The sequence below is a fragment of the Temnothorax longispinosus genome, chromosome 3, assembly GCF_030848805.1.
Source record: "Temnothorax longispinosus isolate EJ_2023e chromosome 3, Tlon_JGU_v1, whole genome shotgun sequence".
Lineage (NCBI taxonomy): Eukaryota > Metazoa > Arthropoda > Insecta > Hymenoptera > Formicidae > Temnothorax > Temnothorax longispinosus.
In genome coordinates, this window is record NC_092360.1 from 4785792 (window position 1) to 5360763 (window position 574972).

Genomic DNA, 574972 nt, shown 5'->3' on the forward strand with positions numbered 1-574972 from the left:
ATACACGACGTGAGACAGGAAGAAGTAGCGTGTCCGTCGCGCGTATAGTCACGCGTAACGCACACGCCTGTGTGAACCTTCGACAAGACGTTATGACGCGTCAGCGCGTAACCATCAGGGGTGGAAAACAACCCCCGCATTCTGCTTGCATTTCGTTTCCTTAAGACGTCACCTATTCTCGCGCAAAAATATTTTTTTAGAAAGAGACTATAACAATAAGTAAAAGCATTACAGGAATGTTATTTGTAGAAACAAAGTTTGAAAATGACGTTGGAGATTCTCTTTTAAATGTAAAATCAATAAATAGCATCTATTAATCATAACAGCATATTTTCAATAGGAGATTCTGACAATTGTAATGCAATTGTTTATTTCGCAGAAAAATATCAAACGTAATATAGAATTTATGAAGATTTGATTGAATATTAATTTATGTATAATGTATTATATACTTTTAATTTTTTTCATATAAGAGTTATGTGTGTATATCTACAGAATAGATTCCGAAATTAACATCAAACTACTCGTGAAAAATTAGTTCTCCTCTCACTCTCCCTTAGAATGAAGATACTACAATGTAATTCCAATAGCAGATTAAGGCCAGTTAATAATAATTCGCATTAACATCGCAAATCGTATTCAGTCAGGTCGGCCCAACGTTAATTTGTCAGTCCGTTTGTTTTGTAAATTGCGTACGCGATGCCATAAATAACGATGTTAAACGCGAGGTTATTTACGAGCGGTTTGCCAATATTCCTCTTCGTGAGGGACAGCCGAGCCGGTTCTTGCGTGTCAAGGCAATTCTTTCCGCGGCCGTGGTAAAAGTACCTCGTGTACCCACCCGCGTACGTTCTTTTGTGCGCACCCCCCTCGAAGACAATCTCGGCGTCTCCGGCGGGGATGGCGTGTCGCAGTGGACATCACTTGGGGGTTAAGAGGGGCTGTAGCGTGTCCGGTATCTCGTCGTGGGATCGCAAGAGACATTTCGTCCCCTCTCGCTCTTCCCCCTCGCCGAGAAGTCGGCTCAGCTCCCACAAATGACCATCGCCGCGACCAGCAGGTCGCTACGAAGGTTCAACACGAAGTCAACCCCTCCCGCCTATCCCCATCACCCCCTCTATTCGCCCCGGTCACTCGCCTCTGTATCTTCCAGCCACGTAATGCCACGTTCATGCAGATGGAACGATAAACGGATTCATTATGGTCGGAGAGAAGAGAGACAACTCCCGCGAATATTAACTTCAAGCTGTTTAAGATGATATACTGCAAATTATTAATAAAGTTGCCCATGATATGTAGGAATATTAAATTAAAGATCAAATATGTGACAAGGAGCTATGAAAGTCAACGCGAGGTTTTCGTGCTTTTACTTCCTGACTCTGTTTCTTCACAATTTCATATTTTCATTACACGTTCGTGGCATCCACGTTCGTAGAATCCATGAATATCGAATTACTTATAGACGATACGAGTTACAACGTACAATACATCTTAAACATTTGTGAGTTATCAGACCATGGCACTTATAAACGATGCGAGTTAAAATGCACAATTATTATATTTCGTTTTAAATCGTTTTTAAATTAAAGAGACTATAAGACTATACGTACGAGCTGGACTGATTAATACCATCTAGCTTTTCTGAAGATTTTGCTAATTCTACTCATCAGAAGAAATTACGTTTAGCTAATGAGAGTGGCACTTTGAGTGAGTTTTGAGACCTCATTACTAACGCGCAATTCTCCTGAGTTATCATTTCCAAAACAGGTCATTGCGAAAGTCAACAAACTACAGAAACCCGAAGACATCGAGTTTTTAAGGGGTAACGGAAGCGAGAAAAGTGAGAAAACCGAGATGTAAGGAGAAGACTTTAACAAAGGACGCTCGTGGCGCGAGATGTTATGTCTGAGAGGTCCCCGAGGTTCTCCGGTTCGATTACGTTCCGATACCTAAACAGCATTGACAAACACACTCTGCATGCACCATTTTGTCAGCCGACTAACCAATACCGAGCCGCTTGTAATGCAAAGCAAATTCAATATCGCGCGCGCCTATATCCCGCGTGACAAAATTTGAACATTGATTCAGCACATTTGACACGCCTTCTGTTTATTATTTTTTTTTTTTTTTACGTATTTTTGTACTATTGCTAAATATCGTTAAATACCGCCTGTGGCAAATTGATGCATAATTAAATCTGCACCTTAAAATAAAGAATCCTTATTTTAAGAATTCTAAATAATGTATAGACTAAATCATAAAAAAAATTATTGTCACTTCGACAGTAATTTCTATATCATTGATGTCGCAATTATGTAGCGTATAATATTATTGTTCTATATAGTAGAACATTTTGCATAAAATGTGCCTATTACAAAATTATAAGAACATATTCATTATTTCGTAAAATAGAAATAATCTCATTTCGTAAAATACAAAATGTTACATGAAGTAAACCGACGATAAGTGGCATCTGTTAGACGTGACGTGTATTAATCAATGACCTCTACTACGTTATAATCTCAATTTCATAATAAACAAAATTTATTAACTTTGTCGACTTCAATATCAAGGTTTTTTATGTGCATAATATTTAATAAATATATAAACAAAAAATCACAATTATTATAAAGTTAAAAAATTCGGTCGATATGTTATCTACTTTTCTGGAAATTTATTAAAACAATATTATATTGAATAGAAAATTGAGACAAAATTAAAATGTCATTTGAAAAAATAAATATTCTTGCAATTAATTAAAATTTTAATTTCTTTAAAAGAGATGCCCTTAACTTAAAAAAGTGTATTCTTTTAAAGATATGTTATTGCGAATTATATTACCAGCGCGCTATAGCATGCTGAGATTTGTTTTTAACAATTGGAATCACGTTGATTCTATATATAAAAAAAAATATATGTACGTATATTTCTTTTATAATTTTCTATATAGTTTCGTTTGCCATAAAATGTGGAACAAAATAAAATGTAGAAATGATTGCAGTAGAGTATACTTACCGCGCATAATAATTCGTGATAAATAAAATTGTTTTATTTGATGAGCAAAACAAAGAATTTGCAAACTAGCCTGTATCGAGTAGCAATAAACTTATATCTACGTACAGACAATTTAAATCTTGACGAATATAATCAACTGTTCACCGTTCACATACCAGAGGCTGAAACAGTTTCCTCGAATTCGAAGTCAATTGAATTCCCCGAAGTCGCGCTTGGTCGATCGGGAAACTCACTGTAGTAACGGGCGCAGCGAACTAATCTATCGACATGGCGGCTAGGCGGCTGATGGTGGCGCGTCGCCTGAACTTGCCGCTTATCGCCATCTCGCGAGGAACCGGGGGAACTAGGAATCTAGTCAACAGCCGCTCGCGTCCGGCGCGGCGGCGGCAGCGGCGGCGGTCAATTGCATGCAGTGATGCCAACGCGATGCAGGGCCAATTGCAGAACGTACGCGGTGTCGCGTCGTAAACAACGATTCGTATTGGCGAACGTTTCCTTCCTCGAATTCGACGTGGACTCGACCGACGGTAGTGCATGACCCGTTCCTCGTGACCCCTCTGACCGCCGGAAGTGAGCTCCGAGCGCGTCGCGGCCGCGCGGGGACACCTGCGCTACGTAATTTCCGCGGAAGTCCTGTCAAGTAGTGCGTGTCAGTGCGCGAGTTGGCAAGCATTGGTCGTCCGGCTGTAGTAGGGCTGCCATTTTACGTGTGTTGTACGGTGATAAGGAGCGTGAGAGAGAAAGAGGAAGAGATAGAGAGAAAGAGAGAGGGGGAAAAACGCGAGGGAGGAAGAGAGAGAAAGAGAGAACGCGAACGAACGAGAGCGGGCATCGCGAGCGCGAGAGCGGAGAGGAGGGAAGATTCGAGGAGGAATCCGGATTTTCCCGCTGCCGAGAGACAGATTGTCCTCGTATACGCGGTCGCGAACGAAAGAAAGGGCAAGGTTCCCTTTCCGCGTGATCGTCGAGTCGTCGTCGAGTCCCCGACGTGACGTCGCCGTCATCGTCGTCGTCGTCGTCGTTTCCTCGTTATCGTCATCATCATCGTCGTCTTCGTCGTCGTCGAGTCTACGCCCGGTCGCAGGTGAGGAGCGCAAGGTGGAGGCCCACGACGCGGGGGGGAGCATTCGAAACTGGACCGACGATCAAGGTTAGTACATAGCGAGAGATATCGCGCGGCACTCGCGCCCGGACTCCGGAGTTCGGACTCCGGACGCGTCGTCTCTCCTCTCGGCAATCTCGACGGAGCAACGACGCGCGGTGACGGACGCGGTGCCAGAAGAAGCGCGGAATTCGAGTCGCGCGCGCGAGATCACGTCGGGAGTCGGGATTCCTCTTCCGGACATCGCGGGATTAATCCGCGGCTGCTTTAACGGTACACACGGCGTACGCGTATGTATCCGGTTGCTGTCAACTGTCATCTCGTTTGATCTCGATCGCCCCGAAATCTTGCCGGGCGTCGTCTCGCGAGACTTGCCGGTTTATTATTTATTATAGCGTTTTCTACTGGGAAAACGAGTGTGACGCTGGTGCGCCTTGTGTGTAATTTTATTGCTTCAATGAGAAAATCAGTTCACATATTTTCGGTGTTTATAATATTCTATTGACAAAAATTTGTCAAGTTAAATACAGTAGAACATTAAACTGAAAATATGTGTGCATCGGCGTGTACCAGTGTACACGAGTGTTGCACTAGTTTTCCCAGTAGAAAACTCTATTAGAAGTAGGAGAGACGCACGCCGCGCTTAGCTAACGTAATCTGTGTCTCGTTCGTTTTCGTCCTATCAAGATTGATTTTTTCGATCAAAAAGAGGAGAGATATCACGCTCCAAGAAGATTACTATCACAACTTAAAAAATTTGGATTTTGAGTTAAGCCTGTAAAAAGTACGCCTAAAATGTTACCTATGGGCATTAATAGTCTCACATGTTTACATGCAAAATTCGCTGCACGAGGCAGAAATGTCGTTATTTTAAACCGGTTATGTGTGTTGCGGTTTCCTGGATGAATAGCGTTATAAGTGAATTGACAAGTAGAGATCGCAGCAGATCTCGTCAAGAAACAGTATAAGCTTCATTATAACAAACAAAATATCAAAAATAGTAATTATAATTGCGTTAATCTCAATTTAAATTCAATTAAATCTCAATTAAAAAAAATTTAATCCAACTTTTTTTGCTCTCTCCTGAAAATTAATTTTTGAGTTGTAACAGTATTCTTCTCGGAGTGCGATATATCTCATGATATATTAGTGTGCATTTGATTTATATTTTATAATGTACACGCTGATCCGCGTACACGAAGCGACACGAAGAAAGTTAAATTAAAGCTTCGTCGTGGAAACAGATATTAGAGATCTTAAATATAAATACTAATTTTTTTGATTTTACAAACAATACTGCGCATTTCTCTTTTCAAATTCGTGTCCGCATTGATTTTGTGGTATTTTTACTTCAATTATTATATATTCGAAATATATTATGCGACTGAAACATAAAAATATATTTGATTCATATAGAGTCTGCATTTTTTTACTGCTACAAAATAAAGCGTGTAAGTGGAGTAATTATAGGTCACCAGCTACATCGAATTTACGTATATATCACTTGAATACGTCAGAGCTTAATATTGCATTATGCATAATATTTCGCCTCAGTCGCGGTCGGGACCAATTGTGCCGCGAGATTTCTTTTATGCATGCGTTTCCTTGCGCGTTCTAACGCAATTGGCGTTATACGGTCACAAATTGCAATATGCATTTTTATACGCGGTCTCTCACGATACAGCTTGCGATTGCGAATCCCGGAATATTGCCACGGCGTCGATTGCCCCGCGATAAGAAGGAAGGAAGAAAGAAAGACGCGCGTCCGCGCCGGTAAAAATCCACACACGACCCGTAACGTATCGTTAGTATCGCGAAGGATATTTGCTATTTGCCGTACGATTATACACAAAACGACCCACTTGTTCGTTTTCGCGACGCACGACAAGAAAAGGCATGCATAAAAGAGGCCTCGTTGCTGGCAACCTTGATCGATTCGCGAAGGCACGATGTCGAGAAGACACGGTCAGAAATCAGAAATCGCGGAGACGGGTTACTACAAGTTTAAAGCCACGACCATACGAACGTCACGCGTCTGTAATCACGAATCGCACATGTAAATCCTATTATATACCCGCGGGCTGGAAGTGTCTCTCAATTAAGCGCGTTGCTTTCATCTTCACGGCGACGTCCGTGCACCGACGATTATGCTCTTATCGCGTGGCTTTCGTCATCCTTGTTCTTCCCTCTCAGTCCCTCTGCGCACTGAGAATACGAAACGTTGATAGAGGACTATCTCGAACGACTCGAACGAAATTTCTGACTAGCGATATATTATTCTATAATATGCTATTAAAATATTAGAAAGTTACAGTAATTTTACCAGTAAACTATAGTAATTTAAAGCTATGATATGTTATCGCTGTATGTGTTATTTCATGCTAAAGTTTTTTTTTACAAAATTGCTGGGTATTAAACGGCGAATAATTACATTTGATTAATACTACATTTGTTTGAGCAAGCGTTAATTTCGTTCCCTTTTTCGAGCATTAATTTTTTACGAGCATTAAAATTCTTTCGCAATGTACTTCCGCTTCCGGAGTGAATCCCAGAAGAAATAGTGGCGTACAGGACCTCTGAGATACCACGTATTTTTCTAATTGTTTGTAGCTAACTTGAATCAATGGCTTTTGTCTAACGAAAATTGATCGGCACCGAAATAGACCGTTCTCTCTGTGCGCCTATTGATCTCGCGAATTCCCTGCAGCCGCACGTACGAACGCTCGGGATGTTTTTTCTCGATCGGCTAAGCGCCCGCGCATTTCTCTCGTCGATTTATTAAACGAACGCCGAGCGTTTACGTGTTTTGCCAACCGGCGTCAAGGAAGTCTTTACGACTGCTCACGGACGAGAAATTTCTTCGTTGGGTTAACAAGGATGTTATGACGTACGGCCACGAGACTCAGGGCCGCGTGGCTACAAGTAGTCAACATTTTCGCGTGACATTTAATCGTATTATAAATAGCCAGTCGAAAGTTTTTTTCGTCGAAAACAAATATGTCTTTTAATTCAGACACAAGAAATCAATTGACATAAACGATCGCAAATTACAGCGTTACTTTTTTCACATTTTTTTTTATTTTTATTTTCTCAACGAAAATCCTTGACGGAATAATTTAGTTTTTTCAGGTGAAATTTGTTTTACCAAAAATTATTCGTTGAATATATAAAGTTTGGTATATCCGAAATATAAAAATATATATATATATATATATATATATATATATTAAAATTCGAAATTTAATCAAACTCTGCAATTTCGAGAATAAGAAATCTTTAGAAATAAACTGTCATCAATTTCTCTTTATTCCTTTACTTTCTTATGTTCAGTCCAAGCTATCGTGAGAATCGCGACGCGCTTCTCCTTCTGATGGCGAGTTTGAGCAATTAACTCGCGGGTAACGCTACATGCCGCGTAATTGTAACAAAAACATTTCTGCGAGACTCGCACAGCTTGCGGATATCGCAAATCGCGCGACCGAGCGTGCATCTATGCATTCTTGAAGCGATACTTACACTGATAATCTCTTTCTCACTATATAGGGAAATCTTATCTATCTTTCTTCGCTACAACGTAATTATCCGCGCGAGCATTAAATCTCGCACATCGATGCTCTATCTCAGAATGCTAATTGTTTTATTAACTCTCCGCGCCGATCTGTGCCGGTTTGTTTTTAATTTCCTCGCGGGAAAGTTTCGCATTAATTATTTATTCGACGGTCGCGGGCCTTGTTTTGAGTAATCGCATTTCTTAACTGGGACGCACACTTTCTGGATTGCGTTCGAAAACTTCCCTCGGGTGCACACCAGCGTCATTCTGTCCTTGTTCAATTTTTAGTAAGTAACAAAGATAGAACGACGCGATGTGCATTCAAGTAAAGTTTTCGAACGCAGCCTTGACTGATGGAAATTTAAATCTTCGCACGTTGCGAAGATACAAATTTGATACCCAACTTTACATGGAGAGATACATTATAGCGCTATTTACATAAACGTTAACTATGCATGATTATCAAAAATGCAATCCGTGCATTTAAATAAAAATAATGTTGGTCATAGCAAGTGGAGAAATTTGCGCTGTGTGTAATCGCTGTCAGATTTTTCGTTGAATATTTTATTACACAAAATCATAATGTTCAATAAAAAAACCGGCTATTTCTCGATTGATTTGACCGATGACTTTTCGAATTTTTCGAAAAAAGAGGGAAAGAATGTCGAAACATTACACGTTTAGATATCTCGCTGTATATAGACAGAGTTGAAGTTAACAAATCTGATACTCAACTTTACATGGAGAGATACATTAGATTGAACGTCTTTGTCTCTATTAGAGCTCAAATTACACTGAAATTAACATCAATTAATGAGATTGGTCTGTATACATTTAAAGACTCCACTTTTGCTAACATCGGATTCCATGTTCGCGCAGGTGTGGTTACTTAATTGTGCGAGAGCTTTGTGATAGGTACCGCGAAACGAAAGTTACGAGTTAAGGGACTCGGCCAGGTTGAACCAGGCTCGAGGGATCTCCAGCTAGAAAAGTAACTTGTAATCTTTGTTTCGCAGCCCCTCAGCGTGTCACTTCGTCCTTGGCAAATCTTGAACGCTGTTGTTTCCGTTCGCCTGAGGCAACGATTATCCACAGTCTCTTATTGGCTCATCCTAGGTTTAACTTCAACTCTGTCTACAGCGAGATTTTTAAACGTGTAATGTTTCGACATTCACAGTAAAAAATAATATGTAATTTTAACATTTTTTACATGTCCCAGAAAGTCCACTCTTAAAATGACTCATTCATCATGTGTTACTTGTTGACAAATTAGAAATGTTAATTAATTGACACTATACTTTACATTTATATTTGTTCTTTTGACTTTATTTTTTCAAGTTATATTAACACATGATATTAATTATTTTACAAACTTTACTTGAATTATGTGTAATAGAAACATTTAATTTTAGTAAATTTAATTATTTTGTGTGTCAAGGTTTACGATTATTTGAAAATTTACTTTAACTTTTTTTTATGTGTTAAAATAACTTTAAGACGTGTTGATTTTTTAAAGTAATTGTGTTAAAAGAACTCAAAGTAATATTTAATTTCTAAATGACATATATAAAGTGTTAAGTTATCATGTTGACATAAATGTAACACATGAAAATGTTAAGAAAATAATAACATAGCTGTTGTATGTTAATTTTACATTGAAATAATAATCAAATCTTGGTAATACAAGAAAATTTTAACTTATGGACCGCTATGTACACACGATTTTTTACTGTTTTTCCCTCTTTTTTCGAAAAATTCGAAAAGTCACCAGTCGAAATCGATCGAGAAATAGCTGTTCTTTTGATTGAACATTATGATTTTGGGTAATAAAATATTTAACGAAAAATCTGACAGCGATTATACACATCAGCGTAAATTTCTCCATTTGCTGTGACCAACATCATTTTTATTTTAATGCACGGATTGCATTTTTTCGTAAATGTCAAGTGAGGTAGCGAGAGTGATACACCATGTACATACACGCTGAAATATGTACGAAAGTCATTGCGCAAACGCGACCTCTTCTTGTTGTGCCATTTGCGCTCAATTACTTTTTCCGATTCAGCAGCATCGTCCGACGGTCCACAAACCGCAAACTCAGGTAGCATACTACGTAGTAGCCAATTTTGCATAATTAAACAAACAAGATTACTTTCCGCGGCTAGCTTAATTTACAAATGCTCGTGTCACCAAACACACGTTACTTCAAAATAGAAAAGGAAATGTTTTATATAAAAGCGTTGTCAAAGAAGAGTTTAGCAAATCAGGTTTTTATCGTCTTATATATATGTTTATTTACTACGGCTTTGATACTTTTTGTACAACAAAATTAAACTAAAATTTCTGTGCAATGCATTTTCTCTTATATTGCTTTTAATTAGGGTATTCCGTATATAAAAATTAGTTATGCTTTTAAGCGACGTCCGAAGCCTTTTTATAAAACAAACTTGGTAACGTAATTAGTTCAGACCACAATTTACAAAGCCAGTTAATTAAAGGGTCTGGAAGTTGTTTGCAAAGTAATTATAAATAAATAGTGTATCGCAAGCAAACCAAATCAACTTTATCTTTTTTTTCATGTAGGAAAATAAAAAGTCAAGTCAAAAACATATCGTTTGGAAAAATATAATACACTTTAATTATTTTTATGCTACCTTTTCTCGTTTACACGGAGAAAATTTTATAGTAAATATTACTATGGTGTCGCACTAGCTGCGGACCATCGAGGAATTTTAAGTTAAATTACTATGTTTATGGTAAAAATTACGTTATTTTATCGTTTTTAAAACAATAATTATAGTATTTTAACTTGAAATTCCTCGATGGTCCGCAGCTAGTGCGACACCATAGTAATATTTACTATAAAATTTTCTCCGTGTACTTAATTATATAAAAACGCTTAGATCGGCCAGAGAATAGGCGACGTAACACTGTTTTGAGGTAATGTGGTTTGGATCCTTTCCAAAGAGCTAAACAGCTTCTCGCTCCGCGTTATAACTCACGATTTAAAACTCATAAGACCGCGCTCGCGGCTCTTTTTACGAGTCTCCGCGGCCCTGGCGCCTCCTCTATTCCCATGGAAAGTTTGTACGCGAAGACCCATGCATCCCCTTAAATATCCTTCGGGAATAATATTACGTCATAAATAAGATACAGGCCTTCTTTAACTCTTATTACTTATTTTTAATGCCGAATGACTACACGCCCTGACGTATATACGTGCGTATAGAGATGGTTTAACGATAAGATCACCTAAAACTATAACGCGACGATGAAACGATTTTTCTCGATATTTTCATAAAAATTATCTTATGTGAAAGATAGTGCTTTTAAGAAAAATCAACGTGAACAAGTTCAAAGATTTAGTTAAGGAACTTACTTCTCGATGTTTTTTAAAAATGTTTTTTAATGTCTTAAAGATTTAAGCCCGAAGTCTTTACGATACATCGCACGCTAAGTAAATCAAGTTGAAGTTGAGCTTGTTACAGTAACATTGAATGCCCGCTTTTTAATAGGTCTTTGTAAATTTATTATTCTAGTTTCAAAAATTCTTGAATGATGTGACACTTGTCGACATGGGGCAAACAAACACAATTTCAAAGCTTCAAAATCGAAACATTTCCTCACGCGGAATGGTAATAGCACTGTTCTTGTTGAGTCATTAAAATACATTTAAAGACCCTTGGCTCGCTCCCGCAGGACAATCTGGTCCTGAAACCTCGCGAATAATGTTCGTTTCGTACGATACAGCGGCATCATTCGATATACGTTAGACGACACATAAAAGTCACGTCATGGTCGTTGGCGTTCTCCTTTGCCGAGTTGACAGTTATTACGTTGTTCCGCCGTTGTCCCTTACTTGGAAGGTCTGTCGTGGTCCGGCGTTATTCCAGCCAGATATCCAATATGCCCACGACCACGCATTATCGCCCGTCTTGGCTGCGACACTGGCGTATCTGTGCGAATACTTGCCCGTCTTCTTGTGCGTGCGTGCACGCGTGTAGGCACGCAGTAGACATGGCGGGTCAACGGCTCCACACTTCTGTCAGAGAGGCGATAAGAATCGAGTAATGCGCGCTTGGGACGAAACTTCGTCATGTGCCGACGACGTATCGTCCATGACATTCGCAACCTCGCGCACCGAACCGTATCTGAGAAACTGAGTATATATCTAAGAACTTTATCCCGGAGTCTCCTGGGTCTCTCAGCCACTTAAAGTTCATTGAGTGCGCTCTATTATATTACAAATATTGATAACATTCTTGATAGCTGTCTGCTTTAAATATATTCTTTAATACAACACCGACTTTTTTCTGTAGTCTATGATTTAATCTTATAGAAATATTTTGATATGTATTGTGCAGGTTGTTGGGAAACATCGTACTCAATATTATGCCCAAAATATAAAACTTATACAAGTTATTAATTTAGACCTTAATTTTATAAAGAGACGTCTTCTATTTTTTATTAAGAAGATATATATTCTGTAATATATTTTTTGCGGTAAAAAAGAATTAAATAATGTTTTTGAGGCGGAGAGAAAACGAGAGTGCCTCCTGTTAAAGCTTAATTTAAAAATGAGAAGGATTTTGCACTTGATAATACAGCGATAATATAGTCATTATATTACGCCGATGTCCTTACGCGAGAGGTGAACATTTCAGTTTCACGACAATATACGCGTCTTGCAATTTATCACGTTTACCGTGATCTATATTTATCGCGAGTCTCGAGTTCATATTTTCCGAGCGGATATACAGTTTGCTCGTTTTCCACTTTTTTCCTTTTTTTTATATGGGCCGTAATGATGCTGTGGAGCACTGCGCCAAGATTTCTCACGTATCATTGGAGCGCTGCATCCTATGGAACGACAATAAAATGATAAACCTTTGCTCTCTCATGCGTTGCTCCAGCTACGATGCCAGCGTAATGCACTTCACTATGCCCGCGCGCCGTTCATATTGAAAAGCGGAGACAATAAATCGCCGTGTGCCACTTGGCAGATACTGAAAATAGGCAAATCTCTTTTTGCTTTGCTTCAAAACGCGAATGTTCCTTTTAAATGACCAAAAACTTCAGTTTTTTGTCGTACACTGAAAACAAATACTTAGATCCAAGAAAATATTTTTTCACATATAGTATACCAATGGCTTATTTACTTAATATAATCACATATTTATTTAGAATTAGATATTTTTACTTAATTTAAGTAAATGTCTTGTGGCATTTTGTGACCACAAAATATTTTTACTTAATTTAAGTAAAGATATCTAATTCTAAATAAATATGTGATTATATTAAGTAAATAAGCTATTGGTACAGGGAAAAAATATTTTCTTGGATCTAAGTATTTTTTTTTCAGTGTAGTAACAACGTACGTGGAACCATATGCGTATCACGATTGACAATCGAATTTGAACCTCGTGTTCTGAAACATTTAAAAATTTTCCTAAACGTGCAATAAGACAGATTAATAAATAAGTGCTAGAATAAATTTGTTAAAGAAATTTACTTTACATTTTATGGGAATAAATGTGTTTAATGTGGTCGAATTTATTATAACCTGACGTTACTTCGAGTGTTTATATCCGCGCGACAGGGAAAAAAATATCGATCCACTTTGGAACGAAATCGTCGTAAATCGTGTGAACATTTCGCATAAATAATGATTTCGACTCGAAGCGTTTATCATGGAAAAGCGGTTGATACATCTCGCCGAGAGTTTTTCCGCTGCGCGCGGTGAATTCGCCACCACCCCTTTTCTACTTTCGAGCAAGGGCGGTTGAGTAGAAACGACGGCAGGAAACGAGTAGCACTTTGTACAAAGGCCGCGGCTACTGAAAATGGCTGCTCCTTTTTCTCTACAAATGCACTTCTCACCGAGTGGTAGCGACGTGCGCGTTGTACGCGGTAGCCACTGTAAACTGACGCGGGCCGGCGCTTTAGCGCCTTTTGCACTAGAGTTTCGATCAGTGGCGTTAAATGTGTTCTCGATAGCGCCGTAATTTCGCTCGAGTTCCACTTCTAATGCCCTCCTATCGATTTCGATTGATCGACAACACGGGATGAGTTTGAAAAAAAACCTGCTCCATCTCAGCGAACACAAGTGCCATTGAATTGCCGTTGTTGAATCAGCGATATTGTAGACTTTTTTTTAACGGCACACAGACAGAAAGATACGATCCCGTTTGCATATGCGTCCTTCCTTTCACTGATGGGTAATGTTTTCACATTTAACTGGTATCCCAGAAGCGCTTTCCGTAAATAATAAAAAGCGAATTGAGTGGAGCGGTAATTGTTTTAATAATGAAATGTTATTCTTTCATCCATTTACTGTCTGCTTTTGCCGATATAATTTATCTGGTAAATTTAAAAACTTCCTGTTTAAAAAGAAAACATTATTCAGGATATAAACAGAAAAGAAAAATCGTTCAAAATTGTCTCACTTTTATATCTAATAACTCTATTAATAATTAAATTATTGCATTGTACTATCTAGTGGTAAAAGGTGCTATTTAATTTCCCGATTTTACTGAATTAACGTACAAATTTGTTATGAATATTCATATATATACATATATAATTTGTTTTGACTTCAAGTATTTTCTCGCATTCAAAGCATTTACACGCAATGAGAGTCCGTGTAAACGTGAAAGTGTTAAGATATTTACGTTGATCACGAGCGCTTTAACCCAATTGCCTTGACCAACATACATATAAGTCTGCCATTACGCAAGTACGGCAACTCGGTCGCCAGCGACCGGCGGAGGTATCGGCAGAAGCTATAAGTCACGTCCGCGTGTCACAATAGAGAAACGATAGCGGCGATTCTCCAATGTCGTTATCTGCCTCACGGTTTCGCTAATTTGTTTCGCTCGGCACAATGTAATGCCGCATTCATACATGAAACTTGTCGGGTTTTGTGCACGAATTACACAGGTTTTTTTTATCTTGGCATTTATCGTACGGAGAACAGGTTTTTGTCCGGTGGTGCAGTAATATTTCGACCAAGAATTACATAGCCTCATTCAATCTATATAATTGAAATGAAACGGTGATTCGACGTACCTTCGATCTTCGCGCGCGGACCATTAAATGTCAGTCAAACCCAATCGTTTTTCGCACAAAACTACTGTATGAGCAATTTCTCCAACACGTGCAAAACGTTGGATTGCGAATAGAACGGGCACGGTCAGGAGAAATACTATTCATTTGACATTCAGTTATTAGCCACTGCCAATACGATAATTACTCCGTAGAACGGAGTTCTTTGCCGTATGATATTGCGAGAGAGAGAAAGAAAGGACACAGAAGCTGGCAAACGACGGCCAACAGAAGCGAACGGGACGACCGCGACGGCGACACAACAGGCGCTTGAGAAACGCCGGTTGCCATTAGAATACCGGTGATGCGCGTGTGTAGAATGCGCGCCGCGATGCAAGTGCATAGAATTCTTCGATATACAGGATGTCCCAGCACTTTATGCCATTCCTTTTATTTATGGATTCTCTGATCAATTTTCGAAATTCTTGCTTAATGAAAATTCCGAGTCATTTCAGCCTGCAAGGAATTAAAAGTGGAGAATTGCGTGAGACGAGTGTGTGTGAGAGAAATCAACATATTTATGAAGTATTACAAATTTTTGTTCTTTAATTAATTTTGGGCAAATTTTATTTCAGCACTATTTTGATATCGAAATGTTTAATCTATAATTATGAAAACATTGTAGCGTAGCAATTTTCTGTAAGACGAGTGATTTTTAAAAATAACTATATATATGTATGGATAATGCAGTGCATAATAGTTCTGGGACGTCTTGTATTTAAGTGCATTCGTTGCACACAACGCACGGTGGAAATTCCCACGACGCGCACACTCTTCCCGTCGCGATTTCATGGAAATAAAATATGTGAAATTGTCTGGAGCGGATCGTGGGGCAAGGGGGATGGCACGGGAAAGGCGTCGCATTCTAATGGCTCACAGGTGTATAGTCGTAAATCAGCTAAATTAACCAATAAGTATGACGTTTACGATATCGTTGGTACATTCATAAAACTCATTGAAACGTAGTCACCGTATTGGCTGAAAGGTCAACGACGAATCTAGCGATATATCTCTTAATTGAATTCCGAAACAATCGTTGAAAAACTCGCCGTCCATTTCTCTGCTGTCCGATATACAAGTGCGCTACTTGAAATCGTCGGAGCTGAAGTTTGTCATTGATTGCAGACTATTGGATTATTCCGAAAAATATTTAGCTTTTTAATTTGAATATGCGTACTATTTGAATGTTGCGCTTAAATATAAATTGATTTAAAAGTTCAGTATTTCTGTAAGTTAAAACTGCATATAAACGTACATTCAACACTCAATTATATTTTCTCCAAATTTGATAGAAAAAAGTACATCAAATTCTATAAGATGATATTTTTTGAATAATCAATTAGAGAAAAGGCCATTTCTTAAGTATTGTTTAAAGCCACGAAGTGACTATTTACTTGAGTGCAATATTACACGTTTAAACCTGTACCATATTTACATTTGACACGGAAGACAGAAACATCGAGACAGAAACAGAAATTGGAGGAAAAGGACTCGTTAATATCAACGTCTCCGGGGTGCAATATTTCCGATAGCGATCACGAATCATGGGTGTATACGATGCGCATTACATTTTTTATGTATCGGTTATTATGAGTCGGTGGTTTATTTAAATCGATCCTTACACACAACACATATGCACACATAAACACAAATGAACAAAACATTTGGCGATTTTTTAACATTATATATGTCACATTTTCTACTATACTTTAATGGTCTGAAAAATTGATAATGCTTAGCAATCTTTTTTTAAGAATAGGGAAAAATGATCAGTGTAGTGTATTTGGAAGAACAAGATGTTTTAATTTTGTTGAAAATTTTTTACTTTTTAAAGGATAAAATGATTAATTATCGAATTTTTAACTCGGCATTTCAAATAAATATGTTTCGATTCGCATACACTTCAAAGATTAAAAAAACACAGAAAGAACACTTTCTAATGTCCCTCTTAGAAAGAGACGAAGAGTGAGTTAATCTAAGATTAAAAGTTAACCGACACTTGTGAAACTGGGCCTAAGGCAACTGAGTCTTTGATCGCGCGTAGCTTCAATGTTCAAATTTTCATGAACACAAATAAGTATACACAATAATGAGTATGCATACATATATGTATGAATACGTTTATATCTCTACAATGTTTTTGTTTATCAAGAAAACTGACAAAAGTAATTCTTTCTGCCGTATTCGACTCGTCGCCAGGCAGGTCCATTCTTAATTGCTCTATTTGATGTCTTATATATATCTTCAATTTTGTAGATTTTTTAATGAAACGTGAAAGATATTTTTTGAGACATTATATCAGAAAACGTAAAAAGAAATAAAACGATTTTTCTTTTGAAGTAGAAAGCTTAAATCGATTATAGACTATGTAGCACCATGACCGTGCTTCCTATTGTTCAAAATAGAACAAAGTATTTTCACAGCATGGATTATTTTAGCTGCAATATTTTACATTTATACTACATATAAAAAGAATCATTTACGTGCGTATATAAAAAGAGAATATCCGCTTTTGAAATCGAAATCACATTTTCTCTTAACACGATTTTATTTATTCATTAATTTTCTCCCGTTTAATAATTCAAATAATATTCTCTATTCCAAATGTCAATATCATTTACAGAAATGTTATTTTTGTTCTTTTTAATCAAATTGTATCCCATAACTTTTAAGTCTTATAAATCACCATATAAAACATATTAATCTCTTTGATGACACGTTAGCTACTGAATAAATTCGTGTTTTCACTATGAATCAATCATATCGAACCTTTCTGATACGTCCGGTACGTGATGTGTAATCTTATCCATTTGCATATTCGATGACTGCATGAAAGCAAAGCGTGCGAAGAGTAATCTTATTTTTAAAAAATCCGGTAATGAATTTATTATAATAAAACAAGCAACTGCTTCTGACCTTATACGCGTCAATAGTATTCTGGATAATTTGACCGAGATTATTATTAAAATCATCATGAAATATCAAGCTGTTCCTTTATTAGCGCAAAACAGAAATTTAGACACAAATTTAGAGACAAATCGCGATATGTGACGCGCTCTATTAATTGTCCGGTTCACTAATTGCTTCCCATCATCGACCGCAGCTTGCTCGGATACAATATAGTATGGTGACATATTGATTGTCCAAATGAACCAATTAGAAGACTTGTCGTTAAATATTTTCGTGATGTATCGATCGCTTCTTTGGAACGAGAAGAATACCAATTCGAGCTAATTTAAATTTAATCAATAAGTAACCACATTTACCTTAACCAACCTACATTATTGTGCCAATGCACGCTAAGAAGAGTCAAATATACTTTATGGTGTATTTGCTGTATTCTATTTTTATACTTGTTTGTTTTTCACCTCTGAGTAACTTTATATTCAGTAAAATATTCATTGAATTGTATTATTTATTCTTTTTATATCACTTGGCACTCTCATTTTTTATTCGTATCAATTTTTGATTAAATGTATATACGAAATTAGGGTTTAAATATTTACTGGAAATATATTAAAACTGTAATATTATATTATTTTTGTTATAATCAAGATAAAAAATCTTCGTCAGAAATTTTGATCTTTTGTGACATTACGCTGTATACTTTAGATATTGTTACATTTTAGATATTATATTAAAGTAAAGTCGCAATACAACAGACAAGTTCATTTAATAATGAAAAATTAAAACTTCAATAATAACGTATGAAACTTGTACAACTATAGTTATTATCCGGTGTAGTTTTGATAACATGAGTTCCGGCTATTTGGTCAGAGTTTACGTTCACTTAAACGTGTGCGAAGGTAAAGTATAACTAGAACCAACTCTATACACTATTACAAAGCAATCCGCGGCTCATATGTTCATATGTATATCTACATACTCATCATTTACGACTATATTTCGTTGCACAAGTCTCGATGATGCTTCACGGTTTGTTTACCCTGATCAAATGTGAATTCCGCAATCGGAAAAGCCCCTGAACTACCTTTAAAATCTTTCTTCCTCTTTAATTAGGGTAACTGGGGGGAATATGCCACTTGTTATGTTTAATTAACAAAGCTACGGCTAGGAGCGTTGTTGTAAATACTGTGAAATTGTTAAAAATATTTTATCTGACGTTTTGCCCAAGTTTTATTTACTTCCTGTCAGTATTATAGTTTTTATGGGGTAAGTACAGTATATGACAAGTATGACAACGTGCTTTTTAGAATTTTCTTAGTGTTTTATATAAGATATTCTTCAAGCATTACACTATTTTTAACTCGATCAGCTTGTCGTTCTATTAATATTGGTTAGGCTGAAAGTATTCAGTACGTCGCCGATTCGTTTTACTAGCAATCGTATAATACAGGCTTATTTTAATATAAAACTGCATCTTTGGGGGAATATGCCACTGGTTAGATAGGGGTAAAATGCCAGTATCGTTTACAGCTTCTTAACCTACTATAGCAAGAGATACTGAGAGACATTTAAACTAAACATTTGATTTTACACGCAATACATATATTATTATACATCCTTCTGACATTACATCACTTATGTTGCACAATTTTATTTAAGACACATTTATATAAAATATTTACACAATCTTGCGCTTATTTCTAACCTTGAGAGACAGCCGACGATTGATCGGTCGATCCATCAATTAATTCTCATTATGTTATTCAGCGTCGAATATGCACAATTAGTACACCGTTGTAAACGTTCATTATATAGCTTTCCGGTAGCCCGGCAACGCCGAGCGAGCCCCGGACCGGAGTGGTACAGACTTAAACCGGTTTTAAAAATATCTGCGTGCTTGATACGGAAAGGTCGATCGCGAGTAAGCCAACGTACTTTATATTCCGGATAGCTTGGAGGATTCGCTCTGCGTTCGTCTTTTAAAAATTTTTGGTGCGATACGTGCCTCTTGAAATCGGCGATCGCCGAGAATCGAATTTAAACTATGGTGCCAAAATGTCTGAGTTATATGTATATATATCTTACGCGATTTGTATTCAGTACGATACGAATATCGTAGTCTGTCTTTTTTTACGATTTTCAATGGCTGGTGTTTTGTTCTTTTACTATTTTTTACTAACAAAGAAAATTGTTCTGCTAAAACAATATTTTTACATTATTGTATTTTAATTTTTTAGTAATAAGCGTCTCTTATCGCGTGCTATATCATACTTTTTATATACTTTCTCGATTTAAATCGAAATTGACTTTCCCAATATTCTGCGAAGATATATATTGCAAATAAATGTTAAGTTGCATATGAAATATCAATGGTAATAAATTAATTAACTTTCCGACACTGCAAGGGGATATAAATTGTAAATAAATGTTAAGTTATGTATAAAATGTTAATTAATTGTAAAATTAATTGACTTTTCAATACTGCGAGAATACGACTCGCAAATTGAATGTTAAGTTACGTATGAAAATCGTCTTGCAATGTTTACTTGTGTTTAGAATTAATTTTATTAAACTTCAATTGAAAAAGTTATAAGACGTAAAGATATAATATTAACATCTCTTATAAATCATGAATGGTCTTTTCTCTGAACTTTCGATGACAGGCGCACGTTTATATTAATTGGAAAATACAAAAGTCGTAGGTGGTGCCCAATCGATATTCGCACGTTATCGACCGACTACGGATGATCTTATGATCGTAAAGTAATCGCGTACGACCTCGTAATAGTTGGTACTAGTCATCCTGGTGAATGCAACATTAATTTTCATTGCTTCGAGACCTTGGTTGCCAAGTATCTTTTGTCGACGTCCCATTAGCAACAATGTCATTCGGTATTACGATTCATCTTACGACTGAAAACGCATGCGGATAATTATATCGTCTTTATCCGAAATTTCTTACATGGAAAATTAGATTATCTAGTAAAGTAAACGATATGAAATAGCAAAGAATTTGCGTAATGTTTAAGAAGCACATACATCGAGATAATTAATTACATTGTGTGTTATATATATGCACATTTAATTTTTCCTTATTATTTTATAAAAAGAGAAAGTTTTTTATATTGAGTATCTTGGCAATTTAAACTACTATTAATCCTTTAATGCGCGGTTTTTTGCAACAAAATAGCAGAAAAAAATTATTTTTCTTATCCATTGAAATTAATAATTTAATATAATTAATAGATATATAATTACGCACAATAATTTTACTTTTAACGACAAAAAAGCACAAATATTAGGTCAAAGATAATATTTTAAAAATTATAACTTTATAATAATGCACACTCATTAAATATTGTACATCTTTTTAGTTACATTGTTGATAACAGAGTAAACAAAACTAAACATTCCTGATAAGCCGTTCGGTCGGCACCAATACTCATCAGATACGTATCCCTAAGTTAACACGGGTGCGTGTATCATGGTGATATAAAATAAAGTGCTGCCCGAGTTAACTCGAGCTTGCTCAATTCTGCTAAACCGCTTGCCCGAGTTAATTCGGGCTTGCGTATTAAAGGGGTTAAATTCCTTAAAATTTTGTTATCATATATAACTGAATAAAATTAAGTATTCAAAGCAACTTTTATCATTTTTATCTTTAAGATGAATTTGTTATTTCTCTTTCCAACTTTTTACAACTAGGATATTTAAATGACAATGGACAGTCAACGAAAATCTATATTATGAATTCTATTCTCGTTAAGGTGATCCTAAAGCCGTGATTCTAGCCGGTTTTTTTCAGTTTTTTTCTTAGCACTAATCTTTTAATTGGCTTTATAGAAATGCAAAATTCTTGTCTAGAATTAAAGTACGCATCAAAATCTAGGTCATGGTGGTCGAATTTATATGTGGTGGTCGTCACGTATAACAAAAAATATTAATTTTTTTTCGTTTTTGATATAAATTCGACCACCATGACCTAGATTTTGATGCGTACTTTAATTCTAGACAGGAATATTTGTTAAAAACTGGATATTATTTTCGTTAACGAAGTGCGATCTCTTCACGCAGATGTGCTGCGACTTAGGTCGTTGTTTTTCACACTGTGTCATGAAGAGATCTTCCTTATTTCTTTAACGGTGCGACGGGTGTCGCAAAAACGTCCTTCGCAGGATATATGTTGCAAAAATGCAAAACTTTCAAGGCAATATCGTATATACGTATTACGTCACATGGGAGCACGTCGCACTACAGACGTCTTAAGGCATTTTAAAGCACGTTCAAGATTTATCTCGCAACGCGTTTCTCCCCGTTGACATATTGACGTATCCAATATAAATAAAGATTGTTGCGTCCGATACAAATAATCATTGAATAAATGCCACGTCTTTACGCACCTGCAATGCGCGTCACGGGACTCGACATTTATTCGGCGCAGGTTTCACCTAACATGAGCGGTCTGGAAAAACTATTGTTGTTGATGCAGTCAGGACAGCACGTGTATGTTATATATGATCTGACAGTTCACTATAGGTAGGAACATATACGCATATATGTTCATATACATACATATACATATACAGATATACAGATACATATATGTATATTTGTAGCGTATAAATGTCACACGCCTAATCACGGTTTCGCCGTTTTAATGCTTGGACAACCGTTAAAAAGTTTATGACTTTGAAAAATGTCGTGAATTTAATATCGCACAGCAATAAGACCGAACGTATTTATTATATAATTACCGTGCCACGTTAAATCAACCATATTCTCGTGTTACAAGCTGAGGCGTTATCATGTGCACTTGGTTTTTTTTAATACCTCGCGCCGTTTGGGCTTCCGGCATTCTGTTCCGGCGAGTTTGTAAATTTGACATTTGCTTACGGAGCTGGAGAATTATCAGCATTTTCCTCGGCATTTCCGGATGCACAAAGTCGCGATCGAATTAATTGCATTTTTTCCGCGTGTCTTTGACTTGTTACGCGTACAAATTCGGAATTGGTTGATAAGACTAACTTCATTTATAATATGTTATATAATAAATATATACAAATATAATTATGTTATTATGTACATAAAATTAGAAAAATTTGAATTCCGAAATACATTTTTCACAGTTTTTAAATACGATATTGAATCACAAGATAGAAATCGCGAAATTGAATTTTCTATTAATTTAGTTTGCTCAAAATACCGTTTAAAATTAGGTCAAAAGCAAAAGATATCACACGTTCGTATAATATCTGATCTTTTGTCGTATACTTTTTTTACTTTTAGAGATATCCTGGATTAGCAAAGATTCTGCGTGAATCTGCGCGCTAAATTTATCAGCGTGTTTAATTTAATTTGTCCCTTATAGAAAGTCAGTGAACCACACGATTTCGTGGTGATTAAACCGCATGCAATGCGTCAATTTGTTTCATTTAATCCCATACATACATACAAACCATGTATAAACTTAGGATTGCTGGGATTTCGACATAGCGATTTAGTAGCAAAACAAACGAAATAACTTTTTAATTTGGTATTTTAATAATATAACAAATTAATTGTTGATTAGAAGCAAAATCACTTTCTTTAACAATCTTTAGAGATAACAATTATTTCTTTATGTTTTTTTACGGACATGTTACAAAAGATGTAAACGTTAAAAATTTTAACGTTATTATTTCTTTAAATATTCAATTTAAATTTAACAACTTGGAAACATACGTTCACACACACTATATGTATAAACTTCTTAAAATTTTTTTTATGTAAGATTATATATTTACATTAAGATTCAATATTTATCATTTTTATTTGTTTACATATGTTGAGTGATTCATTTAAAATCTATAATAAAAACAGTGTCCATATGTTATACTTTTTTATTCACTCGAAAGTTAATATTATTATTTATTGATATATACTCGTCTTCCTGTATGTATGTTTTGCGATATCTTTGCGTAATATATTATTTAAATGCAGCAACCAATACTCGCTGCCTCACGGCGCACCGGAATTCAGCTACGAGATCGCATCAGTAAGTGGTTCTTTTATTCCCGAAATCAAAAAAACTCTGGTCTTCCGATCATGCCGGTGCAGGTGCGGCGGGGCTGTATATACACGTACATACATACATATATATATATATATATATATATATATATATATAGTATCGATTTTATATCGATAAACAACTGTGCTCGACCAAGCGAGCCCGCGGGGAAGTTTCTATGAGGATAACGAAAACACCTCTGGTCGCTGCTGGATTGTGCTTCTGACTTTATCACGATATATTTTTTTCGATCTATTTTGCTTTGTTTCCTTTGGTACGTTCTTCAATTTAATTTCGCTATAGGGAAATTCCCTTTTGTCTATTTGAGTTCTTAACACATGCAGCCAACTCGAGAGCGACGTAAACGCTGGATCGCAGTTTTCCAAAATAAAACTGTTTTAATGCGATTTCTATTCTTTGCCAATACGATTAAGAAGTACAATATGCTTGTAGAGTATAACAAATTCTGTCGATATATGCGCGATCACGCTATCTATGTCTGATAGATAAACCGCGATCTCACCACAATAAACATCTTCTTATCAGTAATATTCTTATAAATAACTTAACCAGAAATATCTGCGCAATTTTGCGCGTCACTCTTTTATGCTTGCGTTAAAAACGAACAAACATTGCGAAAAAGTTTATTTCTATTTTAAGATCGATAAACAAAACCTCTTAATTCTTTGTAATTCAGTAAATTATTACTAAGTTCCAGCCAATCTGAGCAATTGTTCAATGTAGTTTCAATGCGATATTTTTATTATTTATTATATTTTTGAATATAATATTTATTATATTTTTGTACATTGTTATATTCCTTTTATTATTTACCATTTATGTGAATTCTGTGATTTTACACAATTGATCGCTTATTCTACACACATTTTATTATATTCTCTTTTTTATAACTTTTATTATACAATATTCGGAATTTCAAACAATTTTTTAAAATAATAAACATCGTATTTATTTTGTGGAAATATATTAGCGAGAAGAATCATTCCCCATCAAACTTAACTATGCATTAATGCATCCGCATTCGTGCTGTCCCGCGCTGTCTCCGAAGTGCCTCTCTATTTTCGTTTCGGCGCTATCATAACCGCCACATTTCCAATCGAGCGTGACTACGGTCTCGACCCGCACCTGCATAGGAGAACGTTACCCGCGAATATGTATCGATAAACAACGGTAGTCGGAGGGCGGGAGGGCGGGCGGGCGGGGAAGTTTCCACGTTGCCGATATACTGTATATAGAGGCGCCGCGGGTGGCGTGGCGGGGCGCGGCGCGGTGCGGTGCGGTATCTCGCCGCCGCGCCGCCCGTCCCCGCGTCCGCGAGCAGTCAATCGGGCTCCGAGCGTAGCCACGGCCATCGCCGAATTCAGTTCACGGTGTCGCGTCTTGCTCCGTACATCACGTCGTAGCCTCCTTCGCTCGGCGGCCAAGGTGGACCTGTTGTCACGTGCTCGGTCTGTGACAGCCGAGCGCAGCGGTGCAATCGTAGACGAGGAGAGGAAACTCCACGGAGAAGAAAAGAGAGGGAGGGAGAGAGGGAGAGAACGAGCGGGGTGAGGACGGCCACCGACCACCGACCGGCAGGTCGGCGTTTTATCAGCGAAAGCCACGGCGCCGATGCTGCTTCCCGTGCGTGTATTTTTTCCGGTCGGGCGCGAGTGTGTGCGACGTGCGTGACGTTTCTTTGACCGGCCGGGTGTGAACGGTTACGTTCGGATACAAAGGGTCGTTTGTGACAAGCGGTGGAACTTTTTAGAATAGAGAGTACTCGCACGAGAGTGCACGGAGCCTTCGGAGTTTCGTGAAGAATTGTCGTGGCTTCGCACGCGATAGAGCGAAGCGTCGTTTTAACCTCTTCGCGACAGTTGACGGAAATTTGCGAGGTTATATATCTATTTTGCTGAGGACTATTTTTGCATCTCGACTCTGGGTGAGTGTCTTTTGTGCTTGGCTTAATGTATACGCGCATTATATGCTAATGCTATTATTTGAAATTAATTAAATTGAAATTGGATTAAACTAAAATAATAAGGAATGTGACGATAATAGGTAAAATAAAATTCCGAAAACATTCCTACAAATGTATTATTAACCTGAAACGATGTTTATAATTTAATAGGACTGAATTTAATCTTGATGGGATTTAATATATAATAAGTATTTATTTTGAAGGGAAATTGCACTTTTACAGATTCTCGTATAAATAATACAAATAAAGTCTTCGAGTTTTAGATACGACAGGTACGTCGCGGCATCCGTTAACTTTACATTAATTAACATTAATTTTATATGCTATAGTCTGCTTTAAAATTTCTCTATAAGTAATAGATTGAATAAAAATGAACGGTTGACAGAGCCACTATTATAACGCTCGGTTTTTCTCCCCGGCTGTATATTTTTGTCGACTTTCCGCGGGGATGTCTGTCGATGAAAAAGCCCGCTTTCCCTTTGAACCGTTTTGTCCAGTGCATTGCGCGTTCTCTCGAAAATTGATATAATTTTGAAACGTACGATCTCTTTTTATCGTCGCGCCGCTCGAAATTTGGTACCGACCCTTGTTTGCCGATAACGCGGAACAACGCGACCGCAAAACAAACTATTATTACACACGATTGCCGTTATATCTCTAAAAGAAAGCTAAATTTTCTCTTTTTTGTGGAAAATCTGATAGACATTATTATTGCATATCGTGACTCATTAGTCATTGTCAATCAAAATAATATCTAAACTGTGCAGATATGTGTAGATATAAGAAAGCCACGTTTCAGAGGTATTTCAATTATTATCTATATTATAATGTATTAAAAATTACATAATATTTAAAATATATTTGAATCCACATCGCGGACGCATTTACTCGAGGAAGTATTTAGTGTGCACGCATTTATTTATAGTAACTAAATTTTTTGTGATATTTGAGAAAAGTGTCTTCTCACAGTGTTTAGTATTCAACTATTTTATTGCGTGAGAAATTGGGAAAAATCGACGAATAGGAGATTGCCTTTTTGTAAACGGACGCAACAGATCGATATTAATGTCCTCGATTGATTTTTTTATCGTTAGGTCATCGGCGTTTTTCATTACTATTCTCTAGAGAGGATATCCATGAAAATATCCATGAAATCGCCAAAATGGCAATCTTCCGGCTTCCCACGGTCGATATAGGCAACACCAATCGTGTCGTCATCACCATCGAGTTTATTTATCTCCGCGTGATCGTAACAGCGTACTTACGCGTGGGTTCCAAGCCCTTGTGGAGTACTAATGAGAATTTATCGGCAAATTTATGAAACGGCGGGTGGTAAACTCTAATGAATCGCTTGGTTGTTAACAGCGACACTACCGCGCAACGCATTTACTAATACGCGAATTCGTATTTTTTTTTCATGACGCGATTTTCAACCAAAAGATATTCTTAAGTTATTTCCTTTAACTTTTAGATGATGCTAAAATGATTTCTTGGATTAATACAATGAAGTCTCAGACTTTTGAAGGAAAGAAACCTTTACACTGGAAAAATATTTATTTTTGTTAAAAGTTACAAAAACTGCAAGAGAATATTTTTAAAAGGTCTATGTTCAAAAAAATATTTTTGAATATTTATCTTACTCTCAACAAAAAACTTCAACGGGTACGGTATCAATGGTATCATCAACATGATATCTGTCTTTTTTTCAAACTTTTTTATTTTTTTCCAGCATAAAACTTAAAATAATATGTCACAAACTAATCGTATAAAGAATTATAAATTCTTTAAATTGAAATTATTTCTTTGTTATAAACGATTTCTTGTCGCAAGAATCGAGTTGCGAATTATATTTTGTTTATACGGCCTTCGATTTGTGATGTAGCGAAGGTTTCTTTCCTTAATAGTAAAGTGTGTATCTGACGCTCATGACTAATTACTCCGTACTCTCGGCTGAAGACCTGTGGGCTTTGCTGTGTGTAATTAATCAGAAGCTTTCTTGCTATAAGCTTCGTCGTCCTGCATATGTGTAATACGGGCAATCGAAATTTTGCTTGATATATCAAATAGTGCAACGTGATGTAGAAAACATTTGCATTACAGCCAAGAAATTTAAAAGCTATTATAATTTATGTAAATTAATAATGAGAGAGATAAATGCATTTAACGCGTCAACTGAACAATATATTATTTATAATTATAGTAAAACAATAATTTATCATAAATAATTTTATAATATATCACGGTATAAAATTTATTATTTAATTTAGTTAAATAATAATTGCGCAATGAAGCGTATATATACAAAACAACATACAAATAATTTTTTTAATCATATATTGTATATATACATATACATATATATAATAAATTTGTCAAATGATATAATGTCATTCCAATCTTTATTTATTAAAAATATTTTATCTTATTATAGACTGTATATAAATAACTGTGTGAATGACTTAGTACTTTCTTTTCCAATGACTCGATTTGCTTTATCATCCTAAGTTCAATACATACTTATTAAAAAGTGCCTTATGCTCTGATATTATGTTATAATGTTGGTTATTATGTATCATAAACATCCGACATTATGATACAAGCAGTTACTGGGTACATTGTCTGCTACATTGAAAACATTGAAACTTGTAGCATCATAATGTCACGGATATAATAGGCAAATGATAAATGTCTTTCGAATGTCTTTTGAATCTTAGTGCACCGCGTACATTGAATATTCACCATGACTTACGTCGTGATACTCAATACCACAAGTTCTCACGATGACATATTATTGAACCGTAAGTTATGTGTCTTATACAGATCGTTTTGAAATATTGAGAACAACGATGTATGCACGGAAACGATTTGCGACATTACAAATTCAATTGAACGACGAACGGCGAGCCATTCCGAAAATTAATCAGCAGTGCAACAAGATTACGTATATTCATGTAGTAATAATAAGATTCAGCGCATAAGTCGTGTTCGCGGTGAAGAGCCGCTCGTCCCTGGATTTTAAAAGAAAGCTTATTGTCCATTTGTCTTGCCGTTTCGCAGTTTTTGATATATCTCTAATCTTACCCAGCGTTACTTCTGCCCTGAATTCGCAATGGTTTCTTCTTAGCCACTTTATTTGTTTCTGTTACACGCAACGGGTCATGATATATGATCAAACTTTTTCAATGGTGGTCAACAAATCTGCTCGAAAGTTTGGCGAGGCATATTTCATAACGGAAATATTTTCCTCTCTCTGCTGTCAAAAGCTGTCAAAAATCTGAGTAACATTGAGTATCCTTGGACTTTGATTTGCCTCGGGAGTGCAATGAACGCTGAGTAACGGTCATTTTAGGGTGTATTTTTTTTTATTGAAGCGGCTTGAAGATGATCTGGAATTGAATCCAATTATCATAAATTCAGGTTTGATTAAGAACATGTTTGACGTGAATATATCGATCGAGCGATTTACGAATAGCCTTTGGCCATATATTTTTATGCTTAAATTTGATATTTTACTTTGGTACTTCACGAATACATTTTGAATAAAGTAAGCTCAGGAAAATCGGATTTAATCGCTCTCGGAGTGGTTCAAACCGCTTTAAAAACGTTATAAAAAAAGTACACCCAATTAAATTCCTCTTGCTTTTTATTTCTCCTTTTTTTCGCTGCTCTTACGGTAACGTGTTTCGACGCTTTAAGTTACACCAAGTATAACGAATAATATAATAAATATTATGACAAAATATTTGGTTAATGTTAACCAAATTTTTTAACATTAACCAAATTTGTTAACATATTAACCAAATTATTTCGTCATAATCACTAAACCCTTTAGTTGAAGCTATTTCACCAAGCCTTGGTTATTATAACTAAAACCTTTTTTCAGTTTATACGTAAATATAGAATAAGAATTACTACCACTAGAGATTATAGCCGATTTATCACCAAACATGACACTTTCTGTAACGTTTATCGTATTTGGAATATCAAATTACAAAAGCTTTTTATTAATCCATTGCCGGGGTCAGGGTGTCACTGGTCTACATTTCGATATATCGAGAGGTAACGTTACGTATCCATAGTCTTTTGTTTCCTCGTTATCCACATAATCATTAGGCAGAGGCATCTGTTGAAATTCGAATAAGGGAGTGCATCACACACATGGGAGAGGGATATTATCTACCAGGTAATAATGGCTTTGTTTCTCATGTCAGTTGATGTCATATCATCGATTACGGCCGGTCGTTCGGAAGGTCTCGTTTCGAGGACGTTTCGAGGAAGTTACGCAGTAAGAGCCTTCGGATCGATCTCCCTCGTCGCGCGTTTACACACTTATCGCAGGGTAGAAAATGAGCTGTTAGTGTCCTGTTAAAGCTATTAACGGTGTTCCGTGCCGTAGATCGTGCCGTATACATATTGCGCGATAGCTTTATCGTCGAAGGTAACATTAACCCTTCCTGTCTCTAATCTCATGCACACTACACTCATTACTGTGTTCGTAGCGACTAATCTCGTCTTTCGACGGGTAAGTTTTTTGAATATATCTATTTTTTCGACGAGATAATTGTTAAAATTGTCGTGTTAATACTTGACTCTTTTTCAAAATCATTGTTTCAAATTACTTGAGCTTAAAAATGTAATATTAGTCATAAGCGAACATACAAGTAATTCATCTCGGCAGCCGTTAAGAATTATTGAACTGATGTTTTTTATTCAAAATTAATTCTAGCGCCAAATAACGTATTGTTTCTATCCATGATATCCTGCATTTTCGGCGCAATGGCTCACATATATATACCTCATATAAACCTCGAACCTCGAACACGTGACAAAAGCTATTTAACATCGCGTAATAATAATAAAAACAGTCGGCAAAGGGCGCGATGGCATGCAACAAAATAGCGGTTATATATCAAGTGCAAACGTTTACGCGCAAAGAAATCAGATACGAGCGGGCGGAACCGCGAGGCCAAGTGTTAACAAAAAGAACGGAAGCGGATCCTAACGACCGCGGTGTGCGCTGCCATTAATCACAAGTAACAAACGTTTTAACTCTCTTTCGTCCGTGCACTAAATCCTCGAGGAAGAAGCAAGCGCACGCTTGCTGCAGTATTTCGCCTCCCGCGCTGTACGGCTCTTGTATCTGATGCTTTAAGATACGTTCCCATTGTAAAACCAATGCTCTAGGCGAGGCGAGGCACATACGTAGACACCCACACGCGGCCCGCGTGGTTCGGTCACAATACTGAATAATTTATGACACGGCGTATTAGATGAGAGTATATCTTTAATGAAAATTTATGTAAAAGTTAAATTTTTGTGTTAGTCTATTGTAATGTTAACCGGGCTGTAAGCAAAACGCGAGCTGGCCCATGACCCTTTTTATACGATGACTCGAGCTTAAACTCTACTGTCGTGTTTGTCAAAGCGGAAAGACCGCGATGGCGATTCGACGATTAGCCCAGTCTATTAAACCGACGAGGTTACAGATACAATGTCGACACAAACGCAAATCTTTTTTTAACAAGGGATCCATGCATTTTGCATCACCGGGTTTTGTAAATTGTCTCTCGAGCTCGATAACACGTGTCATAAAAGTGTTACATAAACCAGCCGGAAACGTCCTCTTTTAGCATTCGTCCGTTATAGTAGAAACTCCGCGGTCTGTTTTATAAAATGGTAGTATTCTAAAGAATAATGCACCCTGAGGAAAGAATCCACTTGGATGATATTACGCGTTGATGTATAATAGAGCAAGTATGTCACTACATAAACACGACGTGTGTTAAATTTTCTATGTTAACGTCCAAACGAAATGGTCCGCTAGAGGGATAGCAGTTTTGGCAACAGAGATATATTACCGTTCATTAATTTCGGGACATCCGATAATAACGTTGCACTAATTCGCATTTGCAGTCAAACACCGACAGTTATAGGTTAGGTTGCACCAATGTGAGTGAGAGCTAAAGGTAGTTAATTAAATTTTCCTTCTGCACCTGCATTATGGATAGGACTATGAACTAGGAAGCAATAGTCTATTACTACCCTGTAATTAGTTAACCAAACTGTTGGTGCAATTCAACCACAACTTTTTTTTATGCGTTTATATTTCTCTACGCACTGTCGTGATTATTATAGCCATTAAATATACGACTGTATATAAACGAAAATTAGAATTTCTAGAAAAATATCAGTTTTTATTTTTATTAATGAGGAGTTTGTCATTCGAGAAATTAATTTGTCTTAATTTAAGCAGCTAGTTTAAGCTTCAATCTTTATAACTTGCTTTTAGTAGTACAGAATGTAAACTATCGTAACATTTATATATGATATAGATATATTAATTTTTGCGTCCTCGATTTGTTGAAAAAAATTTTTAATGGAATCTATAACTAATAATAATACACGTTTTTAAAAATAGATATAGTGTAATAAGCAATGTTAGGCAATATCCATATTATGAACGTTAGAACGTCGGTGGTATAATGGCGACTAAATTATCTGATAAACTCGCAAGTGATCATTACACTGGTATACGAAGTAGCAAGACTAATTTTACAGTTAGTCTCTTCACTTCGTTCGACAAGGTATCATTTGAAATTAATATCGTATATTGGTCTGTCATTCCGAGAACAGCCATGCGTCTAATGAGAAATTAAATTACTCGAGACTCTTCATATGCTCGGGGATTAATTCCCGCGAGTAAAATTGATCGCAGCAATTTCGGGGAGAGGTATTGTCGAGGGAGTGTGAAAAGCCATTTATCGGGACGGAAAAAATTCTTCTTTGTTCTTCATTAATAATTAAATTATTGCATTCCCCTTTTCAGAGAAAATTTTGCCCGACGAATGTGGGTGATATAAAAAAAAGACGAGATACTTTCGTACTTTATGTCTTTAACTAATATATGAAATGTATCTGTACATATAATAAATTAAGAAAAATGAGTTTCTGTACGACGTCCATTTAACATTAAACATCTTTGATTTTACCATTGGTTGTTGGCCGAATAATATATTGTGAAACTTGTGAGAGCATTCATCGTTGTCCACAGTTACGTTGAATTTCGACGAAGTTATTAGCACGTTTTATCGCTAGGCAAAGCTGCATCGCGATCGTCTTTATAAGCGGAAATAACTCTCCTCGAGTATAGTCGAGTTACACGTTGCATCTCGGCTATAATAACGAGTCACGGGAGGAGAGATAGAGGGAAACGGCGCGAAACGGAGAGGCGCGCATTCGCAGCCACATCTGAACAATTCGTAAATTACCCGGCAGTTACGGCATATAGAGATACCTGTAGAGGTACCTGCTGGTATAATCGTGTGTACACGTCGCATGCACTGACGCAAGCAGTGCATACAATGCTGGAAGTACGTAGTTAAGAGAAAGAGAGGGAAAGTATAAATAGTATCTATAATAAGAATTTATATGTCATATTTCACGAATTTTTTTTTTTAATTGATTTTTACTCAAAGAATAAAAAGTTTAGATAAGTATAGAAAATCTACTTTAGACAAACTAAAAAAAAATTATCATTTAATTGTACTTTTAAATCTCAATCCTGAAATTGTGGTTTAATCTTTTGAAAATAAATTTGACGATCGTTTTTTTATTATTGATTTACATATTTTCTGCATGACACCTTGTATATGGCTACATGCATGTTAGGTGCACCGACATGGCCTAGCGCGGGAATCGCATAGATTACTGCATCTCGAGCCACGAACCATTAGCCTGACCCCTTTCACATTCAATAACGAATATGTGAGTCTGAACGCGCTGTATTGTACGAAGACGGCCAATCTAAAAACTGTTAGCTTTAATGCTGTGCAACATTTCTAGTTTTCCGATATGTCGGCTTAATGGCCCTCGTCGAAAGTCCGTGGTTCGTTAGTAACCGACTCGTAATATTAATAACCAGAATTATTTCACTCGCAAAGTGATAAACTAAATTGTTAATTTGTCGAATTATCTGAATATTTGTCGAACTAATTAGCGCGAAATTAAATCTCTTGACATTGTCAAATTTTTATTATTTCTGTTATTTCCAAAAAAATTTTTCTTCTTGAAGCACATCTGTGGATTATTCTGATTTTATATGTGCAAAACAGGTTTTTACCTTAATTTTTGATTCATTTAATTACGTCTGTATTTCACAATTTTAACAACCGCTAATGATAGGTTTGGTTGAATTAGGTATTCTAAAAGCTGTATATACTTTTGATCAGGATTCTTAAACATATGTCAGTGACAATTATGTATATAATAAGTTTAAATATACTGGCTGATTACATAATAAAACGCAGTAAAAATTATATGTAACGGTGAAATTGAGCATAAATCATAACTATTTAATCTAATTCTTTTACAATTAATAATAACGCAATTACTTCACCTAGTTAAAACGTAGGATAAGAATTTGATTCTTTTTTCCTCAAATATTTTTTTAATTATTACGTATATAACGATGTTTAAATCCACAAAAAAGAAATACTCTTATATTATTTATACGGTCTCTCTGTCACATATTCTTATAGTCACATAGTCTTTCGAAATAGCGATAACAACTGAGAAAATTTGTAAAAGAGGTCAACCGAACATCACCGATTTTCTGTCACGCGAAAATAGCAGTGTGCCAGTCAAACACTCGGCTCGAATGAGAACCTCTGGCTTTCGCAGAGCACGTTTCCATAAACTCGTATGTACCGCGGACAGTGCATACACGGAGTCAGCTGTTTAACCACGGAGAATCGTGCACCCGAGGGTCGAGGCAATTCGCTCGTAATAACGGAAGTGACGCCGGGTCGACGTCGGTTAATCGGATGTCGTCGGGAGAGTTCGCTATTGCTGCAATGAAAATGCCGACGATACGTTACAGGGAAACGCCTGACGGCGACGAAAATTCGTCGCTGTAAATAATCTCGGGATATTTGATAAGGACAGAACCATTGATGTGTGTGTGTGAGATGAAGAAAAGTTTTTATAAATATTTTTGCTTTTATATTTTATGTTTTCGTGGTTTTATCTTGTTATCGAAATCACACGATATAAACTTTAATCTTTTTTTACATTAGAATCTACGTAAAAAATTTCGACATCTCATTTATTTATTTTAATGAGAATCTTTATAAGAATAAGAATGTTTCTGAGATCAGACATCTTTTATATCGAAAATAGCTTACATAAATTTATACGATTCATAATATTACAAAAAAAAAGTATTACCATATATTATACTACGTAAGGACAAATTGACGCTATTTAAATGCAGAGGAACTTTTAATTTTTCTCATTTTATAAAATAAGTTCAAAACAACCGGAAAGTAATAAGCGGTGGTTTATATTTTGAGCATACTGTGAGATATAGAGATTACTAGTACTCTAAAGTTTACGAAAGTCCTGATGCTAAATTATATTTAGGATTAAGCGAGATCACAGATAAATGGATTACAATAAAAAAAATTGAATTTTTTTTTATAAACGAAACCGACAGTGTTAACGCCGTGCCGGTTATTCATTATCGTGAGTGATGGAAAATTTACTATGTATGATAGTTAATTGGCCTCATTATCAATTGCGGTGGTATCGGATTGTACATTTGATATATGCTTTTAATAAAAGTTTTGTCGATCGCCCTACTTTCGTGAGAAATATATAGAAATGTCGATTATTTAAAACAATAATAGTCATCTTTTATAATCGTCGATATACTGCAGATACGATAAGAGATGATAAATTTACATATAGTCACGCGATAAAATAGGATATATCTTGGTGATATTTGACTACATCTCTAGATGGATTAATGACTGTGCGTCCAATTACTGCGCGTTGTTGATAGCGTAATCTGTGATTTCTAAAATTTAATAATATGTAGGCTATAGATAAAATTGAAGATTTATATATTTAATAATTATATTTTTAATAGCGGTTGATTATGATTTATTCCGCAAAGCTATTTCTATTCTATGTTATATTTCTTATTCTACAAAAGGAAAACAGAGATATCTTATGTGCGCATGCATAACCGCACAATTATCAAAATGAAGGCGAATCTATCTCGCCTCTCACTAACACGGTCGCGTAATCCGACTTTCCATTCGTACCGAAACCGTTAGAGGGGGAAAACCGTGTTGCTACGCCCAACAATGCCGACGATTTGTCGCATTTAATTGGCTGCTCGTTCGGGTAATTAATTGCTGCGAGGCTCCGGGGCGGTGCACTGCAATTAGCCACGACGGTATCTGAAGTATCGTGGCCCTCACACGGAGAAAGATACTTTTTTTCTCTCTCAACGAGGCGACATCTCGTTTGTGGGAACGCTTCGTAGGCGGCCCTGTCGCCTCAACAAGGCAGGGCCTCGGGCTGCCCTTCAGGTGTGCCGCAGCGATTAATCTCACCTGCGAGCCGCGGGTGACCTCTCGGAAATTGAATTGGCTTATCAGCAACGCGATGAATCAACCGCATTATTCGGCTGCAGCGTCACGTCGCTGTTATGCAAACGCTGCTTGCTATGTGCTGCGCTGTCTAAATTCGTCGCGAGAACTTTTCTTACTTACGAGCGAGCAAGATCGTTCCATAACGTTTAATATCATTACACTCTCTCTCGGTCCGGAATAAATGAAAAGCGATAAAGAAAGAAAAGCAAACAGAATAATGATGATAAATAGATTGGAATTTTTTCGCGACGAGGCATTTCCGTTTTAGTATTTCGTCGTCAGGTTGAATTCCGTATCAGCGGCTTCGTCGATCTTGCTCTTGGATCCGGTCAGATTCTTCTCGAATATTTTTCTTTGCGACGACCGGAACACCGGTATTGGAGTGCTCAAAAGTGCCGACCAGCGCTTTCATTGTTCTTCCGATTACGGAAAGGGGCAACGGCCCTTTTACTCCTCAAAGAAATGTTTCGTGTTGGTGTACGCTACTTCGAGGGTAACGCGGCCTTCGGTAGTTCGTGTTGCTGTATAGTGTACACGCGCATCTATTCGCTTTCCAATTTACAGTTTATCGACAACGGCCAGATTACGTCGAAAGAAGGAAACTCAGGACGTGGCAACTTCGCGTGCGCAATGCGGTAATTTCTACGGATAAACGGGAAAGTAAAAACTCCATACAACGTGAACAATTGAAACGCAATCATCCGAAAGACCAGTTAGATGAAAAGATGGAACATTCCATTTTGAGTCCAACGTGTATAATAGATGCAATTTATGAAGCGTAAAACATATCTATAATAGTTTTATCTGTTAGAAATGTGTATAACGATATTTTTATATTTTCTTTTTTACTGACGGAATCATTAATACGATTGTACTTACGACATATATAGTCTCATCTAATTCTTGTCATCGACATTTATCCCGTAATTTTTCGCATGCGCACGTAGAGACTCGCTCGTGAAGAGAGAACCTGCTTTTCGAATAATTTGGTTATCGACGGTGAAAAGCGTTTTGTTAGAGCGCGGGCCGACATTAAGGACAGGGGAAAAGGGATCGATTAAGGAGTTTCGCGGCACGTCCAGCCTGAAAGCTTTGTACTTTCCGCGATAAATCCTACCCGATGGTAGATATTGCGTTAGATTTCTCATGCCCGGAAGGGACGGCGGATTCATTTTTAAAACGGCGTCTCTTAGGACGCAATCTGAGATAGAAGAGATAGACGGAAATTGTCAAGTACGACCGATCACAATGATCCACCGTTCTCCATTACACATCTCTCTTTATTATGCATTGTCTCGCGATTTTGCTGATTTTATTCTTCACCATGCCACAAAGAAACTTGTTTAGGAAAGTTTTTGATGTCTGGGTTGCGGCAATGGCGGCTCGAAATAGTTACGCATAATGAGAAAAGTTTAGTACCGTCTTTGAGCTCGGCGAATTTCGTAGATTATTGATGACGTTGAAAAGTTGAAGGGTATAAGCAAGAAAGGAAATACACGTGATAAAGTTATTCCGTTTCGCAAAGTATACACACATATATGATCAAACTAAGCTATATTTAAATGTTGCACTATTGATTTATCACATAAAAGTGAAAATTCTATTGAAAAATAAGGTTTGTTTAAATATCCGCAAATCATCACTATTCCGGCATATACATTCATTAGGTACATGATGATTCGTACATGTCGATTGTAAGCGTTTTAATCTGCCGAAGCATTACGCATCGCCGGAATAGAATTGTTTATGCCTACTGTTAAATTGTGTTGTCATAGAACTGCATTGCGATTTGAATTACCTTCACGCTACACCGAGCATTGCGCCAGTGTACAACTTGCAATTTACTACTTTAGGTTTCTATATCAGATGACCTCTCGTGCTCGTGACGAGACGGAAGCGCTGTATCACGTAATTCTATTTTTTTTGTTATTAAAACCTGTGATATAGTTATAAATACATCGGATAAATGCTATCTTTTTTTTATATCTAAGATACAAGATACTAGTTAGAAATCAAATGCATGGTAAAAGCTTCGGTATATAAGTAATATAAATAATTAGCATCAGAAATATACAAACATATAACTTGATATGAACGTGTTGTTTAGGTATTGTTACTTAAACAAGAGATTTTTGTAAGCCAGTTACTGACATTTTGATATTCCTTTACGGCACAGATCTTCAATCTTCGTGTGTAAAATTCAACATTTTGCATTTGCATATGTTATAACACTTTTAGATAGCTTTCGGTTTGCTATATAATTTCAAGAGACAGAAAATAGAATACTTTTATATTATACCATATACATATAATATAAGAATCGAACATTTCTTTTTTCTTATTGGCATTATAATAGTATTTATCTTTAAGCAGTGATTGCTATTATTTTTGTGATGTTTTGGTACATATTAGTTTTTTACTTTGTTGCTTTCGAGTGCTTTTTATCATGTGGCAATGTCTGCACGTTAATACAATGCGTCTTTTACATATCAGATTTACGCTACCGTCACATTAATATTACAGCACGTTCTTTGCATAAATACAATGTGCTTTTTACATTAATTACATGCTTTTTTTAGATGTGATAAATAATATGCGCGTGTACGTAATTACATCTGTACATGATATTGAAATTATAAACGGAACACATATATGCTCGATTGTTCGTTGCACATTGCATCGCAGCATCGCACTTATTTCGCGCTTCAAAACGTCCTTCGGTTTATCCTAAACCTTGACATGACCATATTCAATTTGATTGGAAATTCGTTACAATATTATAGCTATCTATAATATATAGCACAGTCTATGTGTATAACAATAATAGACGAGTTAGTTCAATCAAATCTTGAATAGGCGCTTCGGGATTCAACTATAGAAGTGATAACACAGGCAACTTTGCAGCATTGAAAACATCCAATTCGACGACAACAATTTACGACGCTCGATAAGTAAATCGATTGTGCAATTGCAAAGTAAGTACTATTATGCACCATCGAAACAATTTTGTCGATTGTATCCGACGACAGTGCGCGGAGTGTAAATGCTTGCGTTAGCTTTTCGAGAGACGTGACGGGCGAGCTCGAGTAAACATGGCCTCGTTGAGATTAAGTAATCCGGTGTATCCGATGCAAGTTGCAAGGTGTATCCGATTGAAAATCCCGAGGGGCGAAAATACGCGATTCATCGATCGGTGAAGGAAATAAAAACATCGCGAGATACTCGATAGGAATACCAATATAGAATTTCTTCGAACGAACTTCTCTCGTTGGCCGAAAGTGATGCGCGTCGTGAGTCGCAGGCGCGTTGGTTCTTTTAAAGAGATTTCAAGTTCGAAAGCTCTTCTGGCACGAAACATCGTGTAAATAGGAGCTGTCCAGTGTGCGTAGTGTGTTTGTGTGTGTGTCACAGCTTCTCGGGCCCGGATCCAACATTTTCAAGGTTTTTCGCTCAGACCTAGATTTGATATTGTAAAATAGTTTGACTCTCCCTAAAAGAATATCCCGTGATACGTAAACATTTGTGATACATTTGTTCGATAATCGGGTCTCCAAATGTGTTTATTTATTTCATTGTGAAAAGTAATATGAAAAATGGGGCACTAATCAAAGTTCTGGTTTATAACACGTTAACAATTTTAAATTTTAATTTTGTGTCCGTCATCTAATCAATTATCAAATAACATGGTTGTATAAAATTGTCATGTAGATTTTTTAGCATCTATAATGATTTACTTCCTTGCATGATATCACATTTCTAAAAAAAGAAATTTTGAGTACTCGTTAATTTACGTAAACTAACGAGTACGTAAATTAACACTATAATCTGTCTGTATCTCCTCATTTTGCTGCATCCTGCTAGTGCAGGATGTTTCATAGACATTTGCAATGTAAATTTTCCATCAAATTTTGCCACTTCTATTCACGCAAATTATTTCTTTTCTCTCGTTTACTAGGTTTAGAATGCACTTTTTCTCGCTTTTTGATGAAATTTTTAATATAGGATTACAAAAAACACATTATTCAAAGGTCATTATTAATGCGATTTTGTGGCGCATTTATCATTATCTCGGGGTAACTTTACTTAATTATGAAGTGGCATTCTGTTTATTACGGAACACTTGTGAAACAATGAGAAATATTTGATGCGAAATGCGAATCTTGTATTTTTTGGTGTATTTTTGCTCTTAAAGGAAGAGTCATGATGAAGTATATAGATGCTGCAATGTAATATATTTTCGCGTTGTAGCGTTCAGGATATTCTTGAAATATCCTGGGAAATTATAGTAATGTGTTTATAAACTGAATAAAAAAATTCTGTATATAGAGTAACCAATCCACCCAAGATACTCTGATAAAAATATTGATGTTTGAGATTATGTTATGAAATTTTTTTTCTTTTCCTAATTTTTATTAAGTGTTATTTTCTATAAAAAATGAAAAAGAAACGTGAAGGCAGAGACAAATGAAGTTTTTCTAATTTCTATAATTAGAATTAAAATTTGTTTAGTAATGTAATAATTTGCTTATAAGTTATTTTGTTAGCAGCACGTGTTTTTTGTGCAAATTAGTTTAGAGGGTTATAGCAAATATTGTATATATTGCAAACGAAAGGTGATTATTTTATCAAAATTTGCAGTTGCTAATATTTAACAATCGGATAATTGCAATTTTATTTATTTTATGAGGCAGTACTAATATTACAATACATTCTGCATTCGAACATGTGACTCTTCCGTACGAATTACAAATAAAAACGCTCTGTCCCATTTTATTCGACAATGCACATGTTATATACGGAATATTTGAAAATTGCTTTTTTTTATGTTACAAGCATTCTATATATAAAAAAAGATACGTCAGTATCATATCCAAACATGAAATTTCGTTACACAAAATCTATTATACATATCGCTGTACATTATTTACGCATATCATACTACTGTTTCCAAACTCGGAATATGCACTGCATTGAAACTGATGAATAAAAATTATCATTTATTCTACTCAACATATTTTGTGCTATTTTAATATCAACAATTCGTTAAACTACATTAAAAACGTGATGTATTGTTTGAACGTAATCGAAAAATTTTGCGCGGTTTCGAAGCTGTTGCTCGATTTGTAGATAGCAGTTATCAGTATACGTTTAATTCTCTTACCAAATATTTATTGTTTACCGATATAATAGCATTACGTGCTTCGACGTTCCGCTTACATCACGTAAACAAATATGACTCGCAATCCCTGCGCGCAATCTCACATTTGCAAAACAAAATCATCTCATTAAATGTACATTTGTATGTCCCAGGAATATTACCTACGACTGTGCGAATAGTTAAAGAGTGAAAGAGCATCCCGACATTGATAATCCCGTATAAGGAACTGCAGCTCTCGCTTAAACTTTTGCAAGATAATTCTAATCTGTCGCGAATGGATTAATAGCATGGAATTACTTTTTTGGAATGTTAGCGAGTAATAAAGTTAAATCGCGAAAATGCGGATGCGCTGAATTTTTCCTGGATTTCCAACGGATTTCCACGTGCAGAGATTTTAATCGAAAGTTAGCTTATAGTTTCACAAAGCGCTCACGCTTCACGTTTCTCTCGACTTTAAAGGAACTTAGAGAAGAGCAAAAGTTTCTGGGTTTATGGCTTTTCCATCAGAAACTTACACAAGGAAATACGCATATGTTCAGTATTTTAGGTAGATTTAAGATACTTTCGTAATTTCTGAGTCTTGTTAAATCCGGGTTTCTCTCCCGAATAATGTCGCAATTCTCACAATTATAGTGCTTGAAAAATACGTTTGTTCAAGCCAACTATTTCTGTTATTTTGCATTTTACTACCGAAACTTTGTAGAATGGTGCCAGTTAATTGTTTAAAAACACGAATTTTAAAATTTAGAAGAGAATTAATTTTGTTTTATTAGATCGGAGTTCTCGAGAAAGAAAAAAAAAAAAACAAAAAAAAAACAGAAAGCGGAGTTCCCTGGATCGTTCCATTTCTCGACAGATCTATGATCGCGCGTTTATTTTACGGTATTGAGCAGTCATCGATATCCTCGTAATCTTCACGAGACAAACCATACGTTTATTCTTCATTGCTATCTTTTCGGTTATCACATTCGGAAAGCGGTCACCGTTTCTGGAATTTATGTCGACGTCGTTGTGTGCGGGGCGTATCTGACTTTGCGCTTTCGCGTGCGTAAAAAGGAAGTATAAAACGGAACGTACCGGCCGGGTATGAAAATTTTATTCGCGCTGTCTCTATTGCACGACCTCCGGTACTATTTTGTTCCTCTATCTGCGAAAGCGCGCCCTACCTGTGCCGCGCCATTTTTCACGAGGAAAACTCCATTACGGCGTAATAGCGCGCGATGAATCACCTCCCGCTCTCTTAAAAGCGCCAACGTCGCCAACTCGGCGTCCGAGCTGTAAGAGACACCGGAAGTAAGAGGATAACACTGGGAATGCGAGGAAAAACGAAACTCCCGCTCCTTCTGTCATATCTCTGTTCTCATATTTTGGCGAATTAACGACAAAGCGACGTGACCTGGTTCGAATGCTAATTTTTGCGACGCAAAATTAGATTGGAAAAGATTCCAAAGTTATTTTTGTTACTTGTGATTTTAATCGAATTAAAGAGAATAGAAATGTCAACGAAAATTAACACGAACATCTAACTTATTGATGCTCGAAGTGTCTTCAATTTTTCTTGATATTTTGCAAGAAATATTATAGTCACAATAAAAGCAAGTCACAATAAATTGCAAGAAATATTATAGTCACAGTAAAAGAAGTGTATGATTACTATAAAATAAGAAAAAAATAAGAAAATTTTTAAAAGTGTAGCTACAAGATTATTTTGATTGAGGAATATAGATTTTCAACGAAAATACACTTTTTCAAAAAGATGTCTGATCTTAGAAAAGACCGTGATTATTGTGTACGCTCCGATTCGCACGAAGGCGTTTAACATATTGAGCGTGAAACGTTAGCACTGAAATAAAAGCTGTAGATTATAATTCTCTTGCAATTAAAATGTGGCATTTTGCACGCGGTTAGTCTTTCCGCACTTTCTGCAGATCACGTATAATATCTATAATATATTTCACGTTTTTGCATTGATATGATTCTTATAAATATCGTTATAGGTTCCTACTACTGACACCCTCATTATCGTTTTACGTTACACTACGCTTTTCGATCGTGCGCCACATTCTGCATTGCATAAGTTACGTTACACGATACAGCGCACGTGGCCTGATCGTTAATTCGCTCGCGCATACAACGCTATTCGTCAATTCAACATAATTTTCTAATGACGTTCGCATCTGCGAAGCAATTCCGCGGATATAGCAGTGCGAAGTTCGGAGGCCACAATCAAATTGCTCGCGAGGACACATATTTGAGGAGCTTGCGCAAATATGTATATCGATGAAACATTTCGAGAGGATGTAAACCACTGCAGCTACAAGTTAGTAACTAATCCCTGATCCTTGGCTTGGCCCAAAAAGTTGTAGTTAATCCATTGCCGGTGAAGTTGCTTCGCTCGAGTATTCGAGTTTAATTTAGTCTTCTTAATATTTTTAATAAGGAGTATAATTGTTTTTTATTAAATTATCCCTTTATATATACTATACACTTAATTATAAACGATCTTATATAGAATTTTCTAATTCTTGAAACATTTGAGAAGAATCCGTAAACAGATTTAATATTACTCTGTAATAAATTTCTTATTTTGATATCATAGAAATTATCACATATGTTATTTTAATTGATAAATTTTTAATTATAACAATTCTTTTGTTTTATTTAATTTATTTGACGCCGTTATAGATGTAACAATATAACTGAGCTTCCGTACAATTTTTTTGCCGGGAATTTCTCACGAGATAAAAGTGAAATGTCAACTGAGCAACATAGAAAAGTATACTATAATTCTCATAATTTCTTTCGCTTTTCCCTTGAAAATCTCGTTGATCTCGTTAGTTATATGCATGCGAGAAACTTCGTGAGAGCCCTTCTCTGAACTTTTTTACTGCTCTCACGTAAAGCATTCTTTCCCTTCGTCACCGTATCGCCCGGAATTGCGCAAGAGAGACTGTCACTGCTCTTACAAGCTTAATGAGAGTGTCTTCTTTGTGGAACAATCGTAAAAAGATATGAGCTGAAAGATACAGAAAAATAAATATTTAACGGACACTACGTAATAAAAGTGGGACTGTATTATCCTCTTACGAAAATGGTTTCGGAGCAATATGACCAAATATTGACCAAAATTTGCTGATACTGGTCAAAATTTAGCGGTATATGTGATTTACCTTCATTAACATTAAAACTAATATTTATAATTGAATAATTTATATAATCTCAACGGTATTTATTTGCGTGTAATTATTTCCTCACACTACACATTCGTGATTATATACTTTTTGATCATGCTTGGTCCGATTCATCCGAATTCTCATTAACGGCTAAAGAGTATAATCATAGACGTAGAAATTTTTATACGTGCTTCAAATAATGCGACTGTCAAATCGTTCAGATATGAACGTTACATTTGACTACTCAAAATCGATGTATGTACACACTTTTCTTTTAAAATAAATACGAGAGCATAGTAATTATGACGTGTAATCGGTATGTTCGTCTCGGTATCATTTTTTTTTATCAAGCATGTCTGAGATCCTCGATGGCAGAACTGAATCGAAGTCTGGTTCGCGATATTCTAAGATCGATGCCTTCATAGTCCTTTTCAATCAAGCTGTAGAATCCAGTTCGCTGGACCATCGCGCAATGTCTGCCGCGGAGAGAGAAAAGCGCCCTGAGCGGTCTATTTGGATTGGAGTATTTGCGCAGAGTGCAGCGAAAGGGCTGCCGTGAGTTTTTCTTTCACTTCTTCGCGCTTTTCTCGACATGGCATACTGCAGAAATCGGGAGTACAGAAATAGATATAAACGTTGTGCGAAAAAGAAGACAATCGCACTTCCAGTAGCGGGATTCTGTAACTCCTTAACGACAGTTTCGGTATTGTTGCGCAGGAATTATACATATATGGTAAGAAAGCTGCGCAACGATACTGTCGTTAATGAGTTACAGAGAATCCCGCCTCAGGATTCAAAATATTATTAGCGTTGTCGTCCACGAGGATATTATTTTTTTTGTCACCAAAATTCGATAAATTCCAGCTTGATCAATCTGGGAATTTTTAGATAGCAGCTTCTTCGGATTCTTCTAAGCTGAAAATTGAATTCTTCTCGTCGACTCGCTCGCGATGGCAATTGTTTCGTTTTCTTGTATCATGTTTCTCCTAAGCTCAACGTTCTTCTTTTGGTCTGGTCTCTTCTGTTCCTCTCTTTCCTGTTTTTCTTATTTCGACTCATCTCCGAGGCACATCGACACGGAAGGCAACTTGCCAAGAATGCCTAGCCTTAAAAAATTTTTAGGAATCTTTCCTGATTTTAGATTACACTGCTTTGTCCAATTCCCGTAAGAAACTCTGCGATTCCTCGAACAGTTTCAGTTACGTGCGGATGTACTGATTGGCTGCATCTAAAAATTCTTCTGTAAAATCTTAAGTTTTAATAATTTCTAGAATCATATTATTAACTATCGATGTTAAAAACATATGTTGATATTTTAACGCTCAAATATAGCGGTTTGATTTTCATTAATTGCTTTTCGTATGATATTACAATTCTCATACCACGCAAATAGGTTTAGCATTGGATGGTCAGTTTAATGTCGAACGAGATACGCGAATACAGATTAAACGTATAGTCTCACAAAAATGTCAATTTTTATCTGTTGTTTTCTACGTTTATGTTAAGTGCTTATGAGCAGCAATTAGAAGAATATTGCAAAAAAGATTAATAATCAAACTGCTTTTCTAATAGAAGCACTATTATACCTTCATCTCATATACCCCATCATTTGCAACTGATTGATGGAAGTTTCTAAACATGCACGAGCTAAAGCGACGGCTCTCTAAGCGATCAGTAATACGTCAATTATGCAAATGATTGCGCAGTCGGGTCTACGCGCAACGATCTGCGAAATCATTAAATGACGCGTGGATTTCCTTTAGCGTGCCCCAGGCTACTACAGAACCGGCCGCGACACGAACGTATGACTTTTTAAAGTTTGCAAACGAGTCGGGACAGTTCCTTCCCCATTCACCATCTAAGTACCTCGGCTATCTCGTAACTACAATCAAAGTGACCGGCCGGCGCGCGCCTCGATTACGTCAAAGTGAAACCGGCGATTTGCTCGTTGTATAATGTATAATGTATCGACGGATTCAACCGTGGATGACTCGCGCGCGAAGCAGCAGGAAGTTACACATTTGCACGCACGCACATACGCGCAACATAGCGCACGTGCGCTCGTACGTGGCTTTCGTTATCCTTGGACATTGTTGAAGCACGCGTCAATGCGACGCGCTGGCATAACCGGCGAACCGGCCGTGAACATTGAACCTTGAATACGAATTTATAGAGTCTGTCAAAAGCGAGCTTGTCAAAATCCTGGCGCTGGAGGCAGCGCGTGGTCGGGTCGTCGATCACATTCTCGCCCGACCTATCCCGAAGGTCGTACTAATCGCGTTATCCAATTGATCCTCGGAATGTCAATGCTCTGGTAATACTGCTCAACCGAGTCTATTTTTCCAACGACAAGGCTCTCCGACGTAGGATCTATCGTATTAAATCAACAGAAAGGTGAAGGATATACATAAAACAGACACTCCTGCATCCAAACGTCTGTTATTTTATAGATTACTGTCGTGTCGATTTTAGAATTGAAATAAGAAAATACGGCATTTCTATGTTATAAGCACTAACATGAAATATATAAACTTTGATATTTTTCAAGCCGCAATTTAAAATATATAATAAATTATTCAAAATATATAAATGTTCTGTTTTATTCGATTTATTTCAATTGCACGTAGAAATAAACGGACTGACTCAGTCCGTTAAACATCTTTCGTAGTTTACGCTTTATATGCATGGTTGCGTTTAAAGTGTGCGTATACTCGTGCTGGTCTTTTGTTTTATTACTCTAAGCCAGAAACATGGTTAACGCGAGAGCATCCGAAACTACGTTATGATTCTCCGCATGACACGAGTATTCTAAAGCGCTAGGCGAGAATATTTCCTTAATTAGTTTAGCTACATTTCCATATTTGTGCGACGAGCTTGCAAGTCAGGCACATTTTCGTCGACGAGATATCTGCTTGACTTAGAACTTTGTAAACTTGCAGCAATCGCGGTAAAACCTTTCGTGTGGTTCTGTAAAAATGCAAAATGCAATTAAGGATGTTTTGTTATATATAATATTAATACGTGAATTTGATTACGTCAGCGGAACACAATCTAAAATTTACGTTTTAAAGATCGTACAGCATTGTACAATCAAGGTGTAGAATTATATGTCAAGTATGAATGATTTATTGATATAATCGCTTTGTTTAAAAAAGTATAATAACACTAATCTTATACGACAATGACCGTGATTGATCCGGTTTTCCACATCTTACAAATGGTACTTATCATAACACTCAGTTGTTTACTCGTGTCTTGTCGGCACGCGAGGAATTTACGCTTGGTTTAATATTGACACGAAAAATTAATTGTAATGTCTTCTTGCGCGACATAAATTATATGTAATTATGCTTATAGTACTTTATGTAATATCAGGCTACTGGAAAATGCGGCTTGTGACTCATCAGTTAAGCAAGAATTCAAGGCAGCCTTATTATTGTCTATTTCAACAATGATATTAAGAATTAGAATATTCAATTTTCTAATAAAATTGTTAGAATGCTAATACAGCGATATTATGCTATTGAATTTTAATCAGTTTTTCTTGCATAGTTATGTTCATAAAAGCATAATAAGCTATATCAATATGAGACGATTTGATTTGATATATCGAAATTGAAATATTTATTATTAATTACACATCACTATACGTACACAGAATAATAATTTTTTAATCGGAACTGAAAATAATCTACAGCTAAAACACAATAAATCCTTTTCGTATCAGCCGTATAAAGTCGATGTCAATAATCCAATACCACGATAATGATTGTTAATTAATTATAACTAGGTATATAAACTCACAGAAACAGAGATTTTACAATTCTTACTATCAATTGATATTAAGTGTAATTATTGATACACTGAGAAAAAAAAATTTATTAGGTGGCTCTTTAACAACTTATTTACTTACTTTCTACAGATATTTATTTAGAATTATATATTTTTATTTAAATTAAATAAAAATATCTAATTCTAAATAAATATGTGTATTATGTCAAGTAAATAAGCTGTTAGAAACCACCTAATAAATATTTTTTTGGATTACAATATTTTTTTTTCAGTGTATGATAATATAGTCTGTACCATAGTTACGCATCATACTTGTAACAAAAACGCGCAATAATCATTTATGCTATAGATAGGTTGTTTCGCAACTCTACTGTGCATAAACCTCATGAGCATCATGACTTAACGTTTGATCCTAAAAATAATCTAATTTTTATCTCACGTTTGTAGTATTCTCAATTGGTGTTAAATATATGTATACGCGGTAAAAACGAGAAATAACTTTCAAATCAATCAAAATCAGTTTGTTAGTATTTTATATTTATACCCTTGTCACGTGCTAGTCCGATCAATGTATCTTTAGGGCTTCCGTGTATTTTGTCAGACCTTGTTTAGCCGGAAGTTCGTTTTCTCTCTTCTCTTCTCGCGCCACATGTAGAACACTTTTCGTCGACTATTTTTTCATACATATAATCGCGCCCGGACTGTTCTCGCCAAATTGGTCGCTTTCGACGCGGCGATACGCCGCGCCGTGATTTCGTGTTTATTTATGTGCAGCGACAAGCCCGTCGTCACTTTGTAACCGTACACATGGCTACTCACGAACCCGCCGAATCGATATCGCGTAGCCTAGTTTTGCGGTGGAGGCTTTAGAAACCCGCGCGGTTCTACGGTTTCCAAGCCAACTGTCTCCATGGTACGAGCGAACTTTCATTGCAATTGGTAACCATCGTGATTCATGGTATCTATTTGCTGCTGGATACAGCACTGCGAGATATAACGAAGCACGCGTTTCAACTGAAAGGAGATCTCCAGCTTATTACATCTTCTCAATAAAAAGATGTATTAAACGGATGACGTTTTATTACGATATTTTATTGTATAATAACGCGCGTATTGGCAACGTAATATTTCAAGGTATTTGCGTGTAAATCCGAGTAATTAATTTACGAACGAATTTGTGGTATCGCTGATAGCGCGAATGACAATTTAATTTTATTAATATAAACTATAATTAATTAATAATTAATTTCTTTGACTGTGTGATATACTTAGTTATGTAATAATTAAGTTTATGCTTAATTTATACGATTGTATTATAAAGTTTAATTAAAAAGAGAAACTTGGGAACGATAAATGTCAGTAGGTATATAAATAAGATTGAGGGAAAAATTACATTCACCCGTAGACACATTTACACGCATGTGTGCTTTGGTAAAAGTATTTTACAAAAAAAAAAGCGCTGAGCGGTGATCAGTCTACCACTGAGCAGACGATTTTGTCGAATCAGCGGAATCCTTCGTGCAGGAAGAACGCTACCACGTTAGCCAAATAAACTACGTCGTGCCAACAGCATCCTGCGAGCTTCAAAAGTTTGTGGCAGAAGTGTTCGCGCCAGACGGCGCGACGCTTTCTTACAAACTGAGTTCGGCACATATATCCTGGTCAAATCGGCATCGAACGCACATGTCTTGAGAGGTATTCAGTAGAAACGGTCGTGTATAACCATCCGTCCGTTCGATTTTGTAAAATAAGTAGAAATCTGCCACTAAAAAGTGAAGAGTTTACTGAAAAAGGCATATCAATATGGGATAAATTAGTTTAATTTATTATTTATAATTATATTTTCCACTTTTTAATCTTATTTGCACACAATTCTTGCAGATTATATTGCTGCATTGTTTAAAATACTTCTTTTTGCATTTTAGATTTTATTTTAGTTATTTTTATTTTGTTTTTATATATAGACATGACGTTCTATACATAAAGACAAAATAAAAAAATACTGATACATATGTACACGATGTATGTACGTATGTATATACAGTGTGTATTTATATTTACATTTTTATTACGTTTTTAATTTTGTCTTGTTTTAATATTAATTAATATTGATTTTTTAAATATTAATTTTATACTGTTTTATTAAAGTGACTTTTTTAATTAATTAAATGGCGTTCTCTACTATCGTGTACGATCCGATTTATTCTACTCGTAAAACGAATAGCGGTGGTTTCGCGGCGAGGCGGTTGGCGTTATCCATTAATTATGTATGCCCGTATTTGGCTTTAGCAATTAAATACTCCGGCAGGTTTATAATCCTCCGGAATTATTTTTACAAACATGTGTGGGCTATTTTTTGTAATATAAGGACTACCGATGAAATTTATATACGGTATCGTTATATGAATAATGTGTGATTAATATATTCACGCTGTAAAGTTTCATATTAAATGTAACTGACACCCAGTTTTATTGCTGCGAAAATTGTATTTAATATTATTATGAGCTAAAAGATCAAATAACCACTAAACACGAAATGTGAATACGGATCTTGTTGGTTATCAAAAGAGCAATATTTTACTACGATATTTGAAGGAATAAATCAATATCCTATATTTGCCCGCCGTGTTTTAATATAAAATTATTCATCTACAAATAGAAAATATATCTAATGCTCTCGATATGTTTGAAGAGAGCTAGCTAAAAAAAAAACGGATATTTAGTCGATAATATTTTGACGTCGCGCTAATGTCTTAGTAATTTTTCATTTCGTAAAACCGAGCAACAAAATACAATAGTTAATTACGTTTAACGCTAAATGCGCTGTGAGTGAATGCAACAAGCGAAGAATGGTGGGTAATTGTTCGTCATATCATCCACGTGATATGAATGTCATAATTGAAATTCATGCTGTTAACGCACTTTGGCAGACCACGTGTAAACTGTAATAGAATAACTTCGCATCGTCGTATTCGTCTGAATCGCATCGTGCGAATTTGTCTGAATGGACGAAACGAATCCTCTATAACTCTATATTGAGTAGTTTTTAATGTTATCTTTCTCACGTGCAAATATCAGCATGATTAAAAACAGCAACTCCAAACACAGTTCGCGAAATTAAAAAAACGAACTGATTGCCAATACGACCGTACGATATTCAAATATTTATATCAAATGTTTTTCTCTTTCTTTCAACGTATAAATAAATTTTCATCTATCTTAAATTAAGAATGTATATACTCATGAGATAAAGTCATGATACATTTAGAATTGTTTTCAAATACGTATATTACTGGCTGTCATATTTATGTAATTCACTTTGGCTCGCGAGCTTACATAATGCTCACGGATTTTACGGAGCGTCTCAATGAATTTCAAGTATTAAGGCCCTCGCACAATGAAAAATATAAGGAACAAGGAACAGATATTAGCGATTAGAAATAAGAAATCAGGAATAAAGCTGGTGTAGCATTAATACACGGCTTCCGATAGGTTAAAAATCTATTGCCTGTGTTATTCCCTGTTTCTGATGTTGCTTGTATTTTTCATCGTGCATTAAATTTTATTCTTGATTCTTTAGTCCTAATCGCTACCTTGTTCCTTATATTTGTCATTGTGCGGAGGCCTTTACGGTTTTCTCGAGGAAACTATTGTGCGATCGTCGCGGCGAAGATAACGTAAATGTCTTGGCAACCACTTAAAGTCACCCGTCTCTTTTGGCGCAGTCGCGTCGGATGGCCTCATACGTGAAACGCGCACATATCCTCTCGGCTGCTCCTCAAGGTCGGGTTGTATGTAATAAGGCAGGTGAACGTAGATCTGTGCAATCGCTCTGTCATATGTCGCATCTACGATTGCGATGCAGCATGACGAACGTTTAGCGACAAAACATACGTGTCACTACAATACACGTGCATGTTCGGGTCTTCGCAAATAATCCAGCATGGCAGTAAACAATGTGCGGCTTTAATGCCTTGTCTTATCATTTGGCTTAAATAATCACGGATATATTTCACTATCATCTGTCAACTTCAGTTCACTTTTAATTTTATATTCTTTTCTGTAGTTCTTTTCTCTGTGAGATCTAGAAAGAGACAATAGGTGGGTTAAATTATTAAATAAATATTATTAGGGAAACACCAACCGTAAAGATATTAACAATTAAAAACAATTAAAAAGCTATATAATGAGATTTATAAATTTGAAAGAACATTCTTTTATTATTTGTAGGCATGTCGTACATTCATCAATAAAACAGAGAATTTGTTGCCCATATTTGTAACACCGGAACGCGTATTATTATTCATCAATCTTGTATAAAACAAAACCACATTTGTGGAATATTTTCGCATCGTCAGCCACAGATTTTGTTTTTCACAAATGACAATCATACACCGAATTATTTTGTTCCACGAGAACATACGGTGTTACCTTCCATATGTGGTTTAGCATTAATTAAACGGATTCGTTTAATTTACAAAACGGACATTGCCATAAAATTCGATCGCTGACGGTATAGTCACATTCACATCGTGTTCATGAATACTCAACGAATCTTACGCATATGTGAAAAAGAACCACAATAACACATATACAGTGCGGTTTTTCATTTGAAATTACGATTTGTTTGGAATATTATTCACAATTTCATATAATTTTATCAGAAAAGTTTATTATTTTTTACTACAATTAGCAATACGTATATTGAAACGTTACGACGTTTCGACCCTTAGGATTGGGTCTTTCTCAACTAATCTGATAAACTAATCTTTGTCACGAACTTAAACATCTGTATTTACCTCGGTATTTACAAAGATTTTACCCGAAATGGTCATAAAATTAATCGATGTATAAGTCTGCAGTGACGGCAGAGAATGCGCTTTCCAAGGAGAGTGTGACCACCGTGATGAAATGCTGTCGTTAATGCCCACAAGAATTTCGGAGCAAGACATTATCGCGGAGCGCGCGACGACTAACGCGTGTTCACATGTCGGAGTTGAGAGGCGTACTCAACTCCATGTACGCCTCTCAACTCCGACATGTGAACACGCGTTAGTCGTCGCTCCGATAATGTCTTGCTCCGAAATTCTTGTGGGCATTAACGACAGCATTTTATCACGGTGGTCACACTCTCTTTGTAAAATGCATTCTCTGCCGTCACTGACTTATACATCGATTAATTTTATGACCATTTCGGGTAAAATCTTTGTAAATACAGATGTTTAAGTTCGTGACAAAGATTAGTTTACCAGATTGCTTGAGAAGGATTCAATTCTAAGGGTCGAAACGTCCGTCGTAACGTTTCAATATATATACGTATTGCCAATTGTAGTCGAGAATAATAAACTTTTCTGGTTTAATCATTATTATTGGCGGAACAAACAATTTTATTTCTATTCATAATTTTATATTTGCAATTAGTTTTTTTCTACGATATCGAAAACAAAAATAGCTCTGTGAGAGTGAAAGACTGATCTTTTTTTTCAAAATTGGTACTATTATATTAATTAAAAGTTTGTGGAAAACTAGAGAAGGATTTATTAAGACTCAAGTCCGTTTAAAATACTATCTCGGGACTTCAGTTAGGAGGTTTAAACTAGCATTTTTCAACGATACGATAAATATTAATGAACTTTTAATATACAAACGCACCAAACGCAATTCTTTTGACAAACAGCGTGCAAATCTGAATTATTTTTACGAGCACACGCTTTTCTATTGTGACGGTCGTTTCGCTTTCTGAAAGGTTTTCGCTTTAGCATTAGAATGACGTTACAGAGCTTTCAAAAATACTCAATAATTCACAATATCGATATCTCTCTTGATGTATCTGAAGTGAATATGAATATCTGGAGTAAGAGTATCGAACGAATATGTCGATGTGCCTTTTTCGATATCTGCATGTCAATAGTTCGTTCACGAGGGTGGGAATTTGCGCAGACGAAAGGGAGAGAGAGAGAGAGAGAGAGAGAGACCTCTTTTACCACCATGGCATCGCTGTCCCCGCGATAATTACGCAATTCCTGCCGGAAGTTTCGAGTTTATGTTACGAGGTCGTCACGATTCGAATCGGAATAAAAGTTTCTTGCATTGTTCCGACGAGCCATCCGACTGGGATCTCCATCCCCCGCGTTTTATCGTGTTCGCATCTGTCTTGTCTCGTATCCGCTGAGTTTCCAGCCTCGCGTGGAAAATGAATTAACAAGATTCTTTCAGTTATCTGATCAAGAAAAGTAGTAAGCCAAGGGGGAAATATATTAATATTTCCCCTGTTAAGAAGTTTCAACGGAAAGTTTGTTAAAAGATGTTACTTTGATGAACAGCAAGCGTGTAATTGAATATAGCGAGAGAATCATAGTAATGAGACTCGTATTCATAATAATGTTCTTTTTACTTGGCATATACATATTGGCGTTTAAATATTTAGTATACAGAAAAGAAAACAAAATAATTTTAATGTTAGGTAAATTAAGATTTTCTTCTGATATGTTGCAATTTTGTGATGTGCGTGCATTAGATTATTGTTATATCCTCATGAAACTAAATAGAACCGAAAGGGTTGAAATTCTATATTTATAAATTGAACATTTTTATTTCATTTATTAATTTTATAGAATAAACTCGGGTAAGATGGCCATGGAGGAAAGATGGCCAACCCATGTTCATTATTCGATACTAGATGATGAGTTAGATTGATAGAACATGGGTTGGCCGCATCTTTTCTCTATGGCCATCCTTATCCGAATTTACTCTATTTATAATGTAATAATTGATATTTTAGCATAAACTGCTGCGACTCAAGTGTCTCGAGTTACATCTTGTTTTATCATTTACGCTGTATCGTCTACTCACAGTTTTTTACCTCTCGGGATCGATACATCTAATAATGAGTCACGAGACAGGAGAAGAGCGAAAAATGTCATTCGCTTTGCCCGGACGTCCTTACGTTCTTTATTTTATTCTTTAGTTTAATACCATGCCCGCGCAAGTACAACGACGTAACGTTCCATTTGCATGCGAAGCACTTTTCGACGATGAGAGAGGAAGAAGCGAGGCAAAAATAAAGTTACGGAATGCAAAGAAGGTTCCCGTCTACCGGCTTGAATTCCGTAATCGTGGACACTGCCCGGGGTGACGACGTATTTCACGTCGAGCATGATATTTTCATATCGAATACTTTCGCGCAATTAAGACAGTTACATAACGCGTGGTGTTACCGTGCGCGCGCGCTCACTCATTTAGCACGCTCGGATTTCTGTACGTAAATATGACGACGTAGGAATATACACATGCAGTCATACGAATGATATTCGTCGCCGCGATGCTCACTCTATCTTCATGTATTAGGAACGAAATTTAAACGAAGTTTATTCTTATCATTTTTTTTTAACGTAACTTATAGTAATATTTTCATAACGTAGACCCTAAAAAATACACAAAATTTGAAGTAATAACATAAACTTTAAATTCTTTAAATTAATTAATTTAAATATATATTTTTCAATTAATTAAAATAATCTATATAATACATATTCAATATATCTTTTGAATGTTCAAATAAAATTCAAATATAACTCATGTTGATGCAAGTAACGCAACAATGTCGTCATATTTCGCATTTTCCTTAAGAGAAGGTAAAAGAAAACGTAGAAGTTATGGCTGTTTAAATGTGCCAACTCAAACTTTTCTAATCTTCTGCGATGTCTTCGCCAAAACTGCAAAGAAGGCAGAATTTGATGCTTCTGAAGTATATTCATCCATGAAGCAAGAGACGCGTCGCTCATAAACAACGGTGTCCTATAAATATTCACGACGCGCTCGTAGACATCTCACACCTCTAACAAAAGTTCGTGCTTGCAACCTGCTATACTCCTTTTCGCGATATAATAAAGCTATCTCTCTCGAACAATATGCAAATCGTTATGGACCTCGATTAAGTTAGTTTTGTCGATATCCGTGATGGAGAAGTTTAAATATGCCATTAGAGATTAGCTGAACTTGCTACCGTGCTTGTCATAAACGACAAATTATTTGCTAGAATAATATGTCTGTGGTATAGATAATGTAATCTAATGATTAAAATATCGACATATTAATATATGACAGAAATTGTTTTCTCTTTTGGTAATATAGTTTTCTTTTATTACTGACAAAGAAATTATTTATTAGACGGAATTATTTACGATTCGAGTTCGATTAATTTGCTCCAAATTGTCTAAATAATTAACTACTCTATATCCATTAAATTAATTTTTAGACCGATTGAAAATTAATAAGTAAATTTAAATGATATACTAAATTGTTCATACAAAATTACATAGTAATGTGAATTTTTATTCCTAGTCGTTTTGTGATTTAGAAACCTGATAAAAGGGGAAGAAAATAGATTTTATTATTATATGAGAATCAAAAAATTCTGATACCTAATATATAAACACTTTTATATGTCACAGCAATAACATTTTACTTTTGCGATTTGTCGATGTTGTTAACGCGATACATAAAATTTGAATTTATGGTAATTTCGCGTTTAATTTCTGCATTGTAAGCTCGCTATTATGCTAGCCCGCCATTAACGATGGCACGTGACTCAAACTCCTCACCACTTTACACCACCCGCGTGGGCCGCAAAATTCGGTAATGTGCAACGCAAAACGGTAATTTTTGTGCATTATGCCGATCGTAATAGCGCGTTTTATGATTCCCGAGCGATATAGTATTAGTGTATAACTTTCGGTGCACATATGTACGTGTGTTTTAGCTTCTGTTCGATATAGATCTTCCTCGTATATATAACTCTCGACTTCGATATACCGGAGTAAATACTGGAATTAGACGAATAAAATGTGAAAAGAATATATCGATCTTATTTTACATTGCATAAAAAATGTACATTTATGCACGTGCACATTTTTTAATGATATCCTCTTCTAAAAAGGAGATGTGAAGTTTATTGTTGTCGCTTTTCCGCGATGCCAGTTGGTTCTCTTGCTGCGCTTACTTCATTTGCAGCTGTCATTGTATATTTTGACAGTTGTGTGTATCAAGGAGTTAATAGTGTAATAGTAATAGCATAATGTTAAAGCTAAATAGCGCGCGCGAAGCGCGCGTCTGTAGTGTCTAGTAGATTTTAAAAAGACAGCGCATTGCGACATCTTTCTGTCTTATTAAAGTTTATTTTTTTAATATAAAATGTGATTATTATAAATTCAAACTTATTTCACAAATAGGTAATATGTAGGTAGGACATTGTTTCTTGTTGACCTTAGAGTTTATTAAAAAATATATTGCGAAAACAAAATTGCTAATTGAGTATATTATTATGAAAATCAATTTCTTTGATTCGCAGAATGTTATAGAAATCGATTATTTCAGAAAGTGCTTTTAAACAATTATGCGGGAGTATTCATGTATGCATAACATTTCTAAAACCATTCGGCCGTGTTTTGTCGCAGACTTCGTGCGATTTCTATCGCTAGCGATCGCTATCGATAAGACTTCGTATATAGTCAATCCAGACATCTGCATTTTTGCCCGACGGAGTCATTTTTCTAAGTCATTTCTATTGTCCTGCATGCATCTTGTATAAGCGTTATTTACATTTTGTGCGTATACACTTGTGTATATACAAGTGTGTACAACTATATACACTTGCGTGTACAATTTCGTGTATAATTTCGTAATTTGACGAATTATTAGGTTGGGCGATGTCAATCGGCACGATTATGTCGCCGCAATTACAGAGTTCAGCCGTGATCGTAACGTTTAACATGCCGATCGAGTCATTAATTAAGCATGTAATCCTAAACGCATGCGCGTACGTTGACAGTCTTCTACGTGCGTATCTGTTTGCGTACGCGTAACGTGTGTGAGTTGCTCGAATCGAAGAAGAGAGGACGAGAGAGCCTGATGTAATTGGTTGGGTGCAAGTGTATACTAGAAGCGCAAAAGGAGGGGAAGGAGGAAGGGCGCACAGTCCCTGTAACGTTACGCAACTCCCGCGTACGCACTGTGCAACACATGCGTGTACATAAAAGGATAATAAATAATCCTATCGCGGTAACGTCCAAGGCAAACTATTTACGTACACGGGGCGTGCAACGATTATTATCGCGACGTTTCTTCTCACGCTTGCCACGCGCTGTCGCGACATCGAGCGTGGAAAAATACGTCGGAGTTTGAGCTTTAATCGGGAATAAAAGTCATTTCGCGAACTGCAATAGCGAGAAAACTTTAGCTCTTAACGGCGTTTTAACTGACTTCGTAATGTGTTACATGGAGCATGGAGCGGACTTCCGGATGGCGTAGCGGCGGAGAATGTTGCATCTTTGGTGCACTTCGTACAATTTATCTCGCTGTTAGCCAATTGCATTTCCGATTCAACTAGAATTTTTATATTCGCCTGTAATCTATATCTTTCATTATACACGCACTTGTTTTAAACAATGGGGTGAGTTTGAGTAAATTCGCAGAATTTTAAAGAAATATTATTTAAATTATGGTAATAATTATTTTTCCATTAACATATGGATTATACAAACACACACGATATTCAATAATGTTTACCATTCGACATCAATGCCTTTTATTTTTATATATTTTTATTATTTACAAGTTACGCACAATAGAAGGGAAAAAAGATATTCAAGTGTCCAAAGTACATATGAAGCACATTATGATTCAAGCTGTAACGTTCACCTTATATTCAGTATAATGCCATTCTTATGTAAATCTTCTATAACTTTTAAATTTTCATGAACGATTACAATGATCGGTACTTCAACAACACTCCAATATCGCCGGACAACAAAATTTAATTCACTTAATCTTTGCTGCATATCGCGTTTAAAAGCAGCTCTATTATCATCATCCCGATTGAAATATTGGACAAATCCTCTGGGGGCTTTGTCAGGATTATTGGGAAGTTCGAACGGACGATATATAGTGTCTATACAGTCGCTGACGCTTATTCGGCCTTTAAAAACCATAGATAAATTTAAGCTGCGCGATCTGTTTGGGAATCCAGCGTCGTCTACGCGGACGATCACAACAAAAGGATAATAAATTAAGGGGAACCATTGCGAAAACTACATGGAATGCACGTCTGATCGAACAGTAAATATATATACGATGATGAATGCGATAGCCGGTATCGGTACAGTCAAACGTATCGACATCTAGCGCACACAGATCTCGCTTTACCGGTTTTTAATTCAACGACGACACAAATATTTACTCGCACCGCCACGAGAGAAAATTGATTTTGAAATGTTACGCACCGAGAAAAGAGCGCGATATGGCTCGCAATGGAAAAAAGAATAAATTTACATTTTTAGAAAAAAAATATTCCACTGCGTTTGTTGTCCGCATCAAATGAGATTACATTGCATTACAATTACCTACCTCAAGAAAAAGAGGGAGTCTTGTTAATCGGAACTGTTATCTGTTATAAAAGATACGTGCAATATGGATTTGTTATTTTAGTTATCAACACGTTGACGATCACCGTGTAAAGATAAAACAGAAAAATAGTGAGTTTTACGTTTTAATTTTGAAACGAAAATATTGTTTGTGTAAACGCGCTTAGGTAATATAATTTTTAAAAGTATGAATGCGTGTTTTTTTTTATGTATATGATAAAATCTTTAAAAGAACGAACCGAGATAAATATTATCATATTATTCGCTATTATTCATTAACGTTTTAAATGAAAAGAAAAATGCGTATACGAGAAGATTCTTTCAATTTTATTGTAATATGCTGTAGTTAGGTATGTTTGCAGAGCAATCTTTACTTACTTTATTATCGCGAAATAGAAAGATATATAGCGCTAATGAGTCTTCAAGGAACACGTAAGATAAAGCTAATATTTGAACGATAATAATTTTTATTACGGTAATAACCTTTCGCGTCGAGTAATTCAAAAAAGAACGATTAGAACGGCCTCGAATAACTCCGTCGATCCCGAGAAAAGAGGGAGATTGGCAAGTTACGGCTGCCTATGGTGACAGCATCAATCGTGAGACTGACATTTTATACAGAAACAACAACGTGAAATACACGCTCGTGCCTACATACATGCATTATCGTACAGTATCATTAATAAAGTATTAGGCTTTTCATTGAGTCATCGCGCAACCTTGCTTTCATAATTACGCAATCGCACAATGATTGCAACGTCCTCGCGTCGAGATATGTGCGGAGAAAAGGGTGTACCCGGTGTAATCATACAGTATGAAACGCGAATGCAACCCGTGATGAATAGTTAACACTTCCTCTGTCATATCTGCGAAAAGTTAGCACTTCATTTTCAATATAATTGAGTTCTGGCTGCCCTCCGATGGAGTTCTTAATCAGCCTCAAGAAGAGTTCTAGCGATTAATGGTAAAATAGAGTGGAATTATCGATTAAGCATAAAAAAATGTTAAAAATTAACAATCATTCTGAACACGCGAAGCGATAAAAACAAAAGTAAGAATTCTGGTAAAATTTTTTGGTTCTCAAGTTCCTTAAATATGTACGAAATATATACTTTATCACGATAAAGACTTTTCTGTGCTAGCTGTAATTGTTCATCTTGCATGAATACATAAATTATTTATTTTGTAACATTATTATGTAGTTTTATAAATAGCATAAAAAACGCATTATATAAACGTAAATTCTTGTACCTCTGCAGATGCGAGAGTGCGTACCTATAGTGTGTACAGATTTATCTCGAAAATATACATAGCACGATCGTAACACGATCATAAAACAAAGAATAGCGCCAGGGCCGAGTTACATTTAACAAAAAAAAATTATTATTATACTCGAGAACGGTAAATTTAGAAACCAGGGCAGCTATTATATTTGGAAGCGGAATAATTCCGATCGGAATAATTCCGTTTTTCGTCAGTTTTCCTATTATGAACATTCGAAAAGATTTCAAATTGATTGAAATAACTTTGACACCTCGCGAGTAAGCGGATGAGAATATCATGGGCAAATAGGGCAAATAAGGAAGGAGGTATTAGAAAAAAATGAGAAAAAGAGAAATACGGAAAAGAATATAGAGTAGGAGAGATAGGATGGGGTAGGACATCCGCTGAGACACGAAGGATTAGTTCGCGATATATTTGGAGGCGAAAATAGGAATAATGAGAGATAGATGTAGACCCAAGTCAGATTATTATTCGCAAATAGTCCAAGACGTGGGATGCTCTATTTTCAGGGAAATGCATACGTTAGCTCAGGACAGGAAAGGATGGAGATATGCGTCCAACCAGTCTTTGGATTGAGGACTTGATGACGATCATCGTGTGAATTATATTTAGAAAATAGTCCTATTATGGACTCGTTGTGGAATTAGGAATTCTTCTCGCAGCGACATCAATCTGTTCTATTTGCCGTGAATAGACGTGGGACGTTACGATATAAAATTGCTGTTATTCGTTACCTAAAGCTTGGGATATATATAGATACATGCGACGTGTTTAGCACTTTCAACAACCATTGGACGACGAATCGATCGATTCGGAAGACTTACGATCATGCATCTTTTATTCTTAGAAGTATTAGAAGCTCTTGCAGTCCGAAAGAAGCCTTCTTTGGCCTAGATAAGATTAAATACGCGAGTGTGTGCGCAATATATGCTTATTATATCTCTTTTATATTTATAATGGATCATTTAATCGATATGGTATAGAATTTATAATTATATATATAATTATATACGTATTTAAACTAAATCTGTTTCCGATACCGCAATAACATATATATTATTTGAATATAAAATGTGGGGATATTATTTTTATGACGATTTAATGATGAAGGAACGATTCAATAAGAATCAGAACGCATTTATTAAATTTGAAAAACGGACTTTTAACAATAAATACGAACATTAAATTCGGTATGTTACTTATAAAAAGAATTCTTTGAAAGGAATAACATTAAATAAGGTATGTTACTTATAAGAAGAATCCTTTGAAAGGAGGAATAACATAAAACGTTACTGTTATTGAGGAAAAAAGATCAGTCCGGAAATTTTTTCATCGCGTCTTGTCGTACACGTTCCGAAAACTCACAGTCGAGAGTCACGAGGCTTTCGCAAGGAAGTTACGGTCTCGTGCGGTTTGTAAAGGAAGGATCGCTCCTCTTCTTCACTTGTTCCCAGACTCGACCAACTCGCCGCCGAACTCTTATTTCTTCCCCTTACTCACCGACGTCCGCGTGCACTTGCCGCGTGAACTCTCGAGACAAAGTTGTCTTGACAAGCACGAACGATTTGTGTGCATTGTTCTTCGTCAGCGGCAACACGTTTCTCGAACGAGATACTTTTCTCCTCGGCGTATCGTCGCGTCGTCCCCGGCCGCGGTAAGAACTCATTGGTCCGAAAGTTTTATCTTCCGCTCGCTAACGCTTTTATCCTCCCGAGAAAGTACGCGCTCGCTGTCTCCATGTCCGAGCTGCTCACTGAGCTAAGAGATAAAGAATAAGACAAAAGAGACAAAAATGATGACTTTTGTGTTAACACTTCGTTATTATGCTAATTTGAGTTTTATAAAAGTTCCATTTGTCTTTCCCCGTGATCCTCGTGATTTTTTTACAGTTAGATTTAAAGTACTGTTCTCGGCTTGTATATATCATTGCCACATATCTAATGCCAAACACGTTCGACTTCTATGCCACATTGTTTTTAAATGAAATAAATATTCATACATTTAAGCTAAAAATATCGACATTTTTTTCCTTGGATTAAAATGTCAAATGCATGCTGTAATAGTACCAAATATAAATCAAATTATACAAATTATGATTTTCATACCATGTAAAGTTTTTTCTTCATACGTATAGGTATATCAACCGTTAGATTGCTGTCAAAGTCTACTTGTTTGTTTTTCTACGATAGTCATGGTCAGGGGTCATTCTTCTTACGTCCGCTTCGATTCCAAGGCACGCGGCGTTAATGATGCTAAATGGCCAGGCCTTGAATCGTGAAACGACACCCAGTAGGTACATACGCGTATTAGTAATGCGTAGGTCGAGGTAGTTGACCCGATGCTCCGAAGTAGAAGAGAGTGGTGAGAGAGGGAACGCGAGAAAAAAATGGATGGCCTCCAATGTCGTCCGGGAAGGCTGTTACGTCCTCGTGCTATCGGCGGATATCCGTTTTTCGTAATTTACCCGCGGTGATCGATCGTTCGTTGTTGATAAAATGCAGCCGTTATGCAACGATCACACTATGACAATATAGCTTCAATCGCTCATCACTTCGACTCAATTTTACGCGATTATTTTTTTTTCCTTTATAGGTCATTATATTACAACTTGTGTCGTGTTGAAAATCATATAAATTTGTCTAGCAACTTTTAACAAAGTTTAAATTCTTTTTTAATAAGTGTCGCATGACTATTTAAAATTAAATATTCTATAAAATTGTGAGAAATTTGATACCAACAGAAGAAGTATCAGTATATATAGGTAAGCATTCCTGGTCGAGAAGAAATTACGCTTATTTCATGTTTCTATTTTTAAAACATTTTCTACGAATATCTACGAGTATGGAGAAGAAATTATAGATATGTAAAAGGAAAATTCACACGCTATTGAAACGAGAAAGAAACGAAGGATGACCCTTATTACATGGTACAATAAGACTCCGCTATTGTCACTCTCTTTAGAAGTATATAATTTTGCTTTCGGAGGGTCATTTGACATGCTCTGTGCTTCGCATCGCGCTCGACATGCAGCGGTCGCACAGATGCGCTTTCGTAATTTAAAAACTTTCCTAGCTCGCGGCATACCGCAGTCGGATTACCTGGCGGGATGTAACGGGCGGGGAATCTCTGATGGCTCTAACAATTCGAGGGGCAGCCAGCCTCTCAAGGGACGACGACGCAAGTTCCTTCCACTTTCGGCAACTTGCGTTTTTATCGTTCTTCCTTTATACTCGTCATCCTTCGCCTGTTTGCGAGCAAATTGTGTTTCCAACGACCGATTACCCTCCAGTTCCAACTTTCTCTTTTGATGCGTGATCCTTTATCAAAATCCTCGAACAGGAATTATACGACATTGTGTTGCTGCGCCGTGCCACCTCCATCCATTTTCTCCCCGAGTTACTTTATAAGACATATTACTACGGAAATCCTATAAAACCTTTAGATGTTACACAATAAATATGCATATTATAGGCGCCTTACTTTGGTTTCTTCTGAAACTCACGTGTTTTATGTTGTTGAGATTGTAGAATACTAACTTGGTTGGAAAGAGCATATCGCTTAATTTCGTCTCGGCTCTTTTATTATCCGAAAAAAATGAGGTATAATTATGAGAGACATTACGTGCGTTAAACGTTCCTAAAATTCTTTTGGCTCCTCTCATCGAATAAAGTGCGGTGAAAAAGTTAAGCGTTGAAAAAAAAGAAAGTAAATCAATGGTATTCGGAAAATAGCTGTCGCGCGGCCACCCAGAGTACCTCTGGTTTCCATACGTAGAAACGGCCGGGCGATCCGATAACCGCAGTGGAAAATGTCGCCGCACGTCCGTGCGATTCTTTTTGCCGCGACAGTCAGCGTCCACGTTTGCCTGTGTAAAATGTCACTCGTTTTCCGTTGACACGTTCGTCATTCGGCGTGTCGATTCGCGTTCCCTCCCTCCTCGCGGAAGAGGACTCGTTTAATCCCTCGCATAAAAGTGAACGCTAATGCGGTCACGTGTTGCGTGTCGGCCGATTGCGCCTATAGTAATTAGGGATTGGTCGGAGATCTAGCACAAAATGCAAATTCCGCGGAGACGGAAGTGCGAGTTGAACCGCGATTTTAGGTCAATGGAACTTATCAATATCGCGCAGTGTGACAAATCGAACGCCGCGAGATTAATCGTAAAGTTAAGTGCAAACTAATCCACGTACGAACCTCCTTCGAACTGTTCGACATTCAATCACGTGAAATACGGGACGTGAAACGGTATCGTTACTTTTTAATTTGCATTTAATGATTTTTTAACTAAAAGTTTTGCTACAAAAAAGTGACACATATGAGTCTCTCGAAAGCCAAATTGATCAACTTTACTTTTCGCAAATTTGTTTATCTTGATATCAGAGTACATAATTAATTTGTAACTTTATCAACAATATTCTCAACTTTTTATCTTACGAAGTTAATCAGTTTGATTTCTGAGAAGCTCATATTTTGTAAACATATTAAGATATAATTACATGAAACAAAAATATATATTTAGAAATATATTTAGAAACTATATTTAGAAACTATATATTTATATATTAAGTGTTTTGGAAAAAGATAATTTTTCATACTTCTATATTTGAGTAAAATTACATTAGTCCACTTTGAAAGAAATTTCGTTGTACCGGAAATATTCTTTATATTAAAAGCGTCTCAATTTTATTGTAATGAAGTTATATCTCTGTAATAAACATTTGTCGCGTATGGTATCAGTTTTCTGATTGTAAACCGAGAGGAATTAATTTCCATTCGGTTCACGCTTGACGACTGGATAATACGAAGTTAATTTCCGTTATTACGGAGACAGAGTCGCGCATCCTGTTATAATGTTCGAGTAATATGCAGTATTGACGCTTGCGTTGACATCAATGATGATGATCTCAGTTTAAAGCTAAATTATTAAGTATTTTTTTTTGCTAATTAAATTATGTGCATCAAATGTATTTAAACATATACTAAAGATACATATCATTTTGTGTAATAATCAGAAATATTTTTCAATTTCTTACTTCTCATATCTACTTTTTATAATTTCGCATTTTGTTTATATAACGAGTGAAATTCTTAATACCTACTTATTTCTAGCGTTATTATTTGTATCTGCTTTTCACTTTTTGCTTATTTATCACTGCAATAACGCACGTTATCAATAGAATTCAGTATAATTTAGGCTATGTATGTGTGTATATATTAAATACGAACGCAGGCAACGTTGATGCATAATATGATGATTATTAACTAATCCTATTGGGTTATTCATTAAAAATCGTGATACGAATTACGGCTAACCCGTAGTGGGAAGATGATTAAAGATAATGAACAACCAGAATAATTGGGTACATCGCTGTTGCGAAATGAAAATGAACGCGAGTCGAGTAGAGTATAAATGTTGACGGAATATTTAGCGGTTTGATCCTTCCAGCCCACTAAAAGCATTCATTAATTACTCAAATAAACGTGATATATATATCTTTTATCTCAGCACTTTACAATTTCGAAATGTATGTATGTACGTATATATTGTATATACTTACATACATATATATATACACACACACATAAATTTTCATTAAAACTTCGTTATTCTTTTATTAACATATTTTTTCAAAAATAATAATATGCTTTTAATCAAGATATTTTAGACAACATTACATATACGCTACAAGTTACATGACGCAACGACATGCTTTTAGCATGTCCATGACAGTTCGATAACCTCTCTTTAGATTTAATTTAATCGTGTCATCATTCATCATCCGTGTCGTTGCCGAATGCGAATGATCATAGCGCGTAAAGCACACTTCAAATTGACAGCGTTTGTTCTCGAAATTACGATGCTACTTGGATATTATAATTCATTTTGTCAAATCGTGGTTGGGTTTGAAATCGACGTTGCTCAGGCGCATTGGATAATAACTATGCGTATAATCACACCGACATTATACTACATTAGCTTTCGATTGCAGTGTTCCAATCTCGTACATTATATCGAAACTTTACCGTGGCATCGATTACGATGGAAAAATAGTAGTATCGTCATCAATGCCAAAGCTGATAAATGAAGTCTGATCGCGTGCTGTTCCGCATATCATCGTTTAATCCTGTCTACTAATTACCTGTAAAACGAAACATCAGCAGGATACTAATTGCTTTGTAATTATTGCCAGTTTTGATCATTCAATATAGCCATTTAATGCTGATAATAATTTACTAATTTTTCGTGAAAAGATTTGTTATATTATGGTATTATTTCTGAGAAACAAATATATGTACATATAATTAAATTAATTAGGATATTGTGATTTCAAACAATTTGACTAATCAACCGAATATTAAACAGTAGGTATAGGTTATTGGCCGAGTTAAATATTAGTCAAATTGTGGACATATAAATTTATACATTTTTAATTAGCATAGTTTTTTCGATCACAGATTTATTAAATGCGCGCAAGTTGCGATAGACACCACTTTTTTCAAAAGAGACAAAAAAACATTTAACTGAATAATTAACATTTAGAAGTGACTAATAAATGTATATTCTGTATATTTTAACAGATAAATGTCAGGGATTTCTATGCTCCGCTTTCTGCATGAAATTAATAATCAAGGAGGATTATAAAAAAATATTTATATACTGTTTCAAGAAAATATTTGCATTTTTCAAGGCTGCAGTAGACGGTTGTTTCTCAGCTGATAATTAATCATTTAGTTTTTATTATTTATTAATCTTACAATTTATTTATTCTATAAGATTTTCTTTATGTGCAACATATAATCAATTTGATATCTCACACTCGTCGATGAAAACTTTTGAAAATCTTTTCTAAGGATAATATGACGATGCAAGGACGTGCCCGCGCTGCGTTTTGAAGACTTTTGCGCAGGTCGATGTTCACTTTGACAAACAGGCTTGGCCTTCGATCGTGCTATTTCGCTGCCTGTGATTACGCGATTCATTCGGCAGCGTTAAACCCGTAACCGTTTTCAAAGACCGTCAGAACTGGCACGTTGCCTTGCGCCTTGGAATATATAGGCAATTCATATACGACGTTTCGCATCCGATTCGCGTCGTTCTCCGCCTAATCTCGATCTTCGCTCGCATCTCGCATCTCGCGCTCGGCGCTCAAACAGGGGACCCCCCGCTCTTCCTCTCTCGCCGAAATACTCCCCACGCGCGTGTAAACAAAGACGATCCAGTTTTCGCCGGTTGCACGCCAAGTCCATTTAGGCGAACTCGTTTATGCGCGAGCGACGAAATGGGAAGGTAATTTAAATCGATTAGCGTGTGGGTTTTTTCTCGGCGGTGGTTTGACAATAGAAGTTCTGATATTTTGTTTTTTATTAAGAGGAATATACTGCCAGAAGCGAAACGTCCTGAAAGGTTTCATCGATAAACGGAACGCGTTTCGTGTATCGCGTTTCTTTTTGCGAATGGCATCTGCTCGACCGAACAAGACGAGCCGCGATACGGAACGTATCGAGCGTTCAATAGCGATCAAACGGAAAACTGCAGCTTGTGTATAATGTGTGCATGGCATACACAATGCGTACATGCTGCGCAAATGACATAACGAAATTGTATAATCGTGAATAAATAAAAGCACATGCAACGTCATCATTATACATTTTTCAGTGGAATATTCGACCATTCTAATAGAAATTATTTTACTGAAAACCGCGTACGTCTTTTCAGATTTACGACAACGAGCTGCTGTTTGGATAGACGAAACACAAGTCCGTTTGCGATATTTTATTTAACTTAAATCGATCATTTTAAGAAAAACTGCAGATGATCTTATTGCACATCTGTAGTCGATCGAAAAAGGAACAGGCAGAATTGAAAAGTCGGGCGGCGCAAACTTTTATACCTCCAATACACGCACTGAGATCTTTAATTGCAAAAGGATAATTAAAACTAGCGACAGGCAGAACTCGAGTAACGGCTGGTCAGCCAAAAAAAATGTTATATTTGAATTAAATTATTATACAATAACAGGCATCTTTTACAAAGACTTTTTTTTTACTGATTTTTATAACAGAGAACTAATGTTACAGGCATTATTAATCACCGTTATTGACAACTTATGACAAAGTTTGCCATTCGGAATCGATATCGAACGGCAGGCTCGCGGGCTAAACGGCTGTTGGAAATTTGATAACGAAAATGCCCTTGCGTCGTAGCGCGAGTAGAGTCCCTTTTTATCGACGTCTGTTACTTAACAGCTCACTAATCCTTTTTGCATAAACAACTTTGATCCGGCTTCGCCTCGAAATTATACAGCACATCATTAATTACCATGACTAATTATCACCGTTTTCTTTCTGTTGCAGGTAAGAGTGACCAAAGAGATAAGTAAAGCGAGCTGCAACGTGACCTTAACAAGTAGGTAACATAGATCTTCTAATTATCAGCTAACAATAGCGCCCAATTTTTTTTTCTTTTGGCAAAAAATATTTTATATATACAGGCCACTTAGAATATATTTGCGTATAGGCAGATTCATTATAACTCATATATAAACTTTTCGAAATATAAATCGTAAAATGCGCTTCTTTACTGAAATGTTTGAATACAATTTTTTAAAACATTTTCTTAACAACAAATAGACATTTTACAAGTATCTATTACTTTTAATTCTTTTTAATAAGTATGTTGATCGTTATTTTGCGATTGAAATAAAATAGGATGTATAACATCGACACGCGATTATATTTTCGAATTATACTGTATGTTCGTCTATTGGATCCAATTTTTTTTTAAACAATATATAATTTATTGTTTAATTTGTCGCATTACCGACAGAGTTGTAGGGCGATTTCGCTTTCGCTGTTTGTGCCTTCGATGGCGCCACCAAATCCTACGGGCGAATCGTTCGTCAGTTATCGATCTTCTTACAGCGTACAGGCTTTTTCATCTTCTTCCAACGTTCTGCACGCGCGCGCCCATGTCACGAGATAATAAGGTTGATACAAATCTCTCAGTCGCATGCGAAGGACTAATTAAATCGGTACTCGAAAGCCGCGGCACCGTAATTCGCGGGAAAGAAACTATTCCATGCATGTGCAGAAAATTTTGCACACGCATCGTTACTTTGATAAGAATTTCTTGCAATTCATTTTGAATGACTTTTAGCGCATTTTTATCATTCTTGTATAATTTGTTAGGCTCCTTGCCATTAAATATTTATCTACGATGTAAATAGAACTTCTTAAAAAATGTTAAACGTCACAGAGAGGCATATTTTGTAAATTTAAAATATAAATTATAAATCATAAGATATTATAACTTTAAAAACAGTAGATTCGGAGTGCATGTATCATTATGTCAAAGGAATAGGGTAAACTCGGGTAAGATGGCCATACAGGAAAGATGGCCAACCTATGTTCTTTCAATCTAGCTCGCCATGGAACATCGAATGAACATGGGTTGGCCATCTTTCCTGTATGGCCATCTTACCCGAGTTTACCCTAAGTTGCTCTCTTTTATACTGCAATTTACATGAATGACAATATTATACATATTATACTATCGAGTGAATGGAACTAGAAACCGAATCGAATTGCAGCTAAAAAGTCACGCTCTAGAGAAAGTATAGTGATTGGATAAGACTAAGTACTTCCTGGACACCAAGAGAGCGCGTATAGCAAATTGGCACAAGCGATAGTGAGACGAAATGCACGAGAATGTAATTTAAAATCCGATTTGTCCTCCAAACTTGTTCATTCTTCAAATTATTTTCATTAACTTTATCCATCCTGCATCAAAGAACGCGAGATTTCGATAAATTTTAATCCTCGATAAAAGGCTTTGTGCGTTCAAATTTCATACCGAACTGCGCGAGTTTTGCTTCCGGCCCTCGCGTCGTTATACATCGAGAGAATTAAACGTATGAAATTATTAATATCCTTCAGCGCGGGGGTGCGAGAGGGTTGATAGCCCCTGCATCCAATCCGGAAAGCGAATTGGCCCCCCCTCGGCGGAACGCGGCGTCCCCTTTCCTCACGCAGCACCCCGTCTCCGCGTCGGGTTCACCCGACCGGCGAGAGACGGCATGTGACGCTCAGCTGTACGTTAAATCCCAAAATTATTGCGGTTCGATGTACTCTTGGAGCGTGCGCGTGCTCAAGATGATTGTGCCTGCATGCACGGTCGTCGTCGCATAAAGCGCGAAGCGACGACCCGGGGGGGCGATAGGCTTGACCCACGTGACGCTAACAAACAGAAGGAGATGAGTCGAGATCTTGAAACACGGGCGGACAATTGTCAATCGCAGGGGTCTGCGGAATTATCAATTCGTATAGCGAAGCGAAGGGTCGAACTAGCGTGAGAAATGCATATGCGAGACTTTAATTTGCGACGACTCAGCGTCGAGACCAAATGCTGCGCGATAGAGACAGAGTGATAAAAATTGAGCTCACCCAACATTAGCATAACATCAGTTGTAAGATTATTATATAATAAGTTTTCAATTTTTATAAATTCTAAAACTTGCAACTGAATAATATGAGCATGGGCTATGTACACTCTCAGTATTTATCTTTTTGATTAACGTTAAACTTTGATAAATAGGAATATTTAATGCCTTAGAAAGTAACTGACAATTAGTTTTAATATTTATGAAACTTTTCCGTTACTTATCTATTATATACCCGCGTCTAAGGCGTTGAACGGTTCTAGTTCTACAACTTTTTCTTTCTGTACTGCGAAGTTAACTCTATCGGGGCACTCTCACCCTCACTCCACGAGTCATGACATCAATATTGCGCGATGAATTTCTGGTTTACGGGCCACGCATGCCGCGGGTCGTCATGGTATTTGCCGTTAAAAATAGCCTTCGCGTGCCATATGGGTCGGTAAAAGTGCATCGGTTCACATGGTACCCGCGTGTCCTCCTTTCGTACGCTTTGCAGTAGGCGTTTCTTTAAAGAAAAAAGAAAGAGAGAGAGAGAAAAGGAAAAGAAGGACTACAAGTGCCCTCCTGAAATCATATACCCGGCGCTGACTTCTCGAAAACGGTTAAAAGCGCTGTACGTGACGCTAAACGAGGATCGTAGTTGGTCTTACGTCAGATTATCTCAATATTATGGCGGTTTATTGATTCAAGGGAATTACTCAAGCAACACACGCGCGTTGGTGTAAAATATCGTAACCCTTTCCAATCGCGACGGCGCGGGCGCGACGCATGATTGACTCGCGAATACGTTTCTCGCGGCCGCGAAGGTGAGCATATTCGCGCGAAAAATCGCCGCCGCTCGCGCGTTTACAAGAGGAGGCCTTAAAAACGCCAAGTCTCTCGAAACGTTCTCCGCGCGCACAGGTTCGACACAGTTGCGCCAGAGCAACTCATTACGCAACGCGCCGCACCGCGCTTTCACGTTGTCATTCATTACGCGCCGCGCCAGCTCTCCGCGGATGCATATACGCGTGACTGCATATGAGGAGAACGTATTCGCACATATACACCAGAACAGTCGATATTAATAACACACTCGCGCCGATGTGGAAGCCGTGGACATGAGGTAGCGAAAACCCATTGACCGTGACCCTCTCCGTTTCTAGTTTAAATCTAAACGCGAAGCGCTACGGGCGACGGGTTCGCCGAATGCGTCGTTTTTCTTTAACGACGTGACTTTTGCGAGACATCGAAACCGTTCTTGCGTGAAAACTACTTGAGATTATATCTTGACGTCTTTCCCGATATCTTCATGTATTGCCCAGCGATCCTGGCATTGTATCGACAAAAATCTACGGCCGTTAGACACGATCGTCAGGCAGTCTCGAATGCGATCGCGATCGTGCGCTTACCGCAAATTCCAGCCGTGCATAAATTAACGAAACGGAAGCCGTGCGACGTTTGAGAATTCCGCGGGCATTATAATGCATACACGCGGCGTAAATAATCCAACGAAATCGCATTGTCACGCGGGCCGTATCCGCCTGGCGGCAAGGAATGTCGCTCGACCGCAGTCGTAGTGTCTGATAAATGATCACACCCGCGGAATATTAAGACTCTCCAGCCACGTACAGCGATACGAGCGACGCGAACAAATGTTCTCGGCCGCGTAACTACAAGAAAGAAAACGAGCGTGGTTTCACACAGACAAATCGGCCGCTCGTGTGACCGAACGTGTAACGTGTAACGTGTAACGTTCTATATTCGTCATAATTTCTGCGCTTCATGCGTTTCCTTAAACATGGAAATTAATTCGTCACGCAAGTTTCTTAAAGCCGTAATTTAAACTCTGCCTCGTCGAGATATCGCCTCTTTGCCACCTTTCTCTTGTCAAAACTTTTACCGTAAGATAATATATAAAGCTTAGTGAGAGAAAATGTCATCTGAACTTTCTGATTAATTATTCCTATCGGGAACTTTTTGAGATTCGACTGTACGAAAGGCGAGAGAAGAAATGAAAATAGATGGAGCGAAAAGAACTCGTCCTATTCATCTTTGTACATAATTGAATGATCTGAAGCGTCTTATCGATGCTATACGCGTTGCGAACAGCGTAACATCAAACGTGCGTCTGCGAATTTTCCGGATGAAGAATCGCCCCTTCGCGATAATTGCCTTGCGAATCACTTCTCAAGCGCATCGCGGAGAAACGATGTGACTGTCAAAGAAAACACGTTAATTCCGATGCAGCAATTTAAATAGCAGGATTGCTTCGACACTTTGCCGATCAGAATGATATATTTCTCTGGTCACGAGCAAGCATGTCTCCAATATTTAATACGCTTCTGATACGATCAGGTTTTCATTAATGAATATTATCTTGCAAAATATCTTGTCATAAAGCGATACTTCTACAAATTTACTTGAAACTCCTTATGACTCCGTCATTTTCAACTATGAGCACGTATAATCATTTGTATCGTATGTTATATCTTGATCGCGTTAATAATCCCTATCATAAAATTTAATTAGCGATGATCTATTATAACAATATTAGTATTCCTCTAATTATCTATATCATTAATGTGATATTGTATCACCAATAATTACGATATTCTCTTGGTAACCATGGGAGAGAGGGAAAAGAAATGGGGAATTAAGAGGATATTCTCGTCCATTTTTTCAAGCAGTTTACAGTCAAGACACAGCCAGTGCACAGTTCCCGTATGAAGAACAGCCTTCAAGTCCCAGAGGTGGCGCGCCCAAGAGCTTTCCGGTTGAAAGATCACCCGTCCGTGATAATTTTCCGGGACCGGTCCGTTCTGAGAGACGAAGAGAGAGAAAGGGAGAGAGGTGTCCGCACCACGGTATGCGGTAGAAGAGAAGAGAAGCGACGAGAGAAGCGAGGAGAGAAGACCGGTCGGGGGCAGCCGCGCCGCGCCGAGCCGAGGCACGTCCGAGCGAACAGGAATCGCCAGAGCGGCGATCGCTCGAAGCGTCTCCTTGGCTTCGGTCAGTGCCTGGCTACGGCCAACTTTTCTTCACCTTGCGGGCGAACGACCGTTACGTTTTTTCGTTCCAAGGTTGAACGTATCCTTTCGTCGGAGGCTTCTTTCCCTTCTCGAATCTCGACGCGCCACGTCTAGGGACGTGCAATTCCCGGGAAGTAGCATTCCCCGCGGGAAATATTATCATGAGAGTTTTTTTTGGGGGATTTTTCACGAATATTTAAGAAAAGTTAGGGAAAGATTCGACACAACACAACTTATAATTCTAGTAGTATTTATAATTCTATAATATATAGTATCTCGATATATCGGTATTGGCAGATTTGGAAGAAATTACAATCTTGCTCGTGCTAACGATAAGTTTTATTTTCTTAATAAACGACTTACTTAAAACAAGCTTAAAAGACGTTGTTTTATTTTTAAAAGAACATAAATATAAATGCCTTTTATAAACCAAACTTTATTTTTTATAAATTTTTAAATTTTAGTTTTTATAATATTACCTTATAACTTCATCAATATATCTTTTTTCATGAAGTTGATCAGTTTAAGAGAGTCAATAGTGATAACTATTACATAAAGAAACTATTTTAGCATACATTCTTTGGTTACTTACAAAATTGAAAACAAATCATGTTTTGCTGTTTTTTTTTTCTTCTTTTTTTATCATTTTTACGTAGATTACTGTTCTTCGAAAGAATATTTATCAGGGAAAATAATGGCATTACAAATTTTAGGCAAATTAGAAATTGAATCTATGAGATATTTCGCAAAAAAGTTTCTCCTTGCTAACTATATTTTTTATGGGAATTTCTCAATAGTACTCGTGCGTTGTATCAGATTATTTCACGTGATGACAAAATTGTAAATAGATTCGTTTTTCCTCGCTATCGATTTATCTTTTGAAATTGCCATCCACGTATTCAACGGGTGGGTGATCGGCCGGTCGATACTACCTTCGCCGATCTGAATTTATCAGGGATACAAGCTAGGCCGAGGTGTCACGGTTGAAAGAAACACAGATGACCGTGGAATAAGAGATGTTTGGGGCCGTGGAAACATACAGTTTAGTAGGTTGACATATAATGGGTTTGCGTAAGATTTCACGACTGACTGATTGCGAGTCGTATTCGATTATTTTGTTGTTTACGTTCCCGTGTTAAAATCCTGTTAAATATGTTGCCACGAATAAGGCTGTTTCACGATAGGATTACGTTGAAAAACTATGAGTGAGCCAATCACACCAATGTGAGAACCTTTTTACATAACAATCAATTAAGATATAGTACATGGTTGTAGTGCTAGTATATATATAAATGCATAATGTATAATTCATCTCCACTATAACTCATACAAATAGCGGATTATTTTGGAGTAACGCCAACTTTCGTTTTTACTTCGAATTACTACTAGCTAAATAAGACTTATCTCGTGAACCATTTATCAAACTCGTGAGACTCCGCGGCGACATCGCGGGGAGAGGGGATGCATTCACGTTCCTCAATTTTTGCAAATCTTGAATTCAGATTCCATTAAAGTGATGCTTACTGGAAAAAGCAATATAAAATTCTGCTGGCTTATATTCCCGGAGTTCTGTTCGCCCCTTGGTGAATTGTTTAGAGACTATAGACGTTAGGATATTGAAACATCTTTTTCCGCCTTTAGCGTGTACAACTCAAAGTTCAAACTGATAAGTCGTGGACAATCCGCAATATAGGGGTGCTTTTACGTTACGCCAAAAGCTCGGTAACAACCGACGATATGGAAATGTCCGGAGACAACTTTCTCCGAGCACTGACGATGATCTGCATGTTTCATGAGCGCATGTTTTACGAGTGCATTTCACAAGCGGCTTTGCGAGTGACCGACAGCTATCTGCGACCTATCTACCTTATTGTAACGGCCATGATTGTCAGGTCCAGTCGAAACCGTCGACGTCACGCGAACCCTTAAGAACCCATGTACACGCGATTATACTTTTCCGAAAATTGCCGAAAATTACTCGGTCCGATCAGGATGATGCATATGCTGGCGTGAATATCGTCACAAGTTGAATTTGATCTCCTTAAAAGAAACATTAGACGGAAAATGTCAGAACTATAAGACTAAAAAAGTTGTGCATACAGTGTTCGATGAAAAATTACAGCTTTAAGTTCAAATATCGACTCCATCGCGTATGAATTTTGCAAATTATAAGATGTATTTTTTCTTGTATTTTTTGGTTAAATTATAGCATATTGTTTCCGAGGTAAGCCGTTTTTGATTAGCTATATGGGTTGGGTTGCAACAAAGGCGATCGAATTTTTAGGTTTGCTTTTTTCTTTCACGTTTACCGCTCCGTTTTTTAACGAATCGCCGCTCAGGTCCAATCAGCTAATTGAAAAACGATGAATCGCTATAGCAAGAACGCAGGGAGCATCATTAGCAAATGCGTTTTGTGATTGAATTTTTCATGTATCGTAGTATGAAACTTAACCGGCTGCCACTTCGTTTACATTCGTACACAGCTTATCGATAGTATATTCCGCCGCTCCAATTAGCTGATTAAAATGCCAGTTAATACACGGCCGATGTATTTGTGATTCCTAATTAATTCGCGGCTCTTTATTAATATCTTTTATAATGCCGTAATGTTGTTAAACAAAACGTCCACTAATGACGATATGTTTCGTAAATGTATTTCACGAACTACGCTGTAATTCTTGTAAATTATTCGGTGTATTTATCAATTAATATCTGGAATTGTTGTATCTCTGCGGAGAATGACGGCATATCATAAATCGTTAACAAATAGCGTCATACAGTACTATGACGAGTAAAATCAAACTCGCCATTTGTTTCGAAAACGCACAGTGTTTTCACATTACGATGCGTGCGCGTGACGTATCAAAACAATACATGATGTCGCGAGTTTACGTTGATAGACCGAGCATGCATTAGCACGGTAAACAAACGTATAACAAAAAAACAAAACGTTTATTACTTTGATATGAGCTAAAGTTCGCGGATTGTTCACCCGATTGGACGTATGGCGCGTATTTCGCTCGCGGGTTTCGCCCGCATTTTCATTCATCAACCGGCTGCCTAACGATGAATCATCTTGTCTGCCGATATAGAGACAGGTACAAATTTATTCAACCGTCTGCGTATACGAGCGACACGGTGCGAGTCTGTCCGTTCCGAACGTGCATATTCCGCGTACATTATTAATTGTAAACGCCCCCTGTGTAATATCGTGCGCGAAAAGACTGACGCGGAAAAGTTTATTTCATTTTGCGACCCTTTATCACAAAGTTTAGATCGAAAAACAAAATACTAATCTTCCCTATTAGTGAAATTAATTGTACACATATTTTATAATCTTGTATACGTTATATTATACATATAAAATGTCAGTGTACGTCACTTGGGATTTTATGTTATGTTTTAGCATGTTATTGTGAGAAAATTTTGTGTTAAAAGTTTACCTCATAGTAAAAATAGATATTAGATATAAAATAGAATTCGGTAACGCGTGCGAAATATATAAAATAAATTTTAATTCTGAATAGTAATGTTTTCGATAATTAAAAATGTATTTATATAAAACAAAATTTATCTATTATTTAATAATAGATAGGATATATCACCATATGTTCTATATTCAATAGCGATATATTTCCTTCATCTTTGTGAACGAAACTTCTCTTTTTGAAACTCTCTAGTAAAAATATCGTTATCAATCATAAAGACTGATAAAAAATAGGCTTTAGGCTCTCCCGATTGAACTGAGTCGCACGGAACTGCTGAATGCGCGAAATGAAAGTATCCCAGCTGATGTAGGGTGATGTTGGCTCGAGGATGACCAACAGCAATACAGAGAGGGTGGAAGAGAGGAAGAAAGCAAGAGGGTGCTTTCGATGGGGGTGGCGTGGCCGAGGGTTCCCCTGCTTTTTCATAACCGAGACAAGAGAAGGGTTGCGCCAGACAATGGATCTCCATCTAAATTGTAAATTCTACATTGTAAAATTTTAAACGGCCGTTATTGCCCGTCGATATTTGGCTATTGGTTCTCATCGCACAAAAGCTTTATTTGCGTCTAATATTCGTTCTAAATCTTTATTTATGATTTGTTGAGTTTGCAAGATATAAATACCCCCAATTTAATAAGTATTCTTAATTACTTAGTTATACATGAAAATAGTATCTCATTTATCGATTAATCTTCTGCATTCGCGATACGACATTTGTAATCTCACTTTAGACGCGAGATCTTTGTTAGAATATTTTCAATTTTTTTATTTCTATTTTTTTTTTTCTATTTCTCGAAATATTTATGGTGAGAAACATATGAGAGATTTTTAATTCTGTTGTTTCTATTCTTGATTTATGTTTAACGACAACGTAGTTAATTGTGCCAAAAATAGTACATTCTTCGAGGATAGAAATTCGCCGTTTTCGAGTATGCTCTCAGCAAAGTAGATATCGACAATCGCGCTACTAAGGTCCACGCGCGGACAGGATGCAGTGACGTGAAAATCAGATGAAGACAACTTGAAATGGAAAGAAAAAGCAGAATGAACAGCATGAAGAGCGCCCGAGAGCGATCTAAACCGGTGTCACAGCAAAGCTGCAGGAACGACAGATCTATCGAAGCGAGCAGCGAGAGCGCGGCTGCAGAACGGCAGAGACGGAGAGAAGGGAAGTCGAGTCGGGGGCGGAAGAAGATCAGTGAGTCCGCTCGCCGGATTTGCATTTTGATAAGAAATCTCGCGGAAAGTTTTCTCCGATCTCCGTCGTTCCCTATCTTATTCTATACCATCCCCCAGTCTCCGAAAGATAGGAGACGTCTTCTCGCTCTTCTGCTGCCTTCTCTCCCCCCTTTCTTCCTTCTCCTCCTCGTCTTCCACATTCTGGTCTTATTCTTACCTCATTACGCTGGATTAGCTTATCCACAGGCGCCGCCGCGCCGCTGGACCCAGCTATCACAACGGGAAGTTGTATTCCCGTAGAAGATGTCAATTAAAGCGACGCGCAGCGGGGGAAAACGCGGAACGAGAAACTTAGAAGGAATCGCGTTTCGCAGACGGAATCGGACTCCAATCTGAATTTTTTTCTCTTGAGAAAATCGCGAACCTAACCTCCCAGTTCATAAAGTATTTCCTACGTTCCGTATACGTATATAATAGGCAGTAATAGCTGGACCAGAAAGAACTTTAAGGCCGGTTTTCACACGCAATGATTAGTGGCGCCAACTGACTGGCATTCATTGGCGCCAGAACCGACTAGCAAACTCACAAGTATTTACACAGTGATTGGCGTATACTATGGAAAATATTTAACATTTATTAAACACACAGTAAATGACAGCAAGCATATAACCTCCAAATTTGAGGTTATATGCTTTGGCCAATAATCGCCAGTAAACGCCACATTACTAGCGCCAGTTTGTATCAAGTGTTTACACTTGCATTTTTACTGGCGTTAGTCGACTGGCGCGGCCTGGCGCCACCAATCATTGCGTGTGAAAACCGGCCTTTAATGAGCTACAGTTACAAGTATAAAAAATATTGCGAATATCATTATAAACATATTTCTTTCTTTTCTTTGTAGAGAATTGTAATAATGTTTCAATGTTCTACAATATTTTACTTATTCCTCGAGCAATAAGAAGTCACATCTGCGAGAGAGACATAATAAACAAAAGAATCTTCATTTCGAGCTCTGTACTGGTATAAGTTAAACTAATAAGAATTGTTTTGAGTTTAAAGATATACGTGTGAAAAATTATCTTCCAAGTGTTACCCTAAGTCCCGTATACACTTGTTTATTGGAAACATGAAGAAATCTCATTCAATTTATGATGTAGCGGAACGTCTATGTCAGTAGTTGTTATTATTATCCTAATTATTAAATAAATCTGCGTTATGCATCACGAATTTTTCGACGTAAGAAATTTAGGACATCGTAGAAATCGTAATCACCGTGTTCTTATATGTAGAAACTTCCACAAGCCCGGAAATCCACATGCCGGGGGTCCATACTCTTTCTTCATCATCATTGGATTAGCCGGCGTGCCATTGGACGCAGTTTCCGTTATGAAAAGTTACGATCTCCGGAAAGATGTCAATTAAAACTTGAGGGAGGGAAAAACTCTGGCGAGAGCGTTCAGTATAATGCGGAAGGAATAAGAGACAGCTTTTTAGCGAACATCTTCAGTGATGAACAGTAGTGATGAACAAAGAAAAGGAGAAGGAATATTAATTTTTTCTTTTATTTTCATATCTTGCGCCTTCTCAACTCCCATGTCTAGCGTATCGAATAAACTTATTGATCCTGTCGGGTCTGCAAGTTCTTAGCAGAAAAAACTTCGGTATAATTTAGATTAATATTTTTCGATATATATTATAGATCAGATGTACTTAATAATTTTTATTGTCGTGAATAAGTATCGGAATTACTTTCATGATTGTATCTAATTAATATTTTTTTAATCTGAACTCGAAAAAAAAAGAATATCATGTCCCTATCTGGGTTTCAATCTCTGACGCAGAACTTATTTCAACGTTATTCTTAATTATTTGTCGGCGAATCGACAATTGTCGATTTCAACAGATTGCCGAACACCTTGCGTCACGGATGTCTCGCGGCAACGAGGATCGACAGTCAGTCACCTCTGGCATTACAGAAGACGTAACATTATCGCGCGTCGTCGGCTTTCGTTACTATCGACATTATCTATTATCGGCAGCGACATTGACGTATACCGTCCATCGTCTCGCCAAATATGGCGGCGACAATCTAATAGCGACCGAAACAAGAAACAGACATGACACAACAGGTGTAATGGACGCACAGACGACATCGCCTGAATTTTTATTGACTTTCAGCATTTATTTTATTTCTAATTTTATCATATATGGTATTCAAACAATTAACTCTTTCTCTCTGTCTCTTTCTCCATCTCCCTTTGCTCCCTCCCCTTCTCTCTCAAAATCCAATTTCCATTAATCGGCACGTTTTTGCATTCTGTTATTTATGGAAATAAGATGTCAGAAATACGGAAAAAGCTAAATACGCTATATACACACACCTATCTATATATATATATATATATTTTTTTTTTTTTAATAAACGAAATATAATATATTTCGTATATTTCAAAATAATGAAAAAGCAAAAATGGAAACTTTAGGTGAAATAAAATAAAATATATCTTTAACGCAGATCGATTTTCATTAAGCAATTAAATTATCTGCAAGATAACAAGATTTTAAAGCAACATATTGATCGAATCGTTTCGGTTTCGTATTTCTCTATATATCGTTGCAACATTATTATATATTCAAATTGCGAACATCACGGCGTAGGAAGTTAACGTTGAAACTAATATAAACCTGCAGAATTTTGCATAAAGTTATCAGGGAGAGGACAGTGGACGGATGGTGTACGCGATACAATATAACTCCTGGCGAACGTGCCATCCGCAAATCCTGTTGTTAATCCGTCGACAAATTCGACAGGGCGTCCCCCAATCGCGAAAAACCCACAAACCGAAGGGTTGAACTTACGAATGCCGTTCGACCCTCGTCCCGACTGCCGCGCTCTCCTGGAGCATTTTTTTCCCCCGAACTGTTTTGCGCGCACGCGTTTCCTTCCACACACACCCAGACACACACACACACACACACACACGCGCACACACACACACACACACACACACACGCGCACGCACACGCACACACACGTAAAGCTTCCGTACGATCGATGGCTGAAAAACGCAACCACGCTACTGCTACCATTGCTGCTGCAAACCACCCCTCTCGCCGTGATACGCATCCTCACTGCAGGACACCCCGTCTCGCTCACGGCGATCCGCCATTTGTATTAATGAACGCGATCGCTCGGTTTTGCCATGCATCCCCGGACGCATTGATAGGTCTCGTATCGGTTACCCACGGGCGAGAAAAAATAACGAGAGGGAAGCGATGCGCGCACATCCAGCGTTCTCGCGGAATTTCGATTGTTTATCCAGCCGAAATGGAAAGGTGTCTCGCAATTGTTACCGTACGAGAGAGTCCATGCGAGTGGTGACTTTCATTAAATGAAAGTAATCGTCGCGGTCGCCGGCGATGCTCGAGGAAACAACTTCGCGGACATGAACTTCAGATTTGCGGTGAGAGAAAGAGATGATGGCCTCTGTCGCGTTGCGCGAGCGCATTAAAAAGTAATCGCGGTATTTGGAGCGCAATAACAGCGTGAGTCGCAAAAAGGACATGCATCAGAGTCTTAAAAGTAAATAGCTTTAACGAAATCCGTGAAACCCGGATGCGATTTACATTTACGGAACGCACATAACAATTTAATAATTCATAATATTTGAAATATAATCCATGCACGTTTCAAACACATTACATGTTTGGAAACGGTTAATTTTCTCTCGAAGTCAAATCAAACGAGATGTATACATATATCTAGCGAATCTAGCGTTGAAATACGATTTAGAAACTGAAAGCTATGTATATATAGAGCAAAAATATACAATCTACTCCATCCCAAATATTGTTGCATATAACGGCAATCTATCTGCGGTAACAATCTATCTAAATTGCGTGAATTTTCATTGCGGTTGAAGATCATCAATGGCAATCTCGATGTCGCGATTCCATCAGACATAGCGCAGCAGCAATATTGCTATTGCGTATGTTTCGAATAAAATAGCTTCTATCCTAAAACGTACCCGCGCAATGCTGTTAGTTCGAAATTTCGCGAAGAATCGCGATACAGCTCATCCATTGTAATATATATATATTATATATATATATATATATGCTCCCTGGATGTCCGACACTTTGAAAAATGGCGATGCTTTCGGCTTCCCTATTCGGAAGGCAAGGCAAGAAAAAAAAACAGGAGAATATGGAAACAATGCTCCGATGCGGGGAGTGGATCAATGAGAGAGAAAGAGAGCACCCCGCGAGAGGGATGGAGAGGGCGGAGCTGTTTTACATGGAGCCATTCACCCTTGGTAGTACTTTGTGTACACCCTCGTCTACTCTTCATCCCTGTGGCTTATTTTCGACGAAGAAATCCCCTTGCTTCGATAACGCACTGTCATGCTCGCTAACTGTGCAAAATTCTTGGCACTCTTGAAAGTATCGCCGAGAAACCCATACGCTCTTTGACTTATAAAATCTTTTAATCTTATTTATACAGTCGGTATTGTGCAATCGCAAAGTAAAATAAGCAAAAAGAGTAATATTTTAGCATTAATTAGTGATTTCGATATTGATTTGTAATATATATGATTTTTAATTATATATTGATGTGATTGTGTTAAAAGATTAATAATTAAGATAATATGATGCCTGCTAGACGGTAATTGTACATTCAAATTTTTCTATTTTATTAAGAAACCGGTAATATTGCTACAATTTACATTTTTTATAAATCAATTTTGTGTGATACATTTATTTTCTTGTCACGTTCAGACATTTCATCAGTCGTAAGCTTGGATCATTCAACGCGACCAAAAAAATGACCTAGAAACGTTATAGAAACAGGCGCGGACGGTGATAAATCGTCATTCTATATTTCTAATATTTTAAAAATAGTTGGAAGAGATATTTGTAGAAAACTGCATATTCTTTTTCTTTTACAATTAAATCTTTTATTATAGACAATGACTATGTGTCATAAAATATACCTACTCAATTTAATGAATTAAATTTTTATATAATTTTTATGTATAACTTTTTTCTTGACAATTTATTTTTTGAAACACATATACTTGAATGTGTTCCTATAGCAATCGATTAAAAAGTTATAGGAAAATTAAATCAAATTTTCAAGTAGATTAAGCGAGAAATTAAATATAAATAAAAAAATATTCAAATATTTTATTTTAAAATAATCTAGTCGTGAAAAAATTAAACCGATATTTGACAGTAATGTGTAAGTTCGGGATATAAGAAGTATTCAACAAGGATGAAAGTTGAAGCCATCTATCGAAGTATTGCGAGACAACGTGCCATCCCTCTTCCATCGATAAAATTAAGTTAATCTTCGCCGACTTGGTACTTTCCCCTTACCGTCTGATTTATCGCGTAATATATTCGGGCGATTAATCGTCCTGTTTTAATCTTGTCACGATGCTTAGACTCAGACCAAAGCGAGCGTAAATAATTGAGCATGTCTCATCCTCAGGAAAATTTCAATTCCTGATAGCTCCTTTTCGTTATTTTTAAACATGACGTTCTAAATTTTTTGCTACTTTACGTTGGAAGCCGCTTAAATATTTTGCCTACCTCGCAAGAAGCGTCTTAAGCGTTAAATTTTTATCGAACGGAATTCCGTCAAGAGAAACTAATTAATACAGTAAAATAATAAATTTTCATCCTGTTAGAAGAAATATTATAGGAACAAAAATATGTAACATGCATGATACAGTTTATCTTGTCCTTTTATTATGTGTAAGAAATTTCCATTTATTGCCCGATGTATTTATCAATTCTGTCTCAATAAGGCAATCGACAAATCGATGAGTCATTATTTACTTGTTTATTATCTTCCGCTTGACATCAGTTTCAATGGTTAATACTTTATGAAACAAGCAAACGAAGATTTAGCACGTTGATATATGCATTTTCCATTATATCAGCAATCAATGAACAATGGTATAGATTTAACCTCTGGCCAAATAAAGAAGAGGATAGAACTTCTGCAAAAGGAATCGTTCTTTTCTTTTCTTTTTTTTTTCATGTATACTTTGCCTCTTAATGGAGAAGTAGCGTTCGATTTTCCGCACGGAAGGAGCGGCTCTTAAATATTCAATTTGTCATCTTTGTTGGTCCACCTTTATTTTCGTCTTTCTTCTTTCCTCTTTATATCGAAAAACGCTTCCACCTTTAAAATGAAACGAGTCCTTTGATTCTTTCTTTTATCTTCTGACGCGAAACTTTACAATTTCGTTCTTTTTACAGTCAAATTACAGATTTAAAGAAGAACAGTATGTGGATTATGACTTTTAGTAGTCTTTTTTCTAAGTTTTCCGATATTAGGTATTACAGTGTCGGATTATATGTAGTAATATTTGTCAACAAAATCGCGAGTGAATAAATATCGATTTATTTCATTCGACTTGGCAAAAGACAAAAAATTTGAACTATATTTTTTAAAATATAATATTAAAGATATATATAGAGAATAATGTTTTATAATATTAATTATTAATATTAAATAATTATGTTAATTATTTTAATTATATTATCTGTAAAAGAAGCTGCAAACCAAACAAAATTTACGATGTACTCGATATGCGATTTTTTGCATCTCTTTATTAATCTTTCATCGAGTGAAACTGATTTAAAATTAACAGAAATTTAAAATTTAACTTCAATTTGCCTGTGAAAAGTTAATTTTTTCCGTGCATTCTATATGTGTGTGAATAATTTATTTAGAAAAATTAATTCCTTTGATATAATATTCTGCATCTTTCAACTAATAATTTTCTGCGAGAGTAAAATATTATGTGATAGCAGTTATATTAATCTTGACTAATTTTACGTTTAAAAAAGATTAAATAATTTTATTTATTTGTATTTATTTATTTATTTATTAAAACACACATTGATAAATTTTTGTAAAAATTTTGTAAAAAGTTGAGAAAAATAAGTAACATCTAAAGTTGAAAGTTTTACACCTACTGTTCTACGTTTTTCACATTGATATTTTTATTAATACAAAACTCTTAAAAATAATTTACATTGTTGTACAATAAAACATTACGCTGCTTTTTCTGCAATATGTTTTGATGCATTACAGCAAATTACTGCAATTTACACGCGTCGCGCGTTCATTCATCTTTTCATCTACCAATTACCTTCGAAACTACCGGTTCGATTATCTAATCCATACCCGTCACTCACATCGTACAACTAATATCTACATGTCAAAGGTGCACTTACGCTGTACTTACAGCAGCTGCATGGATCAATTTCTCTACCGGAAGTCTTAGGAAACTTAGGTATCGACTCAACTCTAAATTTCGAATTTATCTTTACAAATGTGAGACATCGAATTATTTTTTTATTACGTAAGAAATTCGTTGCAAAATCATTACGATATTAAAGCATAACGAATTTAATAAAGTTAATGTCTGGAATATATATATCCTGGAAGTTAACCCCCAATTCTTGATTTAGTAATATTTTATTTAATTGTTATTATTTCATCTGGGATCCATTTTACCAATTTTACTAATTTAATCTAATATTATAAGAAATTTAGTTTATTCTCTCTTATAAGCACATTAAATCTTTTATTTTGATTTTATTATAATTATTTTTTATATTAAAAGACAAACCCTCGTTACCTTTATTAGAACAGTTTTATTTTTAGTCCTTTAACATACGTTTTCTCAAAATTATCAATTGTCAAGCGGCACAAATAGTATCTATATAATAAAATATTACAATAAAAAGGGCTAGCTTTCTTAGCTATAATTATGAATGACAAATTTCAAATAATTGCGCGTGCAAGTAAAATATTCGAAAAATCGATCGTAAATTATTATAACAGTTTTATATGCAAACTATATAACATGTATGACGATGGAAAAGCGTATTGCATGGTTTCAGGAGTACTTAATACACGCTTAAGCATTTAATACATCGCATTACGTGTTTGTAACGCACGACATAACCGGATTATGTCCTCGGTATCGAGCGCGTCGGCCCTTCTCATATTTCCTAGGTCTAAACGCAAGTGGTAGCAGGCTGCCTCCCTATTTTCTAGTTTTCTACGATGAAAAGGGATCCGATACAAAACGAATGACCTGCCACGCTAAACAAGTTCCGCCCATGTACCGGCATAATTTCCATTTGAGACAAAGCAGACCGCTGATATAGAAAAGTTAGTTTTCCGGTTTTTGTTAAAAAAATATTGAAACGCAAAGATCCTAAAATTAAGTTATCAAGAAATTTGCTGTCCATGAAAAAAATGAAATGAATGCGATATATGCTGGAATATGACATTGCTGTTGAACGCATCCAAGTTTCGCACTCCGTCCGCAAGCGTGATGTCCTGAACGATTTTCGGAACCCTAGCACTAAGCGTGTCGCAATAATTGCACCATGCAGGTAGCGCTAAACGCAAAAGGCCCGTGACAATTAAAGCGGTGTGTTTTAATGGGTTAAGGGTTTAAGCACGGGAAACGGAGCGCGGTCGGTCGGTCGGTCGAACGGACGACAACGAAGGCCGTCGGCAACGGCGACGCTGTGTGGTCCACGTCGTAATCGTCGGGGATCTTGCGTGCGCAATTGCGCGCTCCCGTCGAAAGGGAGCGAGGGCGAACGAACGGCATGCGAGCGAGTGAGACGGGGTAGGAAAGGGTGGAGGAGAGCGTTGCGCGACGGATCGATAGGGATGCTTTTCAGCGGCGCGCATGCGATCGCGTGAGCCAATGGTCGCGCGAGGGTTCTTTCGACGACACGAGTCGCCCTTGACGAGTGGAGAAGGGCGCGGGAGGAGGGCTCGACGCCCGCAGGGCCGTCGGCGGTGCCCCTCGACGAAAAATTTCGCGCTCGCCACTCGGGCTTAATTTTTTTCGGAAGTTTTAACGAGCGCTCCCATCATACGCCGGGTCTCTGCGCGCTATTGATATTCGCGAATTGTTCCGAATCGTCCACGGATATTCGCGCACAATAATCACGTTGTGATACGCGTGTACGCGTATAGAAATTCCGCAACGGTTGCAACGGTTTAAATATAAAAAATAAATATATAGCTGGCTCAACCTAAATAAGAGATATATACAGATATGGATTGTCGCATTTAGTTTGACGACACTGCGACCAGAGTTTGACCGACCCGACAGCATGTCATATAAATACATTTTCTATAATTATAGATACATAAACACGGGCGAGCTTCAATGGTAATTATTATAGTTTGCACAAGCGTCATATCGATGCTCGTCCAGAACTTCCACCATGTTAACCGAGATTGATAATAACCAGCCTGGCGAAACCAAACCGCGAACACCAATAACGGGACACGTGCGATGACGCAGACGAAGGACGATTTAATTTGATCTATGCCAGGTGTATCGACAAAACGTTTCGATATTGTAAAATGTATTTACGGAAACGGCTGAGTTTAAACGTAATAATCAATCGTCGTCGAGGCACCCGTATATATACTTTCCGTGTGTCGCGCTTCTGTATTCCACAGATACAAGTCGCGCGCGTGTTTATCAACGAATTTTGCTTTACGTGTTGCTCGCGACGTCAGGCAAGGACAACGATTGTTTCGTAAGGACATCACGTTTCGACAGTATAGCGTTCGGCATGCAGATTTTTGCGTCTCTCGTCCCCTGCTATTCGCGCTCCCACTGCGAATCGCGAGGTTATTTTTTACACGCGAAAAACAAAAACGGTGATTTTTATTTATTTTTTGATACAATTATTTTGTTTTCATCAACGATACGTTTGCTACGATAATGAAAACGTTTGCTCGCGTATCGCAAACTTCATAAGTATATTATAATATGAAAAAAAAAGAGTTAACGATATATATGTAACGTTATAAAAGAGATCGGCACATCTCTCGTTCTCAATAAAATTATGACAATAATATCAAATACAATACGTTGTCTTATATGTACAAACAGATCATAATATGACACGTAACACCGTGTTTCGTAAGAAACACAAATTTGCACGAACAAATGCGACGAGGCATAATAATTATATTCCGCAACGATGTTACTACATCGTTGAATACAGTCCACGGTTTATTCGCAAGCTCTCACAGAAGCTCTCCTTCAAAAGAGTTGGATTCATCTGCTTTACATTGATGCGGACCGCTGGCTGCAGTTTAGCGTAATTACGGTAGCGAACTTCGCGAAACACATTCGAGAGAAAGTATTTCTAGAATTTCCGCGAGCGTGTTAAGAATCGGTTAACGTCGCGGAAAACCGGAAAACGCGAGAAACGACGTTGAGATACACTCTGAGGTATAAGGTTCATTGACGTGCGCGAGCTACATAATGGAAGCCTTGAATTTTGCGCGGGCTGGTAAATGTCAAAGGGGTTGGGCCTGTGCGTTATAGAGCATTTATCGTATTCCCGGCGTTACCATAGAATCGGCCGCGCGTTTCTAACGGGGACCATTTACAAACCGTATGCATGCTTCTATCACACATGCCGTGTACTCGCGTTATCTACCTCATCGAAATTTAGCTTAAACCGTAATTACATACGCGCCACGGCGCGTTCTATTTGTACGATAATTAACATTAATTTCGTTATACAGGCCTGTCTGAAACAGAAATAATGGAAGTTAATGAAGGCGTATTAAAGTTATCTTGCATTTATCGTCATTTCTTTTTCTATTATTATTTCTGACTTTTACTATACATGTATATGATTTGCGGTGAAAAACCTGACTGATTTTATCAGCGCCGTACTTCGTACAATGTACGAACTGCAACGGTGAAATAAATTAGCCGAATGTAATTGGAAATATTTTTCGTATATGCAAGGGTCGGGACGGCATTGTGTGCGAGTTATTGATAAAATTTTTTAGGAAGTCTTATGAATACTATTATTTTATGAACTTCCTTCGTTATAACGATGGCTACAGTAATTTGAATGTTTGTTCATAGTTCTAGATACGGTTTTGTAGAGAAGGTCGATACAAAAACGAGAAAATATTGTACATAAGCTTCTTTTTACGGATAATTTAATTTAAATTTAATTTTATTTAAATATTTTGTGTTTACTTATCCATGATTAACTTTTTCTACATCTGTCTCGCGTACATCTTACGTCGATGTAATCAGTGCAAAACAAATCAGTGTCAGTTTGGCTAACATGATTCTCCAAAAGAGAAAGCTACGGAGTTAACATCGTTCTTGTTGACAAATTACTCGCAATAACTCTATTCCACTGCGCTAACGGCAGCTGAAAAATTGATTCACTCCGACATCGAGACGTCGATTGATGCCGCCGTATCAAGGATTCGATGCGCGGATCGTGCATGTGCACTTGCAAGTGCCTAACCCGAAGAAGTGCCATGTCAAATTAACCCGCGATGAATTATCAGTCGGCGAATATCGCCGCGCATATAATTATTGCCTCATCACCGGACGGACGCCGCGCATTACCGGTTGCAAACGGTAGAAATTTATTTACGTTATATTGGAACACACGGGGAACGTCGGCCGTCAGTAATAAACGGCTGCCACGACCGCGTGCATTTTCTCGTGGCAATAACAATAATTGAAAATCGTCCCCGCATGCCGTGGCTCGCGCGCTTGGCATTGGAAAGGGCGCCCGCGATCGTGTGCCGATCACGATTCCGACTGGGGATCGCTATCGACTGTCGCGATCTTCTTACCAATTAGTTCCTTGCCATAACCGATAATTACGCGCTGCCTGCGACCCTTAGCGATCAGATCCACGTTGCCGCACTAGGGAGATATTCTCAATTTTTTGCAACGATATGATCGATCAATTTTTCGATCGCCGACGAAGGTTAGCGCAGCGCGTCCCGCCGCTGTAACTCGCGAATCGTGACGTACCGAGTCTTCGTTTGCCGAGATCAGTAACGTGTAGAACACGGAACTCTCAATGTGACGTAACGATGCATATATATCGCTTTTATATCTCTTATGTATTAAATATACTCTAGCAATACGAGAGAATTTTTTGTGAAGTATACTTAAAAATATGATAATTTATTGTAATATTTCCTGGACGAAAACAAACGCCTTTCATCTTCACTAAGTATTCATGACAAGATTAATTGATTGATTTACTGATGAAGAGGATCAGTTTTATATTTCTTGAAAATTAATTTCTTTGTCCGTATACAATCGAAGGATGAATGCGGATCTTTAACCATCGCTACCTATCTTCGGCGAGAGCAATCAGAAGAATTTCTTTGTGCAACATGGACTTAAATGTTATTTCGTTTCGGATTGATAATAATTACGATTATCTTCTCTCGCGGTGCATGACAGATTATAAGGCCAATCTTTTTTCAGGTCGTTATATTTTTATTTAAGCTCGGAGAAATATGTTCGTAAATAATCGAAATTCTCAAATAATAGAAATTACTACTCTTGATTTTTCGCAGAATTACAGACGCGCGTGACCTTAACAGTCACTCTCTCGGTGTATCTGTGATTGATCTACGTTTCTCGTGAGAGAAAAAAATTAAAGAAGCAGACGTCCTTAAGATTCATTCAGCGCTCTACCCTTTCTCCGCGAGAAGGGGAACGGTCGGTCGAAAAATTAATATAGCTGCATACGTCGCTGTATTCCGATCATGGCGCATTTAATCCTGTTGGGAATGTTTAACAGCAGATACAATACATTACATGTATATCACAATTGCATGCATCGACATTTAAGTTGATATGGACATTTATTACCCGATGAACAAACAAGTAAATATTGCTTAACGAGAATTACAACTCAACGTTCCGTGAGCGATGTAATTCTGTCTTGATTAATACGTTAATCAATTAAGCGGTTAATTAAACCTGGTATACTGTATATATCTCTAATATTATCGAAAGCTGATTAATGGCGTACGTGATATTGTGATACTTGCATGAACTTGATACTCGCATTTCAGTTTAATCAGGATTATTGTGTAGTGTATATTCCATTGAGATTATTACGTCAGGCACGGATAAGATATTTTATATGAAATTTCAAAAATTTCCGCGAGAAAATGTAAAAATCCAAATGTCGTTCAGAAAAAATTTTCTCCAATACTAATATCTACGTAGTTATCGAGTATAGTTCTTTTCTGGCATGCAAATCTTACGAAAACAGTATGTGTACTTATTTCTCGGCGATATTATACGAAACAGGAACAAAAATAACTCGTTAAGCCACGAGGCGTCCTTGATGCGCCTCCGATGCACCTGCGGGAGTTGCACGGCTAGAGGGTCGATGCGAACAGGTGCAAACGACCTTCGCGATCGTTTAACCTCCCCGACCCTTCCCTTGCGGAATTTTCAAGTGTTTTGACCGCGGCGCCCGGTGCAGGTGCAGTGTCATTCCGGGCGGAAAGATATCGGGCTAACGGCACCGCGGACACGCATAACCGTATAATCGAGATTTCATGGCTGATTCGTGCTCATTAGCGGCGCTACCGATGCTGATTAAACGGCAATTGCGGCCGACCGATCGAAAATCGTCGCGAAATTCATATTATGCATATACTATTCCCGTACCTGGAAAGCAATATTGATCTTCCGTATACGATTTATAATTAACTTGAATTTTGCAATCTCTTATAAATGGCGTCCAATAAGTTCGGGGAATATTTCTCGCCGCCTTTGATTTTACGTATTTTCTTTCAAAAGTTACTCAAAGTAAAAGATCTGTACTTTTCAACGTGGATTTATAACGAACTAAAATTATCTGAACGGTGCGATCTTTTTTTTCGAACGGAGAATGACCTCATTTACCTTTTTTTTTTCTCCAACATCGCTTTAATGTCTTGTAATAGCCTCGGAAAATTGCCATATCTACGTCCCAGATCAATTGCATTCCCGTGAAAAGCGTTGACGCGAAAAAACGTGTATGGAGGCAACAAAAAAATGTGCGGTATTAAGTGTCGGTGGAATCATAATAGCGATGACACGATTGCAACCGATAAAAACAAGCAAGGAGATAAAGAAAGAGGGGAATCCGCGAAAGAAGGCCGCCTCTCACCTGCGTGCGCGTTTGATGAAAAACGTCAGATGTACCGAGCTTTCCGCTGGAAGTCTCGCAAGAGTGACTAGAGCGAAATTTTTAATCTTCGTTGGTGAAAGATATTGATAATTTCTGAACTGGCATTCAGACACTGTTAAATTGACACCTGCTACTATCTGTACGCGGTTTTATTGTCTCTCGACTTGGCAGATCGTCTCTTTTAATGTCTTGGCAGAGACCAGAGTCATTTAATTATCCCGTCGCTTATATAGGTGGTAGAGCGTTTAAACTTGGAGATCAAATTGAATGCCTTTTGAATGATACATTGAACGATACCTTTTACCGATGTTTACTAATGTCAGCCACGATTCACGTTTTCCTATAAATCGCGAGCATTGTTCCGCGCCGCGGATCTGACTCGATATCTATACTCGATTGTGTAATCGCAGTAAATAGTAAATGGCGTGGGATATATCTTATTGATATCACCTGCATGGCTGTGCGAATGTAATCCGATGCGAATGTAATGCTTCTATCTAAACTTGACTGGATGACGATATTTTCTATCTTTTTGGTGTTCATAGAAAAATATTAGAAAATTGTTCATGTCGCCAAATTCGGAGAAAGCTATAACAATATCGGCATTCGTAGGCGATTATATTTCGTTTATCATTTATTTAAAAAAATAATTACTGTTAATAATTACCATATTAGGTATAAATATTTATTATTCTTCAAGACCGCGACAAGTTCATCACGCGTATAGCTTTAATATTTTCAAGACTGGTTGGAAAAGGCCGCCGCCGACATTTTCGCGTGCCGACACCCCTCTCACGACGAGCTTTCTTTGAGACAGCCCTGAGGCACGTAAATTGCGCGCGCAGCCCAGTTTGAAATTCGTGGCGCGCCGCGGAGATCCTTGGGGGCTGCGTTCCTCTCTCGCCTTTCGTTCCACGTCCGTTCGTTCGTTGGGTTCGTTCGCTCTCGCACCGTTCGGCTCCGGTCGTGGAAGTCGATGCTAAGGTCGGAGTGCTGTCGCGCGAGAAGGGAGTGCCGGGCGCCTGTCTCGCCGCCCTCCCGGTCCTCCCAGTGATCCCGAATTTCCTCGCGAGCACACGCGCTTGCCGCTCGAGGATGACGCTCCCGAGTCCAGTCTCGCCCATCTGGTACGCCCGACATTATTCGCGAACGAACACGTTGGATCCTTGATCGAATCCACGATTTGAAAAAAAAAGAGGAAACAATAAATCGAGAGCCTCGTCCACGGAAAATTCGCACCGCATCGTTGTCGCGGATGTTTATGTGTCGCGACGAAGCTAGTGCGTCGTCTCTCAGTGGCAATACACGAAGCTTCTATCGATTGCCAAGTGGATTTAAACCGCTGCGTGTGTAATTGCTAATAGGAGCCTCCTTCATTACTCTTTCGTCTAATTGTACGGTATATTTCGTTGTGAGCGAAAAGAATCTTTTTCTGTTTATGGCAACGGACAGTCGCCTTCTCGATTGATCGGAGATTGTCGCGTAAAACCAGCTCACGCCTCGAAAGATCCTCGGTGCGAGAAACGAGAGGGATATCCTTGACATTATGGCAAGACGCACAAGGAGCCGGTAGTTCGGTGGTTGGCAGGGATGTCCTCGTGACATGTTACCCCGTGACCTTGGCTGGCGCAACTACAACGTCCTCCGTGGAGAGGGTCGTCTTTTGGTGCGCGGGTCGAGCGGTAATACGAACGGGCGATCGGTGTCCTTTAATCCGCGCGAGATCGAGTATCGCCTGCTGCCGCTGGTGCATGTCAAGCCTGACTTCGTGATTCCATATGTGCTCTGCTGGAGGGTGCCAGGCGCGATCCACCGCATCCAGATTAATCCGTCGGTCGTCCATCATCATCACCAGCAGCAGCAGCAGCAGCAGCAACATCAACGTCAACAACCGCAACATCACTACCAACAGCACCGTCAGCGTCGACGACACTTCGAAGGAGCGCCGCGGACACGTCCTGCGCCACCGCCTTCGACGGAACATCGTTTTGCGTACGGCGCGCAGCGTGACATCCTTGCGGATTCTGGTATGGAAACAAGGTGAGTGCCACTTCGGAGGCATTGAGGAATCGAGATTCTGAGGTCTGCGGCTTTCATGACTCGGGCGTGTCGCCTGTTTGGATCTCCCGCGGCTTCGACGGTGCAGAGAGAGAGAGAGAGAGAGAGAGAGAGAGAGAGAGAGAGAGAGAGAGAGAGAGATATTTTCATTTCTTTAATTACCTCGTACTTCAAAGTCGGATCGTTCCGGCGTATTATGTAATTAAAGGATTAATGTTTTGCATTTTAAAAATAAATTAAATCTGAAAGGAGTGAATACTAGTTTTACGAAATTTATTTAACGAATGTGAGCTCGTTTTATTATTATCATGAAATAGAATATGAAATAAAATGTCATTTACATATCACAAAAAGTTAGTCGCGTAATATTGATTCTTTTATTATATTTTAATTTGATATTTATACAATGATGATATAGAACTTCCTCTACAATTTAACATCATAGAACGTTTACTCCATTTTTTAATCAAGATTTATCCATAACTAAACACGCACATGCGCGTCACTGGTAAATGGTGGTAATTTTTATTGATAACGCGATATATTAATGATGATACAGCTTTTAACAATTTTTATTGAGGCTAAACAATTTTGTAATGAAAATACATTTACAGATAAACATACATCAGTATCGCGTAAATAAACTTCGCCGCCATCATAATGTAGCTATATAGCCTTTTTGGATACGCGATGTCAGATGTGTCAGTTCATTGCCCCTCTCCGTATCTTTGTAGCACACCCTCGGCCATATACCTACGACAGCGAAATAGAAACATTTCGTCGTCACTTCGACGGCGGTAAGCTGACACTGTGCCAGGTGTTCCTACAATAGCAAAGTCTATTTCGCATATCGCGCAGTCAACATTGCACGCGCAGCACGCTTATCGAATGTTCATTGTGCAATTATATCGCGTTCGATAGCGACAACTGATGGCATTGGAATCTACATAATTAGGAAACAGTTTTTGAATTTTTTTTTTGGCGATGAATTAAATTGCACGAGTGAGACAATTGAAGGAGTTCCCTCCTCCGCAATTCTTTCGAAAGAAAAGATTTAAGAAATACGCATGATGTGGTGCGCGCGATGTTAATGTAACAGCGCACCGCAATGATCTCATGCCGAGATATTCTTCTCTTTATACCTTCCAAAAGAAAAGAAAAAATGGGTAAACGCCCGTCTACTGTCGCGAGCAGCCTTCTTTCGAGTTTACCTCCCGCTGTCGCTGACAAGCCTTAACCAACACGTTTTCCTACGAAAATCTGAGACTGTTATACCGCGATGCAAATAAGAGCGTATATAGCTTTATAACGTGTAACATCACATTATATGGAAACACGAAAGAGGAGGAATATAGAACCTGTACTATAACACTTTGACACATCGTATATCTCTAATATATTTTAATTGTCCATACGGCGATGGTTCTCTCATAAGTTTCACGTCGCGTCGAAACAAAAGACCCGAATTCTATTCAACGGAGGAAATCGAGAGACATAAAATTTTTACATTCGATATTAACTCTGTCACGCCATACGAGTAGTCGATTCCCGCAAGTGCACAGGGACATTTGTCACGATGCAAATGTATCTCATTGGCCGGGGACATGTAACGCGAGATTGCCCGTCAAATCCCAAAAGCATTGCGTATCTTCGGTTCGCCGCGGGGCTCTTTTATAAGTCCGGAATAAAAAGGTCGACGGACGATCGCTCGTAAAAACCACGCTCGGGCGCGGAAAAAAAATTGTTAAAAGCGGAGGATTTTGTGCTGACCGTTCATGACAAGCTATTTCCGGTAGCTGCCCCGACGACTTCCCATTGCGTAAATATAGCTTTGCAAAGCTCGAATATCATCACAATGTTCTTTAAACTTTTACATCTTCACAATAGGTGCGCGAAAACAGTTGTCGATCAATCGTGTCGACTATTTTTCGACGAGTACGTAGCTGTTGTTAAGATTTCGCGAAACTCGAAAGTCAGATCGCTTTACGTAAGGACTACGTTTTACATCGTGAGATCATTTTCACGGTTCGTAACATTATTACCGTTCATAGTTCTTCGATTCACTACTATGGAGTATAATGCGAAGAAATATTTATCGGCTATGTATATTTTTCTAGCGTCTGTTCGTACATATACTAGGCCATAGATTCGCTCTCAAGTGACACAAATTGTCCACATCGACGTCATAAAAAATGCAATGAGCAAACGTCGCACACCGCAATGGTCGACGAAAGAGTTGTTATCCATTCATAAAAAGTTAACGTATTGTTACTCTACAATGCCGAATAAGCTGTATCATGTTATGCGATATATGAACGGTTTTTTCTGTTAATATCTTATATAAGAAAATGAACAAAAAGAAAGATAATTTACTATTTTTTTTCGGCATTTTCAAGAAAATTAAATATGCAGAATTTAAATATTTTAATGAAATATTTTAATGAAAAATATACTATATTTTTTTGTAATGTAATATCTCTAAAAGTGAGCAAGAATTTATTGCATCTTAATTTTATTACAAAAAAAGTATGTAAAATTTAAAGTGGACAGTTTGTATTGTATTTGTCTATGTTAAGTATTTGCCTGATATTTTGAATTTTTAAGATCTTGTTCGCTTTTATAATTTAAATCTTTTGCTTACAAGAATAGAGCTTTATTATCACGCATTACTGCCATTGTAAAGTCGCGAACTGCTTCAGAAAATTATGTGCAGTCGTAGAATGAACCAAACACATACGAATAGTGATTTATTTAGAATGTAGGATATACTCACACAAGGCTTATAACAACGAGGTTCACAGTGTAATAAGAAGAATAATGTAAAAACAGGATTGTAGAAAGTTAACGTGGATGAGCAAAGAAGATAATATAACTAACACTAATATAAAAATAATTAATCGATGTCATAACTTTTGTGTAAATTATGAAGATACGTACGATGCGTTAAGAATACAAATTTGTACAAATAAATGTCACATGTACTTTAAAGTTTTTATCCAACACTGTATGCTAATACTAGAGGCTTTACAAAATTTGTGAAAAAAGCTGTTTTTTTTTTTACAAAAATATATAAAGAGTAGTGATTGCAAATTTAAATTTCTTGCAAGAATACATTTAATCACTTGTATATCAAGGGAAAAGTTTTATCTCTCAACATTTATCGAATGTCAAAAATGAGTAAACGTTTACAAATCCAATAAATTACTTCGAATGTTTCGAAATATACAATAACGATACATCTTACCGCCGCGTATGATTTCCCACGACATTGAAGTCGAAATGGCAAAGATTCTAATTTTTATTTAATTCTTCACAGATGTCTTCACGCATAAAAAAAAGATTGATACTACCATCGTAATTGAAACTGCAAAGTTCACACAAATAACGGTCGATCTTCCGATCATGTGTAGGTACGTGGCCTATACGTATGTGGTCGTTATCGCTTAAAGTGATTCACGTTTTATCTATTAGATAAACGGAGGAGATAGAGAAAAGAAGGGAGAGAGAGAGGAAAGAAGTAGTAACGCAGTAAATTCGGTACATAAAGAGGACATTCTATTATAATTCTATATCTCTTCTTTAACAAAATGGATTTTTCATCTTCGCCGTTTTAACCGGAAGATATCTTAACCATGAAGAGAAAATGGTTATTGCATCAGGAAACTATTCCGTCTAGAATAATCAATAGCAAACCGGTATCGGTTTCTTTTCTTGCAAAATATGTATCGTTTGTATGATAAAACGCGCTTACCTAATAACGTCACTATATTTTAATAATGAACTATATAGTTTAGAGCGTATTATCAGTTCATGGAGGTGATGAACAGCATAAGTCGATGAGAGAAGTAGGAAGAAGAGAGAAATTGTTGCGATAGAAGCAAACTTTCTCGATCAGCTGACAATGAGATTGTTGCGCAATAATTAATATTTGCTGTTGGGAATTTCAACTGAATTACCGCAACCTTTCGAGCAAATACATTGCGATTATGCGTTATTATTTTGCAATTAGAAATTTATCAGAGGTGCCATCATAAAATGAACATTCTTATGAGCCTAGGCAGTTTTGAAAAGTCAAGGAGTCTTTATTACGGAACGATTTCCTCTTTTTTTCACACTCGTTGGCGCGACGTGTGATTTATCAAGTCTCTTTCGGCGCGACCACAATTCGCATTCTGTTAAGATATATTACGCGAAATCTTCTTCGACAAATGAGCTAACATTCGTAGGAACGAGAAGATCGACCCTACGTTATTAGACGTCACGAATCATCGGAGTTCGCGGAAGGGTGGAGATCTCTTCGTCACGCGTCCGGAAAATCCTGACGAACGATCGCAGGGACAAAGAGAACTTGCAAAAGTTTCTAAAGACGGTTTGTCTAAAGCAAAAGAAAAAGTGACGCGCTGTTATACTCCCAACATCCCGAGATCTCTCTTTCTCCCGCTCGACACGCTCGGCGATAAAAACCTCTCGGATTCCCCGGGACTTTCCTGGGTTACACGAGCCATCAGAAACTATCCCGTAAAAGGGAATAACGGACAAGTATGAAGAAAAAGGGAGCGAGGAGGAGAGCCCCGTCTACGTCGTGCGTCGTGACGTTAGATTTAATTCAAGCGTCGGTCCGAATCTTCAGCGTCTTTGCGATGCCGCATTGGCCACATTCTCTCGCCGACTTCTTCCGAGAGAGTTGATACCAATGGCGGCAACGTGCGATGAATCTAAGGAACGGAAAGAAGCTCGTATCGTGCCTGAGTCTGTCTCCATTAAGAATATAAAATGCTCGCCACGCCGACTATACCTACAGCTTTTGCTACTCAACGAGAACGAATTGAATATGTACATGAAATTGCCATCTCTTCATTCCCTTTATTATCATATTGTTTTTATAGCAATGATTATTCCTAAGATTTATATTAATTTTATACATTGAGCTCTCTCATTATTGATGAAATTTTATTACTGGTCTTTTACTTGATCTTCTTTAGCGGTTTTTTTCACGAATATCATAGAAACTGTTCTGCACGATTTTTGTACAAAACGGCAGACAGGTCGTATTTTCCATGAGAGCTATCACATTATTTTGCATGTTGACGAAGATTTCGAAACGCTTTTGGTTTTTGTACGGTACAATTGCGAACACCTGCGAAACTTACTTAGAATTATGTGTTTCCTGTGTACAACTCCTGTGTGCTTGCCTTCCCCTTTTTACGTTCGACCACACATTTCTGTGAGCCATACACTTATTGTTAGATATACACAAGAGGTGCCGACAGTCGGCCATTTTCTCATTCATAAATTATTTATTTCACAGAAGAGAGGGAGAGAGAATGTATTCTGAATGGCCGTACACATTTTATTGCAATTACACTCATTGCAGTTGCACACTAAACACTTGATAAAAGATGCATGTAGAAATGGAAGGAGTTGTAAAATGGAAAAACAATTGTGGCATGAAAAATTATTCATATGTCCATATGATTAATAACTTTAATAATATAATTATCTAATGTTTTATTGTTTGCAATGAAACATATATCTAATAATATTTTTAAAATATACGATATAATATTAAAATAGACTACATAATATGTTTAATAATGCACACAATAAAACTTTTTTATAGATACTATACAAATATTAATCTCGAATCAATAAACGTATTAATAAATTTCTTTTTAAATTATTTGCATTATCGCGAAAATTCGTGACCTATATAAAAAATTATTGTAATTATTTGTTATACAAGATGTATTTAATTGTTTTTTTATGAGTCTATGAGAAAAGACTATATGTTTGAATAATCCTTACAAGAATTTATTTGTTCTATTGTATTATTAATTTTAATCGCTTGCATGATACATTGTTAAATTTTTTTTATATGTAAAAAGTTTTGAATGTGCTAATATATAAACAAAAGTAATTATATGAGTGTGAAAACATTACAACTTTTATATTAATATAGTTGAACGATTTTAAAATAAAATTTATTTTTTATATAACTTATTTTCAATGTTATGAAAATGGTACGATAAAAGAGAATAATAGAAGCAAGAAGGATAATATAGTAACACATTGAAATAATTTAGTCATTTTGAAGTACATATAAAGGCAATATATTATAGTATCACTATTTGAAATCTTTATCTAAAGTTTCACAGAATTTGCTGGGTTTAAATTATCACACAAAATGTAGTATACACAGTCGCACGAATGTTCGGAGTTCAAAGCCGCGTGTCAATTTGCGTCACATGTGATTTAACCGTTTCATGCAAAACGGAATATCGGACCAGCCGTATAAAGCAGATTGCCCTCAAAGCCGCGCGTGTCGCTTTGTGAACACTTCGGGTACTTTTTTTTAATCACTCACTCTCAATTATGCCCGTTTAAGACAAATTATTGCGTACATCGCCGCCACGCCCAACCGCTATCTTCTCCGTGCTTCCCATCGTCCTGTGCACGGAAAAGTTCGGACTGCAATTCGCAAACCGGTCCGGCAAAAAAGACTCCGGCTCGAAAGACTCGCAAACCCGACCGCAACCCGGTCGGTTTCCTAGAATATTTCTACGTCTTCAAGCTCCTTGAAGCTTCACAACGTCTGCGCACTTTGAAAGTTTAGTTTTCCATATATACGTAACTTTCATGCTGCGGCTTCGCGAAATAAATCTGGGAATCTTACCACAAGAAAATGAATCTAACAGGAATAAGTATATAGAAGTTGCTTCAATATATTTTTGTAATATGGGATATTTTTCAAAATTTTTTAATAGTAAATACCTGTAAAATACTATCTTTTTACATCCTGTACATTTTTAATTGTAGAATATTTTGTAGATTTTATATTATAGAAATATTCATTTACTTTTATTGATCAATTTTCGAAAGATATTATTTGATATAACATTTAAGATTTTCCTACAGAAAATCAAGATTGCCGTTGATCGAGGTTACCGTAGTTTTGATCACATGTTAATATGCTGAAACAAGCTAAAATTATCATCAAAGAGGCGCAAAAAGGACAAGTTATGCATTCCACGAAGCCTCACATTCATGGTTAAAATATTTTGTGAGTAATACAAAGTGAGTGATATTGTGTGAGATACAAATAATATTTTATATGTAATAACTTAATTTCAATAAGAACTATGACACACACAAAATCTTATATAATTTTATATAATAAATAATATATAATAAAACTTAAACTGTTCAATCACAATCGAGCATTTTCCGAGAAGAATTTAGGTCGAGACCTAACCTAGGTTCTCGAAAATGTTCGACTATAATTGGTCGATTCATATACTGTGTTTATAAGTTTTACTATTTAAATTCTTTATATGCTATGATCCTAATTCTAAACAACAACCACGTTGTATCTGATTTTGTTATATCTGATATGAAAAACAACAATTCACGCGAGATGAGAACCGCTGCATTAAAGCAGACGCTTTGCGACGTTGCCACGTCTCGCAGGTCCCACTCTTCTATCGACCGGGCGGCGTTGCCAGCTCCTTTTCCATGCCCCTTTATCGCCCCTTTCCAACGCAGCCCTCCTCCCCTTTCTCTCGCTCCCGCCCTGTCTGTCTTTTTCTCCTCGCCGATGGCTGTCCATATTTCTCTCTTTATCCACTTCGTACTCAGAGCCCATCGCGGCTAGAGACTCCTCTCCCTTTTCCTCTGCCTTTTCCCTCTATCCAGCTATCTATTTCTTCTTCTCGCATATTCTTCTCTCTTTACTTCTTCTTTCCTCTTTTTCGTTCTTCCATCTTTCTCTGTCTGCCCACTTCACCTCCTTCGGACACAGCTGTTCCATCTCTTCCTAGGACAGATGCGGCGGCTCGGTGCAACGTCACCTTTATTGTCCTTTTTCTCCCTTTCCTTTCGTCTCCTTCCTGATCGATCTTTGCTCTATTTCTCTCTTTCTGTCTTTCTTTCCTCTGCTCAATATCCGACATTCTGCAATCTCTCGATAAAAGCGAGCCGATCATGAAGGACTCGTCTGTCGATGACGAGTTCGATTTCCTTCTACCTGTCCTTTTGGATCTATGTTGGTTCGATGTTGGTTCGTTGTTTGGACGTAACCTCCTGATATTGCACTGGTATTTCGCGAGTAGTTTCAAACTATCGGAGTAGATCGAACAGCTCGAACTTTCTCGTTTACACCGGCCAAGTTCGATGTTTCTCCGACACTTTTCGGCGCGTCCCGCCAACGAAACATCAGGATAGTTAAGCTGGAAATACACGTAGAGCGAATAAAATCGATCCTAATTTCAAATTAGATCAATTGAGCCGAATAATAGAAAAATTTTACTTAGTCGGAAATTCTATCTTACTCCAATAACATTTTATCTTTTGTTTTCCGTTTTTTTTTTTTACAATTAGCTCCTTTCTCAGTCATTAAATGAGGATTAATCTATTACATTTTAATCAATATTACACTTGCATTATTATGCATCACTTTCTATAATTGAACACCTCTCTGAGTTTGTGTGATTTCATAATTTTCAGCAGACTCTCAGAGGGATTTACAAGTTTATTTCGTCTTTCACGAAATAAATTTGGAATCTGTGTAATCTGCAGGAGATATGTTTTTCATCAATCTGAATCCATCTTCGAGTTGGTCCGCTCAAAGTCGCGTTGGTCTTTCTGCTCTCCACCGGCTGCTTCTCTTTCTTCGGGTCGCCGAGTATTCGACTTCGTGACTAGCTGTAGACATCGTCCAACGGTCGGTGGAGGTCGAAGGGCATTCCAGATCTGGGTCGGTTTCTGCTGGAATTACAAAGCGAAGAAAAGACTTCGCGTAGACGTGCTATAAACTCCCGTTTTGCCATTTTATTTGTGAAATCTAACGGCGGTCACTTTTGTATGTACCGGCTACTATCCGCTCCAGACGACTTAAGATTTTATCGACCACAAATACTATTATATGAAATCGAGTTGCATATGTCAATGCTTGGAGTAGCATCTCTGAGTTTACATGTCTTAAATTTTCAACTTAGTAACAGCTGATAAGCTTTGTAATATTTTCATGATACAATTTTTTTATACGCATTCTTCAATTAGGTATCTCTAACAAGTGGGCGTATAAGACATAATTACAATATTTATTATTGAATGCTTTACAAATCCTTGTCTCCTCTTTTCTCTCTATGATTATAATTGGAGTACAAATTTTTGAAAGTTAGTCTATACTAGTTTATAAATGTATCGCGAAATTTTTTAATTTAAATTTTCAACTATACTTGCTCTTTTCGTGAACCAAGTTGACTTTAATGAAAGGAAACAGGAAGAGGAGAAGGATGATATAACCTCTGTTCCTGAAACATATCTACCCATATTTATGGTATTTATACGAATTCAAAAAATTTGATGTTTGATCTGTCACTGTGACTATCAAGAATGAAAGAAGTATGCACGAAATTCGTTTAGACATATAATTCGTATTTGACATATATTTCTAGGGAACAATTTTTTATCGATATTTTCTTACTTAAATTTTTTAAACTATTGTTAAAATATAGTTACATTGTCATTTATAAACATAAAAAAAACGTAATAAAATTGTAGATATACTTGACTACTTTGCTATTCTTTTCTATTTACTATTTTTGTATTTACTATTTATTATTTAGTTTAAAAGACCATGTTTATCTAAAATGTATCTCATCATCAAATGTAGTTTATTTTATTATTGCATCTTATTATTGCTCAAATAAAAAATGTTACGATCGTTATAGAGATTCATATATTTGTTTCCCATATCGAAAGTGTGAGGAAATGTAGCTAAAAAAAAAAGGTCTTGCATCATCCATATTCATACATTGAGTAACGTTCCTTCGACTTGCACATTCAAGTCCGTTCCTGAGAATCTCCGTTGGGAGGTATCGTTTCTTGAAAACGACTATATACGGGGACCGCGGACCAATCTTAATAATGCGGCTACCTACCGCGGCGTGTATCTCGATCCCTTTTGCACGACAAGAGCAGCCAGACGGGATAACGTCGTGTAATGAAGATTAATCTCGTCTAGCAAGCGTGCACCGACCATACCGCATTCATAAATCAATCATATCCGTCCGATTATCATTCAAATCGGTCCCCGATCCTCTTCGCTGCTCGCTATTGCTGGCTACACGTCGTTGCGCGGAATCGACAAATCGGCTACGATCGGCTGGCCATGACGACCTAAGAACCGAGCGATGGCAATAAAGCGCAGTAGATAGATCGAACTAATGGCGAATAAATATTACCCAAAGTGCCGTAAAGGGCATTTTGTGCTATAACAAAGAAGCACGTTTCACGTTTTGTATTTCATGTTTGCATTTTGTCATTTCAATAAATCGTTTATGTCGAGGGCACTTGTCGCCTGTTTCATTATTTAACCACTAATGACTATTATTTATAGATGGTGAACATTACTGAAATGATCGTGAAGAGCAAATGGATTTGCGAAATGCAGATATCACTGCCATTATATCGGAAAAATCCTGCAGCAGCGATAATATCTTTCCATCTTAGTTCTTTACCGTTGACGTTTATTTGCTATTATAGGGCTTATGATAATGAAGATACCTTTATATTTCCGCGGATTCCCTTTGTGGGTGAAAGAGCTTAAAGCGTTCTACCCAACGTCGCGCGCTTATTGCAATCTTATACATTATGGAACTCCCGAGTGGTGAGCGGAAACTCGAGGAAAAACGTTCCAATCTTTAGAAAAGCTTGATTAACATAAACCGAATCAGACTAATCCCCGCGATATCCATGGAAGGTAGAGGTATGATCGATCCGTATGAATAAGTTTACGCTTACTTCATCGACGATACGGCCTCGTGCAAAGAATTAATTGTTTCGATCGTGTGCAGGCAATGAAGGACAGCAAAAACTGCGCGAATGAAAAAATATTATCCCGTCTCCGACTGTGAAACTTAACCGACTATGAAAGGACACAATCGACAGCTTCGAAAGGCCACGTGTCCCTTTCTCAGTGCAATCATGTCGCGTTCCCTTCAATCTAACAACAATAATAGTAACGTTCGTGCGATTCGCATAACGCGAACCTTGGATAACGCAGTATATGGCATGCTCCTTCTCGTTGTGCTGTGCACACAAACCATGCATTCGACGGTTGCCCCTGAGATTCTCGACCTATCATCATCGAGGCAGTAACCACAGACTGATCGATTCGGGGAACTCTCTAATTTGCCTTTTCAAGTTCGTCCGTTATAACGAAAAAAAAAAGAGACCGAGTATCAGGTAGTATAGCTGCGTTAAAATTTATCGTACCAGCTTCGAAAAATTTTCAGGTAATCAGGCGTCTGTAAAATTTGAGGCAAGTGCCGACGTCGCTTTTATTCTCTCCCTAAATCACTAGAATTTAATTTTATACTTGTGTCGTGATATTCTAAAGCCAAATATTTTATTAATATTTTAGATCTCGTATAATAATTTGTTCAAATATAATTTTTTCTCTTTGTGAACCTGTCAGTGTCTTTGATAACTATATTAAATATTAGAGCATTATTATCGTTTATACTGTTACACTCGCTCTGTTTTGCTGTGTGTGCCATGACTTCATATTATCGTGAAACGAAAATTCATGTTTACACTCAATTAAATGCAATCTGCATTATACGAACACACACATTTTATAATTATTTTTGGAAGAATTTAATTATTATTGCAACAGATATTATATCGACCGCAAACAGTTAATAGTTTTAATTAGCTCGTTCAAAACCGGCCGTTTATTGATTGCATGAAAAATGAAAGGATGTGGTGGGGCAAATCGTATCAATTATGCGACGGCTACGCGAGAATGGAAGACCGAATGTAAATCCGGCATGTGTCCCATCTCAACCCAATGATCGCAAACACACCGGTACATTTAATATGATAATCGACGATCTGTGTATACCTGGATCAAGCTTCGGTCTGTCTGAGAATACGAAAACCGGTTTTGGTTTTCATAGCGATGAGGACAGATTAAGGTCGATTCACATTATGCGATACATGACGCCATACATGCCTGCAACGACACCACGAAGTGTTCTATTACGAGAAACAGCAACTTCATTTTCGTAATGGCAAAGAAAAGGATTATGATGCTATATACGTCTAAGGATTTAGTCTTTTAATAAAATTGAAAAGAAGGGCTTGTCTTCCCTCATTTATTCTTCGGGCTTGCAAATTTCTTCGTGTCAGATCATAAATTGCATGCTTACGGATATTCAGTCAGTCATACGATATTATCACGATGGAGTATTTAGATTGTATTATTATGAAAATTAGACTCACAGTCACTTCGCTAAAGTTAGGACGATGTTACACGCGTAACGCGAGACGCATAAAACTCGCCGCGCGTCAAAGTTAATTTACTGATGAAAAACTTTTATCCGACGGATTAATCCATTTTGCATAATAACCGTGCGTATCTGGTGACCACATTGTTCAATGTGAGTCGACTTTCATGTGGCTCGAAAGGTGGTGCGAGGAGGAGAATCGGCGGTTGGCAGAATACTCTTCTCCCGCCTGAGGGAGAGGGCGAGATTTGTCGCCGGAAAATTACCAGGGTGCAACGTTGCACGTATAGTCGGCTCGTAAATTTCATTTCCAGCCGATCGAACGATTTGCCCGTATAACGCACGCGGCGTTATGACGGCGCCCGCTAACTTCACCGGTTCCTACGAGCTCTTGCACGTAGATATAAGTTATGGGTACGCTCGCGCCGCGATCGATTAACTCGTGGAAGGTGCGCTCGCGTTGTGAACGCCGCCCTCAGATAAGAAATTATATCTTTCTTACGCAGCTATACTATGCGATATATCGCTTTGTCTCCTTTTCCTATCGAAGACGATATTAGAGATAAAAATTGCTTTGGCAGATTATTAAAAAAAAAAAAAGATAAACTTAGTAACTAATCATTGATTTATATAAGTTTGCTAGGCTAGATTTTTAATTGTTTACCACATAATCGTGTCTAGTGTTAATTATAATCTTTTCTTTAGGTTAATTTTGAACGATGCATGTGCTGGAGCACGCTAATGGAGGTTTTTCAGCAGCATGTATATCATCTCTCGTTTTAACACCCTAATAACGATGTTACAGGCCCGCGGTCGTTAATTAGGGAGTTAATTCGCTGACGACGATTTTGACGCGCGTTTCCACGACAATGCACGTCATATGTGTCTCTCCTAAGATTCGCATATTAATTAAGGTTTGCAGCATTTGCAACAATCGTGATCACACAGTCACCTTGGCATTTGTGTCGAAATAGAGGTGCGCATCAAACAATGGCTATCGTTAATGAGTCGCGTAATAGTCAACAAGTATTGGCTTCGCTATCGTTATAGACGACGCGACGTTTCATCACAACGATTAACGATGATGTCTACATCGTGACATAAATATGCTCATGTGTCACTTTCAAATAAAAATTTTGTCTTGATGCAAAAATTAGGATTCGTATTTCGGCTAGATATAATATTTAGGCTAAATAATATTAAATACACAAGAGATTGATTCATCAATACAGCATTTTGACGGACAGTTTTATTTCTGACGCAATTTTTTTTATGCGAAATAAATACTTCATTTAGAATCGTAATTAATTGCAGTTGTTTGCTCGCGAAATTGCTCTTTATTTCGCAAGACTTCAATTTTTCATTTTATTGAGAGATAAAAGTCCGGCAGAGTAGAGGACTCTTTTATCTCTTTTTGCCGCAATTTAACGGCACACATACACACACAATATAGGACTACTAAATTGATAAAATATTTTTATGTAAATTATTGTTTTTATATTGTTAAAGATTCTTTGATAATGTCGCATTATTTTGAATTATGCCAATTTTTCTCATCTAAAGCATCTCGCGCTTGAATATAAAACTGAAAGAAAGACTTCTGGAGTATCCGTATAATCTCCACACAAAGCTATTATATAAAGAATACTGAATTCGTAAGCTCTTTCTCAGTTGTATACTGCGTTACTGCCCCACATTCTTTAATCCTTTACACGCATTTACGCATGGCCAGCGAATGTCGACATAAAAGAGATGAAGACGACATAGCGATGGAGCTTATCCTCGAAGAAACGCGGTCACATGATGCTGCGTGACGATGGTTCGTTAAAGAACGAGAGAAAAACGCGATGGCAGGCAAAGGAAGAGAAATGGAGAGAAAGAGAGAGAGAGAGAGAGAGAGAGAGAGAGAGAGAGAGAGAGTGAGTGAGATGGTGTCTTTTTCGCTACCGCCGCCATGCTGAAAACCTTCTCCCTCGGGGCTGTCGCTTACAAGGGCGTGGGCGCGCAAACCCAGGGAATTTAATACTCTCGAAATATCAGATATCGAAGGTAAAATGTCGTCGTCGACAGCAATTGCAATTGCGCACGTTCGCTTTTTCTTTCTCCTCGTTCCTACTTCATCCTCTCCACTTCTTTCTCGAGGTCTCTTACCGGTAGAGCTTATTGCCGCTCTTTCCCATTACAGTCATTAAATCATTGAAAGTGGCAAACAATGGCTTGTTACAATATTTTTCTTCATTAAATATTACTTGTAGAAACGTTTTAACAACGTTTTATAACTAATTTAGTTATTATCCTAAATCGTCACGCATATCTTTATTTAGTAAAATATTATACCAACACCTTAGTGTGTGCTAAGTGTAATTCGACTTCGATAAACGTACACATATATCCTGCATAATAATACAGTGATATAGTATTATAACAATATCGTGCATTATCATCGATATTGCTACCATTATCAGTCTACGCTAAACGGATTACGAATAATAATTGACGCATTATAGAATATCGATGCGCACGTACAGCGTGTATTCGATATTCTTTATCAACGAATTACACGACCGATTGATAGAACGCAACGGCTACCATATTCCCCGGCCTTTCGACAAATATTTTCCGAACGATTCCATTGTCAAAGAACGGACGCCATCGCGCTATGAAAAAGCCAACGAGTGCAATCGCCGGGTTAGTACCATTACGCGTGAACGCGCACGTGTTCTCGTCGGAGTACAGCGTGCACCGCATATGCCCGTGAAAGAGATTACCACGTGGAAACATTCGATGTCTCGAATTACTTGATGCGTGTCCGATCGTCAATCCTGCGCTGCGAGCTATGTCGTAACGCAAAATGCTTTTTGTCTCATTTCTCTCTCTCTTTACATAGATATTACATAGGTAGCTTAAATGCGATTGCAATATTCGTGATCTTTAAAGTGTCATCTCTCATTACTTTATTACGGCGGTGTAACTGACAACGATCATTTTCCTTGTTTCAGGTAAGGTGATACTACTGGTGTTCTAATTGGATCTTGGCGCGCCTCTCCCCGGTTTTTCGTGAGTACCGTATTACCATGTTCCGTAATAACGCGCGATCAGCCGACGATGATAAAAAAAAAAACGCCACGGTTTCGAGAATAAAGATGATCCAGCGCCGTTACAAAGGATTTCTAACGAGCTCGCGAGGGCAGGAGGAATCGCGAAAGGCGAACTTGCGACGCGTGTAAATTTAAGGGTTTCGCCAACCTTTTTTCGCCGTTGTCCTCTCTCGTCCCGTGGTTTTCTCAGTGTCCTTGTCTACCGTGATTGTCATTGTAAGGATGCGCGCGCGAGAGGAAAGGTGCGTCTTGCTGTTCTACGCCGAGAGCTCACCTCGCTTTTCTCACTTTCCGCGCTAAACTTCAGCCCCATTTTGTGAAGGAAACATTTAATACGGCGATTATTTCTCTCTTTTTCCCGTGGCGAAATAAAAATTTTACGATGCGCAGCTTCGGGTAGATTTTCGACATAAAAGAAGAAACGAGAACTACGCTTTATTGCGCGCCATCGTCGTAAACGCTGCATTAAAAATCTCATTCGACAGCAACATTTCCGCGACTGACGATAATGACAAGTCCTATCTTGGCAGCCAAGTTTTTTTTTTATTAATGAACCTGTATTGGTGCGAGAAACTTTTTTTGCTCAGGATATGTTTGCACTTGTATTATTACTATTTCAATTGTCTGTTTAATAATTTTGATAACACAACATTACATACACATGTGTCAAATCTGTGTGACAAATTCGTCAGACCCCTGCACTGTTGTGGCCTATAACGGAAGGGAATTAATTGTACCTAAAGAATAATTTATTGGTTTCCTGAGTTTTTTTCCGCGGGGATGATCCCCCTTGGGGATGCGGTTGTAGAGTCTTCTGGCATCACGTACATTAACCTAGGCAGAGGGATCGAGAAAGAGCGGAAGGGAGAGAAGGACGGAAGGAAACGGGAGTGTGAAGGGATGAAGAAGGTGAGAAGGGGTGAAATAGGCGCAATCTATGCATCTGAGCTGTATCGGCGGCTGAAATCGATGATGACGTCACATATTACAAACACGTGCACGTTGCCAGCTGTTTTCGACATCTGCGTATACGCGCCGCGTTGAAAATTATGCGAAAAATTGTGACGAATGCGCTCACGTTAGCGTGGCACGCGTACATTAACTCGTATATTTTACTCTGCTCGAAAAAGAATATTGACGAGAACATATTGACTCCATAATTTATAGTTTAAATCATCTGAAAAATTAGCATATTTTAAAATAAGCATATTTTTCGGTTACCTCGGTAAAAATTATAAAATATGGTTTCTTTAATTCTATTGACAAAGTTCTGCGCTGCTTATTAAATAAAAACCAAAATCAATTTTTTACGCTTGATGAACAAATCGCACTTGGCGTCACTTTTCATAAAATATTAAACACTTGAAACGTCTGCGGTATTTGATTTTTTTTCAATTCTTAACAAATTATGACGCTTTTTTAACGTATCACGGAGGCCTGAGAAAGACGGAAACAAACGGTTCGTATAGATACGGAAAGTATCCATATGGCCTATAAAAAAATATCGAGCGTAACGTCACCGCATTGCATTCGCTTTGAGTAATGATTATAATTTGTGACAAGATAATTTTAAGGAAAACAGTCTCTATAATAATGTGTTCACTTACTCGCATACTACTTTAATTCAATGCGTACAATTTTCATGTGCACCTGCTTTTCCATTTTAGCTGCCGCGTTACTTGCGCATTTTACTTTCAACGATGCAAATATTCAGGAAAAAACTGTAACTACATTGTCCCGTCGTTCACTATCTACATTGAAACAATTATTATATCCAGCACAGCCAGAATTGAGTTATTTAAATTAATCCTCCATTAAAAACGTATTACGAGAGCGCATGCAGACATCATAGATACTATATAATAAGATTCACTCTTCATGATAAATCTCAGAGACCGAGTTCATGATTTTTTTTTTGCTCGGTACTCACGTCAACGCGAGACCGTCCGGTCATAAATTGAGTCTTCCGTTTCAATTATTTTCCGTAATTATTCAAGCTGCATCCGGCGGGAGCAGAGCCGTCATCGGAAAGTTTTCCGCCCACGGCGCAAGAATCCGCGCCGAGATTCGCTTTTTCCCATTCGCCTGGGTTAACGAAGTCTTCGAAGTTACCGCGGGCGGAATTCTCGATTGCAAAAGAAGCGTGGTAGCATTGCATTTTTCATCCGGACTGCCAGTTGCGAGTTTTTCGTGGCAGGAATGCAAAGGGAGGTATGCAGCATCGCGCAATGGCGCATGTGACAATAGCGGAATGTTGATCGGACATTTTTTAACAGAAAAGAAGTAACGTTAATTCTCTTTTTTTTTTCGTGTGGAGTAGAATGCACGCAAAATATCGAGCGTGTGTTCCGCTGTCAGTTGCAGCGCGAGCTACCACGTGCGCTGTGCTATGCATGCTTCACTGCTTGCCTCGGTGCTCGTTGCTTGTTGCCTGCTTCGTTGTCTGTTCTCGGTGATAGATCACGTGCTATCTTCCGCGTGTGTTTTGCTACACGCAACTAACGCGAACCAATAGCAAAAATCGTCTCTCTTTTTCACCGCAGGTTCCATAATGATTTTAAATCAATCATGCTGCGGACATGGCACGCATCTCGGTGATAACTAAACGGAACACTTAACGAATATTTCTTCTTGAAAAATTACAAGGCTCGCCACAAGCAAAGTAATTTCGACTATAACAAGTAAAATAAATAATTTATATTTTGAAGCTGTAAAAACTTACTTCGGAGATCTCTGTTTGACAAGTCCATTATCCGTTCCGCAAATCGAAAAGAACAAAGAAATTTACAAACAAAGGAAGAGAAATGTGAGATATATATTTTTTATTCCAAAAAAACTCAGAATGTTGTTGTACAAATACACATTTTGAAAAACATTATTTCGTGTTTAGATTATTTATAATATGATATCTTGTGCGTGTGTGCGAAAGGTATTTATTTTCCGCATAGCCGACAACCACATTATCGCCGACGCGACGTTGGAAGCTTATGTCGTGTTTTGCGGGTGCTGCCATTCCGCGATATTGTCCTAGAATAGGTAAAGCTTCTGCCGGATTTACTGTCAACGTTCCCTATTGGTCCTCGCAGCGTTATACAGCCTCTGCTCGATAGCAATGTATCATGGCGAACCTCCTATTCCGTGTGCCTCGGGATATTTAATCTCGAAGATGGAATATTTATATATGGATCGTTCTGGACGTTCTGGTGTTTCGTTATCTTATATTACGCCATGCATCAGATACATATAAATTTATGTAGAATTTAATATCGTCCGACCGCTCGTTATATACGTACGATTAAAGTCATCTGGAAATCTTTTGCTGTAACAAACACAAGCTATATTGTTATAAATTTGAAATTTGTACGAATATTTCAGTTGCGTGTTTTCGAGAGTTAAAGTTAGGACAGCAACGCCTCTTTCCGACAATCGACATAATTAATTGTCAGTGAAAGAGGAATCGTTAACTATACTTGGCACGGCAAAACTTGCGGCTGAAAAATTCAACGTCACCGCGTGACGTATCCCTGAAGGGTTGCAGCCCCGTCGTGTTCGTCCGTTCGTTCGTGTGCATTATACTTACCTGTGTCGGATCGTTAAACTTTGAAACCCCTCTCTCATTGGGAAAATCATCCGTGGCTTCCGTGGAAAAGCCATGGGAACCCGTAAGCAAATAGCACCTCGTTAGCCAATCCTATTGCGCGATGCGTTATCGATCGCCGAGCCGATTCATGGCAACTTCGAATGCACTGTTGACCACTGGACTTGTTGGAGCTGGCGACTGGCGAAACAATTGCGCAAACAGGGTGTTTCGACCATTCAGACATGTGTATTTTGCAGTATTCAAGATGCGACAAAATTCAATTGAATCTCCTTGATTTCAATAGTAGTTTCAGGATATATTCTATCTTCAAATTCTATCAGATATTTTGAAAATATAGCATTGCCCTTATATAGTAAACATAAATTCTTACACAGTTTATAACATATTTTAAAACAAATCGAACTATTGATCTTCTTACGTATACATCTCCGTTGCAGATAATTTAATTTCTCGTAAGAGAGAAATATAGAGAAGTTCTTATACAATTTTGTACAAATTACACGATTTAAGTTATGACAAGATATTTTATAACACAATAATTATATATATATATATATATATAAGTTAATCATTTTTATTAATAAAAATTGATTGTAAAATAAATTGAAACATTTTGTGAAAAATTTGATCATACATATATCTATAGCTAATTAAATTTTTATCGAATAATTAACATAATCAATCAAGTTGCTTTTGATACTTCAATTAATTAATATAATATTAATGTTGTTCTCTCTCTCGTTCTCTCTTTTTCACTCACTCACTTACTCTTTCTTTCTCTCTCTCTCTCTCTCTCTCTCTCTCTCTCTCTCTCTCTCTCTCTCTCTCACATACAAACTATATTTTTGCTTCAATGTTGCAGATTAAAGCTATGCCGATCTAATACAAAATGTTTAATGCGCATAAGTACGATGTTAAAGCTTACGGATTTGCGTAGATCAGGGACAGCTTCTATAAATAATAAGAGGAATAGTTAGAAACTACGACTTAAGAGTTATATTTTAGGTTACTGTATTTTGCGCTTTATACACCGCTAAATTATATAACAAGCATAGTGAGCAACTCGTATAAAACTGCGAGAAAAAAGGCTTTTTGACATTATTTCAATAACAGATTCTTAATTAAGTATATTACTAACGACACTGGCATGCTATATTAATTGCCAAAATTCCGTGTTTAATATAAATGAACAAATTTTTATGGCAATTTTCATTTTGAATATATTTTATCGTTTGTGCATCAGGCATACACAGATTACCTAAAATACGATATCAAAAAAATGATACGAGTATTGGTCTTTATTCTTTATTACATATTATAGTCGCAAATATAGTTTACCAGAGAAATGATTTCTAACTTTAAATTTACAGACATGGTATTATATTGTATATAACTTTCAGATTGTTTTCTTAATAATCTCCTAATAAGTTGACATCGACATGAACCATGTAAATAAAACTTTTTTACGATAATCTCTCTTTTACTTCATATTAACGTATATACGATTCCATGGATGAGTAGTACAAGTTATATTACAACGTTCGCATGTATATGATACTTGAAAGCCATGAGTCAAGCTTTTACACATGCTCGCTTAACTACGCTGTCGCTGTTTTTCCCCCCCTTTTTTGCAATTCATGAAGTTGCTTTGTTACCATCGAGCACATTCGAAATGCGTCGTTAATTAAAATTTTTAATGAATTCTCTGACGCGTATTGTCGAGATGAAACACCGTTGCTTTTTTTTCCTGCGGTATTCTGGCGTTGAACGTATCGATGTGAATTTCACCATCGCATAACTTCATTTTTGCGTTAAGTTCGACATGGGGAGGGGGCACGCGTTCATTAAATTTTTTAATTGCGACATGATGTTCGAGTTTTTTAATTTTAAAATTGTTTTTTATCGCGCGGAAAACAATTCCGCGATGCAATAATAGTACTGGATTACGACATGATTTATCTAATTTTTAAAGAATAAAGTTAATATTAATAGAAAATATTTATAAATCACAGTAAGAAAAAGTAAAAACTAATTTTTACTTTGTTTGAATGAAAGCTGTAAACAGTTCTTTTTTGCAAAATAATTTCCATTTATATACATACTTCTGAATTTAATCACGAAGTAGTTTTTCCAACTCTCTATTTGTGCAGCGAAACTACTTTTAGAATTATTGTTGCTTATAAAGCGGCCAACTATCTCTACCGATTTCCGAAATCTTCGGGTGGATAGCCGACGAACGCAGAGAGTATCGGCACGATAACCACTGGCTCGTATTGATCCTCGCGGGGGTGTACAGGGGCTGAAAGAACCAAGAGCAAGAGGGATGAAGAGAGAGCTTCGGCTGCACACACGCGTATACGCTCTCAGTGGCGCGCGCGCTAGCTCGTTCGCGTGCATGTGCCGCACGTATGTATATACGTATATGTTTGACAGTGAGGCGGAATGACAGAGAGAGGGTTGGAAGAGGGGAATAGCGAGAGAGCCCGTGAGGCAGGGAGGAAACCACCGGGAGAAGAAGGGTGAGTTTAGCCGTGGAACATCCCCCGGTGACTGACACACACCCCAAAACCGAACCAACCCCGAATCTAGCCCCAACCTAACCTGCAGGCCCGTACAACCCGACCCGGGATATCCGTAGCACCCACCATTCGCGTAAAGAAGTCAACTTACGCGAGTCCCAAAGTGGGCGGACGACCGCTGCGACCCGCCGCCGCGCCGCGTCGGCACCGATGAGGAGACTCGCTCTCATAGCGCGCAAGCGGGGACAGCTCTCGTTCGCAGTATGCAAAGCCGGGCCCCGTCGTTGTAATTACAAAAATGTATTTGCGCTATAGGACGGTCGATCGTATACCGGTCGCGCCGGGAAAAAGCATTTTAATCGCTTTTTACGCGCTGCTTTATGGAGATGTCCGGTCGCCGAAATTCGTGCCGACATGTGAACGACACGAGGCGTCGAGCACGATTTGTTTAACATAACACGACGGGTTGACATTACGCACATTGTGGAAAATGTTTCGTTCGCAGGAATATAAGTAGAAGCTGATAGCATTGGATTATTCTGTATTAATATAATAAAATAACTCTGTATATGTGTGCATAAAATAATATTTTATTAAAGAATTTAAATATGCACAAAGGGGATAGTTGTATAGATGTAACAATATAATGAATTCTTGCGAGTATTACATTTATAATGGAGAAAAGCAGCTGTAGAAATTTAATTTTCACGTCAAGAAACTTTGTTCGACGAAAATGGTAACGCCTATACCTACGCGTTTTATTACGAATCGTGCCACGAGTCTCGCTTATCAAACGCCATATGGCACGTTAATATGTCGTCCAACATCAGGCGCTTTTTTATGCAGCTATGCAAACGACCGTCCAGAGTGCATTTCGGAGTTGGGATTGTCGGTCGTGTCGAAACGTCCCTCGGTATAACGACAGCAAGAGGGTTCCGCCGAAAATACATGGCGAGACTATCCTCCCCACTTCCACCCTCGCTCTTCACGTCCCTACTTCTTTGTTGCTATCTCGTGGTGTCGATGGACTCCGTCCTTTTCGCTCTTCTGTCTCAATGCTGCAGTATCTGTCCGTCTTGTACACTTCCCATTGATTCCATCCCGCTTAAATCTGTCGACCAATGTCCAAACGTGTATGATCGAATGGTCATTGTAATCCTGCGATTTCCTAGTTTCATGACATTGATTAATCGCGCCGATTAAGATCATCGATGTATCTGCCGATAGCGTCGACAATATCGTTCAAGTAATATTTTAAGCCCATTTAGGCTCATTTCTCTAGCTTATTTTAAGTTTGAAATAGCATGTGTTATATGTACGCTCTTATTGTTTGTTTTAAATATTTTCTAATAGTGTATTTAGTTATATTACGATTATTTGTTTTTTATTCTGAGAAAAAACTTATTAATTAGTAACTTAACTTAGGTAAATGCAGTTTTTAACGTTTATCGAATAAAGATAATTTAATCAACAAAAGGATTATACATACATATATATATATATAAAATAATTTTAAAGTTACTTTTACATATATATATATATATATATATATATATATATGTAAAAGTAACTTTAAAATTATTTTTTTATTATTGTTATATTTACATATATGGTAATAATCTGAAAGATATTTGCTTTGAAAACCTTGTTAAAATTAAGCTGTAGCGTAACATAACAGAGAAGTGGTTTCAAGATAATTATTATTACCTTTTGAAGATTTTTGAAATAGCGCATCGCACCTCGAAATTCCGCTTTCGCGTCACTAATTAATTACATTCAGGCAACTAGCGGTACGCGATAAATTAATTTTCCTGTAATGCGGCTATACGAATCGGCAGCTTTGTAACGAAGGACTAACAATATACGATACGAATTATCATCAAAGCGTGGAAATTCGCGTCGACGACGTTTATTAGATCGTTTGCGCGTGTCCGGATAATTCCTCGATTGATTTTGAAAATCGCATTACGGCAGATTCCATGGATCCAATTTGTATTTCCGATCGGCTACATATATAGGAGAATCAATTCTCGAAGTAAATCAATCATCGGGCTAGTTTCGAAAATAGGGTGTAATCTGTCAACGGTGTCACAATGTGTCTTCGTCTCATCAAAATCAACACGAGCAATTACCTCTGTTCCGAGAAAATGAGTTATTCCAGTGCATTCTAGATTTCTCTCTTACCTACTGTTTAATTTCTTTTTCTTGATGTTTTTTTTTAATTTGTTCATATCGTTTTCAGCATTTGCAATGACTCGCGCTGTTAAAATTCTTCGCGACACGTATATACATATCTGTGACTGAAATTCTGGAACTGCTAAATTGTTCCATTAATACAGCTACCAGGTTCGTTCATTGACATCTTGAATTATGCCTCGCGCAGCCAAGACAAAAACTGCACGGTGACATCTGTGGGTTAACGTCGATCCCAGACAGTCGGGTCGTTCACCCCAATGGGTCGAGAGCCCCCGAAATAAGCATACATACATATACATATATACACGTATATATATCTATATATATATATAACTATATACTGACTATGTATATTATATACAATATATGTATATACATGTATGCATCATGCATGCGTGAGAAAACGCACAACGAGGAGATGCGCGTTCACGTTAACCAGAGGGATTTTTCGTGGTGTACACGCCGAAAATCAGCGAGCCTGTAATAAAAGCCTCGAGTCTTCGGTCCGGCATGCCGCTAGTAGATGCTCTAAAACCTAATCTCCAACGCGCTCAGCCGGGACCGTCTGAAAAGGCATTAATCCCTCGCGCCACCGGCGCGAGTATTCAGGTACGTGTTTGCAGACAGGTACCTACTGCACTTACAAGCTCGTCGGAGCCCTATAAATAGCGCGGCCGTGTTTGCCGCTTTATCAAGGCGCATATACCTCGAGCATGTCGAGTGCGCACCGAGGCGCAGGGACTACTTTCCAGCCGTGTCCTTTTTTCCCCTGCCTTTTCCCTGTCTTTTTGCCGTTTTTGCAACTTGCCCCGTGGGTCTTGCGCGTTCGTTACTGGTTTTTAGAGCTCGTTTAATCACAACGATTGTCCGTTTGCCGATTCTTTTACACTGCAATTAAATAACAGCGAAAAAGAAATAAACATTCCTATATCACATTTATTTTACCTCATTTAACGTTAAGTGTGTATTACGTTTCGGCCAATTGTCATTTATAATATTTGAAATTGTCCATGCTGTGTAATTAAATTTACATGTCCCGTATTTGCAAACGTATCCGTTAACATTTTGGTTGTGAAATAAATGAAAATTTAATTATGCCGTATAAGTTTGCGCGATATCAAATATCATTAATTGTATCACTGTTAAAGGCAAATTTAGCTACGCTATTACATTTTTGTCACGTTGTTTCTCCTTCTAAAGAAGCAGATTATGTATAATTTGCAAAAGGTGGAGTTTCGTCCCCTATTTCGTACCCACGCCGAGATAAGGTCCAACATAACATATGTGCGCTCTTATACTCGTTATCGCGGGGAGGGCCCGCTCATTAAGTCTGTATAATCACTCGTGTCAGCACACGTGTTCGCGCACGCGTTATCGCGAGCTTGTTTCGCGAAGATACTCCGCCACCGCCGTCATTGTCATCGACAGCCAATTATCGGCATGAATTACTGATTGCCGTTAATTAAAAGAGGCAGGTGCGACCAGTGCAAGCGCGACCAATCCCGTGCTGCTTGTTCCTCAATACAAAAGAAACAAAAGAACGAGAATCCAAGATAACTGAAACAGATATACAGAGAAAAGCAATTGCAATTCCTTGAGTTCTTTTGAAAATATTTACTACAATTTTCATGAATAATATATTTTTAATGTTAATCTTCTGAGAAAACTATAAGTTTTATAATAAGAATACTGAAATAATAATGGAAATATATAAAATCACTATACCCTTTTTTTTTAACGCGGGGAAACGATACCTTGTCAAACATAATTTAATATTTTTTTAAAGCTAAGCAACAATAGCTAAGTTTAATATGTAATAAATAAGATTCGTAAAATTAGTCGCGCAAAAATTTATTTCACACGCGCGCTGAGATTTGTAGCTTCAATGCTTTCTATAACAGTGACTGTAATGTCGCGGCAGCGCGGACACGCGCAAGCTGTGGCATTAATTATGCATACGAGACATAATCGATTTGCAACACTGCCGCGATAATAATTAATTTATATCGCCCCAATACTTTCTCGCGCTGTCGTATTTCGCGAGTTGTATTATTAATATGATTTAATGTGTTATCATCACTTGTCTGTTTTACGATTGCGACACGGCAATAAATAAAATTAGATCGTTCCCGGAGCGCGCATTGGAAGAATATGCGTTTCATCTGTATAACGAAATGCTCTCCTGTCTATCGTTCTCCACAAAAGAGCAACAGAGCCATACTGCATGACCTCTGTGATGATGCGACATTGTTCTCTGTCCCTTCCATTATTGACCCTTAAGTGTGACATATCGCTTTCGCTCTTTTTATTATTTCTCCGCGCACGTGTGCCTCTCGAACATGCTTGCGTATAGATTCACCATTATTCAGAAAAAAATGTTATGAGAGCAATAACATTTATAAACGAATATGCTGTTTGAATGTCGAACTCACTTCATCGTATTTAAAACTTTCGGACAACACCAAGCTTGGTTTATAGAAGTAAATAAGATACATATAATCTTTTTACAAAACTCAAATTTTATGAAAATATTTTTTCTAATAGTTACAGCTGTTCTTTATGCAAAGATTTAAATCAATACATAATTATGGAGTTAATTAATCTCGAAAATAAAAGAATCTTAATGAATTTAGAGATAGTTTAAGAATTGCAGATAAATAATAATCAAAATCTTACATATAAACACAGCTTTTTGTATTTTTCTCGAGTTTTGTATTTTCTAATGTTATGTTTTATTTTTTATTCTAGTTTATTAATTAGATGTAAGTAATAAATTTAACATTATTTTAATTCAAAATTTTTCTTTCAAATAAATACGCTTGCATATGCACAATATATGTTTTACTTATTTTATTTTGAAGCTTACTGTGCCACTCGTATCTGACAAAATATATTTACAAAAGCAACTGTAATTACAAATTATAACAACTATACAAACACGCGAGTAAGTTATGTGATTACGAAGACACAACTAACTGTATTAAATTTCAGGCAAAGAATTTTGACAATTTCATATAATTTTCGTAAAAGTTTCGCGAAATTTTATTGCGTTCTTTTAACTCATTCTATATAACCTTGAGAATAAACCCGCAGATAAACCATGCACGCGATAATTTCGCAGTGCGAGAATGACGCATAAGACGTAATCGACCTTATTATTCGCTGAACAATGAACAATTGCGTACAAGAGTAGAAATAATCACCAACGCGCGGACGAAACGCCGATACTCGAGGACAGGCCGTGAGCTTTTTCATTGCCTTTTGCGAATATCACGTTCTCTCGTTAACGCTTTCCATTATAATATTCCGCCACGTCATTACGCAGCGAAACATTAAGAGAACCTGATTGTTCTGGTTTACCGAACCAACGCGTCCTGCCGAAATACATTAAATAAGAAGGAAAGAGAAAATCATAAAAACGAAGGTGGAGACATGGAGAAAAGGAAGATTGTATACTCCGTTTCGCTTCACTCGCGTTCGAGAACCTCGGTGAATAAGCGGCGGAATATTTTCCTAACCCTCTCTCTTCTTCGGTATTGCAGCGAACGAGGTATTCAAATATTTAAACACGAAAATATACGTGGAAGGCACCTGCATGAATTATGCATAAGACATGTCCACCGTCGCGTCTCTCCCTCTTCACCTTCTTTTCTCCCTTTCTCACGTTCTCGGGTCCTTTCTCCCGTAACCCGTGCTTCCTTCTTCGATACCACACGAACTTCTGTCAGCATCGTTGCCTCGTGTCCAGGCGCATACTTGAGGAACGGTTGCCCCGTTGCATCGTCCCGGAATGTATCCCGCGCGAAACGTCGTTGCGCGTATTATTACGGCAAACAGAAAATTAAAAGGTACAAGAAACGTTATCATTACGACAAGAGTAAATCTCCGCATTTAAAACTGCTTATCAATTTTCTTGTGATAATTTAAACAATTTTATGCAACACATGAATGAACGAATAAGATATTTTTATCCTGAATTTATAAAATATATAAGAACATTACGTATAGGTACATTCTCATGTGCCATTGTTAATTGAAATGTTGACACTTATATTCCTTGGGACAAAAATGTTTTTCTATCTAGATCTAAGTCTTTATGAAAAAAATTAGAATTTGTAAAAGTATTTTTATTTATGATAATAACAGACAGTTGGACAATTTATAATATATGTTCTACACATGTTAAGTAGTTGTTGTCAATATATGCAACAGGAATACATTCGAGGAGGAGAAGCGTACAGTAACAGGAAAGAAAATCCTTGATCTTGATCATGCATAAAAATCATGACGGGAATAATATAGGTACTGCCGCGTCGTCTGGCTGCATTTATGACTTTATGGTAGCTTATTTTTACGTCAATCGTCTATGTAATATCGATATTGTGTTTAGTCACGATCTCTACCGGAAACTAGTTCCCATTCCATCATCAATTTATACAGATTGTTTGTCTACAGATATAGCACGTAAATGAACCGACTTATAGCTCATAAAAAAATCATTAATGGTACATTTTATAGTCTTTTTACTGAAAATAAAATAGTGAATTAATTAGGTGAATAAAATTGGATAATATAGTCTGGTATATTTTAATTAAAAGTTTTCGACTCCGATAAAATTTTGTATAAATATGAAAACATTTAACACTTAAATTATAACTTTTTTAAATTAATTATAACTTTTAACTTTTAATTTTTGACTTTTAATTCTAATTGTAAGTGACTATACTGCACGTATACTTTTTATATTTGTTGTATACCTTATTACATAATGATATTGTTCTATAAGTATACTCGTTAAATTGTAATAAATTATGTACTTGTTATTGGCGCTTGGAGCACCCAACTCTTTCATCATGCAAAAAAAGGATTTTTTTTAACCGCGATATATCCAGTTTAAACGCCAGGTTTCTAACTTTCAGACGACGTAACCGAATTCCCGACATTGCGTTAAAAGCCATGTGTGTTACATCATGAATTAAACAGAATTGGACTAAATCCGCGATAGTGCTTTTAATTATTCGTCGTATTCTTATATGTATATTTATTAACAGTCGTAGATATCTAAGTGGCACAATAAATATGCGAAACTGAGGTTACATTAACGTTACACAAAAAGTATAACTTTGCGCATATTGCGTCGTAAAATTAATTATAGAAGTTTACGTGAAAGCTATTTGCCGTTTACACTTCACTTGCGATTTAAAAGAGCAATCGTGCTGATATATATATATATATATGATGTGAATACATATGATATTATTTAGGAAGAAAGATTTTATCTCAGATGAGAGTTTAATTCTAGTAATTTCTCCAACTTACAAATATGTTGTTTACACCGAGCGATAGCAGAACTATCCAAGTTTCGTTTCTTATTCAAGTGGGAAAGCGTTTTACGGCGTGCACCAAAGCGCGGTAGCGCACGATGCACCGAGCGTAGTTCCTAAGAATAATGCGGACGTCTAATGCATATAATGATAGGCATGGTAGCCTTGGTGATGTAACTTTCACAAGGTTCTCCCGCGCTTTGTTGCTCGCCGATACGATCCAATCACCTCTTTTCTTTCTCTCTCTGTCTCTCCCTCTTTCTCCCTCTCCCTCCTTCTCTCCCTCTTTCCTTTTCTCATTACTACATTCGTACACCCACACTTTCCACCTATCGTGAAGAGCTCGTTACACATCTCGTTCTGTGTATCAATTAAGAGAAACTCGCGAGTTTACATTTCTTTCTGACGCTCTTGAAAATTAGTTGTCGTTTTTCCTTTCTCCCTATCTTTCTCCTCCCGTTGAGCGCTCGATTAACCGCACCCACACTTCCCTTTATTCATCCTATAGTTGATGTTGGCACTTTCGACGCGCCTTTTAGGAAAGTTACACGTTCATTCATGCGTAGTCGATAATACCTCGTTCTGTGAGATTGCTATAAAAATTTCACTTGGCTCACTCGAAATCAAAATAGCCAGCATAGCCATTCTGTATCTTTAAAATACGCAAGTTATTTTCAGAATTTAACTTTATAATTGTATGATAAGATAAATACAATAAACATATAATTACATTTACAATGTGTAAGGATTATATACTCATAAAAATTAGGTGCTTATTGATTTTTAAAATTATAAAAATTTAAAGCCTTATCTGCACCTCGATTATTGCAAAATTCTAAATTTTAAGATATTTAAATGTAACATACATACATATTTATAGTTGCAGCGTTTGCGCCGTTTTACTTTGTAAAGGCAAAACTCACCTGTCACGAGAGCAACGATGTCCCCGAGCGCCTAGCTATTTTCTCGTTGTCAGGTAATCAATCGCGAGCATCGATTTAATGCACCCACGGAAAGACACCTCGGTTGTCAACATCGCTTTAACATTGACTCGAAGAATTTTTTTCTTCTCCCTTACCTTCTCTCTTTCTCTCTTTTTCTGTCTATCTTACATCACGTTTTTCCTAGAAAGGTTTCCAAGTACGTAGGTCGCTTTGTTGCTCGGCGATACGACGAGATTGCTTTTTCTCTTTCACCGACTTCTTGGCCGATTACTAGTTGATTAAGTTCGCCCACGCTACGACTCCTTTTTCGTCCTGTTTCCTTTCTTCACGTATAACAGTGCTGACACAGTTCTGCCGCAAGTGTCCCTATTGAACGTATCGCAAGCCACCGTCAAACTTGCGTTCCCGAAGTTCTTGTCAGAATGCGAACTATATCGTATGAAACGTACGTACAGATAACACTCGCTAACGCATTTTTTATAAAGTTTAACTTTTATCTTCAATTTATTTTAACATATATCATTTTTCTTTTATTATTTTCCCATTTTATATTATCTTTGACGAAATATCAACAAGTATAATTGTCTTGAAATTTTATAATCTGTATAAAAAAAGAGATTGCAACAATACAACATCGCAATTTACGTGAAAGTCCGGATAATCTGTTACAATTGATTTGCTTTTTCGTTCTATATTCATTTAAAATTTCCATATTTTATTCGTTATAGTTAATTAATTTATGGCTTATCCTTCTGTTATTACGAAAAAGGGAAAATTTTCTCTTAATCTCGTCTATTTTTTAATTTTTTATTTATATAATACGTATATTTTTAAATGTTTATGTCCTGCATATACTTACATTTTTTTACCTTTGTTTTTTTTTTTTGTGAAATTATTTAATCTCTCAATTTTCACGTTTTATAATTTGAAATGGAATCTCGCGTACTGATTTCATAATTTAACTTTTATCGCGCTCTACTTCAATATGACAATAGATTAGCGTAACGTTAAAACATTATCGACATTTATCCAAGCGTGATTCGCCCATCATCAATCAGGATGTTCACGTGCAAAGTGTCATTGAATATTGTAAAATTCGAGGCAAGCGAAAAATATGCCGCGGAAACAGGTGAGCCCGAAATGCGACATGCGATACGGTCCCGTACAGTCAATATTTGCACGAGAGAAAGTCGTTTTTCGATATAAGTATTTCGGGAATCTTCATTAGAACCCTAGCCGAGCCGAAAATATTAGAGAGCGAACCGTAATGGCAAATTCGGCTCGTAAAACGGGATTGTCGTTCCTTTTTTTACAAAGTCACCGACAATTTCGAAAACCGTGCCGAGCATCCTGTTGCACATATGAATGTTTAGTCACGACTTTCGTATTCTCATTTATTAGAAGAATTTGCCTGAAGGCCGATTTATACCGTCGCCCCCGAAATATCTAACGCCAAATGTCAAGGTCTTTTGAAATAGGTATATCCTTATGATTTTGCCTGAGCGGTTGCGATCATAAATTGAGCAATCAAGTTACTGTACGATACCCTTACCACATAATCTTATGTAGAACAGCTTACTTTCCAACAATTTGCATTTTAGAGATATATTTTGAAATTAAATTGCATATAGGGACACGTTAAAATATTATTTTAATATAAAATGTTAAATTTTTAATAGTAAATATACACTTCTTTGATTATATTAAGTATTTAAAAAGTATTAAAAAAGAATTTAATTTAATTTCCAATCTTTTTTTGAAATAATTTTATAATTCGAGATATCAAGTAATGATGGCAATATTTATAGCGTCCTTCGAGACCGTTCGGGAAAATTGACAGAAACAGGACGACCTGATTTCGTACCAGTTATAAATATGCTCATATTGGTGTTAAAACCACTCCAATTGCGTCGTTTCATTTGAAGTTTCGAGAGAAGTAGGCGAAACCGTTTGGCGTTTATGACAGGACACGAGCACAGAATTCGGCTTTGCAAATAGCAATCACGTAACTTAACCGTTAATTAGATACTAATTGAATTGCGGAGATATGCGTTTGTATGGGGCAAAGATCCGAAGTGCTCGAGGAAAACCTGTTTGCCACTTACCCGCGGCTTGTCCAGTCGCGTACGTACATACGTATCGACATAATGAACGTTCGATTTTCGCGAAAAGTCCAGCGGGAGAGTAAAATACCGCCGCCGACGTATTGGATAATTGTCGTGCGCCGTGCCTTTTTTTTTCTTGCTTGCCCGACTCCGCTGTGATTAACTCCGATAATTAGCCGCGACGTATTTACGGCCCGCGACCGCCTGGAATTTCAGCCGATTTTCTTTTTTGTAACGTCCCGGCTCCCGGCGCAGCACGGCGTATGGAGGGAAAGGCGCGAGTTATTAGAATTTTCACGGAGAACGGTGCGCTAACGCGCCTCTGGTGAAAGAAAACTTCCGCACGTTCTATTTACGCCGACAAACGTAAACAACTTGCACGTAAGTGCGGATCGGTTGCTCGTATCGCATTGCGGATGTAAGTGCCGCGATCGCTCTCGTTCGCGTTCGCTAATTGCTTTTATTTTTAACTCGATTATACACAGCGCCCCAGAATCATGCTCCCATGCAGCTGTGAACTTTTTCTTTTTCACATCAAACGTGAAATCAATTTGCAAGTACAACTTTAATCGGACATCATCAGTTTTTGCTACTTTCTAATTGTCAGAGAATTGGAGATATCGATGATTGAGCTGACAGCAAAATTATGATGAAGTAGAATATAGCATGAACTAATTCGAATATTTAACCCTTTCGTTCCCAATTCCCTTAGCTGTACGTATTATGAATTATGAAATAGAGCATTATACTGCGATCTCTATATTTTTACATCTGTGATATATATTAGTGTTTTATAATCTTATATAGATAGTGTTGTAAAGATTTAACGCATGTATATAGGTAGCACGCATTTTGATATATATTTTGATTAAATTTCTTGATAACGTAAAATAACATCTTTTATTTAATGCTCTTATGATTTGGTAATAATAAAGTTATAATAAACACAATAAAAGCTTGCAGAATTAATTTTTTTTGAAATATTTTACGTGCATGGAGATACAAAAAATAAAAAAAGATTCTAATTATGTACAACTTTGCAATGCAAATTGTTATACATATAATACCAATAAAAATCTAGAAACGTTTTTAAAATAGGTTTTTAAAATGTCTTCAAAATTTTATGAATCACTTATTTGTCATGTAACATACATAAAATTTGTTTTGTAACTATTGAATAATGTAGGAATTAAAGGTTAAGGTTAATTATTATTTTTTATTAATGTTTGTGTTTAACTTTTATTGATTATAACACTATAATATCTTATCTAGTTGTCACCTCTTAATAAATCCTTTCGTATGAAATTATACGTTGTCGTGCTATGACAACGTTGTATTTCATTGCTTTAGACAAGCTACCGTTTCGATCTTTTCATTATAAGCAACAAATCTCTTTTGTAACAAAATATCGTTTTATGCGCTGCTTTTAGTTCGAAGGCTATATATGAACGATTGAATAAAGGTAATTTTAATATTTGCAAAACAATATTATCCGAATACTAGTTTCGGACGATGAAGAATTAGGTTCCTTAGGCAAAGATTGAAAGGGAAGATTGCCATCTATGTTGAAAGTTTGGTCTTGGGAATGAACTTCGAATTAGGTTCCAGGTAGGGGATAACTAGACTTTCGAGGGACGGTTGTACTTAAGTACAAGAGCCTTTTGTCGGAGGGCAGACAATGCTGGCCGCCCTTATATCGCCCTTCGCTCGTCTCGACACCCTCCGTGCATCATGGTCAAGTTGTCCCTCTTGATAGTATTCTCATCCTTCCAGTGCTACCTGACGGTACCTTTACCTCCGTACAAGCCCCTTTAAGGGAAACTCCCTTAAAGGTCTCCTTGCGTGTAGTATGTAAACCGTGCGTGAGCGTAATCTTGTCCTCCTGCCCTTATTGCGATGTAAAAGGGATTTACAGGCGTGTTACGTCGCATTGCGTCGCATGCGAGTATGCGTTACAATGCCGATGTAACTTACGTAATAAAATCATTTAAACCGTAACCTTTAACAACCTTTCACCGTGGTGTGTGGAGATGCTTTTTTTTTACCTCAAATAACATCGTGATGAAGTGACTGCAAGATGGCGGACGATTATTGGACAAAACTTACGACGGTTAATTAATCCTGGTCCCCGCTGCAACGAGCGAAACGGGAAATAGGATGTACTCCTGCCGCAGACGTTATTAAACCCGGGAAGCAATATATAGTGCCTAGTGGAATAATAACGACGGTAATGACTGCACGGTGACATCACAAGTACTACAATCGACCTCCATTCGCCGTCGAAGAATCTTGACTGTAATTAAGGGAAGTGTAATTGAGTGCCAGTTTTATCGGGAAACGAAACTCGAGTTTTGCCGGAAAGAATAACTGTCAAGACAACAGACAGAAAAACGTAAAAACTGTTCTATTCATTCAGGATCGTTGTCGATCGATCTCGTGACGTTAAAAAACGCTTTGTTTTTCTTCAATGTCCTGTAACTTCGAAAGTTCTGTCTCTCTCAAAACAATAACAGCGATATTATGATGTAACTATAATATATGTATATTGTCTAAAATTTTGTTATTGGGATTTTACACCAGCATAGTTATTATTACAAGAAATGGCTTTATTTAACAATTTCGTATACTTTATTCTGTATTATTCAAATGAAATGTACACAAAATATATTCGTTAATATTTATATAGCTGCAAAGCAGACTGCGCAAAAACAGTTAAAATATAACAAAAATATAACAATAATAGTTCTGCTAGAGTGTGTTATATTTTCTCTGCTTTAGTAAAAAGCATAAAAGCCAATGATCTAATAATAACATCTGACGGTGCAGTAACTGTTGATACAGATAATAGGGTGAATTGGAAAGAAAGCATGAAGGAAATTGAAGAAAATAAGCGTAACAAGAAATAAGACGGAGAAAAGTGTCAAATTTTATTGGATTGATGTTTTAATTTGTCATTATGGTATAGTTCTTGCCTACATTGATTCTCATGCTAAAAATCAGTCTCCACATTTTCGGTCGTCTTCTAATTCTTCCGGAGTTACTTATCAATCTATGAAAATACAGTTAATACATAATATCTTGTGAGAAACGCTCTAATTGCGATAAGAAATTTTTATTTTTAATTTTTTTGCGAATCGAAGAAAATGACTTTTCCCACAATATATAACAGTATAACGATTAAATGGCTTTTTTTTTTAGAAAACCCTTCTTCCCGATGCTCGATCTTGTTCTCTTTCAAGACAACACAATGGAGTAAACAGGCAGAACATGGAAAAGCGTTTCGTGCACCTGCACGCGATGCAAGGACCAACTTCGCAATTTCTACGGTGTCCTAGTTTCCTTCGAGGAAGGCGTCGCTATCGCGCAAGCGCGGTCGTGGTACTTTTGGTTCGGCTGAAAGTTGCTGGAAAACTCATCAACCTCGTTTGTGGATTTTTCTATACAGTCGGCCCCGTTCTTCAATGAACATTCTGTGTGCGCATAACCTTCGAACTATAGCGGGCAATCGCCGTGCGATATGCACAAATACTCGACATTAAAACAATCTCGCTTTCCTCCATTTGGCCTCTCGCTTCTCACATTTCGCATCACTCAACGACTGAAAATGATTCGTTACAAAAAATACTAAATATCTTTCTTATTGTAATTTTATTTTTTTCTCATTTTTAATTACTATATTGCAGCTTAGATAAGTCAAACACAAATGTTTAAGTATGAAATAAAAATTAGTTTTGTATAAATAATCGAATTTTAATAATAGCAATAATTTTTTCAATGAATTTCTTGATAGCAATCAGTATATTTTTAAATACATGAAACAATTCAATCGGCAACGACAATTTTTCGCTAAAAGAAACTTCTACCAGGTGCATTGAGTTGTATGATTTATTGAAAATTGCAAATAAGGGTGTTTATCTTTATGAGTCTGTGTCACGATAGTATCATACAATTTGCATCCGCGACTTGCATATAATTAATTGCTACATTGCTAGAATAACTGGTTAGATTCAACGACTGTACTAATATATAATTTCCATTTTAAAATCGCTCTATTATCTGTGTATATTAAGTAGAAGAAATGGTAACATCGAGAATTCAAAAAAGTTAAACTTGTAAGGTACAGATCGAAGGACGAAAAATAATTACGCGACCGAAAAAATTTATTACTAAAAGAATAGTGTTTCTAATATGACATAAATAAATAATTCTTTAATTAAAATCTTCTTAAATAAGAATCAACTGAAATTATGAGGAATAAAATTTGATTGTTTTATTTGAAATTATCATCTATTTAATAATCACGTTTATAATTTAACGGTTACGTGTATTTTGAAATACTTATTTTAAAAAAATTAGAAATAAATAAAATATAAATTTAAATTGGACAAAGAGAAAAATTTTTGTTAAAATTTTCGCGTTCGCTTTGGAATACTTTTTAAAATCGATTGTCATATCGAACCAATTGGTAAGGAGTATTTTAACTGCACCTCAAAGAGTCAGAACTCTGTCACAATTTCACAGACATTCACAACTGTAGAGTCTCTGCCTTGGTTCTTCGTCTAAATATGTGACCTTGTCGAAACAAAAGTTACCTTTCGCTGTTCGAGAGAAAGAAGGGGGACAGGGGGCAATGCGCTTGCGAAGAGGGCCCCAGGGCTTTTCTTCGGGAACCTCAAACCGGTCGGACCGGTTTCACCCAAAAACCACCCGGTTTCCGAACCGCTTCGCAACGGGGTAAAGTCCCGGATGGGGTTGAGAGCGGGAGAAGGTTCATGGGAAACGCGGTTAACTGTCTTTGCATCGTGGGGGGGATACCGTCCATCGTTCTCTCATCTGAGAATTGTCAAAGCGATTAATTCCGTCTCACCTTCGGGCTCTCCTTGCCACAAAGTGCTTCGTTTCATGAGCGTGAGTAGGGTCAGTTACGTTTGCGTATAAATGACGACGTAAACGATATTGTACTGGATGGTACGACTAGCCTAAATTTATCCTTGGTTAAGGTCGAGAAATCTTTCGATGATGTGTCTCAGATTGAAATTTAACGAAAGTGTTTCAGCCTTTATATTTAATTTCGTTAACCAAAATTGTTAAATGACGGACTGATAAATAAGATCGATTTCTAGTAATGTCGAAACAATTCCACAACTATTGTTCATTTGGTTCGCCTATTCCTTCATAAGGAAAAGGCATCACAATTGCCGATGATCTTCTTACGATCATCGATCAAGATTTGCGGCAGACCTTCGTCACGGAGCAATCATGCGCTTTGCAATCGTCAACCTTTGTCGTCGTTGATCTAGGAGATTGGTAATAGAGAGGAACGATCGCGCTGGTCTGTTCACCTGCGCTTTATGAATTCTAGCGCCTTTCAAACGAGTTGTGACATTGGTCGACTAGCCTTTCCTAAATACCAAACCGCCAATCATGCCACTTCGCATACTTAAGTAGCCAATTGGTGTACACACCTTACTTTACCTATCGTCGATCGAGCGAGCCGTAGGCGATTGGTTACACGATCTCCTCGATATCATATTTTGACACAGTATAGTCGACAAACCCGTAGCTCAAAAAATCGTATTAAAAGGTCTTTTTATTAAGGGAAATAAAAACGCTTTTTAAAAGGTCACTATAGATTAAATGTCTTGTTAATATTTAGATGCGCATTACTGAGTTCCTGTGGAGTAATATGTATAATTACTCAATCACTAAAACCTTATAATTATTCGAGCTAATTTCTGACTTTTTGTTGTACTGGTATTTATGCGCTATACTGTCAGATTATCATGTGCTCTGGCTACATATATTGAATTAAAATATATAACATTTTTTACATAGTATATAATATTTTATAATATTGTTCTGTGTTTCTCTTTTACATTCTTCTTTTTTCGAGTTTGTGTCATACACAAAGCTTCAGATCCCGTCATTTCGTTCTCTTCTGTGTTAATAGAGTTTTTAATTCTTCTCGCTACCGAAACAATTACTATAGACTCGAACAAACGACAAATATCCGTGGCAGCTTGGAGCGTGTGGCAGAGTCGCGTAACGTAAGACAGGTAATTAATATCGGTCATTTCAATCGGCGTGAAAGGTGTAAGGACAAGTGCTCTGCGTTTCTGAGTTCTCACGCTACTAAGATATTTTTCAAGCATGCAACCGTTGTTACTTTCTCGTTTATTAATACAAATATGTTATTAAAAGGAAACGAGCTTTTCCTATTGGTAAAAAATTAAAAGTTGTATACGTGTACGGACTCGGGAATTAAATCAGTTCCAATATTCGGTTGTCAGAAGGAAATAGAATTTGAAAGCACGCGGTACACAGCATAGCAATGTGTTATTTAAATAAAATAAAAACAATTGTTGAAAATTGCAAGCACTTTTGTAAACCTTTTAAATGTTTTTATTTTCAGAGATATATCGCCCTTTGAATAAATACGTTTAAAAAAGACCGCAAGATAATAAGTTTTTCGGAATTTGCTTAAAAGGCATTTTTATCGAGAGAAGTGAGAAAGTGCTATGTACTTTCTTGAATTAATTAGCAAAGAGAAATATTGGAAGAAATATTGGTGTCGATCGTTCACCCTTTCTCTCGGCGTGTAAACACGTTGCAGTTTTGATACGAATCGCGAGTAAGCGGCAGTGAGCGCTTTAATTCGTAATTGAGAGGAAGGGGGCAGGAAAGAAAGAGAGCGGAGAGTCTGGGGCACGTTCGATTTGTTGCAACCCGTGTCCTTGCACCGTGGCTCATTCATTGGCTGCGAGGCCTGGAGCGCGTGTGACACTGCAATCCGTCTCTCCCGGCGATGAAGTTAATCCTATAAATACGCTCCCGCGTTTCCCACAAAAACACGCGTGATATTCTGTAATGCGATTAGCATTTTTGCCAGTAGTCAACAATCTCTTTTCCCGGGGATTTTTTCCAAGATTTTCTACAACCGGGAATCCGTGACTCGGCAAAAATACTATTGCTATTACGATAGTTGCTATTTATGGTCATTATTATATTTCTCTTCGATTTGCCTTGGTTCAATTTCCGTAAGATTAACACACATTTTACTGACTCGTTTACCTTCTTTCGAACGAATTATAATACTACAAACTATTCTAAATTCTTTCAATGGTCTTTATTTTTTGTGAATATTGTAACGATACGGACATAATAAGAACAATCATAAATAGACATAAACCCGCCATTTTTTAACATCGACAAGAAATAAAATTATATTACAAATTAACAGGTATTCTTAAATTATTTCTATTATACCGATAGTAGAATAGCTGACATTTTCTAATTCAGCTATCCTCTCGCATAAGAAAAGAATTTCCTTCAAAGATACTCGATTGCTCAACGATCCGGAAGTCCAGAAATATATCCGAAGATACCTCAATCATTTACGACGCCGTTTGCGAGCGACTTTGAAGAATATCTGTTTAGAGAGGGCATTTCGACATTGTTTCAAGAGCCCACACGATCTGGTTTTCTCGTAAAGTCGGTCAACGCATCGCGCGAAATTTGGCGCCGAGCCTAGACCCAGTCTTGCGCAATTTACCATCATGTAGATTCAAGGTTCCTCCGTCGCATCCTTCCGTCTGCCCGCATTGCCTTTGTGTTAATTACCAATTATCCAAGGCTACTCTCCCAAAGTTACGCGAGCAGAATGACTGATTTAACGCACAATTTAGCAAGCACATCTCTATCGTGAAACTAAAACCTTTAAGATCTGTTCTGTCCAAAAACTGTATAAATAGTGTTTTATAAAGTCTGTCCCTAGTGTTTTACAAAATTCATATACTCGTATTTTTTTACGTAATTACCGACAATCTTTTTTTTCGTACAATTGCCATAGCGTATCTTGGCATTTAATCCGGGAACGGTTACCTCATTTTTTTTTTTTAAACATAAACAGTCATCTGGAGTAATTTTTACATTCTAATTAAAAGTTATTAATTACATATTGCATATTGTTCTATAATTTATTAGTATTTGAGGACCAATATGTGTATAGATTTATTCAATATTTTTAAAAAAAGTAAGAAAAAACCAAAAAATTATTTAAAAAACGAAAGAAGCACATTAAAATTACTGTGACGTGAGCTTTTTCAATACTGAGGTGTAAAAGTCACTCCAGGTCACAAGTGATCTGATTTAAACTTTGAATTAGGTAATATCTTTTTGTAAATTGTGTAACCAAGCGAAGAATGAAGTTCTGTTAATTTGCCCAGACTTTTAACCTATGTTAAATGAAACTGTAATTAAGCTTCACAAAAGAACATATGCTCAATCCATTACACTTGCTGTTACAACACCAGGGCTGTCGTGCTGATCGCGATTGTTGCGTTGTTTTTTTTGTCCATTCGACGTAAGAGCGATTTTGTCGGCGAGGAAAAGAAAACGGGACACAGCCGACTGGATACGTGATGCATTGGCTGGATTTTTCACGCGAAAGAACGTTTTCGCGAGGCTTTTTACGGAGGTGTAGCGACGATTTTGCAAGCGCGTGCGGAGACTCGCCGACTTACTTGGCGTCGCCAAGATAATGTAGGCACGCTCTCTCACACGCCGGCATATCGCGTTGAGTAACGTCAAATCGTGTTAACGACACAAGGACACGCGTACGTCTCGGCGGTTGTGTGCCGCGAGAATCACGGACTTTCCATTAAACGGATACGCACTCGTTCTTCGCGTAAGCGCGGTTTCCCGACCGATCGACGGGATCGGTGTTATTCTAAGATTAGCGGGTGATTATTAACTCTTGTCGGAAACTGAGAGAATCAGAAAGGCGAAGAATAATATGGTATTTGACTTAACGTAGATAATTTTTTTTTGTAATATAAACAAAATACTTTCTAATTTTATACTTACTTGAAACTACAAAAATCATGCGACATTTTTTTATAACAAACGTATTACATCTAACAACGTCGCATAATCGTTGCACGTATGCAACGATTTAATCTCAAGGTTGAGCGCTTTCAGTTGAAAAAGAAAAAGAATATCAGATTAAAGAGTATAACCGCTTTGTACAACACATCTCGCGTTATCGGGATTCTACGAAAATTGCGCGACAAGACAACTAAATTATCACGTATTAAGCTTGCAGAGTTTTAATACGACGACGTTACGACAGAGTTTGCGCCGCACGTGCGCAAATTTAATCGCGGGACTGATCGTCTTCAGCGCATGAGAAGAGGGGAAAAGAAACGCATAATAGCCGGCAGTTAGAATGTATGTACCTGCGTCCATTCGCGTTAACGACGCAAGGACAGGCGTAACGTCTCGCACGTTTCTAAATCGCCGGCAATCATGGACTTTCGATCACGGCCGCGTACGACGGGACAGAAACGTCAGTAACGTCTCACGACTCCAAACAAATTGGCAACCGTAATTTTATATCTTTAATGAATTAATTAAACTAAATTTAATTAGTTAATTAATTGAAATACTTAATTAAAATATTTTAATTAATTTACTAAATTAATTAAAGTATACTTTTAGAAATCAATCTTTGTAATTCGTCCGACTGATTAGCTGAAAGCTCTTCTGATGAATTGTACGAATATACATTTAAAGTAAAGGGGAGAAAGTGTGTGAAGCAGATTGTAGGAGAAGGCTTCACATTTCGGAGTGCCGATACATCTAAAGCCGCGGTAGCTCAATCAGGCCTTAACGTCGGGTCGGAGGCCCCCCGCGCAATCGGTTTCCTCTTTCGTTGGCGAATCAATAGCATCGCGGCGCGTTTGCGCCGATTTCACGGCGCTCACGGTGCCCACGCACGAAATGTGCGAGCGTAACCGAGCTGGATGTAATCGCGGGCCGTCACGGACCATTAAAGTTAGAAAACTGGCGTTAGATCGGTCGCTAACAAATCGCCACGCCGTGCCACGCCACGCCACGCCACGCCAATCCAACTCGGCGACCTACCTAGCGATTGTTACTAACGTGTCGCCACCGAATCGATTTGCGTTCACGGACCGTCGAGCAAGTCTCACAGTTTGTCTCAATTCCGCGCGCGAAATTCCGCGCGGACGTATTATACGTTGATCGTGGCAACGAGTGAGCGACGCCGAACACGTTCTTTCGCTCCAAGCCCATTCGAAAAACGCGCTACTTATCGCTAAATCTTCGATCTTACGACAAAAATTAAATACCGTACGATTGTTGAACTTTTAATATAATTTTATTTTTTTCTAACTCGCACACACACATAACGCACGATAATAAAAGAAAAATTCTTGTTATAGAAAAAATATTTATTTCAGTTTATATTTTATTTGGTAGACACTCTTATTAGGAGACATTCTCATTACTTGAGCAGCCGAGGGAAGGTTAAGGAAACTTAAAGTTTGCGCAAAGTAACGTGCCTTCAAGGACACAGCGAGAGCCGAGCTCTCGTCACCGATCGTTACAAACGACTGGTCGATTTTAATTTTAGAAGTGCGTAACATCGAGGATGCGTGTTTACCGTCGCCGGTGGTTTCCTTTCACCTGACGAAAAAGAGTCGGTAATGGGAAAGAGAATAATGCAGTCGTCCTCGAGTAAATTCGTCGGCGATAGACGTTCTTATTATTAGGATCATTATTATTATTATTCTTCGCGAGAGATTCGCCAGGCTATCGAACCCACGTCCTTAACCTTTAACGCTCGCCCGGAATAACTCGGCGATATGTTTGTTTCCAGATTGTCTAGACGAAGCAGCGAATCGCACCGTCGCGATGCGCGTTGCATTAACTTTTTCCTCGTCGCATTATCCCGTCGCGTCAGAAGAAACACCGAGGAAACGTCTCTATCTGATTCTGTCAGATAGAACAACGGCACTGACATATTCCTTCAAAAAACAAACGTCATATTTATATACATAAAATAAAAATATAAAAAAATCCGATACATCATATTTTTCGTACATAGCCATTTTGAAGATGACATCAAATTCCAGATTTGTGTTTCTTTATCGAAATCGCTTTTACATAAAACTTTCTTGTTATTCGGAAAATAATGGAAATTACATCGAGATCGGTTTACTCTTGCGCTTGCAGTGTTGAGACAGGCAGCGATTTAAAAGGAATCTTTTGAATAAATATGCGTGTTTAATTTGTTCGAAAAATATAAATAAGTATTTCTCGAGGACCATACTATTACCATACGCATATTGGCGAGTGCTTTTCGTTCTCACCGTTGTATATCTGACCGTCCGTTCGCCGACATTTAGCTGTTTCAAAATCCGCGCAATTCACTTTGCATAGCGGGCTTGAGTGTTTTGTTTTTATCGCGACAAGAGCCTGGAAATCGCGATTATAACAAAAGGTCAAAACGCAACCGTTGGTGCAATAAATAAGCAACGAGAAGCTCGGGGAAAGTACTAAATTATTACGGTAGTCATAATAACACGTTTTTTTTCTTTAATATGAGTATTCGCAAACACTTAATTAAAACGTATTTATTTAAGACTAACGTAAGAGATTTGGTATTGACTCTGATAAATTGCAGTAAAATTAGCCTTCAAGCAATACAAAATTTCTAAAGACAATTTTATATATAAACATATATGCAAATATTGTTCATAATTTTAAAAATTTTCGAACTTTTATAAATGTAAATTCGCAAATTTTAATTCTTTTTAATTTACTTTAATATATAATCTATATTAATAACGTTACAAAATAAATATTAATGAAGAAACAGCGTCACGTCAAATTCTTGCTGATATTTGCACATGGCGATCAGAATTAATTTATCGTCAAATAAGTGCTGCTATTTCTCCAGAATGGCAAAGTAATTCTTACGTAGTCTCATCGTGAAAATAAATTTCCTCGCGCCTCTCGTAATTCATCTCCAGCATTCGAGATAATTGGATGCATAGAATCTAATTTGCATAGCGGAACATTCGTTTTTATCGCGCCAAGGGCGAGAGGCAATCAAAAAAGGTCGCATTATCATCGTAGAATCGTACGCTAAGTAAAGAATGGCTAAAAGCTTCGGGGTTTGCTGTCGTGCCCTCTTTCCTTTCGTTGAAAAATGAGACCTGTTTTCCCGTTCCTGCTGTCCCGCTCTAACGCGAGATCGCGCCGTAGCCGCCAGCTCATTCCCTTTCCTTTCCTTCCCTAGCTGTCGTTCAGATGCAAAAGTTTCGCAAGTACAAAAGGGCGCAGGAATAAAAAGTGCACGGGTAAAAGGACGACGACGGGATGATCCTCTCGTAGCTGCTCGAGACACAACGCGCGGCTCTGTGTGCACCGAGTGCACGACTGGCCATGCTTTTAATATTGCTTCATTTCAATGACGCTTACCATCACAATGCGGCACAAACCTCTCACTTTAGTCTCCGATCCCACTTTAATCTCCGAATATCCCAAGTTCTTATTAAGTATCCCGCCATTGTATCGCGATTATCTCGTGCCCGTTTTACCATATTGTTTGAATTTTCGTATTTTAATATCGCTGTCATCGTGATGTATTTAAATTAATTAAAATAATGGTTTATTATACACGTTATAATATAATTCAGTGATACAACTAAATCATATTATAGATTCGGAAATTGTATTGTCTTGGTATAGCTTATGCATTACTGTAAAGAAATCTTCTATAGGTATGTGAAGCATTTTAACATGTATTATGATAACTAGCTGAGAATTTTTGTGTTAAAGTTCATATTTATCTCTTTGTTTCCAAAGCTTATATGCTGCATTTAGGTGAATTTTCGTATCTCGTCACGTCGTCGTATACTCAGGCACAGCGCAATCCTTTGCGCGGATGACTCATCGGACCGTACAGCGTCCCTCCTGCGAATAAACATTGCACTCGTGCGGATGCATACGAATTGCATCGCGCAAATCCAAAGCCTCGTCGCTTTAAGTGCGCCGACGAGAAGGCGGAAATGTATATATAGCGAAGATTGCCTTTACGATAATATCGAGACACGAATAACGAAATTAATGGTGAAAGATTTACGTAACGGCTGCGCCCTCGCAGGGATCCTTTAACTTTAACTTATATATGATGCGACATGCGTGATACGTTATCATATAAAGGATCTGTTGCTAATCGGATATGTTGTTGCGAAATACAGATTAAGATATAATAGTAATAAAAGTTGCATGTTTGGGAAAGAAATCAGATAAATAAGCTGATTTATAAATTGAAATTAAAATTTATATCTTTCTGTTTTTAATAACATAAGTTTCTTCATTTTCTAATTACAGGTAAGCAAGTTTGCATCTATCCAGTTGTGTCGTTCATGTCAACATTTAGATACAAGACAAGATTTCATTAACAGATGAGCTAGTATCAAGGTATGCCTCATTTGGAAATTAGTTTATTCTTGATCTTTCTCTCTTATGTTTGATTTTGTCGTATTTTGCTGCTATCTTTATAAGAGGGAATAATGGGCCACCTTTACATCTATTTTATTTATGAATAAACTTTGTTATTAATATCATATCTTTTATTTAACTCATATCATTGGTCCATTATTCCCTCTTGTTGCATTGCATAAAACAAACTTAATATTTTAATAATCTGCTATATCTTTAATTAAAAACTGTAATAAACTTTATTAAAACATTAAATACCGAGATAAAAAATGTATACTGTTATTTTTAAAAGATTACACGCGTCACCGAAAATTAAAATCGGAAAGAGAGAAAGAGAAGGAAACCAATGCTATATGTTTCTTTGTAGGATTCTTTTTGCGATAAAGTTAGGCCGCCCGTATTTCTCGAGTGAAATATTTTTAATCAATTCAATTTTGGAATTATGCCTTTAAAATATCAAGTTATAAAATTACATTACGGATATAAATAAAACATAAATAAAAACTTCTGATCAATTTTTTTGGAAGCAAAGCGCTATAATCTCGTCGCAACGGAGATCTCGCGCGTAAAGCTCCGCGGAGTATAAAGCACTCGACCTAGTCGGCACGTCGCATCGCATCGCATCGGATGATAACGTTAACTCTGGGTTCATGACGAGCGGGTAGAAACACACCGCCGCCGCGTGTGGTGGCCTCGCGGCTCCTTGACACGATACCACCGCTGCCACCACGATACGCCGCCCACGACATTAGCGAGCGGAGTGGAGCGCACTTCTCTCCCGCAGGAGGTCAAGAACAAAAAGAGAAAGATCTTACGTGCAATCTCCCCGTCTTCCCGTCTTACGACGTAGCAACACAGAGCTTGAGCGCTTTTCGCCTGATGGAATCGCGGCCAAGGGGCGACCGATCGATAGACGGCGACGAGCACCGCGCCGAATCCTCAACCGCGAAAAACCGACATCCCGATAAAATGAATGAGGAAACGTCGCCGGTTATAAATTGCAATGCGGCGCCGCTAAGCCACGTGCTAATGCACGCGCGCCTCGCTCCGACCACCTCCGTTTCGCGTGCGTCGCGAGATAAACCAGCTGATCAGCGTTGCTGATCTCAACGCTTCCTAATCATTCAGGATTCAATTTATCGAGATGCTATTTACCCGAGATCAAAGCGCCCGCGCGTAGTAACTTCCAGTGAATTAGCTTTGGAAATGTCACGAATAATTACCTTAATCTGCGAGCGTTAAGAAATGAGTTTTTAATTAAAATAAATATATATAATAAATATTTGCAATTTTAAATAGATATAAAGTTTCAGCCAATTAAACATTCTGTTTGAGTTTTCTGCAATTGATCTGTGCTATTTACATTTAATACAAAACTAATTCTATATTTATTTTTATTTAATTAAATTCACGATGAATTTGATGTATATTACTTTTCAAAAGTGAAGGTATCGTGATATTTGAATTCTAAAATTGGTTTATCTGTAGTCTAAAGATTCGTGAAAAATTACACGGAGGTTGATGTGCAGGTATACAAAGGTGAAGCAAACGACTTGTTGTTGATCTATCCCCATCCCTGTACAAACACTGAACTTGTGCATGTCAACGTAACCGGCAATACAAAAATATCTCTTGTCTTCGATTATGAAAATACTTGAAATGAATTCATTTTATGAGCTCCGTCATTCGATGTTTTCATCTCGCTAAGCAAGCCAACACTTATCCCACTCTGTCGCGAGCGAGACTCGTTTCGATAACATGCGAGACTAGTAATTACGTTATTAACCGGCTGTGTTATAGAATCAAAATAAGAAATACCGCGCAGATTATCAGGCGACGTAATCATACGTATTATTGTCACCTGTCGAAGCTCTCGGCGAGTTTTTAATTATCTTTTCGCAGTAATTGGATAGTAGGTGACCTCAGGGGTTCGTATAAACACTCCGTATTGTATTTCTGCTTGTCATACAATAGGGAGGTAAGCCGGCAGAGTGAGCGTGCGAAAAAAATATATTCTTGCAGAGCGCAGGATGCGCTTGGCTTTCATCGATAAGCACGCGGAACGACGCGTTCCCGCTCAAAGAGCACACCCGGTAGAACGATCGGTGCGTGCTTCCGCGGTATGACCGTGCGCAGACCGCGTATATCCTCGCTCCATTATTAATTTCAAAGTGACGCAGAAGGTGCACGTGCACCCGTCCACGTGTTAGGTGTTAGTCGAATGAGCGGCACGATATCGCGATACCGGGCAACCTCGTGCGAAACCGGCGAGCAGATCGCGTAGGATGAGGCTTAACAAATGACTGATAAAGCAGAATCGTGCCTCGAGTCGTCTTAAAGCAGCTCGATTGCTTACAGATAGCGATATCGCCTATCGCGAATCTTTTCGACAACGATCCGAAACTTAAGCGATACTAGGAGTGACAACACCAGTTTCTTTATTCTTTCAGGGAAATTGAATTCCAAAATGGAGAAGTCTAGAAAGTAGCGACGATAAAGCTCGAAATATGCATGTGCTTTTAGCTTATTTTATTCAGTAAAGTAACAATACAATTACGGAGCTGTAAGGTTAATAAATTTATGGCATAATAAATCGTCCATTAATTCCGTGTTATTCAGTCATTTCTAATAATCGTAAACAGATCGATTACTCATCCATTAACCCAATAAACTGATTCTTGCTTAATTAAACAGGAATCCAGAACAGAAAATGTAGGGAAAGAGGTACCACCAATAACGTCCCAATACGGAGAACCATTTGACCTACGAATCAAATAATCCGATTTGGTAATGATTAATTAAGTGGTTAACGCCGCAAATTTCCATCAAAATTGTATAAAAGAATATCCATTTATTTCACGCGTAACCATTTCGCATTTTAACCGCGATTCCACGCTAATGTTCGATTACTTTTAATACAAGACTTCTTCATCGCGCGTCAATTCGTGCGTTATAAATACTAGATCGTTCTTTCGATCTGGCGTGGATCGTCAAAAGGAAAATTTCGCTGCAGGATCATTACGACCAAACGTCACGCTCAATACACCGCGAATGTCGACCGTGCACCGTAATTGCAATTACGATTAGGGCCAATTTTCATCGTTCCCCTCGTCGAACTGCCGGCGCCTACTTGAGAGAGAACGATCGTCTCGCGTCGATCAAATTATTATCACGCTCGAGGAGTATCGGCTGCATCGGCTCGAAATATATTCTCGTCCTCCGCCTCGTAATGACCGACAGGAAGTGCACTTCGGATCTTTATCGGCGCCATAAACGTTCCATATAATAGATATAATTCAGTCCGGCATCTGATTACACGATCTACTGACTCGTCTCGTTCGACGAACGAGTGTTTCTTCGAGGTCGCCGGCAACGTCGCGACTTTCTTTTTCGTATCTCGATCATGTGTTTTCAATTGAACGTTCCTCGTTTATTCTTGCTTCGCGGAATCGCATCTCGTTCGCGATCGCGATCGCGTCGCCGAGAAAACCGGGTCGACGAACCTCCCGAAAGTTCTGGCGAAAATGATCCCGCCGTCTACGCCAATTTTATCTTTCCGCCAGCTGTAAACCCGCACGCTTCTTTCTCCTCATTTATTTCTCGTTAGGCCGATTTCTCACGAACGGGGGAATGAATCCGAGAAGTGAAGCGCCACGTAGCGCACGAATCGAAATATCTCCGACCATCAGCCGAGGATCATTAGCGAATAATAAAATCCACAAAGTGCACGCGTGTCTAAAGGCTCGGTTTCTTCTCAATCGCATGGTGTTGCGTGATGTTTTTTTATGCTCCGCACATAACATGAATCACAAACTGTAATAGTAATACAATTGCAGCTTTTCGTAATCATTTTATCGGTCACGGAAAAATATGATACAAGCTACTTCAGTTTGTCTTCAAGATTATTACATAAAATGAAAAGTAAACACTATTCTTCTATATTTCTATACTCTGTGGTACTTTGTATTTAAAAAACAAGAAGAATCGCAAAAAAACACATTGACGTAATGACGTAACATAAAGGGAGAAAGGGAAGTATTACACATTATTATTTTATGCTGTTAAATTTATTTCATATTTTGTATTATTCGCGTTCTAAATTTAATCTTTTAAATTAATATCTCCCCTAAGCTTGCATAATATAAGGCCCGGTAGAAATCGGTGTAAGGTACAAATGACAAAATGGGATAAAGGAGTTAACTGTCAACGCAATAATCTACCCTTTCTATCAAACTCGGCCGAGGCTCATGGACGCGATCATTTTTCCCTTCACATCGCGGATTTAAAAGCTTACCGCTTTTCCAAATGTCATTGACGTTTGCTTCGCATTTCCAAGCCTGGTCAATAACAAAAATTGATAAAACAGTAAAAATTTTATATTGCAGTAAGAAAAATTTATAACAACTGTAATTTAACGTATATATGTATCGAAATTTTTAAAAATTTGATTTAAATTAAATTATGTTATTGATTAAATTATATTAAATTAAACTATGTTATAACAATGTATGATGATTTATTTAGTAAAATATTTAACTAACTAAATTATATATAAAATTAAAAAATATTAAATTATACTATATTTTTATTACACTTTTAGCTACCTAATCATATTTCGATTAACAAAAAATTGTCAAAAACAGATTCCTTATTTCATTTCTTTTTATTTTTATCATCTCTGTACTTAATTTTATTCAGACCTCGTTGTATTATCGTGATGGGTTTTTTTCACACATAATGCTTGCTGTTAATGCTTACCAATGTTATTGATACTAAATTGTGGATGACGGTTATGCACAGAGAGACATTGTATATTGCTCATGGCAGCAACAGCCATGGAATGCGAGTAATGAAAGCAAGGTTGATCCCAAGGAGCTTGTGAATGATAATTCTTAATTATTATACGCGTGCGCTCCAGTTTCCTTTAGTTTCCTCGCAAATTTTTTGACACATTCTCTTTGCCACAACCGGTCGAGTGAAAGTCCCTCTATGCACAACATTTTTCACATGCCAGATCTAAATCCTGCTTACAGACAATTCGAGTTTTCGCGATATCTCTCTGCATCGGTTGGTCATTGAAAGTACTCGAATCAGGCTGTCTTGAAATTAATTAAATAATCAATTTCTGATATCGGTTTCCTAAAACAATAAAGAAATTCGGTTGGTGCTTGCTGCTTATATATAATATGATATTATAACATGTCATATTTAATGCCGTCGTTTAAGTGCTTATGCATATAATTTTCTAGAAACTGATTAATTATTAGTTCTTACTTTTTGTGATTACGAAGTGATTACATCTTCACGCATCACTTATTCAAATACAAGTGGAAGAATGATTTAACGAGATATAGCGTAAGTTTCCGCAGGTTTACGCTGCGGTTGCAATTAACATTACGATGGATGATAATTTTGCCAGAGGTCAGGAGTCAAGAGAGGATCAGAAATATTATATCATAGAACGGTAGAGTTTATTAGTCAATTTAGCAGGGGGCTTTAACGGTCACGCGGGACAAAAAGGCGAAGGCGATGTGCGGATTGTGGCGGAGATAAGAGCGCGATATTGAACTGGAGGAATCTTAAGGTCACGGCTGGATACGTGTGATCTTTGACTCGCGACACCGTTGGCTCTTGCCGGCTTTCAGGGATCATTAATTTCGTGCGATTTGATTCCAACGGAGTCGGCTATTTTTGCGGTAAAAATCTAACGATTGAGCCATCGATTCTTTTTCAATTTTTCAAATTCCACTTTTTGCTGATAATTTATCAATTACCGTTTGGCCGAATTCCACGGCAACGATCTTGTACTCGTGTATCGGGCATAAATCAATGTATAGAATATTAACGTATGCGGTTATGAAAGCATGTCGTGCCCTAATCGTTAAACTCTGTATGAGAAAGAAACGAAGAAGTTTTGAAATAACAATTCTTTTACTATTTTTATTTTATATCATTGGCACAGTATAACACTCCATATTGTACGCCAATATATCTGAAAATTTTAATTATTGTGTATTATCCTTTTCTCTATTGTAGCATTTTTAATATAATTGCTTACAATATAAAAATAGAATTAATATATTTCAGAATAGAAAGCTTTTTTTAATAGACCACTAAATTAAGCATTAGGTATCATATTTCTCATAAAAGTCTATTTGGCTATCTAATAAAGGCTATTTAATAAAATAAAAATCATTTATATATACGTATTTATACACATTTTTATGGTTATAAATATGAATTATAAATTATATAAATATTATTATATGAATCTATTTAAAAAAGACTAAATATTGATTGGACACATTGGACTAAAAGTAGAACATTTGTTCCCATTTCTTCCGTTCGCCGAAATAAATTTCGCAGATCGCAGCGGGCAGCGCTGAGAATTGAAAGCGAAGGCGTTTGGTCGTAAGACAAAATTGAGTCTAGTCTCGCGTTAAAAGGAAAAGGAATTGCGAACCGGCCCGGCCCGATTGTCCGCTCTTGAAGGCTCGCTCGTACGCACAAATACCGCGTAACGCATTTCTCACCGGCGCGGCACGGCGAAGGAGCCGCGCGCGTACACGTAATAACGGTACACAAAACGCGGAAGCGATTGGCACGCGACTCGCCTTATCGCGGCGCGCGATCCACGGTGTCCGCGCGTATGTAATACTCGCGAAAGGAACAAGCACCGCCCGATACATTCTCGTGCCGAACTTCGATCACGAGCCTGTCGCGATCTCGTTCCAGTGAGAACTCGCACGCACGGCGATTACATCGGTCTTTCTCGATCGCGACAGCGTCGCACATTGATACAATGTTCTATTAATAAAAATCGAAATTAATCTTCGACAAATGGAGTAGAGGAATATAATCGCGGTCAACCGATGTTGATTTTGTGATATTTCAGCGATACTCTGACAATATTTCAGACTACCTATCTATCTATCTAATCTACGTGTGTATGCATCAATCTCAGGTATCATTTATGAGCTCTTTAAGAATATAGATCCCACGCACGCCAGTCCGCCTAGATTCTCTATGTATTAATTTAGCGATCGTTGCACGACGCCTCGTATTTCATCGCGTCTCTTTATGATTTATGAGCGACTGATCTATGGAAAGGTAATGTGCGGGATGATCGTTATGGCTCGAGTGTGCTTGTCAATCTCCCGTTCTTGGACTTTAGAACCTTTCTAACGAAACTAAGCTAGCTATTGGCACCTTCATCATTAAGCATCTACGTAGTTTTCCTTTCGTATTCCCAAACTTAGTAATACACGATAGGTTGATTATTCGGAGCGTTATTACGACCGTTCTAAAATAAGACATTCCTGCTGAAAATGATTAGCGTACGTCAGAATTACCAATGAAAATGTCTGATAGCATTGAAATAGTCATGAAGCCACGACTATTTCGTTTACTATTGTTTTCAATAACGTGACATGTACTATTCGATAGAGTTCACTCATTGTCAGTGTGTATTATTATAAATTATTAACATCAATTACTCTCCAAAAGAAGATAATATTAAGAAATTTCTAGCATTTATTTAGGTTTTTTATGTTTTGTTACATGTTAACAGTACATTTTATCTGAATGTGACGTAAATGAATGATATTTAAAGCAATATAATATTTTCCAACTGTTTATTGATATTCTCAAGAAAGAGTATTCTAGATTTATTAAATTGGTTATTATGTAATAAGCATATTGTTAACGTATAAGAAACTGAATACTTATATCTGAATATATCTAAATATATAAATGTATTATATTATATTAATTATTTTTTATTTAGTTATTTATAACATTTTCATTATTCTGAAAATAATTAATATAATTATTGTTTTAAATTTATGAAATTTCTCTCTTTCTTTCTCTTTCTCTCTGCTTTAAGCTGCGAGATTTCTTTGTTACTGCAAGCGTAAATGTTTAATGCTCACATGGTTGCCTGCAAAGTCTTTTTTTTTTTAAATTTTTTCAGAAAAGCGACCCTCGACTTCTATACAAGAGAATTAGATTTTTCCCCACAGTGCTTAACAAGAGTTTATCAAAGTTTGATATGTTGTTTTTTTTTACTAACACTTTACCAACCCTTGCACCTTTTTTTTACCTCGAACCCTTCCGCGTCCCGCGTTATTACACCCACATTAACCAGTCTTTAATGTGTTTGTCTACCTTACAAAAGTTCGATGAACTTTTCCTGAGAACTTTAAAGGTGCGCACCTCGTTTCATGGAATTTTTACAAATATTCACGCCGATGAATTATCATCGAAATGCTAAAATTATTTTGTTGTCAAATATCATTGATGATTACATCTTTCGCGAATAAATTTATATAATATTTATATTTATATTTATATAATAAATAAATTTATTGTCATGTACCTTAGTTTATGCTAAAATAATTAGCTGCAACGATATTTACATATATAATTGCATCTATTATAAAAAATATCTAAAATGTAGATTATATAATTATACACAGAACTTATTGGCCATGAACAAAGCCATTCTGTTTATATAGCGGTGTAGTCGATTCAGGCAATTATTACTTATTTAAAATGTCATACTTATAATTTCTATAAGTGATCTTATAAAGTACCGGCTGACTATTCCCATCGTCATAAAAAATTTCGATATGTTACGATTGATGCTCATATCCTCTTATATAATGTCTGTCTCCATTAAAATTTATTTTAATTATTTAAATGCGAAGGAAAATGTATGCTATTCGGGTATAATCGAAAGACGCGATATATTGTTAATAATCTTGAAAACTGAGAACTAGAGTACAAAGAAACAGTTATAATAGCTATAATTTTCTCACTTATGTATATATACTGGGATTCGTTTACGCTTCAAATTAAGTCCACGTTAAATTCATAACGTGCAAGAATGTTATATTTAATATTAAGATCGTTTTACATGTCTCTCTGTGGAAAATCGAGTTTCTCTGTCGCAAAATCGGTTCTCCTCGTATTCAGTAGGTATACATATACGCACGACGTGTGTATTTATCTCCATATTTACGAGACAATGGCCCCTACTCGACGATATTTTGGAAGTACCGCGTGTACGTACGTACGTATCTACCTACCTATCTACCTACCTGCTTACCTACCTATCTATCTATTTACGCATAGGCTGTGTATACAAAGTGCATCATGAAATTTCAGAAAACCTATTAAACGCGCAGCTGTGCCAGGTACGCGCCACGATTCTTTCGTATAAACCGCGAATCTTCCTCCCCGTCGTTGTCGTCGTCGTCTTCATCGTCGTTTTGAAAGCGCGTGGGTGTCTTTTCTCTCCCTGGGTATTTTATCCCCGCACCTTCGCGTCGTGCCTCTTCCATACCCGACAGATGTTTCTCGATGATCACGATCGACTGCTGCTCTCCCCATGTCCCCGGAAGATCCCAAGGGATGAAACTTCTTGTATGTGTATATATGCAACAATGCGCCTGAAATCGTCCCGGAGTGCTACTGCTCCTACGGCACTGATGCCGTTTATCGTTGCGCAGTAGGTCATTGTACTCTTCCTTTCTCTCTCTTTCTCTCTCCCTCATCTTTTTCCGTTTATCACCTTTCTTTGTGCTGCAGACGCACTGGTCGCTGAGAAAAAATCGAGGTGGGTAAGCGGGTTCGATGGGTAAGCGATATTCGGCAGATTTTGAATCGGCTTTTTTCAGGGATGAGAAAGTTTCTAGGGAAGACACGTGCATTTGTCACAAGGGAAGAAGTGTTTAATCGTTAGTTTCACTTATGTGAATTTACGCAGCTCAAGCTAAGTGTCAAGCATCACTAAAATTGAAGTTAAAGGTATTTATCTGTAGCATGCAACAAGATCATCGTGATTTTTTTTTCAATTTTTGTGATTGTTCATGAAATTGTTAATCACTTTAATATCTCAATAACGCTTTGTATACTATATTTTTTATTTAAAAAATCCTAATATTTTACATTTGTATTTTGTAAGGCTTGAAAAAGTAACGTTGTTTTCCCATACTAAAGCTTGGGAAAAAATAAAACGCTGAGAAAACTGACAAATGCACGTACGATATCTAGTCTGCCGTTGTTGCGCGGATTTGAGGGAGCACGAAACGTCCCTTCGTTCGTGCAACAATGAGGCACATCGTTGCACCGTGGCCATGTATCATCGCTTCTATATGGTGCAGACCGCGTTCATTTTGCAGCGCGTTTTTTCGTCTTGCCTTATTTACACGTTCCTTCGTTTGCACTTCCTCTTCGCGCTGAAAGAAAAAAAGAACAGCCAAGTTGATAGTACACGTGACGGGTTTTTGTTCGAAATATGTTTCCTTCTTTGTAGGAAATATTTAAGCGCAGAATGAATACAACCAATTTTTAGTTTTATTACAACGAAAAAGCAGCTATATGAAACACGCAGTTATTTCTTTTCTCGATTGAAATATATCTCTACCAAAAAAACCCTTTGTTTTTTATCTAATCTTCATTTATAATTTTTATAAATTTATTGATGTGTAATTTTTCTCCGCGCTTTCTCTCTCTTTTTTCTCTTTGTCTTTATTAACTTTCATTTTAATTTTAGTTCCAGATTGAGCAAGCTGGGTCTTTATTTTTCTCCACTCTCTCTTGGGTTTTAAATTAAAATTAGAATTGAACATTGTTGGCGAAATCTGGTTAATAAATCTAATACGCGCATTCCTATTCGGCACGCTAACTACATCAAATGACAGTCCTTCCCCGAATTGCGTCGTAAATGCAAATCAAAACGAGCAGGTTTGCGCGATGAAAGATATAAACATGACGATCGTTTTCTTTTCTCTTTTTCCGTGCTACGGCAGCTACGATAACTGCGGATACCATGTCACTCTAATCGAAATGTGCGGTACAACGTTTCGAGCTCATGCGCGCCGATATCGCAGTCTTTAACGCCTCTCAACATTGTACCAAAGATTTATGAACACCGTTAAACTCGCTACTTGTAATCAGTCGCACTCGGGCAGATAGGAGGTAAAGTGTTGCGCGGTAGGCGACTCGCGCTCGCCGTAAGAAAGGAATTATGGTTTCTCGGGGCGCGTTTTCTCGCGCGGCGGCCACTCCTTTCGCGACTCCCTGCTCTCCTAAAGACGTAATTTACATAAGTAAATCTTCTAGCGCGTGCAATCAATGACAGGTGCATGGAGCGACAATCGCGAGAGTCAGGAAAACGCGATGGTGATACGCGCGACGTCGCCATATACGAAAAAGTCCACCCGGCGCGGCGGGGGAAATGTGCCCCGGAACAACGGCCGGAGAATCACGAGGGAAATTGCGAACGAACGTATTTCCTGATCAGTCTTTTTTTCGACGTCCGGTCTTTAAAAACAGCCTTTTTACGCCATTAAATCTTTCATGCTGGCGCGAGAATTACGAGGGTGATCGACAAACCGGAAAAAAATGTAGATCTAATTGCGTCGATTTATGTCCGGATTTAATATTAACTCTTCACAAGATATATAATTTGATTATGATTCTGACCGTGTAGCGCGGAGTGTTTAAATTCAAGATTATAAGCGTAACTAAAATCTAATTCGTTATGAAATTATATAGAGAATTTTAACGGAATTTTTCTTCCCTTATCTTTCCCCTTATAGATTACTTACGAAGATAACTTAAGGCTAAATAGTCAAACGTGTTATGGAAACTGATAAAACGTGTTATGGAAAATAATAGTATCTAATTAACTAACTTCCGCTAAGAGAACTCCTATCTTCGGGCTCCATGCAGTCAAAGAATTTATATATAGAACGTGGAGTAGAAATCTGGGGCACCCCGCATACACATGTCTTCCTGCTGATACTTGGGCGCGAGAGTATGATTCATAAACAGTCACTTGTCTTTCTAGGAATACGATTAAAAGTGACTCGACCGTACGAACTATAAGCGATACACGCATGATCGAGCCTCGTTTTCCTTAACATACTGGTACATTCTTTCCCTGATCTCCCGCCACGCGAACTTCGATCATGTTGATATCGTTTTAAGCTCCCAATTTACATATGCAAATCTTCTAGTAAATACAGTCTGCTACAGGCGCGAGGCGTGTAGAACAACAATGTCCGGCAGCGGTTTTCACCAAATTACACCTTTGCGACGAAGAAATGTCAACTCTTGAATGTATCCCCTGTTCTTTGCAAATATGAAAATTTTCGAGCCGTTAAGGAATTTAGCCGAGGGTTCCATCCGAATGCCGGACGGCTCTTTTGTGACCTGTTAACGTACGAGCAAATACTTTAAATACGTTCAAAAGAAGCGGCGAAGACGAGAGCTAAAGTGACTTGAAGCAATCCCAACCGCGTAAGATAGAAACTGCACAATCGTAGAATAAAACATTGAATGAGAATTTATTCATAACAACACCAGGTTGCGTCTGAATAAAACACGTTTCTTTCATATACGCCGGGCACCCTTCGAGCCGAGCAGAAGAAGCGCGTTCCACTCCAAAAGAGACACTACCAGGTGACTTTGGAACTGACCTCGTTATGTGGCAAAAAATATTTTATGATATCTTTCAATAATAAATATCCTCCAAAAATATAGATGTACGTACCTCAACGTGCGTACGCATACGGCATTAAGAATTAAACTAAATTTCTGAGTGTATCTGCCGAGTATCTTGATAATTAAAAATAATCTAATAAGTATCAATCTTTCAAGAAGCAACGTTGTGTCTGAAACTATATAACTCGATAGCTTATTTTAATTTATCTACTTCAATATTCGTATGTCGAAATGTATTTGAACAAAACCTGAGGAGCCTATTTTGACTTGCGCATACGAAAAATTACCAACGCCGACCAAATATACGTGTGTCCTCGATTCCACCTTTCACCTCTGGCCGTTACATAAAGTTACACTTTGACAAACGCACCGTACTCTTCCGCCACGTACAACATTTTCGCAACGTTTTCGCAAGCGCCGGCCGCGCCGGACGAAGACGTTTTCGTTCGTTGTTGAAAAGCAAAGACGCTCTCGCAACACTCGTTTCGACGCTCGATAAGGCTGGCTGGCTCTCGATGAAAGGAAGGAGCCTGTTCCACGTCCCTGAAGGTCTTCCTCGTCGGCCTCGGCTTCGCGAAGCGAGTCACTCGATCGACCGGTCCGTCTTTTTCTCACGGCCGTGTGGTTCGGCCGCGGCCGACATACCTAAAGCTTCCATCAACAGCTGGCCAATCCCTTTAGGGACCAGCTGCGCTTCCCGTCCCGACGACACGAGTCATATATGTACGCCGAAAACTCTCTTCTGTCTCGTCGTTACTCTCTCGCCTCCGAAATCATGTCCGGGATCTTCCTAAACTCTACCAGATCTACTCTGTCAGATCATGTACAAGAAGACATTTTAACTTCTACATGTCGATTACTTGTCAAAGCAACTTCGTAGCCATTTGCTGTGCGAAAGTATCTTTAACGTAGGCATCCACAATACTAGATTTTTCGACAAATCGAAATAAACTTTTTTTACATTAAATTTTTTTAAAACATTATAACATTGAAAGCCAAAAGCTCTTCAATTAACTTTTGATTTTTCAATTACCTTTAATAGCAATTTCCTTTAAAATATAACTATTAAAATATCTTTAATAATAAACATTTTAATCTTGTGGCTAATAATGGCATTCTATTAAAACTGTTTTAAGAAGTAGAGTTTAAGTTTGCGGAAGGTATAATGGAAAAGCAATTGAACATTTGGCAGCAAAAAATCTTTATTTTTTTTATATTTGTACGGCGCGGAAGTTTTTAGCTTGTTATTGCAGCCGACATGGTACATTTTTAAATTCAATTTGTACGTATCCGTAATTTACTCTCGTATCGGCCGCGTAAACACTTGTGTAAAATACTCAGATCCGGTAAACGTTGAGCCCCGGACGTTCGCTCAACGCGCGTAAATCCCTGGCAGCGCGGTTAATAGAAAACTTCATCAGCGTTGCAGCAGGCACGAGAGCGAGGCAATAATCGTAATTGCATCTGCATCTGCGAGAGTGCGACGGCGAGATTAGCCAGATTTCACTTTTTCAACGGTACGAAATATACAGCGGGAGACAGTCTCTCTCTCTCTCTTTCTTTCTCTCGCCCATTTCGTGCGGCGAAACGTGGTACGCGTGCGACTGCTCTCTTTCGTAATTTTCGCCAGCTTTTGTCGGCGCCGTATTTTTACCCATCGCTCGTTTATTAATTTCAAAAGTTGCGGGACGCGGCGCGCAGCGGCCGATGCGGCCAATTGCAGAGCTCGGAGGTGCCGCTCTTCCTCTGACTTTTTTTTTTTACTTCGCCACATGCGAAAGGCCCAATTATGAGATAATGAATGTGTGCAATTTGTTCAATCGAGAGAAAATCGTTACGACATCGGTTCCTCGCGGTATAAACGGTTTTTCAATGCAAAACGAATATCTTTCTCTTCTAAAATTTTTTTTAATGATAAAATTACACGCAGAATTATAAAGTTAATAAAATTTCATTCTGTATACTTATGTTTATTCGAAAGATACTAATCGCAAGGTTGTTGATACAGTACATTATTTGCGCGACACGCGTTTAGTTATATATACTAATCGATTTTTAAGAATATTAAATGCGATTATATATTCTGCGATAACGAGTTCCACGGACAACAAGCATAAATGCGAGATCCCAAGGAACGATATATCTTTTATATCATGAGAAATCGATCGCCAATGTGCATCGTGTTCAAGCTATTCGCGTTATAATTTGCCATTATCCCACGAATGTTTATCCCAGACACCTGATGGGTCATCAAGCTGGACCGCGTTACGGCGTTTCTCATGGAGGGCGCGGAATGAAAATAGGAGCAAATTTCCGTTACATAGTCGGTCAGCTTTACGGTGATCGACCAAGTTCGGATATTGTGCGACGCTGAGGCGTTTATCGAGCACCGTTATTATAACCAGGGGAAACGTCATAAAGCCCCCGGGAATCTTTGCAGTTAATGGCACGGATGAAGTCCCCCTCGAATTCACGTATCCGTCGTAAAAACTCCGTGAAAACTCCGCGTGCTACTCTGGAATACCGTGCGTGTCATTATTTCGCCGAGTCATGGTCCGGTGTAATATCAAGCAATTTCTTCGAGAATTTTGACGCAAAAGGCGCAACAAGATGAAATTTGTATGTTTAAATACTCAGCATTAACGATGCACGGGCAAGAAGCGACTTTGCATCGTACATTCCATAAATACGCGAAATATCACTATACGGGACAAACGATATCTCGATAAACCACTCGATATGCTCTCCGGAAATTACAATAACGTTTTATAATCAATTTTTTTGTTTATTTATTAGAGCGTGAAAAAGACTTATCTCCAATGTTTCACGATAAGTTGCGGTTAATCCGATTTACAGTAAGGCTGATGGCAATTCCTGTTTTTGCCCTTGGATAAGTTGTAAACGATACGCGCGGTATCTGAAATTTTATTATGTATATATTCGCAGTAAGATTCTTTCAAGAAATTGTATAAATTATCGGTGGTAGCTTGGCGTGTTCAGAAATATACTTGTCAAGTACACCTTACTTATGTTTCTAATAATATCTGTTTTCTTATGTCCAAGCGCAAAGTCATAAAGAACACGCGCCCTTGAACTTCCTACTGCTATCAATTTGGTTTAACGATTGCTAAGAAAACAAAAGGCACGATTGTTTAACTATTTAATAGAAAAAGCTACTGAAATAATTTCATCTATTAAAAATTATTAAAATAATATTAATACCTGCATATAGTTTGCAATATTGATGCAACAAATAACGGTTCCATATTTACGTGCTAACGATTTAACTCTATTTCATCTTTTACCTATATTGCAAATTTTTTATTATAACAAGTCGTATCTGTTAGATGCATAAATTTATTTTCTTTTTTATTTTTTACATCTTCTGGCCTTAATCGGTTACGACGAAAAGTCAGCATCCGTAATTACTCATTATTCTTCGATTAACGCATCCCCGATGTGGCTATAGGAATCGAAAAGAAATGAGAGAATGCATCTTTTTCTTCGAATTATTCGAAATTGAAAGATCAAACAGTTGAACGATAAACGGAAACCGTTTACACTTGTGAATTAATGAGATTATGTCTGAAGAAGTCACGACAATAATAAGCAAAAGGGAAGTGGCCTTTCCATGGAAAATCTGTCTGGCGGCATACAAACCCAGATCCATTTGTATCTCGTGTAATCATGCAATAACATAAAAATTGTAGTATTTTCAAAAGTTCTGCCGTTTTATTCTATCGAGAGGAATACCTCAACAGGAAGACCATAATTCAATTTTTGAAGATTATCTTTGCGTATTTGCGACTCTGTACAAAGTCGTCTCTGTCGAGAATATTTTGTGTTAACCTCAAACTTTATGAGACAGCGAACAAACGTATTGACATAATTATTGAATAAGCTATCTGAGAAACGTTCATATTTAGAGATCGTAAGACGATGAGAAATCGTCTTACGATTTTCTTCTCCGTTGATTCCTTTAAACAGATGTCAAGAGTCGTCAAAAATCGAATCCTGCTGCTGAGAAGTATTTTCTATCCAGAAATATCACTCGAGTTCAAATTTTATAAAACATTAGAAAATAGTAAATTTGAATAAAATTCGTATGAATACTTCTGAACGACACTAATTCTGACATGCTGGAATATCGTATCATGAATGTACTTTGAAAATCTTCCACGATATTCACGTGATTTCTAATCATCGTTAAAATGCACAATTTATTTTCTAACTTGATGAAAGAAGATATTTAATACTCATTGCAGGTAATTAAAACAGATGCCGACTAACGACTAAATGACTACACACATGATTAATGACTTAATTAAACACTGATAAGTTAATGGGACAGATTAACAGACAGAAAACATTCAACTGAAGAAAACTGTGCAGACACAGCAAGTTACTTCGCACATACATTACATTACCAGTAAACGAGTGATGACTCTTTCGCGAGAAAGAGATTAAGAATAAGTTATTGATTTTTCAATATATCTTGAGGAAACATAATTAAACAGAAGGAAAGGATATATATCTTTATTTTATGATAATTTTTAATTCTGGAATCTAAATTTAAAAAAATGGTAATTTTTAAATCGATGTAGTTGTGAAATTACATTAGAACGTAAAAAATAAAATATAAGAGAAAAAGGAAGAGAGAGATAATGATCTAGAAAAAACTGGAATATATAAGTAGATTAACTTACACAAAACGAGACTAAAGAAAGAGTGCAAAAAAAAGTAGATCTGAAGAAAACCGCAGAAATGGTGGGCGAAAGGGAAAAAAACAGACAACGTCAAGAGGTACGAAGGAGAAGCAGAGGAAAAGAAGAAGAAGAAGACGACAACGTCGACGATGACGAGGAGTCGAGTTGCAGCAGGATCGCTTACCGGAGTGTTTCACCAAAGGCGACGGAGCCTCTAATTTTAATAATTGGATATAGCCTCGGCTCTCCTCGTACGCCGAGGGGCGCAACCGCATGCAGCGGCTGTATATAGGCACGTATAGTCGCACCTGCCCTTTACCTTTCTTCTTCCCTTTCAATTTCGCTTACCTAGATATAAGAAGTCTATACCTGCGTCTATATAGTATCGGCAGAGGTTTTCGAGATGACGGTTGGAAAGTACAAGGAGGATGGCGAAGTATAGAAATTACCTGAGAAATTCCTCGGAATTCTGCTCAGTCACTGATAACTTTGATCCAAGAATCATTGGGAAGTATACGATTGAACGATGAGACGAGAAGAATGACATTAAAAAGCGTAAAAATCTAATTGAGCGATTAATTTTCGACAATTTCTACATCAAGATGATATTCCTTATTAAATTGAGATTGAGCGCAATAATGCATATGGTGGACGTTTTAATGTCAATTATCTGTATCTTTCACTCATCAGAAATTTCGATTTCATGGTATTTAATAAACGCTTTCTTCCTTCCTTTCTTCTCCCGTCTACCTTCTCGTCGAACATCGGCAAAGAGAGATATATTTTTTTCTCTTTTTAATTTTTATTTTTACGTCCCCGCGTACCGTGAATGGGAAGAGCCTTTGCAGGAAGCGGTCGTTTCGCCCGGGCTTTCAAACTGCCACTTTTGTTCCACTTTTCCTCGGTCTTACTGTTATCCGATGATCGATACGTGAATAGACGCTTCGCCGATTTCCGCCCCGGTTTCTCACCCCACCGCCTGAACAATGTCCAGTAGTGCTCGCCGAGCGATATCGACGCAACGAGACGAAGCAATGAACGCTCGCAATGTAGCAATATGCATTTTCCAGAGAATTGCAAATCCGACTCGTGCGTATCTCGCTCGTCGCCCATGTATTTGTCTGCGCGAAATCCGTCCCGGCAAACGGGCTGTTTTTTTTTTTAACATAAATCACGGTGGCTACGAATTCGTGTCAGTCTGACAAATACGCGGCTATAAATTCGATATGGAAGTGCGGCGCGGAACAAACTACAAACTTGCAGATGAAGAAGAGAGAGGAATTCTGTTAATGTGAGAGAGAGAGAGAGAGAGAGAGAGAGAGAGAGAGAATAATTAGAGATATCTAATATCGTGTGTAATTTAACGCCCCAGCAATATTCCAGTAATAATCCAACGGATTTACGTCACATCATGATACAGTTGTTCGTTATATAATCTGTGATATTTGCGATATGTTCGCATTAGTAAATCCCGGCTTCAGGAATGCACAGAACGCACAATGTATATAACTCCAAGTATATAATGCAACAGATACTAATTAATTACGTATTTTTCTGCAGCGAGCGAGAAAAGATAATTTAACTTTCATTTATCTCGCGGCAAAATTTATGATTTGAACGTTGGAATGTTATTCCTGTGGCATAAAAAAACACGGGTATCCAAGTAACGGACAAAACGTACAGTTTTCCACATCGCTCGTTGTAACGATACATATTTGTAAGTTGGAAACTGAAACCTCTTCCCCTAGCTGATAACTTTCCAGGCTTCGAACGTGTCTTACATATCTTACCCTCCCTTTCCATGTAGTAATCACTGTGTTTACCATCAGCAATGCTCTCTATCGTATTCAGATCATGATATCGCAATTTGTGGGAATGATTCGAGAAGGAAGTGGTTCTTTATGTAAAAATAAGTTGAGATGGTAACTTTTTTTTGTACAAGGCATTATTTTCGAGAAAATAGCATTTGAAAATACGCGTAGTCTGTTTCTCTTACTCATTATTTCTTGCTCATTGTAATTTCTTCAGAACCGATTATGCTATATATAAGTAGAAAAATCTTTCAATCTTCTTTCTATGAGGTCGAAAATATAATTAAAATTATATCAAAAGTCTAGAACTATACTAGTATAATTGGCGAACTTTAACATATGTTATACGTTAGTCTAAACATGTTTTCTTAATTGATAAGAGATAACACGACCAGCCGCCTCTTGAAAACACTCAATTCGGAATCGCAAACTTCTGAAGATAGCGCATTCCGTAAATATAGCTTCTAACATAAAAGATTCCTGATAAGCTACTGTAGTCGAAGAGAAAACGAGATACGGGCAAATCGGCGGGGTATCCTTCTCCAGTCTCCGTGGTCGTACCGGTTGGACCTGACAAAAGCTGACCTTCACTTCACATCCGAGCCTCTTCTCCTCATTCCACTACTCTGACCGTTTTCCCTTCTCTTCTTATTTCTCGGCAGACTCGAGCTGACGTTATCCTCTCTCGGACCCAAGAGGACTGGGTCCGACCGACCCACCAAGCACAAAGACCCGTCATTCCAGTCGACGCCGTTGTGTCCTTCCTTCTCCGTTCGCCGTCGCCGCCACCGCCGCCACGGAGGCAAAGCTCGAGAAGAAGAGGAACCGTCGCCTCTTGCAAAGGGAATACTCGTTCGCGAATAAAGTACTTTGACCATGCCACTTGTTAAAAAGGAATTGCACGTGTCATGCATAAAGCTTTCAGCAAGATTCTCATTGGCCAGCATAAATGCGCTATCTTTGATATTACGAATCTTTAACTAGTAGAAGAAAGAGGAATGCAAGAAAAATTGGAAGTATTATTGCGACGCGATTTTGACTTTTTTTATAGGAAAAGAAATTGGTAGTTCCTGACACATTTGAACCTTGAAATTATAAAAAGGAGCGCATTAAGAAAGGAATTGTTTCAAGATTCTTTTAGGATATTTTCTATAATATATTATCCAGACTTTATAAATTGATAAATATAAAAGATATTTCCGCAACAACATTTAAGTATGAAAGTATGATTGCACAAGGGGTATCGGGTTCCGGGAAGTTCATTGTTGCGCCAATTTCGTTCGAAGTTTTACCGCAATTGAAGACTGCGCCTTTTAACAGACCACGTTTTGCGCAGATGCGTCGACGGAGGAAAGCAGATCTGGTTTCTAACGGTACCATCAGGGTGCCCTCTTTTTTTTGTCTTTTACGTTTTGAGGAACTGGCAACGAAAGGGAGGACATATCTCCCAGCGTAGATATCCGATTGAGAAAAGAAATATTGGAAAACGGATGTTCGCGGTAACGGGAACGCTGGAGACTGTTGAAAGTAAAGCTAAAGTTAACGGTTAACACGTCACTCTGACAAACTTTCGAGGAAAACGTTACATATGCGAACCCAGAATGTATGTCACCTAGAATTCCAGGATTAAGTGAGTGTAATATGAATTAGTCTCAATGAGAAGTATAGAGATAAAAATGGTGATGGAATTCTGAAATCTTGCACTGAAGAATCCTTATAATCTTTATTGCATATTTCATAGCTAAACTCTTAAGAGTATATCCGTACAATGGCTTCGATGCAATTCGTGACAAAATTTATGTTCAATCTCCATTTTTCTGTCATTAAATAAAAAAAATTAATAATACATGAAAATATCGTTTAGAGAGAGTTGTTACAAAATTTTCACGGAAATCGACTATGAATCGCAGCTTCAGTAAAGAAGAACTCATTGAAGGTACACTCAGCGTTGAAAAATCCAGCAGACTAGCCAGGCCCGCGCATGTGTGTTATGCATCTGCAATGTGCAACTGATGCTATTGCACAACGTCGGGGAGTGCCAAAACCTGCTGCTAGCAGGAAACGGGGGGGCCAGGTACTGGTATATATAGTAACTTAAATGACTCTGAGCAGAGAGATTTGCTGCTAGGAACGAAAAAAGCTGGATACCTGACTGCTAAAAACCTAAGTGAAAAAAATAGAAGAATATAACGTGATAAATATATTGTTCTCAAGAATCCTACGTTTTTCCAATTTGGTGTTTTAGGATTGCGGTAATCGGAATAATTTCTATTGATGAAATTTCCGCATATAAATGACAATGACAATCTCTGGCATGAATCAATGATACATGCATCAATCAGATTGTAATGAATGTTTTCCATGCCGGCAGCAGAATAAAAGGATGCCAATGCAATTTTTAATAAACATTCACATATTATTTTTATTTAAATGATTTGAATAAATTAAACGATTGAAATGTTGTTGAATAAATCAGTTTTGCGTTCGTAACTGAATGTTCCTATCTGTGGATATTAATTAGCACTTTGACAAATGTCTTTAAAAAAAAAATTGGTACATTGTTAGTTCGTAAATAATTAGAAACTGTAGGAGTATAAGTAATGTATAAAATAAAAATTTATAAGAATTATGTTTTTTTTTCTATTATATTGTTTTTACGTCAGAAATTATTCAAATTCACGATAATGGCGGTAGATGATTGCAAAACTTAATATAAGATTCGATACAACAACGTCGCCTCATTTATTTGTAATTACCGATATACGATCTGCATACAATACTGCGTGTCGCTCGAGTTGGCAACGAAATGCTACGGTGACCTTCCTGTTTTTTTCGTTGTTCTTCTGCTGGTTCGTCCATCGTTTCTTTCGTGATCGATTCCTTTATTTCTGCTCCGACAAGTTCTCTTCGTTCCTACATTTTGCTCAATACAAAATTACGCATTAACCGCGTTGTTTTGCAAAAACTGCGAAAATTGATGCGATCATCAAGGACGGGAAGTAATCGGAGAAAACAGTTAGTATTCAGAAATTGGAGAAATCAGTATTTTCGCGTTTAACATTCTTGACATTTACGTCAGCTGTTTTAGATTATGAAAAAGCGAGATATCGAAATCTCAAGCAAATACGCTTGTTTGACATTTTCGTAACTTACATCCGCATAAAATGATAGGAATTTTTAATTATAATTGAAAATACTTAATGGCAATTGTAAATATTTCATTGCTTCGAGAAAGTTAGCTTGTAAATTGTAACAAAAATTATATTATCAGCTCAACACATCGACATACATTGATAATAAGGCAGTCGTGTAGTTTATCCTAAAATATTAGTCAAATGTGCTCTATTTAGAAAAGATTATCGGGGTTCTTATTTAACGCGAAAAATATTTTTGGGGCACGAGCGTTTAAACGTTCTTAAACTATTTCTCCTACATTTAAATGGTGGTAAATCCACTATGTCCTTGAATAGGTAGGTGCCCAACGTTTAGCAGTCCCATTTTGATCTCAGGTTAGAAATTGCTTTATCTTTTTTTCCTTGACATAGGTAAGTGCCCATGCATACTATTCTCGAATCCATTTTAAAAATGTTAGGTTTAAGACTCCCCATTTCTTTTTTGATGGCACAAAAGGTATACTTTGTGTCAGAATTCCACGTCTGGTTAAGCTATGTTTCCAGTGTTTCCACATTTGACACTCGTATCATTATGATAGGTAAATATATAGTAAATGTGTGGTCGCACGCAAATAACGTTATTACTTCAAAGAAAAAAAATCGATCCGGGAACTATAGCCACATTGTAATAAACATCGTCTTTGGCCGTTTAATGGCCACGACAGAGTGATTCATGTATCATGGCTTTTAGGGCCTTATATTATTAAATATAAACCCTGCCCATTCATCGAATCGATACAAATTTTTATATACACTCGCTTTTATTTATAGATTCGTAACATATATCAATTTTCTCCAATTCCAGTTTTGACTCAAGTAGATTTTAACTTAACTAACGTTAACTTTATATTTATAACACTTGAAATTTTTTAACGTAATGAAGAATAAACATTGATTTTCATAATAAAGTTAATAGATTATATTATTTTAAATATTAGCGCATGTGTGTTGTATTATTTGAAGTTAACAAAAATTAAAAAATGTGTGTTGTATTATTTGAAGTTAACAAATTGTTAAAATTACTAAGATATATTTTGTAAGTGCTTGCCAAGGAATAGAACATCAGAAAATGACTTTATTAACTAAAATACGCTTCAATTTTCATGATCATATTAATCCTTCGGGTTTCTAAGAGGATTTAATTATCCCGGTGCTTTTGATTCTATTATTTTGCGCGGCATTACGACATAATTATCTCCCTCGTCTCAATGGGCAGGGATTAAAACCTTAGGGACTTCTCTGCTTCGTACATGCCATATGCATTCGCCATATTACAATTTTAATCTCACCGAGACTTTATCATTTCTCTCGTTTCGCATTCTTGAATGCTGCTCCGCGTAGGTAATCTTCCGTCAATTGAATTGATCATTTGTAACCGATATTAATTTAATTTGTTCGCACAAAGTTTTCTCTTTCCAAAAAGAAGATTATTAACGAGAAAGACGTAATTAATCATACGTAACGTAATTTGCAAATTTACATGTCCACTTGTTGACACATCTGCAAATGTAGATTTGCGTTATAGAATTTAATAACTTAGGGGAGTGGGGCAATTGCGAATACCTGAGGGAAAAGTTAAATAAAGCCGACGATTATTGATCAATTATAGAAGTCTTTATTTTAAATAATACTCCAGTTATTTGACTTTATACTACAATAATTAATATTTATAGATTATCAACATAAACTATAATTTTAAACGAAAAGTAAAACCCTTTGCCATTCGGAGTTACCAGCCGCACGTGGGGCAATGTCGAATCGTAGACGGGTTTTACCCGTTTCATCTCACAACTTGTAGTCATAATTTTAATAACATATCTCTTATAGTTAAAAGTAAGATAAAAATGTCGAGATTACAATACTATTCAAATGAGAAGCATTTATAGTAGACGAATCAGACAGTCCAAAATTCGCATGCTCAGGGGGTACATTATATAGTAACGCTCTTGCAGCTTTATTGTTCTCTTTATGAAATGAAAAAATATGCAATAATATTGAAATGCTTCACTGACTTTATTTAAACATAGAAAATATTATAAATTGTATACGCAAGTAATCATAATCACATAAAAATATTACAACGTATTAAAAATAAATAAAAATATAAATATTAAATAGAAAATATTAAAAACTGCACTGTCAAAATTCATAAAATGTCAGACTTCTTTCGTATAATAAAAATGTTTCCCTTAATGTCGATTCGATATTTGATGACCAATATGCGATGTACTGTTCTTAAGCGTGCGAACTTTGAACTACCTGATTCGTCTACTATAATTGTTTTGAAAAAAGTGTTAGTTTTAACATTTTTATATTTTAGAATTTTTGTCTTATTTTTAGCTTAGGAATGTGTTATTAATATGTTAGGAATATGTTATTAAAAGTATGATCACGAATTATGATATCTATACATATGTATGCATGGAGGCAGTTTCCTGGACTTTTTCTGTTTTCTAGATGTACAATCCTGGAAACTGCCGTAGGACTTAAATTTTTCCCAGGACAGTTCTGGAAAATGTCAAATGTCCTGCTATCTGCTGATATAAAACAGAAAATTCCAGGAAGCTGTCCAGGAAGCTTCCAGGCATAGTCATGCACTTGTGCATAAGCCTGCATTCGTATTACATTTATTTTACACCTGTTTACTGTCAAGAGAAAGGGATAGTTCTCGGAGTATTTTTTAAGTGTGCTGAAGTAATTTAAAATGCTATTTTATGCAAATATTTTTTTATTTGCATGGAAATGACACACAAGAATTCTTAGCGTATCATTTCTCGCCTCTGACGTCACGATCTCACATGGCGGAAAAAATACAGGAGACAAGGTTATTTATTACTATAATATGATACATTGTAATTGATATAATTTGAAACAATTAAAATAATGAATTCTTTTAAAACGTTCAATTTTGCGTGTTATATACTATTTTAGATATTTCTATTCGACCACGTCTTTTTTTTCCAGAAAAAGACCTTGTCGGACCACACCGAAATTTTTATTTTATTCTTCTCACACACCATACATCGATATCAATCTTGTGGTCAAACGCATACCTGAATTATATCTCATACTTCTGTGGATATTTTCGTGAGTTCTTTCGTCAGCATCCCTTCATATTTGTCATTAGTCCTTCTATGCTTTCGACTCCAGGAAAAGGGACCTTTTTCCAGTTTCATTTTAAACTTGAGCCTCCCTATCCTGTTTTTTCTTCCCTTCCGTTGGGTCAATGACCTAAAGGATCTTCTACGTCAGTACCTAACTTAAAGAACGTCAGTACCTGAGTATCTCTTCTCAATGTTGCAAAGAAATTTGGTTGGAAATTTGGTTGGAAAATTGGGGATCCTGGAGTGACGGCCGAACTCCGACGGGAAAGCGCCCTCATCTAAGAGGAATTTAAAAATATCGATTATTTTGATCATTCTGCCTTTACTCTTTATCCAACGAGATCCTACGAGATATCTGTTCTTGTCAGATTGCAACGCCATGTACACTGCGTGTGTGTACATGCATAAAATCTGCGATCAATGACAATCTTTCTTATTAGGCTTTTAATCTTAGTTTCAATGATTCAACGTTGTTCTTTGATCTAGTCCGATTAGTGGAGTACTTTCGATTTGTACACGTAAGCTATATAATTCGTATATCGAAAGTTTCCATGAAGTGACAGCTCTAGGTACAAAAGGTTAGGTTAGTATCAAATATAATTTTTTGAATTTTTTTAAGTTTTTAGTCTTCAATTTACCACTCCACCCATCATTTCTGTATGTACTTTAAACGTGTTAAGAGGATTTTAAATCTGTAAAACCAATTCGAAAAAAATCATACATTTATAAATATCGGTCATTGCCGTCGCTCTAGAATCCTCTTATAATGCCTAAACCTGAATCTTCTCGCTTTTGTTATTTTATTTTTATTAGTCTTTTTATTTATGCGACTCCAGGAAAAGGATCTTTTTCTAGTTTTATCTTGAACTTGAGTTTCTCGGTCATTCTATTAGTTTCTTCCCTTCCTGTAGCTTCAGGGCAATGACCTAAAGGATCTCCCACGTCAGTACCTGAGTATTTGTCGCTCCTCAATATTATAAAGAAATCTAGTTTTTTTAGACACACGGTTAAATATCCGCCTAATTTTATATTTTTATGCTTAACCTTAAATCTGTTCTCTTTTGTCATCTTATTCTTAATTGTCTTTTTATGCGACTCCAGAAAAAGGATTTTTCAATAATAGTTTTCTTGATCCTCCCTATCCTGTTTTTTCTTCCTTTCTATTGATCTGTAACTTTGGGGTCAATGATCTAAAGGATCTTCTGTGTCAGTACCTGAGTACGATTTGTCGTTTGTCGTTTTTCGATGTCACCAAGAAAAATCTCTGAAGTCTACGATTTTCTTCCCTTCTTGTAACTTCGAGCTTGGCAATGACCTTCGACGGATCTATGTCACTTTCTGAGTATTTGTCGCTTCTTCGATATTACAAAGAAATCTGGTTTTAGATACAGATTTTATATTTTTATGCCTAAATCTGAACCTTTTGTCATCTTATTCTTATTCTTATTAATTCTTTTATGTATGAAAAGGATCTTTTTCGTATACATAATTACAGGAAAAGGAGTTTTATCTTAAACTTGAGTTTTCCTGTCCTATTTCCTTATTTTCTGTTGTAGCTTCGGGTAAATGACCTAAAAAAAGGTAAATGACCCCGTAAACTTCGGATCAAGGACCTAGAATTTGCTCTTTTAGGATCTACTCTCAGGTCAATATCTCTCACGTGAACATCTCTTAGGTCAACAACTCTCAGGTCAATATCTCTTAGGTCAATATCTCTCAGGTCAGTATCCGTTTGTCATTTTTTGACACAAAGAAAATTTCTGGTTTTTAGCAGGTTTATTAAATATTCGTTCTCGAATTTAGCCAAAAGTTATAAAGTTTTCCCGAATTATGCTCGAAGGGGCACAAATCTTTTTCTACATACGTCTCTATCCCCACTTCTCAACGCTCGGTTTAAGTACACTATGTCTATGATTAGAAGTGATTACAAGAGAAAAGGAAAAAGAAATATGTACTTATGTCGCGCTATTATTTTGTCGGCAAAAAATTCTTCAGGTGGACCGAACGATGGCAGAAACGATCCGCGGCAAAATGCCTTCCGTCTGCTAATTAGATACTTTCATAGCTTAATCGCGTCGCACGTTTTAAAAATGGAAGCAATAAACCTAATTATAATCGCGTGTTCGCGTGATCATTGCTGACGCTTTTTATTCTCAATCGATCAATTCGTGAGAAATATCCGATTATATTAAGATTATCGTAAAAACATCATGTTCCTACTTGCAGCAAATACCTCGCTAAAGTATTCATTAAATGACGAACTCGATAAATCAAAATTTATAATTTCTTTCAGAAGCCGCACGCCGTTGTTAATACGAGAAATAATGAATTTTCCGCCACACGTAATTATTTTAATGCGGAGGCTAATTAAATTTTCCCGGAAGTCTTTAAATCTCCATGAACTTTGGAAAGCTTTAAAACTTTTGGCTTATGATCCTTGATGTGATTTAATTTGGCGTAATTTATTCATGAAAATGATAATTAATAAGATGAAAAGCTGCGCTGAGTTTTTAGCGTAAGAAAATATATTTACGTAATTAAAGTCTACTGTCGAGTGAGAATCCCTATACGTTTCATTTACGTATAACATTTTACAAGTCAAGAATTTACAAAATGATAAATAAAATAATTATTAAGTACTGCGTGATGTCAAATTACTGCGAAATTTCGAGGTCCGAAATAACGCACGATCATATTTTTGTCACGATTGCGGAACAGCTGTTATATACGGGACTTACGGGAGGGATCTATGAAACTTCTGAGCATATTGTATATATTTATATATCCGTATGTGTGTGTGTTTTGTACGTATGTATGTGTGTGTATGTGTATAATTGTACGTATGGATAGCTATAATATCAGATGCGACAGAGGAGGTTGGGGAGCAATCTTTCACGCCGCGTGAAAGCCTTCGTACGCGCGTATCTTTAATGAATCTTGCCGGTTATCGATTTCTCGTATATCTCAACGCCTGTCACGAACGCTTCGTAGGGACGACTTTTCCACGTTACCTCGAAAATTCGACGATTCTATAAGAATTTCGAACCTGCGAATGTGTGACCTGACCGTCCACACCAACAGTGTATTTGTGACGTGTATTCAAGTACTAACGAAGAAGATCCTTTTAGATCATTGATTTGGGGCTGCAGGAGTCGGAAAAGGAGAAGGAATTAGGACACCTAAAAATAACCATTTTTCCAGGTACACGTTCACTGTAAATCTAAGTGTGTTATTTCTACACGCATAAACGTTTAAAAATGACACATTTGACTGAAGCTCGTTTTACATGTTTTGTTGCGTGTTAAATTAACACGTTTAATCGTATTAATACGTTTAACCGTGTTAAATGACGTCATTTAAAACGACAAGAAATGTGTAAGAAGAGCTTCAATTAAAATGACACACTTGGATTTGCAGTGTTCTGAAATTTCTATTATAGTGCATGTAACGTGCACTATAGAAATCACAGAACGCAGCTATTTTCAGGTGTAAAGGCATTTCTGACGCCGTGTGTATAGCAATCTAAAACTTTGTGGAATTTCCTTTGTATTGTGTCCTTATTCCCTTTCTTATGCACTTCCTAACCTATAAAGCATTGTTGTCTAGCCGTGTTACAAATATCTGAGATCTGAGATCTCGGAGCGATTTTTAAGCATCGTGACGCAAGACTTAACCGAGTCAACTAAAAGGACCTTCTTCGCCAGTACCTAAGTATCAGTTTGTTCCTCTTCAATGTCACGAAGAAAATTGGATACTTAGCTAATCAATTAAAATTGCAGACAAATTCTATACCATTTCTATTTTTGTTGCTAATAAGGACTAATGCCCGTTCGCTGTATGCATCACTTTATTATATTATCGGTAAGAAAAGTGACCAAGGCGGAAAAAAGGAGAAAGGATCGTGCTCTTTATGTCGTGCTATTCCGTATTATCCATGTCGTCGACAAAAGCTGTTTATCGCGTATGGCTTTTTCGGTGCCGTTTACGCCATTCTCGCGTTTTAGGCAGTATTAATTATTAATCTGTCGACGACGAGCAACACACATGCATGCACGTGTACACGTCGACGCGCGACGCAACGGCACATGTACATTTTTTCAGAGATAATTCGATGTCCAACCAAACGACCGACTGGGTAGGTTCAGGGAGAGGTCTGCGAAACCCCACTGCACAAGGGAGAACCCTCGTATTCCTCCTCGAATGCATTCTCCATCTCTATCCGTTTCGCTTCTCGTCTCTCCCTCTCTCTTTCTCTCTCTCCCGTCTCTCTCGGTCGCACTCTCTTGCGATACAGTCCCCTTGATAAACGTTTCAGTACTAGGCAGGTTTAGGCACGGGCGTAGCCTCTTACCGAGAGACCCGATTCCGAACGATTGTTTCAATCATAAACGCGACGACGTTGCCGATATGTAAAAATGCAACATCGAAAGATGGAAAATAAATTTGCCCGGTAAATTGCGCTGTATTCTATACGAAGGTTTCTCATTTGCGTGTGTAGCTTGAAAAATTACAGTTCATCGATCGCGCGCGGAATCGTTTGTGGAAGGATGATGCTACGGCAGATTATTGTACGCTTAATAAAGCCTTATTAAATTATAGATCTAGTTATATGATGCCGTGCGCTACGATATTACGCTGAACTTCCCTTCTACTCTATAAGATACAAGATTGCAAATTACTTTGCGAATTATCACGGCCCTTTATACCCATCGGCATTGGCGTACGAGAGCTGCTCCGAATTACGTGAATCGGCAATGTAATTCGGCGAGTATGGCGAGAACTGGCAGAGTGCATATCTCCTGACAATTTATTGGAGCAGCCGCCATTGTATGTTACACTTTAGATAACTGTTGCTAATGCAATAATGAGACAAAATGCGTAAAATACACGCTTCGTTATACAGTAATGTTTAGTGAATAGTTTATATGTACATATACATAGGATGTTTCTAATCTGACGGTAAATATTTTAATAACAAATTATTTGTAACATTTTACGACAAAAATTTTAATACGAAAATATCGAGGTTACAATAGTTTTCAAATGGAAAAAGTTTAAGGCCCCTGGGCATTCGCCGCGGTCATGTTAGAACGTGATGTCAGAAGCGAGAAATATGACACACTGAGAATTCTTTGCCATTTTGAAATGAAAAGATATTTGGATGAAAAAAACATTTCGGTTCGCTTTAGCACACTTACAAACGTTAAAACTTATGCGCCTACGCATAAGCTTGCGTTGCTAGGTTTCGTATCACATTCATTATTTTACGGCTGTTTATTAACCGTCAAAACGACAATAAGGATAGTTTTCGGAACATTTTATAAGTATGTTAAAGCGATCCGAAGTGTTTTTCATCCAAATATTTGTTTATTTGAAAATGGCATGCAACACATGTATTAAGCAGTGTAAATCTTAAACTAATCTCACGCTGACGGACTATATATAATTGTTTATAATTGTTTATACATGAAGTGTAACGATTATACAATTTTCAGACGCACATCCCAGTTTTTATCTGTCGGAAAACATTGCACGAGCAATTCGTGGACTGCTCGTTTAATATAAAATAAAAATTTTTTTATTAAACTGCTTGAAATTAAGAACCCCTTGGCGTGCCGCATCGCCGGGTTTATAATCACGCGGATCAGACAAAGTTGATAAAAACGTATAAGTCACATATGCCTTGTCTGTTTGGATTCATCTGAAAGTTTCTTTTCGATTTCTCGTTAGCAAACATCAGGGAAAAAATGGGAAATATCGATTATAAAAATAGAAAAATTTAAACGTATTGAGATCATAGCCCACTCGCCGATCGACAACCATTATTGCTCGGTTTTAACTTATTCTAGTCTTAAAAGGCAATATTAGATTTCTATGAGATTTTCGCGAAAGAGAGAAATTATGGAGTTCACAGGGCGTCCACAGGAGTAATGGAGTTCGGATCTGTTTCATGGAACTGGAGCGGTCCCAATGTGGAGGTGGAGGTTCCCAAAGTCGCTTCTCTTTTTATATAGGACTTTAAAACTTTTGAATGACAGGGCTAAAATTTTGCGCTTTAAATTCAAGGATAGCAAAATGTGGTGGTAAGGGTACTTCCATGAACCGAAATCTCTTTGACAACAGTAAAATTATTGTACAAATATGCAATGAGAGTTTTATTAAGAAACTATTTCTGTTTATCCGTAACGAATTTATTATAAAAATAGTTGCAGTTTTTATCCAATAATGTACTATTCTGTATCGATATTGATGTGCGTCCAGCTGTCATTACCATATTTATTTAGTTTATAATTGATAATGTTTCTAACGACTAATCTCACTGCGGAGATTTATCACACGAATTACCAAATAAGTATGAAAAACTAATCCATATCAATATCGTTAAATATTATATTAATCTATTTTATAAAAACATTTTGAATTTTATAACAAATTCGTTACGGATTAACAGATATAATTTCTTCATGAAGCTCTTATTACATATTTGTACAATAATTTCATTATTGTGAAAAACGCTCGGTTTATGGAAACACCTTTATCTCCGATCATTTTGTCCCTGAGTGCGCGAAATTCTAGTCCTGTCATTCGTCTCTTCCCAGTTAAAAACTATTACAGTCATGATATTATATTATCAACTATTATAGTCTTTTATATTAAATTAAAATTTCCGTCTTAAAATATTACAAAGAATTTATCATTAAAATATTTATCGTCAGTTTAGGGACACCTGTATATTATATAATAAAACGTTGATTTGTCAATTCTTGTCATAGTGAACACTATATCTCTATCCGCATAATTTTGGAGCAACTCTTATAATATAAGTAAAAACACACGCGACTTAACATACTTTTACACAATTTTCATTATCATTATTTCTAAGAGATCCATCTTAAATACTTTACATTTTAATAAATCAATTGTAAGAGGAGTGTAATGTATGGTTTTACACTAGTAAATAAATTTAAAATAGTTTTATGTCAGGGTATAAAATATATTACAGAAAAAACTATAACGAAATATATATAACAAAAAGAAAAGAGCGAAATCACGATTAGCGACAATTAACACGACCGATCAGTTGCCCTGTTCGGAGACAGCTTTGCCTTTGTTCTCCTCGTTCGCATTGTTTTTGTAAAATTACTTGGTCAGGCGCGGATGGTTTTTCGGGCCTCGTGTTATTATATGTACGACAAGTGCTTTGTTTTTTTCTTCGATTATGATCGAAATGTACCTCTCTAATATTTATATCTCATTACAATATTCCTACACAATTGAGATCGCAAAAGCCACCTGAATAGCGGAATTGTTTAGAAGTAATGTTGTAAATTTACATTATTTCTCGCGCAAGAAAGTTCTTTCTCTCCTGCTTCTCCAGGCGTTCCTCCGAAATCAGACTGATGTGATCTGGCACGACTTTGCAAAAAGTAAAAATTGTATAAGAAGCAAGAACAGATCCCCGGAAATCCGCGTAATGTCGACGCATGCCGTCCCTACGCCAATGCACGACTGCATCAGTGTTCACACGCGGAATATACCCCACACGTATCCCCACATGACTGTACCGACCGCTCTCCCCTTATCGCTCCCTCTCTCGTTCACCGCCTCCCCCTCACCCACCGCTCGATACATGTGAAGCATTCGTGGCCTCAGTCGTCGTTGGGCCGTCGCCGAGGTCGTACCTCCGATCCACCTGGCATTTTGGTGCGTTTACCTACGTACGGGAGAACGCGCGCGCGCGCGCGCACGCACGCACACACACGCACACACTCTCTCTCTCACACACACACACACACGTACACTTACACACACGTACATACGTACATACACGTAACGCACGCGCGGTAATTTATATGTAATGCACGCGTGCAACGCTGCTCGCCGCGTAGCGGGGAACGAAACGGCCGGGTGCTGGTGACACGAGACGGATAAGTTCCGGTGGGAGAATACGACGAAGACGACGACAACGAACGCTGTGTGCTCCGGCTCATGTTGCCGCAGTGTATGTGCGCGGAACAGTGTGCAATATCTTTCTCGTTCCATTTTTTCCCTTCCCCCTCCCTCTTCCCCTCCTAACGCCCTCGCGTTGTTCGTCGTTACGTGCGTGCGTCGTGTGCCGTGTGCCGTGTGCGTCTCGCGTGGAGTAAATAGCAGCGGTGGATCCGCGCGGTGTTGTTCGTCGCACGTTTTCCAAACCCCGCGAGACGCCGCCGCGGCCGTCGCGAATCTCGCGAAGAGTTTTAGCGGCGTGGTGCCCGCATCCAGCGTTATGACCTCACCGTATTATGCCGAGGTATCGTGAAAACATCGGTGCCGGGAGCGCCTTCGACCCCGTCAGTCCGGAGAGCGTATCGAAAGTTGACAGTTCGCGCCTTTGGTAGCGTCACACCTCACGCGAGCCACTCCCTCCGAAATTTAAACCTGCGGACGTTTTAGGCAGTAAGTAAATTTCTGGTCCCGCTTTATTTCTGGATATGATTTCTCCGCGGAAACCACCGGGGTTAGGTTGGGTTCGGATCAGACGCGGATTTTAACGTCTACGACATTCGTGTCACGAAAATAGTTTGTTTTTTTTCCTTCGAAACTTAAATGTCCGCTACATTTGTAACAGATCTGCAATTTTTTCGAGTTTTTTGAGTTTTTTGAATTATTCGTTTCTATTTCTTGTATCGATCTTCGAATTAATTTTGTATAACAAAAGCGAGATATTTGTGAATTCTATTTGCAAGTCGCACAAAAGAGTCGAGAACAATAAAATCGCGTCCGAAGGAAAATTCGTTTACTCATTGATTAGTCCGACCGGACTATTAAGGGAGATTAAATTTTCGGAGTAAAGACGCGAAAGTAAAACGAGAACGTGCTTAAGTCTATTAACGCGTACAATTATTTATGTACTACTTGTAATTAGTTAATATACTAGTCGCGCGCGCGCTTTGCTCCGCGTTACGGTAACCCATTGATCGCGTACAAATAGAGAACCGTGAGAAATGCGCGCGTGATTAACACGGTTTTGGTCAGTTTTGAGGGGTTTGGAAAAATCGTGCGACAGCAGGCCAGTTAGCCAGGAGCAGAATACCGAGAGAGAGAGAGACGGACCGAATACCGAGAAGCGTCAAGTGACAAGCCTGCCGGATACGTCGCGCACCGAGATATGGATTGGTCGCTGAAAGCTCGCCGAACGTAAGTTCCTGCTAGAAAGTGAAATCGAATTTGAAAAATCGTCCCGCGCCGCTAGATTCGATGGATCGATCCATCGATCGATGAACCACTCGGCGACGAGCGGAAAGGCTCGTCCCGACGCGCGACGGGAGGAATACTCTCGGCGGAGTTGCTCATCAGTGCGAGGTCTCGGTGCAGTGCGTTTTTCGGCATAAATCGTCATTACGCCGAGCGAATCGGATGTAGCGTTTTCCTCTCGACGATAAAGACGCAGTGCTGAGTGATCGCGGGAAAATGCCGCGATCTTGTGAAAGTGGCAGATCTGACATAATCCGCCCTAACAAAAAGTCTTTATAAAAGGGAAAAAAAATACGCCGAGTACATAACAAACCAAGAAACTAAGAAACAAAGAGAAAGAGGGAGGAGGGAGGGAAGGAAGGAGAAGGATTATAACATGTTATGTGCAAATATTCAAATGTTAATTTATTTCAATTAATTCAAATTAATTCTTATTTTATAAGCAAAAGTCTCTCAACACAAGTCTTTTATTTTTAAAATATTCATTATTACGTTATATTAATTCTCATTCGTGAAAACTCCAGATAAGCTTAATAGTCCCGCGTCGTGATGGCACAGTGAACATGGTTTAATTTTTTTATATACTTTTTTATGAACTTACATTTTTTATGTACTTGGCGTCGCGATTATTACCGTGCCGCTTGATACGTCTTGCACATCGTGCTGCACGCAGGGAAAATCGTTGATTTGTTACGCCATAGTGCGAGGAATCGACGCTTATCAATACCGCCAGCACGATCGCCAGCTATCCGGTTGTCATTTAAGCTAATGCCAGGCTATGCGCGCAATTCACGAATCGCGGTTCGTTATTCGCATGAGTAATGTGAACGGGCAGTTTCATCGAATTCGCATTTGTTGTTCGCCGACTCGTTTTGTGCCGACTCGCCGCGCCGGTGAAGCGGTTTTTTGACGAAATCAAAAGGCGCGAATCACCACGAATCAGTCCATTTGTGTTGGTATATAGAGTCGATTCATACACATAGAAGGATATAATTTTACAAACAATGAACCAGAAATCGCTAACAGTGCGAAAGGTTTGTGTCGATAAACAACGAATTTCTGCGAATTTTACTACAAATCGCGATTGACGAATGAATCACTAATCTGCGCGTATATAGTCTGGCTTTACAATCTGTTTAGAAATTCGCGTCGCACATTCGGACGTGTAATATTCGCGAAATTTGGACTGTCAGCGCATGCATATGCGTATTCGAGGTCGATGTTGCGGGTCGTGCCGACCGATGTCTATACTCGTCGTCCGCTAATCGAAATAATGCGTCCCTGGGCGTGCGGCGCGTCGCCGATAGATCGTGGGAATTGACAGAGACGATGAGATCAGCACGAATTTCGCGCCGCGTCGTTCTGAAATTTTCATGAACGCCTGTCAAGGCGTAGTTCAGGCCAAAACGGATCGAAACATTTGTAGTTTTCGTGATTTCTGATTTTTCGACGCGCCGCAGACACGAGAAATATATTTCAGGAGAAACGTCTGAGATTAGCGTGGCGCGATCACTTCGTGTACTGCTTTTAGCATCGAGATCGGATTTTCACCGGCATTACACACCGATTTCAATTTTCGCGTTGAAGCTTCCAAAATTGTACGCGTGACGCATGTCGCGACATCGTCGACGGTGAGTGGTGACGCGTGTGGGGATACGTCGTGTTCTACGTCGTGAAATTCGTGTCGCCAAAATTTCCATGAAGCTTTTTATCGTCGCGCCAATTTTGTAAATGAAGACGTGCTCCGTGAATTCGATCGGCGATGAAAGGTTTCTTTATCAAGCAACGCCGTGAAACTTTGAGGATACTCCTTTTTTTCTGCGGCTTTCGGCACATTGCCACGTTATATTTCGCCACGAAACGCATAGCATAGCATGATAGGTAAAAACATGACGAAGCGCGGAAGAGCGTAATTTTGCCCCTGCGGAAGTCTTCGTATTACAATGAAGCGTCGAACAATGACTGTGATACGATTACTCTGACACAAAGAATTTCTGCCAGTGGCTGAATAATATTTTCCACGTTCTCTCGAGCTTGATAACTTAACAGTGTAAATTATAATGTAACTACTGAAATTTACAGCACTTTTTATCTAATAAGTTTAAAGTGACTTTCCTGGTAATATATAGGATTATTATAATTAACGTTGTAAATAAAAAAATATGAAAAGCGCGAAAAGCTTACGAACAATTTGTATTTTAAAGAAAATAAAATTACGTTATATGATAGAATTTTATCGTGAAACGAAACAAATGTTTCAAACTTCAGGTAATAAAAATTCGATATAGAATCAAAAGTTAACGAATAATATTTCATGCCTAGTATATAATAATATTTAACAGCTATGTTTTTCATTACATTTCAAATGGAACTTGAAACTTGATAGTAGGTTACATTACTTGAATATATGCAATATCTTGAAAATTAAAAACATTGCGAATACCTGTGTGAACCTTGCGCGGTAAAGGCGAAGTCTAAAGTCGCCCTATAATTATAAAGAGTTGATATTTTCTATTCTTCACGAGCATACTACTCCATAAGCGTGGATTATCTCGGTCGGGAGCTCCGGCAGAAGCGTACAGGCTGGCCTTTCTCTCATTCATTATTCGTGTCGATTCCTTGCGTTTACTCGAAGTTATGACCACGCTGTCGGTTGCATAATGACTCGTAAGCCAACAATGTTGTCGCGTAATCAAATGGCGCAGACGTTTGTTCTCGCTGCGAACAGGACTGCGCATTGTTTCTCCGCTAACAATTTCTGCAAAATGGAAAAAGAAAGATTGCGTAGTTGCAGATGGTATAGTACTACACGGAGAGAATTTTCTCTTAAAATTTACCCTGAAATCATGGTAGTTGTGGGACAACATGTACCACCAAGAATTTTATGCGAGCTATTCTGATTAATATCTACCATAATAAAAAATATTAATATCTATTACATTAAAATATAAAATATGTTTGATTAATTTTACTAAAACATATCTGGGAAATTTCAATAATTTTTTAAAATTTACCAAATTTGCTTGGTAATTTTTATCACGTTGTTTGTAAAATGTCTTTTGTATATTTCAAAAATTCCTTGGTTGCCAAGTTATCTCAAGTTTGTAGTGAATTTAAGGGCCAAATATAACAAAAAATTCTCTCCGTATACTATCTGTGATTTCTGTTTCAGGCTAAATTTTTTAAAAACATACGAACAATTATAAAAGTAAAATAAAATATGGAAAATTGTGTGTATCTCTCAGTTCAATAAATATAAAAAGGAAGATAAAACTAGTTTAATTTTAGTGTTAATAGTCGCAAAATATAATATATAAACAAATTCTTATTATGATAATATACATTATATAATAATTATTATAATGTTAAAATTATCTATTATGATATGTAAACAAATAATAATAATATACCTAATTATATCGACAACGCGATGATGGTGATGATGATTATAAAATTTGATATACGTAAACCGATATTAGAAGTACACATTGACGTTTGTAATAGCATTTCACGATAGTTCGCTAAAATGGGATGAGAGAGGAATGAAATTAAAGAAGCTAATTATTGGCATATGGTGTTGAATAACAATAAACATAACAATCGCGAATAGGCGTTAATGTCAGGTGAACCGGCAGATTGCAAACATAGAACAAATCGCATAACTGATTTCCTGCGCGTGTAGGTCGGGATAACAACGCGTTCCAAATATATTCCGCGTAAGATGGATATGTGCTATTACGTGTTCGAGCAAAATCGTGACGTGCGTCAGCTGACCAACCCGGCCGACATATATGTAATATAGTCATAATACTGCAAATTCAATCGTTGTGAATATTGGACATTCGATATTACATATGAGATTAATTTCCCTGAAACTTCCCCGATACATGAATCATCGATAGATACACCAAGCTTAAATAATGTATATACAACCATATATAAATATAACTTTATATCTAACCAAAACATTGTTCACCAGGCTTGTTAAGCATATTAAAACTGCGTTTTTTTTTTAATTAAAAAAAACTAAAATATATTCTCTCTTTACGAATTCACACTGAATTTACGAAGTTTATGTGTTATTCGTTATACGTGGTCTTTGTTATTATAACAATATATAAATGTGTTTCTATAGCGAGATGGCATTTTGAAAATTTAACGGTATCTTTGGATTAAAATCTTTAAAGAATCGAGGTCACGACTGACATACCAGACCGAATGTACTACATGGTTTCAGAGAATGTTTACCGCCTTTTAGTGTTTACCATCGGTTTTAATATGCGATTACAATTAATCGCACGGAAAACAACGCGGCGCGAAAGCGCGTGTCATTTTTAGCGTATACCATGGTATTCTCTTAACAAACTCGGCGCTAAATCAATGCGGAACGTGCCATAAATCCACGCGGGCGAACTAGTTAGGCAATATTACGGAGATTTCGCGCGGATTTACGAGCGACGGTCGTCGATATGAGCAAAAAGAGAAAAGAAGTATGGTTCGCGCGGGGGCGCGGTCTACTCTTTGCGGTTGAAGATTTTCGGTAGTCCGCCAGAAAGACGGGCGAAAAGGGGCGGACGAGAAAATCGATGAGTCGTCCGGGACGAGATGCGATAAATTTTCGTTGGCGTTGCCGACTGCAAGAAAGTCGCCGAAGAAGCTTTTCGAAGGGAACGACCGGTTGCCCGACGAAGCACACGAAAGGGTCAAGCTGCGAAGAGGTGGTGTAGAGGAGAAAGAGAAGGGGTAAAAGAGAGAGAAGAGGTCGCTCGATCGAGGAGTAATGAGAGCTTACTGGGTGTAATGACCTCCACCTTGGGTCAGCGCCGTGGCGAGTGAATTGTGGATCCTTTGGGACGCTCGATGCGTCCACATCATTTATTCGGCCGTCGTTGATTTCGAGGAGAGGATATTAAGATTGAAAAATCGACAATGCGAAAATTGGGAATTGCAAGAAGCAGCGTCTTCTAAACGAGATCTGTATTCATAATCTTAAAGACAAATCTTCAACTGCCAAATGAAAGGCACAAAGGACGATGGATAAAGTAGGCCGATTTTAGCCTAAAAAGTGTAACGTTAGTTATACATGTACTCTTACGGTTTTTATCCGTGAACGTTTAAATCCGTGAAAAAATGGTCAAAAATTTGCATTAAAGGAGTTGAAACAAATCACTTTTAACAGTAATATGGTTAGTGACGATTTTGTTCTAATTATTTAATTACTTGTATTATAGTTTAGTTTTGTTACTTTTGCAGGTATACATTCAAATGTGTGTGGTATGTCTTCAAAGACATAAAATTCTTGGAATAAGAAAAATTGATTGTTTTTTTTTAATTTATATATATTCATGTTTATTTTGATGTTAGATTTAATATTTCTGAAGTGTCTTATTTTGAAATATTTCCTTAGTTTTTAGTAAAAAGAAGAGTAAAAAACTAAACTATAATACAAGTAATTAAATAATTAGAACAAAATCGTTATTAACCGAATTATTATTAAAAATGATTAATTTCGACCTTTTTAAGAATTTTCAGCACTTTCCTAATACAGGTTTAAACGGACAAAAATTCTACCATCGTATTTAGTGACCCAAAGACGTAAGAGTACATATATATATAACTTACGTTACACTTTTTAGACCAGAGAATTGGCCCATTTTACCTATATCGTTCTTTAATATCGAATGTTCGAGTTCGTTTACTTATTGACTAAATATAAATGTATTCATTTGACATAAATGGCTATTTGTGATTTCACACAGAAATATATTCTTATTAATAATTAATTAGGTATTATTTAAAGACACATTGATATGCTTTATGTAACCTACGGTTCGAAGGCAACTAGAAATATTTCGCACTTATTCTTCGAGATCAAAGAAATTTTAAACTATCGTAGTCGGACTATAAACTTTAAACCTAAACGCATTTCAAATTACATATTAGCAATTTTTGACATTCATATTGCTTAATGTGTTTTTTATGAAAGAATATTTAATTTAATATGAATATGACACGTACGCGTCAAAAACTTGGACAAATACGTAACATTCATTGAATTTTTCTCTGTCAATTATCAACGTCAAATTTTAATAGAAAATGTCAGGCGTAATACTCCTGACATTACTAACAAAGGAATATTTAGAAAGCGCTCGCATGATTCTCGTATTGAACGGCACATTATATTTGGCTGCGCCATTTCCGGAGTGTGATAATGCTAACGCAGAACGTTATTCGCGACGAGAGCTGGTTTTCGAGGTAATGACCAGCGTAATTTTATTACAGCCGTGAATGTAAAAAATAATGATGCGTCGTTTGAGGAATTTATTTTTTATTATTATAGAAAGGATTCATTTATTTACTTACATATTTGTGTATCTATTTATTGCACGCGACTTAAAAATAAAAATTAAAAGTTTATCTCGATGAGATAAGCAGTTGATTAAAATTATAAATTTTTGTGTATAATATCTATATATTAAATGAACATTAAATAATAATTTTCAGAGTATTGAAAGTGATTGATAATTCGTTTTTTCATTAGTAATGGTAATATTCTAAAAATAAATATTTTATAATTGCAATACGAAATTGCTTTTGACTCGCGCTCGCTCCGCATGAACATTGAGATTATTTCTGTCAAAAAGAGACACGTAATTGGAGTAATAATTCACCAGAAAAGGCTATACAAGAAAATGTTACACGCACCTAAATTTTCATTAAAGACAAATTAACTCCGCGACAGTAAACGATTCATGAAAGCATCGGCTATACTCCTGGCGTACCATATATAGCCCAAACAGCGGTATATATTACACCACGTGTCGGGTATGAGCCTGTCTTTGGTAATGGAACACCCGATGAAAGAAAGACTCCCTCGTTTCCTTTTCGGCACTGCACTCACGCTTTTCTGGCAGACGCCGATCGCCGCCCATAAACCCAGAAACCGGGGCGGACTACAAACAGTCAAGTGCATTCGCCTCTTTAGCGAACCATTTTCGTTAACGGATGCACATGACTTTTTGGCCTAATATATTAATTACAAAAGACATGTGACATACATCAAGATTTTATAGATTTATGAATCCTCGGATGAAATGCAACGCGACTGTGGAATAATATATATATTACTTTGCTCTATACATAAATAATAGACATTTTTTAAGTCTCTTTAAATAGCTTTATAACTTTCGATATTAAATTGTACAATATGAAATATAATTATCACATTTTGTGCAATAATGACTAAACGTAGTTGTGCGATTTAATATAAATCTAGATAATTTTTTTAACTAAAAGTTTATACTTTAAACTCTTTTCTAGTTAAACTCCTTTGTACTTTTAATTCCATTACTATTACATTATCACAAAGCAGATATATGTTTTAGCGAGAATTTTGATATAATTTATCTTACTTACGTTGCGTGTGATAAAATGTAACTGTAGAATGTAGGTGCATAGTATCAGGCATGTGAGAAATGATTATTCTTTTATTTTTTTCTTTCAGAGTGGAGCGTATCGTAGCGAACAGAAATGAGGACACGAGGTATATAAATTACTTGACATTTATCGAATTAAAATATGTACATTAATTCTTCTAACTCTCTTCAAACTCTATCATTAACATCTTCAACTGACAATTCTGTTATTAACATTCGTGTACGATGATGTTATGTTGTACCATAACGATAACACGTTCTTCATCCAAATCCGAAACGCAAAGCGTTTTACTCTTGGTTTATTTTTAAATAACTTCGGAAAATAGGAACTATCAGTTTCATAGCAGACACCAGATATCGTTTTCTTTTCTAATTTTTAACGTTGTTCGCTTTATAGAGATAAAGCATTAATTGAGCAATATACAAATATTATTTAAAAGTTATTAGCATATACATTCGATTTTTAGTAAATAAAATGTAATTAATTTTAAGAAAAGTGATTTTTAAATATTATATATTTGGAAATATCAGAAGCTAAATTTTAATCAAAATTTTAACATAATTGTCAGTTTGACTGCTCGTCTTTTTATTTATCTTAACATTATATATATATATATATATATATATATATATATATTATTTTCAAATATAATTTTAAATAAAATTTAATTTTATTCCAAATTAAAAGTATCACGATTATCACATGTAATTTGTAGTATTTATACAAATATGAGATTCTATATCGTCAGCATGAAGTAAATATCTTTAAAATTTATATTTTTTAGAATGGAATGTCTTCTTAAATTAATTTCTCTCTCCTCTTTCCTCTCACTCTCCCTGTTCAATGACAATATGATGTACAGTTTAAATAAAATTTACACATTTAATTTTGCTTTTAAAATAATTTTTTGTTAATTTTTTTATATCTAGTTAAAATAAAAAGCACGTTTTTACCCCATGAATTACATTCATTTGTGCAAAGGTTAATAATATTGCTCTCGATTTCCCGAAAAAGCTGACGAAATTCCCACCTGACCTATACACGTGGATCGGTTCCGCGAAGTCGTTTTAACTTTATCGAAGGGTGAGCGTTTGAGCACAGAAACTAGTGCAAAATTCGAAGTAACGAAGAGAGAAATTCGTAGAAGAGCACTGCTTGTATGAGCGTATTAAGATTTAAATTATTAAGGTCTAACGGACTGCGCCACAAGAACTTGGAACTTTAACAACAGTTTGACAGAGATTCACAATTACTTCAGATATTATTCCTATAGAGGAGTATATCACGAAAATAATTTTATAGTCATGTAAAGTACATATATATAGGAAACAGTTCTGTAAATAGCTTTCGCAGCAATCGAGCTGGAGTTTATCCAGAAATCGAAAATATAATCTTGTTTAAATTTCGATGCGTCCTATGCATGTGGAAAGATAATCAGGCACGATACTATTCCTTATATAATTGATTACCTCTTACTTGCATTTGTGTATCAAATGATTCTTATCGAAAAGAAGTAACGTTTTATTTTATATATCCGTGTCATGAAAGGAAAAAAACAGAAAGTGCGAAGAAAAGTGCCTGATGTTAGATTTTCTTATAATGTGGTCCTCCCACCACATCAACGCCTACAGATGTCTAATGCTTCCGCATGGACCGTATTGAAAAAAAAAACCCCGACAAATCAGGTCCAGTACAAAAATTCAATATCTCGTATGATGTAATCAAATCGACACTGACTCAGATCAGAGAACACGTTCAGATAACACTGTGACCAAAGTGTTTTTGCATAAACTATTATTTTATGAAGGAATAAAACATCTCGAATTTCCGTAACACCAGTAAAATCTAAATTCGTCGAGTATATATCGGCTATTAAAAAGAATCGAAATTGAAATCTGATTAATTCTTTTTAATTCTTCAATTCTTGTCAATTCTTTATCTACAAAGATTACCATACGCACTAGTTGGGTTTGAAATATTCAGAGAAATTCTCATAAATGCTTGATTAAAATTTCTCAACAGATTTCTTGAAAAGAAAATCAATGATGTCCCCTTAGGTTGCTTCGGTTCCCTTAGGATGCCCTAGTAGACTTAGTAGATGGGTATTGGTTCTAATACCCGCTGGTGAAACTAACGGTGATGAAGCTCCTGAACTAAGCGCGCTCTTAGACTGTGTCGTCATCCAGTAGCAGCTGTTTCCATTCAGCCTCGCCCTTCTTACTTGGCAACTTCCTCTGCAGCACTTTTAATTAACGCGCAGAAGGCACGCTTCCTATTTCATTTTTCCTTGCTCCAATTTCTTTCTGTACTAACGATTCGTATACCGAGTAAGCTCCGGGCAATATAAAACACTGTTAGACAACCAGATAATATACACGTGCATTATCTAAATCAATATTTCTCATTTGAATCGCAGTATGCAAGATTCAGGCTGCACATTTGATGCACAATTAATATTTGTTAGAAAGCTCGATTTTCTAGAAACGAAAATGTCACAGCTGTTAAGCTCTTTAAAATGCAAAATTGTTAATCATGTATATCCATCAAGTACTTCGAATCCATTACAAGCAATATACTTTTTTTATATGAAACATTTTTTATGAAATGCTTCGGAAAATATACAGAGAATAAATAAATCACACTACTGAATGGAAAAGAGGTACATAAAGCAACAAGCCATTAATATATGTAAATAATCAATAATTAAAGTAATAATGTAAAGTTTTTTTTTCTGTTTACTTTACAGCTCTCAAATATATTTTTGCGATATATTATAAAGAATAAAAATAATATCTGAGAACCTATTAAACTATTATTAGAGCATATTTACAGGAACAATCGTTTGACTCGATTTTTTGCACATGTTTTACATTACTTTTATAATTTACTCGGAATGAAAGGAGATAATCGTTTACTCGACGCAACGTTGAACAAAACATTCAGTCAAACAAGTATCGAAAATATATTAGCTGCATGATGTCACACAGAATGGAGAACCCTGTGTTACATGTTACACGTTACATGTCCTTGAGCCGAGCGAATTATTAGCTTAATGTCATTGTGTGTAGAGATATGTACATCACGCATTGAATATATAATTAAGACGTTGCATTTACAAGATGTCTATGTTTATTTTTTTTTTTTTACATTATATCCATCAGCTGCAGCAGCTGCTATCTCACCACAAACATGCCAACGGCAATATTCGAGATTCCGTTGTCTAAAAATTTAAGCGGTTATAGATAACGTACGTAGTCTCGCCTGTGTTATATTATACAGACAGAAACTTCTCTCCCCGATGTATTATAATCGTGTCTATACAGTTTTACGTACTAAAAACGGCTTGAAGCGAAGCTTCATCTAGCGCTAACGCGAACATCTAAATTTGTCCTCCTCAATATATATGCTTACCTTTTCGGAAAGACCATAGGTCATAGAGATACGTTGTGCTTTCACTCATGTATAAGATACGTGGAGCAGGCTTAGCCTAACCAAAAGAAATCGATGTATTTACATAAATATTAACGTAATGAGAATAGCATATATATATATATATGTTCTATTTTATATTATTTATTTTAATAAAATATTATTTTCTATTGCTCCGCCGAGCATTTTAATCATAGGTCCATTAACCATTTCTCCAAATAATCATCACGTTTTGTCATTTTCTACTACGTCTAGAATCGTAGCCCGCGTTCTCGTGATATAAACACTGAATATCCATTAAAGCCGGCCGGATACCGTCCGTAACACGTTACACGTTTCTGTTTACGTACACGAATATAGATAAAATGAAAAATTCCACGCGCGCGCGTTACCATGCAGGTGTTGCGATAAATGATACAACTTCTGTTAATTAGCAAAATTGGATTATAAAATCAATTGATATGTACAGCAAAACTGTTTATATGAGTGACGTGAAATTCCACCTCCTATTATAACATTTTTGTTTTAATTGCAAAACGTAATAATTAAATTATTGCAAGAGGTATATTTGCGTTAATGTATACTCGAGTTGATTGCTACCGCACCGTTTAATTATATATATTTTTCGCGATTGTAACGTTATTACCTCTAGAAAGACGCTCTTTTTAACGCGCTTAAGAAACGACACAAATTTTTGCTGAAGCTCGAGCCGGGAGGGCATACAATGAAGGATCTCGAAACATATTCTTAACGAGCTCTAATTGGATCCTTGTGTCTAGAGCGGATGTCGTTTACAGGCATTAAGTCTCCCCTTCCCCTCTTCCTCCCATAAAAATAACTTTTTTTTCCATCTTGCGAATTTACCCTGCCACAATTTGTCGAACTAATATATTACAAAGACATTTGACGCATAAAATGCTCCGAAAGTTATTTTCCTTTTGACTATAGATTCTCCGAAAGATTTGGAATCAATTTTTCTTCAGCAATTTAGTTGCGAATCAGCTTTTTACGCGGAATATGGCATAAATATATAAACTTTATATATACATAACAAAATTTGATTACATGTATGAATGATTACGGCAACACATTTTCACTTATACTCCCTCCAATGGTTTCTGCAAGGCAATATCACCGCCCACATTATTATATCATCGAGAAGATATTTTTGCATCCAAACTTTCGACGGCGCGCCGCCTCGCGCATAAGCGGCGAAAATCGTCGTTCTACGTTCCTCATATCTTGCACGGAGTCCGGGCACGTGCGCGCGAAAAGGGAACGAGAGAGGATGACCCTCGGCCGTGCGACAGACGAGGGAAGACTCTCTTTTCGCAAGCGACGATAAATACGTTGCCAAACGTACGTATACGCGCGCGCCGGGCCCCGAATACACCGCTACCATCCTCGCAGTGCCCGCTGACCCATTTGTGAAACTCGCGTTGCCACACACTTTCTGCCGTGCACCCGATTATTACAACACTTTACGAATTACGCGGTCCTCGGCGCGGGCCGAGCCCATTGAAATCGTGATACGCAAGATTTTCAGGGCTCATTTCAAGACCGACGATTAATTAGCGGAAAAGAGGATAAATCATTTGAGAGGACGAAAATTGAGGTCGTAAAAAAACACGATTGTCAGTATCACGGAAAAAAAAGATTAGCTACTATAGCTAAAATAGGGTAAACTCGGGTGAGATGGCCATGGAAGATGGCCAACCTATGTTTTTTCAATCTAGCTCGCCATGAAACATCGAATGAACATGGGTTGGCCATCTTTCCTATATGGCCATCTTACCCGAGTTTACCCTAGTCGTAATATATGGATAACTAACATTTTTTCCAGTAAGAACAAAAGGTTTTGCTACTATTGCTAAACTATAGCTCTCGCTGCAAAGAATATTAGTTATCCATATTTTACGACTAAATTTAGCTAAATTTTTTTCCGTGATATAATTTGGAAAGCTTTATAATTAAAATTTTTCGTCGTACCGGTGTATTGCGATAACACTAACAGCTTTTTGTATTATTTCTTAAACGTGCGTACCTGAACTTATTTTCGTTTATTTCGTGAAATGATAAAAAGGAAACGTTTTATATAATTTTTGTAGAACCATCCAAATTCAATTATTTTTGTATATAATGATTTATTTCAATCACTTATCACAGACACTTTTATTTAAAATTCTTCTTATATGTTACATTAATTGCATAGGATAAACTCGAGTGAGATGGCCATATTAGAGGAGAGATGACCCACTCATGTTCTCTCAATCCAGCTCGTCATCTAGTATCGGATGAATGGGTCATCTCTCCTCTAAGGCTATCTCACCCGAACTTACCCTACACGTTACAGTAGATCAAGTTTTTTGAAATTATTCTTTTTAATTGTCATTACTTTCCAACTCAATGACCAATATTATTGGTCATTCGTCCTCACTTATTATGGATGGATATTACGCACTTATTGGTCCTTTCAATATAATTCTAAATTTCTGCGTTTTGCTTGGATTCTGGAAGGGGACATTCTTTCCAATCATCATTCGCCGTTGTTATATCATAGCAATGCTCCATCGTTCTAAAGGTTTTCCAACCAATAACAGTTGCTGGTCCGAAAACTGTCCTGCATTCTGAAAAGTGCGGACAATTTTGGCCTGCTTTGGGGGACCTTATATATATGGTCACGAACTGTGACCTTCCTGTCTTATACCAGTACTCACAGTCAAACGTGCCACAGATCGTGTCGATTTCTGGAAATCTTCGAAGAAATCACTCGGAATCAATCATGAGAAGGAAGAATCTTTACCCTTGTTTAAGGAATCGATGGACTCAAAGGTATTTTAAAAAATCAGAAATATTACTGAGAAAAATGAGAGGAAGCAAAAAATCGGATTTATAAGACGCGAGGCCTCTAGGCGGGTTCGATGGAATAGGGGAGAGTTGGAAAACCGTATCGGTCACAGCCCTCTGTATAAACGACTTTATCGGACGCATGACGTCGCATGCAGCGATAAAACGCGATATCAGCGTGTGTAATTCGCTATACGCTCCTCTTTTTCTCTTTTCCTTCTTATCGTTTATCATAAGGCCTTTGAGAGCGGTCTTTGACGTTAGAAAAAAAAATCCACATGCAGCAGTTATAAATAATTTTCTCAAAGAGAGGAGCACGTGGGGAAATACTCTTGCGCCGTCTCTTTCCCGCCGTAATTTGCCGTTCGCTAATTCTTATTTATAACCGCAACATATCGTAACGTGTTATGTAACTCTCAACCAGTAAAATTTTCCATTAATTCCATAAACGTTCTTTTGTTGACAGCCGATAAGATGAGAATTTCAACGTGAATTAACCTTGCCTTATTGCATACGAACAAAGCTTGGTATGTATTAGATTAGACGATAACACATAGGTTGTGAATTTTATATTAGTTATGCGTCATTGAAAAATATTTCTGAAAGCTTTAAAAATGCAATAATGTATAAATATTTTGTAGAGATGTGCGAACTATTCGAATTCGAATTTCTATGATTCGAATCCGAACTATTCGATAATTTCGAATTTAAATGGATATCGAATACGAATCATATTGTACATTGCCAATTTTATAAAATTATTTTCCGTCAATAAGCAAAAGTACGATCATGTTAATAGGTGCATTCAGTGAGTACTTTCAGTATTATAACTGTTCACTGAGCGGATTAAATATTTAAATATATTTTTGCTTCAAAAAGAATTTATATTATATAATTAATATTATTTTTCCACATTAAAATATTCTCTTATTATCTACATGTTAAAATTCAATCTAATAATAATGATATTGTTAATTAAAAATTACATTTCAACGATTTGATTCGAAAGTATTTGATTCGCTTCAATTCGAATGAAATTTTGTCGATTCGATTCGATTCGAATTCGAAAGAGAAAATAAAATTCGATACGATTTGATTCGACATAAAAAATCCTTGATTCGCACATCTCTAATATTTTGTTTATTAAGAATGTCTACCTTTTTGTGATACACTACATAAAAACAAATAATTCTGCTGTTGTAACAAAATCGTCATTGATATTGCATATCAAGAGACACACCGGTAGTCTCGCGCCAAGTATACGTGAAGCGAGACTGCACGATGACTCTTTATGCGATGCAACGAGTTGCGAGTTTCTTAGTAACAGCAATAAAATTTAGTTAACGGAACTAATTTTATGAATTATTTGTCATTAAAACAAAATCTGTTTTGTTGCGAGAATAGAAAAAATTTATTGAGTGTATTTGTCTTTAGAATCACGTTAATTTGCTATTAAAGCAAAATAATGTATTCTTAGCAAATACATTTGCTATCGGAGCAAAACTTCTGCTCGCTAGTCGCCTTACTGAGCGAAGAGAAAAGACAAAAGAGAATAGACGCTGAAACAGTAACCATCGCGCAGATTTCTTGCATCTATGCGATATGGCCGCACATATGCACGTTATGTTCATAAACAAAATACAACTAATAATTTTAATATGCAAAACTGATTTTTTTGACGTATTAGGTGTATGTGTGCTTTGAAGTACGTGTAATCTATGAGAGAACGAATGTTGTATCCTATATGAATATTGTGTCATATTCTCTTTTGTCCTTTCTACAAAAAAGAAAGTTTACCGATTCCATTTGTGTATTATACCGCAAGATAAGGGCTTGACTCTGTGTCATTAGCAGGTCTTAATATTCATGAGATTCCAAATTTAAGGATAACTACGAACGCAAGAGTCGCATGTTTCGAGAAATACTTATCTGTTCTATTAATCTGTCTGTACGTGTTGCAATAATGATTCGAGGCCTGCTAGACAGTTGGAGAAATCCCGAAAGAAATTATATGGTAAAAATATAATTTTGCTCATGTAACAAAATTATATTGTTAATACAGCAAAAAAAATTTGATAATCGAAAAAGAACCAATTTGGCCTCACAGCAAAATAATTCGTAGTCAGCAAAATTATATCCAGCAAATAGCGATTAATACTCTTAACAAATCGTTTTGCTGTCCATATAATAACGGACAGATTTTGCTACAACAGCATGAAATCTGCTGTGCTAGCAAATTATTTTTATACTTATATAATGTGGAAATAATTACTCGATGGTAATGAATGTATTACACATAATTGGGTGCAGATTGACAAAATTCCGATCACACGATAATTTAATTCGCTCTCACTACCTTGTCAAGTTACGTCTGATAAGGTAGTTACACGAGGGAATTAATTACTTTGTAATGCGAACAAATTACGAGAACTCTTACATAATCGAACAACTGTTGCAAAATTTTTGAACCGACATCCGCAAGACACTTATCTATATATAATATAAAGAACTGTATTACTATTCACAAAAGGACATTTTTCCTGATAATGTCTGCACAAAATTAGATATCGGTAAAGTAAAATCGAGTTGTTCTGTGTACGAGAAAATCATTGAGTGAGACAAGCTGGAGAGAAAGAGATGTGTGAATCGGCTGATGATGACGATGTGTAAATAGAACATAAATGTGCGTACGTATACATGTGTGCGTATGTGTATACATGCGTGAAGCGAATCTTGAAGGTCGCGAGATCGGTGGCATCGTTATAAAAGGCGAGGCGAGACTCTGTATGCGATTCCAGAAAGGCGAAGCTTTGAAAAAGGCCTTTCCCCGTCGTGGGCAGAGACGCACTCGTCCGTCTAGAAGGGACTTCAGCCGTAAAACAACGGAATACAGACACGGAGGAGATGGGAAAATGAACACTTCTTCAAGCTATATACAATGTTTTAGAATAAAATTGTGAATGTGTGCAAAAAGTGAAAAAAGAATATCTATGTCTATATTATACAACATATAAACAAATGTCCCGACTGACTCATCAACGCCCAGCCCACGCCCCTAAACCTATAGAAACATAAAATTCGGGGAGTATATTCCTTCCATGACGTAAGTTAGGAAGGGATTGTTAGAAATTCGATCTTTAACGGAGTAAAAAGGGGTAAAATGTGTTTTTACAGATTCCTCAATATCTTTTAAACCCGATGAGATATTGACTTGGTTTTTGCTTACAAAGGTTATCCATACAAATGCTTAAAAACATAATTCAAGATTTTACCCTAATCAACCCCTAAAGGGGCAAATGTAGATTTGGGGGTGAATTACAGAATCCTTCGCATACCGTAGCGAAGCACGAGGTATCAAGCTAATCAAGAATATTTGAACTTATCATGTGTGTCAAGAAAAGCGTATTTTTTTCCTACCACATACAGAACAATTCAAGTATTATTTGCAATTCTTTGTCTCACTCACGTATAAAATATTGCAATTAAATTAGTACAAATGTATGACGATATTATTTCCACAACTGTAATCTACATCTGATTTATTTTTATCCATGTTGATTAACAATGCAATGATAAGATTTGCACTCGCCGCTCCAGAAATAAGTTTTTCATATATATGAGTGATTACATAGCCAATCAGATGAGTATGTTGGAGAATTTAAAAAACAATTTCTTTTGACATTTGTTCTAAATTATTCGTTCTAAAGTTCGTGAAAGTAAAGAGAGATATGCTCACGTAACATTCTGATATTCTAAGGAAATCTGACACTCGGATTTAATGCAACACACTATTGTTATTGCAGTCAAGTGTCAAATTGTACCGAATTAACACTATAAATTAGCTGATGCACCGTGATATAAGTTCTTAGTACCACGCGTGAAAATATATCGTCATAATTTATGACCTTAATTTCTGAAGCTGTATTAGTAATTCATTAATAATACAAATTAAATTCAACTTTCCTGAATTAGATTTAGATGTATCCAATAATGATGGGGTATAAAACAAGCATACATACTTAATTTAATACAAAATTTAATTGCGGTACATGACTATTAACTTTAAGCCCAATTTTATCAGCATGGCAGTTCTCTCGATCGCTAGATGATCAAGAGAAGTTCAGGTTATAAAAGATATAGCAAGATATAAATATTGAACAGATAAAGAAAGAATAGGGTTAATCTGAAACTTTAATCTTTGTAGGAATAACCTCATTTAAACAAAGAGCTTCTCAAAAAACGTCCTGTGTCGTTCAGCAATCGTAGTCTGAGTCTTGTCTCGTTCAAGAAACCGTTATATGCATAATATAAACCGTTGGATGCATAATAGAGTTACAGATCAGTGAAATGTCATTATTTATTCTTTGCTAATGGCTTCCGAGATATCAAATTCAGCCTAAGCACATCTAAAAGATTATTGAGGGGTAACAGAGCGAATGCAAACCGATACTTTGATAACGATAGGCCAAGATAACATATCGCCATGGTCACGAACTGCACGTTATCTGCAGCTGTGATACGATCACAATTATAACATTTATTTAGCGAGCACGGTGACAATTTTCTTGGTTAAATTTCAAAATGTGAGACAAAATTAGTATTTGCGAGTGAGATTTTTTTTTAGAAGAAAAATATTTTCTTCAACTTTGATTCTGTCCTCGTAGCTTATCATGAACGTTTCGTCAGCGGGCCACCTTTTTTCGCTAGTGCACTATCAGCCTTAGGCAATGTTTTACCGCGATATACAACACAAAACAGTTTGGGTCAGACGGCGTTATCAGGCTTGACTATGGTAAAAAAAATTATAAAAGATAGCATGCAAAAACGATTCTGCAATTTATCTTTCTACTCACGTATCGGCGAGTGATTTACGCAACCGGAGCCATTTGCGAGTAACGTTTGGAAAAAAAAAACACATTTGGGAGAAGCGATGTTTGGAAAGTGACGGCCAAAATCTGAAAATATTCCCCTCATTCCATCGAAATAACCCATGCGGAGAATTGCGCGCGTTTTAACGTTTCAAATGCAGTTTCATACGGTTCTACATGTCGACAAAGTAAAGAACGATGAATTTTTAAAGGACTTCAAGAAAGTCTCTCCGAAACATTGGATTACTAGAAAGAATGGCGCGAGTTGTAACATTTCAAACGCAGTCGTACGCGTTTTGTAAACCGAGAGAATGTTTGTTTGAAAAAACCAGGCGTTTTCTGACGGAATTCGTATAAATTCGATGAAATTCTATAAAGTCAGAATGCATTGTATCGAAAATTCGCATCGTATCATTCGTAGAAATAAGAAAAGTTTAAATTAACTTTTATTGAAATAAACATTTTATTTTTAATTATGACAAAAAGATTCGAGTATTTTATTCATTTTTATAAGATAAATGTATAGAAATGATTATTTTTTTAAACATATATTTTCCGACGCTATAAAAAATCTTGTAGCCTTTATTGCTTTACATAATAAAATGCGATAGCTCGAAGCAAACGCCGAATGGTGACCGAATCGGCATTACATCATTCCTTATCTCCGGTATCTTGTTTTCAGCCCTCTCTTTAAACAGACTCAAAAGAGACCACAATGGTCCCGCACAAAGCATGCGGGTTGCATTTCACTCTTTTTGGAACCTACATTTCTTCCCTTCGCAAGAACAAAAAGTCGGCGGGGAAGCGATGAGATCTCTAACTATATTAAATCGTTTTTCAGACATAATTACAGCTACAGAGATCGGGACGATCTGCCTCGCGCATTAGCATCGGACGACCTTTTCGTCCAATTCCATATTGCTAAAAAGACCACGATCAGCGGCGATGGCTGCGTCGTGAGCCGATTTTGTTGTTCGCGAAATACCCAACGCGCGATCGCGATTCTGAAATAAAACGGCAGACGACGCGCTCCGCTTTCGCTTTCCGCGCGAAAAGGTCAAAGCCTCGCTCCGATTTTCATCGATACTCGTTAACACATATTTATTTGATGGCTTGCCAAAATTATGACGCAAAGTAACTATTATCTTCGGAAAGGCTTAGGTCGAAAATACAACTTGAAGCTATACATCTGTCATAAGAGAATTCCTTTAATTAATATAAAGCCAGGAGTTTTGTGAGTGATTATATAAATTTCAATAAAATACGTAAAAAATTCCTACTTTATTTTAATAGCAATGCAATTTTCGGAATTACTTATATCTCTTTCGATACAAGGGTAGGTAACTCAAATTTATTCAATCGCAAATCGAAGTCTCCGAGTGTGTCTCGCACTAAGCGTCTTTCTTCACTCTTTCCCCTTCGCGCGAGTTTTCGTAATACCTCGAACTCGACAGTTCTTCGAGCAGGTTTCCTTTTGAATTCCTGGTCAAAGGCTTCTTTCACCCGTCCTCCCTTCGTTACCGGTACTTTTGCAGTTTTGCCGTGTTTGTCGTCGAAAGCCGGATACTTGGGTAAATATCTACACGCTTTCATAAATTTCAGTCACATATTCGCGGTGGTCGGGCCTTTACAATTAGTGAAAGGAGAACTCGGGGAGAGAACATTTCGACACATTGACTACAAAATGTATACGGGCGTCGGTTCTCCCGGAGGGAGAGAACTGCCTGCCTTCATTTCGCCTCTCGACCACGGCTCGAGCGCCACGGCTCGGGCTAAGCTTCCGCGCCGTCGCTCGCCTTTCATATCGACTTTTACCAGTCGTAAAACCATATCGCTCGAAACGGTCGGTCCGGCGCATTACAATCGACAAAAATCTTTACCATGTTGCGCTTACCCGCGGTAAATGTGACGCCTCTTGCCGGCAGCGTTGAAACTGTAGTTTAAAATTTTCAAAAGAATAGTATCTTTACTTACTTTTAATTTTAAAGCTCTGTTACCTATTAACGTATTTGATTATTTATATGTTCTATGATGACAAGTATTAAACACAAATTTTAAGTTGTCATCATTAATTCATGCACGTGTATGATATATTTAGAATTATCGATCCGATTTAATGAATGTCGATGAGCAATTTTCCGTGACCATATTTTTAAACGATTATTTATTTATCTCAAAATTATACAGAATTATGCTTTAAAAGCATAATTATTTTTGTTAAATTATTCTTCAAAAGATTCTCTTTAAAGTATTCTTTATAAAAGATTCTCGTTAAATAATAGAATTTTCTATTTAACGCTAAATTTTCGCTAAATAATAAAAATAGAAATTCTCTTGGAATTCGCTTCATAAGTAGATATCGAAGAATACCTGAGAGAGTATCAAGTTCAAGAGATCGAAGCTGGTGAAATGAGGATATAGTGAACTCGTAAAATGTTCATCCGTCTTCATCGAGACGAAAGATCGCACTTCCATAAGCAGCGATGTCTCGGCGAATCGCGCTTATTGCGTTCGATGATTGTCTTGACTCATCGTTAGCGAATGTCAGCGAATGACGTTAAGAGCTCGTTGATGCCTCGTTGAAGAGAATGTCGAACGTCGTACAACTTTAAAAACGTCTATCCAATACTCCTTCGATATTACCGAAGCATTGTACTTTCTGATATTACACACATACTTTTCGCTTCTCGTTATTTTACTTTTTACATTAGAAAATGTCGTAAATACCGAATAAAATATTTTCAAATATATTCGGTTTTGAAATATTCTGTATATTTTATTCTATATATTATTAGAATATAAATAGATATTAATTTTCTAATACTTATTTTCTAGTACTTATCTCGATTTATATAATTTTGAGTTTTTCTTGATAATATTAATATTAACCTCTTCATAACGGGTGCGAGCGTGCCAGTATTCTTTGTACACATGGAAACTCTGGAACTTCTATAAAAATCCGTAAAACCTATATAGCTTGCGTTAGCAAGCAACCTCGCGTATTGACAGTCAGATAGACACTGAAGGAATAGCTCTTCGGGGAACCGAGATCCTTATACGCATGGAAATTTCCGAAAAATTGACGGAGCCAACCGCGGGACTCGAACTCGGGATCCTTCGTTCCCACACCTAGCACTTATTAGGGGTACCGCACGAACATTGCCGTAGCGTTTTACGCCTTACGTGAGAATCTTTGCGTTATGCGACACGCAAGCCAATCTTACGGCACCGCACAAAGAAGAACGTAACGTAATTAGTCTTATGTTACGTAGGTTACGTTACGCTTTTCTTCGTGCGTTGCCGTAAGATTGGCTTGCGTGTCGCGTAACGCAAAATTCTCACATAAGGCATAAGACGCTACGGCAATGTTCGTGCGCTGGCCCTTAGGCTGCTACCCGACGACTGTTCCACTACTACGCTAGTTTCTCCGATCTCCCATCAATACCGACCCTACGGCCCTAAATCTCCTACAATCCCGTCCATAATCGCCACGTCTACCTACAAAGTATAGAGTCTCTAGAAGTAAGTCTGGCCAATGTTCAAGTTGATACAAAATGGTGTATGTATATACGCACCTACTACTATACTTGTACTACAGGTGTAGTTACAGTAATAGTTTGAATGTGTTTGTACCTTTCTTTCACAAACGTTATTGCATTTTATCACTGATTGGTGATAAAATCTGCCATTGCATATTAAGCTAATCAAAAGTTAAACCACAATCATCCAGACTTTTACTTTTATATATATATATACAGGGACTTTAGTACAAAGTACGCAGGCGCGCCCGCCGGAAAGTTAATGTGTAGGTACTTACAATTAGTATTGTATCATTAAACTTTTTTGAACGACGCACACGATGTAATAGTTAATTTTTCAGAAAATCGGTCACAAAGCCGTCACTACGAATAACCAAAATGACATATTGATAATCAGTCATCGAATTTCTTGTATAAGTTTGTTATCACCCAGCTACGTGATAAACGAAAACCCTGGAAAATTTTAACATCGATCTTTGGCAATGTTTTATCATCGACAAACAAAGATAGGAATAATGCCTCGTGCGCAGACGAGAATCGATATATTTTTATGAATTTTTTCTGCTAATTAGGAAAAGATAAATGTGCAGCGTTTATACGCGCACTGATCTAATCCGCATTAATCTTATCCTTGATCGCAAGCGAATAAAATGCTTACTATTATAATTCGCCGCTGGCGGCGTAAACTACAGGCTCCTGTCTAGAAAAAAAACTGTTTATCAATTGCGCGTTGCAGAGAAAAAATTCCACTGAGAAAAAGATACGTGTATATTGTAAATCGTGAAAGGAAAGATTACATAAAACTCTCGCGGTCGCCAACTAATCCTCAATGCGTAAAAGTCGCGTTGCGAAACATTTTTTTTTATCCTTTGATATTTTCTACTTAGATGTATTGCAATGACAAGTTTTGAATCTCTGCACAAGCGCTACGAAATTTATCTATTGCTGTCATATTTATTTTGACCCTGTTTAAAAATTTATTTAAAATATTAGATAACATGTATAGTATCTTGATAACGAACGGATGATGAAACAGTAGATATAAACAGTATACTTTAAAAAAGATAAAACTTTTTTTATATTATATCATTCTATGATTATCGAAATTTTGCTTCCTTATATAGGGTCATTTTCGTAAAAAAAAATTTTTTTAGTTTTTGATGTCAATGTATTCAGAATGTTCTAAAACGTCGAAAAATCATATTTAAAAAAAAATGTCTTGTATGTGTGTGTATGTGTACGGATTCCTCGAAATTTCAAACGTCTATAACTCAAGCACTACTTAAGTTACAGCGCTGCATTTTGGCACACAAGTATAAAGTAGTACAATACTTTTATTTACTGTTATTTTTATAAAAATTTATAGTGTTTTAGATTTAGATTTTTTTAAAAAAGTTTCAATTTTTCAAAAGATGCTGTAGAAGTTCTAACTTTCGCAAATTTCGAGATATCGGACTAAATATTTATATCAAATTATTATTTTGAGATATCGGATTTGGAACTCCAATTTTCATACAGTTACCAATGTTACCATAAGCTGTTGATACTGGTTATTTTATAAGGCAATTAAAATATGTTTCTAGAATAATACAATAACTACTAAAAATTATTAATGTAATCGAATACACACACACACAATACGATACTCTTTCAGATATAAAATTGAATATGAAACAAGTCAAAACTCTCCTGCATTACATTGGCTACACAAACTGCTGATGGTTCTCTAATTATTAAATGTAAAAAAATAACTTAAAAGATATAAGAATTAAGTCTTTTGTTTTTAATTTAATTTGAATTTCTGCGAAACTTAATTTATAAGATAATAGTTTAATATTACAGCTGATAGAAAAAAAATAACATTTATTAATTTCATATGGAAGAACTATTTCTGTTCAATAAGGGATATCGTATTATTCGTCAAATGTACCTATTATTTGAATACGCTTTACGGAGAACGCCTGGGCGTTCTATCTATATCACACAAAGAACGCTCGTTACGCTTAGCGCTAGACGTGACTAAACGTCTGTTACGAGATCGTTATGCGATCGTCTGTCGTCATTCGCGCGGCTATATCGACGGCCAGAGGAGCGCGACTCGCGGCGCTACATTTCCCCGTTGCGTTCTTCAGCTAGTACATATTATGCCAGAATTGGAAACGTGCCTAAGAGAATTCCGGTCTCGCCCGGTCTCGCTCGATCTCGCGAGAGGCGCGTGACGGGAAGAACGTGGGACGCGCGCGGACTCTCGTCCTTTTCGTCCGGTTCGGCGAGACCAGAAGGGCTGGCATCGGTCTACCCGCCCGCCGCCGTTCTCCGGACAAAGAGGACAAAGGCCCAGTTCTGGGCGCGCCTCCGCGCACGATCATCTCGAGAGGAGCCCAACCGCCGCGGCCGCGCCGCGTACGAGACGCGCGAAATGATGTATACGTGCACGCGTGGAGAGTGCGTGCGCGCGCGTATGTGTACGTGTACGCGCGTATGCGTGCCTGCCTCCGTCCATGAAATACTTTCACTGGTTTCACGGCCAGCAGACACGTTTACACGATGCTAATAATACACTTCACGGTGCTGCGGTACCATTTACTTCGCTGCCTCGCGGTCGTGCGGATCGGGCAAGAAAGATACAGAGAGAAAGAGAGAGAGAGAGAGAGAGAGAGAGAGAGAGAGAGACGAGAGGAAGAGAATGAGAGAAAGAACGAGAGCTCGATCTCGAGATAGTCCTTCGTCCTACCCGGCTCGCAATTGTATTGTTGACGATCGGTCGACGAACTTTGTAAAACGTCATTGATCGCGTTGATTGCAACCTTGACAGCATTTTGACAGCTGGAATGTGTTAAAAGTTGGTTTTTATGCGACACTTTATTCGCAATCAAGGACAAATCTAACACTAGTTCAGATCGGTCACGTCTCACAGTGGTACCTTCAATGTCCTTTTTTAAGTAAGGGGGGATAAAATCGTAAAAAGACACGGGTTTTTTGTTTAGTCTGCAGGGAGCGCTTTTGAAAGGAAATCGAAGAGTTTTCTTTCGCGATTGTCCTTGACCTTTATCTCGAGAGGATATCTCGACGGAATTCCGCAGAATCTCCGATTGAGATGTCAGTGCACTCTCCTGTTTCTCCGTCTTTCTTCCGACCGCGGAGTAATTGGCGCATGCAACCAGGAAGAGGAGGGTGTCCACTATTGTTGTCTCACCGGCAGGATGTGTCGACGACACGTTTCTGCCGCGCATCCGCCGGAAGAAGCTCCTCTTCGTCTTCGATAAGCCATTCGCTTCCACATACGAATTCTCACAGACGAATGTTTAATTGTCGATGCGAAAATGAACCCGTGCACTTTTAAACGGCATGCGAAATTTGCGTTCTTAAACGCGGTCTTAAATAGCACGTGATTTAAAGCATAGGGAATGTGTTGGATTTAGATTTCTCCATAAGACAAGAATGTACAAACAAACATAGCCTCGGTTACCGTTAAAGAGTAATATTAGCTGGTGCCAAAAAGTTTTCTTACACAACAATCTTGGGTATATCAAACGATTACATCTAAATGTATAAAGTAAGTACCAACTATTTTCAGGATAGAGCTGTTGCGAAAGTCTGAGCGCAGAAGTTGTTACAATTAAAAAGTCGAGCACGTTTTGCCTGGTATTACTGGGCTGGCAACTCGGGGCGATTCGAACTTTCGTACGATTTGAAGCTTTGCGATGGAGGGTCGCGATAAGTTTTTGTAACTGACGTCGGAACAAAGCGCCGTTTAAAGTTGGCGAGTTGCTACGACGGCTTCTCACGGCGCGTCGCAACGTCGAAAGTCGATTAAAGGATGCGCTCGAGAAGGAGAGCGTCTTCGCCCGTTTCTCCCGCAATTTCGAAATCCGCGCAATGCGCGACCCGAGAGGAGAGAAGCCTCCGACAGCGGCGCGGAGTTCAGAGCCGTACAAAGAGCTTCTTTGTTCATCGCCAGTGACGGAAAGGATTCTCAGGTGAAGTGTTCGCGAACCGCGCGCGCTCTCTCAAGGATTTCTTAAAATCGAAATTCTCGTCACACTAACCACGCGCACAAGGAGGCTTTATTCGTCGCTCGGTGCCGCGTTTGAACGGTTACGTGACGCGTAATCTCTTGCGCAAGATGTCTGAGAAACTATCGCCATCGCTTTACTACTCTATCTTTTTTTTTTTTTACGTTGATAAAATATTTCTCATTTCTTTCAGAGAGTTTTTCGCTTTATATTGAGTTTTACAAACCGTGTAAACGCTGCCGCTACTACTCAATCTAACTACGTTTTTAAAAATAGATGTGCATTTATATTAAAACGATATTTGCTTAATTTTATCACACGTTATAATTCAGAATTTAATCTATATTAATTTCGGGCAAAATTACACTTAATAATAACTTCGTAAAAAAAAATCTAAGTTTACAAATATCCCCTAAGACTGTTGCAGTCATTGACAAAGATCAGGCCAATGTTATTTTGTGAAGTTGAAATGTTCCAGTGGCATTCTCCGTGGAATCTCGGTTGTCGAATTGGCAGGGTGCCTGCACGCTGAATAGCGAGATTCAGGCACGAAGTTGAGATCCATCGCAACACCATTTTTCTCGTGAATAATAAAGAAGTGGTTTGTTGTACTTAAATCATGCAGAATTAAAATTGTTTATTTCAAGAATTAAACATATTTATCGCATAATCAATCTGACAAATCAATTTCAGAAAAAGGATTTTAGTTTCACAATCAGAGACAATAACAACTCGGCTGCTTCTAATTCATACCGTTCCTCAGACTGCCGCCAATTTATCGTAGTAACATTGGCCAACTATCTGCCTTTGACCGCGATAGACGGACTTGGATGTCATTTACGTCGTGTAATAAGAATCGAAAGTATTGAAACGCTATCTTACATTTATAATTCAGTATCACTCCTTGTCGAGAATGGCAGAAAATGTGATCTTTATAAAATATTTTTTTATTAATTTCTATTCCGTTTATTCGCAAACGTAAATACATTATAAAAGAACAAGTTTTCAAACCTAAGATTTTAAAATAATAATTATGCTATGATAGTAGTTGCTATGTAACAGTAATTGAGTGTAGATGCATCTTAGTTGTACATTAATGATTGACACGCTCGCGATAGAAAACCCATCTTGCTCCAGACAATTCCGCGTCCCTTTGTACGTCCCTGGCGAGCGCGATGCAACAGCAGGGTAATCTTGCGCGAACACTCCGTCGTAGTTTCGTCTTGTCCGTCTCGGCTCGCGGATTTCTCAAAATATCCGCTCCACTCCCTCCTCACGGTCTCGCCGGCGCGAATATATCCGCCCGCTTCGCTCGCGAGCGGGCAAGCGCGCTCGTGATTTCACGCCGATGGACGTGCTAACGAGCTTTGAGGTACTCACCGACACGTGCTCGGCGGTTTGCTCATTAAATTAGGTAACAATGAGTGGACGGAATACGCCCGCCGCCTCTGCACTTGTACGTACCCCACGAGTTTCTTTCGCGTTCCCTTTCTCTTTTCCTCTTCCCATCTTCTCGCTCTATCCATCTCCCTCCTATCCTCCCACCTCATACCGTATGGTGGGGTGCCAAGGATATGTGTGTGCAAGCCAAGGCGCACCACAGTGGGGTCGGGTACCAGACAAGGTCACGGCTACCAAGCGCTGCAGCGCTGGTTTCTCTTTCTCTTTCTCTTTCTCTCTTCTCCCCGTTCTTCTTCTCCGTTCATATGTTCCTTCCCTTTTCTTCCTCTTGCCTATCTCTTCCCATCCTTTATAACTGTCCCATCTTTCTCTTTTTCTTTTCCTCCACATCTCCTCGAGTCCTCCCTCCCTCTCTTTCTTTCTCTCTCTCTCTCTCTCTTTTTCTATCCTCCCAACGTGGCAGCCATCTTGGGGAATGTGTAGCGTCATCGAACGCACCATCCAGAATAACAATAAATTATCTTTTCCACTTGCCTCTCACCTTCCACCTCCTCCCGCCCAGTTCTCCATCCTGCAATCTATATAGTCTCGGACCGATGCGGCGCGTCATATTGCGCGAGGAAATGAAGGATTTCCACTGTGAGCGGCGCGCGGAGTCATTCTTCCGTTCGTTTCTCCACTCCGCGATTTTCCTTCGTCCCCTCTCCGCCGTCTTATCTGTTCCGCCGCATCTCGCGATGTCTCAATCCGAGCGTATGCACCTAGCTGCTTCCAAATCGATCGAAAGGAATATGACAGCGCGATGCAGTAAATAATATAAGTTTGAGCAAAAATTTTTCTAAATTACACGAAACATCTGATAAATCGTCTTTTTTTAATATATATTAATATATTGTACCCAAGAGATTGCCGTAAGATATATACTATGTTCAGGAATCCAAGATGCTCCCCAAGATATTGTAATATTTTCGTGACAACCTATTAAAGGCCACGAAGAATGAAGTCACCACTTGATGGCTCGACAAAAAAATAATTTGAAGAGAAAACATTTTCCTAGAAGGAGGTAAAGTCCCACGACACAAACCTTGAAAATAGCAGGGGTCTTTTGTCCTATCACGTGTTATCGACTATCTTGATGAAGCACGAACCCTTCTCCTCGGTTACCAAAGTCTCAGATTATCTCGATCTTCCCCCTATCATATCATCCACCTCAGTAACCAAGGCGCGCTTTAATTCAGGGTACAACATCCGAAACTACTGTGACATGCGTAATTTGCTAGAACGAAACAACCCGGACAAGAATTTTAATAATATCGTTGCCTTTTATTAAACAATTATTTAAAAATGTTCCTATTTTAATAAAAACATCTGAGTTGCTATTGTTAGAATATTTCCTCATTTATGAAATAATATACAGTGGAAAAGCACGAATAAGTCGATGAAAGCCATGACTCAATCATGTTCAATCATTATATAGCAATTGTCAGAATAGTATGCAATAGTTAAATAGGACATCAGTTGGAAATAGAAAATGAGAAACAATTTAGTATAGTCTTCAGAATTTTTGTACATCTTGATCTGCTCCTTTCTCAAAGTATATCCCAAAGTGCTCGTTTTACTGGCAAAGGACAGCAGGGAACCTTAATCCAGGGAGGGCACAGAGACGGAAAACAATGGTGATTGTCTCGAAACGTTTACAGCCTAATTATGTGAACACGGGACCCGAGCTCGGTGGAGTAACAATGCTATAACTCGTAACAATGTACGATTGTTCATTGTCTGCCCGTGCCTCTCCGCTTTTCTTCGCGTTCGAACACACGCAGGTTCGTAACCCTGTACACGTAGGACCCTTCACCCTTCAACGCGAGAAATTAGGCTGCTGAGGATCGTAAATATTTGACTGGGAGAGAGAAAGCATCTTTCGCCTGTCTTGTCAACGACGATTCGACTCCTTTGATTTGAGCACATTATACATCAGCAGGAGGGATGCAAATTACAAGTTAAATCTAACTTGCGCCGAGGAACTTTCTTCTAATCAGCAGGCATTTATCTACTGTTGGCAGGATTATCTATGTAGATAGAAGATAGATTATATAGCATTCGCGACAACCAAGATCTGAAGGCTGTAATTATATAATATATTATTTTCTTACCGCCTACGTACAGATACTGTAGAATTTACATAGATTTATTTAATTACAATTCCTTCTTTCAGTTTTTGAAATGTTCTTCCTTGAGGAAGTAATACTTGTTTAGTAATACTTATTTAGCAATTCTTTCATAACTACATTTGCAATACATTACGATATCGTTTTATCTCTAATATTGTTACTCATTAACGTTTTTAATTAAACGGCAACATCACGTAAGCATTCTTACGGTTGGTTTATTTTTGGATTTTGACTTGGCAACAACAGTGAACCGTACGCAGTGAGAGGGGAATGAACAGGTATATGAACGAATTTCCGTCAGACGCTGTTTTGTAACAATCAGATTTTTTTCTATTAATCCTTCATGCATCTGTATTATACTTGGTCACATTAAAAATTATATGATTGTAAAATATTTCTCAAATTTTAATTTGTTTGCCGAAATTGCTTTTTGCTTCTTATATATGTCTGAATTTCTTGTCGTATAGTCAAAAGATTTTCTTCGGTGTTCAGGATTATTTTAACCCCTAAAAGCATATGGGGAAAATTATGACGCTCGTACCAAAATTAAGAACGTTTATCGGAATTTGATATAATTATAATACGATATAATTGGCCCGTTTGAGTATTCCACAAAGCCGATGGCGGCCTCGAACTTTTCATAGGTTGCTCGTGACTTGTCCCTCGCTCCCTCTCCCTCTCTCTTTCCTTCTCCTCTCTTTCTCTCTCTCTCTTTCGCCGCAGTGCCAAACCTCTTTGTCAGTCTCGCAACATCCGGCCTGTCTTCCAAGGCCACGCAAGATCACACACAGAAATCGGGTCGTTGAACCGTCCGCGATGCGCATTGCGCTGTAATAAAGCGAAAGGCGCCAGCCGGGAGATAAACGCACATGCTTGATACGCTGCGACTGTCATCGTCATCTTCATCGTCGTAGCCGATAAGAAACGATAAGGATAACGAATTTTCTACGCAGGATATCTCCCTCGACGAATTTACTCCCTCTGGGAGACTTTCTTCCTCCCTCCCTCGTAACAACATTTGTTACGAACTTATCTTCTCTCTCAAGCAATAAGAGGATGAAAGAATAATTATATCTACAAGTTCGTAATTATTGTACAAAAATGTTGGTGTAAATATTGCACAGCCATTTAACGTAGTCGGCACTTGAATGTCTGATCTATTTGAATAGCTCGCGTGATAGTTTATTCCAGACTTCGCGCCAAGGTGCGTCGCGCATTGACGCAAGCAGCTCTAGTTAAATTACATAAGATAATCGTAGCTCTCCATCCCTACCTCTCATACAACAGCGTGCAACACTACATAACAGTCATCTATAGATTCTGTACATGATTAGAGGAAATTTACAAATTTTTCGATCTGATTTTTCCAACTAATAAAGTCTTTTGACTAAATAATTTCTTATTATATTTGTACTTATCTAATTTATCGTTGGAGAAACTCTCAGAAGCAGCTTAAAATTTCCTTAATTGTTTGTGATATTTTTTATATTTATATTTATTTTTATGAAGAAAATTCCGCAAGTTTTGACTTTCTTTCCTCGATCTTCTCCGTTTTTCCCCCTTTTCAGTTTTACTTTCTCTTTTTTTTTTAAGTTTATCAACTGTTTACAAATTCATATTGTTCATTCATACATTGTCTTTTTGCTTTTATTTTTTTCTTATTACACGTAATATTAATTTTTGTACATTGCTATAGAATTGGAATTAAAGCTATAATATAAACTCGAACTTGAGCCTACCATCTTGAGAGATTTTCTTATCCTCTTTGAAAAACACCGAAGTCGCGTCGCACAATGCATTTTTGCACTTTCTCCTGGGTTATCGTCCTCCAAGGACATCATCTCGAGGAACCAGTCCTGCGGCGAAAAACCGAGATATTCGTCGCGGTGTACACGTTGCGCGTGCGCGTTTACGAGAAAAATGCGTGCGTGCGTGCGGAGGGAAGCTGCGGAACGTGGATCCGCTCCTGCCTTTCGTTTTTCCTCCGGAGCTGCGACGAGACCTTGAGGAAATCTTCCCGCCATCGCGTTCTCGATTTCATCATTGAGATCGCCGTCGGTTCTTGGCGTGAGTCGCGCGCGCGCGATCGCGTATTCGCGACATGGTCGAAGGAAAAGGATCGGAAAGCGCGCTTCCACTCGCCGCGGCCGCAGCGCGATGCGCGGCATAGCGCTGATCTAGACCTTGACGATGAACAAAGCAAAGAACCGGGAGTCTCCACCGGCTTGCGTCAATCGCGTTAGAGAGCGAGCACGCATCGCGTTCTGATATTGTTGATGTTAACACGGGATCTTTTTCCTTTTTAGTTTTCTATGAAAACGCTCATATATGTCGAAGTCAACACATGAGATTAGCAAGCTAAGACTTATTCTGAAGAGTTACTAACATATTTCAATTTGGAAATGCAAAACTGATTCAAAAAATGTTATAAAAGTGAAACAAATTAAACAGATGAATTACATTGAAATTTATTTCTCTGGTAATATTATATGTTCCACTTAGAATTAACATTACGTGATTTATCGGGATATTATTATTACCGTTACATCAGTAAGTTGCTGGGACGTTTTAATTAATAAACCATTTTGCGTGAAACGAGAGATACAAAAAACAAATGGGACGACATGATGCTTGTTACATGCGTAATTTAATTGTGAAATTGGCGCACAAAGGCGCCTTTTACGCGTGAGTTTCGTTCAGAATGATTGGCGCTTTTGTTTCTGAGAATTAATTGAGCGCCTTTGTGCGTAAATGACTTTACAAGAGGGGGGCCGGCCGCCATAAGAAATGCATCTCATGCGGAATGAAGTCGTAACACTTCTAACCGTCCTGAGACACGGTGTGTTACTTGGCGCGTGCATGCAGACGTCGTGAAATATCTTCTTCTAGCGAGTGTCGTTTATCTTCATACAACGCCTGTCGTTTATCTGCAACACGAGCCCGTCAGCACCAACGTGCATGCAACGGTATATGCACCTTGTATGCTACTTTACAACGAGAGTGCGACTAGATATTATCTCTAAATCATAGTGAGTTACCTCACCCTGAAGTTTTGACTGAGATTCGCGCGTCCCTGTTTACATAAATCAGCACGTTCACGTGTAATTTTAGCGAGGTTATTAAATCCCTGACCGACCCGTTATATACCAGACGCAACAAACTTTAGATTTCATCCCGCTCGCTATATTTATGCAGATCGTGCAACAAATGTGCATTAAGCAAAGGAGTATAGAAATTTTTTTATCTTTATCTCTTACCTTACCTCATCTCTAAAAAGTAGCGGTCTTCATTAAATTCTTCGTGGCTGCGCGCTCGTAAGATAAATAATCTCTGAATCTCTGAAAATTCATACGAGTGCTTCATTGACTCTTCGATTTTTATTCCTCAGAACTCAGAATTCAAGCTCTTTCTCACGTGCAACTGGCAGAAGGCTTCCATACGCGCGACATAAAGCGACGGTTTACTAATGATACGGACATGATAAAATAAACGCGCTATAACGATTGTGCCATTTGTCATTTCTGTCTGCAAGTGTGACTCTCAACGAGAATGAGCGCGTAAACGAGACTCGTCTGACCCGCGTAACCCATCCTTAAACGCGTCTTCAAGACGGTGACCGATGCTCTCATATAATCGACTTCGAGGAACTGCGGAAGCGATGATAAAACAGAACGTAGCATGGACCCTCATTGCTCATAGAAAAATTTCATTGAGGAGAAAAGACTTACGACGCATGAATAATGTAGCGTGATAAATTAACATGAATCATACGTATAAACACTTTCTTGTACAAGGAAAATGTGCGAGACGTGGAAAATAGATTGCTTGCAATCTGATAGTAACGTAGAATTAAATACTTATTATCCTTAGTACATTCGAACTGAAAACTTGTCTCTTATAAGCTATAACGCCCAATAACAAAAATTAAGGCCAAAATTAAAAACTATATATAATTATACTAAAGATTGCAACTTGCAATGCAACCACTGCCGTACAGTAATAATAATAATAATAATAATAAATAACTTTATTAAAGTGCACAAGAGATGCTATACATAAAGACAAATGTATTAAAGAGCAGCACTTCAAAAGGTGAAGTATCAGCAATAAAGTTGTTTAGAAGCTTTAATCTTTGATTAATATAACTAATAATATAATAATGATACCAATGAACTATATGATAATATTACAAAGGATAAAAAAACAAGTGTGAAAATAAGAAGACGCTGATTTGAGTAATAAATATTTGCTCTCAAGATTGTAATTTGTAATTTTCGTATGTAACTACCTCTTATAAATACAGCTTATAAATTTTTTGAGATAGCGAGAGAGGCCACCAGTAATCTTCGTACCATGCAATATTAAAGACGACGCGCGAGATGCGGACCTGAACAACCCGATTTGAAACGCGTTGCCAGGCCAATTCGATGATCTCACCGCGCTGAGAGAATCAAGCCGAAAGGACCTACCAACGACCGCCCCGATATTGACTTCGATCAAACCAAGAACTGCCCATCATGTTGGAATTCAGGGACGGGGCGTGGCCCCCTCCTAATAACCGAGCAAATCGTAGGACTTTGCTCGCCGTCGAGATAAAAAAAAATCGTTGACGATGATCGTCGCGTCGCGCCGGATCGACTTTGGTAGACTTGTGAAATTGTGGTCGCAAATCCTTGAAACGCACGGTCGAACGCACGCGTCGCGTAAAATATTACTTTTTTGGATATACAATTCGTGCTTCTACAGAATACTACCGAATAAATATTACCAAATTTTTGTACGTATAAAATCTATATATTGTGTTGTGATTAGTCCAATTCCCTTTATGTTGTATTTTTCGCACAAATTGAAAAAAAACCTTTTTTCCAGTTTTTAATATCATATATCTTTGTAATAGTACCCTTTGAATTGAAATTCAGCTATTAAAATAACAGTTAACAATTTACAAAAATGTAATAATTGGTCGTGGGACAAGCAGAAGACGGCAATTAAACGATTTCCAAATTTCATTATTTCTTTGCTGGACGCGGTTAATTTCACCGATCGTATGCTGAAACATTACCTAACGCAATATATGTACGCGCGTGAAACACCAGCGATATTTCGCGGCATGAATCGTCTGATGCGGTACCTATATGCGCTTTCTTCTGCCTTTCAAAAGGCGTCACATCCAGACGAATAGTCCCGCATGATCAAGGCGCGTTCTACGTTTCGTTAGGCGTGCCGAGAAATTATTGTTCGTCTCAGTGACCCGTTTCACGCTGGTCGAAATAAAAAGCAGCAACCGGCTCGATTATAATATATACGACTTCACCAGCCGGGCCGCATTGTTTCTCATAGTGGACCACCGCCGGGGTCCGTGGCTCTCCGTCGGGCGAGACTTAGTAAAAAGGCGCGGCGCGAAAACGTCAGAGTAAAGAAGGCCCGTATATGCACGACAAAAGACTCCATTTTGTCGAGAAACTGTAGGCCAACGCAAACGCTTCTATCGAACCTTTATCGTCGCAGCTGGCGAACAGGTGTTGACGGCCGGCTAAGTCGTCAGCTGTGCCATACTAAGCCGACGACTGCTAAGTGTAAATGGCCGTTATTAGCTGCCGGTTGCGCTACGGACCGTCGATCGAACGGAACCAGGAATATCTAACATTTTTTGTCATGTAAATCAGGATTCTCGTGCGACGCCGGGAAAACGAATGTTTCGTATAATAAGTCTGGATTTTAGCTCTGAAAAATTTCTTTGTCTTAGAAAAAGGAGGCAAAACTCAGAAAAAATATTATTATTAATAATATTATATTTTATATTATAAGATTTTTAAGAGTAATTTTTAAAATATTCCTCAGCTAAGCGACGAAACAGAGATTTCCCGTTTCGTTTTGTCCCAACAGTCGAATAGTTTTTGGGCTCGCTCCGCAAACTCGGCGCGGCTTGTTTTAGCGTTGTCGCTTGCGAGCCAACGGCGATGCATTACACATCGTTTCAGTATCATTGAACGCAATTGACATCTACATCGTTAGAGTTTATTAGTACCGGTTGGCAACTGGTTTGTCGATGGCATGGCGGTGCCGTGTGCGTGATGAACCAACCGGCCGCGATTTACGGTCATCCTCTCGGTGATGTTTGGTCGATCCATCCCGCGCCGCGCCGCGCCGCGCCGTTTCCCGGTGCGCTTTCCGTGCACGAGGATCATCCTGTTCACCGGGAAAAACGATCGCCCCGAGGAACTCCGGCCGTCGTTGAAAAATTTCTATTACAGACACGACGCCGCGGGTCGTCGATAATCGTCGAAATATCCCGTCCCTTAGAGCGCAACGCCGTAATCACGTAAAGATTAAGCCGAGCCACGCAACGGTGATTACACCTACAGCGTATATACGAGCGTGCGATTATGATTACTCTAAATTCATGCTCCCGAGCGCCGACGCGTTTCCGGATATGTTTATTAATAAATGGCAGGTCGCTATCCGCCGGAGTGTATATTTGGAACAGCTTAATGATGATAGTCACTAAATGTCTTTTCAGAAGTTTGTAGTCAACTTCTTGCGAATATTAGTTATCGTACGCGCACCTAGGGTTTTGATATTCTTACTTTTTTTTTTAAGAAAAAATTTGTACCGCACAAAACTACAAGTGCACTTCCATTCAATTTCATTATATAAAATTGTACTTCTGTGTAAATTTAAGGTACGAAAGTGGAAGAATTATTACAATAAAAACCAGATCGTGCATTAATATTTATAAACAACAAATGATTTTCTGAAATAAATATTAATTAATAAATTAATCGTTGCAAAAATTAATCGTGCTCGCGGACCATTACGAAATCACTGTTGTGCGCGTGAAAATATGAATTCCACGATGCGCGACGTTTAAACTAAACGTTGCATGAAACGAAATACCCATTGACGTACACGCTAAATATTTACGCAACCAGGACGCAACGAGCGCGCGAGAATTTGTAAATTAACAATTAACGCATCTCCGCCATGCCGGTGGCAAATATTTATTCGCCATACAGACGTGCACGTTTGCAGGACCTTACAACAGTTGCAGCTATTAGAGTTGATGCATCTTTATTTACAGACATTTACGTGCGACTGTTTTGGAAAAAATATTGATATTACGGATTTTATAACTCTGATATGAAACACATTATACTACATTGTCGTTTTTACACATCGAAGAGTAAATTAACTTTATCATTATAAATTTAAAGACCGATCAATGACCAACTTTGATAATCCTGTCCCTCGAGGGTCCATGAGGTGTGTTACAAAATTTCGCACGTTTTTCTTTATAATTTATCATCAACGACAATATTAGGGTGCCGAGGAATTGAAAATAATTAAGAAGCATTGTGCTTTGTCGCGCTCAGTAAAACGATGTGCTTTAGCGCTCTCACGTGTATCTGCGTCTCATGCATACTTGATGGTTTAATCCGACATCTTCAAGGAGTTTTCTTATCAGCGCGTAGGAGAGAGATCTTTTCAGCGTAACTTTAGAGCTTTGCCGGAATATTTTTTGATGGTCTATTTTACCCCAGGAGTTCGCGGTAGCGCCCGTCGGTCATGAGAACTCGCGTGGTGCGAGGGTCTGAAGGGCAGGGCAGGGGTGGATTTGGAGGTTGGTCCCGTGTCGAGGTGGGGCAAAGGTGACCCCCGCGGATCAATACCGCCGCCGGTCGAGCGCCTCCATAGCGTTCGAACCGCCGACATTCTCGTATTTCGTCTCGAAATCAAATGCCGTTTTGGTCCAGACCGGCTCGTGGAGGTTATTTCCAAATGAATCTGTTGCGTGCGGTTTAATCTTTTGACATACCGGAGTATATTCGCCGAAAAAACGGATCTGAATTTTTTACACGAGCTTTTAGGCAGTCTAGGAGGTTCTTTTTAGAAATTTTCTAACCGCGTATGGAATAGTTAATAAAACAACACGGCAGTGCTTTAAAAATGTAATACTTATCCTGAGGATTTACCTCTGAAAAAAAAAAAACGAAAGATGACAAACAAAAACCCTTTATACAATTGTTTGCGTGACATAATTTATAATTTTCAAACGTCTGACGGTTTAAATGATTTTGAAATTATATTCTTGGCAGTAAAAGCCTTATGATTGAAACAATCCGACAAAAGCTTGAAACTCTCGTTTTCAATTGTACACACAAATCTGAAACTTTATTAAGATCGTTGAAATTAGAAGGCACTTCAAAGTATTATTATTGTAACACTCCCCGCGTCCGTACTAATGTAACTTTCGGCAAACGGCATTAGTAAAGTAATCAGTACGGGCTTTTGTTTATTGTCTCGAGTGTTTTAATTGGCCGAATCGGTGTGCAAACGTTGAGGAAGTCGATTTCAGTATACTTTCTCTTCGTTCTACACTCAAGGCGATATCAGTCCCGCTGACGACGTCCGCCGCGGTTAAGAGAGATAAATGCCATTAATGGACTTCAAATGAAACGCCTGCTCCATAGCGGTCAGCACCGTGACGACTGCCAAGAACGGGCCCGCGCGGCTCAAAGGGCATCTTACTCATTTACTTCCCGCGCGGCGGGAAATTAAATTCGCGGTTTCTCGACCGCGTTTCCTGTTTCGCCGCGCGGCAACACAATCGTAATGATTTATTCATTCGCCATGGCGCGATGATTAATTATGAATGTTTCACAATTATTTGGAAAGGCACTCGAGGTCGAGGTATATATCTCGCTCGATCGTCTTCAATGAGGGACCCTCCCATCTCGATGTTATCGATGTTTATTTGCGGGGTTTCTTTTTGCGGAGCCAATATATCTGATCTTGTTGCGCAAATTGCGCTGTTTTCATCAAATTAGGAAAGTTGTCCGAGATCACCGCTTGCCTCCGCGCGACATTCCGTACGAGTCCTTCTTTCGGGCAAGATGCGAGCCTAATTTGCCGTCGTCAAACTTCGCGCTGAAAGTCTGACGAACAAACGGATGTCGACGAAGCGTGACGAGTTTATGGTGAAAACACAGGGCTACCTATCAGACTTGTTAACAAACAACAACGATTAGCCAACAGAAAGTTCCACGTCGTGTCGTTTAGAATATATCGTGACTGTCGTTGATATAATTATCGTTAACTACTTTCTTGCTGTTTTATACTGTCGAAACGGCGAGAGATGATTAACACGCGCAAATTTAATTTCGGATGGTTGTCTCATTTCGCTATTTCCTTCTGCATCGCGGTAATTAATACCGGAGTAATTCCTGACTTCCAGCCACTCATTGCAATTAGTATACGTAATCCGAATTTTTCCATCGCTACAATAAGAGAGATATTTTTCATGAATTTCCGTAGCAGATTCCTTTTTTTTCCTAGCACTGATTATCGCGAGTGAAACCAAATCGGCCCGGATTCAGGATGCCAATGTCCGGTGTCCGCGACCGGAAACCAGCACGACGGCGAACGGATACGATGAACGATCGGGTTACGGTTAGCATACGTTATATTATGTCACAGGCTTGAGAAAAGGACCGAATCGGATTATTTCTCGTTTCTAATTGTACATCCAATCAAATTGTACAGCCAATTATAGAAATTTTGACCGCGGATGCAGAAATTTATCGCGGCTGCGCGGATTTTCCTTCGTGTCATTCCCCAATACAAAAGCGGAGTGAAGGTATAATCAAGTAAATTTTAAAAGCAGAACAAATTTATGAAGGTGCATGTGAAACGTATTATATGTATTTTCTTTCGGTTCTCCAGAGGGGTTTAGATGTTACGTTCTTTCTTATTTAGAACATAATTCTTGGTCAAATTATATTCATTGTGTCGCTGGCATTTCGCTGTGTTTGAGTCCACACCACAATTCTTCATTTGTTCTTCGCGCCTCTCCTCTTTTTCGCCAAGCAGATGAAAAATTATCGTCACGTACACGGTTAATCTTTGTTTGGTCTGGCGTATCGTGTTACTGTATTTCCACCAAGAAGGTCACTGTCATATTCTTATCCGGATATTTCTATAACGCGTTCGTGAACCTTTGCTTCTACGTTAATCATACCCTGTCACAGTCTGAGGTAATGATTACCTACAGATGCCTATCGCGTCAATTTCATAGAGAAATTGGTAATAGGGTGTTGAACATTCTTGAATGATCGGAGAACGTCAAGGAATTTATACTTTAAGCTGCTCACCTCGTAAGTGATGTAACATTTTCCTGTAATAATATAACAAAATAAAGTAAGTAACGTTTGAAAATCATAAAACGCAAATTTACATCTCGATTTGCATAGATTACCTACTACGGATACTGCGATCGATTTAATATCGTTGCGTTTCAAAGATCTTGCTTATGCTGCTCTGGAAATTATGTAAATAATTTAGTCATTTACATAACAGCTCTTAGTTATGTATATAGTTAATCTTTGAATACATGTGTTTTAAGAAAACGAGGAAAATGTTGTATAGAAATAAATTTCGCGCAATCTAGATTACAGTGCATTGTCAATGTAACGTGATAAGACGCGTTATCACTAGTTTAATGCGGTTATTCGCAGTATATACGCTTACGGTTTTTCTTTATGTGATTAATGTTACGCATAATTTTAATGATGCAAATTTTAACGAACGTCAGGCAGATATTGAAAGAGTGGCTCGGCTTCAAACTGACTTTGGACTTGTGCATCATTTCTCTTTCTCTCTCTCTTTCTTATATAAATCGATTTATTCATATGACTTGCTGTATCTATAAAATCATTCTATATAATCGCAGTAGAACCTAAAATTCTCAAATTTTTCTGTACTCAATGATGTAATGGGAAAAATTACTAGATTATTACTGTTTATATACAGATTGAAAAATATTTAAATAATAATTAGAATTTCAATACATTTTTATTTTACTCCCATCAGGCACAGACGGGTCTTTGTGACAACGCGCTCGTCTGAAAAATTCGATACGATTTCGTGCCGGCGACGCAGAAAAGATACGGGAGTCGTCCGGAAATCGCAAGCTCGTGATGAAAATGCTACTTCGCGTGTACTTCATCCTAGAAAGAATTAATCGATTCCCGCGATTCGTCCCACGCTTACATACTATACATATGCCGCGGCAATCCGTTCCGCAAAGCCCTCGCAAATAGGAAAACGTGATTAATCGAGATTCGCTCGGACATGTTTTTTTTTTCTGAACCCGCAGACGAAGCGCGCACCTCGAATTACCCGAATCCAGGGGCACGCTCTCGCCAACATGATTTTTCGTGCGAAAATTCAGCGCAGTTTTCTGCACCAAATCTCTAGGGATTCGTCCAAAGTAGAACAAAGAGAAATCAAGCGCGGACGTAATGACAAAATCTCTGAATTTTTTCTTGCCAATATTAATCTTCCTATATTACGTGGCCAGTTCGTAATAATAATTTTTACAATCTTCATCTACAATAATCCTTTTATTCTACCGTATACAAATAAAATTATATTATATATATATGAATGCAGATATGTCAGTTTTAACTTTCTCCTGTATTATTGCAAAAACAATTTTACATATAGCTTTCCAAAATACAATTAAGGCTCATAGCACATAGAAAAACTTAAGCAAATTGGCCAATCCACAGTCAAGTATTCTCGAAAACTTTAAGATAGCTATTGGTTAATTTGCTTACCGCTTAAATCTTACTGCTTACATTTTTTTATGTGCCATGGGCTCTAATAGAAAATCAAAATGCCATATTGTTTTCTTTTAATTTTTGCAAATGAACGTTGATCTTGATCGATCCACGGTCAAACGAAACGTTACATCCTTTGACGTTACGTACTCGTAAGAATTTAACGTAACGCTCTCGCGAGTTCGCCGACCGTGAAAATCATCCCCCTCTCCCCGGCCGAAATCACTTTCCCCCTTCCACGCGTATCGATCCTGGACTCGCGTATCAATCTCTGTCCCCCTTTATCTCTTTCTCTCTCTATCTCTCTCTCTCCCACCCCTCAGAACGCACACGAATTAACGTGCCCTCGTTCTGTTCTCGCATTGCAGGTACAAAGCGAATCGTTGCGTGAGCGGGGGCGGTAGCCGCGGAAACGGGGCGACTGGCGGTACCGGAGGCGGTTCAGGTACTGCAGGCGGCCGCGGCGGCGGCGGGGGCGGTGGTAGCCCCGGTAGGGGCGGCGGCGGCGGCGGCGCCGGCGGAGGAGGAGGCGGAGGAGGAGGAGGAGGAGGTGGAGGAGGCGGCGGCGGCGGCGGGGAAGGAATAGACGGTGGTGTGGTGCCTACTGCACCACCGACTACCGGCCATCACCACCACCACCATCATCATCACCTCACCACCACGACTACCACGACTACCACCACCACCTCCACCTGCGGCAGACACCACAGGAACAAACTGTCTGCCGGCAAGCAGTGCACGGATCACCGTCACCACCCACATCGGCATCACCACCAACGCTCCCACCACCGGGGCATGAACATGGGCCAAAAGATTTCAGGTTAGGCGTATACTCTAATGCAGAAACAGAAACGCAAGCCACGTCGAACGTGAACGCGTTCCGCAGCGAACAGGAATTTTCTTTGCTCGCAACTAGTCGTGGATTGAAATAGCCTTCCTGATTAAACGGAATCGCACGATCCTCATGATGAAATTAAAATTTTTCGTGATCTGAGATCACATTGGTTTCGTGAATCGTCACGTTCATTTATTCGGTTGTTATTTGCAAAAAATTTTGTTTATCTTGACGAAGATTAATGAAATCGACTTTTAGCCTTTGCTAAGTGATCTCACTTGCCAAGTTTTTGCGTATCATTATAATGATCCGCAATCGAAAATGTTTCCAGATGGTTATTCCTTAACATCAAAAACAGATTAGTATAATTTTAAAATTATAGTTAATGAAGATTCAAGGAGTTATCAATATTTTAGTCTCTTTTTAATTTTTTTTTATTAAACAAGTCCGATTTCTATTAATGTAAAATATACAAAATTGTTTCTTTAGGATTTTTTTAATTAATCGATTATAAAAATTAAAATAAATATTAATCGATATTTGTGTCTTCTGTTACTTTTATAATATACTAATTAAGAAATCACAAATATTTTAATCTCTCAAACAACGTTTAAGACAAAAACGCTATTATCCATTTTCAAACAGAATTATTATTAAGCGTGATGAGTAATTAATTTCTTTGTCCAAAAAGAGCTGTTAAGTATCTATTAACTGTAATTATAAGTTTTTCGTAAGTGAGGATTGCAAACAAATTAAAGTTACATTGCGATACAATGCACTGTACAAATTATTACATATCATATATTATATATTAGGTATGTATATACGGATAACATATATATCTATATAGCTTATTATTGGTGGTCATGCAATTACCGCGTATAGATTTTACCCGTAAACGGATTAGAGCGCGACTAGAAGGTTCTTCGGATTAACTCACCTCACGAAGCGTTCGTCGAGGGTCAAGGTCCTTGACCGCGCCTCACTTTACCTGCTCAGGTAGAGCTTGGAACAGGTCCTTTAGTCGAATGCTTTACTCCCTCAAGACGGACAAAGCTTTCTCCTAGCCGTAATCCTCCGAAATATTCATGCTACCCGAACTCACAATTATCCTATACTTACATTTCTCTTACGATAACGAAAATGTCTAATGCATAATTATTTACAAGAAGAGATAGCTTATATACAAAATATTATAACTTATACGATAAGAAAACTATTTCTCTAAGATAATTTAGGTGGATTATACATGGATTATATACATATATATATGTATATCCAGTAAATATCTTTATGCGTGGAAAAAAATAGTTCGACAGCTAGAAAATAGAGAAAATTTAAAAGTATATATAGGGTTATAGCGGGTAGAATATAGTATTAAAATTAACAAAATACTTTTATTTTAATTTTTAATATATTAGATTTATATTTAACTTGATTCTATTTAGTTAAATGTACATAAAAGATGAAGTCATATCTCTGAAAATATAGTTTTATTTGAGGATTACATATGCAACCGATAAAAGATTCGCCAAAAGTATTATAAGTTCTTTTTTTTTTCTTATTGAAGATCTTATTTTTATTTGAATTACTTTAAATCAATTTTTAATTTGTTATATGCTCCAGTTACATTCTATACGCCATCGAGGTTTAGTGTCGCCCCGAAGTAATTATCATTGCGGTTAATTACTTACCACATATGACGTTTTTCTCATTAAAAGATTCATGGGACAATTCCTTCTTGCAGACAATTCCCACCAAGAGTAATTGCTATTAGCCTCTTCGATTATTCGTTTTCCTTTGATCTGCACACACTCTCAATTCTTTCCGACTTTTATTTGTCCCAAATTAGAACGCGAACGAATGGAATTCTTTCTTCTCGGACGAATTTTTCAATTTCTTCAGAAATTGTTTTAAATTCCATTTTCAGAAGACTGTTTTTCTGAAAAACAGTCAGTTACAAATAGCAAATAATAGCAAACGTTTATACTTACAACGTGATTTTTCCTTTTATCCATATCTGAAACTGCAGGGATCAATATGTGACTCAGCTGCGGCTGTGAAATTTATGTTCTGAGATCGTATTGTGCTTAACACCGACTGAAATAACCTCTGGCACGCCAAAGGCAACGGCGAGGAAAAAAAGATCCCGATGCGGATATGTCGGGCGGGGATGGACTCGAGTCTCACATACGAAGCCGCCGTGAAAGGACCTTTCTTATTCGTTGCCCCTCGCCTTTTCAGGCACGGAAACCTACGGTTTCATAGGGCCCTAGGAGCCCTCAAGCGCGGGAACAGCTGCAGAGGCAAATAAACCAATGGTCCAAGGATATCGTGGGTCAACCTTCCAGAACCTTCCAGAACCTTCGAGAACCTTCTAGAACCTTCCGCCGCTGGACCCACCATTATTTCTCCTGATCGTTGCCTTGCTCTTATTCTCTTGCTGCCCTTCCCTTCTTGCCAAACATTCTGATCCGTCGCATTCCTAGCAGGTATCCAGCCATGGCTGCTCGCAAGACGATATCTGAATCTCGAACGAGGATTCATCGAAGAAATGCCTGCCTGCACTGAAACGCATAAATCTTGTCCAGCCAATATCTTTTTAACGACCGCTGTTATTTTTCACACATTGGCAGAGATACCGATTTACCCTGAAGATTTACCTGAAATCTATCGATGCGATGTACGGCGTACACCTCCTTTTAAAAAATATATAACTTTTTCCTAATAACATTTTAATTCGTTACTTCTATTATCCGCTATTTCTACACGTACATTACTGACAAGAGATATATCACAACTGTCCAGAATCGAATTGATTCTTTCTGAAATATGTTGTTAAACATTAAAAATCAAAAGAGAACGTATTTTTTCATATGTGCTTATTTTGAGATTTAAGAAGTGAAACAACTTATAAAAGCTAACGCTTATATTTTATTCTAAACAATTATCATCAAAATGGTAAAAATATATGAAAAGTATTTTAGATAAAACCTTATAATTTTTTATGTTCTTATGGTATAGGTTATTGTAATGGAAAGATATATGTATATATTAACGAATAACAAGGAAAAAGTGAATTGAGAATCAAATGCAGTTGTGGGTGAGGTAACGTTAGGTAACATTTAATTAGAAATTCAATACAAGTTATAAGTCGTACGTTTCGGCTCTACTTTGAGCTGTCTTCAGCGACGCGGTGGTAGATAACTTAAATAAGCTTATGCTCTCCGACTACATATATATTAAAATAAATATTTAAAATATTTATTGTAGTGCTCGAAGTAGTGCTTTTAGTCCAACATCTTTTCTCAGCGATGTCTTTTAATGCCAGAGATTTTGTACATGCAAGATTCCCATCGGTTTATAAGTTTACAGTTAATAAAAGAGTAATAAAGATAAGTCGAAAGCGTAGAATAAGTAGAATGAAATTTCTTCGTGCGATATCTCTATTTTTTTTTTTAGAAAATCCACTTTTAAAATATAATACCGAGCACGCATGTACCGTTCATTTATCTTTTTCAATAATTTTTCTGGCTGCCGCAGATACGTCACACAAGCGCTCAAAGTCAATCAGACTGGTGTATGTTTTTATTACTATACCTTTTCATATCGTGATAAAGTTGATAAAAATGGATAACTTAAATATACTAGCGTAGTTGTAAAATTAAACAAAAGTCAAATCATACTAACGATAGTATTTACAAACATAGGCGTGCGCGGAAATCATAGTTCATAAAACGAGATAAGATTTCAATCACGCATGTTGAATGACTTTCAGATGTTTTTGGACATTTATAAAACAGAGTCTTTCATACAAGTAAGTGTTTTGTGTTACTTGTTATTCGACCTGCCTTTATATACATAAAGAAAACATTTTATCGCAAAGTGTGATAACGTCGTAAGAACATTCCAGTATAGTCGTAGTTATCCGTTCAGTGACGAAATTTGCGATTACTTCGTACCGGTGCACGCTTTAGAGGCTTCTATGTCTCGGCCACGTTACTTGTATATATTTCGGTCAAAATATTTCCCGTGTATTGGACTTTTACACTTAGATAACATTATCCGGTGATAAAATTGTCGTGTGTATGTCACAGTGTTAGGTGATCAAAATCGACAGTAACTGCGTAAGGCTCGTTACGAAAGCGGGCTAGGCACCGTAGAATCCGATCGGGACTGATTTACTTCTCTTTTCCAGGCGGCGTGAAGAGCATGAGCCGGGAGAGCGGTGCCGGTGCCGGCGGCGGGGTCGGTGTTGGCGGTGGCAACAACAACACGACGTACACACGATCGGTGGTACCGCGCGAATTGGCCCAGGACTTCGCGAGGCCGCCGCGCCTCGACGTGCTCCTCGACATGCCACCCGCCTCGCGAGAGACGCAGGTCCATCATAGCTGGAACGCCGACGACCGTAGTCTAAATATATTCGTCAAGGTACTGATTATATAAATAATATCGAAATCGATCCTTACTACGTTGCCTGTGCAACAAATTTTGTATGTCATACCATGTACGTCATATAGTAGAAATTTCATCATTAAGTATACAATAATCAAATATTGTGTAATATTGTGTAATAAGGACTATTTGACAACGATCCCTTAGTCCAACTACACGCCAACATTCCAATGAAATAGAGGGCTTTTTGACTTCCCTTTTGAGTCTTGAAGCACTCAACTTTGACATCAGGGAGAACGTGAGAAATAGATATTACTAATTTTTACACTGTTGAGGATGGCTCAACGATGGAGCCGAAACGTCCGGAATATTATACTGTGAAAATTGAAACAAATCATTTTTAATTTATAAAATTACGCACCAACAGTCGCGTTGGTCTATTATCGAGAGTCCTAAATTATTATTATTTTTTTAATTTTATTAAATTAGACTGTATTCTCATAAATATCATGTTCAACATGGTACTCTTTACCTTTTATTATTATCTTGCTATTTCTGTTATTTGCAATTTTACATTAGATGCTATTTATTTTTTTATCTTAAAAAATTTGGATACGATCACTAGGCAATCAACATGTTGAAAGAAATACACGAGTAAACTCTCACAAATATATATGACTTCGCAATTATAATTTATCTTCACGCGGACATATTACATCAGACAAATTTCTTGTTACCATGGGACTAATCCAAAATCCATATATCGCATAGATATCACTTCCTTCAGTAATCATAAAAGTGTAAATATAGAGGTGCTAAAATTTGTTCTCCTCTTTTTATCGTATAGCTTGTTTGAACTTGGACTAAAAAATTTATCAAAAAATATATATGATTTTTTTACGTTAATACTATTTATGAATTATTCATTCACCTTATCTGTTTGGCATTTTTAAGACGTGCTCTAGATTAGAATTTTGATGAACCAAGTTTCTCACTAAACTGTGATCATTATTTTTTTCCTAGGAGGACGATAAGTTAACGTTTCATCGACATCCCGTCGCGCAAAGTACAGATTGCATACGAGGGAAGGTGGGGTATACTAAAGGTATGCACGTATGGGAGCTTTATTGGAGCACGAGGCAACGAGGTACGCACGCCGTGGTAGGAGTCGCGACCGCGGATGCGCCGCTACATAGCGTCGGCTATCAGAGTTTGGTCGGCAACAACGAGCTCAGTTGGGGTTGGGACCTTGGTAGAAACAAACTCTATCACGACTCGAGAAACAACACTGGCATGACGTATCCAACCCTTCTCAAGTCCGACGAGACATTTATTGTTCCTGACAAATTTCTGGGTAAGCGATTTTTGGATAATCGCAGTCGCGCGATTTTCCACGAGAATTTATGAATTATACAAGATGCATCGCAAGTCAGAGACAGATTTTCTTTACGCGTATCTTATCTTGAACTTATCACACATAATTTCTCTCCACAGTTGTCCTCGATATGGATGAAGGTACGTTAGCATTCGTGGTCGATGGTCAGTATCTCGGAGTAGCGTTTAGAGGACTCAAAGGAAGGAAATTACACCCTATTGTATCCGCCGTTTGGGGACATTGCGAGATCACAATGAAATACATCGGCGGACTTGATCGTAAGCGGATATAATTATGACAATTATTCTAAAAATATTTAACGTCATCTTATCTCACGAAGATATTTTAATTTAAAAAATCAAATTTTCTTGGTCCATTTTTCAAATTATTATTTAATGGACATTTACTAGATATTAAAACAACAAGCGACCAAAACACATAAGACATCTATTAAACGTACAATTAAAAGTATCCTCTTTTAATTATACGCTCGTCTTCTCCACAGCTGAACCTCTGCCTCTCATGGATCTTTGTCGGAGAGTGATTCGACAGCGAATCGGCAAGCATAGACTAGAAGACAAGATCAACGAGCTGAACCTACCGCAGACAATGAAGACTTATCTCCTTTACCGGGACAGAAGGTAACCACTGAGTGAATCTCCTCAAGATGCCACCACGATTATGACTGCGAACATCACCGTGCTACAACGTTGCCACTACGACGCACAGGCGACCGTCCGCTATCCCCTTTCACACCACCAAGGACAGCAACCCCTTAGCCGCGCGTCTCTGTTAATCAAGCGCACGATGTTCAACAGACTGACATGCATCATGCGACGACGCGTCGAGACACGCCTAGGACCTCGAGAAGGCGCGCTGAGAGAGCGACGCCGAAATACCGTATTGATAACGACTCGTGGCGCCCTTATCAGGACAAGCCACGATGACCGCAATCCTCTTCGTCGTTATTGCCATCGTCGATAAGTTTAACTCGATGGAGGCAGGGTTGAGAGACAAAATAGAAGAAAAGGACTGTAACGAGATTTAGAAAAAACATTTCTAAATTTAGTTGTTTTTAATTAATGTTGTTTTACGTTGCTTATTGTTGTCTTATGTTACTCGTATTTCTTTCTCGGAATAGAGAATTATTCTTTGTTGATTATTAGAAAGTTTTACCGAGGAAACCGATTTCGGTACTTTCGCATCGGCAAGCATCTATGCCTTTGTTCTTTTTTTTTTTTTAATGTTCGCCTTACTGACGATGCGTATATGTGATGAATAGAATTGTGCCAGACGATGGCAATGCGACAATTTGCGCAATTTCGGAGACGCGTGGTTAAAGACGGAAGGCAAAAGATTATGCGAAAACACGAAGAAATTACAGCGCTTCGCAGTTGGCCAGTAAAAAAAATTATAGACTTAATCAAGCCTGGAGGCTGATACGGACGTGTTGCTTGCTTACAACGGTTAATTGATAGTGGATAGCGCTGCTGGCTCATAGTCCGGCCACAGCAGAAAAAATGGTGGAGCAAGAGGGAGAAAAAGCGAACAGAGAAAATAGAAGATGCGAAGAAGTTTTCTACGACGAGGATACTCAGCAAGAAATGTGACCTCGATCGCACAACTGTGGAACGATTAATTCAATTTGGAGAAGTGTGTATAGTGATGGACATCGGGCAGCCACCTTCCAATAGACTCATTTTTCAAGTATTTTCTAAGCATGCTAGATTTAATAAAGTATAGTGGTGTGTGCGTGTATCGTGGATGGCTATAGCTGTACTATATATATATAGTACAGAGACGACGAGGAAGATACGAGGGAGGAAGAACAAAGATAACCCTGCCATAATATTCTCTTTAGCAGTGTTCGAAAATGTAGACTTTACAATTGCGAATTCTGCGGGGGAGAGAGAGACCGAGTGGAGTATGCGAAGAAAAAGGGGTAAGCATCTGAAACTCGCGCTGTGGTGAATCGGATATAAGACGTCTAAGTACCCTAATAACGAAAAAAGCATGTTACTAAAATTAATTATCCACATCTAATTGATTTAAAGTGCTGTAATGACTTGCGGAAAAATAGTATGTATTTAACTAATGTTTAAGAGAAGCGAGTGAACACACGGGCATTGGCACAAATTATTCCAAACGCGAATTAAAACTGTCATGGAGAGCCGCTATGTAGCAAATGTAATCCGGTAAAAGGGTGACGAGTAACGCGACCGCACATCGGGTTATACTTATCACGGATTTACTCATCATAACGATTATCGGATTATTGATCTTAATAGTTACAATAACGACATTGACGATGATGAACAATGATGCTGATTATATCGGATGTGTAACTATTATACTATTAGCATGACAAATCTTACGACTGGTCTCTAGTATCTCTTTACTCTTACGTTTGTCGCTTAGGTTAAAGACTACGCTACCGTCAACGGCTATGTCGAATTGTATATAGATATATTGATAATATTGTACGACGACGTATACGTGTGCATTGTGGACGACGATTGTATCCGTAGCTGCGGAACAGGCAGACCGAATGCGAGAGTGGTACCATCTTCATCGTTTCATACAAGCAGAGAGCAATCATCTCGCATCGTCAGACCTCCGTTTCGGTATATCTTGCTTTCTGACGCGCGGGCTTAACGCGATTTCGAAATCACCTTGATTGTTAATCGCTGATGTCATTGCACCCACTTAAGCTCGTCCGAGACTCGGATCGTATCGCATCTTCCAAATTATCGTCAACCATTCGCAGCCTTTATCTGACTGTTCTAAGCTCCTCGTTAGACGTAAGTCGCATTTGCTTTTGCATCTGTATCGGTTACGTTTCTTGATTGCAATCCCCTGTGTGATGACCTGTTTGAATGAGCCCATTGTTCGCTCGCTGGACAACATTCTAACACTCATCACAAAGCAGTTCGCGAGACGGCCAGTCTCGCGTCGTACCTGCGACACTTTCAAAAGCGCGCTCGCACGATCTCGCACTCGGGAGCTTTTGATCACACAGCTTTGCGATTCTTAACACGCCGGGAGCGTGATCAGCGACGTTTGCCTTTGTTACCTCTCATCACGGAATACACGGAGGAAGCATGCGAATCTGCGACGCGAACAGATCGAATGATAACGAACAGATGCGATGACGACTCAATCTTTTCGAAAAACGTATCTCGTCTCTCCATCGGCACGTCGTCGTCGGAGATAATTCTGTCATGTAATGGAAACACATGTAATGGGAACGAGAGATAAAGAGAGACGCTGCGAGGAAATTTCTGCGCGGAAGGGAAGAGTCGTCGGGTAATTTACTTTGTCATCTTTTATTCGGCGCCTGTGCCTGTGCATGAAGGCAAAAAAAGACGAAACAGTTCTCTCCAGCGGGGCGACTTTGCGTACCACGATAGAAAAAAAAAATACGATTCTAAGTACGTGTAAAAGGGAACACAAGAAGCGTACCCGAAGACGCGCTTTAAGCGTTCACGATTCAATGTACATTCATTCATACATGTCATTCATATATCGTTATACACGCGCGAGAAAACTGAGGAAAACTAGTACACACGCGCGCGCGCACACCCTCAGAAAGGAAGGTTTTTCCGCAACTATACCTATTGCTACCCGTTGAACCGATACTGTTTTATATGAATTATTGCCTATAGGAGCGCATGTCACGAGCCGAGCATGAGAGAGGACAAATAGGATGAAAATATTGTACAAAATTATTATTAATGATCAATATTAATATTATTACTGTATCGAGATCCCAATAGTTTAATTAATTACTCGGTCGTCGTTATCGTGTTAGTCAGGTATTTACAAATATTATGATATAATTGTGGTTTCTGTTTTTATACGATAGGGAGAAATGTGTATGCGATCGATCGATATGGCAATTGAACACGAGATGAAATTTTTTCTTTGATTTATCTCGCCATTCTTTGTCGAAGCATATAAAGAACTCTTATGATTTAAGTTGATTTTATCACTATCCAAAATGACGGCTTGTTTTGAGCATAGCAATGAAATGGAAACAATGAAATAAAAAGAATCAATTGCATTCTGAGCTTTCTTATTACAATATTGACATTTATACTCAAAAAGAATAATTTATAATAAGACATAATTTGATCTTATTATGAATCTTTTTGATCAGTCTGAGTTAAAAGTTTAATTTCTGATGACAAGATAATTCCTATATATACATTATCTTTCATTTACATACTTTTTTAATTAATTAAAATACACAAATGATTTTATTTTAAAATATTTATAATTCCATTTTAGAATAAAACTCTAAGGTATTTTATTATCTATTTAAAGTAAATGTATTATGTATCTAGGTTATTTAGCCATCAGTAAAAACTCGAGACATTATCTTGAATCCAATTTGTATCTATTTACATTTGTATCTACGCGTCCTTTTTTACAAATACAGATCAATACACATTTTTTTAAAAGGATAATCATTTTTCGATTGGTTTATCTTCAAAGCAATTTGATATAGCTAAAAGTGTAAATCAGTATGAAGAGAAGTGAGCCATATAATGTGCACAAACCAACTTTATTGTATGACTATCTAATCCAGTTTTATTTAAATTGTTATTAAAAGTCGACAAAGTGATTATCGTACGATAATTCATAATTTCGTACATTTTTTTATCGGGAAAAAAATTCATACGGGTATATATTTTATTTTACATTTTTACAAGTAAGCTTCTTACGTGAGGCTGAAAAAGAGCTAAGAAGATAGTTGGGCTATCTCGATTTTAACTTACATCGATCGATCGCACACAACGACAAGCACAGGCAAGCTAGCTTTTAACAATAAAACCGCGAAAACGGCATCCGATTCGTTTGCATGCGCCGCGGAAAGTGTTCCAGCAAAATTCACGTGGCTGTTGCAAGGATTAATTTCCGTGAACTGCCTGCCCACCTGCCCTTGCCTACGTTGCCTCGACAAATGTGTCTAATTTATTAATGAGATGCGATGTGTAATGGGACGATAATTAGCAAGTTATTAGTTTAATCTGGCAGGATAAACAAATTAGTTTAAATTAACGCTAGTAATCTAAAAGAGGAAGTATGTGTAAGAAAGAGAACGAGAGAACGTGTACTGTGTGTTTGTATGCGTAATGAATGTATATTGCATGCATACGTGAATGCTGTGAATACTTCAGGAGTATTCACGATTAATTTTTTCCCTCCGCTTTTTCGTTCGCAAATTGTTATCGCTTGATTTCGAATTTTATCCAAATGTCGTATTAGTCGTGGTCCAGAAATAAATTTCGGTTTTCTCATGATAATAGCTCAACAATTGCTCTGTAGAATACATTATTGTTTGATAATATGTAATAACATCTAATATTAGCTACAGGAATAAACATGAAAAGAAAATATTTTTGTAGGAATTATTTTTTTATAATACACAACTATCTACTTGGACGAAAAGGTGCTGAAACTGCACACGATTCAGTTCAACAAACGATTAAGGATTAATTATTTAATGCACAATTTAGTTGCATTGCAAAAGTCTCGCGATAGCGATAAACAGTCGTAACATTGTGTTTCGACAAATTAAGAATTATTTCTCGTCAAAACAACTATTTTTTTAAAGTAAAACAACTTTTCGGAACTTTTAACATTTAAATACTATAATATATTATAAACGCTATAATAATAAAACCCAAGAAAATTTTAGATTAAAATATACTTAAAAGCAGTATTTTCGGAGATATGTTACTTTGAATACTGACTTTATGATAATTTCTATAAAATTGCGTCTTTATTTCCAATTCCATAAAATTAAATCTTTAAAAACTCGTTTGTTTAAACCCACACAAATAATAGAGAGTTCTTTTTCTAATATCGATAATATAATTTGAATATTTTTATAGAGAATTATATATATATATATATATATATATATATATATATATATATAAAATTTTAGAGAAAAATGCAAGAATAATTAATTTGTTAATTTCGTAAACCATCTCGTATACATAGTCTACATTATAAATATTTGTTTTTCAAACAAATATCTTTTTTAAACAAAAGTTAGAAATTTTATTGTCTTAATGCATTTTCTTCCAAGTTTGGAAAAATTAAACCAAAAGGTTTAAATATATTTAAAGTAAATGAGAATAAAAAAGTAAGATTAAAATCAAAATATATTTTGCACACACATAGATTGATACATCAGATCTATACAGATCAAAAGATATTTTATTTGCAGAGTCTCACATTTTAAATTTATTTTCTGTTAAATATAATTACATTCCTATTAAAATATAATTACATAAATCATACATTTTTCGTATCTAGAGTTTGATGGAATACATCATGAGTTCGGCGCATAGCAGCTAGACTATAGGAACGTCAAAAATTTGAAATAAAAGTTGCTTCTTGGAATTAAATAATTTTTTCCTTACATGTTTTTATTTACCATCAGAGACATTTCAGTCAATCGGCTAAAATTTATTCATAAATATATACTTTTGATGCTATAGGAAATGAATGAAGAAGAAATTGTCTGATTTGAGGAGACAAATATTTTAATTTTTTTAATTAAGCTCTTATTTAAGTTTTTAAGATCATTAGCATTTTCTAAAAATTGAGTCGTATGATTTTAACATAGAGAAAAATTCTAGTCATTTCGTGCATATAAAGATACTAGTACATAATTAAGAAAAAGGTCAACAATTGTGTTTTTAGGGATTATCGTATTTTATTTTGGTATATTCTAACGTAAAGTATGAAATGTCTCGTAAGAAGTGTTTACTTTTCAATAAACCTATTTTTGTCGCTACAATTTATATCTATTAGAATTATTTAAAATATACAAATGTGTGATTACTAATTTTGTTTATATCGTTATCTACGTTTAGCCTTTTAATAGCCTTGAAAATTTATTTTTCTATGGAAATTGGATAAACTAATTCTTTTTCAATTTTACTGAATTTTGTCTAATATTTCAGGAAAAAAATTTCAAGATAACATATATTTCAAGATAATAATAATAACAATGATAATAATATGCTAATTTTTAGATTACAACTTTTCAGGACACTGTCTTACTTTCCGAATCTTGAGATTTGGTTATTAATTATCGATATTAATTACAATTCTATTAAACTACTCGCGGTTACAGATAAAATAGAATAGACCTGAAGGAAAATATAATTTAATGTTCCAAAATGCTTTAAAACTACTCGTTTCTAAATTTTAATCAAAATCAATTTTATTATTATTATATTATTTGACGGATTTTTTTTGCCAGAAGGGATAGAACTCTGGGATCTTGAAGCGCAATGTCACTATCTTATATGTATATATTATTATTATTGTTATTACTACTTAGTGTTTTACTAAGAGAAAATATATTTTGACATTTTTATATTTTGATAATTTGCTTCTATTATAAATAAATTATTTTTAATTCGCTATTATAACTAATAAATCAATTTATTTATTAATAGAAATAGAGATAGGTAGACTAGCTAAGTATGAATGAAGGATTTTATTTAATTAGGCATATATTTTCTTTAATAAATGAATAAATGAATATAGTGATGGAAACGATCACGATTACACACACAATTACAATTGATGGTAAATAAAAACATGTAAGGAAGAAAGTATGTATAAAAAATTACATAAATGATTATATATAAATATAATATGTAATATTTGGTATAATATAAAGATATAAAAATATAAAGATATAACACTATAAATTTAAAAATTATACATATACAGAGTGTCTCTGAACTCAGTGCTAAAACTGATACAGCGGTTCTGTTTAAAGCTTTACAAAAGGTGTTAAAAAATTCAGAACAACTATGGCAACTGATGAAAAATGCTCAAAACAATTAGACAGTTTTTACTTACTTTCATGTGCTAAATCTATATTAGTTTTGGCATTGAGTTCACCCTGTATATACAATACTATTTCTAATCACTTACTCTCTAAATAAAAGTTTAATTATCGAAACATATAATGCAATTCTCTTTTACGACAATTATCAAACCGCTAAATGATACGCGCAAATATAGCAAAATAGGTCAAAATCACAAATTAATTATTTATTTTATATGAAATTTTAATTCCTAACAAAGATATCAAACTTATTTTTGTCATTTACGATTTTTGGTCATTTATTTTGTAAATATGAGTCATCGAAAAGATATTTTATTTTATAAGAAAGTTAATATTTAAAGAAACTTATCTCCGAATTTTTTTGTGTATTTCGCAAATGGGAAAAAATTAGTAAATTTTTCTAAAATTTAAAATAGCTGATAAAAATTCAGTTTTTAATTAGTCGGAAAGAGTTATATCATTTAAAACAGAAAGAAAAAAATTAATGTGGTCGATCGTCAATGTTTGAAAGATATTTCTCTCGCGACAGTCGCAACGTCACTACACTACGCTACAGGAATATGGAACAATGTCTTTTTTTTTATCGAGAAATTTAAAATAGAAAGAGAGATACATGGGCTTCGCACGGTATACATATATGTATGTGTCAATCATATATATATAGTAACCGCAACACGACATTCAAAGTCGTTGCGAGAGCTTCGGTATCGGATTACAATCGATCGGAAGTCTGTGGTTGAGTCTGACATGCGATGGGCGGCATCAGGGTCGAAGTTCTTTACACCCACCTTAGTATTCGCCAGTGTTCTTCTGGTAGCGAGGTACATTCAGGGGCTGAAGCACATCCGCGCTTTACCGCTCTGGTATATGTGCCGGGTGTGCCGATCTTCGATCTGTCCTTCATCAAACGACGACATGCATCTGCAATTCAGCGAGTTGGCCAAGAAGCACGGATCCATTCAGCATCCGCCTCGCCGACATTCGGTCCGTCGTCGTTCTCAGTATATTAGGCGCATCGTAAAACATTTCAACGCGAGAGCTTCATCAGGCAGGCGGGTCTGTCAATTTCCCCGTGGAATAAAAAGAAGTATGAAATGTACTTAGGGCATCATTATGAACTCGAGAGAGTAATTTAGTAACGCGGAACGAAGGCTACGCGATATGAGCCCAATTGATAAAACACCGAAAGTGTTAAAACGGTTGATCCCCCCCCCCCCCCCACGACATGACTACCGCGCAACGATTGTCCATTTTTAGCGTGACGAGCGTTGCAACTCGCGGTTTCGTCAATTTTGAAGGAAAAAGTGGGAGAAAGGAAATTTTTCCGATAGCGATAGCGTTATTGACCAATGTATTTTCAGTATTTATAATCGCTGCTTTTGGATCAGGATATTCATCATCAATTGAAGACTCTAAAAACTCCAAATCGTCTACATGTGCTAAATTATATAAAATGCGACAAGCGTGTATGACTTGAACCATGCGTTTCTTACAGAAGACAGCGATATCTCTTTATAATACGATAGTAACGACGAATTAAACTGAAATATTCATGAAACGTCGGAATAATATGAAAAATTCACGCAGTACCAATCCGGAAGCCAAACTCAAACACTTAATTGACATTTATATTGATGGTATGTGTGTGTATTTTTGTGAACAATATGAGCCTTTCTGACCTATATACAGGCATTTTCCTGAAAATGCACAGTAGACAGTAGCTCCAAAGTTGTCAAAGTCGTAATTATCAGGGTAGTGCCCATGGACAATCGTACAAACAATCGTTCCTCGTTATTCGAAGTAAAGTTCGAGGAGCGTCGCTTAATGATTTTCCAACGGTAAATTACTTTTTTCCATTCGTGAAAAAGCTCACAAATAGGACGGGCTAAGTTCTACTCGTGCGACGTATAACTTTAGCCAAAGTATATATGCGCCCAATTCGACTCTCGGACTTCTCGGTGAAAGAACAGACATTCTCTTATCAACACCCCACAATCATAGTTTAAGATCCATCAATTTCGACGACAATGATAACGCATGGCTTTCGGCTGGAATTTAAATTACTACGCGCGAATATCGATAGGCACTAACGAGAGCATTTTTTTGTCAATGTAAACATGGACTCGCAACACAGTACGGCGAAAGTGACGTTTACGACCACAGAGACAAAGTGCATGATGAAAAGACGAAGTATACAAAAGGACCAAACTAAAAATTTCCAAGTTTTTGAAAGTTGAACACACACACACGGCGAGACACAATATAAATTAAACAAATGGGAATTTAAAGATTTATTTCATCTAAATTCTTTGACAAAAAATTATTTGGTGTTTAAAGCTTTTTGCAAGAGAAAGTTTTTCACAATTAAAAGCTACTGAAAAACTTTATACATTTTTAGCAGGATAAAAACTAATCTCTTATATAAAAAAAAAATCTATTTATTTCAACAGTTTTAGTTCAATTAATAAAATTTTTTTACGCTGAGCTATAACTGTTGCTACAAGCTGTTACATTTACATGAGGAAAATCGAAATTATTTCTGGATAATTTAACATATATAACGATATCGCAAATCAATTTTTTGGTTGAATATGAAACAGTAATAGTATAGTAGTTTTCTCCACTTCTATATTTTAACTACTTATTTCTCAACCAGTGCAGATTAATTAATTATTAATCAGCAGTATCGCAGATCAAATGTCGGGTTATTTATAATATGTTAATGAATAAAGTTAATGAATAAAAAAATCATTCTTGGATGACAAATTATTACAGCAGTTGTCACACTATAAATGTTGATCATATTATTTTTTTGACAAATTTTTTCAGAACATTAGTACATAATGGTTGAAAGAAAGCAGGTGTTAATTTCAGGTATATTTGTATTGTAAATGACCCGATATTCATTGAGCATAAATTAACACGTTGTCTGCCTAGCAAATTTTATGTTTTATCAAAATTCTACTGTGGCTTGTGTACATCACAGTAGAATTTTCATTATTATAAGCATATGATAAAATATTATGTAATATGATTAAATATATATATATATATATAAGACTATATATCTTTATATAAGTAATGTCTTAAATTGCGCACCTCTTACTTTACAGTGTTTTTATACTTTACACATCTAGCTATTTATATATTCAAAATTTTATATTAAACGGCATTATTTTTCAAACAAACATTTTAAAAAATTTCAATAATGCCGATCACAGATGACAGACAACGTGTTAATTATTCCGGCTAAACCTGGCTTTGCACGAAAGAGCGGAAAGGGACGGAATTCATCGTCGGTTACCACAAGACTGCTTCGGATTACCCATGTAAATGCAGTGTCTCACCATACGTTTTTTTGCTCTTGTGTTTTTAAGGCAGCGAGCCTATATATACTATAAATATAAAAAAAAATAAAATGTAAAAATTTTAAATAAAAATAAAATGAGAAATTGAAGTAGAATACGTAAAATGATAAACGAAAAGGCGAAATCTAATATAGGTAGTAATTCAATTTTATACTAAATGACTTATAAAATTAATCCAAAATCAAACTAAAGCTAACTAAGGTCCAATTGGCGAGTAATCGGTCTTTTTATTATTATCTGTGTTTTATATCATAGAGTCTTGTACCTTTTTCTATTTAAGCAAAATTTGCCTTTATTGCTAGTTAGCTTTAGTTTTATAACTTTAGTTTCTTTTAATATTTACGTATTTCTGTCTTTTCTGGTGCATGGAAAACCCGGTCATTTAAAATCAGAACAGATACGCTTTTGGAGAAACATTCTGATTGGTTACCTCCCACTATGCTTCTTTTGCGTTCCGCTTTTTCCTTTACGTAGGATTGCACCTTTACTCGTGACATTTGACTCGTTATTTCGAGCAAAATTTTAAATTACAAAAATTCCGTCTTTATTGCTGTAGTATCAGTCACTGCTTGACAGAGCAATGGAAAGAAAGATGTGTATTTTAAATTACACATACAAACACATAAAATGCTGATCATATCATGCAAGCGTTCGCAATTTATTTGAAAACTTTATATTGCATGATTATAGACCAACACATGTTTATGATAAAGATTATTACTACAATATAATTTAAATGATTTCCACGCATTTTTTTCGAATAAGACGTACGTCGATGGAAATCTGTCTCTTTAGGGATATAGCAATATGTGCGACGTGTATTCGTGTGCTGTTGCTGTTGCTAGCTCAAATGATTTACTCACCAGCACATGCTAAATCGATTTTTGGTGAGAGCCAGTCGATTGGCAACTTTAGTTTCTATAGCCGGGAGTATCTTCAGAAGGGTACTTCCTCATACAAATAATTTCTTTTTTTAATAATCTTATTGTCCCTTTTAACCGGGAAATCCTCCTCTTAAACGAGAGTATATTGTGAAGATAGGAAAAGTGGAGGTAACTGACAGTCTATGATTATACAGTCAAAGATATTTCCTCTTTTAAATCAGGTCTACTTTTTAACCAGGGATGCCTGTTCTTAAACGAGAAAAACGGTTTCTATAAAATACATAATCGAGAAATATTGAGTCGCACCGAATCGGTTTACACACTGCGCATTAGTGATTAGGTAGATATACAAAAGAGGTATGTAAAAATTAATTGGCTAAGCGCATCATTTGCTTAATATGATGTCGGTGATTTTAAGACGCGTTTACGAGACACGATAAGACACGCGTTACCTTTCCAACGCGTTATCACTCCATTAACATGTTATATTAATTATAACGCATGCGTTAAACAAGAATATAAAATTTTGCAGATTATTATAGTTCATTATCCTTTTGATGATATTTAATAAAATATATATTAAATAAAAATTTTTTTCAGGCAAATTTTCCCGGCGAACGCATGCACTTTTGCGTTGCACGTTTTTTTTACCTCTTCTCTTTGGAAAGTTGTAAATTTTAACGCATGCGTTAAAATTTACTCCGTTACAAGATAGCTCCGTTGCATTCCAAAATTCCACTCCATCAATTTCTAAATAAAATATAGAAATGATTGGGCGAACAGAGTAAGCTAACAAAGTAAATTACTGATTCGGATGGATTCCGAGCGTGAGACAATAAGACCGTAATGAGGGATTCAGATCGATCTCTGAGGAGACATCCAAAGTTTCATAAAAGAATTTGTGAGCAATTAAGAATTCTAATCGACTCGGCTATCATCGTCATGACCATACGACTACTGATTTTAGTCAGATTATCGTCAAGACATTTCAGGCCATGGGTTTTGGTCTTTCTAAATTAATGCAATTTTGATGCTTATGTATAAGCATCCTATTTAAATAATTTAATTTCTTCTCTAATCTATTTTAAAAGGTCGCAAGGATCTTCTCTGGATATCTTCTAGTAAGAGTCTTTTCTACCTTGATTTTTGGAACGATAGCTTCACCCACGTAGCATGTTATCTCACGTTTCGGAAAACTGTTCTTAATAAATCCTCGATTTGAAGTAGAATTTTGGGGCGCAGTTTTGGACTATCATCGACAGATCTCACGTCTATTTAAGTGTAAGTTTACGCGTTCAGCGTGTTATGACACATTAGCGTACCATGTGACACATAAATTGAGATACAAAACTTATAAGCATATTATGCCTTAATGTTAATGATAATATTGGGAGCGTTATTGTATAATTAGCTGACAGGAAGGGGCGAATACTTATGGAAGAAGGAGGACAAGAAAACAGGCCAACATACAAAATGCCGAAGACGCGATCGATGTCTCCATTTTGTTCGCGATATTTGATATTTTCTTATAATTCCGATGATGAGAGAGAGAGAGTGTGTGTGTGTGTGTGTGAGTGTGCAAATGAAGTGTGTCCCATAGCGACACTATCTAAAATAGTTCAAGCTAGATGTCGATGTTTGTAGCAGATAAAGAACAATGCAACGCAGCATATTGTAATTAAAATTAAAAAGTCATTAATATCACCGGCTATTTTATTTACCCAGTCCATTTATTTATAATTTTGATTAATACGGCAACACAATATATCGGAAAGAGTATATCGTTACGTGTATACATCAGTTAATTAATGTCAATGTTATGTTCCTGTTTTCTGGAAACAAATACTAATTTTGAGATATTAATAATTTCTCGATTTATTTAAAATAGCAGATAAGTACACATAATTTGATTCACGTTTGTCACGAGGCAAAAGTATAAATAAAGCGTTTCATAACTTCTGAAATATTAACGAGTTGAATTAAAATTATCGTGACCTTTTATGTTTGTTAGGACGTTTTTTTTATGTATCTTCTTCGTTACGGGAATCTCGCAATCTCTATAAAGTACATCACAGTTCTCGCCTCGAATCCCCGCTGCACCTGCATCTCTCACGAGTCGATCCCAACCCGAGGATAACTTGAACGATTTCTCTATGTCTTTCCTGTGAAAAATCATAGTGCTAATTTTTAACGCGAATTAAATTCATATTTAGTTGAATTTAAACTCAATCGAAACTATAGTTATTGTATGAACATCAGATATGTAAATTTTATTACAATTTTGTTTTTATCATTGAATGCAATTCTGTGACTGCGAAAAATTTATCCGGTATTTCTTTTCTTTCTTCAGTAATTTTTTTATCTTTATATTAAGCTTCCAGCGTAATTTTAATACAAAATGCATTGTTAAAAATAATAACAGTAAAACCTACGTCAAGTATTTTGCCAGCATTTCACCAGGTGCGCCCAAATCTCTAAAGAGCTTGCGATTTTCAAGACAGATCGTCCTCTGTATGCATCGTACTCTGGCATCGCTGTTAAGTATCTCTTCTTCTTCCGGGGTCTAAAAGTTCGTTGAAAGTCTTAATCTACTACTGGCACACAAACATTTTTGCTGCGAAGTCTGGTATTCATGATTTATTCTAGCAATTTTGTTCAGCCAACAGAAACGAAATGTTTCATCACGGTAAGTAAGCTTCCAAAAGTGTCCAGCAAACTTGCCCGGCTATATTCGCGGCTGAGACGAGTGACAAAAAACTTGAAATTTAACTTATAACTTTTCAAATTTATTTTTAAATTGAGAAAACTTTCTTCTAAACATGCGATTAATAGATTCCACAATGATCTGAATTTTTAAAAATATCAAAACCAGAGAAATTCAAATTCAAAAACTTCGAAAAGAAACTTCTATATATATATGTAATTTATTAATTTCTTACAAGTTTAAATATAATGCAATTTTAATTAGAAATTTATTATTGAAAGGATCCCCTTTAACTTAACGACATCACCAAATAACGTACCACGGAATGAAAATCATGCGTAGCGTAAACGTCCCGCTTTTGCCTGGATGATAATAGATCTATTATCGTATCTTTCCGCTTAACAGCGCTGAGCGTATTCTGTATAATCGCCAAAAGTAGCAAGAGACCGATGAAACTGACTATTACAAGCTGTTTCGATGTTGGACCGATGGAGTGCCCTATCGAGTGCGTTACTGGATATGCAGGATTGCCATACTCGTATCCATATGGTATATTTTCGCTTCTGTGATGCAGAAACGCTCGTTGAGGCACTAAAACATTTTTTTTGAAAAGTATTAACAATATGTATCGTGTAGATGAACCACTGCAAGTGTGAATAAAGCAACATAAACCCATGCACATATTTATATTACATTATTATATTATTGCAACGTTATCAAATACTTATTTTTTTAATTATTTCATTTTTAATTACTTTATAACCATTACTCATATCACTCATATCAATAATATATAAAAATTACGCAATCGTACAACATTTGCCTTTTTTAAGTAAGCCCAATTTTCCAAGAAATTATCAAACAAATCTTGTGTTTAAATGCGCATTATTTTTTCCTCCTTTAAAACAGTACGAGTGACACATTCCAATTTCAAAATGATTTCTCGGCTTTGAGATGTTAATGCGACGACCGAAGCGCGACGCGTTGAGCTTGATTATAGCCTCGCACAAAGGATAAGTGATCAAACGACGCCGTCTCTTTCTCTTGGAGTAACTAAAATAGAAAAATCTTTACCGGGGAAAAAGTAATCCCAGGGCATCGCCGGCTGTGGCTGCGGCTGCGGTTGCGGTAGCGGCGGCGGCGGCGGCGGTGCGAGGGTCGCAAAGATTGATCGCGTCATATCCGATTGAAGCGCCGGGTCAATTTTACTTTCCGTCTCCAAAGACGAGCCATTTCCGGAAGTGGGCGGGAACACCACGATTTTCGTATCCTGACCGGCGATTAAAACCGCGAACGTACCGAGTACCGCGAGTATTTTCATTTTCTACAGGAAAACGATGTCCCTTTCCCCGGCACAAGACGAAAGACTTATGACTTGTCGGATTTTCAATCGGGTTTTTATCCAAGTTTCTCCAAGTAGAATCACCGGGACCACCATACGACCTCGGCTATGACGTATTACTGATAAATGAACGAGATGTCGTGAATCTAAACGGTCAAACCGCCGCGGGGTCACGAGCGAATTCTCCTTCGTGATGCGTCGAATTCGACACAGTCGAGACAACGAATAAAGAATGATTTCGGGAACGACCGAGGTGATCATTCGGCCCGTTGAACTGTCTGACGAGTTCACGGACCGCGGCTACTGCAATGAGCTAATACACTTTATTCCATTGTGCGGGGAAGTTGTCCTTTCATAGAAATTGTGCTTTCTTTCTTGTCCAGAAAATAGCTCAATTGTGCGGATATTTTAAGGTCCTCAGACTCCTCTCAGCCATTTACAAGAACGGATAGTGAAACATTTCCGGAAACAATCATTTGTCGTAGTCTCTATACACAGTAAAGGATAATAATAAAAGGATAATCTTTAACGCAAGTAAGTATATATATTAAAATCTTTTATTGTACGCAATATATCTTTGAAAGATATTGATCAACATTGCTGAATAAAATTATTCCCCAAGATCTTGAGAGCTCATTAAATCTGTTTATATTTGCTACGAATTCGTTTGAATCGTTAACTCGAGTGATATGTGTGTCCGTAAGATTATTGAAATCTCTCGAAATACTTTCACTGAACGTTAAACATAATCTTCTGTAATTTCTACTTGAAAATTCCGAGAAATTTAAATATTCCGATCGACAACTATTTGTAAACCGATTATGGAAGATTTTCTAGAAATACTAAAGAAAAAGTATTTTGGCCTCGTTGCGGAACGTCTGATGGAACTTTCACACCAATTTACTGAAATTTATTGAATCTTAAGGCTCGCGCTACGGCCTGGATTAAAATGCGAGGAAAAGAGAGTGGAAGCGCTCTGCAAGCTCTCTTCAACAAAGATATTCCATCGACGAGAAGGGGGACGGCACGAGGGGCAGATCGGTTGGTTAACCTAGCTGCGCTGAATGCAAGGGGTTGCTATGGCAATGGGTACGGCAGTAGGTGGGGAAAAGGGAGCCTGGAGGGTTTGTCTGTCTGCAGCCCTTCTAAAGGGGATGATGTCCTTCGTGTGCTGTCTGTAGCCTCTATCCACGTCATCACTTGTCAGAGATGTAACGCTGCAGCTTTGTCAACTTTAAACGTCCATGAAAGCACCTTTTTACGATATATTTTTTTTTATCCAACGTACAATAAATAGGTACTAAATTAAAGTAATATCGATTATTGTACTCTTGCTATATGTTATATTGTTATATATAATTTACACATTATTTACCCTCAATAATATGTTAACATTAAAATAATATTTATTCTTTCTATAGAAAGATGGGAAAAAGAGTATTTTATTTTAATACGCTTCTTGTCTCTTTATAATGTTTTTTTTTTCTATTTTAATGAGAAGAACTTTTCTAAGAATACTTTGCAAGATTGCTGAGAAAATTGCATGTGTCGCGCGGGACAATTTAGTATCAAAGACAAAAAACGCTTCACAGACGAATATCTAAAACAGGCGGAATTTCCATTATCTTTCACAGCTCAGTAGACTCTCTAGAACTGATAATCCAAAAGGAAACACTTCACGCTCTGAGTGTCTCACCACCCACTTATACTTCTCACTACCGTGACACTATGCAAACATAGTACTTTGTTTATTATTCATACCTACAAAGATCTCTTGTTGCTACTTTGCGAGAAGAGCCTATCTTTTCTTATGCTATTAGAAAATAAAAAATAATTTGAGATAATAAATTTTATAGAAGCTATACACATATAATTTTTAATATTCTCGAAAAATTAAAAAACTATAATTGCAATTTTGAATAATAAAAGACAAAGATTTATTTTATAGAAACAGAATGATTGAAAATCCGAAGTTCAATTTATTACATCAATTTTATATAATTTGAATTATAATATTAATTTATATATTAGAAGGTTTCTTATACAGTAGCGTTTTAATGTAAAATAATATAAAAAGAGAAATATATAACAATAAATAAGTGAGATATAATATTACATTAAAGAAAACGCTGTTAAACGGTCAGGACTGGACCTTGGTTGCCCAATAATAGTATTCGTGTGAATTATACATGCAATTCTTCGCCTTGACAAATTACCGTTACTTTCGGACTTGAAACGTAGTCTCAATCAAAGCCAGAACAGAATATATATATAATTAAATTGATAACCAATTTAATCACATTAACACACATTTGAAAAAAAATTAGAAATAAACAATACGAGAAATATGGGATACATAGGATAGGATACGGAATATATCGGATATGTTGCGAAAAATAACACCCCAACCAAGATTCGAACCTGAATCTTCCTCATTCCGTAACGGGTGTCTCAACCAATTCGACCACTGAGGCATGCCGATTAATTCAATCGGCAGAATTGTTTAAAGCAACATTTTTAACTATATAATTCGTTATCCCTAATCTTTTTTCCATATGTTAAATAAAAAATTAATAAATAAAATAATCTAGAAAAAGGCTCAAATGATTAAAAATCAAACATACAAAGAAAAGGCACAAAGCCGTAACAAGGTGTTCGTGTTAAATTATTTAATAAACAAGTATACTTCTCTACCATATTTCTCATATTGTTTATTTCTAATTTCCTAAAAAATGTGTGTTAGTGTGATTAAATTGATTATCAATTTAATTGTGTGATTTTGCTGTTCTGGCTTTGGTTGAGACTGCGTTTCAAGTCCGAAAAACGGCGCGTGGTTTGCCAAGGCGAAGAAGTGCACGTAAAATTCACGCGAATAATATTATTAGACAACCAAGATCCAATTCTGATCGTTTAACGGCGTTTTCCTTAATTTGAGAAATATGTATATTTACATATATATATACTATGTTTATTTTATTTCACATTTAAACGTTATATTAAAACGTTCTTACATGTCGCGTATCCGCTACACGTCCAGTCTTTGAAAGTAATATCTACTCTCGTCTCTCGAATGTCTCGCGCCGCTTATTACCACTTTACCGTGGACAACAAAAGGCGATGCGCTCTTTTTTTTCAGAGTCGACGAACATCGCGACTACATATCGGGGTCACATCGATGGACATGCCGCGTGAACGAGCCGCGATTTTACGCCAACGCGACGCGAGTGAACATTATATTTTTAGATCGCTTTTGCAACGGCTGCCGCGCCGTCGGCTGACACCTGCTACTTTTTTTATCAGCGTCCAATGACGAGCGTTCTCTCCTCAGAGCGGCAATCAGAGGTTCGTCACGCTCCATTATCCGTTCCGGAGCGACGCCCGCCGCTGATTTTACACGTTACGTGCCTTTTTTCACGGCTGCGTTCGGACATCTCGACAGAAGAGGGATAACGAGATCGCTCCTGCACGGTCGATTAATTATAAAAAATTGCGAGCAGTAGTAAGGTAAATACAAGTAGGTCGTTTAGAGACTTTTATTCAGGGCTTTACTTTTGTTTAACCAAGAAAACCATTCTAAAAGATTTTTATGAAATCTATAACTAAAAAACGAATGTTATATTTCTGTCACACTAAATATTTTGATATTCCTTGTGAACATCATCAGCAAGATATAAAGATGTATAAATTCTTTTCACAAAATAAGCCTTCCAGATGGTGCTGAGACGCGTTGAAGCAATCTATCATTTTGACACACGTTTTATAAATAAAATCTTTTTATCCTACCGTGACAATACAAACTTTTCGTATTTAAAATAATGCAATAATGGTAGACTGGAAAGGTATATATATTTTTCCGGAGAATATAAACTAAATATATACATTTTATACTCAATCGATTATATCGTGTCCGATCATATATAGATTTTACTACTACGTAGTACTCAACTGAAACGATTCTCGAGAAAGTGTTTTGTCGACAGCTCTGAAAAGAGACATGATTTAATTCTTGATCAATTATTTGTTAAAATATATTGTAAAAATGTAAGATATACTTATTATATTCATTTTTTTGTTATGTTTGGAATTAATTTGTCGTAAACGTAAATTCTTCTTTCATTTAGACATCAAGTCGAGACGGAGAAAAATAGGTAGCTCAAACGTAAATTATTTAATCGAAATTGCTGTTTCGCGTGCGTTAGAATCAATATTGTCGCATATTATATCTGAAATCCTCCTGCTTCGACATTAATGGGATGCATACAACCTGAAATCGTCGTTCCATAATTCAGGAATGGAATATCGCCGAGGATCCATTTCGGGTCATGTGACTAGGGAAATCCCTTAAAGCCGAGAGATCTCGGCGGTTTCTTCTTCTCGCGGAAATCTATTTTCTCAATTCCGGGAGGAGGAGGTCCCTCATATAGGTTTTTATATCCCTTCCTGTGCCGTACACGTGCTCTCTCTGTGTTTCAGGTTAATGCAGCTTTATATGCAGGTCGCAATTCTTGACGTTTACTTTACAATGCTGATTTCTTGATGGAATTTAATATACGAAACATTCCGCGTATTTCAATATCCATGACGGATATTGTGGTACTCGAGTACTCAAACCTCGACTCAAACTATGTGTATTTGCAAATTAATTAAATACATGCACACCGAATTACGTTTCCAAAGATGCGTAAATTCGATGAAGTACACAAGCCTATACATGAATCTTTAAATCTTCTTTTTATTATTCAGATTATATGTCGACATGAAAAGAATTCATTTATCGGTGAAACATTAAACGTTTCTTTATACGAATACAGCTGAATATAAAATTATATAGGTACCGAAATGTTGTATAGAGAGTGTGACACACGATAAATAATAGTTCTAATTCTCAACGCAAGAGAAAATAATTGTTCTATCCGAAATACTTTAAACCTAAGAACAAATCGATATCCGCGCTCGCAGCTTGCAATCCTCATATGGTCGGAGATTCATCTTTTAATACGTACTTAGCATCCAACTACGCCATCTTGTTCTTCAGCGGTTAGAAATGGACCTTTATAATGAATCCTCGCTATTGATCGTCACTAAATTGAGAAAGCATACACATTTCTATAAGGAAGCGTTAATCTAATTTCTGCCATTTAACGCTTGAGAAATTTTATTATTAAATTGCATTTTGAAATTATAATTTATTAAATTATAATTATAATTATAATTATCTCTACTATTTATATAAGTATATATATTTCTACTATTTAAGTTTTATATGTATCTAATGGAAAAAAATATATTTAAATTGATCAATTTAATCATTTACATATTGCAACACAAATCATGAAAAATCTCAGAAAATGCGCCCTATAAATTTGAACAATTTTAAAAAATTACAAATCAGTTATTTTGACTGCTTTAGTTGTTCTAAAATATGTTAATTTGCTAATTCTAATATTAATAAACTAAAACTATTTACAAATTATGTAAATATATTTTCTTTCATTGATTTCGTAAATACAAAAAATTTGCAAAAAATACTAATAAAATAAAATGTGTTTCAAAAATATACGTGGCAAATTTTAGCATTCAAAGATACGGGAAAATTAAAATAGACTCGTCTCGGTACTGAATCTTTGCGATTGTAGAATGAAAGGAATTAATTTCCGATTTATGCTTATCCACGCGGCGAACGGGAAACGGCGGACGAACGCGACCTTCCCCAACGGTCTCGGATATTCACGAGCGCGACACACAATGCGATATTATTACGCGCTACCTCGTTGCGCGGTAAAGTCGCCTGTCGTCGCGCACACGTCCGAGTTGTGTGTCCACGAGTGGTGTGTCCTCAGGCCTATGCACACGTGCGCGTTTCCACCTGCCCGCCCGCGTCACCACCCATATTCATCCGCCCTTCGAAGCTGCGCTACGCTGACCTTGTTCCAGCTCCCAAGAAAAAGCAGGTTACGTGAAATTTCCACCCTCCCTCCCGAGGGAGGGCTCGACCTGCATTGCCCTAACTATGAGAGAGAGAGATGCATTATTCGGTCATTTCACTTATCTAACTGTCAGGCTTGAGAAAATTTATAGCGATCTGAAATAGCACATAAAATGGATGATCTGTAGGTCGTAAGTGAATACCTCGAAAATTGTATGTGTAACAGAGAAAAATTGTTCGACTCGCGAGATTATTTCCTATTAGAAAATGCATCTGAGAATTCGGAATATAGTCAGAGATTTGCACATTTATACAATACATCGGTAATGCGGACGTTTCTTCCTCGCGTACGTTATGAATTCCGATACATTATGAATAGATTAGCTTTTACAGATTTTATATATTTTTACACAAAAACCGCTGAAGCGACCTCGAAGCATTTTTATATTAAATATTTCGTTTGTTTTTAGTTTTTTAATTATCTCATCCTCAATTCAAATATACATACGTGGCACAAGTTCAAAGAAATTTAATTAATAGCATTATGTGCTTGGAAAATAAAACTGACAAGCTATTGTCCGCGTGTATTATTATCGACGTTGCTCATTACAGGAAATTTACTGCATTTTATCGAGTTCCATGCGGCTGATAATGTGGTTTTTCTTGCGCTTCTCTCGTGGTTTGTATAAGATATATTTAAATCGGTCAATATGCATATATATATATATATATATATATATATATATATATATATATATATGTATGTATATACATATTTTAACGTCTATCTAAAAATTTATATGGTTCTTAAAAAGCACTTTTTGCGTGACATTCTTACTATAAAAGAAGAGGAAGATTAAAATTAATTTAAATATCTCTCTAAGATAAACAGATAATTTATCCTTTACTCAATTATACAATCGCTGATTATCTAGCAAAATCTCTTACAGAAAATCATCCCTTCTGATTAAATAAAAACAGAAAATAAATTCTTTTCGTTTTTCCAGTATATAGTATACAAATAACGCACAGTTATAATATTCTTATTAATATTTTGTTAAGATTTTGTCAAAATTTTGTTAGAACGGGTAAACATCGAAAATCCTATCAAGACAGATGCAATCCGATTGGAAATTTCTTTAGCATTCATTGGAAGCATTCCGTGCGTGACCTCGTCTCGGCATCCTTCTCCCCGAATGCTCCATTACTGTTTATCCCCGCGCGGTTTTACAGAAGGGATATTCATTTCGTTCCGTGCACGAGCTTCAGCGAGTTTCAATATTTACCCGCGGTCCGTGCTTATTTACGCCGTGTGCCGAGTGCGCGTCTCCCGTCTCCCGTTTTCATTCATTTTCTCGCGTGCTCTCCTGGCATGGCACGAGAAAATCTCGACCTACGTTCACGGGGTCGTCGGTGAGACCCTCCTGAAAAGTATCTAACGGTCGTGGCGTAGTATACCCAGCTTTTCCGCCGGTCTACTCAAGACAGCAGTCTCGAGCTGTCCTCCCTTGGGTTTCCCCGGCAGGAGGGAAAGGGGGGAGCGGGAGGGTGAGTTATGTCGGAGAAAAGTTTGGGTGGATACACACAATCGTGTGCCCGCGGTACACGCGAACTACCCTTCCTTCTCGCCCTACTCGATCACGTCCACCACCCTTGCCCCCATCCTCTGATCCGTCTCGCGTCCTTCCGTCCCTTTCGCTCCGTCTCCGTCTCCGACGCCCTTTTCCGTCTCACCTTCGCGATGCACCCCCTCACAGCGGGCTCTCTCGCCCTCTCCCTCGGCCGCTCTTAGCGCACCCTTCCATGCTCCGTCTCGCTCCCGCCGTACCTCTCGCTCTCTTTTTCCTTCGCGGGGCACTCTCCGTCCGTTTCCACCCCCGACCATCGACGTTCCGCGTTTATCGAACCATTGCGCGCGCACCGATAACGGTAACGGGGCGTGCTACGTCTTGGTTGGCCGTAAACGTAGGTGGACGCACGGCCGACCGACGACGACGAGGACGGCGGCGACGTCGACGTCGCCGAGGACGAGCGCAGCAGACTATCAGCGAAACTCGCCGCGCGACGAAGAGAAATAGTTCGCCTGCCGAGAGCACGGAGTAATCAGTCGTTCTCGCAACGTTCCCGAATAAGCGTGCGCGTTGTGTTGTTGTTTGCAACGCTCGCGAAGTCCGTCGCGAAAGCCCATCCATATACGTGAGTCCACCTCGGGGAGATTCTACGAGTGCAGCTTCGAGTTATCGTTCGAAGCCGCAGCGAACGGCGCGATTAAAATTCGGAGCGTACGAAACGAATCGGGGTTGTTGGCGTCGACGAGGAGAACCGGTCGATCAATTGGTGGTACCGATGGTCAAAGATCAACAGCCGAAGTACCGAATTTTAGGAGAAATTCGTACTTTCGAGTCGCAAATAGCGTTCAAGAAAGTGAGTTGAAAGTGCGTCGAGAGTGCTCCAGGAGTGCAACTCGAGAAAGCGTCGGCATACGGCTATCCGCGAGAGCAAGCTGACACGACACGCAAAGGACGAGAGTCAGATTATCGAGGAGGGTGGCTCGGTGCGTCGATCCAGTGTTTTCGTTCACCTGGCTCATCGTCCCTCCGGGAGGCGGAGGGCGGTAAAGCATCGATCGTTCGCCATTTTGCGCGACGGCCGACATCTTTTGCGGGCATCGACGACATCTTGCCGCGTGACATCTTCAACGATACGGAAGCTACAGAGGCTGCAGATCCACGTTAAGCAGAAGGGCCAGATTGTTCGCATAATTATTCCTCGAATACGTCTCGTTCGCACTTTCTCCTCGCTTATCGATCACCATCAACGATCGCCATATTGTCTGTAACGCTCTCCCGCCGCCGGGAGGGTGCATTAATCACGAAACTTCATATAGTTTAATAAAAGAAGAAATTTGGCAAGGAAACAGGAGGTAAATCAGTGTCCAACGTCGCGGGAGGAAGAAAAAGTAGTGTCCTTCAAGTCGAAGGTAGAAATCAGCAGGCTGGGAGGTCGGTTGAGCGAGGTGGTGGGTCCCGTCGTGGAGGAGGCCATCGAGCCAGGGGATGCGACCCCGCTGACGGGACCCTCGAGGGAGACCTCGATTCCTCGAGCACCCCCACCGCAGCGTGTCACTACACCGAGCCCGCCGAGACCGCCGCCCGCTACGTCCCAGCATCACCAGAATCCGGGTCACCCGACCCACAATCCGGGACCCCAGTCCCAAAATCCTGGGCATCACAACCCGGGTCATTCGCCCCAAAATCCGGGTACTCCCGACCACAACCCTGGTCACAACCCCAGTCACCAGACTCATAATCCGGGAAATCCCGGCCACAATCCGGGCAATCCCGGTCACAACCCGGGAAATCCCGGTTACAATCCAGGAAATCCCGGCCACAACCCGGGCAATCCCGGACACAACCCGGGCAATCCGGGCCATAACCCAGGTAATCCCGGCCACAACCCGGGTAACCCCGGCCACAATCCGGGTAACCCAGGTCACAATCCCGGTAATCCGGGCCATCCGAGTCCCGTTCAGGAAGATCAGAATCCCGCCGGCCAGCCGACGCAAAATCCCGGCAATCCAACGAGTCCAGGACGAGAAGCTCAGAATCCTCGTCCGAACGTGAGTCGTCAACCAAGTCAGAATCCAACCAATCCGCAGAGCGGCAGAGAGCAGGCACAACCGACGAGTCAGCAGCAACCGCAACAACCGCAACAACCACAACAGCCACAGCAACAACAACCTCAGCCGCAACCGCAACCGCAACCGCAACCGCAACCGCAACATTTGGAGCGCAGCGCCAGTACCATGGGGACCGTATTGTCGTTCAGTCCGCGGGACCGCCGCGGGCCTGTTTACCCGCCAGCGGGACATCAACATCCCGCTGACTTCACGTTAAACAACTTTAATTACGAGCAGCTAAATAATGCGAAGAATCGCGAGAACAAGAGCGGCGTTGCCACGGTGGCGCCGGCGCCACCCACGAATCATCCCCCGACCAACAACAACTCGCTACAGAACAATAACATTAATCTGAACAACAACGACAACGCGAGGATCATTTCGGAAAAGAACGCCCTGGAGAAGAACCTGAAGAAACATTCGCTGTTCATAAATGCCTTGTCGTGGAAGCGGTTCAGCACAACTAATAACAACAAGAAGAAGCTTGATAACAAGAACAAGAATATCGCCTTCAGACAGCCGCTCGATAACATACCTATCGTTGATAAAAATAAGAATATACAGACGCCGCAGGTAAGTACTCGTGTAGAGCAAAAAACTTTTATTCTCCTTTTTTTCGAGAGAAGTGCTTGTAATTCTATTTTGACAAGTGGTAAATTGGCATATTTAATAAATAATTTATATATATACACATATATAAATTATATAAAATAAATAGTTAAGAAACCCCAAGCGCGCTTTAACAAATTATATTCTCATATTATAACACCGACACAAATTCGATCTATTTAGAAATACGTCTAGATATTTTGCTTATATCAATAATACATAGCACCCTTTACCGTAATAATTTAAAAATTAAAAATATTATAAAACATAGAATAAAAAAACAACAATGGAATAAATATATAGTTAAAATAATATATCTCATTGCTTGTTGTGTCTCGAGAAGTCTAGAGATAGAAACAACTCGAAAGGGGGATTTACATACAGTAAAGCATGAAGGAATTAAATATACAACGTGCTTTGACCCCCCGAGACACGATCGAAAGCACATCGATCGTTTGATGTCTCCTTTCGCGTGGCACGAGTTGCTCTTTTCTTTATAAATTTTCAATATTTTCATCTTTCTCTCTAGAAATATGGCTACTTTCAATGTACTTAATGTTTAATTACTAGTTTTTATCATTTGCAAACTCCACATTTAATATCAGCAGAATATAAAATATATAAATATTACATTATAAAATCTATCAATGCTAAAATTTATTTTATTAAACTTATTATCATTGTTAAATAAAGTTTGCAAGAAATTATCACATTACACATACGTTAAATTACCAAAAAATAATATGCGATTACTATAAAGTGGTTTCGTCAATGTTAGCAAGTATATGAGTTTAAAAAGTATTAAGTAATTAAAAACATAAAATTTACATAAGGTTTACAAGAATGTTGATTATATTGAGAAATCTTCTAGTTAGTTTATTGAGAAATGATCTTCTCTCTCGTGGTTTTAATTAGACAAAACCACCGGCGTCGAACAACAATCACACCACGCACAATCCGACGTGTGAGAAATTGATGCAGAAACCCCTGCCTCCTGGACCAAGGAAAACTGTCATCCAGGCCTCCACTTCGGAATTGCTCAAGTGCCTCGGCGTCTTCCTGCACAAGAAATGCACCCGTTTAAGGGACTTCCAGGCTGGCGACGCTGTCATGTGGCTCAGAACTGTCGACAGAAATCTCCTGCTTCAAGGCTGGCAGGTGAGTTTGTCACTTCCAGAGAGTGCGCTTCTTAAAATTATTATGTTTACGTTTTTAAATTATATAAATTAACAAACGTTCACGCTTAAATACGTGTTGCGATTGAAAAAGAAATATGTTGGTTTTTTAAGGTTCTTTGATATTTTTATCTAACGAGTTGAACGTTTCATTTCTGAATAATCTTTAATTTAAAATCTTTAAAAAAATGAAAAAAGTACGGGACATACATCTAATAAATATTTTAAGAAATCACTTAAATACACTATAGGTACTTCTAACTCTCCAAAAATATCTCCACTTGATAATAGTACTTTGATATACTTTTATATTACCGTTCATATTTCAGTATACTTTTATTTGCTAGGTGCTTTAACGTGCTTCGTGAAACATACACGCCGATAATACAGTTATCACGGGCACTGGTTCGACGTTATAATTAATATATTACTCCCGCGGTTATTCCGCTATCGTTGTAATTGGATGATTAAGATATACCAACAGCACGAGATAATTAACTCTCGCTGATTGAACTGCTATGATTAACGTTGATATATACAAGTCATACAAAATCGATACGGTCGACGATCGTTGAGCACCAAATATACATATATCTAAAGAAAAAAAAAGATTGTTATATAAAGCTCAACAGCCTAATACGAATACTGCACTGATCTGTGACATATGTACAAAATATGAATAATTTTCGTTAGAAAGAACTGCTATTCTACTTGGCTCGGCCCACTGTTATTGTTAAACCGGAATATTCCGCAACCGATATCCAATTAAAGAGTACGAATATTTGTCTCCGATGCGTTAAAAGGTTTCGTTTTCCCTGAAGGGACTATCATTACAAGTGGGATGTGATGGTCCACACGCGTCACAAAAGAAAGGGCTTCATACCCTGAATCCCCCGGGATGCGGACAGCGTCCCGCGGGAATAGGTACGCATAATAAGAGTCGCCCAGGACATACAATATGTTAGAGAGGGAATTAGGCGAACTTTTCACGGGATAAAGCCAAGAGTTTCTGTCCCTTCATAACGGGAGCCAATTATATATGTTATATTTGCATCGCAACAGGAGGCTACTGAATTACAATACAGCGTTACGATTATATACTTTCTTGAGTCATATGTGAAATGCTGAATCATAATATACTTTTCCCTAAAAATTGTTTTAATAGAGGAAAGGGAAGGATGACGCAAAGTTTCCGAGAAGCAAGTGTATTGGACTATTTCTTTATTATATTATCTTCGAATATTAAAACACATTGCGCTAAATAAAATATATTTCCTTCTCTCAAGAACGTTTTACAATGTAATTTACCTTTTCTAGAATTATTGTAAAATTATTGAAAATTATCTCTTAAACTTATTTGGAAATTAAGTATTTAAAAAATGTTTCTTTTTCTTGAAAGAAGCCGTGATTTTTAAATATCTCATTCCAGACTATCTAAACTACAAGTCATATCGATTTTCCTTCGATGTTTCTCTTCAGCAAAGTTTTCTCTCTTTTTTATTTTTGACAATTTTATTTTACAATGTTGATATCGTGAGTTTATTGGTTTCAATAAAATTGAATCGTTTATACTTCTTCCATGAGAAACGAATCACGATCAATCGAAAGCATTTGCTCATAATTTTAGTCGGTGCTGGCTCTTGATTCGATTATGAATTCAACGTTTATGCTAATGTGACTATCGTGCGCGATTGCGACCTATGCAAATTGCGCGGCCCCTATAAGACTCGCCTTCTCCGCGCGTAGAAGCTATCGATCAAACTAAAAATATTTCACTCCGATAGTCAACTGACGTAGATGGCCGCTGACTTAAAAATACTACGGAACTATTAATAATACAATGCAAAAATCTGCGTTGTTTATCCACTTTGTACCCTATGTCTTTACGTATTGTATCATCTGCACGCCACATTAGTTTTTATAACAAAAGCCAAATTTTCCCCGACAAACGTTGCAAATGAAAGTTAAAACATTTTTCTTTCTTTGATAAATAAGCGTAACCTTTAAAATTGTTTTACGAGTATGCTTTAATTGAATGCTTCCGTTAGAAAAGGAGTATCTATGGACACACATACAGTCGTAAAAGACGAAACTTTTTAGAAGCATAGAAAAACTTTTTAATGGTATATTATTGGATATATGTTTTAATAATTAAAATATAGTCCAAGCATTTCTAGTAAATGCGCGTTATAAAATTTATCGCGGTTAATCTGATGAGAAGAGTAATTTAACCTTTTTAATTATATCGTAAAAGAGGACTTCTGCAGTTGACATAAAAGTGATCGGTTCAGTCATGCAAGCAGGTAACAAAAATAAATACGTGAAAAAACCGATATGTTACCGCGACATGGATTACTCAAAACGGCGTTTGCATCACTTACGTCGTCGTGCACGAAAGGGTCGATTATCTGTCGATCAAATCGGCAAGAATTTTTTACTTACTTTATGACGAAAGTCACTATCGATTGGCGTGTCGCGCAACCTTCAGCGAACCGCAATGCTCGTGAAGTTTCATGGAAAATAGCTCGAAGCGGTAATAATTCCAGTCCACTGCGGCGGCGATTCTCTGTTCGTGGGCGGACTTTTTTCATCATGAGTGACGTCCCGATTGTTGCGCACAATTGCGCATTGTTGGCATCGACCGACGCGTTTATCCTTGAGCTAAGGTGTCTTTGAAGCATTTCTGGTAATTATAATTATTAGATTCACTGATGTTCGGACAAGCACGGCAGATGATCTTGTGCTTGTATTCGAAATATTTAATCTTTGCATCTGCACAACAAAATATATTTGTCCAAAAATTTTCGTCAAAGTCATTATCAATTGGCATCATTTAAACATATAACAGTCTTTAACGAAATAAGTGTCACACTTGTATAACAGCTAATATATCTATTATCATCTCATTTAAAATATTTGGCAATTAATCTAATGCAGCGTAATTTTTATATACGTTAGCACAATATTGAAATATAAGAAACAATATGCGTCTTTCTTTCTTTCTTTCTCATTTCCACAAAATATATACAGTTTATTATTGATCACTTTAGAGAGTGAGAGAAATAAACGTTTATTTCACAATACGCAATACACAGCATATGAATCCGCTCTGTGATTATTTCCGAGAATTCATGCGGCGTATTTTATCATTTGCGACAATTTGCGGTATATTGCGATATTCGCGTGCTTCAGCCCACTTTGCAGGGAGGCGTCGAAGACGGTCCATAATAAAGTGCTTTTACGTAGACACGCTCCCCGGCAATGTCCCTGCGCCCACCGACATCGATTTCTCATGTCGATAAATTCACGCGTAGGAATCGTTAGAAGGGCGAGATAACGCTCAGTCTCGCATCCAATGCCTGAAAGAGTCCGACGTTATCTCGATGCCCAGATTCCAGAAAATAACCCACTAACGATCGAGTTAGTGTCTATTTCTTGCTACCCGTCTGATTGCGTGTCCACTTTCTTATCGAGAACATATCTCTCTGTGTTGACCTCCTGTGAGGATTCTCCAAGCTTTCTTTCTGGATGATGGAATACTTTCATATAATAAAATTATTAGCGGAATATCTGTAAATGATTGATTGTATAAAAATATACATATTTTATTGATATTATCAATTAAGTTAAATTTATTCATTACTTTTATATAACAAAATGATTGACGAAATATTTGTAAATAATTGTATAAAAATATACAAATTTTATTGGCATTATCAATCAAATTAAACATATTAATTTTTATTTATTTAATCAGCTAGAATGATAAAAGCGTACTACTTTTTCTGTGGAAATTTTGCACAATAATTTTAAAATACTCACCCTACTTAACGTAAGAACATCAATAAAATATACATCAGATGAATTGCCAGTCAAATGTCGTCCAAACAATCAAGAAATAATGAAACGATTAATTATTTATTGTCTACGTCCTACGTAATTTACAAGGCGGTCTTAATGTGTTTCAACATACTCCTAAATTACTAAAGATAGTCTTCCAGCATTTAATTAAGTATCATTAAAACTCATGCGCGCTAAAATCAGCAAAAATAGAAAAAATGTCAAGTAGGAATGATCCTATATCAAACCGCCACAAATAAAAAATATATTTGGATTAACTGTTTTCAGACAAATATACTATCTTTTAAGAAAAATATATATAAATTTTACTTTATTTGTTTTTTACTGTAAATAAAAAAAATTATATAAAAACTCTGACATTTTACAAACAGTTTGCTGCAAAAATATCTGACAGAGAGGTAATTAATCATTTGTTTTCTCAGAATACGATTAATGCTGCGTGTATATATGTGAATTCATATGTGTAAAAATCAATACACCAGACATTTCCGTGAATACAATGCAGCACAAGTATGTACACCGGAGCTATACTTGCAGATATAGCAAAAAGTAGCTATTCGTGCGTCCACGTGCATGTTTAATCCTTGAGGGGGCGTCGTAGGTAAATATACGTACACGATTCTTGTTGTCAATTCGTCCCCTGTAACAACAGCTATCGAAACACCCCCGATTTCCATCCTCAAATCCCTCGAACACCACCCTTTTGGTTACTTCGAGTTTACTCCTGAAATAATCTTATTTATTTTGATCCTACTTAGAGCACTGACCGATATTTATCTTATCTTGTCAGATATTTCTTTTATAGAAAGATTATATCGGACAGAAGCATTGAGAAGATATTCCATAACATTAAGATTTCTTTGATGCAATACATATTCCATTTTTAGCAATAAAATATATTAAGCCAACACATTTTCTTATTAATTCTCTTTAGAGAAAATATATTAATACCTAATATACTGTTTATATTTAATGCAACCTCTTTCTATAATTTTGTAAAACTTAGTTGATGTATATATGGCATTAATCTATATCTATACACTTTATTATATTAAGAAAATTGATTGTTTTTATCTTAAGATGAACATTTTAAGTAACTCTTTTTTAGAAACTAGAAAGCAACTCTAAATAATGAACTTTTAAAATGAATAATAAACTGTTGACATACTTTTACGCTACATCTTTACTTTTTATCTAAGTACTGTTATCATTATCTCATTTTGTTGACATAAAGTCGCATATGGACTTTTTACATTATTCATATTGCGACAACCTACTCGCGAATGCAAAATAAATATTACAGGAAAAGGCTAAAGTTGATAAACTTCTAAGCCATCTATCTTATATTGTGGCAAATCCACGACAGTGGAAGAACTAATGAGGTTTCGGTTGACGAGATGTGGGAAAACGCTGTAGGAAAGAAATGTGCAGCAATGCCGTATTAAGGGGGAAAATCGCGCAAGGGATGAAGGGTCACGTGCACCGCAAATGTTGCGCAAGAGCGACGGCAACGTCGCGAAATCATCCCATAGGGATATGTGAAAAAATGCGGGTGTTCATAAGAGGGACGTTCACCCCTAGATTTTAATTACAAAGGGGAGACACTTTCTTTTCTCGGACGTCAGCCCCTGATAAAGAGTATTTCTATCGCCCTAAATCTACGATCGAGCGTAAGAAATTATGCAGACAACTGATTTTTTCAAGTAGTGCCCCTGAATTAACGTTAGCGGAAAATGAATATTAAAAGAACGATTACGATTACGATATTGAGTTTTAGTTGGAACTAAATATAAATATTTGATAACGCGACGCGCATTATGGCAGCAATATTATAATAATGTTTTTTTCTATTAAACGTTTTAAAACCAGGTCATGCAAAACTCTGGCCTTTGTTCCATTTTCACCGTTGTATTCAATTTGAGCGCATTAATGACTGACCAGATTAATAATATCTAATTACTCATGATTTTCGACGCATTTGACGGAAGTAGGGTGATCAGACACCGTACATAATTTTTTAACGTTACCGTAATACATATTCTTTAATGACCCATAAATTTTCATATCTGACGTGATAATAAAAAGCGAAGTGATGCAGAAATACGTAATATATAAATTAAATATAACAAAAATACATATACGAACAAACACAAACATGTAGGAGATATTTTTATTGAGAACAAAGAAATTCTATTTTGCACATTTCTATTTTTATGAAACAAATGCGTAACAAACAGCGAAATAATGGAAAAATTCGTACGTATATAAATTACATATAACGAACAGGCATAGATATGGAAAAAATGTTTTATTTTAGACTTTTAAACAATAGACGATAGACAAAACAAAGAAATTCTATTTTGCGCGTTTTTATTTTTATGGAAGAAAACGTTATTTTTTGCCCAAAGCTCAACGTTCCGGAATATCGAAATGCATTAACAACTACAAATCCACCCTCCTTCCTGCGCGTGTTTAAATCTAATTCCTCAAGTCTAATGTGTGTATGCAATTCATCCTGAGAGTATGTACTCCGAACGTGTGTCTAGAAACCACACTACGATGTGCACGTGTAAGCGGTGTAAGGACAACCAACCGAAGCGTGACCGTGTATACAAGAAGGAGATAGATGTGGCAGCTTATACGATTAGTGTGTTTTGTGATAAAATCGAATGTTATTGCGTGTGTTGGGAGAGAGAAGAAAATTCGAGATATATGCGTCTATGGAAATTTTGTCTATTCGATCGCTTTAGGACTATCAATATAAAAAATATCTTAAACAATTTCATTAGAACTGAAAAAAGGCGATTATTGTTAGATATAATCCAAACTCGAGCCTAAGTAAATCTTATTTGCTTCGTGATACATCTTAATACGTATAACTTCTTTAAAAGCTGCACCGGATAATCTAATTATCAGTTTCATGAAGCATTTTTGAAGAAAAGAAGTAATTATTTTTATAATATTTTAATTATTTCAATGTATATATTATTCAAATATTTAAAATTAAAAAGAGAAAAATAAATATTAGATTTAAAAATCGATATCTCGTTTTCGAAATTTATCTAAAAATAAATATATCCTACCTAATTTCTTGCGATAGCCGGTATGCAGTATACATTCAGTCGCATTCACTATTGCAACTATAACTGTTACAAGTATAACAGGTGAAATATTGACTCTCTACGTCATTCCATTATCGTTTAGCCCCATTGGGACGTCAAAGCACGCGAGCAAACTGTCTTGTAAACTGACCATACACGATATGATTCACCAATCGGTTCAGTCTGGACGTTAAACAAGATCAAATCGGGACGCGTTGTTGAAAATCTGGTTAAAAGGAAACCATACATGGCTGAGATTGAAAATTCCGTTCCTGTCACGTTTCCCGCGCGCGTCACGTGCATCACGTGTGTCACATGGCATCTGTCACTTTATTAATTACCTTTCAAGAAAACACTCGGTGATCGGAAGAAAGACAATTGAGACGATGTAACAGCGCAATCAGTTAGATAACCTTCATGTAACTACTAGCACCCCGTTAGAATCAACCAAAAGCGGATATCGGTGGCGGATAGCGGTGGCGGCACGCGGATATGGCGCGCGCGTGTGTTTCATTAATTTCCATAATTTAATTACGCGTACGCATAGCTCGGAGGCTAATTCACGCGGATTTGGGTCCCCGCGAAGTTCCATCTGGGACATCCCCGAGCCGACTAAGCGTCAGGATTGCCGTTGCGGTTGAAAGTGTTTCGCGTGCATGCCAACTACGACGTTAATTGGTCCAAGTAGTGCACTCGCGCGCTATTCGGAGAGTCGTTATCCGTAGTCTTGGAAATTTAATTAAAAGGTTTAGGTATACGCGCAGGCGACTCGAATAACGCGCGAGTAGGCCCGCTCGGTAGTAGAGCGGGCCGCTCACCCCTGGCGAATATCGACCGACCTAGAGGTATATACGTCCTCGCCGGGTATATTGGCACCCCTAATTCTGCTGCACCGCATCCGCGGCCCTCGAGGCCCTCTTGAGTTATACCTGATCGAGAGGGTCGCCTCTCCAGTCAGCGAAAGCACGTGGAAACCCTAACGAATCATGCATGCGACAGCGAAAGCTTTGCACGCTCTACTCCTCGCAAAAACACTATGGAAAATCGTTTTACATTTTTTTTCCTCAATTTTTCTCACATTTTTCTCTTGCCCGTCGATCAATCTGTTGTCGATTTCTTCGCAGTAAAAAAGGATCAAAAGAATCATTGAGAAAATAAGATTTAAGAATTCCCAAGTGGGCAAAAGTAAAAATTTTGATTTTTTTTTATAACAAAGCGGATATCTTGGGTGACCCTATAATTTTACGAGCGCTACTTTCGCTCACGCAACGAGTTATAAGTCCATAGGCCGGGTTTTACTTCGCTAAGTTGTAGACATAAAAACATATCTTCATCGATAGACGCTATTTATGAATAATTTTTCTCGATAACGTCACGCGATCTGCCCTATTCGTAATACTATCGATACTTCGTCCGTTAAAGCACGTCAGCCATCTTAAGCACAATCTTCCTTAGGGCTGCATTCCGATATTTGCTGTCAGTAACTGTCAGTACTGAAAATCTATGGTGTACGTGACTAACGTGACGTAAAATATAGAAAAATAGATTTTTAGTACTAACGCAGTGAATATCGCGAAATGCAGCCTACATATCTTCCAGAAATCTTCAATATTTAGAGCAGTTGCTAAGTGCTAAAAAGAAAAAAGTACATGTTGGCAATTACACAGCAGATTCACAAGATTGTGCAACAAAGTAAAGGTACTTACTTCAAATATTAATGTTTAATGCAGAAGGATTGTAATCTAAAAGGATTATTCTAATTATTAATTGATACAATGCATTTGTTGCAATAATAATGAATGTGAATCGCGCGCTCGTAATCAGTATTGAATAGACACAAGTCAAAAGATTTTATAATCCATTATTATTTATCTTGTACCAATTTTACTTAAATTCATCCTTTCACATTGGAAATAATAGATGGACTGTAAATTTAAGAACTTGACGGAGCGACCGACTTAAATTGTAATGTATAAAGATGTATAAAGCAACGGTGAAATTTGCCAAATGGAGTTTTACGCCGCAAGCAATTCCGTTCACGGGATGTTAAGGTAGTAGCTGTCTGATTGTATTTCCGGTTCCACGAGCGAATCAGGCGCGGATTTTCGCGGCAGGATCGAGAGAATCGCTGGCGCGTAAAACCCCTTTTTCTTTCCGCTGCATTGTGCAAGGTGCACTGCTCCGATTATCCTGCGACGCTGGCACGAGGGCGTGTCGCCGTCGCCGAGAAGTGTCGTCGGCCCTGCCAGCGTCGTACGACGGACAACGGGAAGGGGGGGGAGGCTGCAGAGGGGGACGCATCCTCGCGTGTGAGCAAATTGCAAACGTGAGTGCGCGCGGCAACGTAATGTGCATTAAGCCGAGAGACACGGCTAACGAGGAACGGGGCGGCCGACTATGCGGCGCGGGTAATAAAAACAGCAGCAGGTTGCCGATCGCGCGGGGAGGAAAACGTATCGAGGGCATCGATCCTCCCTGGGTCACCGGTGTGGCCTCACCGCGCTTAATGCACCCACATGTGCACGCCGTGCACCACCTCTCACGAATCGATGCACCTACGCTCCTCCTGCACCGTGAGCCGATGCATCCATGCGCGCTAATACGACTCGCTCCGTACCGTCTTGACGTGCACGCCGCGAACTGATGCGTACACGGGTTCCCCCTTGAGACGTATTATAATATACATAGCAAACACATATTTTTCTCTCTTAAACGAGACAATCATTATAAGTATTATTCATGATATAATGCATAATTAATTGATTTTGTTTTAATAGTTGATATTAAATTACTCCAACATGTCACACAATATGTGTACCTCTGTTTATGAAGCAGGAATATTATTTACTTACGGTAATATAGGCCAAGCTATCATTTTACATGGATTATAAAAACTAGGTCAAATTAATGTGCCTACATCCTCAATCTGAAGTCCTTGAATAAGTTCTAACGCGAATTAAAATCAAAGAATCAAAGAGGAAAATATTTTTCTTGTATTATATTTTTATCTTTGATTTTAATTCACGTTATACTGATTTAAAAACTAAAATGATAAAGGTGACCAGATACAGGTCTTAAGAGTCCCGGCATTGGTACATTTATCTTACTTGTTGCATTTTTACTTTTTACTCTTTTTATTCAAATTTTGCATTAATTGCGTTTTCGAAATTTGATAAAATATTATCTTTTTCTTTCGCAATGCCCCTGCACATTTTCTTACATAAGACAAGATGTGCGTTCGAATAGCCTGTGCCTTAAGAAAATATGTATAGATTTCTTCGCTTTTCTTGATTTGGCAACAATATTAGAAAAGTCATTTCACTTTTATTCCGTAAAAATTTATAAATTTTTATGAGTTACATACATACATATGTGCATGTATATTTGTGTATGTGTGTATAAAGAAAGTACATATATATATGTATATAAAAATAATATATAGTTGTATACATAGATGTACTTAATTTTCTTTTATGTTTCATGGCTAACGGAGGTCTTATCGGAGTATAAATAGACTCTCTATTTATACGACATATTCTCCTTATATGTGTATCCGCACTAATTAACATCTATGTGACTATATTTGTATCGAAAGCACCTGCGTTCGATATATATGCCTATACATATTTATACTGACACACATGTACAAATGTACGTGTATGAAAGGACGTGTGTCCCTAAAGTCCCTATAGTGAAATATTCAACATGTATGTGGCACTATCCAACACAGCAAGACACTATGCAATTAGTGGCATACGTAAAAGCATAGTTCATATATTAACAATACCTAATATAATATCAACAATACGTATATCAAGTACATATATATATATATTAAGAGTTGAATTTTACCTCGACTTATCTCAAAACTGTGTCAATTTAAATAACATTAAAATGCAGGCTTAGACAAATATCCAATGAACACATGATTTTAAACTTCTTTTCTATTTCCGTAATTGCGAGTTGTCACGAACTTTATTTTTATCGCTCATTATTGCCTGGAGATACACTGCTGATAATTATATTACAGAATAATGTGCTTTAGATATGAATCATACTCTTCTACGCAATTACGTTTATGAATGTACGAGTTATTTTATTAAAAGAGCGAATATTTCTGGACAATTTGAAAGACTTTTCGCTAAATGCTAAAATGCTGTTAATATAAAGTTATCCATAAAAAACCAACATGTTTTACTTAATTTACAAATTAGACTAATGTAGGCTACTAAATAAAATATATGAAATTTTAATCACATTATTTATCTTTCTTTGTCAGGACGTGCCCTTTATAAACCCTGCCAACGTAGTGTTCGTGTATATGCTGGTGAAAGAGCTCGTCGACGGAGACGAGGCGTCCGAGAAGGAGCTTCAGGCGACGGTACTGACGTGTCTTTACCTGAGCTACAGTTACATGGGTAACGAGATCAGTTACCCGCTAAAGCCGTTCCTCGTCGAAGACAGCAAGGACAAGTTCTGGGACCGATGTCTCCTGATCGTCAACCGACTCAGCTCCGAGATGCTGCGAATCAACAGCGAGCCCGGATTCTTCACAGAGATCTTCAGCGAGCTGAAGGTATGTCCTATTGTCAAGATTTATTGACATAACAAATGTTACAATAAATGATTTGAAAATCGCACGTGCATCTTGTTACTTAAACTTATTAATTTATCGTAGCGCATAAAAGTAATATAATATTTCCTTTAAGAATTTGATGTAACTATTTCTACTAACTTATCAATTACTTATTAATTTATTCGTCTAAAATATTTAAATCAATAGAAGTACTAAAAAATACATTTTTTTATATTATTAAAATTAAAAGCATTTTGTTATTTGATATGCAATAAGAAGTGACAGTTTTCCTCCTATAAAAACTGCCCTCTTTAAAGAATTCTTCGAAGAAAGATCGCGAAACAAGAATTCTTCCCCGGAGTCAAACTCTAATCTGTGATTTCGAATAGGCCTGCGGTTCCAGCGAACGCGGAAGTCTGTCTGGCAGCGGCCTCGAACGAAGCCTCGTCGTCTCCGGAGTCGCGGTACCCACCAAGGCAGCTTGACGGAGCTACACACACCTGCTGGTGCGCATCGCCAGGCACGGCTGCGACGTCACGACGCTCTGACGATGGCCGTCGCGACGACGTGGAGCCGCTCTCGCAGCTTGACCCCACCGCATCGACCTCGACTTCGACCCCGACGTTGCCCCGCCAGCGGCCGCGGTCTAGTCGCGACGACGACATATTTTGCCCGTCGTGCGGCCGACGGCGCCGCGAGGAGATCCCATGGATGATCGAGGACTTGGACGCCATCGAACCGGCACCACTGGAGTCGCAAAGAACGCCGACAAGGGTCTGCAGCTGCGAGGAAGTCGAAACTAGAGGACGCGCCAGTTTCCTGAGGGTACGCAGCACCGAGGTGACATGGAGCACCAGCAGCTTCATGTCGCCCCACGAGGCGATCTGGGATCTGAGAAGGCGTACCAGCGAGGGTACAGAGTTCCGCTGGGAGCTCCATACCTCGAGCACCGACTTGGATCTCGCCAGGAAAACAAAGTGCAGCTGCCACAGTCTGACTCCGCAAGGGAAGAAGTCGGAGGGCGTGCATCGCGGCGATCTCAGAAAGCATCACAGTGCAGAGACGGACAAGTGGTCGGTCAAACCGGAGAATCTGCTGACACCGATGCACGACCTAAGGAAGCATAGCAGCGACGACACCAGATTCGCGAGGGAGGCCAAGTGGTTACAGGTGCCGGATGTAATGCGGAATCCGAAGCCCAGGTGCACCTGTCCCAAGGTGAAGACCCCGGCACCCGCGTCACCGGTGGAAGTGAAGCCGCAGGAGAAGATACCGGAGAAGCCGATACAGAAGGATGAAAAGAAGCTGTACTACTCGAAGTCGTTGACGCCCGACGATTCGGCCGTGACATGGGAGAAACCGGAGGTGAAGAGGCAAGTCAGCGAGGATCCGAGAGCCGCCAGAGGGAAAAGAGAGCGACCCAAGTTAGAGCGCTCGGCGCAAGTGAGAAGCGAAAGTTCAAGGAGATGGGGCTTCTCCGCTAAGGAGAAAGACAAAGACAAAGACAAAGACAAAGACAAAGAGAAGGAGAAGGTCATCAGTCCGGCGGAGAGCAAGAAACGAGAGAAGATACGAGCAAGGTGGGCCATGAAACCGCACGTCTCTTTGCCCGCCGAGAAAAAGGCGCCGAAGTGGTACAGGAGTCAGGACGAGACGAAGAGCAAGAGTCTGCGCGAGCGACCCAAGTACAGCATACGCAGGAGCATGTCGCCGGAGCCGGATCCACGGCAGATGAGCAAACTGGAGAACAGAATCGTACGGCGTCTGATCTCGCCAGAGATCTCCATCACCAGCACCAAGTGGGCACCGTACGAGGACTCGTCGCCGTTACCGACGATCGGGATAAAGAAGCGCGAGCAGAAGCACATCAGCGATATCAAGTGGACGCCGTACGACGAGTCCCCAAGCGACATCCCAGTCGAGGTAATCGATGACAAGAAATGGTCACCCTTCCACAATGTCACGCCTCCGGAGTGTCCGCCGGAGGCGGCGACGCCCAGCAAGAGCGACGACGAAAAGTTCCGGTGGAAGATCCTCAATCAGGTCGCGCCGTTCCCGCTCTATCAGGGCGGCTGGAAGGACGAGTCGCCGGAGAAAACGCCGCCGAAGAAGGTGACCACGCCAGAGGATCTATCGTCTCCGGTCTGGTCGCCGAGGGTGCCTGGGGATACTCCCGCTAAGCGGAAGAGTATCATAAGACCGGAATACTCGCCGGAGTACTCGCCGCCGGCGCGCAGGTCCAGCAAGCCCAAGCTCATCCGGAAAGGTGCGTTCAGGGCGAAAACGTCGGCCCCTACCAATCCTCTGGAGGACAGACTGCCCCAGGCCGGGCCTCTTCCGCCGACGGTAATAATACGCGCTGCTAGCGAAGAGACTAAGCGACTGAGGCCCCAGCTGACCAGATCCATAGCCCTGCTGGAGGTGCCGAAGCAAATAGATGCAACGAAGAGATCGTTGAGCGAGGAGGGACCGCGCATGCGTCCTCGCGAGCGTCCCAAACCGCCCGGAAGAACTCGCAGCGAGGAAGTGTCCAAGTACGACGATCCTTGGTTGGTGAGGGCCGAGTCTCCTGAGCTGCGTGAGTACGTTACGACAGTATAACGATTGCTTCCATAAGCCGTCGATTAAGTCGGCAGTGAACCACGGCACTTCCTTAATTTATAATCGACGCGCTTATCACAAGCAGCTCGGCAAAATGCAACAAAATACATAAATGAAGATCCTGTACAGTTTAAAGGAATTATTATTTTCTAATATCCATTCCTACGATTTTATAAAGAATTACTGAATAAAAAAAAAAACGAAGTCTCAAATGACGAAGCTAAAATGACGATGCACCGTTAAATTGGGGTTCAAACAGCTATTCGGAGAGAGAGGCGTCCCGCGACCAGACAGCAACAACAGCAGCAGCAGCAGCAGCAGCAGCAGCAGCAGCAGCACCACGGTTTCCTCGCAAGGGCCTTACGAAGAATATAATCTTCGAAACCACCTAAAAGACGCAACGGCGGGGCACAACTAGTCGAGATGAAGATTAACGAGGTCGAACGAGACGAGGAAGGAAGATTCTAACACGATCGCGCCCGCACGGGCGCCGAAAACTTCGTTGGCCTACACGAAGACTACAATGAAAAATACCAAAAAAAAAAAAGAAGAAAAAAAAAACGAAATAACTTCCAACTCATTTTCGGCATTCGACGGTTTCATTTCCATAGTAGACGCGCGAGTCGGAAGTTCTCAGAAACGGGCGGAAGTCGAGGCGAGGGGTCAAGGACTGACTATTATTTAAATAGCGTAATATATACATGTGCGTTTCGTCGCGCTCGCGGGGAAGCGGATGTACTCCTCCTCGGAGAGCGCGACGTCTGAATGTTCTCAGCTCAAGACGAAAAAATGTAGGGTCGCGTGCGCGACCGGGCGGACATCCGGGTAGATCCGGGAACTCTGTGGGGCGAGCGTGACGGAACAGCCGGGTGCCGCTCGGCGAACGCGGACGAGACGGTTCACGGTGTAGGGCGTTGATTGATAGTTCTATAACGTAATTAATAACGTAATGCTAAAAACGATTAAAGTACCGACTTAGGGAATAATAATGACATGAATCTCTGTAGTGTAAGCGTGACTCGTTGATTCGCGGAGAGAGAATGCTCCTCCGCTGCGGAGGATGTAAGATCGTGGATACACACAGGGTGCGTCCGACGTGGGTCGAGCGATCTGCCTCGATCGCTCGGACGCGCGCGAATAAATAATGCTAAGCATAATTTGTATATGTGTACACGTACCCCCTCGGTACGTATGCACGTAATTATATAATATTTGTAACGTTCACGTTCGAGCGACAAGTATGTAAGAGGAGATGGGAGATAGGGAGGAAAATGGAAGAGAAGGAGGAAAAGAGGAAAAAAATCGCGGAGATGCGATTCGAGCGCATCGTGATCAAAGGATTGGCCTCGTTCCAGGGGCAACGCGGATCCCCGAGAGTCCGCTCGATCGAGAGCTATCGGGGCTCGACGAGATACGACTCTTTGTTACTCGTTCATATCTGTTTTTTTTTCCTTTCATTTTATACGTTATATCGGCGTGCGCGAAATCATTGGATCGCAGCAGCGCCGCGCGATATCGACGCGCTTGGATCCAGATTCGCGACGATCGATTTCATTCGTTGTTCGGGCGACGATCTGGCGGTCGTAACATGGAAAAAAAAAAGAAAAAGGAACGCCGCCGGATACGTAGCCCCCGTGTGTGCCGGTGCGTGCAATATTAATTAAGGGATCGAAACGTCGGTGGACAACCGCGTGAGTACGGAGTACTAAGGGGTAAGAAAAAGAAAGAGAGAAACCAAGGAGGAGAAAACCGACAGGGTGTGTCCGTGGGGGGAAGGCGATCGGCTGCGCGTATTTAATCGTTTCTCCCTTCATCCCCCTCGGTGCGACGCGTGTAGTTCGTTTTCGATTGAACACGCCGTGTCTCGTTGCCGCTTGCGTTGCCACTCGCGCGCTACTCGCTTCAATTTTCGTGCTCGCGCGCGAAGGACTTTCGTCGCATCCCGCCTTCGACATCCCCTCAGCCCCCCTTGCGTCCATGATCTTTTTCTATATCGTGCGTGTGTCTCGTGAACGATATGGCTCAGTGTTCTGCGCGGCCGATATTACTGTATATAGCATAACGCATAGGAAATTTCTCACTTAGGTAACGGTCGTGTCTGTGAGCAGGTACCGTTAACGAGGAGAGATGCCGCCCCCGCGCACATTAGGGACGCGTTAGTCGCGGCCGAGTGCGCTCGAGCGACGACGCTGATTAAACTCAAGCCCCCCTTTCTTTTCCCTCGTTAGCGAACACGTCCGATCTCGTGTCGCGCGAACGACCGTCGTTTAGCGCGTAATTATTTTTGTTTCTTTCTTTTTTAGGATAGCTCCGCGTATAATTAGCGCCGCGTGAACCCTCACCCGGTAATTTTCGCGCGAGCGAGACTCACACGCGCGCGCAGTAACTCTCATCTAAGTACCTTGCCGCTCTTTCTCTCTCGATGCACCCTCTCGACACACGCTCCCCTTTCGTTCCCTTCTAAGTCTCATCGATCGTCCGTAAACCGTTCCCGGAACGCGATCGATGAGCGATTAGTGATATTACGACTAGCGATACGATAGAAGTTAATTCGAGTACTCGTAGCGAAGGTGTCCGCCGCGAGGAGGGGGCCCGTTTACGTTCGTTTACTCTTGTACTCCGTTCGCATCTCGCCTTCTGAGCGTCACGAAATCGAGCACAACCGTCAGCGAGATCGACGCGTTCCGTGCGTTTCTCTTAAAGGCGAAACCTTGTAAAAATTTCAAAAGAAAAAGAGAAAGGAACAATCGTACATGCCGCGGCGAAAGAATATTTAAGAAGAAAACAGCGAGGGTCGCGCTGTAACAGTCATGTCCATTTCTATCAATGTAGATTAATCTCGGTTTAACTTCCCAGTGAACACAATGTCCCAAACTGGGACATAAGACGTCTTAGGACGTGAACAGACGTGACATTTTGTAACGTTAGAGAAGCGCTACAGACCCGTATAGATATATAGGTAGTGTACAGGCTTTTCTGAGCGCTACAAAGTATCCCGCCTCGGGCCCTTAAAGATATCATAATTTGGAACATACGTGTTGTCTGCGTTATCTATTTCTAATTTTTACAACTAGGGAAGAATAAAAAGTAAGTTAAACCGAGATTAAAGTTAATCTGCATTGGTAAAAATGGACATTAGTCGCACTAACTTCATCGACAAAGCTACGATAGCGTAAATAAAAAATGAACATTTTTTCGGATCGTAACAATAATAATTTCGAGGTGACAGCCATACATTTCGCGACAAATTTGATGCAGCCGCGATTATCATCTCGAAACAAGAAACGCACGGGATCGCGTCAGGCGAGGAAAAGAAAACGCGATGCATTCGAGCGAACGCGCAAGTCGTTCCGCGGTTCCGCCGCGAATCCTCGCGAGGATCTCTGATCCGCGACGGACGCGCGCGCTTTCATTTCCGGCTCGCGCTTCCGTCGACGACGATTCGCGGAAAAATCGGGGAGCCCGAGCGGACCGCGCGATCTACCGAAGCCGACTCGTCGCGTTCATGGTCGTCGCACCCCCGAATTCGCACCTCGCGGGGCGTGAAGGGCCAAGGTGTAACGCTGCCTGGCGGTGCCAGGGTACCTATTCTTGAAATCGTTCGTTATGAAACGAATTCGTTTATGAACGAAAAGGTGGGGATTTCTCAGTTGAGCGCCAATAGCCCAGTTGACGCACCTTTTCGTTCATAAACGAATTCGTTTCATAACGAACGATTTCAAGAATGGGTACCCAGGGGAGCCAGGCCGTGTCCGTCGTGTCGCGCGGTCGCGCCGCATGGTCGCCGCTTGTATTTTACACGTACGTACGTACACGCATTATACGCTACATAGAGATTCGTTTCTCCACGAATTACACACGTATACATATATAAAGAAATATATATAAAAAAATATATAAATATATATATATATTATATATATATATATAGTTTTCTCCCCTCTCGTAGTGCGTACACATAGAAGTTTATTACGGCGTCATTGCGTACTGTACGATATTATACATAGCGTAAAAAATAAAAGACTACGTCGCGTACTCACTATCAACCGAAGGCCGAAGAGACGCTCATGCCGCCATTCGCGCGCACGGTCGTCGGCGGATGGGCCGTGTATACGTATATCTACACAAACACATGTATGTGTATATATGTAAGACACGGACACGCGTTCGTTCGAATAATGAAGTAGGATGATTAGGGCACGTGTGTGCGCTGAGAGGACGCTATTACAGTAAAAAAAAAAACTTGTATCCGTGCTGCCATTAGCGTTAAAACAGGAGGCGGAGGTGCAGTAAGGTGTGAGGACAAGCCAAAGTATATAGTTAACGAAAATACACACGAATTTATGTCCACGAGGAGACGTACTAACTTATACGTATGGAGAGTGAGAGTGTGAGAGAGAGAGAGAGGGAGAGAGAGAGAAGAATGAGAGAAAATGAGAGAGAGAAAGAGGAAATGAGAGAGAGAGAGAGAGAGAAAATGATATATGTATACAAGCGCACGCATACTCGCATAAATACGCTTAGTTGCGTAAATCCGTGTATAAAGAAAATGCGGCGAACGGGAGAAAGAGTTTCGCAAACACCTCTTCTTTTACTTTCTACTTCGACAGTGAGCGGCGAAGGAGAATAATAAAAGATTAGATTTGGCAAATCGTTTCTTTCGCCTCGAAAGCTGCTCTTAAAAGAGAATTTTTAAGCCCTTCTAAGCTCGGTATGACGAAATGATCGATGAGAGAAATCGGCACGGGATAAGAGCTCGTTATCTGTCGAAGCGCGTCACGCGTAAAAATTAACGGACGAACGGTTCTTCACGCTCTTCTTCACGCTCGTTTGTATTTCCCTTGAGTTCACATATGCGGAGTTTCGCGATTAAGTATATGCGATATCAATCGACGACAATTGATAGACATCTCAATCCCTCCCCCCCCCCCTCCCCGCGGGGGTGCATGTGAATTCGTTTCGTGGCGCAGTGTGAGAATAAGTTTAGGGATCTTCATGTTGAATAATTAGCAGTCTCATCCTATGTATCGTATAATCGAGAGATTCAAGCGGCCGTGAGCAGTACGTAATTTAGCGTAAAAAGACACGAGAAAACTATATAAGACGGATAAGCGGAACCCTGAGTTTATTAACGGTATTCGTAGCGTGTACTTGTAATTTCGGATTTGTGATTCGATTTGTTGTTTGAGTTCCCTGAGCTACGTTGTTACGTTTTTTTCTTTGCGCCTATTAGTATACGTCATTCCTCTTCTTCTCCCACGAACGACATTATTTATTACGATTATTGTAAGTATTATGCTCTCTAATGCGATATTACATTGTGATAACGTGAGACCTGTTTCTAGTCCGGCTCTTCTAATCTCGTTAATTATTCTGTCGGTACTCAGTCCAATCCTCGCCCAGCCTCCCTGTCTCCCCTCTTCCCCCCCCCCATCCCCTGCCCTTGTCCCCGACCGTAATGATTTGTCAAACGATACGACGCGTCGCGAGATGCGTAGATCTCGCGTATAGAAAGGTGCATCCTCTGTGCAACAAATACAGTATACAATCCGTAAAATATGAGGTCAATGTTGATTTGTTTAAATAAATGTAAGTTTGAAAACCCATCGTGGTATTTTTTATTCACGCGACGCACGGAGCGGTCATTTACGTCTCGAATAATTCACGCGGTATAATTCTACTTTTTAAGTAATTATATACATATTATATATCTGCAATTTTCTAACTTGAATATAATACGTTATTATACATATATATTAATTTATATATATAATTAAATATATATACATATATTATATTAAAAGAAACGTAACATCTAATAAATTCATGATCTTTCTATTAATTGTGTGAACAATATAGAAGTACTATATAATTATTTAAACTTGATAATATTTTTTATTTAAAGTACACATCATCTAATTGCTTCGCAGTAGTCTGCCATTATTAGCCCAGCCGGAATGCTAGCGTCTTTTCGACGTCTATAGATGTCGATAGATGTCGAATCGGCATCTATAAGATGTCAATTCGACGTCTATAGACGTCGGCGTTCCGGCTGGGTAGTATATAAAACATATTCTTTTGTACTCAAAAGTCGAAATAATACAAAGCAAATTTCTCTTTATGATCGGCTCGGAATACAAACGCGAACTTATGACTAAAAATCAGGAGTATTTTAGATTGTATGGAGGACACACAGAATATACAGTGGAATAGGTAACAAATGCGGCTTATGTCTATTTCTATCAATGCGGATTAACTTCAATCTCAGTTAACTTACTTCTTATCTTCTTCTGATTCTTAAAACTGGGAAAGGGATAAAAAGCAAGTTAAACCGGGATTTAAGTTATTAATCTACATTGATAGAAATGGACATTATCCGACTATCTTTATCTACTTACAATGTTCCAATTGATTTTGGCTGCGTTCCTTTTGACGCTTTCACAGCGTGAGAGCATCCCTCCATTTCTGTTTAATATTTGATGTGCAACGAAGACAGAATGACGAAAGCGCTGAAGCGTCAAAAGGAACGTAGCCTTTGTGTCTCGCGCGATCGATAAAGTAATTCGTGGTAGTCGATAAAGTAGCGTGCCGGCTACACGATTACTTACCGATAATCGATAACAGCTGTTTCTTTCTTAGTTGATAACATAAGCTTTACGATCCCATGCGGCCCATGCCGCGAATGTGATATAAGTATGTCAAAATGGCCGATATCAATAAGGAGTTGAACGAGTATCTTCTCAGCAGCAAAAATGAAAAGCAATATAAAATCGCCATTCCATCGGTAGCGATATCGAGAACAAGCTTCGGGAGATGGTTCGGAAAAAATACTGACGATGCGGAGGAGGATGCAGGATGGGTCCAAAGATCTCAAAGAGAATGTTGTCCTACTATGGTAGTTTCTCATAACCTTAACGAACCGACGGATAAATCAACTGATGTTGATTATCGTGAAAATTCTGACTAGCCCAAGAAACATTTAATATAAGGGGCAGTGCCAACTTACTTATTCAGCGACGTTGCCCTAAATTCCAATTAATTTAATTGACTATTGTCAAGTGATACCTATGGTACTTTGTAAACATGGATAGAGCTCTCTATTAATCGTTTTGATATTCCAAACATGGGAAGAAAGATTAGACTAAGAACAAGGAATTGTATAGTTGAAATTGTTCTACCTTCTGAAGCAGTTCTACGAGTTGAATCAATTGCTGGTTAAGTTAATTGGAATTTTCAAAGTCGTCCTAGCTTGCAAATGCAATATTCTATCTGATATTTTCCAAGTTTTCTGTGTGAAGCATTTCTGTACGAAATATCTGTGAAATCAAATTCAATCAACTTTTATTTATATAAATAAATTTGCTAAAAATCATCCATTATTAATTCAAAAATCTAATGATCTTAGATTTAAAATCAGTACATTTTTTTATTGGTAGCAATGGATGGATTAAATAATTAACTTTATGCTCTTGTTATTGCATTAAATAAGATTTATATTAATGATGTTGAATATTGAATTCTCACAAGAAATATATTTACATCCTATTCTTTTTATTCTGATAGACGAGAACGCAGAGACTCATATCCTTCGCTGTATGTTTTCTTCTGGGATTATTATGCTTCTGTCTATCAGCGATTTATATACCCGTTTTATTACTCAAAGCAAGAAAATTTGCTATGCTTTATTCCTTAGGAAGTCTCTTCTTCGTAACGAGGTACATATACAATGTATTTAAGAAGTAATATGTATATATGAGAAGAATATTACGTTTCTAATGAAAAATTTCTTCCAGTTTTTGTTTTTTGTGGGGATCAAGTTATATGAAATCATTATTCCTAGCTGAGAAGAAGTACTTTACCTTGTTGTACTTCGCAACGTTAACAGGCACGCTCTATTTTGCTCTGCATTTGCAATCGACTCCTTTGACAGTACTGTGCGCTATTTTGCAGTTGATAGCTACGTTATCCTTTCTAATAAGTCATATACCAGGAGGAACAACTGGTCTCATGTTCTTTACAAGAATGTTTAGATCATCTGTGAAGTCAAGTTTACCTGTGTGATAAGATACTGCGCTTAGGATATATTTTAATGTTTTATAATAAAATACAACAATATTCCATCTCTTGCAATATTTTCTAAAGCATCACATGAAATTTATATTGAAACAAGGATATTAAATGAATTATTATTCATCTAATGTCTTTATATCTAATTGTTATTGAAATTAATACACAGAAGACTGACTTGAATCCATTTTGATTCGTACACTATATAGAATTTGTTATATGTTAATCCAATATCACATGTAATTGTATAAAAATATAGTAATATTACTGTTTCTTATTGCCAGAAACTTTAATCCAGTTGTATTACTTATATTAGTAAATACAATCCTATTTACTAATATAAGTACTTATTTAATTGACAATGCAAAATATAGGGCTAATCTTTGTATATAATAATCTATATAAAAATATATATATTTATTACTGTACATCATATTTTTGTTCTATTTTTTCTTTTTATAATTAATTCTTTTAAATTGAACGCAAATTTTCTCACGTATTTTGCTACAAGTATGAAAGATATAAATACTATAAGGTATTAGTTATTGGTTATATAATTTCCTAAAATCCTTACCATTAAGCAATCCTTCAAAGATAAGAATTTATTTGTTAGATATTTCAGTGTCGAAGGCAACGTTTGTTAACAATTTTTTAACATAAAATAAGATGAGTGTAATCACACTCGCTAACATTTTTTATTTGGAAAACTGATTGGAATTGTTATTTTTTGGATTTTCAAAAGCAATGTAATTTTTTTACTTCCAATATCACAATTTATTTTTACCCAATTATCTGAGATTTGTTATATATTTTTTATTCTTGTCCACACATTGGATTATTTTTTAACTCAAAATTCCTTATTATATGCAGGATCCTGAAAATCGTATCCAAAATTTGAATTTTATTCACTAGATAGACAATTACTTTACTAGTAAACTGTCAAGTACCTCTATCGCTTTTTCTTAGCTAATTTAGTTGCTTTTGTTCGTTTATCATTTCCTTGTATACGTTTTAGTTTTAACGATAAATAATTAGGTTTGTCATTTCTGCGTCTTTTTAATGTATAATTTTTTGTGTGTTTTATTGAATCTGAATTATTATCGATTGATTTCGATTTGTTAAAAGACTGATTCTTTTCTATATTTTCAGATTCTTCTGTATATTTTTCTTCTTTGCTGATATTTACATATCTTTTACTCTTCACTATAGTTGTACAATTTTTATCATTGACAGGATCAGGATCATTGTCTAAAGCAATAAATTCAGCCGATGGTGTTTGAGAGACTTGAGAACTTTTGCTGACAGTTGGCGGTATGAAAGCCCTCTTGTCTCGCGAAGATCTATATTTATATACATCTGTAAATACTGTAACAGATTTTTCTGGCTTAGAAATCTTTGGGTCTGTATCACAATCCATGCCTGTGGTCTTCGCTTCACACATTGTGTTCTTATCAGATGTCTCGTCGAGTTCAAAACGTTGGAGCAAGCACTCTGGCGCTTCAAAGTCTTCAAAAGCCTCTGCTATCGATTTGTACAATGGATGACAAACATTATCTGGACATTGCTTCACCTCTTGCTGCAGAAATAATAAATTTCTAAGAAATATCTACCTAAGAAATGTATACCTTTAAAGTGATAAAATATTTATACGCTACCTTTAAAGCAAAAGCTGCTGCGGTAAATCCCATTTTTTCTAATGTGACTATTTTCAGAATCGGTAGTAGAAGAACAGGTATTTTCTTGTTCACCGCCATAGTAACAATATGTTTTATTATTAGAGGCGGTTCAACATTAGCGTCTAATAAGACGCAACATACATTGTCCTTCTCTAAGGCTCGAGTAACTACATTGATACCCATAATCATAAATTTCCTGAAATTCAGACAAAATAGCTAAATTTCTAACTGTTTGCTGCCACAGAATATAGAGTACTTACAATATATCAGGCTTTGGAGATGCCGCTTCTAACATTTCTCTCCTAGCTAACGTACGATCTTCTTTTGACAGATTTTTAAGCACATGTTTAGAAATTCTATTACTAATCTGTTTGATTGACGGTAATATCCTGTAAGACATTTTCATGGCAATTAAAAACAATATTTTTCAAGTGTATCCATATCTTAAATCACACTTACGTATTTAAGTTCTTCGTCAACTCCGTATACTGATTTACATTGATGACTGGCCTAAGAAAATATTTTGCAAAAATAAGTACAAATTGCAATTATCTTTGTTCAAATGTTGATAATATTTATAAATAAATGTTTGTCTTTAATTAAATGTTTAATAATGCTATTATATTAAATTATTAAAACTAAGTTCTCCAAAAATTGACATTATTATGTGAAAGTATACCAGAAGTTCGAATTAGGCTGTGCCAAGATGTTCCGTAAGCCCTTGACAGGCCCTTTTTTAGCTGACAAGCTGTGCCTCTGCTGCTTCTTTGTTAATACCGGCGTAGTCATGTTAATATAATTATACACTTGTTAATATTCCTAAAAATGCTGAAATATATGTACACAGGTTAAGTAGAGTAAACTGGCCATCCCGGTCTTTTTCGTGCCTCGTGGGAGTCTTGGGACCGTCGACGGTCGAAAGCCCCTGTACACTAGCGCCAGTACATCCATTTTCGAAATTGGTACTACGTTCATTTTCCGACACTGTCGATAAAACATCATTTTGGTGCGCGTCCGTGCTATATCTGCAAATTTACACGGTTTCATCTGATAATGCACAATTTTATTTTATTTAATCTGGTACTAGTATCGACAAAAAGATTTAATATATAAGCAATATTTTTAAAGGCTGTCCTGCTTGTACCGAATGTCATTGCGATTAAATGCATTTTGGACTTTGCATTTTCTTAGTTATAAATTAAATATTAGTTTTTATCTTAAGTTTTAACTAACATCCGTTAGAAACAGGTCAACCTATAAAGGCCCTCCATCGCCCCTGCCGATTCCGATCGGCAGTCCTTTCTTTTATTTAAAAAAGTTACATTACAAAATTGATTTGACAATACAATAAAATTGTATATACAATATTTTCTTTTTGACATAAAATTATGTATGCAACATTCGGTATGCGTACAATAAAACGAAATTCTCACAAAATAAAACATGTGGCTATTATGTAACATTTTTTTATTATTAAATACCTAGTTCAAAGTTTTTTTAATTTACTTTATTTTTAATTTACGCGAGCAATCACAACCAAAAAAAGATCGTTAATAAAATGTATTACTTTTATTACTCAATCAAGCAGGATGTCAATTATTTTCATACTATTTTTGCGTAACTCGCAAAGGAAATGGCCAATACGCGAAAAAATAAAGAAAGCTTTGATGTAAGGCAATGATCAAACTGAAAAATACGCCACGAATGAAGCGATAATCTCAAATCAATTCCGATATGAATTAGAAACTCGTTGCAACGCGCGCGCGAGTTCCCTATAATTATTTCTTTACGTGATAATAAATGTCATTTAATTCATAAACATTAAACGTTTCTTAAAATCGCGTCTACGATTTTAATTACATATATAATTACATATAATCAAACAAACTGAATGATATAATTAATTGTGCGTATGAACTTTAGTTCTTGTTTTACTTTCAACAGCGAGATCGACTTTACAAAGCTTTAAAAAATCGCGAGCAAAAATCGTGTTATTATCACCGCGTTCAGTAAAGGATAACTGGCCCAATAATTTGACCAGCTCACAATCGCTCCGCCGAGTGGCACGCCAGGTAGTATATCCGATACAGAGAAGAATGATCCGCATAGTAGGTAGAGAGCGAGCTGTGCTCTGCTTTTATATCGTGTTCCACGAGATCAATCCACGAAGAAAAGTTAAGTGACCCGTTGAACACCAATTCCGCTGCAGGAGGAAATAACGAATCTCGGATCTTCCGGACTGCTCTCGATAGTGGTCATTTCGGTGGAGTTAACGACTATCACCTTACAATGATATTACAACTATCACCTTACAATGATATTACAACATCAAGATTCGCGCGAGGAAATATATTCTTCCATTGTTAAGAAGTACATTTTTTATTACAAAAAACATGGATAGAACAATTCCTACCGAAGAGTGGTTACAAATAATTATTATTTAGAAATAATAAAATACATACGTCTCTATTGTGGTTTTTATTAAATGTGCGAGTACAAAAGTTCTCGGGTACCGACTGTTCGAAATGAATCGAACCGATAACAATAAGGTTTCAATTAATTTCATAGTTAAACATTTAATAATATAAAATTCATGTCATTTTTATTTTTTCTGTGATATTATGTAGTTAAGTAATTAAGTGTAGGAGATTATCTAAATTAAATATATGAAATATCTCGTAAAGTAATCACTTTTCTATTACTTTACATTCATACTTTTATACGTAGATTATACGTAGATGAAAGAAAGCGAATAATAACAATAATTTTTACATTTGCAATTTTGCAAAATTGAATGCATTTATAAAATTCAATCGAATTTTTTAAAATAATTTTTACTGTTTCTTTTTTACACAACAACCGATTTCTTTCATTATTCTACGTATAAAAGTATGAAGGTACGGTTATCGAAAAGTGAATACTTTACGAGATATTTCATATTTTATATTAAAAATATTATTAAAAAGTTTTAAATATCTCAGGAAATTCTTAACAAAAAAGGGCTTTATTATAGTGTTTTGAAAACGTCTCGATGAGATCTACAACTTTTATTTCAAAAAAAAATAAAGTTTCATTTAAGAAATTAGTCTCCTTTAAAATTTCTTGAAAATGACGACATGTATGACACGACTCACATTGGAGAATCATATGTCCCCCTTCAAACCAAACAACTTTCGTCTAAAGCATTTCTTTCTAGAATCTAAAATCACAAATAAAAAGGTTTTTGGGGGTGATCGATTAAAATGGGACACCCTTTATAATATCTGGCAACGCAAATACAGAATAGACCCACTAGTAACGTAATGCATAAATATTTTATGACCTCGCATTCAAATGTCAGATCGGTTAAGAAATGCGATGCAAAAATATTCGTAGGCATTTCGTCATGTTATATACTTATTTAATCTATAATTAATCCAATATAACCGCATTTGTGTATTTCTTCATTATCGCTTACCTAAATTATACTTAAGTGTCATCATCACTGATGAATATCTCTGAGAATAAAGCTCTCTAAGAATAAAGCGGTAATAATTTTAGTAGAAGAATATTTTAGTAGATGGATGTAATTCTGCAACTCCTGTAGTTCTATAACAAGAAAGAAATACTTTCTTTAGAAAATTAAGACATTGTTTATATCATGTAATTGAGGAAAATGAAAACGCGAGAATAATTGCCATCAATGATATAAATTTGTCATATGAATGACAAAAAAAAAAGCAAAATTAAGTGTTTTAGAAATTCTATTAATAATAGATACTAATAAAATTTTTACATAATTATACTTATGAATATTTGTTACTGTTTGAATAGAATTATAATTTCTCGCCATTCCCATTCAAAACATATTTTAGAAAATAGCAACGCCTTCAAGTTGTGATCTTCAACGCACGATGCATAGTCTCTCCGCAGAACATTTAACCAGTATCCATTCTCCGGCCTCATTGTCAGGTGTTTCTTACTGTATCTTATTGACTTAATTGATTTTCGCGCAATGTTTCAATTCACATCGCGCTAATAGAAAAAATAGCACGACTTTGTTCATCAATGTGCCGAATCTCTTGCCAATGCATATTTTCGCTCCTGATCCAAATGGAAAATAAAACGAAACATCATATGGTTGTTAACTAAAAACCTTTCCGGACGAAATTTCTCGGGATCATCATAATATTTCTCATCATGATAAACTGCGTGAATCGGAATCCAAATAATCATGCCCTTGTTTACAATGAAAGGCTTCTTCCCCGGCAACGCAGGCGGCAATTTAAAAGCTCTATTACATACTCTTTCCAAGACGAAAGCTGAAAAAAGTCTAAGGGCTTCCTTTATCACCGCGTCTAAATATTCCAGCTGATTAATAATTTCATAAGTTACATTCCCATTTGACTCGTTCAAAACATTATCTATCTCTTAGCGTAGTTTTATCTGAACACTTGGATTAGCCATGAGTTGATGCGCTATAAAAGACATCGCACCTGAACTCGTTTCAAAGCCACCGAAGTAGAAAACGTATAGGCTTGTGCGATCATATTATCTGTATCTAATTGTATTCGATCTTTTTTGCCTCTGTTATCTATCATCAATTGTATCATATCTGGACGTGTAATATGCTCGGCGTCACGAACAGCGATTACGTTCTTTATACTGGTCTCAAAATATTTTATTGGTTGATAGTTTAAAAGTTTTATATTGAGTAATCGTCCGAGCGTCCGAAAGGTTCTAACAAAAATCTATTTTATGGTGCGAATCACTGACATATGAGTTATATCTTTTCCACAAATGTAGAACTTATTTGTCGGATTTCTCATAGAATAGATTTTGATTCCGTAACAGCATAAGACAATTATGTCATTCGTATACCTATCGAAGACATCTTTCATATTCACGTTACGTTTATCCGCTGGTAATGCTGATATAAAGTTAGTATAGTCCACAGCAAGTTCCGACATCTAAGTAAACATAATTCTAATTTTATTGGATGTAAAGGAGGAACTCAGCAAATGTCTTACATCTTGCTACTTCTTTTTTTGCAGAGAAAACAGAGTCTGTGTGATTATATCGTCATTAAAATCAGCAAAAACAAGGCGGTCGTGAAAAGCATCGAAATTTCTTGACAAGAACAGATTTAATGAGTTCCGGGTCGCGGATCAGGAGAATCGGTCTCGTTGTAGCGTATAATCCAATGTACTTTGCGTCTCGATTAAAATTGTACATCCTTCGGATGAAATCGACGAATAATATTTGGCGAAATATGACTGACGCCATTGCCCCTACGATTGGGACAAGTGGTACGTGGATAATACCTTGTCTTCTGAAGTAGTTAAAATTCCTGAAGAGATAATGAGTGACGAGAGCACCAATTATGATTGTCAACACAATTGATAAGTATTCCATGACAAATGTCACTAGGAACTTTTATTTTGAGAGAATTTCGAGATACTTGTTGAAGATTCCCGATTATCCGAAACAAGATTATCGCGAGCAAAATACTGATAAAATGGATAGCACGTAAGCAGGTGTTGCAGAAATGAATCATAGCGAACGATTGTTTCCAAATCAACGTTCTGCTGTCTAATATTAATTGCCAGAACTGGTTCCCAAACATAATTGTATTACAGTCCAGATTCAGAATATGATTGAATATTTCGAACAATACTCATCAATCTTAAGTCAATCTTAATTTATTAAGTGCAATCTTGAAATGTTATAAATCACAGTTGTATTAACATCTTAAGACACATATCTTAAGACGATCTTAATATAAGATTTTGATATATGAATATGGATCTTCCGGCCGATTTCGTTGTCGACGTTTACTGTCCCACTTTTGCCACGCGTATCTAAGCAAAACGCAATGCTGGACCCTTGTAAACTGCAAGACACGTGATATTTCATCTCAGGGAGGCTATGCGTGCTGTAAGTATAATAAAATTATAATCCCTCTGGGCAATATCAAATAGCTAGATAGAACATTTCAAAACGCGTCAGCAATAGTACCGTGGATGACGTAAATATACTGTTATGCTTGTAACTGTTAAGGGATTTTATCGCGATTTACTTTTGTACGGACATATATATATATATATATATATATATATATATATATATATATATATCCGCACCATTTGTTATTTAGGTTTTTTCGAGGTATAATATACTACCACTTTCTTTTTTTTTTTTTGAGGAAACAACATATACACTACTATACGTGTACTTGGCGCCTTTCTTTACCTTTTTTTTAAGAAAGACAGAGAGCTTGTAAATGTCGCAATTAACGTCTTGGACGAGTATAGTAGTGTTCAACAACAAGGATCTGTACATATAGAAATAAATTTTCTTTACTAAACACATGCACATGTAAAGAAGATTAGGCTATTTACAAACATCTTTATTCCTGTATTACAATAATATAAAACAATGGCTTAAATCTTAGCACAACACTGTTCTTTTTGCTGTATTGAATATGCTATATTTTACAGAAGGCGTATATAAAAGATGTAAGAGGACTTGCGGTAAAAATTGATGCAAGTCTCAATAACTTCAAGGATTAAACTGACGAATATACAAAAGCTGCTAGATGTACTCAAAGCTATATTACGTAATGATGTTCATTGCGCCATATTATCGCTATATTTTCGCTTTGTTAAAAAATTATAATAAATTATAATAAATTGAGTTAATCGCAGCGCGCGACAAAGTTATGTACGTGAGCACTGTGAGCGATTTAATGATTGTAACCTTACTTGTATAGATTTCCTAGAAAAATATTTCTATATTATGTTTAACAACAATATTAAATATTAACATTTCATAACTGCCAAACGTTTCTAGTTGAGCGCAATTGCACGAGTTACGAATCATTTATAGACTTTTTTCTCAGTTAACTAGTTTCTACTACATTAAAATCTTGCATAGAAAAAAATGTGTTGGCATATCGCGCAAGAATCATCGATATCTAAGTAAACAATTAATCAAATATATACAGTATATATGCGTACATCTGGATTAATCCGAAAGCTTAGTCTCCATCTTTTGAAACATAAAATAATTTTATGCCACGACAGTGAAGTGCGGAATACAAGTTACTGAAAAATAATGTTCAAAAGACGAATCTTTAAATGAATTAGCAACCTTTAAATAATTTGAAAAGATAACACGGGACGTTAAATAAAATGCGCCATTTAACAATAACTTCTAAGGTAACAAGTTTAATCTACGGTGACCTAAATTTAAACGTGAAAAGAAATTAAATTATTTCAATGAGTTCTCGAATCGTCCCCAATCAGAAATAGCTATGAGTCACGTAGAAACGAATTTCCTAATTTGCAAATGTAAAAATTATTATTATTATTCGCTTCCTTTCATCTACGTATAATTTACGAATAAAAACAATCTACGTATAAAAGTACGAAGGTAAAGTAATAGAAAAGTGAATACTTTACGAGATATTTCATATATTTACTAAATATTAAATGTAACATTTAAATAATTAGAATTGTCAAAATCTGACTGATATCAGAGGGTACCCAATCGATTCGTCTCAAATTTATTAAGTACTCACACATTTTTAATTACGTTCATATATAATCACGATTTATTTAAGTACGAATCTTTCAAAATTTTATCAAGCAAATATAAGTTATTACATATTAAAATTCTTAATATGTAATATATCATACATTGCATATGTATTTTATTATATTAAATAACCTGAAAGATTTAAAAATTAATTAGTGTTCTAGAATGGAGGAATATCCAGTACCTGAAAAAGTTTCTTAAAAGAAACTAAAGATTAAATGGGAAAATATATCCATTATTTGTAATCACTTTTTTCTCAAAGAAGTCGCATAAAACAATCAAACTTAAATTTTTTAATTTCTTTAATATATAATTAAAATTTGTCTATAAACAGTTACTATCCATGTTCAATCTAAGTTTCTTAGCGTTAAAGTAACATTAAGATTAATGGAAGAATATTTAATAAGAAGAATAAAGTCTCTTCTTTCAGAATATGTTCGATTTCGTGATTTGACTTTAAAAATTACGTAGTTGTCGTCGTTAACTTATTGCCGAAACCACTGCTTCCGGGAACCGTTAAAAAAACCCGAAATTAATTTCGACCCTGTGACGAAAACTCTTATATTCAACGAGACACCGATCTAGGCGCCGCAGATGGGTCCTATAGAAACCAACGAGAAATAACTCTCTACGATAAAGATCGTTACAAACCACGCATTTATTAGCGTCCACCTGACGCGAGAGGCAGCGATAAGGCATCCTTATCGCTGCTCTATCACCGAGGCAGCGATCGCGTCCATGAACGTGAAAATAACACGATATTTGCAATAACTTCGCAAAAATGTTTTATTGAGAACAATATAAAATATGACGTTTTAAATTCTGATTTTTATAATAATTTTATAACGTATGATAAACTGAAATCCGAAATTTTACAAAACTATTAATTATTTGCCATTTCATATATAGTAACTAAGACGCGAATGTCGACTTTCACGAGTAAAAATTTTATACGTAAATAATCATTGTCTTAGCATCGAACCTTTTCACATTTTTACTCAATTAATTATATTACTTGTACCAATAGTGATATAATACGAAATTTTGAATGAAAGATCTGCCGATTTTATTAACAATTTTTTAGTAAATAAAAACTACTAAAGTTTTAAAGTAAACCGTTAATAGGAATGCGTTAATCATATCAGAAAAAATTAACAACGTTCGTTAATAGAATCTTAAGTTTGACTTAATTTTGCTTTTAATTTCACAATAATACACGTACATTAATTTAATCATTCAAATTATACAATCAAAAAATGAATAATTATACAGTAGCAACGGAAAGTAAAACAGACATCAAGAAATGAAAGAATTTTATTAATCGCGTTCTAATAAAAATCGTCGTAATTATACATATATGTGATTATATCTCACAATCAGTCGCAAATATCTAGATTTCATTAATATAATGTAGAAACACGAGAAATTTAAAAATTAATTGATGACTCGATCAATCAATTTAGGTATCAATAAATGGACAAACAATGTTTAGTATAAACCGAACCGAACCGCGAACCGAATCACAAATCATTACTAAGTAATTAAGTCTTAATCTCACTTTAGATATCAAGTGCAGAGATATTCAAACTAAATGACGTGAGATCCAAAGGGATTAATAATTTCTCCATATAATTAATATCGCAATCAATATAATGAATTTATTAAGTTCTTATTCTTATATTATACATATCTATATAAAAATATTTCGTTATTAACGCAAATTATTAAATTTATATTTAATATGACATATCGAAAATACATATCTACGATTACGTTATGTATTTTATTGTAATATAATTGATATGAAAACTATCAACTTTCAGATATATCTACATAAAAAATGATTTTGTCCCGCAACAAAATATTCACTGGATCTCACGTTATTTTATTTTGCTTTGTTTATACAAAGCCAAGCTACATGGATAGACTATAAAAGATTAAAATAAAATCGGTGCATTATGTATATAATACATTCACTGTGCTCCGATCACAGCCGGACTTAAAACACAGTTATCATTAAAACGTTAACAGTTTTTTAATAATTAAATCGTGTCGATTTAATTGTGGGGGGATGGGAGGGTTTTTTAACGTTCTAATGATAACTGTGTTTTAAGGACGTTCTCTCGTCCTTATACTAGAAAAAATCGATTTTCTTAAAATTTTCTTGAAACTGTGAATATACGTTAATTTAGGTGTGCTTTATGCGTGGTATAAATTTCAGTATCTCTTCCGGTATAAAAAATAAAGATACTGAGCCTCAAAATTTCAAAAAAAATTTTAAAATTTAATTTTTTTAGTTTTGGCATTTTTTCCTTATAGAACTCGACGAGAGGAGCAACTTTGGTCCTTTTGGCCAACCTCGTATCTCTTACCGTTTGGCCTGGAAAACCTTTTTATTAGTAAAAGTTGAAACTTTGAGGCTCAATATCTTGATTTTTTCTACCGAAAGAGGTACTGAAATTTATACCACACATAAAGCACACCTAAATTAACGTATATTCACAGTTTCAAGAAAATTCCAAAAAAATCGATTTTCTCTAGTATAAGGACGAGAGAACGTCCTTAAGTCCAGCTGTGATCGGAGCACAGTGAATAGTTGGAATATATATGTGTTACAATAATACATATAAAAATCAGATATGAATTTTCCGTAACATCTATTAATGCTATGTATAATGGTCTTACTTCTCATTGTAGCCTTTACAACTTTTTATACCAAGATATTGTGCATGTTAAATGTACTTAATAAACATATATAACAAAAATTTCATACTTTTATTAATTTATAATTTTTTACAATTTGCGACCCAAATTTTTCTTAATTTTTACTTCTGTCAGAGTCCTGTAATTTTTTAATAGTCTGAAACATTGGTTACATCGCATTGGTTCTGTGAATGTTAATTGAAATAAACAATAACTGACATTTTGAATAATCGCTCAATCTTCCGTGAGCCATTTATACAATAATATAATTAAAAATTAATTATATATGGTAAACTAAACTTTTAATAAAAAAATTTTTTTATTTTTCATATTATAGTTGCTCATATTTAAGAATAAACATGGCTACCAAAGGTTGAAATTTTTTTGAAATGGTAGCACTCGTATACTTTACACGCAGAGAATTATGTACTAAATTAGAATATGGGGATCGATCATGTATCTTTTCCTCTAAAACGGAAACGTGAAAAGTGAAAAGTTTATCTCTTTCTATTCAACGCCAATAGAAAAAAATAGTTACATGAAACTTTTCACGATTCCGCTCTAAGGAAAAAGTTACATGATCGCTACCCAGAACTTGACTACTCTACTCGAGAAGAAAAGGGGATGAGCGAAAGGGAGAATTGCGGCCAACCGTCCTTTTTTGTTGGGCTGTGTTTAGTAATTCAACCTATAGCATTGTAGCTGCACACAATGTAAGGAATAGGGAACAAGGAATAGGGGATAGGGAATAACCGAATAAAGAACATGTTAAGGGCAGGTGACTAAGAATCAATTACACAAAAAATGTACGAGAAATACTCGATGGTTTTAATCAGAGAAAAGGCCCAACACAACGTCGAATCAGTCGAATGTAAGAGAGTGTAAAAACGTAAGAGATACAAAAGAAGAACGTGAACGGGCAAAGTGACAAACTGTTAAACTGTAATTTGTGGCGTTGGTGACTTGCTTAGAGAGATTGTGATTGGTCAGCAAAGACAATAATCTCGAACAGAACAGTTTAATATTAACATATGCATTGTTCACGTGGCATGCAGAATATAGAATAAAATTTTATTACTGTTTCTTAACGTTTCTTAACTGTTCGTCTATTCTGTGTTAATGAATTACATATGTTAATGCATTACATATATTAATATTAAACTGTTCCCTATTTCTTTTATTGTGCGCAACCCCTTAGAGTCGCAGTATAAGTAATACACAGTAGAGAGACTGAACTTTTTTGGTGGTAATAAATTTTATCGTACCAGGAATATGGCGGCCTGTATGTATGAACAAAGAGAAAGATACTTCCCTCTCATTCTCTCTTAAGCGTTCGTACAGCTCAGAAGATGGCGGCGAGTCCGTGACCTGGGACCCATTACATCAAAGGTGCCGACGCTCAGTGTCACTACTGTATTTACTTATACTAGGGTGCGTTCAGGAACTACGTTTAGGCGTACTTAGGTAACTCTAATGCTATAGTGTAACTATAGCTTAGAGTTACCCACAGGTTAAATTTCTGAACGCAGCCCTTTGTTAGAGTTACCTAGGAGGTGTGCCTAGGCGTAATTTGAACGCACCCCTGCCGTACTTTACGACAACAATTGAATACCATTGACCAATCAAAAGTCTGCTAAACAGAGGGAGAACGGTCGCAAAGCAATCCGTCTTTACCTTCTCGGGACCCGGGCGCTAGCATGGGAGTTCACATTCCAATGTTGTACATAGTTCTATGGCTTAGTTTACACCGTAGAAACTCTTGATACGGGTATCAAGCTGGTGCGGACTAAGTGTTAGATACGCTTCTGTTTACATCGACCGTGTTAAATCATATTAGTGATTTTTTCAAGACGTTTTTCAATTTCGATTACGTATACAATGGTTTCAACTTGTATGTATCAAGCCAATCAGACAGCACATTAAGAATGCATTTGATACGCGTATCAACTTAGTCTGATGCAAGCTGTTCTCGAGTATCGTACCATTTCTGATACTCCGTCGTTTACATCAATCGTACCAATGGATTTAGTCCTAATATAATACTTGGTATGCGTATCAAATGCTCGGTGTAAACAAGATTTACACGCTGAAACTTAAGACAGTAATCATATGTGTATGCTGGATATTCACTTGTCTGCCTATGCATATTGAGTTTTTATTCGTATATTCGATTTCATGTACAATTAAAATTTTAAAGCAAAAAAATCACTAACAAGAATTCATGGCAAAATCAAAAGGCTGATAATTGCGATTATATCCAAAATCAAACTACACACGGGTCCAGGAGTTTTAATTTTAACACACATCTAGTGCGACACTTTATTTCAAAGTATTTAACCTTTTTGCTATGGTGGCGTTGGCCGAATAGCGATTATGGAGTACGGCAGCATAAACCGCCAGCGTTCGCCTTGGAGCGAAGAAGTGCTATAACTCCACCGTTTTAACTCGTTGCATTAAAGATATATAATTTTTCAAGCATAAAAGTAAAACGGGTTTTACGTAAGTACAAAATTATATTTTAAAATTATATTTTATTATTATTTTAAACTTCGTATTTAATACGCTACAAGCAAAGTTAGTAACAATACACGGCTATGCCGACTATAGCCGGCGCTAGTATCTACGAATGTCACATGGATGCCGGCTAGTAACGTTAGGAGCGAAAAGGTTAATGCTTGTGGGAAATAAAAATGACTTTTACTAAAAAATGCCGAGCAGATAGGTTGGTTAAAAACAACATTTATACAAAATGCGAATGCGTATTGTGAAGTACTCAATGTACGTTGTGCCATAAAATAGATTTTTAATTTAAAGTGATAAATAAATATGAACAACTTTGGTAGGTTTCATAAAAACTTACATTGCACATATAATGACTAACACAAAATTCAACATACACCAATTTCTAAAGAATAATATGATGTTGATCTCCGCCCTCGTTATCATTCTTATATATTGGAAGTGTATGAACAACTGCCAGACCATTTTGGATATTAAACTTTTTCTCTAAAGAACACATACCAATTTCGAAAAAAGTAAAAAAAAACGCGTGTAGTGTACGTGCTACAAAATCTTTATTGAAAAAAATTTTGATCTAATTTGGTCGTATAATTCCACTAATATTTCTTACTACAAAAACAATAACAACAGAAGGGTCAAATGGACATACAAAACACTTGGCACTAAGTGTTTTTTATGTGTGAATCTAAATAATAAAAAACCGGAACAGGTTATATATCGTTGTTTTAAAAAAGAACAGGTATACAACAAGTATAATAAAAAAACATCATTAAGAAAACCAGATGTTACTAATTTATCATATTTACTTGGCGCAAACCATTTGATATTATTGTTTTTGTGGTAAAAAGTACAAATGGCATTATAAGACCAAATTAGATCAAAATTTTCTTCCTTTAATAAAGATTTTGTATGGAGCACGTACACTTGGCGCGTTTTTTATTTTATTTTTGAAGAATATAAGTTTTATACAAATGTAGGTTCTGGTAATTAGACAAATTTAAACTATATATCTACATATATAAACATACATCCTAATAAATAATCCATGCCCCTTTTTGTCCATTGTGACAAATTTTACAAACGCTTATTGTTGCTGCAAACGCTGTACCACATTTAATATCGGACAATCTGTATTACAGGACAATTATAATGACACCGAGGAGAAGCAGCAAGTTGTGGAATTATTTTGAGGAATTGAATCCTACGCTGATAAAGTGCACGACCTGTAAAAAATAAATTAAGATATCTCACCCATCATACCGTATACAAACGTTCAGAGCACACTTATTAAATGTGCATGGAATATTTCTCGATAATGACACTCTCTCACTACCTGACGACTTAAAACAATATTACTCAAAATTACCTGGATATAAGGCAAAATGCAATAATTGTGGCAAAACATTATCCTTCTTAACAAAAGTTGGAAGTTTACGAAAACATTTAAGAAGACATTCCACAAGAATCCAGAGTCGAAATAAGTAAGTACACAATCAAAACATTATTTAAATACTAAAAATTGTAAATGTAATAATAAAACAATCAGTAGCTAAAAAAAATTGAGTGAATAATAGTGTTTATCGGGACAGCCATATAATATTTATTCGCAATTTTGATCATAAATGTGCATGTACACTTGGTACGTTTTTTTATCTTTCTTTTTAAATATGTTTAAAGATCTGTACGCGATCTGATAATTATGCAAATTTTAACTATATATCCGTATAAACATACATTCTAATAAGTAAACCATGCTTCTTTATGACCTTTGTGAGAAATTCTACAAACGCTCGTTTAGGCAATCACAGTACATTTAATATCAAGCAATTTGTATTACAGAACAGTTATGGTACCGAGAAAGAAACGCAGCGAGTTGTGGAATTATTTCGAGAAATTGAAACCTTTGCTAGTAAAGTGCACGACCTGTAAAAGAGAAATTAAGGTATCTGACCGAACATGCTACATAAAATTAATGAGACTGCACTTAAGTAGACATGGAATATTTCTCGATAATGACACTTACACACTACCTGACGATTTAAGGCAGTGTTACTCGGAATTACCGGGATATAAGGCAAAATGTAATAATTGCGGCGAAACTGTATCCTTCTTAACAAATTTTAGCAGTTTACGAAGACATTTCAGAAGACATTGCACAAAAATCCAGAGTCAAGATGAGTAAGTACACAATAAAAAAATTATTAGCTAAAGAAAATTGAGTGAATAAAAGTTTTTATCGGCGCATCCATATAATATTTATATGCAATTTTGATCATAAATGTGCATGTACACCTGATGCGTTTATATTACTTTTTTTTTAAATATGTTTGAAAATCTGTACGGGATCCGATAATTATGCAAATTTTAAATATATATCCGTATAAACATACATCCTAATAAATAAATCATGCCTCTTTATGATCTTTGTGAGAAATTTTACAAACGCTTGTTGATGCAATCACTGTACCACATTTAATATGTATAGGTATTACAGACAAAATGTATACAGAACAGTTATGGTACCGAGAAAAAAACGCAGCAAGTTATGGAATTATTTCGAGGAATTAAAACCTACGCTGGTAAAGTGCACGACCTGTAAAAAAAAAATTAAGATACCTCATCCAACAAGACGCACAAAAATAATGAGAGCACACATATTAAATGTACATGGAATATCTCTTGATGATGACACTCTCTCACTACCTGACGACTTAAAACAATATTACTCGAAATTACCTGGATATAAGGCAAAATGCAATAATTGTGGCAAAACATTATCCTTCTTATCAAATATTAGAAATTTACGAAGACATTTAAAAAGACATTCTACAATAATCCAGAGTCGAGATGAGTAAGTACACAATCAAAAAATAATTAAAATACTAAAAATTATAAAATAAATGTAATGATAAAACAATCAGAAGCTAAAGAAAATTGAATAAATAAAAGTTTTTATCGGGGCATCCATATAATATTTATTTACAATTTTGATCATAAATATGCACGTACATCTGGTGCGTTTTTACATTTCTTTTTGAATATGTTGAAGATCTGTATGCGATCTGATAATTATGCAAATTTTAATTATATATCCGTATAAACATACATCCTAATAAGTAAACCATGCCACTTTATGACCTTTGTGAGAAATTCTACAAACGCTTGTTGAGGCAATTACTGTACCACATTTAATATCAGACAATATGTACTATAGAACAGTTATGGTATCGAAAAAAAAACGCAGCAAATTGTGGAATTATTTCGAAGAATTGAAACCTACACTGGTAAAGTGCACGACCTGTAAAAAAGAAATTAAGATATCTCACCCATCATACCGTATACAAACGTTCAGAGCACACTTATTAAATGTGCATGGAATATTTCTCGATAATGACACTCTCTCACTACCTGACGACTTAAAACAATATTACTCAAAATTACCTGGATATAAGGCAAAATGCAATAATTGCGGCGAAACACTATCCTTCTTAACAAATATTGCACATTTACGAAAACATTTAAGAAGACATTCCACAAGAATCCAGAGTCGAAATAAGTAAGTACACAATCAAAACATTATTTAAATACATTAATTAAATAAAAATTGTAAATGTAATAATAAAACAATCAGTAGCTAAAAAAAATTGAGTGAATAATAGTGTTTATCGGGACAGCCATATAATATTTATTCGCAATTTTGATCATAAATGTGCATGTACACTTGGTACGTTTTTTTATCTTTCTTTTTAAATATGTTTAAAGATCTGTACGCGATCTGATAATTATGCAAATTTTAACTATATATCCGTATAAACATACATTCTAATAAGTAAACCATGCTTCTTTATGACCTTTGTGAGAAATTCTACAAACGCTCGTTTAGGCAATCACAGTACATTTAATATCAAGCAATTTGTATTACAGAACAGTTATGGTACCGAGTAAGAAACGCAGCGAGTTGTGGAATTATTTCGAGAAATTGAAACCTTTGCTAGTAAAGTGCACGACCTGTAAAAGAGAAATTAAGGTATCTGACCGAACACGCTACATAAAATTAATGAGACTGCACTTAAGTAGACATGGAATATTTCTCGATAATGACACTTACACACTACCTGACGATTTAAGGCAGTGTTACTCGGAATTACCGGGATATAAGGCAAAATGTAATAATTGCGGCGAAACTGTATCCTTCTTAACAAATTTTAGCAGTTTACGAAGACATTTCAGAAGACATTGCACAAAAATCCAGAGTCAAGATGAGTAAGTACACAATAAAAAAATTATTAGCTAAAGATAATTGAGTGAATAAAAGTTTTTATCGGCGCATCCATATAATATTTATATGCAATTTTGATCATAAATGTGCATGTACACCTGATGCGTTTATATTACTTTTTTTTTTAAATATGTTTGAAAATCTGTACGGGATCCGATAATTATGCAAATTTTAAATATATATCCGTATAAACATACATCCTAATAAATAAATCATGCCTCTTTATGATCTTTGTGAGAAATTTTACAAACGCTTGTTGATGCAATCACTGTACCACATTTAATATGTATAGGTATTACAGACAAAATGTATACAGAACAGTTATGGTACCGAGAAAAAAACGCAGCAAGTTATGGAATTATTTCGAGGAATTAAAACCTACGCTGGTAAAGTGCACGACCTGTAAAAAAGAAATTAAGGTATCTCACCCAGCAACAAAAGCAATGAGAGTACATTTAAGTAAACATGAAATATTTCTCGATAATGACATTCGTACACTACCTGACGACTTAAAACAATATTACTCAAAATTACCTGGATATAAGGCAAAATGCAATAATTGTGGCAAAACATTATCCTTCTTAACAAATATTACACGTTTACGAAAACATTTAAGAAGACATTCCACAAAAATTTTGAGTCAAGATGAGTAAGTACACATTCAAAAAGTTATTAAAATACTAAAGACTATAAAATAAATATAATGATAAAACAATCAATAGCTGAAAAAATTGAACGAATAAAAGTTTTTATCAGGGCATGCTTGTAATATTTATTTGCAATTTTGATCATAAATATGCACGCACATCTGGTGCGTTTTTACATTTCTTTTTGAATATGTTGAAGATCTGTATGCGATCTGATAATTATGCAAATTTTAATTATATATCCGTATAAACATACATCCTAATAAGTAAACCATGCCACTTTATGACCTTTGTGAGAAATTCTACAAACGCTTGTTGAGGCAATTACTGTACCACATTTAATATCAGACAATATGTACTACAGAACAGTTATGGTATCGAAAAAAAAACGCAGCAAATTGTGGAATTATTTCGAAGAATTGAAACCTACTCTGGTAAAGTGCACGATATGTAAAAAAGAAATTAAAATATCTAGTTTATCAACAAGACGCATAAAAATAATAAGAGCACACTTATTAAAAAAACATGGAATATCTCCTGATGATGACACTTTACTACATGACGACTTAAAACAATATTACTCGCAGTTACCGGGATATAAGGCAAAATGTAATAATTGTGGTAAAGCAATATCTTTCTTAACAAATATTGCACCTTTACGAAGACATTTAAAAAGACATTCCACAAGAATCCAGAGTCGAAATAAGTAAGTACACAATCAAAAAATTATTTAAATACTAAAAATTATAAATGTAATAATCCTTCTTAACAAAAACAAATATTAGAAATTTACGAAGACATTTAAAAAGACATTCCACAATAATCCAAAGTCGAGATGAGTAAGTAATACACAATGAAACAATTATTAAAATACTAAAGATTATAAAATAAATGTAATGACAACACAATCAATAGATAAAAAAAATTGAGCGAATAAGAGTTTTTATCGGGGCATCCATATCATATTTATATGCAATTTTGATCATAAATATGCATGTACACCTGGTGCGTTTTTTTTTTTTTTTTTTTTTTTTTTTTTTTTTTTTTAATATGTTTGAAGATCTGTACGATAATTATGCAAATTTTAACTATATATCCATATAAAAAAACATACATCGTAATAAGTAAACCATACCTCTTTACGACCTTTGTGACAAATTCTACAAACGCTTGTTGAGGCAATGACTCTACCACATTTAATATCAGACAATATGTATTACAGAACAGTTATGGTACCGAGAAAAAAACGCAGCAAGTTGTGGAATTATTTCGAGGAATTGAAACCTACGCTGGTAAAGTGCACGACCTGTAAAAAAGAAATTAAGGTATTTCACCCAAAACACTCCACAAAATTAATGAGGCTGCACTTAAGTAAACATGGAATATTTCTCGATAACGACACTTTCTCACTACATGACGATTTAAAACAATATTACTCGGAGTTATCGGGATATAAGGCAAAATGTAATGATTGTGGCAAAACAATGTCTTTCTTAACAAATATTACACGTTTACGAAAACATTTAAGAAGACATTCCACAAGAATCCTGAGTCGAGATGAGTAAGTACACAATCAAAAATTATTTTAATATTAAGGATTATTAATGCTTATTTGCAATTCTGATCATAAATGTGCCTCTTAAATCGTAATAATGATTATTTCTAATTATTTCGCAAATATAATTTAAATAAATATGAATCCCTTATTTTCACGTTCTTTCATGCATCATAGATATAGACAATTCAGAAATTTAGATTAAATATTTATTTGTTTGACATTAGTATTGCAGAAATTCGAGATAGATATATAAGATGTACGATTTATACATAGTTCTTATAGATATTTAAATTGAATAGCTCTATTTAATAAAATCTATATAAGACAACTCTCATATCTGCCATCCACTGATTACGTAGATGAATAATAGTTAATAAATTAATAATAATTAATAAAAGTTTCTGTTAGACAACAATCAACCGTTCTTTGTAGTATTTGAATACACGTTGTAGACCTACAAATGTCAGCATAGTGATATTGTTTATTTGTTATTCTTGAGTTATTATTGTATATGTATATAGCACCAACCTAATTTTTGACATATTGTACCGTACAATTCTTCATAAGAACATCCTATCATTTTAGACCGTTTTAATTGGTGACCGTATCCGTTTTATGTTTAAACACGTACTCACATTAAGACAGCTTCTATTATAAATTATATATTAGAAAACCGTCTCTTTCAGGCGACGTATATAAATAATAAATAAGTAAAACACGATGGATATAATAATATATACAATTAAATTAACGTACAAAATATCATAAGTTTAATTAGTCCACTTTACGGTCAGGACAAAATTTTGCTAGCCTAATAAAATTGTTCGTGTGAATATATGTATATTTCTTCGTCTCAACTAAAGCTGGAATAGAACAATTACGTTAAAATAGCGATTCACCCTAACTTAATTTGAAATCATATATCGTGTTTCACTTATCTATTAATTATATGTTCAATCTAGACATTAATTGTTTGAAATTAGCATTACAGAAATTCGAGGTATAAAACGTTCTCTCTCTCTTTCTATCTCTTTTTCTTTCTTCCTCCTACTCACTTTTACTTACAAAATTTCACTCCATTACGGTTCACGTCAATAAGTACATAATAGCATTAAGTAATACATACAGTTGTAGTATTTTAATAATTATTACTTTTTTCTATTTTTAATCACACCACTTTTCTATACAGACCAAGCGCTTCAAGTTTAGCGGATGATAATGTGGGTCTTTCTGCGCGCCGTCAAGGTCAAGATACATCTGGTTTGCTCGTTCAGTCATTTATTAAAGAAACGACAGAAAAATCAGGCGCACTTAATGAGTAATTATTCGATTTTCTTATGTCACACAATATAATAATGTCTTGATATTTAAATTCATTCTTACTCTTTTGCAAGAAAGTAAGTTACAACGTTAATATTTTAAATAATGCCATTTCTCTAATTGCACCGTATTTCTATGCAGATCAAGCACTTCAAGTTCAGTGGAATATATGGATCCTACTGCGAAACGTCAAAGTGGAGAACTATCTGGTTTGCCCGTTCAATCATTTAGAGAAACGACAGAAAGAACAGGCACTCTTAATGAGTAATTATTCGTATTGCTTATATCATACAATATAATAATACTCTAATATTTAAATATTTACTCTCTTGCAAAAGAATAACTTATGACGTTAATGTTTTAAATAATTCCATTTTTTTAATTACTCCATATTTCTATGCAGACCAGGCACTTCAATTTCAACGGATTATAACACGAATCCTACCGCAGAATGTCAAAGTCAGGAAACAGTTGATTTGGATCCTCAAACATGTGAACAATCGAGAAAGGGTACAAGGGCATGTGATGGGTAATTATTGTCATGACAAATCGACTATTGGCTTTTTGGTCAGATTAGTCATCAAGACTTTTCGACCACGGCTTTTGGTCTTTTTAAATTGATGCAATTTTGATGCTTATATATAATACATTAAAATAGAGATGCTCCCTAATTTGATTGATATCATATCAATATTTCACTTATCTATTATAATCACAAATTCAGTCTAGATATTAATTGATTGACATTAGCATTACAGAAATTTGAGCTGTAAAACATTATCTCCCTATCTCTTTCTTTTTCTTCCTCCTACTCATTGTCACTACAAAACTTCACTCCACTACGGTTCACCGTCAATAAGTACATAATAGCATTAAGTAATATATGTACAGTTGTAGAATTTTAATGATTATTATTCTTTTTTTAATTTTAATCACACCATTTTTCTATCCAGACCAAGCAGTTCAAGTTTAGCGGATAATAGTATAGATTCTTCTGCAGACCGTCAAAGTCAAGATGCATCTGATTTGCCCATACAAGCACTTAAAGAAGCGATAGAAAAAACAGGCGCACTTAATGAGTAATTATTCGTATTGTTTATATCATACAATATAACAATATCTTGATATTTAAATATTTACTTTTTTGCAAAAGAATGATTTATAACATTAATTTAAATAATTACTTTTCTAATTGCACCGTATTTTAATGCAGACCAAGCACCTTCAGTTCAACGGCTTATATTATGGATCTTTCTACGGGAAAATATATTCCTCTGCATCAAAATCAAGAACAAGTACCATCTAGTTTACCCGTTCAATCATTTAAAGAAACGGCAGAAAATACAGGAGTACTTGATGAGTAATTATTCGTTTAGTTTATATAGTATAACGTAATGGTATCCAAATAGTTAAATATTTACTTTTCTGCACAAGTATATTTTACAACTGTGACATTTTAAAAATAATTACTCTCTCCTTTTTACTTTTAATCACATCACGTTTCTATACAGACCGAGCACTTCAAGTTCAGCGGATTATGTTATGGATCCTTCTGCAGAACATCAAAGTGGAGAACCATGTGGTTTTCCCGTTCAATCATTTGAACAAATGACAGAAGGAACAAGCGCACTTCATTCAGATTGGTTCTATTATACAATGTAATGATATCAAACTAGTTGAAATATTGACTTTTCTACATAAATGTAACTTACAACTGTGACATTTTAATTAATTATATTGTTTCTTTTTAATTTTTAATTATACTACATTTCTATGCAGACCAAGCGATTCAAGTTCAACGTATTACGTTATGGCTCCTTCTGCAGAACATCAAAGTGGAGAACAACCTGGTTTGCCCGTTCAATCATTTGAACAAATGACAGAAGGAACAAGCGCACTTCATTCGTGTATTGATTTTATTATACAATTTAATAAATACCCAACTAATTAAATATTGATTTTTCTGCACATATGTAACGTACAAGTGTGAACATTTTTATATTATCGTATTTTTTACTTTTAATCACATCACATTTCTATGCCGACCAAGCACTTCAACTTTAGCGGATTATAGTATGGATTCTTCCGCAACACGTCAAAGTCAAGAATACCGTGTTTGCTTGTTCACTCATTTAAACAAATAACAGTAAAAGAAACAGTCGCACTTGATGAGTAATTATACGTTTTACTTATATCATAAATCAATAAAATATAAATAAAATGATATCCCCCATCTAATATTCAAATATTTACTTTTTTTTTAATAATTTAACTGCAATATTTTAAACAATTTAATTTGCCTACTTTTTAATCACACATCAAAAATATTGTTTTCCTTCATTACCAATATACACGACTATAACATTTTAAATTTTAGCGTAATTAAAACGTCTAATAATGCATGTTTTATTTTTAATCATGACGTATTCGAATTTACAGAAATGTTTCGAGTTGTTGAAAATCAATGGTCTCTCTTTTACGGATTTCGATTCCATTGTGTCATATAGCATTAGAGTCGGAAATTATCTGTATTCAAGAAAAACCGTACGTCGGCATCGCTTAAACAACCAAAAGAATAAAGAAGCGTTTTTAATGAGTAATTATTTGCTTTGCTTTTAACATTATGCAATTTATTCTATATAACATTATGTTTTTCTTTTCAATAGTAACAATAAATTTAAAAATTATTTTGATATACAGGGTGTCGCAGGTCAGGTCATTAAAACTACATGGTCTTATAAGAAATTGAATGTAGAGAAAAAAGTTTCTATAAACATAGGTCCGGAAACGTTTCGCGCAGAGTTCGTCGAAAGACGTACGAACGAAGCGCAACGAGTAAAAAAGGAATAACGAAAAGGCTGCTCGTCAAAAGAAGAATGTTCTATAGCCCAGGCATCGACGATGCTGCGTAAGATAAAAAATAATTTCATTCAACAATTTATCCACAGCATGCATTACAGTGTCACTGTCACGTAAAACTTTAAACGCAATTTTCACGAAACAGTTTTAAAAATTGGTACCAGAAATATCTCGGAAACTAGTAAACCGATTTGCATGAAATTTTTTACAGTTACTCTCAATACACAATAGTACTAAAAAATTCGAACTTGTAAAATAAATAAATAACTAATCGTTATAAAATTTGCGAAAAGCCTCTGTGAACTGATTTGTAGACAATTATGGTAAACAATTGTGTCAAATATGAAATTAATCAAATAACGTTCTCAAGTTATCGTTACAGTTTAAAAAAATGTTATTCTAAAAATCGGACACAATGATGTTAATACTCACTATAAAATACAATTATTTATACCAAGATATTGTGCATATTAAATGTACTTGATAAACATATATGTATATAACAACAATTTCATACTTCTATTAATTTATAACTTTTTACAATTTGCGACCAAAATTTTTCTAAATTTTTACTTCTGTCAGAGTCCCATAATCCCTTAATAGTGTGAAACATTGGTTGCATCGCATTGGTTCTATGAATGTTAATTGAAATAAGCAATAACTGACATTTTGAATAATCGCTCAATCTTTCGTGAGCCATTTATACAATAATATAATTAAAACTTAATTATATATATGGTAAACTAAACTTTTAATAAAAAAATTTTTATATTTTTTATATTATAGTAGCTCATATTTAAGAATAAACATGGCTACCAAATGTTGAAATTCTTTTGAAATGGTAGCACTGATATACTTTACACGCAGAGAACTACATTAAACTAAAATCTGGGGATCGATCATGTATCTTTCTAAGACGGAAACGTGAAAAGTGAAAAGTTTATCTCTTTCAATTCAACGCCAATAGAAAGAGATAGTTACATGAAACTTTTCACGGTTCCGCTCTAAGGAAAAAGTTTCGTGATTGCTACCCAGAATACGACTCACTCTACTCGAGAAGAAAAGGGGATGACCGAGAGGGAGAATTGCGACCAACCGTCCTTTTTTGTTGGGGTGCGTTCAGTAATTCAACCTATAGCATTAGGGGCGGCACACAATGAAAGAAATAGAGAACAGGGAACAGGGAACAGGGAACAGGGAATAGGAAATAAAGAACAGTTTAATATTAACATATGCATTGTTCACATGGCATGCAAAATATAAAATAAAATTTTATTACTGTTTTTTAACGCTATTTATTTGTTCGTCTATTCTGTGTTAATAAATTACATATGTTAATGAATTTCATATATTAATATTGAACTCTGTTAATATTGTTCTCTGTTCCTTTTATTGTACGCAGCCTCTTAGAGTCGTAGTATAAGTATATACACAGTAGAGAGACTGAACTTTTTTGGTGGTAATAAATTTTATCCTACCAGGAATATGGCGGCCTGTATGTGTGACAAAGAGAAAGATACTTCTCTCTCATTCTCTCTTAAGCGTTCGTACAGCTCAGAAGATGGCGGCGAGTCCGTGACCTGGGACCCATTACATCAAAGGTGCCGACGCTCAGTGTCACTACTGTATGTACTTATACTAGGGTGCGTTCAGGAATTACGTTTAGGCGTACTTAGGTAACTCTAATGCTATAGTGTACGTAACTATAGCTTAGAGTCACCCAGGTTAAATTTCTGAACGCAGCCCTGTGTTAGAGTTACCTAGTAGGTGTGCCTAGGCGTAATTTGAACGCACCCCTGCTGTAATTTACGACAACAACTGAATACCATTGACCAATCAAAAGTCTGCTAAACAGAGGGAGAACGATCGCAAATCCGTCTTTATCTTCTCGTGACCCGGGCGCTAGCATGGGAGTTCACATTCCAGTGTTGTTAGTTCTATGGCTTAGTTTACACCGTAGAAACTCTTGATACGGGTATCAAGCTGGTGCGGACTAAGTGTTAGATACGTTTCTGTTTACATCGACCGTGTTAAATCATATTAGTGATTTTTTCAAGACGTTTTTCAATTTCGATTACGTATACAATGGTTTCAACTTGTATGTATCAAGCCAATCAGACAGCACATTAAGAATGCATTTAATACGCGATATCAACTTAGTTTGATACAGGCTGTTCTCGAGTATCGTACCAATCTGATACTCCGTCGTTTACATCGATCGTACCAATGGATTTAGTCCTAATATAATATATACTTAGTATGCGTATCAAATGCTTGGTGTAAACAAGATTTACACGCTGAAACTTAAGACAGTAATCATATGTGTATGCTGGATATTCACTTGTCTACCTATGCATATTGATTTTTTAATTCGTATTATTCGATTTCATGTACAATTAAAATTTTGAAGCAAAAAAATCACTAACAAGAATTCATGGCAAACTCAAAAGTCTGATAATTGCGATCATATCCAAAATTAAACTACACACGGGTCCAGGAGTTTTAATTTTAACACACATCTAGTGCGACATTTTATTTCAAAGTATTTAACCTTTTTGCTATGGTGGCGTTGGCCGAATAGCGATTATGAGGTACAGCAGCATAAGCCGCCAGCGTTCGCCTTGGAGCGAAGAAGTGCTATGACTCCACCGTTTTAACTCGTTGCATTAAAGATATATAATTTTTCAAGCATAAAAGTAAAACGGGATTTACGTAAGTACAAAATTATATTTTAAAATTATATTTTATTATTATTTTAAACTTCGTATTTAATACGCTACACACAAGCAAAGTTAGGCAATACACGGCTATGCCGACTATAGCCGGCGCTAGTATCTACGAATGTCACATGGATGCCGGCTACAGCAACATTAGAAGCGAAAAGGTTAATGCTTGTGGGAAATAAAAATGACTTTTACTAAAAAATGCCGAGCAGATAGGTTGGTTAAAAACAACATTTATACAAAATGCGAATGCGTATTGTGAAGTACTCAATAATGTACGTTGTTCCATAGAATAGATTTTTAAATTAAAGTGATAAATAATTAAATATAAACAACTTTGGTAGGTTTCATAAAAACTTACATTGCAAATATAATGACTAACACAAAATTCAGCATACATATTTTAATCTTTTTTGAAAAATATAAATTTTATACATATGTACGTTCTAGTAATTGGACTTTAAACTATATATCCACATATATAAACATACATCCTAATAAATAAACCATGCCTCTTTTTATCCATTGTGACAAATTTTACAAACGGTTATTGTTGTGGCGATCACTGTATCACATTCAGTATCAGACGATTAATCTGTATTACAGGACGGATATAATGGCTCCAACAAGAAAACGTAGCATGTTGTGGAATTATTTCGAGAAGTTGAATTATTCGCTAGTAAAGTGCACGACCTGTCAAAAAGAAATTAAGACACCTAATCCAACAAGACGCACAAAAATAATGAGAGCACACATATTAAATGTACATGGAATATCCCTTGATGATGAGACTGTCACACTACCTGATGACTTAAAACAATATTACTCGGAGTTACCGGCATATAAGGCAAAATGTAATAATTGTGGCAAAGCAGTGTCTTTCTTAACAAATATTGAAAATTTACGAGTACATTTAAGGAGACATTCCATAAAAATCCAGAGTCAAGATGAGTAAGTACACAATCAAAAAATTATTAAAATACTAAAAATTATGAAATAAATGTAATGATAAAACAATCAGTATAACTAAAGAATATTGAGCGAATAAAAGCTTTTATCGGGCCCTCCATATAATATTTACTTGCAATTTTGATTAGAAATGTGCATGTACACTTGGTGCGTTTATTACTTAAAAAAAATATATGTTTGAAGATTTGTACGAATCCGATAATTATGCAAATTTTAACTATATATCCGTATAAACATACATCCCAATAAGTAAACCATGCCTCTTTATAATCTTTGTGAGAAATTCTACAAACGCTTGTTGATGCAATCACTGTACCACTTTTACTATCAGACAATAATAGAAACTATAATAAACTAATAGAGACTAATAATAAAAACCGTATGCGAACATTCAGACAACACTTATTAAAAGTACATGGAATATTTCTCGATAATGACACTCTCTCACTACCTGACGACTTAAGAACGTTCTCCGGTCCTTATACTAGAGAAAATCGATTTTCTTAGGAATTTCTTGAAACTGTGAATATACGTTAATTTAGGTGTGCTTTATGCGTGGTATAAATTTCAATACCTCTTCCGGGATAAAAAATAAAGATACTAAGCCTCAAAGTTTCAAAAAAAAAATTTAAAATTTAATTTTTTTTAGTTTTGGCATTTTTTCCTTATAGAACTCGACAAGAGGAGCAACTTTGATCCTTTTGGCCAACCTCGTATCTTTTACCGTTTGGCCTGGAAATCCTTTTCATTAGTAAAAGTTGAAACTTTGAGGCTCGGTATCTTTATTTTTTATCCCGGAAGAGGTACTGAAATTTATACCACGCATAAAGCACACCTAAATTAACGTATATTCACAGTTTCAAGAAAATCTTAAGAAAATCGATTTTCTTTAGTATAAGAACCGGAGAACGTCCTTAAAACAATATTACTCGAAGTTACCGGGATATAAGGCAAAATGTAATGATTGTGGTAAAACAATGTAATAAATAAACATTCTAATAAATAAACCATGCCTTTTTTTATTTTTGTGAGAGCATCTGCAAACACTTGTTGAGGCGATCACTGTATCACATTTAGTATAAGACAATATGTATTACAGGACGGTTATAATTTCTAATTGCACCATATTTCAATGCAGACCAAGCACTTCAATTACAATGGGTTTTGATACGAATCTTTTTGCACGTTAAAATACTGCAGAACAATACCTTTGCTTCTGTATTGTCCACGTTTATTTCATTTGCAAAGGACCCCGCACACATCACAGGAAAAATTGGCCATCCGTCGAATTTGCTGAAAATTTAGTATGATGTAGTTCATGTCGTCCTGGTCAAAAGTCATAATGGGCCCGAGGTCAAAGAATGGACAGTTTCCGAGATACGTGAGGTCAAAGGTCAATAATAGTGCCTCATTTGAAAATTCTATTCTTTGTGTATATCCGCACGTGAGCAATGTTGTTGTGTGCGTATGTACCATTTTACGTATGTGTGTGTGAGCGTAGCCTGGTTTGATACATGGCAATATTAGTAACATGGCAATATGGCCACCTACGAAACTAATGCACGGATCGAGATCAAACTTGGCCAGCATGTTCACCGTCGAAAAAGGGTTTTATTTTTATTTAAGCATGCGTACTATAAGCATATTACCCTCACTGACGTTATATTGCCATCTGATCTCGTACTCTCCGGTGTGACACAATGGCAGAGTTTCAAGATTGGTGATAGCTAATGAAGACAAGATCGGTTGATGATCCAGCCAATGAAGGCAAGATCGGTTGGTGATCCAACCAATGAAGGCAAGATCGGTTGGTGATCCAGCCAATGAAGGCAAGACCGGTTAGTGATCCAGCCATTGAAGGCAATATCGGTTGGTGATACAGCCGAGGTATTGCTGCTACATTACAAACAAAGCAATTAATTCAATTTTGATTACGATTTGGCTGGATCATCAACCGATCTTGTCTTCATTAGCTATCACCAATCTTGAAACTCTGCCATTGTGTCACACCGGTGAGTACGAGATCAGATGGCAATATAACGTCAGTGAGGGTAATATGCTTATGGTACGCATGCTTAAATAAAAATAAAATCCTTTTTCGACGGTGAACATGCTGGCCAAGTTTGATCTCGATCCGTGCATTAGTTTTCGTATAGGTGGCCATATTGCCATATTACTATTATTGCCATGTATCAAACCAGGCTACGCTCACACACACATACGTAGAATGATACATACGCACACAACAACATTGCTCACGTGCGGATCACAAAGAATAGAATTTTCGAATAAGGCACTATTATTGACCTTTGACCTCACGTATCTCGGGAACTATCCATTCTTTGACCTCAGGCCCAGTATGACTTTTGATCAGGACGACATGAACTACATCATACTAAATTTTTAGCAAATTTGACGGATGGCCAATTTTCCCTGTGATGTGTGCGGTCTTTATAAAACAAAGATTTTGTATTTTTATGGTTCCCATGTAGGGGAAGATGCTGTACCTCAGAACACTTTTAAGTTTTTGATTTTTCTGAGTCACAGTTTTAATTAAAAAATTTAGAAAAAAATATATTATTAAAGTACATATATATATTTTAGTACAAAAAAACCTAAATTTTTATTACCATCCTGTGAGAATACAGCAATTTCTTATAAATTGGAAATTTTGTTTCAAGGTACAGCAGCTTGATGTACCTTGGAACACTCCTTTTTGTACCTTGGAACACCTATAAAAAAATTTTAATTAAAAAAAAGAAAATTTTTTCAAAGAAATATAATATTTTATTAAATTTAGTTACATAGTCAATTATTAAACTGAAAATGACAATCAAATCTAACGAGATAAATCATTATCGTCATAAATAAAAACAACCGTTCATAAATTTCATAAGTAATCTGGCGTGTCTTTTTTAACTGCTTTTATTTTTTTTTTCTAATAAAATATTTGTAAAGATTGCGAGTAAGATGAATAAATTCGCGGCGTGATATATGCAAAATGGACAATACTTTATTGGAGCGTTTACAGTGCTCGAATGCGAAGTGCTCATACGCGACTGACTACTTTCGTATACGGAGACATCGCAGCATCACGTCGCTATCACGTACTTTTAATACATATGAGTACGCAAGAGAGGACTAAGTGTAACGATTTATATCGATCTATCCTAACAATATTTATTAATAAAATAAAACAAAAAAGTAAAAATAAAAATAAAATAATAAAATAATATCAACGCTTAATTCTAATAAATTATTTAAGCATCCTTTAACGAACAATAAAATACATTATATATTTTTGTTACTTCTCTCTCTCTCTCACAATCAGTGAGATACTTTCGTCGTTTCAGTTTCTAAAACTGCATTTACAACAGATATCAGAGCTCTAGCATCCGGCCTTGGCCTTAATTCTTATTCCACGTTTACTTACGTGGGATGGTAACTATAATACAAACAAATAGCTTCCAATTACTTTAGCTCTCAGTAAAAATGGAAAAAATTTTAGTTACACAAATAACTGAAAGTTATATAAAAATAAAAATCAGCTAATATACTTTTAAAATACAGTTCCAAGGTACATCAACCGTTATGTTCCAATTAAAGTACATTGAAATCAATTTCTAATAAAAAATTAGTAAACAGCTTATAGAGGTTATAACTAAATAAAGTTATAAATAATTTACTACATTATTCTACATATTTGACATATTCTTACTAGCCTTGGCTGATAACTATATATCTTTATTATAAAAAATTACAAGAATCACAGTACAAATCTCAATAAATTTGCTTTACGCGTCATAAAATACAAAAGTCAATATAACTTACGTGTAAATAATCGCAACAACACAAAAGATTTACAGATTTAAAGAGATTATCAAATAACTCAACAATTAGTACTATAAACTATCGCCAAATGCGAACACTATTCGATTATGACATTGTTTCAATTCAAGGTACAGCACCTTCCCCTACTTGTAAAAAAGGAGTGATGTCCGTACAAAATATTTCTATTTCAAAGAAAATTAATGAAATGCGCTGCAATAAAGTGTATACGTTCTCCACATACAAAATTTTTATTGAAAACAATTTTGACCTAATTAGTCATATAATTTTATTTGTGTTCCTTGCTACAAAAACAATTATACCCGAAGGTTTGCATCAAGTGAATAAGATAAATTAGTAACATCTGATTTTTTAAATGATGTTTCTTTATTATACTTGTTGTGTACGTGTTCTAAAAAAGAACACGTACAGAACAAACATAATAAAGATCTTAAAAAGAACACGTACACAATTACAACTGTAATAAAAAAACATTATTAAGGAAATTAGATGTTACTACTAATTTATACTTTTTATAATTTTACTTCCTATTTACTTGATGCAAATTTTCGGCTATTATTGTAAATATTTTAAAGAAATCAGATATTACTGATTTATCATATATGCTTGACGCAAAAATTCTGACATTATTGTTTTTATAGTTAAAAATACAAATAAAATTTTAAATATTACCTTAACCCTCCGTAGTCACACTAAGTCAATTTGACCTGAGTCTCAACTTTGCTCGTAAATATCGGCGCCCTCTAGTTGTAGTTAAAAAAAAAAATTTTTTTTTAACAAATTTTTTGCGAATTTTTTTTATATGTTAAAAATTCCTGAAGCACTTCTTTTTTTATAGCAATCAATTTAGCAATATCGCCAGTGCATTTGAGAATTTTTTCAACACGATCGGTGGATAAATGGTCAAATGGCGAACGATCAAAGTTCGTCTCGGGTCAAAATGACCCAGAGTGACTTCCTTGTTTGAAAAAATAGGTGTGACTACGGAGGGTTAATAATAATATTTAAATATACCTTGTTAATAATAATAACGTAATAATATTAACTTCAAATATTATTAAAAAATTTTGTGAATAATGAGTTTGTATAGAGCACGTACATTTGGTTATTGGCATTATTTTCCCTTTTTAGAGAAATGTAACTTTTGTAGATCTGTATGTGATCTGGTAGTAATTAGGAAAATTTAAAATATATATCTTTATAAACATTTACTCTAATAAAAAAAAACCATCTTCTTGACCTTTGTGAAAAATTCTATAAGCGCTTTTTAAGGCGCTCACTGTAACACAATTTAGTATCAGAGATCTGTATTACAGGACGGTTATAATGACACCGAGAAGAAAACGCAACAAGTTTTGGAATTATTTCGAGAAATTGAAACCTACGCTAATAAAGTGCACGACCTGTAAAAAAGAAATTAAGGTATCTCACCCAAAATACTGCACAACAATAATGAGAGTACACTTATTAAAAAAACATGGAATATCTCTCGATGATGACACTCACACACTACCTGACAACTTAAAACAATATTACTCGGAGTTACCGGGATATAAGGCAAAATGTAATAACTGTAGTAAAATAATGTCTTTCTTAACGAACAAGGGATATTTACGAAAACATTTAAAAAAACATTCCACAATAATCCAGAGTCAAGATGAGTAAGTATACAATTAAAAAATTATTAAAATACTAAAAATTATAAAATAAATGTAATGATAAAACAATCAATAGCTGAAAAAATTGAACGAATAAAAGTTTTTATCAGGGCATGCTTGTAATATTTATTAGCAATTTTGATCATAAATGTGCATGTACATCTGGTGCGTTTATTACCCTTTTTTTAAAATATGTTTAAAGTTTAAAGATCTGTACGCGATCTGATAATTATGCAAATTTTATCTATATATCCGTATAAAGACATACATCGTAATAAATAAACCATGCTTCTTTTTTACATTTATGAGAAATTCTAGAAATGCATATTGAGGTCACTTTATTGCATTCAGTATCAGACGATTAATCTGTATTACAGGACGATTATAATGACACCGAGAAGAAAACGCAGCAAGTTTTGGAATTATTTCGAGAAATTGAAACCTACGCTGATAAAGTGCACGACCTGTAAAAAAGAAATTAAGGTATCTCACCCAAATACCTGCATAATAATAATGAGAGTACACTTATTAAAAAAACATGGAATATCTCTCGATGATGACACTCACACACTACCTGACAACTTAAAACAATATTACTCGGAGTTACCGGGATATAAGGCAAAATGCAATAATTGCGGCGAAACATATTCCTTTATAAGAAATCCGACATATTTACGAGAACATTTAAAAAGGAGACATTCCACAAGAATCCAGAGTCAAGATGAGTAAGTACACAATCAAAAAGTTATTAAAATACACAAATACACGCGCATATGTACATACCCTTTACATATAAAAGAAAGCATCAGATTATCTGAAAGAGACTCTGATAGACACTCAGATTCTACTTCAAAGCTTTATATTTTTTTTTCGATTTTCTTTGGTTGTGACACGGAAGACATTTGTTCAGAATCATGAAAACTATAATAACTCAAAACGGAGCAACGGAGTGTTGACATGGGTCCCCTTTTATAACAAACGGTTTTTAATGTATCAAAAAGTTTTATGTATCAATAAGTTTTTAATGTATCAATAAGTTTTATGTATTTAATGTATCAAAAAGAATAAGAGTTTTTATCGGGGCATGCTTGTAATATTTATTAGCAATTTTGATCATAAATGTGCATGTACATCTGGTGCGTTTATTACCCTTTTTTTTAAATATGTTTAAAGATCTGTACGCGATCTGATAATTATGCAAATTGTATCTATATATCCGTATAAAGACATACATCGTAATAAATAAACCATGCTTCTTTTTTACATTTATGAGAAATTCTAGAAATGCATATTGAGGGTCTTTATTGCATTCAGTATCAGACGATTAATCTGTATTACAGGACGATTACACCGGCACCGGCAAGAAGACGTAACAAGTTATGGAATTATTTTGAGGAATTGAATCCTTCGCTGGTAAAGTGCACGACCTGTAAAAAAGAAATTAAGATACCTGAACGAAGGAAGTTTATGTTAATATTCAGAGTACACTTAGTAAATGTACATAGAATATACCCCGATGATGACATTTATAGACTACCTGACGACTTAAGGCAATATTACTCGGAATTACCGGGATATAAGGCAAAATGTAATAACTGTAGTAAAATAATGTCTTTCTTAACGAACAAGCAATATTTACGAAAACATTTAAAAAAACATTCCACAATAATCCAGAGTCAAGATGAGTAAGTATACAATTAAAAAATTATTAAAATACTAAAAATTATAAAATAAATGTAATGATAAAACAATCAGTAGCTAAAAAAAATTGAGTAAATAAAAGTTTTTATTGGCGCATCCATATAATATTTATATGCAATTTTGATCATAAAAGTACATGCGGGGGAGACCGGGGCGAAGTCGTTTTTGCAATTATCTCGAAATATGTATGTTGTGTGAACTCGCCATTAATACTGTAAACGCGGCTTATGGTGCCCACGTATTGCTGTCTCTCCGAATCTCAAAGTAAGTGATTCTAAAAAGTAATGCATGCTGAACACGAATCCAGTGCAGTTTTTTATTTTTCATTGATTTTTATTATTTTATAACCGACTAAACCTAAAACTTGTGTTCGGGGCGAAGTCGTTTCCAAGCCAAAACGAAGTCAAGAAACCTAAATAATATGTGCTGCGTGTATGCTCGGAGATAATAGAAAACACGCCGATGAAAAACAGTGCATTTCGTGCAAGCGTAAGGCACACAACGAGTGCGTGCGCTCGTCAGACTTTGTTTTTACATGCTTTGACTGTTAGCGAAAAAGAAAATTGATTTTCTTGAAATTATTTTTTGCTTTCCATTTTTCTACTAAAAAACAATGAATAAAGTGTATTCTATTATTTTTTATGATAAAAATTATGTATCTTTATTTGAAATCCAGTCCGAGAATGAAGACACGACTCCGCCACGGGAATTTTGACTTTTCGATTTTTGCACCTTTGTCGTTTTTACTCTATACCGGTTGAACAAAGCGACGTAGACCAAAAATGCCTATATAAATTTTGTAGCCAAGGGTTCACTCTTTACAATGGTATACTATATTTCACTAAAATTATTTATTTTGTTGTTAAAAATCGGCACCGAAAAAAAAGAGGTGACTTCGTTCCGATCTCTCCTACATGGTGCGTTTTTTACCTTTCTTTGAAAAAGATATGTTTGGAGATCTGTACGCGATCTGATAATTATGCAAATTTAAACTATATATCCATATAAACATACATCCTAATAAGTAAACCATGCCTCTCTATGACCTTTGTGAGAAATTCTACAAACGCTTGTTCTTGTTGAGGCAATCACTGTACCACATTTAATATCAGACAATATGTATTACAGAACAGTTACGATATCGAGAAAAAAACGCAGGAAGTTATGGAAATATTTCGAAAAATTGAAACCTTCGTTGATAAAGTGCGTAATTTGTAAAATCGAAATTTATATGCCTCATCCATCAAACAGCACAGCAATAACGATAGAACACTTAAAAAGACATGGAATATTTTTCAATAATGACACTTTCGCACTACCTGATGACTTGAGGCAATATTACTCAGAGTTACCGAGATATAAGGCAAAGTGTAATGATTGTGGTAAAACAATGTCTTTCTTAACAAATATTGTACGTTTACGAAAACATTTAAGAAGACATTCGACAAGAATCCTGAGCCGAGATGAGTAAGTACACATTCAAAAAATTATTAAAATACTAGACTATAAAATATATGCAATAAAACGATCAAAAGTTAAAGAAAAAGTGCGAATGCAAGTTTTTATCAGGTCGTTCATATAATATTTATTTGCAATTTTGATCACAACCACGTCTCTCAAATAATAATAATAATAATAATAATAATATTTCAATTATTTTGCCTAAGTTAAATAAATTTAAATCGTTTATTTTCACGTTCTTTCATGCATCATAGATATAGATCAGAAATTTAGATTAAAGATGTTTATTTGTTTGACATTAATACTGCAGAAATCGGAGGCAGATATACAGAGCGTTTCCTAAGTAATTACACATACTTGAAGGGGATATTTCTTGGCTAATTTTAAGAAGAAAAGGTTCCCTAAACATGTGTCATAAACTACTTCGTTTTCAAAATACAAGATGTCAAAGTTGTGAAAAAAAAAATAAAAATTTCGAAAATCTGGAGAACGTTTAAAGACATTTTATTCAAATTTGGTATGCGTATATGTGGTATTAAGAATTATTTTCTAGTACCAATGAAACATTTTTAAATCCACCTGGAGCGTGTGTCTTTGACACCATGTGTTTTGAAAACAGTATTTTGGACACATGTTTATAAGACCTTTTTTTCTTAAAATAAACCAAGGAACATCTTCAAGTTTGTGTACTTACTTCGAAAACACCCTGTATAAAATATATGATTTATACATAGTTTTTATTCAAATTCAGTATTCAAATTAAATAGCTCTATTTAAGAAAATGTATATGGCACAACTCAAATATGCCATCCACATATTACTTAAATAATTAATAATTAATAAAAATTTCTATTAGCTAACAATCAACGGTTTTTTATAATATTTGAATATACGTTATAGATCTCCAAATGTCAGCATAGTGATATTAATTATTCGTTACCCTTGAGATTATTATTATATATGTAGCACCAACCTAATTTTTTCTGTCATTATCTACAATTTTTTGTGAAGACATTCTATCATTTTCGACCGTTTTAATTGGTGACCGTATTCGTCTTATGTTTAAACGCGTATACTCATTGGTTTAGACGTTTCTCAAAAACGTCATTGTAACGTACAAAATATCGTAAGTTTAATTAGAGAGATACACCATTTTACGGTCTCAGGACAGGATTTTAGTAAACTAATATAATGTTATTTGTGTGAATTTATATACATTTCTTTATCTCATCCAAAACTAGAATAGATTAATAACATTAAAATAGCGTTTCACCCAAACTCAATTTTATATCATATCATGTTTCACTTATCTATTAATCACAAATTCAGTCTAGACATTATTGAGTACGGGTACACCGGGACATTTAGGCCGCGGCCTATACCTCAAATTCAACCTAAAGTCTGATCTGAAGTTAGTTTCGGCCGTCTATCAAATGTTTACAGCAGGTGGCCTAAATAATTTAGGTCGGATTTGAGGTATAGGCCGCGGCCTAAATTCAGGGTGTAAACCTAGCCATATTAATTATTTGACATTAGCATTAAAGAAATTCGAGGTATAAATTCTCTCCTTATTTTTTTCTTTTTCTTTCTCCTACTCACTCTCACTTACAAAATTTCACTCCATTACGGTTCACCGTCAATAAGTAAGTACATAATAGCATTAAGTAATATGTACGTTTGTAGAATTTTAATAATAATTATTTTTTTTAATTTTTTAATTATACTACTTTTCTATGCAGACCAAGCACTTCAAGTTTAGCGGACAATAGTATAGATCCTTCTGCAGACCGTCAAAGGCGAGGTCAAACCCAAGAATCACTTAGTTTGCCCGCTCAATCGGCTCAATCATTTGAACAAATGAGAAAAGGAACAAGCGCACTTAATAAGTAATTATTCGTATTATACAATGTAAAGATATCCAAATATTTAAATATTGAGCTCTCTACACAAGTATATCTTACATATGTAAAATTTTAAATAATTATATCGTCCACTTTTATCTTATTTGCAAATTTATACATCGAAAGTTTTGCATTTTCATGATTCCCATGTACTTGCAAAAAGGAGTGATAATCGAACAAAACAGGCTTTTTAAAAAAAAATTAAAAAGACGCGCCAAGTATACGTGTTTCTTACAAAATTATTATTGAAAAGTTATTTAATCTAATTTGGTCTTATAGTTTTATTTATATTTCTTACTATAAATACAATAATACCTAAAGGTTTGCGTCAAGTGAATATGATAAATTAGTAACGTCTGGTTTTAAAAAATATAATATTTTTTTATCATATTTGTGTACATGTTCTTTTTTAGAATAAGTCCGCAACCTGTTTTTTTTTTATTATGTAGCTTCACACACAAGAAACACTTGACGCGGGTTTTGTTTTTTCTTTAACCATAAGTTTCGTAGGTCTGTACGCGGTCTGATAATTTAGGTAAATTCGAACTATTATATCCATATAAACGTACCTTCTAATAAATAAACCATGCCTTTTTTTACCTTTGTGAGAACATCTGCAAACACTTGTTGAGGCGATCACTGTATCACATTTAGTATAAGACAATATGTATTACAGGACGGTTATAATGGCACTGAAAAAAAAACGCAGCAAGTTGTGGAATTATTTTGAGGAATTAAAACCTTTGCTAATAAAGTGCACGACCTGTAAAAAAAAAATTAAAATATCTTCTCCAGGACACTACACATACGTAATGAGAGTGCACTTAAATAGACATGGAATATTTCTCGATAATGACACACTACCTGACAACTTAAAGCAATATTACTCGGAGTTACCGGGATATAAGGCAAAATGCAATAATTGCGGCGAGACAGTATCTTTCTTAACAGATTATAAAAATTTACGCAGACATTTAAGAAGACATTCCACAAGTATCCAGAGTCCAGATGAGTAAGTACACATTCAAAAAATTATTAAAATACTAAAAACTATAAAATAAATGTAACGATAAAACAATCAGTAGCTAAAGAAAATTGAGTGAATAAAAGTTTTTATCGGGGCATCCATATAATATTTATCTGCAATTTTTATCGTAAATGTGCATGTACATCTGGTGCGTTTCTTACTTCTTTTTTTTTAAATATTTTGCAGATTTGTACGCGATCTGATAATTATGCGAATTTTAACTATATATCCATATAAACATACATTCTAATAAATTAAATGTGTCTTTATGACATTTGTGAAAAATTCTACAAACGCATGTTAATGCAATCGCTGTACCACTTTTAATATCGGACAATCTGTATTACAGGACAATTAAAAAGGCATCGATAAAAAGACGCAGCAAGTTGTGGAATTATTTCAAGGAATTAAAACCTTTGCTGGTAAAGTGCACCATCTGTAAAAAAGAAATTAAGATATCTCGTCTATCAAACCGTATAAAAACATTCAGAGCACATTTATCAATTAAACATGGAATATTTCTTTATAATGACACTTTCACACTACCTGACGACTTGAGCCAATATTACTTGGAGTTATCGAGATATAAGGCAAAATGTAAAGATTGTGACAAAACATTGTCTTTCTTATCAGGTATGGAACATTTACGAAAACATTTAAGAAAACATTCCACAAGAATCCAGAGTCGAGATGAGTAAGTACACATTCAAAAAGTTATTAAAATACTAAAGGTTATAAAATAATTAAATGTAATGATATCTAAAACAATCAATAGCTAAAGAAAATTGAACGAATAAAAGTTTTCATGAGGGCATCCATATAATATTTATTTGCAATTTTGATCATAAATCTCTCTCGTATCTCTCAAACTGTAATAATGATTATTTTTTAATTATTTCGCAAATATAATTTAAATAAATATGAATCGCTTATTTTCACGTTCTATCATGCATCATAGATATAAACAATTCAGAAATTTAGATTAAATATTTATTTGTTTGACATTAGTATTGCAGAAATTCGAGGTATAAAACATTTTCTCTTTCTATCTCTTTCTTTTTCTTCCTCCTACTTACTCTCACTTACAAAATTTCACTCCATTACGGTTCACGTCAATAAGAACATAATAGCACTAAGTAATATACATATACAGTTGTAGTATTTTAATAATTATTACTTTTTTCTATTTTTAATCACGACACTTTTCTATACAGACCAAGCACTTCAAGTTTAGCGGATGATAATGATCGAAACAAATAATAATTCTTATTATAAAAAGCAACGACTTGCTGAAATATCACGTAAGACATAATTAATATCTTTATCAATTATATATTACATTATTATACTCATAACAATATTGCCAACATTAACATTATTATTATTTTTAACTCGCTTATAGAAAAGACGACAAATATGGAAAATAAAATTCAAAATGACAAGAATGACAGAGATTGTACGCCTGATCAAAGCAAATCCACAGATTATTGGACTGGCGCTAAAAAAGTATTATTAAAAAAAGCATTTTTATTTGAAAAACGAGAAAATCAAGGTAAAATCGCAGTCTGTAAATTATGTACATCAGAGAAAAAAGATGTGAAAATGAAAGACGGTAATACAAGTGGAATAAGAAAACATCTTTTAAATGCTCATTCCCAAATTTATGAACTTATATATGCTAATAATGGATCAAAATCAAAACTTACATCGGTAAGAAATTTTTTCTCTTCTAAGAAAACTAATTTTTATTATATTAAAGCATAATTGGCGAAACTTCCGAAAACGTCCGTGCTCAGATTTAGGTCAAACTTTGTGAATATGTTCCTTTTAGATAAAAAAACACATATACTAAAAGAATTTTTTGCGACTCTAAAGTTTAGCAACTTTTTTAACATTTTTAACTTGCTGCCTCCGCGCATACATTTTCCACGCGAAATAAATCAAAACAGCTCTCAAGTAATGTAAACAACCATGCGTCAAAGTCATAACATAAACATCATTGACGAAACTTCAGAAAATCAGAAACGTTATAAACTGCGATGCATAGTTTTCGAGATATCAATTTATATAATCTATCACATAGTATAATAATATACACAAAATTAGCAGTGAGAAAGAGAGAGAGAGAGAGAGAGAGAGAGAGAGAGAGAGAAAGAAAGAGAAACAGTACACACGTAAATGAGGGAAGGGCTACCACACCTCCCCCGAAAGCAGGGGGAGTGGGGGTGAACCTCGGTTCGCGTGAAAAGTGTATGCGTGAACTTTTCATGCACTGTTGGAAAATTTTTGTAGGTTTGTTAAAAAAGGCCCTTGTGTTAAAATTTTTGTGTAAAATAATCAACACATACTTTTGTAGATTTAACATATGCCTGCTATGTTAATTGAACTAATCACATTTTTTTTTACTTAATATATTTAACGGATTATATATATAAGATTAGGAATTTGTGCAGAATAAAATTCATCGCGTTAATAAACGCTGTTGCGTTCATATCAAAAAGTTTTTATTTCCTTTATTATAGCATTAGCCTTAGTAATATTAAAATCCATAAAAATTAAAGTTATCCTTAATTACTTTCCTGCCGCAGTTGCCAGTGGATTCCTCAAAACCAAGATGACGGAATCGCCACGTAGAAACATCTTTGGAATAAATCTGTCTTTGTTTACCCGTTATTAACGGGTGAATACCCGTTATTTCAGTGCCAGACTAGAGTCAAGCTCAACAGGGTCTTCTTTCCCCGCTAATTTTTCCAAGCCCGTTCCCTTGGCAGTGGTTTCGCTAGATAGTAGATAGGGACAGTGGGAATCTCGTTAATCCCGGTTTGGCCTGTTTGTAGATATCCCGGTTAGTATAATCTATAGGTGTTAACATTATTGTCGAACGAGTAGGAACTTTGGACACAATTATTTATTTTTTAGTTACTTGATCTTTGTATGGGTGTAATCATAATATTTCGAATGAAACGATACATGTACATGTATAGTGAATCAACAGTTATCTTAGGAAATATTTTCATGTTTTGTATTAAACATTATAAAATAATATCTAATATAATATAATTATTAATAATTATATAATATAAAAAAATGAAACTGTGTTGATCCAATAAACAGATAAATAATTCGTGAAATGTTTAAAATTTGTATGATGCTTCACAATCAATTACAATAAATCTAAAATTGAGATTTAAATATTCTATAAAAAATATATTATATAGGTATGTATATATGATGACAATAAAACATGATGTTGTAACCAGTGTAACCACGTTGCACATACATACATGTACATATCACAGATACAATTAATGTACATATTGTATACAGGATGTTCCAAGTCAGGTCAATAAAACTACAGAGTCTTATAGGAAATTGAATGTGGAGCAAAAAAGTTCCTATAAACATAGGTCCGAAAACGTTTCGCGCATCAGAGTTCGTCGAAAGACGTACGAACGAAGATCAAAGAGTAAAAAAGGGATAACCAGGAGGCTGCTCGTCAAAAGAAGAAGTATTCTATAGCCCATAGGCATCGACGATGCTGCGTAAGATAAGAAAAAATTTCATTCAACAATTTATGCAGCATGCAGCTATTATTAGTGTCATTGTCACGTAAAACTTTAAACGCAATTTTCTCAAAACGGTGCTTTTAAAAATCGGTACCAGAAATATCTCGAAAACTAGTAAACCAATTTGCATGAAATTTTTTACAGTTACTCTCAATACACAATAGTACTAAAAAATTCGAACTTGTAAAATAAATAAATAACTAATCGTTATAATGCGAAAAGCCTCTGTGAACTGATTTGTAGACCATTATGGTAAACATTTGTATTAAATATAAATTAACCGAATAACGTTCTCAAGTTATCGTTTTTAAAAAAAATGTTATTCTAAAAAATGGACACAATAATGTTAATACTCACTATAAAATACAATTCTTTATACCAAGATATTGTACATATTAAATGTACTTAATAAACGCATATATAACAACAATTGCATACTTCTATTAACTTTTTACAATTCGCGACCCAAATTTTTACTTCTGTCAGAGTCTTATTGTAATCTCGTGTGAAACATTGATTGCATCGCATTGGTTCTATAAATGTTAATTGAAATAAACAATAACTGACATTTTGAATAATCGCTCAATCTTTCGTTAACCATTTATACAATAATATAATTAAAAATTAATTATATATGGTAAACTAAATTTTCAATAAAAAAATTTTTTTATTTTTCATACTAGCTCATATTTAAGAATAAACATGGCTACCAAATGTTGAAATTTTTTTAAATGATAGCACTGATATACTTTACACGCAGAGAACTACACTAAACTAGAATCTGGGGATCGATCATGTATCTTTCTAAGACGGAAACGTGAAAAGTGAAAAGTTTATCTCTTTCTATTCAACGCCAATAGAAAGAGATAGTTACATGAAACTTTTCACGGTTCCGCTCTAAGGAAAAAGTTTCGTGATTGCTACCCAGAATTCGACTCAATCTACTCGAGAAGAAAAGGAGATGAGCGAGAGGGAGAATTGCGACCAACCGTCCTTTTTTGTTGGGGTGCGTTCAGTAATTCAACCTATAGCATTAGGGGCTGCACACAATGAAAGAAATAGAGAACAGGGAACAGGGAACAGGGAACAGGGAACAGGGAACAGGGAATAGGAAATAAAGAACAGTTTAATATTAACATATGCATTGTTCACATGGCATGCAAAATATAAAATAAAATTTTATTACTGTTTTTTAACGCTATTTATTTGTTCGTCTATTCTGTGTTAATAAATTACATATATTAATGAATTTCATATATTAATATTGAACTCTGTTAATATTGTTCTCTGTTCCTTTTATTGTACGCAGCCTCTTAGAGTCGTAGTATAAGTATATACACAGTAGAGAGACTGAACTTTTTTGGTGGTAATAAATTTTATCCTACCAGGAATATGGCGGCCTGTATGTATGACAAAGAGAAAGATTCTTCTCTCTCATTCTCTCTTAAGCGTTCGTACAGCTCAGAAGATGGCGGCGAGTCCGTGACCTGGGACCCATTACATCAAAGGTGCCGACGCTCAGTGTCACTACTGTATGTACTTATACTAGGGTGCGTTCAGGAATTACGTTTAGGCGTACTTAGGTAACTCTAATGCTATAGTGTACGTAACTATAGCTTAGAGTCACCCAGGTTAAATTTCTGAACGCAGCCCTGTGTTAGAGTTACCTAGTAGGTGTGCCTAGGCGTAAGTTGAACGCACCCCTGCTGTAATTTACGACAACAACTGAATACCATTGACCAATCAAAAGTCTGCTAAACAGAGGGAGAACGATCGCAAAGCAATCCGTCTTTATCTTCTCGTGACCCGGGCGCTAGCATGGGAGTTCACATTCCAGTGTTGTATATAGTTCTATGGCTTAGTTTACACCGTAGAAACTCTTGATACGGGTATCAAGCTGGTGCGGACTAAGTGTTAGATACGTTTCTGTTTACATCGACCGTGTTAAATCATATTAGTGATTTTTTCAAGACGTTTTTCAATTTCGATTACGTATACAATGGTTTCAACTTGTATGTATCAAGCCAATCAGACAGCACATTAAGAATGCATTTGATACGCGTATCAACTTAGTCTGATGCAAGCTGTTCTCGAGTATCGTACCATTTCTGATACTCCGTCGTTTACATCAATCGTACCAATGGATTTGGTCCGAATATAATACTTGGTATGCGTATCAAATGCTCGGTGTAAACAAGATTACCGTTTACACGCTGAAACTTAAGACGGTAATCATATGTGTATGTTGGATATTCACTTGTCTGCCTATGCAGTTCGAGTTTTTATTCGTATATTCGATTTCATGTACAATTAAAATTTTAAAGCAAAAAAATCCTTAACAAAAATTCATCGCAATATCAAAAGGCTGATAATTGCGATCATATCCAAAATCAAACTACACACAAGCCCAGGAGTTTTAATTTTAACACAGATCTGTGCGACATTTTATTTCAAAGTATTTAACCTTTTTGCTATGGTGGCGTTGGCCGAACAGCGATTATTATGAGGTACGGCAGCACAGGCCACCAGCGTTTGCTTTGGAGCGAAGAAGTGCTATGACTCCACTGTTTTAAGGGTTCATGTCCAGTCAGGAAGCCGAAAAATAGGTGATTTTTGAGAATTTTTTTTGCATAAACTATAAGACTTGTCTAAAATTGGGTTGGTTTATGTGAGAGAATATATTTTTATGAATGTAACATAATTTTTTTAATAAAAAATATTAATAATTAAAAAAGATACGGCCATTCTTCTGAAAGAAAACTGGTTTTGCGGTGTCCACTGCTGCCCGGATCTGGATCATCTGAAATCAAAAAACCAAAAAGATTCTGTTAGTATATGAATATATCTTGCTCGTGAACGAAGGATTTTTTGAAAAAATAATTTTTGGCAAAATAGCGGCCGTTTTAAGGAAAAACGCAATTTTTCGGGCTCTTAATTTTTCGTTTTTCTTCAATAAAAAAAAAGTTTTTATTAAAAAAAAACCTTTGTTCACGAACAAGATATATTCATATATACTAACAGAATTTTTTTGGTTTTTTGATTTCAGATGATCCAGATCCGAAGCAGCAGTGGACACCGCAAAACCAGTTTTCCTTTAGGAGGATGGCCGTATCTTTTTTAATTATTGATTTCTTTTTTAATTATGTTACATTCATAAAAATATATTCTCTCACATAGACCAACCCAATTTTAAACAAGTCTTATAGTTTATGCAAAAAAAATCACTTATTTTTCGGCTTCCTGACTGGACATGACCACTTAACTCGTTGCATTAAAGATATATAATTTTTCAAGCATAAAAGTAAAACGGGATTTACATAAGTATAAAATTATATTTTAAAATTATATTTTATTATTATTTTAAACTTTGTATTTAATACGCTACAAGCAAAATTAGTACCGCAATACAGGCTATAGCCGGCACTAGTATCCACGAATGCACATAGATGCCGGCTACAGACAACATTAGGAGCAAAAAGGTTAATGCTTGTGGGAAATAATGATGACTTTTAATAAAAAATGCCGAGCAGATAGGTTGGCTAAAAACACCATTTATACAAAATGCGAATGCGTATTGTGAAGTACTTAATGTACATTATTCCATAGAATAGATTTTTAAATTAAAGTGATAAATAAATATAAACAACTTTAGTAGGTTTCATAAAAACTTACATTGCAAATATAATGACTAACACAAAATTCAGCATACACCGATTTCTAAAAAAATTATTTAATAGGTAATAGAAACGACTTTTTTCAAAAAAAGCTCTAAAAAGTATTTAAAAAATAAAAAAGAATTTGCACCGTTTTAAAAAAATTAAAAAGAATTTTTAAAAGTATTATTTTATACTTTTTAAAACTTTTACTTTTAAAAATTCTTTTCAATTTTTTTAAATCGGTGCAAAATGAAAAATACTTTTAAGAATCCCTTTCAATTTTTGAAGACTACGCCAAATTAATTTAGTAATTATTCTTCCGACATCAAAAATTGAAAGGAATTTTTAAAAGTATTATTCATTTTGCACCAATTTCAAAAAATTGAAAGAGATTTTTAAAAGTATTATTTTATACTTTTTATAGCTATTTCAATTTTTTTTTTTTTTTTTTAAATACTTTTTAGAGCTTTTTCTGTGAAGTCGGTTTTATTTTAAAAAAAATTTTTTTATTTCATACTTTTTTAGTTTTATACTTTTTTCATTAAATTAATATAAACAATTATTATCGCATATTTCCTTACTGCTCCGTACCCTGATGTTCTAGCGCGATATTTTACGTACTAAAACCTTCCTAGAGAATTGCTCTATAGGACAGTGAAAACCGCATTTATAAATCTGTCCAGTAGTTTTAGAGAAAATCGACATACATACATATAGAACCTCCTTTTTTGAAATCGGTTAAAAAATAATATGATGTTGGTCTCCATCCTCGCTATTATTCTTATATACTGGAAGTGTATAAACAACTGCCAGACCATTTTAGATATTGAACTCTGTATACGGATGTCCCCGGATATACAAGTCGAATACACTTATCTCACTTGAATCTCTGTATATTTAAGAAGTATATTGGTCATAAATATTTAAATATACAGGCCATGGAATAGGATATACATATTGGGATATAGAAACTCTTTATACACATACATAAATTGTGTATACCTTCTGATGTATACTTACCTGTATATACTTTTTCTCTAGAAAACACATACTAATTTCAAAAAAAGTAAAAAAACACGCGTAGTGTAGGTGCTTCATACAAAATTTTTATTGAAAAGGATTTTGATCTAATTTGGTCGTATAATTCCACTAATATTTCTTACTACAAAAACAATAACATCAAAAAAGCCCAGTGGATGTGATACAAAACACTTGGCACCAAGTGTTTTTTATGTGTGAATCTAAATAATAAAGAACCGGAACAGGTTGTATATCGCTGTTTTAAAAAAGAAACAGGTACACAACAAGTATAATAAAAAAACATTAAGAAAAACAGATGTTACTAATTTATCATATTTACTTGGCGCAAACCGTTTGATAATATTGTTTTTGTGGTAAAAAATACAAATGGCGTTATAAGACCAAATTAAATCAAATTTATCTTTCTTTAATAAAGATTTTGTATGGAGCACGTACATTTGGCGCGTTTTAATCTTTTTTTTTTTTTGAAAAATATAAGTTTTATATATATGTACGTTCTGGTAATTAGACAAATTTAAACTATATATCCATATATATAAACATACATCCTAATAAATAAACCATGCCTCTTTTTGTTTATTGTGACAAATTTTACAAACGCTTATTGTTGTGGCGATCACTGTAACACATTTAATATCAAACAATCTGTATTACAGAACAGTTGGTACGAAGAAAAAAACGTAGCAAGTTTTGGAATTATTTCGAGGAATTGAAACCTTTGCTGGAAAAGTGCACGACTTGTAAAAAAGAAATTAAGATACCTCATCCAACAAGACGCACAAAAATAATGAGAGCACACATATTAAATGTACATGGAATATCTATTGATGATGAGACTGTCACACTACCTGACGACTTAAAACAATATTACTCGGAGTTACCGGGACATAAGGCAAAATGTAATAATTGTGGCAAAGCAGTGTCTTTCTTAACAAATATTGAAAATTTACGAGTACATTTAAGAAGACATTCCACAAGAATCCTGAGTCGAAATAAGTAAGTACACATTTAAACATAAAACATTATTAAAATAGTAAAGACTATAAAATAAATATACTGATAAAACAATCAATAGCTAAAGAAAATTGTGCAAATAAAAATGTTTTTATCATCCATATAATATTTATTTGAAATTTTGATAATAAATGTGCACGTACACTTGGTGCGCTTTTTACCTTTTTTTGAAAAAGATATGTTTGGAGATTTGTACGCGATCTGATAATTAAATAAATTTTACTTATATATTCTTATAAACATAAATTCTAATAAATTAAACCATGTCTTTTTATGACTTTTGTGAGAAATTCTATACAAACGCTTGTTGATGCAATCGCTGTACCACATTTAATATCAGACAATCTGTATTACAGGACAATTATAAGGGCATCGAGAAGAAAACGCAGCAAGTTGTGGAATTATTTCGAGGAATTAAAACCTTCGCTGGTAAAGTGCACCACCTGTAAAAAAGAAATTCAGATACCTTATCGATCAAGGCTTGTGTCAATATTTAGAGCACACTTATCAATTAAACATGGAATATTTCTTAATAATGACACTTTTACACTACCTGACGACTTAAAGCAATATTACTCGGAGTTATCGGGATATAAAGCAAAATGTAATGACTGTGGTAAAACAATGTCCTTTTTAACAAATATTACACGTTTACGAAAACATTTAAGAAGACATTCCACAAGAATCCTGAATCGAGATAATAAGTAAGTACACATTCCAAAAATTATTAAAATACTAAAGACTATATAAAATAAATATGATGATAATACAATCAATACAATTGCTAAAGAAATTGCGCGAATAAAAGTTTTCGTCAAAGCATCCATATAATATTTATTTGCAATTTTGATCATAAATGTGCTTCTTAAATAATAATAATAAATTTTTTTTAAACCTAAAGTACATTCGTAAATTGCCAACGATAAAACAAACAATTAAATTTTCATCTCTTCCGGCTATAATTGGCAAACAATCATCGTCAAGGTTTGGACCATTGGTTTTGGTCCTCGATTAATTAAAAAAATTTTTTAATCAATCAATATATCGAATAAGCCATTTACAGTCCGAGCTTGGAACATAGTAGCTTAATATTGTTTAGTAGTTTAATATTATTTAGTAGCTTAATAATATTTTTTGCACACTATATATATTTTTTCTTCAACACTTAGTAAACTATTTGTTCTTCAATCTTAGTAACGTCAAAGTCAAAATACATCTGGTTTGTTCGTTCAATTACCTAAAGAAACAATAGAAAGAACAGGCGCACTTAAAAGGTTACGCCACCCCTGAGGCTCTAAAATCATACCTAACTTTGACGATTTATTACGAGTAAATGAATTGCTTTATGAAAAATCGGTTTAGAGGACTTTGTTAGACATGTATTGAAGAGTACAAAAATATTTCTTTTGCATTTTTTATGTACAAAATACCGGCGCCCTAGCTCAATTGCAGAACTATCTTATTTTGCAGATGCAAAACGATGTACAACATTCCCGTAACACGATTTATCCTAAACCAAATAAACAAAATCTTTATTATTACATGCAAAAGACTATCGAACTACGTAAGGATTTTTCGAAATATTGATTATTTTCAAAATGGCGCCTATTTTTAACACTAGCGTTTTAGACTAGTGTCTAAAAACGTTAATAACAAAAAAATGTTCAATATTGTGCAAAAATCCTACGTAGTTCCAAGCAGAATGTATTAAAAAATATTCTGTTAAAATTTTAAGTAAATCGGATAAAAACCGTTAGAGTTATGTTGTACACCGATTTAAAAAATGCTTTTTTGAAAAAAACGCATTTAAAGATTTCCAGATACATACTAATAACGTCGTGGAAACCCTGAAGCAGACGCTAGTAGAGCTGTATGCTTGTACAAATTGTATGCAGTAGGGTAGAGCGGGGTCAAAAGTAACGCGGGGCGAAAGTAACAACTCAAATATCTATAGTTAATACTATAGTTAATATCTATAGTTTATACTCAATACCCAGGCCGAGGCGTTCTGAGACACGTTATAGCTTGTTCAGCTTCATCCGTTAACCAACAGACGCATACGCATCTATGCCTATAACTATATTAGATATTTGAGTTGTTACTTTCGCCCCGCGTTACTTTTGACCCCGCTCTACCCTACATATTTTGACATCTATATTTTTCGATTAGAACCTATGTTTGATAGAAAAATAGTCCTATATACCTACGGAACTACTTGGCGGTGTGGCGAGATGCTTTACATAAATAAACCATGCTTGTTTTTTACCTTTGTGAGAAATTCTACAAACGCTTGTTGAGGCAATCACTGTACCACATATAATGTCAGACAATATGTATTACAGGACGGTTATGGTACCGAGAAAAAAACGCAGCAAGTTGTGGAATTATTTCGAAAAATTGAAACCTACGCTGGTGAAGTGCGCGACCTGTACAAAAGAAATTAAGATATCTCGTTTAAAGGAAATAAAAATAATGAGAATACACTTAAGTAGACAGTGTGACTTAAGTGGAATATTTCTCGATAATGACACTCACACACTACCTGACGACTTAAAACAATATTACTCAGAGTTACCGGGACATAAGGCAAAATGTAATAATTGTGGTAAAGCAATATCTTTCGTAACGAACAAGGCATATTTACGAAAACATTTAAAAAAACATTCCACAAAAATTTTGAGCCGAGATGAGTAAGTACACATTCAAAAAATTATTAAAATACTAAAGACTATAAAATAAATATAATGATGAAACAATCAATAGCTGAAAAAATTGAACGAATAAAAGTTTTTATCAGGGCATGCTTGTAATATTTATTAGCAATTTTGATCATAAATGTGCATGTACATCTGGTGCGTTTATTACCCTTTTTCTTAAATATGTTTAAAGATCTGTACGCGATCTGATAATTATGCAAATTTTATCTATATATCCGTATAAAGACATACATCGTAATAAATAAACCATGCTTCTTTTTTACATTTATGAGAAATTCTAGAAATGCATATTGAGGTCACTTTATTTGCATTCAGTATCAGACGATTAATCTGTATTACAGGACGATTATAACGGCACCGGCAAGAAAACGTAACAAGTTATGGAATTATTTTGAGGAATTGAATCCTTCGCTGGTAAAGTGCACGACCTGTAAAAAAGAAATTAAGATATCTCATCCAAAAAACCGTATAATAATATTGAGAACACATTTATTTAATGAACATGGAATATACCTCGATGATGACATTCGTAAACTACCTGACGACTTAAAGCAATATTATTCGAAGTTACCGGGATATAAGGCAAAATGTAATAATTGCGGCAAAACAGTATCCTTCTTAACAAATATTGCACATTTACGAACACATTTAAAAAGACATTCCACAATAATCCAGAGTCGAGATAAGTAAGTGCACATTCAAAAAATTATTAAAATACTAAAAACTATGAAATAAATGTAATGACAAAACAATCAGTAACTAAAGAATCTTGAGCGAATAAAAGTTTTTGTCAGGGCATCCATATAATATCTATATGCAATTTTGATCATAAATGTACATGTACACCTGGTGCGTTTTTTATATTAAAAAAAAATATGTTTAAAGATCTGTACGCAATCTGATAATTATGCAAATTTTAACTATATATCCGAATAAGCATACATTCTAATAAATTAAATGTGTCTTTATGACCTTTGTGAGAAAGGTCAAATTCTACGAACGCTTGTTGAGGCAATCACTGTACCACATTTAATATCAGACAATATATATTACAGGACGGTTATAATGGCACAGAAAAGAAAACGCAGCAAGTTGTGGAATTATTTCGAGGAAGTAAATCCTTCTCTGGTAAAGTGCACGACCTGTAAAAAAGAAATTAAGATACCTTATCCAAACAACAGCCGTACAATAATATTCAGAAAACACTTATTCAATAAACATAAAATATACCTCGATGATGACATTTTCTCACTACCTGACGACTTAAAAGAATATTACTCGAAGTTACCGAGATATAAGGCAAAATGCAATAATTGCGGCAAAACATTATCCTTCTTATCAAATTTTAAAAATTTACGAAGACATGTAAAAAGACATTCCACAAGTATCCAGAGTCCAGATGAGTAAGTACCTATATATCTGATTTGCCTGTTCAATCATTTAAAGAAAAAGCAGGCGCACTTAATGTGTAATTATTTGTTTTGCTTATATTATACAAAATAATAATACCTTGATATTTAATTATTTACTCTTTTGCAAAAGAATAATTTACAACGTTAATGTTTCAAATAATTCCATTTCTAATTGCACCGTATTTTAATGCAGACCAAACACTTCAATTACAACGGGTTTTGATACGAATCCTACTGCAGAATGTCAAAGCCAAGAATCACCTGGTTTGCCCGTTCAATCATTTGAACAAACGAGAAAAGAAACAAGCACACTTGATAAGTAATTATTCGATTTTTGAATATTATACAATGTAATGATATCCAAATATTTAAATATTGAGCTCTCTGCCCAAGTAAAACTTACAAGTATGAAATTTTAAATAATTTTATTGTCCACGTTCATTTTATTTGTAAATTTATATATCGAAAGTTTTACATTTTCATGATTCTTATGTTCTTGTAAAAAAAGGTAATATTCGTACAAAACATATGTTTAAAAAAAATTTTTTTTAAACGCGCCAAGTGTGTACATGCTTCTTACAAAATTATTATTAAAAAATTAATTGATCCAATTTGATCTTATAATTTCATTTGTATTTCTTACTACAAAAGCAATGACACCCGAAGGTTTGTATAATCAAGTGAATATGATAAATTAGTAACGTCTAATTTTTTAAAATAATGTTTCTTTATTATATTTGTGTACATGTTTTTTTTAGAATAAATACGCAACCTGTTTTTCTTTTATTATTTAGATTCACGCACAAAAAACACTTAGTGTGTCCTTTTTATGCTATTCGTGTGGCATATGCTACAAACATATTTGTGACAAAAAAGGTACGCCAAGTATTTTTGTTTGTAAATCTTTAAATAATAAAAAAACAGAACAAATTGTAAGAGAAAGTTATGTTTGGAGGTCTGTACACACGATCTAATAATTATGCAAATTTTAACTATATAGGTATAAATTCATATATAAACATACATCTTAATAAATCTACATCTCTTTTTTTCCTTTGTGAGAAATTCTACAAACACTTGACGGCGATCACTGTATTACACTTAATATCAGACAGTCTGTATTACAGGACGATTATAAAGCCACCGACAAGAAAACGTAGCAAGTTATGGAATTATTTCGAGGAACTGAAACCTTCGTTGGTAAAGTGCATAAAGTGTAAAGAACACTTTCATGTACCTAATGAAGCAAAACTTATGCGAACATTCAGAGGACACTTACTTAATGTACATGCAATATACCTCGATAATGACACTCTCTCACTACCTGACGACTTAAAGCAATATTACTCGGAGTTACCGGGATACAAGGCAAAATGTAATGATTGTGGCAAAACATTGTCTTTCTTAGCAAATATGGCACATTTACGAGAACATTTAAAAAGACATTCAATCCTTCCAACAAGAATCCAGAATCGAGATGAGTAAGTACACATTCAAAAAATTATTAAAATACTAAAGATTATAAAATAAATATAATGATAAAACAATTAATAACTGAAAAAATTGAAAGAATAAAAGTCTTTATCAGGGCATCAGTGTAATATTTATTAGCAATTTTGATCATAAATGTGCCTCTCAAAACGTGATAATAATAATCTTTTCATTATTTTGCATTTAATTTAAATAAATTTGTATCGCTTATTTTTACGTTCTTTTATACATCATAAATAAAGACAATTCAGAAAATTAGGTTAGGTATTTATTTGTTTGACATTAGTATTGCAGAAATTCGAGTAGATATATAAACTGCATGATTTTTAATAGTTTTTATAGATATTGAAATTAATGCGCGAAAGTATGTAGGTATATACAGGGTACTTTCTTTCTAATCACAAACGAAGAAACATTCATACAAACAAGTACACGTATACACACACATGTACACAACTCTCTAAAATACAATCAGTGTATTATCACTGAAAACAGTGATAAATCGATCACTGAACTATTTACAGTGGTAATTAGGTAAATTCAAACTATTATATCCATATAAACGCGTACGTACTAATAAATAAACCATGCCTTTTTTTACCTTTGTGAGAAATTCTGCAAACGCTTGTTGAGGCAATCACTGTACTACATTTAATATCAAATTATATGTATTACAGAACAGTTATGGTACCGAAAAAAAAACGCAGCAAGTTGTGGAATTATTTCGAGGAATTGAAACCTACGCTGGTAAAGTGCACGACCTGTAAAAAAGAAATTAAGATATTTCACCCAAAACACTCCACAAAATTAATGAGGCTGCACTTAAGTAAACATGGAATATTTCTCGATAACGACACTTTCTCACTACAAGACGATTTAAAACAATATTACTCGGAGTTATCGGGATATAAGGCAAAATGTAATGATTGTGGCAAAACATATTCCTTTATAAGAAATCCGACATATTTACGAGAACATTTAAAAAGGAGACATTCCACAAAAATCCAGAGTCAAGATGAGTAAGTACACAATCAAAAAGTTATTAAAATACACAAATACACGCGCATATGTACATACCCTTTACATATAAAAGAAAGCATCAGATTATCTGAAAGAGATTCTGATAGACACTCAGATTCTACTTCAAAGCTTTATATTTTTTTTTCGATTTTCTTTGGTTGTGACACGGAAGACATTTGTTCAGAATCATGAAAACTATAATAACTCAAAACGGAGCAACGGAGTGTTGACATGGGTCCCCTTTTATAACAAACGGTTTTTAATGTATCAAAAAGTTTATATTTTTATGGTTTTAATTGGTGACCGTATCCGTGATATGTTTAAACGCGTACTCACATTAAGACAGCCTTTATTAGAAATGATTTATTAGGAAAACGTTTTTTTTTCCGAGCGACTTTTATATAAGCGAGAGATAAGTAAAATACGACCGAAATAACATACAATCAAATTAAGGAAGAACGTTATTGTAACATACAAAATATCATAAGTTTCATTAGGAAGATACGCCATTTTATGGTCAGGACAGGAATCGGTAGCCTAATAAAATTATTTGTGTAAATTTACGTACATTTCTTTTATCTTATCTAAATCTAGAATAGAACAATTGCGTTAAAATAGCGTTTTTCTTTAACTTGATATTATATTATATCGGTCACTTATCTATCAATCACAAATTCAGTCTAGACACTAATTATGCATGACATTAGCATTACGGAAATTTGAGGTATAAAACATTTTCTCCCAATCTCTTTCTCTTTCTTCCTCTTGCTCACTCTCACTTACAAACTTCACTCTATTACGGTTCACCGTCAATAAGTACATAATAGCATTAATAATACGTACAGTTGTAATATTTCAATAATTATTATTTTTTTTATTTCTATTTTTAATTACACCATTTTTCTATGCAGACCAAGCACTTCAAGTTTACCGAATACTATGGATCCTTCTGCAGAACGTCAAGGTCAAGATATATCTGATTTGCCTGTTCAATCATTTAAAGAAAAAGCAGGCGCACTTAATGTGTAATTATTTGTTTCGCTTATATTATACAAAATAATAATATCTTGATAATTAATTATTTACTCTTTTGCAAAAGAATAATTTACAACGTTAATGTTTCAAATAATTCCATTTTTAATTGCACCGTATTTCAATGCAGACCAAACACTTCAATTACAACGGGTTTTGATACGAATCCTACTGCAGAATGTCGAAGCCAAGAATCACCTGGTTTGCCCGTTCAATCATTTGAACAAACGAGAAAAGAAACAAGCACACTTGATAAATAATTATTCGATTTTTGAATATTATACAATGTAATGATATCCAAATATTTAAATATTGAGCTCTCTGCCCAAGTAAAACTTACAAGTATGAAATTTTAAATAATTTTATTGTCCACGTTCATTTTATTTGTAAATTTATATATCGAAAGTTTTACATTTTCATGATTCTTATGTTCTTGTAAAAAAAGGTAATATTCGTACAAAACATATGTTTAAAAAAAATTTTTTTTAAACGCGCCAAGTGTGTACATGCTTCTTATAAAATTATTATTAAAAAATTAATTGATCCAATTTGATCTTATAATTTCATTTGTATTTCTTACTACAAAAACAATGACACCCGAAGGTTTGTATCAAGTGAATATGATAAATTAGTAACGTCTAATTTTTTAAAATAATGTTTCTTTATTGTATTTGTGTACATGTTTTTTTAGAATAGATACGCAACCTGTTTTTCTTTTATTATTTAGATTCACGCACAAAAAACATTTAGTGTGTCCTTTTTATGCTATTCGTGTGGCATATGCTACAAACATATTTGTGGCAAAAAAAGGTACGCCAAGTATTTTTGTTTGTAAATCTTTAAATCATAAAAAAACAGAACAGGTTGTAAGAGAAAGTTATGTTTGGAGATCTGTACACACGATCTAATAATTATGCAAATTTTAACTATATAGGTATATATTCATATATAAACATACATCTTAATAAACTACGTCTCTTTTTTTCCTTTGTGAGAAATTCTACAAACACTTGACGACGATCACTGTATTACACTTAATATCAGACAGTCTGTATTACAGGATGGTTACAATATCATCGAGAAAAAAACAGAGCAGAAAGTTTTGGAATTATTTCGAGGAACTGAAACCTTCGTTGGTAAAGTGCATAAAGTGTAAAGAACACTTTCATGTACCTAATACAGCAAAACTTATGCGAACATTCAGAGGACACTTATTTAATGTACATGCAATATACCTCGATAATGACACTCTCTCACTACCTGACGACTTAAGGCAATATTACTCGGAGTTACCGGGATACAAGGCAAAATGTAAAGATTGTGGCAAAACATTGTCTTTCTTAGCACATATGACATATTTACGAGATCATTTAAGAAGACATTCAATCCTTCCAACAAGATTCCAGAGTTGAGATGCAGTGTAAGTACACATTCAAAAAATTATTAAAATACCAAAGATTATAAAATAAATGTAATGACAAAACAATCAATAGATAAAGAAAATTGAGCGAATAAGAGTTTTTATCGGGGCATCCATATAATATTTATTTGCAATATGTTGATCATAAATGTGCACGTACACTTAATGTGTTTTTTACCTTTCTTTGAAAAATATATGTTTAAAGATCTGTACACAACCTAATAATTATGCATTTTAACTATATAGGTATATATTTCATATATAAACATACATTTTAATAAATAAACTACGTCTCTTTTTTTCCTTTGTGAGAAATTCTACAAACACTTGAAAGCGATCACTGTATTACATTTAATATCAGACAGTCTGTATTACAGGATGGTTCCAATAACATCGAGAAAAAAACGCAGAAAGTTTTGGAATTATTTCGAGGAACTGAAACCTTCGTTGGTAAAGTGCAAAAAGTGTAAAAACACTTTCATGTACCTAATAATCCAAAACTTATGCGAACATTCAAAGAACATTTATTTAATGTACATGAAATATACCTTGATGATGACATTCGTACACTACCTGACGACTTAAGGCAATATTACTCGGAATTACCGGGATATAAGGCAAAATGTAATAATTGCGGCGAAACAGTATCCGAAAACACGTTTGCCTTAATGAAAATCACAACATGGCATATAATCTCACTAAACTCCGTTGGTTACATGGGCACCATAAGTAGTGTTTACAATATTAATGACGAGTTCACACAACATACAGATTTCGAGATAATTGTAGTGACGACTCTACTCCGGTCTCCCTTACACATTCAAAAAATTATTAAAATACTAAAGATTATAAAATAAAAAGTAATGATAAAATAATAAATAGTTAAAAAAAATTGAACGAATAAAAGTTTTTGTCTGGCCATCCATATGATATTTATTTGCAATTTGAATCATAAGTGTGCCTCTCAAATCGCAATAATTATTATTTTTTAATTATTTCACATATAATTTAAATAAATATGAATCGCTTATTTTCACGTTCTTTTGTGCATCATAGATATAGGCAGTTCAGAAATTTAGATTAGATATTTATTTGTTTGACATTAGTAGGGGAGACCAGGGACAAAAAGTAACGCGGAATAAACGTAACAAACGCGATTACTAAAAAAAATGTCCAGAAGTATTATAATTATTTGAGAAAAATATCTTTATCTTGAAGAAATTATCAAGACTAAAATACAACGTTTTGCTACATGATTATGTTTGTTTTTATTTTTTTTACCATATTTCAAATCCACTCTGACCCCTCTGTTGTTACAACCCTGTATAGAGATAGGGATAACAATAACAACTCTCAATCTTCATAAAATTTGATTTCTTTATTTAATTACAAGATATGGAAATATTTCATCCATACTATAATGTAAGCAAAGAATGTGTTTACCTTATGAAAAAGTAAGAGTTTATATAGAAACAAGCAAATCGAAGACATCGATTCAAATGAGCAAAACGTGATGACGTTTGTCCCTGGTTGCAATTCGAGGCAGATATAAAATATATTATTTATACATAGTTCTTATAAGTATTCAAATTAAATAGCTCTATTTAATAAAATCTATATAAGACAACACAAATATGCCATCCGCATATTACATAGATGATTAATAATTAATAAAAATTCCTATTAGCCAACAGTCAATGGTTTTTTATAATATTTGAATATATGTTGTACCTCTACAAATGTCAGCATAGTAATATTAATGTTTTATTCGTTACCCTTGAGATTATTATTGTATATGTAGCACCAACTTAATTTATTCTGACTTATTCTACAATTTTTCGTGAGAACATTTTATCATTATCGACCGTTTTAATTACCGTTCCCGTCTTATGTCTAAAACGCATATTCACATTTTAAGACAGCCTGTATTATAATTATATGCATATTAGAAAAAATATCCCTTCCAGGCAACGTATATAAATAATAGATAAGTGAAATAGAACCGATATAATATACAATCAAATTAAGAAGAAACGTCAATGTAACGTTTAAAAAATCACAAGTTTAATTAGGGAGGTACGCCGTTTCACAGTCAGTACAGGATGGTAACTTAATATAACATTATTCATGTGAATTTATGTGCATTTCCTTATCTTAACAAACGCGCCATGCCGTTACAAACGGACTTGAAACCGTTGTTCACTCTTCATCACTAATCACAAGTTCAGTCTAAACATTAATTGTTTGACATTAGGATTACAGAAATTCGAGGTGTAAAACATTCTCTCTCCATCTCTCTCTCTATCTTTCTCCTTTCCTTTCTCACTTACAAAACTTCACTCCATATATATGACGGTTCACCGCTAATACATAATACCATTAAGTAATACGTACAGTTGTAGTATTTTAATAATTATTCCTTCTTTTCTATTTTTAATTACACCACTTTTCTATGCAGACCAAGCACTTCTAGCGAATACACTGTTGGAAAATTTGTGTTAAATATAACATAACATCACAATGTCCCAAACGGTCCGATCAAATTTTTGTGTTAATTTAACATAATATGAATGGTAACACCGATACTATGTTAAAATATTTCAACAGAAAGGAAATGTAATTCTGATCGTAATTTGAGGTTAATTATGTGTACAAGTAACATTACTTTCATGTTGAAGTTAATTAACTTAAAATTTATAGAAAAAGAGTGTTGATTTTATCTTGATTTTATCTATAATCTTAAGATTATAAGATTTAACATATTTAATAAATATGTTCATACATTAAATAAATGGTGTTACTTTAACATATTCTTTAAATTATTTTAATAATTTTACATTTTAAATTTGTTATGTTCAATTAACGTAGCAGGCATATGTTAAATCTACACATGTATGTGTTGATTATTTTACACATAAATTTTAACAAAACCTTTTTTAACAAACATAAAAAAATTTTCCAACAGTATAATAGTAGGGTAGACCGGGGACAAAAGTAACATTTGAGTTTAAGATTTTATAACAGTTAAATATAATATCTACGTAAAAAAGACCTGTACCTTTAGATGTAGTATTTATTTGACTACAAAATTTTCTTGTGCTGAATTCAGTAATGTAACTAGGAAAAAAGTTATTATTGTTTAAAGAATATGAGGAATACTGTTACAACCGTCCCAACCCCCGGGACAATTGTAACAGCAGAGGGGAACGATTGTACCACATCATCTATAAACAAAATAATGGTTATTTAGTAGGTTTATGTAATCAATCTTACGAATTTTCTATAAAAAATGCAACTTTAATGATAAAATAATTTGTTACATGACAATATCAGTATTTTTACATTATAGCAAACAAAAACAAATAATACTGTTTTCTCAACTGAAAGATTATTTATAATCATATATATTTAAAAATTAGGTTAAGTTGAAGTTGTCCCCGAGCAACGGGGACAATTGTAACGCTACAACTGTTCCCAGGCATTGATGTTACAATTGTCCCCTAATGATATTTTATGATTCGAAGTAAATTTTTTACATAAATATCTGGATGAAAGTCAATCGTATTATGCAAATCATCAACATAAATAATCACTAAAACATATAAAAATAAAACCTTATACCTTCGGCATAAAAAAAGAAAAATATTTCAGATTTTATGCACGTAAGAAAACTTACTTCAGGAAGGAAAAAAGTAACTTCTTCTCCTGCACACGTGCACGTTCCGCGAGGGGCGGCAATGAACTAAGGAACAAATGCCGCTCTATCTAGCGGATCTCGCCTCGCGGTCATACACATGTACCTTTTATAGTTTAAGAAATATTCACGATGTTACAACTGTACCCTGTTACTTTTGTCCCCGGTCTACCCTATGGATCCTTCTGCAGAACGTCAAAGTCAAGATACATCTGGTTTGCCCGTTCAATCGTTTAAAGAAACGATAGAAAAAACAGGCGCACTTAATGAGTAATTATTCGGTTTTTTTATATCACACAATATAATAACGTTTTGGTATTTAAATTTATACTCTTTTGCAAGAAAGTAATTTACAACGTTAATAATTTAAATAATTCCGTTTCTAATTGCACCGTTTTTCAATGCAGACCAAACACTTCAAGTTCAACGGCTTATATTATAAATCCTTCTACAGGAAAATATATATTCCTCTACGCCAAAGTCAAAAACAAGTACCATCTGGTTTGCCCGTTCAATCATTTAAAAAAACGGCAAAAAATATAGAAGTACTTGATGAGTAATTATTCGTTTAGAGTATAATGTAATGATATCCAAATAGTTAAATATTAACTTTTCTGCACAAGTATATTTTACAACTGTTACATTTTAAAAATAATTACACTCTCTCCTTTTTATTTTTAATCACATCACGTTTCTACGCACAGACCGAGCACTACAAGTTCAGCGGATTATGTTATAGATCCTTCTGCAGAACATCAAAGTGTAGAACCATCTGGTTTGCTCGTTCAATCATTTAGAGAAACAGCAAAAAATGCAGGAGTATTTGATGAGTAATTATTCGTTTAGTTTATACAGTATAATGTAATGATATCCAAATAATTAAATATTGATTTTCCTGCACAAGTATATTTTACAATTGTGACATTTTAAAAATAATTACTCTCTCCTTTTTATTTTTAATCATATCACATTTCTACACAGACCGAGCACTTCAAGTTCAGCGGATTATATTGTGGATCCTTCTGCAAAACATCAAAGTGTAGAACCATCTGGTTTGCTCGTTCAATCATTTAAAGAAACAGCAAAAAATGAAGAAGTATTTGATGAGTAATTATTCGTTTCACCAAGACCATGGGTTTTGGTCTTTCTAAATTGATGTAATTTTGATGCTTATACAATAATACATTAAAATAGAGTTTCTCCCTAATTTGATTGATATCATATCGGTGTTTATACCCTTATCTATTATAATCACAAAATCAGTCTAGACATTAATTGCTTGACATTAGCATTACAGAAATTCGAGGTATAAAATATTCTCTCCCTATCTTTTTCTCTTTCTTCCTCTTGCTCACTCTTACTTATAAAACTTTACTCCATTACGGTTCACCGTCAATAAGTACATAATAGCATTAAGTAATATGTACAATTGTAGAATTTTAATAATTATTATTTTTTTTAATTTTTAATTACACTACTTTTCTATGCAGACCAAGCACTTCAAGTTTAGCGGATAATAATATAGATCCTTCTGCATACCGTCAAAGTCAAGATACATCTGATTTGCCGATACAATCACAATTAAAGAAGCGATAGAAAAAACAGGCGCACTTGATAAGTAATTATTTGTGTTGTTTATATCATACAATATAATAATATCTTAATATTTAAATATATTTACTCTTTTGCAAAAGAATGATTTATAACATTAATTTAAACAATTCCATTTCTAATTGCACCGTATTTTAATGCAGACCAAGCAACTTAAGTTCAACGGGTTATATTATGGATCCTTCTACAGGAAAATATATTCCTCTGCATCAGAGTCAAGAAGAAGTACCATTTGGTTTACCAGATTCACAACACCTTTTTTATACGGAAATGTTCGACTTTTGAATGCCTGTAGAGTGTATGCGTTTGATATTTCATTCGTACAGTTTGTATGCGCGTGTAGTTAAATAGAAAGAGAAAGAGAGAGTGATGCGGGGTCTAATAAGAAGCAAAGCCCCTGATGAGGGGTGTGGGGTCGAAGCCCCCCACATAACATAAAATTAAAATGACAATAAAATTTAAAAAAAAAATAAATAATTTTAATTATTGCACTAAATCTGATTGATCATGAAGGTTATATAGGTACGTGGTTTCGTACCGGTTTTTAGATTTTGTCGATAATAAACATTGTTCTGCATTTTTAGCTGCTTCCGAGATTTCATTTAGTGTGCCAAACACAGAAAACACATCATTACTGCTATCACTGCTATCACTCGAAACCATTTTTTGCTCGAAACCCTCTTATTTTCTCTTTCCAAACAGTAAGTAACTTCTCTTTTGTTCTCTTTCCAAACAGGAAGTAACCGCGACGATATATAATATGCGCAAGCGCATTGCGGGCGATTGAAAGCCACTATCTTTGTCTCTCGCACAATGTATATTTTTCTCTCGCACGATGTTGGACTCGATGCTCAATTCCCCTTCCATTTATGGGAGCTTTCCAGCAAGCGACACAAGTCGATACAAACGTCGTTTTATCTTTCTTTTTTGGCAATGAGTAACAAAGACAAAACGACACTTGTGTCGACTTGTATGTGTGTGTGTGTGTGTGTGTGTGTGTGTGTGTGTGTGTGTGTGTGTGTGTGTGTCACTTGCTGGAAAGCTCCCTATATATGTTCTAAGATTTGCCCGTTACTTTACTTTCTGCTCGGTATACGGGGCAGAAAGTACCAATTTTCCTCCCTGTTTAGCGGGAGGAAAGTAACAACTTTCCTCCCTAGGGCGGAAAGTAACGACTTTCCTCCCTGTTGAGCGGACGGAAAGTAACAACTTTCCTCCCTGGCGTGAAATTGGCCACTTTCGCCCCTCTCTACAGGCATAAAAAGTCGGACTTTCCGAGGAGGTGTTGTAAAAAATTTTTTAATGCAAAAACCGACCACAAAAACCGACTGAAAATATGAAGATGCGTAATTGTGCATTGTTTATGCGGTACGCATCTTGAAAATGTATCAAATAAGATATACAGAATAAATGACGTGAGATCCAAAAAAAAATAAACTTCCCACACAATTGGTATTAGAATTAATAAATAATCGCGTTGTTATAATTAAATGACATTAATTGACATATATGTAAATCTTTATAAACTTTTATATCGATATAAATATATCTCGTCATATTTTTTATTTTCTACAAAAATTTATTTTTAATATATTCATATATATTACTAAACTGAATATATAATTGTATTATACGATCAATTCTAAAGTAATTACCAAGTTTCAGCGTTTCTTGACAGAATATTTACAATCTCACGTCATATATTACTTGACTGGTATAAAGTCAATTTCTTAATCAAAAATAGATGGATAGGCTACAAATAATTAGGGTAAAATTGATGCTTTGTTAAAATAAATTTTAGTAATTAATAACTAATAATCATTATATCGCGTTTTCTATAAAATAAATTGCATAATAAAACCAAAATATTTCTTATTCTTTTTATTATATATTTATATTACTTCCTCGATTTTTATAATATTTAATCTTGGCTAAGTATATGAAAAAAAATAGGATATAAATAACACAAATTCTAACTAATTCATAGTTTTTCCCTATCTACAAAATTATTTTATTTTATTTTTGTAGCATAATATTTTACTCTTTCCTCTTTTGTTCGAGAAAAATAATACAAAAATAATTTTATAAAAAATCTAAATAAAAATTTTACATTTTCAAAATTATTACTTTAATTGTGATAGTATTACTTTACTTTATATTTTTTTGTGTTTCTCAAAAATTGTATTACTCTAATTGTAAATAGAATTAATCTACGTAACAAAATTTCGAAAATTTAACTTACTGTGTAATTTACTAATTTACTAACTTAAATTCGCGAAATAAAATTCTGATTCAATATAATATTTTATTTAGAATTTAAAAGTTTATATTAAAAATTTATTTATATCAAGAGACACGGTAGTGTCTCGCGCCAAGTACACGCGGAGCGAGACCGACCGTGACTCTTTTACGCGACGCGACGGGTTGCGAGTACCCGAGATGTTGAGATCTCGATAACGAGTGAACGGATCAAGTTCTAAGTAGGCTTGATCGATAGCTTGGGGTCCAATTAGGGGGGGGTTTCTCTCATAATATTCCGCTACGTGCCCTACGAGCGGAGATATTGCGACGCAAAGTCCAAATGTGAAAATTTATTTTTAAGATACGTATACTTCTTCTAACGCCGACGTTCTTGTATGATGACGTCATAATCAGAAACGTCCCTTTCACTTTTTCGACGCTGGCGGCGCAGGTATCGCCAGTTTCGATATCGCGCGCGTATTTCGAAATTAGGTCGATAGACTTATCGGTCAAAAGGAAGATTTCTATTTAGGTAAATTAGGTAGTATAATATATAATATATATTGTTGAGTCAACGGAAAAGAAGGTTCTCTACGCTTGGCAGAAAGTGCCGCTAGGGAATTTTTAAGTCGATTCTTATGAATCAAGCTTGAATTCGATGTCTAGGTATCCCAGGTTGCCGATGACAAGGTCCAGATAGTGCGCTTTATAGTTTTCGGTGTCCAGGTGTAATAATACGTTGAATTCGATGTCTACGTGTCCCAGGTTGCCGATGACGAGGTCCACATAGTGCGCTCCGTAGTTTTCGGTGTCTACGTGTATTAATACCTTGAATTCGATGTCCACATGTCCCAGGTTGCCGATGACAAGATCCAGATAGTGCGCTTCATAGTTTTCGGTGTCCAGGTGTAATAATACGTTGAATTCGATGTCTACGTGTCCCAGGTTGCCGATGACGAGGTCCACATAATGCGCTCCGTAGTTTTCGGTGTCTACATGTATTAATACCTTGAATTCGATGTCCACGTGTCCCAGGTTGCCGATGACAAGATCCAGATAGTGCGCTTTATAGTTTTCGGTGTCCAGGTGTAATCGTACGTTGAATTCGATGTCTAGGTGTCCCAGGTTGCCGATGACAAGGTCCACATAGTGCGCTTCGTAGTTTTCGGTGTCTACGTGTATTAATACCTTGAATTCGATGTCCACGTGTCCCAGGTTGCCGATGACGGGATCCAGATAGTGCGCTTCATAGTTTTCGGTGTCCAGGTGTAATCGTACGTTGAAATTGATGTCTAGGTGTCTCAGGTTGCTGATGACGAGGTCCAGATAGCGCGCTCCGTAGTTTTTGGTGTCTACGTGTATTAATACCTTGAATTTGATGTCCACGTGTCCCAGGTTGCTGATGACGGGATCCAGATAGTGCGCTTCATAATTTTTGGTGTCCAGGTGTAATCGTACGTTGAATTCGATGTCTAGGTGTCCCAGGTTGGCGATGACGAGGTCCACATAGTGCGCTTCGTAGTTTTTGGTGTCCAGGTGTAATAATACGTTGAATGCAATGTCTAGGTGTCCCAGGTTGCCGATGACAATGTCTAGATAGTGAGCTCCGTAGTTTTCGGTGTCTACGTGTATTAATACCTTGAATTCGATGTTTAGGTGTCCCAGGTTGCCGATGACGAGATCCACATAGTGCGCTCCGTAGTTGTCGGTGTCTACGTGTATTAATATTTTGAAATTGATGTCTAGGTGTTTCAGGTTGCTGATGACGAGGTCCAGATAGCGCGCTCCGTAGTTTTCGGTGTCTACGTGTATTAATACCTTGAATTCGATGTCCACGTGTCCCAGGTTGCCGATGACAAGATCCAGATAGTGCGCTTTATAGTTTTCGGTGTCCAGGTGTAATCGTACGTTGAATTCGATGTCTAGGTGTCCCAGGTTGCCGATGACAAGGTCCACATAGTGCGCTTCGTAGTTTTCGGTGTCTACGTGTATTAATACCTTGAATTCGATGTCCACGTGTCCCAGGTTGCCGATGACGGGATCCAGATAGTGCGCTTCATAGTTTTCGGTGTCCAGGTGTAATCGTACGTTGAATTCGATGTCTAGGTGTCCCAGGTTGCCGATGACGAGGTCCACATAGTGCGCTCCGTAGTTTTTGGTGTCTACGTGTATTAATACTTTGAATTTGATGTCCACGTGTCCCAGGTTGCTGATGACGGGATCCAGATAGTGCGCTTCATAGTTTTCGGTGTCCAGGTGTAATCGTACGTTGAATTCGATGTCTAGGTGTCCCAGGTTGGCGATGACAAAGTCCACATAGTGCGCTTCGTAGTTTTTGGTGTCCAGGTGTAATAATACGTTGAATGCAATATCTAGGTGTCCCAGGTTGCCGATGACAATGTCTAGATAGTGAGCTCCGTAGTTTTCGGTGTCTACGTGTATTAATACCTTGAATTCGATGTCTAGGTGTCCCAGGTTGCCGATGACGAGATCCATATAGTGCGCTCCGTAGTTGTCGGTGTCTACGTGTATTAATATTTTGAAATTGATGTCTAGGTGTCTCAGGTTGCTGATGACGAGATCCAGATAGCGCGCTCCGTAGTTTTCGGTGTCTAGATGTAATAATACCTTGAATTTGATGTCTACGTGTTTCAGGTTGCCGATGACGAGGTCCACATAGTGCGCTTTGTAGTTTTTGGTGTCTAGGTGTATTAATAACTTTAAATCTGAATGTAAGACACGTAGATATCGAATTCGAGGTATTAATACACGTAGACACCGAAAACTACGGAGCGCACTATGTGGACTTCGTCATCGGAAACGTGGGACACCTAGACATCGAATTCAACGTATTGTTATACCTGGACACCGAAAACTATAGAACGCACTATCTGGAACCCGACATCAGCAACCTGGAACACGTGGACATCGAATTCAAGGTATTAATACACCTGAATACCGAAAACTATGAAGCGCACTATGTGAACCTCGTCATCGGCAACCTGGGACACCTAGACATCAAATTCAAGCTTGATTCATAAGAATCGACTTAAAAATTCCCTAGCGGCAGAATCAAGAGACACGGTAGTGTCTCGCGCCAAGTACACGCGGAGCGAGACCGACCGTGACTCTTTTACGCGACGCGACGGGTTGCGAGTACCCGAGATGTTGAGATCTCAATAACGAGTGAACGGATCAAGTTCTAAGTAGGCTTGATCGATAGCTTACGAGCGGAGATATTGCGACGCAAAGTCCAAATGTGAAAATTTTTTATTAAGATACTTCTTTTTCTATCTACTTCTAACGCCGACGTCTTATATGACACTACAAAAAGGCGTGATATCCGTACAAAATTACCTTTTTCAAAAAAAAGGTAAAAAAATGCGCCAAGTACACGCATAGTAGTATATATGTATTATGTTGTTACCTCGAAAAAAACAAAGTGGTAGTATTATACCTCGAAATAACACCCTGTACATATTGTTTATACAATGCGTAATACTACAAAAAGGCGTGATATCTGTACAAAATTACCTTTTTCAAAAAAAAGGTAAAGAAAGGCGCCAAGTACACGCATAGTAGTGTATATGTTGTTACCTCGAAAAAAAAAACAGTGGTAGTATTATACCTTAAAAAAATCTAAGTAACAAGTGGTAGACGAAATCTTTGTATCTTGAAAAATCTCGAAAAAACCTAAACAGTAGTATCTTCACCTCGAAAAAAAAAAACAAAGTAGTAGTATTATACCTCGAAAAAACCTAAGTAACAAGTGGTGGACGTAATCTTTGTATCTCCAAAAATCTCGAAAAAACCTAAGCAGTATTATTTTTATTTCCAAAAAATTATTACTCAAGTGATACACATCACAAAATTACGTTACCTTATCAAAAAATGAGTCGCGCTTCAAGTGATCTATTATTACAATTACAAAAAAGAAATGATATCTCTTTTTAAATTACAGCGCCAATTACAGAGAACATATATTTTTCGAGATACAAAGATTACGTCTACCACTTGTTACTTAGGTTTTTTCGAGGTATAATATTACTACTGCTTTTCTTCGATTAGAATAAAAAATTGAATCATGAAGAATTACACAGAGGTAACAGTACAAAATACAAATATTTTATTAAAATATTTAAACCCAACAAGGGAATACAAGGTATTTAAATACAAAGTTTAGATATGTATTTTAAAAGATTTAATCGCATCGCAAAGAATTACAGAGGTAACAGTACAAAAAATAAAAATATTTTATTAAAATACATAAATTTTTCTTGTCAAAAAACTTGGCGCTGCTAGAGAGAGAGAGAGAGAGAGAGAGAGAGAGAGAGAGAGAGACCTTTTACAAATGTAGATATTTTGAAGTCTAGCAGCGCCAAGTTTTTTGACAAGAAAAATTTATGTATTTTAATAAAATATTTTTATTTTTTGTACTGTTACCTCTGTAATTCTTTGCGATGCGATTAAATCTTTTAAAATACATATCTAAACTTTGTATTTAAATACCTTGTATTCCCTTGTTGGGTTTAAATATTTTAATAAAATATTTGTATTTTGTACTGTTACCTCTGTGTAATTCTTCATGATTCAATTTTTTATTCTAATCGAAGAAAAGCAGTAGTAATATTATACCTCGAAAAAACCTAAGTAACAAGTGGTAGACGTAATCTTTGTATCTCGAAAAATATATGTTCTCTGTAATTGGCGCTGTAATTTAAAAAAGAGATATCATTTCTTTTTTGTAATTGTAATAATAGATCACTTGAAGCGCGACTCATTTTTTGATAAGGTAACGTAATTTTGTGATGTGTATCACTTGAGTAATAATTTTTTGGAAATAAAAATAATACTGCTTAGGTTTTTTCGAGATTTTTGGAGATACAAAGATTACGTCCACCACTTGTTACTTAGGTTTTTTCGAGGTATAATACTACTACTTTGTTTTTTTTTTCGAGGTGAAGATACTACTAACGCGAAGGTTTGTCAACGTAATTCGACGATAATGAGCTCTTTGCGAACTCTATGTGTGCGAAGTGTGATAGTATTTCCTCAAGCACATTCGCACAATAATAAACAAGTGACCAAGATTAAATATTTGCCGTAATTAGTTTTAGCCCATCCATTTTAAGGCAACGTATCTACGAAATGTAATAAATTTATACTACAATTTATTGTCATAATTCGACATGCATCGAGATATATTTGCTCTATATTTTATTAATCGTAGATTCGTTACCTCAGTAAAAAAAAGAAAATCAGACTCACCAATTAACCCGATGCGCAACAGGCGGAGTTATTCACGTAGCTACGATGATACTGTAACATACAAACATAAAATTCAAATTAAAGAAGCGTTCAAAATGATCAATATTTCAAAAGATAATTCTTACGCGCCTCTAATTCGTTTTTCAATACATTTCAATATATATATATAATATTTAGCAATACAATTATCTATAATATTTACCGAAAAAGATCTTTACAAGTGTAAAATTTTAGATAATTTCTCTTTCTCTAATTATTTTTAACTTATCGAGATAAAACAATCTAAATAAGTGGAAAAGAATTATTATGCAGATAAGAGATGATACTCACCCCAAGGTTGCTCCGCCGGGGCCCGATGTCTCTCTCAGACCTCCTCCTCCTCTCAGAACGTCAGGCCTCCTCCTCTCACCGCACAGGACACTCGCGAGAAATACTCGCGGATAATAAACAACAATCCGCGCGTGGACTAATTTCGGTAAAAGTCTTTCTCGCGCGATACTGTACGGCACTCCCGTTTAAAAAAGTCCTTTAGTCCGATTACTTGAACGGCACTCCCGAAGCAAACGCGACAAACCGGCTGCGGTTCGTTCATTTAATTAAATCGGCGGACGAGGGTATACGTTAGCTTCCCCGTCTTTGGATTTTTATCCAAGCAGAACAAGAGTTTTGCTTGGATAAAATCCTCGTACTGGGTACTGGGCCTTCCCACCTCGCCAAGGTTGTACCGTACCCATGGGAAGGAAGTATAATACTTTACTGTGTGCGATATAAAAGCTGGTATAACATAAAATCAAGTTATCGATTTTCTAACATAGATTGATAGATTTTTCGTACAAATTTGAAAGAATCGCGACGCCGATTGCCTCATTCGTTCCGCGTTTCATCATTGCGTTGCAGTCGCGTTAATAGCGATGAAATGTTCGAAGATCTTGACGCGAGATACTACGCGAATCATGTGGACGGTTAGTAAAGACACGCAGTTGATTAAACAAAACCACAATTAAGATTAAATACCGTATGCACATTACGGTAACCGTAAATCTCGCGAATGTAAGTACTATATTAATATGCTTTGCACAACGAGGAGTCGCGACTGTGGTCCGTCCAACTTATACGCGGCACGAAATACACGAAAATAAGAAATGAACGAGCGTTGTATCGCAGCGTGCTATTACTTGAATCACTTACTATGAATCACGATCACGATACGATTTCACGATTGTCACTCGGCCCTCTTTCCGCTCTTCGAAAAGAATCGGGTCGGGGATAATCGCACAATTCCGACACAGCGCGTTCAAAGCACGACACGAGATATGCCGCGTAAATGAATGTCACATTCGAGAATCCATCAGGCATATATGGCGGGGCGGGACGGAGCGATTATCGCCCGCGAATATCACAAACTGCAAATCACTCACAATTGCCTTTCACGTACAGTCGCCGTCAATGATTCCTTTCCTGGGATAAGGGGGGAACATAAGAATACCTCAGGAAAGGAATCATTGGCGGCGACTGGTACACTTCGCCTCGACGTCTCCGCCTCGAGCGACCGATTCGCCGGATTCGCGCGACACATTCATTCACGACCCTTGATACACTATTGCAAATTGCAAATTATCGAGCGCGTCGTTGATTATTCCCGCGGAACGAGGAGCAGGAATGCCAATCACATGAACGAGCGCGTTTCGAATAACAGCACCCACATGTGCTGCAGCGACACGCGCGGAGCACAAACACTTGACACTTCACACCTGTCCGAAATTCATCGAGAGAATGATTGAGTAACATCCGCAGGTAACGGTATTCCGAGCGTCGACGAAAATAAGTAGCAAGGCCGTCTCGCCGATGGAAACAATCGTCCGTGCGCCGACTTCGAACGTATATACGCTGCTCCGAAATCGACGGATTTATTTAACCGATTCAACGGTCGCGCGGATCGCGCCGCTGCCGCCGCTGGTACGGACTCACCACGGACTGTTAAGTCTGTGAGACTGTGCGATGCCTAGTACGCCGCCGCATCGAGCCGCCGCGAGCGCGGCCGAACGTGATTGGCCGGACTCGGGGGCTCGACTCGCGAGCCCCCGAGTCCGGCCAATTATATCTATCACGAATTATAAAACATTCTCTGTTGCTTGTTCCCCAAATATTATTCGTTTTGCTTACAAAATTTTCCATAAAGGCCTGTTGTCTCGTATTCGGATTTTTAAATTGATAGGAGATACATATCTTTTATTTCAACTAACCCAGACAACAAACATGTCCAAAAGCGGGACATATAAGATTTTAAAGACATATTTTAAATGTCTTACAAAAAGATAGCTAAAAGGTCTTTATTTTCCGATTTTGGACATTATCGTTGTGCTGTCTGGAAAGTGTGAAAGTGAAAGAAGAAAAAAATGAGAGAGGGAGAAAGAGCTATTAGATATTTAATATATAATATATATAAAATAATTAAGTTAATATTTATCGATACATATAAGATATAAATAATCTCGATTGTAATTGGTTGAAGATTAGTTTAATATTTATATCTTACATGTATCGATAAATATTAATAACTTATTTCATATATTTTTATTATATATTAAATATTTGCAGATGTAGCACGGACGCGCAACAAAATGATGTTTTATCGGCAGTGTCGGAAAGTGAACATGGCTACGTAGTAAATGGATGTACTGGCGCTAGTGTACAGAGGCTTTCGACAGTCCCACGAAAAAGGCCGGGATGGCCTCTCTCGTCTCAGGCTTTTCTCTGGTAAGTACGGCTGAAAATAATTTCGGAACGAATTTTTCTTATCGTGTTGAAAACAGCGTACACTTTGAGAATAACCTTAATGTCACTTGACTTTTAATAAAAATAATAATGAAAGTTTGGTTGAATCTTGTTCAAGGATTACAAGAGACAGAAGAAACAGATTTAATTTGTCAATGAAACCAGGATATTCGGAACGCTAATTGCAAGATTGGTGAAAACGATATTTATTAACGGTAATTGATATTTAATATACACGTAAGTTATTTCATATAAAATAGACAATATGTTTTTTTTTAATAATTGATTATATTTTTTAAATTATACATCTTTTTATATTTATTTCTCCAGCAATGAAGAAATGTTTGTACATCAATAACTTCAATCTTCGATGTTCTGCTTTCAGATAAAACCTCTTTGTCCTACGTACACTACAATTATTAAGTTTTGTGTTGATAATCACATATTACGAAATGGATAAAAACATAGATGTTTTATCAGAAGAAATTGACGAGTTGATGTTACGTAAATTAGAATTAATAGAGGAAAAAGTCCGTGGAAATATTCAAATGGAAACTTTGCTGAAGGATGGTCACATTGAATTGGCAAAAGCGAAATATATTCGTGGAAAGGAGAATATCAGTATGTTACAGGTTCCAAACAAAGAAGATACAGTGACGTCCTTGTTTGATTTGGAAACTAAAACAACAGATGAAGATAATGATACTGTACCATGTTTTGACATCAGTTTTAAAAAGTTAAGCGATGACGCAGATGGACCAGGGGATCCTATAAAATGGTTCGGCGTACTAGTCCCGCAAAACTTGAGGAACAGTCAGAAACGTTTCCAGGAATCCATCTATCATGCAACGAAGATAGCAAATGTACAGGCAGAGCTCATTTCTGTACTTTCCAAGCTTAAGACATTGTGTATCCAAAAAGATAGTTTATGTTCTCCAAATGGTATTAAAACTTAATCAATGAACAAAGATAAACAATGATTTTTAGAAATTTTGTTATATAATAAGAATTTAATTCTAAATCATATACAAATCTCATTCGGGCCATAATAAGAACATTTTTTAATGCGTAATATATTAGATATCTTAGTAATATATCAGAAATAAAAAGTTGTAAAACATCTATTATTCTAATATATAAAATATATATGTAGACATAATATAGATACATATGTAGGATTTTGTTTATAATTCTTCACATTTTTTAATTACGCTATTATACAAAAGTTCTAAAAATTATTTAAAAACTTGATTTATTGATTTATTTCATTACATTGTTAAAAGACAAATATAAATATGCAGAATTTTAATTATAAGCACATGCAATTAAATCTGATCAATCAAAATATAAAAAGGTCGTGTGAACTTCATTGTATTTGTATATAGATCAAGTGAGAATAAAATTTATATATATAATTAATATAATAAATTGGTTACAAAGATAACTTTTGATAATTTCGGTGGAAGCGATACATTTTTCCCCAATACTATATTCTACTATTCACACAGTCACACTGCGTCCGATATCCAATAGAAAAGTTCGTTTTCTAGAGATTTTGCTAGAGTCTTTAAAAAACGAATTCCCCTATCGGATATCGAGCCTCATTGGACGTCGGACAAAATGTGAATCTTCCCTAACCGTAATTCACGTTTTCTCCACTAGAGGTCATGTTCGTCAACTTAACGGTTAGAAAGGGGCGAGTGGGGCGACTTTCAAAACTCCAAACTCCGACGAGGACGGCGTACGACCGGTACGACGCGTGCGGTTGCTCGTACGGATTTAACGTTTCATTGAACCGTTTTTGTGTACTATCGTCGACGACGCGACGAACGAAACGCTAAGTGTTGCAGGCCGGTGACATGTCAGCAAAATAGCAGTTTAGAAGCAACGAAATACAGAAAAAGCAACAAAATAAGCACAAGAATGACGTCGTTGTCACTTTTAGCTACATATGACGAGCTGGTGAGATGTACGAACGTCTTGGTAAATGGATCCTGCGAGGAAGGTTCGTTAATAGTTATATATATATAATCAATATTATCCTAGGCTTGTTACTCATTTCGTTAGTTTTTCGCAATAGTCTTGGTAGAATTTTCTACAATTATAGATGTATCATAGATATGAACATGTTGCTTCAATATTGCTTTGCACAGAATTCCTGCAATTCGCTGAAAGTCAAGAGGAGATGAGACAGAAATGGCTGGAGTCGGTACAAGAATGTCAACGACTTCATTCGGCTTTGGACAAGGCTCATAACGAAATTGCGGATTTCGATAGAAAACTGCGTCATGCAAGAAGAAACTTGGAAGAGGAGAACCGCAAGCGTCGTGCAGCTGAGGAACAGAGAGATCTTTTGGTAGCTGATGCTTCTTTTATTTCTAAAAGATATTTTAGCTGTAATAATCAAGTCAAATTATTCATATCTATATCGTTTTCCAGGAAAAACAAATTGCTACAGCCAGGGATTTCCTGTTTAATGACAAAGGGAAAAATATAAATGATGAAACAAGAGAGAAATTGCAATTTCTTAATAACACTTCATTGAATCGTCAAAGTAGCATGCATACTCAAGACATGCCTTTCGACAAGTAAGTAAAGCATTTTAGTACTTGAAGACTGATAACTATGGATCTATTTTCTATTGCTAGTGCAACCAGTTCAGCAATAGAAAACAGATCCTATATTGGATTATGTGATAATATCGTACTATTTGTATTTTAGGCTTAACACGATAGCGGAATTGAATTCCACTGGCTCGTTATTGAGTGACCTGAACTGCCTATCGAGATCAGAAGATGACTTGGAGATCAGCAATATTTTGCAAAAGCAGAAAAAACGAGAGTGGAAAGAGCATCGCCCCAGTAGCGAATATTCCAAGAAGCATCGTCGCAGCGCATTGCACAAAGCTACTGAATTAAACCCTTCTGATAGAATAGTAGCGACTACTACCGTAGTTATGCCAAAGGATGGTACAATTACTGCATCGTCCACGATTGAGGCTATACCCGGTGATGAAAACGCAGATCCCCAGATACCCTTACACAATTCACGCAAGCGGCGTAAGAGTAGTACGGAACATAACAAATCAAAATTGTCGCACATCGATGTTAACGAAATGCCAATCGATATAGCGGTACGTTATTAAATCATGTAATTGAATTATTCTACATTTGAAATATATGTGCAGAATTTTATAGGAAATAATTTTCTTCTTTTTAGCCATCAGCACCAAAGGCTGATATTCTCACATCGACTTCAGACTCGGAGGATGTCTGTAAACCAAGTCCAAATATTGGTGGCTATACCATGAATACAAAAATGTCGAGGAATCATAATTTTATAGCCAAAAATATTTATGGCAAAACGGAAATGTGCACAGCTTGTGGAAAAAAGTAAGCTTATTCCTCTATTATGTGAACATATTAAAGCTTGTATTGCTTACAATTAAATTGATAAGATTGAGTTATGGATATAAAGAAAAATCTTAATGCCTTTTAATTTATTAATAGAATCCGATGGGGAAAGCCCATGCAGAAGTGCAGAGATTGTAGAGCTACGGCTCATATTGAGTGCAAAAATTCAGTACCACTACCATGTATCCCAACGGGAAATACGCCTACGTTACGCGGCGTAAGTACCATTATTATAATTTCCACGTCAATAAAACATTTTTGCGTCAATATATCTTCACTAAATGCTATTTTCATGTATAGAGCACTATAGCTGATTATACACCTATGACATCACCTATGGTACCTTCCATAGTAGTTCACTGCATAAACGAGGTTGAATTACGTGGAATGAACGAGCAAGGATTATACAGAGTGAACGGAGCAGCCGCAGATGTCAGGAGTCTTAAAGATAAATTCCTAAAAAACAAAGGGGCTCCGAATCTTTCTAACGTCGATATTGCGACTATCTGCTCTACTTTGAAAGATTTTCTCAGGTACATCACCTGAAATATGCATCGTACATAAAGGGATGCAGTATATGTATTTACTTAAATTTTTATTTTATAGATCCTTAGAGCCACTGATCACCGTCGGTTTGAGGAAAGACTTCACACGCGCGACACAACTTGAGGACAAACAGGACGCTGACGCCGCTCTTTATCAAGCAATATCAGAACTACCGCAACCAAACCGAGATACTCTGGCCTTTTTGATGTTACATTTACAGAGAGTATCGAGTAGCGCTGAATGTAAGATGCCCATCAGTAATCTCGCCAAGGTCTTTGCACCAACCTTAGTCGGTTTCAACTCGCAGGAACCATCTCTAAACGAAATTAAACCTCAAGTTGCGGTAAGAGAAACTTTTGATGATGTGACATAGCTGATATGGGAAATAATAATGTAATGTATGTAATTATGTTCTAGATAGTGGAGAGTTTACTTCAAATTCCATCTGATTATTGGGCAACTTACGTGAACCCTACAAACTTGAATGGCATTAACACTCCGAAAACGGGAGAATTAAAACATACGCCATCCGTAGAGTCACTTCTCAAGCGTAGTATCTCCCGGGGTTTTTTCAATACACCTCTCAGTTCTAGGTAAATAACGCATAAATTGCATCTTGTCTATATATAGCCTGTATTTTCTTTATTTCACATTTCACTTTTATTTACAGCCGCTCTTTTGTGAGGAGAAACAAGAAATATTTTGCTACACCACCCTCTAAAATAGGATACTAATAAGCAAAATTTTTGCTATACTATAATAACAACTTATGATTGCACACAGAAACATTTAGCCTGATATTTAATGTGCTTATATGTATTCTTTTGTAAATATATCGACATACAATAAATGTTTCGATTTAAATTTATTTCCTAAAATGTCGACATCCGCTACCACAAGTATCCTACATACTTATGTGTATACCCTGCTAAGTGCTACGGCGAAGCAGATCGGCAGGCAGATGCCGCATTATTTGAGGTTGAGATCGGCCGACGGTATAATCCTTCAAATTGAATTGCGAATATTAGTGATTGTATGAATTTACGTACGCACATTTTTATACAGCAAGTTCAGGACAAAATCTAGTTTCGAAAATAATTATCCGTATCACTTCTAAAGTCGAAACGAATATACGGCGAAATGAACGCACGTTCTTTATTAAGGTTATGTTCCACCGTCAGAAACGTTAATGTTTATAAACGCAGATTTTACTGCAGCAGAAATGTATTGGAACTTCATGAGAGGGGCATGTACGAGGATATATTTCCCGATACTAGTACGTAAGTATACAAAATTATCTTACGCTGTGCAACTTGATATTATAAGAATTGTTTACGTTATCACCTTCTGATATTTATAAGTATTATACATCAATTCATATACATCTTTTCAGAAATGAAATAGTAGATTTACTGAAAAAGTCATCCCAATGCGTCTATGCTGGCTTCGATCCAACAGCAGATAGTTTACATGTCGGCAATCTACTCGTCCTGATGAATCTCCTGCATTGGCAAAGAGCGGGACATCAAGTTATAGCCTTAGTAGGAGGAGCTACAGGTTTGATAGGTGATCCTAGTCATAGGAAATCTGAACGCGTCGAAATGGAAAGGCATTTAATCGAGGAGAACATCAAATGCATCGCAAAGAACATAGAGACCATATTTAACAATCACAAGGATTACTTTTGGAAAAACAAGGAAACGAAGCTGAAACCTCTAATTATAATAAACAATTTGGACTGGTACACAAACGTAAACGTCATTGAATTTGTCAGAAGTATTGGAAAGTATTTTCGAATGGGCACAATGCTGGGCAGATCTTCCGTCCAGTCGCGATTGAACTCCGACGTAGGGATGAGTTTCACTGAATTCACGTATCAAGTATTCCAAGCGTATGATTGGCTTCAGTTGATGAAAAATTACAAGTGTCGCTTCCAAATTGGCGGCAGTGACCAAATGGGTAATATCATGTCTGGATACGACCTGATCACAAAAAGTCTGAGAAAAGAAGTTTACGGCCTAACGTTGCCGCTTATAACAGCTGAAGGTGGAAAGAAATTTGGAAAGTCTCTTTTGAACGCGGTATGGCTGTCTCCGACAAAATCCTCGAGCTTCCAGCTGTATCAGTATTTCATCAGAACCAAAGATTCCGACGTCGAAAAATTCTTAAAACTATTCACATTTATACCGTTGAATAAAATTACTGAAATTGTGAACGGTCATATGAACGATCCGGAACAGAGAAGGGCACAAAAATTATTAGCGGAGCAAGTTACGCTTTTAGCACACGGAGGTAATTTTTATTAAAAAATTATTGTTATTATTTACTTATTATTTACCGCATTTAACTTCTTACAGAGGATGGATTGCTGGCCGCAAAGCGCGCTTCTGCAGCATTGTATGATAAATCAATTGAATCATTTGTAAGATTAAATGCATCGGAACTAACAGATGTGTTCGAAGGCGCAACCATAGTAGAGATCTTATCTGAGCCCGGGATCACCGTGTACGAGCTAGCAAAGAAGGCAAAATGCTTTAAAACCGATCACGATGCTGAACGAATCATAACAGCGGGCGGATTTTATGTAAATCATCAAAAAATTACTAATTTAAATGAAGTAATTGTACCTGGCATCCATATACTAAGTAATAATATATCATTGCTCAGAGTTGGTAAAAAGACGTATCACATAGTTCGATGGCAATGATAAAAAAAAACCACTGTACAGTTGTATAATAAACAAAATGCATTTTACTACTCAGAGAATTTATATAACAATGATTATATAAATGCAACAGTCCCTTCCTTTGATATACAGGAATACGGAAAGACTTATTAGATCATTTGCAATAACTGTACAATATATTTTTATATTTGTTGCTTTGTATACATAAATGTACATGTATGCATTTGTGAGGTTCCTAATTATATATATCCCACATAGATATATAGCCACCTTTGCCAGTCGCTGCCATTAAACACTTGGTATCGTAAGCTTCGACTTTACATTGCGAATAAACAATGTCGTATATACTTGCTCTGTGTTCTTTTAATATCGCAAGTGGCCGTAATTTCTTCCAAGAGAACAACATCAAACGTCCGTCCCAACAGCCAGCTGTGACAATCTTTTTGTCCGGTCTTACAGAAAGAGTGGCTATGCCAGAAACATGCTCCAAGAGTCTCGTAGATTTGTGAGATAAAGTATGATTCGGTGACATTTCGAAAGTCTAAAAATTTTTATAAATATAACTTATCAATATCAGAGTGATACACATTTTTTTCTAGACAGTAGAGTTACGCACCTCCAATTTCTCTGACGCGCTACCAAGAATGCCTTGCATCAAGGAGGCGTCAAAATTGAAAGTCATTGGATATTGTTCCACGGTGAGAGAACTGAGGACATCGTTCTTCCTCATGTCCCACAACAATAATTTCCCGCCCTCGTAAGCAACTAGAATCAAGCCATTCGTATCCACCAACGGTTTCATCGCCATTACCATACCTAATTTGTCATTGTAGGACAGTTTGGACGGGTCTAATGTTGACTCCACTTTGAACGTTTTCAATGATAATATCCCTACTGTGGAATTGTCAAGTGGAATCAACACTGCATCCTTCTCAGATAACAATTGAGACCTGTGATACAAAAAAAATGTTGATATTAACTTTAATAGACTTGTTTATCAATATATTTACAACCGATTTACTTGTTAATATACCTGCAAAAACTGCAAAATTCATAATTGGTGCTTTTGTCTAATATCCACTTTGATTCACTTATTTTGTACACATCAATCACTCCGTGTCTTCGTTGTACTATTAAATCAGTCTCATTAGTTGTATGTAAATTAAAGCATGGACTCCATCCATCTGACAATTGATATTTTATCCTGTTCGTCTGCAACATAATAAAACAGTTTTAATTCTTTTAACAAATCTCAACATTCTTTTCTGCGTATAAATTTATGTCACGAATACAGTACTTCTCTCTCTTTCTCTCTCTCACACAGTGTGTATAAATTTTTATTAATTAAATTCAATTAAACTATTACGATTTACTAAGAAGAACAACCGTTTACTTTTAAATCCCAAATGTGAACTGTGCCCTTTCCATCGCCAGCGTAGAGATGCTCGACATCAGAATTAATCGAGAACAACAAACTGTGAACGTCCTCATCCATGTCGCCGCGCAGCAGAAATTTCGGATCCGGGGGTCTCGACATCGTTGCGGCTTTGTTTCTTTCATCAAAATATCACATGGGATACAAAATCCGAGACTACAATATATCAAACGATAACACAACGCATCTATATACAATATAGATATAACATGTCTGCATTTAGGTTATGTCATCATTGTTCTAGCGATAAAAAGTTTCTCAATCCGCTGAATCCGCTCTTGAATCATCGCATCGGAAATATAAAATAAAATCGACTCCTTTTCCGCGTTGTTCTTTGTTTCTCTCCACCGCGATTCGCCGCGGTTGCAATTGAGACTTTTCACAGCACCTAGACCTAAACACTTGTCAGGGCGTCGTAGTCGCCATTTGAAGCTGTCATTTGTGGAATTCAATAAAAGAGACGACCTGTGTGATGTGTCTCGGTGCGCCGAGGCCGCCGAGAGAGCAGCTTCTTCGATTAAAAGTGACCCTGTGATAACCACAAAAATGTTTTATTAGACAAAATTATCTCTCTTTAGCATTGTGTGCTATTCAACAGCGACGAGATGCAGGATCTATATTTTTTTAGCGCCGCAGTGTCGGCGATCATTGTTTTCCTTATCACGTTTATCGTGGTTGTATTTAATAGGTAAATGACATATTTGCCAATAATATGTATGAATTATATATATGAGATTTACTCTATTACTCTACTCTTTTTGCAGCATTGCGTGGGTGTTCGTTGTAGCCAGTATTTACGTGATTGCCAGTCTTTACGCCGTTCAGCTGGTGCAATGCGTCGACAGTTTGCTGACGAGGTTCAATATAAACGACAAGTTTACCACGAGATACGAAGTTAAGGATTCGTGCAGTGTCTGCAGCAAGAACACCTGTAAAAGGCATAAATTGCTGCCGCATTCAACCAAGGTCAAAGTACCGAAGGACTTTGACCACGCATTGGAGCAAGTAATTAATTGTCACACATCTTACCGTCTCACACAAATTTTATTCTTTATTTGTCGGCAAGAGACACGTGAATGTATTTATTTTGTAGCTTCTGGAGGAGGTTCTGCAAATTTACGTCTGCACATGGTACTCGGATTTCTCGGCGAACGAGGCTTTCGTACAACAGTTACGTTTAGCTATAACAACAGCGGCGAAGAATATCGCCATTCGATTATTACGTGCAAACACAGCGACCATCGCCTTCGACGGCTTGATTCCCCTGGCCATACAACACGCTCAAGATTGGAATGCACTGCTCAAAATGTCCAAGTCTGAAGTGAAAACGCCTCAAGATTACATCGGAAATTGCTTGAGCTCCAAAATTCATCCAGCTGCCTATTCAAGGGAAGCTGAGTTGAATTATTTACGGGGATTAGTCACCGCGCTGCTACCGCACTTATTACCCGCCATACATGTCTCGACAAACAATAAGGTGATATTACGTTCTTTCAAAATTCACTCCAGCTTTTGCATTTACTGTATACTTATGTATTTGAGACATTTATGATATAAAAAAATAATTGTGTCATACGCTTCTTTCAATTCATGTGTACTTCTAGGTGATACTTCGAGAAATTTTAGCAAATTGGGTGCTCTTACCGGCAATTGATGCGCTCGCGGATCCAGAAAATATAAATATGCTAGTGACATTATCCACTCACCGTGACACTACTCTATCTAACGCTGCAGAGAGCATTAGCGTACCGATATTGCAATCTTGGGTGACAAATCCAGCGATGCATTCACATATCACGCACAGTTGCTTCAAACCATCTTTAAATGAAATCCTGAATGATCCTGAGCTATTATATATGTTTATGCAGCACATCAAAGAATCAGGACCCATGAATCTTTTCCAATTTTGTTTAGATATTGGTACATATAAAACTTTTGACAATCTAATCTAATATACATTTTTTAATAACTTATAATTTACATTATTTAATTTTAGACGATCTCAGTAAACGTATGTTAAATCCGGAAATGTCGACTAGTGCTGAAAAAAGCTTATACACAGATGTTCGAAATATGTACACGGTATATCTTGATCCTGATGGCTCAGAATATTTATATTTACCGTTGCATATATCGAAAGGCATACGACAAAGTGAGCAATTTGTAAATAAATAATTTCATTTTCAAATACTATTATACGGATTATACATATATACTTGTTTGTTTCCAGTACTGGAAGGTGGGCCAGAAAAAATTCAAGAACTGAGGACATCACGGCCCTTTTATCAAGCTCATCAAGAAGCACACGCGCTCCTAGAAAGTACTTGTCTACCATCATTTCATCATAGTTACCAAGTAAAAGACATTTTATGATTTATCTTTATTTATTTTCCATATTATTTTCAATATTTTAAATCCTGATATATTAAATCTAATAATGAAATTTTACATTCTAATAATGTCTTTACTTATTGTGTGTTTTAGTTATATAAACTCTTGTGCGGTCACTTGTCAGAACAAACAAAAGCTACTGCAGCAGCTAAGTAAGTAAACTCCTAAGATGTACATACCTTTTTAAACTCATCATACATTTTAATCCTGTTATTTTATTTCGCGATTGATTACTTTTTTATTATATGTCTCAGTTATAGTTATAATTACCACGTATAATAAACCAGAAAAAATGGCAGTTTTCTAATAGCATTCTTTTTAACGAATAAAAATTAAATGGATGTTACATCTTGTAAATTAGACATAACTTATACGTGTTAGTTCTTAATAAAATTTGCACAATTATAGTAATTGTATAAACACGTATATTCGCTTACAGTAGTGCGAGTGGAGGTACATCTACTCCTATGCGATTCAATAATCAACTACAAGGCAAGGTCGATGGTGTTTTACGCCCAACTACGATCGACGGTACGCCGTTTCAACTGCATGACGCCTACCCGGTCGAAGAAGTAGATTGCACGGCTCGAGCGTATAACGAAATCAAAGGCTTCGGCGATAAGAGTCATCGCGACTTAACGACGTGGCGAGTCGCCGTCCCACACGTGGACGGCGGTGGCACGCAACCGGTGTACATGATTGCCGTTCACAGCGTAGCGGAGGCTAAATCGTGGACGGTCTTGCGGCAGGATCAAGATTTCTATACGCTGCGAACGCGACTCGCCGAATTCCACGGTGACAAGGAATTGAATGACTCGCCGTTACCGTCGCGCAAAAATCCACACTTGTCCCTCACGGCTAACCGTCAACGTTACGAGGAATTTCTGCAGAAGTTGTTGTCCAAACCGATGCTGAGAAGCAGCGAGCTCCTCTACACCTTCCTCACGACGCCGAACTTGAAACCGTATTTCGCAAACTATAGCACACCTGACATTGGCATTCTGTATCAGAGCATGGCTTACAAATTGCGGAAAGAGAAGGGGCAACATCTCGATAAATTTATGAGCACTTTCTTGGCGTCCACGAACACGAAATACGAGCACATGGATATGGGTGTCGAGCCGTCGAGCGAGCATCTCGGCGAAACGGAGAGCAAAGGTAGAAAGTTGATAGACGAGGTATTCGGCAATAATTTAAATCTTCCAGTTACTTTCCAAAATTTGCCGTGCAGTCTACCGCAGCGGGATCACATGAAAGGTGCAAGTTTATGCATCGTTGAAGCTCGTAAGTCTAAAATTTATATTTTTCAAGTGCGTTCACGCAATTATTTATGACGATTGTTAAAAATGATGTCATTACGTTGCAGTTGATGGTCTGCTAACTGTACCTCCGATTATTTCGCGACTTTTCTGGATGTTTGCCTTTTTATCGCGTAAAAGACTAGATCCTATTGTGAATGCGGTGTTCTACAACACTCTAGTTAAGCTTCTGAGTGGTGGCCGCGCTTCCATCGTCGTCAAGCTTCTGCACGCGAAAATAGTGGGCAAAAATTACATGAAGGACTTTCCTTCGCAAGGAAAAGGTCGAAATTACTACGAAACGGCGAAGGAGGGGCTACATTCCTTGTGGTGGTTAATGGGATTTTCCAAGCCTTGGAACAATCTCATGGATTCTCTCTTAGACCCTTTACAAAACGCGCCATTCAATAAGCATCTGGCGTATCTTTTACTAGATCACCTCCTAGTGAATCTTTTTCCAGAAGTGACTGCATAATGTCACTCATTAACGATTATAAAAACGAATAGTTGTATATAATATTAATTCTATAAAGCTATTTGCATATATATACAATATAAATATTTCTTGTACATATAACATAATAATTTTGTAAATAAAAATTCTTATCGAGATCTGAATAAAAAAATATATGGAGACGAAAACGAGAGAGTAAAGCATTCTTGCACGATGAAAAGAAAAATAATAAGTGTAATACATAAGTAATAAAATTCATTTGGATGAATCACTCAAATGAATCGCACATTTTTGTATGATAAGAAGAAAATAGCGATAAGAGTACTAACAAGTAAAATTCATTGTAATAAACTTGTTGAAAATATACCTACAAACGTAGACTCAGAAATCGCAAAAGTACTAGAAGGAACTGCACGACGATAATTTCATGAAAAAAAGTGGAAAATATTAATTCAGAGATCTTATTATATATTTTTTTATTTCAAATAAAATGCTTTAAATAATAAAATAAATGTTGCATTTAAATTTCTGCAATTTCGTCGTTTGAAACGTATAGTTATTCAATCATAATTATATTCGTGTTTGTACAGCTTTAAATATATGATTACTGTGCAGGACATATATACATATACATACATAGTTTATTACATAAATTTGTCAAAGTATAATAATATTAATATATTGTACAAAATAATACGTACACGGAGATATATAGATATGTCACTGGGCCGAGCCCGCGCTTTTAAAAGTCACATGACATGCAGCATACTCCGATCACGTGAAACACTTGTATATAAGCCGCGACCGATTTGCCCGCAATTGGAATTCTTACCGGTTTATCCTTTAGTTATCGTTGAAACGTCGAGGAAAGTAATGTTCAGTTAGGGTGTTCGAGCAGCACGGAAGAGGAATCAAGCTATCCGACAGGTAAAGAATTTACATTCTGTTCTGTTTCGCAGACGGTCTGAACGAAAATTCAACAATATAACAAAGGCTGTTGAAAATGATGTGGAGATACGTTAGTAATAATCGGGAAAAGAAATCACACGAGAGCACACGAAGTCATTAATAATTCAAGAAATGAACAAAAAACTCTAGGTGCATTAAAAACTGAAAAACAAATACTCGGTTGACGGTACTATTTTTTTATGTAAGAAAAAATGTTGATGGAATGAGATTCATCTTCACGCATAAATTTATCGCGCGTTTTAGGTAATTCGCTCGCCTTTCTTAGACTCTCTTTCGTCGAGGAAGTTAAATTTCCGACGCAAAAAAGGGAGGAAATTTAAATTGTTCCTGACTCTTGCAGCATAGCGTACATAATTGCATCTCTTTCTCTTGCGTTAAGACGAAATCAAATATTTGCATACCTACAGCGTCATAAGTTGTCTGGATAGTTTCACATTGTCTAATATGCAAAACAGCTTCTGGAGATTCTGAGAACGAACACTAAATAATTACTTAAAACTTAAATGATTAACTTCTTCTGTGTTGTTTGCCAATGTTCTACCGAAAGTCAACTTTCTAATATAAACATTATTGCAACAATTGATTACAATTAACATGCAGATTACACACTTGAAATTGCATTATTATTATTAATTTGTGTCGCGTTTATTCTTTATCCATTATACATGTATTAGGCCTGTTTGTTTCAGTTTTTGTCTCTTTTATTAATATAATTATTAATTCTTGTTGATTAATAATCTACACACTTTAGGCGAGTAAAAATTACATCATACAAATATAATCTCATAGTTATTTAAATTTTTATTGCAGATATATTATATTTAAGTATACGCTTAATTTTGCTTTGTATTAGGTATCAGAAGCGCTGGATCTAGCATTTGACGTGAACGCAAATGAGAAGGAACGTGAAATTGCTATGGATGATTTGCTTGATCTCGCATGTGACGAAACTGATGCTGAGCTCGACACCAGTTTCGTTACATGCGAGATCAAGCAAATAGGAGATCTTCAAAAAGGAAGGTGTATCAAAAATCGCACAACTTGTGAAAGTGGAAAAGAACGAGGAATTAATCTGCAACGCGATTCGTCTTGTAGGCGTGTTATGCGAAAACAATATTACTTGAACCGAGTCCGTTATGAAATCCGTCGGTTCGAGTAATATTGTTTTCGCGGCGTATAACACGGTTACCTTGGTTCCTGGAAATAATGAACAGCATATCTAAAGAGAGAGTTAGAGCGTCTCAATATAGTTTACAGGTAAATATCGAATAAAATACATGTAGGTATTTACATATATTTCAGTAATTAAAAATTTATTGCATATTTCGATTTCAGAATATATTGAACACTTACAGCGGTATGACTAAAATAAAAACTCGGTTCCATACCCGACGAGGGTTTGTGCGCGGCGCATAAGAAAAAAATAGACACGATTATGTTTGTGCTTGTCGTTCAGTATAACGAGTAGAACGTTAACAGGCCTTGCTAGAGACGCAATAATAGAACTTAATTATGCGATTTATGCGTAAAATTTATTTCGTTTATAAGTTAGACTGGGCCAAACGATTTGTCGAACTTTGCGGTGTGCAAAGATTGATGGAGGTAGCCAGTGAAAGGGAGGAATACAAATACAAATACAAATCCTCGATGGACATCACATCCTCCACGCAAAATCTAACTAGTGCGTGGTTAACAAACAGTACACGTTTTTATATATGTTTGTTAAGCACACACTAGTTAGATTTTGCGTTTTCTCATCATCATAATACACATTTATCAACGCCATTGATAAATTTATTGAAGGATAACATGCATTCGCCTGACATAGAATCTAAAGTATGAATTTTGCAACTTTCAATCTTTTCTTGTTTAAATTGTTTGAAAATAAAAGGCCGCCGATTTGAGCAATTTAAACTCTTTATTTTTAAAACAAAAGTGTCAAAGAAGACTTTTCAGTTCTTTTTCAGTTGTCGATATTGTATATATTCTGTAAGTTTTAAATTAAAATATGGTTATAACAGAGTAATCGAAATTTATTGAAAAATATGACTTTGTCATCTAGTATTTTCTGAAGCGTAATTTATCAAAAATGTCTATTTTCTATCAAAATTAAATAACACTGTAGCTTCCTTGATTTTAAATCAATATTGCTTGTCGAAACGTAAAAATTAACGAATTGTTAATCTATTGTTTTACAGGTACGTGTAGTAGTTGCGATAACAACCTTATTATCGCATCTCTCTTATGCGTGGAAACTGCGTTTCCAACATTTGACGGGCCCGATAACAACCTTATTATCGAGCCCGTCAAATGTTGGAAACGCAGTTGTGGCTAAAAAAGAGATTTTGGAGATGATCTTCGTTATGGCGAGAACGGATGATGTCTTACAGCACACAGTGGCTTTCGAATGTATCTCGTTGCCGCTATGACCATAGAAAACCAGGACGATGCGATCATAAATCAAGGTGTTAATATATTGAAAAATCTGTGTCAATTTCAAGATGATTCAGTTCGGGTTCGAGGGACGGAGGCATTGTTGTCGTTAGCGCTGAATGGCACAGTCGAGGGAAAGAAGCAAGCTTCGCGAGCCCTGGTCCATTTGGGACTCACGATTGGGAAATGCAACCTCAGGATGTATCGTGAGTCACGATACGTCCTGAGGTTGCATTTTCCGGTCAACTAATCACGGAGGTTGTTCAACTCATCGTAAATCTTCTGAACCCGGAGTGTTCCGTTAATGAGAATTGATGCCAGACTCTAACAGCTTTATGCAATCTAGCTGAAGTCAACGACAGCGTGCGAGAACATATATATTCAAAGAAGAAGTATTTCAGAAGATTGAAGCCTTTAAGTACGAGGGGGATTATCTTTTGAGATTGGCGTCTGCAAATCTTATAAACATTTTGTTATTAAGCCGTGATATCGCTATTCAGTATTTCGAGGAGGATAATTCTCGAGTTGAGTATCTTATGTTATTGTACAAGGACGAGAATCAAGATGATAAAGTTCGCAGTAGCTGCAGCTCTAGTGAAGCTGACGGTGGCCAACAAAGAGGCTTGCAAGAAAGTTTTCGACTCGAATTTCTGGCTGGAATTTCTACGTTCTTTACTCACCAATCACCAAGAAATGTGTTATATAAACATTTGATGGTGATTGGTGAGTAAAGAGCGTAGATGAACATTTCTTCATGAGTGTTATATTTGTGCTAAGTATATGATAAGAAAAGCGTGGCGGATGTTGCTGCAGAACTCATCGAAACGGGTATAATGGAACTACTGAGAGAATTGAGAAAGCAGAATAAAATATCAAAGAATTGACATCCATTGCTTTGCTTTAGAAGCTGTTGCGGAACGATCTAGTAAAGAAGCACTCATCATATCATAATAAGATGGGAATGTGATACAGCATGTCGATTAGGACAATTAGACCTTCCAAATCGTTTGGAAATGAAGTTATGGATATATGAACATACTAAAAATGTACCCTTAAACGTATACTCGGAATTCGGAAAGATACTAACAGGACGATGATATCTTTGTTGAAAAAAGACAAAATATTCGAGATCTGCATGTCCTGTATATTTGAACTATAAGGAATATAAGGACATGCAGATCTCGAATATTTAAATAATTTTATTTAATTTATATTTAAATAATAAAATAAATGTTACATTTGTATTTCTGCAATTTTGTCATTTGAAACGTAGTCATGCGATCATGTAATTATATATTTATGTTTATATATCTTTAAATATATTTACTGTGCAAGACATATATATGCAGTTAATCTATTTGTTACATAAATTTGCCAAAGTATAATATTAATATATTGTATGAAATGATACATACAGGGAGACGTACATAGTATATCTCTAAGCCGAGCCCACGCTTTTGGAAGTCACGTGACATGCAGCGTCGTACCTCATTTGTTAAGTTGTAAGCCGCGACCCGCGCCCTCAGTATTGCTCAGCTAATATCCCTCAATCTAACATTAATTCTTGCCACCGGTTTGTTTAGTTGCTCAACTCGTTAAAATTGTTAAAAGGTCGATCAATTGAAAAGGAGGGTATTATAGTTGCATGAATATTTAAAAGTACTGTGTTAGACATTAATAGTTCACTTAAAGAGTTCTTTATTCACCTATGTAATCGATTGGTTGCATAAAAGAATAGGGTTATTGTACTGAGTTTTGTAAGAGGCATGTATGCGTATACTGCGCACTTATTTATCGTTTTGTATCTAGAAAACATATTCATAGTTAATAAAAGTTTACTGTTTTACTTGATGCTGAATATTATATAATCTCGAAAAATTGTTTATTTCACTTTCTATTAATAACTGTGGATCTAACGCCTTTAAATAAATATCATTATTTATTTATTGATGCTCATACATACGTACATATATATTATGTAGTTAAAGTATAAAATATGATGTACATTTTGATTTATCTACCAGACTAGTTTAAGTATATTATTCTAAAAGTTGCACTTTCAAGTCAAATTTAATAGGACCTTTGGACTAACTACATTATCATTTTTTACATTATGAATTACTTATTTCAAGTTATCAATAAACTACACATTATTTTAAAAACGATAACATTTAACAGCACTATATATATTGCTAACAATTGTTTTCACAATATCATATATAGTAAAACTAATGAATTTCTGCAATTTCGACCGATTTTCGTATTTGACTTTTGCTATCTATTGCTTGCGTTCTAATAATGAGCCATCGAAGTGATTTTATAAAATGAAGCATCGCCGATTTCAACGACTCATGCAAATAGTAAAAAGAGACAATGAGGATCATTCTAGAAAAATAGCCAAAAATTAGAGATATTTATCAGCTTCATGATACACATAATATAAAACTATTATACTATGTTTATATACAACATATTTCTGAACAATACATACATCTATTTCCTTTCTAGGATGGACATTATCTAGGTAACTAAAAGAATGCATGACAGGTACGATATCTTTCATATTTAGTTGTTTTGCAGTTCTATATATTTGTTGTCTTATTCTATTTAGGTGAATACAAACGTCCAAAACATAGAAAAATAATATATAACCGTCATTTAATGTTTAACATAGTATTATTGAAAAATATATTTTTACCTCAGCATTATGATGCAAAATAGATTTACAATCGTTCATTCGATAGTATAATGCAAACCACATTTTAGTATCACAGGTCGAAATTTTCTTGTTCGACAGCAAATTTCCCCGTTTTCTTAATTTAACATCGTTTGCAGAAACCCGAGAATGTAGCTACCCAAATCTTCATCCTGATTAGTCCATGAAACGTAAACACTCTTTTGATCATCTTCATCTCCTTCCACTTTTACCAAAACGGACTCGACTGATATGGAGCCATCCGTTAATTGAACCGTCCATCCTGATAGTCTTTCTTTCAATGGCTGCAATAGCTTTAAGGTAGTAGCGTGCGCTGGGCCGGGATCCCTTACTTGTACAGTAGACGTGAATCTGACCACGTGTTTCGTACATACCTGCAGCCTTTGCAACCTAATAAAAACAAAACCAATCAATTAATATATATAAAAATTGTTATTTAAATATGTAAGTAATAGTTATGTAAGTAAAAGGAATAGCGGTCGAATTAAACAATTATGCGGAAAATATTACCTCATCCGCATCTACGAGACAAACACCGTCTTCTCTCAACATCAGGACACTGTGAAGCAGCCTCCGTCTCTTCGGATCAGGTGGCAGGGCTGAGTATCTCTTCGCTTCGGCTTTCAGCAACGCTAGAGAAGCATCCACCGCAACCTTGGACGTGGTAGTGATAATGCAAGTTTCACCGTTTGCAGGATTGTAACAAATAACATCGAATTCTTGTTTGATCTTCTCCTTCAAGTACTCCATCTTAGCGAATTCCCCGTGAATCAGCATAACGTACGTTCTTCGGTTCGCAATACTGTATCAAATGCATTATTCCTTTTGCGTCGGCATGAGCGGAGAAGGACATGTACCCCACGGCCATCTTTACCTCCACGATCTGCCGATTCTCAAACTCTATTCTCCGTGTACGGCTGTTTTTTTTAACAAAAATCGGTAGGCCCTTTATTATTAGCAATTTTTATTAATTCTATCATATTCTTCAATCTTTTTTACCCCTATTTCATATATAATTCGTTAAGATTTGGTTGATTAGTTCTGGAGTTATAGAAATTTCGGTAAATTTGGCACATACATACATACACATATACATACACGCATACCGATATTTTTTAAAATAGCGATTTTTCGACGTTTTAGAACACTCTAAACATATTGACATCAAAAACTTAAAAAACAATCTTTTCTTCGGTTTCTTCTACCCCTATTTTATACATAATTTTTTTTAATTTGGTTGATTAGAGCCAACTTTATACGCAATCAAAGGTTCATATACAAATTTACAAAAAGACAAAACAAAGCTTCCTCTATGAGGAAGCAATAAAATTGACCGCGTATCACGTGACGCTTAATCGATAAAAATCATGACTGTATTCTGATACATTGGTAGACGATAACATCGTTCTCTTCTGTAAATTTGATCTGTTATCGTACGGTAATTTTATATTTTCTTAATTGGCGATTTTTATTTTTTCTTCTCCAATTCTTCCGAAAGAAATAGCACAAAAAGCTAGCAAATCTTTTATTTTTATAGAATTTTATGCTTATCTGTATGTGTATATTATAATGATTATCGATGAATATTAATATGTACATACGCGGTACAAATAGGATATTTATTATGTAATTTACTTTTACCTATTAAAACTGTTCCGCATGGATTCATATAGTTTGCAGAAAATTGCACAATAATTGATAATAATTCCTAAAGTCATTCAAATAACGTTATACACAGATGAGATTTCCGGAATTTTTCCGCAGTCAATAATATTGATAAAATGATTATATCAATATCAGAGTAACGTAAAATGTTCTCTATTCGCAAATTTTAGTTGTCGCAAATATCAAACGGAATTTTTATTCGGTAAAATTGGTATTTGAAAATTATGATACCACTTTTTATCGTTCTCTTTCCAATTTCTATATTTATACAGTATATATATGTACGTGTATCCTCGAAATTGATAAGGACAATTATGTTTTACCAACGTTTGCTCTCCGGCAACATCCGATCTTTATTTTCCCGACATAAAACAATCTGTTTACGATTGTAGGATCGTAATTACGTGACTTCCGTGCCGAATAATCGCTAAAACCGACTGCCCAAGAATTCTCTACGGAAGACCCGGATTGATACAGGATACAGTTCCCCGAAAAAAGTAGAGACGTCGAAAATGAACGGCGGAATAGGGTTGGGGACCACCGCTCGCAGGCAAGGAGGCATAAGCGATGAAAAGCGAGACGGGATGGGCGGGTGGGCGCTCCTAGGGGAACGGAGGAGGGAGGACCCAGCAGCGGCAGACTGGCTGGTGAACTGGTGAAGCAACTTCGAGCTGTCCGAGAACGGTAGTGCGAGCGAGGGACGATGACGTGTCCAGCGAGTGGAACAAGGAGGAGGAAGTTTGCGCAGGAACGTCGCTGCGACGAACGTTGCGTGACGTTCCCCGAGGGGGGGAGGTACGAGTTCTTGTTCCTTGATTTATCTCCGTGCTTTGCCGTTTCGTTTCACTTGCTTGAATTTACTTGACGAAAATAATCAAAAAAATTCAAAATATAATAATTAAATATGTAAATAGTAAACTCTTGCAAATTAAACGGCTGGAAATTTTCGTCGTATATAGTCACGGATTGTTTCTGTGACGGTAAACTCGAATCTAGCGTGACTCTAGCCGGGAAAACAATTGAAAAAGACGTCGAATTAACTTTATCTTGATATGATTCGCCGCAACGATGTATCCGGACGCGGATAAAAGCGTCGGTTTGTAATTTTTCAGCAAGCGGACACATCATATATTTACATTGAAATCGTCGAGACCTTGCGTCCAGGTCACACACGATACGCCGTGGATCGACGCGGCGGGGCAAAAGGGAAACGAAACGCAGTGGATGCAGCGCGCGTGGAATGCACCCGGGACGGCGGGCGTCGACGCAGCGGTCCTGGAGTCGGCGGCCAACAGGGCGGTGGAAGAGGAGGGAGAAGGGGGGGGCCTGTGGCCTGTCGTAGAAAAGAAAGGGCCAGTAGAACGGAGCGAGCTGGAACGGGGTCCTGAAGCGCACGTCCGAACGCGGCCTTGCCTAAACCCCGCGATAGTTCGCTCGCTCGCGGCTGCGCGGATACCCACGTTTCCTGGGAACAGCTCTCTCGTCGTGTTTCGCGACATCTCTCTCGAGGGAGAAAGAGAGAGAGAGATAAAGAAAATAAAGGCGAAGGAAACGCGAGAGGAGACGCGGGAGTGCCCGTTCCGTCGGGAAGTGCCGCGCGCGCGTATATCCTGGCGATACGTATATCGGAGCAGCAGGTAGAAACGGGAGGAAGCGAGCGCAGCGCGAAGGAGCGAGGGAGGAGAGGATCCGCGCGTTATACCCTGCGCATCGGCGTGGAACTCGGCGGGGCCGGATTCCGCGTGCCCTGTACGTAACGTAGGTGCGTGCGTGCGTGCGCGCGTACGTACGTACGTACTTACGTACGTGCGTGCGCGCGCGGGGACCTGTTGATAGGTCGCGCAGGTGTACGAAGGTGTGGGCCCCGTCCCCCACTCCGCCTTCTCCCCCCCCTTCGTTACCGCCACCGCCGCAGGCCGCGACCGCCGCTGCCGCCACGCCACCGCCACCGCTGTCGACGACGACGACGACGAGAGTCCGAGAGAGCACACTCTCGGTTAACGCACGGCGCGTTATGACCGCCTGATCGACGAGAGGATTATCGGTGGCACCGCCGCATTGGCCGTCATCGGGGCCCGCGACGCCCGTATATGGTGCCGTGGAAAATAAAACAGCGCATTCAACGAGGAGAATAACAATCGTCGCGAGCGCGGATTTTGAGTGAAGAGAGCGCGCGCGCGCGCGCGCGCAGGTGTTTGTGCTACGTGAGTGCGCGAGAATCCGTCGGAATCGTTGGAATCGTCGTCGAGACGTCGACATCGTCGTCGTCGCTGCTCCGTTCTCGGGAGACTCCTTCTTTCCCCCTTCCCATCTCCCTTCCCCGTCCCTCTTTCCGCCGCGAGCGCGGGCCGACCATCGGCGGAACACCGGAGAGTGCCCTCCTGGTTTTTGCGTTGTGGACCGCGCACGCGAGTGGTGCCAGTGTGAGGTGAGGTTACGCGTGGTGCACTCGTCAGGCCCCGACTTGAGATGCCGTGGCTGTTCAGACTACGGACTCACGATTATAGTTAGGTGAGCAAGAATTTCTGCTTTTTCTCTCTCTCTGTCTCTTTCTCTTTCTCTACCTGTATGCGCAACATTTCTCCTTCTGTCTTTATCTTTCGATCTCCTCTCCTGTTTTTTTATACATCTATCTCTCTTTACTCTATTCTCTCTCTCTCTCTCTGTCTCTCTCTGCTTCGCGACGCGCGCGACGCACTCGCGCGACCGCGAGATTCCTTCTTCTATTTCCTTTCTTTCCCATCGCCGCGTCCCACCGCTCTACTCTCCGACCCACTTCTTCCTCAACCTCCTCAACCGTCGCCGCGCTCATTGTCGCCGCTGCCGCTACCCCGCCATCAGCCTGGCCCGATTATTTTAGACGATGACGCGCCTCTACGCCTGTATGTGACTCGCGCGCACTTCGGAGTCTTCGGAGCACCGCGCGCGCTCCGACTCCGACCTTATCCTTGTATATTCCAGCGTGCCGCATTCCAGCGCGCCGCTGCCAGGCAGCGGTGCGCGCGAATGCGAATGCAAATCCGCCGGATATATGTTGTTTCCAGGTAGAGGCGACGCGTGCGGAGAACGACGCGCGGTGCGGTGATTGTTTACCGCCGTCGCCGTCGCCGTTCTCGCGCCAATCGCGAATTCCGTCAATTGAAGGGGGGCTTGGTAACGAACCGGCGTGGCGTGGCATGGCGTGGCGCGGCGCGGCGCGGCGGCGCGAGTGAATTCCTACGAAATCGCCTCGCCGCCCATTAACGAACCGCGGGGACCATTTGGGGGCCGTGCCGAGCACGCGGGTGGTCTCCCCGAAAAATGTCCGGCGAACGGACGTTTTCCCCCGTCGCATACCTGACGGCTCGGATCGACTCTCTATCCGTCTACCGCCGGTGGTCGACGAAGGGCGGACGCTGGGACCGCTGCAGCCGCTACGCTGTTTATCCGCGCGGCGAGGCACCTTTTGCCAAGGAAGGCGCGCGCGCGCCCGCACCCACCATAATGCACCGCGAGGAATGCAAGCGTGACGAGCCTTTTCCGCGCGAATGCGTCCATCGGTAAATTCATTGTCCTTGAAAAACAAGTTGGTCGCTACGAGAGAGGCGTTTCTCGAGGAAAGGATCTACATATTACCTAACGCGCAACGAGAGTCGCGAGCTCTCGGTCGGCTCGCGCTCCCGTCGCCACGCCACATCGTGCCGCGCCGCGCGGTTCCGTGAGCGAGCCAGCGCGCGAGAGGCGGCGCGGCGGCGGCAGACAGCTTGGCTCTGGTCCCACCAACCTTTTCTGCCCCGTCTCTCTGATCACGTTCGTGCCTGCCAGGGCCGCACGAGAGGACCGCGAGCCCTCGTGCCGTGGATGGGCTTAAAACTGCGTATTCCACACAGTATCCCACCGAGCGGTACAAACCGCCATATTGCGTCCCGCTGTTATCTGCCAAGCTCGAGTAAAGACACGCGATCGGCGCGAATCGGAGTCCGAACAGGTCCGAACTTGTCGAACACAGCAATTAGGCGTCTAATTTCCAGCTCCGTCTTTTCCTTTTCACGCACGAATACGATCGTTGTAGCTACATTTGTGGGTAGAAACACATATTGAATAAATAGAATTATAAATATATCGGAATGGTTGAGAACAAGAGGATGAAGGAACATGAAGAAAAATATTAAGTGAAAAGTATATGAGCATATATATGAAGAGTATGAGAGATTTCAAATATCGCCGCGTTTGCGAATATGTATATGGCTGCATTCGGAGAGCGTGCTATTAGCGCTATTATATCATTCTATCTTTATCGCTCATTAAATGTAAAACAAGGATAGAATAAGCAAATAGCGCTAATAGCGCGCTCCCCGAATGCAGCCTATATATAGCGAAAGAAAGATCTTTCATTCTTGTGTCTGCGTCCTCATCCCCGGAAAAAAGTATCCCCGACGACAAAAAGGAATTATTAAACTTAATTAGCGTGCGTGTAGCATCGCTCTTAATGAGAATACCGTGCGTGCACGAATACCGAGAACTCGTGTCCCGCTCGTGTGCTTGTTTTATTTTATAAAACCGAGAAGAGGAAAATATCGCGTTCAATTACGAGAAGTGGTATTTTCCCAATAATGTATCTCCTTAATGCATATTCATTATACGCATTATGATTCATTCGAATGCCTTGCGTTTTTCCGTATTTAATCTCACGTCGCTAAGACGTTTCTATTAGAGCACTCCTTTTCCTATCCGACAAACGAGATGTCCCTTGCGATATCCCTTTACTAGAGTCCCTCTAATAAGAGTCGCGACATCGGATATAAGAGAGAAAGAGAAAGCGATATACATATCGCTTTCTCTTTCTCTCTTATATCTCTTTCTCTTTCTGTTTCTCGTGCTTTTGCCGAAATTTTGCCGAATGCGAACCAATCAAAAGTTGCTGCTCTGTGTCGCGACTCTTATTAAGAGGGACTCTACCCTTTACGATCTCGAGGGATCGTTAACTTTCTTGTAGCGGATGGGAAAAGAAGTGTTCTAATAGAAACATCGTGTGTCGAACTATTCGAACTTTTATAACTTTTCGATGATTTTTGGTCATCGAGCTTACAACGCTTTAGTCTTAATCTGCTTCAATGGAATGTTTATCTAAAACTAACGCAACTCTTACACGTAGAGATACAAAATTTTTATGGCGGAATGCGACATATATTACGTATCTTTATAGTTATTTTTCTCTTTATAACGTAACTCTTTAATTCATGTTCGTCGATTGATATCATAGAGAGAATATTCAAATTAAATTCAAACTAAAACATCATTAGGTATACGACGACGAGAGGGGCTTGTTTTCGCCTCTCTCTGGCAATATCGCGGAGTACTAGCGCGGTCTCCCTGCGATACGACAATCCGTTCTGGCGTAACGCTAATGGAGGAAGGCGTTCGCCAATCTTACTTTAGTATTTTACACTGAATGAAATCGAGAGTGTGATCGGAGGGGCGAGTGGAGGGGAAGGGGACACATATCTGTTCAGCATCCACAGATAATGCTGCGGGCGCGAGCGAGCCACGGCGCGCGGCGAATAAATATTCCGCCTTTGAGAAACGCGCACGCTTAAAATCGCGGATAAAACCAGTTTCATCCGGCCAACCGGCGGAACTCTACCGTTAATGCACGCGGCAAGTATGTCACGGAACAACATTGTTCGATTGATTCCGAAATTATTATGCCAAGCCGCGAGCTCGTAACGGAGCCGGCCGTGGCGTATGTTACGCTGTCTGGACGGCGCCGCGGCGAGTGGAAGTCGTGATTTTTTCGGGGCGCGGATATTTTCCCAGACACGTCTAGAAGTTGTAAATAATAATCGCGTGCGTTTAAATGGGGTGGCTCGGTTAAAATGATGAGGAAAGAACCAGGCGAGTGGGATAGATGACTCGCTTTAGCAAGTGGCGTCCAAGTCACGTTCAAATTCTCTGATCGGAATTTATATTGTTTTCCGGTTTTCTGGCTTTTGTCGACCAGAGATTTTTCACTTCATTTTTTGACGAACAATTCCAGTATTTTTAACAAATTGTTTATGCGCGCTTCTACCATCACTGATTCGATTGATATTCCTTTCAAGTTTATCGCTTTATCATGTCTTTAACTCATAATTGCATTGAGAATCCGTAAAAGTTTTGCATTATAGATATGTAGATGTTGATGAACTGTTATGTATTATTAAATCTTGATTATTCATCAAACCATTACATTGTGATATTTAAACTCGACAGGCTATACTTATTGTAAAACATGCTTTTTTTGCGTACTTACTCGCGCTTGTATTGTTACTAATAATAGAGCAAATTAAACTGCATAAGAGAGCTAGCTATTAAGTTATTAAATCTAGCAAGAAGTAATCCATGTTCAGCTGGGTATGCAGTCTCAATTAAAATATCAGCTCAATCAACAGTAAAAGGTGAATGTATCTCGGATAATTATGATAGTATATTACGACACAAAAGGAAATTTACTATATTCACGCGATTGTCATACTCCCCGTTAATCTTGCTCGTCTAATCCGTTCCGCGAGGCCGCGAGAGTATTTTTGAATCACCGTATATAAGATCGTTAAAAAAATATATCCGCTTGAGAGTAAGAGAAAGCGATTACTTTGTAACGGAGCCTGATTCGACGAATCCCTCCACATCTATTGGCAGGCCCAGGAACCGATGACCAATCGGATCGGGCCCTGGGCCTGCTCTTCCTCCGCTTTAAGGCTGACCAATACTGACCAATACTGACCAATGCTGACTCAGAGAGTCATTGTGCAGCTTAGTCGAGTAACATTTTTGATAGTCTTCGCTGTACCTCGAGAGTTCACGGGATTAGCTAGATTAAATCAAACAAAATTTGCGCCACTTTTTTTTCCCCACGACAAACCGTGAACAAATGATGGAAATTAGCGCACAATTAGTCAATTTCACTAGTTGACTTCATGGCGCTCCAATGCATGATTTACAATAAAGCTTTTATTAAAAATTTGTTCCAAAGATATTAAAAAATTCATTGAAGATATACAATCTCTGTTGTGCAAATTTTATTGTACCCTCGTTAACGTCTCAATTTTACCGCGCGTTCTTTGATAGACTTTTCACGGTAAAAAAGAAGTATCGACGAATTTTTCCACGAAGAAACAAACCTATTCCCAAGTAATTGAAATATTTCACCTGAAAGCTGCATTTTGTGACTCATCACTTTTGTATTGGCTGTTTAATGCGACCAATTACCGCAGGGATTGAGGGATTATAATTTATCTCTGAGGAAAGGTCCTCCCATCCCTTCCCCGAATTCCTTTTAGACCGTAATGCACTTCCCTGATGAACACCTCAGTCCTGCTGTCGTCCTGCTAGGTAAAAGGTGCCTCTTCTAGTATCTTCCGTGATCTCCTCTGATTTTCCCTGTAGGAGACCAGCTAGTAAAAGATATCCGACTAAATTGCCATTGAAATCGACTGTAAGGATATTCGTTCTAATATTACTTCCTTAAAAATCACAAAATTTCTATAAAAGAATAAAAATACCATTTATTAAATACTTACGATTTAAATCAACAAATGTTACATAATCGCGCGCGCGTCGATGGTCCTCAATTACATAATGCGATACTAATTTATAACCGCGCGATGTGTGTTCATCGAATAACGGAGTTCTATTCTGTGCCCGCGACCATATGATCTTCAGTCTAGATTTTTAGAAGCTCAGTCTATATAGTTTCTTTCATTGAGAAGAAACGTAAGAGATCTTTTTTTTTTTTTTTGAAGTAGGATCTAATCTGGAACCCAGAATCTAAATCTGATTGTGCAGCAGCATATCGACAACGGCAGCTCCTTTTAACGGCGTTTCTTCTTTTCGTGCTTCCAGGGAGGTAACGTGAGTGAGTGACGACGTCACGATGCGCATGTCGCCGTCGCTGGGGTTAGTGCTCGTGGCAGCAGTCACGCTGCTAGCAAGCGCGAATGCTAACGCGGGGACGAGCCTACGCATCGACCCGGACACGGCCACGGCGTTCTCATCATCGTCGTCGTATCGCTTCGGAACGACGGATCGGAAGGATCGCGACCAGGTGATAGCCGGGATGGAGGCCAGCCTGCTCTCCCTCCTGGGCCTCGCGAAGAGACCGAGGCCGCAAGGCCAGGCCTATATCCCGCACTCGCTTAGGGAGCTCTATGACCGTCAAAACGCCATCGGCATCGCGGACATCGCGAAGCCGGGCATTCACGCGCGATCGGCTAACACCGTTCGTTCGTTCCCACACATCGGTAAGTTGGACCATTCTGACCTTTAGCCGGGTGCATTGCGATTAGAACGTGAAGAGACGACTCGCATAATTTCGAAAGTAAATCTACGCAAAATGAAATAAAGTTGCTGGTTGCATTAACAACATTAATTGAAAATAATTGAAGATAATCTTGTTAACTCAATAACAATACCAATGAAATGTTTTATTAGAGCAAGAGCATGACGTATTTGTTCCATTAATACTGTTATTGATTTAACAAGATTGTTTGGAATTAAACTTAATAATTAACCGGTTAATACAACATCATTTTTATAATAAAGACAATCGATGCACATGCGAAGTCACATTTGGAGATAGCTCGCTTACGTTCCTTGACTTTGATTGTTTTGGAAACAGTTTAAAATTTATATCGTTACCAGCAAAGTATGGATTTTTACAAAGAACAACTGAATAACGCTATCAAAACGGAATTGAATTAATTCTGTCGGTAAATTTATACCATGTTTCGAACACAGTAGTGTATAATAAACAAACCTTTTCACAAATGTAAATGAGCAAAATAGTTGCAATGGACTCACAAAATTCGGTTTGTTTATAAATTATTCGTTGACAGGAGCTTGGACAGAAGAAATCATGGTACATGTGCATTAACGATATATCTCAGAAAGATATGATTACTTTTGAATAAGTTTGTCTTACTGTGTCCTAAAAGGATAAACATATGCATAAAATCGATTCTGCGTGTGAATAAACACAAGAGTCTTTACTGTGCACTCGCGAAACGTGAATCATTGAACGATGGTAAGAACTAGCGAGTTGGAATTCGTAATTCGAAAACAGGTTGGCGACTCTTTCGACTCTCAGTGAAAGTGCAGTAGTAAACGGAATGCAATGTGCGCCCGTTATCAATCGTCATTTCTTCGACGTCGTCGGCAAACGTGAATGACAAATTTTCGAACTATAGGACTCTATAATTCCGTACCTTTTAACATATCGACGCGATGTAAATTCTCTCTCGAACGGTGTTATGCGGCTTTGCAGAACAGATTTTCGGGATCTTCGCTTTTGCGCCAGTAACAAGTTAAATAACGTCATATGTCGCCTATATTGAAAAAGAATAAAATATAAAATTTTGCAAGTCTGACGTAAATGCAAAATATTGATCAATTGCATAAAGCATCTCTAATGATAATAATTCTGCGAACAATATTCTTCGTTTTATTTGCACGAATTTCTTAGTCACGCGTGTAATTTCGGGAAGGCATTATCCTATAAATTACAGATTTACGTTAAGCCATAACTGGCGTAATTAGCCTAATTGGCATAACTGTCGGCATTAAGGTTTATCCTAAGTCGCTGTGCAGGAAACGTATGATCCTCTTTTTCTCCTTATTAAAAAAAATTCCATATTATTCAGCGAACCTAACATATCTGAAATGAATTTCACATCATATAAAGCTTCTTATTTAAGGAATATATAAATTTCCTATTAAAAAACTTGTCACAATTTGTCACAATTTGATTAAGGGGTAATATCACCTTGTGAGCCTGAAATAAAGGATCAATTTCTCTAATTTTTTTTTTTATGAAAAAATATATTGAAATTTGGTTATATATATGTGGTTGTACATGTCTTAAAGTGTATAAAAAAATTTTTTATGAACGGTTTTAAAACAAAATGGCGGCACGCGAGCTTTTGCACGAAAACTACATTTTTCGACCTTACCGTACGTCTAGCTCCCACAATTTTAATCCGATTCATTTAAAATTTGAACTGTAACTTCAAAATGACATTATCTAGTGAAGTACGTAGGATTTTTTCGATCAATTAAAATTTATCCATTTTATGAACGTTTTTCGGTTTCGATTTTTTCGGGGAAAAAATTTTTTTTCTTTATTTTAATGCCATTTTACAAAAATCAATATTTTGAAAAAATCCTACGTACTTTACTAGATAATGCCATTTTGAAGTTACAGTTCAAATTTTAAATGAATTGGATTAAAATTGTGGGAGCTAGACGTACGGTAAGGTCGAAAAATGTAGTTTTCGTGCAAAAGCTCGCGTGCCGCCATTTTGTTTTAAAACCGTTCATAAAAAAATTTTTTATACACTTTAAGACATGTACAACCACATATGTATAACCAAATTTCGATATATTTTTTCATTAAAAAAAAATTGATCCTTTATTTCAGGCTCACAAGGTGATATTACCCCTTAATTGTGGATAATACATAACTTCTTATCGTTTATAAATTCACATAAAATTTTCTGAGCAGTTCAGTCCCTCATTTTTTAACACGGAATCGGTCAAAGGGATGAAGGTGAGAAATATACTAGATTTTTAACAAAATATCGTTACAAGGAGATTTGGACATAATTGACTCCTTAAAATACTCTATTCTACGAATAGAGATACCTACGAATGTAATACGTTGCGTTCGTGCGACTCGCCTCCTGCGTGAAAAGGAGAAGAATGGCATTCGAACGATTTTATGGTTGTTCAACCGACAAAGGGCTTTTCGGCCACGGTGATTGCCGGGAACGTGCCGTGGGTTCCGCACTCGAGTGTCCCACGGGGTGCCGGGGGAAAACAAAAGAAAAAGGGATCGAACTCCTTGTACGCTCTATCTCTTTTGAGTGTATTTATCGCTCGATGATGAGACCGCCTTGGAATGCCCGAAGGGACTCTCGGAGAGTGGATGGTATCTTTCGCTCTCAGGAGGTCCAGCTTCCGTTCCAATGATTCACATCCGGATTATTAGAGCTTAGGTAGGTCGGCATTCCGACCGATTGTTCTTCGAATCTCGGATCGTTGCGGCAGATATAATTGTTTAAAACGAGCTTTTTGAACCTAAACATTGAAATAGTAGAATCGATGATATAATGTAGGAGAAAGTGCCGAGAGCAGTTGAGGAAGATACGCGATGGAAAGCTACATGGACATATCGCGAGATACCCGTCTTGACAAATCATTTTGATAAAATCATTTTGATAAAAATCTATATCCGTTATACCCGCGCTGAAGGCTAAACCGTAAATGCCATGCCAAAATGTGTTGCTTTTATTGTCACAAATATCAATTTTTCGTGTGCCTTCGGCGAGAAGAATCTCGTCGAGATTATATCGCTTTCAGTTTCTGAATTAAAACACGATCGAGGCGTTTAATTTGATATGATGCGTATATCTTACAATTAGTAGTTTGACACTTTCTAGTTGTTTTGCAATCTTCGATGGTTAATAAAACATGAGTACGTTAAGAATTTTGCCTATTTTATCATATTTATTAGGAAAATTTGCAAGTAAAATCCGATGACACTTCAAGCGCGTCACCAGTAGTATAATATAGAAAACACTTAGAAGAAACACTCGTGTTGTATTTTGTTTACAAACGACATTATTCCAATTCTTTCAAGATTACGTGTGCCATGCCTTCCATTGTGATGTAGTGATAAAAAAACTGCTAGTATTACACAATTTTATGGTATATTTTATTATTTTATTGATTGAAAATATTGAACATCTAATGCCATCGATAGATTTAAGACAATATCTTGAATTATTTGATAATCAAACGAAATGTAATTCAGGAAATATATCTGGGAAAAAATATATTTCACACAATTATATATTCAATTATCTGTGAAATCAGGAACATAATTAAGTGCGGTATAATAGTAATAATATAATATTCTGATCTAATAGATCCTGTTGCAAGAAAATATGACACACATACTTTCGTAATTTATTCAACCTTATCACTGTTTTATTCTGTGAAATAATAATTTTAGATTGATGATCAGAAGGTGGCAAAAATTTGGACTGGATTATATATAAAACTCTAACAAGAAGCTCTTTGATATTTCTACTGCTTTGCTTCTACAGAAATTGCTAGATTCTGCGTACGTAGCGTGTTGACCGGTGTTGAATATACGCGCACGTATGTGTGTGTGATGTTAGGATTCAGCGACGTCTTACGAAATTTACATACGCGTTACAACTGCGTCTACTTATACGGCTGCCCGCTGCATCCACTGTTTTCGAGTCGTTTCCGAGGAACAATTGCGTCATACGCGGTGAACGTTATTAGCTATTTTTGTAGAAGCGTAACTTAAATTATATGTGTGCGCCTCGTGCGTCGTAAAAGATTCACGTGAACGGAAAATTATTCCGGCGGCACTCCTTATTGATATTGAATGCTGTAAGATAATAAACACGTCTGATAAATTTATCCGTCCGACACGACGAACAGGAAATTTAAAGAATCACCTCCTCTGAATTTCTAAGCAGCCTACCCACAAAACCCAAGATTTATTCTTAACTCGCTTGCAACCTATGAAATAACATGTTTGAGAAGTTTCATGGAAAGCTTTGTGGATTCTACTTTGGAATGATGATTTTTCCATCTACGTTGTATTCTTAATTCATCAATCGTTTTCCTTCTGACATTGAAAAATCCAAAACTTAACTTTTTTTAATTTAAATTTCTTCAAGACGAAGTATGTTTAGTTTAATTACAATTAAATTTCTCTTTTTGTATTTTATAAAATATTTTATGTATATATAAAATTCTTATATTACACGCTTTTTGAAATCTTTTATATTTAACTCTAAAATTTTATTTGTTTAATAGAAAATGTGCCAATATATGATGCTCAGTCCAATATATGGCTGGATCTTTTATGCCTAATAATATTTTCGCATGAATTTATGTACAGTTTTCGTTTAGCAAACTATATACCAATTATTGCCGGTCTTGAAAGGCAGTCTTAAGTTGAAGCTAGAATATAGTATTAGTATTATTAAATTGATTATCAATTTAATCAATTTAATTTAGATGATTGTACTATTAAGCACAAAAGATTCAGCCCGACCGTATATATGAGTACATTTTCTATTTACTTGAATTGTTATCATATCGGTCAAGTTCACATGTTATGATATATTCATTTACATCTTAATATACTAAGTTTGCACGAGCCTTCTCGCGCAAATAATCTTCAACATTTCTGTATGTTATTTATTCTTTATCTTAATCTTCATCTTGACGTTTCTTTCTTTCCAGAGAGCGATTTGGACCACAAGTTCCAATCTCTGAACCGTTTCCGGCTGTCCTTCGATCTAAGCAAGATACCTAGCGGCGAGACGTTGCAGGCAGCTGAGTTAAGCCTGTCCCGCGTCGCGATGTTGGACGTCGAGGACAAAAGCGTGAAACATAAGCGCGGCCGGGTGCTGGTGTACGACATAGTGCGGCCCGGCGTGAAGGGTCGCAGCAAGCCGATATTGCGGCTGATCGACAGCAAGGTGATCGACACGACGAAGAACGCCACGATCAATCTGGACGTGCATCCAGCCGTGGTGAGGTGGATAGAGAGTCATCAGAACAATCACGGGCTGCTGGTGCACGTGACCGGCACGGTCGCCCGCACACGGGAACACGTGCGGCTGAGACGGGCCGTCGACGAGCACAAGGAGGCGTGGGTGGTGAGCCGGCCGATGCTCTTCACTTACACGAACGACGGCAGCTACGAGATGGCATCCGCGGATCAGATAATAGACCGGCGGACCAGGCGGGCCGCCCTGCGGAAGAACCGGCGGAAGGACGGCCGCGAGAATTGCCGACGGCATCCGCTCTACGTCGACTTCGCGGACGTCGGCTGGAACGATTGGATCGTCGCGCCGCCCGGATACGACGCCTTCTACTGCCACGGTGATTGCCCGTTTCCTCTGGCGGACCATCTGAACTCGACGAATCACGCGATCGTGCAGACCCTCGTTTACTCGACCAAGCCGAGCATGGTGCCGAAGGCATGTTGCGTGCCGACCGCGCTCAGCTCGATATCGATGCTTTATCTGGACGAGGAGAATAAGGTAGTGCTGAAGAACTATCAGGACATGGCGGTCCTCGGATGCGGTTGCCGCTGAGGCTCCTGACCTGGTCTTTTGCTCGGCGTACGAGTACTCTACTTTCGAAGAGCATTCGCCAAAATCGTGAAATGACACGGAAGAATGAAGAAACGAAGAGAGAGATAAAGAAACATTTAATGCCGCAGGTGGTCGAATAAACGAGAGTACATAATTGCGTGATTTGTCGATTCACGGTTTTGTATGTAACTCGCCGCCACCTTTACGGATGTATTAAGTAAGGATGAAACGTACGCGAGTACACAGACAGTGTAAAATGTTTATACTTAAAGGACGAAAAGACAGAATTTATCATCAAAGAATAGTGCACAGTAAATATAATTTGTTGCTAGACATGACGAATGATAATAGAATAGAGGTAAACGCGGATGATATTATATGCTATTCGGTGATAACACGAACAAAACTTTGAAAAAAGTCACTTCATTGCGAAAGGTTTTTTTATAAGAGCATTGTTTATACAAAGTTAGGTATCGCGTGAGTTAAAGATTGCCTTTAATCGAAAAAATCAACCCTTTATCTTAAGATCATCGGGACTGAGTATTTTTCTCTGTTCTAAAATTTTGCCTACAATGTCCATTTACTTATTCTAAATATGTGCAAAATGGAAACGCACTTTCCATTCGCTTTTTCATGCGATCACGTAATCACATGACAACAGCGAGTAATAGCAGGAAACAGCATGAGAGAAAAATTCTAGTTCAGACGAAGTCAACTGACTTAAAATGAAGGAAGTTGACTGCGGACGATTCACTGTATGATTAAAAGATATCGCTCGTTTATTGGATCTCGATAGATTAATAAGATCAATTCTAAACAGAGGCCTTACATTGCGGTAGCCTTTGACTCCAATCGGGGATGTGACGATTGACGTAGCTCTTTCACAGTAGATCCGTTCTTTCTTTCTCAAGTAGAATTTTTTTTTCTTAAATAGAATCTCTCCATTCTGTCTGGAGATCGTCGGGACGGAGTTCTCCCTCCATTCTCTCCTTGATCCTCACTTTCGCTCGTATAGCATACGACCACGTGGTTACGTGGCGAACGTGCAGTGTGAGAGGAAGAGAAACATTTCAATTTACAAGAAGCAGCTGTCTCAAAATAGGCAGCTTTTACTGTGATTAGCGGAATCAGCTTGATATGATGATGATTAACGCCGATCAAAAGATACGAGTTGATCAACAACGATTGACACAGCTTCTAATCGTCATCAAATTCACTCGCGAGTTGTAACAGAACTGAGCGACAATTGCAATAGTTACCGGGTCATTGTTAGAGTTTATTGAAAACGCAATGATGAGAATAATTACTCGTTTATAAGCAGGATTGAGAAAATGACGGTAGGGATAACTCCTATTTGAGAAGGTGATGGCCGAGAAGTACAATTTTGCGGATTAACGTCCACCAAATATATTGTTCGGATCTTCGTAATGCGACACGGAGACTTCGAAGACACGAATAATAAGTGTCTTCGGTATATATAACTTTGCTGCATTTTTCATTCTTGCAGTTTTGTGTATCTTTGTTCGTGAAATCGTTTTTGCGCGAACGAATTTTGCAAAATCCCAACGGTATATTGATTGTATATTCTCTCCAATCAATTCTGACCACATGAAGTATTTGACAACTTTTATCCAATTGTATCAATATATTATCCGTATCTTTCATAAATTATGAAAGATGTAGATTATGTGTTATTCGCGCGAAAAAATATTTGCCAGTGTTGCGTTTAATTCAAATACGCGAATAGAATTTGCGAAATACTTTCATATTATATGTTAATTGTTATATGCATCGATGCATCATCACTAATATATTGCCGATGTACCAATAAATGGATCAAGGAAAATATAGAAAATGATTACGACGCGATGTGGACTTTAAATGAAAACATTTTATTGATTGATCCAGGTGCTCTTCAAATATTTATCTTCTTGAAATAAATTCGAATTCTATTTGCTTTAAAACGCGTTTGATGGCATCTTGTCTGCGAGGAATTTAATCAATTGTGCTCTCATGATACATGAGCTCTCGACTTTGATGTATGCTTTCAAAGCGCGACAAAACAACCGATTGATTTTAATCTATTGCTAACGAAGCAAGTCGCGCCGAGTGATAAAAATATGTACAAGCGAAATGTGTATGGTTTTATGTACTTGCGTAATCACGAACTCTCACTTAATGCATTAGAGATTTCGATTAGACTTGGTGAAAATGAGATGAACGGTGTGTGGAAGTAAGTGCGATATGAGTATGAAGTGACTTTAATGTCGGCAAATATTGCGCATCACTGCAAGAGACATTGTAACACTTCAGCAAGTGAGCAATGAAATCACGTGTCGGAAATACACAATTGACTAATGGTAATTTCAGCGATGTAGAAATGCCTCTTCTACACGCGATGAAGTATCAACCAAGGCAATGTTGACCGTTTTTGTACCGGTAATGGCGTTCGTCATGCAAACGCGTACGTGAATGCGTATCTCTCCGCAGTCGTTGGATCGCATTAACGTTTCCGCAATATTGTCATAACGTTTTAAAAGGACTAAAGGGACAGGGCAGCATATTAGATGCGTAAATCGGCATGTCCGGTTACGCGCTAAAACGGAGCCACGAAGAGTATGCGTTCCGTCTTTTCAGACGCGATTGAATGCATGCCTACGTAAATCCTGCCGCCGCGAATAGATTGTACCTGCCTAAGGATTACTCTATTTATTTTTCTTCTTTCTTTTTGTTTTTGCCAAAAGATTTTGAACACACGTGTATATTTGTACAGAAGTGTTATTGATAAGCGAGCGCCGTTGTAAAATGTGTAAAATAGATAAGATAAACGAGTCTGTGTAAACATTGTAAATAATATATTGTAAAGTATCGTGCGCATGTATATTCTTTATATATTTTACCATTATTTTCCTAGTTTCACGATTGTATACAGAGTGCGTGTGTAAATATTAAATAAATTTAATATGGCAATAAGGAGAGTGTACATTTTTTATGCCTCTCCACATCATGTTGCAGCAGGCATCTTCAGCAAAGAGGAACAGCACGTGATCGAACGATACGTGCAGAAAATACGTCTTAACTCACACACAATTTGCTGTAGTTTGAAAAGTTTATTTAATTTGATTTCATTTATCACAGTAATTACAGTTAAAATCGATGAAAACGAAAAATTGCAGAAAGTTGAATGCACAATAGCCGCTAATTATTTAAACACTTTGTTACGCAGCGACTATGTAGCGATACTATTTACCGTCTATAAAGTACAATATTTAATATAAAAAGACAATTCTCAATATATACGTGTATCGTTGAATAGGAGCTTATACATCATAAGAAGTTTCACGATTCGCGTGATAATTTTTATTTAATTTTATGTAAATTGCACGTTAGTATCTCACCAGATATCTAGAATTCTGATTTTATATAGGATATATCAAATTATTGTGCAACATACAGAATTTTAGATTATTCAGATATTTAGCATATTTTTTTGTACAAAAATATTATATTAAGTATTACGGCTGCGTTCGCTTTGGACGCTTTCGTGCTGAAAGCATAACTCCATCTTTTCAACATGTAATGAGCATAAAGATGGACTGACGCTTTCAGCACGAAAGCGCCCAAACCGAACGCAGTCTACGTACATTGTACAAGAAAATTTCGATGCTTCGTGGTAAATTAAAGGCTTGTCAACTCTGATTAAGCCCAGGCCCATGAAGTTCTATAAAACTTTCGAGTGAACGTGGAACATTACCACGATAGGGCAGGTCGTAAGTCTTAATTGCTTTGGCTGCCATACACGTTAAAGACAATTTAGTCTGAGTACGTAATATTATTTTAGCTACACCTGAAATAGAAATTGAATATCAGCCAAGTAATTCACATGAGAACGCAACAACAAAATACGCGAATCGATAATGAAATCTGTAAACTTACCCGTGGTAACCGCATCGTACGGTGTATATCCTCTATTATTTACAGTATCCATATGCGCTCCAGCTTCTATAAGATCTATTATAATTGAATGTAAGGTCGCAAAATCGCTGGAAAAAAAAATATTAAAGAATTATCAAATCCGTATTAGTGTAAAATACGATTATTACAGGTAATATTGTAGATAAAATTGATTTTAACAGCACACCTAATTGCTTTACTGTAACCGACAATAATGTGGAGCGGTGTATTTCTTTCGTTATCCATTGCGTTTATGTCAGCACCGCAATGAATCAGTAATCGCGCTGTAGCTGCACATGGAAATCTGAAAACCAAGCAAATAATTTGTGTAACGCGACCCTGATTGCTAATGCTATTTTAATATCGCATTTTGACATACTTGCACACGTCATTAGTGTGAAAATCGTCGACGGGAGTTTCGGCATTCACAGCAAGATGTAACAGAGTCTGCCCGTCCTTCAAGCATACCCGTAACGCACATAATTTATGCACCAGATGATGCGCCTGTGTTAAATCCGATTCATCACATCTGTCTCCGTTAAGTGTCATCAGTTTGGTCAGAATCGTTAGAATATATAGAGTCGTTGTAATATTCGATTCCATCTCTTCCTATGCAGAGATTTCTAAATATGTAGAGATATGTTTCTGTTTGTTATAATAACATAATATATATATATATATAGTCATATACATTAATATCCATTACATCGGCATATTCATAAAAACACTTTATGATCTATGATTTATAAATTCTTGTTGTTTAAATAAGCAATTGAACTGTTATTAGTTATGTAAGTGAAAAAATACGTTCTTTAAATATCACAGGGAAACATATTAATACGTTCTTTAAATATCACAGGGAAACATATTGAGTGCAGATACACTAATGCATTCGATTATAGTGTTAAATATAGTCCATAGACAGGGTTGGGAAAAATAATGCAGCTCAGTGATTCTTTAACATGATTGTTTCTTGCCTATAGTTCTTCGCTTGATCTAAGTGTAGAAACCAATCATAACAAAGAATCTGAGCGTCACTGAGCTGCTGTGTCTGCTGAACGCAATCTTGGTATCGCCTCTACCTTTTCGACGGGGCCACGTTATCTTACGTCTCATTTTTGGCATGTTGAGACGAGTTTCAACAAGTCGCGTAGTGAGACGTGTTCTAAAGTGTTTCAATACGATACGATTTCAATACGATACCTTAGTTCTCGCAGTCCAATTAAACATGGCCCTTAGTCGTCCCAAGCAAAGTCGTGCGCGATCACGTGTTCTGCGATACGAGCGATTTGTATAATAGTGTACTGAATGGTCTTGCTCGGCGCGTTTTCTTGGATGGGGTAGACGCTGTCACGCCACATGATAATATATAACTTGCAATTCGTTTTTCTTTATATATTTTATTCATTTTTCTTTTATATTATTTTAAGCTAAATATTTAAATTATATTAAGGTGTAAATTAATTAAGTTTTACCAGAATAAGAAACGACAGTAAAGAACAAAAAAAGAATATTGACTTCAAATTATATGTTTAATATATGTATATAACAAATTTTGAACCTTATCCTTTTACTAAAAGATAGAATTCTATGATACTTTCTATTTATAATTATCGCAGAAATTCGTATATATTATATTAATGTAAAAAAAAGTAATGAAAATAGTGACGACTCGTTGGTTTCTGAGTAATGACTGAATAATTGGTTTCTTATGACGAGTTACTTTTTTAAATCGGTAACGAGCAACGGTAACGAGTTATTTTTCAGGAAAAAGAATGGTAACGGTAACGAGTTACTTTTATAAAGTAACTTTCCCAACCCTGTGACCATAGACCAAAGTCTCTTTTATTGAACTTACAACAAATTGATCGATGTCATCCTTGGAATCTGGATTCTGGATTTTGGCCTTGTTCCTATGCAACTCCGTTACGCTTGCCTCAAGAACGTTTATCACTTGAGAAATATCTAGATCGACACCCACGTGTATCATTTGCGAAAAGACTTGCGCAAATCGAAGGAGGTCTGTCACAATGGATATATCATTGAGCTGTCTCAGTTTCAAAGCGTGCAACCACAAGTCTATACATCTGTCGAATCTGGCGTTATCCGCAAATATGGCGCCTCTGAATACTATAGGATGTGGCAGTTCTGGATTATGGAGACCTGATAAGCAAACAGTATTACTTTTTTGTAAAAAAAAAAAGTGTAATACAGTTGTATTTTATTGGAAGTATCAAACACATATCTACCTAATATTCTCTCCCGAATAGCGAGCGATTCCATATGTATGGCATTGGGATTGTCTTTGATACTTTCTAATTTTTCTAACGTCTCGCATTCCTTCCAATTCTCATATGCTTTCACAGTCGAACCTAGTTGCTTATGTACAATATTATCAGTATCACTATACCTAGGACGTGAGAAAAATACGTAATAAAAAATAGCGATTCGGTAGGATAAAAACAAATGACGAGTGTTGTTTCTCTTACCTTAACTCCATTGCCTTATACAGATACATGTACGCTTTAGTTAGACAATAATTATCCTTATCATTAGCGTATGATGCTCCGAGTAGCTCATAAGCATCTATTACTTCTTCCTTCGTTACTTCTCTCCTTTGCACTAGATATTCAACGACTTCCGCGCGCGTCCGCTCGGCAGCCGTTATTAAAGGTGTCATGCCGCTCACATTCTTCGTCATTTCCGTACTGTACTTCAGTAACTCGCACACGATGGCACTGTGTCCACATTCGGCGGCAAAATGCAACGCCGTCGCCCCGCAATATGCTTTCTTGTTCGGATCTGCCGATTTGTCTAATAGAAAATTAACCTAAATCACAGTTCAAAGAAATTTAGAAAAATTTATACAATAATTGCACATATTAAATAATGACGTTCTTGTATTATAATCTGTATAAACATACTCACAATATCCAGGTGTCCCTTGTACGATGCTATCATGAGGCAAGTGTTGTTAAACATGTTGGGAATATTTAAATCTGCCTGATGATTGATCAAGTATTTAACGATGTCCAAACGTCCATTAAAGCACGCCGCTCGAAGAGGCGTAGAGTTAGTCTTTGTTGGATGATTGACGTTTGCTCCTGCCTTCACAAGAGTTTTAAGAACGTTCAAGTGTCCGGCTCCTGGAATCAACATGCTATTGATACTGCAAAACTATTACATATATTCTATTTAAACATTAGTCTTTTACCTGCTGCAGCCCAAAGGGCACTGGCACCTTCAATGACATATCCGTTGAATTTAACCGTTCCTTCTTGCTCTAAATCAGGCTTGAACTTGTCGAGCAACATTCTGACTACCTTATTATGTCCATAACGCGCGGCAACTATTAAAGGTGTACATCTTTGTCCATCATCTTCTAAGACTTTCTGTAAATATAAATCCAAATACTGTTTCACAAACTGCATTTTGTAGAACTTGAATAGTTATAAGTACCTATTTAGTACTTATTTGTATCACAAATAATTATTCAAGAATTACATACGTTATATACTTAAATTCTAAAATAACATTTAATAATTGAAATTATATAGTACTTTATTTAAAGATTTGTAAGATTAATACTTGTATATAACAGTATTTGTAATATAAAAAAGAATCTAAAATTTTATGACCTGTATTACTATAAATAGCATCTACAGAAAGTTTTCTTTGTGTATGCATGTCTAAATAAGTGTTGCAAGTTGTCCTGAATAATTCTTTGTTGGTATCAGTGTGTTGGTAAAGTGCTACATTACAGTTAACCATATTGCAATAAATAAAAACTATATTTTATTAAATAGCATAAAACTACCTGTTTATTTTTCATATTGTTGAAAAACTTGTTTTTATTTTTTCCCTAAAATCTTAAATCAGTGTTCACATACAATATTAGTAAGTATAAACAATTATTGAATTTTACAACATATACATAATTTTTAATTAAGTTAAGTTAAATATTTTAAAATTCTTTGTTTAGTTTTCTGGAGAGAATTAATTTTAAATATCGTAATCACAACCAAAGGTTAAATTACAAATCATACTTTTGTTCTTTTATCCGAGTTAAATAAAAACGTAACAAATCCCTTGTAGTTCAATTACTAAACCATTTGTTAATAAGATAAGATGTAATTTGCAAAGAATTTATATCAATTAACATGCTTTTTTACTGAAGTGTTTAGCATAGGCGTATAAATACTGTATACTTGTGTATATGCTTACTATAAATAAATAAATTTACGAGTAATAGAGTAAATATATCTTTCTGTTTTTTCCTAAATTAAATATTTGCTTGAAAATATCCCAAATTAAAGTTTATTTCTAATCAATATTCTTAAATTATTGTACACCTATTATTAAAAGTAGAATTATTGAATTTTATGCTTTTAATATAACATATTATTTCGAAAATTATTTTAAGTGTTTATCTCCATGTTATTCTTTTTCTGTAAAAATCATTATAATCAAGTATCGATAATAATACGACAAACAACAAATTACAGTCTATATATAGCGCTTATCGCAAGTGCAAGTTCCTGAAAATAGTAGGCAAGATAAAGAGTCGACTAATCAAGCGCGTTTGACATTTATTAGAAACAGTTGATCCGACGAGTGCGATTTCACGAGTGATAAAAAGCGGCGCAATGACTGAAAGGTGACGCAACAAATATGATTCACTTACCTGGTTAATCAGATAATTAACGTCGACGTCGGACTTGTCGTTCAGCAAGCTGTAGAGCGCGATCGCCATTCCGTCCCTCGCCGAATAATAAATCCGCTTGACCAGCGACTGCTGGGGCTCATCAATTATCTCGCACGCGGTCTCCATCCTCGCGCGGCTCCTCTCGTTCTCGCGAGTCGTGCCACGGAGCCCCGTCCGGAGCAACGTCCGAGGAGAGGAATCAGCTGAGGCTGAGGCCACCCCGAGACGTGGTAACCTCAAAACTCATATCCCTCGCTCGTCGCCAGCGCGCGGAAAATACATCGCGCGCCGTCACCGCCGCCGCCGTCGTCGCAGGCCGCGTTCTATTTTGGGATCGCGTTGCGCGCAAAAATACAACGATTCCGAATGCAAAAATAAACCGCGACAAAGCGGTGTTCCTGCGCGGCGCCGCGGGGCGCGGGCAGCCCCTTTGTCGCTAAAACATTCACGTCGAACGCCGGTACGCGCGGCCGCCGAACCCGAACCTTGTTGTCCGCGAGCGCGGTTTACCGAACGATTTTCATTTGCGATTTGCGATTCGTCGCCGTCGACGCCGTCCGCAGCTGTCCGTCGCGATCCGACGTTGTTTACGTATTCGAAAGGACAAGCTTATTTCCGATCATGCCATCACTGACGAATCCGAGCGCGCCGGACACGTCACGGAACACGTCATGACGTCACACGACGCAACGTGGACGAACCGCGATCGACGACGTCTGCGTTCGTTTATTCCCGTTGGGAGCTATTGGGAAAATAAAATGTATAATACACGTAACGTATATTATATATTTTATTTTCCCAATAGCTCCCAATGTGAATAAACGAACGCAGGCGACGATCGCTTCCACGCGGAGGAGGTGTTGATTGGCGTTTCGACGCGACCGGATTTGCAAATTGACCAATCACGACGCAGCGTTCACTCTCACCAGCAGAATTTCTCGGCGGCGGCGAAAATTCACGTGATAAAAGATCACAATTGCGATTTTCCACGCAATCTTATGTTTAAGATCGTCTCAAATACGATCTCGAGATGTTGTATAATCATTTTATTGGCAGGGTAGAATTTAATTGTTTGAAATTAGATTTAAAATGATCTTGGTTCAAATTACGAATACCGCTTCTATAATGTCCATTTATATTAATGCAGATTAAGTTTTATATATATCTTAATTGGTTCAACTTACTTTTTATCATTTTCCAGTTCTAATGTTTATTTAAACCAACGTAGATTAACTTTAATCTCGGTTTAACTTACTTTTTATCTTTAATTCTTAGTTCTGAAAAGTATAGAAGATAAAAAGTAAGTTAAACCGAGATTAAAATTAACTTACACTGATAAAAAGGGACATAAATTCTACCTCGGCAAGAGACAGAGAGAAGTATATATATCGCGGTTGGCGATATCGCAACTGATGTATATGCGAGTATTGCGCGAAAGTGCGCATCAGATATCGTGACTCGCGAAATTTCAACCACGCGATGCACAAAGACCGGAGATGACGGGAGATGGGGTTCCTCACGAAAATACATCTTTCGCGGAACTTTCGACGATAATCCATATACACACGTTAGCACTTGAGCCGAAAACTTCCAGACTTGAAAATTTATTTCTATACAGATTATTACGAACTTCTATAAATTTATTAACTTTTATAAACACAAAATATCAAATCGCGTAGACTATTTCTACCGCAAGCAGCTCGCAGAATTTGTTTTTGATTTGGTATACTTGTCGCGTTGTAATTAAATTGCAATTATTTTAACAAATTCGATTCCTATATCTCTATTGTTTCCAGACATTAGTAGATTTATTCATTTACCTAGTATCACACCTAGTAGAATTATTCATTTAATTTTTGTTATGACTTTTATACAATTTTATTGTATAACTTTGTACACATAACATTTCTGTAATACATCTGTCGCTATGGTTTTCATTCCGAGTGCACACATATGCATATATGCCTGCAAACGCTCTTTTGTTATTACTTATATATACATATATATATATTAACGCATCATTTATTTTCATAAAAACTATTACAAGAAAACTGTAAATATATATTTATATGTATATAACTGTAAATAATACACGTCTATTTATTATAAAATGTATATTTTCTCTTTTTGCTTACTTACTCATCTACATATATCTTGTACTCTTTCGTGCAAGATGGTAAAAAATTATTATACACGGGCGGCTGACTGTCACGGACGCGACTCAGCTTAAGGTAATATTATTAAATAAACGAGGTCGCTTTGTGAATACTGTTCTCTCGTCGATCACTTGGTACGTACGACAATGTAACATCATTGTCGCGACATGTAACTTCTTGACGCGCGCAAGTCGCGCGTATTTCACGAGATTGATACCGTGAGATTCTATCAGCTATCTACAACATGCCGCCCTTTAATCTCTCACTACCAATGAGATTCATTAATGGCATACAATTTCATATCACATTGCGAATTTGCGATAAAAGTTTCTGATACTGCAATATATATACATACTGATGCTACACAACCATTTTACAGATGATTCCTGTAAACCTCCAATGTTCTTGAATATCCATTATGTCAAATTTCCAGGTATTCATTAAATTCCTTATTATTTCTTGTATAAAGTTATGTATAAGACAGTAAATATATGTGATGTCATATGTAGCGCGTTAAGAAAATATAATTTTTTAAAGAAAAAAAGGTTTTACAAGGGAAGACTCAGAATTGAATTCCGCCGATTCTGATGAAACTTGGCAGGATTACGAAGAAAGTTCCCCCGAATGTAATGATACCCCTATTTAAGTGCCGACGGTCAACCTTTTCAGAGATATTTAATAGTAAATTTAGTGGCGTCTTTAGAGCAGAATTTATTAGGGCACTCACAGACGAGCATTTGTGGCGTAGCGAATATGGTAACTGGATTTTTTATATGTTTTATGATAAAAAGAATTATCGTTGATATAAAAAATAAATTATTTTAATATAAAAAATTTATATTATATAAATTATAATATAAATAGTCATAATTAAATAACGTATAAATAAAATAATTATGAGGGAGTTACTATATTCATTACGCCACAAATACTCGCCTGTGCGTGTCCTAATAAACTCTACTCTAAAGACACCACTAAATTTATTATTAAAATATCTCGAAAACGGTTGAAGGCCGGCAGCCAAATAGGGATAACATTACATTCGGGAAACTTTCTCTGTAATCCTGCCAAGTTTCATAAAAATCGGCAGAATTCAGTTCTGAACCTTCCCTTGTCAGAACCTACAAATAAATATAATACAGCGCATGAGATATATTAGATGTACTTCGTTCTATTTTTTGTTTTATTTCATTGATGTAATTTTTATTGTAATTTTTTCTCTTTTGAGGCATATATGATATCTACTTTCTAGAAATTCTATTTTTTTCGATCTAGGATTTTTCTTTTCAGTATAGATATCTTCTTGTAACAGCAAAAATGTCAATGTTAATAAATGTTTCGATGTCTGGATATTGCAGATCATTTGGATATTCAAGGAATATTTATAAACCCTCCATTGCTCTCGTATGAGGCGAATGCTCAGTTCACATTTTATATTTTTAATTGCATAGATGTAGCATAAAAGTTGACTCTGAAACTTTCTGACTTATCACTTACAACCTTCTAGATTATATTTGTATAATTATTTTCCAAAATTTCGTTAGTACAATTTTTAGATTAGACTTTGAAAATGTTAATGCGCGATATATCTGAGCGCAGCGCTCACGGTGAGAACGAATACGTACAGTCGACGCGTTGCCAAATATAAGCTTTAGTGTGACGAATCGATGTCTCATCCTCTTGTTCTTACAAGATTGTGTTGACTGAGAAAACTATAACAACGCCGCACTAATACAGTGACACACATACTGGTGCGGCGCTCATACGAGAGCACTAACGTTTGTTTGCTGAATAAAGATAATGGAGGGTTGAGAATACGTGTTATAAATATGCTATATAGGATATTTTATACACATTAAGAGTTTGCGTGCAAAAATATCCCATGTATCTCCGTGTTAATAATTTACAATTCATCGACGGTTCTTCCACTTCATATTCCTCTGATATATATATTCCGCATGTCTTCGTGCATTTCTACGGGCAAAAGCTCGTCGAAAATACCAGTCCGAAGCGTCAAGTTGCTTTTTATACTCATGAAATCTGCCCAAAAGATATTTTTATAAAAATCGTATTTACTCGTAAACACATTAAGTTATTTGAGCGTATATCGTAATATATTCGTAATATATCGTAATATTACATAAAATTATGTCTTATTGGAAATTAATACCTTTTGTTGTCACTCCTTATTTGGCCCTGTCTGTATTTGTAAAATGCCTTGTTTCTGTCTGTATCTGTATAATGCTGATTATCTTGCTTCATTGTGCGACTATCGAGCGAAGAGTGTTTAGATTTATCACAATCAACGGTGTGCTCTGATATATGATTCTTTATTTTATTCTGAGAGGATATATTCTCTCCTTCATAAGTCGCTTTGCCATTAACGATTTTTTTGGTGGAGCCATTCGATTTAAAATATTCTTTTTTCCTTGGTCTGCTTTCTCCTTCTACAGGCAAAATTTTTGCAGAATCTCTACGATCCATAGTCTTCTTGCTATTCGTATGTTTCTTATGTTTATAATTCTTTGTCTTATGCTGAAACAAATTTATAATTTACATTTAGTGTATGAAACTTTACGCATTATTCAATCTAATATATTTATCATTTTATGTATACAAATTTTTATTCACATACAATTTAAAAACTTATGCAGAAATTAATAAATGTCCCATAGATTAACTTACATTTCTTACATTTGATACGGTGTCAAATGTGCTCGTGTTAAGATTAAACTTTGGACAATAGTTAGTTGAAAGTGGACACGTATTTTTCAGCTGCATTAAGATGTTATCAAAACTATTTTTTAATATGTCATTTTTTGATATTGTATTTGATTGTAAGTAATCGTCTTTTCTTTCATCCTTAACCGACTCTTTATCTTTATTGTCACTTTCATAATCCTCAATCAATTGCTTTAAAAATTTACGTCTTAAGTTGCTTATATTTTCTATTACCTCAGAGAGAAGTAACTGAGAAGTATTATGTATCTTATGACTGGCGTTTCGCACAAACCTGTTATATAAAATCATTTAAATACACGGTAATAATTTACAACAGAAAAATAAGAAAATTGGATGTTATGGCTCACATATACTTACTCCATAGTAGATTTGTCTACATTTTGCTTCTTATTCCTTTTATTTTTAAAAGAGTTCTCTTTATTATCATCATGAATTCTATGGCTGTTCTGTTTATCATACTTTGGATGCAATACTGTATCATCAGTTTTTGTAATCTGTTCCTTCATCTTTGTATTATCTTTTGTAATCGTTCTATCCAAATTTTTTGATGTATAGTTCGGGAAACAAGACTTGTCATAATCTTTAAACATCTGATTATTTTCGGTCAATTGTTTTAAAAATTTATCATCGGGCAATATGCTTTTCAAAAGACACAATTTTTTATTCAATCTGTGTCTTTCTTTATCATATTTATTGTACACTTTTGATGTTACCTTGCTCACTTTTTCTGCTAAGTTGGAGAGAAGTAACTTGGTAGTAGTATACATTTGCTTGTGCTGCAAAAAGCTGCAAATAATATAATAACTTAAATATATAACAATACTATTTAGAAATAAATATCTTCGTATATTATACTTACTTCGAGACATTAGGATTGTACTCGTCTTGTTTGTTATTGGTAAGTAATATTAATGTATCATAAAATAGTTTTGTATTGTTTACAATATCCAGTGTCTTATTTATTTTATTTTTCAAAGAACTATTGTCATCATAAATAAACGCCAACGATGATAGTACATGTAGAGATCCTTGAAGTTGATCCAATGGATGTGAGGTAGAATTGAAAAATTCCTTGTTAACCACGATAGGCTTATCACTTGTTTCATTAGAGGAATCAGTAATCTCGAAAAATTGTGTTAAAAATTGCTTCGTAATTTTCTTATCAGCTGGAATATGTGCTTTAATTTCATTCAGCATAGTTTTCACTAAAAATAAATCAAGATGCAAATAATGAATCTACAGCAGTAAATAGTGGATCTTGGATCTCTTCTAAAATTATGTTTATTTTACCATCTGTCAATTCCTTGCAAGTATTAACAATGTTATGACTCGCGGTCCTGAGACTTTCAGCATCGACTCCATCTGAGACTGGGCAGGTTTCAGGAATTGTGAAAAGATGACTAAGAGACAAGCCGATAATCATACCGAGTACACAAGCAATAAGAATGTTCCATATATCTTTCTATAATAAAGAGATTTAAATTCTATTATCCAAAAGAACATTAAAGATATTTATAATTTTAGATAATAAGAGATGAGACTAAGCACAGTTATTATAATACCTGTCTGCTTAATTGCACTTCCAACATTTGCGGCGACTCGAGTGGTTTAAATTGACAGATTTGGGAGAGATTTGTATTAACAGCATCCGTATCGCTCTCCGTTATGACTGATATACCGTCGGATATATCCTCTAATTCTGCATTTGTAAACGATCCTTTATTGTCACAATCTTTCATCTGTGCTGCCTCGTTACCCAAATCCTTTAAAAACATAAAAATATGTTAAGCGTCTCGTTGATTCGGTTCTGCTTAAAAATTATTTCTATCTGCAGTATTGAAATTCTGATTACAGTATATTTTACAGCAGTATTATCGCTCACCCTCTGTATCCCCGATGACTGAAAACTTCCATCGTCATCACTTTGACTGCTAATCCAGCTTAATTTGACCCACTCTTTCTCTTCTTCGTCCAACTCTACCTCTTGTATATCGAGACATATCTTATTAATATTTACGTCATCCATCGTCTGTCACGTAGAGAAGTCCTTTCTAATATTTATCGAAAGAATTGACACACCGCGAACTGAAGTAACGAAATCCAAAAATTCTCGAACTTGAGTCACGGTGCAAAATACATTTCACTGAATATGTGCCAAATAGCTAAATTTCAGGCACTGACACTATGCTATATCTCAACGACTAGTCTATAATTTATATATTCTATATATTCCACGATACGATCCAGATTCCGTTTACGCAGCAGGTCCACTATTGTGGTTTACGTCAAGAATAAACACAGCTTTGATCAGGAGACACTCAACCTCAAACTGGTTTGACATTCTCGGCGCAGAGAACGGCGAACTGCGAAGGATAAACAATGGTCGCGTTCAGGGGTATCAATCAAACATGATTGGTTCTTACTCATAGATCCAACTAGATATTATACAAGTCGGCTATTTCAACAATTTACTCCGATATAAATGTGAAACAGCCGAGAATAACATTGACGTAAGACAAAAAATCATCAAGTTATATATACATTTAAATATAAATTTTAGTAAACCGTATGATCTCTCTAACAACAATATTACTTCACCCCTGATAAATATGCGTCTTTCGAAACTCTCAAAATAAAATCATCAAAAGGAGTAGTTTTTGGTGAAAAATGTTGCTTGAATCAAAATTTCGAAAATTATAAAATAATTCCGATTATATAAGGCACCAGTGCATCAAATTTTGGCTGTGCAATTTTGCAGAATTTTCTATCAACAACTTTTCTGTTTGCAATACTGCCATCGTTGGAGTAATAGATTTGTAGCTAATTTTTTTCTCCAGAGTCTTATATTATATATTTATTTGATTTTAAATATGCCGAAAATGTTCATTTACAAAGAACAGACCTAAATATATTCATCGAAAGAACACGTGGGATTGGCTACCATAGGATCTCATTACATAAGATATTGACGTAAAAAATGACTGGACGGCCGTAACAGCTGTAAACAGCGTTTTATTCTTTGTAATTGAACTTTTTATAATTTTGTTTATCTTTCCTCCTTTTTTCTTCAACGTTTAATCGCGAGACACCTATTTCATTTTAAGTGCAGAAAGTATAACATAGTGCAGCTACGAGGAACAGATCTGTCATCGTCGACGTCGTCGACGATAGCAATTCATCAAATATCATCAAATTTTCTTATTGAGTTCAAACGTGAAGTTGCAGGTGCATCGGCAAAGAATTATCGTGCACTTTGCAACAATTGAAACAAACTATCGTACGTATTTTCTACGAGTTACCGTAATTGTAATCTAAAATAGGATAAAAAATCTCGAATAGGATAAAAACAGTACAGTGAGGAATATATTATTATGTTATTTAGGACGAAATAAAACTCAAGGAAAATCGCGAAGCGACCGGAGGAATGATCGAGCACAATTTTCCACCCTTGAAGAATGACCGGATTCTCAAGGCGGCACGCGGGGAGCCGGTTGACAGGGTTCCAGTTTGGGTTATGAGACAAGCAGGAAGGTACCTTCCAGAGTTTCAGGAAGTCAGAGCTCGGCACGATTTCTTCGCCGTTTGTCAGACTCCTGCGTTGGCATGCCAGGTGACCCTGCAGCCGATAGAACGCTTCGATCTGGATGCCAGTATAATATTCTCAGATATCTTGGTGATCCCTCAGGCGATGGGCCTGAAAGTCGAGATGGTAGCGGGAGTAGTGAGTACTCTTTACCAATCATACATACGTATGTTGTTACATAACAGTCAAGTGATATTCATGATGTTCATTGATATACTCTATATTCATTATTGTCTCTCTATTCTCTGTAAATAAAAAGTATCTGTTAGGGTCCAGTCTTGCCTCAGCCCTTAGCTGATCCCAATGATTTAGCACGACTTGTACGACCAAATGTGAATGAAGCTCTAAAGTATGTCGGAGATGCTATAACATTGACTCGGCACAAATTGGATGGTAGAGTGCCATTAATAGGATTCACTGGAGCTCCTGTAAGTATTTTAATATCTAAAAATCAGAATTGTGTATGAATATATTATACCAATTGAGAATTTCTTTGATATAAAGATCTTTATTTTTGCTGTTTGCTATTGTATATTACATATTAATGTAAAATAATTTGTTTTAGTGGACTCTGATGGGTTACATGATTCAAGGAGGAGGTAGTTCGACAATGGCAAAGGCAAGATCCTGGTTGTATAAGTATCCAGAGGACACGCATAAATTGTTACAGATGATTACAGATATTGTTGTGGATTACTTGGTGATGCAAGTGAAAGCTGGTGCTCAGGTATATAATTAAAGTATATATATATATATATATATATAATTTTTTTTTTATAGAAGAACTCGTAGGTTGCTCATAGTGTATGTAATGTATGCTATAGATTTTCAGCACTGACAGTGAATCTCGGAACACAGTCTTAGAATATATTACGCAGTATATATGTATAAGAATTACATAAATAGAAGACAATAACATATTCTTTTTTTTTTTCAAGTTACTACAAGTATTTGAAAGCAATGGAGACTATTTGGATGATGCATTATTTACAAATTATTCTTTTAAATATCTGAAACAAATCAGCAAACGTGTACGGAACCAGCTGAAAGAAGCAAATATTCCAGAAGTGCCTATGGTAAAATATTTTACATAGCTATCCTTAATCAGCAGGATTATTTTGTAAATCAAGATATAAAGTATATAAATAATATATTGAACGTCTGTTTCTAGATTGCTTTTCCAAAAGGTGCAACCATGAATTCTTTAAAAATTCTTGCGAAGGATCAGAGTTATGAAGTAATAGGCCTTGATTGGACCGTAGATCCTACAGAAGCCAGAAAACAACTTGGTCCTAATATTACATTGCAAGGTAATATGGATCCTTGTTCAATGTATTCTTCACAGGTATGTTATATCTTCTTTAAAAAATATGTATATAATTTTGATTTTAAACAATTATCTTATTATCATTTTATATGTAAAAATCGTGTATATAATTAAGAAGTAATATACTGATTTCTAATAACAGTAACTACTGTTGAAAGCAATCATTGATCTAGTAATATTTATCTATATATTACTAATTTTATATTGAATATACTTATTGTTTTCCTTAGGATGAAATTGTTGATCGTGCACACAAAATGGTGTCAAATTTTGGTAAAACTCGATATATTGCCAATTTGGGACATGGCATTTTACCAGATACTCCGATTCCATCCATGGAGGCTTTTATTAAAGGAGTGCACTCGGCATAAGTATACGTTTTACAACCAAAACATTTTATTATGCATTTGTTATAAATAATTATAATTATTGTATAATTATTGTTACTATATTGCATTGTTTTAACTTTTCTTATAACAATTATTGCGATTTTATAGTATTTCTAATGTCAAAAGTATTTTTTGAATATTATTTTTCAATAAAGGAAAGTCTTGACTCGTCCGTTCCATTACATGTTTCAAATAATCACGAAGAATCTGTTCATTTTGGAATTCTTCACTTAGTACAGCTTCACTTTTGAAAAGCATCTTGTATCGGCCACTTTTAATGTCTTGCAGCATTTTAGCTTTTCGTTGTTTATAAACTATTGCCTGCAAATTCTGCAAATAACAAAAGATTTTCTAATTAATAATGTTAAAATTGTAGGCAAATAGTAATTTTGAATCTTATGAAATTAAGGAAATGAATTATTTGCATTACATACGTGGTACTTAATAGCTTCTGTTTGTATAATCCCTTGATCTACGTTCGGAATATCATCTACTATCATTTTCAATGCTGTTTGCGATTCGTTACATTTGCCTACTGTATCCTTTATTTGATTTTCCAACTCCATTATTCTATTTTCAGTTTTCTTCGTATCCTATAATAAACATTTAATTTAAAAATTTACATCGATCAAACTTATTGTTAGTGCAAGTTGGAATTTACCTTCACCACTTGTTTTATCTTTAACTTTTGATCGGCAAGACGTTTGCGGAATATAACTTTCTGATTGTGTTGTCCTTTAGGATCTTTCTTAAATTTACTCATAACTTTGTCTAATATAATATCTCTTCGCGCAACACAAAACTCCATATCATGAATCAATTTTTCTTGCGCCCTACGCAAATGTGACAGACGCATTTCCATTTTATGTATTTCACTTTTCATCGCTGTAATGTCACCACCGCTACTACGTTCATCTCTCAATCTTTTCACTGTTTCTTGCATTAACTGCACCTAAAAACATAAATTACAGATTATAATATTTTGCTTGAGACAGAAATATATAATGTTTGATATCTAAAATATTACTTTTTTCTCCCACGATAAACTTTCTTGTTGCACTGCATCTAAATTTTCCTTCAAAAGTGCCTTTTCCTCATACAACTGTTTTAAATCACTTTGCAGCTTTATAAGATTTAATTCTGCATCCTCAAGAGATTGTATTCCCTCGTTTTTCGTAATAGAATTTTTGTCTTCTAGCTCCTCCTTCAGTCCTTTTTGTATGACTAATTGTGTATTCATTTGTACCATTCTTTGTTGCAGAAGATTTAATATTCTCTCCATATTCGAGTCTTCCTTATTAAGCATTTCCAAAGCATGCTCTAGTTTCAAATTTTTCTGCTCCATAATCATAATTTCTTTATTAAGAAGATTAAGTTCTTGCAATTGTAAATCTCTCTGTTGGCTCAATGTAATCATATATCCTTCTTGGCGAATCCACAATTGCTGTGCTTTTTGATTACTTTGCTGAATTTCTTCTATATTTTTTTCCAAGGTTTTTATCTTCGTATTAAAAGGATTAACTTCTCCACTTTCCCTATGCGATAATATCTGAAAAAAGTAGTGTATAAGTTTTTAATATTTTTATATTCTAACAGGATTTTCAGTTAATAATTATCATACCTCCTCAATGGTTTTATTCAAGCAAATAACTTTCATTTGTTTCCTCTCAATTGCTATGTCATGCTTCTTGATTTCTTTCTGAATCTCATCTATCTCTTTTCCCTTTTTATTATTACTTTGCAAGAGCTCTTCTAATTCTACCTTCTCATGAGATTTATATGAATTAAGTTGTTCTAATTCCAATAACTTTTTGCCATATGAATTTTCTGTTTCTACTAATAACAATTCTTGTTCTTGCATTGTCTCTTTGGAATCTAATAATAATTTATTCAAATACCGCGCCGCTTTATTATGCGCAACTTTTTCTTCCAGTTTGCTATATATTGTATTTTCCAACTCGTTTTGCTTATTTAGAAATTTTGTAAATTCTTTATCAGTTTCTTCCTCTTCGTGTAACAAATATTGCCATTCCTGAAATATGGGATTATTATAGATGATAATATAACCACGTAAAAATAATGTTTATCGATAATATTATCATTAATTAATAATTTAGTAATTATAAGTTTTTTAAATAAGTGTATTAACATTCTATGTACATTATTAGTTAAATCGAATTCGTGTTGCTCCTGTTCACTAAACTTTGCTATTTTTACTAATTCAGATTCCAAATTATTGAGTTTATCATTTCCCATTTCCATCAATTTTGTATTAATCTGTATATTTTCTTCTATTCGTGTATGCAACAAGGTCAAATTCTCATTGTTCTCTGTTTCCTTATAAGTTTCTTTCTTTAATTTCTCTATTTCCGTATGTAATGTATTAAAAGATTCACATATTTTCCTGAAACAATATTCGCTGCTGCAGTCTTTCATTAGCAAGTGACGGTAGAGAAAAATTCACCGAAACATTATTTCTTTCTATCAGAGTCACAGACGCGACTTATTTATATGATACTGTATTATTGTTTCTCATTACAATTTTATTCGAATCCTTAAAAATTATCGTAAACATTACGTACTCACGCTCTGTGTTTAGTTGCTCATAGACTTTATTCCGCTTAGCGATATTCAGTACAACAGAATTCCAGGCGTTGCACAAATTCATGTGCTGCTTATGCAACGCTTCTAGATCAGCATTAACATCGGCGATCATCTGATTGACCTCAATTTTTTCTTTATTTTTCAACTGCAATTGCGTATCCAAATTGGCTATCTCGGTTTTAATTCTCCACACTTCCTCCATGAGTTTATATATTATGCAGTCTTTCTGCTGTTTCTGTGCAATCAAATCTCGCTGAATTGCCTTATCTTTCTTTGACACCTGTTTGGAAATGGCCAAACTATTTTCGAGCTCCGTTTGCCATTCCGAGAATTGCGCTTGCAAAGCGGTAAGCTGCTCCAATTCGCGCACGAGATTCTCCTCTTTCTTTTTCTCCTCGAACAATTTGGCATGGGTAGTTTTATGAACATCTTTCGCATTCTTTATACACGTATCTTTCTCCTCGCGCAATAAAATCACATTTGCTATCATATTTTGATACTTTTCAATTGACGTTTGCTGCTGCGCTATTTCCTGTTGGGCGTAGTACATTTGTAAACATTCTGCTTCGCGTTCCTTCTCCATCGCTCTTATATTATCCTCCTGAAATATTTGTAAATAATATTTAATGGTAATAATTAACACATCTTTTCGTTTACATGCATTAGATAGATCTCTAAAGTCTAGAAAAATAAAGGTTTCGATATTTACTAGTTCTAATATTTCGCTGTTTAACTTATTGTCGACGCGAGTAAGATGCTCTCGCAGAGCACTTTGGAATTTTTTCATCAAGAAGTCGTCGGGATTCAGAACATTTGGCACGTCCAAAGACTTGGTGTCTATCCACAACTTCTTCATGACTTTGGTCCCCGGCTGTTCCATATTCTTGGCAGTATCAGGAGATGGGGCGGAAGCGTCGCTCACAGTCAAGGTATTCATTGTGAAATGCCGTATCGCACGGTTCTTTGTAAAAAGCTTCTATCCTGAAATCATACACCTTGCCTTAGACTTGTGTCAGACTGCATGTTGTTGATTCAAATCAGATTCGTAGCTAAGGAGGTATGACATCATCATGACAGTCGATACACAATCAATACAAGCTAGACTTATTTAAATAATAAAAATTAAATTGTATATGTGTGTGTGGCGATAACATATACATATAATATACATGCATCTTTAATTGTGTGATTTTTATTATTCAAATAAGCTCTGTTTTGTTATATAAAGGTACGAGTAACTGTATTGAGATAAAATGATAATTACATTAGAAGATAATAAATACACGCACGTAAAATATTTTGATAAATATATTTGTCTTCGCGAAGAATTTTATCTTAATTATCGGCGGTTGATAATCTAAACTCCGATAATACGCGATAGGGTACGGGAATATAAATAATCGACGGCCATAATTCGGAAGAATCTTATAAATACAATATATGTCAACACAAAAAATAGAGACAAACGATTTTGATCAAGTGGTTTGATAAAGCTGCATGAAACGGATCGGCGCGAATTATGAGAGAAACGGGTTCCTGGCTCGACATTACGCAAGCATCATCACTCATCAGGCGCTGTCAGCTGTCACCGTCGCGCGTGTCGTGTGACGCGCGTCGCCAGAGTCTCCGCGCGCTCTCTCCGCTCACCGCTGGTGTTGTTGAGTTGTTGTGACAGTTCGCCCGGGGACCTGGGGAGCAGTGCGGCATCAAACGGCGTTTCAGTCGTGGGCAGTCGTGGGACGGGATGCGGCTACGGTCGTCTTGAGAGATCACGCGGGCTGGTAGAATGACCGTACGTTGCGCGGACGCTCGTCGAAGGTAAACATTGCAGAAACGATGCAGAGCGCGGGTGTCAGCGATGGGGACACGGAGCAAAGTTGGCCGGAGAAGAGGACGATCAGATTCCGCGCTACTGGCAAGTCCGAAACTCATGTGTCATCTCACGACGGGCGCGTGGAAAATGTGGATCCCACGCGCTGCAGGCCGCAGTTATCCGACGAGCAAGATGCGCCGAAGAAGAAACAGCGTAAGTGCCACCCGCGATTGCCTATTTACTTGTCCGGGGGGAGGGGAGGGGCAGCGTTTTTTCGCGCGGCGGTGGAACGTGTATGAAACAGGAGAAAAAGAAAACAGTGACACACACGCACGTACGCTTCGATAGATTAGAATGATTAGATAAGATGGCACCAGTCACCCGCGCAAAGGTGACGACTTTTTCTACAGAATGTATTTATGACAAACTATGCAGAAGGAAAGAAACAAATTTGAAACAATTTTTACAAACTCTGGCTCAGGGTTTTTCTATATTTATATATGCTATAAGTCTTGCTTTTTTATATCGCTATTTAATAGCTCAACTAGCTGTTATTAGTAATTATTGAGTAGTACAACTATATATAGCTGTATATATAGTATAACTATAATAACTACTAAGTAGTAGCTGTTACTAGGAGTTTGCACAAATAACGTTTTATATTTGCAGTTCAGTTGATAAATGTATTCCGCTTTTCTAGGGGTATCGTTGATGCAATTCTTAAGGACAGAATTAACAAGGGGTTATCAGCTGGAGCACGATGAGGAGAGATTGTCCGCGAGAAGGGAGAAGGTTTACTCGTTCATGAAAATTCCTCGGGAGGTGGAAAATTTTATGACGTATGGGTTCCTTCAGGTACAGTGATGCATATAATGCTGTCAGGAGGATAGAACTACGGCTAACATTTTTAAAAATAATCTATTATATTACATGTTACATGTTTTGCTGTTTTTTTTGTCATTGCAGTGCGCCGATTCTTTCCTATTTTTGTATACATTTTTACCGTTAAGATTCGCAATGGCTTTATGGGCAGTGATTACAAGGCCTTTACGACACTACCTAAGGTATACGAGAGATATTTGATTTCGAGCGAAATATATTTGGTTACCGTGAAATTTTAACCACGATCTTTCGTTTCGTAGGAGCGAGAAAGGTCATCCAAAAAGTACGGAGAGATATTTGAGATCGGCCGAAGTGTGCGATTTGTTAAAAGGAATTGTAGTGCTGGGTTGCTGGGCAGCAACCTGGAAGGTGGATACCTCCATGATGTATCATTTAGTTAAGAGTCAATCGGTTATAAAGCTATACATATTTTATAACATGTTAGAAGTGGGAGATCGTCTTTTCAGCTCTTTCGGGCAAGATACTATAGACGCCCTGCTTTGGACCGCCAACGAGCCACGATCGCGCCACCCGAGTGATTCTACCCGTACGAAACATTTCGGTACATTGCCGCATCTCTTGTTTGCCGTCGTTTATGTGTGTATCCTTTGTCTAATTACGTTATTACGATTAATTCGACGACGATCGAGAGATAGGCTTAAGCCGCAACAAGATATGTTTACACCTTGACTGCTTTCGCACAAAGTTTTTCATAGTACATTGGTGTTACTCCAAGCGACGACGTTAAATGTGGCGATCAACAGTAGTAATAAAGCGCTTCTCACGATTATGATGTCCAACAATGTAAGTACGTTAGAAAAAGTAAAGCAATCGCTTTTTTTTGTATCAAGTATTTCGTATTTCACACAGAGTATTTTTAGTTTGTAGAACTGAAGGGTTCTGTATTCAAGAAATTTGACAAGAACAACTTGTTCCAATTATCTTGCGCCGATGTCAGAGAAAGATTTCATCTCATTATACTGCTCCTCGCAGTGAGTCTGCAAACGATGAAAGAGTACGCGTGGCACAGCGATCGTCTTGCTGTCTTGCTACCCGATTGCGTGGCGCTATTGTTGGCAGAAGTTGTCGTCGATTGGGTTTGTACCGTAAAATAAATTTATACATTATGGAGGCATATGTGAGTGAGAAAAATATCAGATCGGAAATCGAATCAGATTATTCCTACCATTAAATTATTTGTATCATTCTTATTGATAATTTCTCGTTCGCTTACATGTTTCAATCGTCGCTGCCTATATTTGACAAATATTGACGAACGTTGTGCAAATTGTACAAATCATCGCGCTAATAACATTGTATTTCCATAAAGGTGAAACATGCGTTCATCACACGTTTCAACGAGCTGCCTTCCACCGTCTACAGGGATTATACCGTGAGCTTGGCCTACGACATGGCGAAGGCACGCCGAAAGAAAGCATTCACGGATCCCTCGGACCTAGTTGCGCAGCGAATGGGCTTCATACCTCTTCCTCTGGGAGTCGCCATGGCTCGCGTACTGTGTACGACCCTGACGCCATCCGCGAGACCCGCTAATATCATACTTCTATTATTAGCTTATCTTATATTAGTATCTTTTCGCATATTGAATAGCCTAATCATTCTTGGAAAGGCGTGCGACATAATGTCGTCGCACCCGCGACCTGACAAAGATGTTACCGCAAAGTCTCCGTCAAAGAATCGTGCCAACAGTGTCGACATGAAAAATCCAAATCTTGGCATGGCTATTTTCTCAAATAGCGCCGTCAGCTTGAACAACGTCTGTTTGAACGAGGCGTTTCTGGAGCCAGAACAGACTGAGAAAAGTGAGAAGCATCAGTGTAATTTCGACGAGCTCACGAACGTCACGAAAACCGTGCTAAGGACAGGAAGCGAACCCCTCCTTCCGCAATGACAAATCTCACTAGCATAATTGAAATATAATGATTTTTTATTTATAAATTGTACATATGTTGTTGTACATATATGTATACACGCACAGGTACTATATCGACGCTTATTTTGCAATATTTGTATAAGGCATCTATGTAAGAATAATAAATTTGGTTACCATTTATTATTAAGTTTTATTATCAAACATATGGTTATCTATATAATTATGTAAAATATTTTTTCCGTAAATTTTTTGTATTAATATAAAAGATTTTTGGTATATTCAATATTTTTTAGCGAATCTTTAATCTTCAATCGTAACTTTGTCGACGCACCTCGAAACTAAGAAAAGATGAAAAGTTATAAAAAGATATTACATACTAAAATAATGTTACATAAAAGAACTTTTTCCTCTCTTGCCGTGTCGACGATCGAGCAAGAAGTGCGCTCTCATTCACGGAGATGCGGCAATCGGCACATAGAGAATCTATAATACTTGACTCCGAAGTTCGTCGCGTTTAGTCAACGAGCGCGCGGCGCGGCGAGTAGTCTCCTTCACGCCTCACCGTCCCGTCACCGGTCCTGTCTCTCTCTCCCTTTCCCTCTGGCCGTCCTTTTCTCTCCCACTCCGGCCGGCCGCTCGCTCTCTCTCTCGTTCGTCCGACAAACGAGCACCGACTCGAGCACGCTGCACGGGGCAGGGGCACGGGACGTCACGGAGGACGGAGGCGGTGGAGGACGTCGGAGCGGAGGTCCGCCGCTCTTCGGCGAGCGCGAAGCGAATCACGCGAATTCGCGGCGCGATAGTAACGACCGACGACGTCGCCGTCGGGTCCCGGTCGCGACGCTCCTCGCGTATGGGTCCTCCTCCATCACGCCCCACGGCCACGGCAACTACGGCAAGTTGAATGGACGAGGGTACGAAATACCGAGTGCCCATCGGCGACGCCTGCGTGTCTATGCGCGTGTGCTTCGACTCGCTGTGCTTCTCGTCGTCGCAGCAGCCGCTCGCCGACGAGGAGGACGCCGCCGTCGCCGACGCCGCGACGCAGCTACCGACGGACGGCCGCGGCGCCGCGGCCGTCGTTAGCGGCACCAGCAGCGGCACCGTCGTCGCCACGACCGCCACCACCACGCAAGTCACGCAAGTGCCGCACATCGGTGCGATCGGTGCGATCGGTGCCGGCGGCGGAGGCGGAGGCGGAGGTGCCGCGATCGTCGGCAGCATGGGCACCCTGAGGGAGCTCCAGGAGCTGCTGCGCGTCAAGGACGAACGGATCGCCGAGCTCGAGGCCGTCGTCTGTTGCCGCGACGCCCAGATTCAGGAGCTGCGCAGCCACCTGGACAAGTTCCTGAGCGTGCTGCCCTTCAGCGCGGCGCCGCCGCGCACGCCGACGAAGCCGCGGACGAGGGACCGTGCTCAGGGCATATCCGCGGAGCCGCCGCTCCAGGAGCTCGCGCCTCTCGCGGTGGTCGACAAGAGCGACAGGTTGGTATACCCCGCACGACCCACGACACTATACACCACGCGCCACTGTTTTTCTGCCTGTTCAGCCTGTTGCTCGTCGAGTTGTTGCTCGCGCGGCGCGCGCGCCCGCGCGCAACGTCCTTCCCTTTTTTTTCGCACCTTGCGCGCTCCTCGAATTTCCCTAATGAATTTAAATAAGCGGCATAAGAGCTATTTTTAACGCGTCGAACGTGCGGCTGTCGCGCGACAGCCTAAGCCTCGTTATAACGCCGCGCGTTTTGATATACCCGCATGAAATACAGCTGAAAAGATGCGGGGAATTATACATCGGGACGCAGGACGTGTTACATCTCGATTTTGGACATTGCGTTGTCCAGGGACGAGCGAAATCGCGCGATATAATTTCGATAAATGCGAATTTTCTCGCCAAAGCGATCCTTGACGCGTTTTCTTTTGCCCGACGGTTCTTAAATCCCGAGGGAGTCGTTCGCGATAACGATATTGACGATTGTAACCCGCCGGCCTCAATCCTCGGCGTTTAGCACCTTCGTTCTTCATTCTCGCCGCTGCTGGTCGCGTTGTCTACATACATGATGTCAACGACTTTATTTGTCACTTATGCGCGATCGCGACCCGCGCGCGCGCGCGTGCACCGGCCTCGCGACGTGCGGCCACGTTCGCCATGTGACCCGTCCTCGTCGTCGCCGTCGCCGCGTGCGTTTTTCACGCGTTCCGGCTCGAGGGAACCCGGGAACCTTTCTCCTTCGCTCTAAAATCATGCTTTCGCGCCTCGCTGCATGTGCGCCAAAGTATAGACACTTTCGCTCGCGTGCGATTATTTCCGATCGACCTTATCTCCCCCCGATGCTTCGCGAGATAAGTCGACGCTACATCTCTCCTCGCTTATCTTTTAATCGACAATATCTCTCGTTAAATATATCTTTGTTTCCAAGCCTTCGAATTAAAAGTCTATCAAATTGAGATATAATTGTGAAGAGAGGGAGGCGAGAGAGAGAGATAGAAAAACTAACTGAACAAGGGAATTTCCCGATTTTTTTGCACCTAAAGCGTCCTTGGCGCATTAAAATAGCTTTCAATTATCGATTAGTGTCTATTTCTATCGATGCAGATTAACTTTAATCTCGGGTCAATTTACTTTTGATCTTTTTCTAACTCGTAGAATTAGAAAAAAGGTAAAAAGTAAATTAAACCGAGATTAAAGTTAATCTATATTGGTAGAAATGACATAGGACTGAATCACGCTCTACAAAACGTCATCGTTACGTTAAAAAAGGCCAAGTCGAACTTGTCACGTTTCTCGGATTCATAAATCCTGCGTTGAGGTAATGGTGACATGAACGGTAACAATTACGTGACGTTACTTTTGAATTTTAAAAGACGTCGCGCGACGCGCCGACGATCGAAACGACTTCGTTGAATTTTTAGTATCTACATCCAAGAGGGAGAGAGAGGGAGAAAGAGAGATTGTTTGTGGGCGTAATGTATTTGTTTTATCGTCAATCGTACATCGCGGTTTACGAGGGGATCTTTCCAGTCGTATCGCGGGCGCGTTTCGTGCGCGGGCATCGTAATGTTCGGGCCGGAGTAAATCACGCCGCGCGCCGCCGCGAACAGTATATTTCGTGAACTTCGTTTAAATCGCGTAAACACGCTTTAAAACGAGAGTGGATTCGACGATCGGCACACGAGCGCGTAAACGTAAACAGATCACGTGGGGCATGAATGAGCGTGGAAGGAGCGGAAACGAGCAACGTCGGCGCGTCGATTGTTAGTCGATACTTCGACCGATGCGGATTTTTTTCGTCCGAAATTAAAGCGTCCCCGAACGCGCCGCGATTAGATGAGAAAATAATAACGATGATTGTCGCGATCTCGTGCTTATTTCGTTGCTCCTTTCAGCGCTCGCGTTGATTTACGGGAGCGTACGCGCGCTTCGATACGCGCACGGCGCACGTGTAGGTGCGTAGGTGTATTTGACACGTGGCGCGGGTATTGGAGCCGGCGCTAGAGGTTGATCGCGCTCTCGGCTTTTGCGGATTTACATTCCCCGCGAACGAAGGCGGCGGTGCCGACAGCGGACTTCTATACAGGTTTATGCGCCATATAGAAAGGTGGAAATTAGTAACGCAAATGTCTTCTCCCGTGAGAAACTTGTGCAATTGACATTTAACCCTTCCCCGGAGTCTTTCTTACAATTAGACATATCAAATTTAAGAGGTGGATAGATAGATAGATAGATAGATGCAAAGAGAGATAAAGTTTTATTTAATGTACAAAAACGTGAAAAATTAACTTTTTGCATAATTTATTTCAACCCATACTGGATTTTATAATGATTAATTTCAATTGGTTGCGCATCTTTAACAATCTGGATAGATTGCAACAATCTAGTCAATAAAATTACGACAGAAAATCGAATAACAAGGAACTAAGCTTCCAACAGAAAATTGCAGCGAATTTTGATGTAGGTGTTAGCGATATTTCTCAATTTTATCTTTTGTTAAAAAAATTGCTTTATCTTTTAAGTCTTTGAGAATAAACCAAACTATTTCATCATTATTAATTAAGTGAAATGTGCAACTTGAAAGAACAGCTCTGTTTGAAAATGATATAACGAGCTTTTTTACAATATTTTTAGAAGAGCATAATTTATCGAAAATAAACAACATAACCATATAACGTATAACCATATAACCATAGACATTAGACCTTAGTCGTTAGACATTTAAAAAATCGGTTTATTTAAATAAGCCTCTGGCCTTAGTGAACGCGACTGCTCATACCCTCGCAATTATCTCTTTCATTGGATGATTCCAATGTGTGCCATGGGAAACAAATGTTGCGTGGCATGTAATACTCGGAGTTTCTTTGTCGGTAAAGTCTAATGGCGGTTTGAACTAGGACTAGGGGGCGATTGCACGTGTTCCACAAATAACGATCTATTATGTAAACGCTAGAAAAGAACCATTTTTAAATTTGTACGTCACTTTACATAACAACGGAATATTGCCTAACGACGTAACCACAAAGAACTGAACTTGCAGAAACGTAATGTATAACGCGTATAGAAATATTGTTGAAAGCTTGAATTTTTTTTATTTGTTTATCATAGTATCTATTGTATTTTTGTTGTTGCTTCGCTATCAAATATTTCCTGTAGGAAATCTCTGCACTGACGCGCATTCTCGCCTTATCGAATTAAAATTCCGAGAAATACGTAAAGCTTTATCTCATCAATCGTTCCCGCGAGGAAGCAAAAAAATGTGCTGGCGTCGTGGAAGATGTGTCTTCTGTTGACGACAATCGAAATTCGATTCCGTCGATTTAAGCGGCGGAGCGAAACGAGAAAACGCGAAGCACAGGTCAGTAACAGGAGCTAATTTTAAACTCGTTGCCGCTCATTATGCAAGTCCTTTCATCACCGATCAATGCGTGCATTTCCTCTTATCGCGTGTCGATTCATAGCAAGGGCGTGGTTGAACGTGATCAATTAAATAACTTTCGAAGCTCGAGCTTATACTGCCTCCCATCTATGTGCCATTAAACGTTTTCCAACGAATTATACAAGATAAATAATAAAAATATGAAATGACTATTTTTTATACGAGTCTTTAATCTATAAAATTAGATATTACATTTTATGTATTAGAAATATTGTATGTATCGTTATTTTCAATTTTACATTTCCATTCTAGTAACGTAATCTCAAATTATACAGATATCGTACTCCAAAAATTATCATGTTTTTTTTTTAAAGAAATATCAAAATATTATATCTGACATTTTTATTTTTATTTTACGATGCCGTATATCTGTTTTTATCGCGAAAATATTTCGAGCTAAATATTTGTCACTTCAATTTCATCTCCTTTATAACATTTCGATTTCATTACCATATCGTATATTAAAAAAAATTCTTTTCAAACTGAAAAGGGGCGTGTATTAGAAGGGAAAGTATAGGGTGGAGAAGATGACATTAACACACACCTGTTGCGCCTTAGAAGCAGCCGATTGCTTCACGCTCATTCCTTTCACCTATATTGCTTTGCTATATTTCAAAGTTGGTCTTAGATAAAAGAGGTCTATCTTTGACGGCCTTATCCATTACTACCGCATAACAATGTCTCGCAATCCTAAGCGGACACTTTCTATACAACTTTACCTGTTGCAGATATAGAGAAATATTTTTTATGTCGCCGCGAAAGTTTGTGTAGTATTACGAAAAGTTGAAGTGATGAAAATTAATCCGACTGACCGCGCAATTTCAGCACAAATTAGAACAAAAAAATGACTTCGTCGATCTTCGTCGATTGATAAATACACCTTGGACGATATAAACGACTATTAATGCGAGGATTAGCGTGCCGTTTAAACAATCTTATTATTAGCGAGGTAATCGCCTAACCGTGTATGTATTGAACGTAACGTTACTGCATAATTGCGGCGATAGAATAGTCATCCTATATACGTAGCGCATTGTGCGTAGTTCAGTGTTGCGTTTGTATCAGTGTAATTACGGTTGCACAATGCATGGCAGGATGCTTAAGAGTTTTCTAGAATTTAAAAAGCTTCGTGCTATTTATTCTTCAAGCGAATACGCTACAAGTATTCTAAATATAACTTCTCGTTGATATAGCCTTGTTCTGAGATCATTTTTCACATCGTAACGTATCCTTTTTCCATTTTATGTATGTCTACAATTCATTTAAAATCGATGGGGCCTATTAAATAAATACATATAAAATCTGCAGGAATCTAACGTGGCGTTATTAAAGTGAAATGAGATGTGACAAAACCAAAATATTATAAACTCGATTATAAATATAGACGCACAGAGCAGTTTCACAATTGCTCTGTGCCTGGCATCATAATAAAATAGTTTTTAAATGATTCTGAACCTAATTCATTGTATAATTTGTGTTCGAGGAGACCAAATTTAATTTAAGATATTCTAAAAATTTCATGTTATTCCGGTTTAAGCATTTAAATTAGTTGAGTGTTTAATCAATTTCGTTTTAGTCGTGTTACATATTTTTCATCTTATATATTTCACCTTAGCAGCGCCAGGTTAAAACTTCATATCACGCGTGATATTTAAATGAGACATACGCATTTAGACAAAATTGGGCAATAGATACCCGCATATTCCCAGCTTGTACGCGAAGTATATTATCTCAAACAAGAATCTCGCGTACGTATCGACATTTAATGGTTGCGGGCGGAGTCACGTTACGACGAGCTTCCGGGCCACCCGGTGTATATGAGATCTCGGTCAACCTTCTATTATAAGAAAACGTCAAAACGGGTGACAGATAAGCTTATACGCGATGCAGGCGCGTTGCGTGCGCGTACGCGCGTGTGCGGAAGGTTACGCGCGGGTCGATCTGCCGCCGAGATAAAATCGGAATATCGCGGATATAATCGGGCGATTATTCATCGCGAATACGTTTCCCGCAGCGCGCGTAGATAAAAAGAAAAGAGCATAGCTGTTGCTGCCTGCCTTCATTCCGGTTATTATCCTTGCCCGCGCCGGACCCCGCTCCCGAGACGGCCGATAATGCCAATGGGCCTCAAAATAGCTCCTCGTCACGGTTTAATGGGGCCCGTTCGCCGCGGCTCGCGAATACTTTTGCTGCGCCGTAGTTTCCATAATGAAAACGCCAAGACTGCCTCGTCGAGGCTCTCATGATCATCCCGATGCACGATGCGAGGAGACGCGCGTTTGACTTTGGCTGCGGCGTATTACGAGACGTATGAGGTCTATAATTGTGAGACGTCCTGTATAGAGAGCTTCGTTTGATGTCTTTTACCGGGAAGGAACATCTTGAATTACCATGTGAACTATTCTGCGTTTAAATGGGTTTTCGTCATGGTCATTTATATCTCTTGGACATTTATGTTTCTAAGTTGTCCTTTTATCTTTTCGGGCGCGTATGTGTGTATACACATGGGTGTTTGTTTTATTTATTTTATGGTTTCAGACTTGCCAAAAATGACTTACGTAAAACGAATTAAATTGATGTAGAAAATTTAAAGAAGAAATCCCGACATTGATATTATATGATAAACCGCGTGTGTGCGTAGTTTATTTCCAGATTTTTTTTGGAAAATTCAACGAATATTAATGTCCGTGCATTACATTTTATGTTATCTCTTTATGCATTAGCCTTATTTTTTTATCATAATGTAATTCTTTTCGTTGCTCGTGCAATTTTTTATCATATTTATGACCTATTTATATAACGAGATTAAGATTCGCGATTTCAAGAATTTTTTTTGTCAAACAGGCTGACGTTGCGGTTTCCTTGTTATAATCGCGCTTTGGAACGTGTGAGACGTAGCATATATTTTCCCACATATGACGCATACAGTCTACGGTCAAATTGTAAATAGAATATCATTTCGCCTGCAGACGAAATAATTATCTGTCGGAAAAAATATTAAACTCATTTCTAAGGGTATTAAATATCTAAGCATTTTAATATATCTATTATCTTAACTTTTTTTGTCTGCTAATCCATTAAGGATCCTAAAAATATTATATTTCTTGCAATTGTATTTTCTAATTCTATAAGCCGGCAAATCTGGAAACTGCAAAAACTAATCGTCTTACGGTCCACGTACAATGACGCAACATATGGACGTTATTAAACGCGCTCATTAATGTACGAGCGTTTTTTATTGATACATACATTCAATGAGCTTTACTTATCTCCAGATAAAAAAAGAATGCACCGTGCGGCGAATGTTTCGTGACTCGAAACGCGACTCGCCGCGCTCTCCGATTAATAATTAGAGAAGGTTAATTTAATTTCCTACTTTGCCGTCGGGATTATTGGGCGGTTAACGCGGCCGTTAGGCCGCTTTAAATGGCCGTAGACCACGTCGGCACTGACGCTCCGGTGATTTTACCGGTCATAAAGTTTGGGAGGTGCTATTTTCGTCTCCTCCCACCGACCGCAACCGGACGGCCGGCGGTATACGAAGATGCTGCCACATTTCTTCCATACGCATCTCCGATCTCCGCGCGAGCTGTTATAATTGCAACGGCGAGTAGGAGAGGCCCCTCTGGCCCATTTGCTTTTACCCGGACTCGACTCGACTCGACTCGACTCGTTGCACTCCGGACGGGTGTTGAAACCAGTCGGGTGACGTCACGTATAATTACTTCTTTGATTCACTCTCTTTCTCTTCTATGGTGCCTCCGGCACGACAAATTCGTCGGTCTCGATCAGTGGTGTAACGGGCACCGCGCACTTTTGGGCGCCCCGCGACACATGTAATATCTTAAGCATGTAAGATGCATGTGAGATGTAAAAAACTAACTATCCTGCATTTACACACTTGTTCACGGTAAATTTTTCTACGATTGTTTTCGGTCTAGAAGCTAATTAAATGACAAATATTGTGTCTAATGTATGCTAAAACACAGTGCTCTCGTCTCCTAGATTTCTTTGACACTTGAACGTTTTTGCTCAAAACCATCGATATAGTAAAATCTAAGGTGTTTTCGAATTTAAACAAATTTCGCTACTCTTTCAATAATATACCTTAGGACAACAATTACTGCCACTATTACTATTCTACAATAAAACTATGTTTTTATGGATAATATATTTAGACATTAATTTGTTTTTTTTTTATTACAATGACGGTTTACGTTCGACTGATAAGAATACGACATTCGTGCCAGATTGGAAAGATCCCAGATTCGGACAGATCCAGAAAAGGCTGTTGAAGAAGATTTTACTTTATACACGTGTTCTTCTGGATGAATAAATAACTCGTAAAGCCTTGTGTCCACGATACTAGAAATCACTCCGAGATCTCGAACGGAGAAAAAATTGACCAATCATATTTAAACAGTTCGGCAATTGACCAATGCAATTGGTTAATTCTTTCTCCGTCCGAGATCTCGGAGCGATTTCTAGCATCGTGGACACAAGAGACTTAATGCAGGATCACGTGCCAACAAACGATGTTGCACACGGCCGCGAGTGCGGTTCATCAATTTTCACGCTCGTGGCACGACTTGCGTCTACGTAGTCGTGTGAGACGGCGATATACCTTTCGCATTTTACTCGAGAAAAAGCATGGTAATTAAACAGGTGTTACCTATAGCGCCGCGTCGAACCGTCGCGGTCTTACGATTACGCTACTGACGCCGCGAGTTTGCTCTCGCCTCTCTCCTCCCCGCTCTCTCCTCCTCCTCCTCCTCCTCTTGCTCTTTCTCTCTCCCTCCCTCTCTGTTTTCATTCTGGCCGCTCTACCCGCCGTCCCTTCCGCGCGCTTATCTCGACGCGCGGTTAAAAATAGATCCTGTCACGGCCATCGGCGACATTTTAAAAAGCTGAGCGGTCGAGCAGCGCGCGCGAGGGCGAGCGAGTGAGCGACCGAACGGCCGAGAAACGAACGGGCGAATTAGCGAGCGAGCGAGCGAGCGAGCGCGGCTGGTGGCGCCTCCTCGAAACGGCGTTTCGTCCGCACGATTCTTCCGCTGCCGATCCACCTGTTCCTCGAGCAGTCGCCCTCCGTCGCGGCTCGGTCGGTACGTCCCCGAGGTACTCCTTTAGAGGCGGAGGGGAATAAGGACATAAGGAAGAGAGAAAACCAAGATTTAGGAATAAATGAGAAATTTTCCCTTATGCATCGAGAAACGGTAAACTATACTATTTTAAGATAATTTGCAGTTGGTATTTTAAACAAACTTATCTTCACCGGAAATTTCAGAAACTTATCTTTATCAGTAAACAATTGACAAAAATGATTTTTACTTGACCTATAACTGGTCACATTTATTAATTGTATTAATTATTAGCTAGTATTTTACTTATTTTATATTTGTAAAACAGAAGAAGCAAATTAAAAATGGAAACGGAAGTTGCAACCCGACTAAGAACCAAAACTATATGTGCAATATGTACATACATATGTATGATATATATGTATGTATATTTTGTAGCTATAGCTCTTATTACACTCTTGACATATATAAGATTAAGAAGGATCAAGTGGAAATATACTTTTATCAACATGGGATTTTTGAGAAAATCGAGTTACATCCGGAAATCGAACGACGCCGTCTTCGACGATTTGCTCCTAGATAAATTTCGTTTACACACGCTAGGAAGAAAAAACAAAATAAATAGATATAACATAAATATGTACGCATGTAAAATAATATGTAAATTGCGTCGATGGACGCCTCTACGTCACAGTAACGTCGACAGATCGCGAAGGATACCCTAAAAGCTTCTCGGGAGCATCGAACTCTGAGTCAGACAAATGAGCCTGGACTTTGCGTAAACGCGGTTATTTACGGTTATCAGCGTATCGTCGTGGCTACAAAAATAACCACCGACCGCTTTCGTTACTCGACCCGCTCTTATCGATGAATTGATTCGATAACGCTTAACAACGGCATAGCGGAGCGATTTGACGTGCAGTCCGAGCCTTGATTTACAGACGCGATCGTCGACGCCGTCTTTGAACGCGCCTTTGAACGCGCCTCGAGTTACATCCGGAAATCGGGCGACGCTCTCTCCGACGACGGTTTATTCAATATCTGCTCTCCTCTGCCGCTGCTCTTGTGCCCCTAAACGGATATGACGCGCGTGCGAGTGGTTTCAACTTTGGCTACGCTTAGGACGCGATTAAAGTGACCAGTTTTTGTACGGCTTAAATCGGTACAGCTTTTCTTTTCTTTTTTTTTTACGTTTAGAAAGTTCCTTCGTGTGAACTCGTTGGAATGAGTATTCCATGTATTCCATGAGTCGAAATACGTATACTTGCTGTAACTCAAGCGATCAGATGTATTTCTGTTTAATCATTGTGACGAGTTTGGAAATTAGTGACACTAAACATATGTTGAAAGAACAATTTTTCCAATGAGTAATATCTGAGAAATATCGAGTAAATTTTACTCTAGAATGTTTATTATTCTTAATATGTAAGGTATACGCAGAATTATATATCAATATCAAGATTAAAATGCTTGAAAACATATTTACTACTGTGCGATATGCCATGCCACATGCCACAGCGCGTGAATTTCGGACAATGATTGATTGATCAACTTTGTAAACGCTTCTCACTTTACAAACTAATATAGTCTCGGCATTTTGATATTAGGATTTTAATCTGAAAATGATCTCAAGAGTCTGCCATTAATGGATGTCACGGCAGTCGGATAAGTCTGGGATACCCTGTGTACATATTGTATATATAACTATATATATATATATATATATATATATATATATGTATATGTATATGTATATGTATAAAATTATATGGAAGTTAAAATTTGGCGTCTTATTTCTCGCGTGAGAAAATGAATGTGGGAACGATGTAGTTGATTTGTGAAATAATCATATAGAGAAGCTTGAAAAAATCTTGCGTCAGAAAATTGTAGCTCACGAATATTCGAAATACTTGTGACGGCTCGACGATGTAAATTGGTCAGCGTCTTTCTGGTCGTGTTAAACCAGAGCGTTTCACGCGAACCGTTCAACCGGCTAGAGACCATCGGTTGGTGCTCCCAACAATCGAGATTGGCCTGGCATTCCGCGAGATCATCATGGAATTCACATCTGGGCAGCCACGGCCCGAAACGCTACGTATAGTATTCCACTTCGTTATATATCACGCTAACGATCCGGCCTGCGGATCTAGCACCTGTTCCCTTTATGCGATCTCGGCGTTTTTTCGTAAACTTCTCTCTCGCGTCTGGTGCAGCGTATTTATCCTACGCACGTTTTATTTATACGCGTGCGCGTTCAATAAATATGTATATACGTGTGTCAAGTGCTCCGTAAATATTACTTATTAATGTAGTACCTCGGTGTGGAGCAGCGCATTTGTTTTCGTGTCACGCTTGCGTAGTCCCTGTTATCAATAGGCAAATAGGAATTTCAACCACTGTATAATTTACACCCATTTGTGTTAGAAATACGCTTACTGTGTTATCGCATATGGACTATTATCTAGCGCTATCAATTCTGATATACGGGTACAACATTTCAGAATTCTGTTGACAGTCTTTGAAGTGTCATTTTTTAAAATGTCTTTTCTCGTTATTAAACATTTTTTTTAATTATTAATATCTGTTTCAATTTTTTTTCCGTGATTAAATTTCTCAGAATGCGGGTGTATAAAGTTGTCCTGTAAAATTTTCCGTCTATAAACATTCACGTACAATTTGTTTTTACCATAATCCTTTATTTTATTCTAAGAGTATTTTAATTTTGCTTATACTTGCTTCTGTTTTGAAGCATAACAAGTCTATCTCTACCATCTCTTTTATGTGTAAAAATATAATTCTATTTATAGAGATGTTTAATGATGAACAATATATAGGACAATACACTTATTTGTGTAAACATGCCTCGTATGAAGCACTCTCATTATCGTAAAATCTCGCATGATGATTCGAGTAGTTACGTGAGTACCGGTTATATGATATCATCCTACCTGCAAAGATTTTGCATAGACATAGTACGTAGAATAACGATTGCAAAATAGAAACGCGCAAAGGCTTTCGAGGATTCGGTGTACGCGACTTAAATAATTCAAGTGCCCCATAATAGGCTTGATTCCACATGTATACGTGGATGATTAAGTCTCTTTTACGCGATCTGTACTACCTCCCGGGGAAATTCTTCGACGGATTTTCATCGTCCGTTTAATATCGCGAAGAAAAAGAACATTGTATTTTGCTCCGAGATCGAGAATTTAAAAGTCAGACATTTTATGCAATACTTACCGCTATTTTTCTAGACTGTTGCTCGATTATGCGGCGTGTAAAACAGACATTATGCATACGCCTCGCCGATTGTAGATGCGCTGTCGAAAGCTAGACAAGGTCTCTTTAATCGCGCACGTGTATCTTTAAGGAATACGCGTTGAAGAAACTAACAATCTGCGCTTGTCATTGTCCCGGTTAATTGCATTGCTTAGTAGCCGAATGTTTTAAGATAGCAAAACGTGCCAAGTTGTGTTCTCTTTGTATTTCTTTTTTATTCTATTCAATCCTTCTGTTCAATATTAATGATTCTTTATGTTATTTATGTTACTAATCATGAGGTTGAAATACATTATTGCACGAAATTAATTATGAATTCAATGAACGTGAAATTCCATTCTGTTTTATGGCGATAAATCTAAGCAGAGGTTTTTAGTCTATATATTATTTTATTGTATTCTGATTTCTATCTTAAATCACTATTCTAATTATAAATGCAATCAATCGCATACATGCGTTTTTGTTAAGATACTCGTTACTGAGGAGTGACATAAGAATTCACGCCTGTCACTGTCTTGATTGATTACACGAGTTTACGAGTGATGTCAGTTTTTTAAAATAGTAAAAACCACAATTAGTTTTAGTCTTAATATTTCAATAGCGATGGAGTTTTAATAGCAGAGATACTATCGGCAGAATAGTTATTTTTAAATGCTTGATGCATTAATTTTTCTTCCGTTCGGATCAGTACGATGATACATTTATGTATAAATGTAACAATTCTTATGAAATGTTTAGCGTTAGAGAGAGACAAAAAATATTCTGTTAAACTTCTAAAACACAAAATCTTCCTAGTAAACGCGATGATAATTCACCATTAATAATGCTTTTTTTCCAACGTTTACAACGTTCGCGGCCAATGTAATACGTAACCATTTTTTGTTAGTCAACGATAATGACACGATGTATGACGTATGGCATGTAATGTGAATGCGAGAATTCAAATTGATTACGTAAAATCGCTACGTGCGATTTTCATAATTCTACGATGATATCGTGGTTGAAGTTTTATTTGCAAGATTTACGGGATCGATGGCTAATGGCTCATTAGGGAAGAGATTCTGTAACCTGTTCTGCAAGTATATAGCACAGAAGATTTATTTGCATCTTTGCATCTAATAAACCTAGAACGGCTTGTAAGTTAGCGATAGGTGAAAAGCGTCAGTCAACGAGGACATGATACCATGTATAGAGCTACCTGAGCGTTTTTCCTCGTACGTCGCGTCACAGCGAGAGAGAAAGAAAGACTCCTTTTCTCTCGGTGGTTACAACGTGCCAAAGTCAAGGAAGCCGTCAGGGCCGCAACCGGCTAAAGGCCGGTTTTGTATGTAGGGCGCATCGGGTACGAGGCATAAATCGCTCGAGGCATTCGCCAACGCAAAGAGTAGACTGACAAAACGTGCACGCGCGACCAATGGCGTAGCAAGTAAACGCTTTATTTTCTAAAGTTAACCCGAGTCTCCGCGGGAAAATTTATCTTTTTATCTGGCAGAATACGTCTTTAATTCTGTCAAAACAGAGATATTGTCTGCGTTCAGCGGAAAAGACAACTTAATTAGTAAACGCTTAGCGATTCTTTAATATGATTGTTATGATTGTGTTCTTACCTTTAAAGTTCCTCGTTAGCTCTAACAATAAAGTGTAGAAACCAATCGTAATAAAGAATCCCTAATAAGCGTTTACCAAACTGCTTTTTCTGCTGAACGCAGCCAATCTTTATATATAAAGAACTTGTATACTTTTCTAGAGAAACAAAATCTCTTAAAATTTCTATTTTATTTGATATCTCTATCTACTATCCCATTGTGATGCGAGTTGTACGACATGCAAAATAATGGAGCAAATATTACTGTCAATCATATTATACAATTAGTGTTTAAACGGTAGAATTAATTTATAAAATCTACAGATCTCATGTGAAGTTAATTTTCACATCTCTCGTAAATAATATAAAAATAAACTTTCGAAATCTCGATTGACACTCCAATTCTTCACCGCGCCATTGTCAGCGCGCAACAGTCGTGAGCGCACGTGGGATCGGTAGGATAGATCGGCACGTATACATGTATGTACGTAGCGGTAGTCGGCCAGGGGCGGTCGGATCGGAGGGCCAAAATGATCGGTGAAAGGAGAGACCATTATTTTTTTTTTTTTAAATCGGCCACCGAGGCGGCCTTGCGAACGCAACGGCGGTGACGACGACGGCGGGAGAACGAGCGTTTGGAGGAAGCCGCGAGAGTCGCGATTAAAACGTAAAAATAGCTGGTGCGCGTACTATACGACGATAGTCGTTGCCGCCCCGTGGTCTAACACGCGAACCCGGAGCGACTTCCTCGGTTGCACGCTATGTGCGTGTGTATACGCGTGCTCCTCGTGGTCCCCCTCGCGCTTACCGATCATCAGTTCGATCGTGTCACTTCGGGGAACGACAGGCCGCGCCGTCTTTTCGGGAGATCCATTTCCGTGCCATTATCGCGTCCGCGTAAATCGTTAATCGTCGATCGCAAGTTCTAAAAATTCCGAACGCTGTACCAGTGTGATTGAAATCGGTATTAATCTCGATGAGTTCAAATTTTGATGTCGTAAATACGCGACAATGATGTTTTCGCTTATCCTCCGCGGTAAAAGGAAATTTGTTATATTCGACATAAAATTCTCTCTTTCTTGTACTTATGCTATGAAAAATTGAACTCAGCGAAATTATATACCGGTTCCTGCTTGACGCCAAAGTGTCTGAATCGCTAACAGAGGTCAACGGGGTACCGTTAGAATTGCGATTTTTTTATAGTTACTCTCCCATAAGCAACGATTGAAGTTAACTAGGGTTCAATTAACGTTTATGGATTCTGCAAAAGAAGACGATCTTTTACTCGGGGAAGTTAATTGCATCGTCAATCTAAACTCTTTACCTTTTTCTCGACGACTCAATTCTCTACTTTTATGGTGCAATAGAAACGTTTCTGCGTCATGATGCATCGTCATATATGATGCCATTGAAAGACTTAAAGTGTGAACGTGAAGTTTAGGTACCTAATTGGACGTTTTAAAAAGTCCTTGGATTAGTCGAGATGTCAACAGAATTTCAGCAAGTTCTTTGCTTATGTTTTTTAGCATCAGTTCAACATCATGCAATTTTCCTTTTAAATGATTCGTTTAGTTTTCAATTCGGTTGTAATAGATCGCGAGACACGCGAGTGAGTTAATACTGATCGTTCTTTGAGTGTCGTGCGATGCTGTAGATCGACGGCTTGATTAAGACAGATTGAACGAGGTACTGGTAGTCTGCTCCAAATTGAGCAACGTTCAATAAAGTCTGGAAGACTCGGCGGATACTCTTCGTAATGGCGCGTTCAATAAATCAGGAATATTTGTGTCTTATTTTTTCATTCGAAATACTGAAGTTTTGATAGCTTTGCGTGACGTGTTTCGATAATAATTCAGCAACAAAAAAATAATCGTAAATTACACACATGAGTGAATTAATACTTGTCATTTTTGGGCGTCAGTAATATAGATTGCCTTGATTGAAGCGGCTCGCGCGTAATGAATATTTGCTCCATTCATTCTTACTGCACTATCTTTATCTATTATAATTAATTTTAATGATAGTTCTCTGTATGCTCGACACAAGCTCGATTATCAACTCGATTGGTATAAACTGACATAAAATATTTAATTATTAATCGTATAGCTTCCAGCGTTTATAGCTCGCAATTTATGCCCAATTTAATTTATTGACTTGTTCATTTTGCATTTTTGTATTGGCTTACTCGTATAAATAACGTAAAATACGTTTACATATCTTTTTTTTATTTTTTTTCTCTGATTATGCAATAAATACGCGAGCAATACGAGTAAATGCCTGTAAGAAAATATGGAAAAATATTGAAGATAATAATATTTCCTTCATGTCTCAATCGTAATTGCAAACGCATAGTTAATTATAGCATCCAACAATCCTTGACAATGTACTATCAAATGATAATCCAGCATACAGAAGTTTTTATAGACTACTAATATTCTCATGTTATTACAGGGACATTCGCAATCGTTATTTTATCGTAAAGTGACTCGAGTACAAACGTGATTCGTAATCTTGTGCATAAGCAGTGTGTAATTGTATGATACAGACCTGTTTCTCGAGATGATATTAGCAGCCATTATTCTCTCTAAAAAGTTTTCTACGGCATACTTTTTGTCATATATGTTATTCATGAAGATTCGTTCGTGTCTACCTCTTACATAACCGATGCTTCTAACTTTGGCTTATTACCGAGGAAATAAATATATCTTGCTAGCTTTTGGAATCGTGTCTCTTCGACGTTCGACATTGCAGGAACTTCAATTTTGCCGTTTGCGTTTGACATTTTTTATTCGAATTGTTAAGTATTTTTATGGCATCTGAATTATATTCAATATTTAACATGGAGAAATTGCATATAGAGAAATTATCTGAATTTTATAATAATTTTTTTTTAATTTTAAAATAAAAATTTTTTCTTTTTTGGAAATCTGGCACTCTCTTGAGAGATCTAGATAGCACCTCCGGAGTTTTATGAAAAACAATAACTTCAATCAATTCTGATTGAAATAGAAATGTTATTTAATATGATCGGAGTATGTGTGTATATGTGTGTTTGAAGTTGGTATTCTATATCGAATTCTTTTTGAAGTGAATTAGATACTTCAGAACTTTTTGAAGAAGAGAATTCTCTATCAACTATATCGAAATTTTAAAAATAGATTCTCATCAGAGATTGATAATTAAGTTGCAGAATTAGATCGATAATCGTACAAGTATCGTCAATTTTGTTATCATCTTCAAGGTTCGATGGAGATCGAAAATCAGATATATAGATATACGTTTGAACTTTTACGCGTATAGCTTTCGCGATCGCACTCACGCGCATTCTCGTTCGTTCTCGCGCTCGTAAAGGTCCGCTGAAGGATAATAAAAGTGCAGCGTGACGGCACGCGGAATCGCGCGCGACATTGTTTGACGGAGAGGAAGAGCGTCGTTCGAATTTCGTGCCGGGAGAGCGAAGGGGATGGATTCGATACGAGACCTGAAGCGATTGCTGTACGAGCGTACGGAGGCGTTGCGACGTCGCGACGAGATCGTTGAGCTGCTCGAAAAGGCGCTCGAGGAGCGCGACGCCACGATCCGTTACCTCCAGAATGAGATCGATAAGTTCCGGCAGATCGTTGATCTGAGCCTAGCGTCTAACGCCATCGGTTCTAATCGGAGACTGAAGCGGCAAGCCATATCGGCGGAACCTCTCAGAGGCGACACGAAACCGGTGGTGAAGTTCGCCAAGCCGCAAAGGTAGATCGGCGAGTGCCTTGGATGTGTCACATGATTTATATTTTATCCATTAAATCTCCAGAAATCTCCCAAATTTCTGATGAAACGAGAGAAATGCGCTTTTTTTTTATTGCCGCATATATATCTATAAATTGAAACAGCTGATCTTGACCTTATATTTGTACGAATGGATATATTAAAAAACGTTTATTGTAAACACGGTATATGATTTCTGATTGTTGTGGATGTATAAATGAGGCACTTATACATAATTTACAAAAATAAAATTAAATGAAAAAAAAAATAACTGTCAAGATAATATTCTGCTGCTCCAAAAGAATTGTTCTTGTCATTCGTAAACAGATACTTAACTGTTTTAGTGGTATAGATTTTTACAACGCGAGCAATATAATATGCGATATATTGGCAATTGAATATCTGTAACTGTGAACTGAAAGTCATATAATTACATAATGTAATACGAGATAAAGTAAATTCAATTAAGGTATTTTGCTGAAAGCGGTAACTACGCATGAATGATTCTCTCTACGGCTACAAGCGGAACTTAATTACGAAAGTATTCGAGGATATCAATTTCACTGCGTAGCACTCTTTATAGCGACTTATACTTTCAGATAGAAATCGTACTGTCTCTAGTGTTACACTTTAGAGATTAATTAATATATATTATTATAATTTTTTTTAAGATTTTTGCATATACCGAGAATTTTTCTTACAATTAGATTTATTAAAGAATCTATGACCAAAAAGCTTTCGAAATGCATTTAATATTATATTTTTGTTACTTATTTATGCTCTTGTTTTTTCTAAGAATATTATTTCTTTTTGTAAAAGAGAGAGAGAGAAAGAAGCTTAACAATGATTGTCTTTTTTTTTTCAAGATCTCGCGAGCTGATCAAGACTGCCATACTGGACAACGACTTCATGAAAAATTTGGAACTCACGCAGATTCGGGAGATTGTCGATTGCATGTATCCTGTAACATTTCCAGCTGGTTCGATAATTATACAAGAGGGAGATGTCGGTTCTACTGTGTTCGTCATGGAGGGTAAGTAAATACAGTTACGCATCTTTATGAAATATGACAGTTTCGACGGAAAAGTCCATAAAGCGTCATGAGAATTGTTGCCCGAAGATAAATTAAATAATAAATAGATCGTGAACAATATCACACGTGATAAAAATATAAAATAAATATCAGCTGTTTTCGTGAAAAACGCGAACAAAGTTTCAAGTTTGTACAAAAACAGATATTTTCTCGTCTGTCTGAGTTTGCGATAAACTTTCATGTCGTAGAATAGATGAAAATATAAGAGCCTCATTTTATACGTATCGTAATGTAGATTGCGGATTGGTTTTTCAAAGTTAACTCGATATATTTACCTTTAATGTTAACTATAAATCTTAGGAAATTGTTTCAGGGGTCTGTGATTTTGTAACTCTTAACGACAGTGTCGTTATCGTTATATTGTCGTTGCGAATGTATAATATATGTGGTACAAAAGTTGCTCGAGACGATAATGTAACGATAACTACTGCCGTTAAGAAATACAAAATAGGGCAAGTTTTGCAATTATGTACATAAAAAAAGTCAATATTTATTTATTTTATATCTAATCGGCTATTGGGGACTAATATATAGTAATTCATTTGATTTCTCGTACTACCTTTCTCGATTGATTGGGATATCTCTCTTTACGAGCCAATTTTCTCTCACACGATCGTTTCTTCGCAGTCGCACAATTCGCGTTCCATTATAATATTCGAAAAAAAACTTTCGCCTGCAGATCAATATTTATCCTTATCACGTATCGCTTGTATATGTTGCATTGTTCCTTGATGTGGAAGCACCAACCCGCCCGATTATTCGCTATATGCTTATTCGCTCATCCTTATTTGTCCAGAACACCTGCACGGGAAATGCTTTCACTAATTTCTATCCTCCATAGTTACAATTGACAATACAAATTGTCTTATACTTTCACCATTTGTGCGAATATTTTAGAAACAATCTCGTAATTTTATTTATAGACTGAAGATGTGCAAAAAAAGAAAATTTGGAATTTTTTAACCGAAAGTCCATGAGATAATCCATAACTTCCTGTGAAATATTCGTCTAAATAATTGGATTTCTTAACATATATATTTCTCACATATATGAAAAAAGAAAACTCAACTTTGTGCATAAGCTATCGAGCTATCGAGCTATCGAGCAGTGGCACTGCGTGATTTCTCAACTCCGTTTATCTTACGCGGAAACGATCGCATATTATCTGTCTAAGTTCGATGAACTTTTATGTCGTAGGATAGCTCATAAAAGACACATACTTATTTTATACATATCTTACTGTAGGTTGCGATTTTTTACAACTAATTCGATATATTTGCTTTTAATGGTAATCATAAAATATAGGAAACTGTTTCAAGAGAGTAAATTTTGCAATTATACATGGAAATACATAAAGATCCGTACTTTTTTACTTAATGTTACTCCGACAAGACATTCGAAAGCAACAAGAACAGAAGTAGTTTCAAGAGCGATAGTCTCAATCGTTTCCTTATTAGACGGTTGAGGATGAGCGTAAATAATGCTTGAGCAATTAACAGCGAATGCCGATAACGCAATAGTTATGTAAATATACTTTGTACAGGTTTATTATATAAGAGAAATATATATAATTACATTCCGTGAAACAATTTTGCAATTTTTGGACGCGGAAATACAGAAACTGACGTTTCTCATTTGATTTTCTTACGTATTTTATTATTACTTATTAAATTGAATTATTTTAGTTTATTTCATTCCAGCTGCTTAAGTATCGAAATTATTAGGCCTGTTCGTTTTAGCTGAACTTCTTGCACGGTTTATCTTTCCTCTTATTCTTTTCACGTTGGAGAGAAAAAGAGAAAAGACGAACCGCACAAGAATTTCAGCTAAAACGAACAGGCCTATTACCATTTACGTAAATTGGAACGCAAATGGTGCACAATGCTCGAGATATTGGCGCAAATATGATTGTGTAACTCCTAAGCTTAAACATTCTGCCATATACGGGAAAGAACTGCAAGAGTAATTTACGCGCATATCAAACAGACACTTATCATCGACCTTAACTTTGTGTTCACGGTAAAATCGGTAAAGTCAATTATTTATTAACACGAACATTAGTGCGAAAATTACACACTTACCATATCAATTTAAATAAATTTTACATCTTTTTAAGCCTTCTGAAAATAATTCTTTTTCTAGAAATCCATTTTCTTCCACAGTTGGAGAAAGATACATAATAAAATATATGATAATTGCGTCTAAAATTGACAGATATTTTATTGTACAAATATTGATTTTAATCACAATTTATACGAAAAAAGTTTTTAATTTTATTCATTAATTCACACTCACACAGCGCTAAACCTATCTTCAGGGACATCTGAATTGAACATTATCCAATTCAGATTCTAATTGCAATCAGATAGTATTGAATTCTATTGTAATTCTATATAATTGGCACCTTCGGATCTCGAATGTAAAACATATTTAAATATTCGTGCGATGAGCATTCTTCCGCAATATACGAACTAGCAAACGAAAATACGAACAACGTTAATTGATCCTGACGATAGAAACGATCCGTGGGATATCGACGTAAAATCGAATTTATATAAAAGCTATTATTTCCTGCTCCGACGCGATTCTCCTTCTTCCGGAATTGGATTTCTGTTGGACAAAGGCATCGTCTCGATGTTATTTCGTAATGGAGCGCCGCATTTTACTTTCACGTAAAAATGCGATGCTTGCGCCGCTTTTCTCTCTCTTTCTCAACTGATTTAATCATTAGTATTATCACTCATCCGTGTTGTTACAGTTACGTAATTAAACGGCGAACGTTCCCCGCGTGCACGCATTTAGTACACACTATATCGTGATGTTGTTTAACGTCATTAAATGGGCATTTTTTATTAGTCATATCTACGTCTCCTGTTAGTCATTATTACGCTTCAGAAATTTAAATCGGATGTACTGTGTGTTAGTTTAACGAATTTAAATATATAAACGCATATTTAAATATCTATAGAAATTTAAATAAATATCTCTCATATCTAAATATCTAGATATAATTTAAATATTATCTAAGTATTGAAATATCTAGATATCTCTAACTTTAATTTGATTGAGAATTTTTGAAACACATTTTTTCTTAACATAGATTGTCAAACAAAAAATAAAATAAAATATAATAATGTCAAATCATTGCGAAATGCATATCATAAAGATGAAGCATCAAATGTAATACTTTTTGTGTATGTACACAAATATGTGTAGATATACAAAAATTATTTTTATATGCTATAAATACTTTTATAACATATTTTATACACTAAATTGGATTACAAATTGTTTTCCCTGTATCTTTTTGCATTTACACGAGAAATTATGTGTATCTTCATCGTCTCATTAAATCTTTTTCCGGTAATGAAGTTAGCGGGGTCCCCTTATAATTTCCGAGTCCCGGACCTTCGCAGAAAAAAAAGTGCCGTTGCACTCATATACGTGGGAGCGGTTGCGGGGGCGAGTGCGATGGAATGAGAACCTCTGTCCTTTCTCTTCAAAGCGCATATCCATGGTGGGGACTCCCTCGGCAGCCGCGGCTCGCCGAGGGAAGGGAGGTTTCTCGTGGTGCTGCTTGCCGCTCACGGGCATACTTTTCACCAGTCGCGAATACTGTCAGTGCGAGCGTCAGACGCGACGCGATTCGCGATCGCGGTGTCCTCCTTTGACAGAACTCCTCTCTCGCATTGTTTTCAAAATCAGCGTTACGCGCGACGCGACGCCGTTCAGCGCTGTTCATCGCCGTTCATCGATCATCTGTGTCGAGGGTCCAGGTCGCAAGATCCAACGCGAGTGCGGAAGAAACGATTTCGCGATCGACTCGCTTAGTATTTTTATAAATAACACGGAAGACTTGTCGATGTGCGCCTCATCGATCGCGCCCGCGCGATGATATAGGCATCTAGTTCGCGTTGAGAACAACGCGAAACGATAAAAGCGCATCGACAGGTTCTTCAGATCGAGAAGATCCGGCAGCCGGCGATGACTCGGTTTTCCGCGGCGCGCCAATGTTCCGCGCCGTGCCGGCGGTTCGCCACAGTGACGGACGGCCGGATGGCGGAAGTCGCAAATGAACGATCGTGAATGCACGGATCCGACGTCAATGTCCGTCGAGCTTGTTTCTTGGTCTTGGTCGCCCGTCTGCCGGCAGTCCGCCTACTTTCGTACGTAACGGAATAGTAAACCACATAAATATCGGGACGGACAGGCCGGGGAACGCCGGCGGCGGCTCTCGAACCCGATGATCGATGCGAAAGTCCGAGGATAAGTGGACTTTTTTTTCACGCGGCGTTGTTCTTCGATCTTCTTCTTGAACCGACGCCAGACTGGTGCCGTGATGCTTCTCGGTTGTTTCAACTGGAGCTTCACGTTCCCATTCAACGTTCATTGAATCCGATCTGTGAATTTGAAACTGTCGTCATCCCAGTGAACCCGCTTTGCTCCGGCTGATGCTCCATTTCCGTTCGTGCACAAGGATCGATTGATTTGTAATTGGCAAAGAGCTAAAAGAAGATCGAAACAAACGTAGATCTACTAGAAGAGCTACCTGGGAAAGTCAAGAATGCGTCTACCTGCAGAAACGCCATTAATCTCGTCTCGCCGGATGAAAGCGACGCCGGCGTTGTCGCCACGCGGCCCTCGACTTTTGACCTTTGCGCGGTAGAGCTCCGGAGTTCGAGAGGATCGAAAAAAGAAAAATCGCGAGCGAAAGTCTCGTCGGCGAGTAGGCCGTCGTGTTAGAGCGGGGCCCCAGCCCGACCGACTCGGTTTCACGATCTCCGCCTCACGATCTTCGCGCACGCGACTTTCGAGGTCATGAAGGTCCGAAGCTATCCCGGCCGGGCGGTTCTGGAGGACCCCGAGCTCCTCCTGGACCCGGACGCGACGCGCGGCAGGGCCATGGAGCTGCTGTACGAGGCGAGCTGGCGGGAGTGTGGGGTAAACTGGACCAGCAACGGCGGCGGCGGCAAAATTTCTGCCAGGCAACCGGACGACGAGCCCTACAGGCGACCCTACGCCGACGAGGTGGTGTCGCGGCTCGAGGCTGCATTGGAGGATCCGAACGCGTCGTCCGCGACGAGGGAGGAGGACGCGCGGTCCCGGGGGTCCAGCAGCACCGGCACCACCGACAGCGAGTCCCCCGAAGTGAACCAGCCGCCACCTGGCAACGCTCAGGGGGGCTTCCTTATTCCGCGACCGAGATTGATCGTGCCGGTTCATACCTACGCGAGGAGAAGACGCACTGGTGCGCCGCAACCCATAAAGAGACGTCAAATACGCGAAGGTACTTGCCCATCACGGATATGACGGATATGACGGATATATATGTACGAGTTTCTTTAAGTCAGCACGCGATTCTTACTTCATATGATCATAGAATCGTGCACATTGTCCACACAGTTCCCGAAAGGAATTTGTCCCTAACTGAAATGTTAGTTATCTCTTTTCAAGATTTAGGAATATTCTATGGATATTTCGATAACTATAATTAAAATTCTGTTTACAAGCTTAACTTGCATGGAAATCTCCTTAAAACAAAGCCTTATTGTTATTCGTCTACTGAGAATTTTAATTTGCGGTTCCCTTAATTTTAAATATTGCTGTTTCAATATTTTTGTTAAGGCAAATATCGAAAAAGTATTAATTATTTTTAATTTCCACGAACGTTATGAGATAACTATTAAAGTAAAAAGCATACAGAGTGCATTCGAAGTCGTACATTTCTCGAGACAAGTTCACACGCTGTTCTAGAAAAAAGAAGAGAAAGTACATGATTTCCGAGACACTCCGTACATGTCTACCGGACGTAGTTATGTCTTACAATTAAATATGTATATATGATACGCATTTATATAATTATCCTAACATGTGGAAGGAACGAACGTAACGCGAAGAGCGGATCACACACGCGACACGCACGCGCACGCACGCACGCAGGACGTCTACATCCGCAATTTTCTTTGACGCGCGCGGAAAGGACAAAGGTTTTAGGTGCCGATGTCACGTGAAGTCGACCTCGATATTATATTTTTTAGAGCACGAAACCGGATTATCTCGCGAAATGGGCCTCTTCGTCTGTTCCGCTGCTCGAGAAAAAGCGATCTTATCGTTCGCTCTGTACACGCAATTGTGTTCGCGTTTTGCAACAACACGTTTCAATTATCTGTACAACACGGATACGAAAGGTGTTCAGAATTTCTACATATTCATGATTTTACGCAGTTTAGATAAATCATATTGGACTATACATATTGTGTTACTCTCACCATGAAATCGGCCTGCAAATTAACAACTCATAATGCATGAATAATGTATGCATATTCGGACTTTTGACATTTATAATGAAATATTAAGATAAATATTTCTATGAGACATGATTGTTTCAGAATATTTCTACCTTCAAATATATTTATAATAATTAAAACATTTATTTATTTTACAATTTTACAAGATTTTATTTTATAGCTCACTTTATATTACATTTACGAAAAAAATATCTTGAATTTTTTAATTTAATTTTGCAACGCATACTTTCGAAACTTTCTATATACATAAATTCATATTTCGTGTAAAACTTGCGTCAAGTATTTGTTAGAGTTAACTATTGTATATTATCGATAATACAGACTTAGATAATTCTAGAGAAATTGTTTCTCAACTTTTTATTTTTTAATGTAAATCTTATTACATTCAGGGATATCACGTTTAGCATTTGCAAGTCGATTTATGGCTCTAATGCGTCATGGAGAAAGTCACGCATCGACGTGGTATCAAGAATAGTGGAAAGCAGAGCTAGCTGTCGTCGGTCTTAATTAGTGACGTTTGAATATGCTAAAATTGGTATTGAAATTTATTTACATTCGGCTATAATTAGCTCTACGTGTTAACGAATTCATGAAAGTTGTCTGCAAATCAGTACGCAAATTATTTAGTGCAGCAACGCCATCCCGGTGAATTTCACCGAGCATGCTTCAAGGAATCAAAATAATTCGACAAAAATTTAATGGCCTTGTAAATCATTTTCATGATTTTTTAAATAGAATTTTTACTCTTATGGTCGTTTACTTCTAAAACGTTTAAAAAAATCTTATTAAACGTTTGTACGATGGCTGGTGGGTTTCTTATCAAGGCCGAAGGCGTATGCCGCTTTGAAGTTAGATAAACGAAAGAAAGATGTTTACATTATATCTATACAAACTTTACATTGCTGTGACACATGCACGTAACATAAATTTTATGCTTCTAATGTTGGATAAATATAAAGTTTTTTTAATGGAAAGAAAATTCCATTTCTCAATGAATGTGATGAAAATTGCAATTATTTTAATAGCGCAACGTGCGCTTTTAGCGCAGCTGATTTAATACAACTATATTAAACATGTACAGTGAACGTTTTTTTCCTCTTATTTTACTCCCGATTTTGCTGCTGCAATCTTAGGCCGCTTCATAGTCGGTTCTTATATTATTTAAGACCATCTTAAGCACGATCTTAAGATGTTATGAACAAATCACAGAGCCATATTAGCATCTTAAGACATTACTTAAGACAGTCTTGAAATAAGAACCGATTATAAATACCGGCCTTCCAGTTTTGTAAAAAAAAAAAACAAAAAAAAAACAGAAAGTTACAAACAATACCTAACTGTGCCATTGAGTTTAAAATTTGATGAAATTGCAATAAAGTACTGTAAATGGGGATAATATTTTAAAATTACAGATGAATCAACAAAATCGGATTGCAAACGAAATGTATATTTAGTCTGTTTGTGCTAAAATGGCAGTGTCAGCTTAACAAACTTACAAAACTCGTGAATGCTTTTAACACTTCGTCGACAATCCTAATTTAGTCTTTTGTTCCCGAGAACGCTGATGATTTATTAAATGTTTTTTTTACATAAAATGGGAAATGTAACCGCAATTATTAATTTAAGAAGCGACACAATTCATCAAAGATTTTCCTTTACACAACGTGAATCTAGTTCCTCGAACTTATTTCTTTCACTTCGCTGTATCACGCGAAGTATCCAGATGTGGATGCCCGAAATGTTTGATAATCGGAGCATCTGGTTTTAAGGATCGTCTTAGAGCTGGGAATCTCGACAGCTGCTGCACGACAGGATCTTTTTTTGTCGTCGAATTCAAGTTTTCGAGTAAACACCGAGCGGGTGCATTTATTCAAGCAACGTTTGGTGTAAGGCGATTCTAATTGACCACTTTCTCTCTAATCTTTTATTCACGCGAACGCGCAGTACATCTGTATCACGCACTGCTCATTCACAGACAGGAATTTACCATGTTTTAATAATCTTAATTTTCCAATTAATTACTACACTTAACTATATCCTACATGATAAATCATTGATCAGATTGACGATGATTCTTCAGTGTTTTATCAACGATAATTATTGGACACGTGGTAATTGGAATCTTGAAAGGCGATAGATAAATTGAGGCCGGATATAATTGCGACTCTCGCGCACCTTTCAATGATAAGCTAATACCTTGAATGAAAAATTAAAACCGCGCTTGACACACGCACGCGAGAACATTATTATAGATTGTTACGTATGAAATCATGATCTGAACGTTGTCATCTTATTAAATCCGTTATTCTACATCGCCAGCGTAGCCTTTTAATCACCATGTAAGATCGTCTAGAATGTCTAGATCCTGCGATTTATTTTTGTCAAAGCGTCATCGTGACTCACAACAACGACCATGCATATAGGTCTCAAGTGTTGGCGATACTCCGAGGACCGTACTGACCGCGAGCGTCGCTTCCGCTAATTAAAATTATAACTGTCGTGTAATAAAGTACAATGAAATATCGTCGTCTATATACGTACAGGCCTGATTGTCTAACCACAGAAATAAACCATCTTGTGTCTTATTAAGTTAACCATTAAAGTCATAAAATGCGAGAAGTTCTAACGACGATGCTTTCTTGAGTGACAAATTTTTATGTAGGTATGATTATATCTCGACTGAAAATTTGTACAATTTCGAGGTACACGCATCAAGTTCGAATTGTGTTGCGTACGATTTAATTAACCGTATCTATTTAATTCAACACTGAACTCCTTTTCGCTTAAACAATATATCCGTTTGCTCGTCGGTCGGCAGCTTTTTCGGGAGTTTCGGGAGGGATAGAAAGGTGGAAAATAAATAGGATACTTACCAAAGCAACGACCGGTAGTAGCTGAATGTTCAACAACTGACTGTTAGTCGATTTCCGCAATCGCGAGTGTCCCAATTCGACATCCTGTTTCGCGCGCCTTTTACGCAAAAAACCGTGACTTTTACTCGCAGTTCAGTAGCAACAATGAGGTAATCAGCGCTCGGCCAATGCAATGGTTCGAGGGTCTCGCTGTGACGTTCATATTGACCCTCATCGTTGCTGTATACGGTGACAGGATCTGTCTGTCTCCGCAGGTACTAATCGCAGGTTGAGACCGATACCTGGAAACTCGTTCCACCAACTCCTGTGTCAAAAGTTTCCTTTTATTCACGAAACACTGATTGACGAAAGTGAAAGATAATTTCTGAGAGTTTCATAAAACGGCCCCAAAACTGGTCCGCGTTGTTTCTCCTGCACGGTGAATCCTTCACTTTCTCTTAAATCATATTTTTGTAGCGATTCTTTTATTTTCCTTTGACCCACACCCACATCCTGGGAGATAAAAACCGTAAATCAAATTGACGCATTCCCGTGGACGTTTCGCGTAGGTAAAGTCGTCTTGTAAAATCGATTTATTTCCGATGAAAATGAATTTCACGCGCTTATCACATTTTTTCCACCGAACTCCCTGATCGCTGTCTCATCACGCTTGGACGCGAGCCCGAAGCTACCGGAGCAAGTGAGCAGGAGTTCGGTTACGCCGGTTTCGTGTAAAACCTCGAGGGGATATCGTGTGTAAAGCGTAAACTCTTTGTCCTGTTATGTCGTCATGCTAGGCCTTCTACCGCATGTTATATATATAGATATACGTATATATAAGGCTCATGGATATATTCAGCGGTGCTCTGTGCGAACAAGGCAGCCGCGAGCCGGTACCGGTGCAGTATATGTATACAGACTCGAACCGGACTCGGACCTCGATGAGGATTCTTCTGTTGTCCGTCTCCCTTTCTCTTTCTCTCTCTCTTTCTCTCTCTCTCTCTCTCTCTCTCTCTCTCTCCCCCCCCTTCCCCTTTCTTGTTCTCTCTCCCCCGCGAGATCTGTTAGCGTCAGGTATATCGAGTGAGTTTCTTTGTTCCCCGGTTGGAAGCATCAACTATTGCGAGCGTAACAATGATTCGAGCACATCGCGAAGTACGGAAATCGAAACTTTACATAATTATGCGATCCCATCCATAGGAGACCAGTTGAGAAGATAATACGAGCGAATCGTGATGAGCCGCCTTTTTCTTCCGTTTCGTCTTTGCGCTTTTATATGAAATATCTCTAGAATTACGCATTTCAGATTTTATTGCGTGACTGATAGATTTGATATGGATATATTTCATGCATATAATATAACTTTTATTTGAATCTTATTATAACTATGGATATATATATATATATGTTTCATGCGTATATAATTTTTATTGTAATTTTATTATAATTGCACTGATACCTGATATATTTACAATCTTAATCTTTAAATATTGATTATGTCACCTCTTATACTCATATAGATTCTAGATTCCAGTAAGCGTAAAGATATTTTAAAAGAAGAATTTGAAGATTTTTCTCCCTAATACAGAAACAATTGCAATTTTTTCGATATCTTGATTTATATATAGCTGACACCATGACATTGATATAGATTATAAATATTAATACGAGATGATACAGAATGATTTACAGTGATTAATCGCGACGTGGTCATTCGAGACCGGCGATTCGCGGCTTATAAAATGTACTCGGCGCGGCGATGGATATTTGCTAAACAAACGATTTGCATAATCAGTTGTTTTGGTGAAACGATATGACGACACGTCGAGAACATCCGCGTTTTGATACAAGCGAGATGCTCCAGGCGTGCGAATGCGCATGAGTTTTATTTATTTTTTTTTCCTTATTCGCAGCGATTGGCCGACTGGTTTTATTCTTGCGAAAGTGATAAAGGCGAGCGCGAAGGACAACTCTCTCGACTTTCGCAGCATAGTTACATAATTATCTATAGCTATGAATACCGACGCACGTTATCCGTGAAGATTAAACGGAATAGTCATGCCAGAGGCCGAGGAGTATGACTTTGCCGATGTTCGGCTCCGGCTCTCGAGGCGGTATTCAAACGTGCAGGATGTTTCTATTCTCGTAGCGCCGTCGTCGGATCGAAAGGTTTTCATTGTACGAATCGTACACGAGACATTACTTGCCGCACTATACTTTTACGCAAGATAACTGACATTAACGAGGGAGTCGCTATTTGTCGATTTTATTTTATTTTATTTTTAACTTCTAGAGCGACGTGGACGATAATGAAATGCTTGTACCGAGCTTTTATTTAGTTTTAGCGGTAATCTTGTGAAGAAAACGAATATATGTACGAATTATTAAATATTAAAAATATTTGAACATAATTGACTCTTTAGCGGGATATTTAACTACTATTATATCACGTATTTAGACGTTAGTAAGTCTTACTTAATTATCTTTACCTCTAATTATTTAATTTAGTATCATATTTTGTGATTGCAAGGAACTTTCATAACCGATTGTTGAACTAATGTGCGACTTAATCCACTGGCATCCTCCACCTATACAGTCGTTTCGCGGCACGCAATTCACCGTCAAAATCCCCATGTTGTTTCTTCATTAGCATTGCAATTATGCCCACTTTCCAAAGTTTGTAATGGCGATATGCGCACGCGAGCACTATCAACATTTTCCAAGTTTTCTAGGCTTTCTTACAGTTACGCGTTCTACACAAGCAATTTTGTAATACAATTTCCTTACATTTCCATACCTACTTATTAAATTTTATATAGTAACTTTGCGCTACATTGATAAACACTGAGAAAAAAATTTTTAGATCCAAGAAAATATTTCTTTGAATAGTCCTAATAACATATTTACTTAATATAATATACATATTTATTTAGAATTATATATCTTTACTTAAATTAAGTAAAAATATCTAATTCTAAATAATTATTAGGACTATTCAAAGAAATATTTTCTTGGATCTAAAAAATTTTTTTCTCAGTGAAGAAATATTAGTCTACTTTTTTAAACGGTCGCACAATCGCATTTAAAAAACAGATGTAATATCGAAACTTATCAATAAACGTTATTGTATGTAGTTCAATTTAAACGTAATTATAGATCGTTTAAAGTGGGTTTTAGTCGTAATTAAACCGACAATTGTATCCTCGCGATAGTCATCGTCGAAGTAACACGCGAGTTCGCACATCTTGAAGCCTATTGTTGTGAATTTAGGGCGCGCAGTCGTTAATACAGAAGCGATCGTATCAGCCTCTATTATATGTGCTCTTATCGCATATGCAAATTCATGCAACTTCGCAAATGTGTACCAACAAGAATGAAATCTGTAACAAAGGCACGCGTTATATTGACCTATTTCCATAAGAATGGTTTCCTTCTCGTTTCGAGCGATTAAATGCTTTTTCGAAGTTTCCCGAGGAGACTTTCTTCTCGGTTTGTAGATCGACAATTATAACTGTTATTATCACAAGATCCATTGTCGTGGAAAACGCGAGACACGTGCTGAATCGCACGTGCACTTTACTAATGTAGGATAATCGAAAAAGGAGCATTCTATCGCGATCTACATATACACGAAGAGAATTTTTGTTATATTTTACCCTTAAATTCACTACAAAGGGACAACTTGGCAACCGAGGAATTTTTATAATATACAAAAGACATTTTACAAACAACGTGGTAAAAATTACCAAGCAGATTGGTAAATTTTGAAAAATTATTGAAATTTCCTAGATATATTTTAGTAAAATTAATCAAACATATTTTATATTTGAATGTAATAGATATTAATATTTTTTATTATGGTAGATATTAATCAGAATAGCTCGCATAAAATTCTTGGTGGTACATTTTGTCCCACAACTACCATGATTTCATGGTAAATTTTAAGAGAAAATTCTCTCCGCGTACATATTATAAAATACAACATACCATAAAATTGATTTATTTCGATGTGTGTAGTGCAAAGGAAAGAATTCACGCGTTTTCGGACAGTACGGCTGTCGGTAGCGAGGAAATAGCGAGGAAATAGCGCGAATAGAGAAATCGCTCCGTCTCTCGATGAGTTAAGAATACGGAGGTCCAACCGTATCCTCGTGACTCATTCATAACGCGCGTAGCGCGTATGTTACAGGACCGCCTCGCCTGCGCCCGCGCCGACGAGACGCGTTGTCTCAAAGGGAAATTGCCGCTGGCGGATGCGTGGAATCAAATAGGACATCGCGCGCGGGGCATTCTCCGCGTCGTCGGGAGCATACCGACGACGCGGACATACGCGCGTGCTTATTAATAGCCGCCGCTTAACTCGATGGTTAACTTCGATGGGGAAAGATATGATCCGTCTCGCGCGAGTCACGATCGGTAACGGAACCGGTTCGCGGTCTTTTGTGTGACTCGTACTAGGCGTTATGCGCGGCGAGGAAGTGAAAGCAACGCTCGCGGGACAATACGCGGCCGTGGACTGTCCTGTCGCAATGTCGAATGTCGAGCTCGATTGAGCACCGACGAACGATACCGGCGACAAAAAAAAAAGACTACTTTGACTTGCGTAATCCTCTTAGATCCTCCTTTGATTTATTCAACTCATTAGCGCGTAGGCTGCTTTTGAAAGAGAATCGTATTTTCTTTGCGATCACCGCAAGAAAGATACCGATACATGATATCGTATCATAAACTCATGTCAGATCGCGCGAACAATTAAAGTTATATTTATAGAATGTAATTTACGCTTATAAAAGCGTAATTCAAGTATTTCACCTTGAAGTGAGAATACAATATAACGGTATTAAATCTCACATTCTTCAACGCAGATTAGAAAAAATGTTACACTGTTCAACAAAAAAGCTGCACAAGAATGAGATTAATCGTTTTCCGTAATTTTTTGGACGCTGAATATGGTTCCCTTTACAAAATTGCTCTATCTCGTCATGATTTTGAGAAATTTGCAGTTAAAGTTGCAAAAAGAGCTATTTTAGTGTATCTTGGCATTATATTAGAACTATGTGACGTGTTGGAATAGTTATTTGTGTAACAAGTGAGGTAAGATGAAAATTCATCATGAAATTTTCATCTTTACACACGGCTTACACTCCCTATTTTATGTTGCAAGTGCCTGGAAAGTGTCCCATTACGTACGCGGAGCGTGCGTAATGGGACACTTTCCATGCACGTGTTGCATAAAAGTTTTATTGTAATCAAAATTGTATGCCGTTAGGACTTTTAATCTTTAAAAGGAATTTTTTGTGTCGATTATGGTTAAATTAAAAATAGTCGAATTTTTACTTTTAATATCCATTTTAATGATAAATTCCTGACAATAAAATGAGGATCCTAAGATGAAAAAATGTCGAGATGATATTTTTTTAAACGAGAAGCATTTACAATAGACAGTTCGAAGCGATAGTCAACTGTAATTTAGAAAGTTGTTAGCGGAGAATATAGCGTGATAACGTTCGAAGCGGCAATTGCACAGCAGTCTACGATTGTCGTGATGACTTAACGCTATCTGAAATAACTTCTATTAAAGGAGTCGTTGAATCCTCTCGATAAAAAAATGTCACGAATGATCGTGCTCGAAAAAGTAACACGACGGTCACTTGATCGATTTAGAAATGTTAATGGACCGACAAGGAGTATGTCACTGGACTTGCGCGACGTAAAAAATTGATTATTAATATCCGAAACGTGTTCCAGGTGGCAAAGAAATCAAACGCGAGTTAGAATATTTGTGAGACAGCCCGCCGATATATCTTGATAAGAGCTACCGTTTTGCGTGTCGGTTTCCAGTTTCCAGTTTCATCAAACACGTCGATCGTTACTCGACGACTGGCTCTTAGGATACTAATTAATTTTAATACTGGTTTCGGAGAGAGATAAATGGCCGACTTTTCCGTTCCAGAATTTTGTTCCGGTCTGCTGAATAGCACATATTTGATAGCTGGGCAATACAATCTTAGTCTTCTCTAATAACACAGGCCCACAAAAAAAGAAAAGTTGTCTGCGCCATGGACTAGACCATGGTATTCCTATGTATTTTTGCCTGCTAAAACCGAATATGACCTCAGTTTTGCCCCTACACGTCAAGATTTTTTTCTACAGCCAAAAAGAAGGTGAGCAAAACACCTTGTTTTTGGCTGTAGAAAAAAATCTTGACGTGTAGGGGCAAAACTGAGGTCATATTCGGTTTTAGCAGGCGAAAATACATAGGAATACCATGGTCTTCTAGTCCATGGCGCAGACAACTTTTCTTTTTTTGTGGGCCTGTGTAATTATACAAACCGAATAATTTGAGCAATTTTAATAATAATTACTTAATTTTGCTCGTGAATGAAATCGAAACGATCGAGATGTTTAAGTGGCGTTTCTACGTTAACAAATATGATATAAAACGATATATAATTAAGATGATAAATGTAATATATTAAATTGACAAATGTAATATTAAATTCCGATCTCGAGATAAACGAATGTTGCGTGAACTTTGTTATTTAAATGATTTCAAATTCGTGTCAACAATATTCTACAGTCATCGTATGACAAGAGATTGTATCTCTGATCCCTGATTGAAATTCTTTTCCAGAGGGTAAGGTCGAGGTGTCGAGGGACGACAAATATCTCAGCACTTTGCAACACGGTAAGGTGCTGGGTGAGCTCGCGATTCTTTACAATTGCAAGAGGACAGCGACGATCACTGCTGCGACTGATTGCCAATTATGGGCCATCGACCGGCAATGCTTCCAAACCATTATGATGAGGACCGGCCTCTCGAGGCAGGCCGAATACACGGACTTCTTAAAGAGGTAAACCAGCATGCTTTTTTATTATCCTGACGGACTTCGACCTAATGCCGTCAAGTGCTGCCCCGAGTAAATGGACGTTTTCTTATTCCGATGAACTTTGACCTGATCATTGTTGTATTTGATAAAATTGTTTAAATTTTCCAAAAATTATGTCATTATTTTAGTATATCCTTTCATGTGTTTTGAGAGTTGAATATTCTTTAAATAAAAATTTTAAAACTACATTTATATAAAAGTTATATTCTTTCGCACACGTTTCCGATGAGAAAGATAACTTTCGAAAAATAGTAATAACTTTAATGCGACAGACAATAAAATACGATGTCATCCAACGTTTACTTAACGATTCAGTTTACAGCACAACTATCGCCAATGATTAATAAGGCACCACTAAGAGATAAATTCATATAAATTTACATATTTTTTGTGCATTTAAGTCAAATAATGTGATGTACCAATATTTCATTATCCAGATTATTATTATTATTATTATTTTAAGTAATATTTACGATTGGGAGTTATAATATTTTTCGTCAAGAGAAATGATAGCTTTGTGTGTAACCTATTATGAGAGAATATCTTCTAATAAAAACTTGTAATTGAAACAGTTTGACGTTGTATACTTTCAAAATTGACGCATGTTTTTACGTTTCAGCGTGCCAATTTTCAAAAACCTGCCTGAGGAAACTCTAATCAAAATTTCAGACGTTTTAGAGGAGGTACGAGTTGATTCTCTTAGCAAAACATATCTTTTGCTACATACTTTTGCTATATCTGGATTATATAATTGTAATTTATTTCATATTCACAGACGTTTTACAACAATGGGGATTATATAATAAGACAAGGAGCCAGGGGGGACACATTCTTCATCATCAGTAGGGGACAAGTACGCGTAACAATAAAGCAGCCCGATACAACGGAGGAGAAGTATATTAGAACTTTAAGAAAGGGCGACTTCTTCGGCGAAAAGGCTTTACAAGGGTGAGCATAATTAATGCTATTATTACTTTTATGTAATAGTTTTCCTTATTGTGAAAAAATTGAAATCCCATGTCATTTGTACTGTCTTTTGTTGCAGTAAATTTAGCTTGTGTCAAGTTTATACTATTGTTTTTCAATAAAATATTAAAAATTTGCACTCTATAAATTCAGCAAGATTAACACAAATATATGCTAATTTATTTCACTGTTATAGAGATGATCTCAGAACGGCTAATATTATCGCTGATGATCCAGAAGGAGTGAGCTGTTTGGTAATAGACCGCGAAACGTTTAATCAATTAATCTCATCCTTGGACGAAATTCGAACGCGATACAGGGACGAGTTGGTGGAACGTAGGAGGTGACTATATCTTTTGTTAACTATATTAAAATTAGAATCATATAGATAAGTATTAACTGGATTGATATAGATTGAGCTATATAGATTATGTAGTATAGTTATCGTTTATTCATCGAGTTAACAATTACATTGCCGCGGGCCGAAGCGCGTACATCGAGGCTTCGTACGGAACTGCCTGATACTCCAGAATTCGGGGTTCGCCCCTCCGGTTTACGCTGTTACCGATACTCGGTCTCTTAACTTCTATAGGAATACTATACTACAGATTATACTCATTATTATATGTCATAATTATGTTCCACGCTTAGCATTAGGATGGGACAATAAACTGTACATTCCAAGTAAGTTGATTAATAAAAATAAAAATAGATAGATATGTAAAAACAAAAATAGATATATCAGTTTACTGTTAATGTCGATAAAAAATTATCGATATTATCAGTAAATTGAATTAAATAAAAAAGCAGCGAGGAGAATAAACTTATTTGCAATTTGTAAATGTATTTAACTTTTTATAACAGACCTCTAATTCGTACTGATCAAAAGTATATTCAAATCTTGTGATTTCTTTAGATTAAACGAAGAATTCCGAGATGTACGGTTACAAGACCTTCGGACTATTGCGACTCTCGGCGTGGGTGGTTTCGGAAGAGTTGAATTAGTTCAAATTGCCGGAGACAGCACACGATCTTTCGCTCTGAAGCAAATGAAGAAGGCTCAGATTGTCGAGACGCGACAGCAACAGCACATTATGTCAGAAAAGAGGATCATGAGCGAAGCGGATTGCGATTTTGTAGTCAAACTATTCAAGACTTTTAAAGATCGAAAGTACCTCTACATGCTGATGGAAGCTTGCTTGGGTGGCGAGTTATGGACCGTTCTCAGGGACAAGGGACATTTCGACGATGGTACTACGCGCTTTTATACTGCATGCGTTGTGGAAGCATTCGATTATCTGCACTCCAGAAACATCATCTATAGAGATCTTAAACCGGAAAACTTACTTTTGGATAATCAAGGGTAAGAATACATTCATCTGTGTAATAATAATGTATTATTTCAAAAAAATTAAGGAATTTTTACAGACATATTAAGACATTATATTATTTTCATATTATTATTTTCAATACATCGAAAAACAGATGCTCCGTAGTACTTAGCAGATGGATTTAGATTTCATTGTATTATTTTTTTTTAGATATGTTAAACTTGTGGATTTCGGTTTTGCCAAACGGTTGGATAACGGAAGGAAGACGTGGACTTTTTGTGGTACACCAGAATACGTGGCACCGGAAGTCATTCTAAATAAAGGTCATGACATAAGCGCCGATTATTGGTCCCTTGGCGTTCTCATGTTCGAATTACTTACGGGTACGCCTCCTTTTACCGGCGCTGATCCAATGAAGACGTACAACATTATCTTAAAAGGAATCGACGCCATAGAATTTCCCAGATCCATCACGCGTAACGCAATGGCGCTCATCAAAAAGCTTTGCAGGTAAATTATGACACGCTTTTACGTATTAGAATATTTCATATATGTATATTCTTGGGTAAATATTTATAGCATAACAACATGTTTGTTGACTGCAATACGAATGTTAAACATTCAAATTTCTCGAACAATAAACAAATTGCTCTGTGTGCTTTCAGGGATAATCCGGCAGAACGTCTTGGATATCAAAGAGGCGGCATCAGTGAAATACAGAAACACAAGTAAATATATTTCTTAGCATTTTAAGGATATAAAAGAATATCATAACGATTTATTTTTATGAATCCATTACAGATGGTTCGATGGCTTTAATTGGGAAGGTCTGAAAACGAGGACTCTGGAGCCCCCAATACTACCCCGTGTTCAAGGCTCTACAGACACTGCGAATTTCGACGCTTATCCAGCTGATTCCGATCCACCGCCACCCGACGATATTTCCGGTTGGGATAATGACTTTTAACCCAAAAAGTTGAAGGGACTTCTATTTAATATTCGCGTTTTTACTAGCAGGAAATTGTAATAGGACGTAACGATCTCTCGATCATACGAGATAATTGGCGACACCTGCATTTATTTATACTTCTCTCGTACTACGTGATATACAGATTACAGTCGCATGTTATCATATTTTTACATTTTTTGTCATATCTCGCAGTATAATCGTGATTCGAACGAAGGAAACTGCACTGTGATAAAATTTAGAATTTTTATGAATTTCGGATGATAGCAAAAATTTAAAAAGAAAGCTTTAGTACTGCGAATCTTGTATTTATGTCGCGTCTAGCGGGCTCTAGAAATATCTTCTCCAGTGTTACACATTGTAATAAGATACGTATGCAAGTGTCAAGTGCCATTATTACCTCGAAGAGGTAAATTCATACATGTCATACTTGTGCTCAGAAACGCGGTCACACGCAAGAAACAGTCAGCTCAAGTCCAAGGGACCTCTTGCCATCCATTTAGCTTGTCAGAATGTGCATGTAGCTCGATCGGTCAGATGTTAAATTTTTTATGGCAAGTTCATTGTTGTTTGATTTACTTTTTAGAGTTTATTGTAATAATTATATTTTAATTAATTATAAATAACATGACTATTGTAAATAATGAATTATAAATATCATATAAATTTTAAATGTGGATTGTATATTATGCAATATACATAAACCAATACTACCTTTTGAACATAAACAAAGTTTTATTAATAACAACTGTAGGTGTGGCTCCAAGAACCAACCAATTTCGTTTTCTTCAGTGACTTGTATCATTTAGTCACTTTTCTAATAGTAAATAATAAAAAGAGGGAAAGAAATTATATAATTATTTTATTATACTTGCGAAAAGCGTTATCTCATATTATAAATAATATAGCAAAATATTTGAGAATAAGATTCAAATATATGGCGTACTGTATCTTATTATTTGAAAAAATTAACTTGGCTGGTTCTTTCTCTTTTAGCCAGACCTCCAATTGTACCGGATATACATAAACGCGTTTATTGACTTTGTCTATACATATAAAGTTCTCATATTTCGAAGAATGGCGAATGAAAGGTGAAAATACTATGAACAATGTTTTAACACTTTAATAAAATTACGAAAATTTAATATCGTTATTTCTCTAGCACTTAAGTAGTTATGTAACAAATTATTTTTCTTAAAACGTGCGAAAAAGAAAAGCATAAGTGCAATTATATAAAAATTTTTTTCTTTGTTTTTTAGATGAAAAAAAAAATTTTTAAGTTTGAAAAGTAATTATTCGCAAAAGAGAAAAAAAAACGCTATTTATACTAATAATAATGGAAAAGAAAAGTGTATATAATAATAAAAAAAAAGAAGATAAAATGAATGAATAAAATCAGTCAAATGGGAAATAATTAATTTATCTATGGACAAACTATGTAATTCAATTCAAAATTTAATCGCTTCATTGCGTATTATCCGTGCTTTAGACTCGTATCGGTCTCGGATTAAATTTAACAGAGATAAACTTTATTATAACAAATCACGTAGTCACATAATGCTAATTACAGCGCTGATCTGTATACGAGACGTTTTAATACAGTCGATTCTCGGACAGTAACCAAAGAAAAAGAAACAAACTTGATCATCAAAATAAACAAATATTGACGTTTTCGGTCATCAGGCGAGTTTATATGCCTAATAATGGTTTTATGAATTTTATACATTTCGCCTTTATGTGTTTTTGAACCACACGCCGATTACTACCCAGTCTTGAAACGTATAGATTGTGCTAAAGCTGGAAATGTAATATGATATAAAATCAATGATCAATTTAATATTATATGATACTAATAAACATCTTATAAGTTTATAAGAAAATTGCGAAAAATATCCTGATCTAAGATTCAAACCCAGACCTTCCTACTAATATAAGTATCAATTGACGACAATATTCATATCAATATTCATTTATTCTGTGTTATACGTATATCAGTCATTATAAGTGTTAATAATCCTCTCATTGGTTAATAACGGGTTCTAATTCAAATGAAAACATTTAAATTAATTTTTTTATACTAATTATAGATTTCGTTTACACGTCACTAATCGGGTTTAATAACATCCATAGTTATAACTTTTCTGTCATACGAAGATCTCCCCTGCATTCACGTCAGAACTTTTCAATAAAACGTTTAATTTCAAAGATTTGCAAAAATACCATAAAATAACAAACCTGTTATTGATGTTGCAATGACTACTCTTGTAGAATTCTCGGAGATCACCTTTGCAATGATACGTTATCTAATACTCGGACGTGGTTTGGCAGTAAATAAGTAAAAAAATATCATAAAATGCATGGAGTGCTCATAACTATTTAGTTAAATATAATAGACAAGAAATATTTTCTTTCACAAGACAAAAAATAACTCTTAACGTGCTAGATCAATCAATAAACATTACTTCATTTCCACTGAAGGTGATAATAATGAATCAAATAATTTTAATAACTTTACATTTGATTCTGCTTGTCAAGCCGACGACACTTGGTTTGGTTTAATACTAAATTCGAATGAATGGGAACAAATTAAACAACTTCAATCAAGGAACAAGAGATCTAATCACATGTTAAGACCAGTGTGTATGAACTAACGCCTACGCATTTTATTTACAATATCGTCTATCATGCGCACACATTTTTGTTAGACGATGTAAACACATCCTCCGAGATAAGACATTTTATCAAGAGCACCAGTAATTGTAAGTTAAACCATGTGATAACGTTTTCAAAAGGTTTGTTGATATAGAACCAACATCTGTCATTGATGAGCTGTTATATAAGTGTCAAAACTCAAGATAGTGGTCAGATTCATTTTTCAGCGTTCTTTAAATGGAAAAAAGCAAAAACGGGCTGGCGAAAAAGCAATTACAAAACGATGTTAAAATTTACAAGAAAGAATGATGAAAGAAAATTTATGTTTCGGAGACATTGATGTATCAATAATAAAATAGCTTTATTAAATGAACAAGTAATGTTTCGACGTGCAAAAATACATATAGAAAAACGATATAACAATTTTGTACAGCAACTTGCCAGCAACTTGTTGGCAACTTATGCTGCGGTCTAAAATCGTCTGATTCAAAATTCGAGCTGTGGCTGTCATGTTGCTGTAATTATTCATAGAATCACACAATGCTGTCATATATTGCTAGAAACGCGAAGTAAATTTGCTGTTCTCTTACCGACAAATTGCTGGCAATACATATAGCCAACGTTGCCTGCGTGTTGCTTCAAATATTAAATTACTCGAAATCAATTGAAGCAAATGTACGGCAAGTTGCCAGCATCCATAAGCAATCACAGGTTTGTGCAATTTTGCTCAGACACGCTTTGCTATCTGGGAATTTTCGTTGCCTTTCATAATCTCCTTGTGTAATCCTCTCCTTATTCCTCCTTGTTTTGATCTGTAACCTCTGAACAGGCATAGATTTTACAATGTTATCAATGTCATATGTTACAATGTTCGTTTAATTTTTTTTTAATCACACCTCATAACTCTTCATACAAAATATAAACAATTCTATATAAAAACTTTGTTTAATTTATCTATTTTGGCTAAATGCATAGCGCAAGAATAATTAATTTAATTACAATTATCTGAATTACTCACCAATCTTTTCAATTGCACTTCAAAAATCTTCATATGAAATACAATTTATTTCCGGCCAATATCGATGGTCTTTTGTTGAATCCAAAGTCGTATGAGAGTCGGATGACGCAATTAATACTAATCAAGTATTAATTGCGAGGTATAAAGTCGGAAATTTGTGTCTCCGACTTAATTCTCCGAGGCGTAACGTATCGCTGCGTGTCCGCGGTGTTGAAGTCGTCTCGAGTCCGTAGAGTTCGTTAAGCCCGAAGGATTGTGCGAATCAATCCTTCCCGCGGGAACCGGGAACGAGGATCTAGACCCGTCGACACAAATTTTGCGCCATATTTACGAGACATCCGAGCTCGAGAAGAAAGAAGAAGATCGACCAATTACCGCGAAGCGTGAAGGACCGTCATGCATTGCGTTCTCCCCCCGGCTACGCGCGGTTGACCAATCAGCCAGTCGCGTTGCTGACGGTGCGGTGCTTAGCGCAGAGCGATTGGTCGTCTCTTGCTGTGTGCAGTCGTCCAGGAGGGAAGGCTTATCTTGCCCGTAGCGCAGTTGCCATTCTTGCCTCGTATCGCGAATCGTGAACATCGTGATCGCAGTCTGCCGGATTCTCAGTTTCAGTTCAGTCTTCTTCAGTCGGCCCAGTTGGCTCGGTCGGGTGTGGTGTCTTTGAAGATTCGTCGTGAGGCAGAATCATCGCAAAGGGAAGATTTGTGCGGGACGGTCGAATGGTCTCAGTATAGTCAACAAACCGGACAAGCTTGACGAAGAATGTAAGTGACAAACCGTTCGGTACTGCATCGGCGTCCTCCTCGCGAACTCGCGCGCGAGGTTAAACGATATAACAATCCACCATGTTCGATGTGAGATTTTTATCGCCGAACAGTAGCCCGGGATCCTCGTCGTCGATCTCTCCCGTGAGAACCGGTAATTTCGAGACCTTTCGCGGCGAGAGGGGGAGGGGGAATCACCACGGGCGGTTCGATTCGATCTCGCGCGTTCGTTAAATCGTTATCGTCAGAGTCTGTCGACCTTTCTCAAGGGTCTCTGAACTCTTGAGGAGGGAAAATGTCGAGGTACGGACGATGTAGGCATTTATTTGTTTCGGCGATCGTACGCGTTTGTACCCTTGGATCGAAGAGATTCGATAGAGTGTGCTTTCGTCCTCTCGCAACGACGCGGAGATGCGCTCGAATCCGCGTGGTCGGTACACCTAGGCGCGGAAAAAAAATCAACTAGTTATACGTTGTTGTGGAATAGAGGACACATTAGGCCTCTGTTCTTTTCAACCGAACTTCCGCACGGTTCGTCTTTCCTCCTTTTCTTTTCACGTTGGGAGAGAAAAAGAGAAAAGAACCGTGTGTAAGGTCAGCTAAAAAGAATCAGGCCTATTACCAATAGTGTGTTGCCGATGTTTGAAGCATGGCGGTCTTGAGATTAGAGGGCGATTGGTTCTTCACGCTTGTATACGACCGAAGAAATCGATCGATCGAATTTCTAAGAAAAAACACCAATGTCGCGTTTTTCGTATTATTAAGGAAGATTCACCCTAAGAACAAAAAAATAACAAAAAAAAAACACGGAAACATCGACCGTTACCAACGAAACTTCCAGTTGATTTCTGGTTTTTTTTTTAACTCGACGACACGTGGGAACGTGATCTCGTCAATAATAAAAAAGTTCACGCGGAATGGATAGAAGTACTTTTTTTTTAACTCGACGACACGTGGGAACGTGTTCTCGTCAATAAAAAACTTCGCGCGGAATGGATAGAACGAAAAGGGAAAAGTTTTAAGTAACAACTACATCTATCGTAATGTTCACCGTAAGCTCGTCGTAACGGTCGTAACGCTCGTCGTAATCGCTATCGTAAGCTCGTCGTATGAGTTGATTCGGCTTGAACTCTTTACAATTACGACGCTTGTCTGGCGTTACAACATAAGGCCTAGGGTACATCTATCGTAATGTTCACCGTAAGCTCGTCGTAACGGTCGTAACGCTCGTCGTAATCGCTATCGTAAGCTCATCGTATGAGTTGATTCGGCTTGAACTCTTTACAATTACGACGCTTGTCTGGCGTTACAACATAACCTAACCTGTCAGCTTTCTCGACGTGCGAAGAAAAATGTGTTTATAGATATATTGGCATAGATATACGGTTTACGACGACTTCATTGCTTACGACCACGATCAAAGCGTTACGATAGATGTAGCCTTAGCTTTACGTGAAATTACATGATCGATCCCCAAGGAATGAATTTGCTTATTTTTCACGCCGTGAAAAAAGCTAAATTATACTAATTTTAAAAGTCATTACTTTTGTAAAGGAAAAGAAGTAAAAAAAGTAAAGTAAAAAAAAAGAATATATATTTGGTGCATTTTTCCTTTTACATTTTTTGTGTTTTTAAGGCCCGGTTTTTTATACTTTGGTTAACTTGTAGTTTAGGCTTAACCTAAAGTTTAAAATAAAAATTGCGTGTTTTAATTCATCCCCAGATAGCTAAGCGTGATAGAGCATATTGAGCACACTAATGCATTGCATGTGTTTTCATATATTTGCTGACATCGAAATAGAATACGTTACAAATACAGCTACATGACTACCTTATACATGCAATCAGTTGACGCAATTTCAAGAGCAAACGGTCCGCAATATTGGTACGTTATGTTGTCTGCAACATGTCGTGCTATCACAAATCCCTCACAAATTGATGCTGTCACGTTACAATCAATTTTCTGTTAATAGAAAAATAATTCATATGAGTTCAACCCGCCAAGCATAATGCTGTCTCACCTTGTCCCGAGTTTGTCAAAATTAGTTGCATTTATTTGTTGGCAACATGGCAGCAAACTCACAGCATTTGGCTATTTGAGTGGTCGATCACTAAACTAATAGTTTCGTAGTGCTAACGTTTTACTATCAGAAAAAATTTACTGGTTTTACGTTTACTATAGAAGATCATAACTCATCTTTATAGCTCTTTTATGCTGAAGTAAATAGAATTTGAGTTTTGTGCATAATATTAATCAACATGGATTTCGATAATTTTGATGTAAACGTTTACAGCAGTGATGAAGAATTTAAGAAAACATAAAGTATTTCGACGTAGATCGAATTATTTTGATGAGTTGGATGATCTCGATTTCTTTTCTAAATTTCGACCATCAAAGCCGACAGTCGAAAGACAGAACAATGTATATAAATTAATAATAATATTATTAATATTTTCTTGCTAATCATAATAGCTAATCCGATGACTGATATTTCAAGATAAATAGACTTGTTAACGGTGTAATTCTCTACAGCAAATGGATATCAATACATCCGTTATCTATTACTTACATTTTCGTGGTCAAACTTTTTTTCATGCTCTCGTAGTAACTATCGTTGACTTATGTGTAACAAATTCTCTGTTACTTATTTATGCTATTCAATTTATATTCTTTTGTATCGTCTCGATTTCTGCTTTTTTTTTAAACTTTAAAACTAAAACTTTTATCTTCAACATTATCCCTTAAATGCCACCCGGGGTCCAGCGGACCCCAGACCCTTTAGAATGATATATTTTTAAATGTTTCCCCCAAAAATGGAGCTCATGCTCCCATTGATGATAGTTGAGTGATTGACCTATCCGGTTGTACACTTAGCAGTACTCAGTTTACTTAATTTTTTATACTATGTTGAAATTGAAATTTTAACAATATAAGCATTTTATTCTCTTTTCTAAGCCTTGAACAACATTGAACATAATTTTCATAACTAAATATCAAAAAATCAATGAGTAAGGAGACATTTTTCATGCTGGGGTCTTTTAGACCCCATGTGTCATTTACGAGATTCTTGAGAGGTGTTGCATTTAAGGGTTATTCTTGATTTATTGTATTTATCTATAGTAAATGTGTGAACTATGGACATCTATACATCTATATTACATGAACTATAAGTCTTTTTCTAAGTTGTAATACATCAAAAATTTTTTCATGGATAAAGGTTTACTGAAGGTCGATTGCCTCTCGACAGGCGGACGCCAGGTCACTTTTGACTCAGAGTAAAGTTTCTCTTGTTATAAATCAAATTTTTATATTAGAATGTTATTTAGGCTGCGGCCCACTTAACACTACAAATACTTTGAAGCATTCCTCTTCTCTTTTCTTTTAGTGAAGAAAGAAGGAGAAGAAGAACGTTTCAAAGCATTTTTAGTATCAAATGGACTGCAGCCTTACTTTGATTTTTGTTTAGGGCTCAAGTTACAAGAGTCCTTGAGCCGCACAGCCTGAAGCAAAACAAAATCAAGGCATGATTCACGAGCGATCCGGCGTCCGCTTTCCGAGGGTTAACTGACAACAAACATTACATTGGGTTTGTTTCATATTACCGAATTGGCTACACTTGTTCAGAGTTTATCTTTTTTATCTCCACATTGGAAGGCAAAAAATAAACTCTGAACTAGTGCAGCCAGTTCAGGAATAGAAAACGGACCCATTGAAAGACACAATAATAGTTAATCTTCAAGTAAAAGTAACCTGCCTAGATAAATTTACCTTCAAATCGGGTCTAAGCGGTTCTGCTTTTTCGCTCCTGCGATAAATTATAAATCTTAATTTCTTAAATACGCCTTATACTTGATTTTCTCAGGAATTTAAGATCACCTTAAGTATCTTAGTTGGTCTTAAGATTTTATCCAGCCAATGAAACAATCGCATAGCATTTCGAGATCGTATTTAAGATGATCTTAAGAACTATCGGCTCTTACTTTTGCACTTTAGTAATTATGTAAAAAAAGATTTTAAAAAAGATAATCTAAATGAATAAAGTTTCTGAAAATTATGCCGCATTCTTCCCATATTATATTCAACTTTCAATATTTTTAATTTGGAAAGAATGCATTTGCTGACTTCTGTTTACAGTTTTTCGCCGCTATAAGTAAAAATGCTAGTGAAGTATCGAAGTTTGTCTCACATATTTATTTGTAGATATACCTTATATATATATATATATATATATACTTAGTTCGAGGATCATATTTTTTTTTATTTCTCTTTTTACACCCATTTCTGGCTACGTTCCGATATTCACTGCCAGTACTGAAAATCTATGATGTACACTGACCGGCAGGAATGCCTGGACATTTTGATATGTATATGACATATATATATATATATATATATATATATGTATTATTGCCAAGAGAACTTCTCTAAAAAACCTAGCCGTTCGGAATCGGCGTTAAACTGTAAGGTCCCATATACAATGTGTATAATCCACGTGCGCAACACATTTATATGAAGAGAAGTCACCACGCTCGGACACGAGTAATAGGATAGAGGAGGATATGTATTATGTCTAGGCATTCCTGCCGGTAGAGTGTACGTGACATAAACTACAGATTGTCACTACTGGCAGTGAACATCGGAATGCAACCCCTTACACAATGTTAGGCAATAGTAAAAAGGCCATTGCACGTAACAAAGTTTTAGTCATAATTGTAAGGCCGTAAGAAAATAGACCAATCGCACTCGATTATTCTTCGAGCGCAAGGAGAATAATCGACTGTGATTGGTCTATTTTCTTACGGTCTTACGATTATGACTAAAACTTTGTTACGTGCAATGGCCTTAATAGCGATAGCGATAAACAATATTTTCAACCTATCTCGGAACCCGTGTATCAATACTGTAATTTTGTCGGCAATTTTATCGTTATCGCTATCGCCTAGCGTTGTGTAAGGGGTTTTATCTGCATTTATAGCAGGGTTATGCGGTAAATTTCAAGATTATATCTACATGGATTGTTTACGTATTGTTTACATTATGTTTACGCGAACTTTTTTTCATGCGGACAATATAATTAATGTAAATTATTATAAATTGAATGATTGATTAATTGATAAATTTCTTTAAACTGTATTTTTGTAAACAGGCTTACAAAAATAAGTAGTTTTAGATTGGATTAGATGCATTTCAGTTATAATTTATTTATTAACCGGTTAACTGGTGGACCCGAAATCAACGTTTTTTGTTCCAACTGATGAGTGCGAATAATTTCGTATCAAATTCTTTCTGTATCAAGTTTAATGCAAATCCGTTGAAAATTGGCAGAGCTATTCAAGGTGTTCATGTATGAGTCATTACCAGTGAACTAGTTAATTATATTTTTACAGTACTATTTGCTTCTTTTCTAATCTTTTTTTATAGTGTTACTCTTTCCTACATTCACTATTTTTTTTTTGATATTTTATTACTGTTTGTACAAACATTCCAAAATTGTCCTAGGTAGGGACTGAGTCCAAACTTTTAAGTGGCCGTTATTTAATTTACAATGAAAAATTTGCAACTTTTTTTATTTTTGAGCGTTACTCTTATTTCTCATTATATTACATACAAGAGGCAACGTAATATTTTTAAATAACATATTTTTGAATGAGTAAAAAACTGTCTCTTTGATTAAAATTCATTCAGGCGACGATGCACTTAGCAACAGATGTTAGTAGTTTGACCTGAATCGCAGGTATGTTCGCTACGACAAGAACTACGAAACAGTTCAACATGTTTTCGGGAGAAATTTAGAAACTTTTTTACAGCGAAATTAAATTGTGCTAAAAGAGATTGGCTAAATTTTTTTTCTTAAATTTTTGCATAAAAATAAAATTAATTAAATTTTTCACATGCAAATCCTTATTTTATTACACACACACACACACACACACACACACACACACACACACACACACACACACATATATATATATATATATATATATACATATATATATACATATATGTGTATATATATATATATATATAAATGCGCTGGAAATTTTTTCTTTAATTGTTCTGAATTAGTAAACAAACGTATAAGTCTGTAATTGTTGTTAAAAGTTGAATTATATGGTTGTTTAGGATCTATGTGTATATATATATATCTAGCTTTTTTTATATTTATTAATCCATGTATCAAAGAGTCTCGGTTTTATCTAAATCTATACTATCGAGAGATGATATACGAAACGATTAATTTATTTCGACCGCGAAGGAACAATAATGCGATCGCGTTTTTGTGATGATTCAACATGAGGTGAGGAGTCTTGTTCTGCTAATGCAGCGAAAAGTGATATGGCATTCCTTTCACACATATTAAGTTTAATATACGCTCATGCGGATAATCATCAGAATCGAAGACACGGGGAAATTCAGCCGACAATCTAAATCAATTGTTGATTGAAGAGGGCCGAAATTTGAAGATTGAAAATCGTTCCAATAAAATTCAAGCATTGAAAATTTTAGAGAGACGTAAGAGAGAAGACGTAGAGAGAATTGGTCTTGAGTTAATTTGTTAGAGTTTTTTTTAACTAACAATAAATAAACTTTTCTCACTGTTATGACACTTTGTCCGATAAATTTAAAGAATAAAAGTGAGAATAAAAGGCACTAAAGAATTAAAGAAGAGAATTAAATCTCTCGGCGAGAATCCTTGAGATAAAAAAGTACCGTGTGTGTTTCTTTTTTTTTCCAAGAGAATAAAATAAATATTACTGGTTAAAACAGTTTCTGTATCCACTTCTAAAATAAAAAAAATAAAAACGAAAACTAGTGATCAACAGACAATGGGTCTATTGGAATTTATGGCGTTATATAAGAAGAAGTGTGTTTATTGCCTGGGAAAAAACGAAAGAAAACATTTGAAGCTTTAAGCCCCTTGCACAATAGGCGATAGCGATAACGACAGCGACAAAGTTGCCGACAAAGCTTTGTCGGCACCTTTGTCGGTATCGCTATCGCTATCGCCTATTGTGCAAGGGGCTTAAGATTTTGAGATGAAAGATTGCGACTTGCGACCCGCACACACATTCGCGCGCGCGTGTGTACACTCACATACTGCACACGAGTTGTTGGTCTATCCTTGTTGAGTCTCTATAATAGGTTAGGGTTCAGAGTGTTAGAATTGTGGCAAAAGAGATACTGCGGAATGTAAACGTTATTACAAAAAAGGTTATCTGTTATTAAAAACTTCATCTGCAAACAAGGTTACTAACTTATTTAAAAATTTACAAAGAAAAATAGGGATACGCGGACATGAAAGTTTTATACTCATATATTTGGATATTCGATGTGACGCAAAATTATTTTATTTTCTAAGTAGAGACTGATATTCCGGTATACCTATTTTTCTAGTTATTGTTTGAAATAAATCGCGAACATTTAGATAATAAGTGAAGTATTCGAATTTCTAAGAATTTGTAATATTGATATACGAGTATTAATATTTTATATCTGTTCTATAAATTGCAGAATACATCTTCTTCAAAATGAATCCTAATAACAGGCCCCTTAATGGGAAAGGACGCGGTTCTTTCTTGTTGGAGATGATGAAACAGAAAGCACAAAACGAACGTGCTCAAACAATGTCCCATTCTGTAGAAACACCTAGCGTTTCGTCGACTGATCAAACTATAAGATCGATTGAACAGCCATCAAGATCGTCTGAAGGATATTCATCTCAAAGCATAGCCAGTTCAAGTAGCAGTGGAGGTCGCGGACGTGCGCAATTAGTTAGTTTGTTAAAATCAATGAGTAGCAGTGAATCAGATTCCAGAGAACCCACTTCATTAGCAATGGGTCACGGTCGAGGCTCTCTCTCGGGTTTAATAAAGAAACTTGGGTGAGTGGCAAGTTTTCTAATTTCTGAATTATACATTGTGAATGCATGTTTACAAAGCACATGTTTAACGTTCTTTTCAATTCCAGCAAACCAAGTACATCTGCGCAAGAAAGTATTGAAAAGGATTCTGCGGGAGTTTTAACAAAATTGGCTGACATTTCCGTCTATGATAATCCACCCGTATCCGACGTACAGTCTTCTGAGGATATCGCACCGATATGCCGACAAGGCAAAAGTGGAACGAAGTAATTCATGGTTTATAATTTTAAGAACACACGTCCTTTTCTCGACCTACTTAGATAATTTTTTTTCGGCAAATTTGGATTATATAGGTTACACAATGTAGGTAATAAAAAAAAAAAAAAAAAAAAAATTAGTGACATGATTTCTATTTGAGTTGTTTGTTTTAATAGCATGAAAATATAAACGCATGCCGTTATCACGTATGTCGAGAGAGGGATGGATATATTATTATAATTTAATATAACAGTAATTAATAACGCCTATTTTGCTTTGCAGAGTAGAAACATTTGCCAATTATATAGATCTGAAAATAGAACCTGGAAAAGGTCTATTTCAGTACGAAGTTAAATTTTCGCCAGAAATAGATTCAATAGGTTTACGCCGCAAACTACTTAATCAACATTCCGCCACTTTAGGACGAACAAAAACATTTGATGGAGCGGCGCTTTATTTACCAATAAAATTGTCACAGGAAGTGAGTTTAAGGGTTTAAGCTGTGATAAAATTAAAACTATTAATATACAATGTGCACATTGATGAATAATTATCACATTTTCAGGTTTCTCGTTATAAATCGGAACATCCAATGGATGGTTCACAAATAACTCTTACGATCATTTATAAGAAGAAACAGTCGATGAGTGAAAATATTCAATTTTTCAATGTTTTGTTCAATCGTATCATGCGTGCACTTAGTTTAGTTCGTATTGGTCGACAAAATTTTAATCCAAAGTGCGCGCACGCCCTGCCTCAACATCGATTAGAAGTGTGGCCTGGTTACGTGACTGCCGTAAATGAGTACGAAGGTGGTTTAAAATTGTGTTTAGATGCCAAACATCGAGTGATGCGGACGGAAACTGTACGAGATTTAATGTAAGACAATAACGATTGAATAATTTACAGTTGACCAAATTTATTTTGTATAATTACTTTGCAGAAGAGAGATTTATCACAAAGCACAATATAATTATAAAGATGCTGTGATAAATGAGATAGTTGGTTCAAGTGTATTGACGCGATATAATAATAAGACATACCGTATAGATGACATCGAGTGGGATAAGACACCAAGATATGTGTTCTCTAAAGGTGATGAAAAAATGTCTTTGATCGATTATTACAAGTCGCATTGGAATATCGAGATTCAAGATCAACAGCAACCACTTTTAGTACATCGCAGTAAAATTAGAACAGCAACTGGCGAGGTTCGTGGTTTCATGATATTCATGCATATTACTATTGTTACGATACTGTTGACTATGTCACTTGAAATTCGTTATTGCCATCAAAAAAATCGTTTGAATACAATAGAAGGAGGAAAGAGTAATTCTTCTGGTGCCGGAATTGAGCTATGCAGCAGGTCTTACTGATAATATTCGCAATAATTATACTATGATGAAAGACTTGAGCATAGTTACGAAAATGTCACCTGACCAACGTCGAGAAGTGATTAGGCGATTTGTAGAAGAGGTAGAAAAGAATAAAGTGACTCGGGAATTATTATCAGAATGGGGTTTGCGTATGAACAGTGATATAGTTCAATTTACTGCAAGATGTCTCGATCCTGAAGAAATACGTTTCGGGAATCTCAAGACACATAAGTCACCTGACAGACCTGCAGATTGGAGCAGTACTGCAGTAAAAAATCCCATGTTACGCACTGTAAGTATATTGAATAATAATTATCTGAGAATTGACAAACCAATACGTGGTGAATGATCTTGTACAAATATTTGTTACATTACATGTCTCTTTTGCGTTTTAGCCTAATTTGACCAGATGGCATATTGTATACTGTACAAGGGATGAAACTTGTGTAACAGATTTCTTAAAACTTCTGCAACAAGTTTCAAGATCGATCAAAATGCAAATTCAAGAGCCACGAAGGGTCCCTCTAAAGGATGACAGAACCGAGACTTATCTGCGAGAAATTCAAAATAGCATCAGCAATGATATCGAATTAGTAGTCGTCGTATTTCCGACCAATCGCACTGATCGCTATTCTGCAGTAAAAAAGTGAGACAATTTTCTTCCTTTACTTTTTGTGATTTAATGATTTTATTTGTCTTTGCACATGAATATACTGTATAACAATATATTGTACAAGTATATCAATCAATAAGCATCGAGTGTGTCTTGGACATATCAAGCATTATACGTTTTGGAAATTTAATCGTTCATATAACAATAACTGAAGATAAAATCTGGAAAAGTATCTTTTTTTTTTTTTTACTATTCTATTACATTTACAGACTGTGCTGTGTACAAAAAGCTGTACCATCACAAGTCATCATCGCGAAAACGATTTCTAAGCCTCCTAAATTGAAAAGTGTCACAGAAAAGATAGCACTTCAAATCAATTGTAAACTAGGAGGAGCACTTTGGACCGTATCTATGCCGTTGGTAAATAGAAAATTTATACTTTATCATATACTTTTTTATATATTTATTTTCTTCGTTCAACAAATTCTTTTATTGCATGCATAACAGAAAAACAGCATGATTTGTGGTATAGACGTTTATCACGCCGGTACAGGAGGAGGTGCAAGAAAAAGCGTAGCAGGATTTATCGCCTCTTTAGATGCTCAATTGACCAAATGGCATAGTAGAATTTGTATGCAGGCCTCTAAGCAAGAATTGGTGGATATGTTACAAGTTTGCCTTACTTCAGCCATTAATGCATATCACAAGGTAATTAATGCATTTATGCAGCTTTCAAAGAACGTCTTTTCATTGATTCATGATAATAATGTTATGTTGTCAGTATAATGGATGTAATCCAGACCGTATAATTATATATCGTGACGGAGTTGGTGATGGAGATCTGGACTATGTCGAAAACTATGAAGTAAAGCAACTATTGGCAACATTTAATCGCATTGCGCCAAATTACAAGCCACAACTCAGTGTAATCGTCGTTCAAAAACGTATCAATACGCGGCTATTCGTCAGACAGAAAGCAGTAAGTATTGCGCTAGAATTAATATGATAAGATTAGCAAATATATTGCGTTTAATGATATAATTTTAATTGATAATTGAAAATGCTTTTAATTCGCAGAGAGGGGGAGGTTTAGACAATCCTGCACCAGGAACCGTTGTTGATTCTTGCATAACGAGGCGAAATTATTATGACTTCTTCCTCGTGCCACAAAATGTGCGACAGGGTACAGTAACTCCCACTCATTACGTCGTTATTCATGATTCGTCCAACATTGAAACGGACCACATGCAACGACTGACGTATAAACTTTGCCACTTATATTACAATTGGCCCGGTACGATTCGTGTACCCGCTCCTTGTCAATATGCACACAAACTTGTGTACCTGGTTGGTCAAAATCTTCTAGCTGAACCACACCAAGCCCTTTCAAATATTTTATTTTATTTGTAACTTCTTCCACCATTATTTAATGTTATTTTGTCTCACAATTTGTCTTCTTTTCTTTTTTTTTTTTTTTAATGAACAATTATCTTTACCGTTAGATAAATCAAATCGAACATTTCGGAAAAATCACTGAATATCACAAGAATGATTATATGATTCGATTGTGCTTCTGCAGAAGTCGAAGCAAATCGCTCAATGATGAATGCCAATCTTGCAAAACTATGTGTACTTGTACTTACTGTACGTATATGTATATATACGTGTGAGTTAAAATAGTCCAAAGATTATATAGAGAAAGAGAAATATATATGAGAGACTACTACCAAGTATACTATGTGATAAAGCACTTGGAATATGTCTCTTCCATACTTAATTTATGTTATGTAGTTGACACTTGCATTTATATTTACCTAGAAAGTAACAGTTGCTGTAGCACTCGGGTAAATATCAATGCAAGTTTGCTATTCTCAAATAGAATTTCATCTTGTTAACTGTATATACAGCTAAGATCTCTTTTTTGTTGCAAGAAGACTAACAATTGTGTTTCATGTATTTGAGATTATTTTGACTTTTGCATTAATTACGTAGCATTAAGAAGAGTTGGAAAGGCTTCACCTTAATTTTTGTATTATCAAAATGGTTTTAGCAAAATCTCACAAAATTATTCAATAGTATTACAAAACATAAATTGTCAAAAAGAATAGCCTGCGCAAAAGAGCGATTGGTTTACCATTTTAGTATTATATTTTCCGTATTTATTTTGTTTTCTTTTTTGATTTATCTTCAGGCAATAAAACACGTATGATTTCATGATGATAGTAAATTATTACTATTATTAAATGTTATTTTATAATCTAGATAAATGTTGTGTCTTTAATATAATTTTCAAAATTTATGTTTGCACAGTTGAACATATTCCGATAAAAGAAAGATCTAACAAGCTATTATATATTTTAGGAATCTTGTGCATTATTACACTTAATAGGTGCAAAAATATTTTTTACAACATGAAAATGACCTTCAGTATTATTCAGTATTGCATTTTATTTAATCATATTCAATAATAATTCAATTATAATTATAATGTATTATTATATTATTTTTTTTTAAGATATTTGTACGTAGGGCGCTAGACTATATATAAATACACGCACATACAAAAAATTATCGGTTAAGAAGATAATGCGAGTGTAATTATGTCCTAAATATACCTTATATATACTTTTTAGTAAAAAAAAATATTTTGTAGAATACTTTACAAAATTTTTCTACGAAACTATTGTCTGCGGTCAACTGTTATGATGTAATAATATTGACAAATGTTATACATCTAAAGAAAAAACTGGTGTTCATATTTTCGAAATAACTGATCTATATACTATTCCTTTATTAGCCTATTTAATGCCTATGGTACATTTTCTAAACAACGTTTTTTATTTGGTTTAGCATGAATTTTTCAATCATCATTCTCAACTTTCTTTTATCTACTGCTGCTAGTTTCTTAAACGAAAAATTTCCTTGTTTAACTACATCTGTTTTTTTATTTTTATAATATTATGACTGTAGGGTGTACTTCACCCAAAATTATGTTCCACGTGAGGTGTTTTTACACTGCAACATTATGTCTAAATTTTCATTGTTCTCTTTGATGATTTACAATTGAATAAATGTTGATAATCTATAGCTTTTAGATAAAAATAAGTGCAAAAGTTGTTCTTTAATCGTATAAACCAATTTGTGCGTAGTAAATTTCTAAAAGTTGGGGCATATTTTACACCTCATGTGAGTAACGCGCAGAACTTAAGCTTCAAGTCAAACAATACAAAAACTAGAGGAAAATTATTTTTTATTGCAGCACGTACACATTTAGTCATAGTATACAGCCAAAATTGTTCCATTGAAAATGACAGAATGAATGATATAATTTTTCACAGTTTGACGTTGGAGAGAAAATATTTAATTTTAATTAATTTTATTATTACAATAAGTACAACGAGCTTAAAAAAAGATATGACGCATGTGATTACGTTATTGTTTAACTTGCCATATACATGTAGTATTCGCATATAAAATATAAGTTCGTAATTAATCCATTCCGACACGTTTTTAAAACTCTAGCAAACCTTGGCCTGAAAAGATTTAAACGAAAATGAACCAAATAAAATTTCCTACATTCCACTGAGGGAAGACTTTCATCCATGCACTTCAAGCTTTCTTGCATCACATCGCTTGTTTGAAGGGTTTACAATGATAATCTTTGCGAGATTGGCTTTCCTGCACGTTTACTCATTGATCGTCTCACACACGCACGTTAATTGAAATCGGCTAAAGTACAACTGGATTCTCTTTCTCCTTCCCGAGATAGAGCGGAGGAATGAATCTCTGCAAACTTTATTATATATAAACAAATTTATGCTACTTTTGCAAATGTTACGACCGTTGTCTCTCAACCAATATACTAATTCCCCGAAAAATAAAATTTTCACATACTAACGAATTGAACATTTTCAGACACGTAAAACGTATCGAATGCAATACATAAAAATGCGCACAATATAATAATAATGTCTGCTCATTTATATTATCGGATAACAGCCTTTGTTTACAAATTCATCCACGATCCGATCGTTCCACCTCGGGAAGGATCGAAAGAGCAACACACTGAATGGAATTCCGCGGGGGGAAAATATACCGCGCTAATCACTTCACTCATCCCACGTGATTAGCGGGTCGCGCGCTCCAGGATGCGAAGCATCGCGGTTCGCGCGCGCGTGTGCGCGCGCGGTTTCCGGCGACGTATCGCTCGATCTTAATAATCGGTTCCGACGCGCCTCGACGATACGTCCGATCATCTTCGCGGCGATGCCGAGTCCTCGGGGGGGGAGATGCTCGCGCGCGCGTCGACTCCTGGAGATCGGCTCGGCGCAAGGTTCTTCCGCATTGCGGCGTCCCGCGCGTCCGTCCGTCCGTTGACACGATGGTTACGCCACTGCGCCACGCGGGCCACGCCGTCGCCGCGCGCGCGTGTGTGTACGTACAAAACACGGCGCACCGCGCACGTACACAGTACACACACACACACACGTGCGCGCTGGCGCTGGCTCGTATTTACAATCGCGTATCGCGTATATATCGGAGCGCCGCGTCGCTGCCATTCGCGCTGGCGCGTGCGCGCGCGCGCTCGGCGCCTGCGTACATCTTGTTTACAACTGCGGAGCTCCGCGTACACATGACCTTTACAAGATAGACACGATCGTCTGTTCGGTTGGCTAGGCGTGAACCCGCGCGCGGCCCGCGAGACGGAGAGAGAAAGAGAAAGGAGGATAGAGCGAGAGAGAGAGAGAGAGGGAGGAGGAGAGGTGTCGCGCGCGCGAGTGTGTTGTGTGTCGTGGCGAGAGAGTCCTATCGCCTTTTGCTGGAAATACATCCGGCGGCCACGTATCCGGCGATTCGCACGGGGCCACGGATTTCAACGCGCGTTGCAAAAAAAAAAAACCGAATCGAAAGTTGCGTCGCGGTCGCGTCCGCGTTGCCACGCGTTGCGTTATTAACGTTGCGTCGCGACTCGCGCGCGGCCCGTCGCGAGTAGTGCCGAGTGGAGTGGAGCCGTGCCGACGATCGACGGTCAACGACGACGGCGACGGCGAACGTCGCTCGGTCGCTTCGCGCGCGCGATCGCGACCACGGTCGCGCGAGTGACGAGACGCGGGCTGGGTGTATATGTGTGCGCTGATATTGTGTCGCGCGCGATCCCGAATACTCTGGTAAGTACGGGCGAGGGTCTGCCACGCGCGCGCGCGCGGCACGCACGCCTGACGACGATTTCGACATGGTTTTGAGGAAGCTCCGAGTTCTGTCGTCTCCGTCGGATCGTGACCCCACCGGGGGCGGACGGACGTGATATATTTTCGAGCACGGCCGATAGTGCGTCGTTAAATCCGAGGTCTCGAGTCCCGGGTATCGTTTCCTCCTCTTCCCGCGCGGTGGAGGAAAGGAGAGGAAGCGGAGCGGAAGAGGAGCCACGAGGAGCAGCTGCGGAGAAGAAGCGCGAAGAGCGTGGAAGTGTGGAAGTCAGTCGCGACGGGGACGGAACGCGCCCGCGCGCGCGACGCGGAGGGAAGAAAGGGCGAGGAGGGGGGGGGAGAGAGGAAAAGGAACCGCGCGGCGCGTTTCCCCCCGCATCGACCTGGAATGCCGCCGTCGCCACGGTTGTTTTGACGTCGGCCGCCGCTATTGCGCATGAAAAAAAAATCGCGTTGCCCTTGGCAGTAGCCTATTTATCGAGAGAGCGCGGCCGCCGTTGCCGATAAGGCGAAAATTTCGGCCAGCCGCCCACCTGCGAGAGTGCGAGGCCCGTCGCCAGTCGCCTCCCGTCTCCGCGGCTCCCGCCCGTCCGTCCGCGCGGACGTACGTACGTCGCGTCGGTCGGTTGCGTTTCCTCGCCGCGCCGTAACACGTTTTCCACGAAAGAGAAGCTCGAGCTCGAGAGAGGGAGAGAGAGAGAGAGAACGCGCCGCCTTGAGTGTCTTTCTCCCTCCCCTTGCGCCTTTCTCCCTCGCGCTGCCTGCGTCGTGTCGTGAATCGTGTGTGCGTTGCGTGCCCAGCGTGCCGCGCGCGCTATTGCCCGCGTATCGCGCTCTCCGTCTGTCTGTCTGGCTGGCCGACTGTCCGACAATCCGACCGACCGTCCGCCCGTCTGTCTGTCTCTGTTCCCTGTGCGCGTGCGTGACCGTCTGTGTTTGTTCCGTGCGCGCGTATGAGAGTGCCCGCCGCGCGCCCCCGTGTGTATACACGTCACCGTCGGTCGGGGACCACGCAGTAAATTGTGTTATTCGGAGAGACAAACAGGTGCAGGAGGAGGGCCTCGTACGCTCGCTCGCTCATAACGGCCGCACCTCGTGGCGTTCGCGCTGACGGTACGCTCGTGTGTCTCTCGCCGACGTTCTCCGTCGCCGTCTCCCTTCCCCGTTCCGTCGCGGACGCGCGCGAATTACCTCTCGCGCGAGGAATGCGCGAGCGGCGGTGGCACGTCTGAGCCATTTGGAGCCGTCGGACGGTGCGCGCGGGACGGCTCGACGGCTCCGCTCGGCGCGCCCGCGAGACCCGAGACCCGTGAGACGCGGCCCGAGATCGGTGGCGGGCGAAATTAGACGAAACCGCGTGACAGGTGGATTCGAGGCGTGCCGAGACGCATAGAAAAAGAGAGAGGGAGAGAGTGATAGCTGAGATAGAAAGGGTAAGAAAGGGAAAGAGACAGGGACGGAGCGAAGGAGGGAGCGAGGCGAGAGTGAGAGAGTGCCGTCGCGACATCTCGGAGTCATCGGGCGCGTTCGGCGTTCGGCGCGATCGCGGAATCTCCCCTACTTGGGTTTCGACGCCGAGGAAGGAAGAGCCGAGCGCGGGACGAGGGTCGGAAAAGAGCGAGGGTGATTGTGAGATTGGGACCGTTTTGTGTCGCCCGTAGTCGCCGTCCGTTCCGTCCGCTCCGTCTCGTGGTGGCCGTGGCGCGCCATTGTTATTGTTGTCGTTACTCCTAACCTACAAGAAGGTGGACGTCCGCCGCCGCCGCCGCGAGGGGTAGAGAGAGAGAGAAAGCGACGCGAGACGCGACGCAAGCACGCCCTCGGATCTCGGGGCTCGGGGCCGCGCGGAGAATCGCTCGGTCGCTCGCGGCGGAGCGCATTGCACATGCGAGCACCCGGCCGCGGTGCTGCAGTTGCTCGCGCGCGCACCTCGCCGTGTATATTTACGTCTCGTTACGTCTCACGAAACGTGCTTTCGCCGTGCGAAGGCACGCGCGCGCGCGAGGGCCGCTCCCGGTGTCGTTTCCGTCGTGACTGTCAATGTGCAACGGCCGACGGGTGCTGAGCGCGCGGTAAAGAGCGTCGACGATCGAACGTCGCGTCGGTCCGCGACGAGGGGGGAAATTTGGTCGGATCGCTCGGATCAGCGACGCGACGCTTTCGTTCTCGCGTTAGAAGGTAGTGGTTCGCTGACACGTTGACGGCCGTTTGTTGTTTATGCCCGTGAAAGTGCGCGGATCGCGCTCCACCGTGGCGATCGAGCGGTGACGTTAATCGGGAGGAGGAGGAGCGAGAGAGTGATATAGATATTGTTGTTTGTAGAGATCGAGAGAGAGAGATAGAAGAGGACGTTTGGCGCAAGTGTGGGAATCCTCGTCGCTCCCGGCCACAATGAACTTCCGCGCCGTTGTGCGTCACGCGGTCTCTCGCTGAGGACAAGGCGCACGTGTGACGACGTGTATCGTGTGAAAACGCGCGCCGCCGACCGCCGACTCGCATGCCCGAGGAGAAAGGAGCAGGGGGCGGGAGGCGAGCGGGGACGATAACAGCATCGGGGATACCATGTGAATGATACGGAGAACGCGAAGGACCCAACGCTTGTCCGCGCGTCCTCCGTGGGATTCGAGGGATTTCGTGATCTACGAATAGCCGACGACAACGACGACGGCGACGACGCTCGTCTCGGTCGTCATCCCGACGATGTCCTCGGGCAGGGGCCCGGCGTCGCCCTCGGGCGGGCCCGTGATCCGCTGCGGCCACCTTAAGAAGCTCAAGACGATGAAGAAGAAGTACTTCGTGCTGCGCGGCGAGAGCCCCGGCTCTTTCGCCTGCCTCGAGTACTACGACAGCAAGAAGAAGTTCGAGAACAGGCAGCCGCCGAAGCGCAGCATCCTCCTGCACAGCTGCTTCAACATCAACAAGCGCGGCGACACCAAGCACAAGCACGTGATCGCGCTCTACACCAAGGACGAGTGCTTCTGCCTGATCCTCGACAACGAGAAGGAGCTGGACGAGTGGCTGAAGGCGATGCTGAGGCTACAGAGCGGGGACGTGCCCGACGGGGAACAGCCGCGGCCTACATTCGGTAAATTGTCTCTCCCCTCCTTCCTCCTCCTCCTCCTCTCCCTCCGGATGTTCGCCGCGCTTTTCGAATTTCCACCCGAAAACGACAAACGCGGGAGAGAATCGACGAGATTTTTCTGCCGCGTCGATTGGTACACGTTTCTCGCCCGATACCCCGTCACCGATCGCCCCCCTACGTGTCGTGCGAACAAAAAAAAATCGCGACCCACCGTCATATCAATCACTGAATGGGATTGATAAGTTGACCTTCTCAAAATTCGGCTTGTACGTTTTGTCCAAGATATTCGCGCGCATGAACTGGGCATGAACTGGGGGCGTGATTTTTTTAGGGGCGCCTAACGACGTGTATGTTGTATGAGATTAAGATTTTTTTTCGATTAATTCTGAAATGCATAAAAGTCGCGAATCACTGGACTATACAGCACTATGGATCGATGCTATGACTCTACGAGCAATTGCGATTTGCGACTCTTATGCATTCCGAAATCCTTCGAAAGAAAGAGTCTCAATCCCAGTAATACCGGGTATACATTGACGCGTGTCTTGCGATTCTCGGACTTCAGATTCTCTAAATGGTCTTTTTTTTATAATATCTATTCTCTTTTGAATCGAAGGATTGTCTCGCGAGACTCGCATAGAAATGTACGCAGCGGTGGATAATTGAATATAACTTCCTGATCTTTCCGACTAATTTTCTAATTTGAGAGATCAAATCTGATTTTTTGAAAAAAATTTAAAAATTATTTTGAATAGTAGTCAGTGCACGAAGACATACGTAATATTCTTACATTAATATTAGACGGTTAATTTAAATATAAACAATAGTAGAAAACAATTTTTAGAAATATACGATAACTTATTTAGTTTATTTCAAATAATTTATTACTTTGGCTATTGATAACTTTTCTTGCTTTCAAAGTATCTTCTAAATTAATTTATTTTTTTTTGTAATTAATAATAAGATGAGCGGAGGAAGCTTTGTAAACTTTTAAAAAATGAAACAATCTGCCAATTTAAATACTCTTTTGTAATCAAACGACTTGAATTAGTATCTTTCATAGAATAACAAGGAAACAATTTACAACAAAAGCAAAATATACTATTAAATTGTTCAGAATATATTAATCATTTTCTTTATAAATATAGAGCGCTGAATTAAATATTACATGGCAATAACTTGACATACTTAACGCCGAATAACTTGACATACCGTCTGTACGCATTTCTGTTACGTCTTGGAAAATATGAGTCGTCTCGTTTTCCGCGGATGATAATTAATTTTTTTCATAGTGATGAGATTATCGCGCACTTATATATATCGATCGGCGTAAGGACCTGCAGCGGAACCTTGGTTGCGCGTACGCGTTTGTTTACGTCTCTCCGATAGAATGAATCGACGACTTTTCCAAGATCCACTGTTTTTCGCGGACTTTACTTTTCATTCCCCCCACTCCCTTTTTTTTCTTTTCGATCAACACGGAAACACGAGATTTTTCTTATAGTTTGAAATGGTTTGATGAAAAGAGTTTTTTTTGTCCACGTATATTGACGTTACAATTTTGTACACATTCTTGAGAAATCTAAATTGGTGTGTGTGTGTGTGTGTACACGAAACTGAAGGATGGATGCAAAGAGTACAATAAAGAAATCTCTCGCTACTATCTGTTTTGTGATTTCCACATTTCGAGCGAGTTACAGCCTTGGAACAAAAATAACGTTGGCAATTGTTTGTGCTCTTGTGTTCTCTGCAGAAACAAAGAAAATAAGAATGATATCGTATAAATACAAAACGCCTTTGTTTCAAATTGCGCATCACTCCTAGGATCTCTGTTTTAAAATAAAAAAATATCCGTTGTTTGTGTGTGTGTGTGTGTGTCTTGGATTACTAGCACAATTCTCTTGACATGTACGAACTTGAATTATTTTATACAAGTATATATCAGTATTTATTATTTTATATATACTTTTGAACGATCAGTATTAAATCAATTCAGTATTTAAATTATAAGCATATTTAATGCAAAGTATACATATAGTAATGCTAATAAATATTTATTTGCATTGCATAAATAGATGTTTATTACCATGATAATTTGCAGCAAGTAAAAGCGCAGTAGATACTTGAATTGATACTTTCCATGTGTATCAATTTGAATACATATGTATATACATATATATATTCAATGTACTTCTCTATTGAAATTAAGTATATATTTATTAATTAAATATTAAATCCACTAATTATGTTCCTGTGTTTCAAATATAAGATTAATGTTTTACATTTTTTGTTTCAGAACACGTATGGCAAGTTACAATGCAAAAACGAGGTCTAGGGGCACGAAAAAACATTCACGGACCCTACAGATTATGCCTCACCGATCAAACTTTAAGTTTAGTGAAGATCGGGGCACAGGATAACTCCGATTCTATCGAGATTTCTGTAAGTTTACATGAAGTATAGTTATAAAAGAGTATAGTATAGTTGCTTTAATATAAACTAGCTTTGTATACTTTTACACGAGTTTTGCTATTTAATAATAACAGAACGCAATAGTCTGCTGTGTGTTGTTTTATTCGAGGTGGTCCGAGATGTATTTAGACGGATCAGTTTTCGACGCGAATAATACAGTAGACGAAAGATTTTGTTTAGACTGAGCGATGCCGCACGTAAAAATAATTGCACACCGTGATGTTTCGACATATGACAGCACTGCTGGTTTGAAAGGCTTATCGTAAAGCTTCGCAAATTATAATGCGCATTATTGTTAAAAATGTATCTCTCATATTTTTGTTGTCATCAGTTGGAGGTCAATAAAGCTTAGCATTTAATATGTTAGAATCAATATAATTTTTAAATTATTTTTTTCTCTTGCAGCTAAATTACATTAGACGATGTGGATTTGCGAACGATATATTCTACATAGAAGTTGGCCGGTCCGCCGTAACTGGGGATGGCGAATTTTGGATGGCAGTCGAAGACAACAATATCGCACTCAATATGTACGATGTGATAACGACTGCAATGAGGAATTCGAAAAGTAGCAAAGACGAGGTGGGACCTCGTCAGAGAACGCGTAGTTCCTCTGCCAACGAAGCCAGCAAACCTATATCCGTTTTGACCCGAAGGCACACGGGTCAAAAGCTTCATAGCTTTTCGCCTTTGGGTAAGTTATAATTTTCGCAAATCTGCTTCCTGTACATATCGTTTATCCATTGTGATTTATACTAGGATGTGAGTTATCAGTTTTTTTACAGTGTATCGTGCTACTTATTGAAATGTGATTTTTCACTTATGTAACTTGGGACACATCGGTTATCATGTGTCTATAATCAGAACTCATCGAAGAAATTGCGTTTGCTTGGATATGCGTCATTTGTGTATTTAAAATCCTTATTACGAATTCCTTTTAAATCCGAACTTGAAATTTTGTCTAATACACCGTTCCTTTACACATAGTTACCGCCAATTGCACACGCACATTAAATTGTATAACCTTAAGAAAACCTGGTGAATTGTCGTATATACATATTAGAGCTCAGCTTTAGAGTAACACGAGTGGGTTTACGGGGTTTACAGAGGAACAGACGACACACAAGGAGCAAGTGGAACCATTGCAAGAGCAGACTGCTACTCCCACTGTTCTCACACAGTGTAGTCAATCTCGGAGTACCTCTTCCACCAATACAGTCACGGGTCTGTTCTCTGTCACAATAGCTATTTGCTTTCCTTCTTTCGCGTTCTATGGATTTTGAATGGCAAAAAAGGACACACAAGAGCAGTGTGAACATGTCATTTATTTTTCTTCAGTTTTTCATTTCATGGAGTATAGAATTTCATCTAAAGACTTGGTCCTGCATTTTTCTTTTACTTTTTACTTCATACACTAGATTTCATACACTAGATGTGCTATATCTAGCAATGTTGTGCTATTTACATGTGTGCAATCAATATGAATTATACTTGCAATTTTTTCAGAAAAAAATAGATTTAAAGAGAATTGCCATTACATTCTTACTTTATCCATACTATTATATCTTGTGGAATAGATTAAGAAATATTTAATGAAGTGAGAAATATTTTCTGAGTGTTAAAAGTAACTTTAAAAATTATTACAATTTATGTTGATATTAAATATGTCAAAATAAATTTCGATTATGGTATGAAATAAATTTGAGCATATACAGATTGAAAAACTAAAGCTGAAACTTTTATACGAATGCAATGATCAATTGTATTAAAAAGGAAAGTCTAGGTCAATCAGTAATGCATTATTTTCTGAGTGTTAGTTTCATGGTGTAAATAGCATGATTAATACAATCAGTCAGTTATCTGGAATCTGTAAATTATCCGATGTCAGGTATTATATATAATGCATCTTGCCAAAATGACGAAAGATAAGAGATTGAATTGGTACCGCTTTATTGTCCTTTTGATGTTATGGATACATGTGTTTTATCGCAATTCTCTTATCATATAAAGGTTATCGTTATAAGGGAAATCAAACTTGAGAGAACAGTTGTTAGTTGGGAACGACTTTTAAAATAGGTTTCGTGTGTCAGACTTGTCAATAACACATCGCGTCGCGAGACATAAGAGATAGATTCTCTGCGGTCATATGTCTTTAACAGCACGATTGGTACATTATCCGTGCCGTATCTGTCGTATTCTGCCGGCACAAGATGCACGTAAGACAAAGACAGAGTTGTGCGATAGTGAGAGGTGTGTGGTTTGCAGCAGTTGCTGGTACCGGGGCTTGGACTACTGGGATTGCCACGACTAATGCCAACAGTGCCGGTACCGCTAGACGTCGTCATTCGGTAGCAAGTCATCCTCATTCCGTCAATAATTCCCAATCCGCTCATGTCACAACAGCAACAAATGCAACTATGACCACCACTACTGTCACTACCACCACCATCACTGCAACCACCACTACCATCACCACCACCATTACTGCGACCGTCACCGCGACGATCACTACAACCACAACCGCGACAATATCCCATCAGAGAACCTTGTCGCTGCCCTTAGCTGCCGTTATTATCAATCAAACGCAACCATCTAAAAGATCCGTTTTACGGTGTATGTATTTCGTTCCGTCATATTTGTTTAATCGATCCGAATCTCTGTTTTATCCTTTAGTGTTTCTGCCATACGCTTGTTATGCTCTTTTCCGTTACGCATTCGGTCCTTCCAAACTGTATTACAATTGTAAAATTTTGTTAGCATGCTGTTAAGTGCACGATATATTAAACAAATGCTTTAGTTTGTATCTTCTATTTATTCATTACTGAATATAAGGAATGGATATGTTTTGTACATTTCTCCTGGATGCTCCATAGTGTTGATACTTGGATAATAATCTCTGCAAACTATCGGTTATTGAAATCCTCATTTTGCTTTATTTAATTTCTACATAACCCGAATTCTGCAAATGCGCGGAATATTTGACGAAATATTGACCATGATTATTGTTGATTGCTTAACTTAAGAAAAAAAATATATATATATATTTAACAATAAACAATATGTTATGTACATATATGTATATGCGAACATAAAACTAACCGCTGTTGCTATGCTGGGACAATAGGACTGGCTTCTTTCTACCATGCGAGTAAGGATCACGAGGAGATTTCTGACAAGTATCTTTACAGGTGCCACTGGGCGCGATCGATGTGACAGTTTGCCGTCGAGGGCTCGTACCACCAGCGAGGGGCAGCCGGCCACGATCGTGTTGAGCCATCCTAGAGGAGCCCATATCATGTCGCACGTACCGCGACCGCATTCCATGTGTGGACGAGGTCTCTCGTATTCTCCACCAGTCACGTCGATGCCTATTAGTCCGTCTTCCGATGTCTGCTCGTCGGATTCGGCCGGATCGTCACCCTCGATGGATGATTGTGGTGAAAATATTATGGAAGAAAGCACTATCTCGAGGTACGGGCATTCCTTGACACCCGACGAGCCCGTAATTTTAGACAAGAAAGGTGATGACTATGCCCTGTGGTCGACATCACATCCACATCTGAAATACTCGCCAAACTTTAAATCTCATTCGCCCTCTCAGGTGAGTGCACTCGTAATATCGTTTCTAAATTTAATTAAAAAGTTTTTATAAAACAGTATAAGAATATTGTAAACTATCTTCTGGTCTATACAGTAGGAAAATTTATAAAGACATCTAGTATTAAAAAAAATCTTTTTGTAGCAGTCTTTTTATAACAATAAAATAAAATTTTTATTTTTACTGGTTTGTATGGTCTACATTTTATTTCAATAAAATGATATCTAGTTCAAATAAAGTAATATCAAGCTGTTTTATGTGTTAATTAACGGATAAGTAATTAATCGACAATTTATCGGTTGTAGAGTTCCTACCAGAGTGAAATGTACAGTCCTTGTGGTTCGAGTCCGGGCCGCGGTGGTGTGTACATGCCCATGAGTCCTGCAACGACGGCCCACTCGCATTCCCGCGGATCGTCCCTTGTAGAAGAAAGCACCGTGGACGGTTACGTACCGATGGCACCGGTTGGAGATGACGGTTACGTCGATATGGATCCTGTAAATAGTCACAACGGTCACTTTCCGGACGATATGTCGCAGAACGACGGCAGTAGCTGTTCTGTCACATCCGGCACGCCTAGTACGGATTTGCGGTTTTCCGAGTATCACTTGGATAAAGTAACCAGCTTCTTGACACCTGGGGAAGATCTGCAAGCCAGACCGACCAGAGCTTATTCCGTTGGATCCAGACCGGAACAAGCCAATAGGCATCGCAAAAATAGGTATGAACTTTACGGGTTAAGGTTTAGCTAAGTATATATTAACGTAATGTACTACGTATATTATTGATCGGATAAAATATTAAATTTGATAAAATTCTGTGACGGTTTGCGCATGCGTGATTTGAGAGACCGTCTTAAATGAGCTTTAAACATCATCTAAACATATCACCGACATAATGATATGAACAAGATCTATAATTTTGCTATGGTATTCTTTGCACAGGTTGGACATCACTCCGCAAGATGCCAATAGAGTACGAGCATTTTCCGTAGGTAGTCGGTCTAAGAGGCCCGAGATCGGAAGGCTAGCCAATATAATTACCGCGCCGTTACCTTCTTCGGACACCTCGAATTCGAAGTCGAGTTCCGCGCCGTTGTTGTCGAGCTCTTGGGGACACAACTCGGGTTGCTCCGGAGCGTCCGATCGCATGGAGGATCTCATGGAATTGGATTTCACGAGGCCCAGTATTCCGACCGCTCTCTCCTCGCCTCCGTCATCCTGTTCCCAGCCTCAATCGCAACCGCAACCGTACTCTACTTATTCTACTGCCACCGACACTAGTTCCTACGTCGACATGTCGCCCGGACAAGCTCCCATATCGACCACTGCCCCATACGTCGATATGAGTGGCATAAATAAGGTATTATCGATATATCAATGTTCAATTTGCTGATAAAAATTGCCGCAGAGCCGTTAAGACAATGTAATTTTTTTTATTACAGATCAATCGCAATAACAATAATAATACAATCACTGCCAACCACAATCATAGCCACATACATATATCATCGTTAACTTTCGCCCATAAACCTGTAATTACAACTTTAAAGCCGGTAGAAGAAGCGGAAGGACCCTACATGAAGATGGACGGTACAATAGAGGATTGGACGCATTCGGAAGCGAGCCCGAAACAAGTGTCATCACCTATTCAAGAGGATACCTATCAAACAAATGGGCCACCAGGTATTATTCCATAAACATTTATTACAGAAAAATCCCTCGTATAATATTATGATATAATAAAAATAATACTGTGGAAATTACTATGAATATTCAGGTAGCACAAGAACGGCACCGGTAGATCTTCCACAACCGAGGCGTCCTCCGGAGGGGTATGTCGAGATGTCTTTTAAAGCGCGGCCGAGTTTGGAGCAAGACTACATAAACATGAGCATGGGAAACAATCGAAACAATCGTAAAACACGAACGGGTAGTCGCAAGGAAAAATCGCGATCGCAACCAATTGCGATTCAGGCGGGCAGCAAGCCGTCTAAAACTCCAAACTTTCTACCTTTGAACGGAAGTCCGACATCCGAGAGTCTGGCGAGCACGCCCGCCTCTCCGCCGCGAGCAACGCCAACGGGTTCCTCGGCCACGATCTTTCCTTTTTCCCTGAACAGTCCACAGTCACCCGTGAAGCCTTTCACGAAGAAAAACGATGAGTTCTCCACGACAGACATTTCCAACCAAAATAAGAACAATGAATACGCGGTGATGGAACCCGCGAAGAGGCTTTGCACGTCATGTTCTACCCCATTGACGGAGACGATGTCCTCGTCGAAGGTGAATAACGAGAAACCACCTAGTCCTGTAGAGAAGAATGTTCGGGTTATATTCAAGTCTTCGTCATCGCAAGAACATGGTAAGCCCATTAACGTAATAACGAAAAAACTTTCGGATCTAACGGTGTCGAAACCACGTCTCGTCACGGCCTCGCCGAACACCAGTCCTACTTTGACGGGTTTCAAGCCGTCGACCGTGCAACAACCGAAGCCATCCTCGCCAAAGTTCATCGACGAGACTCCCACGCCTACGCCCACATCTACACCCACACCTACGCCAAGTCCGTTGGACAGCGAGGGTTACGAGAAGCTCCAACCGGGCGCGACAATACTGCATTACGCTAGTCTCGATCTACCGGAGATCGATAATCCAGCGCCTGTATCGCCGGCGTCCACGCAGGAGAATTTCACGTACGCCGAGATCGACTTTGCGAAACTCAAGCAGACCTAAAATATGTGCTATCCTGAATGCGCATATTTTGCCGTCCTCGTGTCGCACACAAGGCCGTGCGTGACGGGATGGCTTGGCTGACGCCTCTTGTGTTCCCCACGATAGCAACGAGTAGGCAGGGTATAATCGATCGTTCTGACATTGGCTCGGCTGGTCTAACGAACAAGGCGCCGGGTATAGGAACTGTATATATATAATTCATTTCTTTTTCTCTCCAGCCTAATGGCATTATACCGCTCGCCGATCTTTCTAGTGTATGGATTGGCAGCTTATTTTAAATCGTTTGAAAAATAAGCATCGTTGGTACCTATAGTTCTGGTTGTACTGCATTAATATCGTATTTTATCGGAACGATGTGAAATTTTTTAACATAGGCGAAATATACTTTTTGTCGCTGATTCCGAAGAGAGTCCTCAAATCTGTCTACATATATTATGCTATTTCTAATATTAAACGGTCGATAAGTTTTAACAGAAAGGAACAAAATATGAAAATGTTATCTTTTATTTTAGTTAAATACTATATTTGTATAATTGGTCAGTAGAAGGAATTTCTTGATATTAGATATATCACCTAGTTAAATGAGAGGGAATTGGTTGTAAAAATGTATAAACCTTTTAAATTTTAATTTTGTTAGTGGACTTGCGTGTTATCTCTATCAAAATTTATTTTGTTTTGTATTATATTTCCAGATGCTGACAAGCCAAATATATATAAGTCAATTCTTTTTGCGAGCTATGATATCTGTGTGTGTATATATGCATATATATGTACGTATCTATATACATGTTTATGCATGTATATATACATACATATATGTATATATACATATACATATACACACCCGAATTTAACTTGTATATTTATAATTATCTCCTAATATATGTGACGATGAAATTTATTTATATCGAGTGTTTTGGTGAAGCTGCGCTCGTAAACAACATAAATTCTATTACTTTTCAGTACGCGTATAAATTTTAACGATGTACCTTTTATTTGCGCAATGTAAATTCTACTGAATTTGATTCTTCTGGAAAATCTGCACATCATTGTTCTGTACAGAGAATAGCATGTTACTCTATCTACATGTTCGCTTACTTACCCTAACGTTTTATAACAGCCAAATTATCCGGAGTTTGAGTATATTTGTGCATTGTTTTTAATTTTTAAAAAAGTAATATACATATATGTGTATATACTTGCGCGACATTGTGTGACATAAGATATCGGCTTCTGTTTTAAATATTTTATCTTTTTCCGAAATCTTTGGACATTCAATGAGACCTTAAGTAAACGGAATCTGCGAAATATCTTTAGACGTAAGAGAAAACGTGAAATCATGGATTTGCAATTTTTAACTCGAAAAGATCGTTCTAAGTCTAATCTTGCGCCAGGAATGCGTACCGATTCGTCGGTCTTCCTCGAAACGGACAAAAATTCTCACGACCCTCCAACGAAACGCCCCTGCTTTTAGACGTTGCGACTAACCCGTTGATATATCAGCGCTAATTGGAATTAAATTTAAAACGAAATTGAGGTATCGTAAGCTTTAGGAATATCGTATAGAATACGGTGGTGTGTAACAGTACACTACCAGAAACATAAGTACTGAAAGAGAAACGCGACGAGTCTGGTCTTCGTAAACGATTACTGCGAACTGGATGAAATTCCGCAGAGCGAAACCGAACGCTCAAACGGAGATACATTCGTGTTGCGCTCTCGCGTCTCCTCTGTGCCGAATTTTAATCCGACTGTCTCCTCGCGAAGGAATGTTACCCGCCAATGTTAGATCGACATCTCTCATAGAATTCATATTGCAGACAAAATAGATGTTCCGTACAATGGCAGTATACACGTGTTATAACGCTTTTCATATAAATTATGAAGGGCCGAAAGGGACCTCGAAAGAGAGCTAATTCGGCTTCGTACACACATATACATATACACACGTACACGTAAAACATACGGTCGCATTACGCGTATACATATATGCATATTCGTGCTGCAGGATATTCTGTGAAAACGGTACAACCGGCGTTCGTGCCGGGGGACGGTACAAAGAAAGATGGTTTAGAATAAGAGGAATATTTAAGAAGAAAAAAAAAGAACAAAAGAGAGGAAAAAAGAGGATACGATAAAGATGCCTATGTCCTATGTATAATGAATCGATCCTTATCAATAGTGCGGCTTAAATCGTTTGAGCTAAAAAAAAATATATATACGTTCTTTGCATGTATCTTATTTAAACATATTGCGGTTGTATCGTAACGTACAGGGTGTCTTGTATATGCACACGTATGTCCGAGTTTTCGCATGGGTTTTTGCGAGAGCGTGTGCGTGCGTGCGTGCATGTGTGCGTAAATGCGTGAGGGCGTGTGTGCGTACGCTATGGGTTTTTTTGCTGTGCGTGTATGTGAAAGTATATACGTGACGGACATGCGTGTACATATACATATATGTACACACACATACACATACATATATATATAAATATATATGTTATAAATATTAAGTATAATAATAATTAATAAACTCGCAATATACGCCGTTGTTTCATTTCCTGTTTACCTTATGGAAACATCTCGTAAACTCTAAGGGTATTGCTTCTGAGGAAAGAGACCTGATTAAATTGTTAACTTATAATTATTTCTTAAGCTCCCATTTGTGTAATATTTTTCTTATATTATCTAAATAGTTTATAATTCTAATATAAATATTATATAATATTAAAATTTATGCGATTGATAAGTTCAATTAGGAATTTTATGAATGAAAACTTTCGTATTTACGCGTTATTCGCTTTCAGAGCTTTACGATCAAAGTTATTTAACTGTTTACTTGTTTTACATGATAAATCTTTATCTTGGAGTCATTGAGTATTAAGCTATACATGTATATTCGAGCGTTATTAATTTAGTACTATATATCTAAAAGTAGAATGTTTAAAATTATCATTTTTTTTTACATATTTTTTAATCTAATTTGAGAAAGATTATGATAAACATTTTACGAAATATAAAATATACCGATGTGTTCTAAATATTTTCCGCTAGATGTCATCAGGTGCTCTATATTTGTATAGCGAACTTTTCCAGCGGGTACTAATTTACAAGTGTGCCCGGAGTATTCGTATAATTGTGAATCTGTATATTACTCTCCTACGACTCATTGTATATCTTCAGCCTAACAAGCTTGTTCTTAGGGGCTGGTCTTAAAAAAAAAAAAAACGCGATTTTTCAAATCGGTTCTCGCATGTGTGCGCTCAATTGATTTTATCAACTGAACATAACATTTATTAATTTGTATATCAAAGTTAAGGATTCATGTGGAATATGTGGATCCAATAATATTGAAACTCGGCACGCATTTATTCGAATAAGTTTTTAATTTAAGCTCCATTAAAATGGAGCTTCATCTCGAACAGTAATTAGAGTACTACGTTACCGATATTTTACAAATGTAATACAATCTGTTTTGTCAACATGCAATTTCTTAAGGAAATCAAAATGCTTCAAACTGTTTAAAAATTACACAGAGTATCGTTTAAAGCAAAACTAATATCATATTAAAATGTCAAGCCAATTGACCACATGATTTCCAAGAAAAATTAAAGTTAGAGTTTTATACAGAGTGAGGCATTTAAAAGAAGTACGTGCACATATGATATACTTATTACAAGATATATTGATTATTTATTTGAAAATACAGAACTCGCTTCGGAATGTTTTATAGTGAGAATTAATTCTAAATATATATTATACGCATAATATAATCTTGAATAAAATTAAACTTTATTATGTGATTATAAAAAAGTAATGAAATTTTGTTTTGAATTTAATATTATAAATGAATTTTATAACAAATTAACATTATAACAGAAAGTTTAAAATTATTATTTTTTGAATCAGTTAAGTATCGCGAAAAGTTTATATTTTTCTTGAGTTCCTTCAGCATTTTTCGTAGATTTTTATTTTTATAAATTGTCAAAAATAGCAAACGGTCATCGTAGCTTGGAATAAATTTAATGCAGCAAATGCAATGTAATATTTGGAAATTAATATATAATAGGAGAATTTAAAAATAAGAAACATTTATCAAGATTTCTATATATTGCAGAAATAAAGTATTGTATTAAAATAATATGTAAATAATGTGTAAACGTTTATTAAATTTAGAAAAAAAACATCAAATATTAGATAAATATTATAATATTTTAAGGGGATCCTGAAGTCGGTCTGTAATACCGAAACTTGTTTTAACCTCAACTTGCGAAAACATTCGCTTTATATAAAAATTTTACAATGTATTGTTACAAAAAGATTGTGTAGGTTTAGTGACTAAACCTAATTCTGACAACGGTATCGTATTTTTGAATGTAATCCGCTGGCCACGCCACAATCTTTTTGTAACAATACATTGTAGAATTTTTATATAAAGCGAATGTTTTCGCAAGTTGAGGTTAAAACAAGTTTCGGTATTACAGACCGACTTCAGGATCCCCTTAATGAGAATAGTAACAAATATTTATTCATTAAAATCGCAGAATTTGCATTATGACCTGACTATGTCGTGGTCGTAGGATACGAGGATAAAAAGGCCATTGCACGTAACAAAGTTTTAGTCATAATCGTAAGGCCATAAGAAAATAGACCAATCACACTCGATTATTCTTCGAGCTCAAGAAGAATAATCGACTGTGATTGGTCTATTTTCTTACGGTCTTACGATTATGACTAAAACTTTGTTACGTGCAATGGCCTTAAGTATAGGTTTAGGATTAGTTGATGACGACGGAAAATCTAAATTCGCTTTTCTTTACGTGCCGCGTCAATGAGGGACCGGATAAATGATAAATACTTGTATTTACAAGGATATTTTACAATATGGGACTTTTAAAGTAGCAGTTTTTTGTGTTCTTGTTTGTGTCAATCGTGGGGCTAAAGCCCCGAGACTTAACTGCAGGTAAACACACGCTAAAAACACGCGCGCGACGGACGACTTAAAGGACATGGTCTCATAAAATGGCATCGGCCATTGTTACGTCTTCGCACAGGCGCATTGAGTAGGTCATCTTTGCGTGGCGTCTGCAGTTTCACTTTATCTTTTTTTTTTTTAATATAAAAAGCAGATTTATAACAGTGGAGAAAGTCTAAAGAAAAGAGTCCTAAAGACGACACTCAATAAAGAGATAACTAAACGGAGGGAAAGGAAATGCCAATAAGAAAAGAATGACAGCAGATTATCGCTCCTTCAACGATAAAGTCTACACTTTATTATTTCATTCGAAAGCGCAACTTAATTCCTATGCAATGCATTGTATTTCAAGGGGATACAAGTATATATAAAAGATGAAGAAGTATAACGCGCGCATATACGCGTCCTTGTGGATTATTCGCGATAAAAATAATACGGTCTGCGTGTTCTTCCTCGACTTTTACGCACTTTATACGCGCGTGCCACCGCGTGCATGCGCGTTATCAAACGTGTTTACGACGATTCGAGAGTCGTCTCCTGAGAGAAGGAGCCTCGTCGGTGAGGGCCGAACGCGTGAATTCAGACACACTCGCGCGAGCGGGCGTATGCCTGCTAATTGGAGCTGGGGGGCTAATTGATTACGGGGCGGCCGTTTTACGATGTTTGGCGAACATGTCATCTCGCGAGCCGTCTGGCTTGCGCGCATGTACGACGGTGACGCGCTGCCGTGGGTGGAGCTCGGTGGAGAAACGGGCGTCGCGGTGTCGACGTCCGGGTTTCCACGAGTGTCTGAACCGGGAGAATTGCGGAGAATCGATCAGGGGGAGAGAGCCTCTCCAGGAAGCGTGTGCTCTCGGGGGCCTCTCTCTGCTCGTCTTGCCACACTTGTCGAAGCGACGACTTGTTATTTATTCGGATAGCTCGCTTGACGTTTATTCGACGCACACATGCACGCGCGCACTCCTCTCGATGTTTATTCGGCACACATATTTATTCGACGCTTCAACGACAGACACGCTTATTCCGATTGTTGTAACATAACGAACGATACGTTGATCGGAAACAAAATCTATTCGCTCTCAGTAGCGTCGCCCAACATCGCGATATTATTTATAACGTCTATTGGTTCAAACTGGTCTTTAAATTATTATTATCTTTCTAGAAATTTATTTTACGTATTTATTTTACGGCCCTCTATTTTAAACACGATTAATGTATGATAATAATTTCACAGCTATCAGAGAAAGCTATATCTAATTTTATTCTATTCTTCTAAAAGCTATTCATTAATCATTTTCATCGATTTGTTAAGAAAGATATATATTTCTATTAACCTTTCTTCGCGTTTCTTTCGGAACTTGTACGTAGTAATAATTAATAAAATCGCTTCCTTTTTTTACGCGTATGTGTTATTACGCTGGAAAAAGAATCGAACGATAGATAAGAATCAATTTGCTCCCGATGGCGTCGCGCGCTTCGTCATCAGCGTAAAATACGTCGCTTAATCCGCAAACGATATTTTCGTAACGCACTTTTGTACCTGTAATTAATGGAATATTTCCGGCCGACCGTGCCGGAGCATGCCAATTTACCGTCGCATTTGCCTACGCGCGTATTTGCGCCGGAGTCACGGATTTGACGTGAGGCACCGGTGGTACACACACGCGGCCCCCGTCGGTGTTTGTGTCTCTCCGCGTGTTCACCGGTAAACGAGAAGGGGTGCAGGCCCCGCGGGGGTTGGAGGCCAGGGGTTGAAGCCATTACCGTCACAAAGCTACCATCAGATTGCCGTCGGGGCTCGGGCTGCCTCTCTTCGCGTGTCTGTCGTTTTCGCTCTCTCTCTCTCCGTCTCCGTCGCTTTTCTCCCTTTCTCCCTCGCTCGCTCGCTTCGTTCGTATTCATGATTTAAATTCAATTGCCTTTTATCTGCCATTCCGGGCTCCGAGTCGCTGATGATGGAATCGCCGAGATCAGAGGCGGCAGTGTCCTTGTCTGTCCCATCCTTCATCTTGCGTCCTCCTCTCCCTCGCTCCTTGTCGCTTCTCTCCGCGCCGCGAGAAAGACTACTCTCGTTGAATTTCGATGGAACAACGCCTCCACGTAGTCGCGTGTGCGATAATCTTTGCGAACTGCGCGTTTCTCTGATACTTTTAACTCGTAATCATTTTTGCATCCATATTTTAGCTTGTGATCATTCGCGGCGTATTTAAAATTTGTGTGCGGTTGCTTTTATGCATTTTATTATGTTTATAATGAACATCACAATATTAATATAATAATTCTTTGATGACTTAATAAAAGATTGACTGATCATAGCGTGATTATATTGTTTTTAATTTACAACATACATATATAGGTATCATAAGTTTCTATTTCGTTCGCAACGATTTAAAAAATATATATAACTTTTTACAACGTCCATTATAATTTTTGCAAATACGATTAGTAAGAATACAGATATAATTTGTTATCAATTTTTATAGTAACGAATATTACGTTTGGTTTCACAACAAAATGTTATAATAAGGAATATATATTTTTTATGTAATTGACTATTATAATATATATTGTCCGTCATTTTTTTACTGAGAATAGAAGCCGCGATGGCTGTCTCAATCCTCATAGTTTACAACAATTCTTCTTGACCTTTGAAAAGGTCGGTTTAGATTTTATAGAATTAAAGGAGCTAATACAGGAAGCTGTCTGCAGTTGTTTGTCGCATTATACGAATATCATGGGCTGTCACAATGGACACGCATTCCATACAAGGACTTTTGGAAAGACTTTAAGAAGCTTTGAGTCATGGCACGTGGCTGCTACCTACTTTGTCCAGCTATAATACCTGTTTCGGACATGCCTCTGAAAACAACTGTGACCGGAGAGTTCTGAAAACAGGAAGCAAACATTTAAGTGCGTGCAGATGTATGTATGTACATACATGCAAGACAGAAAACATCAAAGGAAGAATCATAAAATGATTGCGCAAGGCCAACTACATAATGATATTTGTCTTTCAAGAGAATGAAAAAAAAAGCCGCGTTTGTCATGCCTCATTTGTTTCAATTAAAATATATATGGACTATAACATTTTGAGATTTCCAGACGGGATTTTATGCCTGCAGATAATAGTCTTACAAATTTTATATATTTTCCCTTTGTGTTTTCGAACCATACGCCGATTGCTATTCTGTTTTGAAATATCATATGCTAAGGCTGGAAATATAATTTCACATTATAAAATTGATATATAATTTAATATTACTGACGATTACTGACGCGCATTAATAAATATCACTACAAGCTTTGCTAGTTAAACTGACATCCGTTCCAGAAAGTAAGATGGTCCAGATTCGAATCATGGTTGGGGTGACATTTTTGGCAATTTTTTTCGCAAAATGTATGCAAATTATCTTATCTCTTCAAATGACGTGTCTCTCGGAGCGAAGTAGAATATAACAGTGAACAAGTTAAGCAATCCGCATGTATTGAAATTGTAACTTTATTCTAGTTCGCTTTGGCGAAGAACCTATAGTGACAAATAAGAGGGGAAAAGGGAAGAGAAAGATGAAGTGCAGCCTCGAGGGCCACGCGCCTCGGAGCAATTCAGAAGATGTTTTATGGACCCTATATATAACTGAGTCCGTTTCTTTGTTAAATGTATCCAGTTTTCATGCATTTCGTTCTGTAATTTTTTCCATGCTGCTGTACCGGGTCTTATTGTAACAGAGGGGAAGATGACGTAGAAACAAAAAAGAAAAGTTCAATATTGAAATTTCAAACTGTTTACGATGGAACAATGCCTAGCGTTTAAGATTGCCGATTTTCGTTGAAATAATTATCAACGGTGCGCCACGTGGAAAAAGGGTTAAGAGGGTTTTGTAAGCGTGCTTTTGTCACGGGCGTCTCGACATCCGACGTTATTTTGTAAGTAGACGTAGACGAGACACTGCATTGGACCTTCGATTGAGAAAGCGTAAAAATGGTCGTCAGGTAACTGCGTGGCTGCAGATGTAATGGACTGCCGTGTGCCAAACGAAGCATCTTAAAGATATAAACCGTAAGCTCCCCTGGCTGCCACATGAAATACGTTTACATTACGCATTCATATATTATTATTTATTCTGTTTCTCCTGCTACAATGTTTGTATACTTCTATGCCTAATCCTAATCAATATAAAACAAGGAGATCGTCTCTGGGATCCTCTGGGATCGTTAGATTGAGAAAGCATAAAAATGGACATCAGGTAAGTGGCCTTGTCATAAACTGATGTAATGGACAAAGAAAGAATTGTAAAGAATTTTAAATTCTTTGAAATATATCTGTAAGCTTTCTTAACATTAAATACATTTGCATTACATATTCATATTTTATTATATATTCCGTTTTTCCTAGTTACACTATTTGTAATCCGCTGTGCTCGATCGATGCAAAGCAAGAAAGTTTTTAGGATTGTTAAATAATAAACGAATTGAGAGATATCTTGGAATCTGAGCGAATCCAACGTAGCTTTCGGGGGCGAATCCAACGTAGCACGTCAGGTGTTGTGGAAAACGTTATTTTTTTACAATTCATTAACTTATACTTATATTCTGTTGTGTTACATAGAACTTTGCAATTAAATTGTTACTCTTTTACTTCCTTCGAATGCGGGAATGTTACAAATTATTTATATCATTAAGATTCTCTCAATGTTATGTTACTGGATTATTTATTATATATGCATTTTATAGATTATAAAAAACTAAAAAATAAATGTATAATGTAGACATTTTATATAAATTTAATTTTATAGATTATTTATATACATATGGGGATTATACAATCTACAATATTAATTTTATAAAAATAATTTCTACATTATATGTTTATTATTTGTAACATGAATCATATTTTTATATTTCCAACTTTTACATTTCTCCTCAAAGAATCCAAAATTATTTATCCATCAACATTCCAAAAAAATTCTACTTTACACACTTTTACTTTATTGTTTAATAGATGTATATCTAATAGTCAACGAAGAAGTTCTCACGCGGAGAGACGCGTTCGGACGCGTTTTCGAAAATGTAACGGGAGGCACGCCACGGCACGTTCGGCACGGTTCGCTTCTCCGTCACGGTGTTAACTTACAGTGAACATTTTGTCGTTTCCGAACGGGGATCGCCCAACGGGTGTGCGTGCAGTGCGCCAAGTGACACTACGCAGACCCCGTGTAGAGCCGTGACCGCACAACCACCCACGCACATAAAACTTTTAGTGTGTTCGAGAGGGCTGTTCCTCCACCCATTGCGAGTCACTGTCGACATTCTTCCGCCAGGGAGGTCCGTGCAGACTCCGTGGCGACCCGGAGGACGATATATTTCACGAAATATTTATTGCGCTAAAATGCCGCGACGCAACTTGTGCGGTTGTCGAGCCAGATAGTCGGTCAAGTCGTTAGGAGGTACATACGTAAGCGACGGCAAGCTCCGGATCCTTCAGACGCATAACATGCATATACTACCCTTTCTTATATATACGTGACGGAGAGCGACAATTCTCCTCACGCATGAAATAATACGAAATGTTGAATCTCGTTGTGAGATGCATGGTATTGCATGGTAAGTCAATGAAATTTTTAAACCTGTCACGAAGCATCCATCACGCGTAATCATTTGCTCATTCGCACATTATATACTTTTCGATAGATTTATAGCAACAATTAACGATACCTATTACATAGTGTTTGGCATCGTCACACAATGATCACATATGCGAAAACCTTAACATAAAAAATTATTGTTATTTACAATCTACGACTGTATTTATCAATAAAGCATTAATAATTTATCAACTTCTACGACTCTGCAATTTTATAAAATTTTAATATTATAATTTTATAAATGTGCAAGAGGAGCAGGAGATATGTCGTTTACTTTTTCTAATCCTAAGATTAAAACATTATCTCTAATCTAAATCTAAAATAATCTAAATCATCTATATTTCGCATGCACTGGTGCGAATGGACGGCAAGCAACGCGTATAGAGAAAGAAAAGGGCACGTAGACGCATATAAAAAAAAAAACTATTTAATTAGAAAGAAGCGTATCTAATTGAAATTGAATCGAATTGAATATGTGATTGGCACGTTCGCATTTTCGATACAAAATAGATAAAATTTTATTTATTTCTTACTGACAAACTTAATCATATTTCTATAAAATATTATTCCTCAGTTGCATTTTCTAAAATTGCAATTTCGGCTGGTCTGAATTTACTTAGCACGTAAGTTTTGATGAACATACGAAATATGAATTATACAATAACAACTATCTTCTCACTTTGATACGGATCAGGCGTCAAGCTCTATATATGTAATTCGATTCCATTTCCTGTTCTAAATCTAGTATTAATTGTGAGATAAATTTTGCAGGATTAACAAAGAATGTCATTGTAACGTGTAACGTCTCGATTAAAAAATAAAACGTAACGTAATTGTTTGAAGTCCACGAACCGAGCTCGATCTTATTAGCTCGATCGTTGAATGATGGAAAGCAGACGCCGGGCAGAGAGTGTCATCGCAGCCGCCGGCTGCCGTATAAACCTTTTAACACTGTCACGCAATAGCTGTGCTCTTTAGCGGCGTGCCGGTTCGAAGTGTTACGCGATCTATAGCTACCGTTATGACGGTTTTTTTTTTGTATTTACGATACCAAACGCGCAGGCACGAAATGCACTGATACATTTACATCAGATTCGCGTAACGGAAATATTCTGCCCGAGAAAAAAATTTTTAATAACGATGCGGCGTCATAACGAAATTGTTTATGCGCGAAAAGATTATGCTACGAGTTGTTAAATTAAAACTGTGAAAATTAAAGTCGCTTCGCGTGTATTTCCGGGATTATCATGAAACACGTCATTATACTTTTATCTTTTTATTATTTATCACATGTCGCTGCGATAGAAAATTAAAAGATAATGAGAATCATCGTTATTCCATTTTGCTTTTTACGTCCATTATTTACGTTCCGCTGCGCAAAGTGCACAATCGGCTCTGCACGAGATGTGTAATACCTATCGAAATTTAATGCAATTTGATGATGATATAGAAATACACAATTATAGTACGCGGGCTGTTAATCGCACGACGATGACTGTTTATGCGATATTACGTTGATCATATTTTCACGTAATTTACACAGCGAGGATAATGAAGCGCTGGAGCGGGCGTGCCGTCAAACGCGCTTCTGAATTTCACTCTTTGCTGTTTGAGTCATCGCGATATAATCAGAAGCATGCGACTGAAGAAGTAGGGAAGAGATTGTGAGAATTGGAAACTTATTAAAGTGATGTAATTTCTATTCGCGTAACTTGTAAATATTTGTTTGCAATTTACAAATTATATAGCGTTTAGCGATATCTTAACGAATGGCGATTTGCCATTAATATTACTTTTCTTCTCTTTTTTATTTCTTCAGTGTTACGTACGTGTTTCTGATTATTGTAATAGTTCAAAGAACAAAGAATAATTTTCAAAAAAATATTGTTATACTTTTAATCAACTTTGCAAACTTCATGCATGATATAAATCTTTATACATATATTATAAATATATTTATATGTATCTATAAATTAAATATATTTGTTGAATATATTTATACATATATACTTCTTTTATACGTAAAGAAAATCACTTAGCTAGAAAGTGTTAATATTATCCATTACAAGGGTTAAATGTTGGACGAACCCGAGAGGACGCTTTCCCCATCACGTCACGAACGATAATAATCGCAAGATTTGCGAAAGAACAGCATTCGAGTTGCCGGAAAACCTAAGCCGGACTGTACTTTGTCAGTTACTCTATTCGGAACACGCCTTAGGGAAATAAAGGATCGTCGTGTCCGTCTTTTTCGGGAGGTTTGTAGAAGCGGGGGCTTCTTAGAAGTGGAGACTTCTCGCAATATCGAGCGCACCTATATCAAAGCACCGTAGAAGCACCGCGATTGCCGGTCTTCGTGCGCTTTGCACAGTGATAAGATTTCTTCGATAGCGCAAACGAGAATTGATCGTGAGCGAGAAAGTCTCCGCTTCTCTCAGGTTCTTTGTCGTTTTAAACACAAAAATCAAACACTTGATAGAGATAATATCGGCAAAATATTAATGTACTTCTCATAAGTGATTCCCGATTGCAATTTCTGTCTTACAATATGTGAGCTACATCCTACACAAATATATGTAGTTACATATTTAATTATATATTTAAATTTGTCGCTAGCATAATTGTAACTCTGTGACACGAATGAAAGGCGTAACGTATGCCTATATAATTTATTAACCACAAAAGCTAGTACATAAAGTAATTTGTGCAATTTAAGTAACGAGATTGTAGAGAAAGATTGTTTAATTATATCCGTTTTGTTAACAATATGTCATCTGCGAAATCGTACAAAATTTAATATAATATTAATATTATAAATTTAATATAAATTAATATTAATATAAATTTTTATATTTCGAATTGAATGCAAAAAGAATTCACTGTGCGCATCAATTGCAGCTTATTAAAAAACGCGTGTAATTTAGAACACCGGTGTATCGAACTTATCCTCTATCCATTGAAAACGCAAGAATTTATATGACTCAATATCTGGCGGCACGATGTATCGCAGACACTCTTCGGAGTACGCTTCAAAGACAGGGCTGTGATGAGAAATCTTTCAAGCTCGAGAAAGGTAATGTGTTGAAATTATCTCCCCATTCAATTTGGTAAAATTTTAACAATTGCCACATCTTGAATTATAGAATAATGAACGAAAAGGAAAATGACGTGACTGATAATATAATAGCTCAAATGTTGCTTTTCAGATATTCTCAGACGCGTTATTAAAAAATACTTGCTAAGATAAAAAAAAAATTGTATCTTTGGGAACAGCTTCGTTCCTTTTCAAGAAAAACGCGTTAAAAAGTCGCGAAAATTGTATCAATTTATCAATTATACATTACTTGTGAGACTATGAAGCAATCGACGTTTTGAGAAATATTTAATTTCGTTAAACGTAAAATCGTCGTTATGATCAAACTCGAGGTACTCGGCACGTATTTTGAAAGTTCGATTTCTAAAGCTCTCCGGCCACCTTGCCTCGCTAATCACGGCCCTGCTCCAAGGAAGTCGCACACTGTGTACACCGCGTGTACACGCCGCGGTGTGCGTAGGTACACAACACACACGTGCGAACGCCACGCGAGCATAAAACAGCTTTAGCCGATAGCGGCGCCTTTGATGTGCTCTCGTCCCCGACTACCTCCGCCGTAAAATTCTGAAACGCGCTGACGTACGTGTGTCGCGCCGCGGAAAGCGGTGATCCGCCTTTGACGGACGGAACGATCGCTCATTTTCGCAACGAGATTGCTAATTTCCCCGATCGCGTTCTAAGCAGAGCGCTATTTAAAATCATAGGTACATAGATGTACCTATCTGTGTAGATGTATGTAAATGATAATGCAGATTCTGATGGACTCTAACGGAGAGAGGGGAGAATATTTCTGCGAGCGGAAACTCGAAAGTCGGAGACAGCTGATAAGAATGATCAGAGACGCATTGTTTCCTTTTTATTTCTTTTTCCTGCATATTTAACCCTTTGATACTTCATTTCGCTGCATATACGAAGATCGCTTCGATGCGCGGCGAAGATCAGTGCGTGTCCCCGTTGACATTAAAATAGAATTATTATCGGCACGGTAGCACGGTTGGGCAAATGCTGAATCAGCAAAGGCCAGATAGCGGCTGATAAGAAAGTTACACGATATCGATGCTCGATTTAATGGAGTGGGTGTGGCCACGGGGCCGAGTACAAGCTGCCGTCGAGGAGACAGCTATCGAAAACAATATATGCATCTGTGCTCTGTCGGCGAGAAAAAAGGGATTCGAAGAGATTAATCGCTGATTGATCGCCGCGCGTATATCGCTGCCGCGAAAGTCGCGTGGTCGTTCGCGTTTGCGCGTCACACCGACGATTATGTAAGCTGTGCGTGACAATATAGAGAGAGAATGTTGCGCCGATATCTCGGAAAGATATTTCCAATATTTTTCGAGATATATCTCAAAGTATAGTTTTCTAAAATCTTGAGGAAAAGTATTTTTGTAATCGCGTAGAGTAATTTTATCAAACCTTGAAGTAACATAGGACTTGCTATGAAAATATACAGAAAACATATAAATCTATTATACATATGAAAAACAAGATAATAAAAAGGATAATTCTATTGCAAAGAAAACAGAAATAATATAAGCGACATGCAATATGCGCAAGTTAATTAACATATATAAGATAATAAAACGATTGAGAGAGGAGGGAAAGCGATGTTTGTAGAAAATTATTTGTATTGTTGATGAGATTAGCGTTTCTGTTTTGTGAGAGAAACGTTAGTTTTGCGCATAATCATTGTAAAATAGAAGCAACTTCTTTTATTGAGTTGTGTAAGAATTGCGCGTGCAGTTAAGAGATTTGCGACATGTATCGAACGAAAGAGCAATGGAAATACGTGGATATAAACTGTTCGGTAGTTTAGGGGGAGGATTTTAAAGGTCTCTGTTTAAATTCACCCCACCCAACTTCGCATATCGTTCCACACATGGGAGTTAAGAGAGTACGTGACATCTTACGGCGTATAGCCGCGTAGATATTATCTGAGCGGGGCATATGACACCCCGAGCTGAGAGACTGGCAGAAGCGATGGGCGTCTGTTCGGTCATTGAGACTAAGCAGATGATATCGCCTATAAACGATTTGAAGCTTTAATAACGGAAAAATTGTACATCGAATGCCGTGCGGGTTCAAAGGGGATGATCTCGGTGCGCGAGACCAACGAACGTCGCTCGTCGTTTTTCAAGTTCTACAAAATTTTTACTGGTATATTCGAGACTTTCCTCCCACAAATAAATTTTGTTTATGCAATATTTTAGATAAAAATTTCTCATATTATAGTCAGGAAATGTTATCGTAAAAAAAAGGAGTATAGCATTAGTTTAACATTTGCAATGGAAAACTGAAAATACAGATGTAAAAATTCAGAAAATTTATAAATTTATTTTTTTTAAAGAAAATCTAAATGCACCGGAACAGAGATAGCATTTTCATAGAAGTTCTACAATAATAGACAAGAAAAAAACGTACGTGTTTTGGATAGAATATGTCTCTCTAATCTTTTTGAAGAATAGTTTATGTTGGCCGCAGCTGAATTTTTGGATTATAGCAGGATTAAGAACTGGTACGAGAAGGGCGAGACAACAGTTAATACGTTGTGTCAACAGTTGACATCAATGTGTGTTCCTTCTGATACAAAAATAAAAAAACAAATGCATTATATTCGGACATTATATTCGGTTATAAGATATTATAAAAAAGGTAAAAAGTCTAATTATTGGACCTTTTGTCATATTATCGCTGTCACTACTAATCTGACAAAAGGTCCAATAATCTGTACTGTAGATATTATTGTTAGACTGGAGTTGTACTTAACAGTCCATGAAATATACTGATCGTAACACGAAGAAGTAAAAATTCCGTTCTCAGATTTTTAGAATAAACTTAGACAAATTTGATTTTGTATATTTGAACGATTCTATTTCTTTTACTCTACTGAAATAACGTTCAGTATTCTGCTGACAAGCGTGTCCTTTTATATTTAAATTAGGTATCAAATTAGATATTCCGTCAATAATGTCACTCAAGATGTGTGATGTTGGTAAAGTATTTTATAAATATCAGATAAAAAAATCGATGGCATCAAAATATAAATAAAATACAATTAAACTATAATTAATCAGAAAATATATATCACATCAAGTACTGCAGTGTCTACTTTGTCATAAAACATGTTAAACGTTTAAATCTGATTTAATATTGTTGATAAGGTTGATTAACTAATTTAGTTTATTTTTAAAAACGCTTCCGTCCTTAGTTTTTTTTTGTTTTGGCCTCGGATTAAGGCAGGCAAAGGCGCAGTTTTTCAAAAATTTGCGTGTGGTCCGAAACGTTGCAATTTCTACGTGATTAATGAAAGAAAAATATTCAAGGCTGTGTTTATCCTAAGTGACGCGGATCGAGTTCAAAAACAGAATAGGAAAGTTTTTCTTTTTTCAGTTTCAGCGTAACCTGAATCCTACGGCATTTGACATCTGTGGTTGAGAATAGGAAAGCGAGAAATCAGAAAATCGCTGCGCCTGTTTTTCAAGTGGTAGTGGTCCCGATAGGCTTCTAGAATGCCACTTGAATAGTGTCGAATTAAATACGAGGTTTCACTTTTTTTTTGAAAACACTAAACTTGAAATGAAATGATAACACTATTCGCAAGGACGTATCATCCGTTTTTAACGGTTCTCAAATGGTTTTACTGAATAAAGTTTTATTTTCAACCTTGTTAATATATTTTGTTCATAAATACTATATGTATAATAAAATATACATGGCAACTTAAATGTAGAAATTTTAATAAATATTTAATAAATAATAAGTTGTATACGAGAAAACTATCAACATAAAAATTATTTTAATATGCAATTACATTATAAACATTTTTGACAATATAATGTCTAAAATAATTAATTTATATATTGATTTGACAACTCAATTGACATATTTAATTTCGAAATATTGTCAAGTTGTCCAAATAAACTTTCCCCATTACTGCCTATTATAAAAATCTCTACTTACATCTAATTCGTTAAATCGATTATAAATATTAAATAAATTCTAGTTTTTATTGTGATAGCTGACAAATAATCGAAGCATTTCTTTGTTGAATATTTCCTCCCGTGGTAGTTTACATAAGATGATCCCGTTTAAATCACAGCTCATCCCAAGTTGTGACAAACTTTTCACCTTTTGCCACGAGGGCAGTTAATTTCGAAAGTTATGCTGTAAACAGACTGTCACCGTCTGGTGAAAATGCCAGTGCCTCGAGTGCTCTTCGACTTCGAGAGGACCTGTAGATAATCTGTGAATGATATGGAAAGAAGATAGGAGAAAGAGAAATGTGTAGAGTCAAATACCTATTATTTCAATTTTTCATCCGAGTCTCTCGAGCCACTAAAAATTCCTTTAATTATTGACCGCTTTCTCAAGGATATATTTTACTATAATAATATCAATTTGAAAGGAAATTATTTCAGTGATTGTTTTAACTCTGAGATTTTTCTTCAATAAATAAAAAATAAGCTTCAGTTATATTAAATATATTCTATTATAATATCCAAATATATTTTTTTATTTTTACGTGCGCAAAATTCTGCTACTTTCCGTATTCGCAACATTAAACGGAGTAGATAGGGACTAGCAGAACAAAAATGGCTTTAAATTTGTTAAGGTTTCTTTTTATTTAAAAAAACAGTGAGTAAAAGAAAAAATTCAGGATGTACATATAAATATGTTAGGTACTGCCGTTTCTCAAAAGCTTTAATCCGACATATTAAAGAGAGGAATGGGAAAAGCGCGTGTTCTAGCAAGTATATGTTCAATTTGGTAGTTCCCAGTACCTGTGTAGTTTTGCAAGGAGTGGCAAACGAGAGATGAGAGAGAGAGAGAGAGAGAGAGGGAGGAAACGAGAGAGATGGATGGATGACGGCGACGTACAAAGACGCTTCAGGGGTGATGAGAGCGTGCGAAGGGGGTGAACGGGCGGCGAGGGGATCTGCCTGCCTGATGGAGCTTGAAACTGAATTAACCATCCCCGCCCGGGGCCCGTGATCTCGTCGCAACCTCATCTCGGCGACCATTATATTTGTCTTTGTATGCTAAACATTTTGTGGAATTATACGAGACAGGTTTCGAAGAGTCGTCTCTCCCTCTACTCCCTCTACTCTCTCTCTCTTTCTCTCTCATTCACTCCTTTCTCCCCTAATCCTCCCCTCATCCTATCTCTGCAGCGTGATCGAGAAACGATAACGATTACAGGGCATTTCTCCCTTGTGCAAGATTACTTTCCAGGCGAAAAGCGATCAGTGAAATACCGTCAGTTTCCCATGCGCTTTTTTTATGCGTGTCGAAAGAATTTACGGACAACGTGACAGAAATGTGCTCGCGTTTAAAGTTTTCAAAGTTCGGATAAATATCCTGATTAAAAATAAGCGATTAAAAATAATCGAGGTATTATTGAGATTTTTTGTGTTATTATATATTCGCGAAAAGTTTTTTACGTTGATCTACCATCATCTACGCGTAAAAAATTGATCTTTCGAGGTGTACATGAAATTGTATGTTTGCTTTTCATGAATTTTGTGCGTTGAAGAGTGAATAAAAAAAAGAATCTTTTAATTTTTGATAAAAATTAAAACATAAACTTATTGGTGTAATCGACAGTGTTATTAAAAGAAGATCGGACGTCAAATAATTCAAAGAGTTTGTAAACGGAAGAAGCGGCGAGATAATTCGAGATCCGAAATATCTTCGCAAATAGCGTGCTACGTCATACCGCGCGATCAAAAGCTTCCTTCTCAATTCGCGGACATCGACGTGTTTCTCTGTTGGTGTCATACTGTCTGTGCTGTTATAAATCGATAAATAGATAAGATAATCTTTACCACACATTGTTACCGATAATAATACTGTCTATGATATCTTGCCGCGCGCTAGTTGTCGACTATCTCTGTGTTCGTTCTTCGAAATGGTATTTTTAAATTAATCATCGTTAGATATCCTTATTAGATAAATTTTTTCCAAAATTAAACTTTGAAAATTAAAATCTATATCTTCCACATTTAGCTTCAAATATGATTCCTCTCTCTCTCTCTCTGATGATTCTCGATTTTATTTATCTTATGTAAAGGTACAGTTATCTTGCATTGAGGATCAAGCATTTAATGCTAAATATCGGATGTGAAAACAGGGATTTAAGCAATAAAAAAAAAAACAGATATTACGTGCCGTTATCTTAATAAGAATTCTTTTAATTCCAACATTGCTTCAGCAACTTTTGATGGCTCAAAATGCATATGATAATGACGACTTGATGCTGTAAATATCATAAAAATCAGTCGTTTACCAAACAGGTTCCGTCAGTTTGTTCTCATTAACACAGCTTACCGTAAAGATTCATCTTCCTTGACGTTGATGTAAATTCGTGGCGAATGTATCGGTAGCATCGATATCCCAAATATCATGCTGTGCTGCATCGTTAACGCATAATGAGATTACTGGACCATACGTCGGAAAGAGTATTCGACAAGGAAGATGGATTATGCTGTTAAGAGTAAAACAAAAGTGCTAGCCCCAATTAGTAACACTACACGACGAAACAATGTAGCTACGCGCTATTAAGAATGATCAATCTGTTGTCGTTAGCTTTCAAAAATCTGGAAAATTAAAATATCTTAAATTTTCTGCATATTTGTTTTATCGAAAATTATATAATCGATATAAAATTTTCATTAGAAAGTATATAATTAATACGAAATTTTTACAGAAATTTATATATGTAATTAATACAAAGTTTTCGAAGAAATAAATTTGCTTTATCTATTGGCTACCTATTTTAAATAATGAAAGATGGACATTCATACGAAAAATTTTCGAAGAAATAAATTTGTTTCATCTATTGACTACCTATTTTAAACAATGAAAGATAAACATTTATACTTAACAAAAATTTTTTGAAGAAATAAATTTGTTTTATCTATTGTCTACCTTAATAAAAAATGAACATTCACACACTTTATTTTTACATTTTATTTTTTATCGGTATTGTCTGGAAATATTAAAAGGAAGGCACATACCTAATTCGACTAGGGTACAATGACAATCCGCGTCGTTTTGCGAAATATGCCAGTGGCGCCATGTTGTTTATACACTAATGGTTCGTGATATGTAATCCCTATCTACGGTAGGGGTGGTTTCGTGCTCGTCGATCCTGTGGTTGGCTCGCATGAAAACTTGCATGAGTCGATTACCCAATGCACCATGCTGGAAACATGCTCGTCCGTTCACTACAATGGAGTTTGTAATAACAGAATTGCCTCGATTTTCATGTGTATGTATATACGTGTCGGTTACTGTATATAGATACATGCAACGCGTGAGGCTTTATCTTCGTGTATGAAAAATTGTCATTTATCCATTGGAAACATTTATTTTTATTGTATAATTTTATGACTATCGAAAAAAAACAAAAAAAAAATTATAATACACTGGCGCATCATAAAAATAGAAAGAGCCCTTGGTAGTTCTCAGGTATCTTTTCGTGACCTCAGCGGAGAAAAATCTTATTTAAATATTTTATGCAAATATCCGTAAATAACCGAGTTTCTTTCCCTATTAGTTTCGCCGTATTTTCTTAACGTAAATGATTTATTGCTGAATATAAAAGAAAAGATATAGACAGGTACAGTTGGCCGGAGTCTTTCTCCTCGAATTTTCGGGAAAGACCATTCGCCCGTCATTTACAGCTCGTAGCACCCGAAAACTTAACGAACCCACGTTAACTTACACGAGATTACGTGTAAATTTTATCGACGAGTCAATGTATACGCGTGTATGTACGCGTGGCACACACACACACACACACACACACACACATTCACGCGAATTTCATCTCTCATCAGCGCGCAACATTTACAACTTACGTCGTCGTAGCCGGCAAATACCTCCACCCCCCTCCAACCCTTCCTCGCCCCCTCCCACCCTCGCCGGTGCGTCTTGCGGACGCGTGGCGACGAGTGTGACGACGGCGGCGGGAGAAGCCGCGGTTGTCCACGGGTGGGTAGCGTCGCGACGCCCCGCGGGGTCACCCCAACCCGGAAGCTCCGCCCCTGTGGAAGTCGGGCCGCCAACCGGCGTATCCAGCGCACGGGATACGGTAGGAGGAGCCACCGTGTCGTCATCGTTGGCGCCAGGTAAACGGCGATCCTCTCAGGGCCCGGCCGTGGCACTCGGCCGCTTAGTATCGCGCCGACTCTCGAGTAAATATCTTCTTGTTCCTTTTTTTTCTCTCCTCTCTCGGAGTCCCTTTCTCTCCCTCTCGCCGTTCCCTGGATTGCGCTCGCTTTCGTCCACACCGCACCGTTGTGCCCGGATTCAGAACACGCACGAACTTATGTGGGTCTCGCGAGCGAAGCGTCGATCGTCCACGATCGATCATTCCTGAAGTGACGGTCGTTTTTCGGCTTCGATCGGCTTTACTTTGCCTCTGACGCTCGGAGGCGCGGGGAGGACGCAGATGGAGACAAAAACGGAGCCGCTGACGCCGCCGCAGACGCCACCGACGATTGACAGACCGATGCATCAGCATCAACATCAGCATCAGCATCAGCATCAGCATCAGCAGCAACATCAACATCAACATCAACATCAACATCAGCATCAGCAGCAGCAGCAGCAGCAGCAGCAGCATGTGGTTTTTTCAACCTCGAAATGGGCCAAGTCAAACTTCCTCAACGGCAGATACGTCCAGCCGCAACACGTTCAGGCGGCGCACAGCGTTCCTAACAACCATCAGGTCCTCAGTAATTGGTTGAAGGACCCTATCGCGGCCCTGTTCACATTTCGGGGTTGCTGCCCCCAACGCCCTTATCTGTACTATCAGGGTCATCCGGGTATGTTTCCGGTACCGCCACCGCCGCAGCCGCCGTCGTTCCTCGCTCGGAGACCAACGGGTCAGAGGCCCAAGAAACAGTTTATCTGCAAGTTTTGCAATCGACAGTTCACGAAGAGCTACAATCTGCTAATTCACGAAAGGACGCACACCGACGAGCGACCGTACTCGTGCGACATATGCGGAAAGGCTTTCCGCAGGCAGGATCATCTGAGGGATCATCGGTAAATATTTATAATTCACTTCCAAAATGCACGCTTAAATTCTGGTGGTCCGGCGATGATAATACATCACATCGACGGTATAAAATGACGTTTATAGTATAAAATAGAAGTTGTAAAATGATTTAAGAAGGCAAGATAATAAATCATGGAAAGAGGACCGCGCGATTTTAATATGATACACAAAACTAGGTTGTTTATTAAATTCTATTATAATAATGCTGCGATAGCGAACTTAGATAAATTTAAATTTTAATTTAACTGATTTGTCCACAACTGAAATTAAAAGTGAGTAAAATTATATCAGAATTGTAGTAGGAGATTTTAAGATAAGAATAAATTGAATTGAAATAACGTAACGTTAATGGGATCTGTCGCAAATTAAAGTAATGCATTTAACGGATATACAATAAAGCAATAAATGCTATATATCGTTCGAGAGAATTTTCAAAAATGTTCTATTTAGAGAACGTCTACGAAGGAACTTTCCTTGAACGTTCCCAGGTAATTTTCCGTGAAGATACGCCTATTCTTTAACTTTTTGTCTCTTGCCCTTGATTCGTTAAATATATTACCCGCGAAGTCCTTGCAATCCTTTTTACGACCTTTTAGAAAGTACTAAACATACAGAAGTAAGGTATAAAACGAGCATTTTATGATGCTTTTTTATTCGTACGTAAATATTGGTAATTTCACGGGTCAATGATGTCACAATTTTACTCTTTTTAAAATTTATATACATTTAATTTTTGGATAAAGAATATGTTGAACTGCAAGAAAAATCGCTAGCATACTGAAATTCTTAGGAAATAGGTTTTGCGTAGTTTAATAGTTTAATCTTTTTTAGAAATTGTTTAATATTTTTAGAACATTTTTCTTAGGAAATTTTTGATATATTTGATATTGCTTATCTGCCAGTTAATAATTCGGAAATATTTTTTTCATCCATTATTCCCTGAATGTCAGATTTATTGTGCTAATTCATTTATCCAGCATGGTATAATTCTCAATCTATTGTTATTACTGTCTGGCTATTATAGTAGACTGAATAATTTTTCATAACGAGTACGCACATCGCCCGCAGCCCATCTACCGATTAGCCATCACCCATGTATAATATCGGGATATTTTTTATAATTTAAGAACATTACACATGTAGATATTATAATATTACATTTCTATAGCAATATTATATATTGTTTGAAAATAATATTTCTATTTCGAACAAAGCTTTGAACATTTCTCAAGTATTTTTTAAATATATTTTCTGTAATTACACACACGAAAATAAAACAAAGTTTAGCATACGTATCAGCACATATGATATAAGCATAAATATAAGCATCAATAACTGAATTACTATGATTTCGGTGATATTCCACTAATTGTATAAAATTGTGCAAAATTTCGTGAAAAAATTGAAAACAAGTTTCTTGCACCCACAGCAAAAATTCTTGTTCCGCTTATAAGCATTGCGCACAAAGATATCGATCATATATTAAATATATTTATTGATTATCGGTATTGATGCTTTATATCATCCGTACGCCTGTGAAAACAGAAAATATCAATTTGCTTTTATTAACTATTGTTGGTGGTAAATGCCATGTGCAATCACACATATCAAAGGTAGAAGAGAAAAATTGATTAATCCAAGAAGAAAGCAAGGGTTACCAAGCGTCATAAAAGAACCGAAAACTATTTACAAAATTATTATTTATCAGAAAAAAAAAACAAGACAGAAGGTTTCCAGCTTGGATCCGTAACCAGAGCTGACTAATTTTTTACATTTTAGATATATACACAGTAAGGAGAAACCGTTCAAATGCAACGAGTGCGGCAAAGGTTTCTGCCAAAGTAGGACTCTGGCGGTTCATAAAGTCATGCATATGGAGGAGTCGCCGCACAAGTGCACGATATGCGGTCGGAGCTTCAATCAGAGGAGCAATCTGAAGACGCACCTTCTGACGCACGCGGACGTTCCGCAGGACCTCAGGATCGAGACCTCGGTGTCGTCGGACTCGAGGATCATGTCCTCTACCGAGGTTAGACAAATGGCAGAGCGGGTGAGCGGTCTTCTGCCGATACCGAAGAGCAGTACGCACAAACTCGGCTTCACTATAGAGGACATTATGAGACGTTAGAGACCATGATTACTTCTAATTTTAATCTGCGTGCATTTCACCTTTGCGTTTGCTTTGTATCATAGTTTCTCATTCTCATTAAAGTCTACGAAGTAAGTTTTATTATATACTTTATTATTATTATTATTAATCATATATTTTAATTTGTGCGCTCTTCTAGCACCAGCTGGATTGGCGTCAAGAGTGCCGAGAAAAATCACTGGTAATATTTTTTTTTTATTTTTTTTATGTGAGTGTCACCAATTTAATAGTCGAGTATATTTAGTTGCAATTTCGTTGAAATTTGCTTTTCTATTGATGTTCACTATCCACTTTTCCCTCTCTTCCTGTCGCTCATAATCTTAACGAGCTGTTACTAAAGTATGTGCGACGTTGTGCTTCAAAAACGTATAAATCGTACCTTCTGAATGAATCAAATCATTGTTGAATTATTTTTTCTTTTTAAATAACTACCTTTTTTAATAATTGAAATTATATATTAATAATCTGTTATTACTTATATTTTTTTCTATAAGAATTTCTATAATAACGCTACTTTATTTAAAGCTCGTCAATTGCAATCATATTGAATTTTAATTGACAATTGATTGCGCCAACAACTCATCGTTTACAATTATGTAGTGTATAAAATTATGATTATAGATCATTGCATTTATAAGTTTTGTCGATAGATTGACACACATATCTTTTTCTCCCTCCTATTGAGAATGGTCTGATTGTTCTCAGTTTATGACCTTATTTCAGTCGAACCGTTTGTCACATCATCTTATCTTCATTTATCTTACGACTGTTCTTGAGACAATGTATAGCAGGACCTTTGTTTTATATATATGTGCACGGTACGAGCAGTATGGGAAAGAAAACATCAATATAAAAATTGATTTGAAAGTTGCAACTAATTTGGACCATTGTTTTATATAATTGCAAGATAATTTGTGTGCTACTTCATATTTCAATATTGTAAGAAAGCAAAAAATCAGTTAAACCTCAGTTAATTTCAATTGAAGTTCCTGGATCTTTGTATTCAGCTTTGAAAAAACATAATAACTATCATGCTAGTTTCGATTTCTGTAGTACTTCATTTCTTCACGAGCATTCTTTCTTTTCTGCTTTATGAATAAACCTAAGATACATACGCAAACCGCATTTGTTGATAGATCGGCGTTCTCAAGACTCTGAAATTAATACAAAATGGACGACACGCAACTACAGTACGACACTGTAGTTACAAGAGCAAAATTACAACTTTGAACTTTAAACAAACGTAAATTACAATGAAGTAACTAATTTTGACGTTAGTAATGACACAGAATTAGCAAGGATAGGTTCTTGCTAATTCTGTTTGAGGTTTTATGCAATAGCACAGTATGTTAAATAGAGACGTTGCAGACTGCTATCAAGTACAATTAACTTGATATAATTTGCGTTTGCTTTTAATAGTTGTCTGTTATGTCTAGTCAGAGTTAAAATTTTTTTTAAATTATCTTCCTCACATATCTGTCTTATTTTCCTACAGAATAGATTACGTGAACAAGATTGTTTCAAGCGAACCGTTGTTGATGCGCGCATATTAATGTAAATTTTCTATTTTAACACGTGGAAAAGAGATTTTATTTTATTTTATTATGTGCACGCAGATTTTTGTGTATATTCTTCTCTTTGTAAATATCCTTTGCAAAATATTTATATTATATCGAAAACATATATATCTAATTATTATTATATTTATATTATATTTTAAATGTATAATTAGCATCATATTTATATTATATCATATAGATATAAAATTAATTATATTTATCTTACATATTTATATTAAATATTTATACTATTACGTTTAAGAGTAAGTCTTGTGAATATTCAGCGAATCTTTTGATTCTTATAAGAATTGCGTATGCGTTTATATGCACAACGTCCCACGAATATCTTTGACGTCTTTTCGAAGGCGTGACAATATATCTGAAGCAAAAAATTGTCACGATGAGACATTTTGTCACAAAACAACGAAGGGATTTTAAATGTCTGTGACAAATGGGACAGCCTGTATATGTTTCTTGATATACATTATATACTATTAGATACTATAAACTCATAGTTCACACGAAAACAGTATTCACTGCACGTCGAGTCGAACTTCGCGCATTTCAATTACTTTTTTCTCTGACATACGATGCTGCTGCTGATATACTTCACTTTCCCCATTAGGCATCGCGGTACTACACAGACTTCGCGCGTACGATCGTTGTCAGTCGAGAATATTCCCAATCTCCGACGTTTTCCAACATAATTTATTCGTCGTACATCACGAGGAATCTAAGCTTCGTTGCTTCAACGCGCGTGAGCGCTGTACAAAATCTCGATTAAGAGCCGTGGAACTAGCGGACGTTAAATAATTCGTTCGACGTGTTCATAAATCGAGATACTTATACAACGTAATTTAGTTACAAAGTTTCGTAAATAATTCGAGTCATACGTCTTATCGTTTTGGACCACGACACGTCGTGCGTGTGGGATTAGGAACGAGGAACCCGCGATGAGAGACGATACAGATTTAATTACGCGTAAATCACAATTGTGCCGCGCGAGGAGAGTGTCCGTCCCGAAAAGTTTTACGTGTTTCACAAGAGAGCGTACGGTATCCAGGTTCCTAAAGTGCACTCACGATCCGGTCGCAAGGCGTCGAGATAATTAATTGTTCCTCGACGAGACAACGATCTGTGCCGGGAGGGTGCGACGTTACCGTGCCTGTCGTGTATATCGACGGTGTTAATCGGGTCTCTCCGGCCGACTAGATATCTCCGTTTCCCGTAAAATTAGAAATTTAGATCAGATAAGGGCGGGAGAAGGGAGTAGGGAGGACATTTCCTGGCCAGTTAGCCGCGTCACCTTTCCCTTCGATGCCACCGGCGACTCAGGCACGACGGTCCCACAGATTTCTTTTTCTTTTAATCTGAGAAAAGATACTGCTATATATGCTATCCGTAGACCACCCACGTCTTTCACGTACAGGGTGTATACAGAACTTTCGTAATTTTTGTATAGATTGTTTGATGAGTTTGGAATCAGTTTTTGAGGCGTTAGGAAAATTCGTTGACAATTGATTTTACAAAAATTGAAATTTTTTAACAATTTAACTGATGCTATATTAAATATTTTTAATAGAGTTTTGAAATTAAAATATTTAATATTGAAAGTTAACATATATGATCAGTAATGATCCAGTTAAATAGTAACCAGTAATATCCAAGAATCTAGGTGTGAGAAGATACTCGACACACCCTGTATGTTCGATTTCGACTTGATTCTTCCTTTCTAATTTTCATTTAACATGCGTGTTTCCAAGTTTCGGCTCGTACGTTGAGTTACCAACTAATTTAAGATCGTTGTAAATATTTATATTCGTGTAGATAGTCTGTCTGTAGGTGTGAACTGTCTTCTTCTATCGTGTAGTTTCGCCGTTCTTCGATCCGATGAAGTCGCTTGTGCCCTTATCGGCGCGCTGAATGTATATAAAGCGCATTTAAGCGACTTGGAATATTATCGGATTCGGCGCGGTTATCTGTTATTGTACGATCATACCAAATATAATGAGAGGAACAAGAGAATACCTCACGCTAGTCGATCGTAATGTATATTTAAATGTTGTTGTTATTCATTGAAAATAAAAATTATTCCAAATGAAATGGCTCATTTACGTAACGACGGTCCCATAGTTTTGAGAATCTTCGCCTTCGTCTTGTAACTCTAATCTAATCTAGTAATAATTTTTAAGCCTGTCATGTAATTTTACATACTTTTTTTTTAAGTTCTCGACTTGTGATAGAAATGTATATATTTCCATTGTAAATCGTACAAGTTTTAAACTTGCTTATGTAATTTTACAAACTTTTCGTAGTATATAATACACATATTTTCGCACGTTGGCCAGGTTAAAGAGCTGTGGAGTAATTCTGTGAGTATGACTCGTTCAGAGAGAGGGAGAAAGAGAGAGAGAGAGAGAGAGAGAGAGAGAGAGAGAGAGAGAGAGAGAGAGAGAGAGAGAGAGAGAGAGAGAGAGAGAGAGAATGTTCGACGTATCCGGGTTCAATTTAATCTCGCGAGAGTAAACAAGAAGTAGTTCCCTCAGCGATCCCTTTTCGACGCAAGTCGTTACGTGGATCCACGCGGGGAACGAGGCTAACCATCATTTCCGACTTTCCCGACAATAGCCGGCAGTTAACGCGCTTGCCGGTCAGTTAGTACTGTTTAACTTTAATTAATTCCCGCGCCTTCTACGGACAATAAAGTATGATGAAACGCCGTACAAACAAGACGTTGCGTTTCCCTTTGCTCCTTCATCATCGAGCTAATTCCGGACCTTGTCGTCACGACCTGTTTGTTCGTTTTCTGCTTATAGACGTGTCGATAACAAGCTTCTTGCACGTAATTTTAAATTAAATTAGCGAATCCAATATTGACAAATCCGATCCAATAAAACATAACACGATAGCGATCGTCATTGTTGAGTCTGAACGATTTATATCGACTATAAACAAAGAGCCTATTATAACATTTATCATTTAACTTCCAGAAACTCTTATCTTGAATTTATAACAGTTCTTTTCCTCGATGCTCGCGATAACAATATTTATTTCATTTGAAATTAATCATGTATAAGTTCCGAATTCTCCAATTCCCTCTATCTGATGATGCCGGGGTAGCGCTTATTTCAATCTTGCAAAAAAATTATCAAACACATATGCGTTTCTAAATTTCGGCACCCTTACTAATTGTCTGTCTCTATATTATAATTTTAGGATCGAAAGTTTAATCGAGTCGACGTAAAGTGTGAAAAATAATCACGCGATCCCATAATCGTCGATAAGATTGTTCGAGGATACAAAGAGAAGATTACATTTCGGGAATAGGTAGCCAAAGAAACGTGGGAGAGAGAAGGTGGGATGAAAAAGGGATAGAATGATGAATGGAAATGAATTTCGTAGGAGAAGGAAGACGAATGGAGAGAAGGACCGTCCGACTGTGTACCCTTTACCGTTTCCCCTAGGGGGACGATTTAATTACAATAATCACAATGTTACGGTTCCTGGTATTCTGCCCAGAGCACAGCGACTTGTCCCACGGAAGAGGCTAATCGTTTACCTAAATCGAGGATACTATTTCGCACAACTCCCAGATGCTATTTAATGGTATCGTGGGCGATCCTTTTTCCACTTTGCCTAATAAAAACAGGACGATGTTGCTCTGTTCAGATTTGCAACCCTTATACCTTATTAAAAAAAAAGTTTTTCATTTTAATTTCCCCTGAGAAGTCAAAATTTTTTACAAATTACAAATTATTCTCTGTAACGTATCACAATAATTGAATTGTGTTTCGAATAATAATGTAATCTTACATTTTTATGTAAGGTTTTTCTTTTATATATTAATTTAATATTACGAGATATCCCGTCAGCAGAGAAAACGCGTCATTATTCTACCGATTGGTGCGTGCGTACATAATACATTGCGTGAATATTTTTATAAGTTTTTTATAGACTTTTTAATAGATTGGATTGTATACAGTAGATTCTCGTATAACACGGGGGATGTGTTCCGTGTTATACGAGTCGTATCATGTTCATGTTACATATATGTCATATTCTGTAAATAGAATATTGGAGAAATAAAACGGACACGGCGTGTGAAAGGGGCGAAAACTCGAAAGGAATTCGAGGAGGTGAATTCGAGGTAGCAAATTCGCAAGCAATTGTGGGAGTTAGCACCGTGGAATGTCATGAAGGTTCCCCCCTCTCCCCTCCTTCTCCCAGGTCCACCTTTGAAGCTCTAAAATGTTAACCACAGATTACCCGGTGGATTAGATCGCTCAGTCGGGCGAGGCCTCGAGCTACGATTGCAGGGCAAAAAGAGGACGGGGAGAAGGAAGAGAAGCTGCCACGGTCCCCTCACGGTGCTCCGCGTGTACCCTCTTATTAGGGCGTGAGCCTTATCTAAGGGTCACAGCGCCCTGGCGACCTCGTGGGTCCCACAGGGACCACGAGGTCCGTCCAGAATTCCAGGAGTTGTTGCGACCGCTACGCACAAGCCACAGACAACCGGGGCACCGTGAGTCTTCTTTCAGGCTTCTGAACACTAATTTCGGTCACCTTTAGATAATGATGATGAGGATGAACCGTGAAGTAATTACCAGCGGGAAAAGGTGAGGAGCGAGATATTTGGTTCCGTAGATCGGTCGAAAGTTAGGCGAATGTCGTGAGAAATCGGAAGGTACTACACAGACAAGTTGCGATAGAGTAATTTACGAACTGAATACCTGATACGTATTTATCGAATTTATATCTGTATATTTAAGGTGATTAACATTCTTCGTGGAATCATGATACTTTGCAGCTTAGATTCTTCCGCCTTCGTCCATTGTATAATCATTTATCAAGGAATATGCCATATTTTACTTATGTGATATGTTCTATACATATAGGCCGATATTCATAGTCGGTTCTCATATTTAAGACCGTCTCCAGTACAATCTTAAACTGTTATGAACCAATCACAGAGCTGTATTAACATCTTAAGACATTACTTAAGACAGTCTTGAAATGAGAACCGATTATGAATAGCGGCCATATTGTACGATTTATAATACATTTTTTTGCGTTTATAAGTAGTAAAAAGTGTGCAAAATAGCTCTAAAAATAGTATAAAAAAATATATAAATACAATAAACCCTTATATAACGCAGAGAATGCGTTTAACATCATAGGAATCTGCAGCGTTATACGAGATTCATTGTCAGGATGGATGGATATAGGTGTGTGTGTCTGTGTGTAAATTCTGCAAAATTGAGTAACATTTCTCTCGATATCTACATATACATATATGAATTATATATACTTCGCGTAAGCGTTCCAGCTTTCTATGTAATTTCAACACGTAAATATATAACGATTCCCCGACTTTCGCGGCCGTCGCGTTGGAGGGAAACGATTAAAAGTCGGGCGATAAATTTTCAGAAAATTAAGAACTCCGCTGCCGGCCGGGTGAAACCGGTACGGATAACGTTCAGGAAGGAACGCGTAGGAGCTGAACCCGCCGCGGGCCCAGGGCCTGTGGTTAGGGCGGTACGGCGACCGCTCTTTTTTCAGGCCCCGACGATTAGGCAAACTGTCTGCCCACGGCGCGCGGTGTGTGCCAACATTGTCGGAACTCACTCCTCGGCTATGCTATTAGTTAGTAGTATAGTTTAAACTCGGGACATCGCGCGCCGGATCGCGCCGGACCGCGCCGGGGGTGCGCCGCGTCGCGCCACACCGCATGAGCGGCGGCAGAGGATGGGAAGACGAAAAGCGAGAGAGATAGGGAGCGAGCAGACTCCACCCTTTTAAACGTCGCTAATTCGCGACGGACTCCGTTGGCGTTTCTCAACCCTCTTCGAAAAAACGACGACGGAAGTTGGAAAACGGGCCTTATACCGGCACCACCGGGCTCTACCGAAATAAAGGGTCTCCGGACTCCCGGATTTCTTTGACGATAATCGATCGTCTACCCGGCTGTTCCTTTCTCGCCCTCGCGTGCTTCCCGCGCCGTCAGTCGAGATCGCTCTCATTTTCTACTCTCGCGCAGCTCTTTTTTTCGAATAACGGCTGGAAGAGTGGGTGAGAGGGAGAGAGAGGGCTGCGACGGTCGCGTCCTTTCTTCCTCTGTTATTCTCACCCTCGAAATTGCCGTGGTCCGGTACCGATACACGGTCCATTATCGACGGTGCAGCGTGCGTCAGCCCGACGTAGTTTCTCACACAGTTTGCTCTCCCAAAGTCGTCGCCTCTGTGTCACCCGCGCGGATGCAAACGCGCACCCCACCTTCCCCGGAACATCATCGCCGCCTTCCGATTGGCGCGTTCGGTCTTTTGTAGTTGGCGGCTGCCGACGAGGGCATCCACCAGCTGCTACCCTCTGACGGAGAGCCTCGTAACGAGCGGTTATCTTCGAATTTTGCGTCAAAATTGTGTAAAATGTGTTTAAATTCTTTTATTTATGGACGATATTCATAATCCAATATTAAATTTAAAATCCTTTTAACTTTGGTCTTGGGTAGCTTAGAATTCTATCCAACCGATGAAATAATTGTGTAGAATTTTATAAGATCATACTTAAAATGATCTTAAATATAATATCTGAAGACTGTAAATATCGCTCTATGAAGATCATATACGATTTTATTTAATTGTGACAAAAATTAAATGACCGTCATGTTTAAGTGAATGGAATGGGATATGAATTATTGTAATTTGGATCCTCCTTGATGGAGAACCTGCAACATAATTTTGTTTGAAAATACCTTGTTAATTTTTTAATCACATAACATTATTATCTATCTGAATAGAATTAAAGTTTCTTTCCGCTTTCGAAAAAAGTTGCTGTAAATACTTTCTCTCTCTTTTGGTGATAAAACTTACAATTAGATAAAATGTCCCCAAATGTTGTTCTGTATCACGCATGTATTTTCAAGCGAGTTAAAAAAATAAAGATGTATACAACTGTAATAAAAAAGTAACGTCCATTTCTACCAATGCAGATTAATTTTAATCTTGGTTTAACTTACTTTTTACGTTTTTTTCTAATTCTTATATAGAATTAGAAAAGTATGAAAAAAAGTTAAATCGAGAGATTAAAGTTAATCTACATTAATAGAAATAGACATAAGATTGCGATATAGGCTGTAGCGTAAAAAAGTGTCTTCGATAAGCAGAATTTGTGTTTACAGGTAAATTACATTTTTGTTAACGACAAAACCCCGGCGACTCGGATAGAACTCACCCTAGATACGATTCGACATCGCGCCAGCAGCAAGAGTTCGCGGTAGACGAGATAAACGCGTAAATCCCATTGCCGGGGCGTCGTCGGCAACCGTGGATTATCGGTTCATAATTCACGACCGCCCCGGACAGTGATTGTCAGTTTGCCCCGCCGTTACATCCGTTCGGCCGCACTTCGAGTCCGCGTAATGGATCATTACACGTCGAGCGATAATCAATTTTCGAAGTGCCGGCGCTGGTGCGCGCCGTGAACGATCCCGGAGCGCCGCGCCGCGCCGTGAACACGAGAGGGCGGCGAGAGAGGGGTTCACGGCGCGGTACACGTAACTCAGCTTTCCTGTCCGTGGTATGCTTCTGGTTACAATTGAATCGATTATGCCGAAAGGTCATGAGCCGATAAAAATGTTTTTTTTTTTCGAAACGAGTAGCATTTGTAGCGCTTTGCTCATTTCGTCACTATGTGTTTTCTCTACCCGAACCTTTCGTGCGCGTTTGATAAATCTCTTTTAGTCTACCTTTTATTTATCGTATAATCATGCTGAAAACAATCGGGGTCAATAGGAGCTAAGCTTCGGCAAGAAAAATTTTTTCTTTTAAAACAGATTACGCGTTTCTTTCTTATTTAGAACAATTTCTCGGAATTTGTTGTTCTTTTACAGCACGAAAAATCCAATTTGTAGCACTAAACTTTGTTAAATTTATAATAGAATCTTCCACTGCGGTACGTATCTTTTTATGATTTCTACATTTCTACATTTGTGTTGTAGACAAGTTTATAAATAATTGGAAACAATTGCGCATTTGACGATTTTCTTCTTTATTACTTTTCAAGAGTATAGACTTCTAATTGTAAGACTTCTTGTAATATTTCTATTTTTACATCGGGAAAAGTTTCTGTGGGAGAAACGCAAAATCTCTGTAGTACCATTGAGAGAACGGAATAATCCAGGCGTGATTCAGTAGCAAAGATGGCAGGAACATTATTCCAGCCGTGCGTGTGCGACTGATAAAGATGGCCAATAGTGCAAACGAAGAAATAAGCGGAGTATGCGGGAGGATGGACCTCGCGCGCTGGGAGGGATGGTATTCGATGGGAGCAAGGGGAGGAGATCGAGGAGAGCATAGAGAGGTGGACATAGGCAAAATAACAGACAAGGAAGAAAGGGACGGGGAAGAAGGAGTAGCGGAAGATGAATACGGGTGGTGGGTGGATTGTGGAAGAGGGAAAGGTGGAAAGAATGCATCGGGCACGGAGGAAGCACGGGGTGAATGGAGGACGAAGAGAAGGAAGGCGAGAGCGGGGGGAGGGGAGGAGGAGGCACAGGCAGGAAGGAGGCAAGAAGATCGCAGGAAGGAGGAGAATGTGGGTGGAATGGCGGAAAGTCGAAGAGAGAAGAAGAGTGTTTCTCTCCGACGAGGGAGGGGGAAGGAAGAATACGGCAAGGGAGGGTTTGGTGGCAGGACGGACGAGCGATCGAGCGAGCGAACGCGCGCGTTCGGCAAGACGTTGCACGGTGAAGGGGGTTAGTTAGGCGCGTGGGGCCACGTGCGTTCCCACGGTTTCGAGAGAGCCGCATATCGCGCCAGCCCTCTCCGCAAAGCGCGCGCGTTCCCTGGTTCCCTCTTCTCCTCTGCGAGCGCGAGAGGAGAAAGAGAGAGAGAGAGAGCAGCTCTCGATGCTGTACAACGTTATGCGCTTAAATGTATGCACGCGGCTTGGTATTATAGCGATCTCGACGACTCGCGCGTATATACATATATAGATGTGTGTATGTTTAAAAAAAGAAATATATATATATATATATACATATATATATAATTCCGCCGCCGCCGCCGCCGCCGCCGACGCCGCCGCCGCCACCACCACGTCGTCCTTCCTCCTCGCTAGCGTTGGCGGCGCGCCGACCTCTGACCTCCCATTACCGGCTCGACCGACCGACGACTCGACTCACTCGACTCCCTCGCGCATGCAGGCTCGCGTACGGTACACGCCGGTATCTCTATCGATGTAGACGTGTACGGCACCGGGGCCCCGCGCGCTCGAATATAATCCCCGGATTGTAGGCCCATGTCGGCCGCGGTTAACCCTCCCATGTATTTGACTACCATCCGCGAAAAAGCGGCCCGGAGTCAAAGAGCCTTATAAGCTCTCGGGATTCCGCTTCGGTGATGCTGAAACAATATCCCGCGATAAAAGGGATGTACATGTGATATTCAAATTACCACCGGGGTATACATCGCGTAATTATACATCTTTTGTCGATACCACGGTAATTCGCGCAGCGTTCGTCGGTAGAGAACGCACGTTCTATACGTACGCAATAAAATCAGAACGAGCGATATTCGTCCGAAGGATCGATTTCGACCAATTATGTACTTTATAATATAGTAATACGAGAGCCGCGGGTATTCCGCGGCCAAGATCGACTGCTAATATCTGACAAAATTCTGCTTCACGAGATTCCCAAGTGAGTAAGATATTACGAGGTAAGAGAGCGATGTAAAATGTTTAACAATCACTTAGGTAATGACAGCAAGGTAGTATCTATAGTTTATTGCGGGAGATGTTGGCATATTCCTCCGCGCCGGGATTCATCCGCGCTCTCATCCGCCGTCATTAGGTACGTTCGCGGAGCAACCGGCCGCGGCGGCGCGCATCTTCTCGTTCCTGGGGCAATTTGAAGTAGGCCGGCGAAACCATTAGGAGCATTTCTCGGAGGCAAAGGGGGCGTTAAACGGGACGACCGGCGACGTCGTCGAGGGATCGTATCTTCGCGTTAACGACACGGCTTCCTCTTCTTCGCCGTTCGCAGCAAACACGGTGCATTGATCTATCCGCGTTCCGAAAGGAGCCGTTAATTCATAAATACCTTTAAACACATTCAATATTTCCGCAGACGTATTTAAAATATTTGCTCATATCACAAACAGATAGACTCTAAGAGATATTAAGATTTCGAATAATTATTTTTTACTGACCAATGTTTAAATTGCTCAATTAGGTGTGATTTAGACTTATGCAAAATAAATAAAGAGCGAAATCAATTTGTTCTTTTCAGTTGGGGTTTGTTCCTTTTTTGTATATTTAACGCAAATTATTTCATAATTATAACAATATTATTTTTCAAGTTAAGAAACAGAATAGAAAAGTATTGTAAGAAAATGCAAAAAGTACTGTTGAAGAAAGAACAGTCATTGATCGAAATTATCAATATTTCTAATTGCAAATTTTTAAAGATTGGGAAAGAAATTATAAAGTTAGTATTTCTCTCTCTCTCATAAAAAAATATAATATATACAAATTACCATGAAATCTGAATATTGATTAAATCTATTATAAACTTCAGAAAATAACTACAAAACCTTATTAAAATATGTAGGTATTTAAAAATTGTTGTTTTCCAAAGAATTAAAGAAGAAAAACCGCGGAAGAAAATCGAAAAATTTATACATGATATGATGCGTGGGCGATGGGGAAATCAAACGATTTTAAAGAACAATTTTCCTCTCGCGGATGAAAAGAAACGACTGCAAAACGCGATGGCGGCGAGTTCCGCATTTGCTCAATCAGCGGTAACAGTCTTGCATTTTTCTGCGCACGACGGAAATAAGCGAAGATTGCTGGAGAGAGAGAGAGAAAGAGAGTAGGTATACCTGCGAATCACTGCGCGCGGGGGTCCATTCCGGCGCGGCGTGCGGGGCACCCGCGCCGCCAAAGAAGACGCGGCGCGCCGCGCGCGCACAAGATATTCCCAAGAGCGAAAGCCCGCAACCGAGGTCACTCCTCCTCGTGGGAGGGCCCCCGGGCGCCGCGTAGCCTCCCCCGTCGGTTCACCCGGGAACGAAAAACAAGACTTTATGGGGCTGCATCGGACGGTGAGCGCGAGGCGCGGTTACGTCCAGGACCGGCTGAAGGCTAACGAAAATCGTGATACCGCGAAGCGCGTCGGACGTTCTCAGAGGATGAGAGATTAATTTGCATTTTGTTTTACGAGTTCTTAAAATCGATTATTGTTAATCCTCGTTATTGTTATTTGATAGCAACAAAGATTTTTTAATGAAGCGTTGAAATTTACATTCTAGTGATGAAAAATGAATTTTAGAGATTAGGGTCACGAATAGGGGGGATGTCTGATAAATTTTATATTTTTTAAATAAATTTTATACAAATTAAATTTTTTTACACAATCACGCCGTAAAACTATATGTTGAAAATTGTATTGTAGTTTGACAAAATCTCTGCAAAAATGTTTCGAGAGAGTATACACTCCTCGATAGAACTATTAAGTAAACTGACGCGATAAAAAAGTTTCTCTCTGTTTAATTTAGCAAAGATTACTTATCGCGAATGGGTCTTTGGAACGCGCGATAAAAATCACTCCGGGCTCTTATCGTTTCTAGCGTTTTAAACTGACCGGCGCCAATGTTATTTCGCGCGTGTCGGCGATAAGTTAAGACTAGTCAAAGTACGGCCGCGTTGGAAATACATCGGCGTTGTAATTTATATTATTCCCAAGTACGCCTCCGGTGTGTACTGCTGACCGTAATAATCGTACTTATTCGCGCGTTACACGGTGCTAACAAGAAACAGAGAGCGGCGGATGGCAAAAAGCGGAAACGACGAGGGAACAGGACGAGAGAACGGACGTGGAAAGCGAAGGAGAAAGAGGAAGAGGAGAGAGGGCCCGAGCCAATTAGTTGCTTTACGACCAGCAAGTAACATTTAACTTGCTCGCGTTTAACCGAAGAGAAAAAAAAATGAGAAGGTGATCGTACCGAGTAACACGACTGCCTGTAATCAACGAATTATAAATTGATTATACGTATGTTTGCGCGACGCAACGTAATCGGATAATTTCGTTACTCGTTCAACGAAAATTTTTCTTCATGTTGAAGTATAATTTTTTTACTCTAATTTTGATACAAGAGGACTCGAGTTACACTTGAAACATATAGCTTAACGAGGATGATGAGATCTCGAAAGTTATCCGAATTGTACGATTTTCTAAAAAGAGAAACAATATTTTATAGAGTAAATTATATAGGCCCTTTGCTTTTACAGCATTGTAAATTAGATTCAGTAATTTACAACGCCGTAAATCTTAATTAAACAATTTAAGAAAAATATGTTTCACTAAATTACTGATGGATATCAGTTATATCCCGATATATTAATTAGTAAATAAACAAATTAAATATATATGTACGATTTAAATGAACCTACGTGCATATATTTTACATATATATATATATATATATATATATATATATATATATAAAATAACTATTTTACTTTATGGTTGCGCTAATTCTTTCTTATATTACTAAAATGGCAAATAATGGCAACATTGATTTCTAGCGTGTTGTATCTATCTCAACGTCGCGCGGAGGCTTATAAAATGTTGGAGTACGTAAGACGTGTAAAAACTGTTTCTCGTATAGTAGAGGAACGCGTGCTGAGAACGTAGGTGGCGAGTTACAAGCGAATACCTCATTAACGGGACTGTACCCGCGAGAACGAGATAATTAACGCGTTAAACCGACGCCACGTCAGGATTATCAGGCCTCTCCCAGCTTTAATTACGTATACCCACGCGTTGTCGCTACCCTATCTGACCACCGGTACTACACGTTATCCGATACCAGCTTAACGTATGCGCGACTTTCGTAAAAATCTTTGCGGAAGACAATGTACGCGCGCGGTAGCGTGAAATATTCGTTTAGGGAAACAATGGCTTGCGATTGCAAATTCTTTGCAAAGATTTTTAACGTCTGCGCGCTATTTAAATGGCGCCAATTTAACAACGACATTGTAGATGTACTTGTGAAAGAAATTGTAACCGTAACCGACTTAAAAATCTGCCCGTGACGCCAACATCACAGGAAGTTGACTTTAAGCTGCTTACGTAACTCACATTTTCAGGCGAATAAATGCCAAATTCAAAAATATTCTGCAAATATTTGTCATGTCCATCATCTTTTTTTATTGAAACGGAAACAAGAGAAAAACGGAAATCCTCTTGCAAATTGAATAATGATGTTTTTAGCAAACATTGATGAGTATTTAGGAATTCTTTATTACATAATCATGATTTGGACTAATTACAAATTTCATCTTATTACAAATAAAATATATTTGTATCTCACACATATTATCAATGATTATAATTTGTACTATAGATATTCATGCTATCATAGATGGGAGAACAAAAAAACACTATATTATTTAGATATTTTAGAAATAAAAATACGTCTAATGAAATATATAATAAAGTTGTGACAATTATTCGATTAGTCATGGTAACCGTACAACGTGACGACAAAATGCCTAACGAACTTCAGTAGACCGTTTCTTTTGCGAATTATTAAGGTAAAAATAACAGTACCGAAGGGATATAACAGGTAGTCAAAGCTACCGGGTTAAAGGTCCTAGTCTTTACTCTGTCCCTTTGTCTATTTTCGAAAGAAAAAGATGTTGGCATGTCAGTCTTATTCCGTTAATAAACATAGGATTTCACATGAAAGGGATAAAGAGAAGAACCATTTTTAATATTTCAAAAAAAAGAGGTGAAAAAAGTAGGGAAGAAGAAAATAAACACGATATTTCCCGTTGAATCACGTTTCGACACGTATTTTTCCTTTCAATTTTCCTTTTATTTTTTTCGGTTGCACTACTCGTAAAAGATTACCTATACTATCATAATATCAGAAAAGAAAATACGAAATTAAAAATTTTTTCGGCCGTAATCAAAAGGATTATCGTTTACTACACGAAGAGAATTGTTTGTTATATTTTACCCTCAAATTCACTACAAACTTGGGACAAATTGGCAACCAAGAAATTTTTAAAATATACAAAAGACATTTATTTACAAACAACGTGATAAAAATTACCAAGCAAATTGGTAAATTTTGAAAAATTATTGAAATTTCCTAGATATATTTTAGTAAAATTAATCAAACATATTTTATATTTTAATGTAATAGATATTAATATTTTTTATTATGGTAGATATTAATCAGAATAGCTCGCATAAAATTCTTGGTGGTATTATACATGTTGTCCCACAACTACCATGATTTCAGGGTAAATTTTAAGAGAAAATTCTCTCCGTGTATATAAAAAGTATTACTAGCATAATTGTAATTCACAAATAAATGTTTTCAAGCAACATTGTGAAACATCGTATTCACATAATTTTATATTTGATACAATTTTGTGTTTCTTTCTTTCTCTCACTTTTACTTTTTATATTTTACCTCATGAAACGACGCGCTGCGCGCGCGATTCCATCGATATCATAGCGCCATTAACGACGTCGGCCTCATGTATTTTAATAATTATTCGACACGTTATTTGTCAAGTAAAATGGAAATCGGCAGACGCCAGGCCGAATCGAAGGGGAAATCGCGAGGTGCCTCGTCCTCTCGTAGGATCCCACGCAGAGACGATGATTAAAATTGTAAATATCTGCGGTCGACCCCCGGTGTTACGACCTTTGCGCGCCTTTGGCACCCTACTGCCTCACCCCATATATTAAAGGATATTAGATTATGGTAAGCGGCGCGCATTAACGAACGCGGATTCGCGCGCGCGCGCGTCTCTCTCGAATCCCTCTATATACTCACCTTACGCTCTCCCTGTCTAGCGCCATTTTTCACGCACTCAGAGCACCTTCGTACGGATTCGATTGGCGATTTCTCTTCGGGAGCCGCGGCCCTTTGTGTCGGCGAAACGGAGCCAATGAGCCTTCGCCGATATCCGCGGTCAATAATGCGGCAGTTATGCATTATTTATCGTTGCATTATAAAATCCCCGAAATTAATAACACGCTTTGATGAGAACGGTATTACTGATGCATTTCTCACGTTACACTTTTGGATAACAATCTCGCAAGAATTATATTCCCTTATGTAAGTTCATATTTTGATATTAATATGCTGTAATGAAAAGTAATCTCTTCATTACACTTTTGAAGAGTTGTGACACCAACAATACATAAAAATTTCCACAAAAATAAAATGAAAATCTTTAACAGCATTTGCACATGTAGATATATTATTCATTATTCAGAATCGATTGTATCAAGTATTACATATTGAAGTAATTTATCATTACCTCAACTCTTCTGAACTTTAAATTCTTATCTCTTGTTTTTATGGTTCCATTCACTAACGTTCAGATCTTTCTATATTAATATCGATCATCCCTTAAGGAAATATTGAACGAAGAATGACCAACAACCAACGACGACGACGACGACAGCAAAAGACGCAAGAGGAAGAAGAGACCTAAGTCAAGAAGAACCGAATAAGAAAGTCGGCGGTGGGGCAGGAAGGGAGACAAGGAAGACGGAGAAAAGGATTCTGACGGCACCACACGATTATCCCCTCGTAGCCGTCCACGAGGTGCAATAAAGCACTCCCCTTCGTGGAGCTCGATATTCCTTTGCGCCGGCACAATCGTCGTACCGACGTCCCCTTCTTGCGGGGTCCGTTGCACCGCGGACAGCGTGGGTGTATCGACGGAGACAAGATGAACGTTAGAACACGAACTGGTCCTTCCTTCGCCGGCGTTCCAGCGGTAATGCATGGGTTTCGTGTCGCGGCGGGCGGCACACTTTGTAACGACCGCGGCCTTTTGACTCGATTAATCATCGATATGTGTACATACGTGCGTGCGTGTACACATACGGGGTGTTCGAGAACTCGCGATACTCGCCGCCCGGTCGCGTCGGCTTGGGGGGTGGTGGCGATGGCGGCGGTCGGGACGGTCGGGTAAACCCCCCGATCGGGAAGGAGTCGATCGAAAATACGGAGCGAGATGTCATAGGTGCGTTCGTCGCGAGATAAATGAGCCATTCGTTGGGCGGAATAGCAACGTAAATCGCATGAATAAAAACGAGTAAAAGTATTGTCCATTCATGTGACGCTTTTCGAGCGAATTATGTCGACGCAGCATAAATATCGTATAAATATAATGTAAACCATCGCGTAACCTGATGAAAGAGCTACCATCACGCCGAGGAAGATCTTGACTCAAGTGTTCTCATCATGAACTTTCGTTCTTCGTTAACTTATACTATTGACTTATACTATTGATGATTTAAATGATTTATTGATTAGCTAGAATTTCGATGGCGGCAGTGCGGCACGCACGTCAAAGACTGCTTCAAAAATTGTTATTTTTTCGCGATCCGCCGACGTGTGTCTTCGAATTCTCGCGCGTTTCAAACGGTATTTGATATCTATAACTAACGTTCACGATGGCATCTCGTTTACTCTGTAGCGCCACGATGAAAGATGATCGGAGCGCGCCCCGCAAAAGATGTCCCTCGATTTACATAACAGTGAGCTCTCTCTCCCCAACCGCGGTGGATTCCAGGAAATCGTCGGTAATTCCTCGGAATCAATCCGTGTGGGCGTCCGCGCCGCTTTCGAGCCAACGAAATCCGTCTTCGTCGATTTCCGTTGTCATCGTGTCTGGCGTTGTGTCGTGAGGCATCGCCGTGAGGCTGCGATTTCGTAGGCAAGAAGGAGGCGTAAGAGGGCCCCTCGGAAGGCCTCAGGCCGGCTCATTACCAGCAATTGTGGCCGAATGGCACCCCGTGGCGTGGTACACGGCTGCATCAGCCCCCGCCGACTCCGGCGACGGCCGACGGCCGACGGCCGACGGTCAGCCCCGAGCGTGCCCCTGTCCGTCGCACGACAACGGGATTTAATTGCTCGATCAATCATTATTTTCGTAGTCCGTCGTTAACCACTGATAGACTAGGCGGTGCTGCGTGCCCTATGAGCTAGCCCTTGATTACTCTATCGCGTACATAATATATCAAATCATGTAACTTGATTATTAATTGAGAAAAGTTGGCAAAATTAATTCTTTTTCTTGAAAAGAGCTTTCCGATTGTCTGATGAAGTATTGTGTTTTTTATAATGCGGTATTTATTATTAACAGATTCAGGCGTTGAGCTAGTATTTAATTACTCTGCTTCTGTCTTGTATAAATTAAAAAAATAATTTTGTATATAATATGTATATTATATAAAAGTTTTATAATCAATTTTAAATTTTCAAATTTGTTTAGTCTATATATTTTAATATATGTAAACTTTGTGTGTAAATTTAAACTTTTTTTCTACGGTAAATTAATAAATAAATTATTTCTCTATGATACAAGGTTTGATTATTATAAGATGGAAGATTATTAGGCATGAACGTTTCTTTTATGATTTGGCGATCACACTTAATGGTAACTGTATCGACCAAATTATTTTCTAAATAGAGAAGAATACTTGATATCAAGAGAGGAACGACTTGACATTGCCGCGATTAATCGTACCCTCTTTATACGGCACGGACGACCGTACAATTAGATGTAACCGCGCATTATCATGACAATAAGGTATCGAAAGAAAAGGAAGCGTACCGCCGCGTGAGCGGGTTGATCGATCGAATCGTGTGGCGGCTCGCGGTGTCTTTGATGGCGACCGCGAATAGATCGTCACCGCGGAGACGAGATGACGGGAACGAAACACACGCCCGGCGTTCGTGGCGTGGAAGAAAGGAAGAAAGGAACTGAGACAGCGTGGAGACAAAACGACCCACTTGTGAGACTTTTATGATCATTCTCCACGCTCTCACCCGCGTCATTAGCCGGTAGGTGGATACGTGGTCCCACACGTGGTGAAGACGCACGTCCCCATGCACGACACACGCACGGGACACCTCACGAGAAGGGAAGTTCCCCACTCTCGCGTTTCCGAGAAACAATCTGTTATAGTGTTCCACGTGAATGGCGAAACGTAAAAATATCACCCGGGTTCCCACGTGGCGGGCTCAATGGATCGCGCTGACCAAAGGGGGAAGGTACGAGGCGGGAGGGTGGAGGGAAACGCTCGGGAGGGAAAGACGGCGCTCGGAAGACGTCCCGCGAAAGAGAGACAAGAAAAAAGGAGTGGTGAAGTCGTCTCTCTCTCTCTCTCTCTCTCTCTCTCTCTCTCTCTCTCTCTCTCTCTCTCTCTCTCTCTCTCTCTCTCTCTCTCTCTCCTCTCTCTCTCTACCTCCTTCCCACCCCTTTCTCTCTCTCTCTCTCTCTCTCTCTCTCTCTCTTTCTCTCTCTCTCTCTCTCTTTCTCAGGATGACGGGCCAAGAGGCGGCGATGCGGTTTCTACGCGGGGCGAGAAAGGACCGGACGAGAGCGAAGGGGGAGAAATAGAGGAGGAAGGATTCGTCGCGGAGCGCGGTTTTCAACGAAGCCAATTATTAGATGCGTCACGAGCCGCGGGCGGGACGGCGGGGCACCGGGTGTCGTCGCGCTGTATCGACGTAAGAGAGTTTCGAGAGTTTCGTTTTCCACGCCACTCGCGAGCTTGTCGGCAACGCACGGCCGGTTCACGGCTTTACGAACCGGCTGGCGTTGGGTCTTTGGCTCTTGATTCATTGCGTGGCCGAGCGAACTGGTTCCCGGGTTGGTCTCTTGTCGGAACCTCGCAAATGTGCAAATCACAATGTAATCACGATCGCTAATTACTTCGCCTAATTAGTATTCTAAGACATGTTGTCGCGATACGCGTTTACAATACATGACAGTGTTGTACGAGAATCACGAAAATAGTGCCTTCTAATTTTTTTCTCAGAAAATTTTCTTTCCGGAACTATGGTTTTTACAGAAGTATCGAACGTTTGCAGAAGATTGAAGTAAGTTCAATCTTTATTGTGCACTGTTATTTTTCCAAGTAATCTCCATGTTTTTCCATGTAATCTCAATGCACTTTTGCCATCTATGAGTCAGATGTTGCAGTGTGGTAAAAGTTTTTGCTTTGGGGGTTTGATCAACACTTTTCTTCGTTGTCATCTGGAAAATGGTGTCTACGAAGTGTATTCTTCAATGGGTCGAAGAGATGAAGAAAAGTGTTGGTCAAACCCTCGAGAATCAAAGTAAAGACTTTTACCGCACCGATATGACAGACAGCGTCTGGAGTTAACAGATTGCATACAAAAATGGAGATTATTTGGAAAAATAACAGTGTACACAATAAAGACTGAACATTGCTTCATGTAAAAACCATAGTTCCAGAAATAAAATTTTCTGAGAAAAAATTAGAAAGCATTACTTTCGTCCTGACCTTCATACTTAACGTCGGGTCAATAGAGCTGAATACGCATTCGAATGAGAGAGCTTTTAAACTCGAAAACCTGCAAAATGTTAATAAATTTAATTATCTCAAAATCTGTGTGCATCCGATTTCCAAATAACTATACGTGAACGTATAATCATATAATAGAAATAAATATATGTGCGCTGGACATACATGGTGCAATACACACATGACTGGTATGATTAAACCTTTAAAAATTGTGCTTGATCAATTAATCCACTTCGCGCTCGGTTAATCGACGTTAGAAGGGACAGGTCTAAAGTCTGAAGTGCAGGGGATGCGGGAATCGGAGCATTTTTAGGGCACGCGTTCCACCTGTTACGCAAATATACGCGTCACGTGGAGGAAGAGGTCGCCGTATGGTTAAACAACACTGCCAATAGACACCCGGTTTGCCACAGGTATCATCGCCGACCATGCCGAGATCGACTCTACGCACCTTTGTGCACGCGAAGCGAGGCTGAAGAATATCCCTCTGCCGAGGTGGAGAAGAGACCGAGACGCTGCGGGGACACTCGCTTCTCGCGCAGCCCTGACAATGGACCATTCGTCCGCTATTGTGTCCGCAGCACATTAATTGTCTCTTTGAGGCCCGATGACCTCCGCGGATATGACTCTCACCCTCTCCCTCCCGTCGCCGTTTCTTTTTCACCCGCGCCGTTCGTTCTTTTCTCCTCGCTCGATTCCCTGATGCGTTAACAATAAGTCGAACGTAATCACGTGGGAGCGGAGGAGGTGGACCGTGCAATTCATCGAAGAATAAAATTGTCCCGTGGAATCGACGCCGTTGGACGTTTGTCGTATTGGTAACATGTTATTTTGCAAATGATCACTATGGGCGCCAACGCAATCTTTTGTACGAACCTCGCTTCATGGATCTGAATTTGTTTGGACACTCACTAAAGAATTATTTTTGTAAGACACGTATTTTATTACATATTAATTACAAATAGTAAACCAAAAAGACAGATTTTGTAAAGGTACTTTAGATGTGATTAATTCACATAAACGAATCACGAGAAAGATAGTAATGGTAATGGATAGTAATAATAACGCTATAACGTCTCGCTCATGAAAAGCACTTTACGAAAAATGTATCTGATGCGAGACACAGTAGTGTCTCTTGATTAAAAAATGGAATTGTGGCATGCAGAACAATGCAATTGTAATAAAATTTTGAAAAGAGCTGGCATAAATATTGCTTTAAAAAATACCGTAACTGCATTTTAGAGCGCATTATTAAAATTTTGTTTTCTAACTGTTTATAACAATAAAAATATATTAAAGAAATCTATTAAAGAAATATATATTTAAAGTTCTATTTTATATTTATTTATAATGACAGCAGAAAGAGAGAGAGAGAGAGAGAGAGAGAGAGAGAGAGAGAGAGAGAGAGAGAGAGAGAGAGAGAGAGAGAGAGAGAGAGACATATTACTTTATATAGTTTTTAGAATAAATTTTTACTTTATTTAAGTTTATTCATCAACAATGAGCACGATGGAATTGAAATTTTGATACGAAACAAGTAGAAAGATATGTACTCACGAATAAAGTTACAATCCTATGTTCTGTTACATTTTATGTTATTAAAAATTTTAAACAATTTAAATCACTTTTTATGATATAATTTTAACTTTTGGAATTAATAGTTGTTGCTTTTTGAGTTTTCTATTGTACGCAAATTGGCATTTACACTTAAATAAATGCAGATAGTAAATCAATTTTATTTATATTCTTTTAGCAATATAATAGCGAAAAAGAAGCACAGAATTGCTGTACGTTATAATTTAACAGGAAAAAATTTCGATAAGCTAGCTAGGGGATATAGTCAGTAGATGGTCAGACACGAATTTGATACTTATGACAACCAAGTTAACTGCTCCATCCAATAACTTATAAGGAAAGCAAAATCAGATTAACAGATAATTCATCAGAAGACAATATATAATGTATGTATATTTATTTAATATATTATATGTAGAAAACATAATATATTAGGAAAGCCTAATAAATGATTACCGCAAAGAAATTTCAAATTAGAGAGAATAAGTTCCTTTATAATTTGATTATTTTTGTCCGTTATTTGTTTAAGAGATTAACATAATATTGTGATTATAAACTAGGAAACAAAAACATAATATTATAATAAATGCAACAAAGACTTATATAAATAGAAATACAAAAAAGACTTATAAATATACATACAGGAGTAAAATTCTTATTTTTCTGATTTATTTTATTATAAATTTATAAAAATATACGAACATATGTAAACTCTATGACGATCTCGCTTCAAGTCGTTATCGAATAAAAATGAAAGAAGGAAGATGAAAGAGAAAAAATAAAGATGAAAGAAGAAAAAAAACATTATGGAAAAGAGAAAAAAGTGCAAGCGGAATAAATAATCCTATAAACTTAACCAGATATTATTTATACCCGAGTTCAGTAATATAATTCCAACGCCAACGAAAGGGTTTTAGCTTATGTTTGAGAGGATATGAGATTTGGGTGGCCCGCGAGTCTATCACGTTTGACGGAAAGATCAGTTAAAGAGAAAAACTCAACTCTCGTAGCGTTGAGAGAGATTCACGTAGGTGCCTCGACGATGTTCGCTGAATTACGAGCGATATCGAGGAACCCACCGATATAATTAAGAAGACGATCATCCTGCAGCAAGCCGCCGGCTTGTGTCTCTTTCTCCTCTCCTCTCGCGCGGTGGAATCCAAATTTTATGTCGGTATCATAAAAGCGCGTGACGGCAGAAGAATTAGGACGGCACTCAGATTCTCCGCCGCGGCCTTACAGCTTCGCTAGAAACATTATAAAGGCTAATCCACACTGAAACAGTTGATGCGACGCCTCGTGAGACAGTCCTATATGGATTATCGCGCATGCCTTTGAGGAAGTGCTAAACGGTTTTATTAATCATTGGTTGAATACGATGCGACAATTAAAAGTCTCTTAATATACGCCTATAACGTGCGGCAAACATTTGTCGTCCATTTCATAGCGTATAAAGAAAGGAATTTTCCCACTTTATATCTTTATTAAACGCCATGCATATACCTCTACCATATGAACGTAAATTTACACGTAAGATTTATGCTAGTAAGTTATGAATTTCCAGATTTTATACGTTATTAATACTTAGTGCGTGATCAGATACTGACAAATGAGTAACTGATAGCTGGAAATTATCGATTAACGAGCGTGCTTCAAGAAGCTTTGTGAAAATTGTGCTTAAGACGAACGTGCGAATAGACGGGGAAGAGGATACCGGGGATAAAAAGAGAGGAAGCAAATATGGATGAGTAATATGGGTTCCTCTCTCCCTGCTCTTACGAGGACGGCCAAGGAGGCAGACGAGGGTGTCGCGATTCCCCGCTGTGCGTTGATGGCCTCATCTAGCCTAGAGGTCCTCGAGAGTTCATCGGTAATTACCTTTTCTTCAGATCGACGCCAACGAGGTTTCATGGTGCGCACCGACCCGCCCGGACACCCGCAATCTTTTATTCGCTACTGAACGCTTTGTTGACGTTACATGGACAATCCGAGAAAAATCGTGTCGCATGCAAATTAACTACGCACCCTTTAATGCTCTGTGGGGGGTTAAACTCTTCCTGTCCGTTTGGCCCGCTGATATACATTTTTTTTTCTTCGGATACTCCGCTTTAGATGCGAAACTGTTGACAGCTTTTATATTGTTGCGCGCTCATCAGATATCGCAAGCGACGTTTGTTTTTGAAAGCTTTATCTTATGCCAGAGCATTATTTGTGCTTAATAATAAGTAAACTTTAGAATAAATGAATATTGACATTTTCATCGGGCAGGATCTTATGTCTAACATAATAATTTTTGTGAATTTTATATATTTATATATATGCTTTTAACTATGCCATGAAATTAAACTATAAAATATAGTTTGACGCCACCAAAGCTGAAAATGTAATATTACATTATTAAATATTTTAATTGTCAATTTATAAACATTACAAAAATTATTATTAGGCGTTAAAAAGATCCTACCCGATAATTGAAAATATCAATATTTATTTATTTTATATTATATATTGGTCAGTAATATTTATATAAGCAAAATCTGTTTTATAGAAGAAAATTATATAAATAGATTGTGCAAAATTTTGATATAAATAAAATATTTAGAATTACAGTAGATTTAGATTTAAGCAGTCTTTCTTCGCGGGTTGCAAAGAGGGTGTCGATATATTTCGGTATTCGTTCGGAAGTATCAAAGGGAACGAAATAGGAAGATAACCGCGCGATCATACGCTATAATAATTTCTGTTCGAAAGCAGGGAAAGAACGGCGATCCGTTATGTTCGATTCTTCCACGGCTATTCACTATCCGCATGACATGGATATAAGTTACGAGCCTTCGAATAATTACACGGTTCAGTCTCGACCCGAGAGAGTCGCGGTCAGCGGAAGGCAAAAGACAATTTTACGCAGCGGGACACCATCGTCCCTGGCGATCCGGTGGCAGCCTCCTTTTCTGGTAACTATTTGCCCCACGGAATCGACAGCTGCGGGCCTGACTGGTCACCTTGGACGCAGGAAGATATCCATCAAAGGTCAAACCCGATTCATTAGTCTGCTTTATACGTCCATATGTTATTTCGAAGAAACGCGTGCTTCTTTTCGAATAATCTTTCTTTAATTTCTTTAAGATCGATGGCACTTTGAAGTGTTATTGAAACATACAAGTAGATATATGACCTGAATTTCTACAATTTATTTATTAATAGCGAGAGCGAGACGAAACGGACGAAAGGCAGGAACATTGACGCTTTATACTACGTCTCTTTATCTCAAGCAATAATATATAAAAAATAAGAGAGATAGTTGAAATTTAAGAAATTAAATATATCCATGAAGTCTTATTGCACGCATAATTGTAACACATCGAATGACAATACACAAAAGGGCACGTATTTATTTCACAAAACGCGAATTATTCGGAATTGCAAATTTAACCATCACATGAGTTGTAGTGTTTTGTTCGTGGCACAAAATTCGCTAGCGTTCTTTGTGTGTCGCGTTCAAGCCTCAAACTTTGTAGCACGATGCGTACGTGAAGGTAGCGTTTCCTTCGAGATGCAGAGAGTTGCAGCCTTCATTAGCCTGTTCTACACAATCTAAGAGCGGACGCCGTCGGCCGGCTTATGTAAATCAGTCGCCGCGTAATTGGCACTGAACGAAAAAGCTAATTACCAAAATCGTGCACCCGAGACCCTTAGGACCCAGGGCCCCATCAGTGCTCAGCGGGGAATCGCGACACCCTCGCCCCCTCGTTCACCACCGCCCTCGCCCCGCGCCTCGTCTTTTTATCTTCTGCGGATGCATCTCTTCCCGGACACGATCACGAGACCCTGGAAATTACTCATCCACCACCGATATATACAACTACCTGCTTCTTGATTATACGTCGCTAATCTCGGATGCGTCGGCGAACGTGCCGAGAGAAGTATATCTCGATTTCTTCTTTACTCATGCGATCTTTCGTCTCGTAAGAATCGTTATGTTCAAACGAACTATAACTACGATTTGACAATAAAACAATCTGTTATGCTACTTTTTACTATTGTCTTCTCACAAAAAAATTAATTAAAAGGCAAAAAGACGCAAATTTAAGGTCTGAATCATAAAATGATTTAAATGATAAGCAAAGTTTAATTTAAAAAGTTAAATTTAATAATTAGCAAATTGTACAATTATTTTATTCTTGCATGACAAAAGCATTGAGAATATAAAAATCGATACTCTTCTTGCTGCATTTTCGATTAGCACACGTCAATGCGGATTTATATCCTTTACTATAGAATCGAAAAATCTATAGAATAAAGTGCCTTTCATTTCCGATGAAATTTCGTTGAAATAGACAGATCGGGCGCACGGTCTCCTGGCGCCCCGCCCCGTTCGAGAGTTTCCCATAATCGCCAGGGGGTCCATGCAGTTGATGCTGCCCGCGCTACTATATTTTAACCGTTCTCCTTCTCGGATGCCCAAAATTTGTGGTTTTCCTCAAACAACAGCTCCCTCACATTATCTCCGTCGCACGCTTTTTACCCCTTTGTGAAGAGGGAAAAAAAGAGGCTGTTATTAATCGTAGCGCGACCCGTGAAAAGACCTTACGACGGAGATGATGAGAGGAGGAGATGACCGCGACTCCCTATCTACCTACCTGCAGCAGTAAGGACGCTCAGGTAGCCGAAGGATCCTTTGACCTATCCACCGCCTGTCCCGCGGGATACGTCCCGTTCCTGTCGAGAACCTTCTGTCTTTTCTCTCGCCGAAGAAATTCTTCTGAGACGAGGCGATTCAAGGGGGGCGGAGTCGCGCTAACTCCCGCGCCAACTCCCGCTATTCATTTTGCTGCCTTCTGAGAGAATGAAAGAATTAATAAGTGACATCTCATGGGGGAAAAGGTTTAACGCACGCCGCGCCGAGGGAACGAAGACAGAAGCGAGGGAGGCGGAGGGAAGACTCAGCATGGAGAGAGGCCGGGAATCAGAAGGAGAAAGAGACAGGGGGCGGAAGAGGGTCCGCGGTGGCTCCTAAACTCCCCATGTCTTTCCCTACGGTTGACGCGGACTTCTTTGTTGCGCCGATGCTGCCTTTTGTCAGCCAGGCGAGAAAACGAAACACCTTGTCTTAGGTCGCGTGTAACACAATGCCAACCCGACAAACCCGGCATCTGGCCCGGAGAAATCTGAAATAGCCAGGCAACGACGTTCCGTTTATACTCGCGAGTTATTCTTTCTGCCTATCGCCTCGGTTGTGTACTTTCTAGCTTAAGGTTCGGCATACCTGGTTGCGATAATTATCGGGAATGACATCCAATAATGTATTATACATATTTGAATAGCCTCGAAGAAACTCAAGTCGCCGTATCTTATCGCGCTACAATCTCGTAAAATCTTTAATCCTCTTATTCTTTTATATTTTTGATGGTTTCTTGTATTTTTATAGTTATTTTTATTATATTTCAGTAATTACATCCTATAGATGTACTTTTAATAAAATTGATAATTTATTTATCCCTTTACATTAAATTTATTTAAGAAAGTGATTTTGCTTATGTACTATAACGTAATTGAAATTGAGACGTAAGTGCAAATTTGACAACAATTGAATGGATTATAAAGTTCATGTGATTAACGTGATGTTACGTTATTAGACAAAATAAAATAAAATTACTCAGAGTAGTTTTTCTACTGCAATTTTAAAACAAATACTTTTTGATTGTCATTTTTTATGTTTGGAAGATTGAAAGACATTGAAACAATAAGTGAGTACGCATTTTCTGTATTTGTAAGCACATTTTGCGCTTATCGTATGCTAAATGCAGATTCATAGTGACATATGGCACCACGATTGCTGTTGTCACCCTCTTCGCGAAACTGCGGACGTCGTCCTGGGTGGCACGGTAATAATTACCATCGTGAGACATCAGCTCATCCGCCAATTGGCCGATCGAAGTGATGGCAACGATGACGAAGGTACCTGCGTGCTCTCAGTGTCGTCCAAGCGCGAGAAAGATGAAGAGGGGGTGAGAGAGACGCATTGAGCAGCAGGGGCAAAGGAAGGGGGGGGGGGGAGAGGAAGAGCGAGAAAGAACAAACATCGCGCGTTCCGCGAGGAGTAAGAAAGAAAGTGTATTGCGTCTTCATTATAAATCCTGAGAATCACGCAAATTGATAACGGCATCCGAAGGCTGCCGTAAGGGTCCTCCGCGAGACGCTAAAGAGGGCTCACCTCCACCCCAAGCGCAGCGGGGTGTCCTCGGCCACGAAATAAGAAGCGGCCACCACCTTCTCCTTGCTCTTTTCCCCGCCCCCCCCCCGCCCCCTTACCTTCCACGATCGCTCGTATATTCTCCCTCATCCCTTCAATGATTTTCAAGGCTGTAAGTTCGTTACTTCGATTAGCTCCCAGAATCGACCTTGCCGTCGTTTTCACGCAATGCCGCGGATGATGTGATTCGTGATTTTTTTTAGCAATATTGAAACATTGAAAGACAAAATTTTTTGTGACTACTTTCCTACAATTATTTTCCTGAGAACTAAAATTTTTTATATTGTATTATTTCACGGTAATAAATTAAATATAAATATACTATGTGTGGATTATGCATTTTTAAAAAAACATAAAAAGAATAAAATAAAAAATTTCAGTACGTATATATAAATTAAAATATAATTATTTAAAATTTTTTATTACAGGAAAATATCTTTAAATGTATTTATGCACAATTTCTCGATGATTTAGTTTTTTAAATGAGAATTAAGGCATTTGAATGTTATATATATATACCGTAATTATTTCCACAAATATTAAAACTCGTTTTTAAATTATTTTTCTCGCGCAATATTCAGGAAAATTCGTACAGCGTTGCTGCTAAATTCTCCATCAAAATAAATCAAGAAGTGAGCCAAGTATCCCTTAAATTTCAGCAATAATATTAATCATAAACTCGCAATTGCAAATAAAGTTGAAATATATGCATGCACGATCACGCGTACGTTTCGTACAACGATATCATACTTTCGACGTCGCAATTTACCGCGTGCGAAAGCCAATCAGAGGAGAACGCGAACCCACGTTCTTTTCAAGACACATTCGTCTGCCCTTCACCTACTTTTACAGATCCACCGACGCGTGCGAAGGTTCCGAAAAGTAATGAGTTCGTTATTCGGCGAGAGTCACGGTTATATTCCCTCTCTCGCTGGTTTCACAGACGGTTCCTCCCTTGTCCGTGGTCCTCACGAGCTCGGACAGAGAAAAAGAGAGAGAGTGAGAGAGCCTGGAAGCCGCGCGGCTGGCCCTCGCTAGCTGACCGGTGGAAGATTCATAAATTATTTCAGGAAAAAAAGAGGAAAAGTATTTCCAATTACAGTTTTTTGTGAAGGGTTGCCGCGGGCCACGCGCGGCAGGGGGTCCGCTTAATGGCGACCCGCGCTCACCGCTCCACCTCCTCCGCTTCTTCTTCTTCTTCTGCTTCGTCTACTCCTTCATCCACCTCTTCCACCTCCGCCTCTCTCGCCCTTTCTCTCTTTCGCTCGCTCGCTCTCCCGATTCTTCGGTATCCTTCGACGCCGCCAACGCGGTATTCTCTACTCGTACCTTCTTTTTTATGACGTATACACCCACCACACGGTTCCACTACACACCGACTCGCCTCTCCTCCCTCGCTACGGACTGACGGATACCGGTGACACGAAAAATATCGATCATCCTCGAGACGTTCTCGGTTACGACTCGATGAAAGATCCATGAAGTTGCTTGTTATCCGATATGTGGTGAACAGTAGTTTGAAATCGTTACGACTTAACTATGTGTACGTACATTTGTTAGCCATTTAACGTTAAGCTTTTTATGAAAATGTATCGGAAAGTAATTAGCCAAAATGAGAATAATTGTGCATAAAGAAATTATTTAAATTTAAATTTTACATCAATTAGTTAACAGTTTATTGTCTGACATAAAAAATAAATACGATTATTATCTTAAATAATAAACAGTTCTAAAACTCTTTTTTAATACAAAGTTACGACCTGATTATCTAATCAACTATGATATTTCAACAATTATACGCTAATTGCACGTAACTAAGTACTTACTAATTTTTCAAAGTAACAACTCTTGGTATTGATCAGCATTTCTCAAAATGGGCTCGGTCATCATCACGAATCTCTATCACTAGTTCGGCCCCCAAGACTCGCGCGACAGTTTGGGATGGCCCCCTGTGCGAGGAGAGAGCCCCGGCGTATGCGGGTGTCCGGTACATATTTTTGGGAGAACACCACGCGGTCGCCGGTCATGTATCGCCATGGGCAACGATATTCATAACTAATAGATCGGCGGCCCGCGGGTGACAGAGCAATACGTCCTGCGTTTCGATGTTCCCGGCTTGGCGACCAAGCAAGCGGGCTCGCGATCGCGCGAGCAGGCGGGCGAGCGCTCGTTCCTCGCTGGATCCGTCGCTCGGTTAGGTCCGCTTACACGGTCCGGGCATTCCGGGAAGCTCGTTCGCCCCGAACGACCATAAACCAGGCGCGGGCTCGCTCTTCCTAACTTGACCGCCTTCCTTCCACGTTTCCTGGTTCCTCGGCTCGATGAGGCTCGCGTGTTACGATACCCGCGTTGGCGATACCCCAAACATTCGTGGTCGTCTTCGAACGAGACCGAAGAATTCCGGGCTGCTGTAGGATACACGAGTGACTCAAAATAGATACGTCAGAAGTTCTATAAATATCTCGAATAAATAAGGGAAATATTGGCGCAAACGCACGATTTCGGGATGTCCAAGATTAAAGTGTAATTAAGTACGAGCGCTATTCCGTCGCTCCCTGTTTTTGGTACTGCTAGAATTGATGTGTCTAAATCAAAATCTCAATAATATATGAGGTGACTTTTATTAAATGAGCAATTATTTTCGATATATATTGTTCGATCACGAAGAGATAAACCGACAATCTTGGAGCCGGTGAAATGAGAATGCGCGAATAAACGAACGTTCGTCTATCATGTAAGAAGAGGAATGCAGCGCGACACTCGCGACGAGTGTCCGTGTGTTGCGACTGACCTTTGACCCCACAGGAGGGCGCGGCCCTGGATGTTACCAGGCTGGAGGTACAGGTCTAAAATAAGGCGAAGGAGGAGACGCCAGAACTTCGTCGACAATAGGTCCCGGTCATACGATAATAATGATCAATTATCGATCTGTCATTCAACGGCTGCGCCCGTGGAATGCACGACGAATCGAGTTTCCTTTTCGACTTCTTTCTCCCTTCGAGTTCGCTTTCAATCGTATTTCTCGTACACGTACAGCATGAATAAGTTGAATCATATTTCTGATCCTACATATCTAGCCGCGTTTTCTTATATCGAAGTAAGAAACATTGTCACCAATAATAGAGTATCCAGTAAAACGATACGTGTTCCTAATTTGAGAAATGTAATTGCAAGTATGAAATAAGAATAGTTTGGTGACGCGTTATAAAAGATAAGTAATGTTTTTATCATCGTACGATGTCCTCGTGTTCGTTAGAAACCACGGTTGACAAAAAAAATGTAATAAGGGACTGTGCAGATTTCTTTCAGTGGGAACCATATTTCGCAAGGTTGATAACATTCGTTAGTACAATCCCGAGTGCGGAGAACTTCCCCGAGATCTTTCTCACAGCAGTAAACCGGCGAGTAACTACAGGCGACGGTAAAAAACCTAAAATTAATAATAATAACGGCAGGTTACGTAATAAAAAGACGCTGCTAACTGGAGCTTCCCGGAGGTCGAGTAAGTCCATCCAAGAAAACGAGGATTTCGAAGGGTCGACTTTAACTTGCCAATTTGAGAATAATTGCACGAATTTTTCGGCGTTCAAAATCCGTTTACTGTTTTGTTATAAAAAAATATAATTTATTTTAGTAAATTATATATATATATATATAATGAAAAAATATTTTTAAAACTGAATTACCAAGAGTTGTACATTGACCTGTATGATTTTTTTAACTTTATATATATAGGATGTAAATAAATTTAAAATTTTATTTTAATTAATATTAATCAAAATAATACTCTGCAATAAAAAATAAATTCGAAAGTGGAAGGCTAATTTGCGTAACTTTCTCACACACGTTTCCCTCTCATTGTTATTTTAAGTGCAACATAAACCGAGTTCAGAAGGCAAAACCCTGCGGTCATTTTCGGCCACCTCCTCAACAGCTCGAGCCGGCGACTGGCCGCGGGGCAAATGGAGGGAAGAATTATAACTATAAAAACGGGATGAAGAGGCCACGGTGAATCGAGAGAAAGGAAGAGGGATGGCGAGACGCCCCCCGTCGCGACGCCGTCGCCTAATCATTCTTTAAACGTGCATAAACAAGTCTCCTCGCTAGCAGTCAAGGGGATAGTATATGACTAATGTCATTCCTGAGTCGACCAAATTCCCCCTTCCCCCTTTCTCATCTCTTGCCCACCTCCTTCCGTTCCTCCCCATCTCTTTTGACGCGCGGCGTTGACCAGAAACCAGAAATCGAAAGCGAGGGAGGTAACGAGTGAGAAATCTCAGACGTATACAAGAGGTAGGACGTATCCTGACCGGGAGATAGGTAGTTGATACGGGGAAGGAGGGGCGAGAGAGGGAGAGAGAAGTAGAGAGCCAGAGAGACGCGGTACAGGCACAGCAGCCTAAATCTAAAATGCAAATACACTCAACAAATCACTATCGGCGACAGGCATCCTTACTTTTAAAAAAGAGGAAGGAGAAGCCGGTGTACGGACCCCCCGTCAGGGGTTTCGGGGGTAACCCCAGCTCTCCTGAAGGCGAGTTTACACCGTATGCGGTCAACGCCTGTTGATGCATCTTTCGGATGCTGCCTGGCGGGCATGACACCCGCATCTTCTTTCTATCGTTTGTAGAGATTGCGATTATCACCCGTACCAGGGGTAGCATGGACAACCCGTTTGTAGAGATTGCGATATTATTCATGCAGGGCAGCGTGGACAACCTGTTTCTCTGCTGGATTGGGAAATGTTGCCATGATTGATGTTACATCAATGCGACATTATTCTTCGAAAGGTTCGCCACGGCAAATTGCTCTTATTTGTAACTATTTCCAGAACAGTAATACCGAAGATATTATTTTAACGATCTGAAGTCATTAAAGTGACTCTATTATCAATGTTGTAATTGTTATAATATTGATAGATATGCAAAAGAGCATCGATTAATTATCAATTACTATAAAAAATAAGCATCGCAGCTTTGCTTTAATTAGTTGTGACCAAACTAACAATAAGACAAGGTATATATAATTACATCATAAATAACACTATAAATAACAAGAAGATATTATTTCAACATTTATATGTATATTATATACGCGCAAACGCTTTTAAATATAATCTTTATCCATATGTATTATCGTAAAGTTGACGATCTTCTTTCTGGAAAATTTTTTACGATGGAGATTAATCGTGACATTCGCGTGTCGTAATGGGATCGCGCGTCGTATGCTGTGCGTTGTAAAGAGAGCAGTCCGAATGTGTAAACGGTGCTTTAAAACATGCGTTGTCGGTGGTGAGGTCCTGACTAATGGAATCACGCTTTGCCTCCTGGTGATACGTTCCATCGTCGAAGGACCCCTTTCCCCCGGACCGGTGTCTCTGTCTCTTTTTCATTCGAAGACATGGAAGAGGGAATAAGCCTTTTCTAGCCACCTTCTCATCTTCGAGAAAAGGGTCCCTTCGTCGAGGTGGAGTTATATGTTATTTATGCGCGAGAAACGAGACGGACTTTCGGAGCTCACAAGGCGGCAGTGCTGAAAGTATCACATTTATTTCGTCGGCCGGTGCGAAGCCACGAGATAGGATAATATAGCGGGTGCACTACAGGGAGCACGCTCTTTGGAAAAGAGCGGGAGTCACACACCGCCGCCTTGGCGAACGTGTAGTGAGTAAATCATTTTTCACTTCATTTTTAATTTCCAAAATCATCCGTTCTCCATGAATAGCTTTAGCTGTACGGCTAGATACGCATACTTTTTATAAAAACATATTAATCTTGAAATTTGAAAACTGCTGCGTCTATTACGATTGTACGTGAAAGGAGAAGGTATATATCAACGTGGAATGTTAATGAAATATCTAATTTGTAACTGATCAGCTGATGAAAGTAACGTAATTTGTCCAGCAAACAGTCAGTTTTTGCTTCACATTATATATAATTCTTTTACAACTTAAGAAAGAAGTTGATAAATAGTCTCTAATAGCGAACAAATATAAGTAAAATTATTTTAATATTAATTATATATATTATCCAAGAAATTATTTTAAAATATTATAAAATAAATAAATAATTATAATTACTTTCTAGCATCATTTTTCAATATATAACTATTAGTCTAGATATATTGATTTTACAATAGAAAAATAATTCTCGCACTATTCTTACTTAGCCTGCCGGCGAAATGATCCGTGCGAAATAAATATCTAACAATCGCTCATAAGCCTGTCAAGAAGTAAGGCTTCAATTAAATAAATGAGCGGTCATATATCACGAAATCAATCTATTCAATCATCGCTTCCTCGATATCTTCTCGTTAATTATATAGCCCGATTTCCGGCGCGAGATTCGTGAGTCTAACGTCTAATGTGGAAAGAAGTAGAATTCGCGCAGCGTAGGTGACACATTTGTCTTATTGAGTGGCGAGTTCCCCCTTTTTTTTCCTGCTTCAAGAAAGGCACGATGGGCTCATTAGTCAAAAGCGTATAGCTAACGATCTGCGCCTGCGAGGAACACGATAAATTCGTTATAGGCTCGTTTGGCCGACGAATCCGCTAATTTCGCGTCGTGAGACGTGTAATGCGTGTATATCGGGGGAACGGGAATTTACATTCACAAATTGCAGAAAGTTGGCTGAGAGCCGGGCGACCTCGCGAACGGTCCCAGGATGCCAGGCGATCGAATTATCCCGGGGATTGTTTAACGTAATTGGACAAATCAATCTCGCGATCCCGGACGGGGGGTCCACGGACGTCCGTGCTCTCTGTTCTCTCTTCATCGTCCCGATCCTCTCGTTCATTCCACCTCTTTGTGTCCTGACTGTCTCGCGATACCGCGGCACCAACGAGCGTGTAATCGGTTAGAGAAAGAAAGAATCGAACGGCCGAAGGAGAGAAAAGGGCAACGAGAAAAGAGAATAAGCAGAAAAAGAAAGGGAGAGGAGATGCAGTGAAGATTTAGGCGGGACTTCGTAGGTGACGATGTGTAAAAGTGAAGACGTTGTTCCTCTCTTTGTACCTGCATTTATCATCGTACTCCAAGATGACATTTATAAAAATAATATATAAGGCAATTAATTATATAGAAGGTTGCGTGACATAAGCTCAACAATAAAATAAAAAGAATATTAATGTTAATCAAAAAGGGTAACTTTATTATCACAGAATTTCTGTATACATAAAAAGTAAAATAGATTAAGACGAAACATTCCAAAGAAACTAATGATTTTTGCATTAACTAAAAAGAAGATAAAGACACCAATTATATTGTCTACTTAATTAATCTGTTTCATTATGTTGAATTTTACATTAATTTCGCTTTGTTAATCAATATTAATATATTAATTAAGCAATATAATAGTTTAATGCACATAATTGTGCAAAATAAGCAAATAAAGTTATATAAATATCGTTTTTTAAGAGAAATCAGAGCACGAGAGAAGAAACTATGCAAAAGGAGTGATTATTGCAATCGCATGGTCAAACGTAACGATGCGTGCTTTCCTTTATCACGTCGAGGGGGGGAAGGCCGGTTGTATCACGCCGTGAACGCGCATGTAGAGAAACAAACGGGGCGAGAACTCGTATCCAAGGGGGATGAGAGGCAGAAAACAAGGAGAGAAACAAGTGCCCGGGCTGTACGCAATCGCGGACGTGAAGATGCGTGAAAGTGGAGGTGCTTAGTAGCGATCTAATTATCTACGCGGCGGGATGTCGCGGCCTCCCTCTGCGCTTCACCGCATTGAGGAAACAAGAGCAAATTGAATGGCGGTGGATGGTGCCTGCTAACCGAAGAGAACCGAATCGTTCCGCTAAGACGGCACACATTTGAAACAGCTTTTTTCAACGATTGTTACGTCATACAAGTATAAAATATGTGGGAAAAGAGATATGAACAATTAAATTATGTTATTTCGTGATTTTCCGTGAATTTTACAGTTGATATGATTGCAATTGACTTATATCATTTTTAATCAAAGGGATTCAAAATATTTTGTTTCAAATATTATTAAGAATGTAATGATATATCAATTTAGAAAAGTTAAAGACAATTTCAAAAAGAGATAATATCTCATTATTGAACGCGCACTGTCGATTTCATAAGTTTTGTCTCGTTCGAAGTACAATACTTTCCACAATGCTCGCGTACACGTGCCTCGCTCGTGTCATCGTTAAGTGTGTTAAGCACGTTAGAATCGACTCGAGGACAGTGATTCGGGCCCTTTCTTTTCGATTCAACGCAGGTCGCCGATCGCGAGGAATTTCTCATGTCACGCCGCGTTACTTTATTTATCGACGTTGAACAGCACTTATAACCTTTTGCCTCCAGGAGTTAAAGAGCACAGACGAGAAGATTTCCTGACATATAAAATCGATTGATAGATTCTAAGCATTGTCGAATTGTTCGCAATAATACGCTTGACTGCGGATGCAATAGCCTTATACTGTTCTTCTTTGAGCACATGAATGTGCAGAAAAAAGATATTTTTTTCTATAGTAAAAAATTAAAACGTATTTATTTCATTTCTTCAGATAAGTCCTTATTATAGTCTCTGTGGGAACGTAATAACTTTTGAATTTGTTACATATAAGAATAATCTCATAATGATAAATATCTCACGTCTACTATGATGTTCGACAACTAGATGAAAAGACGATTACACGGGAGGACGATGTCAGATGTCAAAATTTCGAGCATAAAGTTTCATGACAACGATGAGGCAACGCAACGTTCGATACGCTTGCCGTGTGAGAAGATTCTACATCGATAGAGTGTCGTTTCGAAAGCACGTACAATCGTGAGTGCGTTGACATTACTACGCTGTGACTCGCGCATGTTAATACGTTGTGACACGGTGAAACACAATGAAACACGGCGTGAGATACGAGCGCAGATCGTTGTGACGTATCCGCTTTACCTGACATAGAACTTGGTTCGGAAAGCAGCGCGTTACACGTCAACATGTCCAAATAAAGTGCCGCGTATATATCGCGGCCGTGTATTATGCTCTAGCCGGGCAATTAACTTGCTACTTGATTAACTGGGTAGAGCCTGTCAACTTTCGCGGAGAAGGACTTCACCGAAGAGAGAAGAGAGCGAGACGTGAAGACGCGAGGGGGGCAAAGGAGGAAGAGAAGAGGGAGGAAGGGGAGAGGAGGGAACGGGAGGAAAGTCGGACTTGAGGGCATCGAAGTTACGAAAGGGGAGTAAAAGATAAACGCGCGCGCGCGCGGGGGGGAGGGAGGGGGAAAGAGTGCGGGGGCCCTCTTCGACGTAGAGACGCCGAGGAGGAAAAAAGAGAAGGGGGAGGAGCGGAGAGAGAAGGAGAGAAGGAACCGCGTCCACGGTGACGGTCAGCGAGCGCGAGGTGACCTCTGACCCCTTCGTGCGTCCTCGTCTGCGTCCGGTATCGTTCGGTCGGATCCTCTCCGTCCCACCGGCGGGACTCAAACGACTCCGTAAGGCCCTCCGTGAGGGCCCAGCGTGGGCGAAGCTTACGCGCGGGGGAGTAAGAGGCGGCCAGGGAGAGAGCGGGAGGAGAGAATAAGGCGAGGGAGAGGGGCCGTACGGGGAGAGGGGTGACGAGTTGGCCCGCGGGCGTCCCGGGACCGTGAGAACACCACCTATAATATTATTTAGTCTGCCCGATGCCTCGGTTCGCCTCTCTTCTCTCTTGACCGCGCTCTTTTCTCTCTCTTTCTCTCTCGCTCTCTTTTCCTCTCTTTCCTCTCGCCTTCCCTTACCGCACCCTTTTCCACTCCAATCGTCTCTCTTTCGCCTTTCCTTGAGGGACCTCTCCTTCTATATCGTACTCCATCGTACTCTCCTTCCCCCTCTTTCTCATCCTACCTCTCCTTCTCTCTTCTTCTTGCCCGGTTACTCGCCCTTTTTTTCTTGTCTCATGTGCGCGCACGAGAGCGCGTGTACGGAATGTCTCTCTTTCTCCCTCGCTTTCGGTGCGCTCCGACACTGAAGAGGCAGCTAACTATAGGCGCTATACACGGCTTACTCGCGCGCATTAATTGCCGTCGTAAATTGTTGCGGCTTTGCCGAGAGTCCGAGTTGAGTCGAGTCGGAACGAACCCGCGGCACACGGGCGCGGTACCGCGGGAGAGATGCCTTTTTTTCGGCGCGGCATCACTATTCACTCAGTTTTACCTCACTTCCACACGACGTCCATTGGGATATTATAAACTTAAGTTAACTGCACAGACCGTTCGTTTATATTAGATTCAAAATCTTTGGAAACGCATGGAACGATCTACCAGATTTCTTCCATAAACATTTGATAATGCATTCTCGGAATTCATAAACATTGTTTATGTAAAAGATGCGTTACAAGAATTGATTTATAAACGTTAACCGTCATAAAAATAAATCAGTTTATATATAAAACATATTCACAAATTGATCACAATTTGTTGATTAAAAAAAATTATTTTCCACACACACAAAAAAGTACAGCATGAAAATCATCAAATTGCTTTTCGCGTGATCTCGTTCATCATGTTTTGCTTAAAATGTGATCATTTTCATTCAAAAAAGAAAATGATTCTACTTATAGCTGATACTTCGAATTCGTTTGTATCTATTATCTGAAATGTAAATTAAGAATATTAAATTAAGAATATTAAAACACATATTTAGAGGTACAATACTTTTTCAGGTAGTATATATAAAAATATTGTAATTTTCATAATCAACCAATGCCTAAAAGCACTATGTAAGATATAGGCTATGAGTTTAATACCAAGATTGAATGTATTGATCTATATCAATGATGTTTATTACACGAATCATTTTTTAATATACATATATGGAACATTACTCTCTCTCTCTTTAGCCGTGCTCATCTTTATCTCATCTCATCTCTAATGATATACAAATGAAAATGTTCGCCGCATATTTGTCCTCCGAATGCAAAAGAGGCGCGCGTTTCGCGAAGGAAATACACGCGGGTTAAACAGCTGTTGACCCGCGAAAGCGATCGCGATCGCGATCACAATTCACGTTTCCGGATTCCCCCCGCACACACGCGCGCGTGCGTCCCCGAGTGTACACTCGCCGTCGCGGCACGCAAGCCGCAGCGGCCCACGTCAGATCGTGCGGCCCCACGGACATGCGGTCGGGCCCGCATCGTCGAAACGGCCGGCGATCGCGCGGGCCAGCTGTGGCACGGCTCTCTCTCCTGAATCCGGGGCCCGTTCCCCGCGGACAGGCCCATTTTGACTCGGATACCTGCCACCAGGTGGCTCCACCAGCAGTACCCAGCAGCGGCAGGTAGGAGCAGTCTTCGGGGTGCCTTCGCACCGCCAGCATCGTGTGTGTGTATTCTCTTTCCCGTTTTCGCGTTCGAGCTCCGTGCCTAAAGGAACAATCAGTTTTGGGAACTGACAATCGATCGGCGAGAACATGTGAACGTGTGACCGAGCTCGGCAGCGTCGTGCAAGGGTGAATCACACGGGAGACTACCGGGATACCGGGAGGAACACCGGCGCGCATCCACAGTTACAATACTCATCAGGAACAGTCAGGACAAATCAGGAATTTCCGATCGCCTTGCCAATGATACCGGCGAAACACGGCAGGTGCGCGTTCCAGAGGCTAATTCGGGACGATTCAAACGACGGTGGAGGATGCAGCAACAGCAGCAGCAGCAGCAGCAACCGCAGCAGGAGGAAGAACAGCATCAGGAACCGGAGCAGGAACAACGGACCCTCGTAATGGTGCCGTCCACTTCGTCCTCGTCGTCGACCTCGTCGGTCACGGTCGCCGCGGACTCGCGCGAGATCGATATCACCGGTCTCGCTACGGCCTCCGAATTGCCCAATTTGGCGCTGCAGAGTGTCGCCCTGCGGCTTCAGGGTGCCCTCCTCTCTGCCCTGCAGCGGGCGGCGCTCCTGCCGCCGGGACACGCCGCCGCGGCGGCGTTTAATCTGCAGGCCCTGGAGACGTACTTGACGCTTCATCGTCTTCATGCGAGCGGCGCGACTTCCGGTGTCGCGCAGACCGCGGGCGCTACCGCGACCGTCGCTGGTAATCAGAGATGTTCGTCGTTGAGCACGAATGTCGACGTGGCCCTGAGTCCGACAGCCATCAAGAATGACCACCTAACGGCGGATCAGCTGCTCCGATCGGCCGCTTCGGCGATAAGCGAGGACGACGAGGCACGGCTGGAGTTCGTGACCGATACCGAAGAGGACCTGGCGCTGCTCACGGAGGAGGAGGAAGTCCTGCTGAGCGAAACGTCCGGAACGAGCTCCTCTACCGCGAACCACGAGCTGCTTCTACGGCGAATATCCGAAGGGAATCGCGCGAGTACGTCGGTGACGACGGTCTCGCGATCATCGTCTTTGACGGCTCCGACGTCTTTCGCGTCGTCGAGTTCCTCGGGTTGCTCCTCGACCTCGTCCACCTCGTCGTCCTCCTCTTCGTCCGTGCCACACGCTTCGATCGCGATCGACTCGAGTGTACCAAGGACTTGCCGTACGTCCCGACCTAAGAAACAGTTCATTTGTAAGTTCTGCAGCCGGCAATTCACGAAGAGCTACAATCTGTTGATCCACGAGAGGACGCATACCGACGAGCGGCCGTACTCGTGCGATATATGTGGCAAAGCCTTCCGACGGCAGGATCATCTCAGAGATCACAGGTAACGTGAATAGGCCCTAGTCATCTGGGAGACGTTAGTCTTCCGATTAGATCTTTCTTTATGAAAGCATTACACGTGCAGGTTTTACCTGTTAAGTGTCTGAAGTAACTTAATTGATTAAATAGAGAACATTAATTGAATTCATTATGTAAATTATGAGTTTTTGGTTTAAAGTTCGTTTCAAAGTTGATAAAACGGTAATTATAATTAATGCATAATAAAAATATGGAATTATGAACATTTCTTTTTATTCGAAATTATATTTTAATTTATAATCGAGTTTATAATACTTTTTATACCGTTAATTTTTCATTATATACATAGATGCTTGTATTATGAAGAGGATGTGCACATTAGCATGCGTTTATGAGTGAATGTAATTTATATTTTGAATTATTAACAATAAGTTTCAAGTTACGCCGTTGTAATATTTTCGATCGCACATGATTAAAATAATCATTTTAGTAGAATTTATTTATAACATGCAAGAGAGATAAACGTTGTAATGATACGTTACGCAGAAAATTGATTTAAACGTTAAGTGCACAAAAAGCTTTGATGATAGTTAGGATTATTTACCGAATTCATTCCCTTCGTGATGGAAGATTTAGAGACCACGCGTATTTATCTCTTTATCGCGTCGCCATTAATTACAAGCGTCGTACGATTTACGAACGGACAAATTCATGGTACGCCTTTTTCACCTCGCGTAATTACAACGATGATTGAATGACGTGTATATTATATTTAATGGTCAACGTGTCATGATCCATTCATTCATTCATATATTGACCGTTGCAATAATTGCGGTCCTTATTTGATAATAATGTTAATTAAGTTAATAATATATTACTCGATGATTATTTTATTTTTCTTTCCTTTCATTTTTTTTTAGTGTCAAACATACATATATATCTCGTCGCGCGACTATAATTTTACAAATTATAGTTTTACGCACTTTTACATAAAAAAGAAACAGACACGTTTGAGCAGGTAGTTTCAAAAGAAATTTAAACGTAAGATTCAAACTGAAAGTTTTTTTTATATATTGCAGGTATATACACAGCAAGGAGAAACCGTTTAAATGCGCCGAATGCGGCAAAGGATTTTGCCAGAGCAGGACACTGGCTGTCCACAAAATTTTACATATGGAGGAGTCGCCGCACAAATGTCCCGTCTGTGCCAGGAGTTTCAATCAGAGGAGCAATCTGAAAACTCATCTTCTTACGCACACGGATATCAAGCCTTATCATTGCGCCTCATGCGGCAAGGTTTTTCGCAGAAATTGTGATCTGAGGAGACACTCGTTGACTCACAATCTGGGAGTACCGTCGTCGCCACCGCCATCGGTGATACCGGTTTCCGGCTCGAGCACCATTGTTCTTCAGGAGACGTCTTAATGCATGGATATCGATTATCTTCCTTTCGATCATCCGGACAAAATCTTGTTTGTATCACGTGCGCTTTCGTCCAACTATGCGCGGATCGACATCCATTTATTATAACACCGCAGTCTTGACTTCAACGTGCGATCGACTCCGACGGTCGATTCGATCGCGTCGTATTTGAGCCACGATCCGTGGTCTACTGGTACGGTCAGGATTTGGATCTCTTGCGCCTATTGAGTCCCCGACTCACATCGTATCTATCTGCCTGCACTATCTATCATCGTTAACGTTTAGAGCGTAATCATTGTTATGTACATCACGATAAGAATTATACGGATTCGTGCATGTTTAGATCTGTAATTTTATGTATGCGATACGCAGTAGGTACCTTCTTCTCTCTTGAATAAGATGTAGTTGTCTCCATTTTTAAACGGTGTACCTACTGTACGTGTCCGTTGTGTTCTGTGTCGTTCACATGTGTAAAATAAACATTTATTATTATTTTTTAACTCACAGTCGTCTGCACCCTTACTCAACCTCCCTCGCCTCTTGCGCAACAAAATGATAGATAAATCAAATTAGATCTAATTGAAAATATTCCGGTTCCTAAGTAAAACGTTTTTATTCAAGACTTTTGAATAAAAATTTAACGCAAAAAATATAAAAAATTAATTTGAGCGGAAAATATCAGATTTGTTTATTAATAGCATCGGTTTTATTTAATTCCTCAAAAATTTTTTAGCTTCTCAGAAACACCAGCGTGCGACAGACGTTTCATTTATTACACGCAAAACAGTCCTCTCTGCTTGTAGTCGCGAAATATTTTAACTGTCTAAATCCTCATGTGTGCGACTCCTAGATATATCAGACGTTATGGAGTGTTCACTTAAACAGGTTCGCCGAGGGAGTACGTCAGCTCGACCGAAAATTCCAATCCCCCTGGTATTAAACCAGGATTTTTGCCTCCTCCTTTTTTATCCGTTCCACATATCCAGGCTAGGTATAAGCTGATGACGGGCCGGAGAGAAGAAGAGACAAAAGAGTACGGTAAGCAGAGGAGAAGTTAAAGAGGAGGAGGTGAAGGAGGAGGAGCAGGAGGACGAAACGCGTGTATTGTGTTACAAAGAACGGGGCCGCCAGGTGCGCAGGACATGACACCGCGATACGTCTAGAGTTACGTTTCTTTTCTCCGAGGGTGCCGGGAAGGGTGGAAGAGAGGTGGGCCCCAACGACGCTATTTCGGATCTCGATAGTGTCCAAAGACGGGCCTCCTTCGCGTCGATAAGGAGAATCCTGTGCGACCGGTCGACTGCCGCTCGTCGCGTCGTCTCGAATGGAGCCGCGTGTACGCGGCTAACGCTCTCGCCCGTGTATATGCGCACGTAAACCCGGACTCCCGGGCGAGCTTTCATAAATTCTTACCGGCGGACGTTTTACCGCGAATTACGGCCCGTCGTTTTACCGCAAAACCCCGTGTTGGCAAAATCGTGTTTACGGCGACGGGGATATACATATGGGAGTTACGAAGACGAAGAGGAGAGAAGCGCGCGGGAGACGCCGCGCCGTGCCGCGCCGCGCCGCCGGGGACAGCGAGGTTCTGGATGCTGGAAGCGACCGGAATGACTTCTCGATGGGAGTCTTTGTGTCACGTTCGTTCGAAGTATCGTTTAGTCCCGCGCGCTGGCAGAAACTCGAAGACTTCTGCGTCGCGCCATCAGAAACCTCGATAGTAACCATCACACTTGACCCTGCGGGGTCCCCTCTTAACTTGCGCGCGTATAAAGGCCGTATTTGACGCGTCGAAAATGACAATAAAGATAAACGGAGTCAATATTATTAAGAATGAGACTAATTTGAAGCAAAATGAAGGAAGCCTTGGACGCACACAATATTTTATTAGAATCGTGCCAAAGATAAAAAAATATCGCGATACTTATACCAGGTCAAATAAAGTATATCATTTTATGCATGTCCTAAAATCTGCGTGAATTCTGTGAAATCTTACATTATCGAAAATCACGTTTGTTCCAGGCCAATTATTACGCATCCATAAACGATTAACAGAAATTATTTCAAAAGCGTCCGCATAATAATTTGCGCACAGATGATATATCATCATATCACCTTTTTCGTTATCCAAGAAAAATATCGCGCCGGAGAAGATTACAGAATTTAACGGTTATACGATACGATATAGAGTGGCTACGTGGGCGAGTTTATGATTACCTTACAGATATGAACTGTCAGCCTGGACGACACACATTTCTAATTAAAACGATCGTATCATAATGAGGATGGAAGCAATCGCCGGACTTTCCCGGCCAATTATTTATTATATCGACAAGCTGACGTGCAAAATTACAAGCGGGGGTGATTGTTAAGTGGATGTAGCGCTCTCGCGATGATTCGGAATGGAGAAAAGGATATCTTCAAGTATGGTGGAAGCGAGGAAGGAACCGAGAGTAAGGAGGGGAACCGAGGGGACATAGAAGGACCACACGCACGCGCCGCCCACAGATACGCTATCACTTGGCTACAACCGACGTGATCTGCATGCGCGTGTCCCCTCTTCGTCACAGAGCGGAGAGAAAAAAAGGAAGGAACCGAGGGGGAAAAGGAAAGGAAAGGAGTATTCTCTCATCCATTCCCACTTACACGCTTCACCCCTCGGTCTGCCTACCTACCTTCGCTGATTTAAGGAGTCGACGAAGCGTCGATAACGCGATCGTGCCGCGCTATTTCATTTTCTTTCCCCTCACACGTTGCACCCTCGCTTTCCATCTTGCGGATAAATTTGATCGTGGAGATTAGGCTCCGCAATGTTACGCGCTGCTGACAATTTGTACAATGTGATTGATCCGCCGTTTACCGTTTCGGTTTGTATGTATCGCGGCGCGACCGAAAAAATCCCACAACGTTACGATGCCTGATTCTTTATATTGGTGCCACACCAAATTATTATATTTCTTGCAATTTTATTTAGAAACTGACAAATAATTAACGTTTTTACTATCTAGGTACTACTAACTTTTTTTTAGTGTTGAATTAAAAAATGGATTTTTATTAAATATGAATTAAATTAATTGTCAGTTCTTTATATTTTGTTCTCAGATGTTAAGTCTCGAAATGCCATAACGACATTATATGACTAATAATAAATTAAAGAGAAATTTAGGTACTATAACGCAATACATGGGAATATTTTCCGTAGCAACAAGAAGCGATTATCCCACGTTGGCTTCGATGATTTTTCCGAAAAACGATCCAGCAGTAAAACGATTACATTATTACGACTGCGTAGTACCAGTTATATCGATTTCATCCGCGATTATCATAAAAAGAACCGCCGATCCTCAGCCGCGGTCATTAATCCCGAGGGCTTCACGTTGCACAATGTGATATTCTCATCCCCCTCTCCCGCGAATAATTTTCAGGCGTTTGCGCAGCCGAAACGGGGTTTGCGCTACTCGTTGCGTAACTCAATCCCGGCAAGTATTTACTACTTATGCAAATTGAAATCGAGCGTTCCGCGTAAATCGTAAATTTATACCCGCCCCTTCACACGCTCGGCGAGAGATATCGTCATCATCAACTCGCGCCGTGCCGTGCCGCGCGATCGCGTGTATCGAAAGAGGATCGACCCAGTCGCGAGATGAGATCCGCCGTGCACGAAGCGCGTCGGCCGGCACGTGCGCCAGTATGCGTGAGCTTTTTGCGAAAGAAGAGGTCATACGCACCGGGGTATTAACATCTCCATACGCGGGAGAGAACGAAGTTGTACTTACCGATACTATACGATCGGCGAATGGTTGCGCGAAAGGCGGAGGCCACCCGCGATACCGCAGGCGTGTATCGCTTAACAGCCGCGCCACGGGCATTTATAACGTGCCGGTGCGGCGCGGTGCGGCGGCGGCGGTGAACGCACTGACGCGCGACCACGCGGCCTCCGCTGCGTCGCGTCGCGCCGGTTATCACTCTCGGCTCTCAACGTGACTCGAATCGTTTTTCTACCGCGTTATTAGGGTAACTGGCATTAAACTCAAAATCGCGAGGTGCTAAGTAAAATGTAAGAAGATTATTTTGCGATCTAGATCTAATATCGAATATACTTTGTTAAGCCTTGTGTTCACGTACGATATGCTACAAATCGCTCCGAGATCTGGGACGGAGAAAGAATTGACAAATCACATTTAATTAACAATTCGACCAATTGATCAATGCGATTAATCAATTGATCGAGTTCTTTCGACCGAGATTTCTCTTTCTCTAATTTCTAGTTTCGTGAATACAATAAGGCTTTATAAACGTAAATATATATAAATAAAAATACTATTAGGTTATTTATGTACATATATTATATTATATAATAATATAAGTGTACTATATATAAGTAGAAATAATATAAAATGTATCAATTATAGAACTTATGTAGCACGGATTTTAATTATGACAAATCTGTTTGATATTTTAACGTTATCTATAATTGGCATAGTCGAATCGTGAACGATCTTACGAGTACAATACTTTCAATTGCAACGTCATAGTTGCTGTTTTTTGAGCAACAGAAAGTACCGACGTTAAAAGCACCCGTGCCTGAAGTCTTCTGATTGTAAAACAACGTCAACGTACGTACAGGAAACAAACACGTAAATCGCGATATACGGCCGTCGGCCATGTGTGACACTTTGACTGGCCAAAAAGCGCGGCTCATTTGCGCGGCCGGGGCCCGCGCCGCGCGTGATTGGCGGAACGCTGATGCGCGATGAGCCGTGCGTGCACGCGCGCAAGCACGCGCGCATGGCCGTGTACGTGCACGCGTGCGACGGGCGCGTGTGCGTGCGCTACGAAATACGGACGGGCGGACAGGATGACGGACGGCGGGACGCTCGGGGCAACCGAGAGTGGTGACTCGCGCGACACAAGCTCACACTCACCCACGCATTTCAGGCTCGAGCTCAACCTTCTCTTTCTCTCTCTCCCTCTCTCTTTTCTTCTCACCGGCCGGGTTCCTCCCCGTCTCCTCTTCTACCCTTGTATCCTTCGTCCCCGACGATGTACCGTGCGCGCCGCACGCACGATGGACTCTCGCATGCCTGGATAGACCGACGGACACTTTTCTTCCTACGATTGATCTTCGATGTACCTAATCCTTTTATGTATATCTTGAACCGTTTAGAAATCAGGGGGACGTTTTAAAAATCATGCAGTTTTCGGGGATAAAAGAGGGAGCAAAGAAAGTGGCCGACACTACACTTTGGTGGTATGCAGAAGCACTATTGTGAAATATGAATTATGAAACAGTTGCGTGTTGAATTGCAAAATAAATACTTCTCTATTTAATTCGAAAATTGTTATCTTTTAACGTACTCAAGAAATGATTTTCGCTTTATTAAACTGATAAAAATAAGCGGAATATAAAATGCAAGGAGGGAGGGGGAGCCCAATTATCTTTATTTTACTGTAGGCGGAATCTGTGCTTCAACAAAATCCGAAAATTTTGTCTGAATATTAGTTAGATTTAATCCAAATTTTTCTTGTACTTTTTCCGCTGTGACGGAACAAAACAATCGGATTATAGTAATCTAAAATAGCGGTTGAGTATATTATATGTATTTTACTCGATGAAACTGCAAATCGGTGAGGACATTATTTATTAAAATTGCCACGGTGGTTCCTTTCAAAGTTCTCGTCCTCGATCAGACTATCGCTCGAAACTTTATTCTTGCGGCTGGCCACAAGGATGGCACGCGCAACCGTCGTCAAGACGTTCGTCTAGATGCATTCAGAAATTACGTCCAAAGCATGGCAGATCATGGTTGCTCGTATATGCGATCTCTCGCAATATGTTACAGCTTGCGGTTGCTCTCGACTTCTCTCGGCCTTTGTTTGTCGCCTTTTGCCAAGTTCCGTGTAGACCATGACGAAGCGAGAGCGAATCGCTAGTTGCAGATTTAAAAGTACTTTGTAGGTTTTTTATACATTAGGAAGATCATAAAATGAAAATGCTCAAGATAATCCGTAGAGCTAATATTTATCTCAGCTGATAAACATATTCGGATAAAAGGGATTCTAATAGGATTGGAATGTAATCTTTTCTGGTTTGAAACCTTTTTAGAGATTAACACGCGTAAGATATTTGTACCTTTTCGCACGAAAGATAAGATATACGGATTGTCGTATTACTTTTACACAAATGAGTCATGGTATTATTAGTATAGCCTACTGTTATATCTTTTGACAGAAATTATGTCATGTAAAACCAAAAGAAAGAGAGAGAGAAAGAGAGAAAGAGTGAAAGAAGAGAATAATATATCATTATATTAAGATTACTCTTTTACATAAAAAATAAAATTTAAATTCCTTTCAACAATTTTAACACAAATTATAAATTTGTCTAACATATTATATAAGAAATATAATTATGATTTCTAATATATAAAAAAAAATATACTCATCTTAAATATTTATACATACTGGACAATTATGACATCTCTTCTTGAAGTTCTTTTTTTAAACAAATTCTACTACTTTAAATATTTGTCTTATAATATAACGGCCACATTTTTTTTCACTACTAAACGTATATTAAGAGAAAATATGAGAATTAAAGTTATCAATATATTTCAATTTCTAAGAATATTGTATATTTTCTAAAGATAACAACGAAACGAGCGCTCGCTTATACTCCTGTTAAAATCTACGGATATTAATTTCCGAGCGAATTATTCTCGACCTCATCCGCACGCCATTAAGCTAGAACGTGGCGTTTGACTCACCTTTGAGTGAAACATTGTTAAACATAGTCAGAGCGGCTAAGAGCATGTTCGTGGTGGTCGAAGTGGAAGATGGTTTCCTCGTCGGAGAGCCCTCGCGGCGCTTAAATCTCGAGAGTTTATGCGATCCTGCCGGTTCCCTCGATCGTTTTACGCGCGCGTCTACGTACCCGTACGACGATCTATCTACCTGTACCGGAGTACCCGAGTACTCGGGACGTATCTTTCGCCTCCCAAGAAACGTGGAGATAACGTAATTTTACGTGTGAATGCTTCGGGGCGTGTGGATGAGAGCAGGTACCTGAGTACCCAATAGCGCGTTCAGATAACGCCAGCCAATAATTTACAGGTCTGATTTATCTCGAGGCTCTATCTCGCGGCCGGGAGTATATGCCTTTATTAATTAAAGCGCCCAACACCCACGCTTTCCGAAAATTCTTGGCTTAAGAACCTCCGACGTTGAATATTGACTTTCTATCCCTGTGGTCGCGCTACTTGATGAATTCAGTCTTTGGATGAAACGGTAGTGTAAGTCACACTCTCTCTATCTCAGAAACAATTAATATAAAGATATGTTATGTCTATAAAGATATGGTATGTGTAAAGATATGTCATGTCTTTACACATATAAAGTATAATGTGTATCATAAAATAATTATGTTCACAAACTAATTGTTCGAAACCGATGATCCATGCACTGAGAAAAAAAATATTTTAATCCAAAAAATATTTATTAGGTGGCTCTCTAAAGTAAGTAAATATGCTATTAGGAGCCACCTAATAATATTTTTTTGGATTAAAATATTTTTTTTCTCAGTGTGCTATCTAAGTTTCCGATAATATTCTACAATTAGATTTGATAATTCTACAGAGTTTTATAAAGCTATATCGTGTATTTTAAGGATATATGACGAGATCGTTGCTTCGAGGTCTCGTCGCTTCCCGTTCGCTCCTTAAACGCACAACGGTTCAAGCCATACCGTCGTACACTCCTATTTTATTTTTCATCGCGTTACCGGCGGGCGGCACTAATATCCCATAAACAGTGAATGATGAAGATAGAGAAAAGAGCGAAAGGAGAATGAATGTAGACGCGAGGAGCTGGGGAAGAAGAAGTTATCCGCGAAGGAAAGGAGACGGCGAGAGCGCGCACGAGCCAACGCCGCATTTTACGTGGCGTTTACTTCTTCTTCTTCTCTTTTTTTTCCTCCTTTTCGTACGCGCAGCTGCGCATTCAGGGGAGGATTAGCGAAATTAATAAACGTAAACCTTTTAACCTAACGCCCGCGAGGCACCGATAAATTCTTATTTATATTATAATCGACCGGCGAGAGGCCAACTGGCCCAAGAAAGAGAGACCACGAGCCATCATTATGGATGTTTCACCGCATCGTCACTTCGTAAACCTGTTGAATAAATTCCGCGCTGGCGCCCCTCTTCCTGGCCCGTGGTAAGCGAAGCGAGTTTACTCGTTAGATGTCAGATCGACGACTTAGTCGAAGCCGCCTTCGACGTCGCCGCCGCCGAACGACTCCGCGAGGAGTACATCTAAGGTACATTTCTGGGTTACATACGCTTCAATTACAGATCATTTCAAGTAATGTATGTAACGCATGCGAGCCACATCTCCGTCGTATATAATCCTCCTCGGTAGATCGTGTAGAGCTTAAAGGAAAAGTGACCGCGCGCTAGTTCCCTCAGAATTATTTGTTAAATTCATCCTGATTGAGAATTCTTGATGCAAAACAATGCAAATTAAAAAATAGCAAAATATACGAGGATATTAAAATATAATTTCTAATCTTTTTTTTTTTTTTCAAAAAAATAACTATGCGAGCGTCAGTACATTTTTGCTTACAGAGGCTTGAAACTCGATAATTAAATAACTCAATGTTTTTTTTTGAAAGAATTTGTATGCTAGTTTATATTAACTCGTTTTTGATAAATTGTCGATTATATTTAAGTCCCAAGTTAAGAGATTGAATTCTTTATTACGAAATTCTATTAAAAACAATCGCTGTTTTCATTTGCTACGATAGCTGGTTTATAATAAAGACTGAAGTGTGAAGATATATATAAAACGTGAAGATGACATAGTAAGCTCGTATGGCTGTATCGTTTGTCGAAAATACCAGTGTCTAGAATAGCGCTCGGATCGACTTAAGAACCTCGTGAAACTTGATCTCTCTTCTCCCTTTATTTCTTACATCCGAGATTGTCCTTTTTACAGATTCCAAAACTTGTCACGATCAAATTCACCGAAGAATTTTAAGGAAGATAGGTTTATCGAGACCGGAGAATGTTAACGATCGGCGAATACAAAGAGAAGAAAAAGTAATACTCTATTAATTATCTTATTGTTTCAGAATAAACGGTTTTTTTCTCAATTTCATTAAAACATCATCTATTGGTTTTATGAAATAATATTCTATGATACGAATATAAATATTATATGCCAAACGTATCATATCATAATTGTTCAACTTCTAGTGGCAATCCAAATTGCTTATTCAAATTTCTATTCTCTTTCAATTGTAGTGTTCGGAAATGGTGATATCTATCATTATATATGGCGTAACGTGTTACAGCATGAACTATTTCTATATACAAATTATACGAGCGCGAACGCACGATCTACATTGATGAACTATGTATCGCTTGCATTTACGGAAACGTTAATCAACGCGACAATACCGTGGCCGTACTCGTGCCACGAAAAGGGTTTCGAAACAAGGCGCCGAAGAAAAACGTCGAGCTCAATGCCCGAATGGGAGAATGGCGAGATACCGACGTCTACATATACGCACAATGTACAGGGCCCGAGCTCGGGGCCCTTTGAAAGCACCCGTACGAGCCGGCTGGATGACAGGGAAGAAATCGAAATATGCGATGACTGCGCAGATGAAATATCCGTGTCTCTTAATGGCGGCCCCGGACCGTCTCGAGGGTACAGCATGGCAGAGGAAAGGGTGCGAGCCTCCCTCGGAGCGCAAGCGGGTGTAGCTGCAGCTGTGCGTGGGTATAGGGCATTTTCCGATCTTATCGAATCGGAGCATGAACTATTCAAATGTCACTATATGTTTCGCGATTACTGTGATTAAATATTATATTAAGAAAATTCTAACTAACGAAATGTGAATAAGAATGATAGTGACGTGGTTGGTGATTACGTGACAGAAGATATAAAGAAGAGGGTTCTTGTGCAGATATCTTCATTATTAATTTAGACACAATTAATTAAATGATTCTCAAAAAAATAAATTTTTATCACCTTCTTTTAAACCAATCTTTAAAGCCATATGATAAAGGTTCTACTTATCGAGATGATATCAACAAGTATTATAATTGAAGGATTTAACACAATAACCATCATAACCGAAGACTTTTAAAACTTGAAGAAATAAATCTAAATCTGACCCTTGCAATATAAGAATTTACTTTTACACATTCTCAGAGAAGAAATTATGGCTGAGCTCTCCAATTTCTGGTGTTGATCCATCTCGGCGAAAAGTAGTCGGCAACGAAGCGCGGAGACGGCGCCGTAGGAAGATGAGGGCAGGCGAAAGGGAACGGTGGAAGAATCCCGCAGGAATCCCGCGGAGTCGAGCGCCGCGCATACGGGGGTGTGCCGCGTGCCAGACTCGAGGCCCTCTCTGCATAGGCTTCACAGGGGGCCCCTGTGGATGGGGGCCCCCTTCAACGTAAGATAAGGCCTCCTGGTGCGAGCCGACGACGCGCGACCGACATCCATGTCACATTATTACCATATAGGTACCAGTCGCGTCGTCACAACACCGCACGGCGAACGTACCACCACCGTTACATACATTGCAGAGGAACGAGAAGAAATCAGTCTGAGAAAGAGAGAGAGAGAAAGGGGGGAGAAAAAGGGGACAGAAAGGAGGAGAAATCATCTTCTATTTTAGTTACGAACCGGTTCGATATGTTTCTTCCTCCATTCGTCAGCAATATCGCGTACACGCGGTAGACAATCGTATGAAAGTCGGATAAACGGCTTCCTCTTACGATGGACAATCGTAAAGAACGTAAAATGGCTATACCATTCGCTCGTAACCGTTTAATTTATGAAAATATTTGGCACATATCCGATAATTGTATCGGAAAATTAAAATATCCTTCTTATTTGCGCGCGGTATTGTTATAGTAATTATAATGAGTAAAGTCAAATACATATAGAATTGAAAAGCAGATGTTACATGAAATTATATACACTGTCTTTTTATTACCCGTCCGAATTTACTACAGTAAAATTTTTTATCGAATTCGTTTTCCAGCTTAATTTGTGATTCGCCTTTTATTGTTTCTTGATAACGAAATGCTCAGAATTTTATCGCCATGTATTTTGTCTAGGAGCATCAGAGCATGAATCACATCTGCATTGGCTTCCGTCCAATGCAGGAATGCAGACGCGACGAGGTATACCCACGTCCTTTATTTCTTTCCTCCGCATCGGTAGAAATATCAATAGCTACCGTAGACATTAATCGCCGTCGGGTCGAGGAAATTTATTCTCTTTTACTTTTCTGCCTCGCACCGGGAACGTTTCCGTTTAAAGACGATTCTTAGACCAAAATCGCGGTGACTCGGGCCGTACGGGCCGTTCGGGAATCGTAAAATTGGGTAAATCATTGACTGGTCCACTGGTGCTAACCGCGAGCTGAATTCTACTCATCCGTGGAAGAAGGTGTGGTACCGGCTCGTGCTCTATCTGCCCGCGATCCCTCTCTCACCCGCCTCGTTCTCTCTCACTCGCCCTATCTCTCCGGTCGTCCCCCGGGTGTTAGGTGCATATAAACACGGGCAGGTATAGAGAGCTGCAGGTAAAACCCATGGTGGTCGGTGGCCGAGTCGCGAGATAAACTTTACTGCATATAGGTAACACGTACAGGTAGGTAGGTACGCGATCCTCGGCCACTCGTTGTAAACGGCACGATGGCCATCCGTTATCGCAATGATGATTCGCGACATCCGCACCTTGAGAAACCATCCACCGGTATTGCGAGTCGACCGCCGCGATCTCCACCGTTGTTCAGTGAATCCCTGAAAATCCGCGCCAACGATAATGTAAATTTAGCAGGCAAAGATATTCAATTCTGCGAAGAGCGGGAGATCGCGATATTCGACGATCTTGAGAAGTATTCCGCTGAAACTATTTTTTGTTTAATATTTTGTTTCATTTTTTCTTGTGCATATATCGTATTGTACGTATATTATCTTATTAATTTTATTTTTTACGAACAAAAGTTCGAAAATTTGATAATTTCAAGTTACAAGTTGGGAATACCCCGTCGTCTCGGATCGCTAATAATTCGATAGAAATTTTGTAGAAGGTTTGCGAACATTTTGTGTTTTTCTTTATAGCAGCTTTAAACGATTATAGCTACAGAGTTTTACATGATAATTAAGAGGTGTTAATGCGATAGGAATGCTTGTGAAAGGAATGCTTGCAAAAGACATGTACAAAGAATAAAACAAAAAATTTAGGTATAATACGTAAACAGAATAATCGCAAAAATTGCAAACGTTTGTATTTATATCAAAGACATATGTCTGGATTTAGTAGACATTGTAATCGACACATACTTTATTTCTATTTCTATGATTGATATATTGATATCGAATCCTCGTAGTCGGACATATTAAATCACAAATGCTGCAGAACGTTACGAGGGGTAGAGTAGAAACATCGCACGACGGATAAACGCAAAGGGCTAGGTAAGACCGAGCGTGAAAGAGACGGAAGAGAAGGAACGAGACTGTGGAACGATGCAGGTGCTGGCCGATTCGTGTCGTAGGTACGCATGCATCGGCCCCGAAGACGAATCCATTAGCCGTGAACGCGGATTGAGCAATAAACCAACTGGGAGGTAAGTCGACTCCGGCCGTCTCGCCTCCTCTCGAGAAAGAGGTCCTTCCTTTCTCTCCTACCCGCCGTGGTTTCGGTTTGCCTCTTATTCCTGTTGGGCCCGCATTCTCATACAAGATGTCGCGCCGATAAAAGTTCCCGAAGGCTCGTGGTCTCTCTCGGGGCCCACCCCGAGTAATTCATTTAAACATTCCCGGAGGTGGTCGCACGACAAATTACTCTCACGAAACCTTCGCACGACAGCCAAAAGTTCCGTCGGGACCATCGTAGGCCTATCTCCATTGAGAGATCTCCCTCCTTCCCTCTCTCTCTATCTCCCTCGCGCCACCCCTCCCGCGTTCCCCTTATCCTCTCACGATCATTTCGTCTTCCTTCTTTCATCGGCGTTAGGTCCCCCTTCCCCCTCCCTCCCGGGCCGTGGCCCCCTATGCGGCATAAAACCTGGTGACACTTCTCACCCTTCTTAAGAGGCTCCTCTCCGGTGCTCTCCGGCACGAGCTGGCATCGAGCGAGACTCCGTAGAGATGCGAAGGATGAGTAAAGCATCCGAGGCATCGGGGGTATCTTATCTCTATCGGTATCTCCGTCGGTTGTTTCGATCGACGACAAAGTAATACCGTATGCCACGTTTACACGACGCGCGACGGCGCGTATCACGGTGGCATCCGTTTAGCGCTGATATTACGACCAACGTTGCCGTTAACCCCTTCGTTGGCATTGACGCAAAAGTGCGTCAAATTTTTCCGTGCCCTGTGTGGCATTGACGCAAAAGTGCGTCAACCTTTTTTTCCTATAACTTGCTTCGATTTGGCATCCAAGTCTTACACGGGAGTTTTTGGGGTCGCTGATTACGAATCTGAATTCAAAATTTGCAAATTCAAAATGGCGGATCCAAAATAACGGATAAAAATGCAAAAAATTACTTAATTGGGATGAAATTTGCCATTTTGAATTTTCGAATTTTAAGTTCAGATTCGTAATCAGGGGCCCTCAAAAACCCCAGGGTACAAATTTTCAGGATAAAAAATTTTCCTGCCATTTTTGGCACTTTTTGTCGAATTCTCTCTGCCAACAAAGGGGTTAATAACATTCGCGATTGCGATAATATCTGATGATATATAATTATCGGAGAATTATCACAGAAACATTTTTTTATATTACATTTCTTTATGCTGAACAAATCTTGCTTTCCAATTTCAATTAAAGTCTGACTTTGAACTTATTACATTGTACGTTTTTGTTTAGCGCTGATATCACGCTAACGATAATAACTGCGTTGTCGTTACGATTCAGATTAATTATTTTTGATAATAATTATTTGATAATGTAAAATTATCGAAGGATTATCGCAGAACTCTTCCTTTTTTATCACGTTCATTTTATCGAATAAATCTTACTTTTAATTTCTCAATTATTTTTAACTCACAATCAGATTGCCCGTTTTGCTTCTCGTATTAAAAGCAATAAGTTACTCAGCTTCTTTCTTAAGCTTTTGTTATAGGTAAAGTGGAAAGTTCCTTCATTCCTAAGTTAACGAAGAAACTTGATTATTAATATTATAATCTCACTATTCTATAATTCTAAAAAATAGGATTTCTAACGTTTAAAGCAACATTTCATTGTTAGATATATCGGGACAAAGATTTACCAATTAGCAGGAAGCGCGGACGTCTTCCGACGGCTCCGAGAGAATTGATCAATCATGCGACAACCGCGGCCTGCGATTCGTATCTCGAGGCGAAATCTCTCATTGACGCGTTTCGCCCTGACCACTGTCTGTTATTCTCGGGGAACGGACACGCCTGTCAACCACGGAAATCAGGATCCACAGACCACTCGGGATAGTGTGTTGCTGTGTCTTTCGCCGGCCGGTGGAACACGCTGTCGGGACTCATGGGATACGGACAGCTTCCGGAAGCGTGGAGATCCGAGATTGGCCGAGATTGCAGCGGCGTCGAGCGTACTCCCTCCTCCCTCCCCCCGTGTTAGACGCGGCGGGGTAACCCCTCGTAAATAAAGTGTCGGGATGCGCGCCGAATGGACCGCAGGGTGGCTAATATATCTCACGACTCGGTTAATTGACCCGACGAGCCTCGCGCACGGCTCCACCCGTGTATCCAATTCGTCTTGACACCTCCGACTTCTTTCGGGATTCCGTGGCGTATGGTCTAAACTGTCTACAGGTAAGAAGAATGCGCGCTTTGTTCGTATCGCCTCGGAAATCGCCCGGCCAATTCCGATAATGAAGAGCTCGGGAGGGCGCGCATGAATAATCCCCCGAGCTGAGCAGCATGCCGTGGCATTACGCATCACTGTGGATTAGGACAGGCTCTCTCGGAAGCAATATTTCCTTAGCCACGAAATTTGATTATATTCTTCCCTACAGTTAACTACTGGCATTAAATCTCTTCGTCAAACAAGTCTTAAATTAAATCTTCGTGGAAGTGAAAACCACTCGATATGAAAATCTTGTTACCTATTATCGCATGCAAAATGCGTTTTGTTTTAAATAAATTATTGATTTAATACAGACTTATATTTATTCTTCCACGAGCAATATTATGAATTATGAAATATGTGCGATACGATACAGAATGTTTTATATAACAAACAACTGATCTTCTATTTTCATTATAAGGGATCATCTCTCTCTTATTCCGCGAGCTGTCCGAATTCAAAAATAGTATTTCCCATGACGCGATGTAAAAATACAACGGCAACGGTTCGCGGAATCAATTACCGTTCGTTTTGCTCGGTGCACGGGCTACGATAGCTTCGCCATTAATCATGCCCGCGCCGTGCACGATTGTTTTTTACATCGGGGAAATTGCACGCCTTGATCCGAGCTGCCAAAAAGTGGGTCACCGCGCCGGGATGGGAACCGCCGTGAACCGGCGCGGCGCGGCGCGAACGCGGACCGAGCGTAGCCGTCATTACGATTACTCGCACGTATCCCACACGTAGTCGATACGTTAATTACAGGGAGGACTCCACGGCTACGTCTGACATCGCGCACATTGCGCGAAACCGCCTTGGGCGACGCGCGTTCCTCATCGGTGTGTCGTCGACCATCAGTAATAGAACTCGAACGCGCGGCGCTTTTTATAACCGCGCGTACATCACTGTCCGGGCGTATCGGATAAAATTAAGTGATAATTAATCGGGATAGTCGTAATGAGATTTAAATAAAATTCGGAAGAGATACAACTTTGACGTGGGCCCCGGGGCCCGACCTATTAGCTAACCTGAGACTCCCCCGACACTCGATTTCAATGAAAACGGATTCGCTAGAATTTAAAATTAAAATACGCGTCTATTAATATTTAACAACTTTTAAAAGTTCTTTGATGTAAGAGTTTTGATAGCGTTGCCGATATCAGGCTGACAAAATCAATTTAGGCGCGACGTCTTCGGGCACTTTCGTCCATCTGCTGCACATTGTATAATTAATTCGGTTTCTCGCCTTATAGTGTATGTATATTCCTCCGTTCCCGTTACTTCGACATAATACGAGAGTCTGGTCCACGTACGTTTTACGAACGCGAGACTGAACATTAACTGTTACAAAACCTTCGGGATTAAATTATACGACGCGCGGCGTACGGCCAAATATCGGGGTTGCTATTTTTTACACGCTACCATTTCGCGACGATAGTGGTGGTGGAAAGGCATTCGCGCCACGGTCGTCATCTGTGGGATCTTCCGAAGCCGAGGGGAGATCAGGGGTCATTTGAGCGAAGAAAATTCTGATTATGCAACGACGACCGTGGGGAAGGTGGGGAGGGGGGCTCGTTCGACGTTCCGACTGGAACGTCGCCTCCGAGGGAGGAAGATAGATGAAAATCGTGCGAGACAAGAGACTAGAAGGTGGACGCCGACGGGGGCGGCGGGGGTGGCGAGGGAGGAGCGGATGGAAGAAGACGAGGGGGAGGGCAAAGGGGGCGGGAGGTGGGAAGGGGTCGCCCACGCACGCGTAGGATAATTGCACGCGTGATTCTCCCTCGGTGTGCCGGCTCTCCTTTTCTTTCCCTATCTTTCCGCCTTGCCCTCTCTCGCCTTGTGCTGCCTCGCGCTCATGCGTACGTACGTACATACATACGTATGTACACGCGAGTTAGCATCTGCATGCGAGAGAAGCCGGAGCGTAAGAAGATCCCGGTCGCGCGGAGCAGCAGGGACGGCCGGGAACGGGGAAGGAGCGGGGGGAAAGGAGTGGAAGCGCTTGAGGAAGAGGTCAGAGGTCAGCCGCACTCTCGACGAGGCAGACGCGACGCCCACCGAGCGACACCCACGCGAAAAACCTTCTCCACGAAGCCCTCGTCTTCTTCACCTTCTTCCTTCTTCTCCTCCTCGTTCCCTTCCTTTCTTCTGCCCGAACTTCTCTCCCCTTGCTCGCGCTTCTTTCGCTTCTTTCCGCCCGCGTCCACGAAACGCGCCGACTGCTCGAGGACCCACGGTTTCTTCTTTGAACCGGACTGTACGTTACACATATACCGATACCGAATTCTTCGCATATCAACAGGAATACTTCGGCACATTTTGCCTTCGTATCAAATAATCGTACGCTCGCTCGCAGGACGTCTCGTCGCCCAGGTGAATCATAAAAGCGGAGAAAGCTGTTCATTTAAAAAATATGATAACAGATGCAACATAAATTATTACAAAAAAATTGCATTTAATAATTATTGATAATAGATATGATTGGCTTTGCTCTTTTGAAGAATACGAAACAGCGAAGCAATATAAAAAATTATACATTATAAACTAATTTTTTCTCATGAATCAAGAAAGTTTTTCATGGAGATTTTAAAGAATTTGACTCGTAATACTAGCTCGTAAATAACATATAAAATTGCAATAAAATCAAATAGAATACTTATACACATTAGCATCCTATAGAAAAGTTACATCAATTGAGAAGCCCCAAAACCGATGGTCGAAATGTCTTGACGATTAATTGACCAAAACTAATAATCATATTGTCGTGACGATTATAAAGATAGCCAATTAAGTCGAATAAAAAAATCTTTATTGTTAATTATTTACTGACGAAGTAAATAAAATTACTTATTTAGAAAGCTGTCACTACATTATTACATTCGCCCATTAATGCGCGTGTTATAAACGTAACAAATTTTTCTACGACTGTCAAGACAATGTACGCTGCAAGTTATCAATGTTATTTACAGTTACAATACGTGCGTTAAGTAACAGAATAGCTTCGCGGGAGTCCCACGGACAGTCACTTATTCATGCCGTAAATCGAGGCGATACGCGCGAATGATGAACTGAGGATGAGCGCGTTCGCGAGACGCGCGATGTTCGCGTAACCGGCGCGGAGTGCGCGCGCAGTGACGAGCTAGAAACGGCGGCACTAAATCAACAGGCAAAATTTATCGCTAATATTTTTCCGGCGCGCAGTTAACTGTCGCGCGGTCGTTAGCGGTGACAAAAGATTCGTAATTTATCGAGTCTCCGGTTTAACCGGCCGGGGTAAAGTCTTCCGCGGACGCTAAACTTTCCGTTTACGACTCCTTCAATGGATCGTGAAGCTCTTCCTTTGTACGCAGCGTGAAACGCTTACGGATGGCGAAACGCTCGTTCCTCTCCTCTCCCGTCCTCTTTCTGAATTCGATTATCTGCTCGTCCGCGACGGACGGACCGACCGGTCAATCCGTGCCGTACGACGCTCGGCGTTTATAGCGCATTGAAGAAACGTTATTAACGAGCCTTCCACGATCAAGACATTTCTCTTCGTGCCGCGATGACCCGCATCGCTTCCATTGCTTCCCTCGCGCAAGACGAGCACCGCGATTCTTCTCAGTTACGCACGAGGAATCCGTAAATTCAGTAAAGTACCCTCCGTACTTCGGATGAAGATAAACTCTTTTCGTGGCAAGTCGCGCATTAAAACCAATTTTTTAAAACGGCCTATTGATCCTTAAAAAACTTTTTATTTAAATTTTGCCATAAAGTTTACATCTGATACGACTGTATACCGTTATTGAAGTATTAAATATATTTTCAACATCTGTTAATTGCTCGAATTTTGGCCGTTTTAAACTACATAGAATTATTTAACTCGCAAAATGGATAGATAATATATATTTTATATCGATAGATTTGTTTCACGATCGCGATGCAAATGCGAGGATAACCGTATTCATAGGTATTTAGCGCCGGCTGTTAAAAAAAAGGCAGTTCGGACCAACGAAGAAAATGACGATGGACTGGGAAGCATTACGAGGGATTACACCAGTAAGTCTGGACTAACTGGCAGCCTGACGTCATAATCTTAAGAAATATTCGGGCGACTAACTCTGCCGCCCCGCGTTCTCGCTTCATTCTTCACCCGTCTTCTTTTTCTTCTCCCTTCCGCCCACGATTATAGATTGGGGATCGAAGTCGATGTTGCGCGCGGAAGGAGGGAGAAAAGTGACGCGAGCAAAGACGAGAGAGAGAGAGAGAGAGAGAGAGAGAGAGAGAGAGAGAGAGGGTACAAGGCGGCGTGCGAGGACCGGACGAGCACGAGCGAGGAAGGAATAGTTAGACGAAGAAGGAATTTATTATACTCCTGAGAATTTGAGGTAAAGACTGACGGAAAAGAGATCTGGACACGATCTACGGTAAATGCTCCAGCAGATCCTCGAGGTGATCACCAAGATTTTCGAATCGATCAATTAAGCGGCGTGTGGGAACCGTCCGGTCCGGTCTCGTCCGTCCGTCCATCCGATCAGAACCAAAAAATCAGATGTTGATCTCTCCGCAAACCTGTAATCCTCCTGAAAAGAGAAGAGAGGGCCCCGGCTTCGAGACGGGATTCCCTTTCTTCCCCCGTCTGTTGCCTTCCTTTCGGGATCACCAAATATGACGAGAGTATAAAAGTTGGGCGGAAGTAAGATGTAAATAATTCTGTATGCGAGGAATGTCAGACGACATGCACGACAAAAATTCCATAAATATTTTTCACGTCGATTGCTACGATCCGACACGATAATATTATCTGATCTCAATTAAGCATATAAAAATGGCATACATATATATCATATTATTTTTAAATTATACATTTCGTACATTTCCAATGAGACGCGATAGAAATGAAGCTGTTTATAGAGATATCGTGCCATCGTTGCCCTGAGGAGAACACGATCTTCGATATCATTTCCACACACGTAGTGAAAACATCAGGATCAAGAAATGTGAACGCATCGGACTTAGGCAGACTTTCTCAGCAGCGTGTCGCGGCGAAAGACGGTGCGACGTCACGGTATTTTACCGAAATAAGCGGTGACGTCGGCGTGCGCACGCGATCCGCCGGCGACGTCGTCGCTGCCATTACCGTTCCACACGCGTGCCTTTCATTGTGCCACGGTTTCGCGGCGGGCAGCAACGCAGCAACGGCAAATTAAGGAAAGTAACGTATCGCCGTTGGCCGCGTCGCCGCCATAGCGGCGGGAAACGATGTGTCTACCCTCTCCGAGGGCGGCGAGAAATCGAGGCTTAATCTCGCGGCGAAAGGGACCCTAAACGCACGGAACGTGGATACGATGATCTTAAATTCTCGCGAGGGCCCTACTCGATTACCTGCCCACGCGATTTCTCGAAGCTAACCCGAGCGTCAGGACGAAACACGGGGTAGGAACATCGGAAGAATACGAGATAACATGGGCGCGGACGAGGAGGAGAGAAAACGAGAGAAGATGGAGAAAGAAAGCGGTGAGAGAAAGAGAGGACGAAGAAGGGATGGATGAAAGGAGGAGACGGAGGAAAAGGAGGAGGAGAGTGTGTATCCGTGACAAGAGACTAGATCTACGTCGGTGGGACCACACGTGCGACGACGATGACGACGACGACGACGACGACGACGACGACGACGACGACGACGACGACGACGACGACGGCGGTGACGAAGACGACGACAGCGAAGAGACGAGAATGGATACAAGAGTATGTTTTCTGGGTACCCAGGACAATTTTTGGTCGTTCCGGAGGCTGCGGATATCTCGCTGCAACGAAGCGTAAGGAATATCCGAAGGATCGCGGACGGCGCGCTGCCGTCTCCTTTTTTATCTCGTTTTTCCCTCTCAATGATCCCCACGATCACGAGGAGAAGAGGAAGAGAGAATCGGTCCTGAACGAGGTGGATCAATAATGGACCGAAGGAGGCAAGAGTCCGGAGAGGATGTAAAAAGGGTGAGAGACGGGGGAGTCGAGGACGGTGGACCACCGGTGACGTCCTTGACGTTTTATCGTTATCCAGTTGATTGGGCTGAAAATTTGACGAACTGGTTCCGGCCGCCTTACCGCCTTCCGTCCCCCCGCTTCCCGCTCGACATGTTTCTTTCCTTCGTCGCAGTTCGGGATGCGTTCCGCGGCGGGATACGCAATCGGACAGCTTACTTAATGCGACGAGATGACGCTAACGATAATACCAAATACGAATATATATCTATAGAATATATATCGAATATATATAAAAGACACGATGACAAGATAAGAGCAGAATATGCGCACGAACAACCATGCGAGGATTAATATTCGTAACGCGATTTTGTTGGTATTTTAGCAGTCGGCACGGTCACGAATAACGATGAGGTAGCGTGACGTCGGTTTATGCCACAACCAGATCGCGACCTGCACAAAAGAGGCGTTTATGCGAAAACCAGATCTACCGATGGCACGAGAGAGGGACAGCCGTTGACTCCGTCTCATCGGCGCGTTAACAAAGAGCACGTTTCTGCATTGACAATGACGGCGTTGGAGAGAAAAAAACCGTATGTATATAGGGTGTCCGGATTTTCCTGCATTTTCTTTCATACATTTGGGATTTTAGGATTTATTTTGAACCAGATTTATATGTCCCTTCTCTTCTGAGTGTGAGTAAAATATCGAGATACTTATGGTTTTCAGATTATAACGGAATGAAAATCTAGAGAAATTTACAAGATAAACTTTAGGAATAAAAATGCGCAAAAGATAAAAAAAAGAATAAATATAACAAAAATTTAAAGGAATTAAATTTGAATAAGAATAAAGGAATAGACCTCAAATCAAATACTGAGAAAAACTTAATTGAACACTAGTTAAGGAAAATATTAATGCAGATTTTTAACTTTTAATAATAAATAAAACGTCTCATTTATTTGACTATATTTGAATAAATATATATAAACAGTTATAGGTTCTATAATTATTTATCAATTATTGTTCTAAACGCGTATAAATTATGCAAAATATTGATCTTCATAAATTTCAAAATATAAAATAAGATTTATCATTGTCATAATATAAAAGAGATTATATTTCAATAACCATAGAAAATCAAATCCGTGCCGATGTAACATGTTCCGCACAAAATTAGCTATAGAATCCGCTATGTAGAACCCACAATCGAGTGTTTGTATTTCCCTCGGGACACCCTGTAGAGGCCGAGGATGAAGGGGAACGAGAGGGAACGAAGAAAGGGCGAGGAAGAGGATTGTCGCCGTTCGAGATCCACGCGAGAGCGCCATTCTGGACCCGGGTGGTCCCCCGTCAATCTGCTGCTCATACTGCTTTCGGCACAAATATCCTTCGAGGATGTACTGGATCCTACCTCCTCACGCTTTTTACTTTCTTTCGACGATGCGTGTAACAGGCCATCTTTTCCCGGCTCGTTACTTCGCGAGAGTAACGCGAAAAAAGGATAAGTAAAATACGCGCAGAAAGTGACAGGGATTAATGCGCTCGCAAAGACGTACAATGTGTCGGTTTTACCGAATATATTGAAAAATTAAAAAGTTACATTGCAAGGAGTTTTAATATGCGATTTGCTAATGTACTCGTAATAAACAAAAAATAGGGATTTGCTAAGTTGCTTGGAAACGAATGAGAAGTAAAAACCGGAAAGGGTAGTTCTTTGCCAGGTGGGATAAAGATGCATAGGGAGAAGCAGCATCCGAAAGGAGATCGAAAATCAGTGAAGTGCAACGTCGCGAGAGATTCATACGCGGTGAGGTCTCTTGGGAAGGAAGGAAGGCCAAGATCTCGTAAACCAGAAGATTAGGATCTGAGGCCGACGGCCACCCACTCCGAGTTCGCTCATTTTCGCTCCTTTTCTTCCGCCTCCCCTTATCCCGAGCTCCATCTCTGTTTTCCTTGTTCTGGAGCATTCCCGGGTCTGTCGGTCACGTTAAACTGCCGTAGCGACAATTAACCGTAAAACGTCCAGAACCTTATTTATTTTCTTTCCCGCTGGGTCACGTGCAGTACCCGAGTGTGAGTAGATACAAGAATCGGATTTTCTCGGAATCATTATTAAATCTATTCAAAAAATGTCATTGAAGAACTCGCGAAGTTGTATCCCCGCAAAGTTATAGAAATTTTTAAGTTTCCTTCTTCGCTGATGCAAAAAAGGAAACTTAATTATTTAAATGAGCTTATTGTCCAAAATAATAAATAAAATTGCGATAAGTAAAATTCTCTCGAATTATTTATTAATATTATTTATAACAATTAAATAAATATATAGGTTGCATTTCGCGACATGCCATGCTGATGCTGAAAATATATAGTGCATATGACATAGTATGTCATAGATTTTCAGTAAATTGATAATGGATATTGGAACGTATTCGTAATAATTTTATTGACGGTGTTCTCAGTTTATTTATGAAAGCAGAAATTTATAAATGCGCTACGTTCCATTCATGGTAACTCGGTCGACTTTTGATGTGGGAAGATTTCCACGATTATTAGAGAAGCGACTGCAGAAGTTCAGATAAGCATAAACGCTTTAAAAGCCTATTACAGCTATCTGTCTTCCGCCAAGCGATTTAGCTTTAGGTAATACAATATTTTCCGAAGTTTCCGCAGTTTGATGTGGCAGGAAAGGCGAAAAGGTGTTGGTGTTGGTGGTCAGATCGGCCATGAGATAAGATTTCCCCGAAGATTGATCGGTCACCTCGCGGTACCATGTTCCTTAATATAGCGTGTCTCAACACAAATTGTCTTAATCGAATCGGGGGACGCGATCTGCATCAAGAGAATTTAAAGGTGAGTCTCAAGGGATACGCGATGCATGGGCGAAGCACCATGCTAAATCGGGCACGTGTGGACGATAGATGAGGAGAGGAACAGAAGAGGAACTGAGAACGGCTTGAGCCACAAAGCAGAGTAGGGCGATAGGGCTGCCCTTTGAAAGGGAAGGGTTGAAAGACCAGAGAAAATAAGACAAATGTTAAGAGTTGGCTATAAATGATGACAACACTTCGCGTTGGACAACGTGTAATTATTATAAATCATCTTTGCATTAAGATATCTCAGTACTCTTTCATTCTTTTTATATAACATATGGGGGAGGGATATAATATAATGTCGTATATAACGTTCTCCTATGAATGTTTTCTTGACTAAATCAATTTTTGTTAAACATTCAAAGCACGAATATGATATTTCTCCCCCTTTTCTCGCCTCGTACTTGCAAATAAATAGAACAACACTGATAACACTGAAATGATACCGCATGCATGAATTAACATAGCCAGAATGAAAGTCACATTAAACGAATCTTTTTCAGACCTCAATCATCTCGCTCGTTTACCCGTGTATCGATTACAGGAACAAAAGAGAAGCGCGAGGTTAATGCGAGAACACGGAGGTGCGAAGAAGGGCTCGGGATAAAAGGAATAAGGAGTGAGACGAAGGGGCACAATGCTGTGTCGGTCAACTGCGACGCTCGTATAAAAGAAACCGTGACGCCGGAGAGAGAAAGAGACGAGGAAAGAGGAAGAGCGAGAGGACAACGGACGGTATGGGGGCAAGTATGGGAGAGGGAGGCCCAGCCAAAGTAGAGAGGGGAGAGAGACGAATCTTTGGAGGTTTCGCAGTTGTAAATAATGCATTATAAATATAGGCACGCAGGACGCGCACGCTCACGCAACACAAGGGACGCGTGCTTCGCATAGCTGCGCGCATTGTGGGCCCAGCACGAGGCCATACGGGACCCTATATAGCGGGTCTCATGGGCCTCACGGGGTCCCGTCGTCACAGCGGCCGGCGATACACGGGATGGAGAGGGCCCCGCTTAGACAACAATCACATTCATCGAGAAACTCACAATGCTAATCGTAAAGACGCCGCCTATTATGCCGGCATGTCCACGGAGGGTTCACGAGGGTCCTCGAGGAGGCGGGCTTATCTTCCTTTTTCTGCCAATGACCTGTGTATGTGTGTGTGTGTGAGTGTGTGTGAAGGGCTCCGAGTTTATTTCATCGACTCTCTTTGAATTGCCGTCGAATCGAGAGACACTCGCGGCTTTGTCGCGTTTGTAACCTTTTCCGCCTTCGAACGCAGAGGGATGCGCGCGGATGAAGTCGACGACGTCGGGGGTGGCGACTGTCGGGATGCCGCATATGGGGTTCATAATACAGATAGGACTAAACGCCGCGGGGTCTCCTAATATCACTCATCATCGACGGAAGTCTGTCTTGGCGCATATTATGCGCCCACGCGATCCTAATTAACTCTTTAAAACGTAGGGCAGAGTTGGGCAGTAGATTTCCTTTATGTATGCGATATCTTATAACGAACAAACAGTGAAAATCATGAAACTAGTTCTTATGTCTCAGTCAGTACAGTATATATTTAAATTATTTGATTTGAGCACCACAAAGTTTCGTAGATATTAAAACCGCACAAAATATTATGAAATATTCTTCAAAGTTTATGTTCATATTCGCTAAGAGTGATATTTCCGTAAGTATATACAATAACAGGATGAAAAGTATCAGTTACCGTAACTTATTGTACCTCTCCGCAGGATAGCCGACAGCGCTTATTGGTGATTATATTTGCGTTAGTGCTAAATACAACAACCTTTTTCAAACTAACCGTCGCTTGGTGCGCGCGTGGGAGTTTCACTTTCAAAATTTGTCACGGTTACAAATGTAGTAGCTGACCGCGGTACTTCCAACTGGAATTGTTGCCGCTGTTAACGGCCCCTTTTGTGGTAGAATTCTTCCCAAAACCTGCGATCAAAAGCGGCGCCCGAGATAGAAGATGAAACGACAAGGCCCCCTGTGGAACCACCGGTAGCCTCAGAGAGGTGTCTCCGACTTCGGACCACCATTGACGCTTTTTTTCTTTGTGAGATTTATTCTGTGCGCGCGAATAGCCGTGGGAAGAATGCTTAAATCGCAGGAGGCGGAAGGGAAAAAAATTTGACTTTGCAAGGTACATTTAACGGTGTTTCATAAATTCCCTTTGATGAAAAAAAAGGTTACCAAATTGGCGTTTTATTACACGTTTATTCACCCTTAACTTATTGCTATATATATAATATCTGCGATACTGCGTACAAGTTAATAGATCATTATTTATCTAATTACTTATATGCAAACGTTCTACTTATGAGTACTTGTGATTTCCTAATATAAATATTTAATTTTTTTTTAATACTACAATTACTAAGTACTATAAGTCCTGAATTATAAAAAGTTACAATATTTAATAATACCTAATCTTTAGAAACTATTAACGTGATTATGTTGCTTAATTTATTCTGAACAATGTTGTATTTGCGTATCAGTAATTTAATTGCTTGACCAGTTAGTGTTTATCTTTCTATAGATAGGTGATAATAGGCACAAGCAAGTGCCTCTACAGACTAGTCGAGTATTTTTAACGGCCATTTATGGCTTTCAAGTGTCGAAATCTACGGATGAGGATCCTAGAGACTCCCGAAGGATATGCTCGAATGGACTATTGTTGCAGCAAGTGGGTGCCCGCTACCTACCCATCTACCTGTCGTCGAAATTGAGCTCTGCCTTCGCGCGGGTATAAGACCATTCAGCGTGAAAAAAGGGCTTGCTCCTGTCTCCTTCCCTTTTCTGTTGCCAACGAAAACGAACATCCTCGAGACACTTGCTCCCGCGGGAGAATCAACCCGGAACGTCAACCGTCACTTCGCGCCGTGATGGAATGGCGCCCTTCGCGTTTGGCATCTTCATCCCGCGCTGGAATTTCCTACAGTCGCTTTTGTATCGCTCGCAGATTATTCGAATATTTCTCTCGATATATTTCTCCGGCGAGAAATTTTTCTGGTTAAGACAGGACGTGTTCTGAATGAAATTTTTACGTGCATTTATGACGATATTTTCTCCGTGATAATCGTTTCGTAAATTTTACTGTACTAATGATCCTACGAATACATTTCCTGCACTTTTTACATATTCACTACTGCGATGTGCGATCACGTTTGCTTAATTACCACAAAAAGGCGTACTTTGAAAGATATTAGGTCTGGTACTTTGTTCGGAGAAACCGGCTCATTTGATTCTCAACGCAGGCAACGCGGTCTCAAGGTAAGCACTTTGCAGTTTGTAGTGCGTATGGGAAAACAACATTACCGCGACCTGTCCGTAATGCCAATCGTTCTAAAAATACCCCGGAGTCGAAGAGCGGAATCGTGTGGGTGAACTCGACCGTCGACTCAGGGTGAGTACGAGACGTGTATAGACTGGTGGGAGAGGTCAGAGCTGTCACTCAAGCGACCCGATGTGTCTAGCTACCCTCCTATTAGCCCTCACCGCCCCTCGTTAATTGCTAAATTGAAGGCAATTTCGACAGCGAATTGGAATTCGACGCGATATATCGTACGAGTTGAGACCTTCGAATCGAACGGAGATTACGCGCGATTTATGGACGCGTCATTCGTACCGTCTGTTTTTCTTCGTCGTAGAGAAATTTGTGCAATGGCTTTTTTGGGTCAAAAGGAGCGAAAAAAATGTAGAATCAATTATAATAATCTCATAAATCTCTGATTCTTGGTAATCGGTAAGTCTTAGGAGCCGTAATCCACAATATCGTTATTTTAAGAGAATAGTTAAAGTTAGCGAATAAAAAAAAATATATAATTCTTTTTTACAATATTTTCAGATCTTATTCAGTAGTAAAAGATATTATATATCAATAAAATGTAATAATATAAAAACCCTCGAAATTCAAATATAGATTGGAAGAGGCTGTAAGGGTCACACGCGGATCAAGACACGCGGATTTTGAGGATAAATCATTATAATATTTAAACGCATCTTGATCCGCGTGTGACCCTTACAGCCTCTTCCAATCTATATATTATATATCATTCTTACTTCTCATCGAAAAGCGTAATGCAAAGCAATTCCAATTTCCCATTTACTTGAAGTGACAAAATCTTCGAATAAAAATTCTCAACCAGTGAAGGATGGCATTAAAAAATTTCACTGTATTAAACTAAATTAAGTTACAAGAGATATATTAAATTAAAGAAGCGCGCGCTCACCATTGGTTTCGCTTTATGATTTACGGCAGCCTCGCAGCTTCCCAGAACGAGTCCATTCGTCTACCAAATTCGTAGAGCTGGATCGATTTAGTAAGAGCACGGCGCGGGGACAAAGCGGTGGGGGAGGGGAGGAGGGGGCAGTCAAGCCGAAAATCTTCGGGTAGCTTCCGCGGTCGAAAACGTATCGTTCTCAAAAAACGACCTGGGGCCGCTCGTAACCCGGCGCCCTGTGTTTACGACCCGACGGGAGCAACGTCTCTAAAAACCAGGTACGCCCAACAATTCCACCGGTCTGCAGCAGCCCCATTTTCACTGCACTGTAGAACTCTTTTCGCTCGAAGGCTCAATGCCCGGGCACTACGTCGTTTAAGACGTGAGAAGGATTCGCCGGAAAGTATATAAAAAGCACGCACGAAATTGTAATCGCCGACGCGACGGTGGCCTTCGAAATGCACGAAAGGCAAGGGAGAATTGTTTTTATTACCTTTTTTATTATTATCCGCGTTATGTGTATGTGTGCGTGTTATTATTATCGACAAATTTGAAAAAGTTTAACTTTTCCCGACATATATATTTAATTGCGTAATAAGTATTTCAAGAAAAACAAAAGTGACTGGTTCCTTTCCAAAGATTGTTTGTAATAAAATTTTATAAGACATTTCATTGACATATTGTTAGGATTCTTTTGGATGATTTTAAATTGGATTTCAAGGAGAGAGAGAGAGAGAGAGAGAGAGAGAGAATTTTATATAAAATGTGCACAAATTTTAATATTACAAAAATTAATTTTAAATTTTCGCGAATCAATTGTAAGATTCTTTTGTCATTAAATGTACTTTTGTAAATGCCATGGGGAACAAAGTAAGCTCACACATATACTCGCCCAGAATAAAAGAAAAAAATATCAAACCGCGTAAAGGTTCCCGAAGGTAGTCGTAGCTCCCTTCGTAAGCTGGGGGTAATTGGTCGTTCTTGGTTTTAATTGGCTACACACCGATGATTTTCGGCCCGGTTGTTAAGGCTTACGTTGTGTTGCGTTGTAAACGGTCCGCTGGAAGTTGGTCGAAATTTAGAGAAAAAATTTTGGTGGCCGAGATAGGGAGATGGCCCTGTCTACGTGTACATATATATATAACCCACAATCGAAATCGAG

The 574972-nt window shown here is 37.6% G+C and overlaps 26 protein-coding genes, 2 long non-coding RNA genes and 1 pseudogene across 54 annotated transcripts; 19 read left to right on the forward strand and 10 right to left on the reverse strand.

The window, feature by feature from the left end:
* Nucleotides 1–93916: 93916 nt before the first annotated feature.
* On the forward strand, nt 93917–228475 carry LOC139809345 (protein gustavus-like). Of its 5 annotated transcripts, none has more exons than XM_071772176.1 (8): nt 173538–174338; nt 174918–175079; nt 182641–182679; nt 216834–217285; nt 221499–221734; nt 222722–223052; nt 223193–223351; nt 223579–228475. In XM_071772176.1, exons 2-8 carry the CDS (start codon nt 175051–175053, stop codon nt 223716–223718), a joined length of 1386 nt encoding a protein of 461 aa, XP_071628277.1. In that variant the 5' UTR covers nt 173538–174338; nt 174918–175050; the 3' UTR covers nt 223719–228475. The 5 variants fall into 5 exon arrangements, with proteins under 5 accessions (XP_071628275.1, XP_071628276.1, XP_071628277.1 ...); XM_071772177.1 differs by having other exon boundaries at nt 173538–174192; XM_071772174.1 differs by lacking the exons at nt 173538–174338; nt 174918–175079 and adding an exon at nt 93917–95180.
* Nucleotides 228476–236750: 8275 nt separating this feature from the next.
* On the reverse strand, nt 236751–240520 carry LOC139809680 (uncharacterized). The gene is made up of 4 exons (XM_071772759.1): nt 238989–240520; nt 238234–238505; nt 237643–237773; nt 236751–237372 (listed from the first exon to the last, which is right to left on the reverse strand). The coding sequence occupies exons 1-4, from the start codon at nt 239233–239235 to the stop codon at nt 237177–237179; spliced, it is 846 nt and encodes a 281-aa protein (XP_071628860.1). The 5' UTR covers nt 239236–240520; the 3' UTR covers nt 236751–237176.
* Nucleotides 240521–248070: 7550 nt separating this feature from the next.
* Nucleotides 248071–262712, forward strand: Cdk5alpha (Cdk5 activator-like protein). The gene is made up of 4 exons (XM_071772052.1): nt 248071–249434; nt 250386–250628; nt 261887–262183; nt 262573–262712. The coding sequence occupies exons 1-4, from the start codon at nt 248988–248990 to the stop codon at nt 262666–262668; spliced, it is 1083 nt and encodes a 360-aa protein (XP_071628153.1). The 5' UTR covers nt 248071–248987; the 3' UTR covers nt 262669–262712.
* LOC139809283 (uncharacterized) lies at nt 251001–261879 on the reverse strand. 2 transcript variants are annotated; one of them, XR_011731069.1, is made up of 3 exons: nt 257949–261879; nt 254468–255230; nt 251001–254215 (listed from the first exon to the last, which is right to left on the reverse strand). It is a non-coding gene; the product is annotated as an uncharacterized lncRNA (long non-coding RNA). The 2 variants fall into 2 exon arrangements; XR_011731068.1 differs by lacking the exon at nt 257949–261879 and adding an exon at nt 257590–257934.
* Nucleotides 262713–262891: 179 nt separating the features above from the next.
* Nucleotides 262892–270390, forward strand: LOC139809278 (uncharacterized). Its single transcript, XM_071772051.1, has 2 exons — nt 262892–264761; nt 265044–270390. Exons 1-2 carry the CDS (start codon nt 262895–262897, stop codon nt 265157–265159), a joined length of 1983 nt encoding a protein of 660 aa, XP_071628152.1. The 5' UTR covers nt 262892–262894; the 3' UTR covers nt 265160–270390.
* A 318-nt stretch (nt 270391–270708) lies between these two features.
* On the forward strand, nt 270709–273279 carry LOC139809282 (vesicle transport protein SFT2C). Its single transcript, XM_071772056.1, has 3 exons — nt 270709–271679; nt 272348–272499; nt 272578–273279. Exons 1-3 carry the CDS (start codon nt 271488–271490, stop codon nt 272843–272845), a joined length of 612 nt encoding a protein of 203 aa, XP_071628157.1. The 5' UTR covers nt 270709–271487; the 3' UTR covers nt 272846–273279.
* On the reverse strand, nt 272680–275582 carry LOC139809281 (uncharacterized). Of its 2 annotated transcripts, XM_071772054.1 has the most exons (7): nt 275207–275582; nt 274987–275037; nt 274788–274916; nt 274507–274723; nt 273799–274427; nt 273426–273725; nt 272680–272837 (listed from the first exon to the last, which is right to left on the reverse strand). In XM_071772054.1, exons 1-5 carry the CDS (start codon nt 275314–275316, stop codon nt 273801–273803), a joined length of 1134 nt encoding a protein of 377 aa, XP_071628155.1. In that variant the 5' UTR covers nt 275317–275582; the 3' UTR covers nt 272680–272837; nt 273426–273725; nt 273799–273800. The 2 variants fall into 2 exon arrangements, with proteins under 2 accessions (XP_071628155.1, XP_071628154.1); XM_071772053.1 differs by having other exon boundaries at nt 273426–274427.
* Nucleotides 275583–278325: 2743 nt separating this feature from the next.
* LOC139809528 (cytochrome P450 9e2-like) lies at nt 278326–280195 on the reverse strand (annotated as a pseudogene).
* Nucleotides 280196–286545: 6350 nt separating this feature from the next.
* On the forward strand, nt 286546–298471 carry LOC139809268 (uncharacterized). 4 transcript variants are annotated; one of them, XM_071772023.1, is made up of 19 exons: nt 286550–287307; nt 288468–288809; nt 289168–289506; nt 289814–290179; nt 290543–290884; nt 291253–291591; nt 291900–292256; nt 292619–292960; nt 293040–293093; nt 293477–293815; nt 295002–295130; nt 295274–295396; nt 295536–295661; nt 296086–296211; nt 296346–296492; nt 296644–296790; nt 296912–297039; nt 297572–297728; nt 297833–298471. In XM_071772023.1, coding segments are annotated over exons 3-18 (3399 nt in total). In that variant the 5' UTR covers nt 286550–287307; nt 288468–288809; nt 289168–289174; the 3' UTR covers nt 297574–297728; nt 297833–298471. The 4 variants fall into 4 exon arrangements, with proteins under 4 accessions (XP_071628126.1, XP_071628124.1, XP_071628123.1 ...); XM_071772022.1 differs by lacking the exons at nt 297572–297728; nt 297833–298471 and having other exon boundaries at nt 296912–297356; XM_071772025.1 differs by lacking the exons at nt 295274–295396; nt 297572–297728; nt 297833–298471 and having other exon boundaries at nt 286546–287307; nt 296912–297356.
* A 408-nt stretch (nt 298472–298879) lies between these two features.
* On the forward strand, nt 298880–317276 carry LOC139809271 (uncharacterized). Of its 4 annotated transcripts, none has more exons than XM_071772031.1 (13): nt 298880–299104; nt 299473–300930; nt 301321–301665; nt 306849–307193; nt 307568–307915; nt 308531–308875; nt 310020–310358; nt 312092–312238; nt 312930–313265; nt 313630–313974; nt 314495–314581; nt 314683–314990; nt 315869–317276. In XM_071772031.1, exons 2-11 carry the CDS (start codon nt 300899–300901, stop codon nt 314538–314540), a joined length of 2628 nt encoding a protein of 875 aa, XP_071628132.1. In that variant the 5' UTR covers nt 298880–299104; nt 299473–300898; the 3' UTR covers nt 314541–314581; nt 314683–314990; nt 315869–317276. The 4 variants fall into 4 exon arrangements, with proteins under 4 accessions (XP_071628132.1, XP_071628131.1, XP_071628134.1 ...); XM_071772030.1 differs by having other exon boundaries at nt 298881–299104; nt 299473–300989; XM_071772032.1 differs by having other exon boundaries at nt 298883–299104; nt 299473–300703.
* A 1369-nt stretch (nt 317277–318645) lies between these two features.
* LOC139809270 (uncharacterized) lies at nt 318646–332905 on the forward strand. Of its 3 annotated transcripts, none has more exons than XM_071772027.1 (13): nt 318646–319074; nt 322200–322539; nt 322914–323261; nt 324900–325247; nt 325616–325960; nt 326330–326677; nt 326880–327005; nt 327802–328167; nt 328855–329196; nt 330109–330222; nt 330360–330571; nt 331290–331649; nt 332027–332905. In XM_071772027.1, the coding sequence occupies exons 2-11, from the start codon at nt 322331–322333 to the stop codon at nt 330487–330489; spliced, it is 2676 nt and encodes an 891-aa protein (XP_071628128.1). In that variant the 5' UTR covers nt 318646–319074; nt 322200–322330; the 3' UTR covers nt 330490–330571; nt 331290–331649; nt 332027–332905. The 3 variants fall into 3 exon arrangements, with proteins under 3 accessions (XP_071628128.1, XP_071628127.1, XP_071628130.1); XM_071772026.1 differs by having other exon boundaries at nt 318647–319074; nt 330360–330832; XM_071772029.1 differs by having other exon boundaries at nt 318681–319074; nt 327814–328167; nt 330360–330832.
* Nucleotides 332906–347177: 14272 nt separating this feature from the next.
* Nucleotides 347178–348215, forward strand: LOC139809473 (coiled-coil domain-containing protein 115). Of its 2 annotated transcripts, none has more exons than XM_071772379.1 (3): nt 347178–347220; nt 347357–347453; nt 347624–348215. In XM_071772379.1, the coding sequence occupies exon 3, from the start codon at nt 347691–347693 to the stop codon at nt 348192–348194; it is 504 nt and encodes a 167-aa protein (XP_071628480.1). In that variant the 5' UTR covers nt 347178–347220; nt 347357–347453; nt 347624–347690; the 3' UTR covers nt 348195–348215. The 2 variants fall into 2 exon arrangements, with proteins under 2 accessions (XP_071628480.1, XP_071628479.1); XM_071772378.1 differs by having other exon boundaries at nt 347202–347220; nt 347357–347475.
* A 726-nt stretch (nt 348216–348941) lies between these two features.
* On the forward strand, nt 348942–352048 carry Tum (Rac GTPase activating protein tumbleweed). Its single transcript, XM_071772374.1, has 10 exons — nt 348942–349243; nt 349392–349594; nt 349678–349826; nt 349960–350371; nt 350458–350630; nt 350748–350868; nt 350952–351184; nt 351258–351540; nt 351615–351790; nt 351868–352048. The coding sequence occupies exons 1-10, from the start codon at nt 349162–349164 to the stop codon at nt 351929–351931; spliced, it is 1896 nt and encodes a 631-aa protein (XP_071628475.1). The 5' UTR covers nt 348942–349161; the 3' UTR covers nt 351932–352048.
* Nucleotides 352049–352161: 113 nt separating this feature from the next.
* On the forward strand, nt 352162–353963 carry Tyrrs-m (Tyrosine--tRNA ligase, mitochondrial). Of its 2 annotated transcripts, none has more exons than XM_071772375.1 (3): nt 352162–352477; nt 352591–353489; nt 353555–353963. In XM_071772375.1, exons 1-3 carry the CDS (start codon nt 352338–352340, stop codon nt 353902–353904), a joined length of 1389 nt encoding a protein of 462 aa, XP_071628476.1. In that variant the 5' UTR covers nt 352162–352337; the 3' UTR covers nt 353905–353963. The 2 variants fall into 2 exon arrangements, with proteins under 2 accessions (XP_071628476.1, XP_071628477.1); XM_071772376.1 differs by having other exon boundaries at nt 352337–352473.
* On the reverse strand, nt 353926–355420 carry LOC139809472 (guanine nucleotide-binding protein subunit beta-like protein 1). Its single transcript, XM_071772377.1, has 4 exons — nt 355277–355420; nt 354917–355095; nt 354500–354833; nt 353926–354424 (listed from the first exon to the last, which is right to left on the reverse strand). Exons 1-4 carry the CDS (start codon nt 355418–355420, stop codon nt 354119–354121), a joined length of 963 nt encoding a protein of 320 aa, XP_071628478.1. The 3' UTR covers nt 353926–354118.
* A 444-nt stretch (nt 355421–355864) lies between these two features.
* Nucleotides 355865–359649, forward strand: LOC139809469 (sorting nexin-14). Of its 2 annotated transcripts, none has more exons than XM_071772372.1 (9): nt 355865–356006; nt 356083–356323; nt 356412–356795; nt 356923–357238; nt 357315–357470; nt 357549–357673; nt 357803–357861; nt 358149–358993; nt 359076–359649. In XM_071772372.1, the coding sequence occupies exons 1-9, from the start codon at nt 355924–355926 to the stop codon at nt 359480–359482; spliced, it is 2616 nt and encodes an 871-aa protein (XP_071628473.1). In that variant the 5' UTR covers nt 355865–355923; the 3' UTR covers nt 359483–359649. The 2 variants fall into 2 exon arrangements, with proteins under 2 accessions (XP_071628473.1, XP_071628474.1); XM_071772373.1 differs by having other exon boundaries at nt 358152–358993.
* Nucleotides 359650–364789: 5140 nt separating this feature from the next.
* LOC139810419 (integrator complex subunit 11-like) lies at nt 364790–366771 on the reverse strand. Its single transcript, XM_071773949.1, has 2 exons — nt 366090–366771; nt 364790–365969 (listed from the first exon to the last, which is right to left on the reverse strand). The coding sequence occupies exons 1-2, from the start codon at nt 366354–366356 to the stop codon at nt 365772–365774; spliced, it is 465 nt and encodes a 154-aa protein (XP_071630050.1). The 5' UTR covers nt 366357–366771; the 3' UTR covers nt 364790–365771.
* A 1859-nt stretch (nt 366772–368630) lies between these two features.
* Nucleotides 368631–384379, forward strand: LOC139809716 (protein decapentaplegic). The gene is made up of 3 exons (XM_071772844.1): nt 368631–369755; nt 375105–375502; nt 380547–384379. Exons 2-3 carry the CDS (start codon nt 375136–375138, stop codon nt 381404–381406), a joined length of 1227 nt encoding a protein of 408 aa, XP_071628945.1. The 5' UTR covers nt 368631–369755; nt 375105–375135; the 3' UTR covers nt 381407–384379.
* A 117-nt stretch (nt 384380–384496) lies between these two features.
* On the reverse strand, nt 384497–390736 carry LOC139809714 (protein fem-1 homolog B). The gene is made up of 10 exons (XM_071772842.1): nt 390045–390736; nt 388575–388752; nt 388289–388506; nt 387850–388190; nt 387610–387770; nt 387219–387523; nt 385740–385969; nt 385548–385664; nt 385343–385449; nt 384497–385253 (listed from the first exon to the last, which is right to left on the reverse strand). The coding sequence occupies exons 1-10, from the start codon at nt 390189–390191 to the stop codon at nt 385096–385098; spliced, it is 1962 nt and encodes a 653-aa protein (XP_071628943.1). The 5' UTR covers nt 390192–390736; the 3' UTR covers nt 384497–385095.
* A 1177-nt stretch (nt 390737–391913) lies between these two features.
* Nucleotides 391914–397452, reverse strand: LOC139809713 (uncharacterized). The gene is made up of 8 exons (XM_071772841.1): nt 396846–397452; nt 396526–396726; nt 396254–396425; nt 395823–396168; nt 395321–395749; nt 394907–395234; nt 394392–394756; nt 391914–394261 (listed from the first exon to the last, which is right to left on the reverse strand). The coding sequence occupies exons 1-8, from the start codon at nt 396987–396989 to the stop codon at nt 394132–394134; spliced, it is 2115 nt and encodes a 704-aa protein (XP_071628942.1). The 5' UTR covers nt 396990–397452; the 3' UTR covers nt 391914–394131.
* A 496-nt stretch (nt 397453–397948) lies between these two features.
* Nucleotides 397949–400431, forward strand: Urod (uroporphyrinogen decarboxylase). 2 transcript variants are annotated; one of them, XM_071772847.1, is made up of 8 exons: nt 397967–397984; nt 398073–398240; nt 398346–398684; nt 398816–398974; nt 399112–399273; nt 399485–399622; nt 399718–399891; nt 400104–400431. In XM_071772847.1, exons 3-8 carry the CDS (start codon nt 398388–398390, stop codon nt 400242–400244), a joined length of 1071 nt encoding a protein of 356 aa, XP_071628948.1. In that variant the 5' UTR covers nt 397967–397984; nt 398073–398240; nt 398346–398387; the 3' UTR covers nt 400245–400431. The 2 variants fall into 2 exon arrangements, with proteins under 2 accessions (XP_071628946.1, XP_071628948.1); XM_071772845.1 differs by having other exon boundaries at nt 397949–398240.
* Nucleotides 400248–404654, reverse strand: L(2)41ab (lethal (2) 41Ab). 2 transcript variants are annotated; one of them, XM_071772833.1, is made up of 9 exons: nt 404514–404654; nt 403576–403847; nt 402845–403467; nt 402423–402666; nt 401884–402294; nt 401290–401811; nt 400924–401214; nt 400697–400855; nt 400248–400592 (listed from the first exon to the last, which is right to left on the reverse strand). In XM_071772833.1, exons 2-9 carry the CDS (start codon nt 403801–403803, stop codon nt 400365–400367), a joined length of 2706 nt encoding a protein of 901 aa, XP_071628934.1. In that variant the 5' UTR covers nt 403804–403847; nt 404514–404654; the 3' UTR covers nt 400248–400364. The 2 variants fall into 2 exon arrangements, with proteins under 2 accessions (XP_071628934.1, XP_071628935.1); XM_071772834.1 differs by lacking the exon at nt 404514–404654 and adding an exon at nt 404334–404455.
* A 48-nt stretch (nt 404655–404702) lies between these two features.
* On the forward strand, nt 404703–407635 carry LOC139809715 (protein TAPT1 homolog). The gene is made up of 7 exons (XM_071772843.1): nt 404703–404892; nt 405380–405534; nt 405646–405743; nt 405822–406162; nt 406268–406365; nt 406443–406658; nt 406892–407635. The coding sequence occupies exons 1-7, from the start codon at nt 404703–404705 to the stop codon at nt 407471–407473; spliced, it is 1680 nt and encodes a 559-aa protein (XP_071628944.1). The 3' UTR covers nt 407474–407635.
* A 366-nt stretch (nt 407636–408001) lies between these two features.
* For (cGMP-dependent protein kinase for) lies at nt 408002–448130 on the forward strand. Of its 5 annotated transcripts, none has more exons than XM_071772839.1 (11): nt 422926–423292; nt 424780–426069; nt 426951–427117; nt 442972–443191; nt 443847–443910; nt 444003–444175; nt 444390–444536; nt 445110–445556; nt 445735–446034; nt 446190–446252; nt 446326–448130. In XM_071772839.1, the coding sequence occupies exons 2-11, from the start codon at nt 425792–425794 to the stop codon at nt 446489–446491; spliced, it is 2025 nt and encodes a 674-aa protein (XP_071628940.1). In that variant the 5' UTR covers nt 422926–423292; nt 424780–425791; the 3' UTR covers nt 446492–448130. The 5 variants fall into 5 exon arrangements, with proteins under 5 accessions (XP_071628936.1, XP_071628940.1, XP_071628941.1 ...); XM_071772840.1 differs by having other exon boundaries at nt 425570–426069; XM_071772835.1 differs by lacking the exons at nt 422926–423292; nt 424780–426069 and adding an exon at nt 408002–408940.
* A 998-nt stretch (nt 448131–449128) lies between these two features.
* On the reverse strand, nt 449129–450303 carry LOC139809718 (uncharacterized). Its single transcript, XR_011731162.1, has 3 exons — nt 450162–450303; nt 449734–449964; nt 449129–449658 (listed from the first exon to the last, which is right to left on the reverse strand). It is a non-coding gene; the product is annotated as an uncharacterized lncRNA (long non-coding RNA).
* A 484-nt stretch (nt 450304–450787) lies between these two features.
* Nucleotides 450788–463902, forward strand: Ago3 (Argonaute 3). 2 transcript variants are annotated; one of them, XM_071772831.1, is made up of 12 exons: nt 450788–450925; nt 458442–458811; nt 458898–459056; nt 459331–459529; nt 459614–459927; nt 459992–460259; nt 460366–460716; nt 460820–461070; nt 461307–461457; nt 461545–461745; nt 461819–462016; nt 462115–463902. In XM_071772831.1, exons 2-12 carry the CDS (start codon nt 458459–458461, stop codon nt 462445–462447), a joined length of 2778 nt encoding a protein of 925 aa, XP_071628932.1. In that variant the 5' UTR covers nt 450788–450925; nt 458442–458458; the 3' UTR covers nt 462448–463902. The 2 variants fall into 2 exon arrangements, with proteins under 2 accessions (XP_071628932.1, XP_071628933.1); XM_071772832.1 differs by lacking the exon at nt 450788–450925 and adding an exon at nt 458008–458176.
* Nucleotides 463903–465247: 1345 nt separating this feature from the next.
* On the forward strand, nt 465248–480674 carry Chico (insulin receptor substrate 1 chico). 3 transcript variants are annotated; one of them, XM_071772827.1, is made up of 11 exons: nt 465248–466205; nt 468567–469329; nt 471623–471768; nt 472204–472492; nt 472906–473022; nt 474067–474411; nt 474987–475399; nt 475702–476117; nt 476341–476758; nt 476841–477081; nt 477176–480674. In XM_071772827.1, the coding sequence occupies exons 2-11, from the start codon at nt 468945–468947 to the stop codon at nt 478129–478131; spliced, it is 3726 nt and encodes a 1241-aa protein (XP_071628928.1). In that variant the 5' UTR covers nt 465248–466205; nt 468567–468944; the 3' UTR covers nt 478132–480674. The 3 variants fall into 3 exon arrangements, with proteins under 3 accessions (XP_071628928.1, XP_071628930.1, XP_071628931.1); XM_071772829.1 differs by lacking the exons at nt 465248–466205; nt 474067–474411 and having other exon boundaries at nt 466231–469329; XM_071772830.1 differs by lacking the exons at nt 465248–466205; nt 472906–473022; nt 474067–474411 and having other exon boundaries at nt 466231–469329.
* Nucleotides 480675–500035: 19361 nt separating this feature from the next.
* Nucleotides 500036–506719, forward strand: Odd (odd skipped). Its single transcript, XM_071773481.1, has 2 exons — nt 500036–500895; nt 502688–506719. Exons 1-2 carry the CDS (start codon nt 500297–500299, stop codon nt 503034–503036), a joined length of 948 nt encoding a protein of 315 aa, XP_071629582.1. The 5' UTR covers nt 500036–500296; the 3' UTR covers nt 503037–506719.
* A 36281-nt stretch (nt 506720–543000) lies between these two features.
* On the forward strand, nt 543001–546313 carry LOC139810160 (uncharacterized). The gene is made up of 2 exons (XM_071773480.1): nt 543001–544470; nt 545525–546313. Exons 1-2 carry the CDS (start codon nt 543455–543457, stop codon nt 545868–545870), a joined length of 1362 nt encoding a protein of 453 aa, XP_071629581.1. The 5' UTR covers nt 543001–543454; the 3' UTR covers nt 545871–546313.
* Nucleotides 546314–574972: the final 28659 nt, after the last annotated feature.

Coding starts and splice junctions, on each gene's coding strand:
- LOC139810419 (XM_071773949.1), bottom strand. CDS start 366,356: ATGCTGATTCACGGGGAATTCGCTAAGATGGAGTACTTGAAGGAGAAG. Junction 365,970..366,089: donor GTCTCGTAGATGCGGATGAG/GTAATATTTTCC, acceptor TGTTTTTATTAG/GTTGCAAAGGCTGCAGGTAT.
- Ago3 (XM_071772831.1), top strand. CDS start 458,459: ATGAATCCTAATAACAGGCCCCTTAATGGGAAAGGACGCGGTTCTTTC. Junction 458,812..458,897: donor GGTTTAATAAAGAAACTTGG/GTGAGTGGCAAG, acceptor TTTCAATTCCAG/CAAACCAAGTACATCTGCGC. Junction 459,928..459,991: donor GAAACTGTACGAGATTTAAT/GTAAGACAATAA, acceptor ATTACTTTGCAG/AAGAGAGATTTATCACAAAG.
- For (XM_071772835.1), top strand. CDS start 408,360: ATGGACGAGGGTACGAAATACCGAGTGCCCATCGGCGACGCCTGCGTG. Junction 443,192..443,846: donor TACACGGACTTCTTAAAGAG/GTAAACCAGCAT, acceptor TTTACGTTTCAG/CGTGCCAATTTTCAAAAACC. Junction 443,911..444,002: donor TTTCAGACGTTTTAGAGGAG/GTACGAGTTGAT, acceptor TCATATTCACAG/ACGTTTTACAACAATGGGGA.
- Tyrrs-m (XM_071772375.1), top strand. CDS start 352,338: ATGAACGCACGTTCTTTATTAAGGTTATGTTCCACCGTCAGAAACGTT. Junction 352,478..352,590: donor ATATTTCCCGATACTAGTAC/GTAAGTATACAA, acceptor ACATCTTTTCAG/AAATGAAATAGTAGATTTAC. Junction 353,490..353,554: donor TACGCTTTTAGCACACGGAG/GTAATTTTTATT, acceptor AACTTCTTACAG/AGGATGGATTGCTGGCCGCA.
- LOC139809281 (XM_071772054.1), bottom strand. CDS start 275,316: ATGACTACGCCGGTATTAACAAAGAAGCAGCAGAGGCACAGCTTGTCA. Junction 274,724..274,787: donor TCTCCAAAGCCTGATATATT/GTAAGTACTCTA, acceptor TCTGAATTTCAG/GAAATTTATGATTATGGGTA. Junction 274,428..274,506: donor CAGCAGCTTTTGCTTTAAAG/GTAGCGTATAAA, acceptor TTATTTCTGCAG/CAAGAGGTGAAGCAATGTCC.
- LOC139809270 (XM_071772027.1), top strand. CDS start 322,331: ATGAGAGCACACATATTAAATGTACATGGAATATCTATTGATGATGAG. Junction 329,197..330,108: donor AAAATCCAGAGTCAAGATGA/GTAAGTACACAA, acceptor TTTTCTATGCAG/ACCAAGCACTTCAAGTTTAC. Junction 330,223..330,359: donor AAAGCAGGCGCACTTAATGT/GTAATTATTTGT, acceptor ATTTCAATGCAG/ACCAAACACTTCAATTACAA.
- LOC139809472 (XM_071772377.1), bottom strand. CDS start 355,420: ATGTCGAGACCCCCGGATCCGAAATTTCTGCTGCGCGGCGACATGGAT. Junction 354,834..354,916: donor GAATTTTGCAGTTTTTGCAG/GTATATTAACAA, acceptor TTTGTATCACAG/GTCTCAATTGTTATCTGAGA. Junction 354,425..354,499: donor GCGCGTCAGAGAAATTGGAG/GTGCGTAACTCT, acceptor AAAAATTTTTAG/ACTTTCGAAATGTCACCGAA.
- Tum (XM_071772374.1), top strand. CDS start 349,162: ATGACGTCGTTGTCACTTTTAGCTACATATGACGAGCTGGTGAGATGT. Junction 349,595..349,677: donor AGGAACAGAGAGATCTTTTG/GTAGCTGATGCT, acceptor ATCGTTTTCCAG/GAAAAACAAATTGCTACAGC. Junction 351,541..351,614: donor AAATTAAACCTCAAGTTGCG/GTAAGAGAAACT, acceptor ATTATGTTCTAG/ATAGTGGAGAGTTTACTTCA.
- LOC139809713 (XM_071772841.1), bottom strand. CDS start 396,989: ATGGATGACGTAAATATTAATAAGATATGTCTCGATATACAAGAGGTA. Junction 394,757..394,906: donor CCGTATCAAATGTAAGAAAT/GTAAGTTAATCT, acceptor AATTTGTTTCAG/CATAAGACAAAGAATTATAA. Junction 394,262..394,391: donor ATAAGGAGTGACAACAAAAG/GTATTAATTTCC, acceptor TCTTTTGGGCAG/ATTTCATGAGTATAAAAAGC.
- LOC139809714 (XM_071772842.1), bottom strand. CDS start 390,191: ATGGAGACCGCGTGCGAGATAATTGATGAGCCCCAGCAGTCGCTGGTC. Junction 387,524..387,609: donor TATTCGGGAGAGAATATTAG/GTAGATATGTGT, acceptor TTTGCTTATCAG/GTCTCCATAATCCAGAACTG. Junction 385,665..385,739: donor CACACTAATGACGTGTGCAA/GTATGTCAAAAT, acceptor CTTGGTTTTCAG/ATTTCCATGTGCAGCTACAG.
- Urod (XM_071772845.1), top strand. CDS start 398,388: ATGATCGAGCACAATTTTCCACCCTTGAAGAATGACCGGATTCTCAAG. Junction 399,274..399,484: donor AAGTGAAAGCTGGTGCTCAG/GTATATAATTAA, acceptor TTTTTTTTCAAG/TTACTACAAGTATTTGAAAG. Junction 399,892..400,103: donor GTTCAATGTATTCTTCACAG/GTATGTTATATC, acceptor TGTTTTCCTTAG/GATGAAATTGTTGATCGTGC.
- LOC139809680 (XM_071772759.1), bottom strand. CDS start 239,235: ATGAAAATACTCGCGGTACTCGGTACGTTCGCGGTTTTAATCGCCGGT. Junction 238,506..238,988: donor CTGGGATTACTTTTTCCCCG/GTAAAGATTTTT, acceptor AAAATGTTTTAG/TGCCTCAACGAGCGTTTCTG. Junction 237,774..238,233: donor CGCATGATTTTCATTCCGTG/GTACGTTATTTG, acceptor ACGAACTTTTAG/ACCCCGGAAGAAGAAGAGAT.
- LOC139809715 (XM_071772843.1), top strand. CDS start 404,703: ATGCAGAGCGCGGGTGTCAGCGATGGGGACACGGAGCAAAGTTGGCCG. Junction 405,535..405,645: donor TGACGTATGGGTTCCTTCAG/GTACAGTGATGC, acceptor TTGTCATTGCAG/TGCGCCGATTCTTTCCTATT. Junction 406,366..406,442: donor CGATTATGATGTCCAACAAT/GTAAGTACGTTA, acceptor GAGTATTTTTAG/TTTGTAGAACTGAAGGGTTC.
- LOC139809278 (XM_071772051.1), top strand. CDS start 262,895: ATGATCGAGGACTTGGACGCCATCGAACCGGCACCACTGGAGTCGCAA. Junction 264,762..265,043: donor GGCCGAGTCTCCTGAGCTGC/GTGAGTACGTTA, acceptor GGGTTCAAACAG/CTATTCGGAGAGAGAGGCGT.
- LOC139809469 (XM_071772372.1), top strand. CDS start 355,924: ATGCAGGATCTATATTTTTTTAGCGCCGCAGTGTCGGCGATCATTGTT. Junction 357,471..357,548: donor ATCGAAAGGCATACGACAAA/GTGAGCAATTTG, acceptor GTTTGTTTCCAG/TACTGGAAGGTGGGCCAGAA. Junction 358,994..359,075: donor TTTATGCATCGTTGAAGCTC/GTAAGTCTAAAA, acceptor ATTACGTTGCAG/TTGATGGTCTGCTAACTGTA.
- LOC139809282 (XM_071772056.1), top strand. CDS start 271,488: ATGGCCGATATCAATAAGGAGTTGAACGAGTATCTTCTCAGCAGCAAA. Junction 271,680..272,347: donor GAGAATGTTGTCCTACTATG/GTAGTTTCTCAT, acceptor TTATTCTGATAG/ACGAGAACGCAGAGACTCAT. Junction 272,500..272,577: donor AGTCTCTTCTTCGTAACGAG/GTACATATACAA, acceptor AATTTCTTCCAG/TTTTTGTTTTTTGTGGGGAT.
- LOC139809268 (XM_071772022.1), top strand. CDS start 289,175: ATGGTACCGAGAAAGAAACGCAGCGAGTTGTGGAATTATTTCGAGAAA. Junction 290,180..290,542: donor ATAATCCAGAGTCGAGATGA/GTAAGTACACAA, acceptor TATGTACTATAG/AACAGTTATGGTATCGAAAA. Junction 296,493..296,643: donor AATACAGGAGTACTTGATGA/GTAATTATTCGT, acceptor GTTTCTATACAG/ACCGAGCACTTCAAGTTCAG.
- LOC139809716 (XM_071772844.1), top strand. CDS start 375,136: ATGCGCATGTCGCCGTCGCTGGGGTTAGTGCTCGTGGCAGCAGTCACG. Junction 375,503..380,546: donor TCGTTCGTTCCCACACATCG/GTAAGTTGGACC, acceptor CTTTCTTTCCAG/AGAGCGATTTGGACCACAAG.
- LOC139809473 (XM_071772379.1), top strand. CDS start 347,691: ATGGATAAAAACATAGATGTTTTATCAGAAGAAATTGACGAGTTGATG.
- Chico (XM_071772827.1), top strand. CDS start 468,945: ATGTCCTCGGGCAGGGGCCCGGCGTCGCCCTCGGGCGGGCCCGTGATC. Junction 469,330..471,622: donor ACAGCCGCGGCCTACATTCG/GTAAATTGTCTC, acceptor TTTTTGTTTCAG/AACACGTATGGCAAGTTACA. Junction 477,082..477,175: donor TCAAACAAATGGGCCACCAG/GTATTATTCCAT, acceptor ATGAATATTCAG/GTAGCACAAGAACGGCACCG.
- Odd (XM_071773481.1), top strand. CDS start 500,297: ATGGAGACAAAAACGGAGCCGCTGACGCCGCCGCAGACGCCACCGACG. Junction 500,896..502,687: donor GATCATCTGAGGGATCATCG/GTAAATATTTAT, acceptor TTTACATTTTAG/ATATATACACAGTAAGGAGA.
- LOC139809271 (XM_071772031.1), top strand. CDS start 300,899: ATGACTTTTACTAAAAAATGCCGAGCAGATAG. Junction 301,666..306,848: donor AAAATCCAGAGTCAAGATGA/GTAAGTACACAA, acceptor TCTGTATTACAG/GACGGTTATAATGACACCGA. Junction 313,975..314,494: donor AGAATCCAGAGTCGAGATGA/GTAAGTACACAT, acceptor TTTTCTATACAG/ACCAAGCACTTCAAGTTTAG.
- LOC139809345 (XM_071772174.1), top strand. CDS start 94,744: ATGTTACCCCGTGACCTTGGCTGGCGCAACTACAACGTCCTCCGTGGA. Junction 217,286..221,498: donor CATGGGCCAAAAGATTTCAG/GTTAGGCGTATA, acceptor TCTCTTTTCCAG/GCGGCGTGAAGAGCATGAGC. Junction 223,053..223,192: donor TGTTCCTGACAAATTTCTGG/GTAAGCGATTTT, acceptor TTCTCTCCACAG/TTGTCCTCGATATGGATGAA.
- LOC139810160 (XM_071773480.1), top strand. CDS start 543,455: ATGCAGCAACAGCAGCAGCAGCAGCAGCAACCGCAGCAGGAGGAAGAA. Junction 544,471..545,524: donor GATCATCTCAGAGATCACAG/GTAACGTGAATA, acceptor TATATATTGCAG/GTATATACACAGCAAGGAGA.
- Cdk5alpha (XM_071772052.1), top strand. CDS start 248,988: ATGGGGACCGTATTGTCGTTCAGTCCGCGGGACCGCCGCGGGCCTGTT. Junction 249,435..250,385: donor AGAATATACAGACGCCGCAG/GTAAGTACTCGT, acceptor GGTTTTAATTAG/ACAAAACCACCGGCGTCGAA. Junction 250,629..261,886: donor TCCTGCTTCAAGGCTGGCAG/GTGAGTTTGTCA, acceptor TTTCTTTGTCAG/GACGTGCCCTTTATAAACCC.